This window comes from Asterias amurensis, chromosome 12 (assembly GCF_032118995.1).
Source record: "Asterias amurensis chromosome 12, ASM3211899v1".
In the NCBI taxonomy this organism is placed as follows: Eukaryota; Metazoa; Echinodermata; class Asteroidea; order Forcipulatida; family Asteriidae; genus Asterias; species Asterias amurensis.
The window spans coordinates 16,475,151-16,895,458 of NC_092659.1; the positions used below are offsets into that span (position 1 = coordinate 16,475,151).

At 39.0% G+C, this 420,308-nt stretch overlaps 20 protein-coding genes, 1 long non-coding RNA gene and 2 other non-coding genes across 29 annotated transcripts; 6 read left to right on the forward strand and 17 right to left on the reverse strand.

Annotated features, from left to right (window-relative positions):
- Positions 1 to 5,720: 5,720 nt before the first annotated feature.
- On the reverse strand, positions 5,721 to 16,375 carry LOC139945302 (thymus-specific serine protease-like). The gene is given in 11 exon segments (XM_071942649.1): positions 5,721 to 6,890; positions 7,842 to 8,050; positions 8,863 to 8,956; positions 9,968 to 10,169; positions 10,656 to 10,770; positions 11,604 to 11,745; positions 12,961 to 13,056; positions 14,280 to 14,416; positions 15,510 to 15,691; positions 16,164 to 16,348; positions 16,351 to 16,375. Coding segments are annotated over 11 exon segments (1,494 nt in total). The 3' UTR covers positions 5,721 to 6,783.
- Positions 16,376 to 18,700: 2,325 nt separating this feature from the next.
- Positions 18,701 to 25,288, forward strand: LOC139945009 (retinol dehydrogenase 8-like). Its single transcript, XM_071942236.1, has 4 exons — positions 18,701 to 19,172; positions 21,857 to 22,036; positions 22,685 to 22,778; positions 23,678 to 25,288. Exons 1-4 carry the CDS (start codon positions 18,854 to 18,856, stop codon positions 24,009 to 24,011), a joined length of 927 nt encoding a protein of 308 aa, XP_071798337.1. The 5' UTR covers positions 18,701 to 18,853; the 3' UTR covers positions 24,012 to 25,288.
- Positions 25,289 to 25,713: 425 nt separating this feature from the next.
- LOC139945303 (galanin receptor type 2-like) lies at positions 25,714 to 38,943 on the reverse strand. Of its 3 annotated transcripts, none has more exons than XR_011787066.1 (2): positions 38,757 to 38,943; positions 25,714 to 25,846 (listed from the first exon to the last, which is right to left on the reverse strand). XR_011787066.1 is itself a non-coding variant. In XM_071942650.1 (2 exons), exon 2 carries the CDS (start codon positions 31,130 to 31,132, stop codon positions 30,149 to 30,151), a length of 984 nt encoding a protein of 327 aa, XP_071798751.1. In that variant the 5' UTR covers positions 31,133 to 31,158; positions 38,757 to 38,943; the 3' UTR covers positions 28,716 to 30,148. The 3 variants fall into 3 exon arrangements, 1 of the variants encoding a protein (XP_071798751.1); XM_071942650.1 differs by lacking the exon at positions 25,714 to 25,846 and adding an exon at positions 28,716 to 31,158; XR_011787067.1 differs by lacking the exon at positions 25,714 to 25,846 and adding an exon at positions 32,763 to 32,946.
- Positions 26,510 to 26,673, reverse strand: LOC139945677 (U1 spliceosomal RNA). Its single transcript, XR_011787150.1, has one exon. It is a non-coding gene; the product is annotated as a U1 spliceosomal RNA (small nuclear RNA).
- Positions 38,944 to 39,409: 466 nt separating the features above from the next.
- LOC139945057 (galactose-3-O-sulfotransferase 2-like) lies at positions 39,410 to 45,407 on the reverse strand. Its single transcript, XM_071942314.1, has 3 exons — positions 43,594 to 45,407; positions 42,180 to 42,361; positions 39,410 to 41,032 (listed from the first exon to the last, which is right to left on the reverse strand). The coding sequence occupies exons 1-3, from the start codon at positions 43,603 to 43,605 to the stop codon at positions 39,868 to 39,870; spliced, it is 1,359 nt and encodes a 452-aa protein (XP_071798415.1). The 5' UTR covers positions 43,606 to 45,407; the 3' UTR covers positions 39,410 to 39,867.
- A 346-nt stretch (positions 45,408 to 45,753) lies between these two features.
- On the reverse strand, positions 45,754 to 50,750 carry LOC139945049 (galactose-3-O-sulfotransferase 2-like). Its single transcript, XM_071942305.1, has 3 exons — positions 50,557 to 50,750; positions 48,910 to 49,091; positions 45,754 to 48,582 (listed from the first exon to the last, which is right to left on the reverse strand). The coding sequence occupies exons 1-3, from the start codon at positions 50,566 to 50,568 to the stop codon at positions 47,430 to 47,432; spliced, it is 1,347 nt and encodes a 448-aa protein (XP_071798406.1). The 5' UTR covers positions 50,569 to 50,750; the 3' UTR covers positions 45,754 to 47,429.
- Positions 49,236 to 49,310, reverse strand: Trnas-aga (transfer RNA serine (anticodon AGA)). The gene has a single exon. It is a non-coding gene; the product is annotated as a tRNA-Ser (tRNA).
- Positions 50,751 to 51,779: 1,029 nt separating the features above from the next.
- Positions 51,780 to 186,916, reverse strand: LOC139944779 (peripheral plasma membrane protein CASK-like). Its single transcript, XM_071941886.1, is given in 24 exon segments — positions 51,780 to 57,811; positions 58,113 to 58,199; positions 58,429 to 58,631; positions 60,098 to 60,178; positions 60,813 to 60,893; positions 61,442 to 61,557; positions 62,277 to 62,476; positions 62,790 to 63,023; positions 70,552 to 70,746; positions 95,551 to 95,634; positions 102,648 to 102,734; positions 134,012 to 134,133; positions 134,920 to 135,025; positions 135,925 to 136,008; positions 137,791 to 137,913; positions 138,442 to 138,603; positions 138,605 to 138,618; positions 139,352 to 139,454; positions 140,844 to 140,916; positions 141,600 to 141,677; positions 145,061 to 145,166; positions 167,716 to 167,828; positions 185,175 to 185,287; positions 186,789 to 186,916. Coding segments are annotated over 23 exon segments (2,688 nt in total). The 5' UTR covers positions 185,234 to 185,287; positions 186,789 to 186,916; the 3' UTR covers positions 51,780 to 57,634.
- A 3,300-nt stretch (positions 186,917 to 190,216) lies between these two features.
- LOC139945339 (DNA replication licensing factor mcm7-B-like) lies at positions 190,217 to 204,918 on the reverse strand. Its single transcript, XM_071942689.1, has 17 exons — positions 204,738 to 204,918; positions 203,956 to 204,035; positions 202,551 to 202,715; positions 202,024 to 202,154; positions 201,589 to 201,769; positions 201,321 to 201,382; positions 200,427 to 200,607; positions 199,464 to 199,541; positions 198,915 to 198,996; positions 198,216 to 198,347; positions 197,747 to 197,830; positions 197,108 to 197,319; positions 194,820 to 195,001; positions 193,959 to 194,042; positions 192,806 to 192,974; positions 192,304 to 192,413; positions 190,217 to 191,768 (listed from the first exon to the last, which is right to left on the reverse strand). The coding sequence occupies exons 1-17, from the start codon at positions 204,766 to 204,768 to the stop codon at positions 191,567 to 191,569; spliced, it is 2,166 nt and encodes a 721-aa protein (XP_071798790.1). The 5' UTR covers positions 204,769 to 204,918; the 3' UTR covers positions 190,217 to 191,566.
- Positions 204,919 to 206,582: 1,664 nt separating this feature from the next.
- LOC139945219 (transmembrane protein 164-like) lies at positions 206,583 to 218,353 on the reverse strand. Its single transcript, XM_071942526.1, has 6 exons — positions 218,259 to 218,353; positions 216,512 to 216,898; positions 212,638 to 212,754; positions 212,420 to 212,501; positions 211,397 to 211,497; positions 206,583 to 210,583 (listed from the first exon to the last, which is right to left on the reverse strand). The coding sequence occupies exons 2-6, from the start codon at positions 216,887 to 216,889 to the stop codon at positions 210,386 to 210,388; spliced, it is 876 nt and encodes a 291-aa protein (XP_071798627.1). The 5' UTR covers positions 216,890 to 216,898; positions 218,259 to 218,353; the 3' UTR covers positions 206,583 to 210,385.
- A 104-nt stretch (positions 218,354 to 218,457) lies between these two features.
- On the forward strand, positions 218,458 to 223,864 carry LOC139944833 (methylosome subunit pICln-like). The gene is made up of 6 exons (XM_071941955.1): positions 218,458 to 218,646; positions 219,680 to 219,830; positions 220,777 to 220,891; positions 221,309 to 221,404; positions 222,355 to 222,498; positions 222,874 to 223,864. Exons 1-6 carry the CDS (start codon positions 218,528 to 218,530, stop codon positions 222,942 to 222,944), a joined length of 696 nt encoding a protein of 231 aa, XP_071798056.1. The 5' UTR covers positions 218,458 to 218,527; the 3' UTR covers positions 222,945 to 223,864.
- Positions 223,865 to 223,870: 6 nt separating this feature from the next.
- On the reverse strand, positions 223,871 to 225,982 carry LOC139944834 (uncharacterized). The gene is made up of 2 exons (XR_011787027.1): positions 224,505 to 225,982; positions 223,871 to 224,127 (listed from the first exon to the last, which is right to left on the reverse strand). It is a non-coding gene; the product is annotated as an uncharacterized lncRNA (long non-coding RNA).
- Positions 225,983 to 226,067: 85 nt separating this feature from the next.
- Positions 226,068 to 246,145, reverse strand: LOC139944832 (AMMECR1-like protein). The gene is made up of 5 exons (XM_071941954.1): positions 245,786 to 246,145; positions 236,566 to 236,676; positions 234,370 to 234,484; positions 232,492 to 232,582; positions 226,068 to 231,994 (listed from the first exon to the last, which is right to left on the reverse strand). The coding sequence occupies exons 1-5, from the start codon at positions 246,142 to 246,144 to the stop codon at positions 231,825 to 231,827; spliced, it is 846 nt and encodes a 281-aa protein (XP_071798055.1). The 5' UTR covers position 246,145; the 3' UTR covers positions 226,068 to 231,824.
- A 1,089-nt stretch (positions 246,146 to 247,234) lies between these two features.
- On the reverse strand, positions 247,235 to 259,514 carry LOC139945298 (glutathione reductase, mitochondrial-like). The gene is made up of 11 exons (XM_071942646.1): positions 259,272 to 259,514; positions 255,783 to 255,898; positions 255,051 to 255,253; positions 254,213 to 254,267; positions 253,536 to 253,635; positions 252,973 to 253,059; positions 252,339 to 252,473; positions 251,456 to 251,567; positions 249,965 to 250,096; positions 249,422 to 249,555; positions 247,235 to 249,226 (listed from the first exon to the last, which is right to left on the reverse strand). The coding sequence occupies exons 1-11, from the start codon at positions 259,491 to 259,493 to the stop codon at positions 249,077 to 249,079; spliced, it is 1,446 nt and encodes a 481-aa protein (XP_071798747.1). The 5' UTR covers positions 259,494 to 259,514; the 3' UTR covers positions 247,235 to 249,076.
- Positions 259,515 to 259,655: 141 nt separating this feature from the next.
- LOC139945248 (uncharacterized) lies at positions 259,656 to 268,091 on the forward strand. Of its 4 annotated transcripts, XM_071942568.1 has the most exons (4): positions 259,656 to 259,701; positions 260,653 to 263,571; positions 264,302 to 264,480; positions 266,199 to 268,091. In XM_071942568.1, exons 2-4 carry the CDS (start codon positions 260,772 to 260,774, stop codon positions 266,199 to 266,201), a joined length of 2,982 nt encoding a protein of 993 aa, XP_071798669.1. In that variant the 5' UTR covers positions 259,656 to 259,701; positions 260,653 to 260,771; the 3' UTR covers positions 266,202 to 268,091. The 4 variants fall into 4 exon arrangements, with proteins under 4 accessions (XP_071798669.1, XP_071798665.1, XP_071798666.1 ...); XM_071942564.1 differs by having other exon boundaries at positions 264,302 to 268,091; XM_071942565.1 differs by having other exon boundaries at positions 259,665 to 259,776; positions 264,302 to 268,091.
- Positions 268,092 to 268,773: 682 nt separating this feature from the next.
- On the forward strand, positions 268,774 to 279,714 carry LOC139945270 (P2R1A-PPP2R2A-interacting phosphatase regulator 1-like). Of its 2 annotated transcripts, none has more exons than XM_071942600.1 (9): positions 268,774 to 268,922; positions 269,799 to 270,048; positions 270,403 to 270,493; positions 271,400 to 271,491; positions 272,131 to 272,182; positions 272,350 to 272,478; positions 273,068 to 273,212; positions 274,612 to 274,687; positions 275,043 to 279,714. In XM_071942600.1, the coding sequence occupies exons 2-9, from the start codon at positions 269,876 to 269,878 to the stop codon at positions 275,173 to 275,175; spliced, it is 891 nt and encodes a 296-aa protein (XP_071798701.1). In that variant the 5' UTR covers positions 268,774 to 268,922; positions 269,799 to 269,875; the 3' UTR covers positions 275,176 to 279,714. The 2 variants fall into 2 exon arrangements, with proteins under 2 accessions (XP_071798701.1, XP_071798702.1); XM_071942601.1 differs by having other exon boundaries at positions 268,774 to 268,899.
- Positions 279,715 to 285,758: 6,044 nt separating this feature from the next.
- LOC139944986 (tyrosine-protein kinase RYK-like) lies at positions 285,759 to 327,883 on the reverse strand. The gene is made up of 14 exons (XM_071942207.1): positions 327,693 to 327,883; positions 299,739 to 299,860; positions 298,260 to 298,359; positions 297,734 to 297,868; positions 296,991 to 297,056; positions 295,595 to 295,736; positions 294,323 to 294,444; positions 293,151 to 293,273; positions 291,934 to 292,032; positions 290,591 to 290,787; positions 290,220 to 290,329; positions 289,097 to 289,256; positions 286,926 to 287,062; positions 285,759 to 286,653 (listed from the first exon to the last, which is right to left on the reverse strand). Exons 1-14 carry the CDS (start codon positions 327,811 to 327,813, stop codon positions 286,542 to 286,544), a joined length of 1,746 nt encoding a protein of 581 aa, XP_071798308.1. The 5' UTR covers positions 327,814 to 327,883; the 3' UTR covers positions 285,759 to 286,541.
- A 576-nt stretch (positions 327,884 to 328,459) lies between these two features.
- On the reverse strand, positions 328,460 to 346,681 carry LOC139944874 (calcium-binding protein 39-like). The gene is made up of 8 exons (XM_071942021.1): positions 346,570 to 346,681; positions 340,829 to 341,109; positions 340,113 to 340,277; positions 339,138 to 339,256; positions 338,300 to 338,468; positions 336,978 to 337,103; positions 336,455 to 336,598; positions 328,460 to 335,906 (listed from the first exon to the last, which is right to left on the reverse strand). Exons 2-8 carry the CDS (start codon positions 340,934 to 340,936, stop codon positions 335,724 to 335,726), a joined length of 1,014 nt encoding a protein of 337 aa, XP_071798122.1. The 5' UTR covers positions 340,937 to 341,109; positions 346,570 to 346,681; the 3' UTR covers positions 328,460 to 335,723.
- A 244-nt stretch (positions 346,682 to 346,925) lies between these two features.
- On the forward strand, positions 346,926 to 354,950 carry LOC139944996 (flavin-containing monooxygenase 5-like). The gene is made up of 9 exons (XM_071942218.1): positions 346,926 to 347,184; positions 348,604 to 348,773; positions 350,281 to 350,442; positions 350,795 to 350,921; positions 351,953 to 352,123; positions 352,852 to 353,110; positions 353,551 to 353,736; positions 353,932 to 354,065; positions 354,629 to 354,950. Exons 1-9 carry the CDS (start codon positions 347,006 to 347,008, stop codon positions 354,810 to 354,812), a joined length of 1,572 nt encoding a protein of 523 aa, XP_071798319.1. The 5' UTR covers positions 346,926 to 347,005; the 3' UTR covers positions 354,813 to 354,950.
- A 135-nt stretch (positions 354,951 to 355,085) lies between these two features.
- LOC139944995 (uncharacterized) lies at positions 355,086 to 364,192 on the reverse strand. Its single transcript, XM_071942217.1, has 2 exons — positions 364,023 to 364,192; positions 355,086 to 362,406 (listed from the first exon to the last, which is right to left on the reverse strand). Exons 1-2 carry the CDS (start codon positions 364,093 to 364,095, stop codon positions 356,903 to 356,905), a joined length of 5,577 nt encoding a protein of 1,858 aa, XP_071798318.1. The 5' UTR covers positions 364,096 to 364,192; the 3' UTR covers positions 355,086 to 356,902.
- A 699-nt stretch (positions 364,193 to 364,891) lies between these two features.
- Positions 364,892 to 370,355, reverse strand: LOC139945396 (sialidase-1-like). Its single transcript, XM_071942744.1, has 4 exons — positions 370,036 to 370,355; positions 369,060 to 369,398; positions 368,078 to 368,172; positions 364,892 to 367,746 (listed from the first exon to the last, which is right to left on the reverse strand). Exons 1-4 carry the CDS (start codon positions 370,349 to 370,351, stop codon positions 367,345 to 367,347), a joined length of 1,152 nt encoding a protein of 383 aa, XP_071798845.1. The 5' UTR covers positions 370,352 to 370,355; the 3' UTR covers positions 364,892 to 367,344.
- An 11,387-nt stretch (positions 370,356 to 381,742) lies between these two features.
- On the reverse strand, positions 381,743 to 383,229 carry LOC139945538 (histamine H2 receptor-like). Its single transcript, XM_071942922.1, has one exon. The coding sequence runs from the start codon at positions 382,901 to 382,903 to the stop codon at positions 381,743 to 381,745; it is 1,161 nt and encodes a 386-aa protein (XP_071799023.1). The 5' UTR covers positions 382,904 to 383,229.
- A 26,085-nt stretch (positions 383,230 to 409,314) lies between these two features.
- LOC139944788 (trace amine-associated receptor 9-like) lies at positions 409,315 to 410,433 on the forward strand. The gene has a single exon (XM_071941900.1). The coding sequence runs from the start codon at positions 409,315 to 409,317 to the stop codon at positions 410,431 to 410,433; it is 1,119 nt and encodes a 372-aa protein (XP_071798001.1).
- Positions 410,434 to 420,308: the final 9,875 nt, after the last annotated feature.

Here is a 420,308-nt window from a genome sequence, read left to right on the forward strand (position 1 = left end):
GAAATGTTCACAAGGCTATAGCCTTGTGATTTTTTCAAAGGAAATGTTCACAAGGCTATAGCCTTGTGATTTTTTCAAAGGAAAAGTTCACAAGGCTATAGCCTTGTGATTTTTTCAAAGGAAATGTTCACAAGGCTATAGCCTTGTGATTTTTTCAAAGGAAATGTTCACAAGGCTATATATAGCCTTGTGATTTTGTCAAAGGAAAAGTTCACAAGGCTATAGCCTTGTGATTTTTTCAAAGGAAAAGTTCACAAGGCTATAGCCTTGTGATCTTTTCAAAGGAAATGTTCACAAGGCTATAGCCTTGTGATTTTTTCAAAGGAAATGTTCACAAGGCTATAGCCTTGTGATTTTTTCAAAGGAAAAGTTCACAAGGCTATAGCCTTGTGATTTTTTCAAAGGAAATGTTCACAAGGCTATAGCCTTGTGATTTTTTCAAAGGAAAAGTGATTTTTTCAGGCAAAAAGTTCATAAGGCCTTGTGATTTTTTCAAAGGAAATGTTCACAAGGCTATAGCCTTGTGATTTTTCAAAGGAAAAGTTCACAAGGCTATAGCCTTGTGATTTTTTCAAAGGAAATGTTCACAAGGCTATAGCCTTGTGATTTTTTCAAAGGAAAAGTTCACAAGGCTATAGCCTTGTGATTTTTTCAAAGGAAATGTTCACAAGGCTATAGCCTTGTGATTTTTTCAAAGGAAAAGTGATTTTTTTCTAGCAAAAAGTTCATAAGGCCTTGTGATTTTTTTAAAGGAAAAGTTCACAAGGCTATAGCCTTGTGATTTTTTCAAAGGAAAAGTGATTTTTTTTCAGGCAAAAAGTTCATAAGGCCTTGTGATTTTTTCAAGCAAATATTTCATAAGGCTATAGCCTTGTGATTTTTCAAGCAAAAAGTTCATAAGTCTTGTGATTTTTTCAAGCAAAAAGTTCATAAGGCTATAGCCTTGTGATGTTTTCAAGCAAAAAGTTCATAAGGCTATAGCCTTGTGATTTTTCAAAGGAAATGTTCACAAGGCTATAGCCTTGTGGTTTTTTCAAAGGAATAGCCTTGTGATTTTTTCAAAGGAAATGTTCACAAGGCCTTGTGATTTTTTCAAAGGAAAAGTTCTCAAAGGAAAAGTGATTTTTTCAAGCAAAAAGTTCATAAGGCCTTGTGATTTTTTCAAGCAAAAAGTTCATAAGGCTATAGCCTTGTGATTTTTTCAAAAGAAAGGTTGAGAAGGCTATAGCCTTGTGATTTTTTCAAAGGAAAGGTTCACAAGGCTATAGCCTTGTGATTTTTTCAAAGGAAAAGTTCACAAGGCTATAGCCTTGTGATTTTTTCAAAGGAAAAGTTCATAAGGCTATAACTTTGTGATCTTTTCAAAGGAAATATTCACAAGGCTATAGCCTAGTGATTTTTTCAAAGGAAATGTTCACAAGGCTATAGCCTTGTGATTTTTTCAAAGGAAAAGTGATTTTTTTCTAGCAAAAAGTTCATAAGGGTATAGCCTTGTGATTTTTTCAAAGGAAAAGTTCACAAGGCTATAGCCTTGTGATTTTTTCAAAGGAAAAGTTCACAAGGCTATAGCCTAGTGATTTTTTCAAAGGAAATGTTCACAAGGCTATAGCCTTGTGATTTTTTTAAAGGAAAAGTTCACAAGGCTATAGCCTTGTGATTTTTTCAAAGGAAATGTTCACAAGGCTATAGCCTTGTGATTTTTTCAAAGGAAAAGTGATTTTTTCAAGCAAAAAGTTCAAAAGGCCTTGTGATTTTTTCAAGCAAAAAGTTCATAAGGCTATAGCCTTGTGATTTTTTCAAAAGAAAGGTTGAGAAGGCTATAGCCTTGTGATTTTTTCAAAGGAAAGGTTCACAAGGCTATAGCCTTGTGATTTTTTCAAAGGAAAAGTTCACAAGGCTATAGCCTTGTGATTTTTTCAAAGGAAAAGTTCATAAGGCTATAGCTTTGTGATCTTTTCAAAGGAAATATTCACAAGGCTATAGCCTAGTGATTTTTTCAAAGGAAATGTTCACAAGGCTATAGCCTTGTGATTTTTTCAAAGGAAAAGTTCACAAGGCTATAGCCTTGTGATTTTTTCAAAGGAAAAGTTCACAAGGCTATAGCCTTGTGATTTTTTCAAAGGAAATGTTCACAAGGCTATAGCCTTGTGATTTTTTCAAAGGAAAAGTGATTTTTTCTAGCAAAAAGTTCATAAGGCCTTGTGATTTTTTCAAAGGAAATGTTCACAAGGCTATAGCCTTGTGATTTTTTCAAAGGAAAAGTTCACAAGGCTATAGCCTTGTGATTTTTTCAAAGGAAATGTTCACAAGGCTATAGCCTTGTGATTTTTTCAAAGGAAAAGTGATTTTTTCTAGCAAAAAGTTCATAAGGCTATAGCCTTGTGATTTTTTCAAAGGAAATGTTCACAAGGCTATAGCCTTGTGATTTTTTCAAAGGAAAAGTTCACAAGGCTATAGCCTTGTGATTTTTTTAAAGGAAAAGTTCACAAGGCTATAGCCTTGTGATTTTTTTAAAGGAAAAGTTCACAAGGCTATAGCCTTGTGATTTTTTCAAAGGAAAAGTGATTTTTTTTCAGGCAAAAAGTTCATAAGGCCTTGTGATTTTTTCAAGCAAAAATTTCATAAGGCTATAGCCTTGTGATTTTTCAATGGAAATGTTCACAAGGCTATAGCCTTGTGGTTTTTTCAAAGGAATAGCCTTGTGATTTTTTCAAAGGAAAAGTTCACAAGGCTATAGCCTTGTGATTTTTTCAAAGGAAAAGTTCACAAGGCTATAGCCTTGTGATTTTTTTAAAGGAAAAGTTCACAAGGCTACAGCCTTGTGATTTTTTCAAAGGAAATGTTCATAAGGCTATAGCCTTGTGATTTTTTCAAAGGAAATGTTCACAAGGCTATAGCCTTGTGATTTTTTCAAAGGAAAAGTTCACAAGGCTTGTGATTTTTTCAAAGGAAATGTGATTTTTTCAAAGGAAATGTTCACAAGGCCTTGTGATTTTTTCAAAGGAAAAGTGATTTTTTTTCAGGCAAAAAGTTCATAAGGCCTTGTGATTTTTTCAAGCAAAAATTTCATATAGTCTTGTGATTTTTTCAAGCAAAAAGTTCATAAGGCTATAGCCTTGTGATGTTTTCAAGCAAAAAGTTCATAAGGCTATAGCCTTGTGATTTTTCAAAGGAAATGTTCACAAGGCTATAGCCTTGTGGTTTTTTCAAAGGAATAGCCTTGTGATTTTTTCAAAGGAAAAGTTCACAAGGCTATAGCCTTGTGATTTTTTCAAAGGAAAAGTTCACAAGGCTATAGCCTTGTGATTTTTTTAAAGGAAAAGTTCACAAGGCTACAGCCTTGTGATTTTTTCAAAGGAAATGTTCACAAGGCTATAGCCTTGTGATTTTTTCAAAGGAAATGTTCACAAGGCTATAGCCTTGTGATTTTTTCAAAGGAAATGTTCACAAGGCTATAGCCTTGTGATTTTTTCAAAGGAAAAGTTCACAAGGCTTTAGCCTTGTGATTTTTTCACAGGAAAAGTTCACAAGGCTTGTGATTTTTTCAAAGGAAATGTGATTTTTTCAAAGGAAATGTTCACAAGGCCTTGTGATTTTTTCAAAGGAAAAGTTCACAAGGCTATAGCCTTGTGATTTTTTCAAAGGAAAAGTTCACAAGGCTATAGCCTTGTGATTTTTTCAAAGGAAAAGTGATTTTTTTCAAGCAAAAAGTTCATAGGCCTTGTGATTTTTTCAAAGAAAATGTTCATAAGGCTATAGCCTTGTGATTTTTTTCAAGCAAAAAGTTCATAGGCCTTGTGATTTTTTCAAAGGAAATGTTCACAAGGCTATAGCCTTGTGATTTTTTCAAAGGAAATGTTCACAAGGCTATAGCCTAGTGATTTTTTCAAAGGAAATGTTCACAAGGCTATAGCCTTGTGATTTTTTCAAAGGAAATGTTCACAAGGCTATAGCCTTGTGATTTTTTCAAAGGAAATGTTCACAAGGCTATAGCCTTGTGATTTTTTCAAAGGAAAAGTGATTTTTTCTAGCAAAAAGTTCATAAGGCTATAGCCTTGTGATTTTTTCAAAGGAAATGTTCACAAGGCTATAGCCTTGTGATTTTTTCAAAGGAAAAGTTCACAAGGCTATAGCCTTGTGATTTTTTTAAAGGAAAAGTTCACAAGGCTATAGCCTTGTGATTTTTTCAAAGGAAATGTTCACAAGGCTATAGCCTTGTGATTTTTTCAAAGGAAAAGTGATTTTTTTTCAGGCAAAAAGTTCATAAGGCCTTGTGATTTTTTCAAGCAAAAATTTCATAAGGCTATAGCCTTGTGATTTTTCAAGCAAAAAGTTCACAAGGCTATAGCCTTGTGATTTTTTCAAAGGAAAAGTTCACAAGGCTATAGCCTTGTGATTTTTTCAAAGGAAAAGTGATTTTTTTCAAGCAAAAAGTTCATAGGCCTTGTGATTTTTTCAAAGAAAATGTTCATAAGGCTATAGCCTTGTGATTTTTAAAAGCAAAAAGTTCATAAGGCTAATGTGCACAAGGCTATAGCCTTGTGATTTTTTCAAAGGAAATGTTCACAAGGCTATAGCCTAGTGATTTTTTCAAAGGAAAAGTTCACAAGGCTACAGCCTTGTGATTTTTTCAAAGGAAATGTTCACAAGGCTATAGCCTTGTGATCTTTTCAAAGGAAATGTTCACAAGAAAATTTTCAAAGGAAAAGTTCACAAGGCTATATATAGCCTTGTGATTTTTTCAAAGGAAAAGTAATTTTTTCTAGCAAAAAGTTCATAAGGCTATAGCCTTGTGATTTTTTCAAAGGAAATGTTCACAAGGCTATAGCCTTGTGATTTTTTCAACGGAAAAGTTCACAAGGCTATAGCCTTGTGATTTTTTCAAAGGAAATGTTCACAAGGCTATAGCCTTGTGATTTTTTCAAAGGAAAAGTTCACAAGGCTATAGCCTTGTGATTTTTTCAAAGGAAATGTTCACAAGGCTATAGCCTTGTGATTTTTTCAAAGGAAAAGTTCACAAGGGTATAGCCTTGTGCTTTTTTCAAAGGAAAGGTTCACAAGGTTATAGCCTTGTGATTTTACACAAGGCCTTATGCATATTTTAGTCTAGTTTGTGTACATGTACTTATCACACTTTGCTCGCAAATGTGCACAAGGCAATAAACTTAAGATCAAAACTGATGTAAGTTACCTGTATTAGTATTGTCAAGTTGTTACTGTCTAGAGAAACATTAAAAACAACAATTTTAACCCCCAAAAAATAAGTATTCGTAAGATTTATTTTAAATGTGTATTTCAAAGGCTACACAACCTCCCTTATTGCATACTACCATACTTTTTAAGTACTTTTATTTATATCATCGACAGGAAACCTTAACAAAGTGTGAAAACTATAACTTTTAAAGTCACATTCATTTTAAACATTAAGTCCTTCCCTGAATAAGGAAATATTTGTACACAAAATAATTGTCAAGAGTACTGGATATTCCCACAAATTCCTCTGCATAATTGAAAAAAAATTCTCTACGAATGAATCATTGCTACATTACTTACTAAAGACTCTGGACACTATTGATAATTGTCAAAGACCAGTCTTCTCACTTGGTGTATCTCAACATATATTAAAATAACAAACCTGTGAAAATTTGAGCTGAATCGGTCGTCGAAGTTGTGAGATAAAAATGAAAGAAAAAACACCCTTGTCACACGAAGTTGTGTGCTTTCAGATGCTTGATTTCGAGCCACAAATTCTTAATCTGTGGAAAATTACTTCTTTCTCGATAACTACATGTACGTCACTTCAGAGGGAGCCGTTTCTCACAATGTTTTATACTATCAACCTCTCCCCATTACTCGTTACCAGGTAAGGTTTTATGCTAATAATTATTTTGAGTAATTACCAATAGTGTCCACTCTCTTTAAATGATTCAAACATGAACTGGGAGGCTCTAAACATACTGTACAAGTAGTCTAACTGCATATCTGCCTGTAGTGAAAACCAAGGTTTTTGCCAAGATTTGGTTAAAAAGGATTTCAAAATTTGCTGGAAATTTTAAAACCGGATATCCAAATTGTTTACTCACAACACATTTACATGTACATGTAAATGACACTTAAAACAAAGTGTCCAAATTTAAAACAGAGTGTCCAAAAGACACCGAGACAACCTTCTGACTAATACATGTGGTGAAAACCTTGTGTAACCCTTGCAATGCTCCTAGTCTACACATGCTAGATCATACAGCTTTAGAAGCTACTGGCCCATAATTGTCCTTGAACATTGCCTTGGTGCCCTTTGAAATACTATTCCTTTAGGAATGACAAAAGTGCCCTGTGTTGGTGCGAGTGCAACTGTATTGTACAGTAAACTATTGCATGTGAGGGATCAACTGTGAAACGGTGCAAAATCACTCAGTCGAGAGACTAAAATCACACGGGCCCAGTTTCATAGAGCTGCTTAAATTAAGTACAAAAGAAGCTAAGCACAATACCAGAATAAGGTTACCAGCCAAACTACCATGTCACATGTACAATTTGTGACTGGTAAAATGCTCAGTTCTGCTTAGCAGAAAATTGTCGAGCAAAATTGTCTGCTTTAACAGCTCCAGGAAATTGGGCCCACGCATTTTCAATGTCGGGGAAGTCTCACATAATGACACCATACCTCTAGTCCTCTTCATGTAACTTGACTCAAAAAATGGCCGACAGTGAGTAGACAGTAGCTGGAAGTGATATCAGTGGAAGGGGTTCAATGTATACATCTTCTTGTAGTTCATCAGTGTCTTATTGGATCCACTCCTCCACCGCCTTGAAGATGGTGTCCCTGGCCTGTACGAGCTCCGGCGGGTCTGATGGAAGCTTTGGATACATGTTCGCACAATGAGCAGTACCTGACAGATCAAACAAGCCAAAATTTATTGTCCCTTGACATCACTCCGCTTGATACTAAAGGTAGGGTTATACTTTGATACTGACCTTGAAAATTGTTTTGGGGACTTTTAAACTAAAAAGTTCACTTGTTTTAAAGCCATCGGACACCTTCTGAACAGACCAAAAATTCAAAGTTCACAGATTAACAAATAACTTACAGGGTTTACAGAAGGTAATTGTGAAAGACTTCCCTTGAAATATTATTCCATAAATTGCTTTACTTTTTGAGAAAACATCAAAAAAATTATCAATTCTCGATATCGAGATTTATTTTAAACACATGTCATGACTGGGCGAAACAAGCAGAAATAAGGGTGGGTTTTCCCGTTTTTTTCTCCCAACTCCAATGACCTTTTGAGCCTAACTTTGCACAGGTTTGTTATTTTACAAACAAGTTGTAATACACAAAGTGTGGGCCTTTGGACAATACTGTTTACCAATGTTGTGCGATTGCTTTAAAGATAGTTTTTTCAGCAATATGCCCTCCTTGATTACAAACCAATACAAACATTTGAATCTGTGAAACAATTTATACGTAAATTGTTTCTCAAATTTTTGAGAGTTGGTGTCCATTGGCAAATGATGGGGCCAGAAAAGCGGCTGGCAATTGACCCAACATGGGTTCTGGACACGACAAACTGAGAAGAATATGTTGATGATCTATTGCTGGCTGCCTGGTGGTTGCAGCTGTAGTAGATCAGAGATGTAAATATAAGATGGAGACTGTTTATTGTGAGCTTTGCACACAAGAAGAAGGACTTTGAGTTTGATGCGATGTTATATTGGGGAGCCAATGAAGGGCAATGATATCCGCTACGTAATAACTTTGGTTGATTGACTATTTCAAGTACAAGTGATACACACACAAAATGTATCCCGTTTACGCTTTGACACAAAATTGTAGTATTTACCATGTATGTAGACTGCTTGCTCTTCATCCGAGATGTCTTTGGTTATGCCAAGATAATGCCAGGGGTCTATAGAGCCGTTAGGAAAGATCACCTTGGTCGCTCGGATGCCCATACCGCCGTAGTTGGTGTTTGTACGAGCGATACCCTGGGAAAGTGTTGACTTATTGAACTGCTTGCCGTAGATGTCTGAGCACATCTGCAGAGAAAAACTAACCAACAGAAAAAGATAAACAAGTTTAATAAAAAGCGAGTCAAATTTCATGGCTCGGTGTTTTGGCAGTTATTGAATTTTTCAAGCAGGGGGTGGGGGGTATACAAGCTTGCCACATAAGGCTTAAAGCCATACTTGGTATAGACCCCTTGCGATATGCGCAGCGTACTCACATGAGCCTATCCTGGGTGTCATTTTGGGTGTTCAAATCGGATACAAACTGACACGAAAGAGAGTTGGCACCCAAAATTACGTGCACTGTTCGGCGGCACTTTCTGAATTGTGTAAGAAATCAATAGCTGACCCTTGCTTAGCGCGAAATGCTACAGGTACGCTGAGGTCATGCGCAAGGTTTTACGCACAGAGAACAGATAACTGTCCAATGATTTGCCTCCTTTTTTAAAAGTGTGACATCATATGCAATGGGTCTATAGTGGCTACAAAAAGTTACCCTAGAGGGGATTTCAATCAACATAAGACAGTGATTTGTTTTGGAGGGAGCAGGAAAAAACTCTGCCAGTATCCTTTCCAAGGGGCTCGTGATGCTTTAACAGCCCAGGACTTTCACTCTTTGGGGCAACAGGTATTTTTCTGCTCGAGTGTGGAACCAACTTCCCCTGACTGTCACCTCCATCTACACAAATATTCAAGACAAACTTAAATCTCAAAGTTCTAATTAGTCTTTCCTCCTCAAGCGCCATGAGGCGCCTTCGTACATGTTGTAAGGCAGATATCAGCGCCATATTAAATTATTTATTTTCTCTATTATTATTTATTATTATTAATAACTCCTATCACACACTGCATTACCTTAGGGGGAAGTGTTGTCCAAAGGGTTGATCTTTGCCATCTGACGTCTGGAAGAATCCAAACTCTGTGCATGTTTGGTACACCCACTGTCGACCTATTGAAAAACAAAACAAGATTTTGAAACAATAATAATAATAATAATGATATGGATTCTTACATGTTTTGACCCCTTGCACGCACGTCAAAAGTGGCGACTGTGCCTTGCTCACCATTTTGGTTGGCAATTATTAGGTTTACAAGTGAACGCCGCGTCGCCTAAAATGCACACTTCACTAAATAACGCACAGTGACATTGCCCAGCAGTAAGGCGCAACCAAGATTATCGATGATGACCGTCAGGTGAATTGGGTCAATATCGCTCATATCCGTCACTCAGTGACGCTCAAGTATTTTCCTGCAAGGTATTGTGGAGCTAGGTTTTTGACGTATCAGACATATTCCTTTTACATAGCACCCTCTACTGGTTTACAAGGCGCTGTGGTGCCATGATGCCAACCAAGCCAGGATCACCAGAAGCGACCTCTTCTCTTTACGATGAGTGCACTGTTATGTTCATTTATGTGCACTACACAACACACAAGACCAGCGGCTATACATTCTGTCCGAAGGTAGAGCATTAACACTTTAAGTGTCTTGCTTAAGGACACGGTGTCACAACCGGGACTCAAACTCACACTCTGCTGAACAGAAACAACAGAGCTCGAGTTCAGTGCTCTTTACTGCTCAGCCGCAACACGCCATAAAGGGAAGGTATACATTTGGTAATCACTTCTTAAATTGATGGCAATAAACCTTACTTACAGCACCTTTTGATAATATTAACATTTTAAGAATCATTTTACTCAATAAGGGTTTACAAGGTTAAGCCGCCACTGCCAAAATCACTGGTGCAACACGTCGGAGAGATGGCTTTAATCCCATTTGATCTGAAGTACGCCGCAACAATGGAGAAGTGTGTCGTGCTTAAGGACAGAAGTGTCAAGACCGGCACTCAAACTCACACTCTGCTGATAAGAAACAACGGAGCTCGAGTCCAGTGTGTTTGACCACTCAGCCAAGACACCCCATGTTCCATTGGACAGGTACAGAGTTCCAAAGAGCTTACCTCCTTCCGAAGCTGAGCTTTTCCACGATGTCTCCTTCATATCTTTGATCATAGTGGCGTATGAGACATCCAGGCATTTCTCTCCATACGTCTTCAAGAGAAGTGAATTAACCGCAGCGTAGCGGTCAATTTCTTCACCGATGGACGCATTTACCATGATGTCACACAAAGTGTCAATAGTAATATCTGTGCCAATAGCTCCCTGTAAGAAAAACAAAAATTTAACCCTCTCACTATTGGTGCACATTTTCAATTGAGTTGCCCCATCATTTGAAACCATCTATATCTATAACCGTCAATAAATGTTACGTCAAATTGTTCAGGGCAAGCTTATGTTCAGCAACCTCCAGATAACAAAATTGTGAAAACTTGGGCTCAATCGGTCATTGATGTTGCAAGAAAAAAAAAAAGAAAAAAAAACGCTTGTTGCACAAATCTGCAGGCTTTCCGATGCCTAAAAAAGGCTTCAGGCCTGTAGTTTTTTTCATTTTCGAGTCATAAATAACCCTTTTCTCCAAAAAATACATTACTTCAGAGGGAGCCGTTTCTCACAATGTTTTATACTATCAACAGTTGCTCTCTGTTGCTTGTCACCAAGTAAGTTTTTATTTTTTATATACATTTTGAATAATTACCAAACCAGTCCAGTGTGGGGGATGGGGTGGGGGAAAACGGATATTATGCCCACCTCAAATTTACGATTATCTTTGTTGTACTGCACCACACCGAAGAAATTCCCTGCAATGGACTCGAAGAAATTGGAAACATCGTTCGGATTTGATCCATTTAACGGGTTACAAAGTCTGCAAGTATAAAAGGTCGGAACAGAGTAATGATTATTGGATATTGGATATTCACACATATCAAAGTAAGCAACCCTATTGCATGTGTTGGTTGAAAGATGTGCTCATGTTTTTGTGGTATTAAGCAGTTCACTTTCGAGGACACAATTAACACACAAAACTCTGTATGCAACATAAAGCTGCGTACTTTAAAAGCACCGGACATCTTTTGTATTAATTGTCAAAGACCAGTATTCTCACTTGGTGTATTCAAACATGCATAAAATATAATAGATGTTAAATTTATGTGAAAACCAAAATTAATATTCTTTATCCCCGATGCAAATTTAACATCTATTATATCGTTGCGGTACCCGCTGCCAAAACATAGGATTCGAACTGCCTCTAGCTGCCGGGCAACCTCGGTAGTCTAGTTGGTAAGACACTGCTCTAGAATTGCAAGGGTCGTGGGTTCGAATCCCACCCGAGTAACATGCCTGTGATATTTTTTCACAGGACTCGGGAAAGTACTGAGTTTACAGTGCTAACACACATCGGTGTATGGGTAAAAACCAAAATTAATATGCATAAAACAACAAACCTGTGAACGTTTTGACTCAATTGGTCTTGAATTGCAGAGAATAATGAAAGAAAAAAACACCCTAGTTACACAAATTTGTGTGCTTTCATGTGACCGTACCTTTTTCTCAAAAACTTCTTATCAACAGCTCTCCATTGCTCGCTACCAAGTAAGTTTATTTTTATTTTAGTAATAACCAACAGTGTCAAATAATGAAAAAAAAGAGATAAATTAAACTAAACAAAAAAAGGAACATTGGAAAAGGCTCAATTACTTAAATGATTTGGAGATGACAGACCATCCAACCATGTGCATCAGAAACTGCTCTACTTGAGCTGTAGCAGTCTGTATGTTCTTGTTACACTCGCTGCCATGTTGGGTCGTTGCCAGTGAATCACGGACCACTGACACGTAACCTTAATAAAGATTTACAAAATGCGAAAAAAAGATTTTTAATCAGGAAGTCATGTTAAACAGGTACTTGAGCAGGATGTTTTTAACGGAAATGTTATTTTAACTTGTTTATAATGCGTTAGTTCACCATTAAAATGTAATTTTGATATGTGTACACTTCTGAATTGTTTGTAATTTTCGATTAAAAAATCAGCCCACAACCTCAAGGTTATGAAAAACTAAAAACACTTCTGCCGTTGAAGGCACGCGTCTAAATGAAAATGCTTTGACATCATGTCTGGTAGTTTGCTTTGTTATACCTCTACGTTGTAACAAAGCGGATACAAATTGGAGCTCCCAACTATGACGTAACATGAGTGATTACGTAACGGAGCTTTTCGCGAATCTTTCAGAAAGCACTGGATAAGGGTATTCAATATTTATAGTCATATGACTCGATTTCCTAATTGATTGAAAATGTTTTAAATGAAATTCAGCAAAGTTCACGACTTGACACTTTTGTTTAAGCAGGTCTTCAAAATGTGTAAAAATGTTAGCCACCAAATACATAGGGGCCTAGAACCTACACAGTGGTTCAATATAATATTGAATTACTTTTGGTTATCACTCTATTTATTGGTTAGAAGCCTACAGCACCATTCAATAGTATAAAGCATTCTGGGAAAAATTTCACTTTAAAACAAAGTGGTTAAAAGTAAAAAAAAAAAATATATCAGTTTGTATGCCCCAAAGTTTGAATCAGAGATTGTGTATTCCTATTGACCACATTCACCCAATCAGAATAATCTTGGATGCCCCACTTTGGTGGGCAATGTCACTGTGCGTTATTCATTGAAGTGCGCATTTTAGGCAATGAAGCGTTCACATGTAAACCTACTGCCCACCAAAATGGTGAGCGTGGCACAGTCGCCACGTGTGACGTGTGTGCAAGGGGTCAATTGGGCGCATTCGCAGGGACGTATCACTTCAGATTTTCAGCAATATCTCAAAAACGCGACCACCTTTTGAAAGGATGGTCCCCTTGTCTTTATCCTCTCGGATTAAGACATGAGACCACTCTAGTTCCACTTCTACGTAATAGAGTCAGAGTTCCTATGATTCCAGTTTCTTTTTTTGTAGAAGACAGCAGCAAAATACCACAGAAAACAAGTTATTTAAATCTCTCTGATGAATATTATTATAAGGTGTAAAGTCAATGTCAGATTAATCCGATTTACCTGTGAAGTCTAGCTGAGCCAGTACTGGTGCGCTGGTAGCAACAGCTCCATCAACAAGATGAGGATATTTAAGACGATACCATGCAGACAGAGAGCCTGTTATCACGAGACAAACAAACAGGGTTTACAATACTTGTTTCTTTTCCAGTCCAAAAAAGTATACCATATCTTTGCATTTGAAAGGTTCTACCAAACCTACCAAATCAACAGAGAATTTAGACTTGTGAATCTCCCAAAGAAATCAATGAATCATATCAAACCTTAAATCAGCCAGTAATTCAGGGTCCAGTTTCATGGCTCTGCTTACCGTCGAATTCTGCGCTTATTACCACGATTCCCTGCTTATGTGCAAGCGCCTAATTTCTGCGCAAGCCTTGTAACCGCAGAAGCCAAAATTTGCTGCTAACCCGTGAAATATGTTTGATGTAAGCACAGAATTCCCTGCTTCCGTAAGCGCCGACTCTGTGCTTACGGTAAGTAGAGCCATGAAATTGGGCCCTGGTCAGTCAGGTGTCAGGTCAGTCAACTAGGTTGGTCAGGTCACTCAGGTTGGTCAGGTCAGTTTGGTCAGGTCAGTCAGGACGGTCAGGTTAGTCAAGTCAGTGAGTATCAGGTCAGTCAGGTCAGTCTGGTCGAGCAGGTTGGTCAGATTAGTCAGGTCAATCAGGTCAGTTCCGTCAAATCGGTCAGGTCTTACGGTCATAACAGTCAGGTTAGTCTGGCAGTCACATCTGTAATGTGGTCAGGTTGGTCAGATCCGTCAAATCGGTCAGGTCTTACGGTCATAACAGTCGGGTTAGTCTGGCAGTCACATCTGTAATGTGGTCAGGTTGGTCAGATCAGTCAGGTTGGTAAGTCTTAACAGGTCAGTCAGGTGGTCAGGTCAGTCAGGTTGGCCCGATTAGTCAGGTCAATCAGGTCAGTTCCATCAAATCGGTTAGGTCTTATGGTCATGTCAGTCAGGTAAGTCTGGCAGTCACATCTGTAATGTGGTCAGGTTGGTAAGTCTAAACAGGTCATTCAGGTCGGTCAAGTTGGCCCGATTAGTCAGGTCAATCGGGTTAGTTCCATTTTCTTCCTCCATGGTTCCATCAGGTCATTCAGGTTGGTCAGGTCAGTCAGGTCAGTCAGGTCAAACAGGTCAATCAGGTTGTCATATATGACCTTTCAGTACATGTAGATCACAAGATGTTTCACTAGTCCATAAGCAAAAATCTAAATGTTTTTCACTTGTCGCCCACTGATTTTACTCGAATTTGGCATATATGGGCAACTGCTACATTTAAACTCTGTATTTATCATGACCGAACTGTATTTACCTGGATATGAGCCGCCAAACGAGATCCACTTGTTAGTTGTGAGGTTCATCTTCATTGCCATGAATTGTCTAAAATGGGCTAAATCTGCCAGGGCCTGCTCGCTGTTCAAGAAGCTCAAATTTTCAACAGATAAATCCCTGCACAGTGGCCAAATAAAAAGTTTGATGTACCAACAAAAATTATATTCTATGCAATATTCTAAGTTTGCATCCAAAATGGAAATCAACCTTAGGCCCAGATATATTATAAATTTGATGTGTCCGTGCAAAAACATTGTTTATTGATCTTGCAAAATCTTGCATGAAAATGCTATGTGCAAGAGCATTGAGTCTACATGTAACTCTCAGCATCTTATTGATGTTTTGACAATTACAAAATTATGTGTAGATTAATTGCTACTTAAAGACAGTGGACACTATTGGTAACTACTCAAAATAATTATTAGCATAACACCTTTCTTGGTGACAAGTAATGGGGAGAGGTTGATGGTTTAAAACATTGTGAAAAACGGCTCCCTCTGAAGTGCCATAGTTTTCGAGAAAGAAGTAATTTTCCATGAATTTGATTTTGAGACCTCAGATTTAGAACTTGAGGTCTCGAAATCAACCATCTTAACGCACACAACTTCGTGTGACAAGGGTGTTTTCTTCTTTCATTATTATCTCGCAAGTTCGATGACCGATTGAGCTCAAATATTTCACAGGTTTGTTATTTTATGCATATGTTGAGATACACCAACTGTGAAGGCTAGTCTTTGACAATTACCAATAGTGTCCTCTGCCTTTAATCCTATCTCGAGTTAGTACGAGCTGTTGATAGTGTAAAACATTTAATTGTGAGAAACTGCTTCCTCTGAAGTAACATAGTTTTTGAGAAAGAAATAATTTCTAACTAAAATATTTGAATTGAGTTGAATTCGAGACCTCAGCTCAGTTCTCAAATCGAGCATCTGAAAGCACACAACTTGTGCGACACGGGTGTTTTTTCTTCCATTATTCTCTCGCAATTTCGACGACCAATTGAGTTTAAATTTTCACAGGATTGTGATTTTATGCATATGTTGAGATAGGCCTACACCATGTGGAAAAGACTGATCTTTGTCATTTACCAAAGGTGTCCAGTGCCAACCGATGCTGTGTTGCATCTTAAAAATGCAAACTAGGTCTTTAAAAAATGAGTGATTTGAAAGGAATATTGCATTCAGATCTGAAGGAAAATTACTTCACTTACGGAGTTGGGTGGCTCTCACCGTAGAATCGATGTTCAAGCATTAAACACAGAGCCCCTAATCGTTGGGCCATAACAATCCATGTTCCCTCAACCATCCAGATAGGGTTGGCCGTCCCTTCTCCACCGATCATCAGAAACACGGGACCGCCTGGTTTGTAGAAGGTATCATTCACAAAGTAGCGCTGAAAAAAGGAAAGAGGGTTATGTATTAGGCCGAGTTAAAAAAGAAACATGTTAAGCGTCCGAGTTTCTCAAAAGATGAAAGAGAAGGGGCTTTTTATTTTTTATACTACTACTTATAATGAAATAATTAATAATAGTTAATTAATTAATGACCTTATTACCAATAAATATGTTTCGGGGGTCGCTAGATGACCAATAATGTCAAAATTTTGAGAAAACAAAATCTAGCACCCCAGTCACTGTCTAGCCAAGTACACCCATTCAAAGAAGTTATAATAAAAAAAATTATGATTATTTTTGTTTAATTCACAAGACCCGTTTTACTAAGTAGCATAATACAAAACCCAACGTGAATAATGTAAAGCAAGCGATTCCTAACAACTGATTACAATTACAATGTACACTGAATTGTGACAACCAACGTGTGTATTTTGGTGAACTAGTGTACGTTCATGTACGCCGTCGTCGTACCTGTTTCCATGTTCTGAGATCCGCATCATTGAAATGATCTAACTTCTGTTCCAGCCACTGGTCAGGAGGGAGCGGACCGTCTGTCTGTCTCCGGGGAGCTCCAACCATTCCACCCTGGGGCCTACCATGGAGGAATCGCGGCAAAGACCACGTCAAACCAACGCAACATAGAAGAAACAGGAACATTTCAGAACGGCAGCCATTGCGATCATGTGTGGTTTGTTGGTTTGGGTTTGGTCAGGTGACTTGGATCATGTGATAGCTTACACCGATTTCAACGACTGTTTTATGGTGAACAGTATAATTGGGGGAGGGTGAAGCTATTATAGAGGGCGCTACTTCATTCTGGTTAAATATTGATGGTTTTAACAAGTTTGTGTTGCACTGCTAATTAGGCCTCAGCTGTCAGCTCTACCCCCAATTCATTCACAAACATAAACAACTGAACATTTGGATTATCGACTGCCGGTGTAGGCCTACGTTGTGGGACGGACTCTTGAAGGGGGGTCTACCCAGCCGCTGAGGAACAGCCATTGAAAACTCCTTTGAGCTGTGAGAGCATTGATCTAAAATATCTGCTTTGTTTAGACAGTGCTTTGTACTTTCAGTGTATAGGGTTTAATAAAATAGTTTGCAATTACAAATCGAAACCGAAATTCAAACCGCTCTGATTGCTCTGAGGTGGTCTATTTCCAAACCGTTCATTCAAAACGTCTGAGATTATAGTTTTCTAAGAGTATGTGGGGCTTCTGAAGCTGTTAAAATCTTAGCATGATCGATCAGCGACGAACTTTTTTTTAACCGCTCAGGTTACTCGATTAAGGCCTAGCCTTTATGCCTACTATCTAAACTTGGGTATTTTGAAGCTGGTAAATTCAAGCGTGATCGGAGACGACATTTCTTTTTCATTCTTTCGAAAACGTCTGAAACTAATTCTGTTCTAATAGGAACATGCATGGTTTTCTGAAGCTCTGGCTTTGTCATGATCGACTAACAGTAACACGGTTGGCCATTTATGGGAGTCAAAACATAATGGCCGACCGTGTTTCTAGTTCGCGACGTAAAAGGAAAACCGTGCAATTTTGAGTGATACTTGTGTGGATCTTTATATTCTACTTTTAAAACATCTTTCTAAATGCATTTTATAACAAACGGTTTCAAACGCTTTTTATAGACCAACTCATCCGATCCAAGGCAACGTGTTCCTTTAATATTGCACCAAGAAATGTGGGGCTTCCGAAGCTGCCAGTAAAATCTTAGCGTGATTATTAGAGACGCCCGTTTTCAAACCGCTCAGGTTGATCTGAGTTTATGAAGTGCCCCTAGAAGAAAAGGTGCCCCCTTGTGCCCTCCCCCCCTTGTGCCCCCCCCCCCCCCATTGCATTTATATTATAGTATACGCCGCTGGTTCTGTGTTGATATTATGTTTTGAGACGTGTATATGCAGACTGAGGTAGCGCTCGATGAAAGAGACCGGGACATCAAAGACATCGAACAACCGCATCATGCCATTCTTCAAAGCAATCCGAATCTGCTGAGTATGCCCATTGCCGGCCCTCCCATTCATTGAGAGAGCATTATCAAACTGTCTTGTTAATTGGATCTGGACACTGCGTGAATAAAGCTGACGGACTATTTATAGGGGGGCCTGACTTCCAATTATTTCTAGTGTACACAAAACCGGCGATTCAGGGTGATTGAATTGAAGGGCTTACTACGATGCCTACTTGTTGCCACTTTTTTTTTTTTTTACTGTCAATTCATTAAATCAGTTGTGACCTTTCAAGACTTTTTCTAGGCCATGAAGATTGTCCTTCGGTTGAACAATCGACAGTGACGGTTTCAAAGGCTTTTAATAGAGCGACAGCACCGTACAGAACTACGATGATAGGTGTGGGGGGGGGGCTAGGTGGGTTGAACTCTGACGCAAAAAACTTTAGGCGACCTGAATTTCCAATTTGTATCAGAAACATTTAAACTGCAAGACCGATAAAAATGGAGAGCATTTTTACGACAGCTTAAAATGAAAGAATAAATATGATTTATAGGTCCATTGCCTTGCCCCCCCCCCCCCCCCCCCCGTGCTTAGTGTGGTATAATGTTTTAGTTGAACAGTTACAGTTTAGACTTTTTCCAAATAGGCCTACTTTTTATATATATTTTTTCCGTTTTTTTTTTTCTTCTTAGTTCTTTTGTGTGCGACCCCCCGCAGTTGTGTTTTGACAAGTTAATAGCACGTGCGTTGTGTACGTGCTTAGGGCTTCATCAAACGAGAGAACGGAGCTTGAAGCCGAACCCAAAGCCGAAGCCGTGGATTCGAAGGGCCTTAATTAGTTCCGCTGTCTGAACGCACGGCCAACTATCATTGAGTGCGTTCGTTTTAAGCTTCCCTGGGTCGACCCCGGTGTGTGGCGGGGTTTTTTTTTCCAGGACGAACGTGTGCAGATAATTACCCACGTTCGTCCTGGAAAAAAATACACAACACACCGGGGTCGACCCAGGGAAGCTAAACGAACGCACCCAATATTGGCCGCCCCGCCCAGTGTCGTGCCTTCGTCGCGGCATCGTGTTACACGCATCGACCTATTCACGTAGTGTGAAAGTTCACACAAGGTGCACCTGTAAACCTGTTTCCTTTTGGAGCGACTCTAGCGGCAGTCTGCTTTGGATGTTGGATAGAGCAGGGATAGATGAACATTGAACAACGGAGGGACCCCACACAAATGGCGGATAAAATAATAGTTCTCATCACTGGCTGTTCATCGGGGATTGGACTGGCCACAGCGGCGCTTCTCGGCAAGGATTCTGACCGTCGCTTCAGGGTCTACGCTACCATGCGAGACCTGCTCGATAAAAACAAGGGACCGTTGGAGTCTGCCGTCGGCGGGGAAGGTGCTGGGATTCTTGGTGAGACGCTCTTCATACGGAAGCTGGACGTGAGCAAAGATGGGGACCAACGGGGTGCGGTGGATGCGATAATTGCAAAGGAGGGTCGCATTGATGTATTGGGTAAGTTAGTACCCTAAAAACACAGGGAAGAATATATAATAATCACCAATAGGAACCGAGAGCGTTTACCTCAGATTAAAATTTGTCAGCATAAAAACTAAATCCTTTTTACGTAAACACATTAAATAACTTAAGTTACTACCGAATTATAATGTAGGCTTCTAACCAAAAGTTGTTATTGCCCTTAATTTTAAGACAGATTACCAAACGTAAAACTTAAAGTAAAAGTTAAACAAACAAACAAACAAATATAGGCCTATACACAAAGCATAGCCATAACATATCAACAATTTAATCTTCTGATATTTCAACCGGTGCAAAAAAAAAGTGCAAATCCTCAAAATTTACACACTTCGAATTTCATAATTGAATTGAAATATTGTCAAAAATGGAATAAAAGAGTTTGATAACCCTATCCACACTCAAAGACCAAGATAGGAAATTATCAAAATTTACATCCGAGCAAGATATTTAGTCCTTGGAAAAAGGTAGGAACAATTAGGGCTGGAGTTCAGGGCCTGACCTACATGTACACCGTGTATTTGTCCATGGGCAAACAAGTTGGAAGAATATTATGCCCACATTTTATTTCGTATAATTAAAAATGGGCTGGCCATGTTTTTTTAAGGCACTGTTGCACTATTGGTAATTAGCCTACTCAAAAATAATTGTTGGCATAAAAAGCACTTGAACGAGCATGGAGAGCTGTTTAGTATTAAACATTGCGAGAAAGTGCTCCCTCTGAAGTAGCGTAGCTTTTGAGAAAGAAGTACCTTCTCACCCCCCCCCCCCCCCCCCCCCCCAATAGTGTCCAGTGTCTTTAATTCTTCGTGGCTTGACTGTAAGGAGTTGTCCCTGAGCAGCCCATATTTTTCTATTATGACAAGATCGTGACCCCTATTTTTTTGAAGTATCACATTGGCCCTTTATTTCTCCCTGCTGCTATTTTCTGTCCATTACTTTTTGCACTTGTATCTCATTACGGTTTCCCCAACTTTATTTAAACTTCGCTAGCTCATTCTCAATTCAGAGTTTAGACTACGGCATATTATAAGTAGCGTCCCGTGTGTGTTTGAAGGCAGTGGACACTTTTGGTAATTGTCAAAGACTAGCCTTCACAGTTGGTGTATCTCAGCATATGCATCAAATAACAAACCTGTGAAAATTTGAGCTCAATCGGTCGTCGAATTTGCGAGATAATAATGAAAGAACAAACGCCCTTGTCACACGAAGTTGTGTGCTTTCTGACGCTTGATTTCGAGACCTCAAATTCTAAACATGAGGTCTCGAAGTCAAATTCGTGGAAAATTACTTCTTTCTCAAAAACTACCCTCACTTCAGAGGGAGCTGTTTCTCACAACGTTTTATACCCTCAACCTCTCCCCACTACTTGTAATCAAGAAAGGTTTCATGATGATAATTATTTTGAGTAATTACCAATAGTGTCCACTGCCTTTAAAGGATATGCATTTGGTAATGACTCTGAAAATTAATGGCAATACAAACTTACTTGGTAAGAAGTACAGCAGCTTAGGATACGGCATTTAAAGAATATATTTACTTCAAACCACAGCGGTTATGAAAAAAAGATACTTTATCCACAGTAAATTAGAACATGAGAAGTGTTATTCTCAGATTGTGTATCCCAATTGCAGATTATTTTTCATGCGTGGACATAACCTCTCCATGATTTTCGTCAGTATCTCAAAAACGCTACCACATTTTGAAATGAAATTATCACAGGTTAGTTTTATAGTAAGCATCTTATCTAGGGGTTTGAATTAAACAGAGGATTCCAACAAATGTGTATACAACCATGATGTTTATAATAATTGTCAGTGTTTTTCTGAGTATTCAAGTGACTGTCTGTTTTACAAAGGGACAAGTACTTCCCGCCATTATGCAATTGCTGATTCATTTTCGATACAACAACCGTGTGGCTAAATGTCGGTGTTTGACCTCGATCTCACAAAGTGCGTGAAAAAACAACATCCTTTTCCAGTTCGTTTACCTTACACAGCTTCAATGTCAACGAGTTGTGACCTGATTTAGTTGTAGCGTTCAAGCATTAAGAAAACAAATATGTCATACACATACTTATGAGAAGCCACCCGATGTCCTCATATATGGAGGTCCCACATGGGCAACATGGGCCCCCACATGTTTACCAATTTTGGCCCTGCTGATCCTGCAACAGGGGTTCATATTATGTAGGCCATATTATAGATAGGCCCATATAACCCATATAACCCATATGTCCCCATGGGTCCTATATATGGGTCCCTTATGGGCCTCGTCCCATAATATGGTGTTGAAACCAGTCATGGGTGGAAACCCTTATGGGCCCAACTGGATCCTGCACCTAAGATTCATGGGCCCCATATGGGTTGGCCCAGATAACCCTTTCGGATACATCTGGGATTTAATTTGTAGAAAACAACATTTCATACACATGTATGATAAGCAATTATTGCTCAAAACGATTGCCCCTGAACTTTTCCTCTCCTGTTTTTTTCCAAGCCAACAATGCTGAGATTCATTCACATTCAATAGTACGTTTATCTTTATTAACATGAGATAACTGGTGTGCGTTGCCAAAGAAAAAGGCTGTAGTACTCGTGCCTCTTTCTAATCCCGTATTGTTACAGTTTTGTCATCTCTTGTTTCTGGTTTTGTTTTCCAAGTCAACAATGCTGGGATCAACTCGTGGGATTCGACTGACACACCATCGATAGAGACATGCCAGGAGGTATTTGATGTCAATTTCTGGGGAGTGTCTCGTATGATGAGAGCTGTACTGCCCTCTATGAAGGAGAGACGATCTGGAAGAATCATCAACACCACCAGTATATACACTCTCGTATGTGAGTATTTTTGTCCACCAACCACAGGTCTCTACGCAGGAGAACCAATCAGAGCAAGGACTGACTCTACACTGAAACCTCTGAACCCATTTTATCCTGGAAAGCGCCCCTTATGTTTTTTCAACGCGCAATCGTGGCTCAGTGAGTGCAGTCACATTGGGGTTTTGTGCATAATAATTTAGTTCAGAAATATGAAAAATCTATTTTCGGTATGCCTTTTCTAACTTTTTTTGTTTTACCTTACAAAAACTTTATAGTGACAGCAACCACCAAGACACGCATGCACTTATGGACTAACTAGCTTTATTTTCCTAACCCCATGCTAAATTGGGCGCCAAAGTCTGCAATTCCACTTTGAGGTGTTGATAGATGCCCCAGTACAGGATAAACTGAAATAGCAGGTCCAGTGGATTTTTCCCCCAGATGTGGCAGATGAAAAACCAAGTGGTCACTGAGAGCTCTCACAGTGGTGACTTGTTCGAGGGTTAAATAGGCCGACATCTCTCCTACTCTTCGGTTTCCTGACGATGAATAGCTAGAGCAAGCTAGTTGAAACGTGGAGACAAGTATTAAGAACGTATCAACAGAAAACGTAGGTCTAGTTTCTTTATAATTGACTTGGACTTTTCTTGGATTTTCTTCCAAAAGGTCCTCCGTTCCAAGCCTACTACACGGCCAGTAAGTTCGCGGTTGACGGCATGACCCAGTCGATGGCCCCGCTGCTGAAACTCTACAATATCTGGTAAGGAAACGTAAACATGGTCATTCAAGAGGTCGAGTTGACTTGGACATTCAAGAGGTCGAGTTGACTTGGTCATTCAATAGGTCGAGTTGACTACTGACAGATATCCCATAAGTCCCTCCTTTGGCCCATTTTTTCCGGTTCCAGGGGTGGGAAACAACAAAGGTCGTTCAGGTACCATCCCCTCTCTCCACTTTGCTTCAAAATAGCTGATTATGCCGGGATTGGGGTAGGTTTCTCTCGGTTTTGTAGCCAGGATTGGGTAAAAGGGTGTCCAAATTTGCTGAAATATTAAAAACTGGGTGTCCAATGTTCACTTACAATACATTTTTTACATGTAATGATGATAGCAGCGTGTCCACATTTAGAACGGGTGTCCAAAAGACGACCAGACACCTTCTGGCAAACGCTCCCTCCTTGGGTGCGTGTTAAAACAGGATGTCCAAAAGACGCCCAGACACCCTCTGGCAAACGCTCCCTCCTTGGGTGCGTGTTAAAACAGGGTGTCCAAAAAGACGCACAGACACCCTCTGGCAAACGCTCCCTCCCAGTGTGCGTTTTAAAACAGGGTGTCCAAAAAGACGCCCAGACACCCTCTGGCAAACGCTCCCTCCCAATGTGCGTTTTAAAACAGGGTGTCCAAAAAGACGCACAGACACCCCTGTGGCAAACACTTATGGCGTTTTCGCGCGGTCGTAACTCCAATAGCTGAAGTTTCGGTTGAACTTACCATTGGTTGTTCACTGACAATTGACCGAAACAGTTGTGGTTGAAGCCACGACAACGCACCCCCTTCTGATGTAGCCCTAAACTCCTCCACCACTGTCTATGGAACATGAAGACGGTTACATATGTCTTATTCGTATGCACTTATTCTTGTGGTCTCTCCATAATTTCAGGGCCATCCTTGTTCAGCCTGGCATAGTCCTCACCGACATGACCAAAGGTCTGGAAAATCCTATAGAATTCGTGACCAACACACCAAAGATGGCGGGCTTCGATAGCGTGGCTACAGATGCATTCGCATACAACGCGACCCGTGAGCCGGTACAGAAAATGGTCGGTGCAGTACAGGTACCAGACCAAGTTGCAAGCGTAATCAAGGAAGCTGTGCTTTGTGAGAAGCCAAAGCTATGGTATCGTTCCAGTGAATTCGTGGAGCAGGTGGCAGCAAGCAAGCTGGTTCAGCCGGAGGGAGACGGTATCTACGATTTGCTCTCTCCGAAACAATAATTATCTGTTTAAAAACTTTACACTGAGCTATCGCGCAGTCAGTGACTGACTACCATGGTCTTAAAACAAAATTGTGTGTACTCATTAACGGTACGGGCAAAAATCACGATTTGTTTTAAAAGATCCCTTACGGAACATAGCCGGATAACACTATTACCAGCAGAATTTTTAAAATGGCAATATTCAAATTCTAAACCTGAGGTCTCGAAATCAAATTTGCGAAAAATTATTTCTTTCTCGAAAACTACATTACTTCAGAGGAAGCCGTTTCTCACAATGTTTTATACTATCAACAGCTCCCCGTTACTCGTTATACCAAGAAAGGTTTAATGCTAATAAATATTTTAAGTAAATACTAAAAACTGCCTTGAACTCTCTTTAATGGTAATGTGTGCCTTTGGATTTGGGAACCGTTCGATTGTTTTGATTCTGTATAAATGTAGATATACACAATTAAACTTACAAGTGGAAATTTCATTACATAAGGTGGTCACGCTTTTGAGATATCATCAAAACTCCGGAGCGAATAATATTTCCACCCAGAAAGAATTTATAGGACTAAACAACCGGAGAAGCTTTACCGCGGTAACGCTTTTCATACTCAAATTTGTTTTGATAAAAAGTTATATCTATAATTCCACAATCGCAGTGAAAATGTCTCTCAAAATGCATTATACTATCCATAGCTGCTATACTTCTAACATGTACGTTTTGATTGCCTTTATTTTCATAGTCATTACCAAACTTAAACCGTTTTACTTCTATTTTGACATTGTTGACAACGTAAAGTCGTTGAACTTTGTGAGGATTTGCTTAAAGGCAGTGGACACTATTGGTAATTGTCAAAGACTAGCCTTCACAGTTGGTGTATCTCAACATATGCATAAAATAACAAACCTGTGAACATTTGAGCTCAATCGGTCATCGAACTTGCGAGATAATATTGAAAGAAAAAAACACCCTTGTCACACGAAGTTGTGTACGTTTAGATGGTTGATTTCGAGACCTCAAGTTCTAAACCTGAGGTCTCGAAATCAAATTCGTGGAAAATTACTTCTTTGTCGAAAACTATGGCACTTCAGAGGGAGCCGTTTCTCACAATGTTTTATACTACCAACCTCTCCCCATTACTCGTCACCAAGAAGGGTTTTATACTGATACAAATTTTGAATAATTACCAATAGTATCCACTGCCTTTAAAAGATGTGTTTCTTGTATTCCAAAACCACGATTCCAGTTTATTCAGTTCACACACTAGCCAAACTCATTATAATTATGTATAGGCGCCGCAAACAGCGCCCTCTTTTGAATCCTCCTCCTTCAGCCCATGTTAATTTCCTATATAGGGTGCGTTCATTTAGCTTCCCTGGGTCGACCCCGGTGTGTGGCGGATTTTCTTTCCCATGACGAACGTGTGCAGATAATTACCCACGTTCGTCCTGTACATTAAAAATGCCACCGTCGATGTGCTTTTCAATGGCGGTTTTTTCCCTTCTAATCGATTCAAATAAGGGAATCCTTAAAAAAAGCATCAGGAATAATTTTTAATATGGCAATTCTGTACTTTACAGAATCAAATTGCGGACACCATTTCCCTTTGACACCGGGGAAACTGTCGACCAGAATTTTTTTATGTTTTAGTCTAATCTTAATAAACAAAAATGCATATGACAGTGAGTCATAATCCTTACCTGCATGAAAATGGAGTAGTCCGATCCTGCCTCCGAAAGCAAAACTTGTAGATGTCATTCTCAGATTTAATCTTGCCGAAAACAACGAGTAAATGAAGATGTCCCGTACACATCTCGTCCAATGGCGAAATTGCACACCTATAGCTGTCAGAGAGTAAAACATAGGAACAATTAGCTCACTCAATGGCTGCGTTTGATTAGCTTCCCCTTGTCGACCCCGGTGTACTCATCCGAGTAAGTCTTGACATGAGCCAATCAAACGCTAACTTCCCCAAGCATTGACACTATTAATGCATCCTAGGACAGCCGACCGGAACTACTTTCTCTATTTAGGCCTACATTTCGTCCGAAACTGTTCGTTGATTCACGAAAAGACCGTAAAATAATATTGTCAACGTTCAACTGCAATGTTTCACAAACCCAAAATGATACAAAAGTACCCGTCTTGGGAGAAAAATCATTCTAGCTGATAAAAAAGTCGATAATTTTAGAGTGAAAATAAAGTGTCAAACCACGCGAAAATGTCCCGCCGAATACGAACAAAATGGTGGCCATTGAGAACGTTTTTCGTCGTGACGTCATGCACCTCGGTCAGCCTCAAGTACTGATCTCTTTTGTCGGTATTATAGAGTTCAGTGGCCCCAAGTGACGAATGACATCAAGCTAGTCGAAAGCACCACGGTCGACCTAATATAAGGAAGCTAATCGAACTTGCACAATATTCAACCATTAGCTCAAGCCATAGTTAAATATCTTCAAGGAGGTATTAGAGGTATTCATGTACATGTCTAACTTTAGGTTTATTACGAGGGAGAGCGCGAACGCAGTCCCCACTATCAGAAATTGTACTCTTGAGTTCCCCACATTTGGGGGAATCACAAAGGTCAGCCCAGGCCGAGTGTGCTATGGCCGGGCCTCGCCTTGGGAGAACCGCCTGAGTGATCACGGTATCTCCTGAGCCAGGTAAGTATGAATTGTGAGAAGCGATTATGTCGATAGAGAGGCAGGCAGTAACGCCACACCCATGGTGGGATAGTGATGCTCACCCAAGCGAGGAATAAAATCGTTTAGTAGACGTTTTGGACATCTCTTGAAGGGGTCAGGATCTGGTTCAATTCTGACCCGAAAGTGTTTTATAGACATAGACCACGGCCCTTTTCGAATCCACGGCTTCGGCTTTGAATTCGGCTTCAGGCTTTGTTCTCTAGTCTGAAGCCCTGAGTAAAGCACGTGCAAATTAGAAAGGTTTGGCTGCACGTTCCGCCGCGAGCAACGTCAGAAACGGTGTCGTAAAAATCTCACGTTTTTAGCATACCTGAAATTACCATTTTTTCACGTTAGGTAGGTACGTGCGCACAGACGACATACGTGAGCATGCACTAAGCCCAAAGTGGTGACGTCACCTAGAAACAACACCATTTTTTGACGTTCACGTTCACGTGTTTGCTCGCATAACGTGTAGCTAAACCTACTTGCTTTCTCCACAAGACGATCAGAGCATATTGATCGAAACCTCGAGTGGAAACCAACGGTTCTTTTCAGAACCACCCCAACTCATTAGAGATAGTCATTACATGGTGTTACCGCAAACCTTTCTATATCGTATTTCCACCATGCACAGTTTCAAATCCTACTTACTCGCTAATGTCAAAACAACCGTGGGTTCAAGCTATAGCCTGAACCGAATCTGGGGCCGAAGCCGTTGTTTCATGCCCAAGATGTTTTCAGGGGTTTGTATTTCTTTTTGGAAAATGGCTGCATCACAAAATTGAGTTCGACCTTGGAGTTTCTCTTTCTTTAAAACAGTACCCTTTCGTTCCAGCGTTATTAAAACAACTAAATACCTGTTCGGAACGTATTTGATGCAGATTTCTCCATTATTGTTCGACATTATTTGAAAGCAAGCATGATACAATAAAAGTATGATTGTCAACAACTTTACATGACAAGCACTTCACCCAGATTAACACAAAGAAAAGATGGGTTTAGAGGCAGTATGACCAGTAAGATTTATAACACGAGTCGGAAGTTAATATTGGGTGCGTTCGATTAGCTTCCCTGGGTCGGGTGAGCCCCTGACAAGAGCTACCCACTCCACAAGCAGGGCACTGGGGGCTGACCCGGGTCAAAGCTATTCGAACGAACCGGGGTAGACCGGGTCGACCCCGGGAGCTAAACGAACGCACCCTACATAGCCGAGAGGCAGAGGGGTCGACGTTATATTTAAACCATATGAGTCTGTACGTTTTAGTACAGAAAATCTTTAGCCGTATTTGATTTTTTTTATTACATTTTAAGCAGAAAGGCATAACGTTTGGAATGTACACACCGAATTCTTGATGCTATTTCAAATTTCGCTCAGTTTTACATCAAATTGAGATTAGAGATTTTTAATAGTGTTTTCCACTTTCATCTACCGGAAAATAATTTTATGTGCATCATGAAATTTGAAATGCGCCTTATTTTTGACCGCGCGGGGGCGCAATAAATAGTTTTTTTTGTTTTTATCACTTCCGGGGTATACGCGATTCGCCCTGCACAGATTAATAGACAACAAATTTTCTTGCAGTTTGTCTGAGCTAATTTGTGGACTATTTAATTTGGGGCTGGGGATAAAAGGAAAGACATCTGTAAGAAATAAAAGTAAGATTTTGAAAAGAATTCAATTGAAAATTGGGTAGTCGTGAATATTTATTCTACAACATGCACATTCAATTCGCGGTAAGGACTACAAGGGATGTGCTAAAAGCTAAATAAATGTGAACAAAATAAATTGGACCACCTATGAACTGTGGTTTTAAGATATAAGGAACAATTATATGAAGAAAAATAACTAGCTAACTAAATAAATTTATATAAAAAAACACAAAAAAAAGAAGAAAGAAATAAAAAATAATAAGTCACTTAAAGGAGTGTTACAGAATTGGTTAGGCAAAAAAATCGTAAGGATCATCAGATTTACATCAAACTTACACCATCTTGTGATGATGATAGAAGAATACATCCCGAGAATTATTAGTCTGAAGTGTCATATTTGGTATGAAAGAAATAAAACTTATTTCCTGTTTGGAGTTTATCGCTCACTAAGCGTTTTATTATTAAAAAAAATCATCGATGTCGAGCAAAAAGTGTAATCGGTTTTCACTATCACGTGACCCAGAAGGCCAATCGATCCCAAACGTCTACAGGTTTGTCAGTTCATGTAGATGGTGGATTACAACAAGTGCTTACACTGCCAGTAACTTTTTGGTTATTAGCAGAACCAATTATGTAATGTCCCTTTAATTTATAAATAAATTGTGGAAAAGAAAACTGTTGACCATTGTTGATCTATTGTTGACAGCTTAGAAATTGGGTGCTGTGTATACAACTCTTAGCACTCACTATTTGCCTTTTACCTTGGTCCTAGCACATGGGTGGATGGGATGAAATGGCGGGAGAACATTCCCCTGATCTTCAGTGTAAAATACAGACTATATAATTTGAATAAATAAATTTAAATAAACAAACAAGTAAACATTAGTGATTATATGATTTAAATGTTGTTGTTGAAACAGGATCAGTGCGTGCACGTATCTTGGTATTATATCTAACTTTCAAAAGGTTACTTAAAAGGCAGTGGACACTATTAGCAATTACTCAAAATAATTATTAGCATAAAACCTTACTTGGCAAAGAGTAATGGTGAGAGGTTGATAGTATAACACATTGTGAGAAACGGCTCCCTCTGGAGTTAGTTTTCAAGAAAGAAGTAATGTTCCACGAATTTGATTTTGAGACCTCAGATTCGGAATATGAGGTCTCGAAATCAACCATCTAAAAGAATACAACTTCGTGTGACAAGGGTGTTTTTTCTTTCATTATTATCTGGCAACTTCGACGACCAATTGAGCTCAAATTTAAACTGTATGCTAAATCTAGAGAATAAGCAGCGGAAACTGCCGTTAGAGGCACGGGACACTATTGGTATCTCACTCAAAATGATCGTTAGCATAAAAACTTACTTTGTAATGAGTTAGGGAGGGCTGGTGATAGTATAAAACATTGCGAGAATGGGTCACCTTTTATAAAGTAACGTAACTTTTGAGAAAGAGGCAATTTCTCCAGGCCTGAAGTTAGGTATCTGAACGCACACACATTTGTGCAGCAAGGGGTTTTTCTTTTTATTATTTTCTTGCAATTCGATGACCAATTGAGTAAACTTTTTACAGAATGGTGAGTTGATACACACGTTGTGATACACCAAGTGAGCATACCGGTAATTGACAATTACCGAACGTGTCTAGTGCCATTAACCGCTTGTGCGGCACCATAATGTAGCCCGAGCCCTAAATGTAGCCTGACCTAAATGTAGCCCCAAACATGTACCTCAATGTAGCCCGGACCTAAATGTAGGGCTCAAGCTACATTATGGTGCCGCACAACCGCTAGACCACGATATAAAACCTAAACACCAGGATTGCCAACCGACAACCCTGTTGCTATCGTTGAGGGTCCCACAGAGTTGGTACCTTCAATACCTTTACATGGAAATAACGTCCTCAGTCCTTTTTGGAATTGTTTGTACTTTAAAGCGTAGATGATTGGGTTGATGGCAGAATTGGTTGCTACAAGGGCTACGGAAATAATAAGAACAGGAGAATCCGGGGATGACGGGAACCCAAGAGTAGCGGCGAGCAGCAGTGAGGAGTTGAGAGTCCAGCATGCGACGTATGCGATGAAGACAATCAGTAGCGTCTTGAAGGTGTTGCGTCTGGCTCGAAGCAGAGACTCGTCTGCCGACTCCGGTGCCTGACCGGGCCTACCGGCCCCCGCGACGTTGGGCCCCATGATGCGAGCCAGCCGTTGCGCGCTCCGCTTCAGCTCCACGGTGATGTGGATGTAGGCGACAAGCATCGAGACGACGGGGAAGAAATACTGAAAGCCCGGTATCATGATCCCGACAACGCGGAGTTTTGGGTCAAAGAATAGCACACAATGTCCATCTCGGTAGCGGAAAAGTTCCGCGGCATAGAGGGCGATTGAGAATCCGGCAACCCAGACAAACACGATGACTATGGTCGCTCCGAGACGGTGGCAGACTTTCTGGAACTTGAAGGGGTAGACTATGGCAAGGTACCGTTCAAAGGTAAGAGCCACCAGGTTAATGGATGACGTAATGTAGCAAGCCCACAAGGGATAATCAGAGATCCAGATTCGACAGAGAAGAACTCCTGCCGTTCCTGGTGGTAGGATCTCAGGATCCGGAACCACACTCATAAGGAACATGAAGACGGAGCCAAGGATGTCCACCGTAGCTTGATTGAAGATGAAGGCGTTGGTTAGGGTGTGCATGGCAGGGGTTCGCCAGATGACAAAGCAGACCAAGGAGTTTCCCAATATGCCGACAATGCCAACAATACTCTGAATAATGAAGATCGGTGAAGCCATGACTTTCTTTGTGTTGTTTTACTCTCCTGTATGACAAAAGAGAGACATTATTTTAGTACAGGATACCCAATGAAAGTATAGTTGAAGGGAAGGTGTATGTTTGGTAACCACTCTTAAAATTAATGACAATAAAAACTGTTGGGTTCAATGTAAAAAATATCCGTAAAATTTACGGCACTTTACCTGGCAGCTAGGGTGCCAGTGCCGTAAATTTCACGGTGGAAGTTTTGTAAATTGTGCCTTGAAGGGGTAGTTTACAAACTTCCACTGTGAAATTTATGGCATTTTACCTGGCACCCTAGCTGCAAGGTAAAGTGCCGTAAATTTTACGGATATTTTTTACAGTGTTGGGCGCATAATAGAAGCTTTCGATTATAGTAAAAAGCAACAATAAGAAACATTTCACTTCGAAGTAGTGTTGTTAAAAATATTCCAGTTTTTATAGACCATTTATACCCCATATCAAAATCTCATAACTGTGTACTATAATATAGGAACACATTGACATAATATATTCGCTATGGTATGGAATTTCGGCGATACCTCAAACGCGACCAGTCTGTCACCAATGACGCGTATATAAAAGTATCAAATTCTGTTGAGCTTGTTACAAGATAAAGTGTAGATTCATGAGTACAACTCACGAGCCGAAGGCGAGCACAATGTAGTCACGAATCTACCCTTTATAGTCCATTTACTGGCTTAAACCATTCCCCCATTGATTATTTAACATTTTCAATGACTTTAAGTATCTCTATAATAATAACACCCCTCAGTCTACTTATTCGTGTACTTTGTTGAAGGAGTTGGGTACTTTTTGTAACACAAAACACAATGTCCACAGATTTACACTAAACTTACACCGTTTGAAGATAATGATAGTAGAAACCTAGCCCTATATAGGACTCTTCCTCATACACAGAGTACAATACGAAAGTGTAAGGCCACCAGGGCTAGTAGAAACCGTACCTTAAAATGCTGAGGTGCTGTAGTTTGAGTAAAACAATGTCATGAAAATGCTAAAATAATTTTCGTCTTATGATCACCGAGACGACAATTATTTTCATGACATTGGTTTACTGATTTTTCAAAACCTACAGCACCTCAGCAAGTAATATTTTCAGGGAAGCTTAATACTGCCATTATCTTCAAACTGTGTAAGTTTTGTCCTACAAAAAGTACATAAACCATTTCAACGACGGAATTTGTCACATTTTATAACTATTTTGCAAAATATATAGACATCATTTATAGTGCTTGCAACATTATCGAGTATGTTATTGTCAGTTTGCTCAGTTAACAGTAAATAAATGTGTTACTAAAGTGCAATTTTTCAACTGGAAAATGTTTGGATACATTGGAAGATAACATAATTTTATGATATGTTTGTAGCTGTGTTTTGCTGTACATCATTATGTTTTAGTTTGGAAAGGCAGTAATTTTCAAAGTTGCTGATTCGTAACAATATACACTTTCATCAAAAGAGTGACGTCACAGAAATAGAAAATAAATAATAAACCAAATTCATACCACAAGGTGAGATTTACTTACTGTTATCTTCTCGCCAATCCAAAATCTGGAAGCATTTGCATATACCCACAGAGAGCACTTTAGAATCCCCAATTGACAGCCTTTCGAGATCGGCCTGTTCGTCGTGCCAACAACCCGAAGTGAAGCTTGCGAGTTCGACTCGGCGCAATTTAAATACTTTTTGCATCTACCTTGGTCCCCGCCTCAACACTTTGATATGTCTTCAGCAGAGCTCATCACGCTACAGTAGTTTCATTTAGTGCTATTTCGGTTTATTTGAATTACTTCAACAAGAATTGATTAGAAAGATAGAAGGAGCAAAAAAAAGGGGGGAAGGATGGACTGTTAACATTTGGTCACTGATACTTCATACATTATTCAGGAACGAGTTCTCATTGGCCCATTCACAGTTCACGTAGGGCCTAGTAGCAGGTACAGAACGAATTATCATTGGTCAATTCACAATCACGTACCAGGTATGCCCTCCAGAACGAACTCTTATTGGTCCATTCACAACCACGTTTCAGGTACAAAACGAATTCTCATTGGCCCATTCACAATCACGATATGGTGAATGGACCAACATATGAAACTGTTATAATAACATGTATCAGCTCATCGGCTGTGTTTTGCACATCATGTTATCTTTCGATTAAAAAAAAAACTAATTTCAAGTTGAACTTTTTCAAGTTGGGGTCCTAGAGGTGTGGAAGGCAAGGAGACTCACCACTACACTAACTTGACCGCCCCCGTGGTAAAACCAAATAGGTTTCTTTCTGACAACTAAAAGACACTGGACACTATTAGTACATGTCAAAGACTAGTCCTCACAGTTAGTGTATCTGAACATATGCATAAAATAACAAACCTGTGAAAATTTGAGCTCAATCGGTCTTCGAATTTGCGAGATAACAATGAAAGAAAAAACACACTTGTCACACGAAGTTGTGTGCTTTCTGATGCTTGATTTTGAGACCTGAAATTCTAAACTTGAGGTCTCGAAATCAAATTCGTTTGAAATTACTTCTTCCTCGAAAACTACGTCACTTCAGAGGGAGCTGTTTCTCACAATGTTTTATACCATCAACCTCTCCCCATTACTCGTAATCAAGAAAGGTTTTATGGTGATAATTATTTTTGAGTAATTACCAATAGTGTCCACTGCCTTTAAAGCCATTAGACACTTTCGGTAACAGTATTGTCAAAAGGCCCACACTTCGTGTATCACAACTTATATATCAAAATAATAACAAACCTGTGAAAGTTTATGCTCAATCGGTCATCGGAGTCGGGAAAAAATAACGGGAAAACCCACTCTTGTTTCCGCACGTTTCGCCGTGTCATGACATGTGTTTAAAATAAATCCGTAATTCTCATAATCGAGAATTGATAATTGTTTTAACGTTTTCTCAAAAAGTAAAGCATTTCAAGGAATAATATTTCAAGAGAAGTCTTTTGCCATTACCTTCTGTAAACCCTGTAAGTTATTTGTAGTTGTAAATCTGTGAACTTTTATTTTGTTTTCTGTTCCGAAAGTGTATAATGGCTTTAAGGCAGTGGACACTATGTGTATATAATTACTCAAAATAATTATTAGCATAAAACTTTACTTGGTAACGAGTAGTGGGGAGAGGTTGATTGTATAAAACATTGTGAGAAAGATTTCCATCTTTAGTTCTACTTTGTAATACAATTTGATGTATTTATTTTTTATAACGAATCCAACCGTATGTGGTTGCTATTAAAATGAACCTTACCTTCTCTTACCTTACTTTCTCAATCTTTCTGAAATGCTGAGGTTTGACAAGTTCAAATCCCGCCCTAATCAATTTTTCTTTGTGCAAAAAAAACCTAAATTTCTTATTCGGTTTTATTTAATAAAACACCTCATTCCACGACGGCAGTGAAGTTAATCATGAGAAGTCCCCCGACCCACTCAACGCAACCTGGCCTATTTCCTACCTTCCATACAAGTTTTAGTTAATCAGCAGGACGGCTTTTCAAAACCGAACAGTCTCCTGAAATTCCGAATTCTACTTCGCAGCAGATAGAATAATAGCGAAACAAGTTATCGAAGAACAAATCTAGACAACAAAGAAAATTATGTCGGTGTTGGTTACTGTAACTGATTTTAATCAGTTTACAGTAACCCACATTGCACATATTAAAATACGACAAAGGAAAACATGTGGGAATGGAACATTACGGCTGCTGCAGTCATGGTCATAATAAATTAAAAAAATGTTCGTCATGGCTGATGATCGATGTAGGGACCCCGACAATTAAATTATATTTGTATTTGCCCAACACATTCAATTCCGTACAATGGTCCACACATATAAATCCCTCAATCATTGTGCCCCGTATTATCTCTCCTCTCTCCTTTCACTCCAGACATATTCTTACTCTCTTCGCTCTACTACTGGTAAATCCCTTCCAGTTCACAAAACCCATAAACTTGCAGGTGATAGGGCATTTTCAATTGCTGCTCCCCGACTATGGAATTCTCTACCTACCCTTACCAGAAGCTCAAACAGTGTCCCAGCCTTCAAACGTGCTCTCAAAACCCACCTTTTTGCCTCTTCGTAGCTGGTCATCTTTATCTTTGTTCAGTCTTTTTCCCTCTTCTTTCCTTCTCAGCGCCTTGTATCCTTTGGCAATTTGGCGCTTTATAAATACTGTTATTATTATTATTATGATTAACTTGGCCTTCCACTTTATCGTTCTTGGGTTATTTCTGTGCCTCAACATCTACCTTGGGCTCCACTGAGTTATGTTCATTTTAAATGTTTTGGGGTTTCAGCAGCGTGGAATCCAAAACCGCCTTTGTTTTCGTCGAGATATATACATCTACATTTTTCGAATGAAATCGTCTTCTGTCACAATTTCACAGTGCTTAAATTGGACATACGGCGAAACGTGCGGAAACAAGGGTGGGGTTTCCCGTGAGTTTCTCCCGACTCCGATGACCGATTGAGCTTAAATTTTCCCAGCAGGTTTGTTATTTTATATATAAGTAGTAATACACGAAGTGTGGGCCTTTTGACAATACTGTTTCCCGATGTTGTGCGATTGCTTTAATACAGATCTGTATGGCATATACATCTACAACTAGGCCCCAAAGATCAGTCTTTTCACTTAACATAACAAACCTGTGAAAAATTGAGCTCAATTGGTCGTCGAAGTTGCGAGATAACAATGAAAAAACACCCTAGTCACACGAAGTGTGCGTTCAGATGCTTGATTTCGAGACCTCAAAATCTAATTCTTAGGTCTCGAAATCAAATTCGTGTAAAAACAAAATCACAATTTTTTGTTCTATCAATAACTCCCCATTACTCGTTACCAAGTAACGTTTTATGCTAAATGATTATTTTGAGTAATTACAAATAGTGTCCACTGCCTTTAAACCTAAGATTAACCCAGAAAGGGCCTTTTTTATAGGTGATGAAACCAGTAGGATTTCTACATTTTAGTGAGAAGTTAACTCTATAGCCGAGGGGCAGAGAAACGTCAACTTTAAAATAGTTATGAGTCTATACGTTAAAGGCAGTGGACACTATTGTTAATTGTCAAAGACTAGCTTTCACAGTTGATGGTTCTCAACATATGCATAAGATAACAAACCTGTGAAAATTTGAGCTCAATCGGTCATCAAAGTTGCGAGATAATAATGGAAGAAGAAAACACCCTTGTCACACGAAGTTGTGTGCGTTTAGATGATTGATTTCGAGACCTCAAGTTCTAAACCTGAGGTCTCGAAATCAAATTCGTGGAAAATTACTATTTTCTCGAAAACTATGGCACTTCAGAGGGAGCTGTTTCTCACAATGTTTTATACCATCAACCTCTCCCCATTACTCGTCACCAAGAAAGGTTTTATGATGATAATTATTTTGAGTAATTACAAACAGTGTCCACTGGCTTTAAAACTACAGGAAATCGTTAGCAATTTTTTTTTTTTTTTTTTTTTTTTTAATAAGAACGTTTGCGCTTGTCATGCAAGCGGAGAATGGTGTTGGTAAGCGCAGAATTCGGTGGCAAGCAGAGCCATGACCTTGGGCCAAGCTTTGTATTGAATAATGATTGTATGCGCGAATTGTCATAAAAACCAATCATATGGCCATGTACAACAAGGGCACAATCTTCTGTAATAATAGAGGACAGTGGCAATTACTAGTTTTACTTGAAAAGTATGTATTGATTATTGTGCAGTATTACTTAATCTATCTTTAGTTCACTACTTTAATCCTCCCGAAATTCTGCGGGAGGAAGATTCAAATCCCACTCTAATCAATTTTGTTCTTTGTGTTAACAAAAATTAGCTTGTTTTATTAGGTCTAAAGACATATCCCGGCAGAGCTTGCTTTTGTTTGGTGTCTGTAATGTTTATGTCAGTACTCAACTAATCTTCGATATTACTTTTTTGACGAGGGATAGGGTTGAACCATCACTTTTAATTTGTATCAAATCTCAGTTAATTGTAGACCCGACGTACAGAAATAATATAAATAGAGTGACGTCAGAGGAATTGTTGAAAACGAATGAACTGCTTCCCAATCTAGATTATTATAATTTGTATATTCCTGCAAAAAATGTACAAAAATGTTAAAGGAACACGTTGCCTTGGATCGGACGAGTTGGTCTATAAAAAGGGTTTGAAACCGTTTATAATGAAATGCATAAATGGTTAGAATGATGTTGTAAGAGTAGAATATAATGATCCACACAAGTATCACTCAAAGTTGCACGGTTTTCTTTTTACGGCGCGAACTAACACGGTCGGCCATTTATGGGAGTCAAAAATTTGACTTCCATAGATGGCCGACCGTGTTAGTCGACGAGGTAAAAAGAAAACCGTGCAATTTTGAGTGATACTTGTGTGGATCATTATATTCTACTTTTACAACATCTTAACCATATCGATTTGATAACAAACGGTTACAGAACGCTTTTCAGACCAACTCGACCGATCCAAGGCAACGTGTTCCTTTAACGGTTCAATAAAAAAAAAGGAACTAGAAGCAATTTCATGAGCACTTTTGGAAGTGACCATGGACATGTTTATTTCTTATACAGAAAGGAAGTTTACATCGATGAAAACTCATTAGGCCTACGACTGCACCCGCTCGAAATAAGTTTTGAAAAGTAAGGTAGCGTAAATATCAAACTATAGGGTGGCCATGGCCCGAAATATTTTTCTTCTTATCCCTCAAATTAAACGGACCTTCGCCCCAATTTTTTAAAGGATAGCTTCAATAGCTTTGTTGCCATGGCAACAGCAGAATTACTTTTTCATATTGCAAACTAATGCTGATCAAATTGCAAATCTATAGTGATACGTCAGTTATACGTATGCCAGTTAATGACGTTGAAAATGTCAATAGTATTGAATATAAACATTTTGTATATATTATTTTATTATTGAAATATCTCCGACCATTTTTTTGTATTGTATTAATTGATACTTCTAACACGCTCTCCCAATTAAAAAAAAAAAATCTAAAAAAATCTGGCAATATAGTTTCACACCCGCAAACCAAATACAAATTGATACCTAACCTACAATTCCTCTAATCATATCTTTTATCATAATTCTGTTTTTAGACAATATTGTAAGGGAGAGCGCGAACGCAGTCCCTACTATCAGAAGTGTACTCTAAGGTCAACCCAGGCCGAGGTGTGCCTGAGTGATCGCGGTATCATGTATTATACGTTGAATTGAATACACCTTGTTAGTACTTTAATTATATTTTTTCAACAAAGTTCGTTTTCTAGCCAAAGGGAAAACCCAATTTTAGTGCCTTGTTTAATATAGACCTGGTGCAACTCTCTATAGGGATACCTAAGTACTGATGAAGGAGCAGAAGAGTGGAAAGACGTTGTGTCTATGCTCAGCTGTCGGAAATGCAAGCATCAGTTACAACACTTACGCAACGCAGTATAAACAAACCACAAGAATTCAAGAGTCAATGGGTCTATTGTACTGTGTTTATATAGAGTTGGTTGGCGAATTAAATGAGGAAAACGTTTACCTCAACCCCAATTATCCTACTGCTACTTAATATCTTCTTAGCTTATGTCATGTCCTTACCTGGTGTCCAGAATGCATACAGCCACAGCCAGAAACAGACAGTTTGAACACTTCATTTCTGAGATGAAAGTAAACGCCATGTTGTTTCATTCCTATGATGGGTGCGTTCGCGTTTAGCTTCCCTGCGTCGACCCCCGGTCTGCCCCCCTCCCCAATGCGTTCGAATAGCTTTGAAGTCATTCCAGGGGCTCAGCCGGGGCAGCCCTCCAGTGCCGGGCCCAGTCTATCCAGTGCCGTGTTTCTGGAGTGGGTCACTTGGGGTTGACCCGAGGTGCATGACGTCACCACGAGAGGGCGAGTGTGATCGTTCGATCAGCTCTTGTCAGGGGCTCAGAGCACCGCGGGGTCGTTCCAGGGAAGCTAATCGAACGCACCCACTGTTTTGTGTTAATGTGTGCTCGTAATGATTACTCCAATAATGCAGTCGGTCAATAGGATTACTCTATGTTGAACATCATTGAACGCAGACGATATTGCGGAGCGGGAAAAAGATATTACGTTTAAATACAAGACACACGTGCGATTATGCAAATGTTCGTCCGAATTCCTATAAGTTAACAGTTTGAAAACTGAACTTGCAATTTATGCTCGAATAACTACAAATACAACATCTGGCACACACAGTAAGAATAAATCAATAAGAGTAAAAAACATCTGTCAATAAGTTTGGTTTAATTCATTTATGACACAGACTCACGCATCAATTTAAATAGGATCATTAGCAAGAAAAGACGCAATTACAGATCTGGTTTTTGCTACCAAAGCAGTTGCTGGCAGTCAGTGTAAGCAATTTATGTAATCCACAATATACATAAACTGACAAACCTGTAGAAGTTTGAGATCGATCGGACATCTTGGTCACGAGAAAATAGTATCCGATAGGCCTAACACATTATTTGGAAGACTTCGATTTAAAAGAAAAATTAATAAAACGCTCACTGAGCGATAAACTCCATGCAAACGGGAAATTAGTTTTATTTATTTATCATTAAATATGACATTTCAGAAAGAAATATTTACTATCATCATCATTAGACCTTGTTAAGTTTTTTGTAAATCTGTGATCTTAAACGATTTTTTTGATCATACCAATAAATGTTCCTTTTAAAATTCAAGTTTTTATAACATAATTATGAAGGGATAGTTGCGTGTTCCCTACTTTGACTAAAGTGTCGGTTTGTTGTGACTGACGCCGCCATATTGAAGAGAACAAGGCGGATTTTGATTCAGCTATAAGAGTGCAGTTGACCCCTGACCCCGCCTTGACCTTATAATTAGAGTACTTGAACCGACCCTGTGACGACACCTTCAAATCTCCAACACATTCATCAAAAACTTCTTTAAGTTGCTCACGAAACTTTGCCAGATCGGACTGGAAGTTCGGCCCGTATTCCCTGATCTTGTTCCATAAGGACTCATTAAAATGTTTATAAAGTTTCATATCCACCGAGTTCCATTGTCTCAACTTCTTCCTGAGTGATTCGGAAACGGGCGCCGAGGGCGGCCTCATGTTTTTGGACACGTACAAAATGTCGGCAGTGTCCCAACAGAGATTACTCTTCAAGAGTAACAACGATTCGTCGTAGTACTCGGTTATCAAAACTAAATCCAACTCTGCTTCCAGCTTGTCGATGTACGCTGAGACAATGTCGTCATCCTTGTGGTGCTCGTGATCCAAACCCATGTCAAACATCTGATTATTCTTTGCGTAGTACCAGCGAAGTCCCCTTTCCCCCTCCCATGATAAATGCTTCAGCCTGTTTCGGTAAAACTCTGCTGTGCCCATGAAGTGCTCTAACTTTTCTGGTATCGTCTTATAATGTTTCCGTTCCTGAATGAGAAACGCATCATCGAACTGGAAGTGTGAGAAAGCAGATTCGAATTGGTGACCCGGATCGCGAAGGATGGTGACGTAATGAGTTGGTGACGTCATGAAGGTATCCATCTTGGCCCGGTCGTAGCGGGCGTGGCCGGTCATCAAGTTGTACATAAAAGTCCTGGCCCACTTGGAAACTCCAATTGGAGGGAGAAATATTTCGGTTGGAGTTGTCTTGGATAAAGTGATATAACCGAGATGTCCGTTATTGCGATGTCTTTTGTTGAGAACGAAGGAGAGCTTTCGTGTGTACCCGAATCGGTTGATGATGTGCGACAGAGTGGTGCTTCCAGTCTTGTGCGTTTTGATGAAGACCAAGTTGGGCTCTGGTGTACCGCCCTCACACGGTGCGACTGAGGGACGTAAATTCATCTTCTGCAGGCCGTTGAGGAGTTGAGTCCTGTGAGTTCAGAATGAATCAAACAAAATCATGGGATTAAGTGATTTTATAAATTAAAATTAATGATTTTTGTCTTCTTCATAGAGGCATACCTCTGAATTGCGACAAAATGGACGTGTTAGTACTTTATTTAAAGTGTTTTACATTCATTAAAAACATATAAATATTGGTGCTTTGAGGTGGTTTTTTTTTATAAAGGTGAACCACTGAATTTCGACAAATGTACAATATTTAATGTTTGGTAGTATCCGTAAGTTTACTGTTTATTTATAGTTTTGGACACAAGTTACATTCATTATAAACATTCATTATAAACAATACGATTTAAAAAAAAAAAACTTTATAAAGAGCCAAAACAAAGGCCTGTGATAAAAGAGAAATGGACTATGAAAAATGTACAATTTAATGACAAGAATTAAAGAACAATAATAGGAAAATTTGAATACTCAAGGAGGCCTCGGAGAAAACATTTGTTTAAAGTAAACGAGAATACGAACCTGGACCCAATTTCATAAAGCCTGTAAGCACAAAAACTGTTGCTTAGCAAAAATAGGTTACCAGTCAGAATACCATACAGTTTCCATTGCTGCGACTGGTACCCCTGTCATTTCTTGCTTAGCCAAGAAATTTGCTAAGCAGATATTTCTGCTTAGCAGCTTTATGAAACTGGGCCCGGGTGGCTAAAAATACATTGAAAATCAGTGCTACCAGGCGGTGCTAGGTTATTGTAGTCCAATCCCCATCAAGTTGTGTTGATTTTGTCGTGTTGATATTGTTTGGCTTGTCAGTCAATTATTGGTATGTTACACAGAAGAAATGACCAGCAGGGTCACCGAAAATGAGAAATGAGCACTAGAGACAGTGACGTGACCAGGCGGTGCTATGGCATAGTGTTGCCCCCCACCCATCAATTTGTGTTGGTTTTGTTTATTGTTTGGCTTATCATTCAATATGGGTATGTACACAGAAGAAATGGACACAGAGACGGTGGAGTGACTTGACACTCATGGCAATGTAACTCGAGGCAATTTTGAGGGAAAAACAGTTCCTGTCAATTTCTCAAAAGAGTAACACTTTTGACCCCCTTAGTCCTTTGTAGAGTGAGTTCGTTTTCGAGAATTTAGCAGTAAATAAAGGGTCACGATACCTTGAGTTGGAAGTCAGCTGCCTGGATGAAGCTTGAAACCTACGGCGGGTCGTGCCGCTCTCGACTCGTCCCGCGTGGATTTTCTCGGAGGGCCGCACCATCCTCAAAACCAACCCAAATTTCTCGAGGAAACATGACAGGATGACGAAACCCAGCAGAAAGGCGAAGATCAGATGATTTGGCTGACAAGAAAAAAATTACAAAGCAATTAAATAAACAAGCTCTGTAAAGGGTACAACATTAGCACCCAATTATTATGTTAAAGCTTTAAAACCTTTGTGGATTGGAGTTTTAACTAATGATCCAAAGGTATTCAAAAAGTGCTTTACGAATAGTACGTCAGAACAACCATGGAACAACATGGAGCAGGTAGGGCCTACCGGTACAATAATGAATGAAATGAATGAATGAAACAGTAGGCATGGATATATTTTGACATAAAGTACATCGGAACATCGGAAGTCTCATTTCAATGGTATCTCTCATCCGAACTGAATGGTAAAGTACTGAAGATTTAAAGTGATAAACCACAAGGGAAACACCCTGTTTACATTTTGTAAGAGTTTAAAGTGTGAAAGATAAGCTTTGTTTACAAAATTTAAACAGTTAAGCTACGGTGTTTCTGATCAGCATAATGTTAGTTCGAGCTCTGTAAAGTGACATGTTATAGAGAGATATACTTTGCAATAACTGTCTTTTTCTTTTGGATGGGAAAACAGTAGGTCCCTTTGTACAAGAACATAGAGGCAAGAGGAATATCTTTATCACGGTGTGGTCACCTTGATTTAACTCATTAGTATGGGAGTCAAAAATTAAGACTCCCATAAATGGCCGACCGTGTTAGTCGACGAGGTAATAGGAAAACCACGCAATTTCGAGGCATGTTTGTGTGGATCATTGTATTCTACGTTTACATTATCTTTCTAACCGTATGTATTTTATAACAAAAGGTTACAAACGTTTTTCAAAGACCAACTCGACCGATCCAAGGCAACGTGTTCCTTTAAGAAGAAAATAATGGTTGAATGACTCCAATAATAAAGGGTTTCTATTCCTGGTAGTGAGACATGAAATAATAATAATAAATGCCGAAGTTTTATATAGCGCACGTATCTACCAAAAAGGTACACCCAAGGCGCTTAGTAAATACATTTAGGGCACATGCCCCCCCTCCCCCTACCAGTGCCCCCCCCTCCCCCACCCAGTGCCCCCCCAGGTACCCACACGACAAATCGCGGTTGTAGTGCCCACATAAACAAAGACAACAGATTTGTAATACTAATTGAGCTTGAGCAATAATTTTTTTTTTAAGGATTCTGTTGACACATAGGCATACAGCAATTTGTATCACTATTCACGAGTATGCCTACGATAAAATAAAATAAAAGTACAGCATTATTTGTCTTAAACTTACCCGTAGTTGCATTATGGCATATTACTACACAACATCATGTATTTGTGTCAACTTCTGCACATCATGTACACAAGGCTTTACAAGATCACAGGACAAACTCCTCTTTTTGTTCTTATAAAATACGTCCATCCAGCGGTCATCTTGTCTGTGGTCTTCAGATGATGCCGGTGTTTTCAGTGATAGAAGTAACATAACGCTGACAGCACTATATACTCCTCCGTACCATCATGTACTCCACTCACAAACAAGATATTTATCTTATGTATTAAAGACTGCATACGGCCAATTTACTAGTCTTGTCTCGTGACGTTAGTTGCTCTATTTTATTTGCCAACCGTTGACTAAAGTTTTGATTTATGTGTCAACCGAATCGCTGTTACAAAATCACCTATTATCAACATGGAGGTTGGTATGGGCAGGGGAGACCGCCTACATATTCATTTGTATGACGTAGTCAGTTGGAGCTGTAAATGAAACTTGAATTGGAAATAGACGGGTTTCATGTTTACCTAAACAAGAACACCGACCACAAAACAACACACAGCTTCTTGTACACCGTGGTACCGTAAACAGTACAAGTCTAGGTTCCATACATACTTTCTTCCCGCAGGATGTAAAGTGTGCAAGGTATTTGCAAGGAATTTTGTCTGCAGGCCCTGCTCTGCTGGAGTTGACAGACTCATCCAGACGTTGTTTTGAAGTGTTAAAGCTCTCTATGTCTGGAGTCCTAGCTCTACAGTATTCATGACAGCCATCATTTTAAACAAAGCAACCTCTGGACCAAAGAACTTGAAAACCGAGCAGCAGCCGTGTAATAAATAAATGATAATAAAACCAGCTCTTGTACAGCGCAAATCCCCAAAAAATGATCATTGCGCTTTACACACAAACAAAAGCAAATAATTATAATACACTAGAATAAATAAGTTTTGAGGTTGCGTTTGAAAGCAGAAACTTCTGGAGAGGACCTTGGGGTACGTGGTAATGTGTTCCAGAGAGTTGGCCCGAAACACTGAACGATCCATGTATCGGTTAAAACACGATGAAGGGCAGTTGACCTCTTTGGTAATTTGTCAAAGACCAGTCTTCAAGCTTGGTGTACCCCCAACATAGGCATAAAATAACAAACCTGTGAACATTTTGACCCTGTCAATAGTATTGGTCATCGAAGTTGCAAGAAAATAATGAACGAAAAAACATCCTTGTACAATGTGTGTGCTTTCAGTTGCATAATACAATATAAGGCTTCAGCTGAAGTAGTTTATTGTAATATGTCAAGTGAGTTAGAAATAATAACCTCTTTCTCAAACACTATGCTACTATATGCCTTTAAGCTCTACGATCCAACAGCCATTTTCAACCAGTCAACCTCTAGAAACAAGAACTGTCTTATATCAGTTTAAAACACAATTAAACGTCCGGTAGGAAGTCTACCATTTACATGCGTTTGTGAATGAACAACAATGTACGGATATGTCGGTCGATAAAATCAATGTTGGCTTACCATGCCTCTATTGACAAAAGTGATCAGCAGTTTAACGTAAAGGTAGGCAAAAGTACCAATATTACATAGCGCTGAAGGTGGACTCTGGAGAACTTGGGTTGAAATGTCATAGAGCAACGACAGCTCGGTCAATCAATTTCCCATTGTGGTTTATTATTAACTTAGGCCTGATACTTCACGGAGGTAACGAAGGCGATTGCCTCCACGCCCCCTGGCCATCTTGGTACCCTTGAAATCTTGAAATGCTCCAACAGAAACTTACAATTTCCTTAAAGGAACACGTTGCCTTGGATCGGTCGAGTTGGTCTTTGAAAAGCATTTGTAACCGTTTGTTATAAAATGCATATGGGTGGAAAGATGTTGTAAAAGTAGAATACAACGATCCACACAACCATGCCTCGAAATTGCGCGGTTTTCCTTTTACCTCGTCGACTAACACGGTCAGCCATTTATGGGAGTCAACTTTTTGACTCCCATAAATGGCCGACCATGTTAGTTCGCAAAGTAAAAGGAAAACCACGCAATTTCGAGGCAATGCTGTTTGGATCATTGTATTCTACTTTTAAAACATCTTTCTAACCATATGCATTTTGTAACAAACGGTTACAAATGCTTTTTATAGACCAACTCGTCCGATCCAAGGCAACGTGTTCCTTTAAGAGGATACCCTTTACCAATGAGAACATGCCTTGGTGCCCTTGCCCTTTCAAAAACGAAGCATACAGACCTGCAGCCGATTTCACAAAACGCTGGGATTAATCCTATCTCGAGTTAGGACGAGTAACTTTTCCTAACTTAGGATTATTCTTAAGGTCTGCATGCTACATTGAAGGGCTGGGACTCGTCCTTTGTCCTAAATAATCTTAAGTTGGGAAGAGTTTGGTGAACTCAACGGCTGTAACTGAATCATAAAGTTGCATCTCCTTAAAGGCAGTGGACACTATTGGTAATTACTCAATATAGTTATCATCATAAAACCTTACTGGATTACGAGTAATGGGGAGAGGTTGATGGTATAAAACATTGTGAGAAACAGCTCCCTCTGAAGTGACGTAGTTTTCGAGAAAGAAGTAATTTTCCACGAATTTGATTTCGAGACCTCAAGTTTAGAATTTGAGCTCTCGAAATCAAGCATCTGAAAGCACACAACTTCGTGACACAAGGTTTTTTTTCTTCTTTCATTATTATCTCGCAAAGTCGACGACCGATTGAGCTCAAATTTTCACAGGTTTGTTATTTTATGCATATGTTGAGATACACCAACTGTGAAGACTAGTCTTTGACAATTATCAATAGTGTCCACTGCCTTTAAGGTGGTCACCTTGCTGCTGCTTCCCAGGTTGTATCGTATACACTTGGGTGTGATACATATCAGTTAACGGTTTTTTGTATCATGGCTTCTGACTGGCAGCCCTGAACAAAAATGGTTGTTAGACCACCACCGGAAAGGTGGTCCGTATGGTTCAAAGCCCGCTTACAGTCAATTTTTCTGTTTTCAACCACGAATCATTTTAAATTTACTCAGTCAGTTTCCCTTGTGGTTTATCATTCGAAGTACGATAAGGTGCACTGTGGGCGCCTTTGCAGCAAGCAGTTTCTTTCTTTGCAACAACATCTGGGGTGGATTTCACAAAGAGTTAGGACTAGTCTTATCTCGAGTTAGGACCAATTGCTCGTCCTAACTTAGGACTATCCATGCAATTTGTATATCTCCTAGGACTAGTCCTAAGTTAGGACTAGTCCTAACTCTTTGTGAAATCGACCCCAGTACAGACAATGATCAATTCTGCAAATGATGTAACATAAAACTTGCTTGTTGAAATGGCGCCCGTTGGTATTTCACGTTCCAAAACATACAACAGCTATCCAAATGCACCCTGCACTCGAACGAATGGTGAAGACTTCATAAATCCGGATGAAAATAGACAAAGACAGGAACTAAACTTTAAAGGCACGTTAAACAAATTGGTTTTTGCTAGCAAAATAGTTGCTGACAGTGTAAGCACTTTATGTAACCCACCATATTGATATACTGACAAACCTGTAGAAGTTTGAGATCGATCGGCCATCTGGGTCACGAGAAAGTTTAAAACATTTTGGATGACATCGATTAAACATTTTTGTATAAAACGCTCACTAGGCGATAAACGCAAACGGGAAATTAGCTTTATTTATTTCTCATCAAATTAAGACATTTCAGACAAGGATATTTCAATTGATGTTTTCTACTATCTTCATCATTAGACCGTGCAAGTATTACGTAAATCTGTGATCTTAAGACGATTTCATCTCTTACCAATTCGGTAAAGTTCCTTTGAAATTCAATTATTTTTTACAAAGAATTATTAAGTGATAGTTGCGTGTTCCCTCCTTTGACTAAAGTGTCGGTTTGTTGTGACTGACGCTGCCATATTGAAGAGAGCAAAGCAGATTTTGATGCAACTATCAGAGTACAGTTGACCCCTGACCCCGCCTTGACCTTATAATCAAAGTACTTGAACCGACCATGTTTTGAGACTTCCAAATCTCCAACACATTCATCAAACACTTCCTTAAGTTGCTCACGGAATTTGGCCAAATCGGTCTGGAAGTTTGGTCCGTATACTCTGATCTTGTTCCATAAGGAATCATTGAAATGTTTATAAAGTTTCATATCCACCGAATTCCATTGTCTCAACTTCTTCCTGAGTGATTCGGAAACGGGCGCTGAGGGCAGCCTCACGTTTTTGGACACGTACAAAATGTCGGCAGTGTCCCAACAAAGATAACTCTTCAAGAGTAACAACGATTCGTCGTAGTACTCGGTTATCAAAACTAAATCCATCTCTTCTTCTAGCTTGTCGATGTACGCTGAGACCATGTCGCCGTCCTCGTGGTGCTCGTGATCCAAACCCATGTCAAACATCTGATTATTCTTTGCGTAATACCAGCGAATTCCTTTTTGCTTCTCCCATGATAAATGCTTCAGCCTGTCCCGGTAAAACTCTGGTTTTCCCATGAAGTGTTCTATCTTGGCTGGCATCATCTTAGGATGTCTCCGTTCTTTGCTAAGAAACGCATCGTCGAACTGGAAGTGTGAGAAAGCAGATTCGAATTGGTGACCCGGATCGCGGAGGATGGTGACGTAATGAATTGGTGACGTCATGAAGGCATCCATCTTGGCCCTGTCGTAGCGGGCGTGGCCGGTCATCAAGTTGTACATGAAAGTCCTGGACAAATTGGAAACCCCAATTGGAGGGAGAAATATTTCTTTTGGAGTTGTCGTTGATAAATTGATATAGCCGAGATGTCCGTTTGTTTGTCTTTTGTTGAGAGCGAACGAGAGCCCGCGTGTGTACCCGAATCGGTTAATGATGTGCGACAGAGTAGTGCTTCCAGTCTTATGCGTTTTGATGAAGACCAAGTTGGGCTCTGGTGTACCGCCCTCACACGGTGCGACTGAGGGATGTAAATTCATCTTCTGAAGGCCGTTGGGGAGTTTAGTCCTGTCAGTTCGAAGTGAATGAAACAAAATCATGATTTTATAATTTATAGTTTGTGTTCGTAGAATTCGAAGCATAACGCTGAATTGCGATAAGTTGCACATAGTTCAATACTTGTTTGTACCCGCAAGTGTGTTTATAGTTATCAGTCACAATTTACATTCGTAAACATTCATTCGTTTTTATTCATACGACCCATTTTTTTAAAAGAAAAAATAGAGCTTAACTATTGGTTGTTACTCAAAAGAGTAACACTTTTGACCCCCCTGTAGAGTGGGTTCGTTTTCGAGACCTCATTAAAATTGAGCAGTAAATAAAGGGTCACCATACCTTGAGTTGGAAGTCTGCTGCCCGGATGAAGCTTGAAACATACGGTGGGTCGGCCGGCTTTTTTGCCAAGCCTGGATTTTTTCGGACGGCCACGCCATCCTCAAAATCAAACCACTATATATTTCGAGGAAACATGACAGGATGACGAAACCCAGCAGAAGGGCGAAGATCAGATGATATTGCTGACAAGAAAAATTACAACCAATTAAATAACCTAAAGTTTTTAACAACTAACGGCAATGAATAATTTTGGTTTTACCCATATGCACTGATGTGTGTATACTCAATACTTTCCCGAGCTCTGTGAAAAAAAAATATCACAGGCATATTACTCGGGTGGGATTCGAACCCACGACCTTTGCCACTCTAGGGCAGCGTCTTACCAACTAAACCACCGAGACTGCCCGGTGGTTAATTATTATTTAAAACTGAGAAAACTAGTGGTAGCACGTTTAAAAGACTAAATAATTACATAACAAAAGTTGAAAAAATAGAATTAGCTTTTGTAGACAACTTACCAACCAAAAGGACAGTGTAAAAATGTAACAAATAGTTGTTTTGTTTAAGGCCAAATAAACAAAAATCCAGTTGATCGTCCCCTCCCTCATCCTTTTTTGAGGTCAAATCCTTGTTTTAACTATTTTTTATTTATTTTGTTTTCCCTTCAGAGACAAATTGTCTGTGTATTTCTCATATTTACGACCTGAGCGTAACTGCGGTGATTTTAAGACAATCTAAAACAGTCGCCGCTCGAAAAAAAAAAATTAACAGTTGCAAGAGAAGAACAATTTCAACTTGTTTTGTACGACGACGTGATCCCGACGGTCGGGAACTAATCGCAGGCGCACGATTTCTCAGTTGTTCTGCCCTGAGCCTTTTTGTTGCCTGCGCGTTGCCGACGGTTTGCGGGAAAATCGTAGGTCGACCTGAGGCCGGTGTCGCATTCAATTATGTCCTCTATGCAATACTATCAGGAGGATATGCCATAATGTCCACCCGGACGCTGCTGCATAATGCAATTGTGTCCACCCGGATACATTTGCATATGCAGTTGTGTCCGCCCCCGTGCAAAACCGTCCTTGCAGTAAATAAAACGCCCTTGGTCAACGGAACACGTTCGCCATTTTTTTTGTACAAGTGCTTGTAATGAATGACACGGGAAATATTCGGCCGTTGGGTATTCGCTGCAATCATAACATTACTTGAATTTTATTCATGCTGCATATACGTAGGTTCAGTGCATGCACGCTCGCTTACGCGCGCACCTACAGAAAGCCGTTTTTTGCTCGACGTTTCGTTCTGTAACCGCCTTCCGGTGTAAACTGTTTGTTTCCCCGATGATGACGATCTGAATGAGGACAGTCAAAGTTTGCCAACACCATGCAGAGAGTAGACATTTTGCGTTATTATACGATTCACCCTGGTGTTGTTATAAACACCATGTAATATTTCAGAAGATGCACAGGCATGGAGGGGGTGGGATATGACTTTATGCCGGTGTCAGATGCAATTGTGTCCGCCATGCAATACTGTCCGCTCCGGACACTTTTGCACATTTTAGGCATCGACTGAACCTACGTAATATGCAGCATGAATAAAATTCAAGTAATGTTAGGAATACATACAGCACATTGGTTTTAAACTTACCCGTAGTTGCATTATGGCATCTTACCGTGCAACATCAAGCCTACTTTTGTAAACGTCTGCACATCCTGCCCACAATGGTTTAAAAGATCACAGAACAGGCTTCTGTTTTCTTCTAATACGTAGGTTAAGCGAGCGATCATATGGACTATCTGATGCCAGTGCTTTCACAGTCTAATACAAGCATGGAGCAACGATACAAGTAACACAACGCTGTCTGGGTGGGTAGCAGTAGTACCAACATTAATAAGTAACACAACGTTGAAACACTGCTCAAAGGTTCCTATACCATCTATTTACTCATGACGACAAACCTGTTAATAATTATCTACAAGCCTGTACTCGCTTCGGCGGGCCCGTAACCAAGATTTTATTTATTTATAATAACTTATTTATTTATTTATTTTTTATTTTTTTTTATTTTTTTATATTTTTATTTATTTATTTTTTTATTTATTTATTTTTTTATTTATTTATCTATTTATTTATTTATTTATTTATTTATTTATTTATTTATTTATTTATTTATTTATTTATTTATTTATTTATTTATTTATTTATTTTTTTTTTTGGGGGGGGGGGATGGGAGCTGATAGGGGAGATATGAACAGTAGTTCATCGGAGCGTTAGGGTTAGCATTGGGCGTGTGATTGGCTAAGGTAGCAGCTTGGCCGAAATGCAAGTATGCCTAAAATTGTCGAAGTGTAATTAGAAAACAAATTGGAAGGAACGAAAGTTCGTGAAATTGCGTTTTGGACGAACTTTCCCCTTAATTTCTGTCCTTAGGCCTAATGATAGTGTTTTCGTCAACAGCAAATTTTATGGATTCGTAATTTTGAGAACAGTTTTATAGAAATGGCCACGCATGAGAATCTTCTGATTTTAACCGGAATTCCGGTGTTTTCCCTTCAAATTTGTCTTTCTTCAACCCCAAATCATATCAAATAACCAGTCAATTTCCCTTATGGTTTATTATTTGGTGCACTGGGCACCATTTCAGAAAGCACCTCTTTCGATGAAACATCAGTACAGACAGTGAGCATTGCTGCCAACCTAACAAAACATCTGCTTGCTCAAATGGCACATGTATGTATTTCACGTCCCCAAAAATAGACCATGGCTGGAATAGGCGAGCTTGCACTGCGCGTAAAGATAATTATCCTCCACAAAATTAATGTATTTATATCATAAAACAAAATGCAAAGAACACATTGAAAGCCAAAGAATAAAAGTTAACTTCTGAAATAAGTTTATTTATACATTTGTTTTTGTATTTAAATAACGTCACATATTGAAAGAGTAGCATAGACTTCCAAAAAAGTTGTCTCTCACAGAAATGGCCCTCGCACAGGAAATTCTACCGAGCCCATCATGCACTAGAACCCATCGAGCTACAGACGTTCTACAATCAGCTGGTGTCCAATTTCAGAAAGCTGGTAAGTGTTGAGCATAATTGAGCAGGGCACCAGTCATAACAAATGTTAGATGAATGGGTTTTAAAACCGCGTTTACAGTGAAGCCATGAAATGTAAATTGAGATTCGGCATTCGAATCACGACCATAGCTCAAGATCATACTACTACTGTTGAGCTTTAACATGGTGTGGCCATCTTCGTTTTACTCCAGTCCAACTCATTGTAACCAAATTGAGGCTGGACGAAACAATAGTCTGGTGCCATGTTTGAGCAATGAATGTTAGCATTCAATACTGTTATTGGATACAGGAAAGATGGTGACAGCGTGATGAAAGTCAAAAGACTGGTGACCTGTTCGTGTTTTTTTTTTCTTTTTTTTTCTACAGCTTACTGAAATTGGGCCGTTATCTAATCTATAAAGAAGGTGGGCGTGTTCCCCATTACACTATTCATCAAAAATTAATTCATACCTCGCAAAATACTTGTTTGCTACAGACGTAATATTGCTGCCTACACTTTTTATATATTGTGTTTTTTATGATACATTATGAGGGAATCCAAGCACAAAAAATATCTTCAAATTAATGTAAAGAATGTGATGTTTAAAGAGACCAAGTGTTCACAAATACACTTAGTTATTTGATATAGATAAGACTAAACAATTAAATAGCGTGTGTTGTTCAAACTCCAATGACAGTAGATTGAGGTTAGTCTGAATTGGCATTATAAAAAAAAACAATTTTGGCGTGGTCAGTTATTAAAAAGGACATCCAAATTTAGTAAGTTTCTTTTTACAATGAACATTGTATAATACCACTAAAAAATACATGAATAATGCAGTCAAACTTCACGAATGTAAAATACTGGATAAGGATATATCCTATGTGCAGAATTCATCACCGCTATGCAATCATCCAGTTGTAATTCCAATAATTGGAAATGTCTTGGGACACTAGGTGGCAGCAGACTTACCTGTCTGCTGCCACCTAGCGTTCCAAAGTATCAAATTCCTTCTACCGTATAACACGTAATAACAACCCTACAAATTATATTTCTTGCGATTGCTATGAAAGCAACATGACTGCAATTGTGTCACATTTTGGCAGCATATAAAAAGAGAAATAAAAAGGAGATGCTAATATTAAGCATTATATAAAACACAAACTTGGATAAAAGTTGAACCAGGCCATCAAAACAGTACTATGAATAATTAATTCATGTAAATATTTCGCCGTCTTTTGACCGCATGGGGGCGTATGTGGACCGAGTTTTCATTCTTCTTGTTCATATTTTCTGTAATACAAGAAAACCACAAACAGGCAGTTCAAATAAGGTTAAAGTGTTACTGTGATTCAAGAAAAAGCGCCCTCATGCGGTCAAAAAAAATATAACAAATTGGTCAGGACTAGAGAGCAGTGCTTTGATATCACCAGGTCATTTCCGATGGGTGATTAACCACCGTATACTGAGTGCTTTCTGACCTCAGTAGGTGGGATTCGAATCTGTGAGGTGGCATTCAAGATCAATCATTTTAACCACTTGAACCTACTGGGCATTTTCTACGGGAAAACAAAAATACAGGTTCCATTATCTAAATACAAAATAAAATTAACATAAGGAGTTTGCAGTGACCCCATGTACATGTAGATAGATCTCTATTTTTTGTGTATGATGGTGGTTCATCGATTCAGATTGTATACTCCCGACTCTTGACGCAAAAAAAGAACACTGTCTGAAATGTTGAGTCCGTCGGTTCTTCTCGGAACCACCAATCACTTAAGAGATCTATTGAAATAACGTCACCATACATGTCTTATGTTTATAGTTCCAGAATCATTGAGGGGAAAATCAAAATCATGATTGTGGCAGATTTGATGAGCAATCTCAGCTGGGGAATAACATTTTTCTATAAATGCAAAAATTAGCCTGCTGAGTTGGATCTCAGCCTACGTCGTATAATAATATACAAATCTACATAAACCACGCGACTCCTCATCTCATTTCGTATGTACATAAATTACAGGTCAAAAATTATCCCATTGTGTTTTTCTGTTGTTTACACAATTATTCTCCATTCCTCGGTTTCTACCCACCTTTTTTTTTCATATATATAAATTCAATTTGCATAAAATGAGGATTGGTATGCCTGATTTTAAACACTGTACCACTTTAGGTACAACGCCCATGTCACGCGAGGCATCTTACAGGCAACCAGCTCCAGGTAATCATCAAGAAGAAAGGGCATTCACATTTAAATGTTTACAATATTTTTCTTAGGGATTACAACACATTGTTTTGAAATAACTTGTGTCCTACCAAATGGTCCTGTAGCATGCACTACAGTTAATTTCGTCAGAAGTTGCCTAGCCTGGCCTTTGAGTTCACGAACTGCGTAGATACTATACAGCATGGTACATAACAGTGTTGTGATACTGTGGGGTTGAAGCATGGCTTTTCGAGGTACCACAGAGGTTACAACGAGGCCAGATGTATGAGGTTATAGCAACCTCAAAAAGCCACGCTTTTACCCCAACGGTATCGAGTACTGTTATTATGTATGTACCGTGCAGCATAGTAACTATGCAGTTCGTGAATTCGGTGCTTGCGTAAAGAGTTTTGGACAAGGCTACTAAGTTGCCTGTAAAAGTTGCCTCGTGTAAAAATGCTATAAAAACTGACCACTTCAGATCATTTTTATCTGCACTCGATTTTAAAACTTGCACAAAATAAAAAAAAAACCTGCCACAGACTTACTCTAACAAAAGAACAATTTTAACTTATTCAAAGAAAGTTAACGGTAGGTGTATTGCTACATTATCTATTAAAAAAACACCATACAGTTTATTTGTTTCAAATTCAAATTACAATACAAAACAAAGTTCAAGAAAATAAATGAAGGGGGGAAAAAGAAACGAAAAAAGGGGCAAAGCTTACGACAGAAACGAAAATGGAATGATTTTGAGATTAAAAACATTCAAATTAAAAGGATTTTGAGCTTTAAAAAAATCGCATTTGATACTTCAGGTCTGTTAAGAATTCCAGATCAAAGAGTCATTTAAAATAGTTTCCCTCTGAACGATTGGGTAATTGCCTCAAGTCTCGAACCTAACAGAGTCTGATTTCAGCCAAAGGTTTACAATACGTGAACAGCGTTTTCAGGAAAAGAGTATATCCGATACTGTCAATAATAAGTTTGCAATGAACACATCACACAACTAACCATAGTATCAAATGGTCACATTTTAAAGAAAACATCAAACAAGCAGCTACAGGTTTATCAGGGTTTTCTAATGGTGCATTAATGTTATGGTTATTGAAATTGGCACATTGTAGTAAGAATGCGGGTGCATAGTATTGCAGATGGAAATATTAGCCAGGAAAATTTACGCCAATACCAAATTTGAAGAAAAAAACCTTTCAGATTGAAAATAATAGTCAGTTGAATTCAATGAAAGTGTCAAAGGACTATGCTCAGTTCTGGCTGAAACACAACACCTATACATGTAGCATTTTTTTGTTTGTTTCTGTTTCCAAATCATTTGCTGATCCCGAAAAGGTCAAGGTCACCTGACCTTAAAGTCACCTAACCTTTGCGGTCCTACTTCACAGAGACATTGGCTTTGTGACAATGGATGAAATATGTACATGCACAAGGGACATGGACGATCTGGGGACACTTCTCTCTTGATGTTACTGGCCAAGGACATCACTCGACATAAAAAGACCACTCTTCTATAGCACACTAAATGCATTGATACACTGGTTATGTAAAAGAAAGAAATATAACATACACGTAGATAGTCCGAGGACATCTTCTTTAGTGGAAGACTTTTGCTACCACTAGGTGGCAGCAGACCTACCAAGTAAATTTCATAGCTGCCACTAGGTGGCAGCAGACTTACCAGGTAAATTCCATTGTTTGGCTCATCAGTGTTACACACAGTCAATAACAGACACCTTCACAAATACTTGGTGCGCATGCGTTAGCCTTAAAATGAGGTGGGCACTGGTCTGGTTAGAGACCAAATTTGTCACTTAATATACCAGGACGTACCACATTTGACAGCTACACTCGCAAACTGATTATTAATTTTAGAAGTGGTCTATGGCAGTTTGCAAAAACACCGCCACAAGTTGGGCCCTGTCCTTCTGTTTAAAGCCCCATAAGGACAGCACACATTTCCTAATAAACTGACACAGTCCAAGCCCTAACCCTAACTTTGAAAAAGGGTTGATGCAAAATACTTTCCAGTGTGTCTGCTCTGCTGCCACCTAGAGTTTCAGATGGTCCAGTTGCTTTGAAACTCACATTTGTGATTGATAATGGTGTGGTGGTAAAGTGTGACTGACACAAACTCATTGCTTTGTTAGAGAGTTGGCAAAAAAATTCATAAAAAAAGAAAAAAGGTTTCTACTCTAAATGAGAATACAAACAGAGAAATGCTTAAATCCAGCTTGCGAAATAAAAATGAATGCCAATGACGCAGCGTGTGAAATCATTATCCATACAAAACGCCATTTTACCGATTACAATTTTGTTCAACTCATCAACGACCGTTTCCAAATATTTACAAAGTTAATCAATTGATTAGGTCTAATTAATAGCGACTCAGCGATAACTACTCGTACCAACCATGTGACGTTACCAAAAATGTATTTTTAAAAAACAAAAAAAAACACGTTTACCTCTCGTTACATAAAGGCATTATAATCAACATTCATGCCTTCGTTCCAATTATAAACATTTGTAAAAACTAGCCAAATGTCTTACGCATTGCTTAAAGTAACGAACAAATTGACAATGAAAGGGGGATAAAACAATTGGAAGCTAAACCGACTGACGACAAATTAATAACCGAAAACAATGAAAGGTTATCGAAATTTCAAGCACTATGATTGGTCATTATGACGCCTCGCACTTTATTCGTTCACTGGTGCCCAAGGGAACTGAATACCTGAATAGTCCACTATAGTATTAGCTGGTACTCATGTTGGCTAATTATCCCCCAAAAAGGTGACCAATGGTGTGTTGGTACCTTGTAACTGTGTAGCTAAATAAGTTTAATATTAATCATGTTAACTAGCTTGATTAGTTTGTGGTTTTATAACCAATGAGTTAACTAACCTGGTTGGTTATTTAACCAGGTTAGTTGTATAGTAAGTATATAATCTAAGATGATTTGGATGTTTAACATGTTAACTGGCCTGATTAGTTTGTGCCTATTGTATTTTCATAATCCAACAAGTTAACAATCCGAACTGGTTAACTAAACCTGGTTTGTATAAACGGGTATTTTAACTAACATGATTAGGGTATACATGTACAATAAAAAACATGTTTGGTTTGTGCCCAAATAGGTTTGTGAAACCAAATAGCTTAACTAACCTGGTTAGTCAACTAACTATTCCGACTAACCTGGTTAGTTAACTAGCCTGGCTGGCTGTATACTAAGTTTAAGTATCATGATTTTGGCGGTTACCATTGAAGCATGTTACATTTGTGTTGTTTTTTTCTCACATTGTCAATCGACTCAACTAATCGGTACCCACTTTTAACTGGTTTACATGTTATTCTTCCGTCGTCAATACACTCCACTGATTGATTAGGTCAGTGAAGCCCCGGTACCCACACTCTAGTTGGTCAACCCAATGTCGTTCTTTCATTGTCAGTAAACCCAACTGACCGGTACCCACTGTGGAGTTGTGCAGATTTCTTCCATGGCTTGCTCCAGCGTGCGGATGGTCTCTTCAATGTCATTATTAACGATGGTCAAATCAAAGAAGTGCCCGTAGGCCTGGCGGAGTAACTCGGACTCCTTTCCTAATCTCTCCAAACCATTGTCCTGTAAAGAAAACAAATTAAAATTTATACAAACAAAGCAAATTCACACTTAAACACTAAAGTGAGTACAACTGATGCAGTCACAATAAACAGTGCCACCAAGAGTTCCTCTGGGGGAAATTTTAGATGAAAATCAGCAAAAGTTTGAAGTATTTAATTCAATGCATTTCTATTCAATGCATTTTGTCCATAAAGTGAAAATTTTGCTTTGTCGAAAATGCTTAGAGAACAGGAATTTTTTTGAAAGAGTTTTGTGGCGAGACAAACAATTCTGAGCCTTGCATCCAGGAGAGTTGACTTACGTGCATATCATTCATTCCTGTAATGGTAGGAGCAGCAATAAAGACGACAAAGGGAGCAAACTCCGCACATCGTAGAACCTTCAATGCCTAAAAACAAGAACATAAGTACATTTTACGGTAATAAGTGTTAGATCAAAGTTCATCCAATGTAATAATAAACATATCTTCCAAACACCTCAGGGCCTTGCAACAGGAGTTCCGGAGCACTCACCGCCCTGCCAGCAGAAGGAAACAAGTCTGGTAGCAAAGAAAGATAAACTTATGCAACCATAGGTCAGAGGTCACCCCCATGTCATAGGTCAGAGATTAGACTAACCTGTGGTTCAACATCTAAGATGGCAATCAGCCCTTGTGAGTGAATCTTCCTGATGGTGTCCAGCTTGGTGCCGTACATTGCATCTTCGTGGGTTCCGTACTCCAGATATTTGTTAGTTGCAATATCCGTCATCATTTCTTCATGGGTCACAAAGTAGTAATTCTTGCCGTTTTCTTCGTCTTTCTTGCATGGTCTCGTCGTATCTACAAAACAAAGCACATATTTGTAAGATTTTCTATTCCCTTGTGCTGATGAAAACTAACTATCTGTATTTTGATACGGTGGAAATTAACATTTCTTATTCCAATTCTAATTTAAAGTATACTGATTAGGCCTAAAACTGATGACACAACAGTTGTGGTTTAGCTAGAATTTGATAATCAAGGCGTGGGTAGAAGATTCTTTAGTTTATCTGATCCCGCCTATACTAAGTAACATTTTCCAGTGACTTATACTATTTTATTACACTTCTTTATAAGCACAACACTACAAAAAGAAATTGAAGAGGTAATAAAAAGACAAACATATTGAAAAAATATATTGTATACAAGGCCTAAACAAAATTAATCTTTAAGAGGGCAAGGCCATTTTAATTTTTACAGAGGGCACTTCCATTGGAAAAACTTAATGGACAACTTTTGAAAAGGCACCAAGGCAAAGCGGGGCGACAGAGGTCATGACCTTCATACATTTCTAGGCCTAACATACAATTACATATGCAGAATATAACAATATTTAAACTGTTGCAAGAAATTGCCTAATGTTATTCCTAAAGGGTACCTGTAACAGCAGTTAAGAGCAAAATAGTAAAATACAGAGCAATAAAGAAAAGCAATGAATCATAACAAGAAAAATGAGAGTATATACATGTACAAACAAAAAAGTCATGGGTTAATCATAATAATAGCAATTTCAATGTCATACAGATATTGCAAAGTGTTGTACAATTAAAAAAATACACAAGTTATTGAGAAATACATATAAAAATCAGTCAAAACATTAGAGAAGTAAGCATTCAATATAAAAGTGATAAAAACTCAGGTTTTAAAGAATGTTTTTGAAGAAGGAGAAAAAGGAAAGAGACAAGTTACAAAATGCAAAACACATAATAAGGTACATGCAAATATAAATATGAAATAAACAAAGACAAATATTCATGTAAACGCAGTAAAGATTACACCACACCATACATTCTGCAGTGAAAAGCAAAACAGGCAAATATATTAAGGTGAAGATAGCTGAAAATAAGTTAAAAACAGAAGCAAGTTTACCACAAAAAAAATAGGAAAGATTCAGGGTTCACCAGTACACACATTAAAATATGAACTGACATCCAAAGGGAGACTTTCTGGGACGATAGAGGGCAGCAGACTTACTGGGTAAATCCATTGTTCTCAGATTATGCGCATGTTCAGAACTACGTAAACAATGGAAATTTACCTGGTAAGTCTGCTGCCACCTAGTGTTGGAAAGTCTCCAATTTCAGAAGAAAGTAATTTTGTATGGTGGCACAACTGTAGACTAACTGCTAACTACTGACGAAGTCGCGACTATTTGAGGCACGACTAGTTGAGTAGTAAATTCCAATACTAGCCAAGGCTTAGTGACAATACACAGATCACAACCACAGGCGAGTTTGAATACATGATATGTATAAACCTTTACTTACGTGGAATAGGGTAGGCGTATTTATCTGGATGACTGGTTATTAATGTGTTCTTGATGTGTCTTCTCCCAACACCATGTGCTCCTAGTGGCAAAAGACAGAGAAATAAAATTAACATACATGTGTAATATTAATAATACAAGACATTTATATAATGACTTATATAAAGCAAATTGCTACAAAAATAAAGATTCAAACAAATACGTCTTTAAAGGCAGTGGACACTATTGGTAATTACTCAAAATAACTATCAGCATAAAACCTTACTTGGTAACAAGTAATGGGGAGAGGTTGATAGTATAAAACATTGTGAGAAACGGCTCCCTCTGAAGTAGCGTAGTTTTCGAGAAGGAAGTAATTTTCCATGAATTTGATTTTGAGACCTCAGATTTAGAATTTGAGGACGCGAAATCAAGCATCTGAAAGCACACGTTTTTGTGCAACAAGGGTATTTTTTCAATCATTATTATCTCACAACTTCGACGACCGATTGAGCTCAAATTTTCACAGGTTTGTTATTTTAGGCATATAGAGATACACTAAGTGAGAAAACTGGTCTTTGACAATTACCAATAGCGTCCAGTGTCTTTAAAAGTCCCTTGAGAATCTGAAGAGAGGCAGCTTGGCGAATCTGAATCAGTCACAAATTCGCACTGGACTAGAATTTTGTCATTTTAAACACTTTGAAGACCAATAAAAATTGTACAAATTGACTTACCAAGAAGTACCAGCGTTTTCCTCATGAATGCAGGCAAGCGAACCACTTCTTCATATGTGACCAGATCAAGTTGATCAAATACTGAAAATACAAAAAACTTATTTTGTTTTATTTGAATCGGTTTATTGGGAAACATTCCATCTTGGCCAAAGGCCAAATTGCAAAATCTTAAAAAATAATGATGAAAAACAGACTAACAACCAGCAAATACAAAATCAAATACAAGAATGCAGATCAGTAAACAAATGAAACATGAAGCATCAAAGGCATGCTGACACAGACAAATTGAAAACAGAGAGGAGGGAAAACATTTTCAACAGATGCTCTGATTGGTTTGGAATACTGTTTAGCAGCGGAACTAGGTAAGGGAATGCACTCTTTTTGTAGCACTCTGTTCTGCAGCGAACTTTGGACTACATACAACTACTGCGCAGTGATGAGTCTGCTCGAGTTGGAGGGAGTCAGTTATGGAAACGGGAGGAAGGTACACTTAAGTCTCTGGCAAACTATACACACAGGCTTTCCTAGTGGTTCTCAAGAGTGGGGAAGGTTAAGTACCTGGAGGGGGGGTGATCATAAGACTGGTATGCAGGACTAAGCAAAAAAAACAGCTTATGGTATGCACAAACCTGCATTGTGTTTGGCAAGATACTTGTCTCGATACTGTTTCTTCCGTCGACCGAACCACGTACAAGACGCTTGCTGCTCTTTCTTGGCTCTCTCGATGGCTAGACAAGCAACTCTCCTGGAATAGAAAAAACAAAGTCATTATTTGAGGGTAGTATGTCTGTATACCTGGCTCAAGGATGTAAGGCAAGTGTGCCCCGACAAACAGTTGAAAGCAATCATTATGCAAACATTGTGATTCCAACATTCTTGAAGTAATGGTGATGGGATCAGTCTAGCTATTCCATTCACAGGGTTAGTGTTAGGGTTAGGGTTAGGGTTAGGGTGAGGGTTAGGGTGAGGATAAGGGTAAAGATGAGGGTTAGGGTTAGGGTTGGGATGAGGATTACCTTTATGGCAAGGATGACGGTTAGGGCAAGAGCAATACTGAGGGTTAAGGTCATGGTAAGGATTGGGGTTAGGGTTAGAGGTAGGGTAAGGGTAAGGATTTGGGTTAGTGTGAGGGTTTGGGTTAGGGTAAGGTTCGGGTTAGGGTTTAGGATAAGGGTAAGGATGGGGGTAAGGGTTAGGGTAAGGATGAGGGTTAGGGTAAGGATGAAGATTACCGTTAGGGTAAGGATTAGGGTTAGGGTAAGTGAAGGTTAGGGTAAGGTCCGGTTCACACTTCCTGCAAACGAATACTTTGCATTTGTAGAAATGTGCTCAACTCCTGCGAAGCATTCGCAGCAAAACCGGGATGTGACGTCAAAATTTGAATCGCATTTGCAATTGCATTTGCAGGAAGTATGAGCCGGGCTTAAGAGTGAGGGTAAGGGTCAACATAAGAATAAACCTCACCATTCTTGAAGTTCTGGTGATGGGATCAGTCCAGCTGTTCCATTGAGCGGCTCTCCTTCTTTACGCGCCTGCCACCAGTTGTGATCGTCTTTGCTAATAATCTGTAGAATGTCCCCACACCTGAAGCTCATGCCGGCTTGTTGACAAGGAATCAGGTCATCTTGTCCTGGATCGTACTCAAACTGTGCTCGAACATAAATCTGTGGTAAACCAGAAAAATCAGAACAATTCGTGAATGCAGCCCTGGGGAGGCCCTGGAATTTTGTTTACCCCAAGGGTTACCCCGGCCAACTTTCAGGCTGTCCCCGCCTACGCCCCTTTTCCTTGGGGTTCCAGTTGCACTGCTTACCCCCTACTCCAGAGCAGGGGTGGCTATTCCCCGGGGTTATACCCATTTGCCGTGGCAGAATGGGAGCAGACCTGGGGTAAAGCGACCAAAGTGTGAAAAGGCCGGCAGACATTTCACGAGGGCAACCACAGGAAATAGAACAGTGTGATGGGTGTAGAACCTACCTCACAAGGCTGGGGTGCATTCCTGTAGCTGGGGACAATCTTAAACGTGATGCTCCCTCGTAGTTCCCTCAGCATTCTCTGAAGGTTCTCCACCGTCTGGTTAGCAACGGACACATTATTGATTTCTCGGATCTCGTCGCCGACGTGTAACGTGGCTTGTCTGTGGATCATACCTCCGTGCATGATACGCGCTACTATACAGCGACGGTCGTCATTCATCTTTAGTGTGATTCCCTGTAAAAGAGAACAAAAAACACACAATTATTATTAAAAAGTTCCTGCCAAAGTAACCTTTGACAAAGTGAAAATAAATACATTCCTGCAAACTTTTAGCCACTCATTTGCAGACCTTGAAGGGGCACAGCAATTTTCCTCTGATAAGGGCACTTCTAAAAGGAAAAGTTAAATTTGTATTGGAGCTTGCAAAGAACACCACAGCAAAAGCACGTGGCAATTGCTGTGAGTGCCGTCGGTTATTTCGAGGCATGCATTTGCAAGACCAATCCTCATTGGTCAACCTTGTTAACCAAGCCTTGCTCTCATTGGTTGCCTGATTAACCTTATTTCCATATACATAATTTCACAGGTCACAAACTCTAACACATACAACACAAACACACAACAGTGTAATAAAGCCATAGGGGGAAAAAACCTGGACTGTATAACCCGGACTCTCGAGAACTTATCCAGGAGCAATCTACAACAAGAGAGTTATGTGCCCGGGTAATTTGATCGTTCACTTGATAAAATGAATTACTATTTTATATTTCTGGTAATGACACCAAGGATGCGTAATAAGTATTAATATTAGTAATAATAATAGTGGCTTCGATATAGCATGCATATCCGTCACTTAGTGACTGTAGCATACAGTATTAAGCATACTGAAATTGGCAAATGAAAAAAAAATTGCGAGGAAAACAGTGAATTAAGGTTAATAGAATTTGGAGTCTAGTTCCTATAACAAGTCTAATCACATATCTCTAAATGCATGAGAACTGTAGCGTAATAACCACACATTTTATTCCCCCTGAATCCGACGTTAAGTAGAGCACAACTCTGACTGATGCAGTCACTTATTGTACCTCTCCGATGACATAAATGTACAGATGCTTTGTATATGACTCAGTACAACTGTTTGTACACATGCAAATCCTTTTGGACCCGACCTCCGGCTTCTTCCATTAGGACCCAACGAAGGTAATGCGTGGCAAAGTAAAAGGACTTACGCATGACCAGTGATGAAATGTCACATTACTTCTAGTTTGTCCACTGAACGTTAAGGTATAAGACCATCGATGGTGTTTGGAAAGGTATATTCATTACCCCCCCCCCCCACCTCTTCATTTCACAGCAACAGAGATTGAAATTTACATTGCCCGAGGACAGTGATTTTAGCATCAAGTCCGTAAACTCACAACTGGACAAATTCGACGGTCCTCAAATTAAATATTGACTTTCAGCCATATAAGTATCTTGCAATTCTAAGTATTAAAGAAAAATACCCCATAAAACAAATGAGACTAATCTTCTTTTTTAAGGTCTGTTCAAATGTTACATATTTTATTCTTATTAAAATTCTGGGCTCCTAAAATAAATTGGGTCCAATAAACATTTTGAGCTACATATTTGAAAGATGAAAAAAACTCGTGGGAGCTGAAGGTAGGAGTTGATATTCTTCTTAAAATAGTCTAGATTGTAGGATTGAGGAAAACTTGCACCAGACAAGGAGTTCAAAAGAATCATGATAAAAAATACTTGGTGTTTCACCCCAAGACAAATATTTCTCAAAACAATTCTGTAAAATTCATTGCCAAACACACCACCTCACGACTTTAACCGGGTTGAAGCCAAATCCCAGAATCAAGATCTGCACTAAACATCTCGGAAAGCAACAGGGGGAAATAAACGCTATACTTTTTCACAGATAAGAACGTTTCTCAAAACGATTCCGTAAAAGTCATTCCCACCCCACCACCTCACGACTTTAACCGAGTTAAAGCCAAATCCCAGAACTACAATCAGCACTAAACATCTCAATGATAAATTGCCGGATTTCTTGATTGACCCGGTGCCTGTTGTGATAAATTAGATATGATCACGACGAGACGAGCAAACTGCGCCCACGTTAAAGTGTGTGTGAAATTGACCTGTCCCTAATCACATAAATCTTGGCGTACCACCGGCAGACATCGAGGCTCCCTCGTATTCCTTCATTACCTTCCTGACTTTCTTTCTGAAAATAACAAGATGAAATCCACTTTCCTGGTTTATTAGCGCCAACTCACGAGATCTCGTTAGGCCCAACGTGTACCTTAAGACCGGCTCATCAGTTTACCCTTTCAAAAGTACTTTACAGTCGGCCTAAAGAATCGGTAATTGTTATTTAAAAAGTAAATAAAAGCAAACAAGATTAGGATTCCGATATGAAAGCTCACCGATTTTTGTTCGTCTACTGTTTATTGTTGTAGCAAAACATTCTGTGCCCAATTTCACAAAGCTGTTCAGCTGAAATTACTGCCTCATTGTAAACTTTATGGAATTTCAGCTGGTAACCAGTTGCTATTAAGTTAGTTTTTTTTTGTGCTTAACGAGTTTTTACGCTTACAGGCTTGATGAAACTAGGGCCCAGGTTTCTTTTTTGTTTTATTATTGTGATGTTTTTCAAGACATTTCCACCATAAGTCACGCTTTTATTTGTTCTGCCTGTACTGTCACATTTTTGGGTCAGATATTAACGACAAAAAATAATAAAACTGATTTATGATCAACATATCCACGGTGCTGGGTGTTCAAGGCGCAGTAAAACCAAAAACAAGTGGTAGAGAGTTCCAGATGCGTGGCACAGCTGAAGAAAAAGACCTGTCACCCCATGAGTGTCGAGACTTGGGTTCAATGAGGAGAAGCATGGAACTTGATCGAGTATTCCTTGATGGAGCGTAAACTTGAAGCAGTTCAGAAACATAGCCCTTTATCCCACACAAATTTTTTTCCTGCAAGGCATGCCGAGGAACGTTTTTGAAATATGAGACCTATTCCTTTACTTAGCACAATGTAATGGTTTACAAGTTGCTGTTGCGCAATGTATAAAAATAAGCGCCTTGAGTACATGGGCCCAATTTCATATTTCATAGCGCTGCTAAGCACAAAAATTTGCTAAGCATGAAATTTTTTCCTTGATAAAAACAAGATTACCATCAAAATTTCCATGTGATTTTCAGGATAAGCAAACAACAGCTAAATACCAGTAACAAGCAATATGCAACAATTGAAAATTTGGTTGGTAATCCTGTTTTTATCAAGGAAGAAATTTCATGCTTAGAAAATTGTTGTGCTTAGCAGCGCTATGAAATTGGGCCCTTGTTGGTAGATACGGTCTGTGAGCGCTTTATAAGACTTCAATATTATTATTATTTTTAATATGCTGCCAATCAAACCATGAACACCGGGGTGGACTCCCTTTATACTATTTGTTTGTACACTGTAGTTAGGTAGTGGAAATCAATTTTAATAGACGTGAAATTTAATTGATTATAAATTACATACCAGTATCGATCCCGCAGAGATTTATTTCCATCTGAAATTTGTTATTTAATTTCAAAAGTCTCCCCACACAATGCACAAAAGGCCACTTGCGATGCGGGCTACACACTCCAGAAAAAAAAAAAAGCAGGCGTAGAGAATTAGGTTAATAGAAACCCATTCACATTACACTCGAAAGGGGACAAATTATAGGCGGCAGAGTTACTGTCGGAACTGAGAAAATATCATCTGAAGGAACTGCCCCGCCTCCAAACACCCGCCCCGCCATCACCAATTGCTGATAAATTACATTGCAGCAATCGGAATAAGCCAAGCATGAACAGAATCCATGATATAGTAATAGTCCTAAGGAGCGTACCAAAGCACTTCTATGAGGAATTTAAATTTGCATTGGAACTAAGCAGAGGGCACAACGACAAAAGCACAGGGCACCAAGACAATAGACCGATCCAGTAGGCTCCGCCCACGACGCACGTGTGAGCAAGAACATGGGGTTTCTCCAATGCCTTTCTGCACAACTCTGCCGCGCGCGCCAAGCATACGCGCACGCATGTCGGACGTTAGTGTTGGACCTTCGTTGCGTTGTGATTGGTCAATACGCAATGGGGCGGAGCTTAATGGATCGCTCTATTGCTATGGGTGCTATGACTTATTTCAAAGCCTGTAACACTAGTGCATCTAAATTTTGTTATAAATAACCTAGGCAGTGACAAAACTACAGGTTTAGACACAATGTGGACTATTTCTTTATTCCTTTGGAAAGTTGACGGCTCAAGAAGATTTTAGACTTTGAGAAAATCCTGAAATAAGGAACAATGTCATGCTTAAAGACACTGGACACTATTGAGGCTTATCCTATACCTCACTGGTAAAGGGCACCCTATGAGGACATCGTAAATTTCTACTGTAGCATTTTAAGGGCACCAAGACCAATAGGCATGGAGGCAATCGCCTCCGTAAAGTATCAGGCCTAGCCTGTGGATTTTTTTTCCCTCAGAACTCAGGGAAAGTACTAAGTATATATTGCTTAATACATCAGTGTAAGGGTAAAATCAAATTACTAGAGCTTCTCCTTTTTACAACGGCTGTTATCGTTGAGATGTAATCCAACCTTGAGTGCACCATGATGAGCAGCAATCTCCACTCATTAACAATCTATTGACCTTCAATTAACGAAGTGATTTAATCAACAGCCCACATGACACACCACATTCCACACCTCACGGGCATTCTCAAGCGCAGCGCAACTCCCAAGTTCATTCAACTCTTCTCTTCGGTCTCGAGGATTCAGGAAGTTCTGTCTTCAATATCAGATGAGACAGATACACACTCTCAAGGGATGAGATTGGATGGGTGTGAACATTCCTGGAAATGGTTTGCGGGTCTGGATCCCCCTTACTCTAGACTCGGACCCTACCAGCCACTACGATTCAGGAGATAAACAAACTACAGGTTTGGACACAATGTGGACTGTTTCTTTATTCCTTTGAAAAGTTGATGGCTCAAGAAAATTTTAGATTTTTGAGAAAATCCTGAAATAAGGAACAATGTCATGCTTAAAGACACTGGACACTATTGGTAATTGTCAAAGACCAGTCTTCTCACTTGCTGTATCTCAATATGCATATAAAAAAACAATAACTGTGGAAATTTGAACTCAATTGGTCATCGAAGTAGCGAGATAATAATAGAAGAAAAAACACCCTTGCCACACGAAGTTGTGTGCTTTCAGATGCTTGATTTCGGGACCTCAAAATCTAATTCTGAGGTCTCGAAATCAAAATCGTGGAAAAATACTTCTTTCTTGGAAACAGCATTACTTCATAGGGAGCCGTTTCTCACAATGTTTTATACTATCAACAGCTCCCCTTTACTCGTTACCAAGTTAGGTTTTATGCTATTAGTTATTTTGAGTAATAACCAATAGTGTCCACTGCCTTTAATATGAGCGCAGAATTCTGCGATAAGCACATACATGAAACAGAGTCCATACCAATATCTGATCTCGACCAATTTTGAGACACTTCCTGAAAGCGCAATACTTGTATCAGTAACTGCAGCAAAAAAACTACCGTGATAAACAAAGAAAATGAGGATTGGTCAACTTCAAAAGCGGCAAGTCGAGAAATGATTCTGCATAAACTCTGTAAGCAGAGAATGGTAGGATAGCAAGTGCAGATTGCACAACCAGGAAACGAGCAGGAGAGCCACCCTTTTCCTCACCTAACCACCACACAATTCGTTTAAAAAAATGCACAAATGAAACTGTACATTTTCAATAGCAGCACCCCCAAAAATAATAATTACAAAAATATTTAAAAACTCAAAAAAAATAAATACAAAATTTACATCTTTGCCCCTACCCCACCCCAAATAAAAATGAAATGTCAGGTTACGCCACTGTGCCGCGGCAAACAGTGCGATTTAACACCTCCTTGCTCTTTGATATAACAATATCCACAGGGACAATAGGATGTGATGCACTTAAACACCGGCAAACCCACACACTATCTATTTCACTTCAAGGAAGAAAGGGGGACAAAACGAGGGAAGGAAAAAAAGAAAAAGAAAAACACGAACAAGACTCCAACTGTCGGTGTCAAACACCCCTCGTCTGAAAAAGGAACGAAGTGCCCCAAGTTCCCTGACATATGATCTCCGCTTCTTAATCAAATTAATTCCGGCGTCCCGTCTTGACACTTTGCTCATGTATCAAATACACCCACTCTGCATTCTTGCACGGCACGATTCAAGACACGCTCGAGTGCACTCACGATCTCGGTCAATCACGCCGTCTCTTTAATTAAATCATTACAATATAAATAGGGTTTCGGACGAACATCGCATGACTGCAGGGGGAAAATAGAAACTTATCACACGAAATAATCTTGTCTTAATATTTGCAAAGGATACTTTTTTACTCCGAGCAGGCCTGGAATGAAAATGGAGGCCACGGAGGTCACAGTCTCCATTGCCCCGGTCTTGGCCTTGGTGCCCCTTCAACAGTTCCCCATAGACTTTAAGATCTCCCAATGGAAGAGCCCTTTGCAATATGAAAATGGCCTTGCCCTCTAAAAGATGAAGCTCTAGGCCTGCACTAGGCTGTGATTGAAGCTAGAGTCACCTCAGCAATTGCTGGGCTGCCCTGTGCTATTGCTGTGGTGCCCCTTTGAAAAGTTCAAAAACAATCTTACATTTTCCTCATAAAAGTGCCTCTAACCAGAGGACAACTGCAGCGCCACTTCCAAACTTGAAGGCGCGACACCTTGCTACATATGGCAGTTACAGGTTGAAAGGCTTCTGACTTTGAGTGTGTGAATGTAACTTTATTTAACAAATAACCTGGGCCCAATTTCATAGCTGAGTAAGCACAAAAAGAAGCTGAGCACAACAAACTTATGCTTACAAGAATAAGGTTACCAGCTAAAATACCATGTACAATTTGTAACTGGTATCCTGCTCATTCCTGCTAAGCAGACAATTGCTAAGCAATATTTTCTGCTCAGGTAGCTCTGTAAAATTGGGCCCCGCCTGCGATCGCTATCATTAATCAAAAAGCCAGTTTGATGACAATACATGCTGACAATGTGGACTACTGAAAACTTCCCAGAGGCAAGTAAAATGCGAAGTTGTGACTAGTCTTGTGGGCCACTTCACAGAAAGTATATTATGCGCAAGGCGTGGAGGCTCCGCTCAATAATATTAACATCCAGGGTGTATAACCAGAAAAGTGTAGCACAGAGCTCTAACATTTCGTTACAGCTAGCTAATGACTTAAAAGGACTTAAGCCTCTATGAATTTCTGCCAAAGTTAGTAAGCGATATAAGCTGGAATGTGTAAATGTGGTGCAAAACAGTTACTGGAATTGCGCTAGCATTTCTATGCATTACTCCTTTTCCATTCCCATGCAGATTTTAACTTTCCTAAGACAACAACTGAGTATTTGAGACATGTCAAACTTTCACACACAATTTTGCAAATCAATTGCCTACAAGCTTCCTCACGACAAATAGCAAATTTTTTTTTACCAAAACACAATAAGCAATTCTGAGATATGGTGGACAAAATTATACTATTATTTGGTTTGTAATAGGTAGGTTTGTATGTGTATAATTTGGACCGTAATTACCTTATACAAATTTAAGGCTAGTCCTAACTCGAGATAAGACTAGTCTTAACTCTACGTGAAATCCACCCTGGGAAACCCAAGAAACTTACCAGAGGTTCATCAGAGTTCTTCTGAAACTGCACCAGTCGGACTCGGGTGACCGAGTCCATCGGTTCGATGTCACCGTTTGGAGACTGCATTTCTTCTCGTCCGTTAAGGAAAGGCGACGTCGGAGGCGGAGTTACTCGGATTGCTGCATCGCTGTACACTTCATGGGCAACGACGTCGTGAGCTTGCAGTAACGCCTAAGGTTAAAAAAACACAAAAGAAAAGAACGGGATTAAGTCATTATGATTCTCTCATTACAACAGAGGGATCAAGCAGTAAACCGTATCTGCAAAGATCTTGATACATCAATGACATCCCAGCAGGGCCCACTTTCATAGACCTTCTTAAGCACAAAAAGCAGCTAAGCACAACAAAACAAAGCTTACCAGAACAAGACAAAACTAGTACCATCTCACAAGTACAACTTGTGACTGGTATCCTGCTCATTCCTGCTGAGCAGAAAATGGTTAAGCAGTATTTTCTGCTTAAGCAGCTCTATGAATTTGGCCTCAGCTCTGAGGAAGGTCTACATGGTGCCACTCAACAGTTGAGTTCACTTCGATGGGCCAACCCTCACAGCAACCTACATGTACATGTATCATACAGTATGATGCTAGCTTACAACATGGCCGTTTCCTAACAGTACAGTCAAAGCGCTAATCCACCTGAGCCAAGTTTGAACTAAATAATCTTGCTAAGCATTTTTGTACAAAATAATCTTGCCAAGCATGAATCGGTGACCAGCCAAAAAATACCACATAAATCACACTGCCACAACTGGCGCCCTGTAATCAACAGTATTTGCTTAACAACTTTGTGAAATTTGGCAGCGCACACAGTAAAGTCACTTGGTTTCAGCGGTCACTATCTCTTGAATCAATGTTACACATACCTCTCCTGCCATCCAACCAGCACACATGCTAAACCAAACACTCATATTGACAAGGACTCCCCAACATCAAAGCTACTTACAGCAGGCATGCTGTGCTCCTATTGGTCACTTAATGACCAATCATAATCAGATACAACTACTCAATTGACCAATCACAATCACTGATACAATCATCCACTCTATGCCAATGACATCATTAAAGCAGGTCTGTAATTTCATCTTCGAAGGGGTGAGACCATTTTGACATGGGTGACTTCCATTTAAAAAACTGCTCAAGTCAACATGAATATTTCAAAGGGGCACCGGAGCAACAGAAAGGCCACCGCTTTTAATTCCAGAGCAGGCTTTAAATTCATCGAGCCACTAAAGCACAAAACGGTGCTTACAATTGTTCTGCTAAGCAAAAGAAAAGCAGGACACCAGTTACAGCTGCACATGCTACATTGAGTACATTGGCTGGTAACCTTATTCTGGTAAGCATAATTTTGTTGTACTACGATAGATTGTTAGATGGAGTAAACCAATTTACAGGAAGGAAGTTCAAACTGCAACAGTACAAGAGAACAAATCTCACAGTAGTAATGAACCACAAGGAAAACAAACTATGGAAGTTTATAAATAGTTTTGTGTTTGAACAAAGAAAAATTTACTGGAGCGGGATGTGAACCATCAACCTCCGGATTAACATACCATCAGTCTACCAACTGAGCTATAAGTTGGCCTACCAAAATAGAGAGACTGCTATCATAGGGCTGGATAGCACAGTTGGTAGAGCACCGGTATGTTAGTCTTGAAGGTATTGGTTCAAGTCCCACTCCAGAAAAGTTGTCTTTGTTCAAATCTAGTACTGGAATAGATTAAGTGAACTGATGAAAAGATACGACAAAACTCTTACAATGTATATTTGGTTTGCGGTAACACCATGTGTGTATCTACTTGCCAGGTAGAGTTTGTTCTTAAAGAACTGTCTTGCTTTATTCTACTGCCGCGGAGTAGATAATCGGAGGTTCGGGAGACTTCTCAGTTCTGAAAAGAACTGTCCTGCTTTTTAACTATTACGAGGGTGGATGGTATAGAAAATAGACTGGACTACTACTTTAGCTTATAGGATCGTAATAAACTGTACTGCCGCGGAGTCAATTTGAATTGGTCTCAACGTTTGGACTAGCTTGCTCTAGTCATCGTCAGGAGACAGACACACACATAGATACACACATGGTGTTACCGCAAACCAAATATACATTGATACCTCACCATGCAGTGCCTCAAATCCTAAAAAACTCTTACAACGATAACTTTAAGGTGGTGGAAAATATGTATAGGGAGTATATAAGAGTAGTACGAGAGAAAATTTTCTCACATCACTCTAGCCTTTGTAAACAGATACGGTGATGAGTAACGAACAGCATCTGCACTATGGTATCACGTATTATGTATAACCTCCTAACAGCTATACGAGGGAAAATATCTCGCAGTACTGGAGTTCATACAGTGAACGCATGTATAAAGACATGGCAAAATGTCTTCAAGAAAAGGATCTGTGGCCATAAAAAAATGGAAGATGCTCCAATAGCAGAAAGCAATGAATGTTGAGATGATCGTAAAGTCCGAGTAGGGGAATAATGATGAACAAGTTCAGATAAATAAGCAGGAGATTGACATGTTTGAGCCTCATTTAAGTATGAGAGCAGTACGAGAGAATATATCTCTGGGCACCCGCCTTTGGAAAGAGATACAGCGATGAGTAACGAATAGCATCTGCACCATGGTATCACTTTTATAACCTCCCAACAATAATACCATCAGGTTATACAAGACTAATCAGGTATACTGCCATTCCTTAGGGTATCTATCGTGTGCTTTTACATGTAGGTGTAGACAGCGTCTGTCATCAAAGCTGCATCATTATGCATTAGATTTACTCAGATGACAGCGCAGGAGCTAGACTTGTCGACAGGCACTGGTCTCACAGGCCCAATGATTTCATTGGATACAATAGGCAAGGATAAAGCGAGGCACTGGTCTTACAATTGGTCTTATCTTATCATTAGATTAATGTGCTGTGACTAAGCTTTCCATATCTGTGCTACAAACACAATGTATGATTGGTCCGAGGTGATGTAGTTCGTCAGCTTGCACTTCTGACCATCTGTATGCAGCAAACATGTTTGTGTGCATAATATTGAGTACGTCAACCCTGAACCATTTTCAACTAATAATAATAATAATAATAATAATAATAATATTGAAGTCTTATATAGCGCACTCAAGGCGCTGAGTATATACCAACTTTTAAAAAGATAGGTTATTGCAGTGATGAACTCTGAGATCCAATTAGTTAGCATCTTACAATGGTTTACAAGGTGCAAGGGCGCATACAGCAGCCACAGCCAGGAACACCGGGGCGAACCCCTTCTCTTTGCGATCAGTGCACTGGGTTCTTTTACATGCGTTACACAACACATGGGACCAACGGCTTTACGTCCCATCCGAAGGACTGTCTCTATACATTGTAGTCTGAGGAATTCAAATTTAAGTGGTACCTTGCAACTTAGCAAGTCATCAAGCAGGCATGGTATTGGTCCTTCGAAAAAAAAGTAGGAGTATTTTGTTGGGCTGACCTACATGTACACGGAAAAGGCTTTAAAATACTTTTCAGGCTATTTTCACATTTTTTCTTATTTTTCCCCCGAGGGCAACAAAAATTGGAAATCAGACTTAAAAACACTGGTAATTGTCAAAGACCAGTCTTCTCACCAGGTGTATCTCAACATATGGACAAAATAACATTTCTGTGAAAATTTGAACTCAACTGGTCGTCAAAGTTGCAAGATAATAATGGAAGAAAAAACAAAGTTGTGTGCTTTCAGATGCTTGATTTCGGGACCTCAAAATCTAATGCTGAGGTCTCGAAAATCAAATTCAAACATTTTAGTTCAGAGGGAGCCATTTCTCAAAATGTTTTATACCATCAACAACTCCCCATTGCTTGTTACCAAGTAAGTTTCTTATGCTCACAACTATTTTAAGTAACTACCAATAGTGTCCACTGCCTTTAAGTAGGAAGAATATTATGCCTAGTACAAGAAATTATTCAAATCTGAACACATGGCTTATTGAATGGTAATTATTGAACACAAGCGGACTGAAATTATTTTACTCTTCCCAAACAAAAGCTGTTCTCTCTTTAATTAAGCACAACAACAGCCTTGCGGCTGTCACAGTGTCGCAAGCTCCACATTAAAAATAGATGTAGCGCCTCAAGCAAAGTTAACAAAATATGTACATCCATGTTCCTTACGTACGAGTGTACAGCAAGCACCGTGGCACGGCTACACATGAACCGAATACGCTGACACATACACATCATGTGCAATCACTATTCTAGTCAGTTTAATTAGTCTAATGCAATTTCCAATACGTGGGGGGGGGGGGGGAAATGCTCACAAACTCCGCTAGGATTTGACATGAAAAAAAAGATGGGATGACGAATATTCGGCCACGAGGCAACGGAGAAATGAGTGAAAGGTTAAGCTGCTGATGTGTGTGTACAAATTGATTTACGAGATAAACTGGCCACTTTAGGAGTTGAGACTGAGGCATTATCAATGTGAGGGGGAGGAACTGGAACCTAATAATACCACATAGATAAACCATGCTGCCGCCATCTTAGTCATGTTCCCTGTATCCAGTCAACAGTATCGGATGATGATATTCATTGTACAAAAAAGGAACCAGACTGTTTTTTACTACCAGCCACGATTTGAAATTAATATCATGTTTTAGCCTTTTGCAAAAGACTCTGCTGGGGTCCAGGCGTACAGCGGCTAAATCAATAAGTTTTGATCTCCAAAAATTTGAATCTGAGACTCGTTACTGTCGATATATTTCTCAGATTGTTTGTTCTGATTTTGGATTACTCTTCCTGTGCGGACATAACCGCTCCAGATTTTCATTGATATCTCAAAAACAATTTCATCTTTAAAAAGTATATTTAAAAATTCAAACTTATGTAATATTAAATAATATAACTCGCTCTCTACTCCTACCGTTCATGTTTCCCAGCATTGTTTTTGAACAATGCATTTACCACTTTTATGGTCCAGAAATCCATCCTTTCATAATAAACATCCTTTGTCCTCACCACTTTACTCCTATTGGTTCATAGCCACCAATTGTTTCTGAAATAGAAACTTTGATTGGCTGTATTTTTCCCACTTCTTTCTGGATCCTTCCCTTTCCTCTCTCTTTTTCTATAAATGGATATGTATTTGTTTGTACTTGTTTTATGCCTCTGAAGAAGGTCCGGTTTGGATCGAAAGCTATAAGGCCATCTACCCTACTCATCATATTAAAAAATACATTATAATATATATATCCAAAAACCTAAGTAAACATTTCTGTAAAGCAATGTACGTGGGACCAAAGTGGTCTCAAAACATGCAAAATCTTTAAATACACCAGAGACTTGTAAAGTCTATTCATGAATGGCCTAATATTCCATTTTTAAAGGCAGTGGACACTATTGGTAATTGTCAAAGACTAGCCTTCACAGTTGGTGTATCTCAACATAAACATAAAATAACAAACCTGTGAAAATTTTAGCTCAATCTGTCATCGAACTTGCGAGATAATAATGAAAGAAAAAGCACCCTTGTCACACGAAGTTGTGTGCGTTTAGATGGTTGATTTTGAGACCTCAAGTTCTAAATCTGAGGTCTCGAAATCAAATTCGTGGAAAATTACTTCTTTCTCGAAAACTATGGCACTTCAGAGGGAGCCGTTTCTCACAATGTTTTATAATATCAACTCGTCACCAAGAAACGTTTTATGCTAATAATTATTTTGAGTAATTACCAATAGTGTCCACTCCCTTTAAGATTGGACAAACAAAACAAAATCCAGCTTCTACATACTTATACAAACTTTCCTTCTCCAACAAGATACATATACAACTAAGATGATTATCTTGCATCAATACTTAATACTAGATAAACAAAATGAGAGAGTGATTGAGGAGAGAATTTACAAAACAAAGTAGAAGCGAAACAGTCCCTGGGTTTGCCCTTTTCTAATCTCCTTGCAACCCCCATCGGGGAATCCAAAGAGATTAAGGGAAATGAATTATCCCTCTTTAAATGTACGCATGAATTAAAACGCTACCGTTTTTCAATTAGCGCGGCGGCTCCGCCGCATGTTGACATACTGTCTCCCTTCGAGGTTTACGGTGTAGCGGCTTGTGGCCATAGAGATGTCAACACAAGTTGTGATAATAAATGTGTACCAGAGACACTCATGTGTGTATTCCTACATCCGAACGTAATTTCCATACATACACTACAAATATTGTGGGAGCTGATGAATGTGTTTCATAACATTAGTCAGGCGGTATGCACATAAGTCCACACTGTGTTAATTTGTTTTTCCTTTTTCTCAATAAAGAACCTCCCCACCCCCCCCCCTCCCCCTTCAGACGTAAATATAATCAACCAACATAAATGTAGCCAACAGCAGGGCACGCGTTCAGTATTTTTTTCAACACAAGCCTGGAGGTGTTGCGGTTTTTAACTAAATAATAAAGCACAAGGGAAACTTGTGGTTGATATTTGAATATTAATGAAGAATAACACCTCGCTGTGTAATATCTTGAACAAATGTTGACCCTGAGTCTCTACAAGTATCTTTTAATTCTTTTAAGTAATGAAGTATACTCTAAGGAACACTACAGAAGTGGTATGGAAAAAATCGTCTAAGCTCACAGATTTACACAAAACTTACACGGTCTAATGATGATGATAGTAGAAAACATCCCTTTAAATACTTCTCTCTGAAGTCTCATATTTGATGAGAAATAATAAGTCTTATTTCGCAGTCGGGGTTTATCGCTCAGTGAGTGTTTTGTTCATTTTATTTTTTTATAATCAATGCCATGCAAAATGTGTAATCTGTTTTTCACTATTCTCTCGTGACCCAGATGGCTAATCGTTCTCAAACTGCTACAGGTTCGTCAGTTTATATTGTGGTGGATTACAAAAAAAATGATTACACTACCCGCACCTGTTTTGTTATCAAAATCAATTCTGTAATGTCCCTTTAATACCCATAAGGACAAATGAAATCTTTCTTACTCATGTCCTAGTGCTTCACTAGTTCAAATAAAAACAGTTAAAGACACTGGACACTATTCCTAATTGTCAAAGACCAATCTTCTTACTTGGTATATCTCAACATATGCATAAAATAACAAACCTGTAAAAATCTGAGCTCAATCGGTCATCGAAGTTGCGAGATAATAATAAAAGAAAAAACACCCTTGTCACACGAAGTTGTGTGCATTTTTTAGATGGTTGATTTTGAGACCTCAAATTCTAAATCTGAGGTCCCGAAATCAAATTCGTGGAAAATTACTTCTTTCTCGAAAACTATGTCACTTCAGAGGGAGCTGTTTCTCACAATGTTTTATACCATCAACCTCTCCCCATTACTCGTCACCAAGTATGGTTTTGTGCTAATAATTGTTTTGAGTAGTTACCAATAGTGTCCACTGTCATTAAATAAATATTGTGAAATTGTGTCAGGTAGTTTGTTTCTCATTTTGATTCCAGACTTGTGAGAAAAAATCTGGTCCAGTAAACATTTTGAGGCTACACGCCCTGCGGTCTTGTGGATTTTTCCCTCCAAAATTCAATCCCTGCGTACTGCGATTGTTTTCATGAGATATAAACATTGCTGGGTGCTTATTAACTGATTAGCTTCCCCCGCCCCCAAGCTGCTGTAGAAGCAAGCAAGTTTTGACTTGGCCTACAGCACTTCTCGACTAGTGTTGAACCTCCGGGCTAGTGTCTAAATCGAGCAACGCCGGATCATCCCGTCTGTTCTTCCCTTAAGGTTGACCTAAATACATTTTGCACGACAAAACTATTTGTGTATCTATGTCGGAGGTTTCAACATCTGTTTTTCACAGCATGCTATGTGTAGAACAATTAAAGCTACGCACTGCGCGCACTTCTCAGTCATCGAGAGGTCTTCTTTTGACCCCAGTGAGGGCACTATTACATGTAGCTCTCATGATGTCATACACAAGGGGGGGGGGGGGTTTACAGCACGTTTATGTTATGGATATATATTTTGATTATTGGGGTTGAACAAAGAATTGACTAGAGTGGGATTCGAACCAACGACCTCCGGATTAACGTGCCGGCGCTCTACCAACTGAGCTATCTAGCCCTATATTGCAGTGTCCCTATTTTGTCAATATCTTTGTTCGGGGGTGCCAGTCAGAACAAAGATATTGACAAAATAGGGACACCGCCAATATAGGGCTAGATAGCTCAGTTGGTAGAGCGCCGGCACGTTAATCCGGAGGTCGTTGGTTCGAATCCCACTCTAGTCAATTCTTTGTTCAACCCCAAAAATCATTTACAAATTTTCCCAGTCAGTTTCCCTTGTGGTTTATATGGATATATATTTTGTTAAAAATCTAAAGTCAGCCCACACTTCTAAGGTACATTAGGTTCTCCTTTGACACCAGCGAGGGTACTACATGTATTAGCTCTTGTGACATCATACACAAGAGGGGGACGGTCGCGTCTGTTTTTACAGCATGTTATGTCTATAACAACGGAAGCTACACGTATGTGCTGCGCAAAACTTTGACCCCAGCGAGGGCACTGTTAGCTCTCGCGATGTCATACACAAGAGGGGTGGGGGTCTGTTTCTACAGCACGCTTATGTGTATATGTATTTTGTTAAAAATCTTAAGTCAGTCCACACTGCTCAGGAATCTTGCAAACACCACACAAGGTCAATCATAGAATCTACCCACTGTGCACAACTCTCAACCAATGATAGGTCTTCCTTTGACCCCAGCGAGGGCACTGTTTAGCTCGTGTGACATCATACACAAGGGAAGGATGAGGGGCTGTTTTCACAGCATCCTAAAGTGTGTATATATTTTGTTAAATATCTTAAGTCAGCCCACACTGCTCGCAGGGATCCCGGAAGCTGTATGGCAGTTTAGTGTTCCCTGCGATCTGTGATAATAACCGTAGGGCATAAAGACACGGCGCGTCAACCACTCATCAGTCAACTACGACAGACTCTAGAGGGAAACCAGGGCGCTGGTGCCCCATGTTTCGCCAGGCACTTCTAGCTCTCGCTAATTTGTAATCTCTCCCTTCATAAAAGCATCAATCAGGAGTGATGCCTCATCAGGATGAAATGCACACTTTAATGGGGAGAGACGCATTAACATAAAGGTCCCTCATAATTCACCGGCGTCCAGGTTTGGTATATTGGCGATTAGAGTTATCACTTTGTGACTAAAATCCCAGATTATTTGCATGTGTATTTATAATTCCTATTTATTGTCATCGTTGTAAGAATGTATGTATGTACCCCTTCACTGTGGTGTTGCTTTTTTATGTTTTTATCCGTGTAATTTTTAACAAATTGTTTACCTTTTAATGCCACAAAAATGAATGAACGAAAAGTGTGCACAGCCACAGCAAACAAATTTTTCCTGTCCATTTTATGAAAAACAGTTTGAAAACTACTGATGTACATGTAGCAGTTATCTTAATGTAATATTTATATATTTATCATTAAACAATCACTGTGTAAATGATGAATCAAGAGTGCTTTGAGTTTGTCGAATACAAGATCTGCAAAGAGTTATTCAATATTTACATGTTGTTTATTTGGTGTCTTTATACCAAAAAGAGTACACCATTTTAGTCTTAAATCAAATCACCATCAAATCAATTCTGCAGTGTTCAACTGCAAGTCACTCCAAAAAATCTGACTCAAGCCTCAGTCCCTGCCTCAGGCCGACAAAACACTCTCACGTTCACTGAGACATATCGACTCACTGTTTAGTTTACCAACAAACGTACAGAGTACATCCACATGAAGATTTCTCAGAAATAACAAAACATTGTCCCATTTCCGTTTCTGCAAGCCGTCGTAATCCACATTTCCATTGTTAGCCCAACGCAGCTGCCACAAGGTCTGATTGTGAACTTGTAATCGTGGGCATGGGAATGCAGTCCTGGAGCGGGAAGTCAGTCATTCAAAACTTAATCAAAATATCCCTACAACCGTTCTCGACGACCTAGACAATGTTACTCATGATATCACATGTTAAGGAAAGAGACACCGGGTCTGCACTTTTGTTAGTTACTTTTTGATATTTGTGGTGCTTTTGAAACTTGTGCGAGCAATGTAATTTCTTCTTTTTCGTTCGATAATGTAATATTTTTTTTTTATGTCTTATGTATTTCTGCAGGCACAAAGTGTACACAGCTCAAAGAAAGAGGACATAGCAAAAATTTGATGAAGATGGTAGTGTATGTTTGCAGAGACTTGTCAAAACTTATTCAACCGCTATTTTTAGCACTTGCGCAACATAGCGTCATTCACTCCTCACCGCGCCACAGAAGTTCACACGATTTCCAGACGAACCTACACGTAGAAATCCTCAGATAACTCCAGAACATTACACAAAGCGAAAGTATTCTCACCGTTCCATTAATATTCACTATTTTTGGACAACATCTAGAGTGCCTCATAAACTAAAGTATTTGAGAAAACAGAATCGCCTAAGTAAAACTCGAAACTTTGCATGGTGGAAATACGATATAAAAAGGTTTGCGGTAACACCATGTAATGACTATCTCTAATGAGTTGGGGTGGTTCTGAAAAGAACTGTTGGTTTCAACTCGACGTTTCGATCAGTATGCTCTGATCGTCGAAACGTTGAGTTGAAACCAACGGTTCTTTTCAGAACCACCCCAACTCATCAGAGATAGTCAGTACATGGTGTTACCACAAACCTTTCTATATAAGTAAAACTCATACAGTTGGGGAACATTTGTAATCGTTGAAAGATGGACCTCTCCACTCCATTCCACTCCAGAACCTACAAAAATATTCTCACCATTACACTCATAAATATTCATTATTTGTATACTACTTCACAAAGTGCCTCAGACCCTTCCTGAATTTTTGGCTTAAAAAGCACCTCATCTCCCTGATAGATATTGACGTGTGAGGGTACTGACACGAAATGGCCCACGTTCATTAAAGGGTTTAGCTACTTTTTTGTTCGACACAAAAACAAACTTACACAGCTTGAAGATAATGATGGTAGAAAGCTTCCCTTTAAACCATTACTTGCCGAGGTACTGTAATTTTTGAGAAAATGAGTAAAACAATGTTTCGTCTCAGGAGACCCCCAAAAAAAAAAAAAAAAAAAAAAGTAATTACCAGTACTGGTATTTACGAAACTCTCTTGAAATCATCGCTCTGTGATTTTTTTTTTTTTTATCTCTCTCTCAAAAACTTGACGACTAATGAAGCTGAAACTTAATTATATTACATACATCTTCATTCACAGTGAGTAGGGATTCATGTCATGGCCAAAAAACAACTTAATCTACAGAAGGTATCAAAACCCTTTAAACAGGCATTTCACACCCATCCAAGCATCCCCTTATATCCTCATACTTGCAGATTGTGCAGTTTGCATTTTATGCATGGATCACATATAATGCAGTCAGGTAAAGAAGGGAGGGCATCACTCTTACGTTTTCTCTCCGCCGTTTCGTGTATAAACGACACTCCACAAACAACCCCCCTGTGGAATAAGAACTCCTTCAGGGCCCTATTCAATAATGCATCAGTGTTCCTCGGTGCATAGTGATACAAAGTTAGCCGGTCCATTGCTGTCGCAGTGTGCGTAGTTTCTTTAGCGTAAACCCTCTCGTCATCGGTGTATTGCATTCCCTTGATATTGGCCCCAGTAATCAATCATCAGTGTATCCAGACTGTGTCATGACAGTCTCGCACTAAACAATTCAACACAACTGGAATATTACAAAGCCGTACAATGCCACCTTTGAAGTGCAATTTATTGTAAAAAAATAATAAAAAATGCTAGTTTTTGTTCAATACATTTTTACGCTGATAATTTTCAGGCCTTGAATTTCATCTTTGAGGGGGGCAAGGAAATTTTCATTTTGCACAGGGCGCTTCTATTAGAAAACCTTTAATTTAAGTCTATGAGAAACTTTTGAAGGGGCACCAAGGCCAAGACCGGGGGCAACAGAAGCCATGGCCTCAGTTTAATTCCAGGACTGAAGTTTATAGTTCAATCCTGAATTTTGATGATGTTTAATCAAAATGGCACTAAATTTGACCTTTGACTGGCGCAAAACAAAACTGTTTTTCTTCTTCCTTCTTTTTTTTCCATAAAAATCTTCAAGAGAAAGCCATATGGGTGCTCCAGTTCGCTTAAAGGCAGTGGACACTATTGGTAATTACTCAAAATAATTATTAGCATAAAACCTTACTTGGTCACGAGTAATGGGGAGCTGTTGATAGTATAAAATATTGTGAGAAACAGGTCCCTCTGAAGTGACATAGTTTTCGAGAAAGAAGTAATTTTGAATTTGAGACCTCATATTTAGAATTTGAGGTCTCAAAATCAAGCATCTGAAAGCACACAATTTCGTGTGATCATGGTGCGACAAGGGTGTTTTTTTTTTCTTTCATTATTATCTCGCAACTTCAATAACCGATTCAGCTCAAATTTTCACAGGTTTGTTATTTTATGCATAAATTGAGATAGAGCAAGTGAGAATACTGGTCTTTGACAATTACCAATAGTGTCAAGTGTCTTTAAAACCAAGATAAACACCAAGTAGAAAACAACACAACGACCTTGTTTCTCTGAAAGTGTATAAAACAAAATTACTTAGAGACTTGTAATTTTGTCCCAAGTTTCAAGAGGACTCTATCACCAGTAGGATTTGAAACTTTGCATGATGGGAGTATATTTAGGTGAGGTTTACGCTAGCACCATGTGTAGTGTTGGCTCTGAAAAGAACCGGTGGTTGACAAATCTATCATTACAAAATTGTATTTCTAACGAACCCTCTTCCATAAACCAACGCCGAAATGTCTCTTTACACTCCAAGAGGCCAGCAATCATTGCCCACACGTGGAAATGAAACATCGCGTCAAAAGTAAATCAATCACAGGGCGCAGTCAGTCGACTTCCTGTCCCGACATCAACAAATGGAACACACGACATCCACTCGATACGGTACGCCCTCCTTTCTTGTCGAGAAGAGGAAATTATTACAGCAGCAAATCTTTTACTGTGACTACTACAACTCCCTGATGTAATTACTAAGCTATGTTTATAGGATCGGGCCCCTGTAGAGAGCACCAACAATGGACTTCTCGTAAAGATGGTTAACTGCGCTGGTACGCGAACAATTACAGTAGGTGGGCGATATTGTTTCCTTACTTGAGACTAACACGGTCTATTGCAGGGCCCGAGTTTGGAGGAAATAACACAAAACCACAGGGCTTGAAGCTACATATATTTCTGGACCAGAAGTTTTTTTAAAAGGACCAGATGAGAAAAAAAAGAATCTGAACCCAATTATTTCCAGATATTTTACTTCTTATCGGCCGTGATTTGCGTATAAGGGCATGCAATTTGCAAGTATTGGCTAACTGAACCTTTCTGTTTCCGGGAAACGTGTTTACGTCAGTCTAGCCTTCTCTTTACCTGTTTTACATTTAAGTGTTTCTCTCTGTTTTGAGTAATTTTTTTTATTATTTAATTTTTATCTATTTTAATTGTTATCTCTATATTTGTAGATATCTGTAAATTGTAATGTTATTCTTGTTGTCTATTGTTGCTATGCCTTTCTTGTATGTATTGTATAGTCTCCTTTACACAGGGAAGACAAATTTAATGTTTTTTATCATGACAATAAAATATTTTAATCTTAATCTTAATCTTTATTGAACTTGTGGATACAAAATACAAATAAAACCAGCCTACCCTGAATGGGCGTTACCCTTCAAAAACAAAATCAATGACACAGCAGACATATGAACAATGGCTCTCCGACCTACATTTATAAATGTAGACATACATGTACATTAAACACAACACAATGGCTTGGGATATACCACGGACCAACAATGGAATATGGGTCGATGACTTTGGTACATAGTCATCAAGACTCGTAAACTCGACACAGGAAAATGCCAAGGAAAGGAATGTTTCTGAGTTGGTATCACATTGTAACATTTCACGTCAACAACTACTGAAAGTGACAGTGTTCTACTTCAGTTACAGACGTTAAGTTGAATCTAAACAGGCAAGAGCTGGAACGAACATGGCTCCGATTTAAACATACATGTATGTCTTGTAGCTATCGTTATAAAAAATGTAACAAAATCCTCGCGGTGAAAGAGGTTACCCCTGCCAATTATTTCCTCGAAGTTTTCTATGCTGTCCATTTATTTAACTGAATGCTAACAATAGTACGCTTACTTATTGAGTAAGAACTCATATGTGAACTTATTTTAATATATTTTTTTTTTTTAGGTTGAACAAAGAAAATTTGACTGGAGCGGCACTTGAATCTGCGACCTCCAGATGTTTCAACCAATTGAGCTATTTTATTTAGCACTGTATGTTCTTTGATTGGGGTGCCTGTCAAAAGACAAAACTGTTGATAGCCAGGGATCACACCCAAGTTTACGATACAACCTGGGAAGCAGCTGCCATATTTCAAATATAAAGTAATAAACAACAACTTTTATTGTGTCTAAGCAAAAGCCAATTTGGCACGATTAAGCACAACAAACATCGTAGTGAGTATGTGCATTGTACATTAATAATCCAAAGCTGGGAGCTTGATTTGAAAAACGACTGGTACACACCTTGCTCGGTTACCATTGAATGCGCTTAATTTGAATTCCTTCGACTACATTTACATGTTAATTTACATCCTATGTTGCTAAGTCCCAATCTTGTTCATCATAGACGGTGAATGCCCATAGACGATTTCCGATGAAATATGTTGAACAAGGACTGGTTGCTATGCAAGAGCTTCCCCATAACCATATCACATAGCAACACTGGATTAGTCTGAGGATCTCAAAATCGCCCATTTATTTGACTAACAGACTTATTTTGTTAGCTCTACCAATCCTGAAAATACCTTAAAGGTTCTTGTGTTTGTTTTTTACAACAGCAGCATCTGTAGAAATTCGTTTTTGAGAAACAATCTTGCAAAAAGACTTTAAAGGAACACGTTGCCTTGGATCACACGAGTTGGTTTAAAAAAAGCGTTTAAAAAAAGCGTTTATAACCGTTGTTTATAAAATGCAATATGGTTGGAATGATGTTTTAAAAGTAGAAAACAATGATCCACACAAGTTTGCCTCAAAATTGCGTGGTTTTCCTTTTACTGTGCGAACTAACACGGTCGGCCATTTATGGGAGTGGCCGACCGTGTTAGTCGACGAGGTTAAAAGAAAACCGTGCAATTTCGAGGCATGTTTGTGTGGATCATTGTATTCTACTTTTACAACATCTTTCTACCTATATGCATTTTATCACATCTTTCTACCCATATGCATTTTATTAAAACTGTTTCAAACGCTTTTCACAGACCAACTTGACCGATCAAAAGCAAAGTGTTCCTTTAACCGTACGCTATACATGTAGCTACCCACCACAGCACAAACTAGTTAAAATAAGTTTCCATGTCTGGTTTCGTATTTAGGTCTGGTCTCCAGTTACCAATAAAAATATTTTTGCAACCACATAAATCAAATGTCTCTCAAACAAAGCAGTTTGGTATTAAATCATTTTTTATGATTTTAATGATTAAAGCTGAACAGGATTCGTATAGATAAATATCCAAGGTCGCTCGGTTATTAGAGAACAAACCCAGGAAATAACGACGGATGTGATTGGAAATGTTGCCCCGTAATTCACCTTCATCCTCTGGCCAAAACCAATAGCCTGACATCCGTTCATTATCGGCCCGGATCCACAAGGCAGCTAAGCACAACAAAATATTGCTTACCAGATTGAGGTTGCCAGCTGAAACCTATGTCATGTGAGCTAGCTTAGACTGGTATCCTGTTTATTTTAGCTTAGCACAGCGTTATTATGCAATAACGAACTCCATTTGGCGTTGATTGGCAGCACAATGGACTTAGGTCTTCTGTACAAGGTTTTGCAAAACAATGCCTACTTATTGGACCAACCCTTTGTAGCTAAATAGTAAGTCATAACATTTGGTTTTGCCTTACAGTTTTTAGGGCTTGAGTCAACCCAAGGTCAGTGGCTTAAAGGCAGTGGACACTATTGGTAATTGTCGAAGACTAGCCTTCACAGTTGGTATATCTCAACATATGCATCAAATAACTAACCTGTGAAAATTTGAGCTCAATCGGTCATCGAAGTTGCGAGATAATAATGAAAGAATAAAACGCCCTTGTCACACAAAGTATGACTGGATAAAGCAGACTTTAAGTCTAAGTTGTCAGCAATTGGGGCTATTAGACCTATTTTTATTTCCTGAAACAAAAAAAATGTATTTATTTTGATTGTAATACTAACAAAGTTTTATTCAGTTTTCATTTTTGTTTAAAATATTTTGTTTTGCCACATCCTTGTTGTTTTTAACAAAATAAGCTCAAATCAAAATAAGGATGTAGATGAATGCAAACAAAAAACTTGAGAAAAAATTTACATTGTTTGAATAAAGATGCGTCTGTTAATAGACCTCATGCTAGTACTGTAAAATATGAATGTAGAAATCAATGATAATTGTGGCAAGTTAAGTATAGGAGGGATCCCTCATGTAAGATAATTATTCTGTTTGAGACGACGAATATCGGTGAGTTAAATTGTTTGAGTACAAGGGATGACCCACAGTGCATGCTATAATAGGCAATGGCATTGATAATTAAATAGAACACATTCTAGACACAAGAAGAACCATTCTGTTTGAGATGTTTAAATATCTTTAAACAATTCACGATTCTGGAGTCAGGTAGAAATCCATAATGAGGCGAGTAATGGGGTTGCCCATTTAAGGTTTTTAGATAATTAAATAGAGCACATTCAAGACAAAGGAGAACTATTCTGCACCAGGACTTCCAGACGAGGAATTTTTCACTATTCTCGAGTCATGTAGAAATCCATAATAAAGCGGAGAGTTAAGTGTGTATCATGGGGCGCTCTTAAAGGATTTGAGTACTTTTTTTAAAATGTCCATAGATTTACATTAAACTTACAGGGTTTGAAGATAATGATAGTAGAAAGCTTCCCTTCAAATCTTACTTACTGGGGTGCTGTAGTTTTGGAGAAATGAGTAAAACAATGTCATGAAAATACGTTTGTAAATGATTAAAATAATTTTCGTCTCATGAGACGAAAATTATTTTCATGACATTGTTTTACTCATTTCCCCAAAACTACAGCACCTCAGCACGTAGTATTTTCAGGGAAGCTTTCTACTATCATTATCTTCAAACAGTGTAAGTTTAGTGTAAATCTGTGGACATTGTGTTTTTTGTCCTACAAAAGTTACATAGACCCTTTAAAAGATGATTTAAATAGATCGGAGCACTCCAGATTGTCTCGCTGGTCCCACTAATGAATACAGCACTATAGAGGAACAGTAGTCATCTGCTTCCATTTAACGCACCATTTGTCCGCTACATAAATCATAATCGCAAGATGCAATATCAGATTATACTGGGTGGGTGGAGAATGTCAAAAAGAAGATCTCGGATTCTATGATTTGGGAGGGGGGGGGGATGCCTCCCAAGTTTATTTTTACACAACTTGAGGTACTCAGTTTGTACCGGTGTATTTATTTTTGTGATTCTGATGTTATTTTTTATGAATGACTTGTTTTGGTCTCATTTCTAAACTGGGAAGAATGTACATCAGGTTTTTTTTCTTAGGAGATAGGGCTAATGAATACAGCACCATATGAACAGTAATCATCTGTTTCCATTTAACGCACCATTTGTCCGCTACATAAATCATAATCGCAAGATGCAATTTCGGATTATAGGTGGGTGGAGAATGTCAAAGAGAAGATCTTGGATTCTATGATGGTGGGGGATGCCTCCTAAGCTTATTTTGACACAGCATGAGGTATTCAATTGGTACTGGTATGTTTATTTTTTCAATACAAAAAAAAATAAAATTTGAGCCCTGACGGCCTCCAAGAAATTCACTAGTCTGTTTCATGGACGTTTCAGAGTTCTTCCCAGGATTTTTCTAAACTGTGGGGGGTACTCTGTACCCAAATTTACAAAGCTTTGCCCAAGCACACTTAGTTGAAATGAGGTTTTCAGAATGTCTTGTAATTGGTGTTTATTTGGGTGGTTTTTTTTTCAGTAACTAGACGACAATAGACCTTATGCATTGACGTCATCCAGCCGCCATCTTTGAGGTCAAACGGTGACGAAACAATCGAAACGCACATAGATTGGCCAACGAACAACCTCCTTTTGACCTCAATGCGAGGGCGCCGTACTGAAATGACGTCATGTGCATAAGGTCTATACTCATTCTAGTCATTGTGAAATCAGCAGTTAGCTTGGTAGGATTCGAACCCACAACCTACTGATTGCAAGTTCTGCAGTCTAACCACTGAACCATGGTGACCAAACGTTTCTAAGTTGTCCTAGATATTCATGATAGCAAACTGATTTTTTTTTTATTTGATTTTTTTTATAATGAAATCGGGGGAAAACCCTGACAAATCAGAGACCTAACTCTAAAACCAAGCCTGATTCCAAACTCAAAAAAAAAAAAAAAAAAAAAGAAATGAAAGAAATGAAAAGATTGATTTAATGTGCACCTTCTACGAGACATTGGAAAGATTTGCGTATCATGCCACCACTTTATCACTCATTTGTACCCAATGGAATATCTCATTTGAGGAAACTAGATACTAATTTATTTCATGCCAAATGAAAAAGTGGTGGCAGGATCTGGAAATCCCTCTGAGACCATCAATGTTAACTTCTCAACATACAGCTATTTTATCCCCCAAACAAAAAATCTCAAACCTCAAAAAGTTGAATTCAGAAAATGAAAAATGTAGCATTTTAACTTACCCCGAGATAAGACAGCGTAAATAATAAACCATATGTAGTGGGGGAGAACAGAAGACAGAAGTGTATGTATCCAATAGGCAAATTAGCAGAGCTTCCTGCCGGACCGGCTGACTAACAACCAATGCCTCATCATCACCAGTCCACACTACTAGCAAATTAATAGCACATCCCCCATGCATCCTCAGCAATGTAACTCAGACAGGTCAAGGTTATGAATATGTATTAGCACCAACTGGCCAATGGCTGTGGTGGCCTGTGGTGACCTCACACCATTGATCAATGAATATGCATTGGCCTGTGGTAAGTCCACACTACTGGCAAATTAATAGTACATCCCCCATGCATCCTCAGTAATACAAATCACACAGGTCAAGGTAATGAATATGTACAGTGTATTACCACAAACCGGCCAATGGCTGTGGGGGCATGTGGTGACCTCATAAGGTGGACTATGAATATGCATCTAGGCCTTTGAGGATTTCACATGGTGGACCAATGAATATGCACGTGCCTTTGGTGACCTCACAAGTTAAAACAATGAATATGCATAGGTCTGTGAGAACCTCACAGTGTGGACAATGAATATGCATTCATTATTTAAAGTTGTGCCGCTGGATTGGCAAACTGTGTGTGTGTGTGGAACGTATTATTGGATTTATCACATGCAAATATTTAAAAATGCATGAGAATATTGAGTTACATATGTGTGTGTATGTATGTACATGTTGTAAAAATGTAGTAATGTCAGAACTTGAAGACCCCCCCCCCCAAAAAAAAAAAAAAGAATAATGGGAGCGTGTTTATTAATTCAAATGCTTACTCAAGCAGGCATGATAGGACCATGGAACAAGGCAGGATAATTTGATTGTGTACAATGAGTGACCTACATAGAGACTTTTCAGTCAATACCAATTTGGCTAAATTAAGGCAGAAAATTAGAAATTAGATTAAAGTGGTGAAAAATGTAATGGTGGCTTTAGTTCAAAATAGGGCAGAGAATGTGTGCATGTTATCGATCCAAACAGCTTGTGCATGTACAATGCCAACTGAGATTCGACTTAAAACTGTAGTTCTCCACTGATATCAATATGACTACAATCAAACAGTTCCCAAAACCAAAGCATGTACTTTGCCATTAAAGACCCTGGACACCATTGGTAATTGTCAAAGACTAGTCTTCTCACTTGGTGTATCTCAACATACAGTGTATGCATAAAATAACAAACCTGTGAAAATTTGAGCTCAATTGGTCGTCAAAGTTGCGAGATTATTAATGCAAGAAAAAACACCCTTGTCACACCATGGTCACACGATGTTGTGTGCTTTCAGATGCTTGATTTCGAGACCTCAAATTCTAAATCATCTGAGGTCTCAAAATCAAATTCGTGAAAAATTACTTCTTTCTCAAAAACTTCTTTACTTCAGAGGGAACTGTTTCTCACAATGTTTTATACCATCAACAGCTCCCCATTACTCGTTACCAAGTGAGGATTTATGCTAACAATTACTTTAACATGTTTAAGTAAATACCAATACTGTCCACTGCCTTTAAACTGCAGTTCTCCACCGATACCGATATGACTACCATCAAACAGTTCCCAAAACCAAAGCATGTACTTTGCCATTAAACATGGGTTTCAAATAAACAAAACAAACATTACATGTAGGTGAGCCCCTATATAAATATATTATGTATAGTCATTCCGACATACTAATAAAGCCAAACGGAGATCTTCACCGATAGCAATAAGAACAGTGGACCCCCTTCAATTGATTAGCTTGAAGCAGCGACCGGTATACCATGAAGCCCCGTACGACCAGGCTCTCATCTAAACCCTCGCCACTGCCACGCCGGCGGAACGGGGGGGGGGGGTATAACCACTGAGCGTCACCGAGCAAGCCGACTGTCATCATTATGTCTACAGATTTCCCCCCTTTAGGCCAAATATAAAAAAAACATGTTTAGCGTCCTCCCTCTTCAAAAAAAAACGAACGAGTGTTGTTGTTGTTGTTTTACATGTATGTGATAGTAGACTGTTGAGAGAAAAAAAATGGACTCTGAGCGCAAATCGTGAAAAGCATTCAAGGTCAAAAAACTTGCAAGAATGAAGCCCAGCATTTACATTTTTTGTTTGTTATACATGTAAAAGCCCTACTCTGCCATCTGGGGCGTTTATATAGGATTTTATCTTCAATTTCATTTATGGATTTGATCTGAACCCCAAAAATAATAACCCTTTCTTTTTTCTTTTCAGCCCTGTAAAAATGGTTGTCCATCACACTTTTTTAATACAAACAACTGGGCAATTTATTCTTCTTCATTTTTATTTTGATTTTTTAACTTTCTGCTGAGATTATTAAAATATATCCTTTTTTTTTTTTTTTTGCACACAAAAAAGAAAGAAAGAAATAGAGGCGACCATCTAAGGAAGCGGTGCGAGGACGCTAAACACGTTTTTATTTTGATTTGGCCCTTAGGCTGGACTGATGTAATTGTGTTAGCTTTGGTTTATATTGCAGGATCAGGGAGCATCTCAGAGACAAATCTTATTGAATAACTCTCCGGTCGTATCATCACCGTTGGTCATTGAGAGACCTCACCATCCCCTCCCCCCCCCCCCCCCTCAACTAGATTATCAGATAACGCCCGCACGCACCTCTCCGATATAAATACCACCCAATTTTATGCATATATGGCTCCGTAATTAAATTCATATCGCAGAACACGGTGGAACTAACAGAGGAGGTTCCAACAAACAAACAAAATTATTATTAGATTTTTGTGTGAGCACTGACGGCAACGACTTAGGCCATCATTCCACCTCTCAAAGCTCTTAGCTCTAAGCAAGACGTCACAACTTTGGAATTTGATTGTACACCCCTGCTACCCCTATAGTCTAGACCAGATTTCCAAAAAGGGCTCTAGGAAGTGAGCGGCATTTTTGAGTAAAAGTTGGTAACATACCTGATTGAACTAATTTGGGGGTGCTGAATCCGATAATGGTGGATACCAAGGCTAATTTTTAGTCCATTACCCTGAAAAATTAAATTGAAAACAATACAGGAAACCTAGCAGACGACGGACTTCTCACGTGAAAAATAGTCAGGTTCTGCTGTGGTTCCATATTGATGTTGTCAGGATACCATACAGGGCAGGTACCCCGATTCAGCACCCCCAAATTAGTAAAATCAGGTATGTTACCAACATTTACTCAAAAATGCCGCTCGAAGTTTTCTTTTTAAATCTGGTCTAGACTACTATGAGAACATTGCTAATTGTAAGCATTTGGTTAAAGGAACACGTTGCCTTGGATCGGTCGAGTTGGTCTTTAAAAAAACGTTTGTAACCGTTTGTTATAAAATGCATATGATTAGAAAGATATTTTAAAAGTAGAATATAATGATCCACACAAGTATCACTGGAAATTGCGTGGTTTTCCTTTTACCTCGTCGACTAACACGGTCGGCCATTTATGGGAGTCAATTTTTTTACTCCTATAAATGGCCGACCGTGTCAGTTCGCAAAGTAAAAGGAAAACCACGCAATTTTGCGGCAAATTTGTGTGTATCATTGTATTCTACTTTTAAATCATCTTTCTAACCATATGCATTTTATAACAAATGGTTACAAACGCTTTTCAAAGACCAACTCGACCGATCCAAGGCCAAGTGTTCCTTTAAAGGGTGTCCAGCTTTGCTTTAAATTTAAAAACTGGGTGTCCAAATTGTTCACTTACAATACATTTACATGTAAATGACAGATAAAACAGGGTGTCCTAATTTAAACAGGGTGTCGGAAGACGCCTTTAAACACCCCTCTTGCTATAACTATGACTCAGCCATGTCAGTGGCAGTTTATAAAAACTTCATGTACACAAATCTATTCTGAAATACAAGATGGAGTAGGCATCGGTAGGTCATGTGATAGGGTGAGAACTGATCACATGATCATCTTTTATGTAAGCTGAATGCTAAGGGGAAGGACGATCTTGCACTGAATGTCAATAGCGTCATCGGACTGACAGTGATGGGCTAGCGTATAATACGTGCATATACAATGACTAGGCACAGGCCATATTCACACTGCATGGTAATTCTTAAGAACCCCCCCCCCCCCCAGGAATTCTAACCCCATCGCTACCCCATATTTGGTTTACAGCCAGGGAAAAAATGAACACCCTTGGTAAGTACGAAAAAATATTGCATAACAGAAACTGGTTACTGGCCAAAATTCCATCAGGTTAACATTGTTGTAACTGGTGCCGTGTATTCACTGCTTAAGGGCAGTGGACACTATTGGTTGTTAGCATAACAACTTACTTGGTAACAAGCAATGCAGAACTGTTGATAGTACAAAACATTGTGAGAAACAGTTCCCTTTGAAGTAACGTAGTTTTCAGGAAAGAAGTAATTTTCCACAAATTTGATTTTGAGACCTCAGAATCAGATTTTGAGGTCCCGAAATCAAGCATCTGAAAGCACGCAACTTTGTGTGACAAGGGTGTTTTTTTCTTCTTCCATTATTAACTTCCATTATTTCGTTCAACTTTTCACAGGTTTGTTATTTTGTGCATATGTTGAGATACACCAACTAAACTGAAAAGACTAGTCTTTGACAATAACCAATAAAGTCCAGTGTCTTTAACAGCTGTATGAAATTAAGCCCTGGCCAGTACAGTGCTGTAGAGAATATCTCTGCAACCCTTAACAAATAGGGACCATTCATTTCTGTATAATCATCACCATTTGCCAGGACTATGCTAAACTTATTCATTATGGACTTTTTTTCTCTGTTATTTCCAGGAAAAATTATTAACAAATAGAAATACATTGTCTAAATTTAGAATTGTAGATAGTATGGGAAAAACTGGTAAATGTCAAGCAGGTCCAATATCTTTTCTTTTACCCTGGCAAATCGTGCGGCCGTTCGCAGCCATGTTCGGCCATTACCAGCATTTAGGTACAAGCCGCGCCGCTTGTGGTCGCTATTGTCCCTAACAGGTTTTAATATGAAATATGGACTCGTGAACAACCAGATTGACTTGAAACTGACAATTATATCAGATCCTGTCGGCTTGTCAATATAAAAACAAAGTTAAAAGAAGAACCCCAAGCAGTTTGTCACTTCAAGTGTGAGAAGGTCAACCCAATATTTGAGGGGATTTAATACAAGGAAAATTCGTCCAGTGTGAAACGGGCTTAAGTCTTTCTCAACGCATGTCTGCTTTACTGGTTCGTGTAAACAAATCAGGGTTGCAATTGAAACATCAGGAAAATTATTGACTTTCTGCTTCTGGTCTGGAAATGAAACCTTCCGAGGTGTTATATTTGAGAGGATTTACAGTTCGTACATCACCTTGAATGGACATCTAGAGATTCAAGCAAAAGAAGGCAGAACTCAACTTACAAAAAAAAAAACTCCATGACATCGCTGGGTTTTGTCGAACGAATCTTTTTTCACTGGACAAGAAACATTTTTATAAGACTAAACATATATTATTTTGTTCTCCTAAAAGTAACATTTAAGAATCCCTAGATTGCTGGAGTTTGGTTTTAGAGCTCATAAAATGCTAAAATCACTGGACTCTGTACATGTATTGTGGTCCAGTGGATTTGAAGGTCTTGAGGTGTCTTTCTTTCCTTAGGTTAATTCGTCAAGATTCAAACCTTTCAACAATGACTTATGGGGAACGTTTCAGATGAAATCATTTTGCAGGATGCCTACACCACTATTACCATCTCTATAACAAGCAAGTTTGCAGATAGAAAGTCAACATTGTATTACCAAAATACAGGTATGACAATACTGTTAGATCTGTGAAAGAAAATCACTGGAATCACGAAAATAAATCCTTTCAAATTATAAATTGATCCAATAGAAGCACATGACATCATTTGAGTAAGGGGATCTCATCTAGAGGTCAAAAGAATGTTGCTCAGTGGCCCATCCTGCGCGCCAAGCGTACATCACACAGACGTCCCTGTGCTGTCGTTGATTCATCGTTTTACCTGTAAGATGGCGTCATGATGACGCCAATGCACAAGATCTATTGATACAATTGAAGTTCTCTACTACAGCAACAAAAACACATGCACTACTTCAACGTGTAAAAACTGTAACAATAAGATAGCCTGGGCTCCTTACCCTGAAGTGCGGATCTGAGAGGATAGCCTGAAGTTCATAGCTTTCTTGACTATCTTGGGGACTCCTTTGAAGCAACTCCAATATCTGCTGACATAAACACAATCCAAAATATTGCTCAGTCAAATAACAACACTGTGTTAAAGGGAAGGTAAACGTTTGGTAATCACTCTTTAAAATGAATGGCAATAAAGGCTCACCAGGGCCCAATTTCATAGAGCTGCTTAAGCACAAAAAGGAGCTAAGCACAACAAAATTATGCTTACTGGAATAAGGTTACCAGTCAAACTAACATGTCACATACACAATATGTGACTGGTATCATGCTCATTTCTGTTAAGCAGAAACTTGTCAAGCAATAATTTCTGTTTAAGCAGCTCTCTGAAATTGGGCGCTGGTTGGAAGTCTACAGCAGCTTTTTATAGTAAAAGTATTTTGAGAATTATTTCACTTTGAAGTAATGTGGTTGTAGAATGGAAAAATATATATGCTTTTACAACCCCCCCCCCCCCAAAAAAATTTGAAAATTGAAAATTTAAATTGAATCTGAGAAGCGTTATTGTCAGTTGCCTCTCTCAGATTGTGTAATCCAATTACAGACTGTTCTTCCCGCATGGACTTAATCACTCAGGATTTTCAGCGATATCTCAACAATGCAACCACTTTTTCAATTAAAAATTTTAACAGTCTTCGTATACTCCAATTGACCCATTGCACGCGCGTCACACGTGGCGACTGATGCCACGCTCACCATGTTGGTGGTCAATAGGCTTACGTGTAAACGCCGCGTCACCTAAAAATACGCACTTTACTGAATAACACACGTTGACACTGACCACCAAAATGGCACATCCAAGATTATTCTGATGATGACGTCAGGTGAAATGGGTCAATATGTATATAAATCAAAACAATCAACATGATCAAACGGTTCCAAAAACGAAGGGTAAACTTTCCCTTTAAACCATGATCGCAAGACCTCTTCCATTCATAATTTACATGCCACACAGTGGATCGTGTGACATCCACAGAAAAAAAGGTCGGACCCAAGGCATGTTCTACACCTTACATCATGGACAGAGGTGTTTGCACAAGCTCAGTGGACAATTACTTTGACTGTCCTTGTCTTATGAAAACAATTAGTGTTGTGAATGAAAGTAAAGTGTTCAAGGCGTACCAATGATGATTGAGCGACTTCTGAGGTAAACACAGACTTTTGTTTATTAGGTAAAGTAATACCTGTAGAATGTAGTCAGAGCTCCAATTTGGGGGGGGGGGGGGATCCACAAGATTGGCTTATAATGTATATTTGGTTTGCGGTACCAAACAACATGTATAAAGACCTTTGTCATGGTGCGGCCATCTTGTTTTTTCTCCCATTCAAATGAATGTAAGGCCGTGTCCGAAACGACGACTTCGGCTACAGCTACGTCTAGATCAGCGCGTCTACCAGTGTCGAAGAATAGGCAGACATGTGCAATCTAGCCGTAGCTGTAGCCGAAGTCGCCGTTTCGGACACGGCCTAACAAAACCGAGGCTGGACGAAGGAGAAATAGTCAGGTTCCTTTTTTGTAAAGCATCTATTGCCCTAATGGGATACATGGAACTCAACCAAAATGGTGGCAGTATGATAAAAGTATATTAGCCGAGTAGATCGTTCTTTTGAGAACTTGTCTTGCTATTTATTCTACTGCCGCGTACATGTAGCGTAGATTTCTCGGACTTTGGGAGACTTCTCAGTTCTGAAAAGCACTGTCCCGTTTATTAATTTAAACCTACTACCTGGGCGGAAAGTAGAAAATCGGTCAGGACTACTACTTTCTCTTAATGGATTCGGGAGACTTCTCAGTTCTGAAAAGAACTGTCCTGTTTATTAAACCTACCCCTCGGCAGAAAGTAGAAAATCAGAAATCAGACTTGAGTAGGACGAGTATCATGCCTGGGACTGACACTAAAACTACTGACCTCGGACCTGTAATCCAGTGTAAAATTCAAGCCCTGGTAGCGAGGTCTGCTTACATCTACCCTGATTACGCTTGCAATCAAAGCGGCCAACATGCACTTTATGCGCTCCCAGACTCCACTAATGGAGGCATTATCCTTTCTCTTGTATATAAGATACATCATTGATCACCATCCTATAAAACTACACAGTAACTTTCTTCGGCATTAAAGGGTCTATGTAACTTTTGTAGGACAAAAAACACAATGTCCACAGATTTACACTAAACTTACACAGTTTGAAGATAATGATAGTACATGTAGAAAGCTTCCCTGAAAATATTACGTGCTGAGGTGCTGTAGTTTTTGGGAAATGAGTAAAACAATAATTTTCATCTCATGAGACGAAAATAATTTTAATCAATTACAAACGTATTTTCATGACATTTTTTTACCTCATTTTTCAAAAACTACAGCACCTCAGTAAGTAATAGTTGAAGGATTGCTTTCCACTATCATTATCTTCAAACCCTGTAAGTTTAATGTAAATCTATGGACATTTTGAAAAAGTACCCAAATCCTTTAAAGGCACTGGACACATTTGGTAATTGTCAAAGACCAGGGCCCAATTTCATATAGCTGCTTAAGCAGAAAAAATTGCTTAATAATTTTCTGCTTAGCAGAAATGAGCGGGATACCAGTCACAAGTTTTACATGTGACATGGTATTTTGGCTGGTAACCCTATTCTGGTAAGCATACTTTGTTGTGCTTAGCTCCTTTTTGTGCTTAAGCAGCTCTATGAAATTAGGCCCAGCTGTCGATTTCACCATCTTAAGACTTAAGAAGAGTTAAGTTCCGTATCCACAGGCGTTAGGACGCATTGAACCCATCCTAAATTAGGATGGGTTACTCGCCCTCACTCGAGTTAGGATTAATCCTAGTGTTTTGTGAAATCGGCCGCTGGCCACCTTTTGTAAATCCATGTCAAAGACCAGAATTCTCACTTGGTGTATCCCAACATAACATGACATGCATAGAATAACAAACCTGTGAAACTTTGGGCTCAACTGGTCATCAAATTTTCAAGAGAATAATGAAAGGAAAAACACATTAATGCATTACCGTGTGTGCTTTCAGATGCATTAAAAAAGGCTTTATCAGCTGAGGTCTTTTATTATTTGAGTGATGAATTACTTCTTTCTCAAAAACTACATCACTTCAGAGGGAGCCGTTTCTCACAATGTTATTACTATCAACAGCTCTCCATTGCTCGTTACCAGATAGGTTTTTTATGCTACCAATTATTTTGAGTAATTACCAATAGTGTCCAGTGCCTTTAAAAGAAGGGGGTGCCCTGTTACTTTCCGCTATACGGTGGATGTTCGTGTATACATTACATCAGCTGTCAACAAATCTGTCGACGGATTTCAGGTCCACCTGCCGCAAATTTTCAATTTACATTTCGGCTATTTCTTTGCCAGAGGGAACTTGTCATAAAAAAAAAGTGATGTGGAGAGGGTAAAAAAAAAAATTAAAGGGAAGATAAACGTTTGGTAATCGCTCTTAAAAGTAATGGTAATGAAAACTATTGGTTTGTACAGCCGCTTTCAATTGTATAAACCATTTTGAGAAACATTTCTCTTTGAAGTATTGTCATGTGGTTATGTAAAAAAATATTCAATATTTTTATGCCCCCAAGTTGGAATCTGAGAAGCAATACTGCAGTATCGTTCTCAGATTGTGTATTCCTACAGTAGTAGGGATTATTCTTCCTGCTTGCACATATTCGCTCCGGATTTTTTGGCGATATCTCAAGAACGCGACCGCCTTATGAAATGAAATGTTCACATGACAGTTTTATCGTATGTACATATACATTTATATAGGATTTAAACAATTGATCGGTTCCCCCAAAAAACAAAGGTATATTTTGCCTTTAAAGGTAAAATATAAAATTAGTCATCATTGAAATGAAAATGGATTTGATTGAATCTGGAGGCTCACAAATAAATGTCCTATTTTTTTTTAGCTAGGCAGAAATTTTTCATCAGCTCTGTGAAATTGAGCCCAGATTTTGGCATCGTCAATCTGCAGACGATCATGCCTTGCAGCTTAAGCCCATGAGGCTCGTAAACTGCACATTCTACTTCCCCCCCCCCCCCCAGGAAGATTTAGTATTAACCCAGATTTTAATCCTGCACCGTCATAACATGCAGCTTTCTGATGCTAAAATAATGTGCACTTATTATGCAGGATTTTTCAACCCAAGAGGGCATCTCAAAGCACCTTATTACAGTTCTAATATTAAGTGAGGTTTGTGGTAAAACCATGTGTTAATGTCTTTTGAGTGGTGCTGGTTCTGAAAATAACCGGTGGTTGACAACTCAATGTTGCATACTGAATTGTTTAACACCTTTTTGTGCATTTGTGAACATTTAGCATCTTGCACGGAATACTATGGGAGTTTATCTGAATCACTCCAGCTCATAACCCTGCCAATAGAGGGCAGTATACACTGCATAACTCCACTACAGAGAGAGAGAGAGAGAGAGCTCATCTGTGGAGCCTCAATAGAAAATGTAAACCCACAATTTTCTGAAAATCGAAAGATATAAAAGGTTCTATGAACATTTTTATTAGTGTACCAACAGTGGCAGCTGGTTTATATCTGTGGAGGTGGGGTAGGGGGCGGGACATGGACACGATTGTCTCAGGATAATCAATCCATAATTCCGCACTCTGATCACACCATTCAGTGAGTGTTCCAGTAGCAGCCCGTCAAACCGGGATCCACCGGGATCCCTAGTCCATATCGGGATCAAGATATTCAATTAAGATTTCGTTAACCTACTTCCAGCACACAATCTGGAACAGTTTATATAGACTACTTGTCTAGCTAGACTACTTGTCTAGCTACAGAAAACTAATTAGCCATTTATGGACAACAGAGGGCGATATGTCAATTGAGAAAGTCTGGATACAAAATAGTGTTTTTTTTTCTCAGGACAGAATAAGCAATGGTGACAAATCACAAGAGGGCAGTATAACTTACAAAGCATGTGTACTCAAAGGAAATTTGATGTACACAGTAACGATATCATCAGTTTCTGGAAGAGTATATTCCAAATTTCTCGTTTGATTAAAACAAACCATACAACTAACCTGTCAAATTTTATATTAAAGGGGCATACATGAATGGGTGCTTTCGTTCAGCTTCCCTGGGTCGACCCAGCAGTGCTCACTCGGGTGAGCCCCAGACAAGAGCTAATCAAACGATCACACTCGCCCTCTCGTGGTGACGGCATGTACCTCAGGTCACCCCCAAGTGACCCACTCCACAAGCAGGGCACTGGGGGCTGACCCGGGTGAGGCCCGTCAAAGCTATTCGAACGTACCGGGGCAGACCGGGGTCGACCCAGGGAAGCTAAACGAATGCACCCTATATATACCTGGATGCCAGCAAAATCCCCAAAAGTTGAACCGTTTTAGAATTATTACGGGACCAGTAGTTTTGGTGTCGGGACTACAAACCCATGACTGTACAAGTCCAGCAGTCTCTTGTATTTCAATTGAATAGCAAAAACCCATACTGTATAATGCCTTTAAAGGCAGTGGACACTATTGGTAATTACTCAAAATAATTATTAGCACGAAACCTTACTTGGTGACGAGTAATGAGGAGAGGTTGATGGTATAAAACATTGTGAGAAACGCTCCCTCTGAAGTGCCATAGTTTTCGAGAAAGAAGTAATTTTCCACGGATTTGATTTTGAGACCTCAAATTTAGAACTTGAGGTCTCGAAATCAACCATCTAAACACACACAACTTCGTGTGACAAGGGTGTTTTTTTCTTTCATTATTATCTCGCAAGTTTGATGACCAATTGAGCTCAAATTTTCACAGGTTTGTTATTTTACATGTATGCATAGGTTGAGATACACCAACTGTGAGGGCTGGTCTTTGAAAATTACCAATAGTGTCCACTGCCTTTAACAAATACAAGCTAAGTTCAAACGTTGACTCTGAATCTGGTGTTTCTCACCAAAGGAAAACGGACAATTTTACAATTCATCCAAAATCCCACAGTGTAACTTTCGCCTGAAAAGCACAATGTATTCTCCGTTTTCATATTTCGTACACGATAACCCCGGACGTATGCCCAACACTTTTAGCAAAACATCATACGTCTCCTAATTCCTAAACGTAACTGCTTGTATTTTGAAGAAGCCCAATGTTTGGCTAAGCATTTTTGTTTGGATAAGTCATCAATAACCAAGGTTGCTACTAACATCTTTGGACCTCTGCACACTGTCTGAGAATGACAAAGGTCTTGAGTTTGAATCCAACCCGAGTAAAGCCCTTTTCACACGACCAAAATGTAGCCAGGGTCCCTTGCTACAAAATTTACCAGCGTGGATTGTTTATTTGTTATCACCATACGTGACTGATTTTGTGAGCTTTCACACTGCAAAGTTAATAAACTAACGACCCTTGTGTGACATGAGAGTGATATAACGAATTGGTAATCCTGATCACCTTAGTTGGACAAGATAGCACCCACAATACCATGTGATGTATGGGCATTTTCACCTAGGACGTCGTTCAATAAACAAGGGTTCCTTTCACACGATGATGTAGCCCACATCCTTGGTCAAAACTTCCGCTAGTGTAAGATTTTGTTGTAGGTTCGGACCTCCGACAAAATGTAGCAATGTTGGACAAGATTTGACAAGGGACCTTGGACACTCCAAAATTTATTGTCCTTTCACACGAGGTGCAATTTGTAAAATCTTACAACCATGCTACAATTTAGCAAGGAACCCTTGCTAAATTGCTCTCGTGTGAAAGGGGCTTTACACTCATCAGTGCATGGGTAAAACTAAATTATGTTCACAGGCTTGTTTTGGGGCATGATACCTACTGAAGAAGGCATTGTCTTTTAAACAATTCATCCAAAATCCCACAGCGTAATTGTCCCTGGAGGGCAGTTTGAATTCTTCGTTTTCACGTTTCGTACACTATACAGCGGACGTGTTTTTCGACAGTCTAAACAAAACATCTGTCGTCTCCTAATTTCTAGACGAAACCACCAGTGTTTTGCTAAGCATTTTTGTTTGGATAAGTCATATTGTAATAATAACCAAGGTTGCTACTTACGTCTTTGGACCTCTGCACACTGTCTGAGGGGATGTCCTTCTTGTTGGGCATCTGCTCACTTGACTTGGTATTGATCTTGTCGTAAAGCTGTAGATGCAGAACAATGGAATCAATCAATTACAGAGAGTCGATAGAAACAATGAAAGCATATGCTGCGTTTCAAAGCTGGTTGCAAATGAGATTCCTTTCTTCTATGAGCAGGGTTCTTCTTTGTGGTCCGCTAGCAAAATGGCAGTTAAAACACACAAGGACCGGTCACAATTATTTCCAAGTGATCACTGGTGGTCTGCAGCCGATTTCATGAAACGCTGTGCTTAATCCTATCTCGAGTTAGGTCAAGTAATCCTAACTTAGGATGGGCTCAATGCGTCCTAACGTCTAAGGATACAGAATTTAACTTGTCTTAAATCCTAAGATTAAACCTACATGTAAGTTAGGAAGAGTTTGGTGAAATCGACGGCTGACTGGCTGGCTAAATCAGTGTTGAAATGCATCCCTGTTTCATGTAAAATATGGACTAGCGGAAAAGAGAATTGACAAGTTAACTTCGGGTCCTGCTGGCTAGTCATGTACAGGCAAACCCTGTTGAGGACGTGGTAGACTGATACCTATAGGATGTGCTGACTCATAGCATGTGATCTTTGATCATGGCCCTTGGGTGTTTGACAATATATGAGGGAGGAGTGTTACAATAGAAGCTGTGGAAGAAAAGGTTATTTGTAGCAAACAAATAGTGTTATGTAGTGTACAAGGGACCAATTTCATTGAGCTGCTTTTAAAGACACTGGACACTATTGGTAATTGTCAAAGACCAGTCTTCTCACTTGGTGTATCTCAACATATGCATAAAATAACAAACCTGTGAAAATTTGAGCTCAATTGGTCGTCGAAGTTGCGAGATAATAATGAAAGAAAAAACACCCTTGTCACACAAAGTTGTGTGCTTTCAGATGGTTGATTTCGAGACCTTAAATTCTAAATCTGAGGTCTCAAAATCAAATTCGTTGAAAATTACTTCTCTCTCAAACACTACATTACTTCAGAGGGAGCCGTTTCTCACAATGTTTTATACCATCAACAGCTCCCCGTTACTCGTTATTAAGTAAGGTTTTATACTAATAATTTTTTTGAGTAATTACCAATAGTGTCCAGTGCCTTTAAGAAAAGTGTGACATGGTACTTTGGCTGGTAACCTTACACTGGTAAGCGTTATTTTGTTGTGCTTTGCAGCTTTGCATAAGCAGCTTGAGCCAAGGTTCAAGAGGAAAGAGAGAGCCCATGACTGCACAAGTGCACAGTCAGTAGTGATGACAGGTTCATTCTACACTTGGTGAAATTTTTCAGTGAGTCGATTAACCATTTGTAATCAATTATGTTGGCACAGCAACTATACAAAGAAAACAACTGTACATGTGTACATGTGTGTACTGTGTAGTAGTGCTGGGCGAATAGTGAAATTTTGGTATTTGGTTACCGCTGGCCAGCTATCCGAAATTAACCGGATATTCGAATAGGTTTTTTTAGCCGATAGAGGGCGCTATTTAAAAAAAAATATTAAACTTTTTTGTTTTGCCGCTAGAGGGCGCTGTTTGTTTGTAATGAGATCTTATCGGCAGATTGATACTAGTTTTAGACAGTGTCTACGTGAAGGAAAACTTTCGTAATCTTTGAACAATTACGTCAGAAATGTCATTGTTTTAACTCTTCACGGAGGTGAGCATAGTTAAATACTTAATTTATGCTGTCTTAATAGAAGTTTCTTAAGGATTCAGACAAAACATTCCTATCAGTTGTCGCCCGACGTCCACGGATATTCGGATATTAAAGAATATCCGGTTACTTGGTTGTAATTACAGGACTATCCGGTTTATAAATAGGTATTCGCACCCATTGCGGATATCCGGTTAAGAAAAAAAAGGCATTCGCGGTTACGGATAGGAAAACCTATTCGCCATTAACCGGATATTCGAACTATTCACCCAGGCCTACTGTGTAGTATTTCACCCCATGATTTCATAATGTACATGTAGACTTGCATAAAAAGTTGTCTATCAATCATTCAAAACTAGTTGATGATATTGAATGATTAGGTTGTAGGAGGGTTGACTGTGAACTGTTTGAATGCACTCAGCATACGATAGACGCATGCTGGCATTGTGTGTATCTACCATTTCTATCATTTAAAACCACAGTGGATGGTATTGAATGGTCAGACAGTAGGAGGGTTATTGTTTACTATGTAAACGCCTTCACAATATGATTTCATATTGCAGGCTGGCATAGTGTACAACCATTCTATCATCAAAAACCACAGTGGGTTGTATTGAACGGTCAGACAGTAGGAGGGTTATGTGTTTACTATGTAAACGCCTTCACAACATGATTTCATATTGCAGGCTGGCATGGTTTATCTACCAATCAAAACCTAAGTGGATGATATCGAATGGTCAGACAGTAGGAGGGTTATGTGTTTACTATGTAAACAAACGCCTTCACAACATGATTTCATATTGCAGGCTGGCATGGTTTATCTACCATTCAAAACCACAGTCGATGATATTGAATGGTCAGACAGTAGGAGGGTCGACTGTGTACTATGTAAACAACTTCAGGACATGATTTCATATTGCAGGCTGGCATCATGTATCTACCATTCAAAACCACAGTGGATGGTATTGAATGGTAAGTCAGTAGGAGGGTTAAGTGTGTACTATGTAAACGCATTCACCACATGTTATCGTATTGCATTCTGGCATTGCATTCTTACACTGAAAACCACAGTAGACTGAACATTCATTGAACATTCAGACTGTACGAGGGCCAAAAAAACAACAGGTAATGTAAAGTGCATAGTACATTCATGTACTTAACTTTCTCCTCGAGTGCCTCCTTCAGAACCTCTTCTTATTAAAACTCGGTCAAGAGGTGGAAAGTTATAACACTCGACCCATTATCAGACCAATTAGGCCCAAGGCAGTAATACATCTTGATAGCACAGAAAAGTGCATTCATTGTAATTGGAGACCTTAGAGCACAAGAGGGCAGCAGACGTCTAAAGGGTTAAGATTTCCACTTGTTTACGATGGGCAGACATTGGAAGGACTTTTATACCTGGTCACACGTTAGTCTGTCTGTTTGTCTGTTTTTAATTGTCTTCCCATTAAGGGAACTCGTCAAACTCCTACAAGAGGATATAAACACCAAGCTGGCGTCAGCCAATCTCTCTCTCATACATGTACCATGGAGGAAGGAATAGAAGCTCGAGTGACCCGCAAAACCGCAGAGTAACAAAAAAATACCCTGCCAATGCCCCTGTCTGACCAGTGGAAAAAGATAGGACACCTCCAGCTGGACGGCCGATTAACGAGCAGGATTAGATCTCTTTGTACAGAACGTGCGGTACCGCCGCTCTGCACCGTTGCCTTCGTGTAAAGTTGAATAATTGGAGACCAGAATTGTGAATATACACGTTTTCATTTACCGTTTGTGGTGTTTCACTGAAACATCATGGCATATTTTTTCATTTTTTGTGACTTTCCGGTCACCAGTGGTGGTTCAAAATGTGGGTATTAGCACACGAGGGTGGTTGGTATTCAATTGTGTTTTTTGATTTGGTGAGCACAAGTGTACACAAATTTTATCAGGTCTCAAAAAAGTTGTTTTTCTGTATTATATCCATACGACATATGACACCATGGTTGAGTGAAGAACCAAGTGCGCACGCGCAAACTCACATCTGCCAGGTCGCCCATTGTCTGTATAAGGTATGTCGGTGATTACGAGGTGTTGTTAAACGACCGTGGTACCGCAGGTTCGACTTTTGAAGTCCCTTCATTCGAGCTCCTCCTATTCCTTCCTCCATGCTCATACAAACATTGGTCTAATGTCTATGATTACGAATTGCACAAATCAAGAAAATTGTGATTCAGTAACTACATGTAGATGGCAATACTTTTTCTGGTCATTGTAAAATCAACAGTAATCTTGGTAGGATTCTAAACAACAAACTTGTGATTGCAAGTCATGCAGTCTAACCCTTGGAAAACATTGACCACGGTTGCATTAACGCATTTCAGGTGATTTTTGAGGATTGAGAAAGTAGGGATTTTCATAGATTCCTATTGGTTGATTTTTTGAGGATTGAGGTTGTAGGAATCCTACATAAACTCATATCGGTTGATTTGGAAAGAATGGAGCAGTATGGATCTCAGACAACACCAAATGGATTGATTTCGAAGAACTGCAGCAGTATGGATCCAATGGTGTTGAACGCAATTAACAACAAAGTTTTGTCTGAATCTTCTACGACTACTCACAGTGTACAATCAATTACTCGATCAAATTAACCACATTCCCATTCTCTTTTGTCATAATAATAAAACATAGCCAGTCAACGCAACATGATAAATCAATAACCAGTCCATTCACGATGACAGCTTAAAAGCGCAATCCAATTACACTCAGTCTACAGCAAACAATAAAGTCTGCTACTGATCAACATTATACAACGGCCACTCAACAATACCATTAATATAGCACAGAAGGACGCCAATCGATAGGAATTAAACATGAGTGATGACGACGTTGGACCCAATCAGTAAGGCGGGGGTCAATTAGTAGACCATACTCCCTTCTTGTTTTTCTTCCTCTGGAATATCGGGGGCAAATTTCATGGCTCTGCTTACCGTAAGCAAAGAATCGCCGCTTGCAGAAGCAGGGAATTCCGCGCTAAGTCAAGCGTATTTCGCGGGTTAGCGGGGATTTTGGCTTGTGTGTGTGTGTACTCCACATAACTGGGCATTCTGGGCTTACACAGCTAGCGCAGAAATTCAGCGCTTGCGCGTAAGCGGAGATTGGTGAAAGTAAACGCAGAAATCAGCCATAAGCAGAGCCATGAAATTGGGCCCAAGAGACAGAGCATTTTTAATTTCAGGCTGTAGGATTTGGAGTTCCATCCCACACTCCTTCAACAAATTCTAGCTCTATGACCAAGTTCAAAGGTTCGTTAAAAACCTATTTGTTGAATCTGTGATATTTTTCCAACAAAAACATGCTTATAAATGTTCCCAGCCAAAATACAGTGTACCCTGTCACATGTGCAATAATGTAAGTGGACTGGTGTCTTGCTCATTTTCGCAAGGCAGAACATTTTTAAGCAATATTTTCTGCTTAAAAGCACTTCTGTAAAAATGAGCCAAGTATTGCCTGCCATAAAATGCCATGGAATCTAAATGTGTACAAGGTCACTTTTATAAACAAGGTAATCTCCGGAACTACAGGCATAAAAAAAATTAATAATCTGACAACTGTTAGGATTTTGGTTATGATTAATATCAGATGTCACCAGAAGTAGTTTTCAGTTAAAAATGTAATAAATTGTTCCACAGCCCGCTGAGCAAGCTTCAAAAGATAGAAAATTAATCCGAGCAGAGAAAATTCAATAATGCTGATATGATGACACAGCAATAAATAATAAAAACCAGCTCGTACATGATAGGCGCTGTCTATTTTTACTCCGACGGTGGAGTTGCACGTAAGTCTATAATACATTTTCTTTCCCCCTCACTTGCCGCCAAATTTTTCAAGTTTTACAATGTAGCTGTAGATGGTGTTGGGGATGTTAAATTGTTAATATGATTAAAACCATTGACAGCGCTAGGGATAGAAGTGCAATGACATGTGCTGGTTATATTTTTCTTTACAAACCCGTTAAATTGCATGGATGGAAATGGGAAGATTTTCAAAATCCCTTTTTAGGGCTGTTGCCTGCAGCTTTTAGGCCCTTTTCACAATGTATCTCTTATCCCCTGTGGAATGCAGCCCTGGCAGGGGAGGCCCCATGAGTTTCATGGTTACCCTGGTGCACCTCCACACTGTCCCCGCCTAGGTCCACATGTAGGGGGCCACGGTCTGAGCTGAGGTTGGATTCGAACCAGGGTTCACAGAGGTGAAAGACATGGAAGAAGCCAACCTGATCCCCAGGTATATATTAGTTTTTATAACGGTAATCAATGATGATATTTTACATATTTGAAAATACCTGAAAAAATTACTTGCTTGCCTAGGTCCCCCCTGTTATTCTGGACCCAGACCCTCCCAGATGTTACAATTCAGGAGGTTTAAAGACTATGTGCATCACCAGAAACACAACACTACAGGGCCCAATTTCATAGAGCTGCTAAGCACCAAAATTTGCTTAGCATGAAATTTCTTACTTGATAAAAACAGGATTACCGACCAAATTTCCATGTGATTTTCAGGATAAGCAAACAAAAGCTGAATACCAGTAACACGCACTATGCAACAAATGGAAATTTGGCTGGTAATCTTGTTTTTATCTGGGAAGAACTTTCATGCAAAGCAAATATTTGTGCTTAGCAGCGCTATGAAATTGGCCCCAGGTTGTAACACTATGCAGACTATTTCTTTCTCCCTCCAGTGACCGCTTTACTTCTTCCAAGATAACTTAAAGGCTCAAGAAATTTTGATATAAAAAGCCTGAAACACGATAAGAACCCTAAGAAATCACAAGCCTGCGTAATGTATCCGCAACCATTTAAGTTTGTCAACAGCAAACGCTAGCAAGGTGTTTAGATAACAAGTTTGTATCTTGAGGGATCGCATCATGCTCATTTTACTGTTTAAGTGATTCGTGCAGGAATGGCCTGCAGCTCTATATCCTACAATCGCTATTACTTTATTCCGGAGCATTGATTTATCACGCACTGTGAGGCAATCACACCAGCAACCCACTGAATATATTAAGCAAGCTACAATCTCATAATATTGCACTTTAAAGGCAGGGTTTAACTTTTGGTAATTGTCAATTGCCGCTTACAGGGAAGCAGTGAGTTCCACACTTACACCAAGCGTATTTCATGGGTTAGCAGAAAATTGTTGCTTGTGCGCATGCATACTGTACTCTTCGTGTCAATATAGACATTCTACGCTTACACAACAGTAAGCAGGATATGTGATGGTAAGCAGAGCCATGAAATTGGGACGTGTACCCTCACTTGGTGTATTCCTAATACCTAACATATGCATCAAAATAACAAACCTGTGAAAACTTGGGCTCAATTGGTCGTTCATCAAAGTTGTAAGAAACTTGAAAGAAAAAAACCCTTGTTGCATAGAATGTTATGCTTTCAGACGGGTCTGGTGTTTTTGTCTCTCATCTTTGATGACCAATTAAGCTCAAATTTTCACAGGCCTGTTATTTTTTGCTTATGATGGGATACACCAAGTGAGAAGACTGGTCTTTGACAATTACCAAACGTGTACCTTCCCCTTAAAAATGAAATGTTTCTCAAAAAGCTTTATACTATCGCAAGCTGCTGTATAGGCTTCTAACCAAAAGTTTTTATTGGCATTAATTTTATGAGGGATTACCAAAAATAAACCTTCCCTTTAAATACATGAGCAAGTTAGAACAAGTTGTATCTTTGAACCTGCTGAGGTGAGATTAATATAAGTGCACTCAAGCCTAAGACTTGTCAGAATTTTCTCTCTAGATTTCATGATCTGTGACGCCCCCGAGCTAAAAAATCAGGCCCTTCTCAGAAACTACGATTTGGCGTCTAAAAGCGTTGACAATTAAAACATCATCCGTGATATCGGTGCAAAGTGATGTTCAGAAACACTTTGAATCTGAAAGGTTATAATTCGCAGTATTTTTTATCACATGGGGGCACATATGGACCAAACATTTACGTGATGTCAAACAAGTAAATCAAACAAATTCAACAAAGCTGTTGAGCACAACAAAATTGCATAGCATAAAATACATTGCTAAGCAGAAATAGTTTACCAGCCAAAATACCATGTGAATAAAAACTGTTTTGGTCATTGGCTAGAGTGATTGAACCAAAGGCCAAATCAACCGAAACAGCTATTGTTTACGATTGGACTGCCAAAAAAATCACCCGTAGTCAGATCATGTCAGCTGTACTACACTGTATTTGATATCCTGATTTTTTTTCTGATAAGCAGGATACCAGTTACAGAGTATACATGTGACATGGTATTTTAGCTGGTAACCTTAATTTGGTAAGCAAGATGTCTCAACAAGCCCAGGCTTGCTTCAGACAAAAAAGGAAACATCCTCAAAAATTTGTTTTCTACTTCCCCCCCTTCATTTTTCATAATCACCCTCCCTTTACTTCACTGCATCAGACTAATTTTGAACAGTCCTTGAATATGGAGAAGTGTTAGCATAATGAGAGTGAAGAGCTGAGACTACTACTGGGTCAACTGTGTCTCATTGCTAGCTCGGCGATGATCTGATGACCAAAGCCAATGTTTTTTTTTCAGAAGACAATCATCAGATGGACGCTAAGTTTCAGCATCTTACAGAAATTTGAGTAGGAAATTGGGTATCAACCTAGATCTGGTAACAGGGCTGATTAAAAAACATTCAGTAATGTATTTTATAATTTAAAAAAATAATGTTTTTAAAAGATCTCACGTTTCAACTAACTAAGTCTTTCTCAAAGGGCAAATTGGCTGGCATGAAGCCTTTCTCAGATTTAAATTTTAGGGGTGAAAAGTTACCTCTTTCTCTCAAAATTACATTACTTTAAAGGGAGTCGTTTCTAATGTTTTACAATAAAACATCTTCTCCTGCTCTTTACAAAGTAAGTTTTCACGGTCATTAATTTTTGGAATACATGTAATTACCAAAAGTATAAGATCCCTTTTTTTACCACGTTGTCAAGAAGGTGTACTTTGATACGTTTGGTAACTTTTGGTAGTATATAGTTTTTGTCTTTACAGCTTTTACGTGCTTATATACCTTTCTTCATGTTCTTACAATCATGGGCTTGAGACATTGCATGGTTAGGTATCAATGTATGTATTCAGTATGCATTAACACCATGTGTATGCATCTACTTTACCAAGAAGATTTGCTCTTTGAGAGTTTGTCTTGCTATTTATTCTACTGCCACAGAGTGAGACTTCCAAGTTCGTGAGACTACTTTAGTTCTAAAAAAGAACTGTCCTGCTTATTTACTTAAGTTTGTATACATTTTTCCCTCCTACAATTCTACCACTCGCTAATGTTAACACACAATCTTCCTGCGCCTCGCACTATAAATAGATAGCTGATTCATTACATGCACGAGACATCAAACATAAATGCCAGAGATGTTTTTCCTCAGGCGCAAGGCTGATGAGAGGGTCGAGAGAGCCTAGTGCCTTCATGAACCTATAATCAATGTCATGGTGCCCTTTGAAATATTCAAGGAAAAATATATATATATTTTACCTCATAGAGGTGGATTTTACTAAAGAGACAGCTTTCAAAGTGAAGTATCTCCCTGAAGATGTTTAAGTCAAACAGGCATCAAATTTAATCCTTTCCCTGCAACAGATGGCTTTAGACAACTGCACTCATACCCCCTCTTCAATACCATTGGCCACTTCAGACGACCAATATTAGACACTCACAAAGATTTCAATACCCAAGCTTACTATAGTTCAAAGGGGAACTCAATTACTTATTCAGCAAATCAACAATCCCGGCCGGGTCATCACCAAAGTATGACCCTATCGTTAAGTGAAAAACCATACTACAAAAGGGGGAACTCAGTTACTTATTGGCCAAATCAACATTCCTTGGGTCATTACCAAAGTATGACCCCTACATACATGTTTTCAAAGGGGAACTCGTTTACTTATTCATCAAATTAACACTGTACATCATGTACATGGTGCAGTTAGGATACGATGATCACACTAACTGACAGGAATCTAATGATAGTAATCAAGCACAAGGTTTTGGAATCCTCGTTGGACCACTGGCCCCCAAGCTAAGCAAGTCTCATAATCTCATAACCAAACACATCCAAGTCCTCTAAATATATTCTAAATTAAAGGAACACGTTGCCTTGGATCGGTCGAGCGGGTCTTTGAAAAGCGATTGTAACCGTTTGTTATAAAATGCATACGGTTAGAAAGATATTTTAAAAGTAGAATATAATGATCCACACAAGTATCACTCGAAATTGCGTGGTTTCCCATATACCTCGTCGACAATCATGTCGGCCATTTATGGGAGTCAAATTTTTGACTCCCATAAATGGACGACCGTGTTAGTTCGCAAAGTAAAAGGAAAAGCACGCAATTTCGAGGCAAATGTTTGTGGATCATTGTATTTTACTTTTAAACCATCTTTCTAACCATATGCATTTTAAAACAAACGGTTACACACTCTTTTCAAAGACCAACTCGACCGATCCAAGGCAACTTTAATCGTTAAATTTCAAGTCAAAGCCTCTGCCAAAGATCCTTGCAAAATAATAACAAATGTGAAACCGGAGGGCCTCCAGTCATGTTGCCATACCTACAAGGTTTTGGAAAGCACACTGGACCCCAAGCCAAAGTTATTTTAGCACACTGGCATAAGATACAAACAAATATGGCAATAAGACAACATACCTACATAAATGCAGTAACTGTGGTTGTGTTAAAAGATAAATATTTTTATGCCACAAAATTTGAACAAAACCGTTGGTTAGACATGTTGGACAAATTCTTCATCAAACTAAGAAGTGGTAGGAGATATGGCAGTCACTTCGATGCAAAACAAACAGGTACCTCAACTCCTTCATACCATACTCTGTCCGTCTACTCAACCTCAGTGTTTAACTACTTTGTTTACTTTCTGCTTAGATGTTGTTTTTCAGTTTGATTCCATTGTGGTTTACATGTATTATGTAGTTTTCTGACTAATTTATATTATGTATTTCCAGTAGTTTATTTATGATTGTGCCTTATTATTAATTTTGTCTGTATTGCATGTATTCAAAATGAATTTCCTCCATGGTAGGACCAATAAAAATTGAACTGAATTGAATTGAAATGAATTGAAATGAATTGAATTGAATTGAATTGAATTGAATTGAATTGAATGTTAGAAGGCTTTAATCTGATAAGCAGTACTGTCCGAAACAATTCTCAGATTGTGTATTCCTAAGTACGCGACCAACTTTTGAAATGAAATTTTCACAAAGTAGTTTTGTTGTATGCATACATTTATATGATCAAACAGTCAACAATCAAACAGTTCAAAAAAGCAAAGGCATACTCTGCCTTTATAATCAAAATAGCTAAAAACAATTATCATAATTTTTTTTTTTTTTTTTTAAGCCATTATACACTTTCGGAACAGAACAAAAAATAAAAGTTCACAGATTTACAAATAACTTACAGGGTTTACAGAAGGTAATGGTGAAAGACTTCTCTTGAAATATTATTCCATGAAATGCTTTACTTTTTGAGAAAACATTAAAACAATTATCAATTCTCGTTATCGAGAATAACTGATTTATTTTAAACACATGTCATGACACGGCAAAACGTGCGGAAATAAGGGTGGGTTTTCCCCGTTTTTTTCTCCCGACTCTGATGACCGATTGAGCCTAAATTTTCACAGGTTTATTATTTTATATATAAATTGTGATACACGAAGTGTGGGCCTTTGGAAAATACTGTTTACCTAAAGTGTCCAATGGCTTTAAATCAAAGTACCTACATGTAAATTAAGCCAAGATTCATGTTTTTCATTCATGTTTTCCTAGTAAACAGTCAAAACATACATAGTCAGCAATTGGGATAAATTAAGGATAATTATTTAGCCGTACTCGCCTAGCTTTCCTTATATGATTAAAACAGTTTACGAGTGATTAGTTACCAGCCTGTGATCATTGGTCCCTATTCAATACTAAGCACGCACACAGCGCTAATCATGCACAATATATCACCCCCCACAAATCTCCACTCATCAACGCTCGGTCCTTTCTTCGTTGTTTGTTCTTTACCGTGGCTCCGCCACCTGTAGAAATCACTAACAGAGTACCTACAAACTAACGGACCGAAAATGCGGGATCAATGAAGCGGCCCGGCTGTAATCGGCCGTCTTGCCCTATGCTTCAGTGTGTGTTCTATAGTGTTTGGGGTCGGGGGTCGTGGTTTAATTTGCCTGATTTTAGAAATAATAATAATAATACACGGTTTTTATATAGCGCTTTTCACGGGGTGTCTCAAAGCGCTTCCAACATTATTAGCCCTGGTCACTGGGCCTTAAACCATTCCTTAAACCATCTCAGCTCCCTGGGGAGTATACAGCCTGTGCGACAATTATATGCGCTACATGGCTAAACCAATCACAAGAACCATCTCTGCCCTCACAGGCACCCATTTACCCCTGGGTGGAGAGAAGCAATTATAATTAAGTGTCTTGCTTAAGGACACAAGTGTCACGACCTAGATTCGAACCCACACTTCTGCTGAACAGAAGCATCAGAGCTCGAGTTCGGTGCTCTTATCCACTCGGCCACGACACCCCAGAAAGATATTATTTTACCCCATTCTTCTTGACCTTCTCTCATTAAACTTGAATCAATTCCGTCCTCGTACTTCCCCTACTTTCAAATTGATTTAACGACGGCTGCCTGACACCTTAAGTGGTATGACTATAGTATTAATAGATATGTGTCATTTATTTGTTGCTGATGTTTAAGACCAGAAACAACATGTAATTATTAACTATGGATTGGAAAAAACACAAACCACTCAAAGACAAAGTGAAAATTAACAGTGCCCAATTCTTTGGGATACAGAAAGTAGGATGATACACATGTGAGTGAGATTTGCATTGACCAAAAAAATACAACTAAGCGATTGTTAAAGCCAGGCGACACTATTGGTAAATGTCAAAGACCAGTCTTCTCACTTGCTGTATCTCAACATATGCATAAAATAACAAACCTGTGAAAATTTGAGCTCGATTGGTCCTCGGAGTTGTGAGATAATAATGAAAGAAAAAACACCCTTGTCACACGAAGTTGTGTGCTTTCAGATGCTTGATTTAGAGACCTCAAAATTCTAAGCTTGAGGTCTCGAAATCAAATTCGTGGAAAGTTACTTCTTTCTCAAAAACTACTCCACTTCAGAGAGAGCCGTTTCTCACAATGTTTTATACTACCAGCCTCTCCCCATTACTTGTTACCAAGTAAGGTTTTATGCTAATAATTATTTTGAGTAATTACCAATCCTGTCCACTGCCTTTAAGCAACCTTAGTAATGTCAAGCCTTTTGAGGTTTCTTTGAAATTCTGTATTTAAAATAATATATATAAGTTTTTCTTACCAAACAAAATGTATCTCGCTGATTTGTGTTGCCTTGGTACATCCCAAAGTCAGTAAAATTCCTGAGAGATAATTCTCTCTCGTTATAATAATGGGTCGTACATGTATGAGTGATCACACTTTTTTAGTACATAAAAAAGATCGTATACTAAAGTATAATTGGTGCTTCCGGAATACATAAAACAGATAGTAAAAGTGAGACCTTGGCACTGAAAGATTCAAGTACTGGCATCAATAGAATTCTTTTTATGTGCACCAGGAGAGTTTCTGACAGAAATGGCGTACTTAAAATGTCCAATATTATTACTATTATTATTATTATTATTATTATTACTATAATTTTTAAATGACACTGGACACTACTGGTAATTTTCAAAGACTAGTCTTCACAGTTGGTGTATCTCAACATATGCATAAAATAACAAACCTGTGAAAATTTTAGCTCAATCGGTCGTCGAAGTTGCGGGATGTTAATGAAAGAAAAAAACACCCTTGTCGCACGAAGATGTGTGCGTTCAGATGCTTGATTTCGATACCTCAAATTCTAAATCTGAGGTCTCGAAATCAAAATTCATGGAAAACTACTTCTTTGTCGAAAACTATGTCACTTCAAAGGGAGCTGTTTCTCACAATGTTTTATACTATCAACCTCTCCCCATTACTCGCAATCAAGAAAGGTTTTGTAATAATAATTATTTTGAGTAATTACCAATAGTGTCCACTGCCTTTAATAGATGTTAAATTTGCATCGGGATAAAGACTAATAATTTTGGTTTTACCCTAACACTAATGGGTGAAAGCACCGTATTCTCAGTACTTTCCCGAGCTCCGTGAAAACAAAATCACAGGCATTATTAATCGGGTGGGATTCGAACCCACGACCCTTGCAATTCTAGAGCAGTGTCTTAATTCATTCAACAGTAGCATTATGTGAGATGTTCAATGTGTATGTTTACTCGATTCGACTCGCCACCAGCACTTATAAAGAAAGGCCGTCAAGCATTACCGCATCGCTTATAAAATGCGCACGATACCCTTTCTAAATAACTCGTTCTAAATCCGCCTCGCTTTTAAGAGTGGATGCTCTATCATGATGACATGATAGTATCATGAGTGTTTTTAGCGGTAGTGCTTGACAGCTTTACTTACAAGCAGAGATGAGAGACGTTGCTGAATAATAATAAAAAGTCTGAAACAAGGCTCAAAATTTCGGGAACTTGTTAAATTAATGATGACATTTCTACCTTTTGTTAAACCTCGGGGGTTTAGTTGTCACAGCGCTTTTACGAACAGTGTCATTGACACTAGAAAGGTAGGATCACAGAGCAGGATTTATTTAGAGGAAGAAAAGCACCACTGAACAAAGATTTTCACAAAATTGGGAGACCGCCAACATAGGGATTTAGAGTTGGTAGAGCGCCGGCAAATTAATATGGTGGCATTGGGTTAAATCCCACTCTAGTAAATATTTTGAGGGTTCAACCTCAAATTGAAAAAAAAAAATAACAGCTTATTTTCTTCACTGGGCTGTCTTAAAAACTGAATTTAGATAAAAGTATAAAATTTCTCATTCCTCATACGACCTGGTGTACAGGAACCATGCTTTTTCCATGGCCGGTTTCGAAGTTGAAATTCTCTACCAATCTCCCTTGGAACTCAATGCCTCATCCCTAGAACAGTTTATACATGTAAGGGACTCATTTGTTTTGACTTCTGTTGGTTTGTGCACAGCGTATTGAATCCTTTGGAAAAGGCGCTTTTTAAATGCCTGTCATCATTATTCATTTAGTGATGGTGGCTATTCCATTGGGTTGATGTGTTGCATTATCTCCAGAACACAAACAACATTACAGAAGTGACTTTCTATAAACATGGAAATCCTCGTTTAGAGGAAGAAAAAAGAGGGAAAAAAAATCTTTTTTTTTTTTTTCTCTCAATGAAACCTCAGTGGTAGATCGTTGAGAAAAGTTTGATAATAGACATGATTGAGAGTCGGTGCTTTTCCGATCATCCTCAACCAAGTGGATTATTCCATTATTGATTCAGGTACACAATCTTAGCACACACACACACTCCTTGGTGTAAACAAATCCGTGTAGCAATCAATGACGAAGCAAGGACCAAGACATGAAACTTAACATGAAGAAGAAAAAAAATGTCCGAACCGTTCCCGGCTTTCACCACAGACATATTTGCTTTTCATGTTGTCCGAAGCTCACACATCTCAAGAACCATCACCGGAGAAAGCGAAGAAGAAAAAAAAAGTAGAAGACGAAGATATTGAGGGAGCTCATGTTCTGTATTGGATAGTGAGTCTTCCATTCAAAGCAAACAGTCCGGGGTGAAGATGTGAGTTAACGCCTCGGGGGTCGTAATGTCAAGTTCTTTTTTCTCGCTGATTTAATGTAAATGGAACACACAGGAGAGGCTCTTAAACTTGACAGAAATCATGTACCAACACATCGGTGGTATGCATTACACGATACAGGAGGTTTCGCTTCTTTCTTTGCTTTTTTAGTTGCTTTTTTTTCTTCTTTTGTATTTTTTTTTCCTTTCATAAGTGCCATCCTCTGTTCAATATGGTGATATGGCCATCTTTCATCGCTCTGTTTATGTTTGCATTGTACACTGCAGGTTATTGCGCCATTGGCTTTCCAAATATTTTTTTTATAGTGAGATAGCACTGTGCATCGCTGGCTAATTTTAGAGCCCGGTACCCAAGGTGAATAGTACATACTGGGATTTTTTTTTAACAGAGAGGCCTTAATCAGCCAACCACACACTGCTTTTGCAGTCATGACCAATAGTTTTGCTGTGGTGCCCATCTGCGAACTTCTAACTAAAATGTACAATTTTCTCATAGAAGTACCGTGTCCATTCAACAGCAACACTCAAGCCCTGCCCCCATGGTGTCAAAATGAATGTAATTATTCTTGCATATCAAGAATCTCTAGGCCTACAATGGGTAAAATGTAATGTATCGCTGTTTTAATCATCTTTAAAACCGTATGCCTGTCGTGGCTGAGCGGTCTAGTGAACTGGACTCAAGTTCTGGTTGCCGAGTCATCATAGGTTTGGGTTCGAATCCCGGTCATGACACTTGTGTCCTTGAGCAAGACATGTAATATATAACTAATAATTGCTAACTCTCTTCACCCTGTGGTAAATGGGTACTAGCATTGCACCTCGTCTTTGGAACTCACTGCCGCTTGAGCTCAGAACACAAAATAATCCCACAATCTTCAAACGGCAGCTCAAGACACACCTCTTCAAACAAATCTCTTAAATCCTGGACTCTTGACTTTGGGAACTGGCGCCCTTGAATGGCATTTTTCTTTGTCAGATACTGTGCGCTCTATAAGTGCTGTATATTTATTATTACTATTACCTGCAAAGGCAGATGACCTACCAGCAGTCAATGGGTAACTGTGGGGGCAGAGATGGTACCAAAGTTGCTAACATTTGCATATTGCAATCAGGCGAGATTTCCTACAACAATTAGGGAGAATGCTACATTCGACGCAGCAGGGAAAAAGTTTCCATATTCATGAAAGTTTTCAAATTTGTCCATCAGAGCATGGAAAGATTGATTTACTTTTAGGGAACTTTCTGCAGATTCAGGGAATATAGTCAGACCTTTGATTGGGGTAATAACATTCATGCATCGTGGGTGTACAAATTGCCAGATAACTGGTGTGCGCATTACAAGTCTTTGCTATTATTAGTAGTATTATTATTACCTGGGTTGTACAAATACCCGTTATTATTATTATTATTATTAGTACAATTTCAAAACTTTATGTCCACATTTGTGACACTCATTTATACATGAACATTAGATCACAACCGACTACTTACCCAACCAAAAAATAATGCACGAAATCAACTGAAATCAGATTATATTGAACTCAGCATTTGACGTTGATATTACGTGAAATATCATAATGAGAAGCAAGCTTTGTAGTCCCCGACGAGAATATGATTTGATCTATTCTGCAGTCTCGGCAACTTCAGTGGTAAAGAGTCTCCATGACTCAAAGTCAAGGTACGATTACGCCGGGCAGCTTCTGAATTAGCGGTGTAACGGACACCATGATATAGCTATATTACATTTGCATCTTGCTGGGCTTGGGAATGTGGCAATGATGGTAATACAACTACCAATAGTTTAAAGGAACATTACAGAATTGGTAAGAAGAAGAAAATCGTCTAAGATCACATGTTTACTTAAAACTTACACTGTCTGATGATGATAATAGTAGAAAACATCCCTTGAAATATTTCTGTCTGAAAGTGCATATGGGATGAGGAATACCGCTCAGTGAGCATTTCTTTTTCTTTTTTCGATGTCATGCGAAATGTGTAATCGGTTTTTCACTAAATTTTCTCGTGACCCAAATTGCCGATCGCTCTCAAACTTCTACAGGTTTGTCGATTTATGTATACGGTGGATTAATTAAAGTGCTTACACTGCCAGCAACTGTTTTGTTAGCGAAGACCAATCCTGTAATGTTCCTTTAAAGTCACGACAGATGCCTGGTATAACCGAGGCAGTCTTTAGACAAACAGACACGGATGCATCAGACTGGCAGGAACTGTGTCCAACTGCGTTACACCGGTAGATTTTAACTCGCCTGGTGGGGAGTGCGGCGACAAACTACGGACCGTAACATCCCCTCAAGGAAATGAACAATAAGCAAAATGATCTCATCTTGAAAAGAAATCAAATGTTCAGCGGTATTACTCGATGCTACAGTGTACATCGGTACACCAAGTTGATAAGCGCAACAAAATTGTTTAGCAAAAGAGGGGGTTACCAGCCAGAATACCATGAGATGTGTCTTGTTTGTAACTGGTTCCCTTCTTGTTTTTTAATAGCTTTCGGAATTTTTGCTTGGGGCTTAAGGGCTAGAGTTTCAAGAAGACTACAGTAGACGATACCATAAAGAAACTTTTACTGTGACATAAATTTGGGGTGTTTTTTTGTTTACATTTTCCTTTTCCTTCTCCAATATTTGCTTGGCATTACAAAGTTAATGTTTACACAAATGACATGATTTCTTAAAAGCAAAACTCTCAACTTTTACTGTGAGAAGAGCCAATTTCTGCTTTCAGACGTTTTGATCAGTAAACTCTGACCATAAGACCAATTCAAGAACTGACTCCGTGGTAGTACAGTTAATCACGATCCTATAAGCTAAAGTAGTAGTCCCAGCCTATTTTCTATACCATCCGCCCTGGTAATAGTTAAAAAGCAGGACAGTTCATTTTAGAACTGAGAAGTCTCCCGAACCCCTGAACAATCTACTCCGCGGCAGTAAAATAAAGCAAGACAGTTCTTTAAGAACAAACTCTACCTGGCAAGTAGATACACACATGGTGTTACCGCAAACCAAATATATACTAAACTCTGACGGTCTTCAAGAAAATGCTGTGTGTGCGTGTGTGTGTCAACTTAAACGCATGTCTGGCTAGATTTCAGTTATAAAAGGGTTCGCTGGAGCGTGAATTTTTTTTGTGTGGAGAAGTATAATTTACTACAAATATCAAAATACATTCCATGTTCGTTTGACGAAATAACACGTCCAAACACTACTAAATGTATCAGAATACATTAGATGTTGTTACTCATTTGACAAAATTGCATGTGAAAACCGCGCAAGTATCACGACACATGAAATAGCATCCCGGTGTCGTCTTGCATCCTTTTCGTATCATGCTTGTCTTGCATCACGCTATATCGTTAGACAAACACCCCTTGCGTGTAAGTTTATGTTCACATAATATCTATAGGGCACATACATACATGGTGTAGTCATGGTGTAGTCAATACTCCATAGAACTTCTCCATAGGCAGCTCAAAAATAACCCGGAGCGATACTTTTTGCAAGAACTACTTTTTCGTTTTATTATATAATTTGTTTGGGGCAAAGGTAAGACTTTTGAAACTACATGTAAAGCCTACCAACATGTTCTGTTTCCAGTAACATACCATTTTAAAATAAGGGTCGGTAGACCAGGAATTTTATGGGTGTGTTAGTGTGGGTAGGTATAGACATTCAAACCTTAAACAAAAAGGACAACTGGGTCCCCAGTTTGGTAAGGGTCCACAATTGGGTAAGGGTCCACAGTTGGGTAATTGTCTTCAGTTGGGTAAAGTTTCCACAGAGTGACTGTAGCACAGAGCTGTGTGTGTGTTTTGTGTTATTTAAAAGCTCTTTGTGCGCATCTGTTCAGTGAACAAATTAACCTAATTATGAATTTTGGCAGGAAGTGCATGTTTTCGCATAGAGCCTCCCCAAACAGCAATACGCATTAAAGCACACACGCGTTTCATTTGTCAATATGCAATTTTGAAGAACATCCAAAAACCTTTAATATAAAAAAAGAAACAAATGTATAAAAATTATTTTCTAGAGCAAGGATAAACCCGCACAAATCATGGTAGCACGATTTGATTGTATGAAATAATTACCGTCCGGAAACTTCGCCCTAATAATAAATCATCTTGACATTGTAAAAATTTGGAGGCCATCGTCGTTGGTGTTTTAATAAGCAGCAGGTGCATGCAGTGTAGCCACGGTCAATGGTGTTTTTCATTTTTTTTTTATATCTTATGTATATCATTGATTTATTGTATTTTATGTGGGCATATAAATATGTGGGTCTACATTGGGACCCGATTTCCATGAAGATGTTTAGCAGACAAAACTGCTTAGCAGAAAAGAAAAAAAATTCATAGGAAATATGAGAGGGGTACCAATTGTAACAATGTAAACTTGTTGGTTTTTTTTGTGGTAACCTGTTTCTGCTAAGGCCAACCGGCCAACCCAAAATACAATTTTGTTTGTCCATAAAGGGGTTCTCAAAAGATAAGGTCGGGAAAACAAAATTAGCTGTTGCAAACAACTTTACCAACCAAATGGACCGATGGTATAATTGCAATAAATAGTTACTGGCCTGACGTTTCGACCCTAGCAGAGTCTTTCTCGAGAAAGACTCTGCTTGCGACCCTAGCAGAGTCTTTCTCGAGAAAGACTCTGCTTGCGTCTAAACGTCAGGCCATTAACTATTTTTTGCAAAAGATAAGGTCAATAGGTATTTTATTATTTTTTTTCCCTTGTATTCTCCCTTTGGTGACTGCGTTTTACTTCCATCAAGAAAATGTACATAATGCTTGAGGAGATTTTGAGAAAATCGTGAAATCAGGAAACATCCTCAGAAATCTCAGAAATTGTTAGTAAGTACCACTCTTCTTTGTACTATGGTTTTAGTCAAAGTTATTAGACCAAATCAGTTGAGAATTTAAACCTGTACATGTATGGTTTCTAACAGTTTAAATGTAAAAACTTTACGAATTAGAATTCTCAGTTTGCGCAGTTTTCAAGGACAACTCCTCAAGGTTTGTGCACATAATACAATATCAGCGTTCAAATGCATTTTGGTGTCTTCCAGCACAGAAACGTGCTCCTTCTAATACATCTCTAGAAGAAGAAGAAAAGGTTATATTGAGATCAGAAGCTGCGACTCAGTCATGTCTCAAGGTTTCAAACAATTGAAGAAACCCTGGTGCACTCCTGAGAATACATTTAATCACATTAATATCTGCCGAGTATTGTACACATAGCGGGATTTAAAGTAGGAGAAAGGCCATGAAGAGTGGGCTGGAAATGCCATGCTGTACGTCTTGGAGAAAGCAGGTGGGAAAATTACATTTGAGAAAGATAAAACCTGAATGTTATTTTTAAAGGTGGGAAGGGTCGTGAGTTGTTTCTCAGATTTAAAAGTTTTTTATTGATTTATAATAACGGGGACATTTCCGCTGAAATCATTCCGCAGGATGTTACTACCACATGGGAAGCTTTCAAATAGAAATCACATAACTTTTTTTAAATAATTTTTTTTTTTTTTTTTTTTTTTTTTTTTGGAGGGGGGGGGGGGGGGGCATTACTAAGAAATACCTTTTTTTTTTTAAATACTTCCAGGCTTTTCTTGTGTGGTTACACTACACCATTCTCCCATAACAGTGGTTTGTTGGCCAAATACTGATTCACAGGCCTGGAATTTCACGGAGGCCACGGAGGCTCAATTGCCCCTTGTCTTGGCCTTGGTGCCCTTTCAAAAATTCCCATAGACTTTAAGATTTTCCAATGGAAGTGCCCTTTTCAAAATGAAAATCACCTTGCCCTCTCAAAGATGAAATTCCAGGCCTGGATTCAAATACAGGACCAGTCAAAATTCACTCCAGGCTGGCTAGTTCAGTATTGAAAAGCATTCCTACATGTATGCCGTGACACTTGTGTTCGTAAGCAAGACACTTAACCACTGCTTCGTCCTTCGGATGGGAAGTAAAGCCGTTGGTCCCTTGTCATGCATGTGATGTATAACACATGCAAAAGAACCCAGTGCACTTTTCGACAAGAGAAGGGGTTCGCCCCTGTGTTCCTGGCTGTGGCTGCTGTATGCGCCGTAGCACCTTGTAATCCCTTACAAGGTGCAAAATAATTGGGTCTCAAAATTAATCACTGCAATTACCTATCTTTCTGAAAGTTTGTATATACTCAGCGCCTTGAGTACCTTGTTTGGTAGATACGTGTGCTATATAAGACTTCAATATTATTATTATTATATTTATTATTATTATTATTAGTATATGGCCTAGTGAAAATGATCATGGACTAGGGAAACAGAAAGCTAACTTGTCCTGCTGGCCAGTCACTGAAAAAGGTTAAGGTCAAAACCTGGAATGATTATCCAATGCAAATTGTACAAACAGGTACATGTATTATGCATAAATGTACACCACCTCTACAATGTAGTTATGCTGGTACAGATTCTTACAGAGCAAAACAAAACGTACCATAGAGCATTTTCATAATTCAAGTTCATGTAAATGTACAACCTCCGTGTGTTACATTGCTATGATTGAGAAGCCTATATATTTCCGACAGTTTCAGGTTCCGTTCGTGCGCATGCGCGTATAGTCTTGGTGCAACACGTTCTCGTTTTCCATTTAAACACAGCACGGCCGACTCAACGACAGGGCCCGTAACAAGAAACAATTTGTATCAAGACTAGCGCGGAGTATCCGCTCACAACTGGTTATAAACACTGTTCATTATCAAAGGTTTAAACACCCCCACGTGACGCGCTCTCCACCAATAGGAGTAGCGAAACTGTCTGAGGTATTTATGGTTGTACAATAAGGCAAAGTACACCTTTGGTTTTTAGAACCACTCAATTGTTTATAAATGTACTTAAATACAATTAAACTAACCTGTGAAAATTTCATTTCATAGTCATATTTTTAAGATATCGCCGAACATCCAGAGCGAATATGCGCACGCAGGAAGAATAATCCCGTATAGGAGTTGGCAGCTTGACTTCGCGCAAAACGATTGCTAAACTCAAATCCCGCGAGATTTCACATGTCATGGAGAAGCGAGGAGTTTATTGCACAACTAGGGATTACCCAACGCTTAATTTCCCAGGAAACCCACACGACTTTTGATATGTTTGTTCCGCAGCAAAAGTACATGTGTATGTACCACGAAAACCACAAAACCCACACAACTTTTTTCCCACTTAATTTCCCCCGAAACCCACACGACTTTTGAAATGTTTGTTCCGTAGCAAAAAACACACGAGTGACTTACCCACTTCTCGAAAGCGCTCTCCAGATCGAATCCGTGGGGAATCTCCCTGCGGTGCTGTCTCAACATCCGATCGAAGGCCATCTCGCCTGAGTAATAACCTGTTCCACTTCCCACCACCATTGAGAATTAATAATCCAGTCACTGTCTTAGGGGCGATCCCGCCAACTTTTAGGGGGATCCCGGACCAACTGAGGGGGATCCTTGCAACTTTAAGGGGGATCCCGGTCCAATCTTAGGGGGATCCCGCACCACGACCACAAGTTACTAGTACCTCAATTATGGAGACTCTCTTCTATTTGAACACAGTGCCTCGGTAACCTTATTTTGGCTCTTTGGGCAAGTAAACGATAAGGCAGGTACAGTAACGATACCAGTGACTCCAGTGACTCGGTCTTCAATTCCCTTAGTGTTGCCACTGTAAAAACACTGACTGTTGTGAGGAAAACAACGACTCTGCGATCAGATGTCGAACACCAGTAACCACTCCAAACACTGCAGATGTTCTATAATGTGATGGAACAATATTTTCCTGGTCTTTAACTCAACTACAGCGAAGTGCAGCCACCGTAAGGACACTGACTAATGTAAGGGACAAAATACTCTGCGGTCAGAAGTCCAATACCAGGAACCAATACAAATACTGCAGATGTTCTATGATGTGACGGAACAATATTTTCCCCGTCTTTAATTCAACTACCAGTACGGCGCAGCGTAGCCACCGTAAGGACACTGACTGATCAGTGAGAAATGACTCTACATGTACGATCAGGAGTCAACTACCAGTAACCAATAACAAACACTTCCTGTGATAAAATTTATCAGTGGATGATGAAACTGGTTTAAGACGTGGTGATCGCAGAAATACCAGTAACAAAAGCAGTCTTATGATATAAGACTTTATCTAAACTTGATGGTCATAAAACAATACAAGAAACTTGATATAGACACTTCCTAAGGTGTGGATCGTTAATGACGACACTTGCTGGTCGGTCTCTGTCCTTGCTCTATGGTCAGACAAATTTACGACTTTCCGATCACACAAATACCAGTAACAAAAGGCAGACTTATTATATAAGACTTATACTTGATGATCATAAACAAAACAAGATATTTCCTGACAGCCATACGACAATATTCAAACTACCAATGGAGAGACTTGCGTAGAGTTAGACTAGTCAATGACGACACTTTCCGATACTCCAAACAGGACTTGGCGATCGTAAAGCAATTACTCCACTGCAAATCAAGAAACCACTTGAGAATTGATACATAAAAACGAGTGGTGATTTGAAGAAACACCAGAGCTTTGCAATCATAGCTCGGCAATCTATGACAATATTCCAGCAAGCAATACAAACACTCAGAGTCCACTGAGACCTAACAATACAATCCTGCCTTACAGACACCCGACTGTTGTTTGTAGATGCCTCCAGCTTAATCACTTCAAGTGATAATTAACACACGCATCCAACATCCAGGATGTACGATAAGTGTTCCCACTTAACACTAAACTCAAAACAGGCAACTTGATCACGCAGTAATAGGCAATTAGCGCATCATTTAGTCAAGTCCAGAAGACAAGTGGTTCAGGGTGTGTGGAATCTTCATCAGGCAATGTTGCATGGAGTCTAGTGTGCTTTTACACGTTTACACTGTGGTCAAGTTATCGCACGTGGTGATATTGGTCAGTGCTCTCATGCATTCAGACTGTGGTCAGGTCATCACACCTGGTATTGGTCAGTGGTTATCCAAGGTGTGTGGATCTATCTTCATCTGGTGATGTTGCATAGGCGTTCTCATATATGTACATTCACACTGTGGTCAGTTATCACACGCAATACTGGTCAGTGCTCTCACACATTCAAACTTTCATCACACGTAAAAAGTCAGTGGTCATCCACGGTGTATGGATCTTCATCTGGTGATGTTGCAAGTGCCGTCTACGGAGATAAGCTCTCACGCATTCACACTGTGGTCAGTTATCACACATGGTATTGATCAATACTCTCATGCATTCACACTGTGGTCAAGTTATCACACGTGGTATTGGTCAGTAATTTTCTGTGGTCTGACAAGCATCAGTTGTCCCCTTCCACCCCATAGCACAATGTACGGTGATCAGTTCCGCTCTCTCCTTCTGTATGTTATTCCCTATGCACAAGCAGTATTGATGCATACACGTACAGGCACATCCAGAATCAATTTATCTTCATAATCTAATCAGTGGAGAGTTATAAAATGATCATTTGCAGACTCAGCTAATATTTGTTTATACGGGTAACGCACAAAGATAGTGTGCTGTAGGAAATCCCCTTGGTGAAGTTAGCGGTAACACCGTGTGAAAATATCTTTTGAGTAGTGAAATCTCAGGGCTGTGAAATCCTGATGAACCGTTTTTAGCTTCTTTTTTTTTGAGTGAAGACTGTACAGATGGTTACTTTTACGACTACTCAGCACAACGCACAAATTTTAGTTTGACTTGAGAGCAGACCAATTGTGTACAGTGTGGTGGTAATTTCCAGAGCATCCATCAGTGAGATGCGTACACACACACACACACACACAAATTCCACAAAGATGTTGCCTTGAGGGGAGACTAATGATGTACAAGGCGAAGGTTACTTCCTGCGCAGCAGGCCTACTCAGCAAAATCCACTTATTTTTAGTACACTTGAAAAGAGACGATTTGTGAGAAGTGTGATGATTATTTCCTCAGCATCAATTAGCAAAGAGTTGGGACACTACAAAATATACGCCACAAAATGGTATTGAGTAGAGACTAATGATGTACAATGCAATGGTTACTTCACGGGCAGTACTCAGCAAAAAACACTAACTGACATGAGAGAAGACTAATGGTCTACAATGTGGTCAATCAGCAAAGAGGCCAGACCAAAGTACAAATCAAGCATTCCACAGAAACGTTGCCTGGAGAAGGAGACTAACGAAGCTCAAGAATTGATCCACTGAGCTCATTCCTGCATCCTCATCGCTGGCTGTGATGACATATCTAGGCTTTGCTCCTGCGTCAATACCAAAGCACAGACTAACATGGGAAACCGAACCTTATACACACACACACAGAGCCCCCAATCATTAGCAAACTCATCCAGCTACATCTATAGCAAGGAGTCCTTGCAGCGAACCAGAAACCAGATGGTCCCTGCGACTGTCTCAAAATGTAAGAGACGACACTTTACTTGGCAAGTTTCATCAGCATCAACATGAGGTATCATTAAAAAGCAAAAACCCTACATGTGGAACTAATGAAGGCGATCGGTCCTTACACACAAACAACTAGTCATGAGTAGCCATCCGTGGTCCTCCTCAAACCATCAGATCCAAGACAAAGCCAACACCACACCAAAACAATTTCAAAACCTCCACTGAAATGTGTACATGAATTCAGTAAATGTCAATATAAAAAGTTTGACGCGTCGTCGAAGTGGCCCCGCACAAAATGCCAGCAATGTCGATCCTGTAACACACCTTTGCAAAACAGATGTATGCACGATCATGAACACTGGAGATATAGTTTTTCAAATCATATGGTAACTAGATTCATAATCGTCCGTAGTAATAGACTATGATACACCATACACAGCTGAGACAAGTAAAGAAACAGTTCTTGCAGCGTTTAAGTCGTTGCGTGTAGCTGCATATATACACGTAGCCTTCGTTAAAAACACATCAACATGTGCTCGGTACGTTAGATACAACAAGGCATGATGGGAAGTCCGTCGGCTCGTTAGCTATTGGGCAATTGGAGGGATGTACCTGCTCAAGAACCTGTCATCTGATATGCCCCGAGGGAGCCGAGGTCGGAATGATCCATTTTACATGGGGGGGGGGGGATGATAATGAAGCGTAGTGGACAGCTTGTCAATTAGCGTGCATTATTGATCGTATGTTTGGGCAATGGTTGTATTGGCACAGCAGGCTTGATGCTGATGCGTTCGTTCGAATAATCATTTTTTGTACAAGATTGCAACGAAAACAAACTTATTCATTGAAGGAGTTCATTGAATTGATCAAAGTGTTGGTTGTTAATTGAAAGACAATAAAATAAAACTAGCAGTGTCTAAATTGATTGCAAACTGCAAAACAAAATTGTTTTTAAAACAGAACAAAACATAATGAAGATCTCACCGACCTCCAAATTCCAAAATCGTCAACCTCATAAACAACAATTGTATGAAATTGCACAACATCCACATAAGCCTCGAAAAAACCCACAGCACCCAAAGCAATTGCCGTGGTGCCCTGTGCTTTTGCTGTGGTGCCCTCTACACGGTTCCAATACTAAACAGGCAACAATTTCCCTGCTATATCAGGGCAAAATGCTACACAAAATGTGTGATGGAGTCGTCAAATTGAGAATTGGGAAACAGACAAGGAACTCTGATCTAAAGGTTTATTCTGAAAATAACGAAATAAACTGATGTTGATAGTGTCTTCGATACAGAAAATAATCATACCAAAATAATTTTTTGCTGTGGTGCCCTGTGCAAGGTTCCAATACAAACAGGCAACAATTTCCCTGGTATATCAGAGCAAAATGCTACACAAAAATCATCATTTGCTACTCGTACCATTCAGTGTGCACAAATGAAGTTCGGCTAAATTTTTTGCTTTACAAAATTGCTGGACGAAATCGTTCCCGAACAAACTTACAATTTTCCCGATAGAAAAGGTCATTACAAGAGCAAAGTTCAAGGTTTATCCTTATCAAACCAACTTTGGGTAATTTCTTCATCGCTTTCGCTATTTAAAGAAACTGGACACTATTGGTAATTGTCAATGACCAGTCTTCTCACTTGGTGTATCTCTACATATGCATAAAATAACAAACCTGTGAACATTTGAGCTCAATTGGTGGTCGAAGTTACCAGATAATAGTGAAAGAAAAAACACCCTTGTCACACGAAGTTGTGTGCTTTCAGATGCTTGATTTTGAGACCTCAAATTCTAATTCTAAGGTTGAAAACAAATTTGTGGAAAATTACTTCTTTCTCGAAAACTACGACACTTCAGAAGGAGCCATTTCTAACAATGTATTATACTTTCAACCTCTCCCCATTACTCGTGACCAAGAAAGGTTTTATGTTAATAATTAATAACTATTACCAATAGTGTCCACTGCCTTTACTGTCACTGAAGAAAACAAATAAATTTCTCACTGTTAGGTTGTTAGGTGTGTTTATTGAAAAGTACGGAAATAAGTTTCCAAAAATTTTATCAAAATTTACCAAGGTTCCCTTTATAATATAAACTTGACTGACCTTTCTCAGCGAGCCAGCCTTAGTAACTGAAGTGTCGGGTAATACTGAGTCAAACAATTTACAAACTAACAGGAGGGCGTCGGCTATGTGGTGACACAAAAACCAACACCATTGGCTACCGACGATTGACACTCAAACAATAAACCTATTGTATGTAAACGAGCAAGCAACAAGCTTACTCATGTAAAAATGCCCACTGGCAAACTCATTTGCATAACAATGGAAAGAGACAATAGTTTATGAATAATCATAGTTACAATGTACACAGAAGCTTTGTGGGAATGTTTGTTTTTATACTGTACACCACTTGTAGTAAATTGTTATTTATCTTGTGTAAATTATCAGTTATTGTGTGTTTTGACCTCTATTGTAAATAGACACGCTGCAAAATTACTCCAATGCAAACTTAAGTGAGCAAATATTGACTCACCTTTTAAAGACCATAGCGGCCACAAGCGGCTTGTACCAGAATGCCCCGTAAGGGCCGTAAACGGCCTTAAGGTTTGACCTACTGGCTGCCATCCACATAACGAGGTCAAAGTAAAGGTCATTTCGAAAATGAATTTTCCAATGTCACATGTTAACAGAGTATCCCAATTTCTAAACACAAAACTAAATTTTCTGTTTTGTTGAAATTTTTACTGACATAATCTTATTAAATAAAAGAACAGTATTAGCAATGTCTGGACATTTTGTGATGATTATAAAGAAATAAATTGTCTCTGAAGGGTTAAACAATATGTTTTTTGCTGTCATTGTGTATTGGTTATTTTATAGATGTGTTCCTCAATCATTCCTGTTTTTAGGTGTGTTTTGAAATGTTTTTTAATCCTACTTGTAATTTCCTTGCCGCTCTCACAGATTATTTCTAATCACTGCATGTAAATCATCCAATTTTGCCAACGCGTAAGGGATAAATAACAAAACATTGAGCTTTGTTCCAGATAAATCAGAGTTAGCAGATGATCAACAGAACAATGCAATCATGTACTGAACAAAAATGAACCGATCAATACCGGCAACTACATAAACCAATAACGACATGTAACAAGAAAGGAATAATCAATTTATGAGCCTTGAATGACCTATTCAATCCATGCGCAGACACGTACACAGCACTGAAGTGCAAGTACACCGACAATGAACTTGTCACCCCCGGGGTATAGATCGGTACCTGCGAGGGTAAAGATTGATATAGACCTATTGACGTCATCCAGCCACCATCTTAGAGGTAAAAACGACAACAACAATAAAAACGCACAGATTTGTACGCAGGCCGCACAGTATTGACCAATGAACAACCTCCTTTTTTAATAGATGTTAAATTTGCATCGGGGATAAAGAATATTAATTTTTTTGTTTTTATATAGTGTAAAGGTACCCGCTGCCAAAACATAGGATTCGAACTGCCTCTAGCTACTGGGCAACCTCGGTAGTCTAGTTGGTAAGACACTGCTCTAGAGTTGCGAGGGTCTTGGGTTCGAATCCCACCCGAGTAACATGCCTGTGATATTTTTTCACAGGAGTCCGGAAAGTACCGAGTATACAGTGCTAACACACATCGGTGTATGGGTAAAAACACCAAAAGTTAATAACCTCCTTTTAACCTCCAGACAAGGGCAACCTACTGATATGACATCGTGCGAATTATAAGGGATATTGTGTTTGAAAAAACCTTTGAAATGCTACGACAGACCAATGACAAGGGCACTAATATAAAGCGCATTGATACACTATTGTAAAATGTGCTGTTATTATAAGAACTAGTTATTATTGTCAGGTGACTAGCCTGAGCAAAATCAACAAAACATGTGACCTGTCACATCACAGGTTTAGAAAAGACCCACCGAGCCCGGTCTTCCTGCAGGCCCAATTTGGTACACACAATTCAACAGGTGACAATGGAGAAAAAATAAGTCTCTTGATATTTGATGTGTAGAAAGGGGTCACATCTCAAAACTTGTTCAGCTTTAATTGTGTCAATTCCTGATTTAAGAAAAGTAAATTACAATACAAAAATATGCTATTTTTCCTATTATGACAAGTGTGGCATTTATGATCTTGCCTGTGAGGAAATGCACAGGAACGTTCACTCTTTATGTAGGCAAGGAGACAAGTCCTAATTTTCAGTGAAGTCACCATAGATTGTGCATGTACCGCCCTCTATTGGTCAATTTGAACCATTCCGAATCATCACATTGAATGTGTATAGCGCCCTCTATTGGCTTCCTCAAGATATCACGGCATACCTCCCAAGGGAGGTTTTACAAATACATTTTGTAAAACGTTGTAATATTTTTGTTTGTTGAACACAAATGCCCTGCAAGTTAGTCCATTAGTGGACATTTGACCCAGTCCAATAACAGGCTTCTGGGGGGATCAAAAAACTAATAAAACACAGCGTTTTGATATACATATGCCAAGTCTTTCTTTAGTCATCACTCGGACTTAGAGATTCCACAAACAATGGGCTTCAAGGGGTCCCCAGACCAATCCGCACACCACATTCGAAGTTGGTTCATGTATGTCAAGTCTTTCTTGACTAATCATCTTGACTACGAATGTACACACAGAGCCCATTACATATAGACATGCCAGTTACGAGGTACTTCCATTGCTGTTTTATTATCCCTTTTCTACAACATAAAACCTTGTGGGGTACATACTGCATAGCTTTGTTCTATTGTGTAAAGTACCCCCTTATGTTGGCCATGAAAGAGCTCACACTCATGGGCTGATATGTGGAAATGGTAGGCCCCTAAAAAGGAATTTACATGGGAACTGTAGGCTTTTAAAGGCAGTGGACACTATCGGTAATTACTCAAAATAATTATTAGCGTAAAACCTTACTTAGTAATGGGGAGAGGTTGGTAGTACAAAACATTGTGAGAAACGGCTCCCTCTGAAGTGGAGTAGTTTTCGAGAAAGAAGTAATTTTCCACGAATTTGATTTTGAGACCTCAAGTTTAGAACTTGAGGCCTCAAATTAGAACTTGAGGTCTCGAAATCAACTATCTAAATGCACACAACTTCGTGTGACAAGGGTATTTTTTCTTTCATTATTATCTCGTTGAGCTCAAATTTTCACAGGTTTGTTATTTTATGCATTTGTTGAGATACACCAACTGTGAAGGCTAGTCTTTGACAATTACCAATAGTGTCCACTGCCTTTAAGAACACTCCATTTTTGAAAAGTTTAAAATATGCTCAGGGACTTGCACAGTCTAGCGTAAACTCATTCAAATGATAAGAGATAAGGATAGAAAGTGACTTACATTCAGCAGTGAATGGAGTTGATTGTCCTCAAAGATACCATGCAGAAAGTCCAGATCTTTCTCGTCACAGTCCGTCAAACACTGGATCTCCTCCAAGCTGTCCAAGACCTGGGCAACAGCACCTGGGGAAATAACAAGATTGTCTCCTGTTATTTTGTTTGTTTAGAATTTTGTCGTTATTGCACATCCAATAGTACTAATTAGCGCATTAATTTAACAAGATGAGTAGAATAAAAATAGGGGAATTTGCTAAAGCGCCTTTTCCCGAGGATACAAAGCACATACCTGAAAGAATAACATAGCTCCACAATATTTTTATAATAATAATAATAATAACCTCACTTTTATAGCGCTTTTTACAAAAGCGATACAAAGCGCTAACGAAATACAATAGCAACCAAACAAAAGATAAACTACATGTTTTACAGACAAAACAATGCAATTAACAATGATTCAATCTAGAGTAACTTAGGATAGAGGTGGGTTTTTAATTGGGATTTGAAGGAGCTCAGGGAATTGGTTAAACGAACAGATTGAGGAAGACGATTCCAGCATTTTGGCCCAGTTGCAGCAAAAGCTTTAGATCCTACATTGGTACGTGAACGTGGGGCATTCAATACAACAGCTGAAGTGGATCTTAAATTATACAAAGACTGGCGGGTGTGGAGAAGGTTGCAAAGATAAGTTGGAGCTTGGTTAGAGAGTGATTTATATGTGAGTACTGCATTCTTATATTCAATCCGTTACAAAATTTTCAGGAAAATACTGAATGTTGAAGTGTCTTGAGCGTCACTGAGTGACGAATATGAGTGCTTCATGAGAAGCCATAATTACTTCATTAAATTTGGCTGTTTACAGTACAGTCATGAAGGTTTGTTTTTTGAAGTGTTCATGATTGGGTTTCCTACCTGATGATGTAGGGTCCTCATCAGCGAAATCTGTGATGTGTTTGGTGTTGGGGTCGCTGTAGAAACTTGTGAACTTTGAACTCGCAACAGCAGCTAAAACAGCACCCTGTCATTATAGAGAGAAATAATAATAATAACCCATTTTTATATAGCGCTTTTCACACCCGGAGGGCGTCCCAAAGCGCTTCACATTATTACCCCTGGTCAATGGGCCTTAAATCACTTGTTAATCCATCTCAGCCCCCTGGTGGGGAGTATACAGCCTTGTGCAACATTAATATGGGCTACTCGGCTAAATCAATCACAAGAACCATCTCTGCCCTCGCAGGTACCCATTTACCCCTGGGTGGAGAGAAGCAATTATAGTTAAGTGTCTTGCTCAGGGACACAAGTTTTACGACCGGGATTCGAACCCACACTCTGCTGAACAGAAGCACCAGAGCTTGAGTTTGGTGTTCTTATCCATTCGGCCACGGCACCCTAAAAGTCAGCATCGAGTCAGAACTGAGTATTTGGGATTCGAGTAAATGGAACCTCCTCATGTACACTAGCCTACACTGTGAAATAATGTGTTGAATACAGTACACAGAGTCAACCTTTCTACATGTACTGTATGTCCATCCAATATCATCCCAATATGGTTTAAACTGATGTGGACGTTTCATTTTTTTTTTTTACAGAGCTGCACAATTTTGAACAATAATCAGCGAGATATTTAGAATTATATTCAACACAATAGGGACAAATTATGTTCATCAGAATATACAAAGACTTGTTTATTGTCAACAGCTACTTTTTTTTCACCGGTCAGACTGGCAACCGGGCCAAACACAAACAGTAGATCTGGATTACTCAGTTGGTAGAGTGCTGGCACGCTAATCCAAAGGTACAATGTAATCGGCTCAAATGGCGCTCTAGTACATTTTTCTTTGTTTGACTCGAAAATGATTCGGTTAAAAGTACGATAATCTTGTCCCGGATGATGAGGGTGTTTTGTCACTGTACCTTGAGTTTACGTCGAGCGTTGAATCTTTTCAATTCTTCTACAGACTCCTGGAGATGTACTTTAGGAGTGACACGATCTCTGTCCTGAAGAAGAAAAAAACATTTGAAACGAAACATCAAAAAATGTGTTCAAACCACATCAGAAAGTTCAAGCAGCTGTTGTCTACTGCTTACCAACCAAAAGGACGTAAAAGTACAACTGTAGGATTATTAATTTGGGTTTTACCCATATACACCAATGTGTGTTAGGACTGTATACTTAGTACTTTCCAGAGTCCTGTGAAAAAATATCACAGGCATGTTACTCGCGTGGGATTCGAACCGACGACCCTTGCAACTCTAGAGCAGTGTCCATACCAACTAGACTACCGAGATTGCCCGGTAGCTAGAGGCAGTTGAAATCCTACGTTTTGGCAGCGTGTACCTTAACACTATATAATAGATGTTAAATTTGCATCGGGGATAAAGATGCAAATTTAACAACTATTATAAAACTGTAGGATTAGAAACTTTGCATGATGGAACTATAACTAAGAGGTTATGGGTTTAATGGTCCGGCGTCAACAAATCACCTCAGATCGGAGTTCCGATGCGGTCTCGTTCTCTCCTCACCCCAGCAATGACTAGTCCTAAACTCAGTCACACCATACATCGCTGTCCTTAGTCAATAGGTCATTTACATCATATAAAACCCTATAAACTGGGCCAATATAAACAAATTATACATTGTTTATGGGGTGATACAACATTGTGTAAACTGAGTCTGGACAGTTGGATACATTTACTGGGCGTGCATAAGGAAATTGAATAATGAATATCTGAACATTGGGCCTATAAAAAAATAACCATGCCACTCTGTGTGATTCATGGTACACATATCACTGAACAAATACACAGAGAGGCCAACATTTGCATTTTGCAATCAGGGAGATTTTGTACTTGCAATCAGAGAGACATTGTGAAATATATCAACCTATTAAAGGCACTGGACACTGTTGGTAAGTACTCAAAAATAATTAAAGAGCTGTGGACAGTATAAAACATTGTGAGAAATGCCTCCCTCTGAAGTAACGTAGCTTTTGAGAAAGAGGTAATTTCTCACTCAAATATAAAAGACTTCAGCTGAAGCCGTTTATTATGCATCTGAAAGTGCACAATGTGTGCAACCGGGGTGTTTTTCTTTCATTAGTCTCTTGCAACTTCGGTGACCAATTGAGCCAACATTTTCACAAATTTCGTAAGTATGCATATGTTAAAGATGTCCACCAATTGAGGATACTGGTCTGCGGACATATACAAAAAGTTTCCTTTAAAGACTCTGTACACTATTGGTAATTGTCAAAGACCAGTCTTCTCACTTGGTGTATCTCAGTATATGCATAAAATAACAAACCTGTGAAAGTTTGAGCTCAATTGGTCATCGAAGTTGCCAGATAATAATGATAGAAAAAACACCCTTGTCACACGAAGTTGTGTGCTTTCAGATGCTTGATTTCAAGACCTCAAATTCTAAATCTGAGGTCTCGAAATCAACTAGTGGAAAATTACTTCTTTCTCACAAACTATTACTTCAGAGGGAGCTGTTTCTCACAATGTTTAAAACTACCAACCTCTCCCCATTATTCGTTACAAGTAAGGTTTTATGCCCAATATCTATTTTGAGTATTTACCAATAGTGTCCACTGCCTTTAAGTACAACGTTTCCATAATCAGGGAGACTTTTTGTAGGTTGAGGTTTAAGGGGGTATGAGAGATGTGGTTTGAGTTTGGCAAAAGATGTTTGCGGTGAGGGTTACTGCAGTCTTGTGTAATTTCAACCCTGAGGGTTAGGGCACGGTGTTGGGTGTTTTTCGTAACAAGACTTACAATGAGCCAGGGATGTGACAGAGCTTCCTCAACTGTAATCCTTTCTCTTGGATCGACGCGCAGCATTCGTCGGATCAGATCCTTGGCTGGTTCTGAGATATGGTCCCACTGCCTCGGCTTCATCTACAATAAACAAAAATAAATCACCGGTAAGCCTCAGTAACTATAGAAGGGCTCTCCCCCCCATGCACGAGCCTTTTGGACCAATATGAATTGCATGACGAATCGCCAGAAATGTGAGAGGATTACAAATGAAGTGTGGCTGATAAAAAATTGTTCTTTCTATTATTTTTAGTGGGTTTTTTTTTTTTTTGGGGGGGGGGGGGGGGGAAGGAGGGAGTCACAGGATTGAATTCACAAAAAAATCGTAATAAATACATTCATTTAGAATGCCCCAAAAACCAAAGATGAACACCAAATACAAAAAAACATTCTGTGAATCTTGTTTCAACTCGAAACTTCCGAAACTTGGTTTTCTTGTTATTATTATTATTTTTTTAATTTTTTTTTATCCTCATTTTACCCGGCCCTTCAAAATATGTGCCATGGCAGATAATGTGGCAGAAGGTGTCACCTCAAATACTTTAATATACAATTTTCCTCAAAGACCCCCCTAAAATTCAGGCCCTGTGGAGAACAGAGACTACTTACATAGTATCTTCCTTTGACTATCATGTCGAAGAGATGTTCCTTAGTTCCAAAGAATGGCAGTGACCCGCTCAAGAGGATAAAGGTCATGACCCCGCAGCCCCAGATGTCAATCGGTTTGCCGTACGGCTCACGTTTTACGACCTCTGGAGCCATGAAGTGTGGTTGTACCGATGCGACCTGCAATGAATAACAAACAATGAATTATTGTTAAAACAACTTGTATGCTACTTTAAAGGCAGTGTGTACGTTTGGTAAATGGGTACCGCTGAGGGCAGAGATGGTTCTTGTGATTGATTTAGCCGAGTAGCGCATATTAATGTTGCACAGGCTGCATACTACCCACCAGGGAGCTGAGATGGTTTAAGGAGTGAGTTAAGGCCCAGTGACCAGGTGTGATGTGAAGCGCTTTGGGACGCCCTCTGGTGTGAAAAGCACTATATAAAAACTGGTTATTATTATTATTATTAATTACTCTTCAAGTAAACCCTTTAGAAACGATAGCGGCCACAAGCAGCTTGTACCAAAATACCCTTAGCTGCCGCAAACGGCCACAAGATTTTACCTACTTTTATTCATACGAAGAGGACAAGGTAAAAGTCATGCCTGGATATGAAATTTTCCAACGTTTCCTCTGTTAACATGTCATCCTATTTTCTAAACCAAACCAAATTTTTTGTTTCATTTTTAATTTTTTTTTAAATTTTGACTGAACCAATTTGCTTAAATTAATAAACAATATTATCGATGCCTGGGCGTTTTGTGATTGTTATCAGTCACAAATTGCATCAAGACAGCGCCCTCTATTGACTAATTCTGATTAGTCATTTCACCAGACACTACTGGGTGGAGTTGCGCCCTCTTGTGAATGTCAATTTATTCTAGGTCACAGTGTTCTGATACATGCTCTTACCTCCTGCTATGAGTCCTGATTCTGGGAGTTGGATAGCGATACCAAAACCTCCCAACTTGACTGGTGCCGAGTTCTCTTTGGTTGCAAGCAGCACACAGTGGGGCTGATGAGGGCAAATTAATATACAAGTGTTAAAAGACATGTAAAGGCACACCAACAACAAAATCATGAAAAATGGGTAGCAGTCTCCTATTGTTGCATCAAAAGAGTTGCTTACTGAAATGGCATCCAGTGAACATTTCATATTTCAGCCAAAGTTCTTAAAGGCAGTGGACACTATTGGTAATTACTCAAAATAATTATTAGCATAAAAACCTTACTTGGTAACGAGTAACGGGGAGCTGTTGATGGTAATAAAACATTGTGAGAAACGGCTCCCTCTGAATTAACGTAGTTTTAGAGAAAGAAGTAATTTTCCACGAAATCGATTTCGAGACCTCAAAATTAGAATTTGAGGTCTCAAAATCAAGCATCTGAAAGTACACAACTTCGTGTGACAAGGGTGTTTTTTCTTTCATTATCTCGCAACTTCGACGACGAATTGAGCTCAAATTCTCATAGGTTTGTTTTTTATGCATATGTTGAGATACATGTACACCAAGTGAGAAGACTGGTCTTTGACAATTACCAATAGTGTCCAGAGTCTTTAATCTTGCACCTCTTTGGTTTAGAGACAAAAAACTCTTGGGCCCAATTTCATTGAGCTGCTTAAGCACAGAAGTTGCTAAGCACAGTAAAAAAAGGTTACCAGCCCAACGACTATGTCACATGTAGAATTTGTGACTGGTATTCTGCTTATTTCTGCTAAGCAGGCAATTGTTAAAGAACAATTCCAGCTTAAAGGCAGTGGACACTATTGGTAATTGTCAAAGACTAGCCTTCACAGTTGGTGTATCTCAACATATGCATAAAATAACAAACCTGTGAAAATTTGAGCTCAATCGGTCGTCGAAGTTGCGAGATAATAATGAAAGAAGAAAACACCCTTGCCACACAAAGTTGTGTGCGTTTAGATGGTTGATTTTGAGACCTCAAGTTCTAAACTTGAGGTCTCGAAATCAAATTCATGGAAAATTACTTCTTTCTCCAAAACTATGGCACTTCAGAGGGAGCCGTTTCTCACAATGTTTTATACCACCAACCTCTCCCCATTACTTGTCACCAAGAAAGGTTTTATGCTAATAATTATTTTGAGTAATTACCAATAGTGTCCACTGCCTTTAAGCAGCTCCGTGAAACTGGGCTCTGATCTTTGCACAAGCTTATATACACATCACTTCCATGCATAGAATTTCAAGATGTGTATTGAAGTAAATAGCGCCCTCTTGTGGTAGATTTTCTTTAATTGCCAGTACAATAGGGACTTTTTTTTACACAATTTTCAGATATCTGATTATTGAGATATCTACATCTTTATGCCTCTAGCCAGGTCAAAACTTTTCTAGCGCTCGGAAATCTCCGATGATGTGAAGATGAACTTTAGATACACTACCTTGATATCTCTGTGGATGATGTCATTGTCGTGGCAGTAGCGTAGCGCTTCCAAGATCTGACGTAGGTAGTGACTGCAAATCAGAACCAAAAAGATAAACTGTTGTCATGACGACAGAGTGATAGACTCCGACTTAGACAGATAACCAAGCCTTGAACTTGACTCTGGAAGGGGTTACGTCAAATTGGTTAAAAGGACTACAGCTGGTGATTTTGAGAAAGAACCCCCTTCCAAGAGAACTCCCTTATTTTATGAAAAAGGACCTCCCTTGTTTTATTAACATTTTAAGTAAAAGAGTTTTTGTTTGAGTCTATCTTTTAAATATTTTGTCCTTGCATTGGGCCCTTGGACCAAGATTTGTGATTTTTAACAAAATAAAATTGAAAAATAGTTTTTTTGTTGAATGAAGTAATAGAGTTTGGATAATTTTTCACCAAGCTAAACAAAAATTTAAAAAATTAAACCACATAGCACTGTTTCTTGAGGAAAGTTCATCTGTTCCATGTGCTAAAATAATTTCAGGGACATTGTTTTACTCAAAATTTCTCACAAACTTCATAAAGAAATATTTTAAGGGAAGCTTTGTACCATCATTATCTTCAAACTGTGCTAATTAAATGTAAATCCGTGGAAGTTGTCTTTATCTCAACTCACCTAGACACAACTTCACTGTAAATGAAGCCAGAGTTGGCTCGTTTCACAATCTCAAAACACAAACCCTTTAAGCGAGTTTCTAGTGTCTTTATCTCTACTCACCTAGACACAGCTTCACTGTAAATGAAGCCAGAGTTGGCTCGTTTCACAATCTCAAAACACAAATCAGCTCCCTCCATACTGAAAGGAACACAAACACTGTAAGAAAAATAATATTAACTAGTTTTCTAAAAGCGCTTGATCTACAGAGCCAAATTTCATATAGCTATTTAGCAGAAAATGCTGCTCATCAAACTTCATTGCTACATGAACATGTAAACAGACAAATGAGTAGGGCACCAGTCATAACATTGTAAACTTTATGGAATGTTGGCTGGTAACCTGTTTTAGCAAGATTTTCATGTGTTTAGCAGGTTTTGTCTTTACAGGCTTTAAGAAATTTGGCCCGGGTGTCACAAAGCGCTTATGGTTATTTAATTCCAGACATGTTTAACGTGTTCCTTTAATCACATTTTGTAATGATTTTTCAAAAGTCCAAAAAGTCAGAAGTCAGGCTTAAGTAGGAAGAATATTAATGTCTGCCACAGCCTCTGATACAAAGGTTTGTGTGTGAGCTTACATTTTTGATTGCACAAAATGTAGTTGATGGGCTTTAGCGCTGGACACTTTCATTGGCAGTTCAAAAGACAATTACAGTATACAAACAAACCAACCAATTTATTAATAATTTACTAATTTTTGCTTGCGGGTCCAATTGGACTTGGACTGTGTAATTGGATTCTACCCATCACTACAACAAAGCAAATGGCGATCTCTTTTGCAGAACTTTTCGATCTTATTAATGGCCTGCCCTCTTGTCAGAAATAGGAATGTTCTGATTTTTTTTGCAACCTGTACTCTAAAAAATCTGCAAAACTAAAGCCCGGTTCAATACTTCCTGCGAATGCGAAGCGAATTTGACGTATATTTGACGTCACAACCCTCCTTTCACAGCGATATTCCCAAGTGAGTTGAGCAAAGTTGAACTGCTGGAATTATTCGTTGCGAATTTGTGACGCCAACATTCGTATCGCATTCGCATTCGCAGGAGCAGGAAGTATGAACCGGGCTTAAGTCTGAAAAGTTTTGGCAGATATGGAAATGTTGAAATGATGGAATTTCCACCTTCAGTCCTTGTAGACACTTTGTATATAGAATTCAATGAGCTTTTTAGGAACAGCGCTAGAGAACTAGACTAAGAAAAACTGAATTCAGATAAAAGAGTCAAAAATCTGAACAATTCCAATCAAATCTGAACAGTTGGCAGGAATGGGTTGTTTGAAATGATGTCATAATCCTTCTAGAAAAAATCTTCAAGGAGCTTTTAGGTGCAGTATCTTTAGTTCTAGAGAGCCAGATCTAGGGAATTTTTATATCTGAAGAAAAATATAGCTGCTTCTCTTACAGGCATGTAACTATCCATGAAAAAAAAAGAGGAAAAGAGAAAACCGGGCAAAAAAAAAAAAAAGAGGAAAAGATAATATTCCCATACTTTTGTACACAGAAAGTGAAGGGAAAAAAAGAGGAAAAGCAAAACCCGGAAAGAGGAAATCAGCTGGAAAGAGGAGGTCTCACATGCCTGCTTTTGCCAGGCCGACATAAAAAAAAAAAAAAACTAAATTCAAAAAGTCTTAAATCTCTCTACCCTGGACGCAATTGATTTTCTCTCAAATATCCCGCTGAGAGTTTTGTGGACCTTGCCATTGACCCGAGGGCCAGGAACGCCAACTGCTGCTCCTGGTCTTGGCCTCAGCGACCCCGTGACCTCCACGAGAAATTAACGACATGGTTAAATTCCAGACCAGGAACGACAAACTAATAAGATAAGTGGGGGGACTTAACAATGTTTTGATTTGGGGTCAAACATGGAACGAAAAACAGAAAACCTCTAGGGGCTCCTTCGGTTGATTGTGCAAGATGCCCTTCGGTGGGTCTGCCATTGGGGAGTTGATGACTACGGACAAATTGAATTTAGTACCAAGTCACAACGTCTGTGCAACGTGCCTAGCGACACGGTTCACTTACTGAGTGCAGAATGTGTATGAAAACCTAGAGCGTGGTTTCTCTCACAAAATGCTAAGATGGGTCGTCTGTTAAAGGAACACGTTGCCTTGGATCGGACGAGTTGGTCTATAAAAAGCGTTTGAAACCGTTTGTTATGAAATGCATATGGTTAGAAAGATGTTTACAAAGTAGAATATAATTATCCACACAAGTATCACTCAAAATTGCACGGTTCTCATTATACGTCGCGAACTAACACAGTCGGCCATTTATGGGAGTCAAAAATTTGACTCCCATAAAGGGCCGATCGTGTTACTGGACGAGGTAAAAAGAAAACCAAGCAATTTCGAGGGATATTTGTGTAGATCGTTGTATTCTACTTTTACAACATCTTTCTAACCATACCAATTTTATAAAAAAAACTGTTACAGGATGCTTTTCAAGGACCAACTCGACCGATCCAAGGCAACGTGTTCCTTTAATGGCCTATGCATGTCTAGGTAAGAGCTGTCTACTTTGCTTCTTGCAATTAGGGCCCCAATTTCATAGAGCTGCTTAAGCAGTAAATATTGCTTAACAGTTTTCTGCTTAGCAGGAATGAACAGGATACCAGTCACAGTTTGGCTTAGTCTGGTAAGAGTAATTTTGTTGGCTTAGCTACTTAATTGTTATTTCCAAAGTAATTGGGTCTATAGAGCAAACTGGATGCTAGTGCATCATGCCAAATAAGTAGCAATTTGTATAGGTTTCTATTGTTCAAGTAAAGAGCTGTTAGCTGTTGAATTTTTTGCTTCTTAAAAGGCAGGAGGACACTATTGGTAATTACTCAAAATAATTATTAGCATAAAACCTTACTTGGTGACAAGTAATGAGGAGAGGTTGATAGTATAAAACATTGTGAGAAACGGCTCCCTCTGAAGTGACGTACAGTACATGTAGTTTTCGAGAAAGAAGTAGTTTGAATAATTTCCATGAATTTGATTTCGAGACCTCAGATTTAGAATTTAAGGTCCGGGAATCATTAAATAAATTTCTTTCATTAGTATCTTCAACAACCGATTGAGCTAAAACTTTCACAGGTTTGTTATTTTATGCATATGTTGAGATACATCAACTGTGAAGACTAGTCTTTAAAAATTCCCAATAGTGTCCAGTGTCTTTCAGGTCATAAATTTTGAAAACAAAAAATTATGTGTCAAAATGAAGCTTGTTGTATGCTCAGTTTAGCCTTGTATAAAACTAATGTGTAAATTGTCACCCTGTGACTCAATAGACCGATCCACTAAGCTCCGCCCCATTGCGTATTGACCAATCACAACGCAACGAAGGTCCGACAATAAGGTCCGACATGCGTGCGCGTATGCTTGGCGCGCGCAGCAGAGTTGTGCAGAAAGGCGATGGAGAGCCCCACGTGTTCCTTGCTCATACATGCGTCGCGGGCGGAGCCTACTGGATCGGTCTATTTCACAGAGCCCATAACATAGTATGTAGGCCTACAGTCTCTGGGGGTGAATGCTTACTATTCAAAGACCATGTAGAGTAGTCCATCTGAGCTGTACGTTTCCAATAACTCCACAATGTGAGGGTGTTTTAACATGTGACATATACTCGCCTCCCTCTTCAGATCTAGAAATCAAAATAAAAAAATCAAAATTATCATTAGTTTTTGATAATAATAATAATAATTCAAGGCAATATTATATAACACCCAAGCAGATCCTTGCCATTTGATTCGAGGATTGTCCGTCACGTGATAGCAAATAAAAGTACCATTGCACGCTGAGGACGCTGAGTCACTCACCGTGCTTTTTCGTTCCATCTGAAAAGTACCATTGCACGCTGCCAGCGTGCAATGGTACTTTTCGGATGGAACGAAAAAGCTGCGTGCGCATGTCTTTGGTAACGCAGCGGTGTTCCTGCAAGGCATATTAGTAAAAATTACTAGCATTCGGCTTCTACAATTAAAAGCTGGAATGTTCCATTCAACTCGGCTCCGCCTCATTGAATAGAACATTCCATCTTTCAACTCATGAACATATTTGCACCATTGCACTCTTAAACATTCATTATGTGTATAATAGTTCACAGCATTTTTATCAAGTAATAAAACAACAAGGGAAACTGACTGGTTATAAAAGTTTTGTAATAGTTTAGGTTTGAACAGAGACAAATTAAGATATGTGTGGGAATTCTTCCTGCATTGTCATATCGCTCCGGATTTTCAGTAACAAACTGTGACCACCTTTTAAAATTTAAGTTTTATAATATACACCTATATTTCTTAAGGATTAAAACAATCGACTGGTTAAAAAAAAATGGTTTACTTTGCTTTAAACTGGAAACACTAAACCATGTGCACACACTTCAAAACTGTCTTTGTAAAGTATTAAAGGGTCTATGTAACTTTTTTGTCGGGCAAAAAACACAATGTCCACAGATTTACACAAAACTTACACAGTTTGAAGATAATGATAATAGAAAGCTTCCCTGAAAATATTACGTGCTGAGGTGCTGTAGTTTTTGGGAAATGAGTAAAACAATGTCATGAAAATAATTTTCGTCTCATGAGACGAAAATTATTTTAATCATTTACAAACGTATTTTCATGATTATTTTTTACTCATTTCTCAAAAACTACAGCACCTCAGTAAGTAATATTTGAAAGGAAGCTTTCCACTATCATTATCTTCAAACCCTGTAAGTTTAATGTAAATCTATGGACATTTTGAAATCCTTTAAGAAACATACAGTTTGGCTATGCAATGCAGGTACAATGCTTGCCGTCTGGGCAAAGTGTACATGATGGTATGTAAGGCACAGCGGTAGCACAGTGCTAGATCTAACTGCATAATGTATCATATCCGCCATTGCTTTTAAAATTAGAAGCACCCCTAAAATAAAAACACCGTGAAGCAAGGGTTTGTCAGGAAGCAGATTTGAATCTCTCAGAGTGTGTTCACGAATCCACGCCACTGCCACTCCAGGGAAGGCACTATGCCATAGCATTGCACCAAGGCTCATTCTAGTTTGGCATCAAATACATTATACAGGCATCAAAATAACCTAAGACACACACAGCAGTGTCAGACTTTTGGAAGGTCCTTTTTAAAGCAATCGCACAACATCGGTAAACAGTATTGTCCAAAGGCCCACACTTTGTGTATCACAACTATAAAATAACAAACCTGTGAAAATTTAGGCTCAATCAGTCATCGGAGTCGGGAGAAAATAACGGGGAAAACCCACCCTTGTTTCCGCACGTTTCGCCGTGTCATGACATGTGTTTGAAATAAATCCATTATTCTCGATATCGAGAATTGATAATTGTTTTAATGTTTTCTCAAAAAGTAAAGAGTTTCATGGAATAATATTTCAAGGGAAGTCTTTCACCATTGCCTTCTGTAAACCCTGTAAGTTATTTGTAAATCTGTGAACTTTTTTAATTTTTGTTTTGTTCAGAAAGTGTCCAATGGTGGCTTTAACAGTTCATCCCAGTAGTGCGCGTGCACAAACCTACACATGCAATATTGAGAATGTGCGCGCACACTCAGAGCCGCAAAAAGGGTCAGTTATGTCTGCTGCCGCCATCGTCTCAAAAGTCTCCCATTGCCGTTGTGCCCTGTGCTTTTGTTGTAGTGCCCTCTGCAAAGTTCCAATCCAAATTTACATTTTCTTTAGAATTGAAGTGCCCCCTACCCGAGGAAAATGCTGTGCCCAATAATAATAATGTAATAATAATAATAATTAACCATTCTTGTATAGCGCATAACACATACAAATCAAACACGTCCCTAAAGCGCTCTTGAGAAAAACACAACAGAATACAAAGACAAGATGTACTGGGTAGCAAACAAAACTGGATGAATTAAAATGCTGTGCCCAATAATAATAATGTAATAATAATAATCATTAACCATTCTTATATAGCGCATAACACATACAAATCAAACACGTCCCTAAAGCGCTCTTGAGAAAAACACAACAGAATACAAAGACAAGATGTACTGGGTAACAAACAAAATGGATGAATTAAATGTTAAATAAGTAGGCCTATGTAGGCCTATCCAAGTTGATGTCTACACAACTACATGTACATACACAGCACCAGCGTGAAATGAGATCAAAGCAAGCTGCATACATCACTTACTAGAGCATTACGAGTTCATGGCAAGAAAAGAAAAAAAAAAACGGTAGAGGATGCAAAATGACCATAAATGGATTGGTATAGTGACCCAATTCCTCAGGCGTCATCACCTAAATAAATCCTGTTTAGGCCATTTTTGGCAGTCGGCTTAGATGACAAACCATGTGCGTGGTAATGTAATGCAGACTCTATTTTATGAAGTGACACACACATAATGGTTTTCGGTAGCACCATGTGTAAATCTCTTTTGAGTCATGTCACAAGGGTACTTGAAGACAAACTGGATGGGTGCAACACAAAACTTCTGCGGAAATGCTTGTTCACTCACTGGAGTCAACACATGACAAACACAGAACTGTATGTCAAAGAACCAAAACTATCCACCAAAATACAACACCATCGTCTGAGACTAGCAGGGCATTTATACAGAAACACCAAAGAACCTGTCTCTCAGCTTATCACCTGGTCACCGAAACATGGAAGGAGACACAGGAGAAGACAAAGGCTCAGCTATACAGATGTAGTTGCTACAATATAGGGGACATCAGGGTGCTTCCAGCTGCTCTTTCCAACCTAATGAGAGATAGACAGGGATGGGCAACCCTCAACATGATTCCGACCTCGGTCGACTACAGAGAGAGAGACACACATCATGTTTTCGGTAGCACCATGTGTAAATCTCTTTTGAGTCATGTTTAGTTGATTCTAAACAGAACCAACTATGGCGCTTCCATGACAAAAAGTCAAACTCGACAATGTTGGTTTCTTATGTCAGATCATTTCTGGGTAGATGGACGGGTTTATTTTTCGTTTCAAAGTTTCACTGACTGCCCCTTTTTGTCCTGTTGTTATGGCAAAACCACTTATCTCTGTAGAGTAGGACCCTACTTGCTTTTCTCAAAATAATGTTTTATGAGATTTTCCGAGTTGGGTTGTTTTGCCATGGAAGGCCTGAGGAGCAAAGGAAGGTCAAACAAAACATTAACCGAACTATGTTAAGAATCCAACCTGACCTATCGCAATATAGGCAACTGCAAAGCTGGACAGAAACATTTGGAGTGCTATCACAAATGTCTAGTGGACACCATTAAAATGGAAACCCATGGTCACTCTGTTTTGTAAACAAACAGCATTCTCCTATAACAGTGGTCCCCGGGCCAAATGCCAGTTGTCACTTCTGAGGACCAGTCAAAATTCTGTCCTAGTGCAGGCCTGCTACTTCACGGAGGCAACAAAGGCGATTGCCTCCATGCCCCCTGGTCATTGCCTTGGTGCCCTTGAAATGCTACAGTAGAAATTTACAATTTCCTCATAGGAAATGATTTCCTCCTTTACCAAGAAGAACATGCCTTGGTGCCCTTGCCCTTTCAAAAACGAAGCATACACAGGCCTGCTAGAGGTCTGGCTGGCTCCTTCATGTGCTTCCAAAAGCTAAATGTACATGTACACCACTGCCTGCACTGGTTCCAAACTGAGCTACATGTACCATGCAAAATTAGTGTTGAAACAAGACCAGTGAAAAGGCTGGCGGACTATTGAAGTGACAAGCTTACTGGTCCCATCACCGCTACCAGTTCAGCTTTCTCCTGAAGCATGCAGAGTAATGTGTACTGCTGATGCTCAAAAAGTCCACACCTCTCACAAAAGAGATTTACAACTGGTTGTACCCGCAAGTTTAATATTCATTTATAGTTTCTTCTCATTTATCCACACAATGCAAAGCTTCAAGCAATACTAATTGGTCACTGAAAAAGTTAAGGGCAACCCTGATGGCTCTTTCCTTTCTGTTTATATCTTTGATGACACCAAATAAGACATATCTGAAGTATGCTTCATTCGCATATAACCATTCCCACCCAAGGACCATCTCACAGCTATAATAATTACCAAAGACACTCTCAAGCTGATTTCCAATTTCAAACCTCTTGGAGCAAGTACACAAGTGCAAATAAAAAACTCGCCAAAAACTCTTTCAATAGCAGGTAGAGTCTACGCCTAATTTAATATTCATGGCGGGATTACAAGCTTCTAGATCTAATCTTAGATGCAGTGCGCCTGTACTCAAGATAGATCTTGTGATCCTGTTAGCATGGGTGGGCAATCTTGTTATGGAATTACTCCAGGAGAGCGACGCCAAATGATATTTCCATACATATGCAATCAACATTCTAAATAGTTCCAGCGTGTCATCATGCCATCTCTCTCTCTCTACTCTTGCAGAGTTCCTGAAGCTGATGGGAAATGCATCTGGCAGGCTCAACTGACAAACCATTTCACACTTTTAAACTTCCTTCTGCAAATATTTAGTGAAGGACAGTCCCTTTATCGATTCAAGCTCTTGGCTTCATCTGCGATTTCAAACAATATTTTTAATGAGAGGTTTGGCATCTTTAAAGGCAGTGGACACTATTGGTAATTACTCAAAATAATTATTAGCATAAAACCTAACTTGGTAACGAATAAAGGGGAGAGCTTGGTAGTATAAAACATTGTGATAAACGGCTCCCTCTGAAGTGGAGTAGTTTTCGAGAAAGAAGTAATTTTCCACGAATTTGATTTCGAGACCTCAAGTTTAGAATTTGAGGTCTCGAAATCAAGCATCTGAAAGCACACAACTTCATGTGAAAAGGATGTTTTTTTCTTTCATAGTTATCTCGCAACTCCGACGACCAATCAAGCTCAAATTTTCACAGGTTTGTTATTTTATGCATATGTTGAAGTACACCAAGTGAGAAGACTTGTCTTTGACAGTTACCAATAGTGTCCACTGCCTTTAAAAAAAAACATGCTGAGCACAACAATTGCATAAATTCAATGGTGAACTTCGAACTTCCCCTTGTTTTGAGATCAACTTACTGATGTTTTAACACGTATGCTAACAGTGGTTTGAAAGGATTTTACAAAAGGGTTTTTAGGTACAAAAGTTATCTGGCATTCGTTTTCATTTCAAAAGGTACATTACGCTGTGCTTGTTTTCAACCACTTTTGTAGCTTTGCTTTCTTTTGAAAAGACAGTTCAGTTGAGAAAACTTGGGTGCAAAAATTTCCTTGTAACAAACATTCACATCATACGCAACCATTTGAATACATTGTTTAACAATGTTTTCAAATTTGTGTTGATCTCTCTGTTTCCACCCTCAAAGCTTCAATTTGATAAATCAAACAAAACAACTTTGAGGAGCTTTCAGTTACCTCAAAAGCAACATTTAAGCCAGCCGCTTATTTGCTGAAAATGACAAAGAAAACCTGTATATAGGATTTGAGGCAGTGCATGATGAGATATCAATGTATGTTTGGTTTGCGGTAACACCATGTGTGTATCTACTTGCCAGGTAGATTTTGTTCTTAGAGAACTGTCTTGCTTTATTCTACCGCGGAGTAGATAATTGGAGGTTCGGGAGACTTCTCAGTTCTGAAAAGAACTGTCCTGCTTTTTAACTATTACCCTAGCGTTGGTATAGAAAATAGACTGGACTACTACTTAGCTTATAGGGTCGTAATTAACTGTACTGCCGCGGAGTCAGTTCTGAAATGGTCTCAACGTTTCGACTAGCTTGCTCTAGTCATCGTCAGGAGACAAAAAAGAAAACCTGCATACACATCGTACACTACGGATCCCTTAAAAAAAGAAAATCCATTATCTATCCCTTGACTGTGGATCACATACATGCAAGAGCATCATAATGTGCGCATGTACTTTAAGATGCATGCAGAAATGGCTGCAAACTGTACCGGCATCTTGAAGAAGCACTTAAAGAAACAGGAGGGCCTGAGGGGCTAAACAATGGCTGAGAGATCAAAGACATATCCTGGTGCCAGGAAGGTCAGCGAAGACCTCAGGTACAACAACTTGACTCGTGATGCAGATATGATAGTCGAGACAAGAGAGGGCACATCCTGCCGCATAATCAAGCAAAGCAGGCGGAGAGTACACATGTGTTTGACAGTTTTTCTCTTTCACGATTCAACCATTCCTCAATGATGCAACGGACATGTCCCTTTTTGGTGTTTTTAAAAACCAGGGCCCAATTTCTTAAAGCTGCTTAAGCACAAAAGGTAGCTACATGTACATGTAAGCACAAAATTATGCTTACCAAATTATGGTTAACAGCCAAAATGCCATTTCTCATGTTCAATCTGTGACTGGTACCCTGCTAATATTTGTTAAGCCGAAACTTTTTGAGTAGTTTTGTCAGCTTTTAAAAGCAGCTCTAAAGTTGACCTGCTTTTAAGCACAAAACGAAGCTGAAGCACAACATAACTATGCCTTATAGAAGAGTTTGCAGTAACACCATGTAATAACTATCTCTAAATGAGTTGGGGTGGTTCTGAAAAGAACCGTTGGATTAACTTGACGTTTCGATCAGTATGCTCTGATCAACTTCTGGAGAATGCATTCTCCAGAAGACGATCCAGAAGACGATCAGAGCATACTGATCGAAACGTCGAGTTAATCCAACGGTTCATTTCAGAACCACCCCAAATCATTTAGAGATAGTTATTACATGGTGTTACCGCAAACTCTTCTATATCTTATTTCCACCGTGCATAGTTTCAAATCCTACATGACTATGCTTTGCAAGAACAGGGTTACCGGCCAAAATACCATGTCACATGTACAATTTTTGATTGGTATCCTGCAACGGATATGTGCACAGGAATATTCCTCACGTAAGAGGCACTTCTTAAACTATGAGGAAAATGTGAATTTGTATTGTTGCTAAGGGCACCACAGTAAAAGCACAGAGCACCACGGCAATTGCTGTGGGCACCCTTAGTAATAATTGGCAGGCATGTTTTTGTGTTTTTAAAAGTACTGTGGTTTACATTACTGGGATCATTTATAGTGAAAAGGAACTGCAGCGATGGCGCCAGACAGCATTGCATCGTTTGTTCCATAAATCCAGAGACTAATATCCAATGAGGCACTGCACTAAGTGGACCATTACAACTTTGCGATACTTTCATCTCCAGGCTCCGTTTGATGTTGGAAATACCGCGCAAAATGTACACTGCATGCTCCAAAAAATTATGACAGAGTCTAAGCCAGAGTCCAAGCCGAACAATTAACAGTGCCAGACTTTTAAGCTCTGAAGTTTCCGATTTCAGCGGAGTTTTGGTTGGAGTCCCGGTCATCACACTTGTGTCCTTGAGCAAGATACTTTATCTTTGATTTTAAAAAGCCCTACTCTTTATGAATTTAATCTTTGTTATTGTAAATACAAATAAATATAAAAATGAATGGATTTCAGATTAAAATTTGAGAATCTCACCCCTGCCATTGGGAGCAGGAGACAGCAGTAAAACCTTTCTAATGCTGAAATACATTTGTAACACCAACATGTAAATGATTGGTTATTCAACACCGTTATCAGTCACGCTTATTATATTACAGGATTCTGACTACAATCATTCCCACTCAGTATCAACTCTGCCGCCAATTAACATAAAATATGGAACAACCGAAGAATATTTGCAGTCTCAAATAAAAAAAGAGTCCCACTTCAAAGTGCAGCTTTGATCAGTCCAATTTCTTGGCTAGCAATAATAGAAATCCATGTTTGGTTAACCCAAATGACCTCCACATGAAAAATAGGCAGTGACTTTGCCATGAAATGCAGAAGTGATTTGTACGTACAAGTCATCATGACATAGGGCTTATTTCATAGAACTGCTTTTAAAGCTCAAAAGTAGCCAAGCACAATAACATTTTGCTTACTTGGACAAGGTTACCAGCCAAAATACCATACCATGCTTGTATCATCTGCGAGTGGCCTGCTCATCCTTACTTGGCAGACATTTCTAAAGCAATATTATTTGCTTTAAGCAGCTCAATTTAAAGGGCAATTTCAACCACACTGTAGCCTAATTTTATGGTGACTACAGCGCTGCCTTGGGTTGTTTAGCTAGGATTTTGTAAAAAGGGTGTCAAATTTGTTGGAAATAATGTGATAAAAACTGGGTGTCCAATCTGTTCGCTTACACGTACAACACATTTACATGTTAATGACAGATAAAACAGAGTGTCCAAAAGACACCCAGACACCCCTCTGGCTGGCACTAAGGAGCTGCCTGCATTTGCGTCTTGCAATCTGGAAAATTTTGTACAACAATCAGGAAGATATTTTAGAATTATATTCAACATAAAAGGAAACAAGTTTCCACAATACAGGTTTATAGGGGTCATCCTGCAGAATCAGGGAGAGTTGGCAACTCTGTCGCTAACAGATAAGCGAAACAGCAACCACATTTTCTCAAACCTTTTCTCAGCGATTTAGAATTATAAATTATCTTGGTTATAATTTGCTAGACAACCGTGCCTGAGTTATTCCAGTGATTCAATCAACTTTATTGTTATCAATAACTGCTCAAGACTGTTACATTATGAGAGAATTCTTCGCACAGTGTCAGTGCAGTTTTATAGATCGATCCTCGACAAGACATCCAAGACAAGACTACCCCCCCCCCCTTCCTAACGGCACCCTACAACTTGGTTCTGGGTAGCTAGGTCAATTGATTATTCAAAGCAGAATCCTCGGGGTGAATCGTAACGAATCCCACAAACCTAGACGGCTCGGGCTGCTGAGAGATGAAACGCATCGAGGCCACGACAAAATAAACTGTGCTTTACCGACCTGAAGTAACCGTATTTTTGTGTTTGAGTTTGATTTATTTATTTATTTATTATTATTTTTTGTGAACAACTTTTACGGTTAGCCAAAGAATTGGAGCTAAAGAACTGGAGCCAAAGAATAAGGAACTAAAGCATAAGAGCCAAGAAAATTGGAGCCAAAAATAAACTGTGCGTTACCGACCCAAAGTAACCGCACAATCGATTTCTTTGTGAAAAACTTTGATTGGAGCCAAAACAGGAGAGCCAAAGAATGGAAGCCAGAGGATAGGAGCCAACGAATTGGAGCAATTGTTTCCAGAGAAAACAAACTACTGATAACAAATAAGAAAATGACCTTGACTCTAATGGGTCTGTATATCTTTGGTAATGACTCTAAAAAACTAAGAGCAATAAAAACTTACTTGGTAAGAAACAAGCAGCTCTGGATAGTATAATGCATTTTGAGGAAAATAAAAACTGGTATGGGCTAGTAAACACTTCTAAACTTGCTCTGCATGCGACTAAAAACTGTGCAAAAAGACTATCCAAGTCTCACACTTCGTGTATCACAACTTATATATCAAAATAACAAACCTGTGAAAATTTAGGCTCAATCGGTCATCGGAGTCGGGAGAAAATAACAGGAAAATAACAGGAAAACCCACTCTTGTTTTCGCGCGTTTCGCCGTGTCATGACATGTGTTTAAAATAAATCCGTAATTCTCGCTATTGAGAATTGATATTGTTTTACTGTTTTCTCAAAAAGTAAAGCATTTCATGGACTAATATTTCAAGAGAAGTCGTTCACCATTACCTTATGTAAAACCTGTAAATTATTTGTAAATCTGTGAACTTTTTTTTTTTTTTTCTGTACTGAAAGTGTATAATGGCTTTAACTATTTGTGATCGCTAATACACCAGAAAGAAACATGTGTAAGTTTCATCCAACACATGCATGTTTAATTATAGGCTACTAAAACTTCCTAAAGGGAAGTAAAATGCACAGATTACTCTCTCCACTCCTCCCTTACGATACTCAATGAAAAGGTCTGAGATGCCAAATTTCAAATTCAAAAAGAGTAATTTGCCCTTCGACAAGAAAAGTAGCACAAGGCCTCATATGCATGTGGTAGGGAAAAATGTAGCATCACACCCAAGTGACAGAAACCTCCATTGACTACACAGTACTATAAAAACATCCACAGCACATTCTACAACATCCAACCCTAACAAAATAGCATTTTTATTATGACAAAGGCTCGGGGTCAAGATTAAGGTCACCAACAAACACCTATAGTAGAAGAGTATAACTTAAAAGAGTATCGCTCTCTCGGCGGAGCAGCGATAGAGAAGTGATCCAATGTGTTCAGCAGTCTGGTGGCATGTATGCCCCGATCCACCCTAGACCAATAAAAAAAATTGAAAGGGCAGATTTCATTAAACCCATCCTGCGTTTAATAACAAATTTCAGCCGTGTGTCCTTTTTGATGGAACAGGCTATCGGCTAGTCTCGGGGGCCTCTCAGATTGCAGACGATGTGGAGTTTAGATGATATGCTACCCTGTGCGGGAATGTTAGAGTGTGGTGGTGGTGGGGGGGGGGGGGGGGGAGTTCGTGGGTAATCCACACGCTCCTACTCTCACCTTTGCAGGATATCTACAAGGCTTTAGTCTTACACCCTGACACTGAATAGGGGTTGGTGCTTATGACTCTATAGACTCTTGGGATGGTATTTATTTTAATGCGATATCAACCACCCTCTCAACTAACTCAATCAACTATGTCCGTCATAGACAGCCAGACGCATGAAAAATATGCCTCGTCTAGCCGTAAACAATCTTACATCAGCCGGCCTTCCTTTCCTTTGCAAAAACTTTTATGGGAGCCAAAGGAGAATGGGAGAATAGAAGACAAGGAGTGGGAACCAAATGTCTTATTTTCCGCAAAAACTCATTTAGCTAGATCACATCACAAGAAACTAAATTGTTTGAATCAAAATGTCTTGACATGTTTGAGTGATGGTTCGAGTGCAATTCAGAGGAGCTGAACTGTGACAGGTGACGATAATAATCAAATATAACAAGTCGTAAAAATTCCACATACTCCATCCCGCAAGATCCACAGTGCGATACGGGTTATTGAGGATAAGTAATTGCTCCTCCTCTATTGGACATCCGATAGAGAAAGCCTTTGTTGTTTCAGTTTGAGTTAATGTGATCCACTACATATCCCTGTGAATCGTAAGATGTAGTAACTACATGGGCCCATGAAACGTCAGGTGTGTATACTAAAGCTAGAATATTGGATGTGTCAGCTTTGCATTCGTCAAGACGCGGTTGTAGGAACTTTTTTTTTTTTAAGACGGACCGGTAAGACTCGAGGTAATTATGAGAGCTGCGTCTACGGTTTGCGATTGACTGACATGAATAAACACTAACTCCCGCCTGGATCATCATTGAAAATTAAATCTCGATCAAGCGCTTTCAATTTTATGTATGAAATCGTAAAGTGCATGGATTTTTTATAGATAGTGAGTCGATATCCACATATCTCCAACTAGGGTTGGGGCGTGTAACTGGTTAACAATTTTATGTAGCTGTTTCCAACTTGCTGTAATGGTTACAGTCTGGGTATACTATTGGTAATTCTAAAAGACCAGTAATCTCACTTGGTGTGTCTCAACATATGCATAAAATAACAAACCTGTTGAAATTTGAGCTCAATTAGTCATCGAAGTTGCGAGATATGAAAGAAAAAACATCCTAGTTACACAAAGTTGTGTGCTTTCAGATGCTTGATTTTGAGACCTCAAAGTCTAAACTTGAGGTCTCGAAATCAAATTCGTGGAAAATTACTTCTTTCTCGAAAACTATGTCACTTCAGAGGGAGCTGTTTCTCACAATGTTGTATACTATCAACCTCTCCCCATTATTCGTCACCAAGTAAGGTTTTATGCTAATAATTATTTTGAGTAATTACCAATAGTGTCCACTGCCTTTAAAGCAATCGAACGGTTCCCAAAACCAAAGGTACACTTTGCCTTTAACTACAGAAAAACTACATTGCATTTCAAAAGAGCATGCCATCAGTCCCAATGCACTATACAATGCATACCGTATGCAGACACCTTCATGTATTTCTTTCTTCTTCAACTTGCAAACTGAGTACCGTACGACTGCATGCTGCATTTTCTGTTTCATGAAAAGTCAATTTTCCATATGAGCAACTCTCCGATTCCGTTTGGGTGACTTGGAAGTCCGTTTGGCTTTACGTTTCAGCTTGTTATTGAATGGCAGTGCGTGTTCGGCTGAAGGCTTCCGATAGGCGTGACGCCATTAGAAATCGCAACTGCCAGATTATTAAGCATTATATTACCATGGGGTGAAAAGACGCTTAAAGCCATTGGACCCTTTCGGTACAGAAAAAATAAAAAAAGTTCACAGATTTACAAATAATTTACAGGGTTTACAGAAGGTAATGGTGAAAGACTTCTCTTGAAATATTAGTCCATGAAATGCTTTACTTTTTGAGAAAGCGGTAAAACAATATAAATTCTCGTTAACGAGAATTACGGATTTGTTATAAACACATGTCATGACACGGCGAAACGCGCGAAAACAGGAGTGGGTTTTCCCGTTATTTTCTCCCGACTCCGATGTCCGATTGAGCCTAAATTTCCACAGGATTGTTATTTTATATATAAGTTGTGATACACGAAGTGTGGGACTTGGACAATACTGTTTACCGAAAGTGTATAATGGCTTTAACACAAACGATGTGGTTTAAAAAGATTTACAACAAATTTCAATAGTAAAGTTTTAGAATGAATGTATTTATACAACTAAATAATTCACCTTTTATGTTCGATTTGCAACTACCAAACACTACCAAGGCATAAAAAAGAAACTTGAGACAAACCAGGGCGTTTTAAAAATGTTGCAACGAAATTTCAATTGAAAATTTTTGAATGAATGTATACAATTAAGTTATTTATGTACAATTTACAACTGCCAACCTATTATGTTACCAAGAGGTAAAAAAGAAACTTAACACAGTCATCAGTTTAAAAATGTTGCAACAAAAATGTCTGGTTTTTAGGCCTCGTACAATGAACTAAAGGTATTTACCTTTTGCTGAGTTCCCTTGATGGGAAGATCTTCTCAACAAACAAACAAACATACAGTCAATGAAATTGATATTAACAAACATGGGGTGGCTGTTGTGTTAACATTCCCCAGCAATTCCCCATGGTTTTTATCTCCTGTGAATGTGTATCGCGCTGTGTGAAAGTGTAAACTGCATTTTACCATGGGGTATTTGCGATAAATTGAAAACAGTTTTCTCCACAGAAAAATTGAAAGCAGTGACAGGTATAAACAAATAAACTGATGAAGTAGAAAATGTTCAAAGTCCTTTCAAAGAATATTATTTTTCTTTTTTTACCCATACACCAATGTGTGTTAGCACTGTATACTCAGTACTTTTCCCCGAGTCCGGTGAGAAAATATCACAGGTATGTTACTCGGGTGGGATTCGAACCCATGACCCTTGCAATTCTAGAGCAGTGTCTTACCAACTAGACTACCAAGGTTGCCCGGTAGCTAGAGGCAGTTCGAATCCTATGTTTTGGCAGTGGGTACCGCAACGATATAAGAGATATGTCCAAATAAGAGATGTCTCCTTTCAAAGAGACAAAATCAATCTTCCTTTACATATCAGTTTAAGTATAGCATTTTTTCAAATCTATACTTGTAAATGATATTCCTACAGCTACACGTATAGTGTTTGCCAGAGACACCCCGTTTCAAATTTAGACACCCTATTTTATTTGTCCTTAACCTGTTATTTTAAGTGAACAATTTTGACACCCAGTTTATAAATTTCCAGCAAATTTGGACACGCTTTTACCGAATCCTGGCAAAAATCTTGGGTCCTTTATAATGTATTTAAAAATGCAGCATTCTTTGGACACTCTGTTTTAAATTTTGACCCAATTTTATCTGTCATTTACATGTAAATGCATTGTAAAATTTAGGAGAACCATTTGGACACCTTGGGTTTAAACTTCCAGCAAATTTTGACACCCTTTTACCAAATCTTGGCTAAAATCCTGGGTCCTTTGAAGTCTATTAATAATGCAGCGTTCCTGGATTCTACATGAAAAGGTCAGTAGAGGTGCTGTTTATGAGACCATGAAAATCTACCTAGATATTAGTCTACACTAAACCATTAAGACTTTCTTGTCACATTAGCAGCGGAGCACGCAGGGTTTAAAGGCACTGGACACTATTGGTAATTACTCAAAAATAGTTGTTAGCATAAAAACTTACTTGGTAACGTGCAAAGGAGAGCTGCTGATAGTATAAAAACATTGTGAGAAACGGCTCCCTCTGAAGTAACATAGTTTTTGAGAAGGAGGTAATTTCTCACTCAATTAATAAAAGACTTCAGGCCTGAAACTTTTTATTATGCATCATCTGAAAGCACACAAATTTGTGCAACAAGGTTTTTTTTTTCTCTGATTATTCTCATTGCAACTTTGATGACCAAGTACGTCCAAATTTTCAAATTCTATTTTTATGCATATGTTGGGATACACCAAATGAGAATACTGGTCTTTGACAATTACCAAAGGTGTCCAGGGGTGGATTTCACAAAGAGTTAGGACTAGTCTTATCTCGAGTTGGGAACAGTTACTCGTCCTAACTTAGGACTATCCATGCACTTTGTATATCTCCTAGGACTAGTCCTAAGTTAGGACTAGTCCTAACTCTTTGTGAAATCGACCCTAGTGCCTTTAAGACCTCCTTATCACATAAGCATCCGAGCATGAAGGGATTAACTCACCGAATAGGGGGAGGGGGTTGATTTATTTTGAGGGATCTTTTCAAGAGTACCCTTCAGAGCAAAGGTTATCAACCATGAAAACATCCTAAGGCAAAGGTTGAGTTTTATTTCCGAGTAAAGATAAAGTTGCATTGGGTTGTCACTGAAAAGGGGAAATGTAGGGTCATTTGTTGCCACTGAACAGACAAAAGAAAAAAGTCGAAGGGTCTTTGGTTGTCACTGAAAAAAAAAAAAATTATGGGGCGTTGGTTGGCACTGAAGAGCACTGAAAAATCAAAAGATAGGGTCATTGTTGTCATTGATAATGTCACCCTAAACTGCATAAAAGTTAGACATATCACAAGCTTGAAAAAACATGAGAGGGGACCAGCCGTCGATTTCACCAAACTCTTCCTAACTTAGGATTAAGACGAGTTCAAATCCGTATCCAAATACGCAGGACGCATTGAACCCATCCTAAGTTAGGACAGGTATACTCCTCCTAACTTGAGTTAGGATTAATCCTAGAGTTTCGTGAAATCGGCTGCAATAGCTCTACAACTTGATGCATCTTTTGACAGTGTAATCTGCGGGAACCAATTTAAAATATCAAACAATTAGGACTGCTTATAAAATCAAACATATTTTGATACTTCAAAGTCACACTTCCATGGGGTTATGATCGAGAAAGGCATTCTAGGCAAAAACAGAAATGGCGCGGCGAGATGTACACTACTGGGAACGAGGTTGGTCAGTTATAAATCGGTGCACATTTACTTTTCCAATCTTCCAGGGGATTGACCGAGCAAGGCTTTCTTGGATAGAAAACAAGTGGCGCTGCGAGATCATACACCACTGGGAATGAGGTTGGTTAGTTATGAGATATTTGGTGTGCATTTTCATTTTCTATCTTCCAGGGGGTTGACCGAGCGAGGCTTTCTGAGTATTAAATCAAATGGCGCAGAGTTTAAAAAAATTCTGAGTATTAAATCAAATGGCGCGTTGAGATCGTACACCACTGGGAACGAGGTTGATCAGTTATGAAATCATCGGTGCGCATTTGTGTATTTTAAATCAATCGTACCAATTCAAATGCAGCATTAATGCAAGAATCAATATCAATCAAGAGGAGTTTCTTGACAAATGACTGACAGAAAATCCTTGGAGTAAATTGCAGAGAGCAAGGACCTTTGGTTTATTGTGCTGCTTTTAATAGCACAATGGCCTTGACTTGGCAAAGATCATCTGCCGTCGATGACAGCATGTTACCCCAGCTGACAGGTAATAAGACGGATTTCCTTTATCACAGACTTTCACTTTTGTGCGACTTCATGCAGCAGAGCTGCCAACATCTTGCAATAAGGGAGGTTTTGCACAACTATCAGGGAGATATTTAGAACCGCATTCAAACAGAATATGGACAAAGTTTCCATAAGCAAAGAGAGTTTTGAATTTGGTTGTCAGAACATAGAAAGATTGGTTTATTTTCAGGGAACCTTTTGCGGGATCTCATTGCCACAGAGCTACAAACATCTTGCAATCTTGCAGGGAGGTTTTGCACATCTCTCAGGAAGATATACAGAACTACATTCAACAGAAAGTTTCCATTAAATCAGGGAGAGTATCAACTTTGTTCGGAAAGATTGGTTTATTTTCAAGCATTCTCAGGGCGAGCTCCCATTACGATCTATTTTATTTACTCAAAATGTGTAATCCTACATACACACCCATACTTTTATCAGGAGAGGGCATTTTCAGTCAAGAAATATGATTTACTTTGGGATGTACCAAGGCAACACAAATCGGTAAAATACATTTTATTTGGTGCGAAACACGATTTTGTGTTTTATAAACAGTTTAGAAAAAACTTCAAAAAGCTGGAAATTTTAGGTTCAAAACGCCCCCAAAAATGGGCACTGCAAGAGTGAATACATTCAAATTTAAATTTGAGGGGTGCAAAATAATCCAAACCATATTACATGTACTTATCATTGCATTTTCAAACATACCGGAGTGTGAGTGTGTGTGTTTAATTTTGAATCACAACTCGCTCATGACTATCTTCTTACTGCTCTCAAGTGCGTTCAAGAAGAACAAATATATGTAACTACAAAACCATCATCATTTCTTCATTTCTAACGATTTTGCGTCATTCTTGTCGAGTGAGTGCAAACAACACATCATGTCTCGATGTACGCAAATGTGACGACACCATATAATTTACCCTTATCTGGAGGAGGGGTAACGATTATATGCCGTGTACAGTGATTGCCAAACCAAGTTCCAATCAGCGGAAACCTGCCCTTCCCACCTCCCTGTTGACATAACCAACTCATTGCGCTTGTTTGCCGACCGTCCTTTAATATGAAATTGCCCCCTTCTCACTCTGTCTCCCTGAAAAACTGATAAGAAAACTGACAATCAAAACGTCTTAAGATGGGAATAACAATATTCTTCCTGTTTTGGGTGAAGGAGTCGTTCCATGACAAGAATGCCCATAACCACTGATATGCCAAGTAGCTGGGTGACTGGCCTAAGCAGCATCTCAGCGCATGGAGAAAGAATGCTCCATGGTCAGAGGGGGTTTGTTATCAATGCTGCTGGGGAAGGCATGGCAGTGCTGACTTGGAAGAATGCAGTATTAACGCTGACGAGCCCTGGGCAACAATCGCTGCGTCGGAGTAAAGATGGCTGTTATTTCTAGCTTTATACACAGTGGAAGGAAATTGTGGGCAGCAATGAGACAAACAGAGAGAGAGACTCCGTGGCCAGATGCTAGATTACTATTACCTCCTGCATAATGCTGTTGCTCTTTCAATCCGTATACATGCAAAAAAAGCAATTTAGCAAGTGCAGTGCTGGCCACATGAAGAAAACAACGCGCACTCAGTGACATTTAGGCTGCGCTACTGTATACATGCACTCCACATACACGCATAACGCAATGTCCCCAGTGTACAATTAAGGTCACGGTACATTACTTTCAGAAAAACATACATTGTGTACACATGGCTGAAGTTGACTTGCACACAAGGTGCCAATACAAATTGTCATTTTAAATTATGCATCACGTGCATTATAATAAAACTTGATTAGTAGGCCTTGAAATATGAGGGGGGGAAATCCACAGGACCACGAGGCTTGTAGGTTCAAGACCAATAAATAAGGAGAACAAAATTGCTGACACAGTTTAAGATGCCCCTAACTGATTTTATTCAGTCAAGCACCAAGACAAACAGTACACCAAGATAAGCACCAAGCAAAGAGGAACTTGATCTCAGTGCTTACACACATCGGTGTAAGGTAAAACCAAAATTAATATTTTTCATCCCCGGTGCAAACTTATTATATTGTTGCAATACCTGCTGCATAAACCATAGGTTTGAACTGCCTCTAGCTACCGGGTGGTTGGTGGTCTGGTTGGTAAGACACTGCTCTAGAATTGTAAAGGTCATGGGTTCAATCCCACCCCAGTAATATGGACAAGTACACATATCGATGGAAGGGTAAAAACGAAAATCAAACAATCTCGTCTTTTCTTTCACATGTAAATTACTTTGTTTCTTAACATATAATTTAAAAGTATTTATCAGACCAAAAGTCATCAATTGGATGAAACAATGATCATGTGGTAAGAGCACTTAAAGAGCATCCACATGGTATACAGTCAACCCTCCTACTGTCCGACCCTTCAATATCATCCGTAGTGAATCTAAATGGTAGGTAAGCAATGCCTGCCTGCAATACGATATCATAATGAAGATTTCTAACTTTGTTTTCACAGTTTGGGAATCATACTATGTATACTGTGAATTTAAATTAAACTGAAAGACAACATAAACAAAATTATGAATGAATCATTTAAAATAAATTCCGTACTGAAAAACTTGATACAAGAAACTTTATTAAAAAAAACAGGCAATTTAATTTGGAGGAGAGTTGTGACTGCAAAGAACCTTAACTGAGACTCTCGAGGGATGAATTTGATTGAGAACTAATTGTGTGGATCTTCCTCCGAGGCACTAAGGCGTCACATCTCCATCTTGAAGTGTTTAAGGAGTACACGCACGTTGTATCATCTTAAAGTATTTCATTATCGAGAACCCTCGCGTACCCAAGATGTGTAGGTTGGGCCGGCCTGATTGGCCCCCTATAATTCACTTACAGCACATTGATTATTACTTCCATCATGCTACGATGCAAAAGCAACGTTTAATGAAATGAAAGGAGAGGGGGGGCCTGGCAAGCAAACGGGTAAAGATAACAGCGGAGCGAAGTTTCTCAGCGTCTTGTAATGAGGGCAATGACATGCGTACACACAACCAGCCTCGTCACTCTGTGAAAATGTGCTTCAACTATAGAGACACAATTATGCAGTTTTTTTAAAGTACATGAATGCTCCACACTCATACATTGTGGAAAGGAAAGTGCATTGACTGAGACTATCACTGTCAGAAATAGCACTGTCGGAAATAGCACTGTCGACCTACATATAAACAATCTCCAGGCCAGATATAAAATCTCCTTTTGTTGAGAGAGAGAGAGAAGTGGGCTTGAGTCCGAATAGAGCTTTCTATTGAGAACATACCGTTAAAGGAACACGTTCCCTTCGATCGGACGAGTTGATCTATAAAAAGCGTTTGTAAACGTGTTTTTTTAAATCAATATGGTTGGAAAGATGTTTTAAAAGTAGAATACAATGATCCACACAAGTTTGCCTCGAAATTGCGTGGTTTTCCTTTTACTGCGCGAACTAACACGGTCGGCCATTTATGGGAGTCAAAAATTTGACTCCCATAAATGGCGGACCGTGTTAGTGACGAGGTAAAAGGAAAACCGTGCAATTTCGAGGCATGTTTGTGTGGATCATTGTATTCTACTTTTACAACATCTTTCTACCCATATGCATTTTATAAAAACGCCGATCCAAGGCAACGTGTTCCTATTGGTTTGTCACACACCAGTCTTCTCACTTGATGTATCTCAACATAATGGATAAAATAACAAACCTGTGAAAATTTGAGCTCAATTGGTTGTTGAAGTTGCGAGATAACTATGAAAGAAAAAACACCCTTGTCACACGAAGTTGTGTGCTTTCAGATGCTTATTTTCGAGACCTCAAAATCTAATTCTGAGGTCTCTAAGTCAAATTCGTGGAAAATTACTTCTTTCTCTTAAACTACGTTACTTTAGAGGGAGCCATTTCTCACAATGTTTTATACTATCAACGGCTCTCCATTGCTCGTTACCAAGTTCGTTTTTATGCCAACAATTATTTTGAGTAATTACCAATAGTGTCCACTACCTTTAAGGGGCTTGACTCCAAGAGCTTTGTATGGAGAACACACCGTTAAATATAAATCAAGCAGGAATTTGGTTTACGCTAACATTCCTCCCCTGTGTGAGGGAAGAAGCGTCCCTGATGCTCTCTAGAAAGAAAAAAAACGTTACACGCCTGACGGGGCACTCGGAACATGTCTTCCATATGTGCAAATGAAGGTCTATGTAAGATGTGTCAATTTCACTATCCAGACAGTTTACCATTGACAGCTAACTCCTACCATGTGTACATGAAATTACCAAAGAGAGGACTCGCTGCGTGAAATTATTATTATGCAGTGAGGAAAGTACATTGAGTAATGTACGAGCCAATATTTAATTCTTTCATTGCCTATTTTCTTTTAGCGTTTTGAACCTAGAATGCCCAACTTCTTAAAGGTAATTTTTAATTGTGTATTTATAAACCTTTTTTTAAAAGTCGCTAAAAAATTGCTGATTTGTTTTGCAGTGAACATTCCAAAGTCATTAGGTTTGTTTTGACCTGGTTAATTAAATAGATAACTGGAACAGGAAGACAGAAAGTTTATCTAGAAAACTAAAGGAATAAATTATTCCAGTGCACAAATTCCCTTGTAGGCTATAGCAGAGCAAAATTATATTTAAAATGTACAAGTTGCTATTAAAAAAATACCATTTGCTAATCAATATTGGCATTCAGTGTGCACCAAATACACAGATATAAATACATGTCACATGCAAGTTCAGTCAAAATAAACATTTATGCTATTCCTGGGCAAAATCGTTTTCTAACACTCATCAATTCAAACACACATCAAAGATCTACAGATTTATAAATAAATAAAAAAATAAAATAAAAAAATAAGAACACAGCTTCTAAACTTTTGAAACTAATTTGAAGGGGATGCAATTAGATTCCGCAAACGCAAACGTTGTTGTTGTTTTGGCAACCACAACAGGAAAAATCTCCACAAACAATCACAGGAAACAATATGGGCGGGTTTTGCCACAAGTGTATTTTGAGCCAGTCTCTGAAGGTACATGTAACACAATGCAAACAGAAATAATAGGAAAAACTGGTGATGTGTGTTTGTGTTGTGGCATACTTTGAACCATTTCCACAGAATGTGTAATACATTACGATACAAAGTATTACATTGTTATACAATGTTACACAGTACAATAATACAAAGTCATACAAAGTAGTACACTGGAAAGTGGGTCAGGGGGGTAACATGACACTAGGGGCAATTTATCTGCTCCAACTTCAAACTCAAGGATCTAAAATGCCAATTACAAGCGCTCTGTTTTTATTTAAGAAAGAATTTTTGTGATTTGGGTTAAAGGAACACGTTGCCTTGGATCGGACGAGTTGGTCAAAACAAAAGCGATTGTAACCGTTTTTCATAAAATGCATATGGTTGGAAAGATGTTTCAAAAGTAGAATACAATGATCCACACAAGTTTGCCTCCAAATTGCGTGGTTTTCCTTCAACTGTGCGAACTAACATGGTCGGCCATTTATGGGAGTCAAAATTTTGACCCCCATAAATGGCCGACGTGTTAGTCGACGAGGTAAAAGGAAAACCACCCAATTTCGAGGCATTTTTGTGTGGATCATTGTATTCTACTTTTACAACATCTTTCTACCCATATTCATTTTATAAAAAACGGTTTCAAACGCTTTTCAAAGACCAACTCGACCGATCCAAGGCAACGTGTTCCTTTAAAAGGGTTCTGAACTCAAGAGATGAGGCAAGCTTTATAGGAGATTGTCTGGGCAATTTGTTTCAAGAGGGAGAGCAGGGCCCAATTTCATGGCTCTGCTTGTCGCTGAATTCTGCGCTTACAATCACCATCTCTGCTTACTGTGCAAGCGCAGCATTTCTGCGCTAGTTGTGTAAGCAAAGAATGCCTAGTAACATGGAATGAAGCGAAGAATAGTACTATGGAGTACGCACGCACTAGGCAAAAGTAACCTGTGACGTAAGCGCGGAATTCGCCGCTTCAGTAAGCACAGATTCTTTGCTTACGATAAGCCACGTCATAAAACAAGGGCCCAATTTCATAAAGTCTGTCAGCACAAAAACTTGCTTAACACTGACAAAATAGTGCTCAGCAGAAACTGGTTACCAGCCAAAGGTCCATAAAGTTTACATCGTTGTGACTGGGGGCACCCCACCAATTTTTTGATTAGCAAAGACATTTGTCACGCAGTACTTTCTGATTGACAGCTTTATGAAATTGGGCCCAGCAGGACTTAGTGTTAGAGTTGTGCTTTTTTTTGTACGAACCTTCTGTGCTGAGCCCAGGGCTGGATGTGAACTTGGCCACGTCGACGATCTTAACAGCGAATTGCTGGTTGGTCTCTCTGTGGATGCATCGTCGTACTTCACTGAACGGCCCTCTGAAACAAAAGAACAAACAAACAAAAAAAGACAATTAGGTATTAAAAATAAAATACATTACAAAGAAAGAATAAAATCTTGTAAACAAATTTCTGATCCACAGTCAACTTTTTTTAGTTACTTTTTTTAGTTTTTTTTTAAGCCCTGAAGTCAGGTACCTTCCTCATATTGCTACAGTAAAATCTGTTTTGAAAAATTTAACCTGAAAACTTTTTTTAAAACTCCAGACCTGACACACTGTTCTGTTGAGGGAAAGGACAATCGTTTCCTTTAACAAAGGGGCACCAATATGTAAGAACCTAAATTTGAATTTCTACAGGACAATTCCAAGGGGCACCAATGCAAGGACCCAGAGGTGCACCAAGGCAAGGACCAAGGGGCACCAAGGCAATGACAGGTCTTGAAGGGGCACAGCAGTTTTCCTCTGGTAAGGGCACTTCTATTCAAGGAAAATGTAAATTTGTATTGGAACCTTGAAAATGGCACTGCAGCAAAGCACAGGGCACCACGGCAATCGCTGGATGCGTGCTGTGGGTTATTTCAAGGCCTGCAATGATCAAGAGGCACCAAGGCAAAGACTAAAAGGGCACAAAGGCAATGAACAAGGCGGCATTTAACCTCTGTTGCCTCCATACGTATCAAGCCTGGTTCTCATTTGATTCCCATCGGATATGAAACAGCACAGATGAATTAATCCATGCAAAGCATCATCTGCTACACTTAATGGAACTGAATTGACACATTATCATACATGTCAAGTCATGTCATTGATTTTATTGCTGATAAATGCATGACAGCCATAATTTATGCCATTAACAGACACTGACAGCTCTCTGCATAGTAATTATGCATCTCCACATGTACATGTACCATGTACTGCAGGAAAGCTGAAAGCTACGTTCCGCTTGTTGTACTCTTAACAATTTTTGCAAATACTCAACAGTAACCTAGTTTTATTGTCAGCCAAAGTCACTGACGAAGAGAAAGCGATTGTGGAATGTTAAACCCTTAACAGGAATTTATGAATGGTCTGTGAAGCGACTGTCCATCAAACATTGCCACTCTACAAAGGACAAGTTTAAAAACTATTAAAAAACTGTTAGCTGTCTGATGTTTCGACGCATAGCACTTGCAGAGTCTGAGTCGAAACGTTAGGCAGTTTTAAAACCATTTGGGGCATTTATACACCTGCATACATGTACATACCCCGTATGTGTGTTTGTACATGTACATGTAGGTCCCTTTTTGTTGAAACACTTTTAAAGCTAAAGGCCTTGCCGTCCTAAATTACATTTTCCCTACAAATTTGAGCCTCATACTATACCATCAAATTTGAGCCCTATATTATACCATAAGCTCCTTTTGATTGGTAATTTTTTCAAGCTTAAGACTCTGCAGCCTCGTGGATTTTCACTCCAAGTTGGAGTTCTGCCTGACTTGAAGCACAGTACACTCAGTTCCCAAAAATAGACTAGTTTTTGTAGCCAGTTATTTAGAGTTGTAGTACACTCCTACTGCTCAGTTTACAAGTATGTACTCAAGGGTTTTTTTCTGTCTTAGAACCCCAATCTTATACAACTGCACTCACACTTGTAATTATGGAAAATCGGTCAACTGCAACAGTGCAGTCAATATTTATGCATCTTCAATTTATCATCTTTGACATGAATAAAGTATGAGAGAATGGTCACGCAAATTGCCTTATAAAAAAAAAAAAAAAAAAAGTAAGTATAAATGACTTATTGTACAAACTCTAGTCAGTTTCTATGGCCGTGTCCGAATTAGCGGCTACAGCTACGGCTACGCCTAGATTTTCGCGTCACCATGCGTTGAGGTATAGAGCGTTCTTAGCAGCACACTTAGCAACAGTCGTAGCCACAGCTGTAGCCGCCAATTCGGACACGGCCTATTTCTCAGAACGTAGTGTACAGTACACAATGAGAACAGTATCATACAAATTGCCTCGTCCAAATATAAAACAAGGAATATAAATTACTTTTTGTAGGAACTCTGCAGTCAATCAATGTACCTTCTATTTTTCATCTTTGACTGCAATAAAGTAGTGTACACAACAAGGCATGTAAGCTTCGTTTTTCAAAGGGCAAAGGCACCAAGGCATTTTCTCCTTGGTTAAAGGGTATAATTTATGTACTTTTTCCTAACAAAAAACACAATGTCCACAGATTTAAATTAAACTTACACAGTTTGAAGATTGTGATAGTAGAAAGTTTCCCTTGAAATTTTACTAACTGAGGTGCTGTAGTTTTTGAGAAATGAGTAAAAGTAATAATTTTCGTCTCAGTTTTAGCATGTAAAAACGTATTAACCAGTTGTGCTATGGTTTTGGTATAATATCATAACTGGTTAAGGGGATTTTACATGCTAAAATAATTTTGGTCTCATGAGACCAAAATTATTTTGTGACTTGTTTTACTAATTTCTCAAAAACTACACAACCTTAGATAGTAATATTTGAAGGGAAGCTTTCCACTATCATTATCTTCAAAAGTTTAATGTAAATCTGTGGACATTTTGAAAAAGTACCCAAATCCTTTAAAGAGGGGACCCAATGAGGACATTTTAACTTCTACTGTAGCATTTCGAGAACACCAAGGCAATGACCAGTGGGCATGGAGGCAATCGCCTTTGCTGCCTACGTGAGGTATAAAGCCTGCACAATAAGAACAGGGTCACACTAATTGCCTCATCCAGAAAAAATAAAATGGTAATATAAATGACTTATTGTACATATACGTAGGAAGTCATTAATTATATGTTGGATGGCAGACACCCATCAGTCTGTGAAATAAGCGATCAAGCGTGTCAACTTTGCCCATCGACTTGAGTCATTGGAATAATTGCCGCTCACAAAACGGAACAAAATTCTTCTTAGTCATGCATCTTGAATATGCATCGGGCTTCAAAAGACAAACGCTTTTAAGTGGAAGATGCTATTTGTAGAATTTACCAGACCTACATGTATGCCTGACCAGTTTTATTCTGTTTAACCATAGGCACGACGCTCTGAAACCTTATAATGCAGGACTGTCACTCCCCATAATATGCAAAGCCTATTTTAACGTGCAAATTACAGGCCGAATTGCACACTGATACTTGCAAATGAGGCCGATACACACAAACTCTTTTTATTTCCTTTTTTTACACTTCAGATCAGATTCACACAAAAAAATCAAGATAAAACCAATACAGAATGCCACAGATTGCACAACACAGTTTTTAAAACCAATAAAAAAACATCCCAAACACCTTGTTTCATTCGCGGGATTCGCCATCTAACACCTACAATTTGGGTACTATACATGAATCGCCCTCCAGTTTTGAAAAAACCTGGGGACAACCCAACAATCAGCCTGAAGTACACTCTCACGCAAAAATAGTTTCAAAGATAGATAACTAACTACTGGTAAAGCATTTACTTGTGTACTGGTTAATATTCAACCCAGTCACTAGAGTTTCAAGTACAAACCCCAGCTAGTATAATTCTACACTACACGTTTTTTTTTCGGTCATCTGATCTGGCCCCTGGACTGCCAAGCGGTTTCCCAGGGTAATTCTAGCTCCACCAGGATGCTGTGATTGAAGGAAAGACCCCATACTGCGCCGTAGTCAGACCCTACACTATACCCAGCCAGTATTAACCTGTCATTCACCAGTAATTGCTGTCATATTTACTTATTATTGAAGGCTCCGTTTAGGCCCTGTATTAAGTGACCTAGTGTGTATTACATTTCACTTGCGATTTGAACCATGTACATGTATGGCAGACGTTTATAGAACAATCATCAACGATCACACGCGTCGATAGGTCCTTGCTCTATGCATTAAGCCTGATACTTCCAAAGGCAACGAAAGCGATCGCCGCCATGCCCCCCTGATCATTGCCTTGGTGCCTTTGAAATACTAAAGTAAAAATTTCCTCAAAGGGTGCCCTTTACCAAGGAGAAAATGCCTTGGTGCCCTTGCCCTTTCAAAAACGAAGCACACAAGCCTGGAGTAACTGGGAGAACAATCATCAACGATCACACGCGTTTACCTCCTTGCCCTATGTACATCCATCTAGTAAATTTTAGCATTTGTTTTTTAAACTCCCCACATCACATTTTTACTGCGATTTGAACCATGTATGTCAGAAGTTTATAGAACATTCCTCAACGATCACACGCGTTGTTAGGTCTTTGCTCTATGAACACAGCTATAAATTTGGGCCTGAACTGTTGTCTTTCAAAATCCCGCATTACATGTCTTTTGCGATTTGAAGCATGTACTGCATACATTTATAGAACAATCTATAACATTCACACACATTTTATAGGTCATTGCTCCTTATCTGCAGCCATCGTAAATCTTGTCCTTTGTCTTTCAAAAAAATAAAGGCATGGGACACTACTACAAGTATGATTGGCATTTACTCAAAATAACTGAATAGCAGAAAAACTTACTTGGTAACGAGCAACATCTCTCCATTGCTCGTTACCAAGTAAATTTTTATGCTATCATTATTTTGAGTAATTACCAATTGTGTTCAGTGTCTTTAACTCCACTCGTGACTTTACATTTCAACAGGAGTGATTTGGGACGACCAATGCAGAGCCATTAAACACACCTTTGCTATCTGACGACAGCAAACTACATGATAGTGAGGTGCTATGGGACTCGCATCTGAACATGTACCACGGTCTAAGTAGCTTTTAAAGAGTTAAAGTAATGGATTGGCTTCATCATAAATAAATTATAAAAATTATTTATAAGCTTTAGTCTGAAAGGTCACTGATTATAAAGTGCATGCAAGTGTGACTCTTGTAATAAAGGAGTGAAATGGCGTTCAAATTGACTGTTGTGTTGTTGTTTTTTATTTTGTTTTTGGGTCGAAGACAACTCAGGTACATTATAAAGGTCTTCGTCACAAAACAAAACAATACCAAGCAAGGGCTGCCAGAGGGCGCTAGCCATTAAATTTAAAGAAAAGGATAGGTAATTTAAAAAAAATAACGGTACATGTAAGGGGTTCACATCGCACTTGTCCCACACCGCGAACAATCCTCCTGAGGATTTTGTCCATCTACAAAACCGTCAAAGTTGATGAAATACAGCAGTGAATGATCTCCTCGCATAGCAGACCAAAATGCTATTAAGCAAAATGTGTGTTACTTTTCAAAAATCATCCTTTGCTACACACAATATTACCATTCTGTGTGCACAAAATTTGTTCAGTCAAAATATTTTGCTATTGCAAAAGGTGCTGGATGAAATTGTTCACTGTACAGTATAGCATTTTAAAAGAACCCACAAATCCTTGTAGCTTTTTAAAATTCAGCTGCCACAATCAAAATAACACCAAAGCGAACAGGCACAAATCCTTGACTACAAATTAACACCTTTTTGTCAATGAAAAGGTGTCTACTGCCAATAATGATTCCCAAGCGTTGTAAACCTTCCCTTTAAAAAGGAGTCAATGGAGTATTTATACAGACACAACACACAGGTGGGCTATCAAATAGCTCTCTCATTATTCATCGCGGACATCACAGTGTCACATGAACCAGGGGGTACCTGATGTCATTGTCTTCAAGCAGACTGTGAGGAAATTCAAATATTCCGGCTCTCCCGACCAGTAATTCAAACCGGTTTGGGCATTGTATGTAGATTAATGCATTGTTAGGAAGTAGAGACCCTGCTGTTTTTGCCATGTAATAGTCAGGATTTAGGTTGATTCAATGGCATGATCTTACTACAAAACAGACTGGTAAGACATTGTCTAGTTACATGAAAAAACCGCTGTGGGTTAGTGAACATCTTGCCAAGTTGCCCTGTGGCATGGCCACATGAAAAACTTGATGTGGGCTATTAGCATGATTAGCCTGAAGCCATGTCTGGGTGTCCATCTGGGTGTCTATTGGACACCATAATTTTAAATTTGGACACCCTGTTTTAGCTGTAGTGTCATGAACTTTCCTCATGAATGCCAACAAATAAAAATCCTGAAAAGGACAAACCTTTTAAAGCCTCGCATTAAACAACCTCACATTATAAATAGCTCACAAATAAAATGTACCCATGTGACAGAGAGGAGATTCTAAAAGTCTATTAAAATAGAAAGAATACCAATTGCTGAATTAATCTTTGAAAATTTTATTTTATGAAAGCCCTAAAAATTTGTAAATACATGTAGTCGGAGATTGTTTCACACCCGACTCTTGGAGTCTCCAATTACACCTATTTCAACCCTATGAGTTTAATAATATCAAGTTACCAAACTCATCAACAGTAGGTGTAGAGCTGTAACTGACAGGCAAAAGTAAAAAACATCATTTGATTTAAACAAAAATATATTTTAACACCTTCTTGAAATTATGTGTCTCTTCTGATGGTTTACATGTAGTACTAGAAGATATAAATATGTAGCAATAATTCAAAACAAATCTGTTTTTATTATAATTTGTCTTCTTTTTTTAATATTTTATATCGGGAGGCTGGCTGTTTTTTGTACACCTGTGCTAGGAATGATTTTTCGATCAGCACGTTTCCTATCCAAAGATGATGTGTACTAATGTGCATGTACATGTAGGTTTCTAACCAAAAGTTTGCAATGCCATTAAAGGAATACGTTGCCTTGGATCGGACGACTTGGTCTATAAAAAAGCGTTTGTAACCGTTTGTTATAAACTGCATATGGTTGGAAAGATGTTTTAAAAGTAGAATACAACGATCCACACAAATTTGACTCCCATAAATGGCCGACCGTGTTAGTTCGCGACGTAAAATGAAAACCATGCAATAGTGAGTGATACTTGTGTGGATCATTATATTCTACTTTTAAAACATCTTTCTAACCATGCGCTTCATAACAAACGGTTTCAAACGCTTTTCATAGACCAACTCGTCCGATCCAAGGCAACGTGTTCCTTTACATGTAGATAAGATTGGTTACCAAACACACATTCCCTTATCACTAAATAGTTGTTTGATTGGATCAGCTACAGTTATGGTGCTGATGTGAAGGGTTTTAAACAGCATGAGATTTGTTAATATTTAAAATAAAATCGCAGTTAAGCTTAATATTTCCAGTACAGATTGACCACTCAGCACCATGCCATTGATACCACCCTGTTTCCACACCATGTGTCACTGGACACTGTATTATTTGATTAGCCACTGAGTCACGACAAGTACACTGTGCTTGCCTGTCAATAATTTGTGCCGGGTAATACTAAAACATGTATTATACATAAATTACTGGACTGTAGTGTGTACCAGCATGGGCTCAACGCTCCATGCCATTGCCTGTTATCAGATCAGATCAATTTTGTTTTAAAATTAAAGGCAGTGGAATATTTTTTTTTGTAATTTTTCAAAGACATTGGCACAATTTCATAGAATAGTTTAGTAGCTACTTTTAAGTACTACATGTACTTGTTTTAAAATTAAAGGCAGGGGAATATTTTTTTGTAATTTTTCAAAGACATTGCCACAATTTCATAGGATAGTTTAGTAGCTACTTTTAAGTACTACATGTACTTGTTTTAAAATTAAAGGCAGTGGAATATTTTGTTTGTAATTTTTCAAAGACATTGGCACAATTTCATAGGATAGTTTAGTAGCTACTTTTAAGTACTACATGTACTTTTTTTAAAATTAAAGGCAGGGGAATATTTTTTTGTAATTTTTCAAAGACATTGCCACAATTTCATAGGATAGTTTAGTAGCTACTTTTAAGTACTACATGTACTTGTTTTAAAATTAAAGGCAGTGGAATATTTTGTTTGTAATTTTTCAAAGACATTGGCACAATTTCATAGGATAGTTTAGTAGCTACTTTTAAGTACTACATGTACTTTTTTTTAAATTAAAGGCAGGGGAATATTTCTTTTGTAATTTTCAAAGACATTGGCACAATTTCATGATAGTTTAGTAGCTACTTTTGTACTACATAATGTACATGTACATTGTATACCCTGCCTTTAACTCGGTATCATATAAATTAATTTACATGAGTACGTTGTGTATATGTATGTCTGCATTTTTTAGAGCAAGTGATTAAAAATGTTGGTGGGAACATTGTTGACATTTTATGTACATGTAGTTTACATTAAAGCCATTGGACACTTTCGGTAAACAGTATTGTCCAAGTCCCACACTTCGTGTATCACAACTTATATATAAAATAACAATCCTGTGAGAATTTAGGCTCAATCGGACATCGGAGTCGGGAGAAAATAACGGGAAAACCCACTCCTGTTTTCGCGCGTTTCGCCGTGTCATGACATGTGTTTATAACAAATCCGTAATTCTCGTTAACAAGAATTTATATTGTTTTACCGTTTTCTCAAAAAGTAAAGCATTTCATGAACTAATATTTCAAGAGAAGTCTTTCACCATTACTTTCTGTAAATCCTGTAAATTATTTGTAAATCTGTGAATTTTTTTTTTTTTTTTCTGTACCGAAAGGGTCCAATGGCTTTAAACAAGTACACGTACATTTTTGTACCGTAATTGCCTTTTTGTACCAGTACATGTACGTATGGTGTACTGTATGTACATTCTCAAAACAAAATATCAATAATTGCAGGCTCAGAATTAGGTCGTTAGTCCAATTTGAGTTGATTTCAGAAAATTGCTTTTGCATATTTTGAGCTCCTGGGAATTCGGGACTATCGACAATGATTGATCTGAAGTGGTCTCCAAAGTAGTTGTTTGCAGTCCTAGAAATCCATCTTTAATCGGGCAAGGCTCTTTTTCATTTAATGGAAAGAGCACTTTGCATTGGAAAAATGTTTACTCAGTCTATGGGCAACTTTTGATGGGGCACCAAGGCCAAAAACAGGGAATATTGGACAACAGAGGCCTATTTGGCAAAACGATATGATTCACTATGGAACAAAAATTCTTCAAACTTATGTTTTCAAATTGCAAACTCAAGTTTTCATATATCACAAAGTAAATACGTATTGCCCTTTTTTATCAATAGCGATATGAAATTGCGGTTAACGACCCTGTAGCACAGAGTCGACATTGTTCTATGGATGATTAATTTTTAGTCATCTATATGACTACGATGACCGCGTACACAATATTTTTGACGAGGAACACTTGCAGGATAATTTTTGTACCAAACCAAACTACTGTTTGTTATTTTGTGCATACAGTGTATTATGTTGAGGTACACCAAGTGAGAAGACTGGTCTTTGACAATTACCAATAGTGTCCAGTGTCTTTAAGAAGGGGTGTTGATGCACTTATCCATCAAGACAAGACAACGCAAGACTAGAATGCATGGGGGGCCCCTTTCAGTTTCTCACCATCATGTAATCTTTAGTGAGCCAGATTTGCACACAGTGTAATGGGAGTCGCCATGCAGTATAATCCGTGTAATGCTCATTACTCAAGACACCTTGCTCTACATCATACATGAGACCGGATCACCATTAAAAGTCCTGTAGTTTCTAATGCAATGCAGTAGCATTACAACATCGGCGGTATACAGTACATTCCGTATAAAAACCCAACGGGATTGGTTTAATAGCAATCTTCTATAAGCCGATTTCGCAAGACGGGCCAGTGGAGAGATTTAATTGGCAGCTCATATAAAATTGGCTCGGGTACTTAACTGTTTTCAAGGATGTGCATAGTTTAATGATAAGGAGAAATAAAATTAAAATAATTAGGACTGCTTGATAAATTATACTGGAGGTCACACTCTTTCGGACCAGAATAAAATATGAGGAAACATTAAAGGTGTTGTTTTGGATGAGTTAATTAATTTCCATTCTAAGTTTTGTTTTAAAAGCACATCATCCATCCAATGAAAATTGTCCCATTATTTAGAAAAACAAAGAAAAACATTTCTTTGTAAAATAATTTTAAAGGGTTATTTTCATTTTATACATGTGTCTGTACATGTATCGGGTCAAGTTGATAATGACAAACCTACTGTAAAATTAAAGCCTACCTCATGTACGTACAATACACCTTGACCCTTACTGAATTTAACCTTAAGTCCATAAACGGAAAGTATGGTCTAATCTCTGTAACTGTGCCAAGGTACAAAATGCAGGGTCAATATTCTACCAGTAGCAGTAACCACAGACTCCAGAGTCCATGGTTCATACATTGTTCCTATTCCCTCTGATACTAAACCTGCCCCATCATCTATAATACATACATGTTTTTTGACATGGTATTAGGGGCTAGCTCAGCACTGCTGAACATATTCCCAAGGTGTATGCACATTGACATGCCATCAAAACACACAAACCCCCACTGAGAGCTCAGAAAAATAAGCTGTCAACTCCAGAAAGGAACATCTACATTATTTGTAATATCCTGACCATACCGACTGTCAAATAAATTAAACCACTACAACCCCTCCCCCCCCCCCCCCCCCCCTCTTCCAGGCTCCTGGATGTTATGGAAGAAGGAAGTCTTCTTTAAAAAGAAATATTCAAAATATACATAAACTGCCACTTAAATTAATTTCCTCAAGCATGTCCAAAAAAAGAATCTACAATGTACATTGTACATATTTGTAGATAATCTTAAAGGCATGGACACTATTGGTAATTACTCAAAATAACTGTTACCCTAAAAAAACTTACTGGTAATGAGCAATGGAGGGCCATTAACAGTATAAAACATTGTGAGAAACGGCTCCCTCTGAAGTAACGTAGTTTTTGACCAAAGAAGTAATTTCTTACTCAAATATTTTAATTGAAGAAGAGACCTTAGCTTAGGTCTTGAATTTAAGGCATCTGAAAGCACAAAACCTGTGCGACAAGGGTATTTTTTCTTACATTACTCTCTCCCAAGTTCGACGACCAATTGAGTCCAAATTTTCACAGGTTTGCTAATTTATCCATATGTTGAGATACACCAAGTGAGAATACTGGTCTTTGACATTTACCAAAGGTGTCCAGAACCTTTAACCTTTAACCCCTCCCCCCCCCCAACAAAAATAAATGAATGACATGGAGTCAACAGAGGCCATGATCTCTGTTGCCCTGATCTTGTCCTTGGTGCCCCCTTCAAAAGTTTCTCAAAGACTCTAATAAGAATTTCCAATGAAAGTGCCCTTTGCACAATGGAACTGCCCTTGCCCTCTCAATGGTCCAGGCCTGAATTGTGCAAGTTTACCATCTGTGTACAGTAGGTTGGTTGTACAACAATGCAGGCCTAAAAAATAATGTCCTTATGGCACCCACAGAAATTACAGTAGTGCCCTTTGCTTTTGCTACGGTGACCTTTGCAAAATTCCAAAACAATTTTTAAGTGCCCCTTACCAGAGGACAAATTCCCTGTGCCCCTTCAAGAACAAACTTCAAGGCCTGAAAATGTACGATGCGTCTTTAAGAACAAGAGGAAATGAATGCATTTACTCTTCCAAAAAGTAATTACATTTCAAATGGAATGGCAGTCCTTTTCAATTCACTAACGTAAAACCCTTGCAATGCAATTTCTATGCATCTGTCGTATACTATTACTGCCTGTAAATGCAAATTAAATTGACTGCATTGTTGACATCGGCTTTATGGTAATTCCAACCAACCAGACAATAGGCTGGGATGAGGAACAGGTTCAACCAGCTGTTTTACAAAGTGACCTCGTTCAACTCTAATTGTACAAGAACGATTGACAATATGACATTGTTCTCCGAACAATGGGAATACGCTGCCTGATAGCAACTATCTTGGCATTCTGCTATGAATTTTTACGGACACACAAAAGATGTCTCAGTACAATTATGGTTACTTATTAATTAGTGTGTAAATAAACAAATATAACATGTTTGAAAAAGCATAAATTAATTCATGATGAAGTTGAGGTTTTTCATAGCATTTCCAGCTTTTAGTAACCCCTAGAGTTGTAGATTCCAGTGAGCTTCTGGGAACAGTGTCCTTGGCACTACATGTACCATGTAGGTCAAAGTCATGATATCTTTTCATCTGAAGAAGAAACAAGCAATTTGATTTCACCGAGCAGCCCTACAAAGGTATGAAATCAGATAGTGTCTGAAATTTTACATCCCTCTGTCCCTGGAAAACACTGGGCCCAATTTCATGGCTCTGCTTACCGCCATACTCTGCGCTTATGATCACGATTCCCCGCTTACGTGCAAGCGCTGAATTTCTGCGCTAGCCATGTAAGCGTAGAATCCCTAGTAATGCGGAGTACGCATGCGCAGAAGCCAAAACTCGCTGATGAGCCGTAAGCACAGAATTCCCTGCTTCTGTAAGCACCAATTCTGTGCTTATGGTAAGCAGAGCCATGAAATTGGGCCCTGGTCTTGCAAGTCTAAAATTCAATGTTTGAAATCAGTGAACAAAACATTGATGTTTTTCACTATTTTCAAATCAAAATCAAATCAATCAACATTTATTTCCATACAAACACAATATACAAACACAAGCGATAGGATGTAACAAGACTGAAAACTGTATGGAGGCATGGCCCATTAAAGCAAAGCTTGTAGGCTGGGATGCCTTTACAAAACAATGGAAGATAATAATAAGATCATTTAAATTTTCTCTTGACAACATTAGTTAGTCTACTGTACATAGTACAAAGAGGGATACTGTAGAGTCCAAAATTTAATGTTTGAAATCAGTGAAAAACAGTGTAGTTGTTTTCCCACTGTTTGTTCTTGACTGTGATTCTGAGGGATTAAAGGCAGTGGACACTATTGGTAATTACTCAAATTAATTATTCGCATTAAACCTCACTTGGTAAAGAGTAATGGGGATAGGTTGGCAGTATAAAACATTCTGAGAAATGGCTCCCTCTGAAGTGGAGTAGTTTTCGAGATAGAAGTAATTTTCCACGAATTTGATTTTGAGACCTCAAGTTAAGAACTTAAGGTCTCGAAATCAACCATCTAATTGCACACAACTTCGTGTGACTAGGGTGGTTTCTTGTTCCATTATTATCTCGCAACTTTGATGACCGATCGAGCTCAAATTTTCACAGGTTAGTTATTTTATGCATATGTTGAGATACACCAGCTGTGAAGGCTAGTCTTTGACAATTACCAATAGTGTCCACTGCCTTTAGGCGCCGGCAAATTTCACACCTTTGTTATTTTGTGTATGTTGTAGGTGTTGGTTCACAACAATTGAACAGCAGGCACCATTGCCAATATCAGTGAACAATTTCTCTTGTGTATTGTACATGTAGCATACAAAAAGTGCATCAAGTGCTAACTCCAATCACCATTTGCACTCAATAAGCCTACTACATGTACCAATCAGTGCACTAAGTACATTAGGCCTATATAAATAATTTGCTATGCAAATTTGTTTTGACAAAGTCGTTCCCTGGACGTTACCACATGCTCTGAAACGACACCCAAGAGGCATACATTTTGTAGAAATGGAACGCAATGCACACAGTAAACACGTAGTAATTTTTTATTTAAATATTTTCATATTAAAACTAGCAGCTGACATTCTACTATGTGTTGCAGGCAAAAAATGTTATCCAAAGGAATGTTGTGCATTTCATACGATGATCATCACGTTGGTTTCAATTTGGCTGTAATTTTCTCACTACACGCTAGAATGAACTTGAGTTGACACAATCTACATGTTGTACATTCACTGGTAATACTCTGTATGCTTAAGGCTTCCCATCCAATTGCAAATGATACTTCCCGGCTGCAAGACAAGAGAGCTTGCCCGGTACTTGTTAACAATCCATGTTCGTGTTTGTATCAGCGATAATACAAGTGCCAGAGACCCCAACATGTTGCAATTTTTTGCAATCAAGGAGATATTTCAGGGGTCGAAATTAAGTGTATTTTCATGGTAGTCAGCAGGGCTAGTAACAAAGAAGTTTTAATAGCCCTGATGAGATTTAGGTAGCCCAACAAAACACATTGAGTCACTGCACAATACACCATCAGCAAAGTTCATTGCGGTTTGTGATATTGATATTTTCATTATTTTCCCAAGTATTAACATTTATAAAACAATTGATGTTAAAAACAAAAAGAAGGTTTAATTTGCCTTTAAAGTGTGCACCATTTACTCTTACAGTCGAATGTAACATATCAAGTACACATTAAACATAAAGTGCAGTCAAGCTTATAAAGCAAAGTTTGTTCTATGACTTCATGCAAATTACCCGGTCATGAGTCACGTCGCAAATATGCACTGTTAGTTTATGAAACAAATAACCAGTTATGAATGAAATTAAATACACTGAACACTGCACATATTTTGTGCATCATGCCCGTTATGTAACAAGGTAGATTTACACATCTCCTAGTAATTAGTCGTTCGGGTTATCTTGTTCCACATGCCTCAATAATCAAACACAGATCAGGGTTGCCAATTAATGTTTTTCATTTTCTCGACAGCAGGACAAGATAGCTTGTCAGTTTCCACGCGAAGATCCAGGGAGGGGGGGCAGTAGGGGCAGTAGCGGCCGGTGGGGGCCGAGGGAACTCATAACTTATTTTTTGTCTTAATGAACATTCAGGCCTGTATACTTTCGCTTTTGAAAGAGGAAGGGCACCGAGGCCTTTTACCTTTGGTAAAGGGCACCCTTTAGAGAAGTTGTAAATTCCTACTCTGAGCATTTCAAGGGCAGGCCTAGAATTTCAGTGAGGCCACGAAGGCCATGGCCCCCGTTGCCCCGGTCTTGGCCTTGGTGCCCCTTCAAAGGTTTCCCTTAGACTTAAATATTTTCCAATGGAAGTGCCCTTTGCAAAATGAAAATGGCCTTGTCCTCTCAAAGATGAAATTCCAGGTCTGCAAGGGCACAAAAGCAATGACCAGGGGGCATGGAGGCAATTGTATTAGTGAAGTACATGTTCAATGTATCAGGCCTGAACATTCCATAAATGTCTGTTTCTACTTTCATGTGTCTAGCTTTAAAGACGGTTGGACACTATTGGTTATTGTCAAAGACTAGTCTTCACAGCTGGTGTATCTCGACATATGCATAAAATAACAAACCTGTGAAAATTTGAGCTCAATCGATCGTCGAATTTGCAAGATAATAATGAAAAAAAAAAACACCCTTGTCACACGAAGTTGTGTGCTTTCCGATGCTTGATTTCAAGACCTCAAATTCTAAACTTGAGCTCTCAAAATCAAATCCGTGGAAAATTACTTCTTTCTCAAAAAGTACGTCACTTCAGAGGGAGCCGTTTCTCACAATGTTTTATACCATTCATCTCTCCCCATTACTCGTCACCAAGAAAGGTTTTATGATGATAAATATTTTGAGTAATTACCAATAGTGTCCACTGCCTTTAAGTATGAATGAAGAAATACATCCATTGTATGACTGAGAAACTCAGTCCAAAGTTCACACTAACCTACCATTGAAGACCAGTATTTGCTTTATGATCTGACCATTGATAAAAAATCCCATTCAGATACAGAAAAATAGCATTATCAAGTGGACACACAGTAACTCAAGTAAACCACACTTTAGGTTTTAAAGTCTTTAAAACAATTTCAACCATCATGTTGTTTTTTCCTTCTTACGCTCCTCCCAAAGCAAAACACAACAATTAACACAATGAACAAGGGCTATCCATGGAATCATTAAGGTAGTAAAGCTATTTTTTGATGCAATCTTTGAATGCATGATTGATTGTAGGTGCAATGATAATTTTTCTCTAGTGTGCGCCAGTGTTAATTGCACCTGCTGGTTATGAATTAAATATCGTATCGGGCTCAAACTGAACATTGATGATGGCGTCAGCGTTCATACGTACGTGTACAGTAGGTGCACGCTAACATTTGTCACTTTGGTTAGAGCGGAAATGACATCAAATGAGAGCACCAACTGATGTTATTTGACATGAATTGCAAAGGGGGATAAGAAATGACGTGATTTGGTTTTCCCCAAGTGTTACAAGTTACAATATGGCCATTTTTTAAACCACAGCTTCGGCTCCAAATTTGGCACAGGCTAGCTTGGCCCGCGTTTGTTCTGACACAATTGCGCGTGCTTTGCTTACGCGCCCAGGGCTATAGACGAGAGGAGGGAGCCTAAAGCCGAAGCCGTGGTTGCGAAAAGGGCCTATGTACTCAAGGCTTCTCAGGTTCTAAAGTAACAAATATCCATATTTTTAGGCATTTCAGGCGGGATTCAAGCCCTCCACCTTGAGCTTGTGTACAGGGTTTAAATTAGAAAGGGGGGAATCCGCCAGATTGGTCACACACAAAATATTTACTGGACAAAATCAAGGTTTTTGTAAGGCCCGAATTTAAATGAGACAAGGAAAATACACAAAACGATTCAACATTTGAACCGTTTACGGTAAAGTACAATGACCAGGCCACTAATTTAAAGCGCATTGATACAGTTTATTGTTAAATGCACTAATATAACAATTTGTTATTATTATTATCATTACGCAAGCTGAAGGACACGACGAGTGCGCTTGGACTCAAACTCTGCCAGTGTGAATCATCTGAGCTTGAGCAAGTTTTATTGAGTGCAGCTTTATATTCATTTGTACTCTGGGTAAGCATTCTTCAACACAACAGAAATTGAAGATATCTTATCAGACTGAAACACAACCAAAGACCACCGGACTTGTCAAGCCATGAGTTTACTGGCGGAAAGGGCTAGGGCACCAAAGCATTTCCCCCTTGGTAGAGGGCACCATGTATGTATGAGGAAATTGTAAATTTTAACTGGAGCATTTCAAGGCCACCAAAGCAATAACCCTTTTTGAGATATGGCGGATGCAATGCTACAACACTATTGGGTTTGGGTAAATTTGTGTGTTTACACCCAAACTTAAAGGAACACGTTGCCTTGGATCGGTCGAGTTGGTCTCTAATAAGCATATGTAACCTTTGTTATAAAATCAATGGTTGGAAAGATGTTTTAAAAGTAGAATACAATGATCCACACAAATTTGCCTCGAAATTGCGTGGTTTTCCTTTTCCTTTGCGAACTAACACGATCAGCCATTTATGGGAGTCAAAAAGTTGACTCCATAAATGGCTGACCGTGTTAGTCGACGAGGTGAAAGGGAAACCGTGCAATTTCGAGGCATGTTTGTGTGGATCATTGTATTCTACTTTTACATCTTTCTACCCATGCATTTTATAACAAACGGTTACAAACGCTTTTCAAAGACCAACTCGACCGATCCAAGGCAACGTGTTCCTTTAACACTGTGCACTCCTATTGCGTCTGCCATACCTCAAAAAGGCTAACGACCAGGCCTGCACTGGCTGTGACACTAAAATTCTTGGGGCTGTGTCAATTTTGAGCCCTAGTATACTGATTGCTAAGATAGAGTTTGTTGACATAACAAGGATTATCCATTCGCTTCATTAGTAACAAGACTTCATGCCACTTACTTTCCAATGATTTCACACAGCTCATACACATCGTCAAACAACAAATCTTCATCTGTCATCTTGCAGACCAACTTCTCACTCGGAAACCTCAAAAGTCAAGTTATGTAGAGTTTCTGAAACGGAAGAGAGACAATTGATGCAAATTAGTGAGCATGTCGTTTTGTTAGCAAACATTTTTGTTAGTTAAATGTTTTTGCTGTACACTATACAGTTGAATGAGCTAATAAAGGTCACAAAAGGTGTTAAAAGCCTAGTTCGTACTTGTCGCGACCTAGAGAAGCGAAGAAAGTTCCCTTGCGACAGAATTGGCAAACAGTGTGTACCTGATTTGTACATGTAGCATACCACCATACGTAGTGTTTGCGTATCATTATTTGATGTGCATCTGCTTGAAATTTGCTTCCGCATGAAGTATGAAACCTGACATTACGGTTGAACTTAATAGTCCCAAAGTGAGAATGAACACACCAATAGGCCATTTTCATGTCTGATTTAATACTTCTCTTGTGTAAAAAAAAAAGGGCTAAGGAAGAGTCCCTTCGTTTCATAGAAGCGCAATGCTTTCAGGGAGGTTTTCATTTCTACTAGGGCATTCCAAGGGGCTGAGCACAGCTATGGCCTAGAGCAAATGTTTTCCTTCTAGGGGGGCATTTTTTCTAACCAAAGTAAAATGGCACGCCAACTTATGGTGGAGTAGTGGTTCCTGTAGCAGATGACTGTTGCAGAATAATGCAAACCCATTAACGATGTGCACACACACTGTCGTGTCAGATCAAATGACCCCAAAACAGGAAAGTACCCAATCTTATCTTTTTCATTGATAAGAATGTTACAAACTCAGATAGAGGTGAATTCGACATTGTTCCTTAATTTTGGGCGTATGTGGCTGCAGGATTGTATGTGTACTACTATTTTGAGGTTGGCTGTGCTATCGTCCCCACGATAGTGGAATGAACCTCATAGTTCTAAGAGTTTATTGAACAGTGCTTACAAGAATTGCAGGCCAGCATAACTAAAATAACAGTTTGTAGAGCTATTCGTTCGATATGGAATATTTCCGCATCTGACTGCCAATTTTTCAATCAATAAGAAACAAACTAGTATTTTATATAGACAAATGAGATATTGCTGTTAGAGATAATGAGTAAAACGATGGCAGGCGATACAAAAATATTGCCTTTGTCTTTGAAATAGCTCCATCAAACCACCAGGTCAAAATAATGACACCCACAAAAAAATGACAACCATTAACACGATTGGATTAACGAAGTCCAAATTCTGGTAAATGTCAACCATTTCTAAAAACAAAACAAAATTAACGATTTTCTGAAAATATACAAAAGTATGACTAAATCGACAACCTATGATGATGCACCATGATTCACAACAATAATTAATTGCAAATCACTGTTGTGTCATTCATTTATCTTTTAGGAATTAAGGGTCGGGAGTTCTAACAAACAATCTCTATTCCCATGTTCCATAGTGTACAATACAAACGTCATGTATGCACAGGCAGGCAAGCCAGTTACTCAATTTCGCGGCCGTCACACAACGAAAACCTAGCTAATTTTTATCCATATGGTAACACTTAAGATCAAATCAAACACTCACCTTTAATCGAAATTATGTTCTCTTCCAAACACCTTCATAAGAAGTGAAATGTATAGAGCAATTCCAACAAAAGCAGTTATTTCCGACGTAAAATCGCGACACACAGACGAATTCTGGATAGCACCTGAAAGCCGTACCACGCATGCTCCATACGTGCAAGGTCAAGGCTTCACCGAAGCGCGCACAAACGATAGGGCGAGGTTTGGCGTAAATGAATACCGCCCCCTCGTGTTTAAAGCGTCACAAGTTTTTCACAAAGTGGGGAGGAGGTACTATTTTATGAAGGGATTTAATATAAATCAGCTTACACAATTAAGCTTATTAGTTCATGTAAACTATAGGGATGGTAATTATCCCCAAAATAAATGGATTTATCTGTCAACTGGCTGATTACAAAGTTTATACCAATCCTCTAGAGAAATAAATGTTTCTCCTTGCCCAAAGAATTGTGTAGGCCTACTTAAGTTTTTCTTCGAATAAAGCCCTTGTTTGTGTAAGTGAAATTTTGTTGAAAATTTATAATGCCTCCTATGAAATTGTAGCCCTAGCTTTATTCTGGAAATTGGCTGATTACAAAGTTGATACCAATCCTCTAGAGAACTCCTTGCCCAAAGGATTGTGTAGGCCTGCTAAAGGTTTTTCTTAAAATATAGCCCTTGTTTGTGTAGCTGAAACTAATTTTTTTTTTAAATTGTAAAATGCCTTTATGAAATTTTAGCCCTTAGCTTTACTGGCTGATTACAAAGTTGATACCAATCCTCTGGAGAACTCTTTGCCCAAAAGATTGTGTAGGCCTACTAAAAGTTGTTCTTAAAATAAAGCCCTTGTTCGTGTAGCTAAAACTAATTTTTGTTGAAAATTGTAAAATGCCTTTATGAAATTTTAGCCCTTAGCTTTACTGGCTGATTACATAGTTGATACCAATCCTCTGGAGAACTCCTGCCCAAAAGATTGTGTAGGCCTACTAAAAGTTGTTCTTTAAATAAAGCCCTTGTTCGTGTAGCTAAAACTAATTTTTGACAATTTATAATGCCTTTACGAAATTGTAGCCTCTATCTCATGAACTATTATAGGGACCATTGTCTAAAAAGCTTTGCTTTGACAGATTCCTCCGGAGTATCACATTTTTTACTCTCATTAATTTAATTTCAGGCCTTGAATATTAACAGAGGTCACATCCTCTGTAGCCCTAGTCTCGGCCTATGTTCTCCATTAAAAAAGTTCCATAGATTATTAAATTTTCCAATACAAGTGCCTTTTGCAAAATGAAAATGGCATTAAATGACATTTCAGGCCTGTCATTAACATAGAATTGTTTGGTGATTTTACTTTCTTTGGAACAAATAAACCTTCAACCTAAAATTACATACTTGTTTGTGAGAGTTTGTGAAGTTCACTGTATGAAATCTCAAGTCTTAGTATCAAAATAGGCTTGATGCTTTCTTAAAAGGGCAAGGTAGTTCTTTGTAAACATCGCTGGTTCATACTACTATGCAATGAATAGCAATTTGATATGGGAGAAACTACCAAGCATGGTGGGAGCACTATATGCTGGGCCCAATTTCACAAAATATTGCTTGACAAATTTCTTTGCTAAGCAAAAACCGAGTTGGGCACCAGCCACAACAATGCAAACTTATACACTTTCGGTAAACAGTATTGTCCAAGTCCCACACTTCGTGTATCACAACTAATATATAAAATAACAAACCTGTGAGAATTTAGGTTCAATCTGTCATCGGAGTCGGGAGAAAATAACGAGAAAACCCATTCTTGTTTCTGCGCGTTTGCCGTGTCATGACATGTGTTTAAAATAAATCCGTAATTCTCGCTAACGAGAATTTATATTGTTTTAATGTTTTCTCAAAAAGTAAAGCATTCTATGGCACATTATTTCAAGAGAAGTCTTTCACCATTACCTTCTGTAAACCCTGTAAATTATTTGTAAATCTGTGAACTTTTTTTTTTCCTGTACCGAAAGGGTATAATGGCTAATAACCTGTTCCTGCTAAGCAATATTATTCTGTGCTTAGCAAGTCTTAATGCTACTGGTTTTTATGAAATTGGCCCCAGGTATAAACCTTCATAAGGCCACCTCAACAAGTGCAAGTATGAAAAGCGAAACTCTCCTAAAACAAGCTCACAAAATGAAACAGGATACACCATGCTGTTTTAACCCATTATTGATAGTTCGCATTCCCCATATTTAAAAGTGTGAAGTTTGACCATAGGGGGGCAATTCAGGTTAAAGGCAGTGGACACTATTGGTAATTACCTAAAATAATTATTAGCATAACACCTTACTTGGTAACGAGTAATGGGGAGAGGATTATAGTATAAAACATTGTGAGAAACGGCTCCCTCTGAAGTGACGTAGTTTTTGAGAAAAGTAATTTTCCCCGAATTTGATTTTGAGACCTTAAATTTAGAACTTGAGGTCTCGAAATCAAGCATCTGAAAGCACACAACTTCGTGTGACAAGGGTGTTTTTTCTGTCATTATTATTGACGACCAATTGAGTTATCACAGGTTTGTTACGTTCTGCATATGTTAAGATACATCAAGTGAGAAGACTGGTCTTTGACAATTACCAACAGTGTCCAGTGTCTTTAATGCTACTGTTTTTTTATGAAATTGGGCCAAGGTCTAAACCTTCATAGGCCACCTCAACAAGTGCAAGTATGAAAAGCGAAACTCTTCTAAAACAAGCCCACAAAATGAAACAGGATACACCATGCTGTTTTAACCCATTATTGATAGTTCGCATTCCCCATATTTAAAGGTGTGAAGTTTAACCCAGGGGGGCAATTCGGTTATAACCAGGGGTCAGAGACGTTGCCAACACCAGGGTCTGAAACTAAGGCTCCAATTAAGAGGTATGCTGAAATGATGGCATTTGAACCTTTTTGGTAACCCCTGGAGTTTTAGGAAAATGGAAGTAGATCCAAGTACTGTCATCTCTGTACATCTTAAGAAAATAACAGCAATTTATTTTTTTCATCCAGCAGGCATTTAAATGTATCATACAGGATTTGTAAAGCTAACAAACTTGGTGCTCATGTTTTGTGTTATCAACCAAATACATGAAATAACACACCCAAGAAAATTTGAGCTAAATCTGTTGTGCGAGTCGGAGAAAATTGTGAAAACCATGCACAATTTTCAGCATGTAAACACATTGCTATTTTTGTCTTGCAACAACCAAAATCGTCGTTTGCATTTTAAAAAGTTTTTCACGGATACATGGATACAGTTGTCAGGAATACGACTTCAATTCAAAGGGGAACAACCATTTCACAGAAAAAAATGTTTCCAGTAAGCTTTCAGACTAAAACTAAACACTGCTTTTTAACCCTTACCAATTATGTATAAATACAGAAATAATTTCCTTATTAAAACTAGTAAAAAGGGACCAACTCAAAACGATGTCCATCAAACACTTTTAATGATCAAATTTAAATCAAATACATTCCTATGTTTTAAACAAAATTGGTGATATATTTAATAAAGAAACAAAAACTTGTTCGACACAAATATGAAATACATACAGAGTGAAAATACATACAGAGTCCTTCTTTAAAAAATGATGGCTTCTGACTGGTACCCAAAACAGTAGGGCTGGAATGGAAGCTCAGATTGTAGAGCGTCGACACGTTAATCCGGATGTTGAAGTTCCGCACCAGCCAATGTTTCTTTGCTCAAATCCAAACTATTTATAAAAACCTACCCCGTCAGAATTCCACAAGGTTTATTACTTGATGTTTCAAAAAATTATGGTACAAATAAGTCAACATCTTTTACACCAAGTCCACAAACACTTCTCGGAAAGAATGTGTTTTTTATTGATTTTGTTCTTAATTACATCAGGTGATTATACCAAATACTTACACTACATTACCCCTTCTTAATAATCCTTTTGTCGAAAATAAAGAAAACTTTAAAACACTGTACACACTAATGCAAATTCTAGTTCCTTTTTCAATTATTTCACTGTTGAATGTATTTTATCAAGCCATTGCAGTTACCAAATCAAAATCCAACGGCGTATATTCTAAGATTTTTTTTTACGGGGGAACTATGTACATAGACTGGTCCCCTGTCTTGATCTGTAACAGAGTATTGATTTTATAAAAAAAATAAATGTAGATACTGAAGGCAAAATGTAAAGATTGGAAAGTGTCAATTTGGAACTAAGCCTTTTCGGCCGTTTGTAATCACTACAGACATATGGGGATAGGCTGTTGGCAACTGCTATAAAAAGTTAACGCTCATCTACAATATGATTCCCCTACTACCCAATGTCAATTCTACTGATCCATTGCACAATGTACAGTGAAACACAATCCTTTCCTGTCCACTATTTTGTGAGTCAGAATGCAGAGCTGCCAACATCCAGCGACATTTGCATCGACACAATCGAGAAGATATTTAGAATTGCATTAAAGTTTATGAAAAGACTCCAAAGATTGGTTAATTTCCAGGAAATTTTCTGCAGAAACAGGGAGAACTGGAAGCTCTGCAAAATGAAAAGACTTTCAAAATGGCGGTAAAATGTAGATGCACATTATGCGGAGGTGCGTTCCACGTTGTGCAAAGAGTCAATAATCTAAACCATAGTGTTGGCTAGAGGGGTGTTTTTTAAACAACCTGTTTTATCTGTCATTACCTCTTAATGTATTGTAAATGAGCAATTTAATCACCCAGTTTTAAAATTTCTAGCAGATTTAGACGCCCTTTAACCAAATCCTAGCTAAAACCTTATCCTAATATAAAAAGATCTACACAAATGTGATCTTGGTTCTGGCATTGTTGACCTGCCAGACGTTCAGTTCTTCATACGCGTCCAGAGCTTCCTCAAACTGGTCGTTAGTGAAGCCCTTAGCGAGGCACGACTGTCTGGCATCGGCAAATTTGACGCTCTGCCGGCCGGACACCATCTCACGAATGATACTGAACACAACATCTTCAGAGCGTTGTTTCCTGTGAAAATTAGTAAGAAAAGTTGCACAACTTTTAAGTCTTGGAGTGGTCTAGTGGGTAAAGACATCTGAAACCTAGAGGTCGTGGGTTCGAACTCCCTTCACAGTGGCCTTTGGAAATTTTGCTGCATGACCCGGAAAACACTGAGTAAAGGCGCTTTAAAACACACAGAAGTGCAGGTGTAAAACACAAACATGAGACAAATCATTGGAAAGATGTTTTAAAAGTACAACATAATGATCCACACAAATATGCCTTGAAATTGTGTGGTTTTCCTTCTACCTTGTAAACTAACGCGGTCCGCCACTTAGTAGGACCAATTTTTTGACTCCACAAAATGGCAGGCCAGGTTAGTTCACAAGGTAAAAGAAAAACCACTACATTTTGAGGCACATTTGTGTGGACCATTATGTTATACTTTTAAAACATCTTTTAATCTGTTTCCATTTCAAAACAAACGCTATCAAGTGCTTTTTCTAGCCCCAAAGCGCCCAATCCAGGGCAATGCTTCCCTTTAGCATAAAGCGAGACCTACCTTCCAGTCGTCTCTTGGTGGCCATGGAGCGATTCTTTAGACATCTCCATCAGTCTCATGGCTTCATTCACGTCTTCCTTCTCAACGACATCAACCAACCTCAAACGAGCCTGAAAAAAAAAAATAGGAAGAAAAACGATAAGCTAAGCACACCAATTTTACTTCCCACTAAAAAACTTGACTATCAGCCAAACACTTTGAAGGGAAAGGCTTCAGCTAAAAGCAACATGGGGGATTTTTCTTTCATCATGTTCTTGCAACTTCGATGACCAATTGAGCCCAAATAATTTTCACAGGTTTGATATTGTATGCATGTGTTTGGAGACACCAAGTGAGGATACCAGTCTTGACAATTACCAAACGTGCACCAAGGGTGGATAATGGTCTTTGACAATTACCAAAAGTATACCCCGCCTTTAACTGATCAGTTGATTAAAAAACTTTCAAACAGCACTCAAACAAAACTAAATGTTAGAAACAGCAACAAAATTGTAGAACTCACAAGAGCAGTGGACAGCCGAAGAATTGCAAGTAGTGTCCTCGCTGATGTGAACGTCGTATCCTTACTCCCTCGTGCCTCTTTGCGCATTTCCACATACGCTCCGGTGATGTAGTCCGTCAAACTCTCCGGGATCACTGGAATCTTTGTCTGACAGAGAGCAATGTAACGTCTGCACAAAGGAAACAATTTAGCAAATATTAAAGGGACACATTGCCTTGGATCGGTCGAGTTGGTCTTTGAAAAGCGTTTGTAACCTTTTTTTTATAAAATGCATATGGGTAGAAAGATGATATAAAAGTAGAATACAATGATCCACACAAACATGCCTCGAAATTGCGTGGTTTTCCTTTTACCTCGTCGACTAACACGTCGGCCATTTATGGGGGTCAAAATTTTGACTCCCATAAATGGCTGACCGTGTTAGTTCGCACAGTAGAAGAAAAACCACGCAATTTCGAGGCAAACTTGTGTGGATTATTGTATTCTACTTTTAAAACATCTTTCCAACCATATGCATTATATAAAAAACGGTTACAAACGCTTTTGTTTTGACCAACTCGTCCGTTCCAAGGCAACGTGTTCCTTTAAGTTCATGAGAAGTTAACCCTCCTACTATTGGTACCATTTTCAACCCGATTGACAACCTCTTAGAACTATTCAATTGCATTGGTTGTGTACCATGGTACAACTTTGAACAGAACTATATGTGCATAAGTCTGTGTGGGTATCACCACACGATATCACTGTGCAGGCTGGCATAGTTTATCCATCTTTAAAAACCACAGTGGATGATATTGAATAGTCAGACAGTAGGAGGGCTAACTACTGTCTACATGCATTTACCAAATTCTGTCATATTGCAGGCTGGGATCAAAACCATAGTGAATAACAATGAATGGACGGACAGTAGGAAGGGTTGACCGAGTATCGTGTAGATGCATTTACCACATGATGTCACGTTGCAGGTTTACATAGTTCATTTATCATTCAAAACTACTGTGGACAATATCGATTGGTCAGACAGTAGGAGTGTTGACTGTGTCCTATTTAGAGTCATCTACCAAATTCTAATATTGCAGGCGGGCATAGATGAGTGGACTGACTGTAGGAGGGTTTTGATTAAACACTAATTGTTTTAATCCACTGAACTTACCGCATGAGGTTCATGTTGAGTGGAGTAAACTGCATCGGGGGTTGGGTGCTGTGCTGATGTACATAGGTGATGTGCTGAGCGAGTCTGTAGAAATACAATTAAGACCAACATTTAAGTTAATAACAAGAAGTCACCTCGACCTACTAAGCCAAAGTAGTAGTCCCGGCTGATTTCCTAACTTCCAGGTGGTACTTTTAAGTAAGCAGGACGGTTCTTTCCACCATGAAGCCTTTCTCAGGCATCTGATGGAAGCATACAATTCTAAGCAACAAGGGTGTTTTTTCTTTCATTATTCTCTTGCATTTTCAACGACCAACCGAGTCCAAATTTTCACAGACTATTTTAAGCATATGTTGGGATACACCAAGTGAGAATACTGGTCTTTGACAATTGCCAAAAGTGTCCAGTCACCGATTTCACCAAACTCATCCTTACTTAGGACTCATTTAAGGACTTTGGACGAGTTAAGTTCCATATCCATAGACGTTAGGATGCATTGAACACATCCTAAGTTAGGGCGAGTTACTTGTTCTAACGAACTCCCAATGAAAAAAAAAAGAGGAAAATTTTCAAAGGCACAACTTAAGTGCGGAGCGTGGCAGCCGAAACGCCACAGGACCTGAGACCCACAATGGTACCCTAGAAAATGTTGAGGTTTATTATGCTCTTAGGTGCATTGTTAGCATGTACTAGGCTTATTTTACAGGATTGTAGTTGTACACTGTTGTTGCCAGGCATTTTTTTTTTCACGTAAAAAAAAAAACAACAAACAAAAACGCGGAATTCCGCAGAAACGCGGAAGAGTTTCATGCCTGGTGTATTGTGAAATCGGCTGCTGTGCCGATAAGTAATGTAACAAACCTGAGATCATTTTCTCTGTCTGGTCTGTCCTGAATGAGCCAGAGCAGATCGAAACGTGACAGCAGAGCGGCAGGCAGCTGGATGTTGTGCTCGATGGATTTCTTGGGGTTGTATCTTCCGTAGGCCGGGTTAGCAGCGGCCAGGATGGAGACACGAGCATTCAATGATGTCATTATTCCAGCCTGTTAACCAAAAAAAAAATCCAAAACATCTTCAGAAAATTGAGAGCTTAGAATTGAGCAGCTCGGTTGATTGTCTGTGCAAGGAAATTTGACCAAAGAACATAACGTCCGTCGATATCGGTTTTTTCCCATAACCGATATATCGAAAATTAAATATCGAGTATACTCGATATATCGAGTATTTCCCGCGCGCAAGATGAAGCCAAAAAACAGCACTTGGTATACTCATGTTTGTAGTTGAAAAATCTCAAATTGCGTAGTCCCGCGCCCCGATTTTTTCTGGTTTTACAACAAAGTATGATCACCGCTACCGCTGGCTTGGCCAATCGGTGAACGCTCACCACAATTCTCGATTCGTGATTGGCCATGATTGACCGTCTCAAAATGACACAGAGCCTTTGTGAGTTGCGTGACCCGCCGACATTAAGGTGTCAGTTGCCTATGCATTGACGTAGAAGTGTCAATCAAGTTGTCCGACGGGCACGCGGGCGGGCGGATTTGAGTTGAGATCTTCTGTAGGATGTGGAAAAAAAAATTGGTGCAACAGGCCCGCTGTTGTGGAGAGTGAAGTGTATTAGGGGAGCGCGGCGCTTCAAACTTTGTCAACACTAAATGAATTAGTTACTAAACTTTTTGAGAGTCTAATGCCCTTCAAAATAACGACAATTCACGGCAATATTGTTAGATACATAACAAATGTCCGCTGGTATGTTACACTACCTTTACGGTTGAAAATGGTTGAGATAATCATCCAAAAAAATCACGAGAAAGTCCCGCAAAACACAGACCTACCACTCCGCGCTCACAATATACAACGCAAGCAGCATGATGCAGTCACATAGTCTCCAATAAAGGCTTGTAGCACTTAGCATTCTATAGTAAAGGCATTAAAATTGAATGCGAGAAAGCCCTCTATTGTCGAAATAACGCAGTGCATCACGCGATACCGCCTTGAAAAAAGACTGCACGTGTCTGTGCATGCTTGGGCAAACGGGTTTTCCCCCCGAATTGCAATAACCACACACGCTGGTGTGCACGCTTAAACCGTACAACAGCAAAGTCTTCGCTGGTACGCACGCAATAGCCGCCGACAGCGTGGTCTGCGAAGCATATAGTTCCTCGGAAGTGTAAGCTTGTTTACGAAAACAACAACGTGTAGGCTTTATTTGACCAAAATGACGCCATTATGATACCTTGGATTGATAGAAAGATTATTTTACTGTATAACGTAAGATTGTTTTCTTCCTTGTTTTGTTACGTCTTGTTGATTCGGGGAAGTTTTTGCGGGGTATTTTTGCAAACCAGCGGTGGTTTCTTGTGAGGTTTTACCTTGCGCTCGCCGCGGAGTTGTGAACTTCTGCGACGGGCCAGCGGCTGATGGCGAAAACACAAAGAACAAGCAGACATACTTGGTTGTAAAACGTATTTTATTTAATAGAGCAACTCGAAATGATGAAACTACATAAAGACGACGGCTTTTCTAATACTCAAACACAGATTTCTTTTAAATAATCGGACACTCTTTTGGTATTTTCGATATCATTTAGGAACATCGAATTTTTTAAAACATCGAAATTTTTCGATATATCGAAAATCCGATATTACGATATGATTAAAAAAGTGACATCGGCGATTTCGATGTCAAAAAAATATCGAGTTTTTGAGTATTTTCGATATATCGACGGACGTTAAAAGAACACCTATCCCAAGGGACTTGCACTGGCTACCAATTAAGACACAAATTCAATACAAGATCATGCTGCAGCTGCTCATGTACCAATGTCTGAATTCCTGTGGTCTAGCATACTTGACCAACCTACTGACCTTACATAAAAAATCTCACAACTTTCGCCCCAGTTCTGCATTACTCATTCCAAGAAACCAATACAGTTGCAGTAACCACGCCTTTTCTGTTGCGGCCCCAAGGATATGGAACAGTCTTCCTAACATCAGACAATCTCCTACAATACAGATTTTTATGATGTCACTCAAATCTCAGCCATATACAACAGCTTACTGTACAGCCCCATGAGCAATGACCATTGGAGTATGGCCCCATATAAATGTTACAACTGATTGACTGATTGATTCATAAGTTGGACTGACCTTTGCGATTGAGATGGTCTGCTGCTCCATGACCTCGTGGATGGCTGTCCGATCCGTCTCGTTCATCTTATCAAACTCGTCGATACAGCAGACGCCTTGGTCAGCGAGCACCAGGGCCCCGCCCTCCAGCACCATCTCATTTGTGATGGGATCCTTCATGACGGCGGCGGTGAGGCCGACACCCGATGAGCCACGCCCTGTTGTGTACTGACCTAAAGATTGGTTTCAAAACAACAGAATTGTAGAGATCGAGGCTAACGGCAAAAGTTTTCCCCCGTCCACCATTAAAGACTGGAATGTTTTGCCCAACAATGTCATTTCAAGCAAATCACTTGACAAATTTAAGGAAAATCTCACCAAATATCTCAAAAATAAAGCCATCCAATCCATACATTGTGGTATGAAATTAAACAGAATTCTGAGGTATATATAAGATATTTTCTGATTTTATGAGTCAGATCACCGGATCATCGTTTCACATAAATCCATAACCAAAAAAAAAAAAACTTTTTAACTAGATTATAATAACCTAATGCCAAGTGCACATCCATGAAATCAGATGGCCGATTTCAATATTGGGCAGTGCAGATGTAAACAATGAAAACATGGTTCATAAACGCAATAATTTTGGGCTCTTACTTCTTGGCGCCAGTCTGTCAATGAATCCCAAGAGCTGAGATTTGGCCACACCAGGATCACCCATCAGACAAATATTGATGGTTCCTGAAGATAATAAAAACATAAAATAAAACATGCAGAGTCAGCTAATGAGTCTAATAGGCATAATACAGGGTTTGAATTTGGGATTTTTTTTACTGGACCACAAATGTTTGTAAAATTGACCAGAATCAAAATGAGAAGAAAAAAAACAGATTCCTGACAAAATGCATTTCAATACAGTAAGACATCTGGGTAGTTTTCAGACTCAAAGCCAACATTTGAACATAATTTTGTCAACATAGGAATAAAGTAAAACTTGTATGGATTTTGTACAATTTCTGTTGTATATTTTGGATCTCATGCCAAATGGAGTTTATTAATCAAGAGTGGTCTCCATAGTAACCAATTGGCAAAAAGAAACATTTATTTCTTGATTTTGCTTCCTTACCTCTGATTTTCATTCCTTTAGGGTTGCGATTGACTCCACCAACAAGCAAGAGCAATAGAGCTTTCTTCACATCTTCATGGCCATAGATCTCTGGTGCAATGGAAGATGCCAGCTTCTCGTAGAAATCCTCCTCTGTAGTAAAGAAAAAATTACAGTCAAGTGTCTTGCTCAAGAACACAGGTGTCATGACCGGGACTCAAAACCTACACTGTGCTAAACCAATTGGCCATTGTACTCTACGAACCAGTGCTGCTGTTAACTAGAGGATAATAATAATAACAAATTCTTATATATAGCGCATTTCACAATAACCGTCTCAATGCGCTTTACATTAGTTCCCTGGTCATTGGGGCAACAACATTCCTTTCTAAACGTGTTCTCAGCTCCCTAGGGAGTATACAGTTTCGAGCCGCCGTGGCGCCCCGAAGGCTTTTTCGTTCACAATATCAACCTCTACCCTCGCAGGTACCCATTTATACCCCTGGGTGAAGAGAAGCAAGTATAGTAAAGTATCTTGCTCAAGGACACAAGTGTCACGACCGGGATTCGAACCCACAATCCGGTGTTTTAACCACCAGAACTTGAGTTCGATGCTCTTAACCACTCGGCCATGACACTACCATGAATTGTGGTACCGAGTTTTGGTACCGAGTTTTTTTAAATGTACTATTCAATTTTAATTTTTTCCTCCATACTCACCAGCAATTTGTTGTATTTCTTCCTCAGTTAGTTCCTTTAAGCTCATCTCCTCTTCTGCCGACTTGTTCATCTTCATAATGCTCTAAAAAACCAAGAAAGAAATTTTAAAAAAGTGCTGAGTGACAACTTAATCCAGTGTTCGACCTTAACGGTGGTCCGCTGGCCAAATGCCAGTGGAAACCGCGGCGGACCAGCTGAAACACCTTGCCAAGTGGTCCGGCTGAGTTAAGGGCAGCCCCTGTTAATCTAGTATAACGATGAATAGTTAACTATACTTTGAGATGTGCTGGAAAGCAGTTTGGGAACAATGACTAAAAAATATGTTTGGTCTAAAGGCAGGCTACATTTTGTACAAAATTTACCCAAAATAATTCACAACTTCCTAAACAGTTACTTCCAAAGAATACAACGTAAAAGAAGGAAAATTACAGAAAAACACTGAAAAACCAGGATTTGTCTATGAAAATTGTTTCCCACCATTTGCTAGGAATATTGTCAGTGTATACTTAATGAACTAACAGGGTTGTAGGGTATTTATTTATCACTTACATGAGCTTCCATGTATGTCTCCGACAGTAGTCCTTGGGACATCTGCCTGAACCCAACCCTCAACATGGGAAGAAATATCTGGTCATCGGTTAAGATCAATAATACAAGTCTTTTCCTTTTTTTCTGGACACCTTTGGTAATTGTCAAAGACCAGTCTTCTCACTTGGTGTATCTCAACATAGGCACAAAACAACAAACCTGTGAAAATTTGAACTCAATTGGTCGTCGAAGTTGCGTGATAATAATGGAAGAAAAAACACCCTTGTCACACAAAGTTGTGTGCTTTCAGATGCTTGATTTCGGGACCTCAAAATCTAATTCCGAGGTCTCGAAATCAAATTCATATATTTAAGTGGAAAATTACTTCTTTCTCGAAAACTACGTTACTTCAGAAGGAGCCGTTTCTCACAATGTTTTATACTACCAACAGCTCTCCATTGCTCGTTACCAAGTAAGTTTTTATGCCAATAATTATTTTGAGTAATTACCAATAGTGTCCACAGCCTTTAATTCTGATCAAGCCTTTTGAATGAGGCTCAACTACTTTAACCTTTAAACAGTCTGACCATTCATACCGTGGTTTTGAGTGATAGATAAACTATGTCAGCCTGCAATATGATATCATGTGGTAAATGCCTCTACACAGTACACAGTCAACCCTCCTACTGTCTGACCACTCAAAATCATCCACTGTGGTTATGAACGACAAATGACTAGTTTGCAATATGATATCATGTGGTGAATGTATCTACACAGCGTACAGTCAACCCTCCTACTGTCTAACCATTAATAAATGCACTATGCCAGCCCACAATACGATCCAATGTAGCAAATGCATCTACACAAAACAGTCAACCCCCAACCGTGTGCCCCAATCAAAACCATCCAACACATTTTCAAATGATGGATAAACTTCGACAGCAACCAATTTCACCAATCATCAGTTGCACACAAAAAGGATACCCCAGTGACTCCAATGTGATCCCCAGGCTGACTGCAGCGTGTGGTTTCACCCCTGGAGTAGATGGTCATACTCCGGGGGATGTGACCGACCGGAACCTGGTCGCTGTGCTCCTGAATCTTGATCTCCTGAAACTTGATGAACTTTGACCCACGGGTCTGAAGATAGAGACGGCCTCCGGATCTGGAAAACGAAATCAAACAAACATGTAAGTCCGAGTCCTACTCAATTTAAGATACAACATTAATTCAGCCTAAAGCCCGGTTCATACTTCCTGCGAATGCGAAGCGAATTTGACGTGAATTTGACGTCACAACCTCCTTTTGCAACAATATTCGCAAGTGAGTTGAGCAGAGTTGAACAGCTGCGAATTATTCGTTGCGAATTTGTGACGTCAACATTTGTATCGCACTCGCATTCGCAGGAAGTATGAACCGGGCTTTAAATTGTGTGAATGCAACATATGGTAAACATGACGAGTTACAAATATTTATGTGGTGAATGCATTACACAGTACTACACAAGCCCTCATAATAACCATAGGCACCCACAGTAATTGCCATGATGCCCTTTGCTTTTGCTGTGGTGCCCTTTGCAAAGTTCCGATACAAGATGAAAATTTGTGCTGTGCCCCTTCAAGAACGCATTTCAAGGCCTGCAGTACACAGCCAACCCTCCTACTCTCTGACCATTCAATTTCATCCACTGTGGTTTTGAATGACAATGTCAGCCTACATCAGTACGATATCATGCATATACATAGCAAACACACAGTTCTTTGCACAGTTGTCCCACCATACACAACCCATGCAGTTGAATGGTTCCTAGGTTGGTCAACTCGCTGGAAAATTGTACCAATAGTAGGAGGGTTAATTATGTTGTCTGTAAGTACTTACTTGTTAGCTTGGCAGGCCTGGCTAGGGCACATCAACAGTGGCATGAATGTTGGTGAACCAATCTAAACAAAAATTGATCATGACAAAGAAATTAATCAAAGATACATTATTACAAAATCCATATGAACCAGGCTACATTATGCACCAAAATTGAAGCCATTACAAAAATGGCGGGTTTTATTTTTTTTCATGTGGGCCCCTTCTATATACCCTCCATGTGGCAACCTCTATTGTCAATCACCCACCCCGAAACATACTGAGGACTTACTGGTTGATAGGTTTCAGCACCGCACTGGTCGCATGTGTACGTTGCCACGGTCATCATGGGCTTGACTTCCGTACAGCGAGTCACGATGCCGCGAACAGCCACCAACTTGCCGATCTTCTCCGCTTTGACATCGCGGATAGACAGCGGCTTCTGTGTGCTTGGTGTCTTGAAGTAGATCTCACTGAAATTACAATTTTAAAAGGTGCGAGTTTACTGTCTCCTCAAGTGGGTTTTGTGGGAGTTGGTCGTGATGGGCATCTTGATGGAGTATTTCATAAGGTACAGAGGGCGTTTCTCCTTTGTCAAGACATTTAATTCTGAAGTGGCAGAGAGATCAAGAACAAAATCCGGTCGGATCGCAAGCCTGAATTACAATCCAAATTTCTAAATGCCAGAGATTTCTAAACAGAAAAAATACTTCAGACAAATACTTACAATCTGCGGATCAGCTCCGGTGGGAATTGATTCCTTGGGTCTCGAACCTCACCGGGGTTCGGACCTCGGAGTCGTTGCTCCATCAACAGTCTGTGCTCAATGTAAACATCCAACGCATCTTTCTGTATGACCTAAATACACACAAAAACAGATGCTCTTCATCAATGATGCAAAAAGTACCAAGGGGTTGATTTCACAAAGAGTTAGGACTAGTCCTAACTTAGGACTAGTCCTAGGAGTCATACAAATTGCATGGGTAGTCCTAAGTTAGGATGAGTAACTGGTCCTAACTTGAGACAAGACTACTCCTAACTCTTTGTGAAATCCGCCCCAGATCCTTTAAAGTAGAGTACGTCCTTCGCAACAGTCGCAGCCACAGCTGTAGCTGCCAATTCCAATAAGGCAGCTTTTTCCACTGAATTTTAAAAGTCTGAAACTTCTCAAGTCTGAGCATCAAAACACCGACTAGTCCCACTGTCGGCTACAATCTGAAAAAAAAAAAAGGCTTTACAAATTGTTTTAATTACCTCTTTTTCTCTGTAGTCTGGGAGTAGATCATAGACAGCATCGGCAAAGAGATTAGTGTAACGTCGAGCATTCTCAATGATGGACTCCGCTAAATCAGGATCAATCTCGTTTACATCATCTAAATCTATCGTCAAGGCAACCTGCTCACGATGTGCAATAGCTACCTACATTTGGGAAAAAAGGGTAATATTTCTCAGTGTTCACGAGTCATACAGCAGTAATCTGTATAATGAAATAACAGTGTTCCAAGGTTTTGCAAACATTAGGGGCCCAATGCCAATTTTGTGCAATGTCGAGGCCTCTATGCTTCATTTTGAAAGGGCAAAGGCACCAAGGCATTTCTTCTTTGGTAAAGGGCACCCTATGAGAACATTCTTAATTTCTACCTTCATGAGCATTTTAAGGGCACCAAGGCAATGACCAAGGAACGTGGAGGCAATTGCCTTTGTTGCCTCTGTGATGTTGTCTGCCGCTATTATGAAGTTTTGTATTAAGTCAGTTGAGGTATTTAGATTGCCTGAAAATCGCCTCTTAAAGACACTGTCAAAGACCAGTCTTCTCACTAGGTGTATCTCAACATGCATAAAATAACAAACCTGTGAAAATTTGAGCTCAATTGGTCGTCGAAGTTGCGAGAAAATAATGAAAGAAAAAACACCCTTGTCACACGAAGTTGTGTGCGTTCAGATGCTTGATTTCGGAACCTCAAATTCTAAATCTGAGGTCTTGAAATCAAATTTGAGGAAAATTACTTCTTTCTCGAAAACTATGTCACTTCAGATGGAGCCGTTTCTCACAATGTTTTATACCATCAACCTCTCCCCATTACTCGTCACCAAGTAAGGTTTTATGCAACCAATTATTTTGAGTAATTACCAATAGTGTCCACTGCTTTTAATATTTCTTAAAAGCACTCTTATTTTAGTAAAATTCAGAGACTTGGTCACAGGCCAAGCAGTAAAACAGTAAAAGGTGAAATAGTGCAACCAACGGCAGGTTTCTATAATCTGCTAAAAGTTTTGGTAATTTCAAGCTACTTTAGGTAATTTAGCAGGACCAGGGAAACAATAGTTGAACTAGCTGGCTTACAAAACATTCCAATACTTTCTAAGCTGAGGCGAGAGAGTCGCTGAAACAAAATATGAAATTTATGCAAATACTAAGACTGAGCGTACTCCTAGAAATATAAGATTAAGTCTGCTATTGTCTCTTACTTAACTTAGTGGAGACGATAGCAAAACGAACCTCAAAGAACGATGAGGTTTGTTTCGCTATCGTCTCCACTAAGAGACGATAGCCGAACGAACCTCAGAGTTCTAGGAGTAGACTGAGTCTGAGCATATTTTGTACAAAACAAATTTATTGCTAGTTTTTTAACAACTCCAATCTTTACCCTCGTCTTACCAGTTGCCTTGCGTACTTGAAATTCTTGGAACCCTCATCATCTTGTTGAACAAAGTCTGTGAGGAAACCTCTGCATTTCTCTGTAAAATAAAAAAAGAATGAAACAAATATTTTTGACTTCTTACACATTTAATGACGTAAATTATGCCGAATTCAAATTGTGATTAATTCTGTGGCCGAGTTTCCAAAGTTTTGAAAAGCTGGAAAAGTAAAGCTGTAAACTTTCTGTATTTTATAGGCCCTAATCCTGCCACCACTTTTTCACTCATAATTTGCAAAAAAGAATCTTACTAGTCAAAAAGACACAATCTTAGTAAATTAGAATGATACTATTTTTTGTTCTAACAAATGAAAAAGTGGTGGCAGGGTACATAATTTGTTTTGTTTTAACGTTAAACAAAAAAGCCTACAGCAACAATTTCTATTGAAAGTTTGTGACTCAACTTGTTTAGTAAAACAACGATGAAACAATAACTTTTTAAGAAAGTTTATTTGAAAAACGAAAAAGGCTAATTTAATAAATAAACCAAAATAGAAGTGACATTTCTAAAGAAAGTAATCATGTTTTATTTTAACAATGAACTTATCATCAATGGGAATGAACAAGACTACAGACTGTAAACAAAAACCATACAGGTAAACAATAAATTTAAATGAACAGTGTCAGCAGTGAGGACCACACGACAGTTGTTTTAAAATTTTGAAAAAGCAACAACAAATAAAACCAAATTCCTTCACGTTTTTGGCCCCTAAATGAGGGGTAAATAACCATTCTTACATACCTTTCTCAGCTACATAGTCCTTGGCAGGCATCTTGCTTTAAAAAAAGACAAACCTTACAAGGAAAAGTGGAATATTCAGAGCACAAGTAAGACAATTTTCTGGATTCTGAACTATTGTTCGCTGCACACAAATTTGCTGTCAACAAAACAAACGTGGCGCGAAACGTAGTCACGTGGTAAATTAAATGCCCGACCCGCGAGATCGCTGGTAAACATTGTTCTGTGCACCAGATATAGGGTGAGATCGCGGGTACCAGTATTTCACTTGGCATTGTGAAAAGAAAGTCTTGTTTGCGGTCGGCTGCTTGTTATATTTTTGTTTAAAGGTATTATTATGTGGAGTTTTAAAAACTCTACACCTCCATGATATAACCATTAATCGTAAAATATTGTCCTACATACTGTATACTGCCGAACTTCGTGTGTCTATGATATCCCAATAAAAATCACTGACAAATTATGTTTGTGTTTTCATGGAAACTGCATCAATAATGGGAGGGGGAGCACACGTCAGTTAGGGGTTGAGGGGGGGGGGGGTAAGAAATTGCACGTACCACTTGTTCTATGCATTTTGGTTGGAGAGATGCAAGGTGCATTCTGAAAACAAAATAATAATCCAACTCTTTGAATAATTTTTATCACACAAAGTGTGAATTCTTATGTACAATTAAGATACGGAAACAAATAACTCTGAGCTTCCATCAATTTTATTTCACTTTCTGACTGAAGTTCTAATGAACGAACTTCACCTACGACAACAACTGATTCAGTAACAGATCTTAATACCACACTGGCCAATAACTTAAGTCCACACTTTTAAATAAATAATATAATTATTTGGTCTCTGAATTTATTTTACAGTTATTTATATCACAGTCAGCTCAACGCCCTCCAAAAACACCTAGCATGTCATGTTTCCTTAGGTCTTACAAAACATACTCGAGTTCTGCATGGCCCCAAGTCATCAGAGTGTGTGTTCGAATCCCAGTCATGACATTTGCAGGCCTCCAAATAACCTACAGCACGCACAGCGATTTCCATAGACCTTTTCGCCGCTTTTCGCAAATACCCATTGTGCAAGCGCCAACAGTTGAATGAGGTGCATGCTGGTCTAGCTAGGGATCGAACTTGATCGCTCACTAGACCAGCATGCATCTCATTCCTTGCCTAAAGCATGCATAAGTATTTTCGAAAAGGTCTATGCTGCCCTGTTGTTTTGGCTGTGGTGCCCCTCTGCAAGGTTCCATTGCAAACTTAGATTTTTCCCCCCAAGTGTCTCTTACCAGAGGAGAATTGCTGCAAGAGCCTATTTCAAGGCCTGTATTTATGTGTCTGAATGTGGTTTCGAATACCAGTCATGACATTTGCAGTCCTTGAAATAGCCTACGACACCCACATTCCCACAGCAATGCTGTGGTGCCCCGTGCTTTTGAAGTGGTGTCCTCTGCAAGGTTCCAATGCAAACTACGAGGGGAAAATTGTTATGCCCCCTTCAAGAGCAAATTTCAAGGTCTGCATTTGTGTCTGACAGCAAACATTTACCCATTAATTGCTTCTCTTCACCCAAGTGTATACATGGGAACATGCAAGGACATGGATTGTAATGGATGAACCCCTGAGCGCTGATAATTAGCAGCATGAGTTCGGTCACTCCAGAGAGTTGAACAAGTTTGTGGATTGGTTTGCCTTTAAAAAGAAATAATGCTGTTTTTTGTTTTTACTGTGAACAAAAAATCACAGGTGTATTACTCAGGTGGGATTTTGAACCCACAAACTTTGCCAATCAGAGTAGTCAGAGCTTATACACACATCGGTGTAAGGGTACACCAAATAATATTCTTCATCCCCGATGCAAAATTAACACCCATTAGACCCCTCTGTTACCCGTTTGGTAACATAGTAGCCTTGCTCAAGGCAGTCGCATTATTCGCTCCGAAAAGACGCAGCTGTAAACCCACCCGCCGTATACCCTGTGCATGGTGTGTGCGATCACACCGAATGACCAACCCGTATACACACTGTCACATCGCACGAATACTGTTCACACAAGTCATCGCACTCGTACACCACTAACCGCATGCGGAGGCCGTCATGCGGATAGTGTACGGGGGCATCGTGTCGTGCGATGTTACGCACAGTGAATACGGGTGGGTTTTACGCACAGTGAATACGGGTGGGTTTTTATACAGCGGCGGTCTTTTTTCGGAGTGAATAATTCGACTGCCTTGAGCAAGGCTAGTAACATAGGGGTCTAACAGACGATTAAATTATATATCTTTGCCAAACAATAACTTTGGGGAAAGATATACATGCACCAACGGCTAACTAAATGTATGAGGCGCTTCAAAATATGGTAAAACAATTTGATGAAGTTCATAATACTTGCAATAAAGACCTTATACAGTTCTGCCGTCGCTTTCCCAAACTCTTCCTAATACTTAGGATTAATCTTAGAACTAAGGACGTCTTAAAGTTCCATATCCATAGATCTTAAAGCCATTGGACACTTTCGGTAAACAGTATTGTCCAAGGCCCACACTTCGTGTATCACAATTTATATATCAAATAACAAACCTGTGAAAATTCATTCAATTGGTCATCGAGAAAATAACGAGAAAACCCACCCTTGTTTCCGCACGTTTCGCCGTGTCATCATGACATGTGTTTAAAATAAATCCGTAATTCTCGATATCGAGAATTGATATTGTTTTAATGTTTTCTCAAAAAGTAAAACATTTCATGGATTAATATTTCAAGAGTAGTCTTTCACCATTACCTTCTGTAAACTCTGGAAGTTATTTGTAAATCTGTGAACTTTTAAAAAAACAAATTCTGTTCCGAAAGTGTCCAATGGCTTTAACTCCTAACTCGAGTTAGTAATAATCCTAGCAATTCATTAAATCGGCATAAAAATATTACATTTTCATATCACACAAATTAGCTCAGTAAGTTTCTGTGTAATAGATTACAGTTGTTAAGGAGTCTGTTGCATTTATAACAATACATTTATTGACTTTGGGCAATTGGCATTGCCCAAATAATTTTTGAAAGTTTAAAAAATCACACAACTGTTTTGAACAATTGCAATTCATAAGTATAATATGAAATTGTTAAGAAATAAAAATGTGCGTTACGATGACATATTAATATCAATTACATAGACAAGTATTAATCTGTTTTAGTTTTAAAATGTCAAATAGAATACAAACAAGCACATGATCCCCTTTGTAAAGATCACATCATGTTATTATTAAACAAGTTAAAGGAACACGTTGCCTTGGATCGGACGAGTTGGTCTATAAAAAGCGTTTGTAACCGTTTGTTATAAAATGCATATGGTTGGAAAGATGTTTTAAAAGTAGAATACAATGATCCACACATATTTGCCTCGAAATTGCGTGGTTTTCCTTTTTTCTTTGCGAACTAACACGGTCGGCCATTTATGGGGAGTCAAAAATTGACTCCCATAAATGGCGGACTGTGTTTGTCGAGTGATACTTGTGTGGATCATTATATTCTACTTTTAAAATATCTTTCTCATCATATGCATTTTATAACAAACGGTTACAAACGCTTTTCAAAGACCAACTCGACCGATCCAAAGGCAGCGTGTTCCTTTAACATCAGTTGTTGGTTACACAATTATTCGTTTCAATATTTCCTGATAGAGGGTAGAGATTCCCAATATGAATTATTTGCACTGGCTGGTACTGCATACACCTTAGGGGTTGAGTACTCAAAGTTTCTAAGTGCTCAACAATTACCTTATATTAGTAGTAGTATTATTAATTTTGAAAATAGCCGTCTCTGACCTGATGCTAAAAAAAGAAGCTAGGTACCCGGATCAAATTTCACTAACATATGCGTGTGTACGTGTCCAAGTTTTGTTTACAACCATATCGATGGTACTACCTGTGCAGTTTGTTGCGCAGATTAGTGTACGTGGTGATTTTGCAAGTTGTGGAAAGTTTGTCCAACATCCAGGGTTTTATTTTTAGCAAAAGTGACTATAGTGCGGAGTGCAATTAAAATACACATGATATTGACTATAATTGAAATCAAACGAAGATAGAACAGAATGGAATGTGGTGAGAAAAAAACATAACAGTTCCTATATATTTTGCATTGCAAACCATTTAACAAATTTTGCTAAATGGTTACTTTCACAAAATTTAAACATTTGTTTTCTAACATCTGAGTAATTACACATCTTGATTTTCAACTCTGGGAAAAGGGAAAAAGTCATCTACAGAGAAAATTAACTCGGCCTTCAGAAATCCTAAGGACTACCTCCCAAACAATGGCAATAGAACCTTCCTAAGAATTATGAAAAACTTCAATACACGTGTGAAACACTTTTGTATGAGTTTGGGGTGTACCATAAGTTAACCTGCTTCATAATTCTAGGGACTTTTTCCAAACCTCAACCAAGGCTCTGCCTCAAGCTCCCAGCTACAATTGATGCTCCGGATCAGGCATGGGCTCCGGATCAGGCTTGGGCGCCGGATCCAGCTTGGACACTGGATCCAGAGCCCAAGCCTGATCCGGAGCCCAAGCCTGATCCGGAACCCAACCTGATCCGGAGCCCAAGCCTGATATGGAGCCCAAGCCTGATCCGGAGCGAGCCCCAGCCTGATACAGAGCCCAAGCCTGATCCGGAGCCCAAACCTGATCCGGAAACCCAAGCCTGATCCGGAAACCCAAGCCTGATCCGGAGCCCAAGCCTGATCCGGAGCCCAAGCTGAATCTGGAGCCCAAGCAAAGGTTTCAAAAAGACCAAAGGTTTTTCTATATTTGGAGTGACCTTGAGATTCTGCAAAACATTGGGAAATGTAAAGAGATTAGTTGTTGAGAAACTAACAATCAATTGTTAGTGGCCTGAATAGAATCACCTCAACTAGATCAACTGCATTGTGAATTTTGTTGACGTGAGTTTATCATAATTGAGTTAACATTTACTTTACTGTCAGAAATCTTTGGGGTTTGCTGGTCTTAATTTTACTATTTACAATTACCGTCCCAACAATGGCCCAATTTCATAGAGCTGCTTCAAGCACACAAAGGAGCTAAGCACAAAACATTTTTGCTGACCAGAATAAGGTCACAAACAAAATATTTTGCCATCTGTTTCATCTATGACTGGTATCCTGCTTATTTATGCTTAGCAGGAAATCGATAAGCAATAATGTCTGCTTTAGTAGCTCTGTGAAAATTGAGCCATGAGCTTAAATTCATGAAGTTGTCAAACAGAAACACTCGCTTAGCATAAAATAATCTCCCTTACCAAAAACAGAGTACCAGCCATTAATGTAATGTATACTGTTCTTTGGCTGATTCCTGCTAACTTTTGCTTAGCATGAACAATTTGCTAAGCACCGTTTCTGCTTGCCAGCTTTATGAACTTGGCCCTGCACATCGATGAGAATCATACTAGTAGGGCGAGGAACCCAACTACACAATGGGTAAAATTTATTTAAGAGTTGAGAGACATTCTTTGATGCTCTGTGGCACGAGGTATGTCTGCTGCCACCTAGCAAACTTAAGTCTCCATTCTCCGTACTTGTACACCGACAAGCCAACATGTGATGCACACAAACAACCATACAATATGGACCACCAACCATCCAATATTGATGCAGTGCCTGCTATCAGTTATCTTTACTAATATCACCATTCACCGGGTCAGGAGCAACTGGCAGAATCAGCCTCATAATACCGGTGTAAATTTTCAAATGTACGGGCAGTAATAAATGCTGATGAACGAGAGCACACATACGATACCATGACCCGTGGAAAGGGTCGGTCAGCGCCGGACAAAGCATGTTGTTTAGGTTGACCTCAAGATACTGAAAAACAGAACCAGAAACATTACCAGTTATTAACATTAAAAAAAAAATGGTATAAAGCCTGACAGTTCGACACAGCAGTCTTTCTAAAAGGCTTAAAGGTGCCTTCTCGTTGGTTAAAGCAGTCTGCGACAGCTAATTCTATTTTCTCAGTTAACAAAGTCGATAAATTAGAGCATTTTTCTTAAGCTGCTTCTAAAATGGTCAAAAGCAAAGTTACTAATCATAACCAGTGGTAACAGCAAGCAAAGCAACTTTTAGTTATCCTCTAGCCAGAAGTTGTTAAAATCCAAAATTAAAGGTAATGCAGAAAATTGTGCATGGTTTTCCACCATTTTCTGCTGACTCACACAACAGAGATTGATTGAATGAGCGTGGGCGAATTCTGCGTGGAGCATTTCAACCAATCGAGGGCGTTCATTTTTATTGTTTTTGTTTTCGTTTTCGGGGCCCATGTGACGTGGCCTTAAAGGCCCGGTCCCACTGCAGCATTAACGATAACGATAACGATAACGACGCAAAGAGAACGTATTCCATTGGTTGAATGAGCGTGTGCGTATTCTGCGTGGAGCAATTCAACCAATAGAACATGTTCTCTTTGTGTCGTGATTGTTAGTGTTGCGTTATCGCTGCAGTGTGACTCGGCCTTAAGCCCACATTTTCACAGTTTTGTTATTTCATATGTAAGGTTGATCAGGAAAATTGAAATCAAGATTGAAGAAAACATGAACACTGTGACTATTTTGTCAGTTTTACCTAAGAACTTAAGAACTTTCACTGTTTTTACGAGTTTGACCTCAAGGAAATACTCACCATGCCAACAAACTGCAGAGGAATAAAGTGATAGACAAACTGAGCTCCTGTACTGAACATACACCATGAGAAGTTAAGCAGCGGTTCACAGGTGTAGGCTCCTAATAAAAATTTAAACAATTGAGATTCAAATATAAACCTTGAAACCTTGACATAGAATGACATAAATGTGGTGAAAGAGGAGGTCCTTTAAGAAGAAAAAAAAAACAGTCATGAATTTTGGTCTTTGGAAGAAAGTTGCAACATGCTATCCAATAGACCTTTATCATGGCGCAGCCATCTTGAATTTTTTCCAGTGACCAAACCGAGTAACCAAACCAGTAACCAAACAGAGTTAACCGAATTTCCTGTAACCAAACCGAGGCTGTAAGAACAAAATAGTCTGGTTCCTAGTTGCAAAATGATTATTACCATTCATTATTGTTATTGGATACAAGGAACATGACCAAGATGGAGACAGCATGATAAAGGCCTATACAAGGGCTGATCTATGTGTGCTTATGGTGTATATATGCTTTCATAGACTTTCAGACTATTCAATCATAAGTTTTCTGAGGTCAAAACAAGAAATTGGAAATCAGACTAAACTAGGAAGAAAATCATGCCTGAAAAAAGGCCTTGCAAAGAACAAAGTATCAGCCCTGCAGTGGGCCGATTTCACAAAGGTCTCCCTTATATTGGAAAATTTCAAAGTCACACTTCCAGGAACCAATCCAAACACATATATGGAAAGTTTACGTCAATGCAGGTTTATCCAATGAAATCATTGTATCCAATGAAAGCTTGGGCTTTGGATTCGGCTTCAGGCTCCGTTCTCTTGCCTGAAGCCCTGAGCGCCTACGCAAAGCACGCACTGCAATTGTCTTTAACAACCGCGGGGCCAAGCTAGCCTGAGCAGAATCCAAAGCCGAAGCCATGGTTTTGAAAAGGGTCTGTGTTGAAACCAATACCTGTCTTTATCCTTGTGAATGTAGACAGGGGACCAGTCTATAATGAAGACAGGTGACCAGTCTATAAACTCACCTCCTTGACTCATTAAGAATGGTGGGATAATAATGTAGATGAGGATGTGCTGGACCCAGTACCACTCCACTTCACAGGACAACTACAGAATATTAAAAAAAACCATGAAATTATCAGCGAGAAAGAAACTGTCACATTCAGCTTTTTCATCTTGGTGAGCTACAATGGGGTCAATTTTATAGTGCTTCATTTCCTACCATTCCATATTTTCTACTTACAAATCTAGTGTTGAGAACTGGAAAGATAATTGCTAAAAACGGACCACTCAGCATCGACATGAGAAATCGGAACACTACTAAAGTCATCTTGCTGGGAGGCATCGCTAACAGAAAGATCTGTGTAAAAAAAAGACGAAGGAGAAAACCAAATCATTTTTTATATTGACCAAGTCACCATGTTTAAATGCAGTGTGACTGATTAGCGACCTGTGAACCAATTAGGCTACCGGAGCTGCATGTTCCTCAGGAATTGAAATTGTTTTGGGATGCTTAGGGCCCAAAGAACAGGACCCATAGAGCTGCTAAGCAAACAAATTTGCTTAGCATGAAATTTCTTCCTTGATAAAAAGAGGATTACCAACCAAATTTCCATTTGTGCCATATTGCTTGTTACTGGTATTCAGGTGTTGTTTGCTTATATAATCCTGAAAATCAAATGGAAATTTGGTTGGTAATCCTGTTTTTATCAAGGAAGAAAATGTCATGCTAAGCAAATTTTTGTGCTTAGCAGCTCTATGAAATTGGGCCCAGGGCTAATACTATTGAAAAGCCTACTTATCTTAAAAAAGAATACACACAAACCCAGGCGACCCCCTGGGGCATTCCCTGGCAGGCAAAATTGATTGTTTGGGAAGCATACCCCAATTTATTCAGATTTTTTGAAAATTAGTGTTCAACTAAAAATGTTTTTGAGATACACATAATTATGCTGTCTCCTTTTTTACAGCTGATAAAAACGGTCATCTCAAAAATAAAGTGCAATTTTTAGCCTATTTTTTTTATAGATGCAATGATGTTGAATACAACCTCATTTCAGAAGGAAATGTCTCACAAAAAACTCTGGCTACATGGCAGTTAACGGTTGTATGGCTTCTGACTGGCACCCCCGAACAAAGATATTGACAAAATAGGGACACCGCCAATATAGGGCTAGATAGCTCAGTTGGTAGAGCGCCGGCACGTTAATCCGGAGGTCATTGGTTCGAATCCCACTCTAGTCAATTCTTTGTTCAACCCCAAAAATCATTTACAAATTTACCCAGTCAGTTTCCCTTGTTGTTTATATTGATATTTGAAACAAAAAGTTGCATCCCCTTAAGGTGATCCCCTGGCTGCCGCTTCCCAGGTTGTATCGTAATTTGGGTGTGATCCCTGGCTGCATGGCAGTTAACGGTTGTATGGCTTCTGACTGGCACCCCCAAACAAAGATATTGACAAAATAGGGACACTGCCAATATAGGGTTAGATAGTTGGTCGTTGGTTCGAATCCCACTCTAGTCAATTCTTTGTTCAACCCCAAAAATCATTTACAAATTTACCCAGTCAGTTTCCCTTGTGGTTTATATTGATAAAAAAAACCTCATCAAACAATGTGAAATATTTCTCAAAAAACCTTTACACTATCTAAAGCTGAGTGTAGGCTTCTATCCAAAGGTTTTTTTGGTTCTATCCAAAGGTTTTTTCGGTTCTATCCTAAGGTTTTTTGGTCATTAATTTCAAGAATGATTACCAAATGTATAACCTTCCTTTTAATTACTTTTCTCAACGTTCCCAATCCAATTACATCCTTCCATCCTCTCTGAGCCTTTTGTTCACAGTCAAGGTCACTTTATGTCGATTAATAATTAGTGGCAAAGAAATGTTGATGATCTACACGGGGTTGAAACACAAAAGCCATTGAAATTACAAACACTGTATGAAGGCATAACAAATGCATCCCAACGTTACAAAGGTATGTTATTATTGTAAACTGCAATGGTTTTGGAAAAAAAAACATGTTTAGCGTCCACCTTTTTGAAAAAAAAGGGAGGGCCCTTTTTTTTTTAAGCAAAATGACCGCCCGACACATTTTTGAAGAGATTGTTAAAATATATCCTTCCTTTTAAAATATATCCTTTCTTCATGAAAAAGAAAGAAAAAAAGGAGGTTCAGCCTCTAAAAAGAAAGCGGGGCGGAGACGCTAAACATGTTTTAATTTTTATTTGGCCTCATGACAGTGGGTTTGCACAGCCAGTTGCCTACATTCGGTTCGAACACACAGTATACCCATACACCCACTCCCCCAGCCTAACACAAAGTGTACAACCACTTGTGTTTTTATTTATAAATACAAGACGTGAATTTTGAGAACTTCTTGAAATTTGAACCAGGCCTGGTTTGTTCAAACCCTGCTATTAATAAATTTGTCTTTGTTTAACCCAAGATAACAACAACTTTACCCACTCGATCAGTCTCCCTTGTGGCTTATTATTTGAAATTTGAGCCCTGTACAAACACACAATGGTTCTGAAATTTGTAGCTCAATTTGAATAAGAGTTCATTGTTTGACAGTGTTGGTTTATTATAAGATACCATTCTTTGCACAATCAGATGGTCCTATTTGATAACACTATCATCAGATGGGTACTGAACTAGAGTCACCCCATACATTAGAGGATTTGAGTACTTTTTCTCAAAAACTACAGCTCACCTTAGCAAGTAAAATTTTAAGGGAATCTTTCTCCTATCATTATCTTCAAACTGTGTGAGTTTAATGTCAATCTGTGGACATTGTATTTTGTGCTCTACAAAAAGTACGCAGACCCTTGAATGCAATTTGTTTTGGCTCAAGTTTGTAAATTCATACTCTTTGAAATGGATGCATTGATTGATTTGTAAGTTACACACTAAATGAGATGAAACTTCAGGGCTTGAAGTACACACTGGAGTGGAACCCCGGCCTCTTGGGCTAGCTCAGTGGTCTAGTGGATTGTTATTATTATGATTATTTAGTCGGCCATTTCACAAAGTACAATAACTGTACACTGTGTATTGCAAATAACATTTTAGTTATATAGAGTTAATGGCCTGATATTTCAACCCTAGCAGAGTCTTCCTCAAAGGCTAAATGCCAACACAACACATATCCAAGCCAGAGTCCAACAATTTGATGCAGAGTGACAAAGGAGAACAGGAACTTGGCTGATTGAGGCGACACATTAGCCAAAGTGCCCAGTTGGCATTTTTTCTTTTCTTTTTTAAACCAGATCCTTCCATAAGAGTTGGGCTGATGTACAACTCTAGAACCCAGTTCAAACCATGACGGGGACACTATATGGATTGGGTTTTTATCCCTACTTCGTGTACTTGATTGCGATGGCTTTATCTGTCAGAATAAATCTCCCACATAACTGAAACTTCCTCGGGAAAGCACTGAGTATACAGTGCTTACACACATCGGTGTATATGGGTAAAAAAACAAAACTATTATTCTTTATCCCCGATGCAAATTTAACATTGCTGCCAAAACATAGGATTCAAACTGCCTCTAGCTACCTCGGTATTCTAGTTGGTAAGACACTGCTCTAGAATTGCAAGGGTCGTGGGATCAAATCCCACTGGAGTATTAACATGCCTGTGATATTTTTTCACAGGACTCGGTGTATGGGAAAAAAATAAAAAATTGTTATTCTTTTTTCCCGATGCAAATTTAACATTTCTGAAACTTCCTTCCTTAATATATTCTCTCCATGGTGTCCTTGGTCAGTATCCTGAATAAACTTGCTTTTCTGAGAATCCTCAGTGGCTTCAAAACCGAATAACAAATAACTAAACCACGACTTACAATGACTTACAAACAAGGCCCAATTTCACAGAGCTGCTAAGCACAAAAGTTTCCTTAGCATAAGCATGTAATTTCTTCCTTGATTAAAACAGGTTTTCCAACCAAATTTCCATTTGTTGCATATTGCTTGTTACTGGCATTCAGCTGTTGTTTGCTTAAATCCAGAAAATCACGTGGAAATTTGGTTGGTAATCAAGGGAAAAATTTCATGCTAAGCAAATTTTTGTGCTTAGCAGCTCTGGGCCCAGGACATCCATTTAACTTACATACCTCCACAATGGTTATTACATGGCAAGGATTCATCATGTAGATGACTGTCTTTGTGGCAAACTTCAGTCCAAGTTCCACACCTAACACTATACATAGCGCGATCAGCAGCACACGCTTTCCCGTTTCTCCCCGTCCTGATTGTCTGTGGCGTTCCACCGCCTGTAGCGTACTCGTTGGGATCTTAAGGTAGGGCCACGTTATCCACATTTCAAACGCGCAAACGGAGAGCACCAGTATTGTCTCTAGGATGCGTTGCGTGAAACCCAAGTAGCTGGCGCATTCCGGACCTCCGTTACCAGGGAATTGAGGGTTCACTCCTTTGCAGAGCCACTGCATCTCCCAAGCGGCGGGGTGGAGGTAGCTGGCAATCATCTCCATGGCTGTAATCTGAAGAAAAAAAATGCAAGAGCAGGTTATTCACTCTACTTCAAATGACGTACTATTTTATTTTCATGATTTTGACATTCTAGTGCCTGTTCCTCTCTGTATAATTTTTAATTCGGATTTATTCATTCTGTCTTGAACAAGTATGGCGCCACCACTTTTTCATTCAATATGAAATAACATATAAGATATCCCTTTTTGTAAAAATAAGTGAAAAAGTGGTGGCGCCATACAAAAAGTTATCCCAAGTGGCCCTAAGGATTTCTTGACGTAAATTTATTTATGGGAAATAAAGGATGGCTGGATGCAAACAACTTTTGGATAACTTTCCGTATGGCGCCACCACTTTTTCACTCATTTTTACAAAAAGGGATATCTCATTGAGGTAAATTATTTCATATAGAATGAATAAGTGGTGGCGCCATACGGAAACTTTTCCCAACTTTTGTTTTTATTATATATTAGGCCTACTGATCAGTGAATATTTTGGAAAAGTTTCCGTATGGCGCCACCACTTTTTCATTCGAAATAAAATAATATAGTATCTAATTTACCTGATTGATATATCCCTTTTTGTAAAAATGAGTGAAAAAGTGGTGGCGCCATACGGAAAGTTATCCACTATTTTGGTTATTTTACTATTTTATGGAAATTATGCCCCACCACAAGAAAGAGGCCACATCCATGATCCATCATACTCATACTCCTATGTCCATCTAAGCCATATAATAATATTTCAATACATCATCACATGGCAGGTGCCCATAGTACTATTACCAGGGCCCAATTTCATAGAGCTGCTTAAGCACAAACAATTGCTTAAGCAAAAATTTCATTGCTTAGTAAAATCAGATTACCGGCCAAGACTCCACTCAATTGTTATGCTAAGTAAACAACAGCTAAATACTAGTCATAAGCAATGTATATGGCATGACATTTTGGCCAGTAACATGTGTAAAATAAGCGAGCTATTTTCGTGCTTAAGCAAATTTTTTGCTTAAGCAGCTCTATGAAATTGGCCCCAGATTACATCATGATCTTTACTTCACGGACACTGGCATGGAATCGATAGCATTGGGACTGTTATTATCCCCACACTCCACAGGCTATTATAAAACACAAAACGACAAAGCAAGCACCTCCCCCTTCCACTACGCGCACCGCGGGCCGAGCATTCATTCATGATGCCGCGGCCGATCAATCGTTCGACCCCAACCAGCAAAACCAAAAACCATCAACGTAAAAATTTTTAAGCAAATAACAACAGAGAGATCACAGTTTAATCATGGCTATGAGAGGAACCATGGCGGTCTATTCCAACCTCAGATTAGAATTACAATATTCTCATTTATTTTTCACTTACCGGTAAAATTATCTATCCAGAAAATGATGTGTACGCTGACGACATGATGATAACAAAATAATATTTTTTTTTTTTCCGTGAGTAGTACGATACGGCGGACGTACGACGTAATGTGCGTGTGTGTCTCGCCGCCGATTAGATAGAGGGCGCTATTTATAAAAATAGCTAATGAAGTTTCAAGCCACCGACGACTGTTTTCTGTTCATGCAATGCACGTGTGAAGTAAAGTCAAGCCGTTTAAACACTTGCAGATTAACATATAACGGAAAATGGGGCTTCTTTCTGCCATAACTATACCTGTTGATGGACTCAGGCAGCAGCAGGGCAGCGTTGCAGCTCACGTGGAGAGAGAAAACTTCGGAAATGGAACTCTTTACATCGCTGAAAGGTCCGAAAGTTAATGAAATTCATGTTTGTGTCAGTTTGTGTGTGGCAGACTAAATCAAATCGTCGTTCGTTTTGTATACGTTTCGTCTGGGTGTCAGTGCAAATTAGTTCAATAACAAAATCGAGCTATTTTTGATTTCATTCCATTCAGTGACAGTGTTAAAATAAAAATGTGGTATTGATATTATTAATTTACAATATTAATTTGAAGCTCTTGACAAACTTTGAAATGAGTTCCACATTCTGATTCACACTTTATTTTTCATTAATAATAAAATAATCAATCATATTATAAATATAATAATAATATAAATATGTTATCGTAAAAAAAAAAATGAATTTTTGAAAGCCTTCCTTCGTCTTTTTCTTTGTAATTCCTTGGTATGGATTTGGGGGACAATAAAGACATTAAATTGTTTATAATAATATGTTGTTACTAAAAAAGAAATGCAAAACTAGTATTTGTTGTAGATCTAGTTGCGATAACAACCCTGTCTGGAGGGTTACGTTATCGCAACTATTGTAGATCGTGTTACTGGGGCGCTGTTCTCTTTTCTTTTTTTCTTTTTTTTAAATTATTCTTTTTCATATGACCAATAATTATCAGTTGACACTGACAAATTTCAAAAAAAAGGAGCCTGGTCGGCGCCCCAGTAACTGGGTCTATATTTATTAGATATTCTCTCATATACAACAGTTGGTTCAACGTCTATGATATGAAAAGCACACATCAAGAAATTGTGATTCAGTACTGGACTAGTAGTACAATAATTGTAACGCTCCGGTGAGGGTCGAGACCCTCGCGAGCTTCGCCGGAGCATTATAAAATATTGTTACTAAAACTAGACGACAATACTTATTCTAGTCATTGTGAAATCAATGGTTAGCTTGGAAAGATTCAAACCCACAACCTTGTAATTGCAAGTCCTGCAGTCTAACCACTGGACCACGGTTAGCTTGGTAGGATTCTAACCCACAACCTTGTAATTGCTCGCAGTCTAACCACTGTACATGTACTTTGTTTTCATTTACAGCCAAGTGTCATGGGTGAACAGTGGGGGTCAAGGTTTCACCATTCCCTACCCAGCGATATCCCTGCATGCTGTTTCAAAAGATTTAACAGCGTATCCGCATGAGTGTCTGTACTTAATGATTGACGCGTCCATCATGCCCGAAGTACTAGAGGTAAGGCCATAAAAAAATGGAGAATGTTGAGCGCAATCTTCATCTGTTTCTGCTGTGTACCATATGGCTTGCCTGTAAGGCAAAATACAGCTGATTTTGTGTTTCATGTCATAGATCGAATGACCTTTAACATTCCAGGGTATTTTCTGACAGGCAAGATAAGTTGTTAGTCATTGCTGTGTCTTAAAGGATTCAGATACTTTTTCAAAATGTCCACAGATTTACATTAAACTTACAGGGTTTGAAGATAATGATAGTGGAAAGCTTCCCTTCCAAATATTAGTACTAAGGTTGTGTAGTTTTTGAGAAATGAGTAAAACAAGTCACAAAATAGTTTTGGTCTCATGAGACTAAAACTATTTTAGCATGTAAAATCCCCTCAACCAGTTATGATATTATACCAAGACCACAGCATAACTGGTCAATACGTTTTTACATGTTAAACTGAGACGAAAATTATTACTTTTACTCATTTCTCAAAAACTACAGCACCTCAGTATGTAAAATTTCAAGGGAAGCTTTCTACTATCATAATCTTCAAACTGTGTAAGTTTAATGTAAATCTGTTGACATTGTGTTTTTTGTTAGGAAAAAGTACATATACCCTTTAACCCTTTAGAGACCATATCGACCACCAACGCCTTGTACCTAAATGGCCAGAGCGGCCGGCCGCAAGGTTTGATCTATATCCATTCAAATGTAGAGGTCAAAGAAAAAAGGTTGTGTCCGGATACCACATTTTCCAAGTAGTGTGTTTAAAACATAGTATCCTAAATTCTAAACACAAAACTAAATTGCCCGTGTCATGTTACTTTAGTTGATATTTTTTACTGATAAAATTTGATCCGAGAAATGAACAATCTTAGTCTATGTTTGGGTGTTTTTCTGATGATAACAGAAATGAATGGTCTCTAAAACTCATTGCATCATTTCTATTTGGTCGTAGGTTCCAAGATGTCAAGATACTGGAGGATCTGGAGATAACAACGAAGAAGAAGAAACGGAAGAAGAAGACGACACAATCAGAGAGATTAGATTCATACCAGAGGATAAGCAAACATGTAAGAGACATCTCACATAGACTCGATTAAATCAAATATAATGTGTGTAGAACAAGCTTCTTCGACACATACACCTACAGCTTGTGAAACAGTAACATATGTGGGTACACATGTAGCTGTTTTCCCCGTTTGATTCACTTGTTTTTGGTCTTAAATTTTGTTAAGGGTTGCAGTAAAAGAGTCTTTTTTAAAAGTCTTTTTAAAGTGTGCATATATACCCTGTTTATAAGAACTGCCTATGATTATCCATAAGAGTGGCTTTTGGCATTGTTTAGGGAAAAAATTTGTGTACAAAATACTAATATGAGGATGGATAGATTATAGTCTAAGTGGAGTCATTTTGTTGCCTGTAAGGCTGCTGTGCATTTTCTCCAGATTCTCCTGTCTCTTATTTGTTGTTGTTGTTGTTTATTTCAGTGGAGCAGTTGTTTACAGTGATGTCCGATTGTCAGATACTTCATCCTGACCCAGATGACTCGGAACCTTCAGATGGGGACTATGGTGACGAATTTGGTACGATACTCAAAGTTTCCTAGCAATTTAAAAAAAAATGTATAATATCATTACATATCTAACAGCGCAATTAGTGTCAATAACATCATGAATATGAAACAAAAAGAAGTGCTCAGTTTTAGATGTGGTAAGAAAGCTCCAATGGGGAAAACCCATACAGTCAGGTAGGGACTGAAAACCCAATCCACATACGTAAAGCATGTTTTTGGGCAGGGTATGGTAAAATGGTGTCCGAATTCGCTGGATATTGAAAAACTGGGTGTAGATGTAAATGGCAGATACAAAAGAATATCAAAATTTTAAACGGGGTGTCCAAATAACATCTAGACACCCCTCTGGCTAACACTATGCATGTAAGGCTCCGGGTCTGAGGTGGGATTCGAACCAAGGTCTGCAGAGTCGAAAGACGGGAAAAGAAACCACTGAGCCAACCCGATCTTCTCTGATTCTTATGGGACACACTGAAGTGTTATATTTTCCCAGTATTCCACTTCTACGTGTGGGATTGTAAATGTTAAAATCCTCTTACTCTCGGTGAGTATTTTCCAGTGAGATGACCAACCATGTAAAACCGTACAACAAAATGGGTTGTGTAAGGAGGAGTGTGTGTGCAGACAACTGTACCGAGAAGATGCATTCACCACCAGGGCTGTATGCTTCATTTTTGAAAGGGCAAGGGCACCGTGGCATTTTCTCTTTGGCAAAGGGCACCCTTTGAGGAAATTTCTACTTGAGCACTTCAAGGGCACCAAGGCATTGGCAAGGGGCAACGGAGGCAATCACCTTCGTTGCCTCCGTGAAGTATCAGGCCTGCACCACATGAAAAGTATCTTGCTCAAGGACACGAGCATCTTGATGAGCCAGGCCGGGATTCGAATCCACACTCTGTGAACAACAAAACTTGAAAATCAAACATAAATGTCTCTGACTTTCTGTATCCTTCATTCCAGATGATGCAGAAGATGACATGGGAGAGATTGCAGAGGTCGAAGAAGGGTCAGGGGTCAGCCAGGTCACAGATAGAAACGCCCAGGGGTCACAGGTCGTAGCTACACAGAATGGACATACAGACAGCAGTAAAATCAGGACGGAAGGTAAAGAAGGATAGGTGTAAAAGTCTCGCTCAAATCTTAAAGGCCGATCTCGGCTAGACAATAATGAGAGCAATTTTTCACTTCAAGTTTATTGAAGCTAAATTGCTGTAAAGTCACACTGAAATCTTGAAAGCCAATGTTGGCTAAGATATAATTACAGGGCTTTCAATTCAAAGAAGATCGGCAGAAGCATTTAAATTTGTTGAAACCTCTCAACCCCTATAATCTACTTGGGGGTAGTAGAGAAGTCTTAGGAATTTCCGAAAAATCTACTGTGAGGTAGTAGAATATACAGCAAGACAAATAAATATGCACATGGTGTTAGTGCAAACCAAATAATATGCACTATTTTTGTATTGTTGATGTACATTTTAGGTATATCCGGGCAAGACGAGCCTATGGATACCGGGCAGTTTGCAGACGCTGAAATGGAGCCAGACCACTAGCTACAGCTGGGATCAAAGCCTCAGCTATTGCCAAACGTCAGTCCTTTAAATAACCCTTCTACTATTGGTCCCGTAATTCCAGTGAGATGACCAGCCATTTTGAACCATTCAACTGCATGGTCTCACAGAACTTGTGTTGGGATGCTATCACCACATGATATCATACTGCAGAGTGGCATTGTTGTCTTTCATTCAAAACCATAGTGGATGATATTTAATGGTGATAGAGTAGGAGGGTTGACTGTGTACTGTGTTGGGATGCATTCACCACATGGTACCGTACCATGTTGCATGAATGCAGGCTGGCACAGTTCAGCTATCATTCAAAACCACAGTGGATGATATTGAATAGTCAGACAGTAGGAGGGTTGACCTGTGTACTGTGTAGGGACTTTTGACACATGACATCATAATGCAGTCTGGCATACATATAGTTTTTCTGTCATTCAAAACCATAGTGGATGATATTTAATGTAAGACGATAGGAGTTATGACTGCACTGTGTAGAATACATTCAACATGATATTGCAGGCTGGCCTAATTTATCTATCATTTAAAATCACAATGGATGATGCTGAATGGACAGACAGTAGGAGCGTTGACTGTGTGGATGTATCATGTATGATATATTGATTGCAGGCATTGCCAATCATTCAAAACCACAGTGGTTGATGTTGAATGGTCAGACAGTAGGAGAGTTGACTGTGTACATGTAGATACATTCACTGCATGATATCAGTGGTTGCTGGCATTGTGTCAAATCATTTAAAACCACAGTGAATGATATTAAACAGTCAAACAGTAGGAGGGTTATATTGTACAGTTACTTGCACTAGATTTTGTAATAGATAGATTCATTCGTATTCACCCTGGCCCTTTCTTAGCAGTGATGCCCTTGTATGTATTACATGCTGTTTAGTTGGGGGGGGGGGGGGGCGGGGTAATGTGAAATTATAATTACTGCACGTTGATACTGGGTGCTCTTTAAAACATTCGACATTCAAAATGTTGAAAACTTTGGACGATCCATCAGTATTATTAACTTTCAGGCCTAGACTTCAGTGATGGAATGGCCTCTGTTGCCCTGGTCTTTGCCCAAAATGCCACTTCAAAATGTAACATTCCGATTCAGAAATTTATACAAGTTGTAGTGTCAGTGCGGCAAATGTGAACTTAATTCCACCTTAAAGGCAGTGGACACTATTGGTAATTACTCAAAATAATTATTAGTATGAAACCTTTGTTGGTGATGAGAGTGGGCAGATGTTGATGGTATAAAACATTGTGAGAAACGGCTCCCTATGAAGTGCCATAGTTTTTGAGAAAGAAGTAACTTTCCACGAATTTGATTTTGAGACCTCAGATTTAGAACTTGAGGTCTTGAAATCAACCATCTAAACACACACAACTTTGTGTGACAAGGGTGTTTTTTCTTTCATTATTATCTCGCAACTTCGATGACCGATTGAGCTCAAATTTTCACAGGTTTGTTATTTTATGCATATTTTGAGATACACCAACTGTGAAGGCTAGTCTTTGACAATTACCAATAGTGTCCACTGCCTTTAATGCTAAATTGAAATTGTAAGTTAGATTTGCGAATATTTCTTGAACTTTGAATAGTTTCTCAGGACAGTTGTTATTTGTGTTAGAAAAAACAAGGTTTTTCTGATTTCTTGGCCAACTTGTTGTTTGACCCCTATAGCAATGCTGTAGACTGCTTTTATACGTGTTATGGTAGGTTACAATCAATTTGATGACCATGCTTGCACCATTCTCCACTTGCTATGCTCAGCGAAGAATACTCAGTAATGCTAAGTCACAAATGCACAATCCTGGCTAATTTGTAAACTATGCTTACTGTAAGCACGGATTTTTCTGCTTAAAGTAAGGTTGAAATAGTTACAAGAGTTACAAAGTATTAAATGTAAAATACAAATCAAGCTTTCAAGGAAAGTTTCAGTGCAAGTTTTGTGTACTTCCTCAAATTGCATTTACGGTATGTTGTACATGAGTTTGAGAGTGTCAAAACATTTTTTTTTGATTAAGCAACCTTGATTTACATACAAAACTAATAGATGCTGGGGTACGCTTTTGAACAAAGCAGTTTTGTGCGAGAGATATGACATAACAGCACAATCAAAATAAGTATTTGTACTGACGCAGCGTTTTTTTTTCATTAGTTTAGAAGTGAAATTGGCGTAACCAAGTTTAAACTGAATGTTGAAAATCGACTAGAAGTAATCTGTTATTTTTTCAATAAATTTGAATGATATGAATTTGAATTCATTTAAAAATGTTTGGGGTCTGTATGATCCCTAACACGTACATGAAATGTAAATAAAGCATTCGACATCGTTTGATAAGAAAATATGTTGTAAATTTTTTTTCTTTTTGATGGGTTTGCAAACATCATTATAAAAACATAGAATGCCAAGCTAAATAGAACTCTGCATTATGCTATAAGTTTAAAGGCAGTGGACACTATTGGTAATTACTAAAAAATAATTATCGTCATAAAACCTTTCTTGATTACGAGTAATGGGGAGAGGTTGATAGTATAAAACATTGTGAGAAACAGCTCCCTCTAAAGTGGCGTAGATTTCGAGAAAGAAGTAATTTTCCACAATTTGATTTTGAGACCTCAAGTTTTGGATTTGAGGTCTCGAAATCAAGCATTAGAAAGCACACAACTTTGTGTGACAATGGTGATTTTTCTTTCATTATTATCTTGCAACTCCGACGACCGATTGAGCTCAAATTTTCACAGGTTTGTTATTTTATGCATGTTGAGATACACCAACTGTGAAGACTAGTCTTTGACAATTACCAATAGTGTCCAGTGTCTTTAAGCCAAGTACCCAATCTCAGACGACCTGTCAAAGTTCAGTACTATATTGGCTTACATATTGTCCACGGTTTATGTGTATAGGCCTACTGGCTGACGATGTGATAATCGTGTAAATCTGACGGGCGGATAATTTGAGCGAAAGTGATGTCGTTAGTACAGAGTAATAGGCAGAGTCCGAATGGGGGGGGGGGGGGGGATTACGTACATGAGGAAACGAGTGTGTTTAAGAAGAGAACATGGGGCAATAACTATTCACATTACAAATACTAGAATTCACGTTAATTGTGTTTTATTTCTAAATATGAATCCATAAAATAATGTAAATAGTCTACTGTGACTAATATTCTATGTCATAATGACTCTATGTTACATCTCAGACACAATCTCAGACCGTTGTATCAAGACTTTTCGATCCAGCACGCCATCATCAAGAAAATAAAGCCCTTTGTAGTTTACATGCAACATTTCTTTCAAGATTTTTCCTACACGACGAGTCTATGAGACCCAAAATACGGCACCCAGTCAAAGTAGACTGGTACTGTAATATGAGTTGCATGGTTAACCTCACCATGTTCATGGAAAACTTGACAAGAGTAGCTGTACAGTGAAAAGTAATCTTGAAAACAGGAAGCTGTTTGGAAGTGCCCCCTCTTGTGACATTTATTATAAAGGTTGGTGAGAAACAACTTGATCGATAAACAGCACCTTGGCAAAGTACTTAGGGAAGGGTAATATGAAAGACCCCTTGCCATTGGCCGGCATTGCCGAGGTCAACAATGTAATTAATGATGCGCCGCGCAAGACTCGGCCAATGACTTAACCAGGATTTGAACCCATACTCCAGTGACTTGGCCACCAGTTCTGGTGCAATGTTCAGATGCAGATAAACAATTGATTTTCCCCCGATGCTGACTACATGTGTTAACATTGCTAGTGGTGTTCCCAGGTTACAATCACAACTTACAAATTCTATGCAATAGAAAATGTCAACTAGATCTTCAGAGGAATATTTTTGTTTTGCTTGACCGATTTGAAAACTGAATCCAGGAGAATTCTGAAGTATGTTTGTTTGTCAATATCGATTTGCGTGTATGAAATTAAATAGCAGGCAAGTATATGGTACATATTAAAGGAATTAAACGTGATTAAAAGTCTACAACACTAATACCAGACCGAGATATTTTTTGATATTTGTTTTTGTTTTTTGTGGTTTATCAGTTTTACTAAATACAATATAAAACGAAAATGTTTAAAACATGCTAAATACAATGTACTTTCTTTACCAAACTAAAACATGCCGCAAACAAAACAATTTAAAAAAAAAACATAACGCATTAAAATTGAAGCATGTAAATTAAAATCAAGAATACGCTTTCTTCAAATGGATATAGCATTTTCCAAGCACCATTACTATGGTTCAGAGCATTTGAGAAACTGTGTCCGCAAGTTGATTAGAAATTGTAACACTATAAAGATCAATTCAATCAGTGGAAACTAAGAACTAAGTAACTACACTGTACAAGTAGAAATTATGTCTAAAAAGTTTCATTGGTCCCAAATTATCCTTACCGCAAGACTTGCATTAATCAGGAGCTAAATTTCATGGCGCTGAATACCAGTGACAACAAATCACCACTTACAGTAGCAGAACATAATAATGTATATTGATGCCTTGCACGTTTTTTGTTTTCAGCACACAAAAAAAAAAAACCAGAAAAGGCAAGAATTTTTTTTGTTCAGCCTGATGAAATTTGGTGTTAATTAAAAGCTACTGCAGCCGTGGAAAATGTCTAATTCATATTAGTTCAGACATGTGCTTGCATGGACAAACTCAGGTAGTTTGATTAATGAGTACGGGGTACCAGACAAGATGGACGCTGTGATTTTACAGAGTGCTGAAGTGAATACTAAACTTGCATACAATCACTTTTTTCTTCTTCTCCTCCTCCTACTAATCAAGGGAATTTTCCAAGACTACATGTTATACACACCACTCAAAAGGACAATCAGATTAAACTTTTCAAACAACTTTGAGAACACCAAACAAAAAACTCCACTATATCCAAAACGCTACACTTTTCACCTTTCACTTATATCGGAACTACCACAACTCGAGTGTCTTGGGTATAATAATTTATATCAAAGACACTAAATACATTCTTCAAACTTGCTCAGGATTGAGTTTTTTCAACTCTTTGTGCATTGTGAATTTATAAAACTTTTACCTTAAAAATAAAGTACGCAATTGGTGATTTATTAAGAACCCGGCTTTTAACTTCGCTCTTGAAGGGGCACAGCAATTTTCCTCTGGTAAGTTTCACTTCTATGAGGAAAATGTCAAGTTGTATTGGAACTTTGCAAAGGGGCACCACAGCAAAGCACCTAGCAACATCTCCTACGAGTGTCATGGGTTATTCCGAGGCTTGTTAGATAATGGGAATGAAATTACTCTTCCAAAAACACAATGATGTACTTGAGCTTTAAAGTTAAAGTCAGACACTTGCATTTGATGTGAACATAATAACAAAAAGAACGAGGCTTCTTGAAACTACAAGATACAAAAAGTACAAAAGTACAATCCACTAAAGGTCTACAAAAAATAACTGATTGTCTACACTTGTTACACATTTAAGTCTACTGTGTATGAACATTCCACATCATATAAAAGGTCCATGTATTTTGAATTCTTGCACACAATCAACAGAAGTCGACACTTCCAGGCCCAAGTTCATGGCTCTGCTTACTTCTGAAGTCTGCGTTTGCAGTAGCTAATCTTTGCTTCCAAGGCAAGCGCAGAATTTCTGCGCTAGCTTTGTGAGCAACAAATTCCAATGAGGACTAAGCATGCGCACAGGCAGAAATTCACTGCTAACCTGTGAAATATGCTTGATGTAAGTGCAGAATTCCCTGCTTTTGTAAGTGGTGATTCTTTGCTTATGGTAAGCAGAGTTATGATATTGGGCCCTGCTTACAACCAAGACCTGGGTTCACATTAGAATAAATTCTTTGTCAGTTGTACTTTGTACATGTAGCGTTGAGCAAGTCATTCCAAACTTTATAACATAAAACGTCTTTACCCCTCCTACTATTGGAACCATTATACAGCCAGTTGAACAATCGTTTGACACCAATCAACAGAATGGGTTGTGAATTGAACCAACAAATGTGACATTATCGTCACAATAATAGCTCTGGTGTTTCTAATCAGCAGAGTGAGGGTTTGAGTCCCAGTCTTGACACCTGTGTCCCAAGGCAAGCACTTTGTTTTTCAGGTAGGACGTAAAGCTGTCAGTCCTGTGTGTATGTGTAATGCACGTAAAACAACCCAGTTATACTCATGATATCATACTGCAGGCTGGCATAGAGTTCATCTACCATTCAAAACCACATGGGGTGACATTTAATGGTCACATAGTAGGAGGGTTCAAAAAAAGTTTTGAACATTTTGAGTAGTTTCTCCTGGTGGGTCACCAAACAGACACAGTTTCAAAGTGAATTTGACGTCAAACTTACAAGCAATGAAAGACAAATATTTGGATAACGCAAACAATGTATGATTATACATGTGGATGGTATATTTCTCAATGCACCAGTGTGAACTTAACTTGACATTCACAGATGTGAATGACGATTTAAAAACTTGTTTTTTATTCTCTGAAAAAAAATATTCTCACTAACATTTGTCATAAACAAAAAGAACAACAAATTGTCTGAATCAGAACATATTGCATTTCTGTTAAGGGAAGGAGTGTAAACTTTTTCTGTGATACTGAGAGAATAAAATGGCCTCTCCAAAGTCAAACTTGTGGAGGTTTCAAATCTGTCAAAACTAGTATTGCATCATTTGCATAAAATAGGAAGGCTTTGATATTTGTAGGCAAAGCAGAAACTAAGGTAAGTCTTAATAAATCTACTATTCTGTACCATTGTATACTTGCATCGCATCAATGCAAAAACAACTTTGTATCTTGATTTTGTAATAACATCAAACTTATGTGTGAATCTTTCGTTTCTGGGCGCCATCTTGTTTGTGTGTACATTGTATGACGAAAACTTTAGCAATAATACTGTATTTTGCACAAGATAGGTTGATATGTTGTATCTTGAAGCAATCTGGACTGTGTACATCCATACAGTTCTATTTTGCAATAACATCGTATCTCGCTCTGTTTAAATATGTGGTTTCTTGGTGCAATCTGGTTTGTTATTATCATTATGCAGTTCTAACAATCATTATGCAGTTCTAACAGTTGTGAACCTCATTCTCAATGATTTACAATTGACATTTCTATTTTTCAAAAAACATCTATCTTGCACAAGAGAGTCTCAGTGCAAATTATGTCGTATCTTGGTGCAACCTGGGCCCAATGTTATGGCTCTGCTTACCGCCGAATTCTGCGCTTATGATCATGATTCCTCGCTTGACGTGCAAGCGCCGAATTTATGCGCTAGCCTTGTAAGCAGAGAGTGCCTAGTAACATAGAGTAAGCACGCGCAGAAGCCAAAACTCGCCTCTCACCCGTGATATAGTTTTTAGCAAGATACAATGTTATTGCAGTTTCAAAGGTTAAAAGGCTATTTTGGTGATGTTTTTGCCATGACACACAAATGCAAGCAATATTATGAGACTTGGTTAAGTCTAATGCTTCCAGCAACTCAAGCAATGAGATGAGACTTGGTTAAGTCTAATCTTTCCAGCAACTCAAGCAATGACATGAGACTTGGTTAAGTCTAATGTTTCCAGCAACTCAAGCAATGAGATGAGACTTGGTCAAGTCTAATATTTCCAGCAAAACAAGCAACGAAATGAGACTTGGTTAAGTCTAATGTTTCTAGCAACTCAAAGATCTCACATTATTAAACCTTCAATGATCAAACGTCTTTGATATTTTTTACAGATGAATAAAAATCTACAATCGCTCCGTCTCAATTAGTCTTCGCTCAAGCCGCCAACTCCATCACCAGCGAGACTAACCATGACATGTTCAATACACACATTGTTATTTCAATGACTTGTCTGAGTTACCGTAACCCCCTTCTACTCATAAACGCTCTGTTTAGTAGACTAGATAGAAATCTCTTCAACTACAACACAACTTATCAAAAAATGAATTTATGTTATACTCCGTATAAAAAACTGATATATGGAATTGTGCTTTTTTTTTCTTCTTCAATAAATTTCATTTAATCCCTGGATGGTCTTGAGATAGAGTTAATCAGCCACAATCGCAAACTTGGGACTAGGAAATAAATATATGTAAAACAATCAAAAATTAATTTGAAAAAATAAATAACTAGCTCAGTGGTTAAAGGGAAGGTACATGTTTTGTAATTACTCAAAACAAATATTAACTTGAAAAACTGACTTGGTAACGAGCATTGAAGAGCTGTTGATAGTATAAAACATTGTGGGAAACGACTCCCTCTGAAGTAACATAGTTTTTGAGAAAGAGGTAATTTCTCACTAAAATAATAAAAGACTTCTAGCTAGAAGTCTTTTATTTCTATCTGAAAGCACACAAATTCGTCCAATAAGGGTGTTTTTTCTTTCATCATTTTCTCGCAACTTCGTTGACCTATTGAGCCCAAATTTTCACAGGCTTGTTATTTTATGCTTATGATGAGATACACCAAGTGAGAAGACTGGTCTTTGACAACTCCCAAACGTGTACCTTCCCTTTAAAACCGAGAAAAAAACAAAAGGAAAAAAAAATATTCATAAAACACATTTTCAAGTACTGAAAGTCTTTCACTACTTTGAAGCACTGAAAACATGGCCATTTGAAAACATGCAAAGTATTTCAAAAAGAAATGTGTTGACACCGAATCAACTAAAAATAATATATAGGTGATAAAAGTCACCTCAACTCCAGCTGATTCAACATGTCAACAACGAAAAAACAACAACAACAACAAATCAGTTAAAATAATAAACAACAAAAAGAATCAAAACGAATAGAGTCCCGAGTAACACTTTTAAAACAATAATCCACTTTCCCAACAGAGTTTGCGTTTGCGGCTGCCATTCATTAAACACGCCCGTTTTGACGAAAATGTTCGGCGTAGTCGCCAAAACTGACGCTGAACTTCTCGCTTTGGTAGCGTGTCACCCGTATAGTCTTGCGAAAATCATGGTTGATGGGCGTCTTGTAGCCGCCCTTGCGTAGTAAGGAATCTATAGTCTGCTCCTTGTTCCAATCTGGAGAGAAAGGTGAAGAAAATAGAAACAAAAACAGGTTATTACAGACTCTAATTGAGAATATTAAAGGAACACGTTGCCTTGGATCGGACGAGTTTGTCTATAATAAGCAGTTGAAACAGTTTGTTATGAAATGCATATGATTAGAAAGATGTTTAGTAGAATATAATGGCCCACACAAGTATCACTCAAAATTGCACGGTTTTCCTTTTACGTCGCGAACTAACACTGTCGGCCACCGCGGCCTGGTTCTTCATAATTTACCTCGACTTCGTCTCGGTAAAATTACCAAGAACCAGGCCTCGTTGGGATTAAACCACTAGTTGAAAACCTCTTCACCACACATTGATTCCCTTAACAAAACATCACTCAAATACAGGTCACTAGCATCTGTCATGAAGGAAACTATACAGTCCACAGTCCAACAGAATCAAACAATAACATGCAGTTGGATTTTGATGGGTTGGGGTTTAGTTGGCATCACTACCGAGACTTACTTTGTTCAGAGGCAACTTCAGGAAGATAGGTAGCCGTTTTCTTGGCACCTTTCTCGTTGTAAAACTCTATACGTATACCGTGGATACCGACCTACAGTATGGATAAAACGCAAACGAGGAGAATTAGTATCGCAAATAACATTTCGACTTCATGTAAAGCACATTGACATGGTTATAGTAAAATGTGCTATATTATAAGAACTAGTTATTATTATTTTTATTAATAGGCCTGTGTGAGTACCCAGACTAAAGATTAAAATACATCACAACTAAACCATCGCACTCATAGTGTGCAATTATCTACCTGAATTCTAAGGAAGATAAATAATATATAATAAATAATAATAAGGCTTTTTAGAATGCGACATCTATCTATAATAAATAATAATAATTTATTCATTTATATTGCGCCCATTCCATAAAATTTACACAAGCGCATAACAAATTAATTATAAATAATGAATAGGGTAGATGGCCTTAGCTTTCGATCCAAACCGAACCTTCTTCAGAGGCATAAAACAAGTGCAGACAAATACATATCCATTTATAGAAAAAGAGAGGGGAAAGGGATTAAGGGAAGGGTTCTGAAAGAAGTGGGAAAATAACAACCACTCAATGTTACTATTTCAGAAACAATTGGTGGCTATGAACCAATAGGAGTAAAGTGGCGAGGACAAAGGATGTTCAGTATGAAAGGAAGGATTACTGGACCATAAAAGTGGTGAATGTATTGTTCGACAACAATGCAGGGAAACATGAAAGGGTAGAGTTAGAGAGCAAGTTGCATCATGATGCAACTTGCAAATTAATTATAAAAATATTTAAATTTTACAACAGGAAAATATACAGCAATCAAAACAAATCTAGTCTACAAGACCCTATTCCACATGCATGTACACAACATGACAAGCAAAACAACAGAGTTCTCCACAGGTTTTGCAGAGCAAAAAATTGTACAAATGCAATAAATTTTCTACTTTATAAACAACTCCATAAAATTGGGCTTGGGGCACGAGGGTGTGATACCCCCCGCCCCCCCCCCCCTATCAAAAGTGAAGAATCAATCAATCAATCAATCAATACAATATATTGTAAAAACTAGGTGGGTCGATCCAGACCGGACCATAGTAAGAGGCAAACACAAACAAAAATTTAACATTTATAGCAAAGTATGGACCAACTGATTAAGGAAAGGTATCTCAAACATGGGGGAAAATTTAAGCCAATCGAATTTACTAATTTACAAACAATACGGAAAAAAACAGTTCAAATTAAATTAATACACAGAGTAAAATGAGAAATGCAGTCAACAGATAAAACAAATTTGGCGTCAAATATGAAATACAATCACTTACAAATGGCAATAGAAATCAAACAAGAAGATGTAAAAGCAATTACAGTGAAATTGAAAAGATTAACTGATAAACACAGAGAACAAAACAAATACTTTAGCAGTTGGTAGCGCAAAATAATGTTAAATTTGCATTGGGATAAAGAGTAATTATAAGAAATAATATCCCAAATCAAATTTATCATCTGTTAAAAAACCTTCTGGGCCCAATTTCATGGCTCTGCTTACCGCCGAATTCTGCGCTTACAATCACGATTCTCCCCTTACGGGCCGAATTTCTGCGCAAGCCTTGTAAGCGTAGAATGCCTAGTAATGCGGAGTACACACACGCAGAAGACAAAATTCGCCACAAACCCGTGAAATACGCTTGTCGTAACCACAGAATTCCCTGCTTCTGTAAGCGCCGATTCTGTGCTTACGGTAAGCAGAGCCATGAAATTGGGCCCTGGTATCAATTTCTGATCCCATCTATACGCCCCCCCCCCAAAAAAAAAAAAAAAAATTATTCCTCGATAAACAATAATTACCTCCCAGTCCTCATAATCTTTGGCTTCCTCAAAATGACGTAAAAGCGACACGGAGCAGGACATACGAGATATCTCGTCTTTGTTGACAGGCGGGAAACGGCTATCTTTAAAAGCACTGTGGGAAGAGAAAAGATGACAATTGTGATTAAAGTGTAAAGGATTTGAGGCATTGCATGGTGAGGTATCAATATATATTTGGTTTGAGGTAACCCCAAGTGTGTATCTACTTGCCAGGGTAATAGTTAATAAGCAGGACAGTTCTTTTCAGAACTGAGAAGTCTCCCGAACACCCGAACAATCTACTCCGCGGTAGTCAAATAAAGCAAGACAGTTCTCCAAGAACAAACTCTACCTGGCAAGTAGATACACACATGGTGTTACATCTCGTATTGACAGCTGTAACAGCCTTCTTATTGGCCTTCCAACCAATGAACTAAACAGACTCCAGCGCCTACAGAATGCTGCCGCCAGATTGGTCTGTCGAGTTGAACGTCACGAGCATATAACCCCAATCCTCCAATCACTCCATTGGCTACCAGTTTCACAACGGATAATCTACAAGACTCTCATTCTTACCTTCAAAGCACTCCACAACCTTGCCCCTTCGTACATACAGGACCTCGTTCATTGTCATCAACCCACACGCACCCTTCGTTCCACATCCCTTAACCTCTTGCAACTGCCCTCACCTCCTCGGACATCTACCTATGGTGGCAGAGCCTTCAGTATCGCTGCCCCCTCTTTATGGAATAAGCTTCCATCACATCTTAAGGACTGTTCATGTATTGACATTTTTAAGCGTCATTTGAAGACATACCTTTTTAGGCAATATTATTTTAAATAATTGTTTTTGTAGAGTTGTTTCTACTTTTTCACTGGCTGGTCCAGATTTGCCTTGTAGCTTTTTTGTAATTGTCTTTTTAAACCGTTTTCTTCAGAAACCCTCTGTATTGTAATGTTGTATTTTGTAAATTGTTTTTTTTTTACCTTTGTATCTAGCGCTTTGAGGCCTTATTTGGCAATTTGGCGCTTTATAAATATCTTTTTATTATTATTATTATTACTGCAAACCAAATATGTGCTTTTCATGCCACAGCAATTTAACGGGGGTCCCTTGCTAAGTTTTAGCATGGTTGTAAAAATGTAGCAATGTTTGACAAGATTTGGCAAGAGAACTTGAACAGTAGACAAAATGGTTGTCCTTTCACACGAGGTACATTTCAAAAAATTTACAACCATGCTACAATTTAGCAACGGACCCTTAATAAATTGCTCTCATGTGAAAGGGGCTTAGTCTCATAAAGCCCTTTCACACAACAGCAATTAAACACGGGTCCCTTGCTTAATTTTAGCACGGTTGTGAAATTTGACCGAATGCACCTCGTGTGAAAGGACAATAAGGGACCTTGGACAGTTCAAACATTGTTGTCCTTTCACATGAAGTGCAACTTGTAAAATTTCACAACCATGGTCAAATTAAGCAATGGACCCCTGCTAAATTGCTGTCATGTGAAAAGGGTTAAGGTCTAATAACAAGTTGGATTTTAAACTTTGCATGGTGGGATCCAGGTAAGGTTTGCAGTTGCACCATGTGTTAATCTCTTTAGAATAGTGATGCGTCTGAAGAGAACAAGGCTCAATTTCATAGAACTGATAGGCACAAAAATTTGCTTAGCATGAAATGTTGGCCTTGATGAAAACAGGATTACCAATCAAATTTCCATTTGTTGCATATCGCTTGTTACCGGCATTCAGCCGTTTCTTTTTGCTTCCCTGAAAATCACGTGGAAATTTGTTTGGTAATCCTGTTTTTATCAAGGAAGAAATTTCATGCTAAGCAAATTTGTGTACTAAGCAGCTTTATGAAATTGGGCCCTGGTGGCTGACAACTCACCGTTCGATCTGTGTGCTCTCATCGTCTTATAAAACGTTGAGTTGTCAACTTGAACCACCGGTTCTCTTCAGAACCAATTACAAATAGTGCCGCCGCAAACCCCACCTAACTCACCTTTTAATCTTTGATGAGCCTTCTATTTCTCCGACAATCATTTCAATCGTAGTAACATTAGTTTGCCGGTAGTCATCTTGATCATAGAAACAGAAATATCTATATGTACAGCCACGGCTTGTTGGCATGACGATCAAGCCGTAGTCACTAATTCAGACACGGGCCCTCTATGTTTACAAACGTCTTACCTAGAGATTGCATATTCCCTTAGGCCATCATGTAGATTCAAAGCAGTAAAAGTACCTATACACCCGCGTAGACGCTTGTCTTTGCCTATCTTCCAAGTTACAAACAGTGGACTGCGGAAAAAAACAAAAGGACATTATCGTATAAGAAATCAATCCACACACAAATGACCAGTACTTCACAGAGGCAACAGTCGTGACAGTAGCAATTGCCCTCATGCCTCTGCATGAAGAATTTATTTTAAAAACAGGAACAACAAGTTAGCCTTCCGTGTACATGTACAAAATGGGCAAGCACCTGCTTACATCCAAGACATGCTCAACATCTACAAACCATCTCGCAACCTTCGTTCTGCTAACAGATATCTTCTTCAAGAAATCAAGTCTAATCGCACCTGGGGGGACAGATCTTTTTCTATTGCAGCGCACCTCATCTCTGGAATCAACTACCTCTTCACATAAAAACATCCACTTCCATTTACTCTTTCAAAACATCTCTCAAAACACACCTCATGTCAATAGTTCCATTCTTTTGTATTTAATCTGTTGTTTGTTATTTTTGTTTGAATTTTCTCTGTAATAGCGCCCTGAGCACTTTTGTGGATTTGTGCGCTCTATAAGACCTCGTTATTATTATTAATACATGAGTCGGCTCAACTCTCTTGCGAATATGGCTGCGAAAACAGAGTTGTGATGTAAAATTCACGTCAAAATCACATTGCATTCGCATTCGCAAGAAGTATGAACCGGGCTTTACACGCAAACATGACAAAGCATGAATCGTATGGTAATTTTTATGGGCAAGTTTGGGGCAACTGGATCGCTTGGTGACACAATAATTGTTTTGAAGACACTGAACACTTGTATCTCAACATGCATAAAATAACAAACCTGTGAAAATTTGAGCTCGATTGGTCTTCGGAGTTGCGAGATAACTAAGAAGAAAAAAAACCCACCCTTGTCACACGAAGTTGTGTGCTTTCAGATGCTTGATTTCGAGACCTCAAATTCTAAATCTGAGGTCTCGAAATCAAATTCGTGGAGAATACTTCTTTCTCGAAAACTACGCCACTTCAGAGGGAGCTGTTTCTCACAATGTTTTATACTATCAACCTCTCCCCAGTACTCGTAATCAAGTAAGGTTTTATGACAATAATTATGTTGAGTACGATCTTTTAAATCCGGGGGTGAGAGGCATTGCTAGGAGCAAGGTCTCAACTCAGATCGAAAAGATAGGTGTGTTGACATTATTGGCACTTCCACCTTTTGATAACCCCTTCTGGGAACAGTTTTCTCCTATTTCCTCAGTGCTAGATAAGTAGGTTTTAAAAAGTACAGGCAGTTGACAGGATTTCTTTTGCTGTAGTTTACTCTGAAGAAAATAAAACTTACAGCTACCTTTTTTTTCCCACTAGGCAAAACAACCAAAAAAGTCTAAAATCAGATAGAGGTCTAATATTTCTCGTCCCTGTAAATCAGTCTGAACATTATATGAATAATTAGGATATGTTTTTTCCTATTTTGTTCTTCATGCTGTATGAATATGTGTTTTTTTTCAACTTGCTTAGAAGGCAAAGTGTATCTCTGGAATGAACCTGAAACTTCTCGATTAATATGCGTTTTTTTTTCTGGGGTTATTAGCAACAAATTTCCAACGGCTAACCTGCCAAAAACAGAAATCTGAAGTTTAGTTGTCTGGACAAATTATATTTGATTGGTTTCCAAGAGGCTGAGAGACTTTAAATATATTTTATAGTATTTTTGAACATTTCGCATTTGGCATTGGTTACTATGGGTTAGTGTTGTAATCCAATTTATGGCAGGTCTAAAATTTCTCATTCCTGTAAATCATCCAGAATTTTTATGTTAAAAATTAGGACATAAGACTTTAAATATTTGTTGAGTATTTTTATATATTTAGCATTGGTATTGGTTGCTATGGCAGTTTATTTAGTGTGGCGCTCCAATTTTTATGCCCCTTAAATAGTCAGTCACAGCTCCCTCCAGACATAACATTGGCAAGTTTCCAAGCAAAACAAGTCCGAGAACATGCAATCAACATTCAAGCTATGTCGAGAGACCATGCACAATCAATTACAGAGATCTCTATTTCCACGGCTCGCTTAAAGACAGTGGACACTATTGGTAATTGTCAAAGACCAGTATTCTCACTTGGTGTATCTCAACATACATGTATGCATAAAATAACAAAACCTGTGAAAATTTGAGCTCAATTGGTCGTCGGAGTGGCGAGATAACTATGAAAGAAAAAACACCATTGTCACACGAAGTTGTGTGCTTTCTGATGCTTGATTTCAGGAAAAATGCGGTCTCGAAATCAAAGTGGTGGAAAATAACTTCTTTCTCGAAAACTACGTCACTTCAGAGGGAGCCGTTTCTCACAATGTTTGATACTATCAACAGCTCCCCATTACTCGTTACCAAATGAGGTTTTATGCTGATAATTATTTTGAGTAATTACCAATAGTGTCCATTGCCTTTAAAATGTAAATCTAAAAAAAATCTTGGTGTCTTTTCTTTAGATAAACATCGCTGATGGTATTATACAATGCCAAGTGGGACCATGTCTCCTTTTTTTTTTTAAATTAAGGAGTGAGATTTTACATTTTGTTGCATTCCGGAAGGCAAGAGATAAGCGGTGTCACAAAGTGTCATGTCGTATACAAATTGAAAACCACATGTGTACAAATACTGAATATTCGCTGCTAGTGCTAACATAAGGATTCCAACAGCCTCTAGCTATCAGGCTAGCTCGGTGGTCTAATGGCAATCTGCTCTAGCAATTTAAAGGTCAAAGGTTTGAATCCCACCTGAGTGACTGCAAACAATTTATTGATTTATTTTGATATTGGCTGGAGGAACACTTCAGATCAAATTCACAAAAATCATCCAGAAACCATTTAAAGATGCTATGTCAGAAAAAATTTTGATTTAAAATTCAATAGGTATTTTGATGGGGGTCGAGAAAGTTACAAGCTTTCATTTGAGCCATTGCTCGAAAAAGTCTGCCAATTATGAGTTAATAGTCTGATAGTAGCAGTGAAATAAAGGGCTCAAAATTAGTTTTTGTCAGAGTCCCAACAATATATCACATGACCAATTCTTATGTGTTTTATAAGAAACGTTTTAAATTTTTGTCATGGTTCCTGACCATAAAAAGTTAAACTTTTTTCGTTAGAGCAGTTGATACTCTTTGAAATACCATTCACTCAAAAAAATCTATCTTTTAATGTTTGAGGTCAAAAATCTGACACAGCATCTTTAAGGATGCCTAAATAGCACACTATGACAAACGAAAAGATAGCAAACTAAGGCTTTTAAAACAAAAGATAAACACAAAGTAAAAAACATTGTTTCATTTCCATATGCTTCAAAGGCCAAACTTCCAAGGTTTAGTTCAAGAATGGCCCCCAGTTTTGAAAAAAAAAAATCCCAGGGAGGACCCTGAAAGGAACAGGAAAAAAGCATTCGTTTTCATACATTTATAAGGTCCATCTGTTAGTGTTAATGGAATCAGTTAAAAGTGATGCACAGATAGTCATCAAAGCCATTAGACCACTGGGTCCTGTAGAGTATCCTACATACTTGGACAACTAACGAAGTAATAATTTAACAAGCCGCTATCAGGTCGATGGGAGGGGGGGGGGGATAGCTCCATGATGATCATACAGTTAGTACTAGTACATGTAGCCCATAATGTATAGTCCTCACATTACATGGAGAGTGCACATATGTACAACACATTAAACCAGCAGTTTCAACCAGACAAGATTTTAATAATGTTGTGCACATGACGTGTGTACATACTGATTGTGGTTGATGAGTGAATCTTGGATATTGATAAGTGGCCGACCGCTTCATATAAAACCAGTCGTGGGTTAAACCATGGAGATCTATTTCTACCTCCATGGTTATAAACAGAAGAGAGTTTCATGGAAATCAGATGGCTATTTGTGTCCCTTGTTTATAATGAGTATTAATAATAGATACACTATGCATGACTTGAGTGCTTTTGACTTGTGTGTTGTGGGTGGTTGAAATTTTGGATGGCTGTTGTTAGGCTAAATTGCATAGACCCTTGTCATTTGATTGGTGGAATACGCATCAAATGTCATCCGACATACACATGTACTGTACATGTATTTAATGCCATGAAATGACACTTCAAAATTATTGGAGTCCTTTATTGATTAATATAGGAGTCCAAACAGGAGACAATTCCATGGAAATCAGATGGTTATTTGTGTATCTTGTTCATAACAAGTATTAATCATAGAGCTACAAAATGTACTATATTATATTGAATTTGTGTGCTTTGACTATTGAGTTGTGGGCGCTTGAAATTGCAGATGGCTGCACCATGGTCAAGTGGTACATGTAGAATTGCAAGTTCACAAGGACGGTTGTTGGTTCTGAATCCTAACAAGCTCTACTGGTTTCACAATGACTAGAATTTAGTATTGTCGTCTAGTTACTAAATTTGTGCAATTCATAATCATAGATGTTAAACCAATGTTTGCACAAGAGAGATTGGCTGTTCATATCCCCTTGTGGGAGTTTGCCGAGTTCCCTTAATAATAATAATAAAAATAATAATAATAAGTCGTTTTTATATAGCGCTTTATACACCCAAAGGGCGTCTCAAAGCGCTTCCAACATTAGTACCCTTGATGGGAAGATCATCTTAAGAAACAAACAAGAAAACACTACGACACAGTATACAGTTGTAGATCCTTGTCATTTGATTGGTGGAACAAGCATTTCAAGTGTCATACCGTCATACTGTACGTATTATTGCCCTGACATGGCGCTCCAAAATTTAATATAGGAGTCCTATATTGATAAATATAGGATGCTTGGGACACTTTGCAGCGATTCTTCACAAAATTGCAGCAAAAATGACAAAACATTAAGGTGTCAGTTTAAACAAAGAATACATTAGTTGAAAACAACATTATTTTTCCATTCACTCTATATCATCAACCAAAAAAAATGATGGTACCAGCTTTGTATAGTTTGGTTTGGTTTTATGGCAGCCGACAGACTATTCTGAGCATTAAATGCAAATTTAATCAATCATCAACGCAGGTAAAGAGTTTTATTGCGTTACAGTATGACACTGGATGAATCACACTACATAACTCCTACTGGTGCAGCCGACAAATAGGGGGAAAACAGAGTGCGGCCTCGTTAACATTTTATAGTCCCTCAAAATTGTCTACATTAGAGAGATTTGAGAGCCCAAAGAGAGAGGTACAGTGTGAAAAATGTGCCCAATTGTGACCTGGGTATGGTTGCCTTTCAACTTGATGTTTTTTTGGATGACATAAAATGTAAGCCCTGAAAAAATGGTTCTATTTGCCAGAGAGGTGAAAGGATATTTTTGAAGATTGATGCTTGGAAACTTGGACATTTAGGAGAGGATGACAGTTCCAAGAGAAAGTTGATAATTTTCTCATTACAGTAAAAAGCTGCAAGACTTTAATGTATTTCGGTTTTTTTGTTTTTGTTTTTTTAATATTAAGTGGCTATTTTGCATATTATGCTATGGGAGTAGTCCGTAGAGCTATACATATTGACTAGAGCACTAACTTGCTCTGCGTTTTGAAGCCACCCTGTGCGCAGACATGTTTGATGTGTTGCGTGACAACGGAACGATTTTAATTTTAAGAGAACACACATTGCCGCGATTTTTTTTACATTTGGCGTGTGCGCTTACGTACGCAACTGCCCATTCGCGTAGGTCCGAGCTACGAAAACCGTAAGTTCGACTTAATTGATGTACTAAAAAAAACATACGCGCCTTTTAAACATGACGCACAAGGCGCTCGCAGTGCGACGCTCATCAGCAGATGGTGCGTTCACATTTGCTGCATTTTTTGGTTCAATGACACATCGAAAAGAACAGACGCACTATCATGCAAATAGCCGTACAATTGCCGTACAAAATTTCAAGCTTTTGTATTGGTTTGGTTTGTACATAAACATGGATGCGCCCACACGGCTTCAAAACTTTAGTGCGTGTATAACGGGGTGTTAGCGCTCTAGTCAATATATATAGCTCTATGGAGTAGTCCGAGCTTATAATACATTAGTGGGGTGCACCCACACAAAATACAATTTAGATCAATCTGATACATTTAACACTGTGACTCATTTCAATGGAACAGTCTATACTTGGTAACAATCAGTCATACATTACGCCTTGACCTCAAGGTTAATAAAATCCTCTTGTTACAATGTGCAGGGCCTTTGTACATTTTTGCCTCTAAATGTACATGAAATAGTATTCATAAATACCTAGAAGACAGTTTATCCATTCTGATTGGTCGAGAGGGCATCACGTGGGGGTGTTTGAACGAATGATATAACACCAGTAAAAAGTGTTGAAACATGGGCGTGACACGCGAGCTTGCACCTGTGCTTATAATAGGACAGTTTCTTCATTCCTATTGGTCGAGAGCAACGGCTGAAACATTTGTGGGTTTAAACCACTAGTTGAAAACCTCTTCACCACACATTGATTCCCTTAATAATCTATGCTAAAGGACTTGTCATGTGGGCTACTAGAAAACTGTACAACCTACCCATTTGGTGCTCTATAATGTTGCATGGTGAACCCCTCCTACATGAACATGTAATTGTGTATTTATTGTGTTTTCGGAATTTCGGGAATTTGTCACAGGTTTTAAATGTGTGTGTGTTTTGGGGGGGGGGGGGGACATACTTCTGTACATTTATGACAATAAAATCTGGCCTTTTTTGTAGTGAGAGGAACTCTGTGTGGTACAGTGTACATTACATAAATTTGATTCAACCAAAGTGTTGCACAATTACATGTACAAATTCTATCAGGTTGAAGTATTACAATTACAACTCTAGATTCTTAATATTAGATACGGTGAATGTGTCCAGTTTGTCATCAAAGAACTGAACAAAGAAGTTTCCATGAGGTCACACGTTGATATTCTATCGTGCTCAAGATCCGTCTAAGGGAATCCAGTTCCCTATTCAAAGTCTACCCATAGAGCTATAAAGGTCTGTCTGATGCACAGTAAAACATTCAACTGATATGTCTTCAAAACTTCTATAGGATTGATAAAGTCACCCGCCTGGAGAAAATAAAAGGCATTTGGAATCCAGTTCCTTATTCATAGTCTACCCATAGAGCTATAGTATGTACAAGGTCTTTATATAATATACATGTGTACATGTACATTGTATGTTGCAGTCAAACATTCAACTGATATGTCTTCAAAACTTCTACAGGATTGGTCAAGTTACATGCCTGGCATGCCTGGAGAAAATAAAAGGCATTTGGAATCCAGTTCCTTATTCATAGTCAACCCATAGAGCTACATGTATACGTACATAAGGTATTTAAATACATGTATGACACAGTCAAACATTCAATTGATATATCTTCAAAACTTCTCCAGGATTGATCAAGTTACACGCCTGGCAAAGAAAAAAAAAGGCATTTGGACAATCTTTCTCACTCTTGCCAAGTGACAGGAATGCGTGAAGTATGTGTGTACTTGAACTTCGCTGAACATACATTAACTGATTACATGCACCTGTAATTTTTAGGTCGGAGATATTTGCAGTGCGTGACTGCATGGTGATGCCGAGTCTGTGCAAGGTACACTAACCTACACTTTAAAACCTTTTTACTCGCTGCAGGAAATGCCCTAAAGCCTCCAAAATCAATCAATATGAGTTTATGTCGGATTCCTACTGCCTCTATTCTACAAAATGAAGTCCATCCCTACAGTCTCAATTCTACAAATTAGGGCACTTCCAGTGGAAAATCTTAAAGTCTATTGGGAAACTTTTGAAGGGGCACCAAGGCGAAGACCAGGGGCAACAGAAGCCATGGCCTCCGTGTAATTCCAGGCCTGCCCTCCAGTCCAGAGAGCTAGCTACCTGTAATTGCAGGCATGGAATTTCATCTTGGAGAGGGCAAGGCCATTTTTATTTTGTAAAGGGCACTTCCATTAGAAATATCTGAAAGGACAAGACCAGGGCAACAAAGGACAAGACCAGGGCAACAGAGGCCATGGCTTCCTCCATTTAATTCCAGCTCTACCTTCGGACAACAGGCATGATACTTCACGGAGGCACCGAAGGCGATTGCCTCCATCCCTGGTCGTTTACTTGGTGCCCTTGAAATGATCTAGTAGAAATTTAAAATTTCCTCATAGGGTGCCCTCTACCAAGGAGAAAATACCTTGGTGCCCTTGCTCAAAAAAATGAAGCATACAGGCCTGACATGTAATCCACATCATTCACAGGGCCTGTCTCGGAGGATCAACTGCCTTGTTTTGTAACTCTACACTTTCATCTTTCTGCACCTGGTATCAGCATTACTATCTCAATCTTCCCAACTGACAGTGAAATGCTCTAATGACATTGGCCTTTCAACATCAGTACAGTTTTAATACAGTCGTTTGTCTTGTGACACAATCTTGTGTCAAAGACTTCAAATAGATGTTGATGGTTGTCGTCCCAAGGGAAAATAAAGGGGGTAAGTGTCCCCCCCCCCCCACCAAAAAAAAAGGAAATTATGAATTAAAAAACCAATTTATGCAATCAAAACCTAAGGTTTCAATCAAACTTAATTATTTTGATTAATTTTTGGGTTATGTCCATATGTACATATCATAAAATATTAATTTTTGTTTTTAAAGCTTATCTTATTTCCTTCACTACTTAATTGTGAATTGTTAATGTTTTCTTACTTTAAAAAAAGGTTTAGTTTTATATATTTGAGCTCAAACAATAAACAGACAAATGGAATAGTTTTCAGGACTTTTTGCCCAAAATGGTGTTACATCTCAAACATATGGAGAGGCCAGCTGGCAGTTTTGAAGGTAATTCGTTGGGTAGTTCCGTCATTTTGGGGCATTTTTGGTGTGGCATCCATGAAAATGTTGCCATGGTTGCCTTACACCTCAGACTCACATATATGATTTCGCTGGGGCGCTAGTACGACAGAGAATGTCAAAATTTCGAGGAAAAAAAAGGAGTACAGCGCCCGATTACTGGGTCTATAGTTAATTTTAATTTAAAAAATGTATAAAATATATTTTTACTATTTTATAATTTTTGCATTCTCAACCCTCAACTCAAGACCGTCAATCAAGTCATCAAGAAGACAAGATCTTGGTGACAACTCCACCCTCTGAAAGGAAATACTTACAACGCAGCATCAGTAAATTTGGGCACTCTTGGCGGCTCTCCGTTCATCATATGAAAGTGACGATATAAAACATCAAAACAGAAAAAACACATTTCTGCACACACTATTCGGTGGTTGTTGTGGTGGCCAGCGCTGTGACCGGCCGAGGCGGGGTGTGGGCCCCGTTCCCGGTCGCTATAACCGTTCATTTTCGGCTGTAAAGTCCGTTGTAAATCATTAGAACCTGAGCTTGTGCTTGGCCGGTGTTCGTGGCTGGAATGGGAGCAACGCTCGCCCTTTTCGCAGCGTTCTGAGCGGTCATTTCGTTCAGAAGGAGCGGATACTTTTTGCCGTTTCACACCACAGCACCCAGTCGCCATCTTGAAACAAAGAACAACATTAAAAGGTCGGGCACCAAAACCACAACAGAGCGCATTACGGTTACCAGCGCAGCACTAATTTCGTAGGTTCCTACGCATCGATAGTCCTACCGAGTACCAGTGTTATCAGCTGAGCTCTAGCTATAGCGCTAGCGGTCACTTTAAACTTAGCTGATGACGTCAGACTTAAAGGTAATGTCTCCACAGATAAAGGGGATAATTTTTTTTAAACATCTATTAAATTGTTGCAGTACCTGCTGCTAAAACATAGGATTTGAACTTACTTCCTCTAGCTACCAGGCAATCTCGGTGGTCTAGTTGGTACGACACTGCTCTAGAATTGCAAAAGGCATGGGTTCGAATCCCACCCGAGTAATATGATTGTGATTTTTTTCACAAAGCTTGTGAAAGTAGCTATTTAGGGGGTATACTGATTATACAGTGCTAACACATAATTATAGGTGTATATGGGTAAAAAACAATCCCCGATGCAAATTTACATCTCTAAAAGCCATTGGACACTTTCGGTAAACAGTATTGTCCAAGGCCCACACTTCGTGAGTTGATATTGTTTTAAGTTTTCTCAAGAAGCAAAGCATTTCATGGAATAATATTTCAAAAGAAGTCTTTCACCATTACCTTCTGTAAACCCTGTAAGTTATTTGTAAATTTGTGATTTTTTTTTTTTTCTGTTCCGAGTGTCCAATGGCTTTAAATTGCGTTTATAATTATCAAAAGTATTTAGGCCTATAACTGTTTAAAAATTGTAAACAAATTTAACACTAACTTTATTTGATCGTAGAAAACGCTAAGAAATTTTTCCAAATTATTAATGAATTATTAAAATCAAATTATTAATGAGATAAAAATAAAAATTGTTGGTTGAACAAAGAAAACTTTACTACAGGGGGCTTTGAACCTGCAACCTCCAGATTAACGTGCCGGCGCTCTACAAACCGAGCTATCTAGTGTTGGTGGTCTCCCTATTATGTCAACACCCTATGACACAATGAAACATAGACCATTTCATGTTTATATATTCATGTTGTTTTAATATCTGATATCAATTATCAACATACAAAAATAATATTCAATCAATATAATTAGTTACACAATTTGCTAATAAAATTCACAAATCACTATTTTTTTTACCTAAAAAATACTAGTATTAGTTCCAGAAACGTGTTGGTATATTGTTTTACATGATTGAGGTAACTCAATTCTCGAAGTACTATTTACTGAAAATTTGGTGGATTTAATTTCACAATTTCTGGAACAAATAACTTGGTTAAATAAGATAGAAATTATGATAAAATAAGATGTTTGATATAAATTCAAGTTATAGTCGCACAGTCAAGAGTGGAACCCAAAAGTCAAGTCAGGATCATTTTGCCGTTATCACAAATTGGTCAGAAACATTCACTCTTTAAAAGTCTTGACACAGTTTCCCGCATAGAGGTTCTTTCAAACTTGTGATTGGAGTCATGTCTGAGTGATCCGGGTTTTTCGAAAAATGAAAATGGAAGCACCTAGTCTTTAGCACTTAGTATTAGCTTAAAGGATTTGGGTACTTTTTCAAAATGTCCATAGATTTCTATTAAACTTACAGGGTTTGAAGATAATGATAGTGGGAAGCTTCCCTGAAAATCTTACTTACTGAGGTGCTGTAGTTTTTGAGAAATGAGTAAAACAATATCATGAAAATATGTTTGTAAATGATTAAAACAATTTTCGTCTAATGAAACAAAAATTATTTTCATGACATTGTTTTACTCATTTCCCAAAAACACCACCACCTCAGCACGTAGTATTTTCAGGGAAGCTTTCTACGATCATTATCTTCAAACTTTGTAAGTTTAGTGTAAATCTGTGGACATTGTGTTTTTGTGTCCTTCAAAAGTTACATAGACCCTTTAGGACCAGCTGCGGTTTCGTGGACAAAAGGCAGGACGACATGTTATGACCACTATATCAGATCGTACTTCCCAACCATGATTAACAGAAAAATGGATTCAAATGTTACCAAATGTATCTACCCTGCTTTTTAATTAGTGTAAAAATACTCTTAATAATAGAGATATATGAAGACATGAAGAAACAGCAATGGGAAACTTTGGAACGCTTAGTGGCAGCAAACTTATCAGGTAAATTTCTATAGTTTATGTTGTGCTGAGCATGCGAACACTAACAAGAACAATGGATTGACAGGGTAAGTCTGCTGCCACCTAGTGTCCCAATGTCTCCTTTGTAAAACTGGATATATATTTTTGTAATCGCTATTTAAATTCTGAAAGCCCAATACTAAATCATTATAAACAAAGATAACGAAATACCAAAGTATGTTGAATCAGTTTAAAACTAGGTGTTTAAACACGGTGAGGCCATCTTATTAAAATGATCAAGAACCTGGCCTGGGCCCAATTTCGTAGAGCTGGTAAGCACAAAAATTTGCTTAGCATGAAATTTCTGCCTCGATAAAAACAGGATTACCAACAAAATTTCCACATGATTTTCAGGATGAGCAAACATCAGCTGAATAAGTGACCAGTAACAAGCAATATGCAACAAATGGAAATTCTGTTGGTAATCCTGTTTTTCTCAACGAAGAAATTTCATGCTAAGCAAATTTTTGTGCTTCGCAGCTCTATGAAATTGGGCCCTGGATGGTTTAAACTAGTTTCAAACCGATTCACCACACTTTGAAACCCTTATTACAAATTAGTTACAAGTTGCTGCCATTTGCATTGCTGTTTGGATTTTTTTTTTTTGTGTGTTACACGCTGCTTCAAGGGCACAGGCGTTTTGGCCCTTGTGTGAACTTGCCCTAGTTTGTCAACTTCCACAATGCCTCCGGCGCTAATATCGACTCTTCATCCTCAAACCATGTTATATTTTAATTCTTTGACTTCCATTTAGAGAAGATGAATTGGATTTATCTCATTGTTACTAATTCCTCTCCTGATGTTGGATGGATGGCTAATGTGTTATCAAAGTCTGCCTTTGTCGCTCCCATCGTTATGGCAACAGAGAAGCCTTGTAGGATCTCGTCTACGGCCATGCCCTGCATGTGAAGCCCAACAACCTGAAATGGCAAGAACAGCAATTAATATTCACAGCATGTTCCTTAGATTAATGGGAGGTGTGCCGAGCCGAGTGGTCTAGTCATGGTCATGACACTTGTGCCCTTGAGAAAGGCATTTACCATACATGCATTCAATCATAGTTTATTTAATGGCTCATTTTACATCAAGACATCACCTTTTAAGGGCAGACATACCTTTTCCTCTGGTCCAGCACAAATCAACTTCATCTTGGTTTTCTCTTTGCGTTCAGTCATAGCAAAGTACATATTATTGAATGACGACTGGTAGATCTTCAGATTGTCTTTTCCATATTTTGCTTCAGCTTCCGCTAAATAAAAGAGAGCAATTTTTCAGACTCATTTTTGTTGTTGTGGTGGGTTGGAATCCTACCAATCTTACCGCTGAATTCACAATGACTAGAATAAGTATTGTCTTCCAGTTATTGAATCACAATTTCTTGATTTGTGCAATTTATAATCATAGGCGTTGAACCAATGTTTGTAGGAAAGAAATTGGCCAATGCCAGCTCGGTGTTTAAATCCCCTTGTGGTAGTTTGCCGAGTTCCCTTGACGGGAAGATCATCTTTAAAAAAAATAAAAATAAAAAAAATAAAAAATATTTTGTCAGCTCTACCAATCCTGTGTAATACCTCTAAAGAAAATAGTTCAAACCCAAATTTAAGAAGTTTCGATCAGTCTACTCTGAGTGTCTTCAAGTAGAAATCTTTGTGACTGACCTTGTGTGAGACCGATGGTTCCAATAGGTGGATGGGAGAAGACTACGGTGGGAATGAGGTCATAGTTCATCTTGTAATCCGGCTTGTTGTCAAACAATCGGTGAGCGAGCTTCCTGCCCGCCGCGATGGCAACTGAATCAGAGAGGGATTAAATAGAATTAAAAGGACTAAACCTGAATTGAATTGATAGTTTCCCAGGTCAAAATTCCAGTTGAACCTAGTTAACTGGGGTCAACTAGTTCAACTGAATAGTAGTCAAACTCGTCCATTTTTCATATTAACCAACTGGTTTGGACTAGGTTTAACTGTGTTCAACTAGGTTGAAATTATAAACCAGTTGGTCTCTGTCCATTTTCCATGTTAAACCAGCTGGTTTTAAATGTGTTTAACTAGTTTATCAACTGGTTTCAACTAGTTCCGGTTAAACCCAGTTTAACTAGGTTCAACTGGAATTTCGACCTGGGTTAGTTATCCCTTTTTCAATGAGTAGTGTGTTATCAATCAGTTGTAGTGTATCTGTTAGAATGGGTCAATGCGTATGTCTTGAGAGCTGCCCACAAAATCTCTGTGCATACATCTTTCAGAACTCATCAAACAGAAAGTTCCATCAAGCGCTGGTTACGATCTTCCACCTCCTCTCACCTTCAACTGATGTCTGGCCCTCGTGTGAAAACACGCTACGGTGACAGAGCTGTCTCTGTTGCCGCTCCCAAATTATGGAACACTTAAGCGGCGGTCCCAACCCACGTACTTACACCTTGCGCAAACCGTGCAAGTGACAAGCGTTGACGTACTCCCTCCCTGCTCTTGCCACTCCCTCCAAAAACCATGGCGGATGTGGCCTCCCAAAAAATGTTCGGACAAAAACATGCACGGTGGGTTGTGACTGAGGCTTTAGTCAATCATAATCAGTTTACTAGTACAATCTACAGACTATGACCAAATCATAACCCAACTCCCACACTGTTGGACTCTGATTGTAGTAGTATGCCTGATTCTATGTGAATCATGAAACCAGCCTAGTCCTCAGACCAATACATGTATTGACCAATTTCACCGGACGTCATCATCCAAAAAATCTTGAATGCGCCATACTGGTGGGCAATTTCACTGTACGTTTTTATATATAACTCTATGATGTGCGTTATGCAGTGAAAGTGCGCGTTTAATACACGTAAACCTAACTTGCCCACCAACATGGCGAGCGCGGATCAGTCGCCGCATGTGACACGCGTGCAAGGGGTCAATAGTCAAACACCAAGCCTGATACTTCATGGGGGCAATTGCCTCCGTTGCCGGTGGTCATTGCCTCGATGCCCCTTGAATTGTGCAAACAGAACTGTACAACTACCTCATGGAGGTTCCCTTTACCAATGAAGAAATACCTTGGTGCCTCTGCCCTTTCAAAAAACGAAGCATCAAGCATGAAACACAACATGCTGTTGGGTTTTGATGGATTGAGGGTGGTTAGCGTTGTTGTTTGGACCTTACCTGGAGTTAATAAAGCTTTACCACACACATCTCCTAGAGCATAGATTCCTTGGGTGCATGTATTCTGGAACTCATCCACTACGATGTTATGCTTTGCGTCTACAGTCACTCCCTGAAACAAACCATCAAACAAATTTGTGTACAATGTCGGCTCTTCCGGGTAAATTGTGTGTTAAACTTATTTGTGTTATATTGTTTTATGCAAGTTCTCCCTACACAAGGCTAAAAGCCACTCTTGGTAAAGGACTACAAAAAGAAAAACTATTCAATTGAAAAACAACTGTGGGGAGCTGAAGGTATGAATTGTTATTTCCTTTTGAAACAGTCTAGATTGTAGGATGGAGTGAAACACGCAACAGGCAAGAAGTTCCAGAGATAAATAACTAAGATGCAGTATATGGAATAGAGCTGTTCGATGGCTCTTTGTTCTAGTTCTACGTCTAAGCAAATCAAGAGCCTGCTCTGAACATGCGCTTCAGAATAAGTTTAGTCTCAGATAGATGGCGCTTTATAAGTTTTAGTTATTGTTATTATTATTAACAGTGCCGGTGGTAAAACTTCCTATATGATCAGTGTAGCGTCTTGCCTGCCAGAAAGGTCATGTAATGTGCAAGGTCACAGCTTGTGTACACTAAACTTACTTGGTCTATTAAAGAAAGACACTAACTTATTGTTCATATACAGGTTTTCCAATTAACAGCATTTGTGGTTTGGTGGGAAATACTGTAGTTAGCCAGATATGGATTAAAGGTTGCCTAATTGTCACATAGTTGCCATACTTAGATATAAAAATACTGGCTGGAAATGTCTCGAAAAAAATCAAAAGTGTAAACAAGTAAGTAATGATCTTGCTGCTACAGAAAGATTCTTATTTGTTACTCACCACTTTCTCCAAGTCTAGTGAGTCTGAGTTTGGTGTCCTGCCTACTGCCCAGATAACGCAGTCAAACCCACTGAATACTCCTGCAGTTGTCTCAAACGTCATGGTACCGTCCTCACATTTCTTCAGAGATTTTGACTGAAGGTAAAAAGAAACAAACAAACATTGATAATGCATTCCAGATGGAAGGGCAGACCGGGGGGGGGGTAAAGGGATCATAGTGTGCCAGATAGAGTAGTGTTAAAGATGCTAGGTCAGATTTTTGGCCGATTTGACCCCCCAAAAAATTGATTTAAAATTCCATAGGTATTTTGATGGGGGTCGAGAAAGTTACAAGCTATCATTTGAGCCTTTGCTCGAAAAAGTCCGCCAATTATTAGTAGCAGTGAAATAAAGTGCTCAAAATTAGTTTTGTCTGGACCAATTCTTGTGTTTTATAATAAACATTTTACATCTTTTTTTTGTCATGGTTCCTGACCATTAAAAGTAAAAGTTAAAAATTGTTTTTGTTAGAGCGGGTGATACTCTTTGAAATACCATTCACTCAAAAAAATCTATTTTTTAATGTTTGGGGCCAAAAATCTGAGCACCTTTAAAGGGGCTTTTAGTAACCTAACAAGGGTCAAATAAAACTTACCACACTATTCTTGACCAGGGTCATCTTTGAATCCTCAATGGTCTGCGTGATGTTTTCAGTCACCATAGAGTCAAAGGTCCTTAAGACCTACACGAAACAAAAACAGTGATACCACATTATGTTATCGTTAAATATGCAGAATCAATTCTACGCATGAACATGCATTCAAAACAAATATTTTCAAATAAATCCATTCATGCTTTTTTCTTTCTTTGTTTAGGTCGGAGAGAAACTCATTAACACCCGGTTCAGACAGGCGCTCCAGAGTTGCGTCAAACCAAATAGATTAGGAGCGACTCTGGGTGGACCCAATTAAATATTTGTTTCAGACAGGCAAACTTAACATAACATTTACACTAGGTTCGGCTCATGACAAGATCGACGTCTGAAACCAAGGCGCTCAAGAGTGGTTCCGACTGACTGCAACAGTCGATCTTTCAACTTCTACTAGCGCATCCAGTCGCTCCTTACTGTTTCAGACGTCAAACTTTTCATGAACTTAATTCAGAATTTGGTTCGGCGCGACTCTGGAGCGCCGTCTAAAATTGCTGCAACAAACTTACCTGTTCCTTTCTAATGAAAAGAGATACATCACTTCCCAGCTCACTCAGTATTCCTGCTAGTTCCACTGCGATGTAACCTGCCCCAACTACTGCAGTTTTCCTGTTCATCAAAAATTAAAAAACTATTGGATAAAATTTTAAGCATCAACCAATTATGGTGGTATGCCTGATCCAGTGTAAAGCATACATTCCCCAGTCCACCAAAATCAGACAAAACTTGCAATTGGGGTTGGTTAAAGCCATTGGACACTTTCTGAACAGAACCAAAATTAAAAGTGCACAGATTTACAAATAACTTACAGGGTTTACAGAAGGTAATGGTGAAAGACTTCCCATAAAATATTATTCAATGAAATACTTTACTTTTTAAGAAAACATGAAAACAGTCATCCATTCTCGATATCGATAATAACGGATTTATTTAAAACACATGTCATGACACGGCGAAACGTGCGGAAACAAGAGTGGGTTTTCCCGTTATTTTCTCCCGACTCCGGTGACCGATTGAGCCTAAATTTTCACAGGTTTGTTATTTTACATATATGTTGTGATACACGAAGTGTGGGCCTTTGGACAATACTGTTAACCGATGTTGTGCGATTGCTTTAAGGACAATAAATTACTGAAGTAGAATCCAAGACTATCTTTTTTTAAATGTGCAGCTAAAGTGAACTTACTTTGGTAGATCTTCTAGTTCAAAGAACCCATCACTGGTAATTCCATGTTCCGCACCTGCAAAAAGAAAACAAAAGCCGTGTATGTTGAACGGAAGTTGGATAAAAGCACTTTTCACTTCCTGCGAATGCTTTGAGAAAAGCGAATTTGATGTCACAGCTCTGTTTTCAGTGTGAACGTTTTGAAAACAGCTCAACTTTTCCAAATTGTTTGTTGCGAATTTGTGATGTAAAAATTCTCCTTGCATTCGCATTCGCAGAAAGTTCAAACTGGGCCTTTGACGACTAAACAGGCTAACTGTCATTTGGTCTCATTTCCAACAAAGCAAAAACCCATTGCATGGTCGAACATCACTAAATGGGAACTTTTCTTTTCAATGTCTGCGATATTATACTCTTAGTAAAAAATTTAAAGTTTGAAAAAGTACCCCCCAAAAAAGGAATGCAATGCCACTTTTGTAACACGGGCATATATCATCAGTATACACAAATCAAGGTACTGTAGAGCACATGCTTTAAGCGCAAAAAGGAGCTATGCGTATTAAAATTTTGCTTACCAGAATAAGGTAACGATAACTAACGGTAACCAGTCAAAAAACATTTCACCAAGTGATTTGTGACTGGTATCCTGCTCATTGTTGCTTTGCAGGTAAATGCTAGGTAATATTTTTAGCAGTGCGTACAGTGGTCCATAACATTTAGGTTACATTTCCGCAGCTGTAACCAATAACTGTTTCAGTTATTGTCCAGTGGCTAACTAATAGCAAATTCAACAAAAACAGTTAATAGCTATGACTGCCATAACGCACACCCTGGGTCTTAGAAAGTGTTATTTATTCACCTGGAATGTCAGGAACAACAGGCTTTCCACCCGTCGCAATCAGGATGTGTTTGCCAGTGTACAACGTCCCATCGACGACAACGCTACGATTGTCGGCAAACTTTGCGAAGCCATTGATGTAGGTGACCTTTGACCTCTCTAGGTTGCCAAAGTAGATCCCGTTTAGTCTCTTGATGTAGGCATCCCTCTTCTCTTTGATGGCACTGTAAGGGATGGGAACTAAATTCAGTCAAAAAGCAAACAGATTCTGGTCATTTTGAGAAGTTGTAGTTGGTTTAAACTTTCAATATCGTATGAAACTGAAATCTCAATGATTCATATTTGGTCCTTGGGAAAGAAGTAGGAACAGCTTATGAGTACAACAGCTGAACTAAACACATCAACAAAAGTAAGTCTCCCTCAACAGTTGGTACGAACATCGTAAGGTAAAACATTTTACCAATACAACTAATTAAGAAATAATTCTGTGACATGTTTCCTAAGTGTTGTTGAAAAATGAAAGATGTCCATGAATTCATGGCTGAATGAGCTCAAATGGAAGACAAAATCTCAACTCCCTGCTGGGGAGTATACAGCCACAACTAACCACAAATTTGTACACGTGTTGCTCGTATTTGAACATTGCGACCTGGCAACCTGTTACTGTTACAGTGTCCCGAGTTTCTTTCCTATACACATGAAAGCAAAGAACTACGACCCTTGGTCCGGGAAAAAAATGCACAGTTTATTTACCTCCATGAGAAGGACTTTTTCTGCACATCGTATCCATAGTCCGGTTGGTCATGTATAAACTCAGAGTGCATTGCAGTCAGAAACATCACCTTCTTGGGAACACATCCTACATTCACCTGGAATTAACACGCAAGAAAATCAATGCAAACCTCTCTGAGTGATTGTTTAAGTCAAAACAGTAGAGGAATACTTTAATGGCAGTGCACACTATTGGTCATTACTCAAAATAATTATCAGCATAAAACCTCACTTGGTAACGAGTAATGGGGAGAGGTTGATGGAATAAAACATTGTGAGAAATCGCTCCCTCTGAAATGACGTAGTTTTCGAGAAAGAAGTAATTTTCCAGGATTTTTATTTTGAGACCTCAAGTTTAGAATTTGAGGTCTCGAAATTTATGCATAAAATAACGAATGAATCTGTGAACATTTTGGCTCAATTGGTCATCAAAGTTGCAAGAGAATAATTAAAGAAAAAACACCCGTTTTGCATTACTTTGTGTGCTTTCAGATGCATAACAAAAGGCTTCAGCTGAAGTCTTATATTATTTGAGTGAGAACCTACCTCTTTCTCAAAACTACGCTACTCCAGAGGGAGCCGTTTCTCATAATGTTTTATACTATCAATCAACAGCTCGTTCCCAAGTAAGTTTTTATGCTAACAATTATTTTGAGTAGTTACATGTTCTAATAGTATCCAGTGCCTTTAATTAACTGGTGTGCTAAAGAATAAAAGTGTTAAGCTAGAACAAGCCGTTAGCCCAACAGTTGTGTGATTCTCCTGCACCCCCCCCAAAAAAAAAATTTAAAAAAATGAAAAAAAGAAAACACAAATTGTACACTTTTCGAGCCTTGACCTTGGTAAAAAAACATAGAAAGTACTAAAAGTGGGGTAGTAGTATACAGCCAGTACTTTACAGCAAAGTGCAAACAAATCTGTTCTTTTATCCAGAAACTTTTTCATTTCAAAGGACTGGCTTCCCACATGGTGTTCCTGTTTTACTCAATCAACAACGAATAGCTAGTACATGTAGTTCGTCTCTCAATGCACGCACATCCTTAAACCAGTTTGTATTTATTTACAGTGAAGCTTAACTTAACACAATAGGACGAAAATTGCTGACAAGGTTTATACAGAACTGTAGTGTTCCACTTCACTGCTCCCTAGGCAGTGGAGGGTATGAGAGTGTGGTTGTGTAGCAAACATTTTCATTCATTCATTCATTCCTTCTTATAAAAAAAAAACTGCCCTCACAAAGCTGAATTATGTTGCATGAGGTTGGACAGATGAGTTAAAAATTGCACAGAAAAAATATATAAGAGTCTGTGCACCTTATACAATGTAATTAAAACTTTGAAAGGGTCAGGGAACATTTTCTATTGAACTGACAACATGACAAATGTATAAATTCACCATGTAAGAAAGTCGTTGAGGAAACAGCACACAGCTTTTCTTTTTCCTACCACAGGAATATCCAAGGCTCTCCTCAATTAAAACTACTATTAATAATGTAGGTTTATAAAAAAGAAGAAGGAAAAACAGACTATCTGACCTACTATCACCTTGTAAGCTATGATCAACTGATCACCAACTACAGGTCAGGGATCTATTTTACACTGGACCATACAAGGCCAGTAATTTTAGTGTCAGGCTGGCCAGTAAAATCAAGACAGGACAAGTCCGGTCACCTTCCTTATAATCGTCAACATTTGTCTGAAAAGAATCATGTTTAAGCCTATCAAGTATTGCCCCAAAAAACAGAAGAGATAAAACTTCTCTTTTAGAGTTTGTTTTTATTAAACAGATTAGATGATAAAATCATGTTCTCACATTATTATGCAATGGTTACTGTAGCAACCTACATGACCTACTTGAAACTCTTCTGCAACGTGGTCTATTTTACAAGGACAATACCAATAAGTGAACACACTGCAGAGTTGATCAACATAAAGGGAACCATCGAGTAGGGTCTCACTATTCATATCATTGCTTTGAGAAGATAGCCTAGCTGTTTTGTTAGAAAAACTGCAAAGTCATTCAACAATGATATGCAGATAATCCAAACTGTTCAGCTTTCAGGGGGTGGGGGGGGGACCCCACAACTTTTTATCTAGTTAGTTACATGTTCAATGCTTCTTTGGGGGGAAAGGTAGGAAATGTATATGTTTGTATATAACAGAAAATCACTGTAATACATTTTTTTAAAGTAATTTCATTCTCTCTGTACTAGTTTTCCATAAAGCACACCATCATCTAACATTGTTGCAATCGCCCTTGATATTTTGAAAGGGTGTGGGAGGCTTCAATTGCTAATTTTTTTTTACCAATGACAGTATTTCTGAAAATTAACATTAGTCCATGGTGATAAGGTTTATCACACAAACCATGAACTATGTCTGTGATTATTTTATCAGCTCTAATAATCCTGTATTTTACCTTGAAATGAAAGTTTGAGGTTAAACCTTCAGTGCAGTAGTGAAACAGGAAAAACCAGTAGGCAGGCCTATGTATCTCATTATTCCCTAGCTGGTGTATATTCTCCATTTATTTATCAATGAAATAGAAAACATTATTCATGCGTCTATTGACTTTTATTTCCTGTGGTGTTATACCTGGGTTAATTTTTGCTTTGTAAATCATTCCTTAACAAGCTGCTTTAAGTTTAAACAAACACCCCTGATGAAAAAAAGCACACAACCCAAAATAGTATGATCTGAATTCTGATCGAAACGCTGTTGTATATAAATACAATAAAATCAACGAATATTCACAAAACATTAAAGAAAATGACGATTGAGTTTTTTTACATGGCTTTGAAGGATTCAAGAGATGAGGCATGACGGATGATGTGGAGAGGTAGATTGCAAAAACTTTAAATAAAATGAAGGAAAAAAAGAAAATACTAATGTATTACATTTATAGTCTCGTATCTATAGCAGACAAAAGTTTTAGAAAAAGATAAAAAACAAACAATGTAAAACTAAAACCTTGAACTTCAAAACCTCCATGCAATATAATTAAAACCATCATCATGACAAAGCTATTTTTATACAAAGCTTTAATCATTCATTGAGCATGTTTCTTATTAAATAAGTAAACATTTATTAATTAGTTATTACTGGAAACATGGAGTTTATAAAACTTTAATTTAAGTTAATCATTAATTAATTTGATTTGTATATAAATTAAAATAGGCCTTTTTATTAACGTACTTTTTATTTTAAACTTTTTATTAGCATAATTTAAACATAAAACAAGACCAAACATATATCAACCATCCCATTAGTTACTACCAATGCTGAGTATTTGTTGTCTAAATCGTTCAATTTATCACTTTCAAAAGTGCCTCACCTTTATAAATCCTATCCCTCCAAAGTCATACATTACTGCCTAAAAAACTCATCCATTGAAACATGCGCAAAGTTTTATCATCAGTAAAAATGTTTTGTTTACACTTCATGACTTGGCAAAGTGAAAGATTAGACTTACACACGTGCCGCCCAATGGTCCGGACTCTATCAGGCCGACAGAAACACCGAATTCAGCAGCCCGCCTCGCACTGGCAATTCCTCCTGACCCTCCCCCTAACACCAAGTAATCAAACGTCTTGGTTGCTACCGGTGGCATGTTGCAAATCTTCCTCTTCAAGCTAAAAATGCAAGAGTAAAAGTTACACCTTCGGAACAGAGTGCTGGCAACTTTAGAATGCATATTTTTAACTGGAATAACTAAAGTAGCCCAAACAGAAAAATCTTTTGCCCTTTGTGAAGTGATAAAGTAAACAACGATTGGGCTCGCTGTACGGAGATGTTATGCTATAAAATCGCCCACACACACACGACCCTGGTTGAAAGTTCAAAGGTCACACAAAGCTTTCATCGCTTGGAATCGAAGTACTTCAGAAAGTGGCGACATTTTGGTTCGTAAAACCGCCTTATTTTCCCCTTTTATTGTTAACTGTTAACGCGAGATACAAGCTGATGTGTGTTTTGAGGTAACAATGCGTATTTTCATCTCGATATCTTAAACTTTGATGAGTAAAACAAGTAATTTAAGTAGCTCGGTGCCGGAAAATCTGCCTGCTCTCTACAAAAGATTGAAAAAGTGGCATGCAATTATTTGATTGAGGGCGCTGTATTATTACTAGATTGTAAAAAATGTGAAATACAAACTCATTTTGATATGGTTTTTTTGTTTGCAATTTCAGTCATGTTTTAGTAAGTCAGTGTTTCATACATGTATGATGTACAATTTGGATGCTCAATGAATATGTCCATGTCACCATCTGATCTAATCTAAATTCTAAAGTTATGATTCCATATCTCTTGCCTTGGCGTGATATCCCATTTTTGGCTTTTGCCGAGTAGCAAAGTAGAAGTAGAAGAAGTAGAAATCAAAGCTGACATATGATTTGTAATGTTAGCGTAATGTAACTCATTCTTTCTGCTCTGCACATGACTGAATGCAGCGTAAACATTAGCCCTGGTACTGTTGTGTAGTGGTAGGACGTCAGGCATTTTATGCAACGATTGACTAGAGCAAGACTAGACTTGCACCTGTGACCCCCCCCCCCCCCCATTAACTTGTCAACGCTTTACCATATAGAGCAAGGACGTGGCATTACCAACCGCCTTAGTGCAGCGGTAGTCTTCTTGGAGTACAGCAAAGTACCAAGTCGGCGTGGTTCGGAGGAGCGTGCTTGTGGGGGCCCACACGGAGCTCCAGTCCCCACCAGTTGGTAGAGCGTTGACACACTAATCTGGAGGTCGCAGGTTCAAGTCATGCTATTAATCAATTTATTTTTGTTCAAACCAAAATTACTTAAATGATAATTTCAATAAAATAATTTTTTATTTTCTTTATATTGCAGAACAGAAGAGAAGTTTGCCACATATACTGTACCGTCTTCGTCAACTGAAATAGATATCGCAGATGAACGCACTGCAATTATGAAAGTTACGAGACGCACAGAGTCTTAGAAACATCACGATGCAGCATGATTCGGATCATGATGGACACATTGATATGTTCTCCCATTCAACCACTAAATACGGTGAACAAAAAGAACATATTGATTTGAAACAGTTCCCATCACATCCACACTACTCAGCTGCCGACCATATCGATAATAATTCGTTCAGCGCTAGTAGCAGCAGCAACATCACCCAGTCGACGCCAGACCTCAGCAAATCCTCACATCATCGAAGTCTCCATCGGTCACTGAAAATGAATAACAGAATTTTGGGGAGACGGCGACCATTTCAGTGTAGGTACTGCAGTTTCACTTGTCCGTCTGCGACAAACTTATCCATCCACATGCGTATACACACTGGAGAGAAGCCCTACAAATGTGGGACGTGCTCGTATGCCTCGGCAAGAAAACAAAATCTCTTCCGGCACATCACAACAGTCCACAAGTCTGATCCTGTCGAAGCTAGTGCTTCTTTGCATAGTGCATACCCCATTGGGCTACAACCTACACTAGATGATGGACTGCCGATTGTCGAGAATGTCTACGGCAATGTCCAAGATGTGGTGTTCGTCGACGGAGAGTCGGTCAAGGTGATCGGAAGAGACCAGAGTCAATACCCGACGTCAGAACTCTCTCCTACTACTCCACATATCAGTCAAGTCTTTTCATGTGACAGTCAGGCCAGCAGTAGCAGTAGCCAGCAACCCGATGTTGTTGATGTTACACCAGTTACCAATCCCACTTCTGCAACCGAGTTCTCAACAAGACATTATGCCGATGGAAGTAGATTCATATTCGCGAGTGGAAATGCAGCAACAACCATCAATACTAAAATATCCCCATCAAGCGTGCTAGACCCTCAATTTAATGCAAATAGTGAGATTGTTCCACAACATACGCAAAGTGGAGCCATGAATAACGGCGCTCAGCAACTCCAACAAGCTTCCTCCCAAATTGCAATCTCAACTAAGAAAACTGAAGCGCCAATCCAGGCAACGGTGTATAAAGAAGCAATAACTGGAGCTATGAAAAGAAAACAGGGGAAAAGCTCGAGCCATACAACCCTAAAGAATATCCTAGACAGCCCGATGATACTCCAAAATAAAAATACGGGTAATTCCACAATTGCATCTTCAAGCGTTGGCAGTTTCCGCCCATTAGAGACAATGAACAGCAGCATGAAGATAATTCAGAGTGAGGAAGATCTGGAAGACGTTCTCGAAGGGAGACAGAAAAGTTTCCGGAGTCCTTCTTCCATTGCCTCAAATAAACAGCAGTCTGAGTTCCCTCAAAGTGCAAGAAAAACTGGATCAGTCAGAGACACTGGTTTCTTGTCATTCTCCAGAGAAAGCCCAGGTGATGTATACACACCAGAGACGAGTCGTAAAGTCCGGATGCCAGACACGTTACCTCAACAAACTCACATAGCAACCTCACAAACTAGAATCTTCCGCCGTAATCAGTTTCCTATCATGAATTCATCGCCGATGAGAATAGCGAAAGAAAAATCCATCAAAAACCCTGAGTCAGCAGGTTCCACTTTAATCAAACAAACTGCCAAACGCCCAATCATTACCAATGTTACAAATAGAAAAATTATGACACCACAATCTTCGGAAAACCAGCGGAAAGTGAACTTTCAGAATTTCTATAAGGGTCCAACAGTGAAAGAACGTAATGTGTCGGCCGCCCCTGTGGGGCAAGATCTCCAAGATAGAAAACGTAGTCCGGTGGTTCATTTAGAAAACGATCAAAGTTTTATGCAGGAAAGTTCCAGACAGATGTCGTCCAGGAGGTATAATAGAGGATCCCTAACAGTACAAGTTGATCTGAGCAAACTCATGTGTTGCGCAGCTAGGAAGCTGTTGCAGGCCCACCTAGAAGAATGTGACGTTTGCGAAATTAATCTGCCATTTGAAAAAGAAGAGAGACAGGTCGGTTGCAGGGGACAACCAGGATGTAGTCCCAGATTTGTAGAAAAGCACGAAAACGATGACATCTTCGGTAGGCAAGGAAATTCCTCACAGGATAGTCAAAGTCAGAGATACTCTAACAAACAGCAAGCTGGTGCTAATCGTACATCAAATGTAGAGCAAGTAGTAACAATAGATACCGACGATGAAATGGATCTCTCGGACTTGAGTAACTCTAGAAACTTCATCCATGAACCAAGATCTGTTCAAGTCAGACCAGGCGTGGGTCGCCTAGTCTTAGATCAAAATGTTGCAAAAGAGTCCAGTAAATATGGACCCTTATCCAGCCACAGAAGGTCATGTTCTCCGCCCACTACGGAGCCCAGTGGGGTAGCTAATACATCCTTAGTAGGCTCTCGCAGCATTCCAATCACATCGCCATACGTCCAACCCAGAGCACCTCAATCTACTCTCGAACACTCGGCCGAGCAACTGCGATCCAAACGAAGCGCCGAGATACTTGCCTACATGAACGCCGAACTGCAGCAGGGAATGAAACGTAAACAACCCAGAAAATGCGATCTCTGCGGGAAAGTGTTCCACACGAAAGCTCAGCTGCGAAACCACCGCCGCGTACATATTGAAACGCGACAGCTTTTCCGGTGCACCATTTGCCGTTACTGTACTGTGCATTATAAGTTCTTGAAACGCCATATCATGGAGAAGCATGTTGGTAGGAAGCCGAACACAACTCAAGGCAATTTCTGCAAGGAGTCAACCAAAACGGGTGAGATGGCTTCTCTAATGGAGGTGGTTCACACTGACGAAGGTGCAGGGAGAAAACAAGACGAAGCCCCCTCTAGAGATTCAAGTCTGTCATTGGATGAGAACAACCAACCACCAGGTATGACAAATTACCAGGCCTACCTAACATTCCTAATACTTCACAGAGGCAACGAAGGTGATTGCCTCCATGCCCCTTGATCATTGCCTTAGTGCCCTTGAAAATGCTCCAGTAGAAATTTACAATTTGCTCACAGGGTGCCCTTTACCAAGCAAAGTATTCAAAGAATACCTAACAATCCTAAAGTTTTAAAATGGAAAATAATTTGAAGGATACCATTTCTGCTTGTAGACTGTTTTTGTGTTACTCTCACACTGCATACATTCAATCATAGAGAAAGGTGGATGAGATTCAGCATTTTTATCCGACCACAGATCCCAGCAGTTACCTGCAATTTCTGGCAAAACAGGAAATTACCACAAAGAATTGCTACGTCTGATCCATCTTTGCATTTACACAAGTGCTTGATTTTGCTGTGGTCCCACTTTTGATCCCAGCACTCACACAAAAACACCAACAAAAAATGCAATTTCTGGCAAAAGCGGAAATTACCTCATAGAAATGCCTGATCCACCTTTGCATTTACACGTACATTTGTCTTTGGAATCCACTTTGGTGGGCAAGATACATGAAATGCAGAGGTCATACTTTTTGAGAGCTTTTTATGTTTGGTATGATAATCACCACAATGTCCAAAATTAAAAAGAAATTACAGCTGATTGATAACAACAACAAAATCTCCAAATCATCAACTTTTTAACAGCTTTTTTCTTCTATTTTACTTTCGCAGAAAAACAATGCAAGCATCAAGATATGATTCCTGTAGACACAGATGACAGCACGACGGTTGGTACTGATGTGGTGATGTCACAAGAAACTGAGGGTTCTACATCGCAAATCCCGTCCGAGGGTGACAAAGAAAATGCTATAATCCTTGCCATGGAAGTTAAACAAGAAGAAATCACAGAAGTATGAACTTTGTAGTATAACAGTTTTATTCCTTCAATTGGAGAGTACGAGCCGCCATATGCAAATATCTATCCTTTTCACACTACTCTTTTCCCCTGGGCCAACCCTTTCACACTTAAATCACTTCACTCCTGATCTGCCGTTTTCCCTTAAAGGGAAGGTACACGTTTGGTAATTACTCAAAACAAATATTAACTTAAAAACTGATTTGGTAACAAGCAATGGAGAGCTGTTGATAGTATAAAACATTGTGAGAAACGACTCCTTCTGAAGTAACATAGTTTTTGTGAAAGAGGTAATTTCTCACTAAAATAATAAAAGACTTCGAGCTAGAAATCTTTTATTCTTATCTGAAAGCACACAAATTCGTCCAACAAGGGTGTTTTTTCTTTCATCATTTTCTCGCAACTTCGATGACCAATTGAGCCCAAATTTTCACAGGCTTGTTATTTTATGGTTATGATGGGATACACCAAGTGAGAAGACTGGTCTTTGACAATTACAAAACGCGTACCTTCCCTTTAAAAGTGGTCCACTGTTGTCCACTGGGATAAGAGATACAGTGTGAAAAGGACTTAAAGACAGTGGACACTATTGGTAATTGTCAAAGACTAGCTTTCACAGTTTTGTGTATCTCAACATATGCATAAAATAACAAACCTGTGAAAATTTGAGCTCAATCGGGTCATATTGCGCGAGATAATAATGAAAGAAAAAAACACCCTTGTCACATGAAGTTGTGTGCTTTCAGTTAAGTTGCTTCAAAATGTAATTCTGAGGTCTCGAAATCAAATTCATGGAAAATTACTTCTTTCTCAAAAACTACGATACTTCAGAGGGAGCCGTTTCTCACAATGTTTTATACTGTCAACTCGCTACCAAGTAAGGTGTCATGCTTATAATTATTTTGAGTAATTACCGATAGTGCCCACTGCCTTTAAATATTGGGTAGATTACCAAGTTTATGTAGCTCTTATTTAGCTTTGCACATTTCCAAGATTATTTACCAATAACCACATTATATCCTAGGCTGACATAGCTTATAACTTTCAAAACTACAGTTCGTCTGTTCAAGATGGTCATTAGTGCAATTTGTATGGGTTTCCTTAAATTGCTTACTGAATTTTTTGGAGCTCCTGGTAAATGGGGTTTATTGATCAAGAGTAGTCTTTAAAATATTTGTTTGGCAAAAGAAACGTTTATTTTAAAAGTGAAACATTTATTTGTTGAATTTGATTTATTTTGTTCAAATTTATATGCAATTTTCTTTTGATGACCTTTTCATCATAAATTGCAATTAATGACATTATAGCACTGAGCCGATGAGTTGATGATATTAATTGGGCAGGCAATAGGAGGGTTAAAAACCCAAAATGGAATCGAGTCACACAAGGTAAAAAGTTTCCATACAGCCTTCAGGGAAACAGTAATGGTGGGATCACTAGTGATTATAAGGATAAATAAAAAATCATGAGGCAAATTAATGGGAAAATAGTTTAGTAGTTTATCAACAACTCCTGTGGCAATGTTTATGGGCGTATATGGGGCATGTGTCTTTCATTGGTACATGTTGTATGTACCTTGTACAATATCTATTTTTAAAGAAATTTTTCAAACTCAACCAATGTATTTAACCTATGAACTTTACAGAACCATAACTATTTGTACCTAAAACAGTATTGGTTTAATAATGTGTAAAATCATCCTGCTCTTTCCAGTGAATTGACAACGACTGCCCGGGCTGAAATGTGAAGTACTTGTAAGCACTAGCTGCCATTTTAGTAAGCAGATCATCAGATTCAACAATAGATCAGTGCAGACAATAAGCTTACTGAAATGGCAGTCCAGCTGCACTTCTTGTTCTAACAATACAATGTAGATGGAGGTCCAGTTGCTCATCTATCGTTGTTTGAAAACCATTCAACTGAACGGTTTGTGTGTAGTGGTACAACTGGGCCCAATTTCATGGCTCTGCTTACCGCCAAATTCTGCGCTTACGGTCACCATTCTCAGCTTGTGATTGTGATCTATGCAGTAACCCCTTGATAGTTCATCATTCAAAACCACAGTGGATGATATTGGATGTTGTCAGAAAATGTTTTTTAGAAATATAGTTGATGGCACACTACATGGGCCCAGAAAAAAACATCTCAGCAATTTTTTTTTCTAAGCACAAAAATGAAGGAGGCACCAGTTGCAATAACTTAATGGAGTTTTGGCTGGGAACCAGTTTATGTTAAGCAAGATTTTTCACCATGTTTATACTCTATTAAACGGCAACTGACTGCCACCTCAAACAAAGTTGTTGACAAAAATAAGGAAACCGGCAACAAATGGCTAGATAGCTCAGTTGGTAGAGCGGCGGCACATTAATCCTGCTCTAGTCAAGTTTTCTTTGTTCAACCCCAAATTATTTGTTTAACTAGTTAACTTGCCAGTTTATTTTAGTCTTATAATTTTATTTGTAGCACTTTTATTTGATATGTTTTATTTAATGTTTCTAAGAATTGTGTTATCACTTGGTAAACAAACATTATGGAGAAAACAATCAAATAGACAAGTTTTAATTTGTAAGCTCAAAAAGTCAAAGGGGTAGAACCACTCCTTCAAAGAAATATAGGGTGCGTTCGATTAGCTTCCCCGGGTCGACCCTGATCTACCCGGGTCGACCCTGATCTACCCGGGTCGACCCTGATCTACCCGGGTCAGCCCCCAGTGCCCTGCTTGTGGAGTGGGTCACTTCGGGGGTGACCCGAGGTGCATGACGTCACCTAGAGAGGGCGAGTGATCGTTCGATTAGCTCTTTTCAGGGGCTCATCCGAATGAGCACCGCGGGGTCGACACAGGGAAGCTAATCGAATGCACTCATTTACATCTGAAATGTATCGTCAATAGTTCTGCCATCTGGGAGTCGGTTCTTTTGTCTTTGTGTACAATTTTACTCCCAAATTGGCTGACAGAAAGTGATGTCGTGAAATGAGTCAAGTACGGGCCTGCGCTGTCAAGTAAGCAACTCATTAGCTAAATCAATCATAAACCATCTCTGCCCTGACAGGTATGCAGTTACCCATGGGTGACGAGAAACAATTAAAGTTAAGTGTCTTGAAAACCGGGAAAACTGGGATTCGAACCCATATCCCCGTGACCAGAACTTGATAGTGCAAGAGAAATGTCAGTCGTGATACCTAACAAAAATTATGTACTTTTCTTCAATAATGTATTTCAAAAGGAATTCATTAAAACATGCATGTTAGTTAACAAATTATTATCAAGAAAATGATTGGTGCTATATTATTACAGTTGACTTTATTTTACTTTATTTCAAAATTCGAAATTAATCGTGACTAGAGTTGTCTCTTTGTAATACAGAGGAAATAATTTCTCGAAGAGGGATTTCAATCTTCATTGTTCTAAACAATGATAGCATAAACAAATTATGGCTGATAGTTTGCAAGATGCACATTAGAAACTCAAAACAAAGTTGTGAACTTTTCCACAAAAGTAAAAGTTACTGCTTCAATATGATGTACTTGGTCTACTAATTAATCATGTTGTAAAACTGAATGATATTTAATGATAATTGTTTTATCTAAAAAGTGAATAAAAAGACAACCCCCTTATTGAACAGAAACAAAAACTTATTTGTCTCAAAAGCTGATTACTTTTTACTATTCCATCTTGTCAATTTTTTCTTTTTGCAGAGATTTTAGACAAACTTTTTGAGCAACTTATTAGTTAAGCCTAAATTTTATTTTCAACAAAACTTAATTTCTGACTTAAAAACAAAAACAAATTAAGTCAATATTTCCCCTTCAAGTTCTACACTGAAAGACTTTATCACAGGCTTAATACTTTGCCATTTTCGGCGGGGGGGGGGGGGTAGTGGTTACAAATTAAAGTTCCACACTGAGCGAGCCTTTGCTTGTTATCACAAATTTGTCGATTGAGAAAACTATCTAGCGCCCTCTCTTGACCATTTTACCAAAACTTTTCATGAAGACCATCCGCGCTCCTCAGCATTCGCCCTCAAAATGCTATATTTCTTATACAATAACTCAAGATATTTTCTGGTAAAAGTTGCTGTTATCATTCATCATACTATAATTAACCTTTCTTGATATCAAACTGATAAAAGAAAATTGAAATCTTCTATTTTGTGGAGGAAAACTACACGGGGAAAAATCCCCATCCCACTTACACGGGCCAATCATAGAAGTTCTTTCTTTGACGTTTGTTGTGTGTGGTCGGCGCATGGGCAAAACCACTTTGGGGTTTTCTGACATCAACAAATCCATGAAAAAGTTGAGAGGGAAGATGGGGGCATCGCTTCAAAAATCTCACATTCCTTTTCAGTCTTCTTTTCCTTGAAGTTTCTGGGTCATTTTTGTTCGAGAATTTAACAAGCACAAGTGGAAATTGGTGAGATTTTTGTTGCGGATACGGTAATTATGACGTTTGTATTGCTTTCTTCCTTAATTGATTGTGTTGTGTTGTGTGGTTCACGGTAAACTCGCTCACGAGTCACGGGCAAAGATAGTGAACAAAACTTGGTGCCCAAGACCGGCAAAAAAATCTAAGTCTAGAAATACGAGTTGGAGTTAATTTGATTGCCTTGGGTTGAGACATGTTTGGGTCTGACCACCACTTTTCTCTTGTTATGATAACAAAACTATATTTTGTTAACCAATAACCGAGACAAGATTGTTTTATGTTTCATAGTTTATTTTAACACCGGTCGGTAGAGATCGAGAGTGACAATTCACAATGACCTGATGATGGCATCTAGATAGAATGAGAAAGTGGTGGTGTTGGATTTTTCCAAATTACTTTTCCAAATGGTAGAGAAAGTCTTTGACACTCCATGCCTGGGCACACAGGCTATGGACGGTCTCTGTTGCCCCTAGTCTTTGCCTTGGTCATGTTGGTGCCCCTTCAAAAGTTGCCCATTGTTACTACAAAAATAAGATGTTCCAATAATTGATGTGTGCCTCTTTTGCAAAACGAAATTCAATGTTCTTGAATTCAACATGCAACAACATGAAGTAGCACAACAACATGTTGATCATGATAATATCACAAATTGAATTGACCGATAATAATCAATATGAGATTTTGTTTTGTTGAGATGATCTTTCCATCAATCAAGGGAACTCAAAAAACTTCCACAACAAGCTGTTCACTTGAAGTTGTAAACTATATTTAATTTCACAACATTGTTATAAAAACTGATTTCTAAGCCTTTTTTTAATTATTATTAAGGTCTAATTAGAAACTAAAGCACTTTATAACATGACTGGGATAATTTTCTGCAATTTCAGATACTGTTCACTAGCTTCATAGACCACTGACACATTAAGCATCCAACTCACAAGTCCGAGTCACCGACAGTGACGCAATGGGCGACAAGGATTCCATTTGTAGCCACAGCTCCCCAGAGGAGGATGGCCTGATGGAGATAGAGCGCGTCATGTCACCAAACGGTGACGATAGTAGGATGGACGAAAACAAAGAGACTGGGATACTGCGACGATCGAATAGCGCCCCCATGTTTGACGGCCCTAACATGAGGTATGAACAATTGCCATATCAAGCTGTTGCATAACACGAAACGGTGCAAGGGCACTTGGGTCTCACGCACGTTTTTACGCACAAATAATTGCCCAATGATTTGCCTCCTTTGGCGTCACGCGTCAGTTAGGGTGCTTTTGGAGAGTGTGACGTCATATGCACTGGGTCTATACAATTACTGTGCTTTTCTGGTAATGAAACCAATGATGCCTCTAAAGTGAACTTGATCACTGTAGCTTGAGCCATGTATGTCATTGTTAGCAAGGGGTACTTAATGTTGATATTTTCTTAGCAAGCCGTTTTAATTTTATTTGAAAGTTGATTCTTAAAGACAGATTTGTTCTTCTTACACAGTGATGAATCCCCAGTATTTCAGCCAATCAGAGAGAGGGAAAGGGTTCGACGATTCAGTGCCAACATGTCCGGGAACGCCAAGTCGGCCAATGTGAGTACAACAGTACAAGAGCCTCTGAGTTCACACTCTGTACTGTCCAGTGTTGTAGATCTTCACATCTGTCTCAGTCTCAGATTTTGTAGTCTAGACTTACATTGGGTGCGTTTGATTAGCTTCCCTGGGTCGACCCCGATCTGCCCCCGATACGTTCAAATAGCTTCGACGTCATTCCAGAGGCTCACCCGGTCAGCCCCAAGTGCCCTGCTTGTGGAACGGGTCACTTGGGGCTGGCCCGAGGTGCATGATTCGATTAGAGGAGAGGATGTTCGATTACCTCTTGTCAGGGGCTCACTCGAATGAGCACCACGAGGTTGACACAGAGAAGCTAATCGAACGCACCCTGTATGGTAAAGACAATGTTAGGGGCTGGCAACTGATAGTTGATCAAGCCTAGGGCCACAGTGTTTTTGCTTAGTTTTTCGGATGTAAAACAACATGTTTTAGTGGGTATGGGTTATGGTTTAGTGCTTTGGGAATCATTGTTCTCGTTCCGCCGCAATCTCTTTGTAAAACCTACAACCACAACTGTGTCACAACAATGTTGAACTCATCTAAAGTGCTGGAATCCGCCACAGATTGGTGCTGATATTCTCTCATTGTTTTTACAACAGGTGTACAGAGTTATCCATATTTATTCAGCACCTTGTGAGGTTTTACAAGGTGCTGCGGCGCAATCTGCTGCCAACCATGCCAGAAAACATTGGGGGCAAACTCCCTTCTCTTTAACGATAAGTGTAACTGGGTTTTAAACACAACACACAGAACCAACAGCTTTACGTCCCATCTGAAGGACATAGTTGTAATGGTTAAGTGTCTTGCTCAAGGGTTTTTACTCTGTGATATGTGTATCCGATAGAACTAACAAAAAAATGTGTTGTTTTGGACTTCTCTTTGCAGGTGACTACACCAGTTCGGGTGCCGTCTCGTATCAGACAAATCCAACAAGAGGAGAGTCTAGATGTCCGAAGCAGGGAAGCTGAGCACGAAAGGTGAGATCAAACTTTACTAAACAGCTTTTTAAAATTTGGTCCTGTGCTTTAAATGTCAATTTGAAATGCCATAGGTCTTATCTGAATGAAAAATATGTTCTAAAAATGAAATCCTACTACATCCTTCCTTTTGGCCTTTTCCTTCCTTGTTCTTAGTCAAACGCCCCCCCCCCCCCCCACTCCCCACTGCTGCCCCGAGCTGAAGACAGCCTAATTAGCATGAGAGGTGGAATGGTCAGATTGTTGTCATGCCCAAGTTGCGCTGGATATATTTATATCTTTCCCTCAGGAAGTGATGTTGTATGCAAATCAATTGTTGTTAAGCCTTCAGGCAGATTGGGAATCCTAGTTGGGCAGAGTGCCTGCCAGCAACATCACACTCAACATGAGCATTCTTGTTTGTGAATGAGTTCCCATTTGAGAATGACTTCCCATTTGGGAATAAGTTCACATTTTGGGAATACGGTCCCATTTGAGAAAAACTTGTTGCTGTTTTCTCAGCAGGTAGACACTATTCCTCTGAAACTTTAAATTGGCAATAAATTGACAAAAAAAAAAAACTATGACCCTACCTTTAAATGCTGTAGGCTAACATTGACTAATTTTGATTATATTTTGGTTTTGTTTTTTCGCCCAAAGGGAGGTGCAGTCTGCGTTCCAGATCAGCCATTCATGTGATGAAATGAGTCTGGTGAGTAACATTATGGGATGTTTTCTACAATCATCATAATTAAACCGTGTAAAAGTTTTTTTCTTACCAATTCTGTAACGCTCCTTCAAAACAGGCAGTAAACATATTTGAGATGTTGTCATATTTGTTGTTGTGTTGTTATGTTTTTGTTTTTGTTTTCCTTGCAGGGTGAAAGTATCAAAGCGTTAAGATCTGACGAAAAGTCAGCTTCATTCTCGGAACCTTTAAGAATCTTTACTTCATCTCTTCCAGTCCCTTCAACCCCGTCTCCAAATAGGGAGAGAACCCCCGGGAAGGTAAGGTTTAATGAGATTTGACTTCATAGTGAACAATATTTGTATCTTATTAATTTCATGAGAAAATAGAATTAGCTGTTGCAAACAACTTACCAACGGAATGGACCGAGAGTATAAATGCAAAAAATAGTTAATGGCCTGACGTTTAATTTCATTACACATCCAACAGCAATAATAGAAAAATGAAAGGTAACAAGAAGGAAAAACCCATGAGGTTGAGACTGAAAACCCAAACCACATGCAAGGCTCTAGGTCTGAGGTGGGATTCCAAATGACTACAATTTCTTGAAAATAATATAAATTAAGTCGCATCCCCTGAAGGTTGTTCCTCTGCTGCCGCTTCCTAGGTTGTTTCGTAAACTTGAGTGTGATCCCTGGCTATACATCAGTAACAGGTTGAATGGCTTCTGACTTCCCCCATTAAAGATATCGACAAAACAGGAAGACCACCCACACAGGGCTAGATAGATCGGTTGGTAGAGAACCGTCACGTTGATCTGGGAGTAGCAGGTTAAAATCCTGCTCTAGTCAATGTTTCTTTGTTCAACCCCAAACTAATATCAATTAATGATTTTTTTTTTTCTCTCAGCAATGCTTTTCCCCATCGATGCAAATATCAATGCGAAACAACTCTCTGACCCCGAGCCCCATCCCGAGCCCCACCAGGCAAACATCAAGAGTACGCAGTATGAGCCCTGTACTCAAGCCCAGCTTGCTGAACCTCAAGAGGAAATGTAAGTACTTTGGCTGTCCAGTGTGGTAGAAGGGTTGGGTTATTGGGCCAAAGGAGGGGAGGGCTGGGTGGTAGAAGGGCAGGGCCAGGTTGGAGTACACAGTATGAGCCCTGTACTCAAGCCCAGCTTGCTGAACCTCAAGAGGAAATGTAAGTACTTTGGCTGTCCTGTGTGGTAGAAGGGTTGGGTTATTGGGCCAAAGGATGGGAGGGTTGGGTTGTAGAAGGGCAGGGCCAGGTTGGAGTACGCAGTATGAGCCCTGTACTCAAGCCCAGCTTGCTGAACCTCAAGAGGAAATGTAAGTACTTTGGCTGTCCAGTGTGATAGAAGGGTTGGGTTATTGGGTCAAAGGAGGGGAGGGCTGGGTGGTAGAAGGGAAGGGCTGGGTGGGAGTACGCAGTGTGAGCCCTGTACTCGGGCCCAGCTTGCTGAACTTTAAGAGGAAATGCAAGTACTTTGGCTGAATGATGGCGTAGAAGGGTTGGGTTATTGAAGAAGAGGGTTGTAGGATGGGTGGGGCAGGGAAGAAATGGGTGGTAGAAGGGGAGGGGTGGGTGATAGAAGATGGGGAATAGGCATTAGAGGGTGGAGGGACTGGGTTGTTGAAAGGTGGGACTCGTTGATGGAGGGAAATGACATGGTGGTAGGGAGAGCTTGGTGATAAGGGGTGGACTGGGTGTTAGAGGGGGACACATTGGATGGAGATGGGAAGACTGGGTAGTAGAGGGGTAGGGCTGGGTGGTAGATGAGATTGGGTGGTAGGGGGAGGACTGGTGGTAGATGGGGGAGACTGTGTGGTGGGGGGAGGGCTGGTGGTAGATGGGGGAGACTGGGTGGTGGGGGGAGGACTGGTGGTAGATGGGGGAGACTGGGTGGTGGGGGGAGGGCTGGTGGTAGATGGGGGAGACTGGGTGGTGGGGGGAGGACTGGTGGTAGATGGGGGAGACTGGGTGGTGGGGGGAGGGCTGGTGGTAGATGGGGGAGACTGGGTGGTGGGGGGAGGGCTGGTGGTAGATGGGGGAGACTGGGTGGTGGGGGGAGGGCTGGTGGTAGATGGGGGAGACTGGGTGGTGGGGGGAGGACTAGTGGTAGTTGGGGGAGACTGGGTGGTGGGGAGACTGAATGGTAGGGTTAGGGCTAGTGGTAGAGGGGAGGACTGGGCGGTACAGGGGAGGACTAGGTAATTGGGAGAAGGGGTGGTAGATATGGGGGTGTCTGGGTGGTAGAGGGGAGGACTAGGTAAATAGGGGATTGGGTGGTAGATAGGAGGACTGGGGAGAGTGGGTGATACAGGGGCTGTATTTACAGATTTCTCTAGTGTTTGTTGGATAACAATGTACTGTTATCAAATACATAGTCATAATTTCTTTTGTGACCTTACATAATTTTTGATACACAGACGATAGCGACAGCGATGCTACACCACCAAAGAGACAATTATTGTGCTCACCATCACACAACAGCAGCAACCAAAGGTGAGTCAGGTTGCTAAGCGTGCTTAGCCTGCACAGATCATGCTTAACAATTCTTATCAGTCGAAATGCCAAGTTTGTCACTGGCTCCCTGTCAGTTTTTGCTTAGAAGAAAAAATGCTTACACTGAAATTGGCCCCTACAAGAGCTCAAACGTGTTTAAGAACGCAAAGCAGCGACTCTGGATTAGCCAGTCAGTGTTCCCCTTTCAATGGTTAGTGTGTGACGAGAGGTATCGATATGGCGTGCTGCCCATGGTACCGAGGCTGGGGCAGTGGAAATACTGGGCCGCCTTCTCTTTAAGTTCTTAACATATCCCTGTTATAATTCTGATAAAATATTGTGCATTTATTACCAGTATATGCAGTCTGAGCTCGGATGATGCCAGTCCCCCTCAAAGAAATCTGAACAACTCAACATCTGGCCTGGCCACCCCCGTCTCAACAAGTGGATCGGTCTTTGCTTTTGCAATGGGTGACACACATCTATGACATTAAGCATCATCCACTTCTGAAAAGAGGGGGTGACTTTGTAGGTATATGTTTGTCCTCATGTTTACGTGAACTCATCTAAGATGAAAACAAGTTTTGTGTCCATCTCTTATCGGCGGTCGCTATGGTCTCCAAAGGGATAAGCACAATAGAAATACTGCTAACTAAAGGGCTGTTAAATACACCCAAACCACATAGTGCACTCCTATAACGTATTATAGGACTGCATCGTGAAAACGCTTGACAATTGGTTTTATTTTTGCTTTTAAAATGGTGAGCGTGGCAGACAGTGGCCACATGTGACATGGGCACAAGGGGTGGATAGAAGAAAATGTTATATTTGATGAGATTTCACCGTACAATTGTTGTCGACTTTGATATAAAGAAAGGAGGCACGGTTTCAATGCTTTGTTCTGTTGTTATTTTTTACAATTTTATGTGCGTATTGTGATGCAAAGTGTAAAGATATAATATAAGGGTCGGTGTAGTGGTTTCTTTTCTCGCCTTCTTCCACCTCTAGGACCCCGGTTGGAATCTTGCCTGGGGATGTTATGTGGAGTGGGTTTTCAATCCCTACCTGACTGCATGGGTTTTTCCCTGAAATAATTCTATGGGTTTTTTCCTCCCACATAATAATAATAACCAATATTCCAATTTCACAATAACCGTATCAATGCGCTTTACATTAGTGCCCTGGTCATGGGGCCAATAACGTCTCTTTTTAATGTTTCGCAGCTTCGCTTCGGGCATAGTCATGGTTTTGACATCACCTTGGGCCTATAATTTTAACTGTGCCCCTCTTAGCAGTCAATATTTCCATACTATACCCAAGATTTGTTTTACATTAACATTGTAGGTAAAAAAAATTAAATACTTTTCCTGTATAGAACATATAAGGGGACACAATGGAGTTATTTTGTGATAGTTTAAGCCAATGGGCCTGGGGAGGGATGATGTAAAAAAAACTGCAGCAGTAAAGTGTTAAGGGTATAGGTACTTGAATAAACTGCTGTGCTGCGTTTGCGGAAAATCAGGCTTCAGCCACTGGGCTTGGAAGGGACTTTTCCTGCGTTAAAAAGATATTGACGTGCATTAGGGGACACAATGGAACTCTTTTATATGGTTTCAGCCATTGGTCCTGGGGAGGGATGGTTTGAAAAAATATCAGCAAAGTGTTTAAAGGCACTGGACACTATTGGTAATTGTCGAAGACCAGTCTTCTTCTCACTTGGTGTATCTCAACATATGCATAAAATAACAAACCTGTAAAAGATTGAGCTCGATTGGTCGTCGGATTTGCGAGATAACTATGAAAGAAAAAACACCATTGTCACACAAAGTTGTGTGCTTTCAGATGCTTGATTTCGAGACCTCAAATTCTGAATCTGAGGTCTCGAAATCAAATTCATGGAAAATTACTTCTTACTCAAAAACTACGTCACTTCAGAGGGAGCCGTTTCTCACAATGTTTTATACTATCAACCTCTCCTCATTACTCGTTACCAAGTGAGGTTTTATGCTAATAATTATTTTGAGTAATTACCAATAGTGTCCACTGCCTTTAAGAGTAGTCACTCATATATAAATTGCTGTGCTGCGTCTACGTGAAATCATGAGCTATAAGATTGTTTATGGTAATACTATTGTAGGGGTTTGTGCAAAGTGTACATAGAAGCTGGTATGTATATAAATGTAGATAAGAAATAAAAAAATGCTTGTATATTGATCATGTATATTTCAGAATAGTTGAAACTGTATAAAGAAATATTAAAAAATGAGTAATATTTGCATGATGTATCGGTTATTTAAACAAGATGGAATGTTTCCAAGCAGAGTAAGGACCTTAGCTTGTATAAGCCACTTCGGAATGTCAGCGGCGCATGTCTGTTACTGCGGTCAACGGATTTTGTCTATCTCCAATAACCTTTTGACAAAACCAGCGGGTATTGTCAAAAGGTTACGGGAGATAGACAAACCCCCTTGTCAGCAGTAACAGACATGCGCCGCTGACATTCCGAAGTGGCTTATTATGAGGCTGTGCCAGTTTTTAATTATTAGTAGACCCTTAAAGGCAGGGTGTACTTTTGGTAATTGTCAAAGACCAGTATCTTCACTTGGTGTATCCCAACATATGCATAAAACAACAAACCTGTGAAAATATGGGCCCATTTGGTCGTCGAAGTTGCAAGAAAAAAACACCCTTGTTGAATATAATTGTTTGCTGTCAGATGCCTTTATGCATAAAGCCTTTCTCAGATTCAAATTTGGGGTGAAAAAATACCTCTCTCTCCAAAACTACATTACTTTAAAAGGTTGATTCTAACAGTATTTGATAACACCAACAGCTCTCCGGTGCTCTTTACCGAATAAGTTTTTATGGTGAAATCATCTGAGTAGTTGCCAAAAGTGCACCCTACCTCTTAACAATGGTAAATGGTTTAATGCATATAAACATAATAAGCAATTAATATTTGTATAAGCAATGTAGGTTATCCAGGATTTATATTCTTCTTACTTCAAGCCTTGAGGCGTTTGGAGTTACAAAATAAAAACTTAGGCCTGGCTGCCCGCCTGCCTCGGGTAGCTGTGTGCTTGTCTATGGTAGATATGTACACTGGACTGTACAGCATAGTGTGTGTGTGTGAGTGGTTTGAGCTGTATGCAGTGCATGTATTGGTTGACCAGGGCCCAATTTCATAGAGCTGCTTAGCGGCCGATTTTGTGCTTACTGTGCAATTTCTATTTCATAGCGCTGCTGACCATAAGCACACGAAAAGGCATGCTAACCTTCCGGTGCTAACCGCACGAAAAATGACATCACGATGCAAATCCATGGTAAACACGCAGTATGGCCGCCCAATTTTTCTGCTAACCTGTGAAATACGCTAAGACTTAAGCAAATTTTTCTGCTACAATAAGCACGCAAATTTGTTTACCGTTAAGCAGCGCTATGAAATTGGGCCCTGATGGCCTCTCCTATGCGGACAGTGTAATACGAGTGCAGATGACCCATAGGCTACCTGTAGTAGTCCAGCGTCTTGAACATGGGATTATGCTGTATATTTCAGAGTGTAAAAATCTCCAGAAAAATGTTTAAAGAAGTCACATTTTTTGACGGACTGTAACATTTTAAACAATTACATTTACACAAGGGTGGTTTGTTTTTATTCTTCAAACAGTCAATACAAGACTGTAGTATTTTCTTTATAAATACTCGGGATGAATATAATTTTGTTCATGGTAAACAAAGCAAACAAATAACTTTATTTTAATGAGGCTTATTTTGGTATAGAAACTCAATTTTCAAGTTTTGTTTATAACTTTTTGTATGAAACTAGATTTTGAAGCCATTTGAACAATTTATACATCAGGCCTGGAATTTCATCTCGGAGAGGGCAAGGCCATTTTGATTTTGCAAAGGGCACTTGGAAATCTTAAAGTCTGTGGAAAACGTCTGAAGAGGGCACCAAGGCAAATACCAGGGGGCAACAGAGGTCATGGTCTCAATGTAATTTAAGTACAGGCCTGGCACATACAGTTGTTTACATGCTGTTGTGAGAAGTAACAAACTAAAGCTGGGCATAATTTCATACCGCAGATGTCTGTGCTTAACCTGTGCAACTGGCATGATTCTTTGGGCCATGTAAGCGCTGAATTCCAAAGTAAGCAGTGATGTGAAATTGGCAGTGGAACACTTGGAACAAAATTCTACTTCAAAGAAAAAAAAGATGAAAAAAAACACCCTTGTTGCATAGAATTGTGTGCTTTCAGATGCATGATTTTTGTGTGAAAAATTACCTGTTTCTCTAAAGCTACATTACTTAAAGGGGTGGCGTTTCTAATAATGTTTTATACTATCAACAGCTGTCCAGTGTTCCTTCCAAGTAAGTTTTTACGGTCATTACCTTGTGGAGCAATTATCAGATGTACACCTTGCCTTTAAAGGGATTAGCATTATTTGATCGATGGATTAGTCCCAGAGGAGATCTAGACAAGGGCCCAATTTCATTGAGCGGCTTAAACATGACAAGTTGCTAAGCACAACAAAATTATGCTTACTAGATTATAGTCTTGGTGCAAGGCGTTTCTCGTTTTCCTTTCACGCACACTGCGGCCAATTCACCAACAGCGCCCGCACCAACTCACCTGACTTGGTCCACTCACCGCCCTGGAGAAGTGAGTGGACCAAGTCAGGTAAGTCTGTGTGGGCGCTGCTGAATTGGCCGCTATGTGTGTGAAAGGAAAATGAGAAACGTCTTGCACCAACTAGAATAAGGTTACCATCTAAACTGCGATGTCACAAGTACAAATTGTGACTGGTATCCATGGTATTCATGTCTACTAAGCAAAAACAATGTTCTGCTTCAGCAGCTCTATGAAATTGGACCAAGATAAAGATTATAGGCTAAGAGTGCTTGATACCAACAGAATAAGTGATAACAAGTGATGTATAATCTGATTATAGTCTATGCTGTAAATAAACCTATCTGCATGGAACACGCCGACTGCAGATGATTTTAACAGACAGCCAGTTGTTCTTTCGTTCTTTTGTACCGTAATATTAAAAACCCCTGAAAAGAGGCCTGTTGTAAAACATTCCGACAATTAATTACACAACAAATAAGATGAAACTCACTCTGTGGCAGTGAAGTTAACAACGATAAGTCAACTACCATTTTATCTCCCAGTATATAGCATAGTTTACATGTATTTTGTCTTGTATTTTGTCTTGGTTTAAATGTGCTTTATTTTGCTTGGTACCTCTTTTATTAACCGTGTCGTAATGTTGCATATGTCCGTCTGATGTCTACTACAGTTTATGTTTTAGTTTCATTGCTTTGTTTTATATTTTGTTTTGCTTGTTCTTTATTGTTCTAAAGTCTATTTTTTGTATGTTTAAGGCATTCCGTTTATAAGCTTCGGCTTCCTGGGTAATGCCTCCACGTATTAGTTTATTGTATCTATTGTTTTGTTTTCTTATTGAGTGATAACCCTTTGTGGAAATAAATGTTCGTTGAATTAGAATTGAATTGAACTAAGGGAAAGTAGGAGTCCTGGCCGAGTCCTACCTTCCGCCCAGCAGGACAAGTTCTTCTCAGAACAAAGTAGTCTCCCTATTTCCAAAATCTACTCCGCGACAGTAGAGTAAAGTCAGGCCTGATACTTCACGGAGGCAACGAAGGTGATTGCCTCTGTGTCCCCTGGTCATTGCCTTGGTGCCCATGAATAGCTCCAGTACAAACTTGCAACTTCATCATATGGTGCCCTTTACCAAGAAGATAATGCCTTGGCGCCCTTGCCCTTTCAAAAACGAAGCATACAGCCCTGTAAAGTAATAGCAAGACAGGTTCTCATAAAAAAAACCACCCCATAACATCAAAGTCGATATATACATGGTGTTACCGCAAATCGAATGTACATGTGCAGTGATACCGCACCATGCAATGCCTCAAAATCCACAAACAAATAAGCTTAGATTAACCAAGCAAAACCTGGAGAGGTTAACAACTCGATCGTTGACAAAATGCACGACAAACCCTATTTTAAAAGTATGGCAGGGTAATTGCAACCAATCGGCCCAATCTATGGCTCTGCTTACCCCAGAATTCTGTGCTTACGATTGCCAATCTCCGCTTATTGTGCAAGCGCCAAATTCCTGCGCTAGTTGTTTAAGCAAAGAAAGCCTATTAACGTGGAGTACGCCTGCACACAAGTAAACAATTCCCTGCTAACAAGTGAAATACGCTTGATGTGATGTAAGCACGGAACTTGCTTCCTTAAGCGTCGATTATTTGCTTACAGTATAAGCAGAGCCATGGAAATCGGGCCAAGGTTCCACACTGCATGCTTTTAAGAATCGACAAAGAAAATAAACTGATTCATGTAGCACACACTGTTTAATGTTGCATGCATACTTTTCAATTATACAATACACATTCAGGTTCATAAATACAAGGATAAAAACTCCATTCGAGGAAGAAAAAAAAATCATCAAATATCTAAGTACTGTTCTGATCAAGAACACATTCTATTAAAGCCTGTACTAAGGGCAAACATCTGCTCAGAAATTACTTGCTTAACAGAAATAGCTTACCACCCAAAATGTCATCAAGTTTATACAGCATTGCGACTGGTACCCCGCTCATATTTTGCTAAGCAAAAAAATTTGTTAAAGCCATTGGACACTTTTGGTAAACAGTATTGTCCAGGACCCACACTTCGTGTATCACAACTTATGTATAAAATAACAAACCTGTAAAGATTTAGGCTCAATCGGTCATCGGAGTCGGGAGAAAATAACAGGAAAACCCACCCTTGTTTCCGCACGTTTCGCCGTGTCATGACATGTGTTTAAAATAAATCCGTAATTCTCGATATCCAAAATTGATATTGTTTTAATGTTTTCTCAAAAGGTAAAGCATTTCATGGAATAATATTTCAAGAGAAGTCTTTCACCATTGCCTTCTGTAAACCCTGTAAGTTATTTGTAAATCTGTGAACTAAAAAAAAAAATTCTGTTCCGAAAGTTTCCAATGGCTTTAAGCAGTTTTTTGTGTACTTTTCTGGATAAGATAATTGGTTACACCATGGTTACACTCATTTAAAGACTTCTATAAGGACAAGTTGGAATCAAGTGACTTCGGCTCTGGCTTTGGCTGCAATGACAATGTTGACTAATAGGACTTTGTAATGATCCAGCCATAGTCACTGCTGAAGCCATTAATTTAAATACAGCCTTAAGCCCAGCTAAAACTTCATGCGAATTAATTGCAAAAGCCAGGCGAATTTCCCTGCATCACACTCGGGAAAACAGTGTATAAATGACTGTTTGCGTAAAGAACTGATACGCTTCCCATTCGCTTTCCAAGTCTATATGAAATTTTTGAAGGGGCAACAAAGTCACGACGGGCCAAAAGGAACGGCAGCCAAGCCATCCATAGCCTTTGTGTATTGCCAGGCTCACATTGGCCCCTACTCCAAACCTCAGTTTGCCCCAGAGTCACATTGGCCCCTACTCCAAACCTCAGTTTGCCCCAGAGTCACATTGGCCCCTACTCCAAACCTCAGTTTGCCCCAGGGTCACTATGGCCCCTACTCCAAACCTCAGTTTGCCCCAGAGTCACATTGGCCCCTACTCCAAACCTCAGTTTGCCCCAGGGTCACTATGGCCCCTACTCCAAACCTCAGTTTGCCCCAGAGTCACATTGGCCCCTACTCCAAACCTCAGTTTGCCCCAGGGTCACTATGGCCCCCTACTCCAAACCTCAGTTTGCCCCAGGGTCACTATGGCCCCTACTCCAAACCTCAGTTTGCCCCAGAGTCACATTGGCCCCTACTCCAACCCTCAGTTTGCCCCAGGGTCACTATGGCCCCTACTCCAAACCTCAGTTTGCCCCAGGGTCACTATGGCCCCTACTCCAAACCTCAGTTTGCCCCAGAGTCACATTGGCCCCTAGTCCCACGTCAGTTTTGCCCCAGGTTCACATCCCTCCTCGTCCCCATCCCCCAAACCTAAGTTGCCAAGAAAGCCCCTTTAAGAGTTCACATAATTGAAAATCAGTCGCTTCGAACTGGCTAGAAAAAGTCACAACTAATTGTATCAAAAAGAGGAGTTTGGTTTAAACTAGACTACTTGAAACTGAATACAATTCACTAAAATTCTATCCATGAAATATACACAAACACTGTAATAACACAGATAATAAGTACTGAAAATTATGTAGTCTGTTTGTACAGACCAAGCTTAGCAATTACATATGTACTAATTATAACATAGGTATTTACATGAAATATGTACAATAATGCTGAAGGGTTTTATATACAATGTAAAAAAGTTATCAATGTGGTATAATAATAATTCTGCGATACCTACCACAGGGAGGATACAAACACAAATCATAAAATCGACTGAGCGTTAATTCTATAATAATATTAATAAAACACTATTGTTTGATCCTTTCAGATTTTATGTGGTTTTAAAGACACTAGATACATTTGGTAATTGTCAAAGACCAGTATTCTCACTTGGTGTATCCCAACATATGCATAAAATAACAAACCTGTGAAATTTTGGGCCTCATCAATTGGTCATCAAAGTTGCAAGAGAACACTGAAAAGAAACAAACACCTTTATGGCATTACTTTGTGTGCTTTCAGATGCATACAAAAAGGCTACAGCTGATGTCTTGTCTTATTTGAATGAGAAACTACCTCTTTCTCAAAAAAATATGTTACTTCAGAGGGAGCTGTTTCGTACAATGTTTGATACTATCAACAGCTTTCCATTGCTCATTACCAACTAAGTTTTTATGCTAACAATTATTTTGAGTAATTTACCAATAGCGTCCAGTGCCTTTAAGCGAACCGAAAACTTTGCATAGATACAGCTACTTACTAACAAGTGCCGCTAAGAAGCACATCTTAAACTTTGCAAATCAGAACTAAAGTTGCTGTCCAATTCTTCGTTCAAAATGAACTACTTTTACAACGTTAAAAACTACAAGCATTTCACTGCATAGTAACTCATGCACTAAATCTTTGGATAGAAATAAGTATTCATTACCATTTGGAGACCAAAACAGCTTCTAGTGACTTGTACGGAAATGCCCAAAGCTGCCATTAACGGCCATAGAGCCTGACCCTCTTCCAATCAGCTTTAAAAGGTCAAAGTAAAAGTCATGACCGGAACTGACCTTTTACAATGGTTCCATTTATAACTCTTTCATGCACCGACCTGTCACTAGCGACCGGTTTAAATCCCTTCAGAAAATTAGTTGAAAAATAAAGATCCCAGTTTTCAGAATGTGAAAGAGGACTCTTGAGGGTGCTATTGTGACCTGTTTTGTTTGTTTGTGGGTTTGCCAATTGCATCAAATGGGAGCAAGTTCGATCAAGGGACTAAAGTTGACTATTGTCGACCATTGGGCGATTTTGCCTGGTACCCAAGATGTATTTTATGCATAGGTTAACCATGAAACACTGACTAGTGGTTGACAAAATGGTCGTTGATCGAACTTGCACTGAGTTCGGTAACAGATAATGTTTCCATCAGATGATTTTATCACTAAAATAAATGGTACATGAAAAGGTTCACATAGCAGTACATCCAATACAAAACAAAATTTTTGTTTCATATTATTTTGTCAGATTTCCACTGACAACAGAAGTTGATTCAAGAATTTAACATTGCTAGTTACGTCTGGACGTTTGTGACGGATACACAGACTCGAATGGTCTCTAATGGGTAAACTGCAACAATACATTTAGGTTTGAGTATATGGTACATAAATATCAAAATAAATTAAGATTTTTGTATTTTCAATATGGTTACTTAGACAGCCTCAATATTCCTTGATTCTGACGATTACTTTTGTAAAGTGCCTTATGAAGCTTGGCGCTATATAAATTTGGTATTACTATTATTATTAATATTACTATTAATGATGAATGAACTAGAACATTTATAAGGCCAAAGTTGATATGTTTCTACTTCCGATGACCTGCCATTTTAAAAACCGCACTGCTTGAAATTTAATGATGAATGAACTACAGTTGTACAACATTTATAAGGCCAAAGTTGATATGTTTCTACTTCCGATGACCTGCCATTTTAAAAACCGCACGGCTTGAAATTTACACTGGACTTCAGGCCCAAGGCCCGTGGTATTAAGTTGAGGTCAAAGAAAGACCTATGATTGGCTGAGAGATGTGCAAAAGGTGTACACGCATGCACGCTTCCCTTGTTTGACGTCAGCGATGACGTCCTATGCAAGGGGTGTCTGTATTGCTCAATCTAAATGATAATTGGCGTCTAACAATAATGTTTATCAATTATTTCCGATCGACAAACTTTGGGTAAACAAGGCCTCCCCACCACCCCACCCCCAAATCAAAATGAAACAGCCCACTCTATTGGGATTTCATTTTTCATTCGTTGAATCTACGCTTTTAACCTGAGTAAAATTGATATGATATAGGCGTTCAACAAATCGTAATTAAAAAAAAATTACAAAAAAAAAAACTACCAAAATATACAACATGTTTATTTTTGTGACAAAACAGTAAAAAAAGAATTAACATCTGTTTTGAATGTCTAATTGTTCTCATTAATTAATAACTAAATTTACACAAATCTGTTACTGGTTGCTAATTGTAGTATGTACAATAGTCACTTGCATATAATGGAAAAAAATAAGGCTAAATACTGAGATGACAAAGAAGTTTCCCATCTGATAAACATAATTGATGTTAAAGGAACACGTTGCCTTGGATCGGTCGAGTTGGTCTTTGAAAAGAGTTTGAAACCGTTTGTTATAAAATGCATATGGTTGGAAAGATGTTTTAAAAGTAGAATATAATGATCCACACAAGTATGCCTCGAAATTGCGTGCTTTTCCTTTTACCTCGTCGACTAACACGGTCGGCCCTTTATGGGAGTCAAATATTTGACTCCCATAAATGGCCGACCGTGTTAGTTCGCAAAGCAAAAGGAAAACCACTCATTTTCGAGGCAAATTTGTGTGGATCATTGTATTCTACTTTTAAAACATCTTTCCAACCATATATGCATTTTATAACAAACGGTTACAAACGCTTTTCAAAGACCAACGCAACCGATCCACGGCAACGTGTTCCTTTAAAATTTGTTGGAAACTCACAACATCTCTATACAAAACCCTGTGTACTTCTTAGCTTAAATAAAGTTGAGATAACTTCACCTTTCTACAAAAAATGTATTTCATCTGGGCCCAGTTTCATGGAGCCGTTCAGCAAGAAAATCCTGCTTATTAAATTGATTGTATTGCCAAGTAAAAATGAGTGGGGCACTAGTCACAACAATGTCACATAATTGAATGTTGGTCGGTAACCTGTTTTTTTGCTAAGCAAAATGTTCCTGTGCTTAGCAGGTTTTTGTGCTTACAAACTTTATGAGATTGGGCCAAGGGCAAGATCTGAGAGACCTTTTGTTAAGGTATCGCATGATAAAAACCAGAGCCCAGTTTCATGGAACTGCTTAACAGAAAAAAATCTCTTTAACATTTTCTGTTTAGCAAAACTAAGTAGGATACCAGTCACAGATTGTACATGTGACATGGTCATTTGGCTGGTAACCTTATTTCGGTAAACATACTTATGTTCTGCTTAGCTACTTTTTTTGGTACTTGATTAGCTTAAAGAAATTGGGCCCAACAAAATTTGCTTCCTGAAAAACAGCTTGATGAAATTGGCCCCTGATGTTCAAACTCTGAAACCCATCCATTCAGCCTACAATCATCTTAAAAACTATCCAGCATGTAAAGTAGATGACCTTTATCCCCAGCTACTGAGTGTTGACCTTTGACATACTCCTTGACCTTTGAGATGCTTTAGATGTAAATTCCAAGAGCTCTGTGGAAGTCTGTTAAAGCTGCGCAGAGCTGCGTGAACTTTGGTCGATCTGTGGGAAGCAGCGCCCAGCAACACGCCATCAATGAAAACCTGGAAGGGTGAGACAAAAGACAGAGAAGGGTTTAGTATTCAACCACTTTAAAGTGAAATGATTCTTAAAATGCTTTATTATACCATCGGAAGCTGCTTTAGGCTTCTAACCAAAAGTTTTATTGCCACTGAGTTTAAGAGTGATTACCAAACATATACCCTCCCTTAAAAACATTTGAAAGTATAATTTAATTTTCATTTTGATACCATCAGATATGGAAGAAATGAAATTCACTAAAGATTGCAGAGTTAATTTCTCGGGCCACACTTACAGTTCATCGGGACAGTTCTGTGGTTGTGGCATTCTGTATCCACTCTTGAGATACGACGCCATCTCAAATGGGTCCAGGTCAGCATATGGGGTCTGCCCTAACGTTACCAACTCCCAAATGAGTATACCAAACGCCCACTGAAATAAGAATGGCCAAAAGGTCAAATGATTAACATTGAACTCATGCTGGAATAAGAATGGCAAAGGTAAAAAAAATAATAACATTCTAGGCCTACTGGGATGAGAATGGCAAGGAGGTCAAATGATTAACATCGAATGCCCACTGGAATAAGAAAAGCAAAGGGATATATTAATTACATTAAAATCCCACTGGAATAAAAATGGCAAAAAGGTCAGATTAATAACATTGTAGGCCTACTGGAATAAGAATGGCAAAAAGGTCAGATTAATAACATTGTAGGCCTACTGGAATAAGAATGACAAAGAGGACAAATTAATAACATCAAGCTCTTACTGGAGTAAGAATAGCAAAGAGGTCAAAAAGAATAACAAACTCGTAAGAAACATAGTAAATTTGTATAGACCTCAAAGGTTATACATTAGTAATATTTTTATACATAAATAATTCATGTAAGTGCATCATGAATGCCTTATAGTGCTTTACAATCAAATAGTAAACAAGAGTTAAAACTATACTGACAAAATATTAATAAAATAGACCTAAGATAAACTAAACGTACCAACAAATAAAGTACAAAACAGATAAATAGATAGAAACATGTAGATAGATAGACAGAAAGATAAATAGATAGATACATAAAGATGCAATTTTATTGGCACACCAGGGGAAATTCATGTGGCCTTTTGACAGTTTAAAAAAAAGGGGGAAAAAACACACAACACTGCATACACGTACAATAATAGTTAAAACAACCGAAAGGTAAAAATAACCAATGCCAGAATAGGTACTGTAAAAAAACACCCCAAAAAACACAAAGCAGTGTAAAAAAAAAACGGTTTCTACCGATTCTCATCTGAACTATGAGTGAACCTGTAAAAGAAGCAAAGGTCAACACACTTTCCAGGAATGATCAGCATTAACAATAGAACATTATAGCCAGTCTTCACAATTTGAAGCTCCTTCACAGTCACAAACCACAACCCACAGATGTGGTGGCATTACAGGCAAGATGTAGGGAATGGAAAATAACTGGGGGGTTTAAGGCAGTGGACACTATTGGTAATTGTCAAAGACTAGCCTTCACAATTGATGTATCTCAACATATGCACAAAATAACAAACCTGTGAAAATTTGAGCTCAATCTGTCATCGAACTTGCAAGATAATAATGAAAGAAAAAAACACCCTTGTCACACGAAGTTGTGTGCGTTCAGATGGTTGATTTCAAGACCTCAAGTTCTAAATCTGAGGTCTCAAAATCAAATACATGGAAAATTACTTCTTTCTGGAAAACTATGGCACTTCAGAGGGAGCCATTTCTCACAATGTTTTACACCATCAACCTCTCCCCATTACTCGTCACCAAGAAAGGTTATATGCTAATAATTATTTTGCGTAATTACCAATAGTGTCCACTGCCTTTAATATAATACAGTTAAACCCCCAAAACGAATGTCAAAGATTCTTCCTGGATAGATTCTAGGGATTATTATTATTATTATTGTTATTATTATTTATTCGACCAGAACTACACAAAATGTACAAAAATATGTATAACAGCACAAGATAATAAATAATTATGTACAAAATATCACGAAAGCAAACACAAGAAATACACCTATAAAAAACTTAAAATGGCCAATACAACATTAATACATCTAACCCCAGACAAACCAAAATGCAAAAACCAGAACAAAAGGAACTGCTATGTGGGCCAGCAAAAGTAGAATGAACCACTTTTACCCGCAGATATGCAGCCCAGCAGATAATGTTTTTACATGCTAAAATAATTTTCGTCTCATGATCACTGAGACGAAAATTATTTTAATGACATTGTTTTACTCATTTCTTTTACAGCACCTAAGCAAATAATATTTTCAGGGAAGCTTTCTACTAATACTATCTTCAAACTGTGTAAGGTTAATGTAAATATGTGGACATTGTGTTTTTTGTCCTACATAGACCCTTTAAATATTTTTGTATTTTTTTTTTTACGGTGAAAAGGTTGACAGCTTAAACCACAACACTTACCACATCGCTAGCTGCAGTGAATTTTTTATCGAGTAAACTTTCTATTGCCATCCATTTGACGGGTCGGTTTTCATTGTCTCCGAGACAATGATAATCTCCTGGGAATATATCGCGAGATAAAGCATTGTCCGTTATCTTGAGATTATAGTCCTCGTCAATACTGTAGAAGAAATAATAGAAATATGCGTTAAAGAAGGGGGCACACTTTTGATAATTGTTAAAGACTAGTATTCTCACTTGTAGTAAGCTGGCAAGTCAGATGAAATAGTTTCATAGGATACTTGCTACAAAGAGGAATTTGGAAGGAAATTACAATTTTTTTTTTTTTTGAGGGGGGGTCATTACCAAAAGTATGACCCTACCTATAAGTTAAAGGCAGTGGACACTATTGGTAGTTACTCAAAATAATTATCATCATAAAACATTTCTTGATTACAAGTAATGGGGAGAGGTTGATGGTATAAAACATTGTGAGAAACAGCTCCCTCTACTCTGAAATGACGTAGTTTTCGAGAAAAAAGTAATTTTCCACGAATTTGATTTCGAGACCTCAAGTTTAGAATTTGAGGTCTCGAAATCAAGCATCAGAAAGCACACAACTTTGTGTGACAAGGGTGTTTTTTCTTTCATTATTATCTCGCAAATTCGACGACCGATTGAGCTCAAATTTTCACAGGTTCGTTATTTTATGCATATGGTGAGATACACCAACTGTGAAGACTAGTCTTTGACAATTACCAATAGTGTCCACTGTCTTTAAGATAAACAAATTTATGCACAAGCAATTTGGAAATCAAAATCGATAAACATGTGAGATATTAAGTAGGATTTGAAACTTTGCATGGCGGAAGACAAATAGGTGAGGTTTGCGGTAGCCCCTTGCATTCTCTTTTGAGAAGTGTTGGTTCTAAAGAGAACCGGTGGTTGAAAACTGAACACTTCGATCAGTATGCTCTAATCGTCTTCAGGAAGCGCCGAGTTCTAAACTACTCAAAAAGGATTAACACATGGTGCTACCACAAACCCCACTTAATATGATAAATTCACAAGACACACATTAAGAGAAGGTCGAAACAGTGTCAACTGCCGAGAACGAGGTTAAAAATCAGCAGGTTATACTTACACACAATTTCTTGTTGCAAGGTCTTTATGGACTACTTTCCTCTTTCCCAGGTACATCATACCATGGCTAATTTGTATTGCTAGCTGCACAAGGTCTTTGGTTGATATCGACTGAAAAAGAAAGTCAACACAAACGCTAGTTTTACTTTAAGTCAGATTATGAGTAAGATTTAAATGTATAATACCCCTGTACAATAAAATACAAAACAAAAGCATTTTTAAAGTGCTCTTACAATGCTGCATCACAGCGCTTAACAAGCAGAAAAACAGAATAGCAAAAATAAGCCACACAAAGTAAGAAGTAACAAAATTAGTCTTTAGAGCTTTCCTGAAGAAAGGTAATTTCAAATCAAGTGAGTGGCCAACATTTACCTGGTGGGTATCCCCAGGCCCAACTCTCCCATTCCTCAGAAACTGCTTGAGATTTCCGAGGTTCATAAAAGCGAAGACTGTCATCGGTTTTGTCTCCATACAGACATTCATGATGGTTAAGATATTACGATGACTCAGGCCGTGTAACGAGCAACTCTCCTTCAATAGAAGCTTCTTCTGAGACTCAGACGCTTGATCTAGAAATTGGGGGAAAACAAAAAATAATAATAAAAAAAAAAAACATACTTTTAGCCGTTGAGAAAGACTCTGCAAGGGGCAAAACATCAGGCCAATAACTGTTTTTTTTTGCATTTCTACCATAGGTCATTTTGGTTGGTAAGCAGTTTGTAACGGTTAATTCAATTTTCTCAAAACAAAATAATGAGATATAACTTAACTCACAAGGTTGGCTGGCCAATTCAAGGTGAGGGCTACACTTAATAGACCTACCCATGAAATATGTAAATTGCACGTAGCGCTTGCGCACTAACGTTTTGGTTGGCAAAATGAGGGAACATCGCGCTGTTTTGTACACAGCTAATGGGTGCATGACGCAGACGCGATTGCGCGTCTGCTTAATGCACAACTCTATGGTGTTTGCCAACCAACAGGGTCTGTACGCATGCGTGAATGTAATTAACATATTTCATGGGAAGGGTCCATTGATTTGTGCTAGCGACCCAAATCAACTGCCACCGGAGCCACATTGCCACCTACTCCTGGGGCTAAAACAGGGTTACCCCCTTCACAGTCCGTAATGATGTACATGTAGGCATGGGTTCCATCCACTTGTAGCCTGGCTGGTGGAGCAGAATGCACTACCTTCCCAACATGCCCCTGGTGACAGTTGATTTGGGTCGATAGCCCAAATCATTTAAAGGAACACATTGCCTTGGATCGGTTGAGTTGGTATTTGAAAAGCGTTTGTAACCGGTTGTTATAAAATGCATATGATTAGAAAGATATTTTAAAAGTAGAATATAATGATCCACACAAGTATCACTCGAAATTGCGTGGTTTCCCATATACCTCGTCGACAAACAGGTCGGCCATTTATGGCTGACCGTGTTAGTTCGCAAAGTAAAAGGAAAACCATGCAATTTCGAGGCAAATTTGTGTGGATCATTGTATTCTACTTTTAAATCATCTTTCTAACCATATGCATTTTATAGCAAACGGTTACAAACACTTTTCAAAGACCAACTCGTCCGATCCAAGGCAACATGTTCCTTTAAGTGTTGCCCTTGCCTTGAAGTGGCTGTTTGTGGCTATGTGATGTTATGCAAATGTTCATAAAAATTTGTTTTGAGAGTATTATCGCCTTTCGCTTTCTGCCGACTTACCCGAGACAGTTTTAATGAGGACATCTTTCTCTGTTGCCGTTTCTTCTTCATCATCGATCGTGGTGAGGAGCTTGCCTTGGTACACTCTACCGAACGTCCCTAATAGACATCACAACAATAAGAATGAGACGCAAGTAGACAATGAACAAATCCAAATATTAATACAATGGTTCCATTGTGGCTGGTTAGTAAATATCAATTAACCAATCATGGTGAAACAATTATGAAATAATGAGCAGATGTTACTACAGGGAATTGATAACACAAAGCATCACAATGAAAAGAGGCAGTCGTTTTTGTAGAATATAAAAAAATCATATTCATTTTTTTTTATAAGATGAAATGTAAGTTCACAATAAACAAACAATTAAAACATTGGTTCAATTCGGAGTGGTTGGTTCAGTAAACTTAAATCAACCAATCATGACAAAACAATTATAAATTATGTAATTACAAAGACGTCACATTCACAAACAGTGCACAACCAAGAAAGAAGAACAATAATTTTGTAAACAAAACACTCTACAAAATGGTGATGTGAAACATCTTATAAATGATGAAAAGTCCATTCACAACAAACAAACAAACAATCAATCAATACAATTTAGCCATTCTGGCTATTTTTGGCACATCAATCAAACAATCATGGTTAAAAAACAATGATAGAATATGAGCATACATGTAAATACAGGGAATTCATGAAACAGTGCACCAACAAGAAATAAGACAGTCAGTTTTGTAGAAGATAGACTCTACAAAATGTAATGAAATGTCAGTTCATAATAAACAATCAATCAATCAATCAATCAATACAATGGCTCCATTCTTGTTTGATAAATATCAATCAAACAATCATGGTTAACCAATTATAAAATATGAGCATCTGAAAATTCACAATACTAAGCACTACAAAGAAAACAAGCGGTCAATTTTATAGAAGGTACACTTCAACTAAATAATGACATCAAACTTCTTAAAAATTATGAAATGTCAATTCACAACAAACAATCATAATCAATCAATCAATGCAATACTTTCGTTATGTCTGGTTCAAAAAATATGCACACAAAAATATTTATTTGTTCTGGTTGTGGAGCTATGAATTCGGAGAAAAGTGAACTTAATCACTAGACTAGCCAAGAACCTGATGGAAAGAAGACAAGGAAGGAAGAAAACAATCTCTGTGACTACATTCGTGTGGGAGTCTTGTACCCTACCTTCTAGCAGTAAGTCTTCCAGTGTGATCAGACTCCTCTCTATGGTGATTGTGTGTAGTTTCTCGGTATAGTCTGGAGTCTCTGGGATAGTTTTATAAATCTGATGATGGAGTCCGATGTAACCTAAATTTAGATAAGATAAGATTAGATTAGATGAGATTTGATTTATTGCTATTAATTACGCAAAAAATAGTACTCATTATAACACACCTCTTGCTTTTTCTGTATTCTGGTTGGCTGAAACACGGTCACGTGGGATGAACTAATATAGGCTAGTGATCATGCGCGCGTGTTTTGCGGGAATAGTAACAGAGCGGGCACTAGTCTTTGCAAATAGTGCCCGCGGTAACAGTACCGCCCTCTCTTGACTTGAACCGTGAACAAACTACAAAATTCCTTTTTCTGTTCTTATTTGACATTTTAAGACCGAGCTGTGTTATAAAACACATATTGACTGGCATAATTCGGTAACTAGTGTACGTCTATTCGCCCTTGGGCCTGTGAGTGACCAGAAGAGGGGCCTGAAATAGGTCGCTCTTATGGTCATTCAAATCCCCTCGTGGGAACAGACGTATACTAGTTACCTCGTTGCCAGTCAATATGTGTATAATAGTTCCTTTTGGTTGGTAAGCAGTTTGCAACAGCTAATTCTATTTTCTTGTATTGCTATTTATATACAAGTATACAATAGAAATTGCCTTGGCCCTCAATCTTAAAAATACATTTAAAATACGATAAATAGTTATATGCAATTGAAAGCAATTTCTGATCAGGATAACACACAGATCCTGCAGTACCTAAAACAAAAAAGTAAGAAACTATTTCAGAGATTTTCAAGAATTAAAAACTATTAAAAAATACAAATTAAAACAAAAAGGAGAAACTCAAGTTCTGAGGTTGAATTTGATCCAGTGCCTGCCACTCCAACCCCTGATGTCACCAATCTCTTCTTAAATTTAGGATTAATCTTAGGACTTAGGGCGAGTTAAGTTCCATAACCAAAGCAATAGGACACATTGAACCCATCCTAAGTTAGGACGAGTAGGACGAGTTGCTCGTCGTTCTAACTCAAGATAGGATTAACCCTAGCATTTTGTGAAATCGGGTGCAGGGCCTCTTGGCAGGAATACTGTAAAGGGTGAACCATTGTGGTAGCCTACTATTTTGCCTACCATTATGTGGCTTGCCAGCACTGCCGTTAGCATGTCCATTTACACCATTTGCCTTGGTGTAAGAGTTGGGAGATGGTTTCTTGGTCACCGTCTTGTGCGCCGAGCGACTGCTGGATGTCTCACTGCGAACAGATCAATCAAATAATCACTTAAAGGGAAGGTATGTCATTGGTCATCACTATTAAAGTTAATGCCAATCAAAATGTTGGTTAGAAGCCTATTATTATTATTTATTCAGCCAGTTCAACAATACATGACAATACAAAAAATACTTCCAGATGGGCTCGGAGAAACAAAAGCAAAATAATTACTGTTGTCCATAGACCTGCCTCCCCACATCTGGTTGTAATACAAACGAGTAATAAAATATGTATAAAGCAATTCATGTACAAAAAGATAGGAAAGTTAGCTATAAATAAAACATGTCTATGTACATCAAAATTTGGCAACTGAAACAAAAAATAATATAAAGCATGGACTATTTTAGAAGCCTTCGATAGTATAAAGCATTTTGAAAAAAATTTCTCTTCAAAGTAGTGTGGTTATGTAAAAAAGATATCAGTTTTACACCCCACAATTGTAATCCGAGAAGCGTTACTGTCAGTATTAACACTTCCCACATTGGGTTTTCCAATATTTGATTATTCTTCCTGCCTGGACATAAATGCTCCATGAAACTGGGCACAGAACAGGTCATTCTGAAGTTGTCCAGCAGGGTATCCAACAAAATTCAGTTTGGAGAAGTCTGGCTGAAAAAGACGTCGTCTGGCGTGAAGTGGTTACACCGCTCTGAGTGGAGGCGATTGGCTAGATAATGGGGCATCGATACGCCTCAAAACATTATACATACATATCAGCATTTATATGAGGCGCCTTTTTCCTAAGGTTACAAAGCGCCTACAGAAGATGCAACAAAGAAGTCCAAACTCAAGATGTTCCAATGAAAAGTGAAATAAACCAGTCAGCTGTTTCTGTATTTAAGTGAGTCTTTAGTAGTTTCTTGAATTGTTTATGTGAAGTTGCATGGCGAAGATGTGATGGTAATGAGTTCCATAGATTTGGAGCAGCAGCAGAAAAAGCATGTGAACCAGCTCTAGAGACCGTGCGATGTTCGCCAAGAGGTTCTCTGAGGAAGAGTGTAGAGAATGCGGTGGGGCATATGGAAGTAGCATGTCAGATATGTATGATGGTGACTGGTGAGCAAGGGATTTGAAGACATGTAGACAAAGTTTGAAGTCAATTCACATAAAGAGTAAACAATTAATTATCTACCTAGCTGGATCGGCTGACTTGATGGATCTCACATGAACCAATGCAACCAGCATGACCAGGAGTAGAATGACTCCACACACCACGCCAACCGCTATGTAGAACATACTCGTTGAGGTCACTGTCTTTGTTGGTTGTTTTCCAGCTGTAGAGAAAAAGAGTCATTTTCATTTCATTCAATTTAGTTTTTTTTCTGGTTAAAGACACTGGACACTATTGGTAATTGTCAAAGACAAGTCTTCTCACTTGGTGTATCTCAACATATGCATAAAATAACAAACCTGTGAAAATTTGAGCTCAATTGGTCCACGAAATTGCGAGATAATAATGGAAGAAAAAACACCCTTGTCACACGTAGTTGTGTGCGTTTAGATGGTTGATTTCAAGACCTCAAATTCTAAATCTGAGGTCTCGAAATCAAAGTCGTGGAAAATTACTTCTTTCACAAAAACTACATCACTTCAGAGGGAGCCGTTTCTCACAATGTTAAATACTATCAACCTCTCCCCATTACTCGTTACCAAGTAAGGTTTTATGCTAATAATTATTTTGAGTATTTACCAATAGTGTCCACTGCCTTTAATAAGCCAGGGACTCTTGGAAAAGCAAACTAAATCACTGTACTAGCCAAGAACCAAATGGAGAGAAGGTAAATAATCAAAGTGCGGACACCGTTAAGATTTGCCTGAGTGAAACTTTCCTTCATAAATATCTGCGAGTAAGGGTGACTACCCTCCGAAATATTCTCAAGATTATTTATCACTATTATGATTTCAATAGATGTTAAATTTGGATCGTGGATAAAGAATATTAATTTTTGTTTATACCCATATACATCAATGTGTGTTAGCACTGTACACTCAGTACTTTCCCAAGTTCTGTGAAAAAAAATCATGATTAGGCCACATAAAAAATATAAAAAAAATTGTTGATCGTCCCGCCCGACTGTTCAAAACTCCCCCGACCCCATTTTATTTTTTTATTTTTCCCATGTCTGGATATCTCTTTATAATTTTACTGCCCAGATTTTTCAGCTGATATTTTTTTCTAAATGTACATGTTTGAAAAGATGTTTAAAGAAGGTTTTTATTCATGTTGGCAAAGCAAGAACAATTCTTCAAATATTTACTTGGGCTACACTGTGCTCAGTTGTTTGAAAAAAAATTCAGAAAATATCATCTAGGAGTTAAATTTGTTTGACACAACTATTGAAAACATCAAAAACACACAAACCCTCTGTTTTATAGTGATTGTGATGATTTCTTTATTCTTTATTTCATATTTGGCATGTCAACAAAACTTTATAAAAAATAAAAAACCTCCCTCCCTCCCCCATCTGCAAAAAAAAAAGGACGATCAATAATTGTTTGTATTTATGTGGCCTTATGACTTTACCTACCAAATATAACCTCGACAGGTTTATCTTCAGCCAGTGGTGTCTGCAGCAATATCTTCTGGCTCTCATCTGTGTGGACAATAAAAACAAGTTTGGATTGATTAATGAGGCAGGAGACATTTTGTTGCTTACTGAAATAAATCCATACCAATTTATGACCATAAAAAAATTGCTTAAAGGCAGTGGACACTATTGGTAATTACTCAAAATAATTATTAGCATAAAACCTTTCTTGGTGACGAGTAATGGAGAGAGGTTGATGGTAAAAAACATTATGAGAAAAGGCTCCCTCTGAAGTGCCATAGTTTTCGAAAAAAAAAAGTAATTTTCCACGAATTTGGTTTTGAGACCTCAGATTTAGAACTTGAGGTCTCGAAATCAACTCACACAACTTTGTGTGACAAGGGTGTTTTTTCTTTCGTTATTATCTCGCAACTTCGATGACTGATTTACCTCAAATTTTGACAGGTTTGTTATTTTATGCATATGTTGAGATACACCAAGTGAGAAGACTGGTCTTTGACAACTACCAAAAGTGTCCACTGTCTTTAACAAGAAGCATTGCAGCCGTTGATAATGTTTAGCATTTTGAGAAACGGTTCCCTTTAGAGGAAAGTTGTTTTATAGAGAGAGTTCAAACAATTCAATCTAAAAAAAGTCTCATGCATTTTCAAGTTGTCTTCCCCTGGAGGGGTCGCGCAACGGTTCCTGAAGGGTTGACAACACATTTCCGCTTGACTACTCACCTATAATGCAAGTTTTCCTCCTCCTGAAGTTCAACGATGTGATATTCTTAGCTGAGAATAGCGTGAGATTCAACTGCATGGTGAAGCCAACCTCACTTGTCTCCTTACCAGTACAGTGTAACGTCACTTCAAACGCTGTTAACACAATCATACAAAACAAAATAACAACATAAGGGTCCGAATTCATGAAGCTATTTAAAGGCAGTGGACACTATTGGTAATTACTAAAAATAATTTTTAGCATAAAACCTTTCTTGGTGACGAGTAATGGGGAGAGGTTGATGGTAAAAAACATTGTGAGAAACGGCTCCCTCTGAAGTGCCATAGTTTTCGAGAAAGAAGTAATTTTCCACGAATTTGATTTCGAGACCTCAGATTTAGAACTTGAGGTCTCGAAATCAACCATCTAAGAATTGCTCTAGAATTGCAAGGGTCGTGGGTTCGAATCCCACCCGAGTAACATACCTGTGATATTTTTTCACAGGACTCGAGTGTATGGGTAAAAACCAAAATTAATAAAACTTACTTGTCTCTGTTCTTGGGACCTCCCCGTCCAGTGTGATATTAGTTCCTGGATTTGACATGAGCCACAGATTCTCAGACTTCAGCGACATTGAGTAAAAAACCTTCAGAATAAGTAAAATCGGTATCAATAAGCGACTCGCGTGTAACGTGTAGATTTGAATAATGTCTAGTACAAAGATGGCTTGATCACAAGTTACCGCTTTTGCTCTACATATGTAACATGATTCACGGCAAGCTTTTGTCCACAAGCAGGCATGCAACTGACCGTTGAAAAAAAAGAGGACAATTTTCGAAGGCACAACGCAAGTGCGGAGCGAGGCAGCCGAAACGCCAAGGGACATGATACCCACAATGGTACCCTAGAAAATGTTGAGGTTTATTATGCTCTTAGGTGCATTGTTTGCATGTACTAGGCTTATTTTACATAATTGTAATTGTACATTGTTGTTGCCAGGCATATATTAGGCTAAACAAAATAAAAAAATAAAAAAAGATTTGTATTTTACTCTCTTTTTTTTACAATATGTTTTTTTTTTAGCAGTTATCATTTTTTTTTACGCGGAATTCCGCGGAAGAGTTGCATGCCTGCACAAGACTGCATGGTAATTGCTGGACAAGACCATTTTTCTCATGACCAGAATCAAAATGAAAACAAATCAATCTACATAGTGTCACTATATCTACCTACATGTATGGGTACAATTTTCGTACTCACAAGAATTGAAAAATAAGCCTCCATTTGAACATAATTTGTTTCAATAAAATGAGATGAGGTATTATCTTCAAGTACGCGCTCATCCTCCAATCAGATTCGTAGAATGGAGTGGTGATAAAAACCTATATTGCACGGCTAATTATATCACTACCTGTGTCGTGTGTGTTCTATGTCACGCGCCAAGTTTGCTTGAAGGTTTCATACGTTAGCACACACGCGCTCATGGAAATTTGGAAAATATAGCTCGTCTGCGTCCCATATCCAACTTCACCTCGTTGGATATGGGACACAGACACGCTATATTTTTTCCATATTCCACTCACGCTTGTGTGATAACTTATATTATTATTATTCAATCAAATAAGACCGCCGGACTTGTCTAGGTCTGAGTTTACTGGCCTGGGCCCAATTTCATAGAGCTGCTAAGCACAAAAATTTGCTTAGCATGAAATTTTGGCCTTCATAAAAACAGGAATTTCTAACAATATGTCCACATGATTTTCAGGATAAGCAAACAACAGCTGAATATCAGTACAGGTAATATTTTGTTATGCATGGAAATTTTTGCTGGGTATCATGTTTTTTTTTTCAAGGAAGAAATTTCATGCTAAGCAAATTTTTGTGCTTAGCAGCTCTATGAAATTGGGCCCGATGCTAAAAATTCTGCCCTCGGGCCTGCTGTCTGCATGTATTGTGACAGTTTTGATCAGTGGTACATTTGTACATACATGTACGTAGTATATAGAGTATTTTCATACAACGTACCTGACGCTGTGTCCTCCAGTTGAAGTATAATGAATTGATATCTGTCTTGATCGCCATGTCGTACTTCAATGCCGCCTCCTGAACCAAATCATCCCTTATGTAGTACAACTCTGCCTTCATTCCTGCATAATCAACAACACAAATTAACATTCATCAAAATCTACATCTTCTCACGCGAAAACGCTTTACAAATAACCGAGTAGGAAAAAAAGTAGGAACATCTTACTGAGTAAAAAGGCTGCCCTATATGTTCAGGCTTAAAATGAACCCCAGCACCGACAGCAATTGCCGCCGTGACCTGTGCTTTTGCTGTGGTGCCCGAATTCATTGCTCCATGGGTGCCCTTTGCAAAATTTCAATAAATTTACATTATCCCAACAGAAGTGCCCCTTTTTAAATCAAAGGGGAAATTGCTGTGCCCCTTCAGGAGCGAAGTTCAATGCCTGCATGTTCATGTGAGATTTTTCAGGCTGAAAATATTTTTGAAATCACAATTTTTCTGAATTTTCCAAGGGCAAACAAATTGGAAATCAGACTTATTAAAGGAACACGTTGCCTTGGATCGGTCGAGTTGGTCTTTAAAAAGCGTTTGTAACCGTTTTTTATAAAATGCATATGGGTAGAAAGATGTTGTAAAAGTAGAATACAATGATCCACACAAACATGCCTCGAAATTGCGTGGTTTTCCTTTTACCTCGTTGACTAACACGTCGGCCATTTATGGGGGTCAAAATTTTGACTCCCATAAATGGCCGACCGTGTTAGTTCTCACAGTAGAAGGAAAACCATGCAATTTCGAGGCAAACTTGTGTGGATCATTGTATTCTACTTTTAAAACATCTTTCCAACCATATGCATTATATACAAAACGGTTACAAACGCTTTTGTTTTGACCAACTCGTCCGATCCAAGGCAACGTGTTCCTTTAAGTAGGAGGAAAATCATGCCTGAGAAGTCTTTCTCTCCAGCCTTGCCATTGTTCATCCCTCCTGCCATCTTGAATTCATTGCGGTTGAGTAGGCATGACTGACTCACGAGGACCAGAGTGAGAGTACAGTCCTATACACTCCCAATGACAAACCCTCCGTCATTCAAGAAGAATGCGTGCCCTAAACTCAACTTAAGAATATCAACACCTTTGTGCACTACACATTGATTAGAAGGGTGAGAGTTCTTGCTGACAAAAATAATTCAAGCTAAGATCCAATTGTTCAGAGGTACACGGATGATGAAATGTAGGGCTAGAGTTTGTTTGGGAAAACCCCACAAGACTGCAGCTTGCAGCTCAAAATACTTACTGGACCAGAATATTTTGAACATGTACAAGACCTTGCAAAAAAACTTCTGAACAAGTAAAAAAAGCTGATAATTGACTAGTGAGATACCAAGCTACATTTAACTGGTCCTCCTGGCTAGTTACTGAGAAAGTAAAGGCCAAACTTAGACTGGTCCCCTGTCCTTATCCACAAAGACAAGGCCAGGTAAAAAAGATGTTGGTTTTTATGAATATACATGTATGTACATCGGATTTCACTACGAATCTCCAAAACCATCAAGGCCATGTGAAATGATGTGAGGTCAAAGGTGATAATGTACGTGGGCTCAATGGCAGATCTCTGGCGTAATTCACAAGCCTCGGAGCGCGACATCAGATGTTCAGGCTAGGGCAAACCCTGCCCACCCCGACCCCATTTTAGAGTCTTGCGCCACAGCTGAGGGCGGCAAGACCCTGTCATGTCACCGTGGTCCAGTGGTTAGACTTCAGAACTTGCAATAACAAGGTTGTGGGTTCGAATCCCCCAAGCTAACTGCTGATAGCTGACCGCTGATTTCACAATGACTTGAATAAGTCTAGTTACTGAATCACAATTTCTTGATTGGTGAAATTCATAATCATGTTGAACCATGGAGGTAGAACCAACGTTTATATCCCCGCGTGAGAGTTTCCGAGTTCCCTCAATGGGAAGATCATCTTAACGAAGCAAGATGGTATTTCTAGCAACCTACAGGTTTGAAGGGGTTGACATTTACTTTCTAAATCCCTCAGGCCATAATTGAATGTCACTTTCTTTATCAGTCACTGCGATAACCGTTATTAGTGGGATCTCATAGGGAGAGATCGAATAGTTATCATACTTTGGGGTTAATTGGCAAATATAACGAGGACATGTAACCCAAGTGTATCAGGTCCCAATTTCATGGCTCTGCTTACCGTAAGCGAAGAATCGGTGCTCATATGGAAGCAAGGATTTCCGCGCTTACGTCAAGCGCATTTCATGGGTTAACAGGTAATTTTGGCTTGAAACCATGCTTACTCTGCATTACTAGTCAATCTTCGCTTACAAAGTGAGCTAAGAAATTTGACGCTTGTATTCTGTAAGCAAAGAATGGTGATCGAAAACGCAGAATTTTGCGGTAAAGCAGGGCCTTCATGGCCCAGGGGCCGATTTCACAAAGCAATAAAATTCATCGCAAGATGAATTTTCAGTATCACCATAGTGATTTGTATTGTGACATCACGTTTTACTTAGCAACTACGATTGATTTGCAGTTACGATCAATCTTAGATCTTTGTGAAATCGGCCCCTGGTCTTCAACTACAGCATTGTATCTGCAGTGAATTTGTTGCTTTGGCTGTGGTTTACCAAGGTGGCCTTTCTAAGGTCAGTACAAAAGTACATATCCCTCTCACCAGGAAAAATAGAGTGTGCAAGAATCGCTTGTACATGTACATGTATTACAACTTCCATGCAGAGGGACAGTGTAAAGGGTTAACCCAGAAACACAATGTACAGTCCCTGCCCTTATGCCTAATGTACAGGGATAATGTTATAAAGCGCCTTGACCTAGTATGCGCTATACAAGAACCAATTATTATTATTAATTTCTATGATTATACCCGATAAGCCCACCAATAAGTCTGCTGCGGCAAACAAGCTGCAACTGAGCCGCAAAAACTCACACATTGGTGAAGTTGCTACAAATCTGGAATTGTGATTCACACACTGTCAGCAGAGCAAGAAACAGTTCCTTGCTCTACATGTATGCCGACAGTATGCTATGACCATATCATCAGGCAAAAAAAATATTTCCAATTCCATATTTGCAAGCAATCATCACACTGAACAAATCAGACACAAGAGGTGTGATCATTTCAACATGCCACATCCTAAGCCCAGACACCCTTCTTCGATCAAAAAAATTCCCCCATTCAGAAAACGTGTGAAATCTCCAATCAGATTTCACACACCATTTCTTGTCCCGTTGTGTCGAGCTTGAAACATCTGTTTTAATCACCGAGGCTCTGTATAGTGCGTGTGTGTATAATGCTTTTTGATTCATCGTCTGTCATCCATCCAACAGTGTTCGCATTCCCCTAATATTTGTCGCTTGGAATATTTCCGTTCACACCTCCCCCACTGCAACCCAACCAGTTTCTAGAAAACCAGAGAGTGTGGAGAACTTCTCTCACACAGTTCAGTAGCATCAGAGCTGCCAACATTTGTATGGTATATTTGTATGTATATTTCTTCTTTTCTTTTTTTTTGGGGGGGGGGTGGGGATGCCACAATGCTTGTTGTTCAACATTTTACTGGACCAACATATTATTCTACAATCCCACCCTAGTTTCTAAAAACACAACACAACATCTCTCACACAGTCTAGCATCAGAGCTGGCAACATTTGCATCTTGATTTTGAACATTAATCTGGGGGTGGAGATAATTACAGGGCTTAAATTTTACACTGGACCACCGGCCCAGGGCCAGTGATGTCAGTGTGGGCCAGTAAACTCAGGCCTCCGTTTCCCTGGTCCCCGTTCCAAATTTCTCCCATAGACTTTGAGATTTCCCAATGGAAGTGCCCTTTACACAATGAAAATGGCCTTGCCCCTCTCGAACAGGAAATTCCAGGCCTGTAAAGCTCAAGACAGGACAACAAGTAAAGTTGGTTGGTCTTGTTTTTCATCGAAAATCTTTGTGCCAAAAAAATGATGTTCAAGTGTTGACTTAGTTGAGTCTCATACATTATGTAAATATCTTTCAATGAATGCCACCCATAAAACAGAAGAGATACCAGTAGGCCTAAATCTTCTCTTACTGTTTGTTCAAGTAAAACAGTTCAGTACATAAACTGTGTTCTCATTTTGATTCTAGTCCCTTCTCATTTGATTCTGATCTTTTAAACATTATAATCCCAGTCCAGAAAAGATTCTGAGCTCCCAAGTGTTGCAGTCTTGTGGATTTTCCCCAAAAATTCAAGTCCTGGTTTAAAATTATATTCAACATAACAAATAATTTCATAGTCGGGGAGATTTTCTTCTTCTTTTTTCATCAGAGCGTGGAAAGATCGGCTTATATTCCAGGAACTTTCTGCAGAATCAGGCGTGAATTGACAGCTCCGCTGTAATATAATTCCAGTCTATGGATAGGTTTACCTGTACACATAAATAATTACATACGTCATTCCTGCCTCCATGCAGAGTAGTCCTGACTAAATAAACTCACAGAGCCTATTTATTTTGTTTGTCTATGCACGGCTAAGCTATTCTTTTCCCTCAGGACATCTCATGAAAACTGCATTGAAAAAAATAACCCGCACACTGTATGCTGTTCTGCCAACGAGTCAACGATGTACCATAGAGGTAGAAAGATTTCTAACTCCATGGCTGTACACTGTACAATAGTTGAAATAACAAAGGCATGCGCATGTAAAATCAATTTGAGCTAATTCACTTAAACACATTCAAGCTAATTTAATTAGCTCAGCACAGTAGTAATTAAGTCGTTCAGTGAATTGTTGAGTGCATATTATCATGGTTCTCCTAAAACTAAAAACTCAAGCTAGCATCTAGGGCCAATACGCGCAAATTGTTCAGATTTGACATCAAAGTCACTAAAAATGTAAAGGAAGCTAACCAAGTAGGTTACAGGCCTGATGTTTCACAGAGGCAACAGAGGTGATTGCCTCCATGCACCCAGGGCCCAGTTTCATAGAGCTGCTAAGCACAAAAATTTGCTTAGCATGAAATTTCTTCCTTGATAAAAACAGGATTATCAACCAAATTTCCACCTGATTTTAAGGATAAGCAAACAACAGTTGATTACAAGTAACAAGCAATATGCAACTAATCAAAATTTGGTTGGTAATCCTGTTTTTGTCAGGGAAGAAATTTCATGGTACGCAAATTTTTGTGCTTAGCAGCTCTATGAAATTGGACCCTAGTCATTGCCTTCATGTAGGCGCCCTTGAAATGCTCCAGTAGAAATTTACAATTTCCTCATAGGATGGCAAGGAGAAAATGCCTTGGTGCCCTTGCCCTTTTAAAAATGAAGCATACAGAATTTCAAACTGCTCAGATCGCTCTGATATGAATTCTGTATAAAACTTTTTGACATGCACCAGAATGCAGTTAGAGCCTTTAACACCAACCAAGTAAAACACATTTGAGCACCTCGTCTCAATTCAGCATTCAGCATGCTTTGGCCAAACTTGTAAAATTTGGATCCACAATTAACCACAGTTCAGCAGAAAGCCCTGAATAATGCAATAATGCCCAGTATGCTTAAACAAATATCCAAGCTTGACATTGCTCAATTCTACCTCCATGGCTCAACCAAGCAAGTACAACAACCTTATGAATAAAACATGAAGTCAAGATCTCCCCAAGATGTTTCCATGGTGACGATGTATGATGAATAGGAGATCAACTCCAATGGTACAAGCTTGTGGTCTGACCAGCTGTCAACCTTTGACCTCCCATTGATTACACAGGTCAGCATGTCTTAACTTTTTACATTTGAGCTCTACCAGGTTTAAGAATTCAGGAAATTTGAAAAGTTGAAAAGGGCAGTGTAAATGCACTTTTTGATAAATGTTAGGGCAACCTTGCAAGGCAGGTTTTTCCTTTGGCAAGTCATTACCGAAAATAAAAAATGTGAACTAGGAGACTTCAAGGTAATACACAAGAGCTATACTCCCTGGCCCAGTACACAAAGCTGCTTCCAATGGAAGGGCACTTTGCAGAATGAAAAATGGCCTCGCCCTCTCAAAGATGAAATTCTAGGTTTGATAGGCAATTGTATGCCGGAAAGGAGCATTTGGAAAGTCATCCCAAATGTTCGGTGGAAGCCATTGGAATGGAATGAACAGAATAAAACCAACATTGAGTTGGGCCATTTTGCCATGGAAGTGCAGTGTTTAAAGATGCTATGTCAGATTTTTGGCCGATTTGACCCAAAAATTTTGGTTTAAAATTCAATTGGTATTTTGATGGGGGTCAAATATAGTTAAAAGCTTTCATTTGAGCCATTGCTCAAAAAAGTCCGCCAATTATTAGTAGCGGTGAAATAAAGTGCTCAAAATTAGTTTTTGTCGGGATCCCGACAATATATCACCTGACCGATTCTTGTGTGTTTTATAAGAAACGTTTTAAATTTTTGTCATGGTTCCTGACCATTAAAAGTAAAAGTTCAATTTCTTTTCGTTAGAGTGGGTGATACTCTTTGAAATACCATTCACTCAAAAAAATCTATTTTTTAATGTTTGGGGCCACAATCTTTCAAGAAGGAAAAAACCTGACATCCGCCAAAATCCTGACACAGGCTTGTACTAAAACATAACCACAGTCTCCCAACATTCTTTGAGAGGATCCAAGACGAAAAGAAAAAAAGCCTTTACTTTTTCCTTGAATGATTCCAAACAGGAAACCCTCTTTTGTCGACCCCCAACAATGGCGATCCTTCTGTGAAAATTAGACACACCAAACACTGCACCATTAAGCCAGCTTACGCCCAGAGTGCCTAGACGACACAACCCCCTAATGTCGTACCATTTGAGCAAGACTCAGGCTTAATTTAACATGTATCAATGACCGGGCATTGTTCCGTGTGGCAGGCAATCCGCAATGGATTCGTAATGGAACTCTCTAAAGGGAATGTACTCTCTGCAATGACATGATGTGAATGGGATTATAGCGGCCATGTTGATTACATTGGCAGCTGAGGGGTTTGACCGAGTGCGAGGACGAATATCGGCCAAATAAAAAAAGAAACATGCTTCGCAACCTCCCTTTTTCAAAAACGGGGCCTCCTCCTCCCTTTTTGAAAAGGGGAAGAGGAGGCCCCGTTTTTTTTTTTTTTTTTTTTTCTTTTTTTTTTCTCAAAAGGGCCGCCTGACAGTTTTTGTTAAATAAAAGCAGCTGGGCTATTTTTTAAAATAGGTTTTGTTGCTGAGATCGTTAAAAAAAACTTGTTGGTTGGTAAAAAAACCTTTTTGGTTGTGGTCTCTTAAAGGGAAGTAGGCGAGGACCCTAAACAAGTTTTTATTTTGCTTAAGCAGCAAGATTCTATAGAGTCTTGCGTCTTGGTTTGATACTCAACCAGCAGACAGGGGAGTATTTCATACAATCATGTCATTAATGGATTCGGATGGCACTCTGATTGACCATGGATTAACTAATGGCATGATTTCCATTACCTAATCTTGTTGAATCCAGCCTCTTACATTACTTTGACAAAGTTTCATTTCCAGGGCTAAATGTCACGGAGTTGCTTTCAAATGACAAAATAATGCTTAAAAAAGTTTCTGCTTAGCAGAATCTAGCAGGATACCAGTCACTGTGTGCAGGAGAAGTGCTGAGAAATCACACTCTTTAGCAGTGAACTCACCCAATGCATTTGCACAAGGGCCCAACTTCATAAAGTTGAGAAAAAACTGCTTAGTAGACTCTGTTACTACAAAGCAAACAATGAGTGGGGCACCAATTGCGACAATGTAAGCCTAATGGAGTTTATGTTAGTAACCAGTTTTTGCTTAAACTGTTAAAGCAAGATTTTTGTGCTTACAGGCTTTATAAAAATGAGCTTTATAAAAATGAGCCATGGGCCAATATCATTATCATCTTTGAGCAGAAAATGCGGCTTAAAAAAACCAGCTTAGCAATAATGAGCAGGATACCAGTCACAAATCGCACATGTTACATTGGACTTTGGTCGATAACTTTGTTTTGCTTTGCTAATTTGTGTGCTTAAGCAGCACTATCAAATTAGGCCCAGGTGTGGTTTCATGTCCATCATAAAATCCACAACAATCATTCCCAGCATGTATTACACCGCACATCAAACTCACAAGGAAGTATTGTGTACCCATCAATTTAAGATCTGATGAGAACGCCCAGGTGTTCTCTACACAGTCCCCACTGGCCGCTTCCCTGCAGTCATCTCGCAATTTCCTCGAAATCACAAAGGGAGCACCACAGCGCTAACGAAGGGGATTCCCATCGTTAACACCAATTAAAATATCTATTTTTAACCGGCGGATCTATTTTTAATTGCAACATCTTTTCAGGATGCCATCTAAGAAGCCGTACGATGGACTTGAGATGTTTGTCTTGATGTCGGGTAGATGCAATGGTTGACCCTGCTTGTCAGATTTATGGACGCACACTTGTCCTGATGCTTGACTTGGATTGTGACATTACTTTACATTGGCAGTCCATCAGTCTTTGAAAATGTTGCCCTTCTACTGTGAGCGCGAGGAGGATGGAACTAATGATTTACTGTTAGCCTAAAAATTCAGTATTGCTGCAAGGCAAGATCTTTTATAATTGCCCGACTTCCGAATAGATGGCTTAAAGTTTAAATCGTTCAAATAATGTGTGTTGTCATTCTGTATTTTGTATGAAATTTCTGCATTTTCAGCTACTTTTTAAAGGGACACGTTGCCTTGGATTGAATGAGTCAGTCCATAAAAAGCGTTTGTAACCGTTCGTTATAAAACCGATATGGTTAGAAAGATGTTTTAAAAGTAGAATACAATGATCCACACAAGTTTGCCTCGAAATTGCGTGGTTTTCCTTTTACTTTGAGAACTAACATGGTCGACTATTTATGGGAATCTTTCTATTCAATGCATTTTATAACAAACAGTTACAAACGCTTTTCAAAGACCAACTCGACCAATCCAAGACAACGTGTTCCTTTAATGTGTAATTGATCTTGTTTTTCCTTCTATAATGTGTGAATCAGCCTATTGCTGCGAGGCTAGCTCTTTTATAATAGCCTGATTTCCAAATAAATGGCTTTTGAACCACTAAGTTTTAATTTGTTATTAATACGTGTAATGGCATTCTGTATTTTGTATTTTTTCAGCTACTTTTTACTGTGTAAAAGTTTTAATCTTGCTGGGTTTTTTTAAACTGTAAATCAAGTGTAATTCAGCCTGTGGCTGCGATGCAAGATCTTAATAAACCACTATGAATGAATGAATGAATTCTTAACCCAAAAAATTATGCAAGTTCGCCCAAAAGAAGGCTAAAAGCCGCTCTAGGTAAAGGTGTACAAGAAAGAAAACATAGACATGCAGAAACTCAGTGGAGCTGAAGGTGGGAATTGATATTCCTCTTAAAAGATGGCAGATCAACGGATGAAGGGAAACTTGCACCAGGCAAGGAATGATTGTAAGAGGTCAGACATGAAAAATAGGCGTGACAGTTCCCCGGCGGACAATGTCACTAAAGGATGCTAGAGTCTTGAAGGGACTGGGGCTAATCCCATAGGAGATTAAGTCTGACTTAAGTGTACCGGGTAATAATTTCTCATCTTGTAGAACAGCCTGGCAGAAAATCTGCAATTGTATACCGAACACATGTAGCCCACATGTCTACAATAAAGGGAGACTAGTTTTTATTTTTCATGAGATATAATTTACCAAACAGTAAAAAACAGGTTCATGTTTTAGGAATTTTGTGCATTCATTTCATTTCCATTTAATTTGTTCTGGTTGTGAAGCCAAGGACTCTAAAGTTAAAGCAAACTTAATCACTCTTTACTACTAGGCAACTGGCAAAATCCCAAATGGAGAGAAGACAAGGAAGGAAGTTTCAATTTTAGATGTGGGAGAAAAACCCCAAGAAAATTATTCCAGGTAAAACCCGGACGCAATTAGGTAGGGACTGAAAACCCAATCCACATAAAGCACCTGTGGGATTCGAGGGGGAAGACGAGGACAGATACCAGGTTCAGATGTGCACGTAAAAGGTATGGAACCAAGGATGCTTTATTAAACAAACATAATCAATGCACGAACCCACTTTCAGCTGATCAGAAAAACAAGTGCTTAAAGGCATTGTACCGGTTGGTAATTGTCAAAGACCAGTGTGCTCACTTGGTGTATCCCATCACAACAAACAATAACAAGCCTGTGAAAATTTGGGCTCAATCCGTCATCATAGTTGCAAGAAAATGATGACAGAAAAAATACCCTTGTAGGTCGAATTTGTGTGCTTTCTGATAAGAATAAAAGACTTCTAGCTAGAAAAATAGAAGTCTTTTATTATTTTAGTGAGAAATTACCCCTATCTCAAAAACTACGTTACTTCAGAGGGAGTCGTTTCCCACAATGTTTTATACTACCAACAGCTCTCCAATGCTTGTTACCAAGTCAGTTTTTAAGTTAATGTTTGTTTTGAGTAATTACCAAACGTGTACCTTCCCCCTTAAGTCCGGTGCCTTTTTAGCCGCATCTTTGACTTTAGGGTTATCAAATGCTGGTTTTTTTTGCTCAAGCTTGTCTTTAAGCTTACTACATAACCTGAAAACAGATGGCAACTTTACAATTGTACTAGACTGGTCCAGGGGTCGATTTCACAAAGAGTTGGGACTACTAGTCCAGTCCTAGGAGATATAACAAAGGTATGTCTAGTCCTAAGTTAGGACGAGTACAACTCGTCCTAACTAGAGATAAGACTAGTCCTAACTTTTTGTGTAATCGACCCCTGATGTTTCAACAACATGTCAAGTCGTACATTGTGTAAAAACCTCAAATTCCATCCAACTTCTGAGAAAGGACAAACAACAAAATCTAACAACATCTTTTTAGAATTTGGTCGATTCTACTTCTCAGAACTCTTTTCACTGTCTGCTACCCAGAAAAGGGATGCATTGTTATTTATTTCATAGGTGGTTGGAACGCATGCTTGTGTTGGACTATAGTCTGTTGGATCTTTTCCGTTGGTGCATCCATGGTCTTTTGCTCAGTGTGCTCCTTTCTCTATGATCAGTGTAAAGCGATTCTTTGATCAACAAACGGATTAAGATGTCCGCCTGGAAGAAAATCAATTGTTTTGAGACAGTGACAATCAGTGCTTGTCTAGTGGTCCAGTGATTACTTGACAATAGCCTGCAAAGGGCAAACTAGGGCTGTTGTGTTGTTTAACCATGGCCAAACCAGCCCTTACAATCAAGTTGCAGTCACCCTAAAAGGCAGGGTGTACTTTTGATAAATTGCCAAAATTCTCACTTAGTGAACTCTCTAAATGTAAAAGAGTGAAAAACACCACTCTTTACATGAGTTGTCCCTCATGTGGCTCTTTAAAAACAGTGGTGGTATTTCACTCTTGGATAGGGGATTCACTCTAGGGTAGAGTGAAAAATCACTCAAAAAGATGCAAACTTCAATCTAAAAGAGTGGAAGACCACTCAACAAAGAGTTGTCCTTCATGGCTCTTCAAAGAGTGCTTTTTTACTCTTTTTACATAAAAGAGAGTATCCAAACATTATGCACAAACATGGTCGTGAAACCAACCATTCTTTTCAGAACCACCCCCAACTCATTTCGACGGTAGTCATTTCATGGTGTTACCGCAAACCGAAAGTTCCATATCATATTTCCACCATGCAAAGTTTCAAATCCAACTTAACATGGTATCTGCACACTTTAGAAAGTAAAACTTAAGACTTTTAAAGACTGTTATATTGCTACCCTAAAATGAAATTTAAGACCAAAATAAGTGAATATAGCAGGGGAGAAACAGCTTAAACTACCCACACTCTTTTTGCAAGCCTCATTAACTCTTTTTAAAACCAAGCTTTTAGGAAAATTCATTACCACGCTCCAGTCATTTTTTACGACCTCTATTAACTGAATTTAATATTTTTTAATGCTTTTTTCAAATGCCTTAAAATTAGATAGTTCATTGGAAGACTCTTTAATACTTTTTAATAGACCTGTGTACTTTCACTCAGATGCCAGAGGAAAAAAAAGGCTTCAATCAAATTAAAACTGTTTTTGTGAACAAATATTCTCTTTCTCTAAAAGTACATTACTTAAAAGGGAGTAATTTCTATCAATGTTTGATAACAGCTCTCCAGTGCTTTTTACCAAGTTTTTATGGTCATTAAACTTGTAGAGTAATTACCAGCAAAATGCCATTTAAAGAGCCTTAGGAGCAACATGAGGACAAAACACTGTCACCATAATAGGGGGCCTACTTAATGAAACAACTTTGTATCTAACAAAATGCTCTTATTTTTTTATAACAATGTACTCCAGCCCTTGTGTAGAACTATTTCGGTTTCGTCCGGCTATCGTCTCCCGTAACCTCATAGGTTTATATCTCTCACGCGTAAAACGGTGATGGTTCAATGAATTTTGGAATCACAAATCTTACAAATAAAGATGCTATGTCAGATTTTTGGCTGATTTGACCCAACAATTTTGATTTAAAATTCAACAGGTATTTTGGTGGGGGTCGAGAAAGTTACAAGCTTTCATTTGAGCCATTGCTCGAAAAAGTCTGCCAATTATTAGTACATAGCAGTGAAATAAAGTGCTCAAAATTAGTTTTTTGTCGGGATCCCGACAATATATCACGTGACCAACTCTTATGTGTTTTTATTCTTTATGTGTTGTCATGGTTCCTGACCATTAAAAGTATAAGTTCAATTTTTTTTTTTCGTTAGAGCGGGTGATACTCTTTGAAATACCATTCACTCAAAAAAAATCTATTTTTTAATGTTTTAGGACAAAAATCTAACATAGCATCTTTAAATGAGTAAGCAATTTACAGAAGCTGTAATACAAAGTCCAGATTGCAACATTTGTTAATGCTTCAACATTGTCTGCACAATGAAAACAACATTATCAGATCAGCGTTTGTTTGTTTACCTGTTCAATGTACAGTTTAGTTTCTTATTTCTCTACTAAACAAGGCAGTGGACACTATTGGCAATTACTCAAAATAATTATTAGCATAAAACCTTACTTGGTAACGTCACAAGTAATGGGGAGCTGTTATAGTATAAAACATTGTGAGAAACGGCTCCCTCTGAAATGACGTAGTTTTCGAGGAAAGAAGTAATTTGAATAGGAGACCTCATAATTAGATTTGAGGTCTCGAAGTCAAGCATCTGAAAGCACACAACTTCATTTGACAAGGGTGTTTTTTTCTTTCATTATTATCTCGCAACTTCTATGACCGATTGAGCTCAAATTTTCACAGGTTTGTTATTTTATGCATTAAAAAAAATGTTGAGATACACCAAGTGAGGAGACTGGTCTTTGACAAAGGTGTCGAGTGTCTTTAAGGCTAAAAATTGTCAAAGAAAAAATAAGCTTCACAAGAAAGGCTCAACCAGGGGTGAAAAATCCACAAGATCGCTGGACTTTTACAGAATCTTTACTCGACTAGCATTTTATTAACAAGACCAGAATCAAAGTTAGAAGAGACAAGAAACAAAATGAGAACTTGGTTTGATCAACTAAACTGTTTCTTTTCAACAAAACATTCAACAAAGTTTTATCTCTTGTGTTTTATTGGTGATACTGAGCAGGATTTAAATATTTGTGAGACTTAAACTCAACATTTGAGCATCATTCATTTGAGACATGTTGAATTGAAAAATTAATTGAATTAAGCAAAGAAAAACCCTACTAAACTTGTCCTGGCTTACTGGCTCGACACTGAAACCACTGGTTTCGGCCCAGTGGTCCAGTGTAAAACTTGAGCCCTGCCACGTCTTGAGAACACAAAACTGAACATTAAATACTAACCTAGAAAACAAAGTCCATTTCAGTACACAAGGTCTTCTTGAACATTTCAAAGTTATAAAAGCAAACAACTGCCCGACTTTTACGACTGCGACAGGATACCATAATATTCCTAATGGACCAATAAATTTGACAAAAACTCAGAAAATACATGAACCCAGCGATTTCTTTTATGGTCCTATTTTGGCAAACTAGTTTCATGACAAGAAACATGTGTTGCAGACCATAAAAAAATGAAGATATTAAGGGTGGTGGTTGCCAAGGAAACACACAATGAGGGTCAGTAAACGGTGTGGTTATATTAGTGAAATCATAAATCTAAAAGCTTGGTATGAAGTGATTTATATTGTTCTACCAGAGTGGGGAAGTGCGTGTTAAGTTGGAGGTCTTTTTTAAAACAAGTTTCTTTATTGTGAACATATGTGAAGGAATTTCGACAGACTTGCCCTTGTGTTACAAATTTAATATTACAAATTTTGTTGACGAAGCACACAGATAACATTGGGTATTTGTCAAAGACCAGTATCCACACTTTTTTTTTGATCTAACCATGGAGCTATCCCTTATCATACATGGCATGAAACAAGACACCAAGTTTTCCTCCCCATGCACAAAGCATGCTATTGATCGGGCTGATACTCACAAATTTGTTACAAATAATTCTATTTTTGTCTTCGAGACAGACTCTGCTAGATCAAATCGTCAGGCTACTAACTACTTTTTTGCAATTAAACAGTACTTCTGCTTGGTAAAGCAGTTTGCAGCAGCTAATTCTATTTTCTCATTTTAGCCTTCCAGAAAGACTCTGCTAGGGTCGAAACATCACACCACAAACCTTTTTCGGCAACTTTTCTGAAAGGCAGATTTTTCAGGAAAGTTAGTTTTGTCGACTCTACATTTAATTATAGCCTAAAGTTGTTTGGCTAGAAAACTGACTTGCCAGCACAGCAGATCTACTGACTTGCCAGAGAGCAGCGACTACGACATTACCCTCCAGCCCAGAAAGGCTGAACACAGGATTGTAGACTTGTTACTGGGTTTTGGGTTTCCCACATGAAAGCATCGTGAGTGACTGCACCTACTGGTAGTGTAAACAAGAGCGGATTAACCTCTACAATTGGAAGACTGATCCCCAGTATCAACTCCAGAGTTTGTTACTTGGGATGTGAGTACAGTGTTTAGAGCGACACCCTACAGTCACAGCGTGGTGTAGTGCCAAAAACTGGTTGCCTGCTGGGTATGGTGTGTTTCATCACCATTAGAAAACTTTCCACTTTTTTATAAAGAAACTCTGATTCTTGGCCAGACTGGGGTTTGATATTGTGAATACATGCAGCCACATGGTAAAAACTTGTTGAGCAAACAGGACAAATTTTGGCAAGGAAATAAAACTTTCTTTCTCGAAAACTACGCTACTTCAGAGGGAGTCGTTTCTCAAAATGTTTTATACTATCAACCTCTCCCCATTACTTGTTACCAAATGAGGTTTTATGCTGATAATTATTTTGAGTAATTACCCATAGTGTCCACTGCCTTTAATCAAATTATCGGCAAATCGCGATTTTGATGAAGTATCTTGATGTCCTCCCTAATTGAGACGATCTTGCACTAGTCCATCAGCTTTTTTGAATGTCTGCTTTCAGCTTTTCACTTACAGAGAAAGGTTTCTGTTGTATAGCAGAGCAAAACACTACACAAAAAGTCTCGGTTACTATTCAAAAATCATCATTTGCTACATGTACGCATTACCATTCAGTGTCCAAAAAAAATTCAGTCAAAATATTTTGCTATGCAAAAGTGCTGGAATAAGTATCGTTATTGTCCTTTCTTTTATTTCCAACATTGAACTAAATTTTCATCAACCATCATCCATTTACAAATTTGATTTCAATCAAACAAAAAAGGGATAAAACCCACTCTTTGTAAGGGGCTACATAAGAAGAAGAAAACATTTTAAGATGAAAATAACTTGGGAGCTGAAGGTATGAATGTCCTCTTAAAGTCTAGATTATGAAGGGAAACATGCACCAGGCCAGGAGTTCAAAAGAAATGCTGTACGTGGAATTTTATAAAGCTGTTGGAATGACTGGCGACATCATGTATCCATTTTTGTTTCGAGACAGAAGAGTGAAGCTGGAGAATTGAGTCTGTCATTACCATCACTGGAGTCAAGGAGTGAACTTTAAAGGAAATAAGTAATCTACAAAGATACACCAGATGAAAGACTCCCGAGGCTGATTGACCTTAAAGGGGCATCCCAGATTGGAATGGTGGAATTGTAGCATAACTACATATTAAAGGAATAATATCCTGTTTTTTTTACCGTTTGATTGTTGTAACTCTTCAAATACAATATAACTAACCTGTGAAATTTTTTAGTTCAAAAGGTGATAGCGTTTTTGAGATATCGCTCAAAATCAATCTTGGCAGTTGTGTGTCCATACAGGAAAAATAATCTGTAATTGGAAAACACAATCTGAAAAAACGTTTCTGACATTAACATATCTCAGATTCAAACTTTGGGGGTAAAAAAAAAAGATTTATATATTTTTCCATAGCAACATTATTTCAAAGTTAAATAGTTCGCATAATGCTTTATATTATAATCGAATACTGCTGTACTTTTAGTTTTAACCAAGTAAATTTGTATTACCATGTGAAATTTTGTATTTTTAAAAATTTAAGAGTGATTACCAAACTTACACTTTCTCCCTTTAAGAAGATGAAAAACTGATGAGAGATACAAAGCGCTGGCCTCCTCATAACATGCATAATAGCAGTGACCTTAAAGGGGAAACCCAGACTGGAATGGAGGTCAGGAATTGAAACTAGCTACTTGAGAGGAAGATGAAAAGCAGATGAGAGACTCACAGCTTTGACCTCAGCATTTGCAGCAGGGCCTTTAAAGGGACAACCAAGATGGGAAAGGAAACTGCTACATGTAAGTTTCATTTTACACAATGCAAACTGCACATAATGTCATTTATGCAGTGTACCATAGAGTAAGCCAGGCATGATGCCTCATTGTTTTAAAGGACAAGGGCAATCAAGGCATCTTCTCTTTGGAAAAGGGCAACTCTATGAGGAAAAATGGTTTCAAGAGACACCAAGGCAATGACCAGTGGCAACAGAGGTAATTGATGACAAAGACACCAAGGCACCTCTATGAGGAAAAATGGTTTCAAGAGACACCAAGGCAATGACCAGTGGCAACAGAGGTAATTGATGACAAAGACACCAAGGCACCTCTATGAGGAAAAATGGTTTCAAGAGACACCAAGGCAATGACCAGTGGCAACAGAGGTAATTGATGACAAAGACACCAAGGCACCTCTATGAGGAAAAATGGTTTCAAGAGACACCAAGGCAATGACCAGTGGCAACAGAGGTAATTGATGACAAAGACACCAAGGCACCTCTATGAGGAAAAATGGTTTCAAGAGACACCAAGGCAATGACCAGTGGCAACAGAGGTAATTGATGACAAAGACACCAAGGCACCTCTATGAGGAAAAATGGTTTCAAGAGACACCAAGGCAATGACCAGTGGCAACAGAGGTAATTGATGACAAAGAAACCAAGGCACCTCTATGAGGAAAAATGGTTTCAAGAGACACCAAGGCAATGACCAGTGGCAACAGAGGTAATTGATGACAAAGACACCAAGGCATATGATCTTCTCCTTGGTAAAGGGCACCTCTAGTGTATGATGAAATCGTATATTTCCACTGGAACATTTTTAGGGGGCACCAGGGCAACAGGGGCAATTGCCTCTGATGCTACCCTTAAAGTATCAGACATGCATCTTCTCTTAGGTATACATGTAGAGTGCGTCTCTATGAGGAAATTGTAACTTTCAATTGAAAATTTCAAGGGGCACCAAGGCATTGGCATGGGGCAATGGAGGCAATCGCCTCTCCCCTTGAAGTATCAGATCTACATTACCTAATGTAATATGGGATACAAAATGCAACTGAACACTCCAAAGGTAAGTCAGTGCCTTTAAAAGTAAAAGCAACACTTCCTAATAAATACAGTGCAGGTCGTTTCGTGACAGAGAATCCAAAACTCCCATTTAAACATCAGCGCTAATGTTTCCTAGGTGAAGACAAACGAGCAGTTGGTACTTATGTACAATACGTGTACACCTTCTGTGCCTGTGACTTTGGGGTCAGTAAGTCTCAAGTAGCGTGACTTACTGCACTGACTTTGACACGCTCATGTTTGGCCACTCCAAATACCATGACCGGTCCAATAAATGAGGTCAAATGCTACCGGTACAACATGCACCAGAAGACTGGTGGAAATCAACACAATTTGGTGCCCGAGGGGATAGTAAAGTATTAGGATATTATTTTTTGGTTTTAACCCATACACCGATTAGCACTGTATACAAATATTACAGGCATGTTACTCGGGTGGGATTCAAACCCAAGACTCTTGCAATTCTAGAGCAGTGTCTTTTTTTCACCGGACTCGGGAAAGTACTGAGTATACAGTGCTAACACACATCGGTGTATGGGTTAAAATCAAAATCAATATTCTTTATACCGATGTCAATTTATCATCTATTATAAATATTAGGAGCAAATTAGAAATACGATTCTGTGAATGTCATCTAATCTCTGTTCATGTAATATAAAAGTATTCTATGGTTTTCTGCTCCACATTGTAAGAATTATCAGCAAAATGTAATCCACTTTTCCAGATTCTGAACAATATTTAGGGCAACATGGAATCGGATGGAAGATGTCTAACTTACAGTCAGTACGCAAACCCAGGCCTCGAACTCGCTTTTGAAAGAGCATGGCAATTTTCTACTGGTGAGGGACATGTATGCTGTATAAGAAAAAATGTAAATTGGTACAGGAACCTTCCAAAGGGCACCAGAGCAAAAGCACAGGGCATCATGGCAACTGCTGTGGGTGTTGTGGGTTGATTCAAGGCTTAGGGGCCCTATTCTTTTTAAATTACTTTTAATGTGTTTTTTAGTAGTTGAATCAATTTGCTTTATAATTGAATATTGCAGCCTAGATACATTTTACTTGTATGTTTTTGGCATTCAAATGTTTCAGAAATTCATTCTTGGGTCTACATAGTCTAAAACACTTCAGGATTCCACTTTAAAAATTATCAGCAAAATTTCAAAGGTTCTTGGATGGAAGATGTATCACAATCGACACACAGACAAGGTGGCGAGGAAGATGTCTCACGGTCACTACGCAACAATTTTGCAACGCATGTTACGATCGCGGCGACATTACCCTTACTGAGTGGCGTCATCTACATAGCTAGACAGGTAGCTTACAATGTACCTGTCTCTCTACACCGTAGGCCTAATCAATAGCAAGCAGGCGACAGGGGAGTAGGATCCGAGGTTTTATTCAAGCATGGTGTACATTGTAATTGGGCAAGGTCACGCTATGCATGAAACCCGCTCTCTCCTCCGGTAGAATATTTCCATTTTCCTACACTCCATTGTGGCTTTGAAACCATTCTTGTTAAAGGGAAGTATACGTTTGGTCATCACTGTGTTAATTAATGGCATTAAAACCTATTGGTTAGAAGCCTATAGTCAGCGTTTGATATAATTTTGAGAAACATTTTACTTTGATTGAAGTAATGTCCACTGCCTTTAAACTAAAACAGTGGGCACGTTACCAAACATACATCATGTACATCCATTGATACTGTTGTACTAATCTCCCCACTACAGGAACTTATCACTCAATGTTACATCATGAATTTTTGAAAAACATTCTGCCGGCTTAAACATGTCCGCCCCTCAGATATCAGAACAGAACATGATTTGGCGTGTTTCCAAATCATTCCTGAATCATCCCCCACACTTTCCATCTTGGAGTTCTTTCCCCTGATGCTCATTCACAAGCCCACGATGAATTTGTTTAAACATAAAAATGTGTAACGTGCGCCTCATGTGGTATATTTCTGAAATCTTTCATCAGTTGCCACCTTTTTCACCACATACAAGAAGCAAGATATGGGTGTATGGGTCTAAGCAGGATGATGTACAAGCCCCTAAACCTCACACCACTCTTCATTAATTCAATCATCTTCCAAAACCTCGGCCGCCCCCGGGCTATCAAATCACTTACAAAATCCCATCATTTTCATGGAAAACATGATCAAGGGGTCGACAGTCTGCCTTGGTATAAATTGGAATCTGCAGGCTGCAATATGCCACGGGGCATGATGTAGAGAGACTTCACCCAGAGTGTGCAAGGACCTGTGAAAAATTGCTAAACAAGAAACCAATAAAAACCCTGGTTGGTCGGGAGTATGGAAGCGGGGCTTTAAGGGAAGTGACCCAGCTAATGGGAGAGGACGACAGGGCGGCTGGGATAGAAGCTCAGGGGAAGGTAAAAACCCAGCGAGGAAAAAAAAAAAAATTCTCTGCTTCACAGAGTCTCTCCTGCACCTCTCTCTCTCTCTCTCGAACATACCAAGATTTAATTGCAAGATAGCGATGACAATTCTAAAAGAAATTGGCAGGACCATTCCTAGGTCTTTGCCAAGGCTCTTTCAATCCGCCGGGTCTGACTCACCCTTTTTAAATTTAATTAATGCAAAAATGCGGATGAGTCGCGAGCTGCCGACAATGAAATAATGCATTATTGAAAATATGGGCTACAGGCTTACTGTACAAATTCATCATCTAGATCTATGGGTATTCAGATGCCGTGAGGTATTCTTCTCCTTAATGGATAATATTTTTTCCCCCTTATTTCCCCTTTTACAATTTTGCAAATAAAAAGGCTTTGGAACTAAGTGCCCCTTAAGCAGAACAAACATTTTAAGAAAATAAACATTCTTGGCGACGAAGTGGTGCCGAGCAATGCACGTAGAATGTTCACAGGAATCTTGCAGGTACTGTGATGGTGTACATAGAGTTTGTTTTGTCGGTTTTGTTACATTGAGAGAAAATACATTATAATTTTCTTGTAACAATAATAATAATAAAAAATAATATTTATAAAGCGCTTTTTACAAAAGTTACAAAGCGCTGTACAGTAACTATGAATAAACACAAATTATAAGAACTTAGCTTAGGATAAAAGTAAACGAGTCTTTAACATGGCTTTGAAGGATTCAAGAGATGAAGCCTGGCGGATGTGAAGAGGGAGATTGTTCCATAGTAAAGGTACGCTGATAGTGAAGGCTCGTTGGCCATACCGGGTGTTGGTGCGGGGTGCAGGGGACAAGCACAAAATGGGAAGTAGAAGAAGAACGTAGATTGCGAGAACTGTGGGCTTTGGAAGAAATAAGGTTCTGAAGAGAGGTAGTGAGCGAGACCATTTCTGACTTTGAAAACAAGCAGGAGGACTTTGAATTTAATTGGACTACATGTACTATGTACATTGCTAAATGGGCAAATTGCTAAATTTATTTGATTGTAGTTGGTTTGGATTTTTTTTTTCACGGTAAAAGGGCTAGTACCAGGATGGCCAAAAAGGCAAAGACCAGCCCCTGGCAGGGAAGCAATTGCCAAACGGTATGCCTCAAGCAGACAGTTTTAAAGGTAGTTTTAACTTCTTCTAGAACATTTTAAGAGGCACTAAGGCAATGGCCAGGGGGGCATGGAAGCAATTGCCTTGCAGATGCCTAAAGCCTTCTCTACAGTTTGGGAGTAATTCAAATTTCTACTAAAACATTTCAAGGGGGCCTCAAGGCAAAGTACCGGGCACATGGAGGCAATTGCCTCGATCATCTTTGAATTCTACAGGTTGAGGGTAATTTAATATTCCCATTGAACACTTCAAGAGGCAATGACCAGGGGCATGGAAGCAATTGCCTTTGTTGCCTCAAGGGCATCCCTGTACAGTTTGAGGGTTATTTTATAATTTAAATTTCTACTGCCAGATTATTTTGAGTGTCACCAGGGGCGTACATGAAGGCAATTGCCCTTGTTGCTTACAGCATCTTCTACAGTTTGAAGGTAATCTAAATTTGTACTGTATACCATATCAAGGCAATGACCAAAGGGAAGCAATTGCCCCTATCTACTGCTGAACATTTCATTGGCACAGAGGCAATGATGACCATGGAGCATGGAGATAAATCCAAGGCAATGACCAAAGGGAAGCAATTGCCCCTATCTACTGCTGAACATTTCGTTGGCACAGAGGCAATGAATGACCAGGGGCACGGAGATAAATTGCCTCACTTGCCTTTTAAAAGCAACACTACAGTACAAGGGAAGCTTTTACACCTACTGCTGAACATTTCAAGGGCACCAAGGCAATGACCAGGGGAATGGATTTAAATTACCCCCCAACATATCCATTCCGTGTCACACCTACAAATTATTCATAACAGAAACTCAGAAGCACAGCCAGCCTTCCCTGTTGGAATAATACACAACATTCTTTGCAAAATCGCTCGACCTGTAAATTATTCTAACCCAGAAGCATGGAGGCAATTGCCTCTATCTACATGCTGAACATATCAAGGGTACAAAGGAATTGACCAGGGGCATGGAGATAAATTGCGTCACTTGCCTTTTAAAACCAACACTACAGTACAAAGGAAACCTACACCTATTGCTGAACATTTCAAGGGCACCAAGGCATTGACCAGGGGAATGGATGTAAATTACCCCCAACATCTCCATTCCGTGGCACACCTACAAATTATTCATAACAGAAACTCAAGAAGCACAGCCAGCCTTCCCTGTTGGAATAATACACAACATTCTTTGCAAAATCGCTCAGACCTGTAAATTATACTAACCCTTCAATAAAGGCCTGAAATGAACCAGCAAAGGTCAGGTTTCAAATTTGTTTACGTTTACACATGAAAAGGCTTTGGAAATTTCTCCAAATCTAAATCAAGGAGGAAATGATCTGACGCCACAAAGAAACACAATGACCTTCATTGTTTGGAAGACCATGAAATGCAGAGCAGAACTTGACAGTTTTCTACTGGAGTCGAGTAATACAAAGTGTGATTTCTTGTATTATTTATGAAGCATTGTTCGGGAGTATGAGTCAGAGACGGACTCAAGACAGAATAATGTAGACAATATTTACAGCGTTAATGTGCTGGAAAACATCTGAGTAGCGTTTCAATCTGCAGTAGATCGCTAAAGCTCATGGTTAAACCGTGGACGGTGAAAATAAGGAGAGCAGGGTGAAAAATTTGTGGGAAAAATCCACGAGACCACCAGACTTACAATGACCAGAATCAAAATGAAAAGAGACTACATACATTTGTACGTTAGAATCAAAATGAGAACACAGTTGTATCATCTTAACTGTTTCATTTGTACAAACACTAAGAGAAAACTTCTCACTTGATGTATCTAAACATGTGCATAAAATAACAAACCTTTGAAAATTTGAGCTCAATCGGTCATCGAACTTGCGAGATAATAATGAAAGAACAAAACACCCATGTCACACGAAGTTGTGTGCGTTTAGATGATTGATTTTGAGACCTCAATTTCTAAATCTGAGGTCTTGAAATCAAATTCGTGGAAAATTATTTCTTTCTCGAAAACTATGGGACTTCAGAGGGAGCCATTTCTCACAATGTTTTATACCATCAACCTCTCCCCATTACTCGTCACCAAGAAAGGTTTTATGCTAATAATTATTTTGAGTAATTACCAATAGTGTCCATTGCCTTTAACTACCAGTACACACACACAAGCCAAATGGTGGACTGCCACAAACTAATGTGCCATCATGACAAATCCAGCAACACATAAAAAACCTCCTCACAATCAAGTGACCGTGATTCAGGTTTTCAACAGACAAACAAATGTAGGGGGAAATCGGACTACGTAAACACTTCGCGAGGGGGAGGCGTGTAGAAGATATTGCATGTTTGAATATAAGATTTGGGAAGCAAGTTCTATTTATTGTACTGTTGAGACAGAATGTAAACACAGAGGTGTGACCATAAAAGACTGATTATGTGAATGTGTGAATAACAGGCCTGTGTGTGTAGACTGAGCTCTTTCAATCCAGCAAAGCATTGTGACCTTCTGACAAGTGCTTGGGCTCTGGTTTTATGTGTCTATTTACAAAATCATTGAAAGGGAACCCCATTACAGTTTGGATGCATCTGGGGTTATTATACACTGTGTGTAGTGTTGGTGCAAGGCCTTCTCATTTTGATCTGTCACAATTTCCACCCCTCTGCGATGGGCATTTTTATCCAAGAACTGCTGGTTAAATGTGTCTATTTACAAAATCATTGAAAGAGATCCGCATTACAGCTTGGAAGCATTGGGTTTTTAACTGTGTGTAGTATTGATGCAAGACCTCCTCATTTTGATCTGTCAAAATTCCCCCTGCGATAGAGCGTTATTATCCACGAACTGCTCTTAAGTTTTATGACACAAAATGCAAAATTGCTGGATGACAATGTTCCCTGGGGTCGATTTCACAAAGAGTTAGGAAATTGCATGGTTAGTCCTAAGTTAGGACGAGTAACTGGTCCTAACTCGAGATAAGACTGGTCCTAACTCTTTGTGAAATCCACCCCTGATGTATTGAACACAGTGCACATGATTTAGCTTTGTTACGTCATACACAATGTACATGTAGAGGCCTACAATGTACATTTATTCTATATACCATAGTTTTAACACATATTTGTTCACCTTAAAGGAACACGTTGCCTTGGATCGGACGAGTTGGTCAAAACAAAAGCGTTTGTAACCGTTTTTTATAAAATGCACATGGTTGGAAAGATGTTTTAAAAGTAGAATACAATGATCCACACAAGTTTGCCTCGAAATTGCGTGGTTTTCCTTCTACTGTGCGAACAAACATGGTCGGCCATTTATGGGGGTCAAAATTTTGACCCCCATAAATGGCCGACGTGTTAGTCGACGAGGTAAAAGGAAAACCACGCAATTTCGAGGCATGTTTGTGTGGATCATTGTATTCTACTTTTACAACATCTTTCTCCCATATGCATTCTATAAAAAACAGTTACAAACGCTTTTCAAAGACCAACTCGACCGATCCAAGGCAACGTGTTCCTTTAACCAAAGTAATGTGAACAAAATGAAGAGTAGACAGGCCAAACAGTTTACAGGGAGTAGTTATTCAGGCGTCCAGTATGGTAATGATGTTTACGCATTCAGGAATCAACAACTTCCTCAGAAATTGAAGAGATGTTTTCTTTCATTTCCTTGGTTTACTCTGCACAGTGAGTTATAACAATTCACATGGTTTAGCCTAATTATTTTATCATGGTTTTGTGTCATTCATTTTACACAGTATTCTGATTTAAATTGCTCTGCCATACTCAAGGCAGCAGTTCTAAAGTCTATGTAAAGAGTACGCAATCTCAGTGACGACGCCTTGGGTCTAAATCCACATTATAAATTATGACATGAAACCCGAGTACATAAAACATTTGAATCTCAGGGCTCGTAGCAACCCCTAGAATTGAATCCTCAGCTAAATACAACAACTGACATCTAATAAAGCGTGTACATTCTTTACTCGACGCGTTAAATGCGTATTGTGTTACGTTGTAATTTGGGTGCCCAAGTCATGACATCACAGGAGGATAGATACGACTAAATTTGATTATTTTTAACAGACAGCACGTTGTTTCTATTGCAACGTTGGTTGCGGGAATTCCGTCCGGCAAATCTTGTCCAACATGCTAAATCTTGTACAGCTTCGAGGCTTGATGGTTTCAAGTTAACGGATCCAGCCGTCACCTTGGGGGAGGAAACGCTAGCCCAGCATCTTCTTGTCTGCCGCATCATCGATGTTCACCTGGGGATGGGAACTCAAGTATCCTCCTCGTGGCTTGGTTGAGGGGAAATTGAGATCCTAACCGAGGGGTCGTTGGGATATTCATATATAATACGTTGTGCACCATGCATGGTGAAATCAGTAATTAGACAGGTTTCTGGAAGCACTTCGGCTTAAAAAATATGACAGGGTCGGCAGTGCTGCCCTTTTGAAAATCTTTTTCTTAGTAATCTCTTCTGTTTTGGACATCGCAGGTTATGGTGAGAGCCATGTCTGACAAAAAAGTCTGAAACTATGCCGGATCCAAATTTCCAGATCTCATGTTACTGCGTTAAAAAGAGGGCTTTAATTACATTTTGGTCAAATTATACTTCAAGTGTTACATAGGGTGCGTTCGATTAGCTTCCCTGGGTCGACCCCGCAGTGCTCACTCGGGTGAGCCACTGACAAGAGCTAATCGAACGATCACACTCACCCTCTCGCGGTGCAGCATACACATCAGGTCACCCCAAGTGACCCACTCCACAAGCAGGGCACTGGGGGCTGACCCAGGTGAGCCCTGTCAAAGCTATTCGAACGTACCGGGGCAGACCGGGGTCGACACAGGGAAGCTAACAAACGCACTCATTATATGACAAGGAGCTTCTAGGAAGAGTATCTTTAACACTAGAGATACACTGCTTAAAATGGTACTCTTGAAATTACAAAATCTGATTTCAAGAACAAAACTCTTGTGTGTGTCTACAAAAAAGAAATTCAATCGAAAAATGTTTTTGGGGAGCGACACAAGAGCTTTATTTTCTTGAAATAAGATTGGTTTCTTATTCAAGAAATACAATTTAGAGTGATTTTTTTCGTCAAATGGGTAGACATAAAAGTTTCATTAAAAATCTATAAAATACCCTATCTATCTTGAATTAGAAAGTTCGAATTGGATTTAAGCATTTTTTTTTATTATGTAAATTTAAATCACCTGAGTGAACTTCTATACTGCTATATTTGTATCGCAATTTTTAAGACTTTATTTCACTCTAAAAACTAATTTCTAAAAATTCTTGAGTTCCCTTCACAATATTAAAAATATTAGCTTTACTGTATGAACTCGTAAATTTTTAAATAATAACAAAAGATTTGCCTCTAGGTCTTATTTTTTTTTAATGAAACACCAAATGAATTTTAAAGCCGTTTGCAAAGCGGGAAGGTAGGAAGTCCTCTCGCGGCTCAAAGTGGTGGTCGATAAACTTGGGTAGTTAATGTCATCTTGATGAGTACATGGCAAAGAGGTCACTATATTATACTTCTAGAAACTATAAGGCTCCCCGAGCCTTATAGTTTCTAGTATACAAATATTGACTGCTTCGAGTGCTATGGTTAAAACTATGACTCCCGAGGTGATCCCCGTAGCGTTCTGTTTTCCCGAGGCGAAGCCGAGGGAAAATAGAACGCTCCGGGGATCACCGAGGGAGTCATAGTTTTTAACCATTGCACGAGTAAAAGCAGTCAATATTTGTTTTATAACACCCCAAACATTTCTAAATACTGTACTATTACTATTAAGTTACAGACCTGAATGCTACAATCCACGGACGACGCGAATACAGATTGCAAACACTTTTGCTGAATGTGTTGCATGTCGTGTCGTGCAATCCGAAATGGTTACAGACTATTAATTTATCATACTCGTACACGCAACGGACGTCTGGGTACTGCAAGCCGTGTGCTAGTCTGTCGGACTAGCGCACGGCGCCATGTGCTAGTCTTCGGACTAGCGCATGGCAAACCGACGGCCGTCGTGTAGCAAAACTAAGACATGTCATGTGACGCGCTCTAAACCAATGAGCAGGCAGAATCTTTGCAAGGGGCGTTATAAAAGTAACTATACTATACTCATGAAATAGTGTTTGAGTTGAACATCCAATTCTAAGTCCAACTTAGTTGCGATAACATAACCCTCCTCCCGACGTCGTGAGGAGGGTTACAATATCCCAACTAAGTCCAACTGTCAAATTTTAAACAATTTAAAATTAAAATAAGAACAAATTAATTTATTTATAAAATAAGAACAAAGTAATTAAGAAAAGAACAAAATTTAACAATAAAACATTATTCCAACTTAATAACTCACGTTCCATACTTTATATTATTTTGCTCTACTGAATCAATATTATGTCGTGGAGCAAAATATTAACAAGTAAAACTATGCACCGAGTGAATAGTTAGTCGTCAATTATGTCAAATGGTCAAAATATCAACTGCTGCTTCAGTTCAGTGCTTGTTGTTGCTGCTGTAAATGGAGAACTCACTGGTTTACGAATTACGTTCTGAGTTGAATTGAATCGAATAAGTTTTGTCATCTCAAAAGAAATGTAGGGCCTACTCACCCATAACTTTTGCCACCTCTGTCTTCGTCATGTACATATTCATCTGTGCAGAAACCCCAGCAAAAAGCAGCAGAAATATCCATAGTTTAACACAAAATTTCCAGCGATCTTTAGGTTCCATGGTTAACGTTACAAGGCGACCGTACCACAGCACTACCGTTGAAGCAATGCTGACAAGTTAGTTGTGTACATTTTGCATTCTGCACGCAAAATGCTGCATGCATTCATTCAACATTGCGAATTGTAGTTTGACCTTATCAGGGGTCAACCATTTCACTCAATTAATTATGCAAATAATTAGCAAACCGCGATTCGGGTATCGTTGAATGGTTAGCCCGCCCTCTATGAAGAATTTGCACAAAACCACAACAGAAGGATTTTCCTCCCGATTGTTGGCCCGCCCTCTTCTGATACTTGTTTGCATAACTTTCTCGGGGCATGGGGCGGGCGGGCGGGGGGGGGGGGGGGGGGGGTGAGAGGTTAGAAATAGTATAAGTCAATAAAACCGGATATAAACAATATTCATTTAGAACAAAAAACATATGCAATTTAAGAAAAATGTAACTTTTGAAAAGATACCTGGAACATGAGATAGGTGCCAGCTACAGTGATATGGGGGCACTGACTTATCATTGTTTCATTTTTGTTATGCCAGAACTGTATAATAGTAATCACAAAATTATCTCCACAGAAGATGGATAATATTGCTTCTCACACATAAAAACATAAAAATTAAAGAAAACTGAACATCAAATCAAAACAAGAAATACTAGCAAGCAAACACTTGTTTTATTTGTATTTTTCCCTCATCCAAGTCCTCACAAAATTAACTCAACGGAATTTTAAGTTGTCCCACAAACAGGAAACCACAAATAACATCATCATACACCTCAATGTAACAACAGCTAAGCCCAAATTCATAGAGCTGCTAAGCACTTTTCTGCTAAGCGACAATAAGCAAGATAACGGTCACAAATTGTGCACACGTCAGGGTATTTTAGCTGCTAACCTTTTACGGAAAGTTCTAATATTGTTGTGCTTAAACCGTTTGTGTTTAAACAGCTCACTAAAATTGGGCCCAGGTTTTGAGTTGTGTATATTCATTTTTAAAAGAGGTTTTTATTTTCCATTTGTTTTGCTATCCTAAAGCTTGACTGATATCAACTTTATCTTTGTACTTTTGGTCATTTAAATTTGTAGCAGTCACAAATGTATTATCTTCTCCCTGCTGCGTGTTTTCAATTAGTGTCTCATCATAGTTTTATATGAGCGCTATATAACCTTTAAAAGCACTGGACACCTTAGGTAATTGTCAAAGACCAGGGGCGGATTGCACCAAGCGGTCTTAAACCAGTCTATGTGCTATAGCCGGCTAACTTGAGACGCGCTTAGACAGTCTTTAATTATAGATTGCAATAGCGCGGTCTTTAATTATAGCCAGACTTAAATCTTAAGCGTGCTCTGAGCTGGCTATAATCGGTCTTTGTTTTGGTTTTTGTAGATGGCGCTGCCTTTGTTAGTTGTAGATGATTTGAATGATACAAAGAGCTCTAGGATGAGATTGTATTTTAGAAATAGATTACACCCATGGGAGGCATTATGATGATGATCAAGGTGATTGTATCGTAAATGTATGTTCCCAAAAGTAAAAATGATACAACTCACAGATTTGATATCCAATGATTTAAACCAAAGCAATAAGAACAATGCAGTACCACCAGTGCCTGCAGAGTGCTAAGTATTATGGGACATTTGTTCGTATTTCATTACTTTTCACCGACTTATCTAAGAACCGGCTTATTGCAACAGGCTTCATGACTGACTAAGCTAAGACCGTCTAAGGCAGATAGCCGGCTATAACTGACTGGTCTTAGACTGCTGACTAAGACCGTTTTATTGCAATCCGCCCCAGTATGCTCACTTGGTGTATCCTAATGTATGCATAGAATAACAATCCTTTGAAAATTTTGGCTCAATTGGTCATCAAAGTTGCAAGAGGATAATGAAAGAAAAAACACCCTCGTTGCACAAATTTGTGTGCATTCAGATGCATAAAAAAAGGCTTCAGGCCTGAACTATTTTAATATTTGAGTGAGAAGTTACCTGTTTCTCAAAAACTACGTAACTCCAGAGGGAGTCGTTTCGCACAATGTTTTTATACTACCATCAGCTCTCCGTTGCTCATTACCAAGAAAGTTTTTTTATGCTGACAGTTATTATGAGTAATTACCAATAGTGTCCAATGCCTTTAATGAACAATGCACAAAGCGAAAACAGAACTTGATTTCACAAAGCGCTACGATTCATCTTAAGAGTTGTCAGTATTCTTAATGTGATTTGTATTGTGACATCATACTGTGCTTAGCAATTAAGATTGATTCCCCACTTAAGATAGCCTTGATCAAGGCTGTTGACGTACTGTGGCCTGGTTCGCTGCACACGCATGCAGTGCACAAACAAATGTACATGTACATTACCATACATTGTACAGCGATAACAGTATAGCGTAGTCGTGAGTACGGTCGTGTCTTTCTACGTTCAACCTCGCACATGTACCGTAAGTGTACCGTATACAGATGGTACATGTACATGTACAGTACGTATGTGTACATACGCTGTACACATATTATATGCACTGTGTTATGCGCTGGCGGAATTCAGTGATGGGGATTGGGATTTTGCAGATCGCGGCTGGCTGTAGCGCCTTGATCAAGGCTACACTTAAGATCAATCTTAGCTCTTTGTGAAATCTGACCACATTATGACATTCACACTTGGTGAATACACATTATCACTTGCCAAATAGTTGTTCTCATCATTTATAGAAAATATTTGTTTTAAAGTAAACATTCAACTTTAATATCTCGTATTAGTCTCATAACAGTTATTAAAAACAAAACTTATTTAATACAGTTTTATAAACAAAAAAATACAGGGATGTACACTATCGGCAAACTCTCATCTTGAAGTTTATCCTCCGCCAAAAGTTCACCTTTTTCTTTCTATTGTCAAAAGTTCAACTTTTTCTTTCCACTGCCAAAATTTCACCTTTTTCTTTCCACTGCCAAGATTTCACCCTTTTCTTTCCACTGCTGCTACAAAAGCAACTTTAAAGTATCCGCTATGAAACACAAAGGCTAACTATCCTCTCAAAATAAACAACAGAAAGATTTTTTTTGAAAAGAAGACTTTTTAGTACAATTCCTGCTGTTGGTTGCTAAGGAAATGACCTTTGACTTTCAACCAATAGCATACAAACCCTCCACGAATTATTAGTAGATCTCTGTAAAATAAACAATTGAATAAACATCAAACCAAAAATAAAATATACATAATTTATACGGGAATATTGAAATACTTTCGGGGGCTATATACACAATTAGAAAGACCTAAATTTTGTTAATTGTATAAAAACACCATCACTTTGTAGATGTCTGACAAAGAAAATAAGACCTACATGTACATCTATAATTGCTATGAAAAAAGATTGGCACAGATTAAGGACAATCTAGAAAGAGTATTTCTAGTTTCTACTCTCAGAAACTGTAATGCCTTCTTTATGTTTATACACTCGTAAGTCTAATCATATGTTCAAAATCAGTGTTTTGGTGCACAAAATTAAATATTGTTTTATCCCAACTATAGAATCGGTCGAACTATAGTTGGGATCTGCCCATAGTTGGGATTGATGCTGCTATATGCCGCACTATACATTTTTTGGTTCTGTCAAACTACAGTTGGGATCACCCAACTAAAGTTGGGTTCACCAATGAAATAGTTGGATCACCCAATTTGTAGATGTACAGGCTCGACTGTATTCAAATAGTATATTTGATATCTGGTAGGTATTATATTAAATATTTCAATATCAACCACACATTTGGTTTATCTGATAGAAGTTATGGATGTCATATCTTATTTGATAGAGGAAATAGCTGAATATTTAATCGATACATCATCACAGTCCAATCGTGATATATGAAACTAGTATTATAGTTTTAAAGATATCCAGTAACTATAACTTTAATATATCTGAAAGGTGAAATACCTTCAGATAGAGGTAATAGCTGAATATTTAATCGATATATCATCACAATACTTCAGTCCAATTGTGATGTATGATACTAGTATTATATCAACTAGTTCAGATATCCAGTAACTATAACTTTAATATATCTGAAAGGTGAAATACCTTCAGATAGAGGTAATAGCTGATTATACACGAGTAGTTGAATCATTTATAAATTTAGATTTCACCAACCAATATTATGTAATACACACCTCCTTTCTGGATAGAATATTCTACTTAAAAACCATTAACCATAATTACAAAACTTCTTGAAAATGCCAGTCAGTGGTTTGAAATTTGTTTCCGCCTGAAACTTCATGAACTTCATAAACTATCCCATTAAGAAAAATGTACATAAAACCACTATATACTTTTGCATCTGGCAATAGACCTCATGCATTGACGTCATCCAGCCGCCATCTTAGAGGAAAAACATTACATACCAATCGAAACGCACAAATTCGGCCAATGGATTGGCCAATGAACAACCTCCTTTTGACCTTTAGGTGACGGCGCCCTACTGAAATGATGTCATATGCATAAGGTCTATTGTATGGTCGCCGTTAAATGTAAAATGTCCTCATATGGTGCCCGTTTACCAAGGAGAAAATGCTTTGGTGCCCTTGCCCTTTCAAAAACGAAGCATACAGGCCCATGTCAATACCAGACATTATTAAACTCTAACTCGCAAAAGATACCTTTATGCCTGGCTTTAACCAACAACCTTTAGGGAGGTCAAAGTTCATAACACTTCGAAGGGTCAAAGGTCAGCTACAGGTTAGGGTGTACTTCCACATGGTGGATCTCTTAGGAATGTCTATATAGTTAAAGCATAGACACTTAGGCACACATAGCAACTTTGAGATTATTCATTATTTACAGTCATTTTTAGGCCACGACAAGTCTGATGAAATGAATAAATTGTACAAAAAGTTACAAATACCTAAGGTGGCTAATGGTTACTCAGGCATCGCACCGACCTCATCCATAAGAAATCTCAATGATTTTAACGGCTCGATGCTGTGATTTCTTCTGGTTAACCCTCCTACACTTGGTCTAGTTCTTGGTGATTTGACCGACTGTCTGAAACTGCACAGGTTGTGCATGGTGACATAACTGTGCACTGAACTAATTGTGTAAATGTGTGTATTGTATATGATGCATTCATCACAAGATATCACTTGCACGTTTAATTCGTTTATCTATCAATCAGTACCACAATGGATGATACTGAGGGTGCGTTCGTTTAGCTTCCCTGGGTCGACCCTGCAGTGCTCACTCGGGTGAGCCCCTGACAAGAGCAAATTGAACGATCACACTCGTCCTCTCGTGGTGACGGCATGCAACTCAGGTCACTCCCAAGTGACCCACTCCACAAGCAGGGCACTGGGGGCTGAGCCCCGTCAAAGCTATTCGAACATACCGGGGCAGACCGGGTCGACCCAGGAAAGCTAAACGAACGCAACCAGTATGGTCAGGAAGTTGAGAAGTTCGACTGTGCACATGTACAGTTCTCTTTACGAGTTGTTAAAATCACCTTAACATAGCACCCCATCATTTGAAGAAAAGAAAAACCATCCAGTTCAAACTTTGGATGGATCCATGATACAAATTTACGGTTAACTTTGGTTTTCTCTCCGTCAACAAAATCAAAAAAGATAAATTTTAAGGTGAAATCATGGACGAGGGTTTTACAACTTGCTATACATGACCTACCTCTGCCTATGTACATGCTTACAAATATAACAGACGCGCACTTGGTGTGTGTGCTCTTTAAGACGAAATTCTTACATCTTGGCTTCAAAAGGAAATCCATTGAACATTACTTGACTACTCTGTTATCGTGTCAACTACAGCTATCGAGTTATCTACACAAAGTGTGCCACAGTCATTTGCCATTTTATAATCACTCTTCATCCTGGCAAAATTTCATAGAGCTGCTCCGGGTTCTCAACAATTAGCAGGACACCGGTAAAAAAAGGTACATGTGACATGTCATTTTGGCTGGCAACTATTTTCTGGGAAGCTTAATTGGTTTATGCTTAGCTACTTGTTGTGCTTTTGCAGCTCTGGGCCTTGGACACAATATCCAAACTTCTTAAGCAGACAACTGGGAAAAGGTTACCGGCTAAAATACCAAGTTATATGTTACTGTTTGTGACGGTGCCCTGCCTGTTTTTTTGCTTAGCAGAAATCGCTTTACGCAGCTCTTTGAGAGTGACCTCAGTAAATACTTAAAAGTGTCACATTGACGTACACAAGCACAAAAATTCTGAAGGGCAACAGAGGCCATGCCCAGGAATTTTATGAATGAACAACTATGCAGAAGAAGCACAACATGGCACTGTACTCGAAATGGCAAAGCTATTGGTTCTTTGTAAATACCCAATCGTGAATTGATGAGCACACTGTGTGTAGGTAACTCATGTCTGGTAGAACTACATTTAAAACGCTATCCTGGGAGTTACTTCAATAATAACTAGAGTGTTACCTTCCCAATGCAAAGATAGTCTTGATATCAAGCCGTTAATATGTGCCATAGTGTGACTCGGCCACTAGACTGTGGTCAAAGTGTACAAGCTGATGTCTTGTTTAAAGACTAAAACCAAGAGTGTTTGTCATTTGCCGAATCGTCATTGGAGGAAATTTCAGAATGGAGAAGAAACTACTTTAAATCTCAGTATGAAAAGGAATCCGATCTTCCTCAATACAGCAAACAGGGCCAATTGGGAATCAACCATTTATAGGGCCATTTGGGAATCAACCGTTTATAGGGCCAATTGGTAATCATCCATGCTATCAGTTTTCCTCAAGCTTCAGTATTTAAGCTCACTTTTTGAGGCATCCATGGTTAAAAATATGAAACAATAAATCATATGGATACCATAGGTACTTGCTTTTCTGAGCTCAAAAAATTCCACAAAAGAGTAAAAATTTGTGTTTTTCTTCTTTTGGTCACATCTGCGTTAGGTTGAAGTTAAGAGGAAGGAAGAAAAGTAGCATTCTAGTTATTGGAAATACCCCCAGGAATCAATCTTACTGTGGCAGAGACAAGTCTTTGTAATGTGGCAGCCATCTTGGAATTTCTATGCACAGATCTATGAGAGTCACAATGAGGCTCGAGTGTAACTTAGACTGGTACCCATCATTCATGAGAGGACCCATTTGTGTAGCGGTAGCAAGTCAAATGTTTCTATCCAATTGTAGAAACCCTTTTGGGTTGAATAAAGACAAATTGACAAGAGCAGGACTTGAACCTGCAACCTCCGGATTAATGGCCGGCGCTCTACCAACTGAGCTATCTCACCCTATTTATTTAAAATTCACCCAGTCGGTTTCGTTACCTTGTCCAAAACTCAAGGTCTCCAGGGGTGGATTTCACTGAGAGTTAAGACTAGTCTTATCTTGAGTAAGGACGAGTTACTCATCCTAACTTAGGACTAGTCTTAAGTTTTTAATATCTCCCAGGACTAGTCTTAAGTTAGGACTAGTCCTAACAACTCTTTGTGAAATCCATCCCAGTTGACATTGTCGTTCATGTTTGACTTGACTGGGCCACTTGGAGAGCATTGTGACTGGTCCATAGGTGTTTTGCTTTGCATTTGGCCAGCGAACACGGTAAGGCCTACAATCACACCCTAAAATTCAAACAACATTTCTTCTACTATCGGAACACTTCAGATGGCATTGCTTTGTAGAATAACTGGAAAGAGTACCAACTACTTTTTAGTTGAAGAACCAATCCCACCACCTCGAATCGTTTCCAAAGCTTGGCCATATGTTTTTATTAGCCAGGTGCATTTATGACATGAAAGTAAGGGTACCAGTCAAATGTTGTACACAATACAATGTAGAGAGAGCATGGCTACCAACCTTTATCTCTGCCACATGAAGATTTTAATAAACACCCCCCTTTCCAACCCCCACAAAGCCCCGCCTCCTATGAAGAAGGCCAGCATACCCTATGACTGGGGATCGCTTTGTAGTTCTTTGATTTGTTTGATGAGATAGGCTTTCTCGTCGTTGAACTGCTCGTCCTCCGTCCTGTCGGTGTGGAACGCGGACAGGAACTCGACGAGTTTACTCTGGTTCTTGTGGAGTATGCCGAGGATGGCTGGGGTTTTATTCGGGTTGGCTACAAATACCTGCAGAGTGGAGTAAAACAATCAAATTTTCACCGTTTTCACAGAGGTATGGGTTAAAGGTAGGGTCGTTGATTGGGGTGACATGGGGTGTCAAGGCCGAGTGGTTAATTAAGAGCATCGAATACAATCTCTTGTGGTTAAGTCATCAGAGTGTGGGTTTGAATCTCCATCATGGCGCTTGTGTCCTTCACCAAGATGCTTTACTGTAATTACTCCTCTTCACCCAGGGGTAAAAATGGGTACCTGCGAGGGTAGAGGTTGATATTGTGTTTGAAAAATCCACTTGAGTGCCACGTGAACCATTTCTTGGAATTCTGAGTGTTGGTGTTCGTCCACGAACGCTGCTGTTAGATGCAGTTGGTAGGAAATCTGAGGGGACTATTACTTCGCTTACTGGATCGCGGGTAATTCTCGTTATTTTTACATTCACTGCCACGGAATGACCATAACAATCCATCGCAAATTTCTATCAGCACTGTTTATTCCCAAGGCTTACGTTTTTTTTAGATAACCAATAGAGGGCGCTCTCTACGCCTGTCGGGACTTACCTTGAAGACGTGGAACGCCTCAAACTGTATGTTTCTGCTGGTGTCTCTCAGCATGTTCATCATAAGTTTAAGGTTTTCCGGGTTACTGATATACTTGGTCATGATGGTGAAGTTGTGTCTGTCCAGCAGCAGCTCACCGAGCAGCTACGGAAAATAAGCAAAGAATTTTGTATAAATTTAGCATGACACTTAAGATTTAAATTAAGCTTGGGCGACTTAGTGTCAAAGTCGCGACATTGCTTACTCAAGTCACAACTACTGTTTTTCAACTACTCGGTTAATCGTGCAGCATCGACTACTACAAAAATAGTCGCAACCTGCTTTCTGAACCAATTGTGACGCTCACGACTCTGCACGACTTTCCACGACACCTTAATATACTTAAGTAACACAATCAGACATCAGTGACACAATCTTTCAATCCTTTCTCATTGTTCAACTTTACATTTACCCAGTCAGCTTCCCTTGTGGTTTTGTTACTTGGTTTTTGAAATTTTATACACTAGAATCTCTGACTACATACCTTCAACGATTGTCTCTTCGTGACGTAGTTCTCGGAGTTCAGCAACTTTTGGTATTTTTCAAACACGCTGTCGTAATTCTTCTCTAGAAATTCCGCACACAGAATTTTATGTCTGGTTAACAACTCCTAAACACAACAAAAGAAGAAGAAAAAGAAAAAGAAAAAAAAATGAATGAAATGTTTTTTAGATGACTGGTGTTCTAGTATTCTTCAACATTATCATTGAACAAGTAAGCAACCCTTAAAAGATAATTTTTTTGAAAGGCCCACTGCTGATTAGAAATCGGTATATTTATATAATTCTGAAAGTGTGGTATACATGTAAACCACTTAATTACTCAGTTAAACAATTCTCAGAGTCCCAGGCCAAACACTTCACGGAGGCAACAAAGGCGATTGCCTCCATGTCCCCTAGTCAGTGCCTTGGTGCCCTTGAAATGCTCCAGTAGAAATTTACAATTTCCTCATAGGGTGCCCTTTACCAAAGAGAAATTGCCTTTGTGCCCTTGCCCGTCCAAAAACGAAGCAAACAAACACGGAGTCCATTTGTACAAGTAAAGGGTCTGTTCAAAATAAATCCAGGACAGGTAGTCCTCCTATGTAATTTTTTTAATTAGATTTCCATGGGACTGTTTTTCTCGTCAAAAGGCACAGAATTCTCAGCTGCCCTAAAGACATGCCCTACGCAATGCACCCCGCCAAGTGCTCTGCAGTTTGACAGGCTGATTAAAACCTAGTACAAACAAACTTATGGTATGAGTGATCTAGGAGGTTTGGATGTCAACGTATTTCACTAAAAAGATGTGAAGTGTGATTTTTAAGTGCAAGGCATGTAGGGACCCAAGGACAGTCCGGCAGATGTTGTATTAAAGACACTGGACACTATTGGCAATTGTCAAAGACTAGCCTTCACAGTTGGTGTATATCAACATATGTATAAAATAACAAACCTGTGAAAATTTCAGCTCAATTGGTCGTCGAAGTTGCAAAGGTAAAAATGAAATAAATAAACAAACACCCTTGTAACACAAAATTGTGTGCTTTCATATGCTTGACTTCGAGACCTCAAATTCTAAATATGAGGTCTCGAAATCAAATTCGTGGAAAATTACTTCTTTCTCAAAAACTACATTTCTTCAGAGGGAGCCGTTTCTCACCATGTTTTATACCATCAAGCCCTCCCCATTTCTCGTTACCAAGAAAGGATTTATGCTAATAATTAATTTGAGTAATTACCAATAGTGTCCACTGCCTTTAAACTGTAACCGAATTGTTTTACCAAATTGTCTAGTGTTGGAGCTTTTGTAAACATCGGTTTTTACCTTGAATGTTGCAAAGGCATCTGATGCGATGTCAAATGTTGACATCTCTACGTAGGTGAAGAATTTATAAAACTCATCACTGTTGAGGATAATCTTAGCGAGCTCTACAAATCGGATGCTGTCCCTTAGCATGATGCCGCAGTTCAATGCAATCTGCTGGTTCTCATAGCTGAAGGTATAAAGGTATATTTAAAACTATTGTCACTATAGTTATAAAAGTAATTCTAAGTAAAACTTAAGACGCTTCAATAGTCAGTATTTTCATGTAAGATATTGTGGAGCTTTTAGTATGAGACCAATTCCTTTACATAGCACCATGTAATGGTTTACAAGGTGCTGTGACGCAATATGCAGTCAATCAAACCAGGAACACCATGGCGAACACCTTCTCTTTACAATAAGTGCACTGGGTTCTCTACACACAGGACCAACGCCATGAGGGCACAGCAATAATGATTTTAAGTGTGTTACTTAAGGACACAAGTGTCACGACCAGGACTCGAACCCACATTTTACTGAACAGAAACACCAGAGCTTGAGTCCAGTGCTCTTACCGCTCAGGGCATGACACCCCATCGCAAAACTAAAATCTAAGATCGAGTTCGGGCGGTGTGTTCTTGGATGCTCAAGAACACGTAGCACTCTGTTCATGTATCTTCCCACCGAACGATGATGATGTACAGTGTTGTCCTCGACTGATCCATGCTGAAAGGTATTTTGTGATCTTGTTCCGAGCGCATTGTTCTCAGGTCGTGTTCTCATCGTTCGGGCGTGCGAACAGTGCACTCGGGCCAAGAACAAACTGCCCGAACTCGGCCTATATTTCAAATCTGCTTACCCCCTGCATAGTGTGAAGAGGATTTCCTTTTTGGAACAGATGTGATCCACCGTCGGGGAGCGACTCCCAATCTGCCTCCTTAAGATGTTGTTGTAGATCTGGGCGACATCTTTCTTTGCCTGGAAACACAATAATGAACCATACGTTTACACCAGAACATTGTGCACGGACGAAAATAATGAAATACAACCAAAAACTAGAAGTCTCCCAATTTCCATAAATCTATGGGTACGCATTTTTGTTTGTGTCCATTTTGAAAACAGTTTGAAAACTACTGTTATCTGAATGTTATATCAATTAACAATCATGTGTTAATTATAAAAGATCTGCAAAGAGCAGCAATATTTACGTGTTGTTCATTTGGTGTCTTTGTAATAGAAAGATTTTGGCTGTGCACATAATAGTTCGAAAATTTCTTAAAAAAAACATCTACCGATCAAGTAGATTTACGCATGGTTGTTACTGCAAACCTAATCTACTTTGAAACCTCACCATGCAACGCCTCAAATCCAATATTACCAAAAACTAACTTCACTATCGAAAGTTGCTGTGGGCTTCTAACCAAAAGTTTGTATTGCCAATAATTTTAAGAGTGATAACAAAAGTTATACCTTCCCTGAAAGACACTGGACACTATTGGTAATTGTGGAAGACCAGTCTTTTCACTTGGTGTATCTCAACATATGCATAAAATAACAAACCTGTGAAAATTTGAGCTCAATTGGTCTTCGAAGTTGCGAGATAATAATGAAAGAAAAAACAGATGGTTGATTTCGAGACCTCAAATTCGTGGAAAGTTACTTCTTTCTCGAACACAATGTCACATCAGAGGGAGCCGTTTCTCCCAATGTTTTATACTATCAACCTCTCCCCATTACTCGTCATCAAGTAAGGTTTTATGCTAATATTTGTATCTGAATGTTATATCAATTAACAATCGCTGCCCAGTGCCTTCAAGAGAACTTGTACACCTACCTCAAAGTCAAGATAAGGAAGGTTCGTGATAAGCGACAGCAAGAGGGAGTTATCATACATGGTGTGAGCGAGCTGACCGACCAACTCTGTCTGCGGGTCTTGATCACCGGTTCCGTAGAGAATGGTCTTCATCCCAACGAGATTCTTCGATACATCTTCTTGTGCCTGAGAAAACAAATAAATTGTCACTATAAATTTACATAATGCACACGCAGTCTTCACATCTTCAACTCTGGAATTCAATTCAATTCAATGCAACGATAAAAAATAAAAACATTAAAAAAACCAGTACATCAATATAACTGTGGAGGCAGATTAAAAAAAGCATGACTTGGAACAGCCTACAAAACGAAAACAGAATGTCATCACACACAACCCAAACCCCCACCTAATCCTAAAAAGGGGTAGGGTGTCCCTTTGATTTGAAATGCCTCCCCCCCTCCCATCTATCGGCAATCTCTATTAACAGTGGTCCATTGGCCAGATACTATTTAAAACACCCAAAGACCAGTCAGAATGCTCTCCAAGTGGTCCCCGGCTGGCTAGTATGGTCAGTCAGGCTGCGAATTCGACACAAGATGACCTCATTGCCAGTCCATAGGGTGTATTTCATCTTGCCTTTATAATGGATGTGTTGATTTTTAAAATAATTACAGTAAACAAAATCAACAGATTTAACCATTTGCTAATTGAATTGCGTCAAAAGTTACACGAACCTTCTCTGCTTTCTTTCCTTCCTGGCATTTCTCGATCACCTCCAGCGCCTCGTGGACGATTTTGACGAGCTCAGTTGGCGTCTTCGTCTTCGTCCCAAAAAGAGGCATGGCGAACTCTCTGGTTAGATCTGACCTCAAGACTCTAGATATGTTTAGTGCCAAACGTCTGGCCACTGACCATGCAACCACTGGCCCCAGAGGATGGTCACAGACTGGTCAAGGACTGGACACAAGACTAGCAGACTTGGTTCTTGAACGGGTCTTATCGGCAGTAATGATTTCTACAGTGGGAAACAAATTGCAAGTATTATTACAATTACTGGATACTTGCCACTTGGATGAGGAAACAACTGAATTAATAAAAATGTTATACATTTTACAGTTACACTTGTACATTTTCAAATGTAGAAAAGGTCTGGTTTCCGGAAGGGCACATTCCAATTAGCCTTACCACAGAACACTCTTCAAAGGCACCAGCCCACTTATTTTATTTAAAATTAATTAAAATAATAGTAATCAAAATACTTATATAATAAACCCTTATCACACCCAAGGGCACTGTGCTCATATATTCTAACTGTAAAGTATGCTGAGCTATGTTTGAAATACATGTACATGTGCAAGGCTTATTTTACATATTCACCATGTAATTATGGTTTACAAGGTGCTGTAGTGCAATCTGTAGTCAACTTTTGTACAAGAAAACACAGAGGCTACAATCAAACAAGGGTTAACCCAGCTTCTCAATTATTTACACAGCCGTGGACGAATTCCTATAATGTACTACAGGCTTTGAAAGTCATCTTTGCCAAGTTTGAGAGGGCAAGGCCATTTTCATTATGCAAAGGGCACTTCCAATCCATTGGAAAATCTACATTGTCTATGGGAATCTTGTGAATGTACAGTACAGTACATCAAATCAAGTCCAAGAGCCATGGGATCAGGTTGTGTACATGAATTCAAGACCTGCCTGTCTCTACAATGTATGCCCCCAGGGCCCACTATCAAGCCCACTATCATGGATCTGCTTACCGTTAGCACAGAATCGGGGCTTACAGATGCAGGGAATTCTGTGCTTACGGCAAGCGTATTTCACGGGTTAGCGACGAATTTTGGCTTCTGCACCTGCGTTACAAAGCATTCTACGCTTACAAGGCTAGTGCAGAAATTCGGCACTTGCATGTAAGCGGGGAATTCGGCGGTACGCAGAGCCATGAAATTGTGCCCTCGTCTTCGCCTTGGTGCCCTTTGAAATGTTCCAATAGAAATTTGATTTCCCTCACAAGAGGCACCTTTCAATCATGCCCGCTTAAATGAAACGATCACAAACAATCACACTTTAAATTGCTTGCCACCGACGTGTAAACGCCTTCATGAGCAATTGCACACTCAACTGTTAAGGCCCATAACACGGTTGCTAAATACCGACAACCAAAATACATACACGTACATGTAATCCTGAACATACCATAAACCAATAAACTGCATATGACAGGCATGTTAGATTCTTCCGACCGAGTAAAAGTGCTACCCCGAAAAAAATCATTTACACATCATGAACATCTTATTAGGGAGGGGGGGGGGGGGGGGGAGAGGGGTTACATGAAAGGGAACCACATGAACTAGGAATAATTACCACTGGTATTTGGGTAGAGTTCAAATCTAAAGGTCAAATTATGTACAGAGCGGATTGAATTTAGAGGGCCATGTAGACTACAATTATCAAATAGACACAACTGCAGAGTTGGTTACCTCCCTAAAATACACTACGCATTCCAAACATGCCTTCACCATGAGACCCAGCGTACAAAGCCCTGGCACATTTAGGATCATATCCGTCCACGCTGACGTACATTGAAATCCTACTCTTCAACTTAAACATGATTCTTTTTTAAACGTCATTAGTATAAAAAAACACATTGAACCACAGTTAATTAATACTGAAGCAAAACCATGTCACTCATCAAGACTAACGCTAAAACAAACCACCTCATCCTACTCAACAGTATTGGTATTTCTACAAAATTTACATGTAACTGTCAGCATAATGTAAAACCTGACTTGGTAACGAGCAATAAAGACCTGTTGATAGTATAAAACATCGTGAGAAAGGACTCCCTCTGTGAAGAAACGTGATTTTTGAGAAAGAGGTTATTTCTCACTCAAATAAAATACTTCAGCTGAAGCCTTTTCTTATGCATACTGAAAGCACACAAAGTAATGCAACAAGGGGTGTTTTTTTTGTTCATTATTCTCTTGCAAATTCAATGACCAATTTAGCCCAAACTTGTACAGAGACATTGTGCCTACTATTTTTTCCTTGTATACATGTAAGTTTGCATCAATGTAAAGTACGAGTAATTCATACGAATCATAGAACCAAAAAAATTTGTTTAGCCATATAGTAAAATAAACCCTCTCTCACATTGAGCCGTGATGATCACTTAAGATGTGAAACCGTGTCACTCATAATACAATGTACTATAAGCTAAAACAATAACACGCCCTACCACTTTGTATATAAAAAAACAGTGTGCTTATCTTTCCTTGCATGTAAATTTGCATTTATGTTGATTTGAAGTACGAATAATTCAAGCACTTAATGTGACCATGCTTTCCCCACATGATGTAGAATGGTGTCACACTCAAGCATGCCTATGGCATTTAACGTGTCTGCATGCATACAATTCTTACTGTATATTGTCTGCAGCTAGCTCTGTGACTACATGTACTTTAATACAGAATAAAATTCCAACAACATTTTTTCCATACATACATTACATGTAATGTTAAAAACGGTCAATTTATAACCATGGCATGCCTTTTATTAGCATAGAGTTGTGCATAATTTAAAAACAAAGATGGAGCTTCGATCCAGTTAAAGGTTTGAAAAACACACACAAATAATTTTGTATTAAGCAGGGCTGGAATTTCATCTTTGAGGGGGCAAGGCCAAATCACTGGGGTGGGATTCGAACCCACGACCTTTGCCTTGCTATTTACATGTAAAGCAGATGTCTTACCACTAGACCATCCAGCTATGTCTAAGATATCTGCTCTAGCAATGCAAAGGTCGTGGGTTAGAAATTCTTTTTCTCTCACACAACTCTGGAAAGTACTGAGATACAGTGCTTTAAAGGCAGTGAACACTATTGGTAATTACTCGAAATATTTATTAGCATAAAACCTTTCTTCGTAACGAGTAATAGGGAGAGGTTGATAGTATAAAACATTATGAGAAACGGCTCCCTCTGAAGTAACGTAGTTTTCTAGAAAGAAGTAATTTTCCACAAATTTGATTTTGAGACCTCAGATTTAGAATTTGAGATCTCGAAATCACGCATCTGAAAGCACCCAACTTGTGTGACAAGGGTGTTCTTTCTTTCATTAATATCTCGCAACTTCGACAACTGATTGAGCTCAAATTTTCACAGGTTTGTTATTTTACGCATATGTTGAGATACACCAACTGTGAAGACTAGTCTTTGACAATTACCAATAGTGTCCAGAGTGTTTAAATACATTTGGTGTTAGGATAAAAACAATATTCTTTATCCAGATGCAAAACTAACAATTACATAAAGTACACTGTAAATATATTGTAAGTAAACAATTTGAACACCCATTTTTTAAATTTCCAGTCAAATTTGGACACCCTTTCACCAAATCCTGGCTTAAAACCGTGGGAGTAAAAGTACAACTGGTATTGCCCCCTTAAAAATAACCTGACATCCATCCCAAGACCGCTTCTTGCAGACAGAGGGGATGATTATTAGATTTCCTGTGTTAGTAGACTGAGTGTGATGAGAATGCCTTCTCATTGTGTCCGTGCGTGGTGATGCATCGCTCCGCGTGTAAAATTTAAGACAATGCTGAAATGAGCTAACTGAGGTAGTGTGTATAGTGACACTGCGAGTGTCATGCTCTTATACATGTGGCGGGTATGACCTACATTACAAATACACTGTATGCAGCATAATACATGTACCGGTACATAGGCCTATCACTGTATGGATCAAGCGATTAAAGACAATGCACTGTTCTAGCACAGTCATAAGAAAGGTGCCATCACTGCCATTATGCATTCTAATAGATTCTGAACTTAAAAGTTTCCACTCTATGAGCTTTAGATCTAACCAGGGCCCAATTTCATGTCTCTGCTTACCGCCGAATTTCAGCGCTAGCCTTGTAAGCGTAGAATGCCTACATCATGTAGTAACATGGAGTACGCATGCGCAAAAGCTAAAATTCGCCGCGAACCCAGGAATACACTTGCCGTAAGCACAGAGTTCCAGGCTGCTTCCGTAAGCGCCAATTCTGTGCTTACTTAAGTAATATGCATGGAACTTCTTCTATGAGAGGGCAAGGCCATTTTCATTTTGCAAAGGTAAGTTCCTTTGGAAAATCTGTCATGAGACCAATCAAAAATTGCATACAAATAAACAAACAAACAAACCGTATACCATAAATAAAATCAAGTCTGTGCAAAATGCAACACTCAATCGAACAATGATTATCGCAATTAAGCAGGGCTAACTAGTCTGTCAAATGCAACAACAAACTATGACGTCATATCTTACATAATACTACTAGGACTATAAATTTACAATACAATCGAAATTCTGTCATGAACAAAGAAGATAACTTTTGGGAGAGGTCAGGAATGGGATACAAATTTTTCCTCCAAACATCTTAACAAGTGAAGGGTGACTTGGTGTTGAAAAAGTCACCAGTCACAGTGACCCAATGGGTCTTTTTCATGAAATATGCTAATTACATTCACGCATGCTGACAGACCCTGTTGTGTTGGATGGCAAACGCCATAGAGTTGTGCGCTAAGCAGACGCAAAATCGCGTCTGCGTCACAAACCCATTATCCGTGTACAAAACAGCACAATGTTCCCTCATTAATAATAAATAATAATAATAATAATAAGACTTGTAATGCGCACATATCCACCCTGCTGGGTGTTCAAGGCGCAGAAATTGTTGCCATCCAAAGTGTACTGTTAGTGTTAAGTGTTAGTGTGCAATTTACATATATCATGAAAAGGGTCCATTGCATTTGTAACTCACTTGACTTGTGTCTGTTTTTATAAGAAATAGCAGTGGTTTTTGACATTTTGAATTTAAATACAATCCAATATGTGATAAGATTATTATTATCATAAATAATCTCCATTTAATGACCTATGCACAATGAATGTAAACAAAATAACAGTGAATTTATTGTTGGACTCGGCCTCCTGCCGGCCCTCCCCCACACCATGCCCCCCCCCCACTTCAAAATCAAAATGGGCTCTGACCCTGCTGGGGCCCCCTGCCTTGGTTGGCTGGGGGTAAAAAGTTGGAGGGCAGACATGAAAAAATCATGCTTGGCATACGTGCGGGTATAATGTCATGGCTCTGCTTACACCGCAGGATTATGTGCTTACCAATTCCTGTGTAATATTCAATTAAGTGGTAAGCAAAAAATTCCGCGGTAAGCAGTCGTACTCATACGCCTGTGTACATATGCACGACATGCATTCGATCCCCTTCCCTGCTGCCTGGCCTGCTGAAAGAAAATTAATCTGCAATCACGATAATTTTAAACCGATGAAAAGCTTATTTAGCCAAACACTTCAGTTTAAACCCGAGAAACAGTTTCCTCGGAACACACTTGTACAAATTAATTTAAAAAACTGTGACCCCTATTGACGATTAACCCAATAAAATGTGAAATTTCGGCCATACTTTACCTCGTCCAGTCCACACAATCCACCATCAATCAGGCAAAATGGTCCCGAACCCACACACACATTTACTGCACACCTAATGTTATGACGTCACTACTTTTGCAGTCGTGTTCTTGACCCGGAAATGTCAAATAAAATAATTTTCCCTCCCAATTTTAAAATTAATATCTAAACGCAGTACTCCCAAACTTCAAATTCACCCTATATTTGTCAAAACAGATTAATTAAGGGAGGAATTTGAAACACTCCTTAATGCTATTGCATATTCATAAGTTTATTTATAGATCAGTATCAGTAGTTCGTTGGTCTATTTACAAGATGAGGTCAAAGGTTAATTGACACATGATCATTATCAACGATGATGATAACATCGAAATGCGAGTCGCAGAAGGTTCGCTCATTTTAACCACATTTTGCTATGTGAACACCGCGAAGTGGAATGGATTTGAAACATCAAGCAGATGTATGTGTTATTGGAGCAGGAATTTCAGGCCTTGCTACAGCGAAGTGTCTTCAGGATGCCGGGTTGAGTGTGATTGTCTTGGAGCAGAGTGACAGGGTCGGTGGGCTCTGGGCGTTCAGGGAACGGGGGTACGGTGTGATGAGATTCACGCACATGTGAGTATTTCGTGCATTCACAGCTAATTTTTCTTGGCGGGTTGGACGAACATGATGAACGGTTTTTCTACTAGAACTTCGGTAACAGGTTCTTTTTCTACCGGCAATATTTTGTTGTTGTATTAGGCCTACAACTAACAAAAGCATAAAAATAAAATCAAAACATAACATTTATTTTATAATAATAATTATCACATCACATGACATTGACTGACTGACATTGACAATAATATGTTTTACTTTTTTACTTTTTTTTTTTTTTTTTTTGGGGGGGGGGGTGTCTATTCTTTGATTTGGATAACTTTCCGTGTGGCGCCACCACCTTTTCACTCATTTTTACAAAAAGGGATATCTCATTGAGGTAAATTAGATACTATATTGGATCATATTGGATCCACTATATTATTTCATATCGAACGAAAAAGTGGTGGCGCCATACGGAAACGTTTCCTTTGATTTTTTGAATTATTATCTAAAATTAATAAATTATTAAAACAAAATGAGCAGCTCAGTCACTTATCATGCAATACTTACTAATTAGATATAAATAATTTGTTTGTGTAATGTTAATTGTTGTACAATTATTCAACTTTTTACTTATTGTTCCCACAGGGTTGTGATCTCTACTCCTAGAACTATGAGGTTTCTTCCGCTATCGTCTCCAAGAACCAAAAGATAGTAGAACGAACCTCATAGTTCTCGGAGTATGATCCACGGACCTTTATCACCAATCGCCTGGTTGATTTTGCTGACTGGCTTGTAGTGTTCACGTGATCACACTGTAATACATGTAATGTTATACATTTATGCAAATGAGTGGGCCTCGTGTAAGAGTACACGGAGGGAGGGTGGAAAACCGAGGAACAGAATAAAGACACATGTTGATGCACATAAGATTGAATTCGTCTATAGTATTGGTTTAATCCGTTTGTCAAGTAAGACTCTACATGGCTGGAAAATGGTAAGGAAAAAGGGGCATTGTATGTATGCCACGCCACCTTTTCCTTCCCACGTGCCTTTCAGCATTTCGGCAAAATCCAACCAGGCAGTCATCAGTTATTATTATTGTATGTATGCTACGCCCTCTTTTCCTTCCCACGTGCCTTTTGGCAAAATCAACCAGGCAGTAATCAGTTATTATTATTGGATGTATGCCACGCCCCCTTTTCCTTCCCACGTGCCTTTTGGCAAAATCAACCAGGCAGTAATCAGTTATTATTATTGTATGTATGCCACGCCCTCTTTTCCTTCCCACGTGCCTTTTGGCAAAAGCCAACCAGGCAGTAATCACGATAAGGTCTTGAATGCCTCATTGCGATTCTTGCCTGGTTGATGGAGATAGACATAGAATACCCCTTCAACTAACAATGACCTTTTATTTCATTTTTTCCCCCGCTGTTTTTTTCTTCTTTTCTTAAGCAATGTTTCCAAATACAACTATTGTTTCTCGGACTATCCCTTCCCGGATGATGTACCCGACTTTCCACATCATTCTCAAATGGCAAAGTACGTCAACGATTACACAACACACTTTGGTCTCGACAAAATCATCAGGTTCCAAATGAGGGTGATACTGCTAAGCAAAAGTGGTAAGAAGTGCTTGCTGGTGTGTCCTGGCTGAGCGGTCACGACACTTCAAGACACTGTTTATCTTAAAGATGCTATGTGAGATTTTTGGCCGATTTGACCCCAGAATTTTGATTTAAAATTCAACAGGTATTTTGATGGGGGTCGAGAAAGTTACAAGCTTTCATTTGAGCCATTGCTCGAAAAAGTCCGCCAATTATTAGTAGCAGTGAAATAAAGTGCTCAAAATTAATTTTCAAATAATAAACCACAAGGGAAACTGACTGGGTACATTTTTAAATGATTTAGGATTGAACAAAGAAAAATTGACTAGAGCAGGATTTGAACCAACGACCTCCGGTTTAACGTGCCGGCGCTCTACCAACTGAGCTATCTAGCCCTATGTTGGTGGTCTCCCAATTTTGTCAATATCTTTGTTCGGGGGTGCCTGTCAGAAGCCATTAAACCGCAAACTGCCGTGTAGCCAGGAATCACACCCGGGTAACGATACAACCTGGGAAGCGGCAGACAGGGGATCACCTTAAGGGGATGCGACTTTTTATATCAGATATCAAATAATAAACCACAAGGGAAACTGACTGGGTAAATTTTTAAATGATTTAGGATTGAACAAAGAAAAATTGACTAGAGCGGGATTTGAACCAACGGCCTCCGGTTTAACGTGCCGGCGCTCTACCAACTGAGCTATCTAGCCCTATGTTGGTGGTCTCCCAATTTTGTCAATATCTTTGTTCGGGGGTGCCTGTCAGAAGCCATTAAACCGCAGGGAGACCACCAACATAGGGCTAGATAGCTCAGTTGGTAGAGCGCCGGCACGTTAAACCGGAGGTCGTTGGTTCAAATCCCGCTCTAGTCAATTTTTCTTTGTTCAATCCTAAATCAAAATTAATTTTGTCGGGATCCCGACAATATATCACGTGACCAATTCTTATGTGTTTTATAAGAAACATTTTAAATTTTTGTCATGGTTCCTGACCATTAAAAGTAAAAGTCAAAAGTGTTTTGGTTAGAGCGGGTGATACTCTTTGAAATACCATTCACTCAAAAAAAATAAATTTTTTAGGGTTTGGGGCCAAAATTCTGATATAGCATCTTTAACCCAGGTGTATAAATGGGATACTGCGAGGGCTGAGAGGGTATTATTGTGTTCTTTAAAAAAGGACATATTTTGAATTAATTGCGAATGTAAGAAATCAACTTTTGAAAGAGTGGGTTAGAGCATCGATTTCAAGTTCTGGTGGTCAAGTCACTGGAGTGTGGGTTTGAATCCTGGTATTGACACTTGTGGCCATATGAGCAAGATGTTTTGTTACGCTTCACCCAGGGGTATAAATGGGTACCTGCGAGGGTAGAGGTTGATATTTTGTATGAAAAGGCATTTGGTGTGCCACAGAAGCGTGCGGCTGTATACTTATGTTATTTGCCCAATGACCAGGGCCCTATTGGGAAAGCGCCTCGATATGTTTATTGTTAAATGCGCTATATAAGAACTTGTTATTAATATTTTAGGTGAGGAGTGGACGATAACTGCTGCCAGAGTTGAAGAAGATAAACACGGAGCCGAAATGATGGGCGAACAAGAAACATTCACTGCGAGGTTTGTTGCCATAGCATCTGGTCACCATGCAACTCCCAAAGTGGCGAAATTTCCTGGTCAAGAATCATTCAAAGGTTTGAGTAAAATTATGGATATTACAGTTATCAGTACAAGATAAGTACAGCTGACAAAATAGTCACAGACAATATTCATATCAGAGTGTGAGTTGATCGAGTTTCTCTGATTATTATGTGTTTATTGTGAAAAAATTCAAGTGAGAAGGATTTACGTGTGAATTAACAAATACTTAATACATTTGGTTCATGCATTTTTACCAGATATAATCATATTTTCATTGTACTTGGCTTCACCTCTTTGAAATAGAATAGTCAAAATTTCACCTTGCGATATTCTTGTACGACAGTGTACTCATATGCGTCCAATGTTTGTATAATTTATGATTTTGTATCCCTTTTTTTTTTAAAGGGGACATCATTCATAGTGTTTCATACAAAGACGCAATCACCAATGGTATTATTGGGAAACGCGTCCTAGTGGTTGGAATTGGTAACAGCGCAGTGGATGTTGCAGTCGATTTAGTGGCAACTGGCAGGTAAGAACAATATGCATAATATGAAGCGCCACCTAGAGTTTGCTCAAAAGTGGTTAACGTAGTCGTCTCTTTCCTTGTCTTTCACCTCTGGGACCCTGTTTCGAATCCAACCTGGGGGACTTTGTGGATTGTTTTTTCCTGGAATAATCCTCTGGGGTTTTTCCTCCCCACATCTAAAACTGAAACTTCTTCACTGTCCTCTCCCCTCGTCCTGTTGCTGAACTGGCTTTCCTTTGATGAGAATTATCATAGATGTAGATGTAGATGTTGGCAGTCAGGAATCACAATGCAAGCGGATATTTAGTGAATAATATGTGTGTGTGTTTTCTAACTCTATGAGAACCCAGTGACGGTGTCCCCCTAGAGATTCTGTCCCTCCATTCTGGGACCTGTGTACAAACTTCTTCTGATAATGCTCTTTTTTTAATCATCCTCCTTCAGCACATGTTAACTTCCCATATGGGGGACAGAATCTCTAGGGACAGATTTCTCTATGACACCAGGGCCCAATTTCATGGCTCTGCTTACCGCCGAATTCTGCGCTTACAATCACAATTCCCGCTTACTTGCAAGCGCCAAATTTTTGCGCTAGCCTTGTAAGCGTAGAATGCCTAGTAACACGGAGTACGCACGTGCAGACGCCAAAATTCGTCGCTAACCTGTGAAATAGGCTTGCCGTAAGCACAGAATTCCCTGCTTCCGTAAGCGCCGATTCTATGCTTACGGTAAGCAGAGCCATGAAATTGGGCCCTGTTTACTTGTTGTAATAGACGCGTCGACCTCGCCCTGGTATTTCTGGTACGGTTGGCTGCAGATTGCTTCACAGAATGCCCTGTGGCATTGGGGCTTGTGCATTAAAGACTTGCCTTTTACCCGTGTTGCCCTGGTTCAAAACCCGACTAGACCCATTTGGTCTCTCCTATGCCAAAAGGGTTTTCTCTATGGCTCTTTGGTTTTCCTTATCTATAACTAAAAACCAAGCGCGTCATTTCACAACAGTAGATTCAATTGTTATTTCTTGGTTTACACAGATCCAAGGATGTTTACATCAGTACACGTTCAGGCGCTTGGGTCACATCGAACTACGTCTTTGGAGAACCTGCCGACCTCTATGCATGTCGATCATTCCTCTGGTTGCCATGGCAAATCACAACAATTATATTTGAAAAGTTGATTTCATTGTCATTTGGAAAACCCGAAAGGTAGGTCCTTCATTTTTAATTTGTTTCAGGTAGCTCAGATTTTGCATTTAGTCACTTACGTACAAAATTAACTAGATCAACCCGCTTAAATACATCTACATGTAATACTTATAAGTAACAATTTTCCAGACCTTTCTCCCGATACATTTAGTTCACCTATCTTCTTCTTACATTCGAGAAGCGCAGCTAAGAGAATATTGCTGATTGTAACTTTGATATAATCAGACGTGCCACAGCTGCATGAAGTCATGATAGCAGTCCAATGTTACCTCTGGCTCAGTTAAGTACCCCATTATATTACTTTGCCAGATGTGTGTTTGACGAACTTGAGTTGATTGATTTTTAAATGAAATCTGAAGGTTATAATACAATTTGCTTGACTGATTTTGAACTGTGTCATTTGAAGGATGGTGTGCCATATTGCTCTGACCATTATGCCATTTGTTATAAAGAGATAGAGTACCAACTAATTAAGCCATTTCTCCAAAGTGTAGTGACCCTGGGAGAGTCATATTCATTGGTAACCTAAACTGGGATGAGATGAAAGGAGTCGTGATATCCAAAGTTGATACAAATTAGACAGTGCAATCAGAGTAAAATATAAGATTAAACGTTTTCTCCTATTGAGCTGTGTACAAATTCGTGCCTGCTGGAAGTCCAAGCAGGGTGGCTCTTTTGTAAACATCGTCTATAAAAAAAGGTAAAATTATTTGACTTTTATTCTCCAGATACAATTTGAATCCGAAGATGCGAGCTCTTCAGACCCAACCCACCGTTAGCCCAACTCTCATCCATCACATCCAGAGAGGTCATATCAAGGTCAAACCAAACATCTCCAAGGTGGAGGAGAAGATGGTGTCTTTTTCCGATGGCACGTCAGCTGAGATTGATCATATCATCCTATGCACTGGGTACCATATCAGCATGCCTTATCTTGCGGATAACGTGAGAGCTAAAGTGCTCGATGAATCAACGAACGTGATCAAGGTAACTATACAGTGCTCAAACTGGCGGAAATTATTTACCAAACCAAAGGGCTAGCAGCTCGAAATATTTATTGGGCCAGAAAATTTGTTAAAAGACCATATTAGGGTGTTATGACCGAGTAGTTTGGAGCATCAAATTCAAGTTCAGGGTCCTTTCTAAAACCCCGGCTTAGGCTCCAGCTCAGGCTGCAGGCAATGTTCGTACAATACGCGCTGCTCCAAAATAAAGGTTAAAGGTCGAGCTGCGTTCGTGGAGCCTGAGCCGGAGCTCAAGCCGAGGTTTGACGAAGGCCCCTGGTGGTCGAGTCATCGGGGTTAGGGGTCGACTGTGAGTTACAAGTCAAGTCACAAGTCAAAAGAATAGTGACTCTGACACTTATTGCTAAGAATAGTATATTGAGCTGCGTTACCTTCCTTAATAGTCTTTACTTTTGTTGATAGCTTTTCAGGAATGTCTTCAGTCCCGCCATTGGACCCTCCTTGGCCTTCATTGGCTTTGTTCAACCAGCATCAGGCGGAATCCTCAGTATGTCTGAGACGCAAGCTCGGTGGTTTGCTGAAATCTGCAGAGGTCAGGTCAAGCTACCCAGTCAAAAGGTCATGATGGCAGGCATGGAAACAGAAAGGGTAAATATACACTCAAAAAGCTCAGCTTTCGTAGGCGCCGCTTCTTTGCATGCGGTATAAAGCAAAGCCATAAAATTGTCCCTAGGTTGGATTCTGGCATAGTTTAGCTATCTTTCAAAACAATGTGGATAATACTGAATGGTCAGACAGCAGAGAAATCTTTCACAAAGTTCTCCATTTTTGTACATGACTCAGGAAGAGGTTCGTAAGCGCTACACTGCATCAGCCCGTCACACAATCCAGCGAGATCCAATCACCTACAACGATGACATCGCTGAAATGTTTGGGGCCAAGCCTCAACTGTGGAAACACCCAAAGCTCATGTGGAGGTAATCAAACCTTATTGTTATGTGAATAGCACTGCAAACTAATGACGTCACTCTTACTATAAAAATACTCGGCTGTCAGACAAATATCGGTGCTATCACACAACCTTGTGGTCCTACTAGTGCTGTGCTGAAAATTCCTATTATAAAGAGTTCTTCCAGTTCACAAAAAAAAGAGAAAGATTATGTAACAGCCGGCATGATGGTGGGTTTAAGGGCTCATCACGGAGAAGTTTCAGTAAGCAAAGATGACAAAACCAGTTTTGGTAAATCAATCGTTTAATATCTTTCCCGCCAATGTCATCCACACTGTGGCTGGCTTTGAAGGAAAGCATTTCCATCCAGACTGGCTGTAATGCTGTTGAAGGGGGGGGGGTCTAAAGTTTGGCTATTGGAAATTGGGGTGAAGGTAGTACATGTAGTTGTTGTTCAAATGTTTACATAATCATTCCACGGTCTCTACATAACAAAAGCCATTCATTTTTCTATCAGTGCAGGCTAAAAAGTGTAGTGCACGGGTCTGTCAAGTTGATCACATTTTACCAATGATGTAATCTTCCTTACAGATTACTCGTCGGCAGTTGTGGAGCAGCACAGTGGCGATTGAATGGACCCGGTAAATGGGACAGGGCACCAGACGTTGTAAGGAGCGTTCCTGTAACAGGTTTAATGCATTACGGGGCTCTGACTATTTTAGGTCTTTTTCTGTGCATTGTTGCTTGTTTTCTTTATCTCATTCTCAGACTTTAAAGTGATATTATTCAGAAACAGACACTCTCAAATAAATTTGACACCAGTTTAGTTTAAGAGGCATAATATATTTTAATCAAACTGTTAAAGGCTTTTTGTATGACACAAAACACAAACGTTAACAGATTTAAAGGGTTTAAAGATAAGATGGTAGCTACATGTAGCTTCTGTTATAAACTATTACTTGCTAAGGTGCTGTAGTTTTTGAAAAATGAGTAAAACAATTTTCACAAAGAGCGATTTACACAAAATTCCTTAAAACATTGCTCTGTGACTTTCACTTTTTTTTTCTCCTCAAAAAGTTAATGACTAATGAAGCTGAAACTTATACAAGTAAATTATAATCTTCATTCACAGTGAGTAGGGATTCATATCATGTCATGGCCTAAAACTTGATCTACAAAAGGTATCAAAACCCTCAAAGCCAGGTTCATGTTTACTGCAAATGTGTGATGCTCACTGGATTAGTCTATCATTGTTTTAAATAGAACTTTTACAAAATGGAACAATATCCAAATTATTTGTGAGAAACTAGTATAATCGAAACCAAGAAAGCAAATAATTTCTTTCTACCACAGATATTTCTGATAAAAAAAAATTATATTTTACTTTAGACTATATAAAGTACAAGGAATTTAAAAGCAAGTATTTTTGTACATTTTAATTGCCAAAACAGGGTGAATAAAGATTTCTTATTATTTTACGCAAAAACTAATGATTGTATCACGTTTTGACCCTAGCAGAGTAATCTCAAAGGTTGACAAAAAAGAGGGACTATGCTAGCTGCATGATATGAGTCCATCACCAAGTTTTGCAGTCTAAGCAATCTTGTTATAACTAAAGTCAACTGTATTTGAATTAGTAAATTTAACAGGATAATTCAATTTACAAGATATTCACAAAAATTAGATGAAATTTTTACTGTTAATTTACTGAAAATGCCAAAGAAAAGAAATATGTATGCAATAATATAATAATTTTAACGTCACTGTTTAAAAGTGTTTGTATAATTCGTGTTGCATGCCATTTATATTCAGATTTCTACTTTGTAATCATGTTTTGTTAATAAATTTATATATAAGTGATTATTTCCTAACAAAATTAGTTTTGACTTTTATTCCGTCAGATAAAAGCCTGGTTCTTACTTGGGTGAGGTTTGCAGTAACACCATGTGAAAATCTCTCTTTTGAGTAAGGTTGGTTCTGAAAAAAACTGAGTGGTTGACAACTCGACATTTCTGTCAGTATGCTCTAAACGTCTTCAAGCGAATTCTTCTGAAGACGATCTGAGCATACTGTAAAACCTCACCCAATTGTATTCCCATCATGTAAAGTTTCAAAGCCCACTGGTTGATTCTTCACACGAAAGCGAATGCGAAGGGAATTACACGGGCGCAAGCAGTCTTGTCTGGGCTGCTTTCCAATTGTGACGCAGGGAGATTCCTTTTGCTTTTGCAGTTCATGTGAAGTATGAACTAGACCCAATTTCCTAGAGCATGTAAGCACAAAAATCTGCTTAGAATGAAATTTCTTCCTTGATAAAAACAGGACTACCAATGAAATTTCCACGTGATTTTAAGGATAAGCAAACAACAGCTGATTGCCAGTATCAAGCAATATGCAACAAATGGAAATTTGGTTGGTAATCTTGTTTTCATCAAGGAAGCAATTAAATGCTAAGCAAATTTTTGTGTTTACAGGCTTTATGAAATTGGGCGCTGGGCTTAACCCTAACCACCCAAAGCCCATCAAAATCCAACTGCATGTTTGGTTTGATTTTGTTGAAATGAAGGCCCCACTAGTAAGCTGATTATGCTTCAAATAGGATATCAGGGATACCACTATAATCAGAGTCCACCAGTTTGGTTGCCTGAGTTACCAAATGTGATGGATTTTGTCATAGAGTGAGGAGGGGTCCTAGTAATTACTCAAGGGAGCTATTATTCACAGTATATACCTGAGGTGCAAACATTTGTGTGACCTTTTGTACGTTGTAAATATCCATTTTAGGAGATGCAACAAAATGTAACATCTTCTGTTCGACCAACTCAAGATAATTTACCCAAATTCACTATCCACAGTTTTTTTCTGTCATGTCTTTAATGATTCTTTACGTTTCTTTGACTTCATCAGATATTTTAATCTGAATTTCCGTTTATGGGAACTCGGTGGTGTTGGATTGCTGTCGGTAGATACATCCACTTCTTCATTTGTGCATTCCTTTGTTACCATGGCAACCGCATCTTCCTCTTCAACCTTGCAGGCAGTGTGTGTCTCATCTCGTGGAACAGCATCGATATCTGAAGATTGTTGCTGCTTTCCTTTACTTTGTCCTGGAGGGACGTTCTTGGACTGTGAACACTTCTTACTCTTTCTAAACAAACTGAACCTCAGACAAGACTTTTGCTCGCCGCTAGTTCTTCTTTCTGGTTCAAGCAGGGATGGTTTTACTTTACTCCCGGCCTCCTGCTTTCCGCCAGATGTCGTCGCCTGGCAGACACTGCTACGATGTTCACTCTCGGGTTGTGCTGAAACTTTGAAGATATTCACTCCATCGGGTTGAATCTCAGACTGTGATGTGGGGTTATCCGTCAGCTTAATCTCAGACTGTGAATGGAGATCCTCCATCAGCTTGTTTGATGTTCTTTCTTCCTCTTCATCCTGCGTCTTTCTCTCATCCACGTCTTCGTTGATTTGAACATCACTTATGGTTGGATCTTTGCTCATACAGCGGTCTGGATTACACGCCAAGAGGAAAGATGTATTTCTGAGATGATGGATGAGGTCATCCTCAATGTCTTCACCTCCATCATTCCCATCGTCATCATCCTCCCTACTATTCTGGAGAATGGGAGGAGTTTGGTCTGGTACCCCAACTTTCTCAATGGCTCTCCTAATCTTTCTAAGATGTCTGCGTTGGTGCGGGGAGCTGGTTAAAAGTGGGACATCCGAATCGTTCAAACTGCTGACGTCATCAAGCTCTCCAGTGGGAGGAGGGGAATGTATTTGAACCTCTATGGAAAGGTCATCATTTAAGCTGAGGTCAGTCAGCAGGTCATCAACTGAAGTGACCTCTGTATCTTCTTCAGTCGGGTCTTCAGAGATCGCTTGACCGATGTGCGTATCATGGTTCTTTGACACTAAGACTACGCTATCATCTCGGTCTAGCAGTTCGTACTCAGTCACACGTTCTGTTGCTTGGGTATTTTCTTTCATGTTGACAGTATTTCTCTCGTCTTGATCGTGGTAAATCTGGAAGTTACTATGACCCCCGGAAGGTCCATCACAATGTGGAAGGCTTTCAGAAGACGGCATTTGATCAAAAACAATATCGTTTGATTTTGAAACATATTCCTCATTCTCTGCTTTAATGTTACTTGGACTTTCAGAAGAAAGTTGTTGGCGAGTAGCGATGTTGTGTGATAAGAAAGCTCCTACCTCCTTGTCAATGTTTGTGTCGCTGCTTGGACTGATTGAAACACATCTACATGTAGTCTTGGTCGTCGTAGCCTCGTCAGTGTTCACTCTTTCAACAGAGAGTCGTTGTTGAGGAGTGATATTGTTCATTACTGCAGCATTGTCCTCATTTTCCATTTTTGAGTCACTACATGGACTGCTTGAAACATGTCTACTATTCTCAGTTGTCTCGGCGTCGCAGATGTTCAGACTTTCATCACTTCTGGAATCGAGACCACTTTCTGTTTTCGTTGCCCCAGATACAGTATCGTCATCACAATTTTTTGCTTCAGAAGAGAGCAATCTATCAACTTCGGTTTTGCTGCTGGCATCAACTGGCGTATCTGTGCAACTACACTGACTGCTGGAAATACAACTTTCGTCAGTTGTTACCTGGTCCAACAGAGCTTCATTGTTGGTGTTTTTATTTCTAGGCTTCTTCTTTCTCCGGGAGGATGGAGATTTGCTCTTTTCATCTCTTCTCTTAGGACTCTTTTCTCGTCTTGAAATCTCTTTGTTTGATTTCAAACTGGGTCCTGGCTGACCATCTTCTTCATTTCTTGGCTCATCCAGAAGACCATCTTCTAAGATCTTTTTTTCTGTCTTTGGAGGCTCACTTGTCGAGACTGTTTGATCATCTGAATCTCCAAGAGCTTCGAAGAATGCCTTATTGGTCCAGATTCCCTTTCCAGGTGTACTGTCAACACAAGACTCGGGGTTGACCTGCTTATCTCTTTTACCGGAATTTCTTACACTCTTGTTCATCTCATCACTTTGGTGTGCAACATTTTTCTTCTCGGGCGAAGGGCTGTTGGATGATGGTCTGGTTTGGTCGCTCCTCTTTAAACTGTGCTTGGAAAATTTCTCAAAGAATGAGATGTGATTTTTAACTTTTGGCTTCTCTTCATCAGTTTTCTTTGAAGACCTGGATGCTTTGTCTTCAGTTTTTCTACTTGATATCGTTCCACCTTTTAACGACTCGTTGGCTCCAGTTTTCTCTTCCGATTCAATTGATTTGTTCGGTTCCACTTTATCGTTCAAAGAAAGGAAGCCATCTCGTGTTGTTTTCTCGTGGACATTTTTTCCAATTCTCTGACGGCCAGAAGGTGTTCTAATTTTGTCACCAGTTTTCTTCAGTGTACGTCGGACGCTTGTTTTGTCTCTTGTTGGGGAATCATCTTTCTTTCTCTTGTCTTTAACGTTTGTAGATCGGTCTTCAACTTGCTGTTTTTGTGTTGATGTAGCATTGTCCTCATCGTTGTTAAAAGTACCCTGATTGGCAGGAGCCACTTCTCGTCCTTCTTGAAGTATTTCTTTCTTTTCTTTCTTGCCCTTTTCAGTTTTTTCGTTTTTGTCATTTGTATTTTTCTTTTCACTCTGTGTTCCATCCTTTGCTAGCTCCACAGACTGTTTTTCTATCTTGGCCAATTTCCCCAGTGCCTTCTTTATGTCCTTATCTTGTGTATGTTTTTGGTTCGGTTTCTGAGCAACAACATCATCTTCTTCATCAGTCTCATCTGAGCCAGGTTCATTTTGCCAGGTCTTCACTTCCCTGAAAGTTGAAGTTCGTTCGTCATCGGGATAGGGCTGTGCTTCGCTTCCTACCGGGGCCGACTCGTCTAAAGGTTCGTAGAGGAGTTCTCTGTATTTGGCAACCAAGTCTTTGACGTCATTGAACTGGTCCTTGATATAGTGGATGCTTTCCATGGGGAGTTCTAACTGGGCGGCCGGAGTCTGTGGCTCGTCTTCGACATCATCACTAGGGCTGCTGCATGAATCCTTTCCATACGCTGTATGTGATACTTGTGTACCTTTGTCAATGGTTGAAGGCTTTTTCGCACTCACATGATACCCGGCTGCGCAATCAGGATCGCAGACGGCATCAGTAAACTCATCATTGAACAAAAGGTCATCAGATGAACTAAACTTTTCCCGTGCATCTACGTATACATCTGCAGACTCGCTGCTTCCAATTATCCGGGGCTGAGTTTTTTCTTTGCGTTGACGTCTCCTATCGGTTACTTTACATGGTCCTGCTGAGCCCTCTAAGTAAGGAAACCATTCAAATTGGGGAGGGGGACCCTGAGTGAGATCGGCTGCAGCTTTCTTGAAGGATGGTGTGATTCTTAATTCATTCAAGTCGGTCAAACTATCCAAGCTGCCACTTATCACCCTCTCGACGAATACTGCGCTCACTGCACGGTGGAGAGCAGATTCGACCACGCCTTTGGCTTGCTTCGTGTCCCGAAGGCCTCCACGAGCAAAATGTGCCTTGAAGTTGCTCTTCTCGCGGTTGGTCATGTCGTTATCTGATGCATTTCGCCACACCACATCCATCAGAAGCGGACTTGCTGTTGGCGGCACACTCAGGTGTTTCACTTGATGAAGGGTTGGTACCTGGGCCTGGTTGGTCTGGGCAGTTGATGCATCGGTCATAACTCCCTCATCAGTTGGCACTGGGGACTTTGCTTCTCTACTCTTTTGTTTGGTTTCAATGATGTCATCATCACGTGTTGGTTTGTCATCTTTCTGGAAATCTTTGTTCTCTGTTTGAGCCACAGAATCCCTAAACTTGACTAATCGATCAACTTCAAGGCAAGTGCCATCTACACCCTCTTCTACTATCTTTTGTTTGGTTTCAACGACGTCATTATCATGTGCTGGTTTGTCATATTTCTGTAAATCTTTCTTCTCTGTTTGCGCCCCAGAATCCCTAAACTTGACAAGATGATCTACTTCTACACACTGCTCAATTATCTTTTGTTTGGTACCAATGAAGCCATCATCACCTGTTGATTTGTCATCTTTCTGTAAATCTTTCTTTTCTGTTTGCGCCCCAGAATCCCTAAACTTGACAAGATGATCTACTTCAACACATTGCTCAACTATCTTTTGTTTGGTATCAGTGAAGCCATCATCACCTGTTGATTTGTCATCTTTCTGGAAATCTTTCTTCTCTGTTTGCGCCCCAGAATCCCTAAACTTGATAAGTCTATCTACTTCAAGACAAGTGCCACTTACACTAGATTCGACATCAGTTGACCTTTCACCCCAAAACCTCTTCCGTGGTGAGAATTCTTTAACTCTCTTAAGAGCCTTTGACAGTTCTACTTTCTTCTCTTTGACTGATTCATCACTCACTGACACATAGCCTGGTATTAAGTCGGGCTCTTCAGCCGGTTTCTTGTTGTTGCTGTGCGACTTTTGTACCACTCTCCAGAGGAGCTTGCTCTGGGATGGATGGATCGCTTTGACTTTGAGAGCTCGATCACCACCAGAGAGGATGTCCATCGAGGAGCAGCGACTCACATTGCAGCTGGACGCTACACTAGGAGGCATGGAGTCCGGATCACCTACATTGGTAACCTCTGGTGCGGCGATCCTTCGATTGACCTCATGAAGCCACTCTGTTGAGATGAGATCTGGCTTTGGTTTGATCTGCCTCATGTCGTCTGATGTCGGGCTGAGTGGCGGGTCTATGGACTCGTTTGTAAAGGCCACATTTCGGGAGTCCGTGAGATTCCAGATGGTTATCCCGTATGTTCGAACCCCTCGCCGGACAACAGCATTGGTGAAAATATTTGCGATTGCACGCAACATGGCATCCCCGACAATGTTCACTGCGGAGTCCTTGTACGCAGACCTTTGACCTTGCTTGCAGAGTGACATCTGATCATTCTCAGATGGGTGGGTTGAAGAGGGAAGCATATCTTCTGAAACCTTCGACCTGACAAGTGACAGACCCGATGACAAATGTTCAGTGGTGCTGTCGCTCTGTGTGATTTGGTTGTAGTTAGGGCCCGTTGGGTCATTTGGGACTTGTGACCTTTCACTTTTGACCTCAGTGACATTGTCATGATCATCATCACCAACCGTCTCTGTGTCCTCTGTATTACTATCTGTAGAGTAGTCCCATGAGTCTTTCCTCTTAACAAGAGCTCCCGCAGTATTATAACCATCAAAACGCTTTTGGAGGGTATGATCAGATGATTTGTCTGCTGATTGTGTCCTCTGGTCTTTAACGCGGTACTCCCTGTCTTCGAGTTTGAGTATCATTGACAACAGTAGGGATGAAAGAAGGTCGAACCCATCCTCATTCTGTTGTGTGTTTCCATGTGGTGTGGACCAATCGACATTCTCTGTGAAAAAAAACCGGAAAAACACCATTATTTGACCACATGAACCCACACACATTCATCATTATGATGAATGTGTGTGGGTTCATCATTATGGATTTTAGTCTAAACGAGTACTCATACACAATCTACATCAGTAGGCCTATTGACTGCTCCCATATTCCTGAAAGATCTGCCTTGAATTTCATAGATCTGCCTTCAGTTTCATAGATCTGCTCAAACTGCTTAAAGGAACACGTTGCCTTGGATCGGACGAGTTTGTCAAAACAAAAGCGTTTGTAACCGTTTTTTATATAATACATATGGTTGGAAAGATGTTTTAAAAGTATAATACAAAGATCCACACAAGTTTGCTTCGAAATTGCGTGGTTTTCCTTCTACTGTGCGAACTAACACGGTCAGCCATTTATGGGAGTCAAAATTTTGACCCCCATAAATGGCCGACGTGCTAGTCGACGAGGTAAATGGAAAACCACGCAATTTCGAGGCATGTTTGTGTGGATCTTTGTATTCTACTTTTACAACATCTTTCTACCCATATGCATTTTATAAAAAACGGTTACAAACGCTTTTCAAAGACCAACTCGACCGATACAAGGCAATGTGTTCCTTTAATTGTTTACTGTCTTCTGTCGAGCTGAAACAAGCAGGATACCAGTCATGTGTATTTTAGTGGTTAACTTATTTTGATCTAAAGGTTAGCGTTTGCGTGCTGAACTATGTTTTTGTGCCTAGCATCTCCATATGAAATGGGCCCTTGACTGGTGGCCGAGAAGCGATTTTGGCCAAACGACACTGCAATGATTTGGTGAAAGAGCGGGCCAATTTCATGATGACGTAATCTGACGGAAAGAGCCAATCACAGCGGCAGGGGAAAAAATATTGCAATATCGTTTTGGAAGAAGAAAAAAATCGCGGCCCGGAATCCAGAAAGCAAGTATTTTTGATCATCATTTTTGTTAATGCAGCCTCTGGACATCACCCATCAACCCCTCAATTAGCATCCCATCTTGTCCCACCTGTCATTCCCGCCTGAACTTAATGTAATTATAGTCGGGCAAAGCATCATAAACAAAACATCAAACAACCCATTTTTTTGTAGAGAAGACAATGAAGACATTTCAGTTTTAGACGAAGGAGTAGAAAAACTCCTCTATAGAGAAAACCCACGCAGTCATGCAGTCAGGTAGGGACTGAACATGCTGAAAACCCCCAAATCCACACGCAAGGCTCTGTGTGGACTGTAGCAGGAGATTCTGCCGGTCCCCTGGAGATTCGGCACCCCCCCCCCCAATATGGCAAACCGAGTACAAACTTCTTCTGAAAGCGTCCTCTTTTGAATCATCCTCCTCTTGCCCGTGTTAATTCTCCACATGGGGGACAAAATCCCCGGCGGACAGAATTAACTGAGACACCGGTCAGGGCATCGTAAAAACCAGTGAGCCAACCTAGTGCCCAAGAATTCGGCACGCAGTTACTCGACCACTTTCCCAGCCGCCCTCATTAACTATCCAAATGAAAGTCAAATAACAATGTGGTCTAACAAATTAATGTCAATCATGTCTATTGTCTGAATCTCCACGGAAAAAAAGTTGGTCAGGAAATTGGTTTAAACTCACCCGAATCGGTTGGCATCATTTTGACGTCGGCTCCGAACGTAGATCGTCCGTCGGTTGTCTTTGTAGATGTCATTTTAATTTAAATTACAAGATGAGTATTTAAATTGTTTTTACTTCAAATCGATGTCTCACTTCTACCAGAAGGAGTTCGCCAACAAAATCTCTGTTGTCAAAATGTTGCATGCAAAAGAATAAATGGACGCGCGCCTTTGAGACATTTGTTTGCCGTTTGCACATAATTTTGTTATGCGTGCGCTTGATGCTACCGACGGCGGACGAGCGCGGCACGCATGCCCCCAACAGAACGCGCGCGGGAACTGACAAACTGCCATTTTGGTCTCGACACGTGCACTTTATAATTTGTTTGAAGCGTGAAAAACCAACATTTCTCTTCTTGACTGCTTTTGTTTTATCTTCAATCTGACTACCTATAGTGCGTCCTCCTACTAGTACTGTCCGACTACTAAATAATCACTGTACACACCTTCTAGAAATCTTCGTTCTAATAAGAAAAAGTTGTTAGTTATTCCACCAGTGATGACCAAGTCATGGTGAACGCAGCTATGCTCACACTGCCTCTCAACTTTATGGAACAATCCTCCCAGTATATCTATAAAAAAAACATTGACTCCATTGTTAAGTTTAAGATTGCTTTAAAGATGCACTTGTTTAAGATTTAATTCATCCATTTTGTTTGTTACCCAGTACATCTTGTCTTTGTATTCTGTTGTGTTTTTCTCAAGAGCGCTTAGGGACATGTTTTATTAATATGTGGTATGCGCTATACAAAAATGGTTAATTATTATTTATCCCGACTGCCGTGACACTAATGACTATTGTACAGTAACGTAAGCCATGTTAAACAAATATAAACTAAACAGAAAATGAAACACAGTAATTTGCAATCAACAATGCTTTTCATTTTATTATCAAAACGTTCCAGTAAATCATTATTTCAGCACACTTATTGTAACAAGATACAAAAGTATTATCAGATACAGTTTGAGTGAATTAGTAAATTTGAGTGCGTGTTATAATGAAATTTAAAGATTTTTTGCTGTAATTGGCTGGCAAGTCTTAACAAAGTTCAGGGTTTTATGAGAGGAAAAAAAAAACTTTGAGAGGAAATAACGCTCGAGAGAAAATACAAAACATCAAAACACAGCTGACTCTGAAATTGCTTCATGATACACCCCTCAGTATTTTTTTTCTAACACAAAACACAATGTCCTTAGATTTACAATAAACTTACACCGTTTGAAGTTAATGATAGTAGAAAGTTTCTCTTAAAATATTACCTGTTGAGGTGCTGTAAATATAAGAAATTAGTAAAACAATGTCATGATCACCGAGACAAAAGTTTTTTTTTGTGACTTGTTCTTTTACTCATTTCTCAAAAAATACAGCACCTCAGCAGAAAAGCTTTCTACTATCATTATCTTCAAACTGTGTAAGTTTAATGTAGTTCTGTGAACATTGTGTTTTGTGTCTTACAAAAAGTAACCAGACCCCTTTAATAAGGGAGACGAAGTCGAGGTAAATTATCAAGAACCAGGCCTCGGCGGGTAAATTATCAAGAACCAGGCCTCGGCGGGTTTAAACCACTAGTTGAAAACCGATTCAACACACTTTGATTCCCATTCATAAATACCTTTTCGGTCAATAAACATCAACACTTTTTTGACAAAAAATTAAATAAATGCAAAATTTATAATTGTTCAATGATTTCTTTCAACACAACACCCCTGCAGCTATGAAATGGTAAGGCCCTCCGCCGCCCTCGGGTAAACAACTCCTTATAAGGAAATGCTGAAAGCTCTTGTTCGAAACAGGGTTCGAACCCGGATCCACATAGCTGAAAGACGGGGAAGGAACCACTAAAATGGAACCTGAGTTTCCTTTGCTTTGTTCAGCTGAAGAAGTAACAACGAAAGAGTTCAGTATTTAAGAAAGAAACTGTCAAGTTTGGGGATTAACTTTCAAGTCTTGCCTGAGAACATAATTATTCTTCTTTGGCGCTCAAAAATTTGACTTCAACAATAATTACTGAGGAAAGTATACAAAATCCAAGATTTTATGACATAAAACTAAAATGAAATACTCTATTTAGTATAAAGAAGATTTGTAAGTACAAATAACAGTTTGCATAACTTCAAAGATTAAATTACAATGAGTTGCCTTTTTAGACAAGCTTGAATCCAAGCAACAATCATTTAATGCCATTTACTGGGCAGGCATTTGGCCACAGCCAGTGCTGACCAGTGCGCCCAGCCTTCACAGGCATCTTTGACCAGTGATGTTGACGCCATTAAAAGAACCCACTAAAAATAAAACCTACGCATGACAAACACAAAAGCATTTTTTTTCATCCCAACACTGACGTGGGAAAATAGCATGGGACATTCAAATGACCACAATTTGACAAATAAAAACGGAACATTTTTACAATATTATTTGCAAATCAAATAAATCCATTGAAACAGAATTTGTACAGACTGTCATTTCAAATAACCTGATTTCACATACATTTACAATTAAGGTTAAAGGAACACGTTGCCTTGAATCCGTTGAGTTGGTCTTTGAAAAGCGTTTGTAACCGTTTGTTATAAAATGCATATAGTTAAAAAGATGTTTAAAAAGCAGAATACAATTATCCACACACATTTGCCACGAAATTGCGTGGTTTTCTTTCTACTTTGCAAACTAACACGGTCGGCCATTCATGGGAGTCAACAATTTGACTCCCATAAATGGCCGACCGTGTTTGTCGACGAGGTAAGAGGAAAACTACGCAATTTCGAGTGATACTTGTTAGGATCATTATATTCTACTTTTAAAAATATCTTTCTAGTCACATGCATTCTATAACAAACGTTTACAAACGCTTTCCAAAGACCAACTCGACCGATCCAAGGCAACGTGTTCCTTTAACCCTGTGCATATATACAGTTGTCACACAACAATAATGCTCAACAATAACAATTTAAGATTGTTTCATAATTGCAATTAATTTCATTAATTATTAGAGTAGCGCTGACAACAGACCCTAAGCACCAAAGTCATCCCACCCCCTTCAGACCTTGGATCTTTGAGAGGGCAAGAACCATTTTTGTTTTGCAAAGGGCACTCCCATTAGGAAAGTCTACACAAAATCTTTGAAGGGGCACCAAGGCCAAGACCAGGGCAACAGAGGCCTTGACCTCAGTGCTCCTTTAAGCAATTTTGAGTGTGAAAAGTATTGGGGAGGGGGGGGGGCACATTTGTGGTGAAGTCCACTGCATAAGGTCTATTAAATCTTGGTCCAATTTCCAATTGGTACATTTTATGAATTCAACCTGACTTTGACAAACCATAACCCGTTACTCCCTTCTTCGTACACAATACCAATATGATTATCGTCCACAACCGTCAGGCAAGAGTATTCACTAACTCCAGGGTTGATAACCAGGGACCCCGCCCAGGTAAGACCAGCATTGGCGCTCCATCGCAGCGTGAGATTAATGCGGCTTAAACTACTGGCAGCGTTCGTAAAGAACATCATGTCATTGTGGAGAAGCACGCTTCCTGCGCAGGTTGGGTCGATGAGAGTGGTGTCGATGCGCACCGTTTCCATGGGAATGGTTTCCGCGCCGTCGTAGCTCATCATGATAATCCGACATGCACAACGATAACGCCCTTCGCTCCGAGCGTTGAAGAGAATGGTGCCATTGGCTAATTCAACCATCTGGAATTAAAGCATAATTTTACATTGGTTAGATTGACCATACAATTGTTCACAAATTTACATGAGGTGACATTTTAAAGACTGGACACTATTGGTAATTGTCAAAGATCAGTCTTCTCACTTGGTGTATCTCAACATATATGCACAAAATAACAAACCTGTAAAAATTTGAACTCAATTGGTTGTCAAAGTTGCGATAAAAAAACACCCTTGTCACACAAGCTTTGGGCAACTTTTGCAAAATGTTTGCAGTGAAAACAGATTTTTTATGTGAAATTCGCTTTGCATTTGCGGGAAGAATGAACCAAGCTTTACACATATCCTGTTTTACCTGCACTTCAGTCGGAGCAAAGTCACCTGGTAGCAACTTTCCTCTGTATGGAAGGTGAAAAACTGTTCCCGCCTTCTTCCAAGAATCTCCATGATCTAAAAAAAATACATATATATATTATTAACAGGCGCTTCATTATTATATAATATAGAAAGGTTTGCAGAAACACAATGTAACGACTATCTCTAATGGTTGGGGGTAGTTCTAAAAAGAACCGTCGGTTTCAACTCGACGTTTTGATCAGTATGCTCTGATCGTCTTCGTGAAAAATCCTACTTGACTTTGCTTCATTATTATTACATATTTCTTGTCATAAAACAAAGGATGCATCATTAGCGACTTAAATCACTATAGCTGGCAAGCCTGAGGAAACCTGTAAACAAGGGTGCTTGCTATATGAACCAGAAACACAAGGGTTAACCTAACTTCTATTCATGATAAGGGTCTGGATTCTTTTACATGCACTTAACCAATCCAAGTAAACAGGACTTATGTTCCATCTAAAGGACAAATTAATTATTGCAAATCATCATCCTCAGGAACCGGGACTCAAACTTGCACTTTGTTGATCAGAAACACGCACAAAAATACAAAATAGGGGCAAGCTGCAAAACCCTGGGGTATTCTTGAAACATGCAGCCGCAATCCTGTGGACTTGGGAACTAGGCGGGACATAGGTGGGACATAGGCGGGACCTAGGCGGAGACAGTGTGAAAGTGCATCGAGATAACCATGGGGTAAATAAACTTCCGAGTAAATAAGAGATACAGTGTAAAAAGAGCAATACATTCTTGAGGGTATTTATTATTATATAGGAAAAGTTTCCGGATGGCGCCACCACTTTTTCATTTGATATAAAATAATGAAGATCTAATTTACCTCAACGGGATATTCTCTTTCTGCAAAACTAGTGTAAAAGTGGTGGAGACTTACGGAAAGTTATCCTTATTATAAGTTATAAATAACAACAAATGTTACTGACCATCACTAACGACGCAGAACATCGACAGGGAATTCAAGTCGTTTGCATGACCACAGGCAATAAGTCGACCCTTGTGAGGAGCATGCATCTTCTGAATCCCGTATCCTGGTCCTGCTGACCATGAGAGGTTCCTCAAGGCTGCGTTACCCCTGGAAATATCAGCCGGTGGCTCCCACGTCTTGCCGAAGTCTTTACTGCGTTTCATGTAGTTGCCTCGGAGGTTACCCGTAGCAGGGCAGGCTGTGTGGGCGCAGACTGAGTAGAGAACGATTGTGTAGTTCTTGACTTTGTCGACAATCACCGCACCTAGATTGAGTCCGTCTGTAGCCTGATAGTCATCTAAAGAAAGAATGTATCGCACAAATTATGAAAAAAATTTTGTTTAAAAAAGCACATCCACGACCTATCATGTGTATCCTTGGCAAACATGAAACTCCTAGGAAAGTCCAAAAAGACCTCAGGCCTGATACTTCACGGAGGCAACAGAGGCGATTGCCTCCGTTGACCCTTGCCATTGCCTTGGTGCCCTTGAAATGCTCCAGTAGAAATTCACAATTTCCTCATAGGGTGCCCTTTACCAAAGAGAAAATGCCTTGGTGCCCTTGCCCTTTTAAAAACGAAGCATACAGGCCTGAGACCTAACTTGTAATCTGGATATTCCCCTGATGGAATGAATTAGTTTGAAGCACATACGTTTTGTGAGTACAATAAATGAATCTTATTCTTAGAGGAGCCCTATTGATGACATAGACAGCGTTATACTAATTAGTAATGTAAGTATTCAAATTGTATCAAATATCATATTTGATCTGCCCATTGTTTGTGTTGTCACTGTGACATGCACCTCATTAACAATAACATTAGTCAGTTAGTGAGTAATAGTGGGATTGTCATATAAAAGTAAGACAATATATTTTAAAACAAAATAAACACATGAAAATATTGAAACTTGAACTATGAATAGCTTCTTACAAACCTATTAAGAATTGAGTTAATGACCATAGATCACCAGCTCCACTGTTCGTTCGCACATCAGGATCGGACGTGCGGTAGGCCAGAAACTTTGCTCCAGAATCGCCGGTGGAAAATTTCCTCGCCTCAGAAAAAGCTATCAAAGAACCCGTAGGAAGTCTCGTAATGATAGGAATACGGTAACATGAAACATCTCCAATGATGTTGGGTTCCCATAGAAGCTGTGTTTCAACAACACGGGGGCTGAAAACGGCAAAACTTGGCAGGAATGAGGAAAATATAACGGCGGCTAGCACCGAAATTCTTCCCAACGTCGCCATGATTTGTTTATGATTGTCATGTCATGTGATAAGAACGAGACAAGTGATTTACTTCCGTACTAGAGGGCGCCCTGTACGTTGTACGCGACATCCGCAAGTGACGATAGTGCCGTATTCTCAAGGCTTATAAGAATTTAGATTTTTAGTGCCACAAACATTCTATATTACGTATTTCAAGTAATATTTATTGCAATTAATTTCAGAGTTTGGTACAAAATTATTAAATGCATGACTCGCATTCGTCAAAAATGGTGTAGACCTATTTATTATGGATTAAATAGGCATCTGCAAAGTTGGTACACTAAATTCTCCCAACCTTGCTTAATCTTGGCGGCAACAAGAAATTTCTAACTTTTGCACGTGAGCATCTTGTGCTGGGACCATTGCCTATCAACCACTCGAAAACCTTTAACTTGGAGCGTTTCCGAAGGCGAAGAAACGGGGGTGCCAACCAACTTACCCCAAGAATGGACCGTCTACTTGATGATGTTTGCACACATCCAAAGCTGACAAAAAGAGAAAGGCATTGTGGTAAGTTTTGTAATTGTAGAGTAAGCAAAATGTATTGAGCAAACTGCTCAGAAAAAAAACCCTGTGACTTCCTTGAAGTTGTCCGCAAACTAGGCAAATTTTGAACTTGAACAAAATCGACTCGTCGTCTTACATGTTTTAGGCTTAAGGATTGTTTAACGTTGCCACCATGAACAATTGAGTTTGCCTCAATTGGCCGAAGTAGCAGGACCGCAGGTTATCCCCCCCACCCCTCCCCCGTAAAGTGAGTAATAAATTCCACCCGATAGCGAGGAATATACAAATGTCTTACACCGGGGCTCTGGGTGTAGACAACCAACAGACGAACTGGCCGCCCCGCATGCAAGGTCGAAGAGTCATACTCAAGCCCGCCTCAGTGGTGGGCGGCCGAGTGAGTGAGTGCGGCCGGTGTCAGATCAAATTGTGTCTGCCATGCAATACTGTCCGCTACTGACACTTTTGCATAGTGCAATCGTGCCCTGGGCTATTCAAAAACCGTCCAGGCGCGCGGGGAAGCGAGCGTGCATGCACTGAACCTACGTAATTGCAACACGAATATTCACGTATTGTTATGATTGCAGCGAATATCCAACGGCCGAACATTTCCCATGTCATTCATGACATGCACTTAGCTTGTAAAAATGTGTTTCCCATGTCCTTCATGACATGCACTTAGTTAGCTTTTGAAAAAAAAGTGGCAAACGTGTTCCGTCGACTAGGGGCGTTTTATTTACTGCACGGACGGTTTTCAAGGGGCGGACACAACTGCATACACAATTGCCTTATGCAGCAGCGTCCTGGCGGACACGATTGCATATGCAAAACCGTCCGGCGAACATTATTGCATATGCAATAATGTCCTCCGGATAGTATTGCATAGAGGACATGTCGAGATAAGTTCGAGTCTTTTCTCTATTATAGTAGCTGCCAATCATAAATTTGTTTCATGCAGGTATTAAATGGTATAGTGAAATGGTAGGCAGCATCAAATACTAATAAAAGTAGGCCCTAATTAAAAAAAAGTCGCACCTTTTACTTCAAGTCTCACCTTTAAAAAAGAGATTGTACCAAATACAGATATACCAGTTCAAATGATTACACCTTGTATTCCATACCGTGAAGACCCCAGGAAAAAAAATAATCAAATCATTAATCAAGAACACCAGATTTGCATAAGCGCCCGTCCCCCTGTGCCTATATAAATGAAGATTGATCGTACCACCACCTTTGGGATACGTTGAAATTAAAAGGCCGCACCACAACGCAAGAGGGCGCTTGTCATTGTTCAAAATAAAGGTCCGGGCCACGACCCGGGCCTGTGTCTGACTTAACGGCTCTGGATACAGCTAGTGTGCTACCGAACGTTGAAATGTAGGACCTCATTTTAGCACTCAACAGTTTAGCGAAGCTTTGACTTAAATAGGCTACGGTCTAGTTGTACGCGTTTTAACACAATTTAGTTAGCCAAATTGTTTTCATAATCAATAAATGATGTGATATAAAAGGGTAGGGCCCTATACACACCTATTACTTCGGAGGTACCTATAATAAGAGAGCATTTTAGCGTTGCAGGCTTCATTTTATTTATACAGTATAGTACTTCTTTAACTTGGGCCTGCTCGCTTGGAATTAATCAATTGCGAAGACAGCAGTATGGCTGGGAGATACATTAAGATGAATCGCTAGAAAATTAATGTGACGCTCCGAAAAACAAAAAATAGCTCCCAGTGTAAATAACTTAAAAAATATTCTGTGTTTGTGATTGCCAGATACCGCCTTCATTTATACAAGGGATGGTTGATGGGGCTAAAGTCTATGCGTGTTTACACAAGGGAGGTAAAGCTCGTGGAGGGATTGTACTTAAGTTGCCGTAGGATTCTGAAAACATAAACAGTAGTCCATATTGCCCATGTATTGTGAATAGGTTAAAATGAGTTCACCAGTTTTAGAAATATTGTACATGATGATGGTATTCAACAGACGAAGATGACAAAAGTTTAGCTAATTAACACGTAGATCACCAATTGGCCCCAAATTTAGATTGACATTTAATAGAGCTATCACATTCTCAAATCCAAAGTTTTTGATTCGAGAATGATAAGCTTTCGTGGTACTTCACAAAAAAACGTCCAACACTGTTGAGTGAAGTAGTTAAAATTAAAACACCATTGAGCCAATAATTAGCACAGACTATTACAAGCACTTTTAATTTTAAAATGCAAAACCGTTTGTTTGCTTCAAACGGTTATGAATGATACAAAAATCACTTGACTTTCTGATAAATGAAATATTTCTTCGTTGGTGTAAACTGTACTAAGTAAGTAAGATTAGCGGTCAGAGTGGAGGCTCTCAGAGAGCGGGTTTTCTGCTCGACGTTTCGTTCTGTAACCGCCTTCCGGTGTAAACTGTTTGTTTCCCCGATGATGACGATCTGAATGAGGACAGTCAAAGTTTGCCAACACCATGCAGAGAGTAGACATTTTGCGTTATTATACGATTCACCCTGGTGTTGTTATAAACACCATGTAATATTTCAGAAGATGCACAGGCATGGAGGGGGTGGGATATGACTTTATGCCGGTGTCAGATGCAATTGTGTCCGCCATGCAATACTGTCCGCTCCGGACACTTTTGCACATTTTAGGCATCGACTGTACATGTACATGTATGTGCGCGCGTAAGCGAGCATGCATGCACTGAACCTACGTAAATATGCAGCATGAATATTCACGTATTATGATTGCAGCGAATACCCAACGGCCGAACATTTCCAATGTCATTCATGACATGCACATAGCTTGTAAAAAAATGGCGAACGTGTTCCGTCGACCAAGGGCGTTTAATTTACTACAAGGACAGTTTTGCACGGGGGCGGACACAACTGCATATGCATTATGCAGCAGCGTCCGGGCGGACACGATTGCATATGCAAATGTGTCCGGCGGACATTGTTGCATATGCAAAAATGTCCTCCGGATAGTATTGCATAGAGGACATAATTGCATGGCGGACAAAATTGCATCTGACACCGGTCCAATGTGCATGGTTTGGCTTCCTTTGGGTCAGACATGATTTCTTTCCCCCCACAGTGGTTACTGCTGAAGTTTGCGATGACGCTGGGGATGTGGTGTTCATGCCTTATACGGTCTCACGGCGAAGTGTTTGCAAACGTATTGACCCCTGTACAGCACTTTTCCCTGAAAAGTTACGTCTGCTTCCCAAATTCGAGCGATAAAAGTCTAGCGATACCCAATGAGGACATTATTGGCATCGTTATTAACATCAGAACACTGAGTTTCTGTTGGCACACCGTGGTGTAGATCATGCGGTGCAAACACGTATACGTGCTTAGGTTTTAAATTGGAGGTGTCGACACCACGAAGGGTAAATACTATGCGCACTTCCCTCTAAATCAACCATAACTGAGACAATATTTGAACGTCTGCTGGTTGATTGAACCTGCGATGGAAACGGAACTCGAGTAATGAAGCGGGGTATTATATCGTGCGTTCTCTGTTGGCCCAAACTTGGTTTCTCTTTAGATCACTGGCTAGATTTCTATGTGCTGTTTGCGAACCAATGTGACACCCTGACGTCAGAAATAGGCCTATGAGTTTTGTTTTGTCACTCTTTTGCGGATTTAGGTGCGTTTTTGGGCGTATTAAACCAATAACCGTTTCGGCCAGTGATTGTTTCCATTATGCTGACTCAACCGAAACAGTAACTGGTTACGACTGCCAAAACGCACCCCTGGTGACGTCACTCAGAAAGCTGCCACGTGGTTTCATCCCATTTGCTGTGAACATAATGCTGTGCAAACAAATAATGTAGAGGCACGTATCATTTCAATGGGAAAACATACAGTCAAGCAAATTTAATTAAACGAAAAAAGATCACAAAACGATAATGACTTTTTTTCATAAACTATGTGGCCGACACCAACGGGATTTATGCTTATGTGTTATTTCCAAATCGTAAATTAAATCTGTTACGAGGAATTTATAACTTCATCCATCGTCCTGCCCCGGCCCTTTCATTTTTCTCTCTCAGAATGTTCATACGATTTGAGGCTTTATGCAAAACCTACCAAAAGGAAGAAACCTTCCCAATGCCGTATAAACCCGGACTCATCGCACCTTTGCTGATGTAAAGTGTGATGTCAGAGTTCAGTAGTCTGTCAGTTCATAGACGCCGCGCCAAAATACACCCTTGGTCTCCAGATGCCATCTGATGATAAATATATTGCAGTATTTACTGAATATTGTCAGAATATTGTCAGACAAGTAAAGATGCTGCTCTTTTTCGAGTCGTCCTGTAGAGCGCTCATGAGTGATAAATTAGTCTCGAAGATAGCAATAGCTACTTGTCTTTTTGCCGCCAGCCTGCTTCAGCCGTGACGGGCAAATTAAAACAACTGGCGAGATCGGTGATTGTGATCATCGTCTCCACTGCACTTTACGAACGAGTGAATACATTTACTGTGGATGATTAGCATGCAGCAGGTTGTCTTGTGTCATTAACGATGTCTTTGGACGTAGTTTGATGCAAGTTAATTTCCTTAAAGGCACTGGACACCTTTGGTAAATTGCGGAGACCATTATTCTAACTTGGTGTATACCAGCAATATGCATAAAAGAACAAGTCTGTGAAAATTTGGAATCAATTAATCATCAAAGTTGCATAATAACAATTTAAGAAAAGACACTCTTGTTGCACAAATTTGTGTGCTTTCAGATGTCCAATAGACTTCAGGCCCGAAGTCATTGTCTCAAAAACTACATTACTTCAGAGGGGCCGTTCTCACAAGGTTTTATAATATCAATAGCTCTCCGTTGCTCATTACCAAGTAAGATTTTATGCTAATTATATATTTTGAGTAATTACCATGAGTGTCCAGTGCCTTTAAGCTTGGATGAATGCCACAACCAATTTCATTGCTTTAATTTGTTGATTGGTAACCGTTTTCATCACGAAGATGACAATTATTAATCACAAATCACATTTTTTTCACATACATAACATACAGCAGGTTATCTCGTGTCAGTTTAACGATGTCTTTATACGAATGTATAACTTTATTGCTTATTGAAAGGCTGTTAATTCCCTCGTCAGAGTTGTCATAACCAATTTCATTGCTTGAATTTGTTGATAGTTTTCATCAGAAAAAATTACAATGAGTTAGTAACACTTTTTCAGATTATGTAACTTTGGCTTCTTGGGTATCGATACTGCCCATGTTGATTCACTTAAAATTCCGGTGCCAGATGCAATTGTGTCCGCCATGCAATACTGTCCGCTCCGGACACTTTTGCATATATATGCAATCGTGTCCGGGGCTATGCTAAAACCGTCCGGTGGACATGTACATGACTGTACATGTATGTGCGCGCGTAAGCGAGCGTGCATGCACTGAACCAACGTATGCAGCATAAATATTCACGTATTTTATTTTTATGATTGCAGCGAATGAGCATTTCCCATGTTATTCATGACATGCACTTAGCTTGTACAAAAATAGTGAACGTGTTCCGTCGACCAAGGGCGTTTAATTTACTGCAAGGACGGTTTTGCACGGGGCGGACACAACTGCATATGCAAATGTGTCCGGGCGGACACAATTGCATTATGCAGCAGCGTCCGGGCGGACACGATTGCATATGCAAAACCGTCCGGCGAACACTATTGCATATGCAATAATGTCCTCCGGATAGTGTTGCATAGAGGACAGAATTGCATGCGACACCGGTTTTAGTTTCTTAAGAGGAAGAGATGCACGTCTTTGTATACCTTTTTTATGGCTCAATGTTCTCAAGTTTTGCTCGTCAAACATGCTCAATGATGTTTTAAAAGTCTCGTTGGCAATTTCCCCCACACCCACATACACAACGTCTGTAGGTGATGTATTGATGGTCAACATGTCGTATGCAAACTATTGTTAAAACCTGGGGTTTTTTATTAGTCTGATGCCAATTAAGGTACAAATAAAAGTATAATTTCGCTGTTTTTTTCACTATCCACGTACTAGAGACAATGCAATGACCCCGGCTTAGTAAAGCAAACTATTGCTGCCTGTTGTAAAAGTAAATGGTAATATATGATTAAAACAGTCGAACAGTTCCAAAAACCGAAAGTTTTTAAAAAACAGAATTGTTTTCAAACAATTTTAACCTATCGCCGTCACTAATTGCCCGTTCAAAAGGTGAAAACTTATGTTTCCATGGAAATTTCATATAAGTGTTAAAAGATGGATTTTCTCGCCATGTAGATTAAGAGAGAACAAGTGAGTATAACTGACAGATTGTTGCCACAAGCGCTTTTCCAAACCACTCGCGTCACCCCGAGCACGTTTCAAATGTCTTTATGATGAAATTCAGTAGAACTACTTGAATAGCAAACCCACTCAATAATGTTTGCATTAAACGACTGACTGAAAAACAAGCAATCGGTATCCGTCACATTATAAGTGATGTTGTCAAGCTATAATTCGCTATTCATCACGGCTCATAACAATGTGAGAGAGATCCTTTCATCGAATCCCCCGAAACAGTATTTGCACATTTCAATTGTACAGAATCTAATCCATCATCACTCTGACTCACTTAGGCCTCATTATTGTATTAAGCAATCAAAAACCCTTTTTGTGATGGGATCTATTCAACACGTCCGCCTCAACAGTTTCCGACAATATTTCCAGAATTCGTCATTCAAATAGGCCTAATGCAGTTTTAATTGCATAGCCTGATTTCCGTTTTTCATCGTGTTTTAAATCACTGTAAGCAAACAAAAGGTCCCATGTTTTTATTGGGATCATAATACACTGTTTGCAAAGTTACTCGTGTGTCACCAAAGTTATTCCATATACCACTGCAGGCCCATAAGGTTGCCTGTAAAACTTGTCACTTGTGACAAGGCCCTTTAAATGCACAGCAGTCAATTTCACGAAACGCTATATAGGATCTATCTTATCTCGAGTTAGGACGAGTAACCCGTCCTAACTTAGGATAAGTTCAATGCGTCCTACGTATTTGGATACGGAACTGAACCCGTCCTATAGTCCTAAGATTAATCCTAAGTTATGAAGAGTTTGGTGAAATCGACGGCTGGACACCTTTTGGTAATTGTCAAAGACCAGTCTTCTCACTTGGTCCCAACATAGAATGATGGAAGAAAAAACACCGGTCCCTTATCGCAATAGTTTTGTGCTTTCAGATGCCTTGAATTCGAGACCTCAGCCTCAGCTGAGGTCTCGAATTCAATTCAAATATTTTAGTGAGAAAGTTAAGCTACTTCAGAGGGAGCCGTTTCTCACAATGTTTTATATTATATCAACAGCTCTCCACTGCTGCTCGTGACCAAGTACGTTTTTATGATAACTATTATTTTGAGTTTAACCAATAGTGTACAGTGTCTTTAATGCGTTAAATTCTATCAAAGGGCGCATTTGCTTTTTAATGTAAATAGTTGGGAACAATGTTCGGACTTGACACCAGCGTGAAAAGACTAAACGTTAAAGGAACACGTTGCCTTGGATCGGTCGAGTTGGTCTTTGAAAAGCGTTTTGTGACCGTTTGTTATAAAATGCATATGGTTAGAAAGATGATGTAAAAGTAGAATACAATGATGTACACAAATATGCCTCGAAATTGCGTGGTTTTCTTTTTACCTCGTCCATAAATGGCCGACCGTGATAGTTATAGACCAACTCGTCCGATCCAAGGCAACGTGTTCCTTTTAAACACAACATGCTCTGCTTTTGTACACCTTATACGGTACTCAATATACTTTTGGAACAAATAAATTTAAATTTACTTATTAGTTTGCATATTTGATACGCTTATAATAATAACTAAACTGCATTTCTTAACATGTGACTCATTTTTTTTATAAATTATTACACATAGTCATTTGAAAGTTATAATAATATAGTTGTTCGGAAATGTCTGAGGCAAAAATATTACGATCAAAATTTAGAAAATAAAGTATTAAATATTGTTATTCTGATGCGGTTTTATGATTTTATTCATCTACGTTTGCCATTTACCGTATCTTGTTGGTCGAATTCAGTAGAAACTAAGTTTGCTTCAATTCGTGTTATAATAAATAGGCCTACTTTTGGAAATGCACGTTGGATATGTCCTGAATAATAGAATTTCATTTTTTTTCTAATCAACGAAAGTGATTTTTGTAAAATACAAACCGCCTCGCTCTCTCGAAGACGAAATCTACACAAAGAATTTCGGCCTATCATCCAATTTGTTTCAAATCCATTGTTACTTAAAAGCTGTGTTGGCTTCTGCACAAAACAAATGTTACTCGTCATAAAAGCTTTCAGCACCGTACACGATGGTTGTACCATGGAGAAAGGAAGCTCTTCATGGTTGTACCCGCTCCTGATAATTGCATGCGAAAATGGCTTCATGTCGCAAGTTGTCCCAGCCCTCCCCAATCCAAAGGTTATCAGGGACCAATATATAATTTTAAGATTTAACAATAAATCACTAAGATTTGCATTTTAAGTGCTTTGGATTAATTTTTTAAATCATTACATGGATTGGTCCCTATAATTACAATCCTTTGGATTCACTTTTGTTTAATCCCTCACATTTAGAATGTATACAGCTAGAGTTAGATATAACATAAAATGAGATAACTCAAAATGTTCCCCTCTTGAAATCCATAAAGCCTCGTATTACATTAGTCATATTAAAACAATAACAAGTTAGGCCTGTAATTTGCCTCGCAAAATAAACACACATCAATAATGCCAACAAGTCTCTTATTATAATAGAGACAACATTTGCAAACCATTATAGACATGATTTTTTTATTAAATCTACTCTGCTGTTAAAAATCACTTATAAAATGCACGTTTACGTTCATAGTGACATATTGCTTAATGAGTTGAACTTTCGGAACGAAGCAGCGAAGCAAGCTGGCAAACCTGCATCACATGCGGGAAAGGCTTGCCCAATAAGCCATTTTGAGATATGGCGGACACAATACTACAACACTAGGTTTGGGTAAATTAATTTGTGAGTATACACCTGAACCTAGCAGTACACTCCTGTCACGATCGCCATACCTCAAAAAAGCTAAAAGATCTAGCCTTGACTCGAGTCATAATCCCGTGCCATTGCAAGACAACTTTGGTGTTTGTGATGCTCTGCATTCCCAAACAGTAGCTACATTTTGACGGCGGATATAGGGACGTCTTGCACGAGAACTAGAGTTGAATCAAGTCTACACTGTACCCGAATATTGACACAAGTCATTCATGATTCGAGTATAGAATTATGGGCTTTATGGGTGCTATGGTACGACCACCGAATATATTTAACTGTTTATAGCTACCGTAGAATTTGTCTTTGCCAATACGGTTGCATGACTTTTAGATATCTAACCTGTTTGATCTTCTTTGTATTCATAAATAAATAAATATATGTGAACAAGGGAGACTATACATTGGTGTAAAGGTACAATAAAGTAATAATTCAATATAATTTGTTAGCAGAAGGATTCGAGCTGTCTCTATAGCCAATTGGTAGGATTTGAAACTTTGCATGGTGGAGATAAAATATAGAAGAGTTTGCGGTAACACCATGTAGTAATCTCTAAATGAGTTGGGGTGGTTCTGAAAAGAACCGTTGGTTTAAATCGACGTTTCCATCAGTATGCTCTGATCGTCTTCTGGAGATCGTCTTCTTTAGAGATTATTACATGGTGTTACCGCAAACTCTTCTATATAGCCAATTGGTTGTTCGGTGGGATAAAGCGGTAAGACAACTGCTCTATGCAGCAATGCCAAGGTTGTGGGTTCGAACAGAACGACTTTGATCACAGAACTTTGGAAAATATATACTGAATAATATAAAGTGCCTAAAGAGACTGGACACTATTGGTAATTGTCAAAGACCAGTGTTCTCACTTGGTGTATCCCAACATATGCATAAAACAACAAGCCTGTGGAAAATTGAGCGCAACTGGTAATCGAAGTTGCAATATATATAATGAAAGAAAAAACACCCTGGTTGGGCGAATTTGTGTGCTTTCAGATAGGAATAAAAGACTTCTGGCTAGAAGTCTTTTAATATTTTAGTGAGAAATAACCTCTTTCTCAAAAACTACGTTACTTCAGAGGGAGTCGTTTTTCACAATGTTTTATACTATCAGCAGCTCTCCAATGCTCGCTATTAAGTCATTATACCGAGTTAATATTTGTTTTGAGTAATTACCAAACGTGTCCCTATCCTTTAACAAACATTGGTGAATGGGTTAACAAAACATAGTATTAATTATCTAAATCGATATTTGTTAGCAACATAGAATTCAGACTGCCTCTAGCCAGCGGCGATTTGTTGTCCTACATTTGCTCTAGAGCAATGCAAAGGTCGTGGGTTCGAACCCACTTGAGTGATTTGCCTGTTGATTTTTTCATAGGACTCGGGAAAGCAGTTTGCAGCACTTAATACACATCGGTGTAAGGATAATAAACAAAGAAATTACATCATTACTCCCCTAAAATAACATAATTAATTTGGTTTTACCCTTTTACACCTCTAGCTAGCGGGCAATCTCGGTGGTCTAGTTGGCATTATACTGCTCTAGAATTGCAAGGGGTCGTGGGTTCGAATCCCACCCGAGGAATATGCAGGTGGTTGTTTTCGCAGAACTCGGGAAAGTACTGAGTACTCAGTGCTAACACACATCGGTGTAAGGTGTAATTAAATCTAAATTAAGACGGGATGGCCCCTTATACCTCGAATCAATGTTTTAGTTCAAGAGGTGTATATTGATACCTCACCGTAAAATTCCTCAAATCCCATAGTTCAAGAGTCGTTGTGTAACTTTCTCCGTGTTAAGTTATCGTTGACACTTAAACAGTTTGATTAAACCCTGTCTGTACTGTCTGTATTGGAGACCGTAGATAAACGGATTAACACAGGAGTTCAACTGAGCAACGAGAATGGCAAAGTTAGTGAAGGTACTGCCAAAATCAAGCTCCCCTCCAAGGTTGTACTGAAGAAACGCCCATTGGTCGGGTGACCAGCAAATGACGTAAACGACGTACACAATAAATAGTGTTTTGGTCACATTTTTGCGTTGGATGTTGCTGGACGATTTTTGGCCTTGGGTGCGCGCTGGCTGATTGCTGGAACTCGGCTCGTTTATGTCAGCCGCTGCTACCAAGGAGTTTTCAGCATTCATGATTTGTGGGTCGACTTCGGTGACCGAGTTGTGATGAGCTTTCATAGTGGAGATCGTTGGGACAGTTGACCCTTGGGGCGGGCGGAGTGGCTGCCTCAAAGCAACTTTCAAATTCTGCTGCTTGAATTTGATGACTATTTTGACGAAGGCGAACGTCATGACGGACACTGGGATGAAGTAGTCCCAAAGGAAAACCATGATGCCAAAGATCTTCTCCATTGCATCGGTGTAGCGTTTGGACTCATATGTGCAAGATTTCGGCGTGGTTTCCGGAATGAAATCGTATCTCAACATCGCAACGACGAACTGCATCAAAGGTCCGAGTAGCCATGGTATCACTGGCAATATTTTAGCGATGGTTGTGTTTGCGAATTTCATGGAGTAATAAATAGGATGAATGACGGCTAGATAGCGTTCCATTGATATCTCAGTCAGGTTGAACGTGGACGCCGCAAACGCTGCGAATAGACAGAATCTTGAAGACCAGAACTTACAGAAAATCTGCCCGAAGAAGTAGCTTTCAGGAGGAGATACTTCAGCGAGTTCCGTAATGGTCAGGCCCACGAGGAGGATTGAAGCACATAAGTCAATCAGAGCTTGATTGGCGATCAGGGTATTGGTGGTGTTGCGTTTATTACTGCTCCATAGGCGCGCCACCACGATGCAAACTAACAGGTTACCAATAATTCCGATCCCACCAAAGGTACCACGAATAATGGGTAGCAGGATCTCACCTTGTTTGAACAATTCCACACTTGGGCTGATGGTAGCGAGCGAAGTGTTCGAAAAACTCAAAGTGGTGATGTTGGGCTCCATTTTTCTCACCCTAAGTCGACTGTACGGGGATTCTGTTCCTTAGAAAGTGTCAGAAAACACTGTCAAAGACCGCCACTCTGAAAATGTTCACGTTAGCTCACCGCAGCATGTTAGAGCAATCAGTTAAAAATGTCCAGCCACAAACAAATTGATCATGATATAGCAACTATAATTATTGCCACAATTTCTGATAGAACTCACTTGCCGAAGACGTCTTGACCCATGTTTGTATTATTTCTTGTCACTCCATGGTAGGGTGCGAAACTGTCGATGTCACTGCTCAAGTTGAAAGTAGAGTCACACAATAAAACATAGCTCACCCTTTGGTGTACGTGTGAGAAAGAAAGATGTGAAACTTTACGCGGACAAAATTAGTTTAAGATTGCTACGTCTGGACGGAGTGGTCGAGCTTGTGCGGATTATGTTCTAGTCCTTTAATGAAACTACCTTAACAAGACACCGTGCATGTAATACTCCCCATGAGAGATGGATGGCTTGATATCGCACTCTCTGATTGGCGCATTCTGCCCTAATGCAGTGACCAATCGCAACGCAGTACAAAGCTCAGTGCCATTGCGTAGCAACAATACATGAACCTAGCCCACACTTTGGGTTAGACTTGATTCAAGCTCCGTTCTCGTGTGAGAGATCCATTTTGCATATTGCGCCAACGAGCAAGCAGGTTGGGAAATGCAGATAGCATCACAAAACAATAGTCTTCTGTCGATGGCACGGGAATGGGACTTGAGTCAAGTCTAACTTAGGGGTATGTAAGTGCTCATCGGCTAGGTAAACGACAAGGAAGTGGTAAATTATTCAAATACACATCATGCCCACGCATTTTTTAACTGCAGTGATTTGACATGGGTTGTCATTCTGTGACAGAAATAAGCATATAGACAGTCTGAGTCAAACAGGTCTACGTGATGGCCTTAAGCTGATAAAGCACATTTTGCAGTACATGGATATTTTCCGATAATAATGTAGGCATAAAGTCGTAAGTTTTTTTCAGTTAGCAGAAATATGCTGTTTTAGAAGAAAAGACGAAATCTCCATTCAAATGGAACTGAAAATGTCCCTTCTCTCATTTTGCTGATGAATTAATTGATTTGCTGTCTCAATGTTGTCTATTTTATAATGGTCTTGCATGATGTTTTCTAGTCCGCATAAATATGTAGTATTAAAATAAAATTAACGACAAAGTCTCTTCCAAATGGAACTCAAAGTTCCCCTCCCCGCATTTTACTTGATGGTTTGATTAAATTTGCTGTCTCCACTTTTTCTATTTTTCATCCATGGTCTTTGTATGATTCTGGCTTGTTTTTGTGTGGTATGTTGTTGTGTCCGTCAGGTATTTTCTCCTGCCTCAATCCATTGCCTATGAAAGATAACTTAATAATGTTTTAAGAATGTGTATATACCACACGAACCTAATGTGCTTGTGTCAATAACAAACTGAATTTTCACGGTCGCCTTAGTTACATATGTTTTGCTTGTCACGGCCTGACCAATAGAATAGCCTCTCATTTAATTATTATCGCGGGTCAACATAACACAAGCCTCCTTATTCGTCACTTCAACGGCAATCATTCTATGTCACTCCATGTCTACCTGTAAGTAATGAATAAAATGATGTTTCCCTCAAACATTAACAGACCACGGAAATGTTTACAAAATAGAGGAAAAGGACTTTGGTTAGCTGTCGGTGCGTGTACTTATTTCTGATTCGTTTTAATAAATGACAGCGCCATTTGGATGCGTATTGCTCCTTAATACCAGCCTGTGTCTTTTTGAACGAAAATGATCAAATCTATTTTTAGCGAGACCACCATTCACGGTACTGTTTTTCAACGGCACAGATATACATCAACGACACACGTACTTGTATGTAATCAGCCATACTGTGTTACAAGGTGCAGCCATTAAAACAAAGGAACCAAGGAGCGAGATAACTTAACGTGACATAATAAAATAGCATATGTTTATAGCATTCTGCCTTTGGTAGAATCTAACTACATGTACCATAGAATAAAACAATACCAGTTAAGAGGGAATGCAAAATTGAAGCCTTTTCATTCTAACACCCGATTCGGTATAACTCATTTACATCTTTTATGACGAAGTGAGCGAAACTGCCAAAAATATAGCATAGATAGCGATACACAAAATACAATTATGAATCAAAATTATTAGATCTGAAAAACCACACCACTTCGTTCAGTTTGCGAATTTTAGTGTAACGCGTCTGTTTGGAAATGGATTAAAAGCACAATAAGTCCGGAAAAAATACCACTTCAATTCCTGTGCTGGGTTATATCAAACAAATAAGGCCAATCCCTTGGTGACATGATTTGATTTCAAAACTCATTTGCAAACGGGATATTGACCTACAAAACAACTCTGCGCGTACCTTTCATCGCCCAACGGGCCTTCAGTAAAAACATCTTCCCTTAAAGAAAACAAACTAAAAGCCCCCGAGGATGGCCATTTGGTTGGCGATTCACTCTTTGCTTAAAGCCACAATCACGACAGTTGCAATTCCAAAAGATCTTATAGATTTCTAACCATGCCTCTAGTCTTCTGCAGAATTAGGGAGCAGTCTGTTAGATGGTGAGTGACAGATCATGCACAGATATAAATCTAACACCAATTTAGCCATAAGGCTAACGTGAGAGGTAAATATTGTCTGTTGCATGCATGGTTCGAGAAATAAACATTTCAATATGACCATGCACGATGAATAAATTGACACGTACTAAGGGTAAATATGACCACAGATATAGCTATCGTGAGATATTGGACATCCTATAATTTAATATTTTGAAAGGGAAGGTATACCTAAAGTGATTACTCCAAAAGGAAAAATTGACCGTAAAAACTTACTTGGTAAGAGGCATTGTCATCGCAATGTAATGCTCTTCGAGAAATGATTCCCTTCGAAGGAATGTGGTTAAGAAAAAGGATTTAAAGACCTGCTTGAACGAAAATGTCAAGTCGTGAACTTTGCTGAATTCCACTTAAAATGTTTTCGATGAATAAGGAAATCGAGTCATATGATTATAAATAGGTTTCAATTGTGTAAAAAAACAATCATTTTGTATGCCCTTGTCCGGAGCTTTTCTGCGAGATTTGCGAAAAGCCCCGTTACGTAGTCACTCTCAAAACGTCATAAGTAGATAAAGCCGCTTTGTTGCAGCGTGGATGTATAACAAAGCAAACTCCCACAAATGACGTCAGCGGCATTGTCCTTTGACGCCCGCTCTCAACGGCAGAAGTGTTTTTAGTCTTTCAAAAAACCTTTAGGTAGGGGCCTGATTTTTTAATCGATAGTTACGAAAAGTTCAGAAGTGTACACATATCAAAATTACATTAAAATGGTGAACAAGTGCATTATAAACAAGTAAAAATACAATTTCTAATGAAAACATTCCGCTCAGGTAGCTGTTTAAAAAAATTCAATCTGAGAAATGTTTTTCAAATAACGTGTTCATATTACGGATTTTTCTTCAAGCGTGCACTTGACCTATCCAGGTTTTCGGTGATAACTCAAATCTGCTACCACCTTTTGAAATGAAAATTTCACAAATTAGTTTGACTGTATAATCTGCAGGATTATAACAATCGAATGGTTATTAAAACAAAAGGCCTTTAAATGCACTCTGTACCTGCAAACCATGCATTATCCACCGATGTGTTTCTGATTGTTTTTAATTAATACATTCAAAGGGTCGTTACCAGTGTTGGTGTCAATTACTTGAATTGCTTTTTATTTTAGTATCAAGCACCGCATAGTATACTCGAGGTTGATGGTGCTTGACTATTGTACAATAATAATAATAAGAACGATTTTTACAGTGTATGATGCTCTCGAGCTCGAAGTCCATCAATACTTGACTGAAAAATAATCTGTATTTATTCGAAGTCATGTACTCCATACTCAACTGAATGATTTTTGGCCCTGAATATTTGTCTCATGATCAAAATACCACTTGCCTTTCCGTTTCCCCAAACGTGCGTTAATGCCAGGAATATAAGAATAAAGCTCTGATGTGTAAAATCAAACTCGACGGTATTTTGTTTTATTAGTTTTAAAAATATCAATAAAAACAAACACAAGTTGTTATGTCTCATTTTGCAGTAACATATGTAGTTGTGCCTTGTGTGTGTATATAAACTGCCCAGTATAATGCTTGCGACATCCTTCCGTAATTGCGGGGGAGTAGTTGCAATATTGGTTGGTTGTCTGTTTACTTCATCTACGGTTGTCACTCTCGAGAAACTATGCTTAATATGCAGTAAAACCATAAGCAGAGAGGTTCAAACATTATCTTCCGAACATTAAAACTGTCAAGCTCAAAGACAGTATAAAGGAGCAGGCAAGTTTGAATATTCCACCACCGTAGGCTTTGCATTGCATTCTATAAGTCTCCTTGCCCAAAGCAGCTTGTTCTATATCCATAATCCAGTGCGGGTTTTACGTGAGCGGAGATACCATTCCACTCTCCGTATCTGGGGCATGAGTAAATGTAAGCAACTGCGTAAAGTGCGTAGTCTAGTCATGCGACCGAAAGATTTTGCCAAGAAAATAGCTGAAAAACAAGAAGTCCATATTAACCTCGTTGCAAAACAGAGTCTCATAAGTCGTTTTATTTTCAACGGATTGTCCCCCATGTGGAACCAGCTTCTGCTGTCAGTCAGATCTAATGTGTCCTTGTCAGCATTTAAGACTCTTCTGCTCCAATTTTACAGGGACAAGTTTGTTTCTGACTTTTCAGCGGATGATGTTTGCACTTGGGTGTCACATTGCCATTGCTCTTGTTGTCGTCTGTAAATCCCGCCTTCAATTGCCCCCCTTTTTTATGTAGTGGGATGGGTGGTTTTTAACTATGGGGTGGGTTTCAGGGGACATCCTTTGTGGCAGGGCGGCTTTGTAGAGGTGCTGGTCACCTGTTCCTCCTCGCCACTCACTGGCTTGGTATTTTTAAGCTTTTTTGGTTCATTGTTTCTCTATGTATCGTCTTGTATATTTATATTTTTATGCCAGTGTAAAGTTTAATAAAACTAAACTAAAACTAACTTCTCTTAACTTATATAGACTTATGGGCATTTATGCAACTGGTATATAAACATGGGTCGACCACGGGTTATATGAGCAGGACATTTTGCGTTACTCGAGGATGATTTTGATGCTGAAAACAAATAACCTAACCTCTCTTTAGCTAACACAACCCTTGTATTGCTCGCCATAGGTAGTGCACGCGTGAAAAGCCGACTTTCATTGGCTGAAAGTCGTGCACAGCGCGTACAATGAAAGCAGATCGCTTTTCGTACTGGGCTAATGGGGCAATTGACGCGTATGTACACAACCCTATAAATGCATTTGCAAACCATTTGCTATTGTACGCTTGCATTAATGCAATAAGCTTTTCTTCAAGTCCAGTTGGCAGAAAGTATTCCGCCTGAGACGATAAGTGCAAAGTGAATACGGGTTCAGAATACTTAGCTGTTTCCCCCCAGCATGACTCGTAACGTTGCAAAAGAAAGATACCACTGATCGAAAGTGCATGCACCCGTTGTATAAGTTTGAAATCTAATTTGTAAATTCTGCGCTCAATCGCGAAGAAATTGGAGCAGTTTTGCATTGTGTCCCTTGGAAACAAGAGGACACGTCACACCCTTTTGTATTTGGCTGGTGGTGGCAATCAAGGCATACGCGTTTGTAATGATGGCGTTGCCTGCCAATTGCTGTTGAATATAATCAGCTTATTTCATGTCCAATTGGCAGACAGGGAGCCGCGTGAGGCATTCGTGTAAAACCTTACCATAGTTAGGGAATACGGCTTTAAGATACCTAACTGTTTGATCCCACGACTCGTAACGCTGCACTATTAAGGAAAACAAGAAAGGTAATATAACGGCTTATGCTGATTGAAAGTGCACGCACCCGTTGCCATTATCGACAGTTCGAAATTAAACTTGTTAAAGGGACTTTGTTGGGCTAGTTGGGCTACAAAATATACTAAGATATGACTCCAAAAGTCTTCCAGGAATGGCGACAAACACTTCATAAACGACATTTAGTCCATCAAATGTGGCCGTTTTCGAGCATAGAAGAAGAAAAAACCTGGAGCAGTTGGAGTATAGTTTTGCAATGTGTAAATACACTTCAAAAACTGGGGTGTAAAAATTGACACCATGTGTTGTCACAATATAGATACCGAACAAAGAATAAAAGTTAACATAATAGGGTGTTAAAATAACACCAATGTAATTGGTTTTAAATAAATCATAAATTTTAACTCCCATGGTGTTTAAATTTAGCCCAGTTTTTGCAGTGTACAAACTCTGTTGAACCATTCTATGGTTTGAACCTTCAAACTTTAAGATGCGATTTTGAATATATTTCCGTGTTTGATTGATCGCGAGAAGGTTTGCTTATCCCAGATATGTCACCAAACTGATCTCAAACTGTGCATAAATCCTAACTTCGATTTCTTCCTTTATTTTATTCTCGACTGTCCTCCCTCGGGATGGAAACCTCCTTCTCCAAGAAAAACCAATAAGTCAAGATTTTATGAGAGGTTGTTTACCTCCGAATTGTTTGACGTAGGACCTTAAGGAGCTTCGGATGTAAATTGGCCCGGGGACGAGGAAGCATGTGGGAGCGAGGAGCATGAATCTGAAAGGCACTGGGCACGTTTGGTAATTAACGAAATATGTTTTAGGATAAAATGTCACTTGGTAACGAGCAATGGAGAGCTGTTGATAGTATAAAACGTTGTGAAAAACTGCTCTCTCTGAAGTAACGTAGTTTTTGAGGAAGAAGTAATTTCTCATTAAAATATTTGAAATGAATTCGAGACCTCAGAGGTTCAAGAATCTGAAAGCACATAACTTGTGCGACAAGGGTTTTTTTTCCTTCCATTATTCTCTCGCAACTTGGACGACAAAAATTTTGTTCAAATTTACACAGGTTTGTTATTTTATGCATGTTGAGATACACACAGTGAGAAGACTGTTCTTTGGTAATTACCAATAGTGTCCTGCAGCCGATTTCACGAAACGCTAGGATTGATCCTATCTAGAGTTAGGGCTAGTTACTCGTCCTAACTTAGGATTAATCTTAAGGTTTACACGTTACAGTACATGGCTGGGACTCGTTCTAAGTCCCAAGAATAATCCTAAGTTAGGAAGAGTTTGGTGAAATCGACGGCAGTGCCTTTAAACCTGACCGCGTCTTATGATGATTGAAATAGTCTATTGAAAACGTCTTCCTAGTGAGCTCACGTACATGAACTTCTTGTACAATCATTAATTACCATCTTCAGAATATTATTGTACGGTGACTGAAAACTGTGAAATTAATGGTTGACAAGTATTGTGACTAAACAGTAATATATAAATGATAAAACTTAATTGGAAAATTGGAAACACGGTTAAAGCCCAGTGTGGATACTATAGCAGACTACGCTATCTTATTAAATTAAATTAAACTTAATGACGCCCTCGTTCTTATTTTTAAACCAATAAAGATTTTAAGAGAATAACATTATTTGGTGTATACAACTGCTTGAATGGTATTGATGGGTGATATTGCAAGACGTCCCAAACTGGTGAATGTTTTCGCAGCCGAGTTTTTACGTACGTTCTGTCTGCTCCAATTGCTTTGGAGTTGTGTTTTTCGAGCAGACGGTCAAATGATGAAGTTGGGACACGATTAAAGCCCATCTGAGTGTAGTGAAGCCAAACAAAGGTTGTTTGGGTGGATTGCTAATTGCGTGTCAAGCAATACCGGTTCTTGTTATTCTGGAAAACACGTTACGCTTCAGTTTTTTTGCCTGTGGCAGTAATTCTGCCAGAATGTGACAGTGAACGAAATAAACGGGGTGAGAAAAATTCTGAGACACTGTTTTAAAAGACCGATTTTCATATAAAACTTATTATCTATTGTCCGAAATGGTCTTACAATAATTATTGGCTTATAAACAAGATGATCATTAGGCCTATAATAAGAAACGAGTAAAATACACCCGTGTTTAGGTTGTGAAAATATTTGAGGGCTGTACAACTTAACAAGCAATCTCATGTAAAATCATCTCATCCCAACAACAAGAACTTAAAGACACTGGACACTGTTGGTCATTGTCAAAGACCAGTCCTCTCACTTGGTGTATCTGAACATATGCATAAAATAACAAACCTGTGGAAATTTGAGCTCAACCGGTTGTCGAAGTTGCGAGATAATAATGAAAGAAAAAACACCCTTGTCACACGAAGTTGTGTGCATTCAGATTCTTGATTTCGAGACCTCAAATTCTAATCTGATGTCTCGAAATCAAATTCGTGGAAAATTACTTCATTCTCGAAAAGTACTCCACTTCTGAGGGAGCCGTTTCGCACAATGTTTTATACTACCAACCTCTCCCCATTACTCGTTACCAAGTAAGGTTTTATGCCAATAAATATATTGAGTAAGAGTAATTACCAATAGTGTCCACTGCCTTTAACGATGTAGAGAAAGATGAGAAAAACACCTCCGTTTCAAATACTTTTGAGTCAGATCCATACCCTGAGAACCCATCATGAGCTAAAGATAAGTCACCTGCTATAACATTACACAGACATCCCCGCTACACAATGACTCCTGCGTCAAGCTGTTACTTGACTTCTCATTTAGTGAGGATACAATCCTCGTGCCTCAAGCGTTCTTTGCATTTGTCTGCATTGTGCTGCATTACTTCATATTACGGCGCGAACAATCCAGAGTGGCGGGAAAAACATGTAACTTGACGACTGCGTCAGTGGTTGCTAAGCATATTGTAACCTCGTCCTCAAGGGGTCTTTAGGGACTGTGAACATTACGTCATATTGAGTCTGTGTATGACCTATTTACCTGTCAGCAAACGAATGTTATCCACCCTCCAGGAAAGAAGTTTGCGACGTCTTAATACCGACATGTCAAACCAATCAATATGTAGGTTACAGCACATGAAGAAAATACCAAGTGTGAAGATTATAGCTGACGATTTATGTGCGATCAGACGGAGCTCGAAATCAGCAAAGACACACAATGTAATATTAAGGCTAATAACAGGTTGCTGGCTTAATACAGGCAGCATAGTCAGATTAAAAAGGAATCTAGCGCAAAATCGTCGATGTGTCATGGCCAAGCTCTGGTGTTCTATCAACAGAGTGTGAGGTTGTGCTTTCTGCCAGGAGTCTGATCGATGGTCTCCGAGCCTACATGGACTGCAAAGGGTAACCCTGTTTCAACGCCCCCCCCCCCCCCCCGGAACAAGTAGCCCTCACCTTGAAATGGCCTTCAGGCATTGTGTGTATGGTGACTTGCATAAAAAATAGCCATAACCGTGAAAGGCGAAGTCGTTCAGTTGGCCATTGTCTAAACGATTCATGTTATACCCCTTGCATTGGCCGCCATCATCGATGAATTGTGCACGGATGATACTCACTGCGATACTCATTGGCTTAGAATCGTGCGCAGCGCGTGCGCATGCACATTTCAAAAATGGTTCTTACTAAAGATGGCGGTCAGTGACGTCATGTGCAATCCATCTTTACGAATCCGCTAATAATTGCTTCAGCGTTTTTTATCATGACATCACACCTTGCGTATAGTATCTAGTTTGCTATACCAAAGATCAATATTAACTTTTGCGGGTTTGATGTTTGTCAACCACAAAAACAACAAAACTAATTGAGAACAAACGGAAATTAGGTTGACCATTATTATAATGGTTCTGGCTTGCGTCAGATTTTTACTATATGGTTATTAGATTTAGTTTTACTTTATTAGTTGTGTTTCACCAGTACAACATTAGACACTGTTTATTCAAGCACTGTGTACAAGAAGTATATTATCTTTTATCGGGCAAGCTACCGGGTAAGCTATCGGGCAAGCTATATAGTGTAGTGATAAGACTTCGGCTCTAAAATGGTAAAGGCGGATTCAAACTTAGTGTCAATGACAGAAGTTTCATGATCTGGATTCGAACCTCAACCCCGGTGATACAGCTACCATGACTCGAGTCTGACGAGCTAGACCCGTCCCGGCCGACATTAACTATGTGTGTTTGAACCCGTTCTTTTCTGGGTTCATTTCCACTGCCAGTGAAAGATGTTTCTATAAGATGCACGAAATTCAAGATATTATAAAGTTTAGTAACACTATATACAAAGACAACATTGGAAACAACGGGAATTGTACAGTATCACATTCGACCCAGTACATTGAATTTCCTATATGGGACCACATGTCGTCCCATTTGAAAAACAAATTGGAATATTATTAACAGTGTCCGATTCAGACGTGTAGCAAGGATCCTTGCTTTTATAGTTCCACCAAGTACTTTGATTTTTCAACGGGACCACATAGTGGCACTTTGGAAACAATAGGATCATAAAAAAAGATGCCTTATTTTGACCCAATACATTTCTAATGAAACCACTTTTATTTACGGAATAAAACCATCAAGTTTAAAAATAGTTCCGAAAGGAAAATAATAGGAAGAAGATGACAGATTTACTTGAGGGCAAACAACGGTATTCACTCCCACTCAACAAGGAACATTGATACCGGAGACTCCTTAAAAACATCGGCCGAGTCAAATCCGTCTCGTTCGGAACTAAACACGGTACTTCAAAATTTTAACGACGGGCTCAGTGGATATTATTTACATCTCATAAAAAAGTGTCTTGACGACGTGAGAGAGATGAGCAGAGATGTCATTCAGAGATCAAATTGAAGAAGTTTGTGGATTTGTTTTTGCGGGTTCATGGGAGGATGGATGGACCTCATCTGTGTCGGAATATTTCGATACCGGTAAACAATGTGGTTTTATTTACATTCTAACCTCATTTCGTCACATTAACAATAGTGTACACTATTGGTAATTGTCAAAGACCAGTCTTCTCACTTAGTGTATCTCAACATATGCATAAAATAACAAACCTGTGAAAATTTGAGCTCGATCGGTCGTCGGAGTTGCGAGATAACTATGAAAGAAAAAAATACCCTTGTCACACGAAGTTGTGTGCTTTCAGATGCTTGATTTCGAGACCTCAAGTTCTAAACTTGAGGTCTCGAAATCAAATTCGTGGAAAATTACTTCTTTCTCCAAAACCACGTCACTTCAGAGGGAGCCGTTTCTCACAATGTTTTATACTATCAACCACTCCCCATTACTCGTTACCAAGTAAGGTTTTATGCCAAAAGTTATTTTGAGTAATTACCAATAGTGTCCACTGCCTTTAAGTATTACTTTGAACACGGGAAATTGATTGAGTAGATTTCAATCAATTCAGGTTTGAAAAAAAAGAAAAGTTGACGAGAGCGGAACTTGAACCAACCACCTGTAAAGTTTTTTTCGTATTTTTTTCCCGGTATCTATATTATGGCACCACTCATTGTGTCCATTTTGAAGACCCCGGTTCTTGCAGAGTAACCGAACGAGAATTGATTACCTGCTGAAATCCAAACTAATGCCTCAAATAAACGCGAAGTGGGGTACATTTCATTTTAACGTCTTCGCACACAGACCTGTATTTTGCTATCCCCCTCGCTGATGCAGTCGTCCAGGCACTTCACTGCTATTGGTGTAAATTTTAAACTGCATATTGGTACAGTGTAAATGATGTCAACTTTGATTCTTTCTTTTTTTTGTGCCTGTGAAAACACCCATGTTGGCAATTTTCAGACAGTTGCCAGTTTTTCCAGTGCAACCGAATGAAAAACGGAGACCTGGTTTACCTCCTGAAATCCAAACTATGGCAATAAACTCAAAACTAATTTTCCAGAAAGCTGCTACTGTAGACATAATCGCTGGTGGAATACATTACATTATAACGTCTTGGCACACAAACCTGTAATTTTTTATCCCTCGCTGATGCAGTCGTCAAGGCACTTCATTGCTTTTGGAGGGCCCTCTCCAAGGCGCCAAAACTAATTAATGGTAAACATTCTAGCGATGTTATTGGGAAATATTCTCACGTAAACAGCCCCAAGATGTTCCCGGTCGAGTTTAGAAAACATTGACTCACCGGTGTGACGTCACGACCGGGCTGTGTTTTCGTGACTGTATCGTTTTGAACTCCCTGTTATACTGGGGCCAATTTCATAGAGCTGCTTAAGCAAAATATGTGCTTAAGCACGAAAATAGCTCGCTTATTTTACACATGTTACTGGCCAAAATTTCATGCCATATACATTGCTTATGACTAGTATTCAGCTGTTGTTTACTTAGCATAACAATTGAGTGGAGTCTTGGCCGGTAATCTGATTTTACTAAGCAATGAATTTTTTGCTTAAGCAAAATTTTGTGCTTAAGCAGCTCTATGAAATTGGGCCCTGCTCACAGAAGGGTTGTTTTCGTGAGTGTATCATTTTCAACTCGACCCATTTAAAGGCACATGGACACGTTTGGTCATTGTCAAACACTATAGTATTCTCACTTGGTGTACCGTATCCCAACACTATGCATGAAATTAAAGATATGTAAACAAGTTGTAAGAATTAAATAAAAAAACACCATTGTTGCACATCTTTCAGACGCCTGCAAAAAGGCTTCAGGCATGAAGTATTTCTCAGATTCAAATATCTCAGTTAGAAACTACCTCTAATTACTAAAATAAAAACTCCGTTACTTTAGACACATTAAAAAAATCTACTTCTACAGTTGGTGTTACAGTTACAGTGATAAAATCGAGACTTCCCCCATTCTAGGAATTCTAAACCTGTCAAAACTAGCTCGAGTCAGTTGCACCATAGTTGATTTATTCATTTTTCAACTATTATTGCCACTTATTAATTTGCTCTTAATTTACCACAGCCCCGAAAGACAGTGGTTTAACATTCAGGGAAAGTGCTATAGTACAAAAAAGACAAAAAACTGTCAAAACAAACATGCAAGTGACAAGCAAAAATAACATTGTTGATCTGATGTTTATAACTACGATCTGATCTGTAAAAGGTCGCGTTTTTAATACATAACAAGGCTTTACAGCAGGGGCATGGGTTTCGGTGTTGAAAGACAGGAGTGAGGTATAATTGCTGTATTAACAACTCATGCCGAACCGATTCGTATCGGATGAGTGACGGGATGATCAAATAATGATGATGGAGATAACCAGGGCATGTACCCGTTCTGTTATTTTACAAATATTGTTACCGGTATGGACGTATTCAACAAAGCAAATTTCCATTTCATGAAGAGTGAACATTGAAATGTGAGAGCTTGTTCGTTTGTCCTCCAAAATTAAGAATTGATGTGCAGCTTGAAAGCCAAGTATGACCCGCGTCCTGTCATACAAGATCTTTATTAAGAAACTTGAGTACGTGTTAAGACATATACCTGCAAAAATATAAACACATCTAACCAACAACCCGCTCCCAAGATAGACAAGCCTCCATCACTGCAAGCATGATCCCTCATATAGTTTAATATTTCCCCTGCCTAGAAACCGTTTGAAAATACATCACCACGATCAAATGTAATCGAAAAAACTTTCCCAAGCACTGCAGCGGGGATTTATTAAAACTGCGTTGCCGTCGAGACGAGTAATTTTGTATAATGTTTCTGATCAAAATCAACCCCTTCATGATTGATGTTCTAGACGCACGGGCGATTAGGCAAAGAACAAAGTTCAGTATACAGTTATCGAAGGATAGAACACACAAAAAAGTCAACAAAATCTGGCATATAGGGACGGTGCTCAGAAACATAGCAGTTTGTATAGGGTCGGTCATTTAATTTTGAAGGAGCTTGACTTCGGGGTATGACATGATTCTTTGACGTTGATTGGGCTTCAATAAAGTTGCATCTGACAGTAAATGGATGTTGAACGTGTCATTATGTCTTTCATTGAGTGCAAACCATTCATTTTGGCTTTTTGTGACTTCAGCTTATAAGATAGGCTCCGTTTCCAGCTCCGGTCTCCGTCTGCTTGTCACGTATGTTTGTTTGTCTGTTTATTACGTTTGTTTAGATGATCTTCACATAAAAGGTACATTTTACGTCTAAAACATGGTCTGGGAAAAAAAGATGTGATGTCCCGACTCATGATGTTATTTCGTTTACGTAATGATTTAATTTTTCCAAATGACTCGGAATAGCGAGCTTAAACAGCTACCTGAGCGGAATGTTTTCAACGGAAATGGTATTTTTACTTGTTTATAATGCACTTGTTCACCATTTTAATGTAATTTTGATATGTGTACACTTAAACTTTTCGTAATTATCGAGTAAATAATCAGGCCCCTACCTAAAGGTTTTTTGAAAAACTAAAAACACTTCTGCCGTTGAGAGCGGGCGTCAAAGGACAATGCCGCTGACATCATTTGTGGGAGTTTGCTTTGTTATACATCCACACTGCAACAAAGCGGCTTTATCTACTTATGACGTTTTGAGAGTAATTACGTAACGGGGCTTTTCGAAAATCTCGCAGAAAAGCTCTGGACATAGGGCATACAAAATGATTGTTTTTTTACACAATTGAAACCTATTTATAATCATATGACTCGATTTCCTTATTCATCGAAAACATTTTAAGTGGAATTCAGCAAAGTTCACGACTTGACATTTTCGTTCAAGCAGGTCTTTAGCCAAGAACCCTATGGAGAAAGGACAAAGAAGTTTCGATTGTAGATGTGGAAGGAAAACCCCCCAAATCTAGGGAAAACCCACACAGTCAGGTATACGGGACAGAAAACTCAACCCTAATAGTGCCCTCGGCGTGATTCGAACCGGGGTCCTGGAGGTGGAAGGCGTCGTCGTCGTCCTATGAGTCAGTGCTGACCCTTTGTGACCCTGTTTATGATGCAGTTCCACTTCTGTCTATCCAGTGCAGATCGATAAGCAACGTTTATTGATAAACCCGTGAGTTCTTTGATTCCGTCTGTCCAACGAAGTTTTTGACGGCCACGTCGGCGACTACCTGCAATACATCCTTGCATAAAGATCTTCTCAAGGTTGTCCCTCTCTCTTCTGGATATGTGACCAAAGTACTGAAGCTTGTTTTTGTTAATTTTTGAGGACAAGGTGGGTCTATCTTCTCCTATCAGGTTTCTAACAAAAACATTGGTTTTGTGTTCTTGCCATGATATTCTCAGCATTCTCCTCCAGCACCACGTGAAAGGCGAGGAAGGATATATAGGTCTGCACGCCAACCCGAGCACCCTATATTTTATCAATGACGAAGCAATAGAAAACCCCTGTACAACTTCATTACAAACGGGCCTATATACTATACCCTTTGATATACAGCTCGGTTATTTTGCTTTCACTAACAAAATTATTGCTATAAATAATCATATGGCAACAACATCCAACTCTCTGTTCAAAAAAGGTGTGAAATTCTGACTCGGGGGGGGGGGGAATCAAGTTTGTGTTTCAAAAACAAGCAGTATGGTTGGGTTTTGGTTGCTTGGCAACAGTGTTTTAGCACAGAAGCTTGTCATGATTAGTGTGAGTGGAGTGTTATGCAGACTCTTCTGGCTCCTTTAATTGAATTGGGTTGAAATGTATTCGAGTCTGAATATCGAGTTTGTGCATGGTTTAGTTATAGTGTTGTAAACATATAGTCACTTGAATGGAAGGTAAAGTACGTTTGTTAGTCACTCTTAAAATAGGGAGAATAAAAACTTACTTTTTACAACTGACTTTGTAAAACTGACTTTGTAAAACTGACTTTCTACAACAGGTTTCGATGGTATTAAGCATTTTCAGTTATTGACGCCCAAAAGTCTTCATGTCGTGTTTTTCTATATATGTGGTGTATTTTTAGAACATATTTCAACCAATTTCATAATAAACGCTTTTATAATATCCAAAGTGCATAATCCGAAAGCAATGTGCCTCTTTTGGAGAATGGAAGAAATGGGGAAAAATGGGGAAAAATTTCCGGATCTTTTGCAGTGAATAACAACTAAACCATGAGCCAAGAGTTCCAGCTGGGACCCTTCACCGGATTATCCGGATTCGGAACCAGGCTTAATGGGGAGATTCTAATTTCCACTGAGGATCAACACAAAGTGCAATTTGAGACAATTTGCAATTTTTGCGGTATTAGTAAAATCTTTGCCCATCCGCTTCCTTATAAGTAGGCACTGAATACCATACCATTCATCTGATTTGAGTGAGCTAGGATTTGGTGGAAGTATTTTTTCAAAACTTGTCAACTGTACTGGCCTTTTGTTTTATAGCATACACTGAATACCATAAATCTGATTCGAGTGCGCTTAGATTTAGCGGTGTTTTCAAAAACGTTTCTTTCAAAACTTGTCAACTTTACTGTACTGTTTATTGCATATTGAACACCTCATACGAAAAGTCTGCTTTGAGTGCGCTCGAATATAGCGAATTTTTTTCCCCAATATGTCCTTTTTGTTTCAGAAAGATGATAAATGGACTCAAAATCGTCTAAGAAATGAGAACTCAGCAAGGATGAACTTTTTTCTCGAGCTAATCGCAAAGTTGAGGCTCGTTCTTTTGAAACATCTCACGGTAAGGTAAGTTTTGGTCATTTTGTCATGATGTTTTAAACATTACCGCTGGACTTTGTCACTTTGCTCGGCCAGTCCATTGAGGGCACTTCAACCGTCAAGAGTCAAGTGAGTTGAACTGTTACAGGGGCCAACTCAGAATTTAACAAGGGGAGTGTTTCACAAAGAGCTATAAGATTGATCATAAGACGTGATGTATCAATGTTTAGCAAAGTGGGTTGTCACAATACAAATCACCGTAGTGATACTGACAACTTTGCTGAAAGAAGGGCACTTGACGCCTTTGGTAATAATTGTCAAAGTCCAGTGTATGCCAACATATGCCACATACAATAATGAACCCATGAAAATTTAGACTCAATTGGTATTAATTGAAGTTGCGCGAGAATAATGAAAGAAAAATAACACCCTTGTTGCACAAAATGTGTGTGCTTTCAGATGCCTAAAAAATGTTCAAAGACTTGAGGTCTGAAAGCCTTTCAATATTTGAGTGAGAAATCACCTCTTTCTCAAAAAAAAAAATTACGTTACATCAGAGGAAACCGTTTCTCTTAATATTTTAATACCAACAAGTACGTTTTTTTTTCTTCTAACAATAATTTGTTGAGTATTTACCAGTAGTGTCCAGTGACTTGATAAGCAGTTCTATGACATTGGGCCCAGGACTATCTTCCTCAGAATTAGCCAGCGAAATTGCCTTCCGAAGCTTGTCACCGAACAGTAAGTTCGATTCGAGTTGTCAGGCTGTAAACCACGAACAGTCATCAAATGGCTACCCAATGGCACCCCATCTTGACCACGATATCTTATATCAAAGACACCCACCGATTATTCCACTGTAATAGAGATTTTCCAAGCAGGGCCCAATTTCACAGAGCTTCCTCAGCAGAAAAAAACGTGCTGAAAACTTGTCTGCATAGCAAATAAGAAGGGTACCAATCACATAGTGCACATGTGACATACGGTGTTTTGGCTGGTTACCTTGTTTGGTAAGCAACATTTGGTTATGCTTAGTTACTTTCTGTGCTTGAGCAGCTCTATGGTATTAGACTCTGTAATGATTTCTTTACAGCGCCAAAGCTTGAAGGGTTTCCGGGGGACGTGAAACTGTGGAGGGAAGTCAATATAACTTATACTCAATTTAAAGGGTTTGGGTCCTTTTTGTACAACACAGAACACAAACGTCCACAGATTTTACCCTATATTTACTAACACGTTTTTAAAGATAATGAAGGTAGAAAGCTTCCCTTGAAATATTATTTGCAGAGGTTATGTAGTTTTTGAGAAATAATTAAATGTCGACGACCAATTGAGTCACTAAAAATCACAAAAACAAATCACAAAAATATTGTTGTCTCAGTGAGACGAAAATCTTTTAGCGGATTTAGGCAACTCTCCTGAAAACATTGCTCTGTGATGTTCACCTTTCCCACCGGACGGCTAATTAAGCTGAACTTTCTTTAGGTAAAGAACTTTCTTTATCCACAGTGAGTAAAATCTCATGTTTAGAGCCAAAACTTGATCTAGAAATGTTTTTTTTTAGACGAACATTAGTTAAGCATGTACAGAGGATTTAGGCGATACTCCTGAAAACATTGCTCTGTGAATTGCATCTTTCCCCCCTCAAAAACCTGACGACCTAGAGGTTAATTATATCATTGCTTCATTAACAGTGAGTTGGGATTCATCTCCTGGAAAAAAGTCCTGATATACGAAACGATTAAAAGCCCTTTAATCGTGGAGCCTGTAATAAGAAAGGACCCAGTAAAACAATGCAGATCTTTTGGGAATGACCGAGGGGCTCCGGAACTTGGATGGTATTTGTTGTGTTATTACGTTGGTGTGGCTTCCGCCTCCGCATAGTCGTTACCCGGAGGTAGCTGTGTCAGATTACAGATTAATGAAATGCAAACTCCAATGGTATTGACATGAAATCACATTAAGTGGCTAGAGTTGTTATATAAAAAGTTAACCCTCCGACGTAACACGTGTTTTTTTCTACTGATGTCGTCCGAGTGTGCCCTAATGCTCCCAAAAAGGTTTACCTGACAGTCTGCTACCACCTAGCGATCTAAAGTTTCACATTAAATATTGTGTATAAGATTTGAAAGCCTTGGAATGATATGAAAGTAAAAATTAAAAAGTCCGTATATTTTTCGAACAATTAATTTTCAAGAATATGAACAAATTCTTTTCGAAGTGTTCAAAGCACAGGACGAGCCAAAGAGCAACCTTCCTTTGTCATCTAACACAGGGCGTCTTAATGACGTCATGCGCTTTCATAAGGTCACAGTCTATTCGACTCTCAAAATGGCAGAACACATGCAGAGAAAGGGGACTTGTGTGACGTCAAAGCAATCATAGTCTATAGAGTGGTATCCATCTTTGCTGAAAACAAAATTCCGGAAAACTTTCTTCCCACTTCTATAAAACTTGTCCTCCAGTTCTGCTAAGTTTGGTATCCTCTCGTGGATGTCTTCAAGATGCCAGTTCATCCTCCTCTTAACCGTTTAAACCTGTCAAATGCATCGAGTGGGGAATAGCAAAACCTGTTTGTCCAGTCTTACAGGATAAACCTAAAGACCCTAGAAAACAGTCCATCGCCAACAACAAGATAATTCTCACAGACGACTCGATTCCCCCCTGGTCTATTTGACTGGCACTTACGGCGTCCCGTACGACCTCACTGATCTCCGGTTAAGCCTTCGGATTTGTTGTTGGACTACAAACACGTCACTTGAATCCCACATCATCAGCATCTAAAGGAAGAACAAAACAGTAAAGTAGGTTAGTAAAGCTATAGGGGGAAAGCCTATGTATTAGTTAGGAGTGGATGACCGGACGCCCATTGGTTTGCAATAAGATGGTTTTTTTCTTCTTTGAGTTTTCACTGGCAACTGCGATGACAAATTGAGTCAAAATTTTCAGAGACTAGTTATTTTATGCATGTTGGGATACACCGAGTGAGAATACTGATCTTTGAAAATTACCAAAGATGTCCAGTTAAGCCTTCAGATTTGTTGTTGGACTAGAAACATATACGTCACATGAATCCAAACATCATCATGATTTTAAGGAAGAAAAAGCAAGACGTAAAGTATGTTTCTAAGCTCATGGGGAACGCCTAGTATTATTCAAGGATGACCAGATGTCCCTTGGTTTGCAAATGCCACACTTCGTGTCTATAAAAAGTATTTAAAAAAGTGCCTTTGAAAAATGATGGTTTGTTTGGTATTGATTGGAACCCACTGTTTGTTTCTCTCCTATATCAATAGCTGTAGATACCATACAACTACAACCTGTGAAAAATTCATTTCAAAAGGTGGTGCCACTTTTGAGATATTGTCGAAAATATGGAGCAGATAGTATGTAATAATATCGAAGTCTGATATAGCGCACGTATCTACCATTTGAGGTACTCAAGGCGCTGAGTATATAGAAACTTTCAGAAAGATAGGTTATTGCAGCGATGAATTCTGAGAGCCAATTATTGAGAAGGGTTTACAAGGTGCTACGGCGCATACAGCAGCCAGGAACACCGGGGCGAACCCCTTCTCTTTTCGATAAGTGCACTGGGTTCTTTAGATGCGTTACACAGCACCAAATTTTGGGGATTAAAAGATATATATTTTTCCGGAACCGTAGTAGTTCGAAGTGAAATGTTTCTCAAAATGTTTTATAATACACTATCCAAATTACGGTACTTCTTACCGCGTAAGTTTTTTATTGCCTTTAAATTTCAGAGTCATTACCAAACGCATACAGACCCTTTAAACGAAAAAAAAGATAAGGCCCAGAGTGCTAGTTGAGGTAGGGGCTATACAAGTTAAATTAAATAGAACAGTTGAAAGCAAAGTCTACTTTTGCTTTTTGCAACCGTTCGAGATATTGTTTTGAGATATCGCTGAGTTATCGCTGAAAATCCAGAGGGAGTTATGTCCACGCAGAAAGAATATACTAAGAGCGGCTGGTTTTTGACATTTTCAATTAAATTATTTCCTGACTATTGTCAATCTATTCGTTGACACAGTTTGTTGGTGTGACACTTCTAACCTTATATCCTCTGTTTACGCACACTTACTTTGAGATGTTTCCTTTGTACTCAAAATAGGTTGGACGGAGTAAACGTAGTCCTAATTAAGTTGTCTCCAAGCAAAAGGCACTCAATAACTCGCTGCTATTTATTATTTTAAAAATATGTACACAAAAACCCACGGGTGATTTGCAGTTGTTGTACAAACAGTGACTTGCTATTTGCAAATCAAAGTAATATCGTATTGTTTTAAAGAGGCTTTTGTCGATGTCTCGTTCTTTCGCTAGAGCGAATTTGTTCGGTGACCCAGGCCGCGTCCGCATTGATGTCTGTAGCTATGGCCAGCTTACTGAAAAAGTCATACCTTCGAAGAAGTCGCTTCACTCGGACGTAGTACAATGAACAACCAGATGTCACAAGGTGGCGCCATGTAATGTAAGAGCACTCGTATTCCACTCCGATGGCGCCAGTTTGTGTGAGCATTTTGTGTGAACTTGACAATTCATTACTCGTCTGCTGCCCAAATTATGAGAGTTAAAGTGTTGTTTATATATAATTAGGTCAAGAAGTCTGTGAATAATGGCACATTGTCCACTGAGAGTTAGTTAATTTAGTTTTTAAATTTAATATACTGTCATTAAACCTCTCATTAGTATTGAATCAAACTGACGCCGTTGGCAAGAGATGCTGCCCCAATTCGGCGAACTGTGGTTCAACATTAATTTGTTTTATGATTGCGCCCTCTCTTGAATTATCCTGCAGCCCAAGTTTTTTCTTAAAATTAATGACGGGGGACAACATCTCCGGAGGCAACACCGTACCGTAATACGATATTGTATGTATGCGCCCTTTTGTTGTTAAGAGATTCCCTCTCACCCCCCCCCCCCCCCCCCGAGCACCAAATCGGGGAACTCCCAAAATTGAAGATTGGCAAACAACTTCTCTTGAACACAAAACCTATAGCATTCTATTTGAAATCATACTCCGCATACAGTATTGACTGGTCCCCGGTCTTTATCCGCAAGGATAACCAGCCCAATAAATTCATTGGATAAACGTGAGAGGCGTAAGCTTACCATAATTGTGATTGGTCCGAGGTTGTCAACTTACACTTTCGATCGTCTGCGTGCAACGTGCGTACTGTTTGTACATCGTGTATTTGTTGTTTTGTTCACTAATGTGTAACAATGTGAACAAGTGTGAAATTACTGTGAATCTCCGTGTGAAATAAATGCGAGGTTCAAGGTTCTTCAGGCAGCATCCGGAAAGGCTGGTATCTGGCGTTATTCACAGCCCGTAGTGTCAGATGATCATGCAACAGTTTAGAGCAGTTCGGAAGGAGCAAGAATACTGGTCTTTCGTCAGTCACAAAAGCACAAGAGGGCGCACTAGGGCTTTTGGTTTTTCTTTGGGTCGAGCAGCCAACCATGTGTGGGAACACCATTATCAGCTCCATTTTGGGCGGTTGGAGAGGGCACTCAATGATGATGCGGTCCGTTGTTTGTTGTTCTAGGTCGTAGATGTATACTAAAAAGTGCCACACATTGTCATATGCAGCAGTCAAGTCCATAGACGCAGAATAAAGAGAGACAATTTCTAGTCTTGGTCAAACAAAATTTACAGAGCTATTGGTTGTTTTTTTAAGTATAATTTTAATGTTGTAAACGAGAGTCTTGCCATAGAACTTATGCACATGACGTCATTTCAGTACGGCGCCCTCGCCTTGAGGTCAAAAGGAGGTTGTTCATTGGCCAATCTATGTGTGTTTCGATTGTTTCGTCACCGTTTGACCTCAAAGATGGCGGCTGGATGCCTCAATGCATAAGGTCTATTACGGTGTCATGGAAATCCGTCCCCAGTATGGGAAATCAACATGGAGGTTATTAAGTCCAAAGCGGAAGCTATCAGAAGGAGTTTGTTCACAGTTCGTCTTATTGGGGGGGGGGGGGGGGGGCAGAATCTCATGGGGACAGAATCTCTTGCCACAACGTCTCATAACAATATTGTGAACTATATCGAGCATGCTTCTTTTCGAACGGGGTGTCGTAATTCAGCGGTACAGACCGTATGTCGCTCGTTGTTTTAGCTGAATTGCGAAATGAAGTTAGGTACAATGAACAACACGACAGCAAAATGTCTTATTTAATTTTGTCAATTAATCATTTCCTTTTTTTGCGTGTTTTTATAACTTCATTTTGTAAAAGTACAAAGTACGCTTCCTAATAATTAAATATTTTAATAATATTTTGATTGGTTGTGCTGTGTCTTTCATTCTGTTTTTCTAATTATTTTCTTTCAACCCTCCCCCTCTCTCTCTCTCTCTTTTTTCTCTCTCTAGTCGAATTATTTCTATGTCTGAATAGCTGATGCCGCTGCTAAGAAATGCTTTTTATCTAAAGATCGATTAAAGGGTCTTTATATACGTTTTGTAATAACAACCCCACTCGTTTTACGAGAAAGAAAATAACTTTTAATTACGAGATAATAAATTCCATAAAAACATAATTAGTCTCGATTTGAAGTTAATATTAGTTACGAGTTTGTATTGTCTCGTATTCACTATAAAAAAAGTATATTAATAAATATGGCATTGGACAGTCGCTTTAAAGGATTTGGGTACTTCTTTTAACACAAAACACAATGTCCACATTCAACTTAAACCGTTTGAAGATAACGGAAAAAATGAGAGTAGTTTTTGAGAAATGCGTGAAACAATGTCACGAAAATGTTTGACATGCCAAAATAATTTCCGTCTTTAGAGACGAAAATTATTTTCGTGACTTGTTTCACTTATTGCTCAAAAACTACTGTAACAGCACCTCAGAAAGTAATTTTTTAAGGGAAGCTTTCTATCATCAATGTCTTCAATTCAAACGACGCATTATTATACAAAAACGTGACTAAAAGTTTAAATGAAACATTACAACGAACCAGACATGGAAACTCATTCCCCATAACCAAAATTGTTGTTGCAATTAAATTGACAGTGGGTGGTAGTACAAGTTATTTTCTTATAATATTGCGGCTTTTGTGTAAATTTTCGTCGTGTTGCTTTCCGATTAGTAGTTTGGGTCTGTGTCTATTTACCAATCGTCATGCACGATCGGACCTTGAGTTTATGCTAATCTAACGGCTCTTGCATAAATTACTGCTGAAATGACCACCGAAGTGATAGCTTTCCAATTAACGGGTGAGTGCATGGAGTGTGACTGTCCCTATTAAGGTTTTTCGTATTGCTTTGTCAAAAATATTGTTTACTTGTAAACTTCACAAAACATAAATATGCAAAAAAACAAGTGCTTGCATGATAAACACTTAAAAAGATTAACATCGAACCCAAAATTAAAATCCCACCCATGAAACCAAAACTTACACAGATTATGATCCGGTTGGCATAGCGCAAATGTTAAAGGCAGTGGACATTATTGGTAATAACTTAAAATAATTATTATCATAAAACCTTACTTGGTAACGAGTAATGGGGAGAGTTTGACAGTATAAAACATTGTGAGAAACGGCTCCCCCTGAAGTGCCGTAGTTTTCGAGACAGAAGTAATTTTTCACGAATTTGATTTCGAGACCTCAAGTTTAGAACTTGAGGTCTCGAAATCAAGCATCTGAAAGCACACAACTTCGTGTGACAAGGGTGTGTTTTGCTTTCATTATTATCTCGCAAGTTCGATGACCGATTGAGCTAAAATTTTCACAGGTTTGTTATTTTATGCTTACGTTGAGATACACCAACTGTGAAGGCTAGTCTTTGACAATTACTAATAGTGTCCACTGCCTTTAAAGTAAACAGTAAAAAGAGTGTTTTGCTTTTCATCACTTGGTAAAGCAGGCCAATGATAAATTAATTTGGAATTCAGCTGTTCTTGGTTGATTTTCTTGGTTGATTTGTTTGTATTGATAAAACCATGTAGTGGTTAACCATTAAGTGTTGCTTGTTGATAACGGTAAATAAACTGAAATTGCGGACAGTTCACGGTTACTTAGTCACACATGAATGGACATCGTTGCACTCTAACCTAACGGCTCTTGCATGAATTATAAATGTTGATGACGACAAAAGCCTCGTTGATGGAAAGGTACAATATTGTATGTACGAAAGGTACAATTGAAGTTAAATTATTAATTTTATAACACCCCTTGCAAGTATTGTGCCTGCTCATTGGTTTAGAGCGCGTCACATGACATGTCTTAGTTTTGCTAGACGACGGCCGTGTGATAGAGCATCGGTTTGCCATGCGCTAGTCCGAAGACTAGCACATGGCGCCGTGCGCTAGTCCGACAGACTAACACACGGCGTGCAGTACCCAGACGTCCGTTGCGTGTACGAGGATGATAAATTAATAGTCTGTAACCATTTCGGATTGTCCGACACTACATGCAACACAGTAGGTAAAAGTGTTTGCAATCTGTGTTCGCGTCGTCCGTGGATTGTAGCATTCAGGTCTGTAACTTAATAATAATAATACAGGTTTTAGAAATGTTTGGGGTGTTATAAAACAAATATTGACTGCTTTTACTCGTGCAATGGTTAAAAACTATGACTCCCTCGGTGATCCCCGGAGCGTTCTATTTTCCCTCGGCTTCGCCTCGGGAAAATAGAACGCTCCGTGGATCACCTCGGGAGTCATAGTTTTAACCATAGCACTCGAAGCAGTCAATATTTGTATAATATCAATCCTCGCGATGGTGTTTTACTGGAGTTAAAACGACTATTATAGAGTTTAATTTAAACTCCATTAAAGCATGGAGGTAGGATTGTGGTTCCTACCTCCATGGTTAAAACACTGGACACTATTGGTAATTGTCAAAGACCAGTTTTCTCACTTGGTGTATCTCAACATATGTATAAAATAATAAACATGTAAACATTTGGACACGATTGGTGGTCGAAGTTGCGAGATAATAATGGAAGAAAAAAAAACACTCTTGTCGCACAAGTTGCGTGCTTTCAGATGCCTTGATTTCGAGACCTCAGCTGATGTCTCGAATTCAGTTCACATTTTGTTGAGAAAACTACTTCTTTCTCAAAAACTACGTTACTTCAGAGGGATCCGTTTCTCACAATGTGTTATACTTATCAAGAGCTCTCCATTGCTCGCTAACAAGTAAGTTTTTTAGTGCTAACAATTATTTTGAGTAATAACCAATAGTGTCCAGTGCCTTTAAATGTATCACTTTTATTCGTACACGAATAGTGCAGACTTATCTGATGGGACAAGAGTGTAATAAACGATAATATATTTATAGTGTGGTCAAGGTTACCGTCACTTTAGACGCAGTGAAATTTTTACAATGACTGAGGTAGCCTCTGATTGGACAGTTACCAACCTAGAGCGCACCAATCAGCGCTGATATCGATGACGTATTGGCTCTGCTGTGTAGACCTACCACACGTCTGTATTGGGTGTGTATACTTCACCCAAACCTGTGCTCGGACAGTTTGTATATATTATGTAAGTCCACGATAACAACTTTATCTCGCAGTAGCTTCAAATGCTCTTGCGGGTGAACTTGGTATCTTACAATCTGCGTCTCGTCATAGAGAAGACAACTCGTCCTACTTCCAGATTCTGACAAGATCTTTGTGTGGGGAGCTCACTGCTATCCATTTAGACAGTTGATCTTTACTTTATATCCACGGAAAACAAACCCAAAATCAAGCCAACTTTGTTACAGTGCGCTAACTGGAGTTGGAAAGGAACTGCAACTTTAAATCTTGTTACGAAATACCATTTCTCTTACGGCAGCCACGGTTTTGCTTTTGTGATCATCTTTGCATTATCCGATTCCTGTGTTGAAATCATTCAACTGAACTCGGCCATCAGCGTTGCCCAAAAGATACTAAAGATCATGGCGTTGAATGACACAGCTTGGACCGACATCGCAACGACTGCTAGCGGTGATGAAGAACTTCCGTCTTTTGCAACAAATCAGTTGCTTCTAATAGCCATTCGACTCTGTATTGGAGTGTCCGGAATCATTGGTAACCTGTTAGTTTGCATCGTGGTGGCGCGCCTGTGGAGCACCAATAAACGCAACACCACCAATACCCTGATCGCCAATCAAGCTCTGATTGACTTATGTGCTTCAATCCTCCTCGTGGGCCTGACCATTACGGAACTCGCTGAAGTATCTCCTCCTGAAAACTACTTCCTCGGGCAGATTTTCTGTAAGTTCTGGTCTTCCAGATTCTGTCTGTTCGCTGCGTATGCGGCGTCCACGTTCAACCTGACTGAGATATCAATGGAACGCTATCTAGCCGTCATTCATCCTATTTACTACTCCAGGAAATTCGCAAACACCACCATCGCCAAAGCATTGCCAATTATACCCTGGCTAGTCGGGCCATTTTGGCAGTTCATCATTGCGGTGTTGAGATACGACTTTATACCAGAAACCGTACCGGCCACTTGCACCTATGAGGCCGCACTCTACACCAGTGCAATGGAGAAGATCTTTGGCATCTTGGTTTTTCTGTGGGATTACTTCATCCCAATGATCATCATGACGTTTTCCTTCGTCAAGATATTCCTCAGATTCCGGCAGCAGAACATCAAAGTTGCAAACCAACCCCCACCACAGCGTGCATCGCAAGGAGCAAACGTCATCAGTACCAACTCGACTGGTCAAGATGGCGCCTCTCTAGTAACAGCGGGCGACGCCAGCCAGCCAGGTTCCAGCACTCAGCCTGCGAACACCAAAGGCACCAAATCGTCCGGAAACATCCAACGCAAAAACGTGACCAAAACTCTGTTCACTGTGTATGTCTTTTACGTCATCTGCTGGTCGCCTGACCAATGGGCGTTCCTGCAGTACAATCTGGGCGGGAGCCTTGACTTCTTCAGTTCCTTCATCAATTTTGCTATCCTTTCTGCACAGTTGAACTCTTGCGTCAACCCGTTTATCTATGGTCTACAGTATAGACATTACAGAAAGGGGTTAGTGAAACTTCTGCGATGTGGAAGATAATTCAGCAGCAGGAAAACATGTTGGACTCCAGCATCTCACTCTCACCTTCTTTCTTAATCAAGTCACTTCCGCCACATATGTAATAATACACATCAATGTTTCTGACCGATGATGTTAAGTTTAGACTCCGTGCACTGGCTGCCATTGTTGATGAATGTGCACGCGTGAGGAGCTATCTTTCGCTGAGAGTCGTGCACAGTGCGTCATGCGTGTGCACGTTTGCTTTGCTTTACACCAAAGATGGCGGCCAATACAAGGGTCTATATACTTAACCAAAGAGCAACGCCAGTTAAAGCCTGCACGCCATAGACTGAAAGTCTCGCTCGTATTTGAACTTCAGGAACGGTTCAACTTCTCCGTTCGGATTGCATTCTTGTTGTTGCCACGCGCAAGACTTGCACACAGATAGAGACCTTTCAATTGTTGATGAACAAACCGCACCAGCTGCACATATTGTCCAAATTATCTGCAGAATATCCATTCGTGCATTTCTGCACATTCAATAAAATAACAGCTAAGAAATGGGTACGTACGTGAAAATACATGAACATAGCCAAAGGTAAATTGTTGATAATATTATTATAATATTGGTAGCAGCATTTTAACACTGTCAACACAAGGGTTGCCCATTACACGAAGACACGCAGCTCTGTGTTGCTCACTCGGTAGACATTCCATTGCGCTGTACACTTAATGAAAAAATTGTATTCTCCATCACTGTAAATACACTGTGTGGACGTGTGTATAGTCCAAAATAGTGTTTTAGGTCCCTACAAGAACTCACTTAGGTGTAACTATTATTGGGAATTGCACATATTATTTATTTTCAAAAATATATTATAATTGTATTGTGTGGTCATAATATTGCCCATTTTGTCCCTCGTGATAAAGTCGTTTAAACTAGTTAACCTGTAGATGGAGTGGTACGATCTATTAATGGCCCTTCAATGGTTTTCGAATAATATAGGTTGTTAACATTGTTGAGGGTTACACCAATCTTCGCCTGTTTGTTGAGCATATTGCACAAAATAATTTTAAAGTATTAAAATATTGACCTTAAAACATATCACAACGATGTGTGTGTAAGCACTGTATACTCATTACTTTCCCGAATTATGTGAACAAACACATACGTTCTTTGCGACTAGCAGTACGTGTCTTACCAACAGATACCACCGAGATTGCCCGGTAGCTAGAGGCAGTTCGAATCATTAGTAGTGGGTACTGTAATGATTAACACTGTATACGATAAATGTTCTGGGTCATCGCACCAATCTAAATACACGGAACCTACAGCTTAATGTTCTACCGAAGGCCAATGAATTTACGGTAAAGCTTCTTGCTCGGTGCTACAAGAGTTTCGCAACCTGTACTCGAACGCGCACTCAGCTGATCAGAAACACTCCCTGAGTCCAGTGCTTTTAACCGCTCGGCCACGACACACAACTAATGTGTAAGGGCAAGATCGCTTACCAGCTGGAGTTTTTAAAACATAGACTGGTCCGCTGTTCCAAGTAAATATCCCCATTGACTCGTACACATATACGAGCCATTTGTTTGTGTTTGACACACGTACCCGTGCAAGTATGCATGGGATCGCCCTGGAATTGTGCAATACAGGGTGCGTTCGTTTAGCTTCCCTGGGTCGACCCCGGTGTGTGGCGTTTTTTTTTCCAGGACGAACGTGGGTAATTATCTGCACACGTTCGTCCTGGAAAAACAAAACGCCACACATCGGGGTCGACCCGGGAAGCTAAACGAACGCACCCATTGAGACCATTACATTTTTGGCAGACCGCGGAGCTGCTATCAGTTAGTTTATATCCTTCAGTATATGACTAGTAGGTATACCTGGTGAGTACAATAAGACGCAATCATTGGATGGGAGCTATATTTTAAGAACAAGACAAATTTCTAAGTAGGTCATGGATTTACTTTTACAATGGTGAAAGAATGGGGATTACTGAAAAGGGCTTTCAAGAGGTATGCTTATTTAATAGAACAAAGACAGACATAACTGAAACACATGACCCTGATGTAGTTGGACAGAAATATTTTTATACCATTGAAATAAGCTATAATCACTGGAATGCCTTTATCATAATCCTCATGCTTTCACCATAGGTAAATCCATGACCTACTTAAAGATGGATATTATTTGTTCAATATTTTTCTTGCTCTTAAAATTATAGAGAATGTCATTAACCATTGTTCTCACTTGGTGTATCCCATCATAAGCATAAAATAACAAGCCTGTGAAAATTTGGGCTCAATATTATTGATCATCGACGTTGCGAGAAAATGATGAAAGAAAAACACCCTTGTTGGACGAATTTGTGTGCTTTCAGATAGGAATAAGAAAAGACTTCTAGCTTGAAGTCTTTTATTATTTTAGTGAGAAATTACCTCTTTCTCAAAAACTACAATACTTCACAGTGAGTTATTTCCAACAATGTTTGATATTATCAACAGCTCTCCAATGCTCGTTGCCAAGTCACTTTTTAAGTTAATATTTGTTTTGAGTAATTGCCAAACATGTACCTTCCCTTACACCCTGATGTTTCTGTTTCACATAATAATACTAATAGTATACCCTTTCTTTACGTGTTTCCTCAGACTTGCTATAGCTATTGGTTAAAGGCAAGGGACCTATTGGTAATTACTCAAAATAATTATCAGCATAAAATCTTACTTGGTAAAGAGTAATGGAGAGTTGTTGGAAAGTATAACACATTGTGAGAAACGGCTCCATCTGAAGTAACGTAGTTTTCGAGAAAGAAGAAAATTTCCACGAATTTGATTTCGAGACCTCAGAATTGGATTTTGAGGTCTCGAAAACAAGCATCTGAAAGCACACCACTTCGTGTGACAAGGGTGTTTTTTTTCATTCATGATTATCTCGCTACTTCGACGACCAATTGAGTTTAAATTCTCACAGGTTTGTTATTTTATGCACATGTTGAGATATACCAAGTGAGACGACTAGTCTTTGAAGAACAACCAATAGTGTCCAGTCGATTCACTTATGCGGCATCCTTGATTTCCTCTCCAGAAATAAAGGCCTATAACAAAATAACACAGACAAACTGAACAAATTAAATCCCCGGGAAATGTTGGAAACACAATTAATATGACGGAACAAAATTATAGGACCTACACAAACGAAGGAATCAAACGAAGGAAGAGAAAAAGAAAAATGGCTAAAGAAAATTAGTAAAGGAATAACACATATGGCACAACGTAGTAATCACAATAACTCGAGGTGATGTTTTGTCGTTCCAAACGCTGAGATGATTAAGTTCAATATGTCCCATGTCAATTTTGTCTGCAGTGATTTCTCTACCGGAAAATCCTTGGTCTTTTTAAATATCACAGTTCGCGGCCTTTCTTATCTGCTCTGTTCGCAAATCAATTTTTTTTATTCTTCATAAGAGATAAAAAGAGGGTGTTGCGAATGTTCAGGGATTTGTTTTTCACTTGGAGGATAAACTGTGGCTCTGTGAATCTTGATAAGGTCTCATGAGACGAGTGTGAGCAAATTCTTGAAAATCCCTATAAAAGTCTAGGCCAAGGAAGAAGTTGTTAATCTCACGATTGAAATCGCCGATTATCCGGCCATGAAAGTGACACACGATGGACGTATCCGAATCAGTGGCTACAGCTAGATTGGTGGCTCACCATGCGTTGAGGTATAGCAGCAGCCGTAGCCCTAGCTGAAGACGCAAACTCGAATATGGCCTTCCTTCTTTATACTAATCTTGATTGGCGACGTTCATTTTTGTAACGCATGGTTGCTGATGGTGGGTGCGTCGTTTAGCTTCCCTGGGTCGACCCTGGTCTGCCCCGGTACGTTCGAATAGCTTTGACAGGGCTCACCCGGGTGCCCTGCTTGTGGGTGGGTCACTTGGGGGGGGGGGGGTGACCTGAGATGCATGCCGTCACCACGAGAGGGCGAGTGTGATCGTTTAATTAGCTCTTGTCAGGGCACCCGAGTGAGCACTGCGGGGTCGACCAGGGGAAGCTTATCGAACGCACCCATGATATCACAACACGCGAATACTGTCCGCAAGACGAATTACTGGAGAACAGATGTCTGTATCACACAAACATCTGGATCAAATCGAACGATCCAGATTCGTAGACTGGCCCAGTCATTCCGAATCAGCCTCAGAGAAGCCCTCTACTGGCGACTAACACAAACAGTGTTGCCAATCAAGGATATTTTCATGACATAATATAATTAGCCAAACCAAAAGCGGACGAGCCGCCAATTACAAGAAAGGATATTACACAAAAATCTTCAAACCGTCTAAGGTACAAAGTTTCAACAGCAAAATAGAAAGAAAATTCGGAAAGAAAATTAAAGCGACTTATGTGTTGATCGGTCCTTAAAGACACTGGGGTCGAGTTCACAAATAGTTAGGACTCGTCTTACCTCGAGTTAGGACGAGCTTATAATGAAAGAAAAAACAACCTTGTCACACGAAGTTGTGTGCTTTCATGCAGATGCTTGATTTCGAGACCTCAAAATATAATTCTGAGGTCTCGAAATCAACTTAGTGGAAAATTACTTGTTTCTCGAAAATTACGTTATTTCAGAGGGAGCCGTTTCTCACAAGTAATTTGTATGCTAATAATTATTATTTTGAGAAATATAACCAATTGTGTCCACTGCCTGAAACCTTTGGCAATTACTCAAAAAACCATAAGGATCAAAGGCCGTGACCGAGTTCAATCGCACGGTTTTAAAGACGAAAGGTATACTTTGCCTCGACTTGTCTGGATGGTTCGTCGTAAAGATAAACATACATATAGGGACAAGATGATAAATTGTTGTAAAATTCATAAACATTGAAACATTGAGCGGAAGTTAGTGACGTGACAAAAACTCCTTCTATGAAGAAATGTTGAACTACTATAAAATATTTCTTTTTGTTGTGTCTGGTTTTGTAAAATTGAACTGAATGTATGAAACTCTAATGAATTTGAAATGAGTAAACCTCACAACACTGTGGCAGGTATGAAATGGTAGTGTCGTTTATTAAGTAGTCATTTATTGAATTGTTTTTTTCTGTAGGATGTTCTGTTCTAATGTTTTTTCTGTACCTAGGTTTGTTTTTATTTCATTTTTGAAACCTTAATGAATTTGAAATAAAACAATCTCGCATCATTGTTGCAATTATTGAAATTGTCATGATTTTATTTTGGTTTAGGGAGCCCCAACTGTTATGTGATGAGTTTTTCTGTCTCATGTTGTGTTTTTATTATTATTTTTTTTTTAAACCATAATGAAGTTGAAATAAGTTATCTCACAACACTGCTGTAGTTATTGAATTGGTTTTGTCTTTATTAAGTAGTCCTTTAATGAATTGGTTTTGGGTAGGAGGTCCAGCTGGTAGCTAAATGAGTTTTCTTATCTCGCGGTGTTTTTTCTTTCATTTTTGAAACCGCAATGAATTTAAAATAAGTTTATCTCACATTATTGTTGCCGTTATTGAAATGTCTGTGTCTTTTTCAAGTAGTACTTTTTTTGAATTGGTTTTTGGTAGGAGCCCCACTGTGAGCTGATGAGTTTTATTGTCTCATGGTGTGTTCATTGTTGTTGAAGGAAATTATAACGAAAATATTGATAGTCTTACAACATTATTGCAGTTATAGGAATGAAAAGGTCATAATTATAAAGTAATTCCTTTTAGAATTGATGGGGAGTGTTTATTGTGAAAGAATTTTCCCACCCTGTGGCTTGTTTTTACCATCATTTTTGAATTAATGAAGCAATCATAAAATTAAAGACGTAGTTTTTATTTCATTGTTGACGAAATCACAATGAAGTTGAAAACAAAATAATTGTTTTGAACACAATGATAATCTCACAACTAAGTAGCAGTTATTAAAATGACAATAGTAATATCTTCTAGAAGTAATGGGGAGGCCTAACTGTGAGTGGACTTTGTGGCGTGTTTTTATTTCATGAATAAATGAAACCATAATGAAGTTGAAAACGCAATTCCAATTTGATGATTTCACAGTGATTGTTGTTGTCAACACTTGGCACGAGTCTATCGTGCGGTGATTACTTTTTTTTAATTTGGTAACAACCGACTTTGGGCGATTGACATGGGCTGAAGAAGGTAAGATTCAAAGGAGGGCGCTATCAGAACAGGTCATTATTTTCATTGTTGGAGTGAAGAAACCCCCGCCCCCCCCCCCCCCCGTCCGAGAGAGAGGGGGAGCTGAAGGTCCTTGCGTCTCGGACGATGAGGGAAGACCGTGAAGTGGAGTACGGGTGGGGAGACGTCAGCAGCTCAGACCTCCAACATAACCTTCGGTCCATAATTCTCAGCCTCGAATATTTATTGTTCACCAGGATACAAATAAAGCTAGATTAAAGGGAGACCCACATTTTTTAATTTTGATTATTATCATTTTTTAGGTCAAGAGCATCGGATGATTAAGTTGTTATTTTTACATTATTTTGTTTCTTCTTTTCTTACTTAATCCGTGTGTTCTGATTGATTGTCATGGAAACGGAACGGTTGCATCGAGAGAAACGTCCAAATTAGTAATTAGTAACCAGCAGTTTGGGGGAGAAGAAAAATAAATAAGTTAATCTGTCACATGTGTTTACTAATTCTAAACGGCTATTGAAATTTTCACCTTCAATTAAATGACAGTTTTAAATTATACAACTTTAATTTAGTGCCCCGTTTAGCCTTCGAGAATGACAATGCTATGCGGTAAAAAAATATATATATTTTTTTTTATATTATACCTGTCCTTTTGGTTAGAAAGCAGTTTGCAACTATTTTCTCCGTATTATTTACGAGTCAAAGGATTGATCAAAAAGCATATAATTATTGGATGCATGTAAGAGCGTTGTCGTTGACTTATAGTCACGCGGTAAAATTGGTTCTGTTTCGTGAGGCGAAGCCGAATATAATTTTTTGAAAGCTAGATTTCCCGAGAGATTAATATATTTTGGATTCCCTCTTTCAACAGTGTTGCTAATTGCCGGAAAACTTTTTCAAATAATCCACATGAGAAAGGCTTTTTTCCCAGGAGCTCGATGCAGATAATGCAGAAGAAAAAACGTCAATGCCGTTAATTTGAATGACTGGACACTATTGGTAATTGTCAAAGAACAGTCTTCTCACTCTGTGTATGTCAACATAGGCATAAAATAACAAACCTGTGACAATTTGTGCTCAATTGGTCGTCAAGTTGCGAGATAATAATGAAAGAAAAAAGCACCCTTGTCACACGAAGCTGCTTTCAGGTGCTTGATTTCGAGACCTCAAATTCTAAATGTGAGTCTCGAAATCAAATTCGTGGAAAATTACTTCTTTCTCGTTACCGCAGAGAGGGAGCAGTAGAGGGAGCCATTTTTCACAATGTTTTATTCTTTCAAGCTCTACCCATTATACTCGTTACCAAGTAAGGTTTTATGCTATGATTATTTTGAGTAACCAATAGTGTCCACTGCCTTTAATTGATACGAGCATTCCGTTATGGCTGCTCTGGCCATGCTCTAATTCATTTGGGTTTTTACCCATATACACCGGTGTGTGTTAGCACTGTATACTCTAGTACTTACACAAGTTCTGTAAAAAGAATATATCAGACATATTACTCGGGTGGGATTCGAACCCACGACCTTTGCAGTTCTAGAGCAACGTTCAGTTTATTAAAAAGGAAATAATTTTCTACATTTGTCACTGTAAAAATAAAAGTCACCAGCGTTGGATTTGTAATTTTCCTTCATTTAATTAACTCTTTTTTTTGTACGTGCCCTTTCGAAGGTTACAGCGCACCCCACAAATAATTATACCAGAAAATACAACAAAAATGATACAATAACTCTAGACTTAGCTGCCACAGAGAGATAGGCCGTATCCGAATTAGCGGCTACGGCTACGGCTACGGCTACGGCTACGGCTGGATCGCCGCGTCGTGATGCGTTGTAGTATATGACGCCCTTAGCAACGGTCGTAGCCGCATCCGTAGCCACCAATTCAGACACGGCCATATTAATCTACTGCTTTCTTTGCAAATGGAGGCAAATTTATTATAGGTCCTCGATGGGAGACTGGGAGAGTAAGTTTCTTCGTTCGTGATGACATCTAGTCAGCTTAACATGTACTCTAAAGATGACAGTGTTATACTTTGTCTTTACAACTAAATTGTGCAAGTCCCTCTGTATGAACTATCATCGGAAACCGTATTCATCCTTGAAGCAAAGACGAATTGCAAAGCGAATTCTAAGACGCAAAATAATCAGCTTCGTCGAGAGAAAAATGCACTTTCATCGCATTTGCACAAAAGACCAGACAACCTGACAATGATCTCTTTTAAGATCCTGCTAAACTACTTCCTCAAAATTAAGGTTTGAAATTCCTGCCTCGGTCTCCTAATTCGGATCTTTTTCCTCTTGGCTGTCGTCGACATTGTCCAATTTTAGTTCAATTAGTTCATTTGCCATTTTTGCACAAAAGACCAGACAACCTGACAATGATCTCTTTTAAGGTCCTGTTAAACTACTTCATCAAAATTAATGTTTGAAATTCCTGCCTCGGTCTCCTAATTCGGATCTTTTCCCTCTTGGCTGTCGTCGACATTGTCCAATTTTAGTTCAATTAGTTCATTTGCCATTTTTCTTCTGTAAGCGAGGTGAAATGGCAATGGGAGCGGTATTTGTACTTTAAAAACCCATTTTTGCAAACAATGAATTAAATGCACTGGACACTGTTAGTAATAACTCAATGTAAACATTAAAAACGTATAGGGCATACTTGGTAACGAGCAATGGAGAGCTGTTGATAGTATCAAACATTGTGAGAAACGACTTCTGAAGTAGCGTAGTTTAAAAAAAATAATAACTTCTCAGTAAAATTATTCAGGTCACTGTATTTTACTATCAACCTCTCCCCATATATCAAGTAAGGTTTTATGCTAATAATTATTTTGAGTAATATTAGTGTCCACTGCTTTTAAAACCCATTTTTATAAGATACGGTCCTAACTGCGGTCCTAACTGTATACCAATAAATTTGGAGAATTTCCTGATTTGTTAATTCCTAAGTTCATTGTTATCATTTCTAACATGAAAATAGGCATTATTTTTTCAGCGGTCCGTATACTTTGAAGCGCATTTTTGTAACAATGGCAAACTATGTATAATTAAGTAGGCCTATAAAATGTGGACAATTTCCTGATTTTTCAAACCCTTGGTTCATTATTGTATTTTTCTCAAGTGAAAAGGGACATCTAGCGGTTTTTGTACTTTAAAGCGCATTTTATTTTAAAAACACAATTGCTCCATTGATTTTATCTGCTGGACTTGGCATGTCATGAATATAAAAAAGTAGTGGAGATACTTGTAAAACCTTTAAGTGCGGGATTAATCCACTGGAAGTATAGCCTTGACTCAAGGCTGTTGGCGTAACGTGCCCCGGCCCGGCGCGGCACAATTCGGCAGTCTGCACGCTGTACATACACGATGTATAAAGTACATTGTACAGCAAATTGTACAGCGAGAACAGTATAGCGGAGTCGTGAGTATATACGGTCGTGTCTTTCTACTTTCAACCTCGCACACGTGGCTCAAACAACAGCCTTGATGGGTCTGTATTACAGCTTTATCGGAATTCCGATAAAAGGGCGTGCATGATCTGGGCATGTCATTCTAAACATTGGCCAATCACAGGCGCGATTGAGAATAACGTATAACTGCTAGCAATCATGCCACGTCTGTGTGCGTGGTTGTGTAGTGTCTCATTTGAATTGTGTATGGTTGTGTATATTCCCATTGACTTGTGTATGGTTGTGTAGTTTCCCATTGACTTGTGTATGGTTGTATAGTTTCCCATTGACTGGTG

What these genes read in the sequence shown, in the direction of transcription:
- LOC139945009 (XM_071942236.1), top strand. Translation starts at nt 18,854, where the DNA reads ATGAACATTGAACAACGGAGGGACCCCACACAAATGGCGGATAAAATA. An exon ending in GGGTCGCATTGATGTATTGG is followed by an intron (nt 19,173 to 21,856) that starts GTAAGTTAGTAC and finishes TTGTTTTCCAAG; the next exon opens with TCAACAATGCTGGGATCAAC. An exon ending in CTGAAACTCTACAATATCTG is followed by an intron (nt 22,779 to 23,677) that starts GTAAGGAAACGT and finishes CCATAATTTCAG; the next exon opens with GGCCATCCTTGTTCAGCCTG.
- LOC139945303 (XM_071942650.1), bottom strand. Translation starts at nt 31,132, where the DNA reads ATGGCTTCACCGATCTTCATTATTCAGAGTATTGTTGGCATTGTCGGC.
- LOC139945057 (XM_071942314.1), bottom strand. An exon ending in CAGCTGACTTCCAACTCAAG is followed by an intron (nt 41,033 to 42,179) that starts GTATCGTGACCC and finishes CTGAACTCACAG; the next exon opens with GACTCAACTCCTCAACGGCC.
- LOC139945049 (XM_071942305.1), bottom strand. An exon ending in CAGCAGACTTCCAACTCAAG is followed by an intron (nt 48,583 to 48,909) that starts GTATGGTGACCC and finishes TCGAACTGACAG; the next exon opens with GACTAAACTCCCCAACGGCC.
- LOC139945339 (XM_071942689.1), bottom strand. Translation starts at nt 204,768, where the DNA reads ATGCCTGCCAAGGACTATGTAGCTGAGAAAG. An exon ending in CAGGCCTGCCAAGCTAACAA is followed by an intron (nt 200,608 to 201,320) that starts GTAAGTACTTAC and finishes TTCGTTTTCCAG; the next exon opens with ATCCGGAGGCCGTCTCTATC. An exon ending in AGACATACATGGAAGCTCAT is followed by an intron (nt 198,997 to 199,463) that starts GTAAGTGATAAA and finishes TTGGTTTTTTAG; the next exon opens with AGCATTATGAAGATGAACAA.
- LOC139945219 (XM_071942526.1), bottom strand. Translation starts at nt 216,889, where the DNA reads ATGGAGATGATTGCCAGCTACCTCCACCCCGCCGCTTGGGAGATGCAG. An exon ending in ATGTAATAACCATTGTGGAG is followed by an intron (nt 212,755 to 216,511) that starts GTATGTAAGTTA and finishes TTTTTTACACAG; the next exon opens with ATCTTTCTGTTAGCGATGCC. An exon ending in CAGTTCTCAACACTAGATTT is followed by an intron (nt 212,502 to 212,637) that starts GTAAGTAGAAAA and finishes AATATTCTGTAG; the next exon opens with TTGTCCTGTGAAGTGGAGTG.
- LOC139944833 (XM_071941955.1), top strand. Translation starts at nt 218,528, where the DNA reads ATGGGGCTTCTTTCTGCCATAACTATACCTGTTGATGGACTCAGGCAG. An exon ending in ACCAGAGGATAAGCAAACAT is followed by an intron (nt 220,892 to 221,308) that starts GTAAGAGACATC and finishes TGTTTATTTCAG; the next exon opens with TGGAGCAGTTGTTTACAGTG. An exon ending in CAGTAAAATCAGGACGGAAG is followed by an intron (nt 222,499 to 222,873) that starts GTAAAGAAGGAT and finishes TGTACATTTTAG; the next exon opens with GTATATCCGGGCAAGACGAG.
- LOC139944832 (XM_071941954.1), bottom strand. Translation starts at nt 246,144, where the DNA reads ATGGCGACTGGGTGCTGTGGTGTGAAACGGCAAAAAGTATCCGCTCCT. An exon ending in AAATTTACTGATGCTGCGTT is followed by an intron (nt 236,677 to 245,785) that starts GTAAGTATTTCC and finishes TTTTTTCCGCAG; the next exon opens with TCCACTGTTTGTAACTTGGA. An exon ending in AAGATTATGAGGACTGGGAG is followed by an intron (nt 232,583 to 234,369) that starts GTAATTATTGTT and finishes TCCATACTGTAG; the next exon opens with GTCGGTATCCACGGTATACG.
- LOC139945298 (XM_071942646.1), bottom strand. Translation starts at nt 259,493, where the DNA reads ATGCATTCTAAAGTTGCCAGCACTCTGTTCCGAAGGTGTAACTTTTAC. An exon ending in GAACTAGAAGATCTACCAAA is followed by an intron (nt 253,636 to 254,212) that starts GTAAGTTCACTT and finishes TTTGATGAACAG; the next exon opens with GAAAACTGCAGTAGTTGGGG. An exon ending in CCCTGGTCAAGAATAGTGTG is followed by an intron (nt 252,474 to 252,972) that starts GTAAGTTTTATT and finishes TTTTACCTTCAG; the next exon opens with TCAAAATCTCTGAAGAAATG.
- LOC139945248 (XM_071942564.1), top strand. Translation starts at nt 260,772, where the DNA reads ATGCAGCATGATTCGGATCATGATGGACACATTGATATGTTCTCCCAT. An exon ending in TGAGAACAACCAACCACCAG is followed by an intron (nt 263,572 to 264,301) that starts GTATGACAAATT and finishes TTACTTTCGCAG; the next exon opens with AAAAACAATGCAAGCATCAA.
- LOC139945270 (XM_071942600.1), top strand. Translation starts at nt 269,876, where the DNA reads ATGGGCGACAAGGATTCCATTTGTAGCCACAGCTCCCCAGAGGAGGAT. An exon ending in CATGTGATGAAATGAGTCTG is followed by an intron (nt 272,183 to 272,349) that starts GTGAGTAACATT and finishes TTTTCCTTGCAG; the next exon opens with GGTGAAAGTATCAAAGCGTT. An exon ending in GCTGAACCTCAAGAGGAAAT is followed by an intron (nt 273,213 to 274,611) that starts GTAAGTACTTTG and finishes TTTGATACACAG; the next exon opens with ACGATAGCGACAGCGATGCT.
- LOC139944986 (XM_071942207.1), bottom strand. Translation starts at nt 327,813, where the DNA reads ATGGAACCTAAAGATCGCTGGAAATTTTGTGTTAAACTATGGATATTT. An exon ending in GGTCCCAAGAACAGAGACAA is followed by an intron (nt 297,869 to 298,259) that starts GTAAGTTTTATT and finishes TTGTGTTAACAG; the next exon opens with CGTTTGAAGTGACGTTACAC. An exon ending in CCTCATTAAAACTGTCTCGG is followed by an intron (nt 290,788 to 291,933) that starts GTAAGTCGGCAG and finishes CCCAATTTCTAG; the next exon opens with ATCAAGCGTCTGAGTCTCAG.
- LOC139944874 (XM_071942021.1), bottom strand. Translation starts at nt 340,936, where the DNA reads ATGCCTCTTTTTGGGACGAAGACGAAGACGCCAACTGAGCTCGTCAAA. An exon ending in ATGCCTTTGCAACATTCAAG is followed by an intron (nt 337,104 to 338,299) that starts GTAAAAACCGAT and finishes TGTTGTGTTTAG; the next exon opens with GAGTTGTTAACCAGACATAA. An exon ending in CGAAGAGACAATCGTTGAAG is followed by an intron (nt 336,599 to 336,977) that starts GTATGTAGTCAG and finishes TATTTTCCGTAG; the next exon opens with CTGCTCGGTGAGCTGCTGCT.
- LOC139944996 (XM_071942218.1), top strand. Translation starts at nt 347,006, where the DNA reads ATGGATTTGAAACATCAAGCAGATGTATGTGTTATTGGAGCAGGAATT. An exon ending in GTGATGAGATTCACGCACAT is followed by an intron (nt 347,185 to 348,603) that starts GTGAGTATTTCG and finishes TCTTTTCTTAAG; the next exon opens with CAATGTTTCCAAATACAACT. An exon ending in CACCCAAAGCTCATGTGGAG is followed by an intron (nt 354,066 to 354,628) that starts GTAATCAAACCT and finishes TCTTCCTTACAG; the next exon opens with ATTACTCGTCGGCAGTTGTG.
- LOC139944995 (XM_071942217.1), bottom strand. Translation starts at nt 364,095, where the DNA reads ATGACATCTACAAAGACAACCGACGGACGATCTACGTTCGGAGCCGAC. An exon ending in AATGATGCCAACCGATTCGG is followed by an intron (nt 362,407 to 364,022) that starts GTGAGTTTAAAC and finishes TTTTTTTCACAG; the next exon opens with AGAATGTCGATTGGTCCACA.
- LOC139945396 (XM_071942744.1), bottom strand. Translation starts at nt 370,351, where the DNA reads ATGGCGACGTTGGGAAGAATTTCGGTGCTAGCCGCCGTTATATTTTCC. An exon ending in ATTAACTCAATTCTTAATAG is followed by an intron (nt 369,399 to 370,035) that starts GTTTGTAAGAAG and finishes TTCTTTCTTTAG; the next exon opens with ATGACTATCAGGCTACAGAC. An exon ending in TTGCTCCGACTGAAGTGCAG is followed by an intron (nt 367,747 to 368,077) that starts GTAAAACAGGAT and finishes CTTTAATTCCAG; the next exon opens with ATGGTTGAATTAGCCAATGG.
- LOC139945538 (XM_071942922.1), bottom strand. Translation starts at nt 382,903, where the DNA reads ATGGAGCCCAACATCACCACTTTGAGTTTTTCGAACACTTCGCTCGCT.
- LOC139944788 (XM_071941900.1), top strand. Translation starts at nt 409,315, where the DNA reads ATGGCGTTGAATGACACAGCTTGGACCGACATCGCAACGACTGCTAGC.